A 448,719-nucleotide genomic window follows, 5' to 3' on the forward strand; every position below is an offset into this window, starting at 1 on the left:
AAATACACTTGAAAAAATCTGCAACCATTTATGATTATATTGTTTTTGAAGCAAATTGGAAATAAATGTGAAACTGGGGCATCTGGATGGTTTAGATAGTTAAGTGTCCAAATTCGGCTCAGGTTCTGATCTTGGGTTCATGGGTTCATCAAGCCCTGCGTTGGGCTCTGTGCCGACAGCTCAGAGCCTGGAGCCTACTTCGGATTCTGTGTTTCCTTCTCTTTCTCTGCCACTTCTCTGCTCATGCTTTGTCTCTCTCACTCTCAAAAATAAACAAACATTAAAACAAAAGAAGAAGAAAAAGAAAGAGAAATAAGTGTGAGATTGAAAGCTTTGTCCTTAAGATTGGGAATTTAAAAGATCATCATTACTCTTACTTTTATTTAATATTTTACCAGAGGCCCTCTCTAGTATAATAAAGCAAGAAAAATGTATTAGTGTTAAAAGGACTGAATAAATTTATCTTTCTTTGCAGAAGACCTGATTGTATATATACAAAACCCAGTAAATTCTACATAGACTCTAAATCTAATTATGGATGGTAAAATAATTTTAGAAGGACAAAATTGAGTATCCTGAAGATCTTGGGGTAAGCAATGATATTTTAAATAGGATATAATAAGTACTAAACAGGAAGGACTGGGAAATTGGATATCATTAAAATTAAGAACTCTGTTCATCAGGACTCCAATAACAGACTGAAAGTACAACCACATGCTGGGAAAAGATACTCATACTATATATACCAGTGGAGAACTCATATACAGAATACATTTTTTAAACTCCTCTATTCATTAATAAAAAGATAAACAATACAGAAGAAAAAGTCACTAGAAAATGGGCAATCTAAAAGGAAAATGTGACTTATGTGCTTCAAAAAAAAATAAATAAAAAAAGGAAAAAGGATATCCAAATGGCCAACAACAAAATTAAAGGTGTTTAGCCAGTTTGCATGCCAGGGAATTATAAAGTAAAACTTCAATTAGATTTAACTAGTTAGTATCAGAGGGATAAAATTAATTTACGGCTTATATAAAGGCTAACAATACCAGTGTTTGACAGTATCTGGAATAATAAGAATATATACATTGCTGGAGGAAGTGAGAATAAGTAAAATCCCCCTGGAAAACTATTTGGCATTATATACTGTAGGCGAACATAATATTGTTGTATTTTCCCACTACCCCTTGGTTATATAGCGTAGGTATATCTACCCTCCAATTTTCTCAGGTACATGCTGAAAGACATTAAACTCAGTACTCCTAAGTATATGGTCATATTATATAACTTTTTAAAATGTAGACACGTCAATACCCAAAGGCATGTACAAGCTTACCAATAAAGCACCATTTTATTATAGCCACAAAACTGGAAATAACCAAATGTTCATCAATGATAGAATATACTAAATATAGTGTATTCATGTCTGGGATTCTCTCTAACAACTCAAACCGATAAAGTACTGCTACATATACAACATGCATTAAGTTTACAAACAAAAAGTTGACTAAGATAAATCAGACTACATCATTCTTCTTACATGAAGTTCAAAGAAGCAAAACTAGTTAATGGTGATTGAAATCAGAATAGGGGCTGCTGTGGGGGAAGGAGTGGTAGTTCTTGGGAGAGAAAGAATGAGTTGTGTCTAAGGCACTGGTAATATTCTATTTCTTGATTGAGGCATCCCTTATACAACTGTTTAATTTGATAAGTCAGCTTTCTCCATATGTTCTCTGCACTTTTCTATATGTATATCATACTTTAAAAATTTCCTGAAATCCAACAAAAGTAAACATGGTTAAGAATCAGAAGAAATATTAAAATGAGATAATATACTTTAAGAAAACTAAAAGAGGAACAAACCATATAACATCATATTTTATCACAAACACAAAAATTAGAAACATAACAAACTAAACTTTTTTAACAAAACAAATCGACTTTTATAAGGAAGTTAATGGGGAAATTCTTTTCCATTTAAAAACATCAAAGAATCAGAATAAACACATATTTAAATTAAAGTCAAATTGTAGATTTATGGTGTTCTTATGTATTAGAATGAGCTTTTGATAATTATTGTTTTATTAGAATGATTAAATTTCAATTTTACTCTTGAAATATTACATACCACAGAAACTGATTTTGGTTTCTCTGTAAATTTGTAATTTTTTCCTAGTGGGAAAGTTTATTATTTATTTTATACATGCATTCAGAGAAAAAAAATCACTGAACTCAGAAATAAGATTTCCCATTGGACCAACCTGTCCAGCTCTGAGACCCACTTTGCCAGCGGTGGCTTTCTGCACTCCAGCCACACTGACTTTTGGGTTTCGTGGCCAGGCTCTACAGCCTATTAGGAAACTCATTAAAAGCAGAGTGTTCCTGTTTCACTGATACCACAATTCTTGCTCCAGATGTCATGTGTGGTTGAGTACTTCAATCACTGGTCCCAATTTTTCACCCCTCTCATTACCCATGCCTTTTGGTAATGCCCTTCAACACTGACTCTGGTTCTTGTCATGTAACTTGTTCTGGCCAGTGGGAAAATAGTAAATTTGCAAAAAGTGAAGATACGGGAAAGCAATCAGGCATTCTCACTTCCTCTCTTGCTCTTCTTCCAAGCCTGCTAGAAGATAAGGCAACCGGTACAGAGCTGAATCACCCAGGTTGTTCCAGTTAAGGCTGCTTTACAATAGCTAAGAGAAATGTAAAAAGGCCCAGAAGAGATCATAAGAGCCTTCTAGCAGACAAAATCCTGGTCAGAGACCCAAAAGTAACTCCAGTTGAGGCAGAAGAAGCATCTAGCCTACCTGCGTATTTGTGAACTGTACTTACTGCATAGCTGTTCTAAGTCACTGTTGTGGATAGTTGGTTATGTAATATTGTTTTAGCAATACTAAATATACTTCAAAGATACTTCAAAGATTCAATATACTTCAAAGAATCTCTTTGCTGTACACAGTCAGAATCAAAGAAATGAACAAATCAGTCTACTGACTTGAGGTGATTCCCATGCTATGTAATTCTGACTTTGTAGAAAGATACCAGCTATGGCCCACAACTCTAGCATAGCACCAAATTATAATCTGAAATTATAACCAGAATGATTGCCTTTTTAAATTGGATTTGTGGCTGAAATATTATTCTCATTGGCTCTAGGCCCATACACATAAAGGTAGTAGCTCTTCGTCCCTTCCCCAGTTTATATCCCAGCAGTTTCTCCTGCCCAGGACCATTTCACATATGGTTTCCTACATGCATACAATATGAGTCCGTATCCCCTTGTCACTTAGCATCTACTTTATCTTAGACCTCAGCTCATTCACCACTTCCTGGAAATCTTCCCTGGCTAATTAAGTCAAGGAATTCTCAGTTTATTATGTTCTTCTCCTTTGTGGCACTCATCAATAGGCACAAATTTTCATTTGTGAAATTTTTAGGTTGATTATCTGTGCTTACCTGGATTTTAAGTTCTACGAAAGCCAAAATATTACATACTTTTGTTCAACATTTTGTTCTGCTGCCTCATACAATGCCTAATGCACAAAAGACTGTCAAAAGCTGGCGAATGAATAAACTTAATTTAAAACCATCACAAAATCAATGAAAAATTAAAATTGATGTTTTTAATGCATTTAATTTAATTAATGAGATGACTGTTTTTATCTGTTGGCCTTCTATAGTAAGAAACTTGAATGTGTTTAAAATTTTATCTGAATGATTTAATGAATGATAAACAGAAAAATCTTCAAAGTTGGAGAAAAGCCGGTAAACAGATAAAGACATGAAAATTTACGAACTTAAACTACATTGTAAAGATTATTTACATTACTTAAAATCTCATATACTATGCCTTGATAATTTTTGAGAAAAATATTGCAAAGAAATCCCATATATCAAATCAATAAGTCTATTCCAGACTCTTTTAAGTGATAATTTAATAATGGAATAATGCAATATTGATAATAAATTTTAATATCACACATAATCATTTGTGCTCTTCAGATTATATTCAAAACTAAGTTTCCAAAGCACATTTTCTTACCAATTAGTGTCAATATGTATCCCCTTCAACTTGTAGTTTAATTAGATTTTTAATAGGAAATGGAAGTGGAGAGTTAGAATAATTATATGGATAATGTAAACAACTGAATCAGCATCGACATTAAGACTGTTATGTATATAAAAGGATGAAAGAATGTAAGTTTCAATAATTTTTTGTAATTTGATGTTATAATGTGTTAGAATATATAACACAATGTTAGAGTGTGTGCTAACATTTGTCTGTAACGGTCTGAACTAAAATTTCTAATTAGATGACATTATCATATCTCTTCTTTGTATTATTACAAATTTCTCTTTATCTTCTCAACTTACCTTTCTTGTCTTTGCCATTGCAGATTTTTCTTTTCTTCCTATGATCCCTCTACATTATTGTACTTACTTGATAAAGAATTTTATTTTATTACTACCTCTGAAGAAAGGATATGCTTCTTTCTACCTCCTTCACAGGAATGTTATTTTTCTTGGGCCAGCAACTATTTGAGGTATGTTTTCTCTGCAGACAAGAGAAGCACAAGACAGCAAGTCCAACCACAAAACAGTTTTCAAACCTTTTCTTGCATCACATGAGTAAGTGAGGAAGTACAGAAAATAGATCCAAATTCCAAATACTATTTGCCCTACACATATATGAACACTATTCAAATGCATAGTGTCTATTTAGCTTTAGCACATGTTTTAATTCAACTGTTTTTATTCTAAAATATTAAATATGTAAGCAAATAATAAAGTTAAACACTTTTTAAAATAAGTTTATTAAGCTTCCTACCTACCAATCACTGCATACAAAAATCTGTTATAACTCTCTTTGAAAAATATGAGATCTATAAATAGGTTTATAACAAAACATAGCTAAGTGGTCAGACTTTTGAGAAATTACTCTATTTTTAGAAAGATTATAGAGCTTCATTCACTTGTGTTTACTAGCATAAATGCTGAGATAGAAGTAGGCTGTTTCTGTCTCTACAACACTTCAAAGTCAAGACAAGATTATCCATGCTCATTGCTTAATTTTGCAGTTCATTTCATTGAAAACCATCACCACATGGTACAGTGGTATGATTTAACCCATTTCTAAAATCCTTAATCATTCTAACAGTTTTATTTCTACATACAAAATACCAAATTGCAGAGAAAATAAGCTATCTAAAAGGAATAGATTTCTAAGCATAAGGTTGTGATTAGATTTTTTCCAAAAGATTGTGAAGTAACTGGCTGTGTGAGTTGTGTTACTTGATTTCAGCACATATTGAGCATTAATAGTTTATAACTTTCAGTGAGCATTCATTGAGTTGTTTACCTATATTATTGCTCAATGATACATTAAAAGCCAGGATAAATAATGGTTTTTTCATTTTCATATAATCTAAACAAGTATTTGAAAATAGTAGTCAGGCTTCTTTCGGGGAAAAAAAAAGAATCCACTTGATGAGAAGTTTTATTGGGTATATCCAATCTACAGTTTAGATAATTATTTGAAACTTTTAAATCAGATTGATTTTTATTTCGTTGCTATTAAGCAAGCACAATCTTCTATAATTATATTTCTTTGCATTATTGTTGTAAAACAACCTCAAATGTAGAGGAGAGTTACAAGTATCATGCAAAGACCTTTTCCTCTCTCTAAAAAACTTCAGTGTAAGCATGCTTTTCCCCAGCTGGTCACTCTTTCTACCTGGGTTGGGTACTGACTACCCATGCCACCCTTCCCTTCCACATAAGAGCCAACTTTACTTTGTCCTCCTAATTGCTTTAAAAAATTTTTTTAATATTTATTTCTGAGAGAGAGAGACAGAGACAGAGAGACAGCTTGAGCAGGGGAGGGTCAGAGAGAGAGGGAGACACAGAATCTGAAGCAGGCTCCAGACTCTGAGCTGTCAGTACCAAGCCCGATGAGGGTCTTGAACCCACAAACCATGAGATCATGACCTGAGACAAAGTCGTACACTTGACCGTCTGAGCCACCCAGACACCCCTGTCCTCCTAATTGCTTTAAAATGAGATTGCCCAAGTAAAGAAGGGGAAGAACAGTGGCAATTATACTCCTGAGTTTGTCTTTTAGTTGTTTGGGTAAGGAATATGTATTGTGTGATCAGTGATAGCATTATACTGAGAAACCCTGGAAAGTATTACTACAGAAAATGGCAATTCAAAATACCTTTGCTTTGTATTATGTTTTTGGATATCCAAATCTGAGATTACTTATGGAAAAATGCTGTATCTTATAAATAGCAAAATTAATCATAGAATAGCATGACACACTCATATCTAGTATTTGGCTACTACATATTTTTATTGTATATTATTTGGCAATAGTAACATTTATGTGACATTGAAGACATTGTGAATACATATTTCAATTAGCTTACCTCTAAATATCTGAAGATCATTTTCATATATTTTGTTACAATTGTGATTATACTTAGTCATCTTCATTAGCATTACCATTGTTTACTTTTTAATTTTGCAGGTTAATTTCTTTTAAACAACAAATCTTAAAAGATGTTAGGCCTCAGTTCAGGTATACATGGAGGAAAAAGATAGTCTCTTCCAAAACAAAAATATTTCTGTCTTTATTTCTGGAAAAATGGTCTGTTTCAGTAACATCATGGGCAAAGAAAAAACATGCTATTAGCACTAAGTGCATTTTCAACAAGTAAACCACAAAGTGCTTTTACAAATCAATATTTTTCTGAAAAAAATTTTTTTAACTATCTAGAGGGGAAATCATTTTCAAAGTCACAGGACAGTGGAAAATAATGGGTACTAGAAATCTCTCTATTTGGGGTACCCCTGTGTTCCATCCTCCTGGAGAAAAAGGTACATGATTATGCAATGGAGGAATAATAGCTCAGTAATCCTAAAACAGCAAGGCCATGGAAACTGCTACAGTGGTGAAATAATATTAGAATGAAATTAAATAAAACTGAAATAAAATAATCTTGGAGGGGCGCCTGGGTGGCTCAGTCAGTTGGGCATCCGACTTCGGCTCAGGTCATGATCTCACAGTTTGTGGGTTCAGGCCCCTCGTCGGGCTCTGTGCTGACAGCTAGCTCAGAGCCTGGAGCCTGTTTCAGATTCTGTGTCTCCCTCTCTCACTGCCCCTTCCCAGCACGTGCTCTGTCTCTCTCTGTCTCAAAAATAAATAAACGTTAAAAAAAGTAAAAATAAATAAATAATCTTGGAATAAAACTAAAGAGGTTTTCCTTTTATCTGGTCTAGACTTTTTGCAGAGATTTTTCCATTCTGGTGTAAATGTTACAATTTGGAAGTACTTTTTCCCATTTGATACTCAGATTCTCTTCCAATAACATATTTGTATGTCACAGTTTGATAAACAAAACCAGTACATATGTTTTGAAAATAATTTTCCCTCATTATTTTTTATTCAAAAAATATCATTTAATATATTTTAATTTGCCTGGAAAAACTGTGTGTGTCAGTATTTTTCTTGTTATGTTATGGGGATAGACATGAGGAGGGCGCAGATCACGTCACTTCAGAATCATATAGCTACCAAGAATCAGGACTATAAATACTTAGATGTAGTCATTATCCTTTGATCATTCATTCAACAGGCCAACATTTAGTGAATAACTGCCTTCTGCCACAGAACTGCAAAATGTTAGCCCCTGGAATACAGTGATAAATGGGATTGCACTTAAACCTTAGAGATATTCAGAGTCTAAATCGTGCCTCCATGGTACAGCCTTCAGAATGTTTGGATCTTTGAAAGTGAATGTCCTTCTATCATGTTCTGTTAATATCCATGAGATGAAAACATTCACTTTAGAGAGAAGTGAATTGTGAGAGTCAGTGTACCTAGAAACATTGATTAAATATTAATAGGTTTCTATGATACATTGAAAACAAGTATAAGCTGAAATCAACATTTTATGGATTAACTAATAAAGCACCTAGAATCTTCAAAATGGGGATTATAAATTCTATCAATGTAGACTATAAGCAGTTACATTCCAAATGTCAAAGAATCAGAGAATTAATGCTGGATATGGTGACTGAAATCTTGACTCATTCTGTCTCTTCTTCAACTGAAGAAGTTTTGAAACACAGCATCTACTTTAACAGGATAATTAACTTCATCTTCCACTCTTTTATTTTGTAGAAATTCTGGGAAATTGTCTGAGATAATGGTATACTTCATGTATGTTTTGTTCATTTGACAATACTGACTGTATACCTTCTATAAGAAATAAAATTGCACATTCTGTTTGGCTGGCACTTCTCTTTAACTTTTCTTATTGTGTATCTTAGTAGAGTTACATGTTTATAATATCATTTTAAAATAAATAAATTCTGGATTGATTTCCACCTACTATAACTTCTTGTGTCCTATCATACACTATAGTATAAGTAAGGAAATTTATCAGTCATCTATTGTTGTGTAACAAACAACATCTTAGTGTGTGAAATAAAAGGAATTTACTATTTCTCATAAACCTGAGTTGATTGAGCATTTCCTTTGCTAGTTTTGCCTAGTCTCACTCATGTGGCTGCATCTAGCTGGAGGGTGGCGAGACTGGATGGTCCAAATGGCTTCAGAGACATATCTGAACTTTGGAGTCACCTGGGGTACTTATGTTTTCCTTCACTTGGCCTCTTATCCTCAACTAGGTTTGGCTACCCTTCTTCCTGATATAATGATCTCAGAGTTTCAAGATTGAGATAGCCTAAGTCCCAAAGCCTCTTATGTCCTGGACTCCAGAACTCACACAGCATTGTATTGACCAAGGAAAGAATTATCAAGATCATCCCAGTATAAGAAGTTAGAAATAGACTCCATTTCGTAATTGGTGTACCAAAAATGTCACATTACAAAATGACACAACCCAGCGAGACGGTATTTGTTGGAAAATGTTAAAACTTTCTATTACAACATGGAATAATCAAGTGATTACAGGTATGAGAATAACTTTTGTAAACATTGAAAGCCATACATTCACATGATTTGAATACACATTTAGGACAATCTATACTACAGATTTAATGTCCACAATTCAAATGAGAAAGTTTATTTGTCAAAGACAAAGATTATATATAACAGTTAAAACACTGATATCTAGCAAATGATCTTTTTTTAAAATGTCAACATAAAATCACAGGAGCAAGTGACATCAGCAAGATGGCCAAGTAAGACATTCCTCACTCATGTTACCCCCTCAACAACAACAATTTGGCATCCATCCATGGACAAAAGTATCTTTGTTGGAGCTTAGAGATCCAGGTAGGAGATTGTGAAACCCCAAATGCAGTCAAAGAAGACAGGCCCACACCCAGGTGAATGGCTTGTGACCATGGTTCTGCCTGTAGTCCTGGCAACAGCTCCATAGACCTGAAGACTAGACTTCAGACTCCTTTGACTATCGTTCCATCACCAACACCACAAACAAAGAAACCAAGGAAGAGTCTTCCCCATCTATGCATTGGGTAATAAGCATACAGAACTTGGTCCTGGCTGTGGACCCTGAAGTGGCCCAAGAATTATCTCTAGTCCTTCTCAGCCATGATTTAGACAGTTACCCACTGGTAAAAGAACTTTTTGTAGAATTCCATGTGTCCAGCACAGAGTTTCTAGTACATATTGGAAGGACAAAAAGTCTGAGATTGGATTTGTTGAAGAATGTAAGAGGAACAGTTTGACTTTACTCATATCACTCCTCTCCCAAGAGACCATAACTCAGTGCAGATAGAGCCCTTCTCAGCTAGTGATTTTTCTCACAGTGGGGATGTGGGGTGGAGAGTGAGAGTGTGCAAGTAAGTACCTGGCTTCCCCAACTTGAAGGATAATGCCAAGAAGACCCATTTTTATTTTGTCTCATCTGGACTACTGAGTTGTGAGCTGATAAATGGAAGAACAGCAGCTGGGGCTAGGAACAGACTGTAACAAAGTGACACAGATACTACTAATTGCTGTCATAGACTCCATTGGGATACCCACCAAAAGCCACTGAGGACACCAGGCCTGTGTATCCCCACAACTAGCCCACAAGCAACCCCTAAGTTCTGCTCACTTGCCCCTCACAATAATTTTCCAGTAATCAGCCACAAAATATCAATATCTAGAATTTACTTGGTAAAGAATTCAAAATAGCTGTTTTAAGGAAGGTCAATGAACTATAAAAAACCACGAAAAGATAATTCAGTGAAATTAGAAAAAAAAATCATGGATAAAAAGTGAAGTCGGACAAAGAGAGAAATCATTAAAAAAAAAAAAACCCCTCAAATTCTGGACCTGAAGAATACAATAAATGAAATGAAAAATGTGATAGAAGCATCACAAACAGAGTAGAACAAGCTAACGAAAGAATTTGTGCATTAGAAGAGAGACCTTTGAAATTATACACTCACAGGAGCACAAAGAAAAAAAATTGTGAAGAAAGCTTTATATGAATTATGGGTGACATAAAAAGATTCTGTAAATTGCTGAGTCTCAGAAGTTGAAGGGAGGGAGAACAGGGAAGAAAGTTTATTTGAAGAAATAATGACTGAGAGTTTTCCAAGTCTGGAGAGAGATTTGACTATCCAAATTCATGACGTTCATCACTTCCTAAACAAGTTCAATTCAAAAAAGTTTTCTTCAAGTCACTCTCTAATAAAACTTAAAATCAGAGACAAAAAAAGAAAAGAATTCTAATAGCAGCAAGAGAAAAACTCTTCACATATAAGAGAACTCCCATTTGCCAGGATTTTTCAGTAGTACCATACAGGTCAGGAGAGAATGGGATGGTATATTCAAATACTTAAAAGAAAAAATTGCCACCTAGGAATACTGTATGTTGCAAAAATGTCCTCTGGAAATAAAGAAAAAATCATAAATATAAAAATGAATATAAAATTATAACAAAATTTAAAAATCAAATTCAACAGCATATTAAAAGACTCTTATACCACAATCAAGTGGGATTTATTCCTCGATTGCATGATTGGTTCATTACATGAAAATCAGCAGAAGTGGCCCACCACATTAATAGAGTAAAAGATAAAATCATATGATTTTCTCAATTGTTGCAGGAAATCAATTGATAAAACTACTGCATCCTTTTTGGATAAAAACTCTCAACTAATTGGTTAAATAAGAAATGTGCCTCAACATAACAAAGAGCACATAGAACAGTTCCACAGTTAATATCATACTCCATGACGAAATATTAAAAGCTTTTCCTCTAAGATTTTATACCACTAACATATAGGTGACTATAATTTTGTAATACATTTGAAATCCAGAAGTGTGATGCCTCCAGCTTTGTTCTTCTTTCTCAGAATTTCTTTAGCTGTTTGGGGTCTTTCCCAATGAATTCTATTGTTGTTATATCTATTTCTTTCAACAATTTCATTGGAATTTTGATAGAGATTGCATTGAATCTATACCTGACTTTGTGTCATGGACAGTTTAACAATATTATTCCAACCCATGAACATAAAATTTCTTTCTGTTTGTGTTTTCCTAACATTTCTTTCATCAGTGTTTTATAGTTTTCTGTGTAGAGATCTTTTACCTCCTTGGTTAAATTTATTCTTAAGTATTTTATCATTGTGATGCTACTGTACATACGATTGTTTTATTTCTTATTCAAGTATTTTGTTGGTGTACAGAAACAAAAACGATTTCTGTATGTTGACTTTATAACTTGAAATATTACTGAATTTATTTACTGTGATAGTGTTTAGGTGGAGTCTTTAGGATTATCTATTAGAAAGATTATGTTATCTACAAGGAAAAGAAATTCTACTTCTTCCTTTTTGTTTTGGATGCCTTCCATGTATTTTCCTTGCCTGACTGCACTGGCTATAACTTCCAGTGCTATATTGAACAGTAAAGATCTCTCTTATAAGAAAAGTATGCAAAGAATTTAACAAAGGGCACATATGCAGTATCTGTTTGTTACTATATTTTTTATTACTAGTTTAAACTATTTTTATCGACACATAAGCTTTCACTGGAAAGAATACAATTAATTAAATTAGCATACCAATTCTGATTTTTTATATATCCCTTCTCTAAATCTAGTTATATCTATTGAGTATTTCTCATATTTATTTAATAATCCAACTGCAATATGTATCTATATATATATGCAAGCCTATATGTGTCCAACCCAGACATATATATTACATAAAGACCTGAATTTAATTTAATATTGGCATTAACACTGCAGAAGAATGACCTCAGAAATTAATTAAAGGCTTATATTAACTTTAATTGATTTAATTTTAGGACATAAATATTATTTTAATTTTAACACAAAACCTAGATAAGTGTCTATAAGGATACTAACTTAAAGACCATTGCACAGGTAAACATAAAGCTGATTACTTTCATATTCTAAAATAATAATTTTTTAAAATGGAAGATTAACAGCATTGTATTTTAATGTTAGAAATTACTTTTAATCTCATAATAAAAAATATCTCAGGTGTGCCTGGGTGGCTCAGTCAATTAAGCCTCTGACTTTTGGTTTTGGCTCAGGTTGTGATCTCACAGTTCTGAGATTGAGCTCTATGTCAGGCTCTGCATTGGACATGGAGCCTGCTTAGGATTCTCTGTCTCCCTCTCTGTCTCTCTGCCCCTCACCTGAGTGTGCTCATGCTCTCTTTCTCCTTCTCTCCCTCCCTTTCTCCCTCTCTTTCTCTCTCCCTTTTCTACCTCTCTCCCTCTCAAAATAAATAAAAACATATTTCAAACTTGTCTATGTATGATTTTCAAAAATTCTGTTACATTTGCCTTGGTATACTTTAAAGAAGGGGATTTTTCATACTTCTAAAGAAGCAATAGAGAATATATAAATGTATCTTTTCATGAAGAGCTGTGTGACACAGAACTCACCATTTCCTAGTCATCTTTGGACAGTTCTGAATATTCAAATGTTCTTACTTTGATAGGGATGAAATCTGTTTTTTGACACGTTCTTTTCAGTATTTCCTATTTAAGCACCTTCTAGATTGATGTAGCTACCATGGAGCCCACAAATCTTCCCATCCCATCAACTACATCCTTTTCCATGCAGAAAGGATAGTCTTGATGCTAGTTGTTATTCTGATGGTTTTTGCAAACCCTGTTGATGTAAGCTTATTATTATTACCTAGACTGCTGGATATGTCCTTTGCTTTGGGTGTCACACTTTTAAGATTCTTCTGAGGTTTTGTCCTATTTCTTTTATTCTATATATATATCTATATATACCCCTGTGTTAGATCCTGAGAGATACTATCACAGTTATATGCTAACCTTTTACTGCTCAGGAGGCTATCTTAAAATAGCTTTTTCTCAAAGAATAGTCTATCAATAGATAATATGATATATTAGTTAATTTTTAAACTCCTCTAAAGGTTATTATTTATATTTTTAAGTGAAAATGAAATATACATTTTAGACAAACCATCTGGAATTAATTAAAAATAAAAAGTCATACTTCTTTAAATGATATGAAACCTGATGAAAGAAATGCTCACATAAGCACACTTTCTAGAATGAAAAAGTTCACCTATACACCCTGGATATTCAGACAAAAACATGATAGATTTATTTGTCATATCATTTATTTTATTGCCCAATAAAATTTCCCTGCCCATTTTAATGAAAAATTAGGTTCTCTTAAATAAAATAAAGGTGATGATTAGGTACAGTAAATGGTGAGTTAAGAATCAGCGTCTTGTGTCCTGAACAAAATGTCATAAAAAGTATCTAAGTCAGAATGCCAAAGGCAACTATGTTTTCTGTATTCCTAAGAATGTAAAAGATTGATTAGTTTTAATCCAGAGGAAGATAAAGATACCATAAGATTAGAAGAAAATCAGAAGGACAGCCTGACCAAAACCTACTATATACTAGGCTTTTCATACATATTATTTCCAAAACTTATAAGCCTCACAAACACTTTTATGTAAATATTAGTCATCCCATTTAACAGATAGAGAAAGTGAAGCTCAGAGAGCTTCACTAACATGCCCAAGCTTAGACAGTTAATTATATTGTGAGATAGGTCAGCATGTTTGACTGAAAGTCTACACCTTTTTTCTTGACATCAAAAGTCAAGTCATTGTTTTTCCGACCATACATTGAGGCAAATCCAGTGAGTAGCAGGTTCATTTTTGGTTGCTGTAGCAATGTAGCATAACAGCAAAACCAAAGGAGTGTGAGTCAGGTGGCCTGGTCTCAGATGTTTCCCTCACTGAGCTGTAGGACTTTGAGTGAGTCATTTTGCATGATGATATCCAGTTTTTCATATTTATAAAGATAAGCACAGTAAGTAAAAGAAAGAAAAATTCCATATGATTTCACTCATATATGGAATTTGAGAAGCAAAACAGATGACCCAAGGGGGAAAAAGAGAGAGAGGCAAACCAAGAAACAGACTCTAACTATAGAGAACAAACTGATGGTGACCAGGGGAAAATGTGGAGGGGATGGGTGACATGGGTGATGGGGATTAAAGAGGGCATTTTTGATGAGCACGAGTGTTGTATGGAAGTGTTGATCACACTGCTAAATTCTGTACAGAAACCAATATTATATTGGATATTCACTGACCGGAATTCAAATAAAAACTTAAATATAGATTTAAATAAATAAAAAAAATTAAGTGCAAAGTTTAAATGGGCGTTCTCTAAGACTTAACCCAGATTTGAAGTTCTGTGACTCTCTAAATCCTCTTTAAGTTGTACTTTCCTTTTAAAACATGAGCTATCTGCACGGTTCATTGTGTCAAGGCCCACACAGGGCTCCGTGCTGACAGCACGGATTCTCTCCCTCTCTCTCTGCCCCTCCCCTGCTTGCACTTGCCCTCTCAAAATAAATAAATAAAACCTTAAAAAAACAAAACAAAACATGAGCTATCTGAATTTAGTTAGTTGTTTATTTTTAATGTAAGTTACTATAAATATTTGGAAACATTTAGGTTTTACTCTGCAAGATGTTGGCATTCCCTTGCAATAAACCATTTGAAGTCTACTTAGACTGATATTAAGGGTTAGATTTCAAAATATGTGATGTGTGACTGAAGGTCTTTTGATGGTAAAAATTTTCCTATTTGGAAATCGCAATGTCTTTTGGTTCATGTATACAATTAAATTTCTGAAGTGTAATGGTAGTGCTCCATTTTATACATTTCATGTAATTCAGTGATTTTGGTCATTGGGGGGAAAAACCAAACATTTGTTTAAAACTAGCAATGTAACATAACATCTGAATATAAATAACAGAGGTTGCCTACATATTTGTGTAAACATATGCACACACAACCACATACATGTAAGCCAAGTCATTTCTCTTTTTGAGATTGAAATACCATATTTCTCACATATTTTAAATAAAGCTAAAGTACTCAAGCTGTTCTACACCATTTTTTTCTTACTAAAATTATGTTTTACTTTGTAAATCTAAAGTGAAGAGATTTTCCAGTCTCTCTTCCTGTCATTATTTATTTTGAAATGAATTTTTTTATTTTATAAAATAGGAAACAGAGCCAAGCAAGAAGAAAAATTGCCTTCAACCCCATAATGTAGAAATAACCACTTTTTTAATCTCTTAGTATATATACTTCCAAACTTTCTGTAAGCATTTATATATTTAAATGGAGTCATACTACATATGCTCTTTTTTAACCTGATCTATTTTGTGTAACATTTCTTATTAACAAACAAAAATTACAATAATACTTCCGAAGTATTAGACTATACACATATAAGAAAACTTATTTGATTGGTTCTTTATTATGCATCATTTAATGATTTCCCATTCTTGATACTATTAACAATTTGCAGTAAACATATATATGTACATATATGTGTGTGTGTATCCATCTGTGCTTGACCTATTTTTTCCAGTAAGATAAATTTCAAGATGTGAATTTATTAAATGAAATTGCATCAGTTTTTAAAATTTTGATATTTACTGTTAACCTTCCCAACATTTTCTTTTTTTATCATTTTACATTTGTGGTTATTTCTGAACACTCTTCCTAATACTGAAATTCTCTTCTTTAAATAACATTTAAATACTCTTACCACTTTGATAAAGTTTTGCTAACATTTGCCCATACATTTAGACAAAACCTACAACTCTGTGAAGTGTACACATACTCAAGATAAAGCCCCACATTCACCAATATTTATCCCGGCCTATGAAGTAGAACCATCCTGTTTTTATATCATCTAAACACCAGTTCACCTTAACTTGATTTTCCTTTTGGGGAGTGGATGCCCCTTTTCAGTTCTAATACCTCGTTGGAGCTAGTTGTGTTTCCTATCTTAGGGGTGTGTTTGTGACCCAGGCCTCAGCCACACCATGCATTCCATTTTCCCTTTAGCAGAAATTGGTTTACAGATGGATATGCTTCTTGATTTGGGATATTGACCATAAGGATTAGAGTTTTTTTCAAATCGATGGAAGAAGAGATGTTGTTTGGTTGTTCTATCAGCTGTGATAATGCAAGGCTGAAACTTCTGTGCTCATCTTTCTACCACGTGGGGCCTGCTTGCCTGACTGGAGCCCACACAGAAGCAGGCAAAACCAAAAGTTAGGAAAAGTGAGTGCTTGTAACAATCCTTGATCCCCTGAATCCAGCCATGCCTGGGTTGTAAGTGATCCCTGGATTTTAATTGTTTAGTATAAAAATTTCCATCTGAGTTGAGTTTTTTGGTTATTTGAAAGTTAAAGACAACAATGCTAACTGATGTATGTTCAAAAACAAATATTTGAAGCTTTAATATTTCAGTCTTTACCAAACATTTTCAACAATAGATTCACTTCTGATTCTTCCAGAATTTGGTGTTTTTTGTTTCTTTCCATGTAAAGTCTACACCTCAGCCATACCATAGATATATAGAGTGTGTTCCTCACCACCTTGTCTTCATTCTCATCCATGGGCTAGTTAGTTTTACTCTTGATAACAGTTAATTTTACTCTTGATAAAAACACATAAATAAACACAAAATAACAAAACCCTCCATATTTATTGCTGAACTATGTATTTGTAAAATTTCCTAATTATCTTCAAATGTTATAGCACCTTCACCTTCACTGACTCTGAGCTTTTAAAGGGCAGGTTGGGAATCTGATATTTCTTTGCCTTTTCATCAGAGTCTTGCCTTTAACAAAATAGGAACTCAATAAAAAATGTGATGATGGATTGGAAACAAGAGTTTAATGACAAAGGGAAGCATCAAAAGAGGGCCTTTTCCTAGGATAGCTGATAGCCTTTAGAGGCCACAAATCTATATTAAAGATAAGATCAATTGAACTGCAAAACTCTTTAGGCCACATTAGCTACTGTATCTTAAGGATTAGTAACATCATGTTCCCAGACAATCACCCATCGCTACAAAGCATCTAATCAGAGAATTATACTAACCCAGTTCTATTTGGGATATATTATTTTATTCATTTGTTTTTTAATTTCAAAGTATATTGCTTTTTCTCATCTTTAAAAATGGAAGAAACAATTTTTACTGGAAGCCTTGGTATATTCTTTATATTAAGGTGAATGAATGGGGCACCTGGGTGGCTCATTCGGTTAAGCATCTGATATCAGCTCAGGTCATGATCACACTGTTCATGAGTTCAAGCCCCACATTGGGCTCTGTGCTGACCGCTCAGATCATAGAACCCGCTTCAGATTCTGTGTCTCCCTCTCTCTGCCTCTCTCTTGCTTATGCCCTGTATCTCAAAAATAAAAACATTATTTTTTTAATAAAATGAAGTGAGTAATTCATATAAATAGTATGTTATCACATATTATGTATAATCGTAAATCACATAACTAATTAGTTAAGAAATATGCTATTGTGTGCTTAAAAGAGTTCCTTTCATCCACTCTTGACACATACTTTAAGTAGAGATGAGACCTTTATTATAACGCAGAGAGATTTTCACAATATAGCAAGCGTGCCTCAGATTATCACCTGCTTCATCAAGGTTTAGCTGAAAAAAAGTAGAAAACCCATGGGCTTATCACAACAAACAGAAATGCTGGATGACTGATGCTGGAGTCAAATAAATGGTATAAAAATAAGTTCTGGATAATGGGAAATTTACATGAACCAAAGCGGATTCCTATCATATGAAACCTCCGCATTTTGTGTGGCTCACATTGCTTTTCAAATAAAAACACTTTTATAATTTAAAAAATTAATGTTTTTATTTATTTCTGAGAGAGAGAGAGAGAGAGAGAGAGCGAGCACAAGTGTGAGCAGGGGAGGGTCAGAGAGAGGGAGATAATCTGAAGCAGGCTCCAGGCTCTGAGCTTCCTGTCAGCACAGAGCCCGCGTGGGGCTTGAACCCACAAACCGTGAGATCATGACCTGAGCTGAAGTAGGATGCTTAACTGACTGAGCCACCCAGGTGCCCCAAAAATGCTTTTATAATTTTTACAACATATTTCAAGAAGCAGTATATATAATGTTTAATTTATTTTAAGTTTATTTATTTTAGTAATCTCTACACCCAATGTGTGGCTGAAACCTATAACCCCAAAATCAAGAGTCTCACACTTTTCCAACTGAGCCAGTGAGGTGCCCCTGTAATGTTTAAAGTGTTTAATTATAGTTTTAAGGGTGTGTTTTGAAATTAAGTTTTGAAATTTCAAAATATCCATAATGACATGCATTAGAGAGAACCATTGCTAAGACTTTAATGAAAAGTTTCCAAAGTGTTTCCTATGCAACTACAACTATCTTTTTTTAAAATTTGTTTATTTTTGAGAGAGAGAGAAAGAGAGAGACAGGGAGAGAAAGCGCAAGCAGGGGAAGGGCAGAGAGAGCGACAGAAATCCCAAGCAGTCTCCACACCAAAAGTGCATAGCCTGACATGGAGCTCAAACTCATGAACCATGAGATCTTGACCTGAGTCGAAATCAGGAGTGGGACATTTAACCCTCTGAGCCACCCAGGCACCCCTACAAATGTATTTTTACAGTGTTGGGTCATATTAAACATAATTTTTAAAATTGGCTTTTTGTTCACTAAATCATGATTGTTTTTCTGTATTAATGAATATGTTTCTATAGTACATTATTAATACTCATGTGTATCTCATTGCTGAGAGTTCTTTAATTATTCAAACATTTACATGTAATTAACATGTAAAATTAACATTCAACTTTTAGGAACAGAACTTTGATGAATAAAAGGATAAAACTTCCATTTTGTTTTATGGAGACTTGCATTTTGTTTACCCCTTTTAAGCAGTTTGGTTGGTGTACCTGATGCTCCCCATGAACCAGAATTTCTAGCATCAGTTTGTCACTTACTCTTCCTTTCCTTTCTGAAGTGTTTATAGAAAATGCAGGTTATGTCACAAATAACTGAGCAGTTGACTGATTTATTCTGAGAACGCAGAGTGTAATTTCATAAGCTAATGCCAGTCCTCACTAGTGATTTGTATGCCTTGGTGCTACTCAAGTTTAGTTGCAGCCGCTCCTGCTTGCACCACTTCTTCCACAGCCCTGGGAAAGCATTCCACTGGCAAAGCATTCATATGGTCTGAGGCTTTTGAAACAATTTGAAAAAGTAACATATTTGACCATCATCTCTTTCTAGTCCAATTCTGCCTTTGTCAGCATCCATCCTTTCTGAGGAGTGGCATTGGAGGGACCATGGGAATTTGGGATATATGATTATGAAAAAGTTGAGTTGAGGATATTATTTTGGCATCTGTTTGTATGATTTGTAGTCACGTTTACCTATTGTAAGTAACCATTCACTGTTGAAGTGTAGCACCCACTGTATGAATAATGCCACCACTTACAAGCTTGATAATCCAGAAGGTAGCCATCATTAAACATACATGGGTGGTAGAAACATATTCACAAGTAGGGATCCACGCTGTGGAATATTCCTTGAAATTTTACACCTTGGCTTGTTAACGAAAGTCGATAGAGTTTTATAAACTTTAATACCAATTCTATCACTTTCTGACCTTGTTGACTAGGAATTGTGCCATATAAACTTAAATTATTGATTTAATTTTTAAATGAATCATGCTAGTGAAAAGATCAAATTATCTTTCTATTCTCTATAGGAATTGATATTTCAAAATTGTTCTGAAATTAAGAAGTGATGAACAAGTATCATCCAAAAAAGTGACAGACTATAAGACACATGGAAGACTTAATAAATTAAAATGTTTCATTCTGTGTTATTTCAAACTTTGAGATATAATGTAACTTTTTCAGACTTAAAAATAATCTTGGTCACCCTAAGTGAATATTCACTTCGGTCTCTATTTTTTTTATTTGTAGCTTTTGTATAATTTTTCACAGAGAGAGCCAGCTACAAAGCCTCAGGTCCAACCAAATCTGAATCTCCTACTCCTGGCACTCACGCATCAATGTAAGTAAGAAGAAAAAACTGACAGAAAATAACAACACATAGTATTTTTTTTCTTTTATTCTTTTCTTATTTCATGAATGAACTAAACATGCACATGCTAAAATGCACAGATGAGGAGTGTAGTAAAGAAATAGGTGTTTTTCAGATAAACAGGCATTGTCAATACCTTATGGGAGGTAAGAGACTTTCAGAGGTTGTTAGGGCTGGAAAGGTGCACGGACGTGTGACGAAATGAGAAAGTCTAAACAACTGTCAATTTGCTTAAAGCTGAAGATATTTTTCAGTGCTTTCTCTAAATACAAAACGAATAGAAACACATTTAAATGGTTTCACATATTGGATATATGCCAAAAAAAGCATATATACTGTTTCCTAATATATACATATTTGATCTTCTAAATTTATATACGTATGCTTAAATCATTATATAAAATATACACACAAGGATCAGGAGTAAAATCTGATAGTCTGAACATTTTCTTGTAATTATCAGTGAAATTATAAACCCACAATGGCATAATATTAAGCATAAGTGAGAAGGCTGATAAACCACATAAAATATTTAAAACTTTTGCTCAACAAAATTAAAAAAACTGAAGGAAGATTGAGAAATATTTAAGAAACATTGTGTCTCCATTATATTAAAACTATGAAATTATGTATAAGAACAAAATCTCACAGTAAGAAATGAGAATAAAATGTCAATAGGTAATTCATATAAGATGAAAGTAATAAGGTGAAAAACAAATGAAGATGTTTAACCTCACTGCTAGTCAGAGTACCACATATTAAAATAATGAGGGTTTTTGGACTATCAGATCTGTATAACTCAAAAAACCTGCTAATATCTAGTATTATTGGGAAAGACGGGTATTCTGGTACTCTACTAGTGAAAGGTTAACTTGGTACAAACTTTCTGGAAAATGTAAGGAGTATCTATTAGAATTTAACATCTATGTCCCTCACCCCAACCTCTCACCTAAGAATCCTTTCTACAGAAATGATTGTTGCAGTTTAAAAAGGTATACTCACCAAATTGTGTTACAGCATTATCTTTGATAGCAAAATAATCAACAACAATAACAATAAAAAATGCAGACAACCAAAACCCGTCAATAAGAGACTGAATTATTATGTTAAATTTGTTATACATCATAGGAGAGAATGTTATAAAAATCATTTAAAATAACATCTACATTTGTAATGTACCATAAATATGGCTATAATATATTATTTAATGTACAATGGGAGTATGAAAGAAGAGAGAGTTCAAATAGGAAGGAAGAGGTATAATTCATACATATTCATAGCCTCCATTCATTCTGAAAAGATGTATTCTAAAATTTAAGCAGTTCGGAATAAGTAGTGGTGGATTATGGGTGATTTTTTTTTTTTTTAGCATTTACCAGAACCTAGACTAACTATGCATTTGTCTTATAGAATATCTTAAAAATTAATTAAAATCATCTATGTTATAAGGAGCATAGAACTAACTTGGTTGAATTGGTTAAGATAACTTAGCCTTTAGTTAATATTGATCATGTAACTTATTTTGAATATTTGATATAATAAATTATGTGAAATACATTATACATTAAACTTAATACATATTCTAGAATAATCATTCCTGTTACTGAATTATAGTGATATATAAAAATGAACTCCTTAGGATAAATTCTTAAAATTGTTTTACTAGGTCAAAGCTTATATTTATTTTACTTACTATTTTATATACCTGTATTGCCAAATTGCCTCTTAGATGGTAGGAGAAATTAACATTCCCACTAGTAGTGTATGAGAGGCATTTATCACTAAGAAGTATTCTTTCTGCTTTAATAGTTTGCCTTTAGTTATTTTTATGACTTATGCTTGGCAGAAGTTGGTTTTTTTCTTTTTTTCTTTTTGGTTCATGGAGGCAAGGAAATTTGTTTCTAGTTTCTTCTCATATTTTTCTAATTACAAAAAATTAGATTAAAATATTGACCTAAAATTTTCTATATTTTATGTGTTTTGATAGTAAAGCTAATTAGCTTGTTGATCAATCTTTATTTTCATTATTCAAATGGAATTTTTTAAAAAGTCCAATCACTAGAAGTATGCTTACTTTATTTGCTTTGCAGAAATATTGAGTTACAGACACATTATTAAAATTCAGGAAATTTTATACTGAATTTCATGTTTTAAAATTTGGGGCCTGGCCATGGTGGACCCATAATCCCACAAAGCAGCACTGACAGGATTTTGTTGGCTGTACCTTAAGACTGGGCCATGCATTTCTAAATTTTCCACCACTTCTTATTGTGTTTTCTGAGATCCGTTCACTCCTCTATATGGCTTGCTGAGCACAATATGCTGAATTTAATTTAAATTAGTGTGTGCATTTTCATTTTAAATAATAGATGTTCAGAGAGAACACTGAGGCTCTTGTTTCCTCATGAAACTGTGCTGTCCCTGGTTATCTGAAGCTAAATGGATTCCAGTATCTGTTGAGTTCAGTTGGATGTAGTTTTGGCAGACCAGTGGTGTAGGTGTATATGGATAGGAATTCAGTCAAGAATAAGAAATTGCTGGAGTATTTGGGTTGCACAATAGCACTAACACAAGTATATCTTAGCATCATACACGCCTTAAAGTTAGTGGTTTAGAAAGAACTGCGTATGTGTGAGACATAGTATGTGATCAGTTAATATTTTTGAATGCATGAAGTAGTAGATGAATGATTGAACATCCCATGATTAGATTCCTTTACTCGTAAAAGAGAAATTAACTGAGGGTAAGAGTCAACCCAAGGTGCTTGATAAAACTTAGAGCTCAGAGTCAATGAGAAGGAAAATAGCATGAATTCACAGAGGAACTGGTAATGCTTTTTGGGAGTTTAACTCTGCAGATTGATCAAAGAAAAAAACTGATCAGAAAATTTAATTGAGAAAAGTGTTACTAGGTGGTGTTCCAAATAAAACAAATAGGATATCCTGTTTAGACTCCCTTCTGTTGGTCTAATTTTGTGAGAAAGCTGATCAATGCAAAAACAGCATCCTGTTCATCATGAGAGATATACCCATAGTGCATTTGGCCCTTTTGTCAAGAGAATCAAACTTCTCTCGATGTATCAATGATGAAGTAAAGTTTAGAAAAAGAAATTATACTAGGTAACCCATATTGCTGCTTGTAAGAATTCTTACTAGAGATTTATTCTGTGGAAATAAATGTAATAAGCAGAAAATAATTAATAAAATCTGAAATTTTCAGAATGCAAATGAAAAGCAGAGTGATACTCACTTCCCATTTTTAAAATTTCTTTTCACTGTTTGTTGTGCGGGGAAGGCTGCCCGTAGTATTCTATCCAGGTATTTGGCTTCCTGACTTCTGCTGAATTTTCCACTTTCAGCCCCTTTAGGACCACATCACCCCTCCTTCCCAGCTCACCACCCTCTCCCATTCCACTGTGTACTCTGCTCCTGTTATCCAGATAGCAGCAATTTAATATCAGGATATCTTTAATTTCAAAGAGGAATACTTCTCACTATTTTTCCTGGGAAGATGTTGATGTGTGCTCTCTCCTGTCTGCACCTCCCCCCCCCCCATTTCCACCCTCCCTTCTCCTTTGCCTGTTTTTAAATAAGAAGCAACAATCAACCTAGAATTTAACTCATATTGTTAGACTTCTTTACCAGAAAATTGTTTAAACAGACTTGGGGACAGACTCACTGTCCTCTCTAAAGATTTATACTGTTAGACCTCCCTTTCCACGGGAGAATCACAGAGAACAAAGCCCACCAAACAATACTCTAGTCCTTACGCTGAGCTCTCTGTGAGTTGGTGTTTATTGCTCCCATGGGGAGGAATCCTCAACCAGCCAGGGCCAGTGACAGCCAGGAGCGGTGATTTAAGCTCCATGCTATCTACTTCCTCCACAAGACTGCCTGTTAGGGCAAAGGTACCATCTGGGACCAGAAACGTATCTGTTTAATGGCATTAAAAGGGATTTTACAGAACTAATTGGAAGCAAAAGGACTGTCGCTTTCTCTTGTCTGGAATTTTCTGAGAATTCATAAGATTAGCATTCTTCATTTGAAAAAAAAAAATAGCAAAAGAAATACAATAAAGATATAAGTAAAGCAGATGAAACAGTAAGAGATTTTACTGTGGTTAAAAAAATATAAAAGGTAAAGGGCCTCACTATTTCCCTTATTTAAAGTAAACTCCCCAAAAGTTGTGGGTCAGCAGTCTACATACTTAAGTTATCAAAACCAAGGCCCTTCTAAAGGGGAAGACTTCCTGGTATTTTCAGTCATTGCTGAAGGTTCCCAGGTGGAGTCTTGAACAAAACTGAGTCACCAGCTGGAGTCACAGCCCAGAGTGACACATTATTTAATAGAGGAAAGGAAAATGTTAAAATAATACATGAGTGTTTTCAGCTGATGCTGAGTCAGATCACAGGCAACACTAGAAACATTTCCACCCTTCACCCTCTACACTATAATGTTTCCTCCTCAGAAACAAGACTAGAAGATAGTTTACTATCAACACCACTGTTAATTTCATTTTCAAAAGTACATAAATGCAATTTTTTAAACTTTTTAGCAAAAGTTCCTAACTTACACTTGTATGCACTTTACTCATCTCTAGCTTGACAGTCTAAGGGCTTTTCTAAATTCATCATCTAAAAAGACTCCAAAAAAAAAAAAAACAAACCCAAAAAATAAAAATCAAGAAACCAAACTGATTTTAGATTGACTTACAATTTCCACTTTCAAATTCATGTAAATTTTTCTCATTACATTATTTTGTAGAAAACACTCAGAAATGTATCCTTTAAAATAAAATGGTAAATACTAATTCTACTAAATACAAAATTATATTTTCCAATTTTATTTGTTGATGGCTGGGTGAGTAAAGGCCTACATTGAAATGGGTTTTTACTGTATAAGTTGAAACTTTTCAGTTCAAAATGTCCATTACAATATTTTTCAGATCGCAAATTGCATTATAAATCAAGTTGCATCCCTATATATGCTTAAAAATATATTATTGAGGGTACCTGGGTGGCTCATCGGTCAAGTGTCTGACTTTTGATTTTGGCTCAGATCATGATCTCTTGGTTCATGAGTTTGAGCCCCACATAAGGCTCTGTACTGACAATGCAGAGCCTGCTTGGGATTCTCCATCTCCTCTCTCTCTCTCTGCCCCTCTACCACTCATATTCTCTCCCTCTCCTCAAAATTAACTTAATTTAAAATATTATTGGAATCCAACTAGAAATCTCTGAATTCTTTAAAGATTTCATGAGGTAATGGTGCATTTAATCTTCTCAGTCTCTTATAAATGCTTTATAATTTCATCCTTGGAAATTAATGTTTCCCTATGAATTAAGTCCCAGGATCATCAAATAAAGCAAAAAAAGGTATGTTTTCACTGCATTTTCAAAACTTGATTAAAAATCTCCTAGTTTACATTTTTAATTTTTGTTTTGGTCACTTTCAAAAGCCGAAGGACAAGATATTATAATTTTCTTCTTAGTGGTGACCATAATATTTCTTTCATCCTCCAAATTTAATATTGGCATGCTAGTTTTGTGTTAGATTGTATGCAAATATATGAGTTTAAAATATTAAATCAAATATTTCATATTATGCTAATATAATTTAAAACAAATTACAACTATTATATGAGACATGTGTCATATTCTATTTTACTGAAATATTTAAAATTACTATGTATATGAGGGAAAATGTACTAGTCTTTTATCTATAGACAGAAGTAACAGAATAAATGTTAACATTAGACGCATGTAATTAATTAGGTTATTCTCCCCATGCCGGAAGAAATAAATGATATTTTAAATTGTATTTGCCAAAATACCATATATTAAAAAATATTCCATTTGACTTTTCTAGTTTAAAATGAAATCATGATTATGAAAATAAATTTTCTGTTGACAAGAGTTTTCTCTTTAAGTTGCAGCCCATTTTGGAATGAGGAAACTCAGAGAGGATCTTATATATTCATTATCTTTGTCATTTGTTTATGGATAGCAGAAACATTTTTCTCTAAGTTTCATTTAATATTGGTCCAATTACTATGTTTGATGGATTAAACTGGAAGTCTTGTATATTTTAAATAAATAAGTCTCTGGCTCACTTTTCAGCAATGCTATAAATGGAAAAAAAAAAGAGCAAAAATGCCAGTGAAAACCAGGTAAGGGGGGAAATAGTCCAAGATTGTCCTTTGAACTGTTATAATAGCATTTCTCCTCCCCACCTCCAGCCCTAGTTAACCATATATTTAAATAGCTGTGGCCATGGCGGGTGTGAAAGGACTTTTTATCATTATGTTTTAAATCAGAAGACACTAAGTTCCAGTTTTCCATCAAATGAAACCTCAAAGTTTACGACATCTAATCCTGCCAAATCTTCACAAGCCTGTCTTTCTTTCTTGCTAAAGAAAACATTATTTTTTATCTTTTATCCTATCCTGTACATTCATGAACACGTATTTCCTTTCTACACTGACAGTAATGTCTTCCCCTCTTAAATTTTTTTTTTTTTTTTTTTGAGCAAATGCTGATATATAGAAATTTACTGTAATGGCTGCACTGAACCCAGGAAACCAGGGGACATGTGCCATGACCACGAAGAGTTACTAAAGTGTACACGTTAGAGGCAGGGATGATACAAGTAGTTCTGTTTATATAGCATTTATTTGGCAGCAGTAATACCAGTTTGATGGGGAAAAGAAATATGAGAATTTGAAAAGAGGGAAAATAATATTATTTTCAGATGATATGATTGTATATCTAGAAAATCCAAAGAACCAACTGGAAAACTAATATAAACAGTAAAAGATTTTGATACAGTGATGAGGTAGAACATGAGTCCATGCACATAGACACATACACATATAGCCTTCTTATAAACATCGAACAACCATTTACAAAACATAATGAGAAAAAAAACTGCATTTAGATGGATATATAAAATGTTAAAATATCTAAGTGGAAACCTAACAAGAGGAACATAAAAGAAAACTTGGATATATAGATAGGAATACTATTATTATAAATATGTTTATTCTACCATTTTATCCAGACAGCTCATTCTAAAGGATATGAGGAAAATACATGTACAATATTAGGGAATCATTTTTACAAAGAAGTAGGTGTGGGTATTTTACCCTAGCACTTATTAAGAACATTTTTAAACAACAATAATTAAGAGTGTGGTTCTGGCACATGAATACGTAACCAAATGGCACAGTGTATAAAAGCAATAAGTAGAGCCAAATATACAGTGACTAAGTGACTGAGTTGGCATGCCACATTATAAAGAAGGCTGGGATTTACTCAATAAATGGCTTTATATATAACTGATAGTTTTCCAGGAAACAAGTAAAATCTATACTACTCTTTTACACAAAAATAAATTTCAGTTTGTTAAGAATTATAAATACACACATGAAAACATGATGCCCATAAAAGTACTATAAGAAAATATGTTTCTAAACTCAGAATGGTAAGAGCCTATCTTGGCAAAACATGAAGCCTAGGAACCATAAAGCAAAGATGGGTACATTTCATCACTCCAAATATAAGACATTTTAGCACAGTAAAATCAAACAAAAGAGCTATAAACTAGCCAGATAATTTTTTGAACATAAATATGGCAATTTGTTGAATAAATACAGAGCTCCTGTCATTCAAGAAAGGTCAGTAATCCAGTAGGAAAAAAAAAAAAAAGAGAGAAAAAGACATGAAAAGTAACATAAAGAAAATATAAATTATTTTTTTAATATGTAAAAATTGCTAAAACCCACTCATAATAAAAGATATTCAAAACCATGTGATAGCATTTTTTATCTACACGATTGACAAGACCTGAAATTGCAAACGCATTGTATGGTCAGAAAGCAGGGAGACATGCTCTCTGATGCATTATAGGTAGAAGGAATTCATACATCTTTTATGAATGGCAATATGGCAATATCTACCACAATTTTAAATGCACGTAGCCTCAAACAACAATGCCACTTCAAACAATCTATTCTAATGAATTTATTTTGCATATATATGCAAAATGTGGGTTCACTGCAACATTGCTTGCAATAGCAAAAGATTGGAAGAAGCTTAAATGTCAGAAAGGATTTATGTTACACAAATACTGTGTAGAACTTGATACAATTTCAGGTGTGTGTGTGTGTGTATTTTGTAAGGAGAAAGCAAGATGTATAATGTTTGTATAATTCAGTTATTTTTGTGGAAGCATGTGCATATACACATATACATATATACTATATATACACATACATATGTGTATATATACAACTTTAGAAAGATACACAGCAATAGCTACTAGCTTCCTTAACATAGAGAACCCAACTGTATATAATGAGGGAGTGTCATTAAAAAGGAAACTTATTTTCCTGTATCCACTTGTCCTTTTGAATTTTTCTTATGCCCATGTATTAATTATTCAAAACTATATTGGGAGCTAAAAGCTAAGTCACTGAAATGGGTTGAGTGGGAAACAGGAAGGAATTAAAGGCACCAGAAATTTCTGTTAGGAGGATTAGACTCTGAAAGCAAAGGCTCACTCTTGTATAATGACCCTGCATATTTTCTGGAAACCGCATCCATCATGGAATCAAGCAGGGAAATAGTGGGAACTGGGAATTTGGTATAAAACATGAATTTGCCTTAGTGTTCATTGTAGGAAGACTAAAGAAGTTTGAAACATAACACTCAGCTATGTCTAAGGCAAACAGCTATCTTCATAGCAAGAACCATTTGTATTTATTTGGAAAGGGAACACTAACACCGGTGAAATAACTAGAGAAACACAAAAAGTGATAATTCTAAAAGATTATGATTCTGTGATGCTGTAATCATTTTGGGACGTCTTACCTGGAAGTAGGAATTTAGAACAATTTGTAAGAGGTCTTTTCAGATAGGGATAACAACATGAGTAGAGGATTAGAAGAAAAAATTGGTGTTTATGGACAGCAATGAAAAAAAAGTGCTATATATTTTGCACTATTTTAGAGAATTTTAAAATGTCCTTGGAACTCTACATTTGGGCAAAGTATACTATAAAATGATAAATCAAGAAGGGCAGAGAGAATATAGACTTCTAAAAAACGACAGCTGGGGCACTTGGGTGGCTCAGTCAGTTAAGCGTCCAACTTCGGCTAAGGTCATGATCTCACAGTCCGTGAGTTCAAGCCCGCGTCAGGCTCTGTGCTGACAGCTCAGAGCATGGAGCCTGCTTCAGATCCTGTGTCTCCCTCTCTCTCTATTCTCACCCACTCTCTCTGTCTCTGTCTTTCAAAATAAAATAAAGACATAATTTTTTTAATTATAAAAAAAAGAGTTAAAATTAGAACTAAAATTGAAAATATTAATAAATAAAATAGACCATTTTATAAATACACACTATAACATAATGTTTATGAAAATCACTCCTGGAATCAAACCAGAGCTCAGCTCTTGGATCCTGGCTCCATCTTTCACTGCTGACTTAATTTGGGGGCAAGTTACTTAAATGTTTTGATATTTGGTTTCCTCAATTGATTTAAATTGAAGTAATAATTATGTTTACCCCATAAAAGTTGTAAGGATGATTAAATGAAGCAATATATAAAAAAATATGTAGCATATAGTTAACTTTCCATAGCTGTTGCCAGTGGAGTGTGGGGGCTCTAGCTTCAGACTGATGAGATTCATTTACTGGCTCTAACACTCGCTAACTTCATACCCTGGGCAAAGGCTCTAACCAATCTGTGCCTTCTTCCTTCTCTCTAAAAAGGGGATAGTAACAATGGGCTGCTCTATCAATTTTCTCTTGCTGCTTAATAAACTATCATAAATTTAATAGTTTAGAAAACACTAACTTCTTAATTCACAATTTTTCACGTGAGATGTGCAGGTAGGCCTGGCTGAGATTTCTGCTTTTTATCTCACAAAGCGAAATCCAACTTTTAATCTGGGCCATTTAGGATATTAAAAAAAAATAAAGTTTTATAAATGTAAAATGTTTTTTAAATGCAAAGTGATTTAAAAACTAAAAATAGTACTGAATATAACCTGATCAAATAACCTAAGACTCTTCCTGTATCTGGTTTATTTATAAATATCATTCAGTAATTATAGAAATAATAAGAAATACTGCATTAAGTGTTATTTGTTGCTTGACAAATTAAAAAGTGAATTAAAAATTTTCCAGATAATTTAATGGGAATGAGGGGTGGGGAATGGAGATAATCAGCTATTGAGAAAAAGTTTTGGAATTCTGTATGTGATTATTGTCTTCTTATTCATCATTATTGTCATCTTCATTATCATTGTGTACTCAGTACTGGACCAGGTCCTTCTGTGCACCATAATACGCTACCACTATGAGTTTTTCTCCATTTTATGGATCAGAATACTGAGACCTGGCCATTAATTGACTTGCCTGCATTCGAAGAGTTATAATGGTAAAGATAGTATTTCAATTCATGTATGCACCGTTCCAGAATCCAAACTCTGAGCCAGTAAGAATTCTTGAAAACCAGTAAACTTCCCTCAGTCTTGTTTTTGTTTGTTTTGTTGATTCTTTTTTTTCCTTTATTTTCAGGCAATACTTCCCAAGTTGTTTTCTTAGAGCACTAAATCTACCTTATCTTAAGAGGTATTCTGAGGAAAAGCTTGTCACAGTGAAAAAAAGAAAAGTTTGCAAATACTGGATTAGACACTTTTGGAAAAGTTTCTATGAGCATAGGGCAAATCAAAGTTTTTTAATACTACTTTTATACAGTGTTTCCCAAAATTATTTGACCACGGGACTTTTTCTGCCCAAAACTTACTAACAACTTGGGGAAAGTAAATCTGCAGAAAATATTTTTGCAAGTGCTCTCTCCAAGTGATGTGTAGATTCACTTTTTGACATTTCAGGCACATATTTAGAGAAGGTATAAAACTGTAGACTACATCATATGTGATTAGTGAATGTTCCTTCACACTTTATGTGAGGCAAAAGAGTCATAACAGCATTTTGTTCTTGAAAAAAAATCTATTTCCTGTGGTTTTTAAAAAAATTTCTTATATTTCACTTCTGAAGAGGCTATATATGAATTTATTAAGAGTGAAATGAGTCCTATAAATGTAAGTTAGGTAGAATACTTGGAATATTCAAAATTAAAGTCTTTAGGTACATCATCATTATTGATAAGTGGCAAAAAGGAGTAACTGCACAAAATCTATGCATATGGATCTAAGACTATCCAATTTAGCCTGGAAATGGCATTGAACTGATGACATATTTTATAAGTCATTTACCTGATAATATAGAATGGTGTCTACAGCCACAAACTGCAGGTATTTGGTCATAGAATATGATTTTAACTGTAGTTTTGTGCTTTCCTAGAATTTTTTAAATGTTTATTTATGTTTGAGAGAGAGAGACAGATAGATAGGTGACAAGCTGGGGATGGGCAGAGAGAGAGGGAGACAGAATCCAAAGCAGGCTGCAGGGTCTGAGCTGCCAGCCAGAGCCTGATGGAGGGCTTGAACTTGTGGCCTGGGAGATCATGACCTGAGTTGAAGTCAGACACTTAACCTACTGAGCCACCCACTTAACCACTGAGCCAAAAAAAAAAAAAAAAAAAAAAAATTTTTACTTAAAAAAATAATTTAGATTAAAAGAAAGATAAACTTTCAGTAGCATGTCCTGTTGCTAAAAAATTAACTTCTTAACATGCTTATTAAGGGAAGAGTAGGAATAAATAGAGAATAAAATAAGAAAATAAAACTCTTGGGACACTTCTTTCTTAATCCCTCATCATAAAAACACTGGTTTCTGATTTTATGTGTGTGTGTGTGTGTGTGTGTATTTGAAGTTTATTTTATTTATTCTGAGAGAAACCCAAAGAGCGGGGAAGGGAGGGGCAGAGAGAGAATCCCAAGCTGTCAGCACAGAGGCCCCCGTGGGGGACTCAGTCTCATAAACCCTGAGATCATGAGCTAAGCCAAAACTGAGAGATGCTTCACCACCTGAGCCACCCAGTTGCCCCTGATTTTATGTTTTTGAGATTTAGTACTACCCTTTAGAAATACAATCTTAAACCTAACTTTAAATATCATTCCAAAATGTTACAGGTACTTTATGATGGACATGCCACAACACGACTGAAAGCTTACTTTTAAAATTAAGTAATAATGATGTGGGAGAAAGTTGGAATTTGATTGTTTAAAACTTCCCTGCAACAGCTCTGGATAATGGGGTCCTATTCTGACATCTGTAGCTTTAAGCTGGAAAGTAGTAAATAAATGATTCTCCCTCTTTCCCTTAGCAAAGTCATGTTTTAAAAAATGTGTTTTTTTTTTACCCTCCCACCAAATATGAGATCTCCACAAAACTTGCTTTGACATAATTGTTGTTGCTATTGTTTCATGTTTGTTTGCTGATGGTAAAGACCCTTAACTCCTCCATACCAACATGCAGTATTACTTTTCCATCACTTTTCATCCTTGATCTCACTTGGAATTCCACAAGGAAGGTAGAAATTGTGGTTTAAACGATTCAAGGAGGGGGGCCTGAGTGGCTCAGTCAGTTAAGCTTCAGATGGACTTTGGCTCAGGTCATGATCTCACCTTGAGTGGGTTCCAGCCCCTTGTCAGGCTCTGTGCTGTAAGCTTGCTGAGAGCCTGGAACCTGCTTCAGATGCTGTGCCTCCTTCTCTCTCTGACCCTCCTCGCTCATGCTCCCACTCTCTCAAAAAATAAACTAAATTTTTTAAAATAAAATAATAAAAGGATTCAAGGAGGCCAAAGGAGACGAAGTTGCATGAAGTTGCCTGGTTACCTCTTTCTGAGTTCATTCTCATTTCAAATCCTTGCTTTCACGAATGTATTCTCCTCTTCCTTCTCCACCTCTAATGGTTCTTTCTCTACCTCCTTCTCTAGAAGAAGGAAAAGGACTTGTGTTTCATTTTGATACCTGCAACTGCTGGAATCATATCCATGTACATTAAGCAATCATTCTAACCTAAAAACAGAGGAGAAAACACTATTTGAAGCCACGGTCTGTATATTGCAGTCTCTTTCACTGCAAAATCTAGTCCATTTATACTGGTTTTGGCGGGTAGCAGAGAAATTTGACCTACCTCAGTAACACTTGACGAATCTGTCCTTGCCTTCTATTTTCTTGTATAGTCCCCAAAGTCTCCCCATTATTTCTCATCTGAAACGTGTCTCCTACTCTCTTGCCCTAGGCCTTCACCTTTTTTGTCCCTGTGTGCAGATAAGCTCACAGCCCTCTCTCCCAGCTCTAGAGCTACCGAACGTGCAGACAGAACAGCAGAGCAGCCTAGAGTCTGGCCGCTCGACTAGGTTGCATTTCCTGAGGGTCTGGCCATTTCACTTTATAGGGTTCCATCTCTAACGCAGCAGCTTCGTGCCCCAAGAGGCACTTTTCAAAATCTCTTCACTTCTTTTCCTGGCTCTACTGAGAACGGGACTTGAGGGGCATCCTTAGAGTGGTGCGTTGTCAAGTCCGTGCTGAAACCAGGAGTATCTCGGACCCCAAGGTACTTCCCTTAACCGTATGGTCTCCGGGGTGCGCGGAGAGGGCACAGGCTACGTAGGAACTTTAGAGGCGGTGGCAGGTGCCGGGGTGTGGCTGCGGTTGTCTCCCTTTTATCTTCCAGCAGAAGGAGCCACCTCAGAGAGAGAAAGAGAGAGAGGGGGGAAGAGAGAGGAGGGAAAGAGAAGAGAGGGAGGAAAGAGGGGAAGCCCGGGGGAGGGAATAAGCGGGAAGGCGGGGGGAGGGGGCGGGCTCCCGGGGAGCGCGCCCGCGAAGCTCGGGCTCGCACGCACGCCGCCTCTGTTTGTACACAGTGCGCTCCCGGCCGCCGGCTGGCTCCCCGCTGGCTCACGCTGCATTGTTCTCCGAGTCAGAAGCCCCGCAGCTGCGGCGGCGAGAGCCGAGCGCACCGTCTGCCGGCCCGCCGGCGCGGGTGACCCGGAGCCGCCGCGGGAGCCCGCGCCCCGCCCCGCCCCGCCCGCCGCGCCTCGGCCGGGACCCACCCGCCGCGGAGGCTGAGCCCGCCCGCGGCTCCTCGGAGCTCGCCCACCTTCTTGCGCCGGAGCGCAGGGGAAAGGGGAAGAAAGATTCCTCTGTGTGGTCACCACTCTTTCTCGTCCTCTTCAAGAATTTGTTTAAGGGAGTGCTGCGGGCAGAAGACATCTTCTTGAATTCGCTGCCAGGGGCGGGGTCTGCTGCTGCCCTGCGGTGCCGCCTCGGCGACACTGCCCTCCGTGACGACCCCTGACCAGCCGGGGTCACGTCCGGGAGACAGAATCATGAAGCGCTCGGCGGCCGCCTGGCTTTTGATCGGGCTCAGCCTCGGTGTCCCCCAGTTCTGCAAAGGTGAGGCGGCGGGGGTTCGGGCCGCTAGGTGCGGGACAGGCTGGAGTCCCTCGGGAAATGCCGCGCGGGGGGCTGGAGGCGGTCCCCCGGGGCGCGCCAGGGGCGGTATGGAGGAGGCGGCGCGCCCTAGGCGCCTCGGAAAAGTGCTCGCAAAGTCGGAGCGGAGTGCGTGGGGCTGAGCGGGGGAGGAGAGTGCGGGGCTACCGAGGTGACATCGAGGGAAGACGGGGAAGTAGGGCAGGCGGGAGGGAGCGGGGTTCCCGGGAACCGGAGGTTCCTCGGCTCACTCGACCAACGGGTCACTGCGCGAACCTCGCTGGGCGATGCCGGTGATGCCAGCTACGGGCAACGGGCGGGGCTTTCAGGGGGGCCCGAGCCGGGGAGCGAGCGTGCGGGCGTCCTATGGTTGAAATGGGGAGAGGCTGGGGAGCCGCAGGGCGGTCCGCTCCCGGGTGCGGTTCCTCCGAAGTGGGCCCGGGCTGAGCGGTTCGCAAATCCGAACCTGGCCCTTGGAGTTTTGGAGGTGGGTGAGATGGAGAAGGATCTGGCAAGTCAGGTGGGCTTTCTCCTGCCTTTCCACCCCGGACTCGCTGTGTCGATCACAGAAAACCCCCTGGAACCCACCTCTCCCCTAACCTCAGGGGCTCCGAGCTCGGCTCAGCACTCCCTCCGGGCACAAGCTTAACTCGTGGTAATAGACCATCTTGCAGTGCGAGACGTCCTCGCTCCCCCGCCCAAGAGCAGAAAAGTTGTAAGAGCGGGCCTGGTTGTGCTTTCCATGACTTGTGTGAAACAAACCAGACTGCAAAAAAAAAAAAAAAAAAAAAAAAAAAAAAATTATAGGACTTCGAGGGCTCTCCTACTGAGTTGTATAGACGAATTTCAGATCCTTTGCGAAGGATGGCTTGTCAATACGAACCCTTGTCCTGGCTGCGCGTCACTGCGCGGGTGGCGGGTCCTGGGTCAAGGCTCAAGTTGGCCCTGAAAAGGGGCAGGAGAAGCGGCACGCGCCCTGGAGAGACCGCTCAAGGGGGAGCTGCGCCCTTCCTGCGCTCACGCATGGAGACGGCCCCTTCTTAAGAGGTCCGCGGGCGGTACAACCCTTAGCAGGCTGCTTCAAGTGGAGAGCCCAGTGCACTACAGGGTTTAAAATGCTGTGCCTCTAGAAAAGGATAGTTGAGTTAAAAGCGTTGACTCGAATCCATTTGAAATTAGACACGGCATGAATATTCTCCACACACCATCCATGCATCCACCCGTCCATTTGTTTCACAGGAAAATTGTGGGCTGTTGGGCCACTGTTTGCCCAAGAAGCCTGGTGTTCCTGGATGCCGTTGCTGCCCTGCTAGTAGCGATCCATGGCCGAGCTTTGCCTCGGCTTCCCTCCCTCCCCCAGAAGGTGGCTATTTTCCCCAGCGTGTAGGCTTGTGTGTAGGTGTGTGCCTTGCCATCGTTTACAAAGTGCCCTTCCAGTTATCAGGCCGAAGCAGCCACTCCACTGAAGGTTAAGGGACGGTAATGGCTTTGTAGTTGCTCCGCCGAGTTCCCGGGCGGTACGGTAAAGGCGATGCCCCCACCACTGTTATTTTCCCTTTCTCTTCTTTCCCATCTGGATTCCTTCTGCACTTTCTTCCCTCAGCAGGCAGGCGAAGGGGAGAACTGCAGGCACTCCTCCTCCTCCTCCTCCTCCTCCTTTCACCGTCTCCGTTCCCACCCCACACACGAAAACACACAGTCACCCACTCACACGCACCTACACCGTGCCACCGCAGCCACCATCTGTCCCCTCGCCGAGGTGGAGAGCGGCGGGCGTGGAGGCGGAGACAGTGTGTCTAGCGTGTGTGGCCGAGCCCTCGTCGCTGGGTCTGGTTGCAGGGACCCTGGCGCGCGGTGAGTGCCGGCTCACCGCGGCCGGTAGCCCTGCCTCTCCTAAAGATACCCGGGAGCCTAGGGCACTGCTTACCTACACGGTGATGTTGCCGGGGTTCTCCATTGCGCTCCTAGACAACATTGGGCAGCGGTGTACTCCATGTTCTTTAGTAGACTGCTCTTCCCCCCCCCCCCACCCAGCCATCCTGTGGTTAGAGGGAATGAGGGCTTTAGGAAAAAACGGATCATTTTCAATGAGCTCTTTTTGTGAAACTTGCACCTTTCTAATATATTCTTCCTCAGCCTTGCAGAAGGCAGAGTGCAGCTTGCGTGACAGCTCCAAACAATTAAACTTTGAGTAAACTTATTGAAGCCAGTGTTAACACTGGGAATTTCCCTCGCCTCCTCCCTCCCCAGACATCGTTTATCTACTATAGCCTTTTAGAAATTGGTGTTTCCCTGTGTGGGCTTGCAGTTTACGTGCATTAATGATTGGGAGTTGGTCATTTCTTTTATTAGTAGTTTTTATTTTAAAATTAAACCAATGGATCAGTCAGATTGAATATTTTATTAACTCTTAAATTATTCATCACTATGGGTTGCTCTGAAAAATCCAATAACATGCATACAGTTGCAGCAAGCACGTGACATCTTATGCAATCTGTCCCTGTGCCTGCAGTTAGTGCCTGAAGTCTTTAAGCAAATGGCACTGTCTAAATATGTCTAGACATGTCCTAAATACTATGAATCATTGGCATTTGAATTTCCTTTTTTTTAAATCAATGGTGAATTTTAGTTATTCTACATGAGAATAAATGAGTACCTGGAGAATCTCACTCAAGATAATAACACTATGCTTCTATGATCACTATAGCAATATTTATACTGAAATAACAGGTTTTGTGTTTTGTATTTAAAATGTGTCACACATTAGTGTCCTTGTTTCTCAATTTACATGACCATTAATTATGTACTTTAAAAATAAATGCTAATTCAGATACCAGCTGTAACACCTAAAGGTAATTTTAAACGGTTGAACTAAAGATAATAATGAAGTGAAGATAAAGTATTCTGCTGTGACAGTTTGACAGTAATGCAAAATCTTGGCCATGCCATGCACTGTCATGATACAGCACACACTTTTTTTTTTTTTCCCCCTCTCTGGTTCTGAAAAAGCTTTTAAAATATTTTCATTTTCAAAATATTTTCATTATTCTTGAAATGTTTCCTTAGAATTGAAATGTATTTTGTTTTAAATATGCATATATTAGGGAAAATGTTGACATTTGTAATAATAAAAATTCATGGTTAAAATTTGAAGTACTAACTTCTTCCTTCTGTAATCTTAAAGTTACAAAGATCTCCAAAACCAAGCTAATGTATTTCACTTCTGTACTCTCCTCTAAAACTCCTGTGTATTTTTCTCAAATATCTTAAGATTAATGTTCATATGAAACATATATTCAGGATCTCTGGTATATTTAGTAGATATTTTCATAAGGTTTGCTTTTATTGCCAAATATGTGTGCTTTTTTTCCTTCTCACAAAACTATAGAAATGTAAAGTAAGGGGATAAAATATACATGAGTAAATATAAAATAGCTTGGTTACTCACAAGCATTACAAAATAGAAGTTGGGCAGTTCTTGGAATCTAAATTAGTAGTTTGTACTCTTCATTTTACTGACATTAAGAAAAAGTTTTACTTAGGTAATTTAATCTAAAACTTTTAATTTTTTGAAGAGGTTTGGATAATGACATGGACTGTTTATCTTATTATTTGTGAACAATTTAAAAAACCTGCCTGCTCTGAAAGTTTTATAAAGCCTAAAAACGTAATTCTGGTATTTGTCGTTTACTGAGTACATTTTCAGGTGCTGTAGCTTTGAGTATGATATCTGATACAGAAGGTTCATCATATTCTTGCCAAACAAACAAACAAATAAAACCATAGAATAGTGCAGGGTTTAAAACTCAGTTCAAGCCAGAGTAAATCATAATGAGTAAGTAGTGAGAAATAAATAGCAAAACTTATAAATATGTAATTAATGGTATGACTTCTCGTAGCCAATCAATATACTTTTTACATAGTGGAATTTATTCCTAAGTGGTTTGTAAACTGATACATTTATTACAAAAAAGTAGAAAATGAATACCAAGCCATTTCTATTATTCAGTTCTTATCTGGGTTGTAAGGAAGATGCCTGACATGTTTTTTTATTCGTTTGTTTAATCATAGCCCATGTAATGATTATAATATATTTTGGTTAATCAAAACAAATATGTATTTGTATACAAAAAGTCAAATGGTTGCCCATGTGGGGTAGAGTAAGTATTGAAATTGTTCTCATGGTTATGTGACAATGCTAGAAATTAAGTACTATAGGTACTTAAACTGAATAAATTACCACTTGGTTGTCACTGAAAAGTCCCCTAAAAAGTCTTTGATTTGAGGAAGTTGTTGAAGGGAAAAGCAGACCAGGATCAACTGTGCCCTTGCCAGCAGGTGTCAGGATAATCAATGGAGATCTTTTAAAGGAAAGAGAAAAAATAAAATAAGTAAACCATGAATCTGCAAATTCATGTAAAGTAACTTTCTGCTGTGTATGAAACTGATGTTATTAGTTGGTTTTCAGTGCTCCCCTGAGAAAGAGAAAGTGAGTTGTAAGAACCTACTTCTTTTACCACATTTTTTAAAACTTAGAAACAGAGTTACTCAGGCACTAATAAGTGCATGTCTATGTTTAACCATTATTATTCAGGAGTCTCTTGAGTACCATCCAAGGAAATGCACATAGAGCTATGAGGTACTTTCAGGAAAACAATTATTGCCAATTTGTTTAGCATACTTTTAAGAATAGCCTCCATACCAACCCTAGTTTTATAAATAGAAATTCCGTTATATTGATTTGCATGGATATATATATCCATGTGTATATTTATACACATCTATAGAGCTGGTAAGAGATGGCTAGTTACCTTTTTTTTTTTATCATGATGGTGAAGTATATGTTTCCCGGAGCTTGAAAGAGTCTAAATAATAAAGTCATGTGGCCAAAAAAGGCCATATGACATGATAAATAAAGTTTTGTCATAACCTATTTCACCCAGTGATTAACCCTTATATGTGTGCCATTGTGTCTCACTAGCTATTAGTGACTTGACATCATTTATTAAGTTTTAATTGATCCTTAACTGATTCCTTACAAATTAGTTCTAGCATGTGCTGATGAAGCCTGTCCAACTTGGTTACAGATTCACCATTATACCATTTCTACAGGCTCTTTCAGTTTCTTGTAGGGCTGATGAGCTATATCAGCTTGTGTCATGCCAAACAATCTGTCTCCAGTGGCATCCTGTGTCAGTCCTCCTAAAATAAAAACTCTCTTCATTTCTCTTCCCCTTCATCTTTCTCCTCTTCTCCTCCTGCCTCCCCAACATTTCCTTGCTAGAGAGCGATTAGGGCACAGCATCCACTATAAAATTCTGTCATCATTCTTAAGAGGCTTCAAATCACCAAAACAGTGTGCAGTTTTCAGTTTACTTTTTTTTGTGTGTATGGGAAAAAACCATAATTCTGTGAAGCCTCTATTACTAAATCCTGAGGTTTAAAACATACATGCAAGTACATTAGGATCTTAATTATAGACCAGCTTTACATTTTATACCTTGATTTGTCCTGCCTGAAACTATCAACTGGGTAAACATTTATATCCATCCTACTTGTAGAGAAATCTCTTGCTTTGCCTGTAGCACATAGTTGAGAACCTTGGAGAAAACATCAAAAACTCCAGACCACCAAAGATAGGTAATACATTTGGTACTTAGATCAAATAGAAAAGTCTCTTGGGTTTTAAGTTCCCAGGCTTTCTATAAACTGGACCCAGAAAATGAGAGGCATATGAGGTGATAGGTCACTCTTAATCAGAACAACAACAACAGCAAAAAAGCATGACAGCTCTTAGAAAAAGGGCTGAAAAGTTTATGCAAAAGCAGTGATATCTTACAGTGTAAAACACCAGGGACATTTATCAGGGAAGGGGGTAAGTATAAAGGCCAAAAGGCATTAGTGTGTGAGAGAACATTCTAATAATTGGTGCCAATATTGGCCTTGAATCCTAGACAAAGACTTTCAGGAATATGGTCAATATCTGGGGGTATAAAAGCAGCGGAATGCATGTATTATTGAAGAGATTTTGTCAAAAATATTTAAGCTTGGAAACCCTGCTCAATAGTGGAAGAGACAGATATCTGAAAAATTTGCTTGTCTATTTTCCCATCATACTAGATAATATGTTATTGTATATATTTTTACTGATTCTTTTCCCCCTAAAACAATGAATGAAAGTACTAGGAAAAACAAGACTCAGTGTTGCACCAAAGAAGTAGACCTCAGAATGCAGTAAGATGTCCTGCAACTATTTGGTTATATTTTAGGAGACAATGTGTCATTATTTTGTTTTAAAATATGCATTATTATAGTGATAGTAACTGTAGGATGTGTTCAACAAGAGATTTAATAGTGCATGAAGCAGAATGGAGGGTTTAAGTACAAGAATTTAAGGGAAGGCTCTTTCCAGGTGCTAAAGCACTTTGGATGGGATTGTTACTATGGTGAAAGAAGATTGAGTCTGTATCTTAGCTTTACTTTTTCCCTTTTCTAAAACACGTCTGCATCAAACAGATTGATCTTTTTTAAAAGAATAATTTAATGTAGTGTAAGAGTCCATACATGGGAAGGCCAGGGTTTTAATCTCATGTTAGATGACATTGTGTTGATTGAAGCTAACCTCTCAATGAGGTTAGGCCATTATGCATTCTTTAAGGTTTATGCTTTGTATTTGGTAAAGTTTTTAATTTGGGGAACGCAGAATAATCCTCTTGAGCCTTTTCTTGCTGTACGGGGGTCACTATGACCATTTAGATTTTACTGATACTAGAGATTTATATATGAAGACACAGTAAAATGGGCTCCTGACTCTTGAGCAGAAAAGAGTAGAGGAGTCAGATGGGACCAGTGGAGAATATTTTTATTTGAAACAAGTTGATGACTCCCTCACAGTACTGTCTTGCACCCTTACAGGCATCAGTGCTCACATCTTTCATGTCCTTCTCCCCTCACAGTTTTCTCTCCCAATTCCATTTTACCTTGTTTATTCAACTCTTTTTTTCTTTAGGTAGTTTAATTTTGTAAGCACTAACTTTTTTGAACTATCAGCTATGGACAAGTAACAAGCTAATGACCATTCAAAATGCTTTGATATTTACATGCCAAATTCTTGTTTTATGTTTTGTGTTTCCTGTGGAGCCAGGACTTACAATGGCTGGAGGCAGCACAAACAACCCAACTAAACAACAAAACCCAAAACAGATACTCTATATACATGGAAATGAATGGAGCTATTACTGCCCACGCCCACCAGTGTTCCTTAAGAAGTCCCCAGGCATTAGAAACAGCGGTTTGTCTTTTACAGAAAAAATTAGTCAAAAGTAGTTTCAAGAGCTTTAAAAGCTTTGTTTCTTATTTAACCGTTTTTTAGAATGTGTGTTGTAGAATGAGTATACTGAGCATTGTCAAAAATGTAATACTAGGCATGAGATAAAGTGCTTTTTTATGGCTGTTATGCATCTTCAATTAGAAGATAAGTTATCTCTAAGTGATAAATTTCTTTGTTAAATACAAGGTTCTGACATTTCCAATTGACATAATTTTAGACCCAGAAACAATAATTTTTCAGGTATCAGTTTGTTTTTTTCCTTTCTTCTCCTTTCTTGGGGACTGCTACCAGTCAATTTTAAGCATCTTGTTAAACAAGCTAAAAAGGGAATTCATTCTGATATCTTTCTTAAGTACAGTTAACAAGCCTAGTATTCATAGAGATCATGCTATATGCTCCACTATTCTAAGTACAAGTCTTACAAGTCTCTGAGGCACAGGTACTGTTACTTTTTACATATATGGAGACACAAAAGTTAAATAATTTCCCAATACCACACAGCTACTAAGTAGCTTGTTAGAATCCAGGTTAAATCTGGAGCCTGATCTCTTAACCACTAAAGCATACTGTTTCAGTGAGTGACACATCATGTCTGTCATGGAGATAGTTTGTTAAAGGATTCTTTTATTTATAAAATACACACTTCATGTCTATTACTATTTAACTGGTAGGTATTTTGGAAAGGGTAAATTATATTTCTTCTCTGGACAGTATTTATACAGTGTTCTAATTTAAGTTGGTAACATGTCATACCTCTTTTCATATTCAGAAATAACATTTGGAGTATGTTCTTTTTGATCAGAAAGAGTTAATATGTCTTTCAGAACCATGCATCACTAGGAATAACAGCAAAGGTAGGGAGAAGAAGAACACTTGGGAAGTGATTCAAACTCATTTGTTTCAGTTTTGCCCTCCATTTTTATTGCATCATAATTTTTTTTCTAAGATTCCATTGTTTCATTGTTACTCAATATGCTATATAAGAGTATACTTTCTCTGTAATTTTCAGATACATACTATAGGACCAAGTGATTTTTAAGGTTAACAAGATTTTTATTTCTGCTAGTTTAATGAAGGTATTTAATTTACCTTACATCTCATCCTCATTTAATTTTATTTCTGTGTGACCCCATTAACAGATTTTAGCCAAACAAAAGTACCAAGTGGTTTCAAACCATCAACTGGAAAAATATATTTTCTGATGTGTCTGGGTGGTTCATCTGGCTAAGCATCCAACTCTTGATTTTGGCTCAAGTCATGATCTCCTGTTTTGTGAGTTAGAGCCCAGCACCAGGCTCTTTAGTGACAGCACAGAGATTGTCTCCCTCTCTCTTGGCCTCTATTTCTCTCTCTCTCAAAAATAAATAAATATTTTTTTAAAAAGAAAATGCTATTTTCAGGTTTAATATTTAACCAAAAGACAATTTCTTTTTTTAACTAGAATTTGATTAACTTTCAACATTTTACAAAATGATAAAAATTATACCGGTTAGTATAAGATCTCCTTATTAATAACATTCTACATCTGTACAATATTTAATAGTTTAAGTATACCTCCAGATATTATATTTATTCTCATAAAATAATAAAAGTAGAGAAAGTTTCTTAAGAATTTCTCATTTCCATTCTAGGTACCATAAGCAGAGAAGACAGTCTTTTTTTTTAAGTTTATTTGTTTTGAGAGGGACAGACACAGCATGGGCGGGGGGCGGGGAGGAGATGAGTGAGAGGGAGGAGGGAGAGAGAGAATCCCAAGTAGGCTTGGCACTGGCCATGCAGGCCCAATGCAGGGCTTGAACTCAGGAATCCGTGAGTTCATGACCTGAGCCAAAACTGAGAGTCGGATGCTTAACCAAATGAATCACCCAGGCACCTCAAGAAGACATTCTTAATTTTGTTTAACATATAAAGATGCTGAAGTTCCAAAAGTCACATGATCTGTAATTCAAGCAACCAGTGACAGAGTTTGAACTTGAATACATATTCTGATTCCAATGTACTTTTTTCTGCTATACCACTTTACTTGTGGTAATTATAGTTGTGCTTTTTTTTCCCTCAGTTCTTGGACTCACAAGATGAGAAGAAGGAGTTGGTATACTATTGCTTTTATAAAAACTGTTAGAAACTGTTTCTCATTCCAACAAACACTTTCTTTCCATAAGCCTATAACACCTCCTTTCCTCTAAGGTAGCCTATTACTAACCATCGTGACATCTTGAACTTTCTCAGTGGCTTCAGAACCTTCTTTCTTTTCTAACATTTGTCCCTTTAAAATCTTAACAGCATGAACTTCTGACCCTTTTAACATTCTGGTATTAAACTATATATACATATATATATATGTAATATATATGCATATGTAACATATATATGTAACCCATATATATGTTTTATATATATATACATATATATGTTTTATATATATGTATATATATATGGGTTACATATATATATATGTATTGAAATCCCAAAAAGTTATACAAGAAGTATTGGAGAGAATGATAGTGAACCAGGAACAGAAATCTTTCTTTTTTTTTAAATTTTTAAATGTTTTATTTATTTTTGAGAGGGAGATAGAGACAGCGTGAGCCGGGGAGGGCTTGGGAGGGTCAGAGAGAGAGGGAGGCATAAAATCCAAAGCAGGCTCCAGGCTTTGAGCTGTCAGCACAGAGCCCGTGGGGCTCAAACCCACAAACCGTGAGATCATGACCCTAACCAAAGGCGGACACTTAACCAACTGAGCCATCCAGGTGCTCCAGAAACAGAAATTTTCAAGGAATGAGGGGATATAATTCAGAGATCAGGAGATAACTATAATAAGGTATAGTGTTTTAGAATAGATATCTGTTTACATGAAATTAAAATCAGATGTGGTTTTTTTGTTTGTTTTCTGAAAGGAAGGAGAAAGAATGTTCAGAAATTTACTTTGAAGAATAGAAAAGATTAATGCCACAACTCAGGTCTAGAATCTTTGGGAGAGAAAATAATATCTAATTAAGAGGGCTCTGGGTAAACAAGTGAGTCAGGGTAGACCGGATTTATTCTAGATCAAGATGACAGATATAACGGACAGTCTTCATCCTACATCTTTTGAAATGTTGAGCTCATTATAATAATTGATATAGCTCACTTTTAAGCACATAAAATATGTTTTCATATGCAACAGCTTTTTTAAACCTCACAACCATCTAGGTGGTTATTATTATCCTCATCAGGAGATGAGTCTATAGATGAGAATAGGGTAAGTGACGAGCACTCCAACTTATAGACCCAAGTCCAGGATTTACTTCACTATAGCACAATTACAGAGAAAATCCCAGATCCAGGGAAGGATCCTTTTTACATTTAAGGCACATCTGAGAGATAGAAAGATTTCTGCAGTTGTGTCCTGACCTACTTTGTCCTATCTTGATGGGCCCCTATGTGTTTTGAGGTCTGTATAGTTTAGGTTACTTGGGATGTCTGTGTCTGCTGGGTGGTCTTAATCCTTGCCCACCTTGTATCATTTATCCAAATGGTTCTATCTGGAAAACAACATTATTACTTGGGTAATATTTCTTTTTTCCTTTCTGGCGTACTCAAAATTGTGCAACACAAATAATTATTTTTCCTCAAATTTACATGTTTCAAATATTTGTCAACCATAATGTTTCTTCTTTAGTTTCTGACATGCTAAAGTTGTACATATTTCTTGCTTTAATCTGTCCTTGTAAGCCATTCCTTTCATCATTTTAGTTGTTTCATTTGAAATCTCTCCAAGTAGCCTACATATTTATTCAACAGGCTTGCCAAAAAACCAACAGAGAATTCCAGGGATGTGCCTTCCTTAAATAATTTCACACACTGAGTCTGTCCTTTCAAATTTTGCAAATACATTCTTAATTTTCATCTCTCATTTTGCAATTTTTTTCTATCAGACCACTTTTTTTTACCAAATAATATTTTTCTGTGCCATTATTTATTTTCATAATATTGTTTTGCTTTTGCATTCACTGGGGTTTTATTTTTTTTTTTGTCATTTTGTATTTAGGATGATATTTATTACTATTATGTAATGTATTCTCTGCCCATTGAGTTACAGAATACCCTATCTTCATTTCCTGCGAATTATATTATTATGCTGTCTACTGCTATGTTTATATCATACACATATCTGCTAAATTATATGCCCCAAATCCTAATCTTAGTTTTATTTTTTGCATATTTTTTTCCCTTTGGGTCCTTAAAGCATTCATTATCTTCTTGAAACTACTATCTAACTCTTTTTCTGTAGTTTTTCTATTTCTTTATCTATTTCTTCTTCTTTTTTTTTTATTCATTAGAGAGAGAGAGACAGCGTGAACAGGGGAGGGTCAGAGAGAGAAGGAGACACAGAATTTGAAACAGGCTCCAAGCTAGCTGTCAGCACAGAGCCCGACGTGGGGCTTGAACCCACGAACCATGAGATCATGACTTAAGCCGAAGTCAAATGCTTAACCCACTGAGCCACCCAGGCGCCTCATTCTATATCTATTTCTGTCTCCTTCTACATTTTGCCATTTTCTGTTCCCACTTCATTCCTCAGCTTAAACTGAACAACCTCAGAGAATCTCTCTGATAACCTTCTCCAAATTATCAATGCTCCAACATGTACACATATACACACAGTATACCCCTGTCATTATTCTCTATCGCTAATGCTTTGAATCATGGCATTTTTTAAAAACCATAGCTGTAAAATCACTTAATGACTCATTTATTTTATTTCTTGTTCCCAATGTATAATAAACTCTTTGGGCACGAAAAACCTATGTCTTATTCCCTAATATATATATCCAGCTCCAAACATGGTGCCTTATATGTACTAGGCACTCTCTTTTTGTTGGCTAAATTTGTTCATGCAGAGATGAATGAAAAACGTGAATTAAAAACAACTCTGTTGGTGTATAGATCTTCCCCTGGTTAAAAAAAAAAAATGTGATCCTTTGATAGACCCATTAGCTCATTTAATAAATTCTTATCTGCTTGAAGCATTGATGCATTGACCTGTAATTTATGGCACAAGTGATACACTTTTAGAAAGCAATAAATACTTTAGTAGTGGCAAACTCTAAGAGCAGACTAAATAAATGACCTACTTGTTTCCAGAGCTGTCTAATTTATAAACATTTTAAAAGCAAGATTTGGGTTTTACCTTAAATTATCAAATTGCATTAAAATAGTTGTATATGGAAGATAGACAGTAAGCTCTAGTTTGTCATTTTATTATCAAGGGTTGACATGAAAACTATGTGCAACAAAGTCAAAGCACTTGGTGGTGGTTTTAATTGTCCGGTGGAGGAGCTGCGAGTAGCCCTTTGATCTGCTAATTGTCCCAATGCCTGGGGGATCACTCCCATAAGCTCCACCAGCAATAACTTTCCTTGAACCATAACTTCTTTCCCTCCTCCTGCCATGTAGTCACACCTGCTAAACCCAGATGTACTTGGCATAGGGGAAAAGACAGCCCCAGGAAGCTGTGTCTGCCCAGGAGCCCAGAGCCTCAGAAACAGCTCTGTTTAGAGTTTTTTTGGTGTGTAATGACAATCTTTATGTCACAGCTAACTGCTGTTTATTCCCCTTTGGGCAACTATACTTCTACCTTTGTTAAAAGCCTCAGTGGTTCTAAAACTATTTGTGTGCTTGTGACCTCAGTAATTGTGTGATTTCCACTGCTAGTCTGAAAGCTCTGAAAATGTGTCTTTCTGAAAAAGGTACACGATTGTATGCAGTCAGTTATAAAATCTAAGGCACTGCTCCTTTTCATGTGATAAGAAAGAACACTTGGCAATTTTGGGGGGGCGGTTAATTCCTCACTCTAAAGTTTTAATTATTTTTGAACCTATAAGTATACACTCATTGAAGAAAAGCCATAACCATGCCATTTGGTCTCTATATTTAGAGACATTTCAATAAATAAATATCTCAAAGTAATATTTTTAACCACAAAATTGATCACATCTCATAGTCTTATAATTTATTTATTCCACAACTTTTTATTGAGCAGAGATAGATGCCAGGAACTGTTTTGGGTGATAGAATTACAAGAATGAACAAAACAGACATCAGTCCTTGCTCACATACAGCTTCAATTCCAATGAGTCAAATGGAGGGTATTAGAGAATAAACACAGGAAATTATCTAGTAGGTTAAAAGAAGCGGGTAGGGATTTGAGGAGTGGATTTCACGGTTATGTAAGGTGCTCATGTCAAGCCTCCGTTTTCACCCCAAACATTAGGGAAGTAAGGTATATATCAAAAGCATGTTTCATTTGTCTCTGTATTTATTATATAACAGCTAAACTTATTGTGTAAAATATGTCCATATTTTCCTTTATGATTTCTGCTTTTGCCATTATATTTAAATGAATAAGAATTAAGCGCTCTTTACTTTTCCTACCAAATGATTAGCTGTGCCTCCAAACACAACTTATCAAAACTGTTAGAAAAGGAAACACTCATCATATACTAAATTCTATGATATATTTGCATCAGTTCAGGGACTTACTGGGCTGCTTTATTAGTGGGACAGTATTTTTGATTATTAAATTATTAATTATGGATTTTAATTATTAATCTTTGCATATTTAGAAATATTATAAATATGGTTTGCTACTATCTTACTTGGATGTTTGCATCTGTTTTTATAAACGATATTTTGAGCAATCTTTATCAAGCTTGGTACAAGGGAAATGCTATATTTGTAGAATAAGTTGGAAAGTTTCTCTTCCTTGCAGTACTTTAAGAGTTTTCTGTTTCTTTTTTTTCTATTTTTAATGTTTTATTTGTTTCTGAGAGAGAGAGAGAGAGAGAGCACGCGCGCGAGCAGGGGAGGGTCAGAGAGAGAGAGAGAGGAAGACACAGAATCTGAAACAGGCTCCAGGCTCCAAGCTGTCAGCACATAGCTGGACGGGGGGCTTGAACCCACAAACCGTGGGATCATGACCTGAGCTGAAGTCAGACACCTAACCAACTGAGCCACCCAGGTGCCCCAAGAGTTTTCTGTTTCTTAAAGTCTTGGAATAACTCATTTACTAAGCCATCTTATCTGTTTGTTGGATAATTTTGTGAATACTATTTCTAGGGCCTTCCACAAGGAATGCAGCACTTAATTGTTATTCCTTTTCCATTTTTGATAATTTATCATTTTTAGTACATAGTATAATTTAAGAATATTTTCTAATGTATTACCACATATTATATATAGCATTAAATATTTGTGAAGTTATTTGTATAAAACAACACAGTAATATATATATATGTGATATATACATATATATATAGTGTGATAACTACAAAGTATAAAGAAATAAACGTTAAAAAGATAAAGCTTTCAGGTTCGGGAATCAGGGTGTTCAACTTCAATAGCTGACTAACCTTGGTTTTCAAAAAATAAATAAAATGGGGATAAAAAAATAAAATGGAGATGATAATAGAACTTGACTCCTAGAGTTAATGTGAGGATTTAATTCAGGTTAAGTGCTTAGAACAATGTCTTTGGCCCATGACAGAGATGAGGAGGAGGAGGAAGAGGAGGACCAGCATCTCCACTTTTGTAGCACAGTGCTTGACACAAATTATGACAAAAGGTAATTGATAAACAAATTGAGCGTCAATCATCTTTTTCATTTATGTTTTTATTATTTTCATCAAGAAGACTTCAGGCTTTTAACTGAGATATAATTTGCAGGTATACTAATATAAAATGATAAGAGAATGGAATCAGAGAGACTGGGAATTGGATCCTGGATAAACCATTTACTAATTTTGAAGCCTTTTAAATACCTAGATATACATCCCTAACCTGTTTCCTCCTCTGTAATGTATGAATAAAGCAGAAGCAATCTGGGTCATTGTAATGATTAAAAGATATAACCCATGTACAATATATATTAGGTATTTTTAGTTGTGGTTCTGGCTATTACTGCAAAGGTGTCAGTTACCCTGGACACACTGGAATACTAAAGGAGAATGGTATAAGGAGAGGATGAGAACCTGGATTGATCTTACAAAATGATTAATCAACAGAGCTTGACAATTTTCTATCTCTGTTGAATATATTTAGGTTATGGTTTTGGTTTTAAATTATTTTATCTTGGGGGCATTTGATTGTCTTAGTCTGTTAGGGTTACAGTAAGAAAAATGCCAAAAACTGGATGGATTATAAAAAACAAATTTGGGGGTACCTGCGTGGCTCAGTCTGTTACGCATCTGACTTCAGCTCAGTTTGTGATCTCACGGTTTGTGGGTTTGAGCCCTGTATTGGGCTCTGTGCTGACAGCTCAGAACCTGGAGCCTGCGTAGGATTCTGTGTCTCCCTCTCTCTCTGACCCTCCCCCACTTATGCTCTGTCTGTCTCTGTCTCTCAAAAATAAATAAATGTAAAAAAAATTTTTTTAATCAAATTTGTTTCTCACAGTAATGGAGGCTAGGAAATCCAAAAGCATTGTGCTGACAGATTCAGTGTTTGGTGAGAGCCTGCTTCCTGGGTCATAGGCCAGGTCATTACCACTCTGTCCTTATATGGTTGATAGAGTTAAGGAGTGCTCTGAGGCTTTTTTTCAATGAAGGTACTAATCTTATTTATGAGGCCTTACCCTCATGATCTAATCACCTCCCAAAGACCCCACCTCTGAAAACAATCACATTGAGGATTAGGTTTCAACATACCTAATTTGGGGATTTGGGGAAAGGGGGACATAAGTAGTCTACAGTATCATCTGTAATAGAATATCCTTCAGTTTCACCTACCCCACTAGGAATTCTTTGGTTCCATTATATTCTTCTCACCTAGTGGCACTTACACTACTCTGAATATAGACTGTAAGTTGTGTCCTGATTTATAACCTATAATAGAAACTCAAAATATTTTAGGTTATTTTTACTTCACATTTGGCATTAGAGGTTTCAGTTGTAAATATGGTATATAAGGCAGTTGACAGCTTGGAAGTTTTTTGTAATTTGCTTATTCATGACTCATGGTCTCTGTGGTCAGTATTTAATATTCAGAAAACTCTTCACTGTGTCTTGACTTTCAGCAGTTCAAGTTTAATATTTTATGTCAAAAATGGATAAAAATTAAGTTTATGTTGGCCTAAAGGTTTTAAAATAAAAGAATTCTATTTGCCTTTTAAAGAATGGAATATTCTACTTCCTCACTTCTGCAGGGGTTGGAGAAAACTTTCCTTTAAGACATTTAGGTTAGGGGCGCATGGGTGTCTCAGTCGATTAAGCATCCGACTTTGGCTCAGGTCATGATCTCACGGTTTGTGGGTTCAAGCCCTGCGTTGGGCTCTATTCTGACAGCTAGCTCAGATCCTGGAGCCTGTCTTCAGATTCTGTATCTCCCTCTCTCTCTGACCCTCCTGTGCTTGTGCTGTCTCTCTCTAACTCTCAAAATAAATTAAAAAACATTAATTTTTTTTTTCTTAAAACATTCAGGTTAAATGTAAGGTATAGATATACAAATACATTTTAAGGATTAGTGTAGAAATAATATAGTTTCCTACAGAAGGAATTAGGTGGTTCAGTAGAATTAAGAAATAGACATTAATGATTTAGAATAGAAGATTGCTAGGTCTGTACCTGTGTCCAAAGTAACATGGTTTATGACTAAAATCAGCCGATTGCCTAAGTGAGAAGGATTCCACATGTTTTAACTGTTTTGAACTGTTGAAATTTATTGGGCAAATACATTATGGATTATTTTCAAATCAAGTCTCAATTTAAAACATTTCTTTGAGTATTATATGAATGTCTTCACAAAGGAACAATCATAGTATGCAGATTCAGGAACAGATATAGTATGAAGATCTCCCTATTCTAAAGTCAAGTGATTAGCAATCTTAATTGCTTCTACCAAGTCCCTTTTGCCATATGATCTAGCGTATTTAATAGGCAAAACACCAAGGGGTAAGGGTCCTGGAACTAGAATACACAATCTCATGCAGACATAGGTTTGTACAATTCTTCATCTATAGTAGCAGTGTGGACTAGTTAAGTATCAAAAGACTTAGTCTTGGCTCTACCAAGTACATGCCTGTGACTGTCAGCAAACTCCAATCTCTAAGCCCTAGATCTCTTACGATCAAAATGAAAGTGAAGCATTATACAAGGAATGATTTTGGAACCTGAAAAGTGTCATAAATCATCTGTTTTCGTGGTAGCCAAATTCATACTTTGCTTTTTATACCTTTATAAAATCAGCTAGTATTGATATCCCACTCATTTGTTTTTGGGCATTTTACTGAACATATCCAGGTGTTATGAAAACTTCTGATTACACCTGTACAGAAAAGAAATATAAGCACACTAAGAATGATGACCTGTCTGATATGTGAGCAGGCTCTGCATTGTGAGAACTTAGTTGGTGGTGATGAGATGCTAGACAGCTCTTACATGTTAATATGGGCACATGGATATCTGATGTCCCCAGATGTCCATGGTTTTCACCTGCCCTTTTCAAACCTATGTTGAGATCTAGCATGGCTGGCTTAGAAAATTCTTTGCTACAATCATGCAAATGTAGAAAGGTAAGAAATTAATTATCTCACCTCCTGAGAAAATTGCCACCTCTAAAGGAATTAGGGCCATTTTCTCTCCTGCTGTGTTTCTACAACTCACATTTCAGCTTCTTCTAAGCCCAATGCCAGTCCACAAAAATGAAATTAATACAAATTTCCTTAAATATAGTACCAGTGATACTATTTAAACTATTTTAGCTACTTTTATAAAATAAAGAAGCATACTTTATTTTGTTTCTAAAAAGTTCAATTTCAAACTTATATGTAAGTCATAACTTATTTTTGAATTAAGAATCCTTGATGATACCTCTCAATATAAGAATTAGCTTAGATTCCAAGACCAAAATGCAAATGTGTTATTGGAATTTCTTCCCATGGTAATTGCAAATATATGTGTAAATGTAAGTTAACAATACTTTATTATAAAAGTATTTAAATTAGAAAAATAAATATCTAAATTAAATGACATCTTTAGTTAGTAATAAATTTCATGTAGTGATTGCTTTAAGAATGAAATGTATTTGAAAGTCAAATTTAGAAATAAGAAAACAAATATATTGGCAGAATTATTGATAAAAAGAATTTTTGTCTGTTCTTAGGGAAATAGCATAGACAAATTTGAAGTAATATTTCTTGATTCTTTCTAAAGGGCTTCTTTATTTTGCTTTGTATTCCTTATAATTTAAAAGTACTTTGTAGTGTGTGTGTGTGTGTGTGTATAAAATGGTAGTAATGGTAGTAGCTGCATAGTAAACCAATTTAGAATTGGAAGTGTCAGGTTGCTGATTTAACTTTAATTGGGAATATGTTATAAATTAAGTCAATTGACTTTGGGATAATAAGAAGCATGAAGAACTCTTCCAGGATTAATTGTTTGTGAAGGCAATTACTATGAGCAAAGCCTGGAATCTAAGCCCAAGCAATTGGAGCATACAAACTTTTACCAGTGAATTCTTGGGCTCATTTGTGTTGCTGTTGATCTGAAAGTAAGCATTTTCATATGTAACTGCATGACAGAAAACTTAACATTTAGGTCATTGTGCAATATAAGGAATGTAAACCATCACTCTATAACATTTAATAGTACACAATTATAGATAGGAATTTAGAAGCTAGATCAAGCCATTTTTTTATTCAAGAAATTGTAGGAATACTCTGAGTGTTCCTGAGCTCAACAGTTTAGAGCTTATTCAGATGGTTCAGTGGTTCCTTGACTTCTACAAAAGGAAATTAAAGCAAAATGAATTGATGAATAATTTGGTTGCACTCCAGGAACCTAAACACTGTGGTTTCTTTTGTTGGAGTAATTGCAAAGGTGTATAGTAAAGCATAAAGATATTATTGTTATGTGGTTTTAAAGCTGAAAATCCACAAGTTAAGGTGGAAACCACTTTAGGAGACCTATTAATACATATTTATAATTAAAGCTTGGTTCCTTTGGCATCACTGCTCATTTGGGAGGTTGGTTTATATATATTCTACATTAAATTCATTTGTTATGTTTCTGCATAAGCTTGTTATTACAGGATATTACACTATAGCTGTGAGACAGCATATAGACAACATTTGTTTAAACAGAGTATTTATGACTTTCAATATGGGTTATTAGACTTATGGTGGTATGGTCAACATTGCTTCTTTTGGTTTATGAAAATTGTTGATATATCTACAATGACAAAATGGCACTAGAAGTTTTTAGAGATGTTATTGAAATACAGAAAAATCCACACAATGAAAATTGTGTGTACCTATGTAATCATTACCTAAAACAAGATAGAACATTTCAATTCTAGAATATTCTTCCATGATGTTTCAACTCAAATCCCATCCTTACCCCTCCTCTCTCCAACATCCGTGTTTTTGGTTTCTATCATTATAGACTAATTTTGTTTCTTGTTGGACTTTATACCATTGTTATGATAGTGTGTGTATGTGTGTGTGTGTGTGTGCACACGCACACACACACACACAAGAATGTGTTCTTCAGTATGGCATCATTCATTCAACGTAATGTGTTTGGTATTATCCTTGTTATTGCACACATCATGCATGCATTTCTTTTTATTCCTGAATAGTATTTCATAGAAATATACCACGATTTGTTTATCTTTAGCTGATGGGAAATTGGATTGTTTTCGGTTTTTAGCTTTCAAAATAAAGATAATCTGAAAACTCTTAGAGTTTTTTTTTTTCTAAATAAGTATAATTTTATTTCCCTTGGGCAAAATTCCTAGGAATGGAATTTCTGAGTCATAGGTAGGTACTTGTTAACTTGAAAAACTACTCAGCAGAACTCCAAAGTGATTGTACACTTTTGTTCTCCCAACAGCTATGTATGAGGGGTCCAGTTGTTCCATATTGCCACTCAAAATCTGTCACTCCTAGTCTTGATTGTAGCTCTTCTAGTTGACCTGAAATGGTATCTCACTGTATTTTTAACTTGTGTTTTCTAATGTAAAGGGTACTGATGACTTTATCATGAGTTTATTGACCATTTATATTTCTTCTTTTGTGGAGTGTCCAATCTTTTACAAGTATTTCTTTTTTGTTGTTGTTTGGGTATTTTAAGATTGATTTGTAGGGGTTCTATATATATCCTGGATATTTGTACTCAGCCAGATGTTTGTTGCAAATATATTTTCTAATCTGTGACTTGATATTCATGTTTTTTTTAAAATTTTTTTAAATGTTTTATTTATTTATAGGAGAGAGAGAGACAGCGTGAGCAGGAGAGGGTCAGAGAGAGAGGGAGTCACAGACTGAAACAGGCTCCAGGCTCTGAGCTGGCAGTCAGCACAGAGCCCGACGCGGGGCTCGAACCCACGAACCACGAGATCATGACCTCAGCGAAAGTCGGACGCTTAACCGGCTAAGCCACCCAGGCGCCCCAATATTCATGTTTTTAAGTTTATTCATTCAGTGTGTGTGTGTGTGTGAGTGAGTGGAGGAGGGAGAGGAAGAGAGAGAGAATCCCAGGCAGCCTCCGCGTTGTCAGTGCAGAGCTCCATTTGGAGATTTAACTCACGAACCACAAGATCATGACGTAACCCAAAGTCAGCCGCTTAACCAACTGAGCCACCCAGGCACCCCTTGATATTCAGTTTCTTACTGGTGTCTTTTGATGGAGTACTTTCTAATTTTAGTGATATGCATTTTATTGGTATTTTTCTTTTAGAGGTCTTTTCATGTCCTGCAAGTTTTTGCCTAACCCAATGTCATAAATATATTTAGTTTTTCTTCTAGAAATCTTATATTTCTGGCTTTTACATTTGAGTGTATGATCCTTTTTGAATTAATTTTTGTATGTATCACTAGGTACAAGTTGAGGTTTATTTTTTCCATAGGAAGATTCATTTATTTCATTTGTTGGGAGAACTGGTTTAACCACTGACATTTTGATGTATCTTATTTGCCTTAGTTGTATCTATTTTATGCCTTTAATCTGTTTCTCTGTCTTTACACTAATACTGTAGTGTCTTTGTAGTGTCTTGATTAATTTAGCTTTATACTAAAACTTGAATTTAGGTAATATAATTCTTCTAAATGCATTCTTTTTGGTATCTTTTATATTTTTATATAAATTTTGGAATTAACTTGTCAGTTACTTCAAAAAATCTTGTAGGGATTTTGATTAAAGTTGCATTAAATTTATAGATCATTTTGATGGAAATGGCCATATTCACAATATTTTAACTTCCAAATGATTAAGATCTTATATTTACATATCTATATAGATCCATATTTAACAATAGTACCAATTCTATTTGTAAAGCTTTATAAAATATAAAACATTTTCACATTATTTCATTACTAATGCTTTACTTTGTTTTCAACAGGAATTAAGTATAGAGTAGAGATCGTTCAGCACCTCATCATGCTTCACATTGCTTATAGAAGTACTTTGCACATAGGATATACTTGACAGACAGATTCCCAGGAGCCCATTTTATTAATATTTTTATACCATGACAGCACTGTTAGAAAAAAATTAACATTTCAAATAATGAAAATTTTTAAACTAAAATAAATATGTAATTTTGCAAGTTTCCAGAAAAATAATCTGATAGTCATAGGATCAGGTCTATTAAAAGCTGAAATTACAAGACCTTGAAAATATTGGGAACTGCTTAATGGAAATTCAGTTTAGAATACCTATAAATCACTTTACTCTCTGAGAATTGAAGAGTGCACTTTAGCTACCTTGGATAGATAAGTGCCTCTTCTATTTATAAAGATATCGGTAGTTATAGTTATTCCTAGCTTTTTACGGAATAGTCAGGTTCCTAAGGCAGGAAGACACTATACAGAGGCTTAATCCTGCTTTAGAAGCTTACAAAATGTGTGTGTGTGTGTGTGTGTGTATGTGTGTGTGTGTGGTCATGACCTTATCCCAGAAGGGTGTTATTACCAGAAAGCTATTGCTTTGACTGAAGTTCACCTTGGTTCACACCTGAACTAAATCCAAACAAATGAGATTTTCTTTTAAACAGGTAAAGCAAAACCATCAATTGTTAATCTTTTCTACTTGTTTTGTGGAAGTGATTCAGAAAAGGGGACCTAAGCTATACTGAGAAGCGACATACATGCTTTTTCATTGCTGGCACCTTTCCAGCACATTAAGAAATATTTAATATGTTAATATGGTACATAGAACATTTTAGGATTAAAAAGAAAGTATTCCTAGAAGAATTTTGCTTACAGGCCACTCCCCAAGTAAATTTTTTTGATGTTTCGTACAATAATTAAACACTAGATTGGGTTATTGGAAAAGAAATTGCATTCTTCCTGCTTGAGAATCCATTTTTAGCAGTATATTTATGTTTGCTGTTTCCTCCCATGATTTAGATATGCCACATATGATTACAATAAAATGAAATAAGAATCTTCTAAAGGACTGCTTTTTGCCATTCCAATCTGTGATAAGATTTCTTAGATCGGTACCAAGTTCTACTTTGAAATTTACTTAGCTCTCTTTTCCTTTCGGTGTTTACTAAGGTTCTCACTTAGATAATTACCATTTGGAGGTTATAACCTATGCAAGTGATGGCATTACTTACTCCTTTCTTACTAATCTAATAGGAAATGACTGATAAAGGGCATTCAATTAATCTACTTACTTTATATTGAGATGTTTTTGGGCACTGAATTTATTCCCAGGTTTTAAACACCTTGGCCTTTAATTTGTCAAACTTCAGTCTTTAAGTAAATTAGCTGGGTTCTGACTGAATTAATTGAATTCAGGGCAGGCTGTACAAATAGTTGTTCCTATATTTTCTTAAAAATTTCTGTAAGGTCCAAACTGTTGGAAAGTAATTAGATTTTGAATTACTTGGTTACCCCTACAACACCTGTCCTTTGACCTCATAAAATCTCTGTTTTTTTTTTTCCCTCCACTAACCTTCCTCTTACCTTTTCTACTTCTCTATTCACCTCATATCATTTTGTCCCTTACATTAACTACTCTCTTCTGAATCTTTAAGTCCCCTAATCTGTTAGCCTTGAGCTGCTCCCACTTGCTAGTCATTTAGGGTTGGATGGCAGTAATAATTTAAAGTTCTAAAAACATGTGTTGGTCAGTGCACTGAGAACAGTTTTATCTCCTACTATCAGGGATATATAATTTAGAAGTTTATTATATCAGAATATGAATTTTAAATTTCACGATGGTAATTACAATCACTGAAGTTGTAAAAAGACACATGAAACTTCTGGTCAATTTGTTTACTCCTTGTTGATCTTGGAATTAAAAGAGAGGAGTTAGTTGAACAACTTGAACATTTAATGGTTGGCTCAAATGATGTGACCACACAGAGACACACTTGTTTCCTAGCTTGTGCTATAGTCTCCGTTTTCCTGCTCAATGGACAGTGCTTAGGTGGGCAGTACAAGGGTAGGTTCCACTCTTGGGTTTGTGTGTTTAAACTGCTGAATAATCTGTTTCCGCCCAACTTGCTTATCTACCCAAGCATGTCTGACTGACATATTCTTTCTCTGGATATGGCAATAAGTTCCCTTAATTCCAACTCAACTCTTGCTGTTCTGAAAAGTCAGTCTTTTCTATTTGTTAGGATTTTATCATTTAATCATCAACTGAAAATTTTATTTTCCAGATCTCCAAGTTCTTAGAGGATTCCCAATGTGTTAAAAATTACAATCTCAGGATGCATGAACCATATAACTAGAGGGCCATAATGTTGAAATTTAAGTAGTGGTTTTGTTTTTTATTTCAGAAGAGAAATTACATATTTTAGAAATGCAATTTGTACTTTTACATTTAATGATGACTATGTGTAATAATAAATCATTTATCTAATTATATGCTTATCTGCTCAAATTTGGGCAAAACTTGGGGACTAGAGAGGACATTTATCAAAATTCTTGCTGCATTGAGAATAGCTGCCTTGCATGATAATGTTATAAAGGTAGATGGGCCTGACAATGTTTTAATCAATCAAATGGTTAATTAAAAAATGTATTTCCTTCATATTTATCTCAGATTGAAACCACAAAATATAGAATCTAAACGTTAATTTGTATGGGGCAGAACAGAATTAATTTTAAAATGGCATCTTTTAATTAATAGAGCCAAATCCTATACCTATGTGAGTATTGTCCTTCAAGGTAATTGCCAAGCCAGGCTTATTCCTTTTTTCTAAATGATAACATGATTGTTCAAATACCTTATACTCCTTTGGGAACTACTTTTAACACTACAGGATAAAAATGAGTGGCATCTTTTTTATTCCACATTTAACGTCCATCCCAAATCTGTTTATTTAGCTTCATTTTAACTATTATCTATTTATCAAGCCTAATAAACTAGTTTTATTAAAACTGAGAGATGTTTTACTTTTTCTAACAATCATATATAGCTTTAAATGACCAAAACTACCATTATTTAGGTTCTTCAGTATATTATAACATGATATGTGAAAGCAACTTCCAAAGGGAACTTCTTGCTCTTTCAGAGCAACTTCTCTGTCACCTTATCACATCACATTGTAGATATTCCTAATTATTAATGGCACTTTTCTGTGGTTTTATGGCTTACATATGATTAGAAAAAACTGCCCCATGTCAGGTCTCAAAAGAGAAGATACATTAAATAGTGAGAGAAGACTGGGTGTATTTCTGGAATGCAGTTTCCATTTGTAATATATGCACTGGAATTGCCCACTAAACCCCAAAATTATGAGGTTTCAGGGTATACCACAGCTAATTATTGCTTGTGCAGAATGTTCCTTGGCTGTGTGGAGGATTTTTGTGGTTAGTCTGGGTTTTCTATGTGTATCCTGCTTCCTCATGGCTACCACCACTGATTCAGCAGCTCTGGAGAGAAAGAAATGAGCCAACACTCTACCAATGGTTCTACTGAGTTATGCTACCATTTTATTCACAGAAAGATAAGAATCTGGGAGTTCTGGGATGGAGTAGGTGGAGGCTACAACTAAAAGTGGAACCAGACATCAGAAAAAATTGTTCTCTCAAGGCCTGAAAAGCCAACCATATGATATTTATTAGAGTCAACCCCTAAATCAATTTTGTAGTGTCTAGAAGAAACTGAGCATGATGGTTGGTTAGATCTAAGATTGTATGGGAGAGGAAATGATGTCACTATAATTATGTAATGTGGTAGGCAGAAAATGATCACCTGAAGATGTCCAGGTCCTAATCCCTTGAATCTGTGAAAAAGAAACTTGGCAAATATGATTAAGTTAAGGATCTTGGGATGGGAAGATTATCCTAGATTATCCGGTGGACTCAAAGTAGTCACAGCGTCCTTAAAGAGCACGAGGAAGGCAGGAAGTTCTGAGAAAGATAGGTGATGACTAAGGCAGAGTCAGAGTGATGATTGTGAAAAATATTCAGTTGGGCATTACTGGCTTTGAAGATGGAAGGGGCAGCATGAGCCAGGGAATGCGGAATATGGGCACCTCTAGCAGCTGGAAAAAGCAAGATAACAGATTCTCCCCTAGAACCTTCAGAAAGTATGTAGTCCTGGTGACACCTTGGTTTTATTCCATGAGGCCCATGAATATTTCTGTCTTCTAGACTGTAAGATAATACACTTATGTGTTAAATCTCAAGTCATTTAATTTGTGGTGATTTGTTACAATGGCAGGAGGAAACTAATACACTGATGCAACAATCTCTCTCATTTACATAATCTCAGCCATTCTTTCTGTCACCATTCTTGTGTTGGCATCCTAAATTCTAGGAATAATATTATTTTCACGTGGCTTTTTATGTGACTGGTTAATATTGTAAAACATGAATAGAGTAAATTCATCTGAATTAAAAACAAATTTAGAGAACAGTGTGTTTAAAAATATTTATCAGTTCATTTAAAAGATTTAACAATGGTGGTGAACTAGCTTGCAGTTTTCTCTCAAGTTTTTTTTCCTTTTTCTGAATTTTGATGTGAGATTATACATTGCAACACTTCTGTAACTTTGTTAAAAATTATCTTTAAAGTCTATATAATTGCACAGTACTAAAATACTGTTGTTATGCTTAATATTGCTAGTGATAAATGGGCCATCTGCTCATATTTGGGATGTTTTTTCTTTCTTTCTTTTTTGTTTTTTGCATACAAGTGATCTATATCCAGAGTATCATTTTAACAGAATTTGATAGGTGCTTTTTAATGAGGTACTTAAAAAATAAGAGGCAAACATGAACCTAGTAGTAGTACAGTGATATAAAAAATTCTCATAAAGGAATAAAAAAACTTGTTAAGATGTAAAAATTATGTAAAATGGAATTTTACATATAAGATGGAATTCTATACTAACATAGGTCTTAAATGTATATCAGTTATACATATTTGGGGAACTGCCACATATATAAGCCTAAGAAAATAAAAATTAATTTTACTCTTAAAACTGCCTTTCTGTATGATAGTTATCTAACTGTCATAGATTCCTGAATTAAAAAATGAATTTTTGCTGAATCACTGGAAGTTAGAGACATACTTTTCTTCCCTTCTTATTCACCAAGCATTGTCAGCACGCAAAGGGTTAGAGACCCCGGTATGGCTTAGTGTCCCGTATCATTTTGCACTCTTTATTCCAAGATTAGTACCTGTCCCATCTTCTCAGTGAGGCCAAGGGGAAGACTAGTTGAGACCATAGCTTTTACTATACATCTACTTTGTTTTAGTTGACATTATTTCTTTTGGTCCTCACTAGAGTCCAAAGTGATCCATTGACAAGACCTTTATTATACAAGGATTTATTATGCATGTGCCCAGAGTTACAAAGTTTTGTAGGAAGCAAAGATTTTTAAGAGAAGAAAATAGAAAAGGTAACTGATAAAATTAGTGTTCATTGTAACAAAACTCTTAGATTAACACAATTTCCTAAACGTGTATATTATTGACTCTTTACTAACAAATTCTAGAAAATAGTGAAAAATGAATATACAAATAAATACATACAGCCTGACACGATTTGAGGAATGAAATCCTAGTTCCTTGATTTCCTGCACTGTTTCCTACAGAGATGAAAAGAAGCAGCCTGGGTTGCTCAAGTTCATGCAGCCGATTAGCAGCATATCTAGGACCAGAACACAGTGTTTGTTAACGAGAGGCCTTAAAGTAATGCCAAAGATTGTATATAGATTTTTGGATCAGATAATATTGCAAAACAAGAATGATCTGCAAATTTATTGTCTCAACAGAGTCAAAATAGATAAAAATGTTCAAATGACACTAATAAGAAACTAATAAGAAACTAACAGTTTCCCAGAACCACCCATCCTTGCTGACCTATGAATAACCTTTTATTACCCCAAAGAACTTCTTTAAAGGATAAAATGGAGGGGCTGCTTTGGTTGAAAAAGGCTATTGCTGTGCTGTCCAATATAGTGTTGTTTGGTCATAGCATAGCTATCGATTATTTGAAATGGCTAGTCCTAATTGATATATGCTGTGAGTGTAAAATGCATACTACATTTCAAAGACAGTACAAAAAACCCCATAAAATACCTCATTAATTTTTGTATTGATTACATGTTTAAATGATAAATTAAACACTTCCATTACAGTTAATTTTACTTGCTTTTCCTCTTTTTTTTTTAAATTGAAGTACAGTTGACACACAATGTTATATTAGTTTGACACACAATGTTATATTAGTTTCAGGTGTACAACATAGTGATTTGACTACTCTATCATTATGAATGTTCACCACAAGTGTGGCTACCATCTGTCTTCTTATTATGCTATTACAATACCATTGAATACACTCCCTATGTTGTACCTTTCATCCCTGTGATTTATTCCATAACTGGAAGCCTGTTCCTCCCACTTCCCTTCACCCATTTTGCCCATCTCCTTAACACCATCCCCACTAGCAACTGTTAGTTTGTTCTCTGTATTTTTGTTTCTGTTTCTGCTTCATTTCTTTTGTTTTTTATTTAAAAAAATTTTTTTTAATGTTTTATTTATTTCTATGAGAGAGAGAGACACAGCGTGAGCAGGGGAGGGTCAGAGAGAGAGGGAGTGACAGACTCTGAAACAGGCTCCAGGCTCTGAGCTGGCAGTCAGCACAGAGCCCGATGCGGGGCTCGAACCCATGAACCACGAGATCATGACCTAAGAGAAAGTTGGACGCTCAACCGACTAAGCCACCCAGGCGCCCCATCTTTTGTTTTTTAGATTCCACACATAAGTGAAATCGTATGGCATTTGTCATTCTCTGATTGACTTATTTCTCAGCATTATACTCTCTAGGTCCACCCATGTTGTCACAAATAGCAAGAGCTCAGTCTTTTTCATGGCTGAGTAATATTCTATTATAAATATATACCATAGTTCTTCATTCATCTATCATTGGGCACTTGGATTGTTTCCATATCTTGGCTACTGTCAATAATGCTGCAATAAACATAGGGGTGAATATATGTCTTTCAATTAATGATTTGCTTCTTTGGGTAAATTCTCAGTGGTGGAATTACTGGATCATATGGTATGTCTATTTTTAATTTTGAAGGATCTCCATGCTGTTTTCCACAGTAGCATGTAACACTTGACATTCCCACCAGTAGTATAAGAGGGTTCCTTTTATTCTTTCCTCACCAACATTGTTACTTCTTGTCATTTTGATACTAGCCATTTTGACTAGTGTGAGGTACTATCTCATGTGGTTTTCATATGCACTTCCCTGATGGTTAGTGATACTGAGAATTTCTTCATGTGTGTGTTGGCCATCTAAGTACAAAAACACCCACACTTCGCCTCTTTGTGCCTCAGTTCCCTCATCTGTAACACTGAAGAATGAATAATAGCTACTCTATAGAGCTGTTAGGAGGATTAAAATGTTAATGCTAAGTAAGGCTTTTGGAACAGTGTCTGGCAGACAGTAAATTACATATATAGTTTTCAGTTAATCAAAAGGATTTGCTAAAATAGATGTACATATAAAAGTCTGCAATATTGTGTGTAATATAAAAATTGAAAGTAAGAATAAAATGAATTGTATATCCATGCTATAAAATAACATGTAGTCATAAAATAAATACAGCTATAAGCTGTATTTATTGATATGGAAGAGTGTTGATGGTATGTAAGAGAGAAAAAGGGATCATTCAATAGCAAAATGGGTATAATTATTTTCTTTTATGTGTGTTCCTACAAAAATGGTTAGAAATGTGTTAACCTGTTTCCTGTAAAAGCAAAATTTTGCTTTATAAAAAATTTGCTTTTTACTTTTCAAAATGATCATGAATTATGTTTATTTTCAAAAACATATTTAAAAATGTATGTCACAAACCATTGCTTCTTTTCTCCAGTAATGGATTATGTACTCTTTGAGTCAGCAGATGGTTAAGTGCATTACTACTGTTAGTTACCTTTTAGGATAAGAGGGTTAGCTGCTTGATCAGTTGTAAGTCAGTTCATTACAAACCTTCCTAACCCATAGAAGAAACAAGCTGCTGCAGGGTGGACAGGGCTAAGGAACACAGGTGGAAAGGCTGTCACTAATTAGATTTCTCTGGACCATAAACTTTTTGACAATACAAGGCTGTAGAAATATCTGGTGCACTGTTGACTCTAGACCCACGTTTGGGAAAGCAAGCTGTTTATTCTTTACAAATAATGGGACTAGCACATATTTCTAAACTTGGCCTTTGAAAAGCAATAAAAATGAATATTCCTCTAAAAATATCAGTCAAGAAACTCACAAAGGGTATAAGATATAATAACACATACCTAAAGGAGAAGAAGAGGAGAGAAGAATGAGTTCAAACCACCACCGTCAACCTAATATAGACAGCTATATACAGAAGAGGATATAAGCAAATTTAATAATGGTAACCATATATCAAAACCCACTAAATTTTGCCATAGAAATTAACATTGAATATATTTGACTCTTAAAAAGGCTGGTGTATTACATAGTACAGAAAAGAGAAAAAGGAGCTATATTTTAGATGAAATTTTCAGGTATAATATGCAAGAGTCATTAAGCTTATAGACAGGACTATGGCATTATAAGTAGGAATGATATTCTTTTTATGTGTTAAAATAATGATTGAATAAAATGTCTTAATTCCCATAATCTAAGAGGTAATGAAAGATGATATATATTTAATTAAAGATGTTTAAAGAGTAACAATGCTAAATAAACACTAGCTAGAAATAGGAATTTTTTAAGAGTTGAGGCGGTACTTTAAATATTTTGAAAACAGTATACTTATATCTTCGGTAGACATTGAGCACTTTCTTTGTGTAGGTGTGTTTTCTGGATACTATTACCAAAGGGTAAAACTTAAGACATTGGAAAATCATTCATATGTTTCAATTGAATCATCTTTAATCTGGCTAGCTATGCATCTCAAATTCAAAATTATTTTTTGTGTTGATAGTTTTTGTTTTGTTTTGGTTTTTAGTTCTGTTTTGTTTTGCCACAGAGAAACCTGTAACAAAAAAAAAAAAAAAAAGGAAAAACAGATGAGAAATTTTAGATTCGGTAAAACCAAAGAGAGAGAACAATTGAAGCTTTTTTTTGGATAAGGAAGTTTGATAAAATAGGACTTTCTTAGAATATTGCGCAGGAAAAATGGAAAGGAGAAAAATAAGGTGGGTATAACAGACAGTGTCAGTGCCCCATCTATGTCTCTCAGTGCTGAATTTTGGGGTACTCAGGATATTGTCCCGCTGCCATGCCATTTCTATGCCTAAAGGCTTTTTCTAGAACAGGTAGAGTGGAAATGACAGGGAATTAACACCTATGGATAAGCCCTCAAGCAATGATTATAGGGAGTTAGTATATAAATAACCTGGCTCCCATGCTCCAAGTGGTATATGTCTATGAAGTATGTTTTCCACCTTTTCCAGAGTTTTCCCTGAAGGAATTAAGTCCAAGTTACTCTCAGCAGTAGCTTAATAATCTGTCTTTACTGAATGCCTTTTCTTCTATGAATCATTTCCCCAATCAGCAGGAAATGATGAAGTCTTTATCTCCTTCATTCAAAATGGTTGCCTATCTTCCACATCTTTGTAATATAGATGCTGGCAAGCTATCTGAATAAAGAAAAGTAATTCAATTAAGTAGATATTGATTCCCATCTATATGGAATAAACTATGGTAGCCCTGCAATGGCTACAACTGATGAGACACATATCTACCTTCCAGAAAACTGCAGTTTAATATTGGCTGAGAAGGTAAATTCAAAGATGATTATAAAATAGACTAGTGTAACATGTGAAATCAAATTAAATAATCACTCCTTTTAGATTTTAGACCTTAATGTGACTAGATTTTTCTCCAATATTAATTCAATCCTTTCTTTAAAAGCTGCTAGATTGTACCTGAAATTGAAAGAGGAGAAAAAGCCAAAATATGGTTGTGTATATTTAGCTAAAGAAGATCAATAGAAAAGTCACAGGCACATGGTTTTAGTTACTGTAATTAATGATGTGGGCACAATGCATTATGATAAAATTAAAGGCTAATATTACTGGATATGTCAATTAGTTATTCCCAAATGAAGCATACTATTTCTTTCCTCTTGTATGTATCCAGTTTTTATCCTCTGCTTCATGGTACAAGATCTGTAAATTATTTAGAGCAGTGTGAGATGAGTAACTTTTCCACTAAGAGAACAGATAAAAATAGAACCTTGTATTTGATGAGATCTGAAGAGATTTACAGTTTTACTCTTTTCCTTCTATTCATATAATAAATGCTCCCTAGACAGACCATGTGGACAAAGGGCCATTATGTTAAAATCTCTGGTCTCCTAGATATAGTAAACGAAGAAGCCAAATCCTTCCTGTACAGCTGGTCTCAGAATTAGGATGTAGAAGCATTAAGATATAGTAACTTCTGAAAAGTATTTTTGTTAGTACTTTTTGAATGCAAAAGATAGAAAACAAAAACTAGCTTAAAGGAAGAACAAAATGCATCATGCTATGTAACTGACACCTTTCTGTCTGCAGACACAGCAGGATCTAGGAATTTAAACAACCCCTTCAGGTTGCAGTCTCAGTTCATCCCTCATTTCATCTCTTCGTTCTTTGAGGCCTTCCCCATACAGAAGCATGATGGTTATCAGTGGCAGTAGATATATATCTTACTAGTTTCAAGCCTAGGAGAAAGAGGATGAGATTTGTGCCTGCAGAGTTGCAAAAAAGTTCTCTAATAACTGTCATTGTCTTCTGATGCCCTGATTACTTCATCTCGTCAACTCTGAGTTTCCCTAAGAGCCACTGAAAACATGGAGACTAGTGGGAAGGTAGGTTTTCCAAGGAATATCAGGGAGCGTGGTAAAGTAGACAAACCAAAAAAATGTTCACCATACTCTTGACTTCAGGAGAGTACTCATGAAAATATCATGTTAAGCAAAATGAAATAGTTCAGTGACATAGAGCAGGATCAGTCAACTGTGGCCCTAAGGCGAAATCAGCTCTCACAGCCTGGTTTTGTTAATAAAATGTATCAGAATACAGCTAAACCCTTTAGTTTCTGTACTATCTCTGGCTGCTTTTGCCTTACAAAGGCAGAGTTGAGTAATATCCACAGAGACAGTATTGACCCTCAAGCCTAAAATATTTATTATCTGGCCTTTTATAGAAATGTTTGGCGGCGCACCTGGGTGGCTCAGTTGGGTAGGCATCCAACTTTGGCTCAGGTCATGATCTCCCAATTCTTTTGTTTAAGCCCCACATCATGCTCTGTGCTGACAGCTCAGAGCCTGAAGCCAGCTTTGGATTCTGTCTCCCTCTCTGTCTGCCTCTCCCCTGCTTGCGCTCTATCTCTCTTTATTTCAAAAATAAGTAATTTTTTTTAAAAAGGAAAAAAAAAAATTGGTGACCCTGAAGTAAAGATTTAAAGAGAAAAGTACTAGAACTAAGCTGTTTACGTAATAGAGTAAATAGAATTTGTGCAAGCATCAGTTTTTAAAACAATAAAATAAGACATTGTGCTTTTGAACTTGTTTCAGTAGGCAATTTTCTTGATTCATCTGCTTTAGTAGTTTAGGAAACATTGCTATGGTTGCATAGGGTTCTGCTGAGTGAGATCCTCTCATATATTTTAGGTTTTTCAGTCTGCACTTATTTTTAGAGGTTTTGAACCAGCCTTTACAAACTTGAAATTTAGCCCTTTTTTTTTATTTGCATTTGATTACATTTTCCCCAAAAGTTTTGCAAAATGTTTGTTAATAGTATATTTAGCATATAAATATGTATTTTATAAATTAATAAGTAAATATGCATAAATTATGATGCATAGATACTTTTTATGAATTGTGCTTTTTAAATTTTTATATATGTTATGGGGCTCTCTTCCTCTTCCATATAAATTAAAAATGGAACATAAACATATTATCTCTGTGCCATGCTAAGCCCAAACTAATTAGGGAGCAATTAATAATGGTATGTCCTCTTTTTTTAATGGACCATTTTTAGGAGATGCTCAGATTGTGGATATTTTGCTGTGGAATAACTCAAAATCAGCATTTGGGGGCTTGTAATTAGAGTGTCATAACTCCAATTCTTTTCTTAAAAGGTTTTATTTTGTTTTAAGGGAAAAAAGATTTTATTTTTTTAAGTAATCTCTACACCCAACATGGGGCTCAAAACTACAACCCTGAGATCAAGAGTCACATGTTCCACTGACTCAGCCAGCCAGGAGCCCCTAATTCAGTTCTTAAACTGAATCTAAGTGATAACTTTTAGATTTGGAGAATATCTGGCCTTTTTAGCATTTGATTTTTTATTATTACTATTTATTTTTTCCATTAAAAGTTAACCCAAGAATAACAGGTATTTTGAAAAGAATATTTGAGAAATTCAATTTCTTTCTCTACGTAGGTGAACACAGAGGATGTTTCCTTTCCAAAATCTGAGTTTCAGATGTCTCTGATCAGTTGGGTTCTGTCTTTCTGTGACAAAAGAATGAGTGGCATATGTGTTACCCAATAATATAATTGCATAAGGATTTAAATGGTTACGTATTTTCTCTGTGGTGAAATGGGAGATAATACAAAATAGATTTATACTATAGAGCCTGTAGAATTTTATCTGTGTGGGCCAATAAAATGAACAACAGGAAAAGATAAGAGAATAACAACTTGGTTATTCAAATGCTTATGTGAATACACCTAATCCTCTTAAAATGCTTTGTAAGCAATTACAAGAGTTTTTAGAATACCACTACCAGTTTGTGCTAAGTGTAAGTGATATGACTCATTGGTTGAAGACAATATTATAATGTTGAAGCAACATAAAATGTTTAAATCAAGAGCCCTAGCATTTGACATAGTAACTGATTTATTATTGTCTAAGGTAGTTCTACATAATAGAAATGTAATGTGAACCGCATGTGTAATTTAAAATTTTCTAGTGGCTATATTAAAACCATAAAAAGAAATAGGCTAAATTAATTTTAATAATATATTTTAATGGTGATTGTAGTTGGTAATATTGTACTGGAGAATTGAAATTTTCTGAGAATAGAACTGAAGTGTTCTCACAATAGAACAGAAGGTAAAAATATGTGAGATGAGAGATGTGTTAATTAACTCAATGGAGGATGGGGCAAGAATCGTTTCGAATGTTTGTATATATCAAATTACCGCATTATACACTATTTTATAGTTTTGTCAATTGTGCCTCAAGAAAGCTGGGACAATAATTTAGTTTTATTTAACCCAATATACCCAAAATACCCAAAATACTCCCATTTAAAACTTAACAGTATGAGATTATTAATGATATATTACATTCTAAGTTTTATTCTAGGTATTTGTAGCCTAGGGTATATTTTATTTTAGTGGCACATCTCAATCTAGATGCTAAATCTTCATCACAGATACTCTATCTGTATTTAAGGTTTCACAAAATTTACTTTTGAAAAGAATCACATACCCAAGTTGTTGTTAATGTATTTGATTTTTCTAATATCTACATTATTAGATTTATAGTTCAGTTAAAATTCATGAAATTATTAAGAAAGTAAAAATATAGTCGTTCAGTCACACGAGCCAGGATTCAAGTGTTCAATAGCTACCCGTACCCAGTGGCTGCCATTGGACAATACAGGTGTAAGACATTAGTCACACTGGGCATGGTTTTCAAATACTTGCAATTGATTAGCCTATAATAATAAAACCTATAAGAAGATCTATGGTATGGCAGTAGTTACAAAATATGTAAGAATTAATCCTTACACTAAAAATTGACAGGCATATGTTCAGTTGGTGTTTTGGATGTTTCCTAACTTTGGATCTGTGCTAAGTCAATTTTCTTTCCAAGTTTCCACACTCTTCTACAGTCCGACAGAGCCTCTGCTACCATAAGTAGCAGCTTTCAGACACACATGGGCTGACTTTTTTTTTTCTCCAAAAATTAGAAATATTTAATTGCTGAAACATCTCTCCGAAGTATTCTTCACTTTTTGCAAATATTAGAGACATAATAATTTCATGTCAGCATCTTGATGGGGCTTCAATCTGGAGCTCTTCCTGAGCCTTGGCTACAGAGCAACTTTAGCAGTGGAGGCAGGAGGCCTTGGGCCTTTAGGACCAACCCTACAGCGTTCCTCACAGGAGAGAAATGCTCCTGTTTCTTTCCCAGGTTCCATTCCAAGCCAAAGGATCCTGTAAGAGAACATGAGTTAGAGTGAGACTAGAGTTTGCAGAGCAATCTCATTTCTTCATCTCCTGTGGACACATAAGTGTAGATTTATGGCTACCCATGCAGTATATATGCAGTATATCTTAATGGTGTTTCGGTTGGCTTTCTGAAGTCCTAAAGTAGGAAGAAGTTTCTATGGCTATATTATATCACTTGTTAATTTTCAATTTTCCAGAACTTAATCTAAATCCAAGTTTACTTCTTGCCCTAGTGCAGATGAGCTGGATCATCTTAAAATACATGAACTAGACAAATTTATTTCTTTGCTAGAAACCCCCTGCAATTCATTAACAATATAACACAAATATCAAGAAACTATTTTAAATTCAGGTTAAAAGGGCTTAAAGTCCTGACCCATAGTTACAGCATTTCAGGAACATAGCCAAGAATAGAAGCTATGTGAAGCACATTGTTTTTTTCAATTTTAAACACACACTAAGAACTCAGTTGTGTTAAATAAAAGAAAAACAAGTAATTTCCAAGTGCTGAATTTCCTCAGATGAAAGTTTCCCACTTAAAGAAAGACTGTATCAGCGGCAAGGACTTTTTTTTTTTTGAGAGAGAAAGAGAGAGCAAGCCTGTGTGAACATAAGTGAGGGAAAGGGAAAGAGTGAGAGGGAGAGAAAGAATCTTAAGCAGGCTCCATGCCCAGTGCAGAGCCAGATGCAGGGCTTGACCCACCACGAGAGCATGACCTGAGCTGAAATCAAGAGTTGGACGCTTAACCCCTGAAACCATCCAGGTGCCCCTAAGTGACTTCTTAATACCTTTTTCAATTTCTCTGTAAAGATAATAGGGGACAGGCAAATATTTGGTTGCTCCCTGCACTTTAGCCATTGAAAATTCCAAGATATATGTTTGAAAATGTAAAACGTATGATTAGATGTCCTGAAGTTTTTAAATAACATGCAAGAAAGTGGAAAGGAATTTGGACAGGGAAGTAAGAGAAGGATAGCAGTTCTGACTGGACTGTAAATACCTTGCATTAGGACAGTGAGGATCTGATTAGGGAATGTGTATGAAAAGAACCCATGGTATCTAACCGCTGAGATGCTCAAAGAAAATACTGTTTTGTTATTAAGAAGTACTATCAAATTTGAAAGGAAACTTGAATACAAAAGTACAGACAGATTTTAAGTTTGCTGTCAGCTCCAGACGTTTGATAGTCTCTGATGTAAGAGGAAAACTGAACAATGAGGAATAACTTTCTGGCAAACAGTGTGATTCTAAGTCAATATTCAAAAAACTGAAATGTAATATGAAGCAGTTATGAAGGATAAATAGGTAAATCATCATAAAATTGCTGTTCTGTGTTTAAAGAATAGATGAAAGAGATGCTCATCTAGTTCTAGGTAGCTGGTCTGTAAATTTTATTGATAAAATTTTTTTTCAAGGGACAGAAATGAGCTCAAAAGACCCAAGAGGGCACGTAGTTATTATAAATTTTCCTTATTTAAAAATGGGGATAGGGGTACCTGGTTGGCTCATTCAGTTAAGCCTCCAGCCCTTGATTTCACCTCAGGTCATGATCTCAGGATTTGTGAGTTGGAGCCCCATGTTGGAACATTGGGCTTTGCTCTGTCAGCACAGGGCCTGCTTGGTCTTCTCTCTCTCCCTCTCTCTGCCCCTCCTACTTCTCTCTCTGTCTCTCTGTCTCTGTCTCTGTCTTTCTCTCTCTCAAAACAAACAAACTTTAAAAAATTACAAAAGGGGACAAAAGCTGCTATTTTTATTAAATACTCAAGGATGGTGTAAGGGAACAAAGCACACAGTGATAATGCATTTTGAGTTTCTAGGGAAAATGCTGTGTTAAAATAAGCTAAAATATTTGTATTTAACTCTTTGTTATACCAGAGGGGCATTTGGATACATTCAAGGAACATTATACTTAGAAGCTCAGTTGAGTTTTTCATTTGAAATGTGCCTGTTTGCCAGTGTCAAAGGAAAGATGTTTTCAAAACTCTTTTATCCGCTAGAAAGTTAAAAGTTTTTAAAAAAATAGTTAGTTGAAACAGGATGGATTTTTTCTGGTTGACTCTATTTCAGGTTATATTCATTTGCCCTGGTCATCACATTTTTTTAGGGTCTAGTCTCAAAAGGATTGAGGTGATTGTTTAATTTTGACTATACAACAACATGTAGAATATAAACCTATTTTGTAAAATCACAACAGAAATATTTAATTAAACCTTATAGAAATATTAGGAAAACTTTTCTGTTAATCTGGAAAAAAGTCTTTTCCTAGGTTTCCATGAGGCTTAGCTTTATTTTGATTACTATAAATTCTTTTTTATAGCCAGGAACAATTGTCAGCAGCTGTTCATTCAACTAGAATATAAAATCCATCAGTGCAAGGATTTTTGTGTCTTTTGTTCACTGCTCTATCCCCAGTCTAGAATATTGTACATAGTAGGAACTCCGTGCTTGCTGAAAACTCACTGAGTGCATGCTGTTTGCAAAATATTAAGCTATGTAGGAAATAAAAGATAAATGTGTATAATTCCATAAATATTTGTGAGAACCTATTTTAGCAAAAAGATGTCTTTTGATACCAAGCTTGATGAACTGTCAGGGAAGATAAACAGTAATCAGGTAATAAATGTAAGCTGAAAGTCAATGTAATGGATGCTGTAAAGGAGGAAAAATTAGTTTTCCATTACCTTTGTAGGTTCTTGGCTGAGACACTCCCCACCTCTCATAATAAAGGGTTAACAGGAAAAGGATGGGAATTTAAAAACGTGTCCCTCCTATATACAAGAGAGATACCCCCCAAAACTGAATAACTCTCTAAAATAGCCCAAGACAACACCTTAAATATCATCTTCAGCTAAAGATAAAGGATGTTGGGAGGGAGGGGAAAGCCAATTATGGAAGGTTTCTAGGAAAAGCATAGTTCACAAGGTTTTGATTGTTATGGACATTTAAATCACTGCCTTCTCTGTTGATAACAGTTTCTAGAGCTTTATGCATCCTTCTTCCCTGGTACAAAGAAGGAGACACCCTTACAAATGGAGATTTCCCTTATAAATGTAAATTTACCCTCGAAAGGGTAACTTCTATTTGGTTTTCAGAGCTTCTGTGTCTGCAGCTCTGTCAATAACAATCATCCTAAAATAATTCTGCCAAAAAGGCATATTTTGAGGCGACAAATTCTGCTCCCCTTCAGTGCTTTCAGAAAGGGGAGCAGGGATGAGGACAGCTTTCAAGTAAGTCTTCCTTGAGTTGACTTGAGCTGAGCCATGAAAAAGGGAGTTCACTTAATTGGGGTGACATAGTGGCAAGGGAGGGGTCTGAATAGGGGAATTATGGAGCACATCAGGCAAAGGCCTATGACAAGAGGAAATATTGTGCCTTTAAGAAACTGAAATAAAATTTGTGAGGCTGCAGAACAGACTTGAATAGTTAAGGGGAGAATTGAAAATTAGTAGAGAATAGTGGAGGGGCCAAATCATCCCTGTAGGCTATTTGATCTCTATCCTTTTGTCAAGTAAAGACTAGAAAGGTCTTTATATTTATGTAACAATTGAAAGGTACTTGTGAGTGTGAGGGACCAAAAAGTAGGTCTACTAAATGTTAATTTCACAATGAGAATACCATTAAAATAAAAATATCACAGGGATTGTCATTCTAGATGAATCCAAAAGCCAGAGAGGTTTACTTGGAGTAATAGAGTTCTATTACATATAAATATAAATAATAGTGTTCCCTTTGTGAAATTCCCTGTGAGTAATAATACTATTTTCTAATTCAAATTGCCAGGCTCTAATTACATTACACATGTCACTCATTTAACTTCACATTATTTAAATAAGAAAGAGAGTATTACTACCTCCCCCTCCCCCATTTAGAGATATGGGAACTAAAGTACTTCCTCTTTTAAAAAAAATTTTAATGTTTATTTATTATTTTGAGAATCAGAGACAGAGTGCAAGTGGGAGAGGTGCAGAGAGAGAGGGAGACACAGAATCCAAAGCCAGCTCTATATCATGATATAGATATATCTATATCTATAGATATAGATGATATAGATATATCATATAGATATGATATATCTATATCAGCTCTCTGATAGCTCAGAGCCTGAAGCAGGGATCAAACTCACAAACCACGGCATGATGACCTGAGTCGAAGTCAGACACTTAACCAACTGAACCACCCAGGTACCCCACAAAGTACTTCTTAGTTAAATAACTTTACAAGGGAGCAGAACTTATAAGGGACAGAGATGGCTAATTCTAGAGCTAGTCCTCTGAAGCACTATTTGCTGTGGTTAATATAAAAGTTTAATTTACATTTATGAAGTCCATAAAATTAGAAGTTTAGCAAATTTATTGCTCTTAAATTACTTGGGAATGAGGACTAAGTTCTCTTTTTTCATAGGGGGTAACAATACCTATGATGTGATGAAGGGAAGTAAAAGCAAAGCAACAAAAAGTCCCTCCATAGTCTGAATGTTATGAAATGTAACATCTATATACATCAGAAAATTTGCTATTATTTAAGATTAATAAATCTGAAAGATTAATTCCTTATCTTTCCTAAATTGTTAAGTTTTATCCTCAAACATCAGTGTTAGAAGTCACTTTAATTGCAAGTGTCTTTTAAATGTAGTTTATTGAGCATTCGAGGTTCATGCTAGAGTTAAGATTAAATAATAGGCATATCTGACATTAACATGTTGGATTTTTCTAAAGGTAGTTGCAGGGGCATCTGGTTGGCTTAGTTAGTTAAGCTTCCAACTTCAGCTCAGGTCATGATCTCATGATTCGTGGGTTGGATCCCTGCATCGGCTTCTGTACTGACAGCTCAGAGACTGAAGCCTGTTTCAGATTCTGTGTGTGTGTCTCTCTCTCTGCCCCTACCTTCCTTGTGCTCTGTCTCAAAAATAAACAAACATCAAAAAAAATAGTTAAAAAAATAAAAGTTATTGCAAAAAGCAATAAATACTATATCATAATTCTTTTAAGAAATTATCCTTAATATTTTACAACATATCATATCTCAGAGAATAAGTCAACCATGTAAGTAGAGGGGAAAATATCATCACAAAAAATTCTTTAATTTGAGAATGATGGGTGTAAGTGAGAGAAGTTTTTTACTTCCCACGCTAATGATTTTGGGTTTTGTCATGAGAATTATTAAGGCAAAGAGATAATGCACAGTAGTGTTAATATGGAACACAGACAGGACCAACCTGCCTGTTAAACTATTTATGTGAAGTTAGATAGTTAAGGAGCTCTGCTGGTGATTTTACATATTTTATGTCATTTGATTTTCAAAACAACTATTGAAATTAGGTATTATCATCATGTACCAACCATTTTTCTCTAGTGCAAATGAGGAAAGTGAATCCAAAATAATTAATATGTTGTTTAAGGTTCTGTGGCTACTATGTCAGTCTGCTGTTGCCACACTCATGCTGTGTAACAAATAGTGATAAATTTCACAGCCTAAAAACAAGAAACAGTTCTTTGCTCACATGTAGCAGATGTACTGATGTATGGATCTAGACTAGGTCCCACTGGGTGGTTCCTCTTCCTGTGATAGGTTGCTGGTCTTGACCACAGGCTATTACTTGAATTCATATATGCTTCATGGGTTTTTATCTTTCATCGAGTGTTATCTAATGACAAGTGGTAGGAATGCAGGAAGCCAACCAAAGCACACAAATTTAGGCAGAAAGGGGCTTATTTAGAAATAGTCTTCTTATTTCCTTCTTGTAGCCTTAAGAATTAGTGTAACTTTCAGTGGTGATTGCCCCTCTGGAGTGGCTAGCCTGAATAGCATTATTAGAAAATAAAATAAGAAAAAATTTAATTAACATAAGTCTAGAGTGAGCTCTCTAAATATGTTTCTGTATCCAATTATTTGACCCTTACATGTATATACCTAAGTATGTATATCAGCGTTTAATACGTATGAAACTTCAAAGAAGCTTAGAGGTATGTCCCAAACAGAAAAGAAAACGTTGGTGACAAATAGCCTCATGTATTATTATGATATGAAAAAGGACAACTTCATAGTTTTTGCGTATATTGCATATTCAATATAGAATTAGAGATTATACTTCTATATTAAAAATAAAACATTTGCATCATTATAGATAAAATCACTTTTCTGATTATAATTTAGGATTTAATATGACTAAAAGTTGTTATGGAAAATATTGTTAAGGAAAATGTAGTGATTTAGTCATAAATTTGTATTTAATATAAAATAAAATGTATATGGTATCAGGAAAAGGAATTTTATTCTTTGTCATATCTGAATCATATTAAAAAAATCTTTGAAATTTTATATTCAGGGTTGGGTCAGTGTGCCTGGCTAACTCAGTGAGTCATAGACTGGAATTAATCTCCTATCCATTGCCCTGGTACTTTTGTGCAGTGAACAACTTGTGCAACTGTATGTAGTCCCTATAATTAAAAGAACTATGCCTAGGCAATAATTAGATTGGATTTCTAGCTCTCCTGCTTACCAGGTAAGTGACACTGAACAAGCTTCCTTACACTTCAAAGCTTTTTATTTTTTATTTTTTTTTATCTTAGTGTTGTGAGTTGAGATCTCACTTCAAGGGAAAACAGGGGAGATATGTCTTTGGTATCTTGTTTTGGAACTATATTTACATTATATAAGATAAATGAAGTTATAGAACTGTTTTATTTTTATAGTGATAGCATCCTCTCAACAATATAAAGGGTTAAACGTATCTAAAGGAAAGCCACCGTGATCCAGCCTGAATCAAAGGATACTTTATGAACTGCTTTCCTCACCCTCTCTATCATCCCAGTTATAGTTACTGAACCTACTGATAACCTTTCTATAAAAATCACCTCTATTTTACCTTTTTTTCTATCACTATTCTCACTGCCTTGATCCAGACTCTCATTATTTCTTGCCTGGATTATTGTAATTACTGCCCATTAATTCTCAATCATGTTTCAGCCTCCTCTAATCCATTCTCCATACTGTCCCAGTAATTACCTTTGCACTGTGGATATCCCCTGTGCCTAAAATCCTCAGAGGCAGACCAGAGTGCCCAGGAAGGAAATTCATTAGCATCACATCTGAGGTTTTTCATGTATCTGATTCCCATTTACCTTTGCCACCCATGTTTTCCACTGCCCTGTTCTTCTACTACATCCCATACTCCTTTTCTCCACTATCTTCCTGAGGCATCCAAACCTTTCTTGTTCAATGCCACCAGTAATTATTTATTTACAAGTTGTAGTCTTCATCTGATTGTACTTTGAGCTAAAGGACAGGGCCATAGGTGTTTTGTTGTCTTTTGTTTTTTAATATATCTTCAGAATCTTTTTTCAGGAATGACTCAAAATAATCGTTCTGCAAAGGTTTTCCAGTGAAAGTCACAACTTAACACATTCAGTATCTAGGTTAGGGCTTGACTTTTAGTACAAGCGAATAACATGCTATAAAAGGAGAAGTAACCTGGGGTAAATGGAGAGTGTAATAATGTCAGTAAAAGGATAATGAAAAGAAGAGATTTCAGTGACAAGAGGGCAGGAAGAGGAAAGAGTAGTTCCAAAATTAAACAGGTAACATGGCTATAAAGCCCTTGCCAGAGAGAGGGAAGAGTGAAACTTTTAACCTTTGAAACATTTTTTTTAATGTATGTTTATTTTTGAGAGTGAGAATACACATGTGAGAGACAGAATAGGGGAGGGGCAGAGAGAGAAGGAAACAGGGTCTGAAGCAAGCTCTACGCTGCTGACTGCAGACAGCTCGATGCCAAAACAGGGCTCGAACTCACAAACCATGAGATCGTGACCTAAGCCGAAGTCAGACACTTAACCAACTGAGCCATTCAGGTGCCCTGAAACATTTTTAATGCATAGAAAGATGTAGAATAAGCAAGATAATTCAGAGTAAACATTTTGAGTGTACGCGGCTATGCTAGAAGAAGATGGCAACAAAATCACAAACCAAGGGCATAAGATTAGAAGTGACTGAAAAAGTGATGGGGTGTAATAGAAGCGGTTGCTATGTAAACTATGAGAAGTAATGATAGCTCACTGTAAAGATTTTAGTGAAATATTGTTATTAAATTTGGAATTATAAAGAAGGAATTCTTTCTTTTTATAATACCTGGCTTCTGATTAGAATTGCATAATTACTAACGAAAAGGAATAAGAGAACTCTGAATGATACTCTTGGTTCCCTCTCCAGCACACTGTTCCTGTCAGCAAAAACAAAAGATCAAGCTCATGCATCCTGGGTATGAACAATAAAATGAAAAAAAAAAAAAAAAAAAAAAACAAAAACCTGGTGCGAGGCACCATCACTGTAAGGGTGTCCATTGCTATGGAGGGACTTTAACGATGCCAAACTTGAGTTGGTATTTCAGAGGAGGAAGACATGAGCCTTTCAGCCTCTCTGAGAAAAGCACCCCTGAGGCCACGGTGAGGATTCATCACAGATCACAACCAGATTAATCTGGAAGGAGCCCCATTGCTCCGACTTGATGGGTCACTTAGGCACAAGTAGCTTCTTGTTTGCAAGACACATAAAACCATGTTACTTGTCCATATTTGCCTAGTAGGACTTTTTGCATGAAGAGCCTGATTCTCTACTGTCACCCTTGTTCTGTTTTCTCTCACTCAGAGGAATTTTTGTCTGGGAGTCAGCTCTTTAATTTATTAACTAGTAATCAAGATAATTTATTTTTTAAGTTGATCTATTCTGCTCATAGACTGTCACATCATTTACTACTGTGGTTTAAAATTACGCTCTACTGTGTGTCACCCAGTGACCAGAGAGTGGTGGTTCAACATCTGAGTCCTGGTCTCTGTTACTGTTCTTGAAGTGAAGTAATTTTGTACCTGCTAGATGGTTTCTTTACTGTAAAATAGTTACTATTTGTTGTATAAACATATTTGAAGATGACCAGTGTATTGGATCCCGGAGGCAGAGTGTCCCCAAACAAATGACTTCCTGCTAAAGTCAGTGGAATGGAGTCACATTATAATGGTAAGGGTTGACGGTTATCGGTGGCTTACCCACAAGTTAGAAGCTGGCATTTAGATATTTACATGCATCTTCTTATTAATCCTCACATCTCTCCAAGGTAGATAGCATTATTATTCCCATTCGTCTGAAGAATTTAATTTTGTTTGTGTGAGGAATCTACACAGATAAGGAAATTCCAAAGATAGTGAACTGACGTATATATGTTATCCTGAACTAAGGCAAGGCGTGTAGGGATCTGGGACTTCAAAGGGGAAGACTGCAATTCACAGGGCAGTAAGAAGAGCAGATGCTTGGTAATTCAATGTTTGCCTTGCCATACAGATGGGTCACTCATAAAATTTATCTCCAGTAGTAACTTTTATTCTGGGAAAGACCCCTTCCGCCCCCCCCCCCCCCCCCCCCCCCCCCCCAGGTTAGATTCTTTGTGGTTAAGGGAAGGACAAAAGTTTCTCTTGAGCCTGAAGGGTCTCCATTGCCTTTGGCTCAAAGTAATTTTTATGCCACAGTAGCCCACTTGGGGTGGCCTGCCCTTGACCCCTGTACATAATTAGGTCTAGGCTCTGATTACAAAATGGACTTTTCCTCAAGGCACTCTGCCTACAGAACCTCTCTCAATCACAGCTCCATATCCTGACTGCCTCATAAGACTGACATCCTGCTGGTATTCACATTTAGGAAAGACAATTTGTACTCCATTTAAAGAAATTGTAAGACCTCTTCTCAATTTTGGTATAACTGCAACAATCATGAGTGAGAATTACAGTGAAAAGTATTACTTTATATAAAATTCTTATTTATTCTATCTCCAGTTATTTTATGTTTTCTCATGTGGAGAATAGCACTGAAAAGGATTTAACAGTTCTCTGACCCAAATTTAATTTAAAATTTTATTGCACAAAAAGGCTAGTGAACTAAATGTTCATTAGTGGTTAAAGTGTTCAAAACAAAGTAGTATCTATTGAGGGAGGCTTTAAAAGAGAGATGGTTTTAGGAAGACATAGAAGATGGCATAGTTGAGGCAAAGGAAAAGAAAGTAAAAATAAAATAAAATAATCTTTAAGGGTGTCATTAAAAATTAATAGGATTTCATGATGATAAGACTAAGCTTAGTGAATGCAGGAACCAGATTTGTTTTCACCATTTTTGCCCAGCACATAAAATACATTCAATGAACATCTGCCAAATTAATGAACAGGTATGTATCCCTGAAAGGACAGGTATGAAATTGAAAGTCAGAGACTGAAAATGTACAATGAATCAGGGCACATTGGCATTAAATTCTGAATGTGGATGCTTGGACTAAGTTTGGAATGAAAAAAGGCAGTAGAAACTGGTTTCTCGTACTGTAAGAAAAAGCTCTCTCTCTCTCTCTCTCTCTCTCTCTCTCTCTCTCTCTCTCTCTCTCTCTCCCTCCCTCCCTCCCTCCCTCTCTCTCTCTCCCTCCCTCCCTCTCTCTCTCTCTCTCTTTGTAGTTTCAGTATTGGAAGAATAAAGTATTTCATTCATCCCATATGGCCCCTGTGTAAAGGCAGCTTTCCTGTTACATGAAAAGATTCAGGATGAAAGAAATTCGGAGTGTGCTGATACCTACTTCTGTTCTTCTGGGCAGGAAGAAATGTACTGTACAATTATTGCACTTTTTGAGTTATGGTTGCTACTCTGTTTCCCAGAGTTCATAAAAGCTTATATCTTTGGCATCTTTGGATCCTTTATCTTCCACCAGGCCACATTCAGAAATACTGCCAAGTGTGAACTCCAAACACAAGTTACTGATTTCTGTTGATTATTTTTTGAGGGTAAAGTTTGTATCTGTGTCTTTTCCCTATTAAGTATGGTTTAGTAGGAAATAGAACATATTGGTATTTATATTTAGTAGGAAATAGAACATATTGATAAATGAAGAGTATTTGCTTCAAAAATTAAAAAACAAATAAGGGAAAACAAAGTTTTAGCATGAGAAGATTTTATACTCTTCTCATAGAAAAGAGTATATAAAAAATCTATAGCCACCAATTATTTATTTTTTTGACATTGAAATTTATCTTTCAGTGTGAAGTAATTCTTTCCTTAAGTTTGTGCTTCTGATTTTTTTTGTTTGTTAAGGAAACCATAACTAATCACTTTATTGTGAATATTTCTATTTCTATGGACTATTTTTCTAAAATATTTCCCAGTGAAATGTTAATATCATACCCATAAAAACCTTCCTTTTGTTCCTCCCTAGGAAGCTATGCATTCTCTTTTTATTATCTAGTTTATTATACATAAATTTCAATTTGCATACACAAGTAATATATTATTTAGTGATATTCTAATGTTTATAATTATTTTGCTATTGAATTTTAATGGTTTCTGAATACAGATAGTAATTTATTTTCAAAAGTACCTACAGAAATGGTAGTTAGTGGTCTGACTAAAAAATACATTTATTTCATGATTCTTTTATAGTGGATGAGTATTGCAGATTTTCTCATATTTATCTACTTAGTAACATTATTAGCTTGGTCCTTTGAAATTAAACAAATAGGGTATGTGTTAATGCATGTAATTATTTGAGATCTTTATTAATTTTTCACATGATACAGTTTTTATACTTAAATTTCTCCTCTATCAAAAACTGAACTCTCACCATTGTTTCAAAAGGTCAATGATGTTGGTTTTCAAGTGGGGCTAAATTAAGGTGTGTAAGCAAGTAGATTGCATAACTTCAGTTGTTAAGAAGCTCCAACTCTTGAGGGTCAGACATATTTTCAACTTTAAGAAATTGATTATAAGTAATTCACATGAAGTAAGGTGAGGTACTAAATGGCATAATCATATGTCAGCAGGAAGTTAGTTCAGAGCTTTAGTTTAATTCTGTGACTTCCTCTCATTAAAAAAAAAAAAATTAAGCACATGTCCTGTTTTCTCACTAGCCACCATCCTTTTCCCTTATACTTTTCCACTCTTATTTTCACTTATCTGTATCTATATCTGTGTTTCTGTTACTTATCTACCTATATCATCTATAACAGTAAATAACCTAATTATGTGTCTTTTCTTTTTTTAAAATAGTTTATTGTCAAGTTTGTCAAGTTAGTTTCCATATAACACCCAGTGCTCATCCCAACAAGTGCCCTACTCCGTGCCCATCACCTCCCTTCCCTCTCCCCCACTCTCATCAGCCCTCAATTTGTTCTCAGCATTCAATTGTCTTTCATGGTTTGCCTCCCTCCCTCTCCCTAAGCATTTTTCCCCTTTTCCTCCCCCAGGATCCTCTGTTAAGTTCCTCCTAATCCTCCTATACATGCAAATATATGGTATCTGTCTTTCTCTGCCTGACTTATTTCGCTCAGCATAACACCCTCAAGGTCCATCCATGTTGCTACACATGGCCAGATTTCATTATTTCTCATTGCCAAGAAATATTCCATGGTATAGATAAACCACATCTTCTTGATCCATTTATCTGTTGATGGACACTTAGGCTCTTTCCATGTTTTGGCTGTTGTTGAGAGTGCTGCTATGAACATTGGGGTCCATGTGCCCCTATGCATCAGCACTCCTGTATTCCTTGGATAAATTCCTAGCAGTGCTATTGCTGGGTCATAAGGGAGTTCTATGGTTAATTTTTTGAGGAACCTCCACACTGTTTTCCAGAGGGGCGCACCAGTTTGCATTCCCATTAACAGTGTGGGAGAGTGCTTGTTTCTCCACATCCTCACCAGCATCTAGAGTCCTCTGATTTGCTCATTGTAGCCATTCTGACTGGTGTGAGGTGGTATCTCAGCGTGGTTTTGATTTGTATTTCCTTGATGATGAGGGACACTGAGCATCGTTTCATGTGTCTTTTGGCCACCTGAAATTATCCCCTTTTCAATGCAATAAGAAAAAAGTCGACAGGTTTTGCCCCCATTCTGCAATATGCTGATGGGATTTTCAAGTTGATCTTTAATCCTAACGAAGCTCTTTGTGTTCAACAAAGCCTTTTGAGGAACTGTTGATTTACTTATTAAACCTATACTGTTGCCATTAAACACCAGCACTGGCCCAGACGGTCCTTTCACAGTTCCTTTGGTCTCTGCCATTTGAGATACTAGCATGTCATCGTTGTCCTCTTCTTCTTTTTTAATTTTTTAAAATGTTTATTTATTTTTGAGAGAGAGAGAGAGTGAGCAAGCGGGGAGGGGCAGAGAACAAGGGAGACACAGAGTCTGAAGCAGGCTCCAGACTCTGAGCTGTCAGCACAGAGACCTAATGCGGGTCTCAAACTCAGGATATGTGAGATTAGCCAAAGTCAGATATTTAACTGACTGAGCCATACAGGCACTCCAAGATAATGGCATGCCTTCTTTGTGACTGCAAGGATAGTGGTCTTGTTAAGTGCAATTAAGAAAAACAGCTGTGTAAGCTCATGAATTCATGCACTGTAAAATCAAATTCTATGATCAGTACTTTATCTTGAAGTCTCTTTACTGGCTGTCAGCTTTAACTTGTTTGAAGGAAACAACCATTGCAATACCCTTGTTCATGTTATTCTCCGAGAATGAGTCTGATATTAGGTTTCCTCTTTTATCAGTCCGACAATACCCCTCTACAGATTGGCTGGAGAGGCTTTCAGTGAGGTTTTCTAAGGGTGAGATGTACCCTACCTTATAACACATCTGTCAATTTACCCCTAATTCTAGAGCTGAATAATTCAATAATTCACTGAGCTCATATAGTAAGTTTACTCCTTTTTTCATCAAGTATTGACTGAGAATCTTTTTTTTAGCATTTTTAAAATTATTATTATTATTATTATTTTACAAATAGTTTATTGTCAAGTTGGTTTCCATATAACACCCAGTGCTCATCCCTCCCCCCCACCAACATTCATCAGTCCTTGACTGAGAATCTTTTTGATCAAATTTTGATAACTGCAGGGATAGTAAAAATATATATACATATGTAAATCTATAGCCCCTATACCCAGGTTTATCCTTCCATTAAAGGAAAGTTGTATATAGAGAAATAATTACTTAACTGTTCTTATTGTAAAAACTCTTTTGAAGGTAAATATCAGCAAGGAAATGAAATGAAGTAAAACAACAGAGAAGTTGCTGTAAGGGCTAGAATACCAGCTCCTTCTTGATCTTCTTTTCTTTGCCTTACAAAATTCTAGGAGCATAGAACCAAATGTACTCTTTATTGCTTTTATCTGAAGGCAGCTCTGCTACCCAGGGAGAGTGATCTTGACCATGGGTGGGTGTACAGTTCTAAAGGAGCCTTCTCAATAGCCCTGTTTACTTAAAAGATAAGCAGAACCTAGAGGCTGGATTATAAATAAAAAGACCCAGGGAATTTTCTTTGATAATTGAGCTCTCTGTTATAAATGTTGACCACATTTTTTGTAAGTCTGTTGTCTCATCTAGATGATATTTTTGTTGACTCTCCTCATTAAAGACAGATAAAAGAACATAGCTGAATACGAGGAGACATCCCATTAATGAGGATAATATTTTAAAAATTTGTTCTTTTTAGTTTATCTTGCTGGGAATAGACATGACAATATATAAAATACATAATTTTAATTTATTTAAAAATAAGATCTCGAGCATAAATTTGAGAGCTATAATTATACTAATTCTATCATTATAATTGCATAGCCAACTTAATTCTATTTTTGATTCCATAAAAAGAGAGTCCTCTGACTTTAAGGAAAAGAAAATGTGCACCAGTAGAAAATATGGATTGTACCAGTTTAAACATTGAAATTAAGCATCCTCAAGCTTTATTATGTAAAATATTTGAGTACTTAAACATGAATGTGACAAATTTTACCCCTCAGGCAATGTTTTTGGTAATTCATTGCAGTGTGCACTGCAGCTTGCCTGTATCTATTATTTGCTTCACTCTTGTTTATTGTCATCTAAAGGAGAGCAGGATGTACTCTTCTGCATTTCTGAGTTCGAGGCATTACAGACTAGTTTTTTTTTTTTTTTCTTTAATGTTTATTTACTTTGAGAGAGAAAGAGAGAGACATTGCATAAGCAGGAGAGGGGCAGACAGAAAGGGAGACACAGAATCTGAAGCAGACTCTAGGCTCTGAGATTTCTTTGAACTGAGAGAAAAAAAAGCAGCTAGTTATTACCAGAGAAACTGGTAGTTTTCTGGGAAATTGTGGCTCTCTGTTGCTCATACTTATTTATATTTTACATATGTTGGGACTAAATTAGTTATTTGAACGTTAATATTAGAATTTAATAATCAATAAAATATGTCTGGAAAATTATGAACTAACTTTCTAACAAACAACTTCAGGTAATTAGCTATCTAGATATTTAAATATTTAGACATTTTAATTTGGCATTTGGAAATTAATCTGATGGTAATTTTACTCTCTGAAATGGAATTTCTTCTAAAAATTCATAACTAGGGGCGCCTGGGTGGCTTAGTCGGTTAAGCGTCCGACTTTCGCTGAGGTCATGATCTCGCGGTTCGTGGGTTCGAGCCCCGCATCGGGCTCTGTGCTGACTGCCAGCTCAGAGCCTGGAGCCTGTTTCAGTCTGTGACTCCCTCTCTCTCTGACCCTCCCCTGCTCACGCTGTCTCTCTCTCTGTCTCCTAGAAATAAATAAAACATAAAAAAAATAAATAAAATAAAAATAAAAATTCATAACTAATATGTATAAAAAATTACAAGTTGCTTGATTTCAGACAGATCAGCTTATATATAGATGTCTTTTTCTTTTGTGCAAAGGCTATAATAGGAATTCTCTTATTTGACAATATTGTTGTGAATAGGCTACTGGGAAATTCTTTGAAAAATACTAATTGGTATAAGTTTATCATTGTATTTATTATTTTATCAATTGTCTTTACTATTATTATAAAAAATGTCGATAAGTGATGATTACTAGAAGAAATCAGTAAATAAATTATATAGTATGATGAAGAACCAAAATAATACCAATAATAGTTTACTAATTTTGAGTATCAACAGACTGTCACACACAGAAATAGAGAGAAGGTATATAAATAAGTGGTATAATCAGTATGCTAACTTTGAAAAAACTTGGATAAATTAATACGGTGGTACAATGTCATAGAATGCAAGTAATGAGCTGTTACAAACTCGTGGATCCTCACATAGGCAAGGACTGTGTAACAGGAGCAGATCTGGTTTTCATAGTAAGGCATCGAAAGATCATATCCCATACATTTAAAGAATTAGAAAATAAGTTCAAGTGTTTATCTTGAATATTTAGGAGAAATCTTAGTATTACAGAAAAACATAAGTACACATTTGATGGAAATTGCCCAAATTTTACCCTACTCCTCCCCCCTCCCCAGTCTTCCTTGTTAGTAGGATATATTAATAACAATTAGCTAGTAGATAAGGCATTCAAGTTTTCAAACAAAGTAGTTGCTATGGAAGAGAAGAAACAATGATCTTTTTCCTTTTTATGCCTTTCTCTCTCTTGTTATTGAAAAAAAGAAAAACAGAAGAAACTGAACGGCAGTTTTCCTGTTCTCAAAGCAGATATACTTTTGCATTTGTTACAATGAGAGAATGTGTAGAATGAGGCGCTTAGCATCAAATCGGTTAGTATGCAAATTGTGGAGTTTTAGACCTGGTGAGAGGTCCAGGGCTGACTGCTTTTCAGGACTGGAATGTTGCAGGGTTCTGTGGCAAAGAAGTTTAGTTTTTTAGAAGATGATCTCTCTCTGAAGGCTCAAACTGGCAGAGAAGTTGAAAGTTCCCTGAGGAAAATTTCAAGTATTTGTAAGAAACTTTACAAGTACCTGCCTGTTCTCTTTTTCCCAGCTGAAATAATCTTACAGATGCCGTGAAAGGTAATATGAACCACCAATAATTCCTTGAATTTTACTTCATTGAAGATACTGCACTTACTTTACTGATGGAACGATATGAGGCTTTTTATCTCAGCTAAATTCTGGAGTTCATAGAGCTGAAGAAATTTGCCATTTTCTGTATTGAAGTAGAGGCATGGTAAGGAGATAGTAGAGTGAACTTTGTATTTCCGTGGAGCCATTTATAATACACATGAAGATACCCTAGGCATATAGGAATCATCTATCCATTTCAGAAATGTTAGATTCAAGTTTCAGAGATAAAAAGTCACCTAGAGCATTTAGTTAGATGAATTACACCAGTCAATGTGGATACTCAAAGGTTTATTCCCTTGAGGGTATTGAAGCTCATTCTATTATGGTAATAACCGCATCTTTCTACAGAAAGTAGAGATGGAGGAGAGGTGGGTGGTAGTAGTGGGAAGGAATTCTGTACAGCCAATGTCACTGTGGTGTAAGGTTCACAAAGTCTAATATGCTTGGATTGATTCCATCTTAAGACACAGCTTTAAGAAACAGATCTATATATAGAACTCCTGGTTCTATAGAAGAGGATTATGGAGAGAGGCTGAAATGTTTACTTGCATACGACAGCCTTTCTACAGTTCATGTTGCAGAAAATGTTCCATGCCACCTGTCCTTTTTACAAAATATTGTTAAATTTTGACTCCCATCACACTCTAATAAAACAAATTATATTTCTTTTTAAACATTTTTAAATGTATATTTATTTTTGAAAAAGAGAGAGAGCACAAGCAAAGGAGGGGCAGAGAGAGAGGGAGACACAGAATCTGAAACAGGCTCCAGGCTCTGAGCTTGTGGGGCCCAAACTCATGAGCCATGAGATCATGACCTGAATCGAAGTCAGATGCTTAACCGACCGAGCCACCCAGACCCTCAGGAAATGATACTTCTAAAGAACATTAATAATTGTTATCAAAGTAGTAAAATTTAATATTGGGAATAAAATCTCTTTGAGCAACATTCATTTATGCATTTGAACCTGGGTGCAGACTACCTTCAAGCCTTTTTAGGGTGCTCTGGTGTGCTGGCAGGTTCTCCACACACACTGTCCTCATATAAAATTGAAATGACTTCAGGCTTTATCCTCGCTGGGAGAACTAGAAAAAACCCCAACCTTCTTAATCTGCCAGTCAGTGGAAAGAGGTAAAATAACAAAAATATCATGTCTCCCAGACAATTCCTGATCATGGGCACTCCTTCACAGGGCATCAGGACTGCTATTTACACCAGCTGTGTGGCTCTAAAAACTCCAAACCTAAAATTTAATATGAAGTAGTCTTGGAGTAATGGTGTCCTAAGTGTGAAACTGAAGTAAATACAAAATGTCTCCATGGTAATATATATATATATATATATATATATATATGAAATAAACAACTCTTAAGTGTTCTCACAGAAAAAGACTCTAAAGAACTTGGAGTTAAAAAATAAAGAAAATAATATGAAATGAAGAGAAATAAGCTATTATGAAAAAATTTGAATTCAGAATCAAGTTTATGGACTGTACGTAATAAAATTATTACATGCAAAATAAAAAATAAATATTGTTACTTTAATCTGTTTATTTATTTTTTTTAATGTTTTATTTATTTCTAGGAGAGAGAGAGAGAGAGACAGCGTGAGCAGGGGAGGGTCAGAGAGAGAGGGAGTCACAGACTGAAACAGGCTCCAGGCTCTGAGCTGGCGGTCAGCACAGAGCCTGACGCGGGGCTCGAACCCATGAACCGCGAGATCATGACCTAAGCGAAAGTCGGACGCTTAACCGACTAAGCCACCCAGACACCCCTCCTTTAATCTCTTTAAATAAACCAAAAAAGATGGAGTTGACAGCATGACAAAGTACAAGTGATTATGAAAATTGGCCAGTTATACTTGAAACGGAACTAAATTGAACTTATGGAGATGCAAAACCTAAAAACTGAAATTCTTTTTTTTTTTTTTTTTTTTTTAATAAACTGATTCATTAAACTGAAAAACTAGGTTAGACACAATTCAAAAGGCATTTGGGGTACAAGAGGAGATATCTAAAGAAATTATCTGGATTGCTGAGCAGAGAGAAAATGAGATAAAAAACTTGACCATACTTAAGAATGAAGGATAAGTAAGTCCAACACATGTTTATTGACTTGCAGTGGAGAAAATACAGACAATAGTGAAGAAACAATGTTGAAGACAAAAGTAGCTGAAATACTTTCTAGAAATAATGAAATATTTGGAAGGCACAGAAAAGAAAAACAGGGAATAAAAGGAGGAGGAGGTGAGGGGGAGGAGGAGAAGAATTATTCACATTTAAATACAGCAGAGTGAAACTATAAAATGCTAGAGACAAAGAGTTCTTATAGGTAGGCAGAGAGAAAATACAGCCGACCAACAGAGGAATAAAGATTAGATTTACTTCTAACTTTTTAATAGCAACAATTGAAGAGAGATGATACTGAATCATACTTTCTAAAATCTAAAGGAACTTGTAACTAGTAATTATATTTTACAAACTTAACATCAAAAACAAGTGAAAAATATATTTTCAGAAGCTGAAATGACAGAATTCAGCACCAACAGATAGGCTCTAAAGGAGCTTGTAAGTTTTACATTTCTAACAGAAGGAACATACTCATGTTAGGAAAGTCTACACCAAGGAAAAGTAAGCAAATAAAGAGGTAAACATGGAGGAAAATCTAACCAAATGTCGGTTGTGTAAAATCATAACAAATATATTCAATCTCAGGTTAGAAAAGTCATATTACAGGGTTGCCTCAGTGGCTCAGTTGGTTAAGCATCTGATTCTTGATTTGTACTCAGGTTATGATCTCATGGTTCATGAGATGGAACCTACCTAGGGCTCTGAGCTGACAACATGGAGCTTGCTTCCAAACAGCTTCCCTCTCTCTCTGCTCCTCCCTCACATGCTTGCCCATTCACTCTCTCTCTCTCTCTGTCTCTCTTTCTCAAAATAAGTAAATAAACTTAAAAAAAAATCATGTTTTAAAGAAAGTCTTGGAATGTGATTGCAATTAAGTCTAGAGATTGATGATGAAAGATAAAGATTAAAGGTCACTGTATTAATCTGGAAAAGGACAAAGTATTGGTTAACCTAACACATGGAGTGAAATACGGATTTTCAGATTTCTAGTCAATGAAACTAAAGCAATCACTAAAGATTGGACTGAGAGTGAAGGTGTGGAGAATATTGGTCAGGGTAAAAGAGAGAGAAAAATACTCCTCAGAAAAGCAGGATGAATTAAAAGCACGAGGTAAGGTGGTAGACTAGAGTCCCAACATATCAGTGATCTAAGTTAATATGAGTGTATGGTTTAGTTCAAAGATGAAGATTATCAAAGGAAATAATAAAGCAAACTCTGTACAGGGGACATATCCAAAATATAAGAATACAAAAATGTTGAAAGTAAAAGAATGAGAAAAATACATAAATGGCGAATTCCAAAATGAAGCAATTTTTAAACTAGACAAAATAGATGTAAAGGAAACAGTTATCACTAGAGATTAAGAGGGTTATTACAAATATAATGTTAAATTTCTGGTAACATGTAACAGTTTTGACCTTGTATCAACTAATAATACTTAAAATATGTAAAGCCAAAGTTAAACAAGGATAAATTGACAAATCAACTGTCAAGGTAGATTTTAAACTTTCTATTCCAGATAGACCAAACAGATAAAGAGTATGTATAAAGCAAGTACGTACAACATGAACTTGATCTAAGAACACATAGAGCATTGCCACCAACAAATTCAGGGTATGTATAATTTTTTGGAATACACATAGCCTTATCCAAAATTGTCAGGATAGTAGGTTATAAAGCAAGTTTCTATATATTTCAGAGAATAAGTATTATGAGATTCTATTCTCTGAACATAACTTTAGCTAAAAGTCCATAATAGAAGATAGTTATGGGGCACCTGGGTAGCTCAGTTGGTTAAGTGTCTGACTCTTAATATCAGCTCAGGTCATGATCTCACGGTTTGTGAGTTCAGGCTCTGCATTGGGCTCTGCTCTGGCAGCATGGAGCCTACTTGAGATTCTCACTCGTTCTCTCTCTGTGTCCCTACCACACAGTCTCTCTCAAAATGAATAAATCAGCTTAAAAATAATAATAACATGAGACAGCTACAAAACTCTGTATGTTTGGAAATTTTTAAAACCACATTAAAAAAAAAAACCCTCAGGAGTCAAAAAAGCAACAGTGCAAATTATGAAATGCTTTGAAACGAGTAATAAAATTATTACATGCCCACTTGAGGGATGCATTAAAGAAAGACTTAGAAGGAAATGTGTAACCATTAGAGTAATTAATAAAGGAGAAAAAGGTGAAAATTAAGTAGCTATTTAAGAAGTTAGGTTAAAAAGCATAAATCAAAGCAAATTAGAATTAAGATAATGACAATAAAAGCACAGATGAATAAAATAAGAAAAGATGATCAAAAAGTCAATAGTTGGTTCTTTGAAATTCCTAAGATAACTGTTAAAACCTCATTCAAGATTCATCAAGTTAAAAGAGGCAAGACCCTAATAAACAATATTGGGAGGAGAGACATGGACATAAATGCAAATACTACAGAGAATAGTTAATTGGAGAAATGAAATGAAAACATTTCTAGAAAAATGCATTTGCCAAATCTAAGTCCTGAAACTGTTGAAAATAATTAAAGGTTGATGCATAGCTTTTAGAGAAACCATCCTAAAAGAGAAATAGAAAATATTTCATTTTATTTTATGAGGCGTGTATAGTTTTGATGTCCAGATCTGATGAGAATAGTTGGGGAAGAAAAAATTACAGTCCCACTCACAAAAATAAATGCAAAAATTCTAACCAAATTTTGAGTGCAAAATAAAGCTATATGGGGGAAAAAGAAAATATAGCATAACCAAACATGAATTTATCTCATGAATATAATCTGTCATATGCATTTAAAATCTGTATACCAGGGGCACCTGGGTGGCTTAAGTTGGTTAAGTGTCCAACTTCGGCTCAGGTCATGATCTCATGGTTCTTGGGTTCGAGCCCAAGAACCCAATGAGGCTCTATGCTGACAGCTCGGGGCCTGAAGCCTGCTTCAGATTCTGTCTTCCTCTCTCTCTGCCCCTCCCCCACTCACACTCTGTCTTTCTCTCTCAAAAATAATCATTAAAAAATTAAAAAAATAAAATCTGTATACCATATTTACATGCTAAAAAGACAAAAAAAGTCTAAATAGTTGCAGAAAATAATTTAGTAACCTTCAAATCATTTGTGTCAGAAATTCTCAGGGAAATAGAATAGAAGGGAATTCCTTTGATAAAGATTTTCCACGAGAATGTTAGCAAAGCTGGTGTTTACAAGAAATGGTGTAGTTACTTGCATATCCTGCCTGAACCTTTCTTCCTATAGGCATTGCTGTGTGGAAGGAACCTTGATGGATGTTCCCTTTTTTTTTTCTCATTTGTTTGGTGTGGGACTGCTCGGACCTTTGTAGCAGGCTGAGGTGTAGATTGCTATCCCTGCTTCTATCAGGAAGGAGGGCTAGAGTTGCTTCCAGGCAGTTTTTATTGCATAGGATTTGTAGGATGATAAGGTAGCGAAAGACTTCTGATTCATCCTCAGATGAACTGTGAGATCTTCATAAAGTCTGCAGGCCTCAGCTTCCATTTCTGGTTCTTTGAAAGTCCTCCTCTTGACTAAATTGTATTTTATGTCCCTTTCCCTGGGTGGGACCAGAGCTGGCTGCCATACTTTCCAAACTTCAGTAAAAATATAAGTTCCCAGGGCTCTGGTTAAAATGCAGATACTTAGCAATGCCTGGGTAGCTCAATCAGTTAAGCATCCAACTCTTGATTTCCACTCAGGTCATGGTCTTGGGGTTCCTGAGATCGAGCCCCACATCGGGATCTGTGATGACATTGTGGGGCCTGCTTGGGATTCTGTCTCTCCCTCTGTCTCTCTGTTCCTCCCCCACTTGTGCTCTCTGTTTTTCCTCTCAAAATAAATCAACTTGAGAAAAAGAGGTAGCATGAAATAAGAAGAAACTCTCTCTCTAAAAGTAAATAAATAAAAATAAACGTTAAAAAATGCAGACACCTATCAAATGGATTTTGAATGGGCAAACTTTCTGACAATCTTGTAGTGATGCCATTGGTGCTGCTCCACATTTTTAAGTCATGTATTTTTAGATAGCAAAGTATTAAAATAAATCTTAGAATAATTCTTTCAATCAGTATACTTTATTTAATGAATTTAAAAAGAGATTCAATGATAAGAAAATGATATATAGGCACTTATTTTGACAAGTTTTAGTTCCATTAAATTTCTTTAATAAGCTTCTTGACATAGATACACTAAAATCAGTGAGGTGTTTTATCTTTTTTTAAAAAAAATTAGCATGAAAGGCATACCTTGATTTAACCAAATAAGCAAATGAAAAACTCTGAATTTGATTACTATGAGACCTAAGTACTAATCTCAACTCTTCAGCGAATTTGTATGACATAAGTTATCTAAAGCTCAGTGTCTTCCTCTGAAGAATTAAGAGTTGAATGAGCTACATGATTTTTCTGAATTGGAGCAGATCTAAATGGATATGATTATAAAACTTTCATAATTACAAGAGTTTTGGGATAGCTTATATATGAAACTTCAAGTTTATTTTATATACAAACTAAGCAGCAAAATGTAGAGTTGAGTCCAAGGCATTCATCTCAGTCATTGAGAAACATGAGTATTTTCAATTGGGTCATTGACTTTAGTTGATCAAATTTACTGAAATAGAGCATTTCACCTCTTATCTTTGTAGTCATAGCCATAAATTTTGTTAAATCTGAAATAAAAGTCAACAAAATAAAAAGTTGTAACAGAAAAGCATTTAGTAACATCACATCACACTCCTCATTATCCAGTTTCTACAACTGCTATAAAAGAAATAAAATTCAAAAGTTACTTATGCTTTAAGTGAAATTGTTTGAACTACTTGAAATAATGGAGTTAGCATAATAATTTTCTTGAGATTTCTTTGATCTCGAGGCTTATTCATTTAGAAAATTAAATAAGCATACATGTTTATTAAACTAGGAGTGAATTTTAAAATGTATCATCTTGAAGTCTTTTCAAAATGTTATGTTTTATAATGTCTTATTTGTAGCATTATGGAAAATAATATTTTATATATTTAAGACATTTCACCTTATATAGAACAGGAGAGATAAAATGGAAAAGATTAAATGATGACATTTTATCTTCAAAGTGTTGTAGAAGAAAAATTGATGTTCTTTCCTGCAAAGGTAAATTGGCCTAATAATTTTAGCATGGTGAAATTTATGAAATCTAAGAAACCCTTTAGCTTATATTTCCATACATCTGTATTAATAAAAGATTCTCCATAGTCTGAAATAGATTTTCCTCTGCATGCATTTATTATGGGAAAGTCAAACGCTAAATTAAAAAAGAAAAGGAGTAAAGCAAATTGGGCATGAAGATACAGCAGATATCTCTGATACTGTAAAGACCTAGCAGAGCGAGTCACAGTTATGATGGTAGAAATGTGTCATTGCAGGCACTGCCCTACCCTTCCCCTTGATCTGTGCATTTCAAATTGCTTTGTCCCTCTGGTGACTCCTTTCTGGTTCCAACCTGTGGTCTTCTATCCCTTTCTCAACTACTGGGTCACACAAAATGGGGTACCTGTGCTGTGTTCTCTACACAAATTTGGAATCTTCTGGAAGCTTAAAAAATACTGGTACCTAGGACCTAACCCCAGAGATTCTGATTTAATTGGTCTGAGGTGTAGCCTGGACATTGGAATTTTTTAAAAGCTTTCCAAAGACTTATATGTAATTTGAGAATCACTGAAATGTACCAGGAAGCCTTCCTGTCTCTTTGGAATCATCATCTACTTAATGCTCAAAATATCCTTCTAGGTAGATATTGTAATCATTGTCGAAAAAGGAAACAGAATAATATCCAAAAGTTAAATAAACAGTGTAGGGAGAGAAAAATAATTTTCCCTGAGTTCTTAGCTTAGACTCCTGTAATAAAAGACAGATTAATAGGAGAAAAACAAACAGAAACATACTAATACACATAACCCATGTATACATGAGAGATTGTAAAAAAAAAAAAAAAAAGAATAACTCAAACAGGTAGCTTTAGAATTCAGGCTTAATTACATCTTAATTGAGAAAAGGGGATGGGGAGGTCGGATATGGCCTCTTAGGGAAGAGTTAATGATTTTCAGGAAAGAATGGGCCCTTAAGGAGAATGGATGGGGGAGATATGATAGTTTGAGACAGCTCATCTGGGTCTGATGTCAACTTCTAGTCTCTCCTATGATGAAAGCCAATCCTCCCTGGTTGATGAAACTTCCAGGGAGGGGATTTATGGCAATTGTGTGCCTTTTGGAGTCTCTGTCTTTAGACAATTAAGGGCGGTTCAGAGAAAGCCTTTGCGTGTATTTTCTGTCAGGTGTCTTCAGCTCAAAATGATATACCAAAGTGGCATATTTTGGAGTGGTATGTCCTGTACTCCTTTTTTTTTTTTTTTAAAATGTTTTATTTATTTCTAGGAGAGAGAGAGAGACAGCGTGAGCAGGGGTGGGTCAGAGAGAGAGGGAGTCACAGACTCTGAAACAGGCTCCAGGCTCTGGGCTGGCAGTCAGCACAGAGCCCGACACGGGGCTCGAACACACGAACCGCGAGATCATGACCTAAGCAAAAGTCGGACTCTTAACCGACTAAGCCACCCAGGCGCCCCTGTCCTGTACTCCTACAGCCATATTTTGTGATAGCATTTTCTGGTACTCTTCACTCGCCTAAGGCTAATATCAGTAGTCCAGGGTAGTTATAATTTTCCATAATTGTAGGCTTGATCCTTCCCATCGCTTTAGAAATAAGCCTAATTTTGTGGTGTGTGGCCTGTATTCATAGCAAAGTAGTGGTTTCTTTTCTTTGTGTCCTGAAATATTTTTAAATCACTATTCTTCATAAAAAGTTAAAGAAACAACTTTTACTTAAAACCAAACTCTGTGCATCTATAATGATAGAAAGATTTAAATTATTTGTTCCCTTTATATATTTGTGGAACTGAAGTAGCCGCTTTGAATTTAAATTCCAGTATATCTTTTAACCTGATCAGTGCCAAGATAGTTGTTTGATGTTTGCTATATTTCATTTAGTGACACAAATTCTAATCTCCCTTTATTTAATTTTAGTTATGCATTTAAATATATGTATGCATTTTCAATATGGTGGGCCCCATCAAAAAACCCACATGGTTACTCTTAGATAATTCATATAATTTTTTTATGGCAAGAACAGAATGCCACTCAAAACATCTCTGAAACATGTTAAAATCAAATTTTTCTTGGGGCTCCTGGGTGGCTCAGTATGTTCAGTGTCTCACTCTTGATTTCTACTCAAGTTATGATCTCATAGTTTGTGAGATCAAGCCCACCTCAGGCTCTGCACTGACAATGTGGAATTTGCTTGGGATTCATCCTCTCTCTCTCTCTCTCTCTCTCTCTCTCTTTCCTTCCCCTGCTCATTCATGCAACATGAACTGTCTCTCTTAAATAAGTAAATATTTTTTTAAAAAATGTTTTTTATTTATTTCTAGGAGAGAGAGAGAGACAGCGTGAGCAGCGGAGGGTCAGAGAGAGAGAGAAAGATACAGACTCTGAAATTGGCTCCAGGCTCTGAGCTGGCAGTCAGCACAGAGCCCGACGCGGGGCTCGAACCCACGAACCGCGAGATCATGACCTAAGCGAAAGTCGGACGCTTAACCGACTAAGCCACCCAGGCGCCCCATAAGTAAATATTTTTAAAAGAATTATATTTTTCTGGGGCATCTGGGTGGCTCAGTTGGTCAAGTGTCTGACTTCGACTCAAGTCATGATCTCATGGTTTGTGAATTTGAGTCCCACATTGAGCTCTGTGCTGACAGCTCAGAGCCTGGAGCCTGCTTCAGATTCTGTCTCCTTTCTCTGCCCCTCCCCCACTCATATTCTCTCTCTCTCTCTCTCTCTCTCTCTCTCTCTGTCTGTCTCTCTGTCTCTCAAAAGTAAACATTAAAGCATTTTTAGTTATATTTTTCTTTTAAAATATATTTATTCAAGATATTCCAATATTATATGCGATGATTATTTTCATCTTTTCATCTTACATACCATAATATAAATAATTTAAATTTAAATTATCTATTTGTTGAGGAAAGAAGCACCTCAAATTAAAAGAAGAGCTCTTTGATGGATTATTTTGTAAAGCTGACAAAAAAATGTAATCTAATTAAAAAAAGATCCATCCTACCAAGAATGCTAAAATGTTCAGTAGAAAATACACTAAGTGGTAGGAGGACAAACTGGGACCACTTCCCAAAAGCAGTTTGTTATCCTACTGAAGCTAATGAGTTCATGTATATTCACTAACTCAATATACTCTAAGGACAAGCATTCAAAATACATGGCTTGCAAAATAATGTTTACAGAGGCATTATTTATGAATTAAAGAAAAACCTTGGAAAATAAAATTTCCACCAACAATAGAAAGGATAAATAAATTGGTTTATTCATCCCAGGAATACTCTATAGCAATGAAGAAGAACTACTTCCTGCAACTATCTGGATAAATCTCACAGATATAATGTTGTGTGAAAGAAACTAGACTCGAAAGAATGCATTCCATTTATATGAGATGCAGGGGCAGGCAGAACTAATCTATGATAAAGATGGTCAAAGGAATGGTTACCTTTGGAGATTACTGTTGACTGGGTAAGAGTACAAGGGAGTGTGCTGGATTGTTCAAAACATAATTTTATCTGAGAGGTGATAAGGGAGCATACCTATGTGAACTCATGATTTGTGTACCTGACTATGTACAAGTTATAACTCCATCAAAGCACCTTTGGTATACATATGCATGTATGTGTGTATACATCTATTTTTTTGAAGTTTTTATTTAAAATGACAGCAAGTATTATATAAGCATAAAGAAAAATAATGACCTTAGAGGATTCAGAATGAACATTCTGGATGGCTCTGTCAAGTCACCTTAGGGCTAATAAAAGTAATGTGTTTTTCATCATTTGCCTGTCTTCAAGAGTGCAATAGAATTATTTTTTTTTCTGTGAACTCGTTACATAATTGAAAATTACTGTCCGAACATAATGAAAATGAGTAAAGAATTCATAGAATACATGTTTTTTACATAATGACAGCAGAACGTGAAACTTTTACATCGCCTTCATGTAATTCCCCACATTTAAAAGTATATTTATTTTCTCTCGTACTTATTTGTATAAATTACTCACCACCATTCATGTGAAGGTTTTATAATATGACTTCATCATCTATCACCAGTAGCATGCCATACAGCACTAACTATGTAAGTGCTACTCAGGGCTAAGGAGTATTTTCTGAATGAATGCATTGATTTTAAGGTTCAGGTATTCTCTTTGTCAAGAGAATGTTTTTCAAGTATTATTTTAAAGTATGTGGTCTCAGTGTCAGAATTCAGTTATTTGTTTTCCGAGGAACTGTTTCTCTCAACATATTATACTTGATCTTAGCCAAAAGGCTGAGAAGCGATCTCTCTCAACATATTATGATCTGAGTCTGAGCTAAGGTAAAATTGTCTTCTTGATAATATGTATTACTGGTCATGAAAGGAAATGTAAACACATTATATTAAATCCTATATCTTTATATAAATCATGAAATATACTTCACAAAAATGTGAATATAATATCTCCTTTTGTATGTCCCCGTATGAGTCACACAGGCTGCATAAATGATTGTTAACTTATTCTTATGGGTCCAAATGAAGCATCTGGATGTTTGATGATCAAATTTTGCCCACTTACAAAATCAAAAGGTTGCAGTCCATCTCCTGAGGAATCTTTATCTGAAAAATATGATATACTACTGGAAAAAGAAGTGTCAGTTTGATTTTTTAAAAGCACTACCAAACATATATTAGACCAATAGATTGATCTCTTTATCCAGATGGTGTTGTTTTAAAGATATGTTTTTAGTCTTGCATCTAATATTGTGAATCCTGTCCTTACAGAATATAAAATATTTCTGTTTCATAAAAGCTGAATCCTAAATTTACTTTTTATCATTTAAAAAAAATGTATCTAAAATTTGCTAGCCACAAATGAGCATTAAATTTATTTTGATATGTGGCCTAGGTAGTAGCAGTTCTTCTCTATGTAATTGAATGAACTGAAAATACAATAGATACAATCATGTACCTATCAGATGAAAACTAATTGCATTTAAGGTGTCACTCGTGTAGACTGCTCTGCAGAGGATCAGAAGGGTACATTACTTGGGAAGCTCGCACAAAAACAATAGGAATATTCGTATGTGTGGATCACCCTCGGCTTTACAGTCCTACATACAAATAGTTACTATTGCTCTTTTCCTGATTCCAGATACATGTTCACATCTGCCTACTGGACATCCTATGGGAACTTTCACACTCAGCATTTCCAAAATGTACTTTGCAGTTCTCCTTCTGTGTGCCCAAGATAATTTACTGGTAATAAGGACCATAAAGATAGAAGGCCATGAAATCATGTTGATTCTTCATTCCATTATCTCCTAATTTCCTCTTACCTTCACTCTTATGGCTGCCTCTCTTACACTGAGTATTCTAGGAGACCCTTAAATTGTCTCCTGGCCTTGAATTCTTCTGCCTTCCAGTATTTCCTTTGCACCCTTGGCCAGAATTCTTGTTCTAAAATATAGATCTAAGCATGGTTGTCTCAAGTCCTCCAGTGGGTAAAGGGAAAATGCAAGAATCCTACAAAGCTCTGGCCTCAAACTGCCTTTCTGGTTTCACTTTCTTCCCTAGCCACTCTTCTCACATTCACATTTGTCTCTTCCCCTCCCCCTTCTCTAATTGATATTCTTCTCCACCTTGTCACTGCCTTGTCCACTAGAGACTAAACTTCTTTATCTACTGCACCTTCTCATTTCTTTTCCTGTGTTTTTTTCTGTCTCTCTCCTGTATAGGCTCTAGCTAATTGTAGACTTTCGTCAAGTTTGGCCTTACCCTCTGCTTTTTTTCCCTCTAATAACTCCCTCAGAGAGAGTTTATTTGCTCTCAAAGCTTCAACTGCCACTTGTGCGCTTCCAGTGTTTCCTCAACCCAGAGCATGCAGCCTACAGCCGCTGGCATAACCTTTCTAAAACATAATTTTTGACAAGTTATTTTCCTCTTCAAGAACCTGTAGTGATTTTCTTATTGCTCATGTGTATAAATGGAAGAAGCTAGTGTAAACACCGTTTTTATAACTGTAGCTTAAAAATCATTCTTACAAATAACCCTTCTGTTTTCATGGGAACCTCTTTGTTTTTCCTTATCCAAATGACTTCAGCATCAACCTTACCCATACCATGTTTTAATTTTCTTTTCGGTGACTTTTCTTATTGGTGTCTCTTCCTAGAACATTGTTCCCAATTTTCTAAGAATCTGCAGACATCATTTAACTCACAGATTGGATTCACTTCTTCTATAGAACCTTCTTTGACTAACTCTACTTCTGTCCTGTCACTCACTTTGAAATGGCATTGTGTCTTTTGGTTTTTTTAAATGTGTTCTTGTATTTCTTTTTGTTACTTAATTGTACCTCCCTACTAGATTGTATATCTGTTAATTTTGTCTTTTGGGTCTCTGGTATAAAATACACAAGAGACTGATACTTACTTCCATGCTTACTGGAAGACTCTATGAATAACAGCTACCTATTATGGAGTACTCCCTGTGTGTCCAGTATTGTATAAAGCATTTTACGTGAATCATCTCATGTATTTTTTATAAAGTTCCTCAGAGCCATTACAATTGTTACTTTCATTTTGCCAGTAGGGAAAGTAAGGCACAGGGAGAAAAAATGGTTTGCCTAAAGTCACATGGGTGGTTGGCAGTGACACCAGGACTTAGAGTCTGTGTGCATATGTAGTCACTAACTCACTTTGGAAACTATGACTTGAAAGGGCTGCAGAAGATACTGCTAATGATGAAATCTTCTCAAGAGTTGACTGGTTCAGAGAACATGCTTTACAGCCGTACACATTTTGCCACAAAGTTAGACACCACAAAATACTAAAAAAGAAGCCCTGAGAAGGATTGTTTTCACTAGAAATTGATTTGTATTTAACACTAGGCTAATGATCTGTGATTCACATACTCACCAAGCTTTAAGTTTTTTGGTGCCATCTGAGCAGTATTGGTCAAAGAATTATAGGTAATTTGACTGTTGAATAGAATGTATACATTTCCCATGTTCTAGAACTCAAAGAAGAATCATTTATAGAAGGTGAGAGATGAAAGTAAAATTGTTATTATTTATAATAATAATGTATACCAGTATTGTGTTATCAATAAAGTATGCTCTAACTTTAGAAATCTGTTATGAGTGTAAGACTTAAATTAGTTCACATGGTACTATTTCTAATATTAACCATACTTGATGATGTTAAGGGCATGCTATCCCAACTGCATCAGGCTGGTTGTTGTTGTTATTGGTCTTCCTCCAATATTTCAAGCAAGTGCTCAACCTAAGCCAATTACCTTTTTTACATAGCAGTTGATTGTAACACTTTTCTGCCAACAGTGAAAGAGAAAAGTGCTTACTTGTGTCAGGTGACTATTTCTAGGATAATTTCTTGTACTTGCTCTGATGCTTTTGTCTAAAAAAGTAGTAAGTGAAAATGTAATAACCTTCTGGGGCACCTGGGTGGCCCAGTTGGTTGAGCTTCTTACTCTTGGTTTCAGCTCAGATCAAAATCCCAGGTTTGGGGGATCAAACCTGGCACTGGTCTCTGCCCTGAGTGTGGTGCCTGCTTGAGATTCTCTCTCTCTTCCTCTGTCCATTTCCCCTGCCCACACACTCTCTCTCTGTATCTTAAAAAAAAAATGGCAACAGCCATCATTACATGTGAGAAGGAAATTCTATTCCTTAATCAGGAGAGGAATGCGTTCAAATTCACAGGTGGAAGAACGTGGGGGACATAGACAAAAGTAAAGCAAACATGTACACAGTATATCTAGAAGTTATTTTTTAATGAATGAGTTGTAGAACTCACAGCTTGAAGTTGTAGAACATAGTATCAGATCAAACTCTGTTGTGAACTTTAGAGTGGGCTGTACTTCATTTAGCTAGTAGATTACAGCCTATATCTAAAAAGGCTGCTGGGATGAAGGGCTACAGAACTAATATGAGCCTTTGGGAGTGATTACACACCAACTGGTGAGAGCTTTATTTTGTAGAACAAATTATGTAGAAGGTAGACATAGAAAATAGTTGCAAGGTGCTCCAAAGAAATAGTTTTACCACATGAGAAGGAAGAGGTAGTTAATATAATTGTTCTCATATGTACCCATGGGGAAATCACTGGAATTAAAAAAAAATGTTAATAGCATTTAAATGTACCTTTTCTATTCTTAAAGAATGATGAAGTCAGGATTATTTAACTACTACTTAAGCCCTAGATTTGTTAATTCTAGATTTATTTTATTTTTGTTTACTTTTTCCCACCTTCTTAAATACTAATTATTGTTTAATTTTGTTAGCTTATTCAGAATGTTCCAAGCCAGTATTTAATGGAGTGTTTTGCCCTCCTAAGAGCTTTAAGCTTATTTTTAGTCACATTAAAGTTACATTAACACACACACACACACACACACACACACACACACCCCTACATATCTTTCCATCTCTGGAATTCTATTGATGGGGACTATTTTTATTATTTTAATGAGAGAGTTCCTTGCTTCTGATACATTTCTAAAGTATGTCACCCCAAAGTGAAGCCTCTATTTTTGTATATTAATATGTGATCATATTCATCATCCCTAGGATTTCTTGGCTAGTATCCATTAGTTGTTTTTTGAGTGCTTGGATTTGTTTATGTTGAAATGACTTTTCAAAGGGTTAGTCATAAACATGTAAAACTAATTAATGGATTTCAATGAGGCTTATCCCAAAACAATATATATCGTTCATCAGAATCTCAATCTGCTATTCAAAACATAATTTCACCTTGCACACTTAATTGATCTTTATAACAATATGTTGTAAGGCTTGGCTTCAAATTCTAATTTAGGGCATATAGCAATTTTTTTTTCCTACAGCGTTCTTGTGTCAACCTCACTAAAGCAAGAAGAGTGGAATAGAGGCTACAAAATGCAAGCTGGCGTTTAGCATTTGTGGTCTGTCGTGCATGTCAGTTAAATGACAGAAATGCCTCAGATGTTCTCTAACACATTGAGAAAGCTCCATACTCCAACTAACACAATTTTGGTGCACCCTAGGTGACTTTGAGCTGAAGAGCCTAAGTTTGACATTCTTGTCAGTCCGCTGACATGTACCAAAAAATGTAGTCAAGCTCCTTGCATTATGTTAAAGGCAGATATTCTATAGCCAATTCAGCTTTACCTAGAAAACATCCCTGGTACTCAATGGTGAAAATATTAAGGGTGAAAATATTAAGAAAAAATATATTTTTTACCAGACCATCTACTTTTGTGTATCTTTATGTTTACTATTATACTAGAGTTTTGTTTTTTTTTTAAACATTTAGAATCACAGGTTATTTAAGTAAATTATGATTTCCCCAAACCATTGAATTCATTATTCTGCACCCACTAAAAATAAAGTGATAGGTTTATTTGGGATACCTTGAAAAGATGCCCATGATAGAAGTTGAGTGGAAAAGCTAGTTGCAAACACTATATATGGCATGCTCCACTTTATCCCAAACACACACACACACATACACACATTTGTTCAAGTAGTTGCTTCAGGGAAGTTGGATTTAAGTATTGGAAGGGTAGAAGAGGAAACTTAAAATTGTTATATACTTTTCTATGCTCTAAAAAATTAATAGTAATCATTAAAAATAGCTTAACTATACCTATTAAAAATTGAACTATAGCTATTTAACTATTAACATTAGAAATAAAATCTATTCAATATAATGCAAAAAATAATTATTGACTATTTCTTATGTACCCACATGGATGTTAATCACTAAATTAATTGAGGAGAGTTAACATGGATGTTAATCATTAAATTAATTGAGGAGAGTTAAGTAGCCCCTAGTCCATGCATGTAGTGAATGTTGGTAGACTAGCAAGTCAGAAAAAGGAGAGAACAGAGAAGTCTGGGGTACTTCAAAAGTTGAGATCACCACATTTGGGAGTGGCTATGAGGCTGGTTCAGACAGCAAGGTTAGGATGAGGTATATATTCAGCTTGAAGGTGGTTCTCAGTTATGTAGTTCTCTTGCTGTTTCATGGGCAAGTGGGATGCAGTATTTGTGAGGCCAGTACAGAAATGGCAAAAGGTCATTCCACATATACTGCAGCCATTCTTTAGATATCATACTTAATGAAAAGAAACAGATCTGGGCAGGATTCTGGCCAAATAGTTAATAAAGAAAACCAAGTATAGGTACCAGAAAGAAAATGAAATATGAAAACTTGGACAGAGCACAAGTTCACCCTGATGCTGCAAAGGGTATAGACAATCATTCAGAGATGGGTGCTAGATGACATGTTTTGTTATTCAGTTGTTTGTAAAGGAACAGGATTCCGTGGCTTCTGAGGGAGAGACATAGCTTTTCTAACACAGACCAGTCCTAGAAGGACCCATGAAAGACGGAGGGCGAATTTACCTAACATAGACAGAAGACGAGGAGACTGGGGCCACTAAGTTAGAGAGCTGCACCTCGCACCATTCACATCCTTACACACACCATCTGGTGGGCTGTGTCCTGCACAACTGCCAAGCAGTCCACACCGTCCTGACAGAGATCTTCATGATTTGATCACAGAATTGCTTTGAGGAAAAGTATCAGTATTTTTCCCTTGCTCTTAGAAACACTGTGACTTATACAAGAAGCTATGATGGAGGTCACTGTAGAATGAGGGTTAGCCTATTTATTGGCTGTGGTAGATTAATGGATGATTAAATGGTTTTGCTCCACTCCAAGGACCTGAGATGAGGCATCGAAGTGGAGCCTATAGAAATCTCTGTTTTGAAGATATTGAGAGAGAAACTGGAAGAGCTATGAGGCATAAGTAAAATACTTCATTTTTAAGATAGGAAAAACCTGGGCACAAATGAAAGCTCCAAAGAGAAAATTCATGATAAAAGAATAATGAAAGGTGCTAGAGGTGTTGGCTGCGGGAATAAAGGTCTGACAGATATGGCAAGTGTAGGTGGAGGAATTTTCTGTAGAGGAGAAATCACCTATTTCTGAGGTGGGTTACTTAGAAGCTCCTTACCTATATTGCAAGCATCATGAAAGCACAGTGCAACACACACAGGAGGCATTGAATAAAAAGTTTTACCCTGAGTAAAAATAAATGTTGCTCATTGAGTTTCTGGTAGCCATGTCAATATTCTCCATAAACGTTGGGGATTGTCTACCTTCTACTTTGATTGAACTAGTTTTTACTATTGTCCCCATGGGCTCAAATTCACTAGCAGGTGAGATGATGATATTGCCTAAAATAGAAGACATGTAATGGAGATAGATAACACAGGGAAGACTTTGGAAAATGACATTTACGGACATTTCTGAGAAATGAAGAAAATAAATCCATACTGGATGTTCTACAGGACACAGCTATCCTTTTAAAATAAAGTACTTGAGATTTCAAGTATTCCTAAAAATCATGTGCAGTTATTAATGTGCTAATGTAAACTGCATAAAAAACAGTAAAACATTAAAATGGAACTGATAATAGAAGGAAGGCTCTATGATTAACACTAAATCTCTCAGGAAGCTACAAATCAAACTTATAATTGCACTTAAAGGCAAATTTTAGAAATAGACATTACACAGATAATTCTCTACATAGCGCACACCCTTTGTGGAGAAAATATTGCACCAATTAAAAAATTATTTTAATGTTGGCCTCTGAAACTATTTCAAGCCATCTTAACTTTCTGTGTCTTACAATACTTTGATAATATGTTGGAAACTATGGAGTCTCTAGTCAGGAGGGAAAAAATCACACAGAAAAAAACACACATCAGGACCCCAGATGAGGAAATACTTAGAATTCCTGTTTCTTTTTCATCTTCATATCTTCTTTATCTGCTTTGGACCAAACAATACGAAAGAATTACGGAGACATTCCTTGAAAGGATCAGCAAAGATCATCATAAGAGGAAGAGTTTGGTCTTCTTGAGTTTTTAAATTTGATTGCTTCACAAAGCTGTAAGTCCCAGGGACCCAGAACTTGATGATTTACAATCATAGTTTCAGTTTTTACTACAAATATGACAGGATTTTGTTAAAGTGATGATAATTGTGATTTATGTGACAGTATAGAGGCTGACTTATTTTAGCAAGCAAGAATCAGACCATTCTATTTCTGTATTTGGCTCACTGTAGCAAGCAAATACTAAGTCTTACAAGAATAAAGGTATACTCTATTGCTTATGACTTGATTTAACAGGCTTATTTTGAGATTGGCAAGTCTAAAATTCATCCTGTCGTAATAACTACCTTTTATAGTTCATGCTGTTGGATTCATTTTACTTCATGAGTTTGCATTTGACTTTTTCTTCTGATTCCATATGATTCCGTAAAATTTCTAAAATGTTTCATGAGGTGTGTGTGTGTATGTATCTGTGCACATAATCACACATGTGCCTGTAAGCACGTATGATTGGCTTCCAGTCAGCATACCAGGATTCTAATTCTAGTCTGGGTTCTATCACTTCTTGATGGCACAGAAATAATGTTGTCTAGTAATTGTATGATTATAAGTATGTTGCATAACCTTTCCCTGTTTCCTGTCTTTGAATGGACATACAACAGTTTACCTGAGAATGTAGTTTTGTTTGAGGTAACACATAAATTTGCCTTATAAATGGATACATTATGGAATTAAGTTATTATTTACATTTATTCATAATTAACAAATATTTCTTAAGGATGGATTTCTGTCAGCGCTACTAGGATATACATTTTGTTTTCTTTAAAATCATAGTTAACTATATATTGCAGACACTCAACTCAGGAAATAAAATAATTTGCTTAGATCATACAATATATCCACTGCTAAGAGTTTTTACTGATAAGATTGCATCAGTGATAGTGGGTACAGTAGGCAGAATAATGGCCTCCCTAGGATGTCAACCTCTTTATTAATTCATTGGACCTGTGAATATGTTTCCTTGGCACTTTGCAGATGTTATTCAGGTTAAGTACATTGTGATAAGGAGCCCATCTTGGACTATGCGAGTGGTCCCAACCTAATCACATTGGCTCTTAAAATCAGAACACCTTTTGTAGCTGAGTTGAGAAGAGAGGAAGATGTAAATGCGAAGAATGATCAGATGGGTGCAGTGCTGCTGACTTTGAAGCAGGAGAAAGGGGCCATAGGCCAAAAACTGCAGACAGTGTATAGAAACTGGAAAAGGCATCCAAAACAGATTCTTCCCTTTAGCATCCAGAAAGGAATGCAATCCTGCTGACACCTTGATTTTAATCCAGTGATAACTAGGTCAAACTTCTAACCTATAAAACCATAAGAAAATTAATTTTTGTTATTTTGAGCCCATATTACATGGAAAATGTTGATAAATTCAGACAAAAAGGGTAGATTTTAAAAATGTGTGTGTGTATATGTATATATACACACAAACACACACATATAAACATATACATATTAACATACAATTTCTAATATGATGTGTATATGATATAAATATATATACATACACACATATACACACATACACATATGTATATATACACACATATTAACATACAATTTCCAATATGTTATGATACACAGAATGTTCCAGATTTATTGGTTAGTAAGGGTTGACCTATAGACAAATAAAAACTTAAGTGCCTTACCCTCCTGCACTGTTGGTGGGAATGTAAACTGGTACAGCCCCTCTGGAAAACAGTGTGGAGGTTCCTCAGGAAACTAACAATAGAACTCCCTTATGACCCAGCAATAGCACTGCTAGGAATTTACCCAAGGGATACAGAAATGCTGAGGCATAGGAGCACATGTACCCCAATGTTCATAGCAGCACTCTCCACAATAGCTAAAACATGGAAAGAGCCTAAGTGTCCATCAACAGATGAATGGATCAAGAAGATGTGGTTTATCTATACCATGGAATACTACATGGCAATGAGAAACAATGAAATCTGGCCATGTGTAGCAACATGGATGGACCTTGAGGGTGTTATGCTGAGCGAAATAAGTCAGGCAGAGAAGGACAAATATCATATGTTTGCACGTATAGGAGGATTAGGAGGAACTTGACGGAGGAACAAGGGGGAGAAGAAGGGCGGAAATGGTGGGGGAAAGGGAGAGAGGCAAACCATGAGAGACTCTTGAATGCTGACAAAAACTGAGGACTGATGGATGTGGGGGGGAGGGGGGGATGGGCATGAAGGAGGGCACTTTGGGGATGAGCACTGAGTGTTATGTAGAAACTAATTTGACAATAAACTATTTGTAAAAAAAAAAAAAAAAAAAAACTTAAGTGCCTTGAGTCCAGGTGGTTAGCAGATCATATGCATTCACATCCTATCCATTCTGGAATGTAGTTGGAATAGAGATATACGTATAAAAATTACTAAGCACATGAAAAGAACACAAAGCAATTACTAACTCTAAGAAAAACTGAACTCTGTATGTAAAAATATATAATTAATTGAGGCTACTTAGAACAACAGGAAACAATTATAAAATTCAAAAAATTACATAAAAATTTATATTGGTAGAATGGAAGATACATTCAAAAGATGGAGAAAAGATTTTTTGTTGTAGGGAAAAAATCAATTTAAGAGTTAGAATTATTGGGAGCCTTAATAATAGCATATATTTTTGTAGGGATGTATAGGGATTGGAGATCTCAAGGAAATAGCATCTTCAAAGAGTATTATTTTTACATTAAATGGCATTCCATATATACATATATGAATAATCTATGTATAATTAATAATGCATATTGCTTTCAGTATATACCAAATAATGCCAGAAGTCCTAATAGAGGAAATAGTAGTTCCCTGCCAATCAGCCTTATCCTGTTGCTTAGGCATCTCTTTCACCTGCTTTAGCTCCTCTGGCATTAGCCTACTTGCTATCACACAATATGTGTCCCCCACCATCTCTTAGTTCAACAACTTTGGACACTGGAGTTCTACCACGTATGACAAGGATTGTACCTCTCTATCCAACACCTGTTAATGCATTCCAGAGGCACAGCCACTGTACCTCCACTGCAGCTTGTTAACAATGCTCATAACAAAATTGTCCTCAGTATTTAATCTCTAAGCACAAGGTCACTGAGATTCCTAGACATTTGTTAAATAGTCCATCTGCTGATTATGACTCCCTTTTCTGCTGCAGGTTTAAATGTTATAGTGACTAGCTGACAGCTCACCAGTGAGGTTATCTGAGGTTGCCCAGAGAAAATGTGCTGTATAGTTGAAGAAGCGGCCACAGTGTTGAACACTGCAATGCCCAAACCATAAAGAATGAGAACCAGTACTCAGTGAGGCAAGAGGGGAACCATTGGATGGTGGCAGTCATGAGAGGAGAGTCAGGATGGAGAGGTCAGTTATGTCCAATTTGAGAGGAAGACAACTGTGTGACAGTGACTTTCATGATGCAGAGATTATATATGAACTTGGCAAGCGCAGTTTCTGCAGTCCTGTAACTACTAAATTAGGGCAGACGTCACATGGTGGTGACAAGTTTCCTTTAGGTACCTTGATTTAAAACACCAGCCCAGGGGCGCCTGGGTGGCTTAGTCGGTTAAGCGTCCGACTTTCGCTTAGGTCATGATCTCGCGGTTCGTGGGTTCGAGCCCCGCGTCGGGCTCTGTGCTGACTGCCAGCTCAGAGCCTGGAGCCTGTTTCAGTCTGTGACTCCCTCTCTCTGACCCTCCCCTGTTCACGCTGTCTCTCTCTCTCTCCTAGAAATAAAAAAAAACAAAAAAAAAAACACCAACCCAAACCTTGTCGGGTTTGTTTTGAGTTTAGATGACATAAAAAATTAGCTTGTATTATTAGCTCTACCAATTTGAAATTGCGTTAAGTTTCTCAAAATGAGAAATAAATGCCTCATGCTCTTCTGATACAAATAGTTTCATCTTAATTTAAAAATATGTGTTTAATGTTCCCTGAGTATGTGTCACTCTCCTAGGCCCTGTAGGAAATTCAGAATAGAACAAACTTATTCTAGAATATAAGTTTCATCCCTAAAAATCATTAAAATACCTAACTAAAAGGAAACACTGATACAACAGTAATAAGGTGCTTACTTCGCTAGTCTGAACTTCACTGCCTGAAGCTCCAAGCATGTAGAGAGCTAGAAAGGAAGGGGATGCCCAAGGCTAAGGAAGAAGGTAAGGAGTTTAAAGCCTTTTCTGTAGCTACCTAATTCTTGTTAGAGTTGGAAAAAAGTAAGTAACTGCCAAGTATAAATTGCCTACTATGTGTCAGATGCAAAGTTTGTTGCTTTTTGTGTGGTCTAAATTTATCCTTATAATAAATTTAGGCAGTAACTGATTATACTCACTTTACAAATGAGGAAACCAAGAGTAGAAGAGATAAAGTAACTATAAATGTGGACCAGGCAGAAAGTGGTGAAACCCAGCTCTGGAGCAAAGATACACTAACTTCTGTCACATGGCTATAACAAGTGTCCCCTCCCTATTTGATTACTGACAATTTCAGTCAATATTCACATAGAGACAGAGTCTTGGGGCATTGAAAATCTATTACAATACAGTAAATGGTGTTTGTAGAAGTTAAGAAATATAGGGGAATAATTCCACTCAAATTTTTATTTATGTAATTAACAGTGGCAGTGAATAGCAGTCTGCCTTATTGTGTTTTAAGTAATTTAGGAAAAGTTTGTAATTGTGTCTTTTAAGAGCAATATATTTAAATTAAAGACCCATTGTTAATTGTTACTCTTGTTGATATTTTAAAAAGGAACTCTGGATTTAGCTTTCAGAAATTAGTCATTAAATTTAGGAAAAGATAGTAGGTCTGCCTTCTTTCTACTTTACACATGAAATCTTTGTTGAATATTCAAAATAATAAAGTCCTAACTTTATTTAGTTAATCTTTATGATGGGTATGCTGGAATATACCCTGTTAAACTGTTATAAAGTCTGTTAAACAGAATTGCTAAATTTGCTGTTACGCGTAAGCACCACTGTCTGAATTACTTTAGATAATTTCATTTGGGTTCATGTTCTTAGATCAAGAATGAGATTTAACATTATTTTAGAGTATATCCTTCCTTCAAATGGCATAGTGATCTATGGGTTAAAGTAGACACACCTACATATTCACACTTATATCATTGTTATTTTGGGAAGTAATATATGCAAAAATATTTTCCTTTAATTTCCTTTATGTTACAAGTGTGGTGTAGGAAGAAAAAAATACTAAAATTTTCCATTTTCTCATGATTGTTTAGTCTTCTTTTTCTTTTCTGGCCACTATTCTTGTACTGAATCCCTTACACAACATCTGTGGGAATTGTATAAGTGCTCCAGATAAATATACTTTTTGAAATGTATAAACATTTAAATACACTGTAATGTGCATTCTAGTCAGTTTACTGGCACATTTCAATTTTCCCTTTGCTTCTATGTAGTGACATGATGCCTTGAAAGTAGGGCTTTTTCCAGATGGATCCTAGAGTCAACATGTACCTACAGTATAACACGGGGATGTTATTAACCTTTGGGTTCTGTAAGATGAGAATAATGGTGATTAATTCATGATTGGGGTTTAGGGAGGTAATGCACAGATGTATGACCACAACATCTAATGTGCAGTAATCACTCAATAAAGATTAGCCACTAAATGTTGGCCAATATATTTCCTAACTGGAAAATCCATGTGATTGTTTAAAATGCTTTCTGATAATATGAATGGGTTCTGGTTTGTGGAGTTTTTTTTCTTTTTTAATTATGGAAATCCCTTTAATTGGTATAGTACTTGAGTGAGATATACATGTATGTACATATGTATGTGTGTCTGTATGTGGCATGTTTCTGAAAAAAGACTAAGCTCTAACAATAAACTAGTTTCAAAATATTTTATTTTATTTATTTATTTTTTTAAAATTTGTTTAATGTTTTATTTATTTTTAGGAGAGAGAGAGAGACAGCATGAGCAGGGGAGGCTCAGAGAGAGAGGGATTCACAGACTGAAACAGGCTCCAGGCTCTGAGCTGGCAGTCAGCACAGAGCCCGATGCGGGGCTCGAACCCACGAACCGCGAGATCATGACCTAAGCGAAAGTCAGACGCTCAACTGACTAAGCCACCCAGGCGCCCCAAAATATTTTACTTTTTAATAATAGTTGTGGAGTATAGATGGCCAGTTAAAATTTCTCACAGTATTGCCATCTGGATGATGACTTACTTTATGGTCATTATGGTACATGCAATTTTAGAAAGGAATCTGTGATTTTGCAGTATGTAATTTTGACTTACTCTTTGGATGCTGCTATACTTCATACATTTCATATAAACACTTGCAGATGGGATATACAACATTCTTCTGTTTCCAGCAAATCCAAAAGAAGATGTATTTATATGTGTTTGTATATGAATATATTAGGGTTTTGTTGTGAAAAATTACATACAAACAAAAAAGTGAATAAAAACAAATATGCATTGGAATGGATGAATTATTTAAAAGAGAAAATTCTTATAACCATCACCTGGCCTGAAAAGCTCTAGCCCAGATGCATGATCTCCAGCATCCCTTTCTAACCACAGCCCTCCCTCCCCTCTTCTCACAATTGGCAAAGGAAACATTATATTCATTTGTATGGTAATCACTTCCTTGAATGTTTTACCACATTACAACCTGAAAATGCCTCCCTTAAGGCTATAGCTTTGCCAGATTTAAAGTTTTGACTTTATATAAAGATTTAACTGGGGCACACGTGGATTGAACTTGACATGGTTCATTTTCCCTTATACGTGGGCAAGTCTATACTTGAAAGAAGTGTTAGCAGGGCCACTTGCAAATGAGGCTATACTACAGTGGTCAAGAGCATACACTCTACAGCTGGAGAACCTGGGTTCAAATGCTGACAGTGCTTCAGCAACCTTGAGAAAATTATTCAAGCTCCATGGAACTTAGGTGTCTCAACTCTGAAATTGGGTGATAATTGTGTCTGCTCATAGAGTTGTTAGGAAATTTTAAAAATTAACTTAATTGACTCTAAAGTACGATGAGTCTAAGTGAATATAACAACAGTTGTAATTGTGTTGTTTAGCAATAACCCTTGGTTACTCAATGTACCCATGAGTTTCTGGTATCTGATATATTCATCAGTCTGTGAGATCACCAGGAGTGTAAAGTCTGAGAGCCAAATATTTTAATGATAGGATATTTTCAAAAATATTTTAAAATAGCAAGGCTGCACTTGTAGCTTCCTTCTTTATCTTTTTACCTTCAGCCATCAGTGATAAAGACAGCTGCTCTTTTGCCACAGAGAGTTTGTATCAATGCTATTGGCCTTACAATATGTTGTGAAAATCTGTGCCATGCTTTTGTCCTGTTTCGTCTGTACACAGCAGAGAGAACGAAACAAAAAAGCATTAATAAAGGATGAATGCTTTCCTGGCTTCAGAACACTGTATCCTATTCAGCATTCGATGGATTCTGAAACTCAGAGAGCTTTTAAATATTTTATTCTGAAAACAAGCTATTAATTTTGGATGTTATAACTTTCAGGGATTTTTTTTTGATAAATAATATGATCAACACATTGATATGCATGGCCATTGTTGATTAGGCAGGTATGAGAGAGAGCATGGTATAACAGAAAGATACCAAGCCTGGTGAATGAGTTTGTTAGGGGTCCTATAACAAAGCACCACAGATTAGGTAGATTACACAAGGGAAATTTATTTTCTTACAGTACTAGAGGTTAAAAATCTGAAATCAGGATTATGAGATCTCACTCCTGGGCTGGTAGAGGGCCATCTTTTCCCTGTGGTCTTCACAGGGTCTTCCCTCTGTACATTTTTGCATTCAAATATTTCTATTCTTATGAGTCATATTGGATTAGAGACCACTTAATGACCTAATTTTAAATTGTTTTCTTCTTTAGAGACCCTCTCACCAAATACAATCATTTTTTGAGATACTGTGTATTAGGACTTCAACATGTGAATTTTGGAGGACACAATTTGGCTCCAAACACTTGGGTATCAGGATACAGTGTTTCTGATTCAGTTCACCAATAACAATAAGAGTTTTCTAAGACACTTAACTGGTCTGGTCTGCATAAGTTCTTCCAGCTGTAACATATGATTTGGGACAACATTTATGTAAACATAAATATCTGAAAAATTGGCATGCATAGAATCATTTATTAAAGTGATCAGTTCTGTGTGTGATAAGTGGTAATTCCTTTTTTAAAAAAAGTACTTTTAACTGCACATTGAATCGATGAATTCTTTCTTTTAAAAAAAATAATCAGGAAATAGTGACTGGAAAACAACTTTGTCTTCAATAAATACCCCAAATACTTGTTTTTCCTCTGTTAAAAGTTTGACTTATACTCTGAAACAGCACTGTCAAATACAACTTTCTGTGATGATGAAAATGTCCGGTAGCCTAATATAATAAGATAAGCGTCCCTATGGCTAATTGAGCACTTAAATGTGGTTAGTTTGGGGCACCTGAGTGGCTCAGTTGGTTAAACATCTGAGTGTAGATTTCAGCTCAGGTCATGATCTTACAGTTCCTGGGACAAGCCCTGCATCCGACTTTGAGGTGACGGTGTGGCGCCCCCTTGGGATTCTGTCTGTCTGTCTGCCTCCCTGTCTCTCCCTCTCTCTTTCAAAATAAATAAATTTAAAAAATAATAATAAATGTGGTTAGTGTGACTGAAGAATTGAGTATATACTTGGAATTTTATTTTTAACTTTAATTAAATTTATATAGTCGCTGTGGCTAGTAATAGCACATTGAACAGTAAAGTTCTAGTACCTTTTCTGAGTTTTTCATTGTTGTTAAACAATATCTCGGTAAACCAATTGCTGTATGTGTTTGTTTTGTTTTTTAATATATGCAGGAAGAGGACCATAAACTATAACTAAGTTTTCTACATGTTTTGTGCTATACAGTTTTTCAGTTATTGTTTTCTTTACACCTGGGCATTTTGTTACACCTTGGCTGATTTTGACATATCTTATAACCATTGTGTAGATTTTTGTCTACAATTCATTTTGGTTTGATATTTATATTTCTGCTGCTTTTCTTTAAGTGGATAGCTTTTATATATATATATATAATTACTCTGTTTTCTATATTTAAGGGTTGTTTTGCTTTAAATAAATCTTTTGGAAAGGATCCATATAGATAGAATTTCAAAAATTCAATCTGATAATCTCTGTCTTCAAAAGTTATCTTTTTGTTCTTTAAATATATTTAGGTAAGCCTGTTGTATGTGCTTGTGTGTGTGTGTACGTAACTAAAATATAATTATGTCTCAATATAATTTGGATAATATTCTGGTACAGATAATGAAAAACAACTTAGTATGAACAGTAATTTTTTTTAAAGAAAATGTTTATTTATTTATTTTGAGAGAGAGAGACAGAGAGCTATCAGAGAAGGGGCAGAGAGAGAGAGGGAGTTAGAGATTCCCAGCGGGCTCTGTGCTGCCAGTGTAGAGCCCAACATGGGGCTTGAACTCACCAACCGTGAGATCATGACCTGAGCCGAAGCCAAGAGTTGATAGTTTAGCCAACTGAGCCACCCAGGTGCCCCAGAAACAGTAACTCTTAATTGATTTAGCTGAATATAAAGCTATGAACTCTTTTCTCTCTTTAGTTCTCTTCAATTCTGTAAGCAATTCCTGAGTAACTTGTAGGTTTCTAAATGTCACATATCCTTACTGTTGAACAAACAATACCTTGCAGTTTTTTTTTTCTTTTTTTTGTTCTATACATTGAAATTATAAATTGGATTATCAAACAGATTATAACATGAGCAGACTCTTTTGGCTATAATGTTCTATCATGGAGAATATTTTAGTTTAGATACTGCAGTCAGAGTAAAGCCAAAATAGCAAGCATTCAGCAAGCAGTCTGTTCAGGGATTGAAACTGAGCAGCTTAAAATAGCATAGATATTCAATATCTTAAGTATTACAGATGCTATATGTCCAGATGGGACTCCCAGACGCCAGACTCTAAAACAGAGATCTGTGTGTAGGAAGAGCACTTGCAGGGAATAAGAGAATAGACAGAAGGCGAGGTTGACCACAACAAGGTTGTAAGAGGCCTGGGCACCTCTGAAGCTGGGATGGCCTTTCCAAGTTACATGGCATTGAAGACAGGGCCTGTGTTTTTGTCTTCCAGCATCAACTATGTGCACTTTCCGAAGGCAGGGACTGCAATTCCAATAAGGTGGCTCCCTTGGCCAGGACAGTTACTGGGCACGAATTAACTTTCGAGGTTTCCAGAGCCAGTATTCCCAGCTGGGGAAAAATGAATGCTTTGTTTCTGAAGAAGGATTTAGTGGCCTAGTAATAGATCTTCTACAATACATTAACTAGAAGGCATGAAGAGTTTGGTTTTAATTCTTCTTATTAGGCACAAGGATAATAAAATGGCATTACTTATGAGGGATATTTAGGATGTTTATGTGGAAGTGTATACAATTCATATACTGAGGTTTTGATTTCTTCAGTATATTTTACTGCTTAAGCAGTTTCTTAACTTAAAAGTTGGAGGTGTCTGCAATTATTACTAACTTCAGTAAACTGTTTGTTTTTGGTAAAGAAATAATTTCAGAAAGAATACCTCGAGAGATTAGTCAGAGAAATGGAAAGATCAAAAGGAGTGAATTCTATTTTGTGGGAGGAAATTTTTTTCCTACCCTTTGACATTCTTCTCACTGGTCTGAGAATTAAATTGATATGAGGCAGATTAATAGGAGTAAGTGAAAGTTAATTACATACCTACAGGGGATTCACATAAGCCAGAGATTCCAAAGACAGGCAAAATGAAGTATATATTCTTGAGTAAGGAGAAGGAGGTAGGAAGAAGGAGCTTCAATGGGAAGGAAGGCATTTCCTTCCTTGGAAGAATGGAAAGAGTAAATGTTTGGTAAACAAATGTTTGCTAAGCTATTGAAAAACAATGAGAGATAAAGAAGACTTTGATCAGCACATCTTCCTGGGTTCTTCCTTGGCTACCACACCTAGTTCATACTATACTGAGGCTCTCTATGATGACAGCATCTTTCCTGGGACAGGTCCTCTATTGAAATTTTTTTAGGCAGTTGGGGAAGGCAAAAAAAGAACTTTTGGATTCTTCCATTTCTTAAAAATAATCAGCCTAAAATAATCCTAAAAGAGACATGTTTTGAATTGGCAAATTTTGCTCCCCTATGCTAAGAAGAAAGTGTTCTAAGATTCAGAGAGTGGTCAACCAGGTCACGAAGTTGCTGACACGAAGTCAGGTGTGCTAAGGAGTATGGAATACCTATTAGATTTACAACCAAGTGGCCTTTGGTTCCTGGGACAGACACCAGTTTGCCAAGAGTGAAAGAGCAGCTGAATGAATCACTGGGAAAAAATGTATTTGCCATGAGCATGTGTCAGCATGTACTGGCCAGAAAGAGCTTGTTGAAGAGAAAATTGAAATAAGGAATTAGAGGATGTCATCTCTCACCTTTGAGGAGGTGGGAAAGGCTATGTTCTGGAAAGAAGACAGTGTATAAAACTCAAGCAGCAGTTTGTTTACTTAATCCAGCTTTTTTTAAATTTAAAGTAAGAAAAAATTAAGAAAGCACTCTATTATTATTAATGGCTAAGTTTAAGTAAATTTATTTAGATAAAGTAACAGAAAGTTACTTTACCAAAAGCCACGCTTACCGTGTGAAACTTACTCTATTTATTTGTTTGTTTGCTTATTTTTATTTAATTTTGTTTTTAAAATTTTTAATATTTTATTTATTTTTAAAACTGAGAGACAGAACATGATCGGGGAGGGGCAGAGCCTAGATTCTGTTCTCCTTCTTTCTCTGCTCCTTCCCAGCTTGTGCTTTTTTTCTCTCTCTCTCAAAAATAAACAATAAAAATTGAAAAAAAAAAAAAGAAATCTAGAGGGTGTAAAGTGTTAAATTTAACAGTTTTTCAGGAAAAAAACAAAACCAGGAACATTGTAAAATGTGGCATTACAAGATAGAGCAGGGATTATATATATATTATAATATATAATATATATTTCACTGATCCATTTAACCTTAATTAAGAAACTAACATTCTAGAGCACCTATTATATGTTCACTCCATTCTAACCAATGAGTATAGCAGAAAACAAAAACAAAAACAGATAAAAGCCTAAGTTTGTGAGGATTTATTCTAGTGGAAAAGAGACAATAAACAAGATATTTAAGTCAAATTTATACTATGATGGTTGGTGATAAGTACTATGAAGGCAGTGTCAGGATTTGGGTACAAGGAGACCTACAATTCAAGTTCAATAGTCATGGGATGCCTTTCTGAGAAGGTAGTATCTGAGTAATGACCTGTTAAATATGGTAGGGATACAAGCCTTGCTGTACTTGGAGCAAGGGCATTCCAAACAGAGCAAAGTGTTTTAAATGCAAAGATCCTAAAGTAAAATGCATGGCTGAAATATTTGAGAAATCAATAGGGGCCTATGGGCTGGAGCAGACTGAGCAATGGAGATGAAATCAGAGATAACAGGAAGCTAGGAAACCATTGGAATATGGTTGATATTTAGTTCATAGGTGTGAGACTGTGATTTATAATGAGAAATATATATTTAGTTTTTGTCCTGTTTCTGGGATGGAGCTCCTAAAACTCTTGAAATTTCCTATGATAAGAACAATATAGGTATCTTTTGTTATGTTAATTAGGTGACCTTTGGAAAGGTAATCTAAGGTTTGGTACTGGTTGTCAGGGTAACCAAGCCTGTGATTGGAGAGTTGGAACCCCAAATGCCTGACCTCCGGGGAAAGGCAAGGGGCTGAAGATTGAATCAGTGGTCAGTGACCAATAATTTAGTCAATCATGAATATCCTGTGTAACAAAGGCTTCATAATACCCCTAAACTTTAGAGAACTTCTCGCTTGGTGAACCCATGGAGACTTGGGGATAATGTTCCGCTGGGAGAGGGTATGGAAGCTCCATGACCTTTCCACATACTTCACCCTTTGTTCTCTTTTAACTGGTTGTTCTTGAATTATATCTTTAGCAAGTTAAATGTTTCTCTGAGTTCTGTGAGCTGCTCTAGCAAATTAATTGAACCTACAAAGGAGTGGCTTGCACCTCTGATCCAGAACCAGTCAGAAGCACAGGTGGTAACGGGTCTGATGTGTGTGTAGAGTAGTGGTCTGATAGGACTGACCATTTTCTGTTGGATCTGATGCTGCATCCAGGTACATAGCAGCAGAATTGCAGTGACTTGAATTATAGGACACCCAGCTGGTGTCAGGAATTGCTTATTGGTATTGGGAAAACTCCCTTTCCCCCAAAACACACCCACATCAGAACTCGGTGTTGGAATCATTTCAGTAGGTACTAGTTCAGTCTTATCATGTTGATGCTGGCATCCATTTCAATCCAACAGGACCACATTATACTCCCTGCTGAAGTTTTCAAATATCATCCTGACACTGAAAGTTTTGAACAGAGGGATAACATGATCTGACATGTTTTAACAAAATCACTCTTGCTGACATGTGAGAAAATACCAGAAGGGGCAAGGGTGAGAGGAAGGAAACCAGTTAGGATGTTATTGCAATAATCCAGTCAAAAGATGATTTTGCATTGAATTTGAGTGTTAGCAGTGGAAGGGGGAAGACACAGTCAGATTCTGGCTGTAATTTGAAGAGAGAGCCAACACGAACTGCTGACGGAGAAGATGTGCTTATGAAAGTAAGTAATGAGTCACGAATGCCTCTGAGGCTTTTGGCCTGAACAACTGGAAGAATGAAGTTGACATTAACTGAGATCAGAAAGACAGCAGGAAAAGTAGGTTTGAGGCAGATGATCAGGAGCCTGGACATGTTAAATTTAAGATCCCCATTAGTCATCCAAGTGAGTTTGTAATTATAAGTCTGGAGTTTGAGGAGGTATATCAGGCTGGAGGTAAAATTGTTGAGAGTCATCAGTCTTTAGGTTGTGTTTAAAGCCAAAAGACTAGGTGAAATCACAAAGAGATAGAAGATAGATAGAAAAAACTAGGAGTCCAAGAGCTGGGCCCTGGAGGATTCTAAAATTAAGGGTTGGAGAGGAAGAGGAAGAGCCTGCAAAAAAGAAATGGCCAGAGAAGTAGGAGGGAAACCAGAGGAAAGAATGGTAATGGAACTAGGTGAAGAAAGTAGTTTACAGAGGAGGCAGTGCTGAACTGTGGCAAATGCTGCTCATTGTCAAGTAGGGTGAGAACTAAGAACTGACCAGTTGCATCAATGCAGCAGTGTTTTTAGTTTCAAAGGGTTTACTTCATTCTCCCACATGACCATGTAAAAACCAGGTCTGTGTATGTGGGTCCTGCTAGACATAGAAATTCTTGCATTTTAATCCCTATTCATTAAGCTTGTATAATTTTATTGATTAATTGAAAAACTTAACCTGAATTCCAACAACATTGGAAGTCATTTGCCACATATTTACATGGCAATCTGACCTCCAAACTTAGTCTTCCAAGTTTTCAGAATATGAAGAGCATTATTGTTTTCTTCATTTTTGTTCAGTTCACTTCTGCTAATGATGATTTAAAGATACACCACAGAGAAGACCAACACCTTTAGAAATCAAACACCAACCTCTTATGTTGTTAATAATAAGTTTTCTTTTTTAAAATAACCTCACATACCAAAACTAAGATCTCATTCTTTCCATTTTAATGTGTATTAATTTTTGAGAGAAAGACAGAGACAGAGAGCAAGCAAGGAGAGAGAAGGGAGAGAGGGAGACAACAGAATCTGAAGCAGGCTCCAGGCTTTTGAGCTGTCAGCACACAGCCTGACATGGGGATTGAACTCACAAACTGCAAGACCATGACCTGAAGCAAAGTCAGTATCTTAACCAACTGAGCCACCCAGGTGCCCCTAAGCTCTCATTCTTGTATAAAGGATAAAAATACCACATTTTTCTTTGGAAAGCATATTACTGTGTATACCTTGTAGAAATAAGGCAAGTTAATAAAAACAGACTTAAATCAGTAGAACGCTACAATTTATAAAACATAACCATATGTTATACCATTCAGTAATATTAAATAAATCATCACCAACCAAAAAATCTGCATATCTTATTACATGGCTGTAATTACATTCTTTCTCATTAACAGGAATAATCTTTGGTCACAGACATCCTAGGGAGAGGGTTGTTTTCAGAAGAGCACTAATAAAATGTTGTCTACAATCCTCTCTAGCTCTCTGCACTAGTATGTCTGAGACACCATGCATGGCTTCAAGGGTGGGTAGAGTTACCAAAGTTCATGCTGAAACCCCAGTGTGGAAAGCGCCCATATATAGTCTGCCCCACTGGGAACCCTGAACACTGAACAGCTGAGGCTCAGCCTAATTGATTCTCACCTGAAGTGCAGGGCCCTGTTTTATGAAGGCAGGAGAAAAGGCATGCATAGAGAAAGCATTGTATCTGAAACCATCAGAAAGAACAAATGGGTTTTACATTATTCTGTATATTATGTTGCCCTTGTAACCTAGTAAGTTATAAAATTTACAAAAAGGGCAATCAAGAGCCCCTTACAAAAGAATCCAACTAAATGTGTAATGTTGTGGCTCTCTGGCTTATGTTTATAGAAATAAAACAAGCAACACCAAGAGTAGAGCCTAAATCTAATGTCTTGATCCATAGTGTGACTGTCTGCTGAATGCTTTCAGTATAGGCTTGATAGGACTTTAAGCACTTCATATCAGCCTATACTGCAAGATTTATTGCCAAATAGTCTTTTCTATACTTTGAGGAGTATTTTATTTATTGTTTTCCATTAATAACTCTTCTGTTCTTTCACGTGGATATCTGTCTTTTTTTTTTTTTTTTTTTAATTAAAGATAGACTATTACTCCTTACTACCGCTTCTTTCTAAAAATATAGCATGGAGAGAGTGCAGCAAGCTAAAATACACATCAGTTTTTGTGAAAATACATGGTATCACGGAATTAAAAACATTTTTAACATCCTAAACTGCAGTCTACTGCCTGTGCTATTCTCAGGAGAGCTTGGTGCACAAAGCAAACCTCAAGAATATTTATGCAGTCTGACTATAGAGTTCCCAGTAAGTCTAAAGCTAAAGCAAGAATTTAAAGATCCAGGACAAGAGTTTCATTTTAGGGAAATCCATGGGAAAAATTCACATGGAATCATAGAGATTCGTGCTGCCAGTAATTATATTCAAACAGGTAAAAAAAAAAAAAGATCGTGTGTAATGTACTTTCAATTTTGTGCTCTCCCTGTTTCCATATAAAGTAATGGCACTGAAATTAATCAGCGCCCCTGGATCCCTCATCCTACTGACAGAACAGTCACCCTGACACTTTTCCTGTAAAGACTTTCTATCAGAGGCTTTCCACAGTCCATCACTTCCCTTCATTAAATCCATGGCGAAAACAGTAGCTATCACTGAAAGTGCAGTCACGCATACCAAGTACGTCCAAACATTTTAGAAGCTAATATGGAATTTTTTTCCAGCAACTTAGAAGCAAGTGTCTGTCTAACCTAAGATTATCTTTTCATTATGTCTTCCCTGTATTTTGTCTCAGGTAATATGAACAACATTAATTTTTCAATATTGTAAAGACAGTGTTTTTGGTTCATTCAACTGGCTAGTTATTGCATACCTCCTATATGTCAGATGCCTGTGAGGCACAAGGGATGCAAAGCCCCCAAGAAATGGTCATAGAAATGCTCCTTTTAATTAATTAATTAACTAATTAATTAATTTTAGAGAGAGAAAGAGAGAGCGAGAGAGAGCAAGCAGGGAGGGAAAGAAGGAGAGAGAGAGAGAATCTAAAGCAAGTTCCTGACTCAGCATGGAGCCCAATGTGGGGCTCGATCCCACCAACCCTGAGATCAAGGCCTGAGATTAAATCAAGAGCCAGATGTGTAACATTTAAATTTAGTTTAAATTAATGATAGTATTTTGTCATTGAGCTGTTTCTTAATGAACATTAAAAGTGTAACTTGGATTATGTGAATGTTTATTATGTTTTGACATTTAAAAGGGGCTCACTTATTCAGATATGTTTTAGTTTACTGTTATACAGATTTATGTATGTAGTTTAACTATACCTTTATCATAGTGCTGTTTAACAGATTCCCTTATGTGTGCCTTTAGGAACATTCTTGTATATATTGACTTCTTGTGACAGTTGTTTGGTTTGTTTGCTAAACTAAATTTCAACCCATCACAGAGCTTTCTCTTGTACACAGAATGTCACTGAAAATAATAGTTTTTATAGATTTTTTCTCATTGTCTTCTGGATGGTAACTGATACTTAACTACAAATCAAAAAATATATCTTTCAGGAAGGAACAAGACAGCGTTTTGTTAGTTGTACTGGTAGCAAAGGTAGCCTTACAGCAATGAGCTATGGCATCTGTTTCCAATTATGCTCTTTGGTCTGAATTCTTTAAGACTTTTGTTTTATTGCAGTGATATTAATTGTGATGTTAAGACAAAAGTATTTAAAACTTTCGGAAGTTAAAATGATTGTTCTATCAGGCAGAAACATTTCTTAGTCAAAGCAACAATAGCGGAAAAGCAACCAAATTGCCCTAAAACTTTTTTTCCTTAATAATGGCCATCTCATGGGGCTCATTTGGTTGGGCAGCTGACTTTGGCTCAGGTCATGATCTCGTGGTCCGTGGGTTCAAGGCCAGTGTCGGGCTCTGTGCTGTCAGCTAGGAGTCTGGAGCCTGGTTCACATTCTGTGATTCTCTCTCTCTGTCTGCCCCTGCCCCGCTCAAGCTCTGTCTCAAAAATAAAATACACATTAAAATAATAAAATAAAATAATGGCCATCTCATGAGATTTATTATAATCAATTCTTACAGCAAGTAGTTTTTGAATGTGATTATGGCATGGTGTACCATTCTAGGTCCTGGCGATAAAGTGATGAACAATGGGTATTTGTCCTCAAAAATTTTGTGACCCAGTGGGGAAGGACCAGTAAACAAAATGAGTGCATGGTTCTGGTAGCAGTGACATAGAACACACGCCATGGGGCTTTTGGGAGGAGTAACTTCAACAAAAACAAATGTGGAATGAGTGTAGGGAAGGCAGCTGGGCCTTGGGAAGGTAGTTCGCAGGTAAGAAATGAAGACTAAAAAGGAGGAGGGAGGGGATTCTTGGCAAAGAGAGTGTCAACAGTACTGATGTTTGACAATGATGTTAGGAGTGGTGATGGAGGGAAGGGAGTAAATTCCAGGGTAATTTAGGAGGTAGAATACAGAAAGGATTTGGCAATCATAGACTGAATGCTGGTGATGAGGGACAAATACACTTCTGTCTTGCCTTCTGCAGGTGTGTGAGTGGTTGTGCTCTTCACTGAAGAATCAAGTTTTAGGAGTCGTTAGAGGGAACATACGTTCACTTTTGAATATAGTTAAGCTCTGTAGACATATTTAAATTGAGATATCTAAATTGAGTTGACAAAGAAGACAAAAAATGGTCAGAGAAGTAGGAAGAAAATTAGAAGTATATGCTTGGAAACTAAGAATATATGTAAAAGGTGTTTCCCAAAGAGAGAATGCTCCATGTTGCTGAATGATGATGAGGCATTGAGAAAGATTAGTGAATTACAAGTAGTAGTACAGTACGGCCAGAAATGTGAACAAGAATTTGTGTGTAATTCTGAATAATTGCTATTTTTCTTTTAAAGTAAATGGTGTACCCTGAAGGCTTATACTGTAACCTGATTTAGTTTAACATGGCCTTTGAAGGAAAACCTGGGGCCATACTTAGCTTTAAAAGTAGGAGACCTTAATGGAGCACCTAGGTGGCTCAGTCAGATAAGTGTCCAGCTCTTTATTTCCTCTCAGGTCATGATCTCACAGTTGGTGGGATTGAGCCTTGCTAGACTGCACTCACAGGGAGGAGCCTGCTTGGATTTTCTCTCTCCTTTTCTCTGCCTCTCACTGGCTCACTCTCTCTCTTTCTAACTCTCTCTCTCAAAATAAATAAACATGTAAAAAATAAAGAAAAGTAGGAGAAATTGAAGATTCCCCCAGAAAAAAGTTACCTTAGTTTGTTCTTGTGGACTAACGTGGAGTTAAGATGAAGAAAGTTGTTTATTTAAAAAGAGAGCAGACAACCGTAATCACAGCAGTTTCTAATTCTTACCACATAAACATGAATGGTTAACGGGTCTTATAATTATTATAATGATTTTCACCCATGTTGTTATAATTATTATATCATCAGCAGCCATTTATTAAATACCCATATGAGGTAGCATAATTGGGAAGAAACTGTAACCTTGCTTAGCAGACATTTATAGTCACTTTTTAATATGGTTCTTATACTTTATATTTGCTTTTATAATTGAATACTGAACATTCCAGCCCAATGCAGACATTTACCAGCTTCTCTTCTCTCAGTGCCATGTTAGTTTAAAAAAATTAGAACAATCAATAGCCATTTGTTTGTATCCATTTATTTCTCCTGCATGACGTTTGATTAGGTAATTTCAAGAACAAATTCATTGATATAATTGATATGCACTAGATTTTCAACAAGGATATGAAACAGACTGAAAACCAATATAATAGAGAGTTAGTCATTGAATATCAATATTGGATACTTAACTACAGATGTCAATTTCCTCAAGTAAATAAAAGAAAACTTAAGACTAATCAGGGAAATGCAAACTAAAATAAAGTGATATGATACTATACTGATCAATTCACAGAAAATTAAAAGCTAAACAGCACCAAGTGTTGCCAAATGTGGAGTAGTGGAGAATACACACTGATGCTGGGATATAAGTAGGAGCCTCTGCTTTGAAGAATGACTTGAAAATAGTTCAGTAAATGCATATCATTTGACCCAGGAACTCTACCTGTAGGTATATATCCTAAGTTTTGCACAGCTTATTAGGAGAAACATTAAAATGTAATAGCAAAACAAACAAAGCAAAACAGGACAGACTTAAATTCTATATAACCATATGCAGAAGGACAGGTAAATAAATTATACTGTATTTATCCAATAGACTGCTGTAAAGTAATTAAAATGTACAAATTGGAATTCTGGGGGTAAATATGTATAAACTTCAAAAACAGTTTCTAAGAAAAAAGAAAAATGTCAAAGTATACATTCAGTATAACAATATCCATAAAGGTTAGAGGATATAATAAAACTCTAGATTTGTATGGGTCTATACTTATGTAGTAAAAGCATAAGTTGTATATTAAAATGCTAGATATTAAAGTTATTTAGTGGTTCCCTCTGCAGAATAAGCAAGAGAAAGGAATGCAATCAGGAGGGATGAGGACAGACTTACAACTATGCTTTTACTTCTTTGCTCAAAAAAATGAAACAAAATGCTGAAATTTGGCAAAGTTAGGTGGTAGATGCATGGGTGTTTGGTATTTTAATCTTTATATTTCTCTGTTTTCTTGAAATATTTTATAATTTGAAAATACGTTATTGAATTGGCTGAGGTTACCATTTATTAGCAGAGCCAGCATTAGGGAGTCTGGTTGTGATAATCAGCATAAAACAAACTGGATTCGGGTGTGTACATACAACTGCCCATGCAGAAAAAGTCCAAGTGTGCCTTTGCCATTTCCATACTGTGATTACAGATGTCACCCACAAATCATATTAACAGCTAACATTTTTTTAAGCACTGATTAGATACTTTGCTGAGTGTTTTATATGGATTATGGCATTAGGATAAGATGAAAACAAGAGTCATATTGAAGTCAGATCTACAATGGGTAGAGTGGGCTGCCTATTACTGAAAGGGAATATGGGTTGCAAAAGGCATTCAGAAAACAAATGAATAATATGTCTGGGAATGAAATGATATCAGACAGGCTATATCCCATGCCTCTTCTATTTGTAGTCACATTCTTTTTTCCACTTTAAGCAGATTTAGATGGTAACCTACGCATAAAATATCTGAACTCTTAAAAGTCAAATTTAAATTCTGTTGATCACAGCAAAAGTAAATAGAATTGAGTGAGACTAAACTGATGAGAAAAAAGTAACACAGGACACTTTGGAAACCAAACCAAATCCCTTCAACAGATTATGGAAAGTTAGTAACTGATGATGATAGTGGTAATTTATTGAACAGTAACTATGTGCCAGTCACCGTTGAGGACTTTGCAAACACTAATTCATCTGACCCTCATAATGATCTTGAAAAGAACATCAAAGTATAAATTTTAAGTGATTTTCCCAAGTTCACAAAACTAGTCTATAATGAGGTCAGAATTCCAGGACTCACATTCTTAATCACAATTCAGTGCTTATAGTCACAGTGTGAAAAAGTGATAGAAAAAGATATATATTTTCAGATAGTAGCTCAATAGCAAAGAAGGGATATCATCATGTGATAGTCATAAGCATATGGTCTACCAAGAAAACTTTATACAGACAAGTAGAATAATAAGAGAAAACACTGTAGAGAAGTTGAGCCGTTAGAATGTACTATTAAAATAGCGGCCACCATTGAATGAATGCTTGTTCACTATCTTATTTAATGATATCAGTTTCAAGGAGATGAACCTGAACTCTAGAGAAATTATTGAATTGATGCAATGTTATACATCTCATGCTTGGTGTAGCTGTCATTTCAACATAGGTCTGTGGACCTCAGATCCATCTTTGTACCACCTCATATGCTGTTTGGACATTCATGTCCTTATGGTGTCTGGTAGGCTTCCTGTGAGTTATTGTTATCCCTCACTATATTTCTAAATAACATCCTTATGGGCACTTAAATAGCTCAGTCAATTGAGCATAAGACTCTTTTTTTAAAAAAAAATTTAATATTTATTTTTGAGAGAGAGAGAGATTGAGAGAGAGAAAGAGAGAGAGCAAGCAGGGGAGGGGTGGAAAGAGGGAAACACAGAATCTGAAGCATCTCCAGCCTTTAGGCTGTCAGCCCAGAGCCCAATGCAGGGCTCGAACTCATAGACCATGAGATCATGACCTAAGCCAAAGTCGGACCCTCAACCCACTGAGCCACCCAGGAGCCCTGAGCATAGGACTCTTGATTTTGGCTCAAGTCATGATTCCAGGGTCATGGGAGTGAGCCCTGCATCAGGCTCCACACTGAGTGTGGAGTCTGTTTGAGAGTCTCTCTCTCTCTCTCTCTCTCTCTTTCTCTCTCTCCATCCCTCCACCTGCCCCTTTCCCTACTCATACTCTCTCTCTTAAAAAAAAATGACACCCCTTACTACTCAGTAAAGATGGAGGAAAGGCACATGAGTCCAGAATACTACAAGGAAGCAATTTTTTCTAGGGATTTTATAGAGGGTGAAAATATAAAACCACATTTTACCTTTCCCTCACTCAGCCATTGTCCTTCAGTGATACAAGTCACGTGGGAAGAATGAAAAGCATTGTGACCAAAGTGTCAAACACCATAAAGCAATAGAAATGTGCAGCTTTCAGTCTTCTATGAAAATTAGGTAGCATCATATCTTGAGCAGTGGTACATTAATTAGCAGGAAAGAAACCCCTGGGATTAAGTACTGGTGTGTGTCAGTGCACTGGCAATAAAGGGATTCTCATTTTAGTACGGAATTTCTGAGTATCAGGGGGTGATATGCAGCAATAGAGTATTCAAACAATTTTGGAATAGGAGCTGGAAAAGAGCAAGTTTTAGCAGAGCAGGCAGGAGAAATATCTGAAAGAAGCTTCAGGCTTGTGATTTTGCTGTAGGCAGCAGGTCACAAGAGTAATAAAGAGAACAAGGTAGAGCAATAGGGAAGGGCAAAGCTCCTTTCAGACCATAGCATCCATCCAAAATGAACCAGAGAGGCAGTGATACAAACACAAAAGTGCTCTACAAATAGTAGCTCTGACTACAAATAAAGAAAGGAACAGTTTTAAGATATGCACAGTACAGCATAATCTGTTCATAAAGCATCAACCTTTATAGGTTTATCAGTACACACTGATAGTAATCTCTCTAAATACAATTGCATACAAATAAAGAATGCATAAGTAGAATGCAGATTACAGTCCTTATGCTAATCTACATGGCAGGATTTTTAAAGAAAATAGAAGAAAACAATTTTTAGAATGTTGGTGGGATGTTGGGGAACTTCTTTAGGGGAAGTACAGGTTTTCTTTTTTTGATAGGGTTTACAAACAGTTAAGACAGTGTTTTGATGTGATTACTCCACATATATTTAAATTATTTCCTCTCACTGGAGGGACTTGGACTTAATAACCTTTATTCTGACACAGGATTTGAATATTTTTTTTCTTTAATGAAAGGGGAATGGAAGAAGGGAATTTATACCCACTGAATACCTATTATGCACCAGGCATTGTCTTTTTGCTTTATATACATTATTTTGATATCCCGTGTAAGTCTCCTAATTTAAGAGTGAAAAAGAAACTGAGACAGAGAGGGTCTTCCCAAAGTGACAAGGCTAAAAGTAGTAGAACTGGGATGTGAAGAGGTTGAACTGGCTCCTGTAGCCAGTAGCCCTTGACTCGTATAACACTGTCTTTTACATGTTCTCCAAAACAGCAGGGAACCCGGGTGGGACCCTTCTTGGCCACTTTCTGTCAGCCATGTTAAGGAGAACATTGGGAGAAGGATGGGGAATCCCTGCAGCAGATCTGCATTTACTTATGCAAACTTACTTAAGCAAGGCAAATACCTTATGTGCTGACATAAGGTTTTTTCATTCTGTGAAGAATTTTGTTCTCTACAAGATAAGGTTAGCATCTGAGAAGTAACAGTGGACCCACAGATATGTTAATGGTTCCTTTCCTCACTACTGGGGACATCAGACAGTCTTTCTGTGGCCATTATACCTGACATACTCTATACCTCACATGGTAGACACTCAGTATGTTGATTTGCATTAAAAGTATGAAAACAACATCAGTTTTCAGCCATTACTGTGCAATTTTGTGACATGAGGAAGTAATTTTGCCCATCTGATTCTGTAGAAGTCCAGATCATTTTTGAGTCCCCATTTTGTGCCAAGATTGATGCTAGAAACACAAATAGACTGAATCCATATGCTCAAGTGGATATGCTCTATTTAGTACCAGAAGCAATGGTTTAAATGAATGAAATGCACTGTGAAACCCACCAGAGGGATACACATCCTGTTATATTATGCTTCCACTCTTTTGCATTTGTTGCTCAGAGTCCTTTTCTTTCCATCCACTCTTGTTTCATAAACTCTCTTTATCCTTAAGATCATTTGCAGACATTTGCTTTTATGTGTATTTGCATATAGCTTTTCTATCTATATAAAGAGACAACAGTCTAGACTGTGTCACTGATATGGGCCATTAAAGGAAAAAGACATTTGTATAACTGCTTTAAGTTATTTGGGGAAATACGCTACACACAAACAGGTATTATTAGGATTCTAGTCACACAACTCATTAAAAGGTTGAGTCTTCAGGGATAGTGCTTCAGAGGAATAGTACTAATGGAAGGGTATATACATTATTTCCAATAACTACATGATAATGTAAACCAACTTTCATAGTTAGGGGTTCTATTTTGTGCATTGAAACTGATTTTTACATTAAAAGAGTGTGTTTTAATTTCATTTTTGTTCAAGTTTTCAGAAGTAAAAGATATTACAAGGCTCCCATATAAATAGTAGAAAAAATACCTATGATGTTAATTGCTGTTTCATAGTGTGAGGCACAGGTAGGTGCTTATGAATATATATGTTGAGTGAATTAATGAATGAAAACATAATGATAGTCACACTGAACTATATTTTATTAAATGTTAAGAAATACATATATGAGATATTTCAGATTATGGTCTTAATAACTTTAATCGCTACATATTTGAAGGTGAAGGTAAATACATAGTAACATTTTTGTAAATAAATATGATTCTTTAAGATAAAATAGCAAATAATTAAAATTTTAATTAAGCAAAACATGACATCAGCTTTTTAATTTTGAAACGTATTTTATATAATGATTTTCTTTATACAATAAGGTTAAGACTACTGGTGTTAATGGACCAAGGTTTGATAAAAGCAAAGTTGTAATTTTTATAGGTACCATGTTTAAAAAATTTAGATGGCTAGAGAGGTGCCTGATTCAATTTATTTATTCTTAGAATGTGCTATGTAAAACCAATATTACTTGACTTTTATGTAAAGTCAAAAGGTATATTAGCAAAATAATGCCAAAGAGGAAATGAAGATACCAGTAAACAAAATAAAGAGATCAAAAGTAAATAAATTAGTGTTCACAGATTATGAGGAAAAGGATTATAAAATGACAGAAGAGTAATTAAAGCACAGTGAGAGATTCAGAAAGTGGGGACAATTAACAACCAGACCTGAGATTTCTGAAGACATTCCTTGAATTCTGTCAAAAATCTATAAACAAGATGTACATATTTTCTAGAGTTTGTCTGACTGTAAATTTAGTGACACTTTCTCACTGTAATCTTCCAAAACTGGATTGGAACTAGGGAGTCATATTTCTTCTTTTGGGATTCCCTGGGTAAATTCATGCATACCACAAGTTCTGCACACAGACACATATGAATCAGCACCCAACAACAGAGGTGATATACAATAGGATGAGGTGGCAGAGGACCCGCCTGTAGGCACCCAGACATTTGCTTAAAAAGAAAACAGCAGATGAGTCGTGGTTGTCCTTAGAAGACTCAGAACAGTAAGAAAGTGAGATCCCACTAACATAAGGGGAAAACTTTCTAAATATTCATGCATGAAAAATGTAAACTAGGAAAACTCCCTGCAGCAAATATATAAATCCAATGAATGAAAAGTAGTTCAGTCTTGCCGTAATGAGGCCCTGAGCCAATATTAATAGTCCTATTTGACAAGAAAAATGTTGATGCTTAAGGTTTACTTTTACTTTTTTACCTATCAGATCTTTGGTTTTGAAAATACATTTGTCAAAATCATTCACTACCTCCCTCTAGGGACTCAGTTAATATATTTGCCTGGTTGTTGCACTCCTTTCATATCCACTGTCTGTGAATAATGATGCATCTTTAATCACTTATTAGAGCTGCAAGTGTTCTAGATTATCACCTCTACAATTCTTTAAATTGTCTTAGGAATAAAAATAAAAACCTTTCATAGTGTTTTTTTAATATCTAACAGATATTACACACTGAAATCAATTCAGGTGGGGATAAGAGAGAAAACATTCAGTAGGAATTCAATTTGTAAATGAAACCAACAAATTATAAGTTATACATAATTGAGAGTGATTGCTAAGAATATGTTAATACACTCTCTATAGATCCATCTGATTACTTTCTTGTGCTGCTAAATGAGCAGACTATATTTTAAATGAGTGGTTAGGGAAGGAAATCAAAACTGGTGCAAGACTTTTGTGACAATCAATTATTTTGCACATTTGACCAAAAGAAAGCTATAGTGAATGAAACCTGCAAAGTGGATTTTCTTACATTCTTATCTTAGTGGCTAAGTAGAGAGTAAAAAGCAGCATGAGGCTTAATTTATTGAAACTGGGTTTTCTAGTCATTTGTTAGCACTAGAGCCTCAGTTTTCCACCCTTAAAAGAATTATAACTATGGAGTAGGTGGTGTGGATAACTATGGAGTAGGTGGTGTGGAGTGGTTAAAAAAACGAAAAAGCAGCACTGATGATGGGTACAGGAGGTTAAGATTCCAGTCCGAAATGTGCCACTCATTGGCTGGGCATGTCACTGCCTCTCTAGACCTCCCTTTACTCATTTAAAGAACATGGAGGTAGATTATACTGTCTCCGGGGTCCTCTTTATCTCTGAAATTCTATGGATATGGGCTGTACTAAGTCACAGGATATTTGTGAGGTAGAAAAGAAATATGCATTCGTGAGCATGTGCTAGAAGAATTACATTGCTGGAAAATGCAATGAATTCTTTGTCATAACCACTCTGATGACTATTGTCCTTGAAGATCTTCCTCTGTATGGGTGTGTTTGTGTGTGTGTGGTTGTTCCTGTGGATGTTGATTTTCACTGGTGTATAGGGTTTCCAAACATCAGTCATCTGTTATGATAGTGAGGGTTTTTACTATATCTATTTGCCACCATTTTATGTAAAAATTGTTTAATATTTTCTTTAAATCATTTCATGTTTTCCTCAAATGAAGTTAGCAATAACATCCATAAAGGCGATTTCATATGGTGGTTTTATTTTTTTCTAATGTATTCTGAAATAAATCTGTAAGCTATTCCTTCACATGTTATTTAAGGTAATCTCTCAATATTTGTGAAAATTGGGCCAGCTTATTATTGGAAAATGATGAGTGTAGAGAGGTTACATGTTGATGGTAAAAATGATTCTAAAATATTTTAAGATGTTCAAATTCAGGGGCTCCTGGGTGGCTCAGTGGGTTGAGCGTCCGACTTCAGCTCAGGTCATGATCTCACAGTTCGTGGGTTCGAGTCCCGCTTCGGGCTCTGTGCTGATAGCTAGCTCAGAGCCTAGAGCCTGCTTCAGATTCTGTGTCTCCCTCTCTCTCTGACCCTTCCCTGCTCATGCTGTTTCTCTCTCAGAAATAAATAAAACATTAAAAAAAAAAAAAAAAAGATGTTCAAATTCAAACATTATTATCAGAGTCATCTTGTTTGCCCTGCCCCACCGCAGGCCTGATTGTTCTAAAAGAAGACATTCTCAGTGACTGATTCAGGAACTAAGGCTTATGGCCATCAACTCAAGGCACTTCCCTTAATATAGGAATTAGATCAGAAATGCATACTCTGATACACATTTAAGACCAATAAGTAGTGGGGAAAATTCCCAAGTCTTCCGGGGATGAAATGCCCTTGCTCTTACCAAAGAGTGCTTATCAGACACTCTCTCTTCTGTATATCATAGTGTGTGTTTTCAAATTGTGTTACTGCTTTGGTCTTTTTGGCACTATGTGAGAAACCCTTTTGAGAGCTAATTAGACACTCGAGATAAACAAAGCCAGGAGAGCTTAGAGACACAGAGGTATAGCCACTGGTCTCTGTGAAGCCACCCCGTGAAGTGTTATTGCCACCGGTTTGGTTGCTGCTTGAATTTTTAATTCCATGCCTTAATAGAATATGAATTGTGAGGAGTTCCCAATTTTCTTCTTTCTTTTCTTTTCTTTTTTTTTTTTTTTTGGTTATAGAAGAAAACTAAATTTTAAAAATTTAAGTCAAGAAGAAGAAAAGCTCCAAGAAAATACTCAGAGAATATAGTGATACAGAGTATCCAAATCTGAATCATTCACCAATTGAGGCTTTGGTCTATAATTCCTTTGGCTGCTGTGAATTATGTCATCCTGCCTGAAGAGTTTTTATATTGACCCAGGAAATGCTCCTAGATTTTATAATGCCAGTAAAGTTACTAAAATTGAATTCCATTCCCCATAGTATTAGAATGTAGCTGATTTAGGGGCGCCTGGGTGGCTTAGTCGGTTAAGCGTCCGACTTTCGCTTGGGTCATGATCTCGCGGTTCCTGGGTTCGAGCCCCGTGTCGGGCCCTGTGCTGACTGCCAGCTCGGAGCCTGGAGCCTGTTTCAGTCTGTGACTCCCTCTCTCTCTGACCCTCCCCTGCTCACGCTGTCTCTCTCTCTCTCCTAGAAATAAATAAAACATTAAAAAAATTAAAAAAAAAAAGAATGTAGCTGATTTAGTAATTAAGTAATTACTTTAAAAAGTATGAGACATAATTTTATGTTTTAGTGAAAAACTAGATAAAGGATTTGAAATGAACATAATAAAATAGATTCTCTCTCCACAGGTAAACCAACTCTCAGTAGCTTACAAACTTACAACATATCAGTAACTAGTGGCTTCATAGGGAAAATCAAAGATGCATAAATCATTCATGAGGGATCCTCTGAACATCAGCATTAGTTTTCTTTCTGTAATAAACTAAGTTCTTTCTTTAAAATGACAGCTAAAAGGGCATTTTAATTCCACATTAAAATTTATAGTAATAACATGATATCTTCAAATAGAGTCAATTTTGTATGTTGCTTTACTTTTGGAAAACCCAGAAAAGATGAATCTTAAGTTGTCTAGATAAACTTTGAGAAATAAATTAGGCACCCCAGAACCTTGTCACAAGTTTGTAGTTTTACTCACACTAGTTAGCCTTGTGCCTTGAACCGAGTAGGAGCACAATAAATTATTTTTAAACGAATCAAGAATTGGATGAATGAGTAAGATCTTTCTCAAGATTGGGCTGTGTTCATGATCTAGACCATTACTTATATTTTTGTAACGTTTTCATTTCTGCCTACTCCATAGATATGACTTTGTTCATCCTGCCGGCTTCTAGGTCAGAGAATAAGAAATTAGATTGTATGGGGTTGAATATAGATGACATTACTCATTAAATGAGGAATCTGGAGTGAGTTATATAACCTTACTTCTTACTATTTTTTCACCAAAATGGAAATAATATGTAATATGATTATTATGAAGTTTATATGAGATAATATCCATAAAGTGATTAGAACAATGCTTGGTATATAATTAGGGCTTAAGAGTTTGCTTTTATAGTTGTTGGTGTTATTATTAATTTATAAATAAAATTAAATTAAATATAATGGGTAATTTTTTAAGGAAATATATGAACCAAAATAAGAAATGAATTAGATTTGAATTATGCATTAATTTTATCAAAGAGATGTTGGAAATTGACAACACCACATAAAGGAAGCAAACAATATGAGCATACACTGACAAATATCTATATATCCTCAAGCTCATGATTTTAACAACTATGAGAAACCTTGAAAGTTCACAGCTGTGGTGTGTGTTTGGTGAGCTCAGGCTGGATTCCTGCAATCACATTTTTAGTATTCCTGGCATTAAGTAAACATTAAACATTCATGGCCCATCATAATGCTCACTAACCTCTGTTTCTTTCAATTCAACCTCGGTAGTTATCATTTCTGTTTCTACCTAGCTGCTAATTGGATTTTTAAATGTTGTGAGTTTTTTAATTAAGTTTTTTTCTTATTACAAAAAGCAGGGCATATAATTCTAGGAAACATTACAAAATAAAGATAAACACAGTGATGAATATTTAAATACTCCCTAACCTCCCTATCTATAGGTAGCTACTGTTGATTTCTAGATTGCTCTCCCTCTTTCTTTGACTCTAGAGAGATGATAAAGTATGTTCTGTTTTTTTTCCATCTAACAAAGGATTTTGATAAGATCCAGCAGCATCTGTGTGTTGACTCCTTGCTTCCAAATTCTAATGATCTCCAGTAAAGAGTCTTCCAAACTTAAGATGTGGGAGAAGGGGACAGGATGGGAGGCAGGTCCTCTGAAGACCATTTAGTGTCTACTGATATGTCTGTTGAGTTTCCTAACCCCAGATCTGGGAAAATTGCCACCCATCACACTAACTCTGTGGCCCACATTCAGAACAGAATTAAAACTTCAAGAGACTTCAAATTTCTATATCTTTTGGATTAGTTATGCCATTAAGCAGATCATCCTTTATTATCCTTCCCCTTCCCGGGTGACAAGAACGCAGATGTTTTGTATTTCTTGGAACCAACATCGTAAACTGCTTTTGTTAAAGAGGAACAGAAATCATATGTATTTTTTTTTATGGTATTATAAGGAAGTTTGCTCACAATATTGCTTACACATTGCTCATAATAATGTAAGTTAATTCAGAAACAGTCCTGGCCAAATGCCACTGACCATAATGAAGGCAGTATACTATTAGTGGTATTCAAAATTGCTATAATATTTTTGGAAGACAATTAGGCATTATTAATACAGTTTTGAAGCATATGCCCACTTCTAAGGTTTTATTTCCAGTAGAAGTAAAAGTTCACAATATGTTGGTACAATAGTGATCAATTCATAATTCTTTGTAACAGGAAACAAATTGAAAATTTGTAAATGTCCAATGGTATGGAACTGCGTATAAAATTATGCCATACTTCATATATTTGATACCATGTATTTGCTACACAGAATGAGGTATCATTGTGCCGACAGTCTGTGAAGTGCGTTATAAAACAATACAAACAAGGTCTGGAAAAACATGCCATTTCTGTCAATTTGTGTAAAGCATATATCAAAGAGAGTATTTATAAGCTTCAGAAAGGATAAAAAAAAAGAGCTAACAGTGGCTACTTCTAGGGTTCAACAATGCAAATCAAGGAAGGTGGGTATTTTAATGATTTCTAACTTAAAAAAAAGATATGGCTTCATTTCTTTTATAGTTAAAATATGAGATTAAAATCAGTCAAGCTAAACAGAGAAGAAGTTTTGTGGGATGTATTAAAATTAGAATGATTATAGCTTAGGGATGGGAGTAGAGAGAACTATCTGCTTTTTGCTTTACTACTATATTATCTGAATTGTTTACAATGAACAAACACTTCTTAATTTTTACTTTTATTTTTTCCAGACTTATGGAGACATAACTGATAACATTGAACAAATTTAAGCTGTGTGGCATGTTGATTTGATACACTTAATATTGCAAAATGATATACCATAGCTGTAGTTAACCATCATGTCACATAATTACCATTTCTTTTTTGTGGTGAGATCATTTAAAATTTGTTTTCTTAGCAACTTTGAAGTATATAATACATTATTATTAACAGTGATCACAGTGCTATACATTAGATACTCAGAATCTATTTATCTCTTAACTGTTTGTACTAGTTGACAAACATCTCTTTACGTCCTCCACTCCCCACCCACACCCCCAAACCCTTGGTAACCACTATTCTAGACTCTGTTTCTATGCATTCCACTCTTTAAGATTCCATATATTAAGTGATGAAGTACAGTATTTGTCTTTTTCTGTCTAACTTATTTCACTTAGCATAATGCCCTCAAGGTACATTCATGTTGTTGTGGAAAGCAGGATATTCTTTTTCATGGTTGAATAAGACTCTATTTTATATAATACACCGCATATTCTTTATCCATTTATTCATTGACAAACATTTGGGTTGTTCCCATGTCTTGGATATTGTGAACAACGCTGCATTGAACATGAGCGTGCAGATCTCTCTTTGAGATCCTGTTTCATTTCCTTTGGATATATACCCAGAAGCAGAATTGGTGCATCGTATGGTAGTTCTATTTTTGATTTTTTGAAGAACCTCCATACTGTTTTATATAGTAGCTAGAACACTATTCCCACTAACCTTATAAAAGGTTACCCTTTTTTCCACATCCTCACCAGAACATGTCATATTTTGTTTTCTGGAAATAGCCATTCTGACAGGTGTGAAGTGATATCTCATTTTGGTTTTGATAGAATTTCCCTGATTATTACGAATATTGAGCATCTTTATATGTACCTATTGACCATTTGTATGTCTTCTTTGGGAAAATGTCTATTCAGATCTTCTACCTATTTTTTTAAGTTTATTTATTTTGAGAGAGAGAGTGAGAGCACATGTGTATCTGCACAAATGGGAGAAGAGCAGAGAGGGAGAGAGGGAGAGAGAGAGAGAATCCGAAGCAGTCTCCCGCTTTCAGTGCAGAGTCTGCCAGGGACTCGGTCTCACGAAGCATGAGATCATGACCTGAGTCTAGATCAAGAGTTGGACGCCTAACTGACTGAGCTACCCAGGTGCTCCAGATCTTCTACCTATTTTTCATCAGATTGTATGTTTGCTATTGAATTATGTTAGTTCTTTATACATTTTGATACTAAAGTTTTATCAGATGTATGATTTACAAATATTCTTCTGTAGGTTGCCTTTTCATTTTGTTCATGGTTTCCTTTCCTATGCAGAAGCTTTTCTACTTGATGCAGTCCCACTTGTTTATTTTTGCTTTTTTGCCTTCGCTTTTGAAAAAAACATTGCCAGGACTGATGCCAAGAGCTTAAACCCTATGTTTTCTCCTAGGAGTTTTATGGCCTCAGACCTTACACTCAAGTCTTTATTTTGAGTTGATTTTTGTGTATGTTATAATAGTTCACTTTTATTCTTTTGCATGTGGTTATCCAGTTTCCTCAACTATAGGTAATTAATTTTTTCTAGAAATAAAAGTGCTTGGATAATAGTCCATGCTCAGTAAAATGGATTTTGTCATTATTGTTATCTTAAACACTCGGAGGGAAAACAAAAATAAAACAAAAAACAAAAAACAAAAACAAAACATTTGGATCCAGAGTAGCTTTGTGTGGAATACAGACCACATGATTAGAATGATAGTGACATCAGTTTCTGAATTGCTCACCATGTTACTTTAAATCTGTAGGCTCTTACAACAAAGTTTGCAGTGAGTCATTTTACCCTTTTATGGAAGTTGGTTATAATCTTATCTTTGTAAGTACAATAGGGATTCAAAGAGGAATGATGTTACACAGAGAAAATGCACACCTTACGTTTTGCTTAACATATCCTTCACAACTGAAAAGAAGTCGTAATAAGGCACTTAGTCCAGAAGTCATTCATTGTTCCTAAAGCTCTGTTTTAGTGCTTCATTGATATATAGCTGCCTTTCAATAGGAGGGACAGTGAACTCTTTATAGCCAAATTATTACTGAGATGTTCTACCTTTGGCTTCCAAAAGCTATATTTCTGTCACTGGTGTTTTGTTATGTTCCTGTAATTGTCACCATTGATATTTTTTATAAGAGAGCATATACTATGTAAGTTCATTTTAATACATGTGTGAAACTCTTTCCCCAGATATGCATTGAGTCTCTTCTGGATCACCTCTTATTCTAGGATTTTCTATCCTTGTCTCAAACAATGATTCCATATACTGTGTTCATCTACGTAATTTTCCAAGTAAGATTGGGAGTAATAGATGAATTTATTTTATAATACCTCAGGCTCTAGAGACTTATCTAATTAAAAATAATTTATATGTTAGGGAAAATATATCATCAAGGAATCAATATATTAACATAGCATATTTTTGCATTGTGGTCTATTCTAGCATCTGGCCTGGTATCAAAGGCCTGCCATTGCTTTGCAGCTGTGGTCAGCATTGTCCACATGGGGGAGAAAGTTCATTCTAAGGGACACAGCTATGTTAACTACAGACTGGAATCCAGAATGGTTCCTTTTTAAACAAAAGGAGGATCAGAAATGCAGGTGATGGGCGGATTCCACCAAAATACTAAAGTTATCTGAAGGATAAAAGGTGGGTAACGCACAACTATACTAAATAATTGGCCCCCAGTCAGAGAATGAAAAGAACTTGAAGACGATGAAGAGCTTGAAGAGGAATAGGGGCAAGGGAAGCCATCCAAACATACATAGTTTCTTGTTTCTGAAGCCGTGCTGCCTATGTGTAAACCTCCCTTTGCCAAAGTTATTCTATGTCTTTTGGTAAATTCTGCAACTTTAGTAAATTTCCATTCTTTCATATGTAAAATGAATCTTATTAGTAGTATCAGCAAAGTTTCTGATAGGAGTATTATAAGGATTAAATGAGATCAATTCTCATAAAGCACTTAGTGTAATGTTTGGCACATAGTGAAGCCACAAAAATATTAACTACTATTACTATAAAATAGTGAAGTGTTCTAACAGGTCAGCCAAGTGATGGAGTAGAAGAATCCTGGAGTATATGAAGTTTGGGAATTTGAGCAAGCAGATAATTTGTATCAGGAAATTTTTTTCAGGAAGAGGGTGCACGATTTCTATGGATCTATGCTATGGATAGTGATGCCACAAGACAGCAACGTCAGAAGGGAGGTACATGGGGAATGTGGGGCAGAGTGTTTCCCAACAGTTTATGTAGTTTGAAGCCTTTTATCCAAGATTATTCTTTTTAAAAATATTTTTAATGTTTATTTATCTTAGAGAGAGAGAGAGAATGAGAGGCAGAGGGACGGGGAGAGAGGAAGACACAGAATTTGAAGCGGGCTCTAGACTCAGAGCCATCAGCAAAGAGCCCCACTCGGGGCTTGAACTAATGAATTGTGAGATCATGATCGGAGCCAAACTCAGATGCCTTAACCAGCTGAGCCACCCAGGTACCCCTATCCAAGATTCTTCTAAACTGCATTTATATGACCCATACTTAAGAGTCACTAACAAAATCGTATAGACAGTAATTAAAACCAGTGAGAAAAGGGAAAGACAAATAAGGTCAGAGCTTCACTAATAGCAGTGATAAACTAATGCTGGGTTCTGAGCATTAGGCTGGATCTGCATAAAGTTCTCACTTTCAGGTTAGGGGTGGTTCAGGGACTGGGCAGAAGCTGGTGTGTATCAAATGGTCACAAAAACAGAGGTTGAATACCGGGTAAAGACAGAGTGTGTGAGCCAGTGCAGTAGAATGGAGAATATTGATAGAGTAGAGGCAAGTGTGTGTGTGTGTGTGTGTGTGTGTGTGTGTGTGTGTTTAATGTGTTCAGGTTCTCTCGTTTATCCATTTCTGTGCCTGATAGTTTCCTTTTAGCAAGTCACATTTCTAGTTGGTAGGTCACATTTCTAATTGGTAGGCTGGAAGAGTAACATAGTCCAGCTTCCTAAGTATTTCCCTGGTCTTTTCAATATAAAAGCACTAATATTCTGAATGAAGTTCCATTAAGGTAGCTGGAACACCTAAAGAAAGGGCACTTTGCTTCCCTCTTTACAATCAGGCTGTTCCCTATAAAGATGCAAATTGTAGTGCTAACAGCAATATCCTGATACCTGTTGAAAACCAAGAAGATAGAAAGAACACCTATAATTTCTGATTTCCACTGAGTTAATTGCTCAGCTGTCTTTCCTTATCAGGAACTGCCTGGCATTAAATAAACACAATGGCCATATAGCCATTAAATCTGAATAAGATATTCCATGTTTGTTAAAATAATTAAGGAACTAATATGTTCTCTTGTTGATTAGTAAGCTTGTCTACTGACAGTGGCCTATCCAAGTCACTTATGTTTCTGCTCCCTAAGGCTGTTGGCTGTGAATAAAAAGATTTAAATTCTGCAAATATGTACATTATATGGAATTAGAACATTCAGTTCTTTTCAGTTCTAAAAGTGAGAGTGTTACTTTCTTGTGAAAATATCACTATAAAAGGTGAATATGAAATCATTCACTTTATACAAAAATTAAGCAAGATATAAATGTGGCTTTTAAAATATGACTTCCATTCCATAAATTAGATGAGTGTCTATTGGTTATTCTTACTCTAAGAAGATTAGTTTAATCTTCGTGATTTTTTTTTATTCCAGCCTCCGAATGCATAAACATATGTAGTCAGGTTTAGTGTGCAGTTTATAAACACGTTATGTAATGACATGATTGACTACTTTAAACATCTGGTAATAAATAGTTGGGGCTGCACTTGTAACAGTGAAAAATATTCCTTCAGCTTTTCCCTGCTATAGTGTGAAACTGTCATTCTTATGCTATCTTAAATTGTGACTATTTAGAACAGAATTCCAAATAAAACACAAAATTAGACTTAAAAATGTTTTTCCTGTCATATTACTGTAACATATGTTTTCTGCCTGAAAAAAAAAGATAAAGTGGGTTATCTGGTGATTAACAAATGTCTTGTTCTTTCTTTGGGTCCCCATGTTTAATAAGTGATCAAGTTTGCCAACTTGTTTTCAACTGGTTTTCCTTGGAGGCTATTTTTATATTGTGGCTGAGCTGCTTTACATTAAGAAGAGGCAGAAATGACAATTTAAGATCTAAATAAGAAGGCAATGTGAAACTTCCACAGTTGGACATGGCACTAAATGTGATCCTCTTTGTAACACCTGATTGTTTTTATAGTCGGTGTGAGTTTGTGTTCTTGACAAGGATTGATGGGCTAAGTGTTACCGTCATGATGTACTGCGTTATTTATATACAGCAGCCAAATTCTATCTTTTAGTTTGTCCTTTGCGGTCATCTGAGCAACTGAAAAATTCTCTGAAAGAACAATTCACAGGGTTTATAATTTTTGCATAATTATATATGTAATCCTAAAGCATAAAACTCAATACATTATGCATTTTTCAAAAATCAAAATCAGCCAGGTGTCACTCATTTTCCTCTGTTGGCTGTCGCTACATGTATGTGACAAAACAACAAACCCAATTGGTCCTCTACCTGTAGCACACATCCAGGTGTTGACCCCAAAGCTGATACCTCATTGGGAAATTGTTGCTGCTATCATTTCTTGTTTTCAAACGCAACTGAGCCCTCAATGTTTTCTGTCAGTCTTTTTTTCTGATGCCTATCAGTCATGTTTTTTCACACTCACTACCCTTCTAAGTATTCCTTCTCTCCTGTATCTTTAACTTCTTTATAGTAGCTGCTTCTCATTAGCACCAAAACAGTGTTAGGTTTTTGCCATTTTAAATACATTTCCAACCCCTGTCTCCCACCTGATTTGTATTTGGATACTGTTGACTGTATGCCAGGTACTGATCTTTGGCACAGGGGAGAGAATTTGCTAAGTTGAAATGATTCTGACTGTAGAAAGTTTGCACTGTAGAATGTTTGCAAGCTTATATGGCTTCTAGATCAAGTTTCCAAACACTTTTCTCAGAATTTTTCTTCATATCTCCATGATTTAAAAAATCATCTCTGTGTTAATTTATCTATCTCTAGCCCAAACCTTTCTCCCCAGGTTCAAAGGCATAAAACCAAATTCTCACTGAATATCTCCAACTGCATGTCTGTAGGCACTTAAGTCCAGGCATTTCCAAAATGGAATCCATTATCCCCTTTCACCTTCATCCCTAAACTTGCTCCTTAAACCATGTTTTCCATCAAAAAGAAAAGCAGAATTTTTTGTTGAATTTTGACATGAGTTTAATTTTTAGTTCTATATTCTTTTAACCCTCAGACCCATAAATGTGTCTCTCAGTGTATCTTTGGGGATCCACTTCCCCCCATTTCTCTGGTTGGTATTCTAATCGAAGCCAGCAGTCTGTGTGCTAGAATAATATCTGCCACTTCCTAACTGATTTGTCACCCTTACATGTTGCCTCCTTGTAATCCATTCTCCACACTACAGGTAGGGCAAATTACCTAACATCCAAATCATGTCAGCCCTTCTGCTTAGTACCCTTAAATGGCTGCTCTTTATGCTCAGGAATGCCCAGACTCCTTATGAGTGTCTTTAAGACACTGGGTATCCGGCCACGTTGTATTCTTCAGCCTTGCCTCTTGCCATTTCTGTTCACTCTTCTCTCTAGCCCAAGTGAGTTTCTTCCTGTTTCTTGAACATATGCTCTGGCTCTGTTGCCTGCAGTTGTGCATACTTTTCCCTCTGCCTCCAATCTCTTGTCCCATCTCATTGCCTAACTGGTTTTCACTCATTCTCTCATCTTGAATTGGAGATCACTTCCTTTTGACAAGGCTTCCTAAATCACAGTTCTGAGTTTGGTACTCCCTGCCTCCCCCCCATGCTCCCTTGGCACACACAGTTTCCTGGTTCTTAGACCTAACATGTAGTAGTAACTACCTGTCTACTTATGTGGGTCTTTTTTTTTTTTTAATTTTTTAATGTTTTCTTTATTTCTGAGAGAGAGAGAGAGACAGCGTGAACAGGGGAGGGTCAGAGAGAGAGGGAGACACAGAATCTGAAGCAGGCTCCAGACTCTAAACTGGCTGTCAGCACAGAGCTCGACGTGGGGCTTGAATCCACAAACCGTGAGATCATGACCTGAGCCAAAGTTGGACGCTTAACCGACTGAGCCACCCAGGCACCCCTACTTGGGTCTTTTCTTAAACTCTAGAGAACAAGTAATTGTCTATGAGAGGTCCTATAGTATATGTAGCAAGTATCACTTTTAATGGCACATAGATGGGCTTCAGTAAATATTGACTGAATGACTAGATGGATATTCTTCAAAGGTAGAAATAATAGAGTCAACAGTACTTGAGAATTCTATATGGTTGAATTTTCTGGTAATTTTTAAAATTTCAGCTAATTATTTGATAGGAATCCAATCTATGTTAGCATTAAGTAGTATCCATTCTAATTTCCCTAACATGATGTGTATCTTTATTTTCCAATTGCCAATTCTGGCTTCCTGTGAATTATTTTTTCATAACTCAGAGTATACTAATTTTCTTCATTTGCTTTTCTCACAGTTGAAAGCAGAAAAGTATGAAGTTTCTTCCATCTTTCCTTCTTCTCCCCCTTCTTTCATTCCTTCCTTACTTTATGTTATTCCTTTTCCTCCTCTTTAATAAGTTGACATCTTTGGGTGAGTTTTAAAAAATGTGGAGGGCTGGGTCCCACTCTCAGTGTTTCTGATTTAATTGGACTGGGCATCAGGAATTTGAAAAGCTCCCCTGTGATGGTAATATACACCAAATTTTGAGAACCAGTGGGTTAGATCATTTCTGATGTCCCTTTCAATTCTAAAAACTCTAGATTTTGTTATTTTAAGGGACTCTCCAGAGTGTTTTAAAACACAAAATATACCCAAGGATTTTCTTTCAAAATGTATAGCCTGAAATAGTTTTGTCTTTTCATGCAGTTAGCCTTGATTGAAGCTGTGTGCTAAAGGATACAAAATTCACATTGTCAATACTCAACAATTTTTGCTAATTTTCTTATAATTCTTTTCAGTACTCCCTTAACATTTAAAACCTTATCTAAAAAAAGAAAAGTGTCTCTAGAAATAGTGGGATAAACCACTGGCTAACAGCTGAGAGATAATCTGCTTTAAGTTAGCTTTAGAGTGGCTCTGAGTCTAAGAAGTTTCTTTGCACATTCATTAGACTTATGTCTTCTATAGCTAAGTATGGTCATTTGGGGGCTCTTTGGACACCAGGGTATAGAATTAGATGGTCTTTTATTGCAAGTATGTTCAGGGATTTTCCAGTAAAATGGTAGATCCTATCAATGTAGATAAACTTCTTCTTTTTTTAAAATTATTTTTAATGTTTTATTTATTTTTTTGAGAGACAAAGACAGACAGCATGAACAAGGGAGGGTCAGAGAGAGAGAGGGAGACACAGAATCAGAAGCAGGCTCCAGGCTCTGAGGTAGTTGTCAGCACAGAGCCCAAAGCGGGGCTCGAACCCACGAACCGCGAGATCATGACCTGAGCCGAAGTCGGATGCTCAACCGACTGAGCCACCCAGACGCCCCTAGATAAACTTTTTCTTATTGACATTATTATCTTATTTCTTTCTCTCTTCTTCCTGATTTCAGTAATGGTCTAAAATACCAACTGCAATTTATTTTTTAAAGCACATATGAAGCTAACAATCAGATCAAGACTTTTTAACCAGGTTTTTATGAATTTTAAATTGACCACAATCATAAGCTTTAGTTTATGAAAGAAGGCTTTAAAATAAAAATCTGTGCATCAAACTTAATAGAACATAAAGCAATGAAATTTCAGTATTCAACACCACTGTCTCTCAGAAGGCCCCAAAGTAAGTTGAGAGGCCTATTGTTGATTCAAAAGTGACATTTATTGTGTTGTATACAATTTCACCGGCAGTAAGTCATAAGGCTGCTAAAATTTTCTGTGAGTAGTTTTACCAGGTGGAGTATGCAAATTCGTATGAAATTTATCTCACTTTAACTAGTGTTATTGCTCACTTGTGTACTATGCTTGGCTCATTTTGCCAAGTACTCTGTTTACAGATTGGTTAAAATTCTAATTTGTGCAGTTGAAGACAAAGCTTTTATTTTCTTTCAGTTTGTAAATGAAATGATAGTATAGCTACCAAGTTCAGTGGGAGAGCAGTAAACTGACGATGAGGTTGCAGTACACAGACCACCATTGTCATAGTTGTAAAACATGAGTTTAAACATGAGTCTCTCATATATAAATATGTATGATAATATTATTCACATTTAATGTGGGGTGATAGTGAAGAAATTAAATCATATTTTGTGTTGGTAAAGTAACTTGTTTGAGTGATTTGCTACCATTTTATTTTGTTTTTATTTTTACATCTGTATACAAATTTTTTGCAGAAATGGAGAGAGGGCAACGTGACATCTAGCACTGCCAAAGGAACAGACAAAATGGAGAGGCATGCATTCATCTGAATAAAGTATTGCTTTAGATTTTAAAGAATACATTAGTAGTACTATGTAGATATGTTAATATGTAAAAAAGATCAATATACAAATACATAAGAAGGTTAGCAATAAGTACAATAATATGTTTTCAGTAGGTATTTGATAAATATTAAGAATAAGCTTAGCATAAATGCCCTTGATTATCATGAAGACAGACAGTCAAATGTGGGGCTTTAAATTATAAATTGGTTCCAAATAAAATTGTATTGCTGACAAAAAACATTTAATGACGTTTTGTTACTGTGTCCCAAATGCATTGGCCTCCTTTCCCTTTCTTGAGTTCATTACTCTCTTGCCTTGCAGTAGGATCAGACATATGTTACTCCCCGGCCTAAAAGACTCTTTCTTTCTTAGGTTTTAACATGACTGACATGTGTTCATCTTTCAGTTTTCAGCTGGAGTGACACCTCCTTCAAGAAGCCTTTCTTGACTGTTTATCTTAAGTAATCATTTCTTTTTACTGCCCTTTTCACCAGCCTGTTGTCCTTCTGTACCTCCTTCCCTATGGCTTTTTTACAGTGACCAATACCTTGTTTTCTTACTTGTTAGTTTTTCATTATGCATTCCCTTCACTATAATATAAACTCTGAGAGTACTGGCACTGAATGTGTCTTCATCTATGCTGTATTCCCAGCCTCTGTGGTGTTTTCTGGAATATGAGTACATGATGAATGGATAGGTGATTCTCTGATCTGTGCACTGGAGAGGGGCACTAGCATATAAAGAAAACCGAATGCATAAATCATCTGAGAGTTTAAACATGGATGAGAAAAATTAGCTGTTCTGTCCACCTGATTCCCAGAGTATGGCCAACATAGAATTTTCTCCTTTACATGGCATTAGAAGTTGCATAGTTATATACTGAGCTCATAGAAACACATGCGTGTGCACACACACACACACACAATCACAATCACAATCATAAAGGTATAGCTATTAGGCTTTTAAGGGTTATTTTTTGCATCATCTTCTGCAGTGCTACATGATATATTATAGATGTCTGTACACTTTGCTATCTAGGCTAAACAATCACGGATTGCAATTTAATAATGAATTGTAATAAGACAATCTGTGAATCACCTTGAACAGGTGACTGGCAACACGTGGTGGGTCAGTGAGAAGAACAAGGTAAACAGTGAGGATGTCTCAGAAAGGATGGTCCCAGTCCAAGCAGAACCCTGGAGCATAGGGGAAAGACCAGGCAAAAAGGAAGTCAAATTTAGCCTGCAATGATTTCTTGCCCCTGGGAAAAATAATTGCTTCATTCTATTGCCAAAAGGCAAATCGGCATCAGCTTAATTTGCTTGAGTCTGCCATAAACTGCAGATGGAATCATAAAACATAGTTAGATTCAAATTAAACACATCTGTCCTAATCTAAAGCAGGTGAGGCCAGCCAGCCAAGAAGCATCAAGGTACAACGCTGCACACAGACTACAATATGCAGAGGTATATTTTAGGAGCCTGCTGACAGTGAAATAAAGAACCATGAAATTGCGTATTGTCCTATTTTCCTATACTGAGCCTATCTTCTTGTACTGGTTGCCATCTTAGGTATAAAAAAACTCTACCAACACATCCACTGAGAAATAAACAAACAGACAAAAAGCACTGATTTGAAGGCCAGGAATCTCTTGCATTTTAATCAGGATTCTTACCTGAGCTGATGCTTTCTCAGGTTAATTGAAATGATGGGAAATCAGAAGTTCCTATAGTGCACTTTAATTGGACTTGGAATTTCAGCTTGAGGATTCGTTTCTACTTAAGGCATCATGCTGCATCTGTACAACCCATTGAGATAATGGGTAAGTAGATAAAACCACAGGCTCAGATATGATCAGATACTTAACTAAAGTAACTGTGTAGCCAATCCTAACTAGGACTGATATGAGAGAGAAAGGAAGTTGTGACACCCGTGGAAACGCACTGCTGCAGCATCCCTTCAAGAAAAGAAGCTGTCCAGCTGCAAGGAATGTAGTTAACCTCAGCCAATCCTCTACAGCACTTCCAGGATCTCACTGGAGCTTTAGACCCGCCCTCTGCCTGGACCACCGCCAGCTGATGATTGAACATGGCAAGGGCACCAGTGCCTGGTCATTTCTGCCCTTGCAGGATTCCTCTAAAGAGTATCTCTGCTTCCTACTGGGCTGGCTAAGGCTTCATCAAGTCTGTATTACAGACTGAATCTCCCTTACTCCTTCAGTCCCTGTCCCCTCCCCTCATTTCTGTTCACAGGTGTCAGATCTGCATCACAGGATGAAGGCTTTCCCTGCCTATTTCTGCTTCCTCCTCATTTATCTTTCACAGGCATTACTTCTTCATAAACTTGTTACACTCCTAACTTTGTCTTAGTCTTCACTTCGTGGAGAACCCATCTGATACAGGGGTGCATTTAGTAATTAGATGTGGGGTAGCAGATTTAAAGCACAGTCGATAAGAACCCTAATCATGTGTGATGGGCTTCTGCTGTCTGCCCTTACTTTATCCAAGGCCAAAATTTTGTTTTCTGTTGACATAGTCCATCTAACAAGGGTATGTGTGGGGACCTTTATTATAATCTCAGACCGACTTTGACATAAGGGACCCTGAGTGAATAAACTGAATATTTATACTGAAGTGGAAAGGGCCTGGCCTGGGACTAATTTCCCTTTTTTATTTAAAAAGTTTATTTATCAAAGAAAGAGAGAGAGAGAATGTATGTGGGGGAGGAGCACAGAGAATCCCAAGCACGCTCTGGTGCTATCAGTGTAGAGCCCGATGTGGGACTCATACTCAACAAATGGTGAGATCATGACCTGATCCAAAACCAAGAGTCAGACGCTTAATGGACTGAGCCACTTGGGTGCTCCTTCCTTATTTTTTCTTCTCTTTCAAGGACTTTTCCTCATTTTTCCTCACTTACTTGTTGGTATAGCCAAGGACCTCTCCTTTTCTCTCTACTCCCCTCCTCTGCTCTCCCTTTAAAGACTCACTGAAATACTGTTTTCACATCCACACTTAACAATCCTTGTTGTAGCAAAATCTCTCCATTTCTATATCTGCTTGTTCAGTAGCTTTAAGGGGCATTTTCATTTCGGGTGTTCCACAGACTTCTCAAATGCAAGAATTCCTTTAGAACTAAATCCATTATACTTCCTTGTGAAAGGTGACCACTCAGTCATACAGAGGCTCTAGAAATCAACCTAGATTTCTTGCTCTCTCTCAACCCTCACATCAGTTTGGTCATATTGTTATCTTGATTCTACCTCATACACTTTGGTCAAATTTATTACCTCTTTGCTACCTTTAAAAAAGACACTAAGTAAATATCAATAAGGGGGAAAATATAAGATGAACTTTCACAAGTGTGTTTTATTCAAATTAAGTAGACATCAGTAAAAAAGAACAAATTGTACAAGGACAAGAGAGAATAAACAGGTCAGCTAAACAACATCTGGTGTCTCTAAGACCTAGTGAGAGATGAACACATCATCTTGTCTTACTTTGACCATAGAAGCATCATATGACTGGCAAACACACCTAGTCAAATGGTAGAAAACTAATTAGATCAAGTATTATCGTCTAGAAAAGGCAGCACAAGTGCCGAGAAAATTTTCTTAGGAAACCAAGACTTCCAGTCATGATGGGATAATCAAAGGGGCTAGACGTTCCTCCCCCATGAGGCCCTCAGTTTATCAGGGCTGTAAGCTCGCATCAGTTAATAAACTCTGCGGGAAATTGATTGTAGGAGTGAGAGCGATAAGGATGAAAGGTACATGGTTTTGGATAAATGTATCAGGGTAGTCTGTATGTCTGAGAACCTCTGGGCTGTCACTCATGCCTTGCCTTTCTCTTATAGGCATTGCTTCTGTCAGTACAAATAAATCAATATAAACATCTACAATGTGCCTTGATCTGTTGACATTGCTGCAGCAATAGATCCTGGCCTAGAGAATAGAGGGCTCCTCTTTTTGTAGTACTGACGATACACAGAATTATGACTGACAGCTCACCAAAAAAATGTTTGGGTGTTAATTCTCATCTTCATGGAATGTACAAGGTTAGAAGATGACAGTGTTGTTAGTCTGACTGTACAAAGCTGTCCTACTTTGCTTGTGTCTAGAACAGAGAGGGAATATCTCACTTTTAAACTGGAGATCTCCTCTTTCTAGAAAATATCAACAATAATGTCTTTGTTTCTATATTAGTTGTCTGGGGGGAAGAATAGTAGTGATTTTGGGGGACTTTTATTACCTAATTTATTATCTAGTATTTATTAACTGAATTGGGATTAAAGCATGCTTCCATTGCGTTCCCTGTTCATAGCTATCTCTGAAGAGTGTTAAGAAAATCAGTTTTGCTGGGACTATTTCAAGAGTTTAATGCTTAGTCCTTTTGCCCTGAACCATGACTCCTCTGTTTGATCCAGTACGATGCTTCCTGAGTCATCATTCCAAAACACAAATGTCTTTATATACTTTCCCATGTACAAAGTCCTTTTCTGATTTTCCAGTGCTTAAAAAGGATCTTAAAATATTTTGGCACAACACATAAGGCCTTTATTTATATAACCATACTACTTTCTGAGCTCCTTTCTCTCTATCTTATATACATCTTTGCTCTAACCATAGTGGCCTGCTTGAAATTCCTAGAATAGGCCATGATCTTTTTCCTTTGTATGTGCTATTCCCTTTGCCTAGAAAGTTGAGCAGGTACCCCCTTCTCTGCTGTTTCCCCTCACAGTACTGAATCCCTTTAGAAGTTTCTGTTGACCCCATGCTTTGGATTGTGTAGACTAATTACAGCTCTTACTATGTGTAGTCATTGCGCTTGCTTTTTTAACTTCCATCATGGGCTCTGTACTTCTTGATGGTAAAGACTATCTTTTTTTCAGTTCTGTATGCTTCTTTGTATGCTCAACACTGACCTCAGTGCCTGCATAAAATAGGTACTCAAGCAATGATGGGGGGTGGGGGGTAAGGACAAATGGAAGGATCAGTGGAGGAATGGCAGAATGGCTAGCTAGGTAAATAAAGAGATAGAAAGTTTATTGAAATATCTCAATTGTCAGCCTCCCCAGTCAGATTCACTCTGTAAAATGCTGCCAGGATAGTCATCTTGAAATATAGATGTGATCATGTCAAAACATTAAAATACATGTTAAAAACATTCATTGGCTGTTCACCTTATAAATTATGATGTTACTTTTTAATCATTACTAATTTGACATATATATACTTTCTCAGCCATTCCTAACCAAATAATCCATGGCCTAGCCATAGTAAATTCTATGGTATTCTCTAATACCACAGAGTAGTTAGGCTAGAAAAGATAGAAAATAATTCATGGGGATACTCTTCTAAGGGAATAAAGTTTCCAAGAAACACAAAGTGATAGGAAGTTGGGACACAGATGCTTTTGTAAATTTGGAAAAACCTCTTTGTCTTAATCCAGGTGATGGCACTTTCCCCTTTCAGACTCCCTTCAAAACTCTACGGGTTTTTTTCTGAATCTGATTTACATCCTCTCTGTATAATAAAACCACACCCATGACTTTGTTTGAAGCCTGCTTTTTGCTTCAGACTTAATCAGGGCTACATTGGGCATGCCAGCCTATTCAGAGAGAGTACCCTAAGACTTCTAGAAGCCCTTTTATTGAACTTGAGAGCACGTCAGACTGTACCTGAATTATTTGAAAAGTTTTCATGAAGGACTTCTAGCCATATCCTTAATTTGATATTTATGTTGAGGCCACGTCTTTCTGACAAAGCTCTGGGTTTGATCTTTCACTGGTTTGGGCATTGAGATGGTTTTGGTTGTTGTTGGTTGGTTGGTTGGTTGGTTGGTTGGTTGGTTGGTTAATTATCACAGATCCTCCTCTCTATATTCCTTTTCTTAACTTTCAAACTTATCAGTTCTTTATTTAGCATGTCTCTTTCTTATAGTACCTTATCAATGCAGCTATTAAAAGCCATCTGACACTTTAATATTCTGCCTGAAAATCTCATTATTCATATGTAAAAAGTCATTAGGTATATTTCTGTCACGTTTTCTCAGGTAACAACCTTACCAACTGCATTTCTCTGCATAAGATAGATAGCCTCACATTTTTTTCTAGCCTCCTCTAATCATTTTCTCAATGCCTTTCCACCCAGTACCAAAACCAATGCCACATATTTAGGTTTTGGTTAGGGTACAACTTACTTGTCTCTGCCAATTTTTTTCTTACTGTTACATATTTCTCCCACCTCAGGCAAACTAGCCTGAATTTATTCTCATGGTTCTGACAGGCTTCTAAGAAGTAAAAAGATTCAAGTGCTTTTTCAAACCTCTTTTGGCTTCAAGTCATGCTAACATCCTATTGGCCAAAGCATGTCGTATGGACAAGCCCAGGTTCTAGGAATCAAGAAATAAACCTTACCCCTTTAGTGAGAGAAATTGCAGAGTTACAGAATTAAGTGTATCAATTTAGAAAGTTTTTTTTATTAGAGTAATTAATAAACCAGTATATCAGAGATATTTCAATTAATCTTTAACAAATCAGACAATATTTTATCGACATGTAATGGAGGAACCCCAAACTGAGTTAATAGCTTTTAGTGTGCTATTGGGTAGGCAGCGTTTGAATAGAAAATTTCATTTTATGTTACATGCCATGTCTTTGAAAAATACAAGGTTTCAAATGGGTCTTGCTTGCCTTATCTGTAAATCTAAACAGTATGGTGACTCTACTAAAGGAAGATGGGATATGAAATAGTACATCTCAGTGCCTAAGACTGCAAATGAAAAGTCATTCTCTGTTTCTTTATTTCTCAGGTGATATTTGTGATCCTAATCCATGTGAAAATGGAGGTGTTTGTTTGCCAGGATTGTCTGACAATTCCTTTTCCTGCGAGTGTCCAGATGGCTTCACAGATCCCAACTGTTCTAGTGTTGTGGAGGTTGGTAAGTGCAAGATTTAACCCTTTCAGTAGTTACCCTTTTTGTTTGCATGAATCACTGGCAAATCTGGTGTGGTGTAGCATGGGTATTCTATACAAGATTCCTATATTTATTCCTCTATGGTACTCTCAACTTTATAATTTCTGTTTTATAATTAAATTATAAATGGTGGGTTTTTTTGTTATGGTGTTCTCAAATCATTTAATTATTAATGGTGTTCTCAAATCATTTTTTTATTAATTTTTTTTATTAATGGTGTTCTCAAATCATTTGAAATACATTTTAGTGCTTAACGCTATATTTCAAAGTCATTACAAGTACTTCTTGAATATGATGAGTTTCTTCTCTCTCTAATATTTCTATCTCTAATAAATATCTAATCTCTAATAAATATCTAATATTCTATCTCTAATAAACATTTACAAGTTTATTCTCACTGAAAAAGAATCCCTAGGTCAATTTATTTAAATTAGTCTCTCTAAATAAAATAGAACTTATTTTAGTGACTGATAATATCTATCAGTATTTTTGTAGCTCTTCTAATCATTACTTTTCCAATACTATGAATAAGTGAAAGATGATATTTCAGCTGCATTGTTCCTGAGTCTTCTCCAAAACTTTGCTTTGCAAATATTGATTAGTCATTGATCATATTTCAAATTTGTTTTCATCTCTGAAGTACTTCATTGGCATATATACTTATGGATTCAGGATCACCCCATAATGGCCAAATTGTTCCTATTAAGGAAATAGCTGTGCGTTAAATAATTTGGCACTGTGTAAACTTGAATAAAGATTTTCTCTTTTCTGAAAGGCAATACTTAAGTTTGAAAAATTTCTATATTTTTTCACATCAGTACCAAGAAAAATAAAACATAGGCCACATCTGTTTAATATAGGAAAACTAAATGTACTTTAGGTTAAATTTCTGTCAACCTGCATAAACCTTGGAAAATTCAGAGGTTTGGCTGGCCTTGAAAATTAGTTTTAAAGAAGAGAAGTAATAGTGTCTGTAGTAAGGGACCAGTTTGAGTTACTCATCATTGTATCTGGTGCACGTAGCCTAGTACCTTTATGAATAGTAAAAGCACAATAACTATTGATTGAATGAAAGATTAATTAAGTAAAACTATTAACTTGCAATTTTGACTACTAGTTATTGGATTTTAGTGTCCTTTATTTGTTAAATGTGTTTTCCTTGTCTTTTATATGATATTTGTACGACTGTGAGGTATATGAAAAAATTAATTATTATTACAGAAAGATACTTTGTTCATTTAATTCATCTCACATTTAATTCTCTTCTAAGGCTTTTATTAACTTACTGCTGTTTCAGGGGTTTGATACAGTGCCATAGAAATAAAACTATTGTAACTGCTTTGACCCCGTCTCCAAATATGTATGGCGAATTTCGGGGTTTAATATGAGAGCCATATCCTCAGGAAAGTCTTTATCTCTGAAGAAAATTATAGTCATAAATATTTCTAACAGGAATAAATGAATAAAATAAAACTTTAGTGTTATATTTTAAGCCCACTAACCCGAAATTGGCAGTGCCTTACATTTTTAATATATCATATTTTTGTTGCTATTTCTAAGAACCAAATCTGGAATTAAAGAGGCAAATGTCTTAAAATAATTTAAAAATCAGTATCTTCATAGATTTCTTAAATAAATACTTGAATTCTTTGGTCCATATTTTAAAATTAACTCACTTTTTATCATTTTATCAGAAGAATTAGACTATGGGCAACAACACTTTAAAAACTAGATACACTGTCATATTCTATGTATTTCACTGAGACTGTGGAGAATCAAATGACTGTAGAATTAAGTTTTGCTTGGATTCATTACTGTATATTATTAAAATATTTGTGACATTCAGAAATATGGTAGTTATGATATATTAACTAAGCTCTAGTTTTTATTATATGTTTCGAGCCACCTCATTCTTCTATGGCATATATTTAGGAACTATTGTAAGAAATATATTTTTTTATTTTGTATTTGATTTGTCATTTAACAAAACATATTGGTTACACCAATTCTAATTTAATGTCTTGGTTCTCTAACATCAAAATAATAGAAAACAAGCACCCTAAAAGTTTTTAAATGTCCATAGTTTCTTATATACAGCTTTGTTATATTCTGAAATAATTTTTTTAAAGGTGAGAAAATAAGGGGAAATCAAACACAGTTGTCAAGTAAGACACCTCTTTAGGACAGACATGTATTTCCTTATATGCCTTTCTACTACTTCTTTCTCAACTCCATGTTTTCTTGCATATAATAAGGGGAAACAATATTTATTAAATAAAAACATGTATTAGCAATGCTTTTAATATCCTACTTGAGGATTTTTTTTTCCATATTTTTAAAACTACTTACTGGGACAAAACATATGAAACATTAGATCATTAAAGACCATCCTGCATTTTTAGTTTGAAAAAAATCGATTACTTTGATGGGACATGTTTGTTGTTTCCATAGCTTTAGGTAGCATCAGCGTAGAAAGCATAGAGTGTACTAGAATTCTCTGCAACCTCTCCCACAAAAAACGCTGTAGTTATTTTAATGTCATATATTAAAAGACAGATTATTTTTACTTACTTACTTACTTACATATTAACCCCCCAAAGATGCAGAGGAGTCCAAGCATTCTTCTAAACTTTAAATCACATACATTTTGTAATTATATGAAGCTTTAAATATTTATTATTAATTTCCAAAGGAAAGAATGTATTTTCTGTATTTGTTTTGATCCCAATTTTAAGTATTATTTTCACTCTGTTTATTTCTACAATCAAACAGATACCGTCTTCATTGTAGTACATCTGGAAAGGAGAATTTCAAATATTCACTGTTCTTAGAAATAAAAATCACTTCTTGATTTTACCTCAAACCTTATTATTTTGTAGTAACTTTAAGTTCTTGATGCTACTTATTTCAAAAGAGATCCTCATCCAATTTTGTACTTTTATTCTTCCCTCCCAAAGCATCTAGAGACAGATAAGCACAAAACACTTTACTGTATTTGTAATCAATCATATCGCTTACATTCGTATATTATGTGTAGAGGCTTGGAGATGTTGACTTACTCAAGTTTGTGAACTGCATTCATGAGACAACATCGCTTTTATTAGATTTAGTTCTTGGTCTGTCTCTACACTCCAATATCCATCTTTTACCTCTATCTGTCTTTCTTTCCCTTTCTCTCTCCCTGTCTCTCTCTCCCACACATATCTCCCTATGCAATCATACCTCCACAATTCAATCTTCTCACCTTCTTAGAGTTATTACAACTCCCTTCTGGTAGCTGCAAAAGGCAATAGGAAAACATCTCCCTGATCAAAGGAAAGGAAACAAAACAAAACAAAACAACAAACCTCCTTTACATCTTCAGATTTGAAGACATCAGCCAGGCTAACCAATGTTTGCACAGATGTGTACTAGATGCTGTCTTTTTCTCCAGGGGACTTGTAGACAGACCACCATGTGGTTAGGCTCCAAATTACTTCCCAATTACCTGCTCACATTCCTGGATGGCACTGTGTAATTTGGAGGCAAATGTTGACATATTTATTTCGTATAGAAATTTCTGTTACCCGCGAATATTTTAGAGTTCATATGTGAAATTTTGGGAAATTATTAAATTGTCCAAATTCTATGGCATAATTCTCTTCTGTACACTATCAAATTAACCCAGTAAAATAATAGCAAGTGTAAACATTTACAACTCAAATACATAGTATATTACTGCAACCAAAGAGAACAAAATAAGCAGCTGACTTAAAAAATCTTAGTTTTCCTACATTCTTAAATATCTATTGAGTACTTGCTAAGTAATAGTTACATATCTGATGGAGAGCAATTGTAAACAAATTTACGGAAATTACTGTCTAGCCAGGAAAGCACTTAAATAAATAAATAGATGAATGTGATGGGTGTTGTGATAGGGAAGTATATGGAGTCATAAGAATTTAAAGCAGGTGTTTTATCATAAGATAGATGCAGGGAATGCATGCCTATTCGAAAAAAAACATCTTGACATGATTATAAAAATTAATTCCATTCTAGCAAGCCGAAAGCTAAAAGTATTCAGATATTGGAAATAATTTTTATAAAAGATTAGAGATAAGAAAAGTCATAATTCCATGATCTGCAAGAAATTCAATGTGGCTAGACCTTAAAAGGAAGACATGCAGTAGCCCAGTGCATCTGGAGAGGGCAGTGGTGGCAGATTCTGCATGATGTTTTAAGGAATTTGGAGTTTATACTAAGACATGCAGAGGATTTGTACTTTTGGAATTGGAGGAATTTGCTAGATATTAGTTAAAAAATCAGATAAGAAAGCAGATAGTTATTGACAGGCACTATATGAATCAGCCACATGGAGAATACTGTTTTTTAAAAGACCAAAGAATGGAAACTGATGAAAGTTCATCAATATCTGAGCAATAGGAAGAGAAAGTTAAAACGATAAAGGTCTCTGAGAAGGAGTGGTCAGAAAGACAAAAGAGAAACGAGAAGAGTGTTGCACCCCCAAAATGAGAGGTAAATCATATGTCAAGGAATGTATGATCACCAGTATCAAATACAATGGAGAAGTTGACCAAGGTAAGTATTTACTTTGATTATCTGTGACTGAGAGATGATATTGCCAAGATCAGTTTTGCTGCAGTTGTGGGGAAAGAGCTAAATTGTGGCACATGGAAGAATTAGATATAAGATTTTTTGAAAGTGGCTAGGAAAACAGGGAAGCTTCCTCAACTTGATTTTAAAAATCTCTTAAAAGTCTACAGCTAAAATTATATTTAATGGTAAGAAACTTGAAGCTTTTCTACTTAGATTAGAAAAAAGATAAGGATGGTTCCTCTCACTATTCCTTTCAAACCTTGTATCAGAAGTCCTTTTCAATGCAGTAAGACAAGGAAATGAAATAAAAGGCATACATATTGAGAAGGAAGTAATAAAACTATCTTTTCATGGATGACATGATAATCTATACAGAAAGAAATCCTAAAGAATCAACCAAAAAATTCTGGAATTAATAAGCAATTATAGCAAAATTATAGAATGCAAGGTTAATATATGTCAATCATTTTCCTGTAAACCAGTAATGAACAAGTGGAATTTGAAACTAAAAACACAATAGACAGAGCACAGAGGATTGTACGGCAGTGAAAAAGCTCTGCATGATATTATAATGATGGACACATGCCATTATATGTTTGTCAAAATCCATATAGTATATATTACCAAGAGTGAGCTCTGCTGCAAACTATGGACTTTGGATAATTTTGATATAAATGTAAATGTGGGTTTATCAATTATAAGAAATGTACCACTCTGGTGAGGAATGTTGATATTGGGGAAGTTATGTATACCTGGGATCAGGGGTTATATGGAAAAACACTATACCTTTCTCTATTTTGCTGTCAACTTAAAACTGCTCTAAAAAATAGTCTTTAAAGAATGGCTGTACCATTTATCAATTTATTCATTTATTTGTTTACTCATCCATCCATCAAATATTTATTGAATATTTGCCAGACAGTGTTCTTGGCACTAAGGATATATAACCACGAAAAATTTGGCTTTCCCCTTATAGATCTTCTGGTCAAATGGGGAGTTAGGTAGTAAACCATCATACTTACCACGGGAAGTTCTACAAAGAAAAATAAAGACAACTGTGAGGTAGAATAAGACGAGGTATATTTTTAGGAAAGATTATTAGGAAAGACTTAGAAGTTTGTGTCTGAACAGAGAATAGATCTGAGACAAATTCATTGTAATAGGGATGGAGAGAGAAGACAGTAATGTGAAAAGGGAGTTTGAACTAAGGGAGGTTTCTCCTTTAAGATGAAATTGCAATATCATTATGATTCAGAAATATGACATAAAACCTACGCTTGTGTTTTACTAAGAATAGACTGTGTTAGATGACTCATATAGATATTTCAGTATTATTTAGCATACATTTAACTATCAGTCTGAAAACAAAAGACATAAACATTGGAATCTGGTAGCAATTTAAAATCCATCATTATGTTTAGAAAAAAAATCCAGGTACCTATGTTATGAGAGTAGTTCAGTATAGGATAACAATGACAGTGTATCATTTCATTTATAGTTCTTCCTCTTTATTCTCTCTGTAGTTACATTGGCTTCTGACCAGGTTTTCTCATCTAGAAAAATTAATAAACATGAAGGTGCTTTATTCACCCTGTTCTGCCTTCTCCTGTCCTCCTCTATCATATTCCATCCAAACCTATTTCCATTGGGAATTGGTATTCCTTTTCTAACATGAATTCAGGCTCTTTTAAATTTGTGGGCCTCAAATCCCATCACTGCTAATCTGTTCTCCTGCTTCCATTTCATTGTAAGAATTCCGTTACACTTACCAGGTTAAATAAAGTCTCATAATATTTTTTTTAACAAAACCCAACAATTTTCACTGTATATCTTGCCCCCATGAATAGGTAAATTCATGTTTACCTTTAAGAAGGTGGTTACTGTCGGGGCGCCTGAGTTGCTCAGGTGATTAAGTGTCCAACTTCAGCTCAAGTCATGATCTCATGGCTCTTGGGTTTGAGACCCGCATCAGGCTCTCTGCTGGCAGCTTAGAGTCTGGAGCCTGCTTTGGATTCATTCTCTCTCTCTCTCTCTCTCTCTCTCTCTCTCTCTCTCTCTCTGTGTGTGTCTCTCTGCTTTCCCCTACTCTCTCTCTCTCTCTCTCTGTCTCTCTCCCTCAAAAACAAATAATTATTAAAAATTTTTTTAAAAAATACAGTGCTCACTATCAGAATATCAAGTTGTATAATAGAGGCTGACACTGTCTAAAAGACTTTTTGTTAGTGATCATGAAATATCAGAATGTTAACAAGCTTTAAGTAGATCTCTTCGGTAGAGCAAGGCTATTTTTAGATTTCTAAATTTTGGTTGTAAAACGAGAGATTTGATAAATTTCAGTTAAATTATTTATATGTTAGGTAAAATTATGAGTAGTTGTCAGAGGTTTTTTTTCCCCCCCTTAACATTACTTCTTGGAATAAGGAAGGATAGCTCATGATGGAATCCATATTTCTGGAAATTATTGTAATGAGAGCTATCCTGCATAGACTAAAATATTTTCTCAAAAGCTGCTAGCCATGGATGATTGCTAAGAAATTTCCTGGTCAACTAGACTCAGGGGATTCATTTTCAGAGTTATATCTATATACTTTTTTAATAATAAGAAAGATTAAATATGTGTCATATAAACGAATTGTACAGTTAAGGTGGTAGATTTAAGGGTAGATTATTGCCATATTTTGTATATATTACAGAAAATTAATTTTGTTTTATATATGTAAATATTTCTATAAAATAGCATATAAACAATTAGATTCTTTATCTTAAAATGTTTCTACTTTATTGTTAATTTCGATAATTAGAATTTGTTAGTTTGCAATTCCAAGCCCTGACAATGATATATTAACTCAGAAAAGAAATATAGAACATCAAAGAGCCTTAGAAAATATCAAGTACAGAAATCCTCTCTCATCTAGAAGAAGGTGAGAGCCAATTTGTGGTAAAGCTTTTATTTGTAAGAAAAGAAACTACAATACATTAAAAGAGATATTGATGTATACCATTCTAACTTGTCTTTTTTTTTTTTTTTTTTCCTGAGAGTATACCCTTTCTATTGCTTGGATATACTTTTGTGAATGAAGTGATAGGAAGTGATAACGGATGTATATGAGTATGCTTTTTCTGCTTAACAAATCATTACAAATTTAGTGGGTTTAAACTCTCATTTATCTCTCAATTCTGAAAGTAAAGTAGGTTTCTGCTTGACTGGTTCTGGGTAGTGGAACATAGCTCAGCTGAGATAGCTTGTCTCTGCTAGATCAAGCTTCCTTATGTGGTGGGGGAAAGGTCTGAAAAGAAGTATGAAAGATCAAGCCCAAATTATAAGTGCTTTTCAAACCCTAGTTTGTGTCACTTTAGCTAATAACAGTTTTGGTGGGTAGACCTGCCACTTCATATTGAAAAACTGAGGGTGCAAGAAAGGAAAGAATTTTGTGGCTGTTTTTGCAGCCTATCACAGAATGTTAGTTAGTTGATTTTCTTCTCCTCTTTATTTTTTAAAAATGTTTTATTTCTGAGAGAGAGACAGCATGAGCAGGGAAGGGTCAGAATGAGAGGGAGACACAGAATCCGAAACAGGCTCCAGGCTCTGAGCTGTCAGTACAGAGCCCGACGCGGGGCTTGAACCCACAAACCGTGAGATCATGACCTGAGCTGAAGTCGGACGCTTAACTGAATGAGCCACCCAGGCGCCCCTTTCTTTTTCTTTTTAAATTAAAAAAAAAAATTAGGGTTTTTTGGCAGTGGAAAAATAAGATGAACATGTTGACATGTTTGTAGACACTTATTTTTATGTGACTAGCCATGAAGGTAATCTGTTTCTTTATACAGAAGGAAAAAGTAAAATCTCTCTTCAAAAAGGGAAAGCTTGATTATGTTCTGCTCATTTTAGGGAATCTATTGAAAACTTAAAAAAGTGAAAATGGAAAAGTGACATCAAGTTGTTCTTTTATTCAGATCCAAAATGGAATGGCATGCAGTTGTGGCACTGCCAAAATGTATAATTCTACATGTTCATGAAACTGATAAATTGCTATTATTTATTCATTTTTAAATAAAGAGTCAGATACTTTACTGACTAAGCCACCCAGGCTCCCCTGAAAATTGCTATTATAAAGTGATAGTCTAAGTGACAAATTTGGCACTGACCTCTTGAGAAAATTTCTCTTATACTGTCATGGACAAGAGGTTTACAGAAGACTCATAAGTGACACAAAATAGTTAAAATGTGCCAACCCTTGGTTTTCTCTTCTTCATTATTTTTTAACCTAATCTATTTCTTGATTCTGACAGTTATACCTATGGTTTGCTTCTTTTTAATTGAACTAATTATATATCTATTTATGGTTTAAAAATAACATTTAAATATGATTTTAAGCAGGAATGACAAGGTGTTGATATTTTATCATGTCCAGGAAGGTGGCATCTTCCAGGAGAATGAGCAAAACTATTCTTCCTATGATTATAATAGAAAAGAAAATGAAGAAAAGTAATTATCTTTAGGTTGAGTAATTATCTTTTGGTTGATTTCTTTTAAATTAAAGGAAATAAATTAAAAGAAATCAAAAGTATTGTAATATTAAGTTATATATACTCTCATTCTTTTTTTATCATTTACTTACATCTATAGATCTATCTATAGATGTTTCTATATATAGATATAGAAATACAGACTTGTAAAGAATGATAGTAATTTAACTTGACTCCTGTTTTACAAATATGTGTATGCAGGTTTATGTGTATACATATATGGCACATAAAACTTATATTATCCATAGATAGTTCATATTCTTTAGTGATCGCTTTTGTTTTTTTTTCACTTAGGATATAATATTAATATCTTTCCATTTCTTTAAAATTCTTCCCTGACATTATATAAAATATCAAGTTAACACACTGTCACTTACCATCATTTATTCAACCAGCTTGTATTTTTGGATATTTAAGTGGAATGGAAATTGGCTCTGTTATAAACATTTTGATTAACAGTCTTAAATTTTGTAAACATTCACCATTGTTTCCTTAGACTAAATTCTTATAGTAAGTGGTTGGGAGGAGTTACTTAAGAACCTTTATCATTGTAAGATTTTGTAGGAAAGGCTAAACAGTTTATCATGATGAGCTTATAATGAAAAAAATTAATCATCTTATATCTATTTAATCATAGTAATATAGATTTGGGATCATTTTTAGTGGAAAGTAGAGGAGAAAATGTAAGCCAATAGTTACATTTACATATATAAAATATAAGAGGAGAATAATATACTTGGAGAGTAAAGATTACCTCCTCATATATAATTTTAAAATAACATATAAGACTACATTCCCTTTTATTTTCCACTTAAACTATTATTATATAGGGCCACAAATTATTGAAAAAGGAAACACTATAAACACATCTTAATATCCAGTTTGGTTGACAAAAGCTATGAGGAAAGGGCTATTCTCTAAAATTCAGACCAGTAAGCAGGGGAATAGGCAGCAAAGTTTTAAATAATGGTTCTAGAGCATGCAGAGTATGGAGCTGACTTAAGATAACTGGATTTGAAAAAAACCTAACAAGGTTAGGTAAAGGTAGGAAGTGGGGAAATGATTAATACCAGGCTAATGGAAACCAAAAGGCTCTTGGCTGAATGGTAGAGTGTTTGCTCTCATCTTCCCTCTTACGATTAGTTGAAGATAGAAGGAAGAGAAAGAGATGAAGTTTTAAGAATTCATTGCAAAGAAGTGTCTTGATAGGTTGAAATTTATTTCTTAGAACTACTAGAAGTACTGTAGTATTTAATATTGGTAAATTAGATGAGTGAACTACTGCCAAATCATACTGAGACCTACTGTGTGCTAGCATCATGCTATTTGTTGTGAGCAATTACTAGAGTAAAGCATAATGGTTACTAAAATGAAATAGAAGGCATGATATCTTTTCTTAAGGAGCTTCAAGTAAATGTCATTGTGAAGGTTTATTTGGCCACAGTCCCTGAAGCCATAGGAAAATTGGTAACTTTGTACTCTAAGGCAGTTTATCTAAATCAAAGTATTCATGTAGAGGCAGATTCTATAATGCATATTATTTAAAATACAGTGACAACACATAATTTTTAAATGAGTTATATTAATGAGTAAGAATTTGGGCAGAATCCTCTTCAGAATATATTAAACTTTTCCCTTTGAAAGTATAAATCTCACCAAATGATGATTTAAAATGGACAGCAATCAATATTTTTTGTTCTCTTTATTTTAATCAAGCCTTGGAAAATAAAACAGGGAAGACACAATTTCATTTCTGTTTAAAAAAACTTTTTAATGTTTTATTTATTTCTGAGAGAGAGAGAAAGAGACAGCGTGGTCAGGGTAGGGTCAGAGAGAGTCGGAGACACAAAATCTGAAGCAGGCTGCAAGCTAGCTAGCTATCAGCACAGAGCCCGATGCGGATCTCGAACCAAGGAACCATGAGATCATGACCTGAGCCAAAGTCAGACGCTTAACCGACTGACCACCCAGGTACCCCCACAATTTCTTTTCTATCTCAGCAAAAGATAGAGCCAGTCTTAGGATGTTTTCTTATGAACTCACCCTTGGAAAAGACAGTAAATTTCAAATAAGAAATAGCAATTTATTTTCATGGCATATTGTCCAATCTCCATAATGTCTGTATCTGGTAAGGTTTTAATTGAGAAATCAAAACCAAGACTTTATCCAAATGTAGAGAACAATTGAGTACAGGACCTGTTACTGTGACTCACTGACGTAGTAGCTACCAAACATTTTCAACAAGAGAGAGGTCATATATGTCACTGAAGCTCTCTTTCAGTCAAAGGCTTTGGCTGCCCCCAGGAAATGGATAAATCAAGGTGCATCCTAGAACATGCTCTGACCTTTAAGGTCAGCATCTATTAATTATTCAATTATGGAGGTCAGGCTATATTATTCCTCACAATGATGTCCTGACCCCAAACTTCTCTGGTAAGGCCCACCTCACAACCAGGCATGCAGGCTATCAGGCCATCATGTAATGAACATTGCAGGGGGTGGGCAGATTGTCTTTTTATGCAGTTTACCAATCACCACCATAATGCCAAGGACATTTTTTTCTTCACCTTCTTCGCTTTAATAATGTCTTTTATTTTTAGAGTACTCCATTCATTAAAATGCTAATATACATATTATTCTTGTTATAACCTTGAAATAAACAGTTGAGCTAATACCAGTCTCAGTGTTAAATAGGAGAGTGATTCTGTGATAAATGTAATGACTCGACCAAGGTCATAGATTTCTGCTCAAAGGCAAGCAGAACAGGTGTTAAACCTGAAGTGTTGTCCCATGCATCCTCAGCCATACTCTGCATTCAAATTAAACTGTGTCTGTTACACATATGGGGATGGATACTTTGAAACAATGAGAGAACCTGGAGATATGACAGTAGTAGTAATACCTTTAGTTACACTGTTTGTCACATGCTGAACATGCTTCCTTGGAATGTTGTGGGCACACATTCTCTAAAGGATTGCATCATACTATTGTGGTTAAGAACTCAGCCAGACTGAATTCAATTTTGACTCTTCTATTTACCCTCTCTGTTATTTTGGGCAAGTTGCTTAACCTCACAATGCCTTAGTTTCTTATCTGTAATATTGGGATAATAAGAGGACCAACTTCAAAGGGGTATTGTTCAAATTATGAGTTAATGTATGTAAGCCTCTTAGATTTGTGCCTAGCTTATAAGAAGAACTATACAAGAGTTATACAATAAATAAATATAAATATAGATCATTCAGAGACTACATGAAGAAATCAGACTTCTAAGTTCCTGAATATTCTTCCATCATTTTAGTCATTAATAACATTATTGAGATGTCCAATAAATCCTGATCTATTATTTTTATGTCAGGATTTTTTCCTGCTTGTGCTTGAATATGCAAACTGGGGGCAATTTAGCTGTCAGCTTTTAATTTTTCAAAAATTTCTTTCCTTCAAGATATAATTTGACAAATTACCTCACTTGGTATGGGAAAAAGAGAACCTTATGTTTTATTATTTAAAAATTATGAGTAATGTAAGTAATGCTTGCATAATTAGGAGTTGGCCTTTTAGGACTATAGCTTTCCTTATGCTTATAGCAAATAACTTACGAATTGATTTTTCTTTATAAGAGTACAAAATAGGAATCTGTAAGGACATTATAAATACCAAGTTGAAATTTATGGTAGCATATTAATATTAGGTTCTTAGATGTGATAGATCAATGATAAGCTCTTTGTGGCTTTGCATAAAGATTGAACCACAGAGTAGAAAAAAGCACTCGGATCTTTCATTTAACAAATATTATTGAGCATCTTTCAAAAGCTATTCCTGACCTCCTGAAGCTAATCTCCCCTTTGTCTATGACGCCAAAATAAAGAACTTGCTCTTGAGATACTTACGTTTGGGAAAGGATTATAAAACATGCATACCAGTAGCTGTTAAAAAATGCAGTAAATAATCACCATAGGAGGAGGCTGAAGTGAACTAGGTATCAAGAGGAGGAAAGGTTACTTTGAGTCCCAGGGATCAGATTTGACAGCTAAGATAGCTTTTAAAATGGGCTGGGACGAAAGTGTACTTCACCAGCCAAGTTATTGTATGGGAACATTTTAAGCAAAATGTAGAATGATAAACACAAAGATAAGAAACTTGAGAACATTTTGTGGAAGAATTGGCATTAGTTGTTGCTCAGATTATTTGGTCTTTTTATTTTTTTTATTTTTATTTATTTATTTTTTTAATTCATTTCTAGGAGAGAGAGAGAGACAGCATGAGCAGGGGAGGGTCAGAGAGAGAGGGAGTCACAGACTGAAACAGCTCCAGGCTCTGAGCTGGCAGTCAGCACAGAGCCCGACGCGGGGCTCGAACCCACGAACCCACGAACCGCGAGATCATGACCTAAGCGAAAGTCGGATGCTTAACCGACTAAGCCACCCAGGCGCCCCTATTTGGTCTTTTTAAAGACGATTGGGAGCCAGCAGTTTGGACCTATGGTATTGTGTAGGGCCTCTAGACGTCCTCTGAAACTATTCCTATAATATAGTTTTCAATGTTGTTAACAAAATTATCCCAAGAACACGATTCTGTGATCTCTTTTGATAATATATTATTGAAACATTATATACACACATACATACATACCTCAGGCTTTTCTTTTGTGGATTAAACTGCACTATTTTTTTCTATTACATTTTTATTCTATCTCCAAGGCCTTTTTTTTTTTTCATTTCATTAATTATTGTGATTATTTTCACTTAGACTGGGTCTGGTAGATAGTTGATTTGGAAAAAGCTATGTGTAGCTTATTTACTGAAATTAGTGCTAATTTCTAACCTAGAATTTCTAACCAGAAATTAATTGCTGGAGGAAACACTATAAAGGTCTAAAGACAGTTTCCAAGATACTCTTCTGTGACTGTAAACGTCAGCTGATATGTGGAAAATCCAGTGAGAAACCACAAAATATTTATATTCACCTAGATGGACACCTAGTGCTGGACACCAAGGAAACTATTTCAGTAAAGACAAGTGTTTGGTTTTCTTGGCTGTGGACTTAACCAATTATATATGAAGTACATGCAAATCAGATTCTTTGCTAGAAAAAAGTAAGAGATTGGAAGATACTTTTCAAGCTAGTTCGAAAAGTTTTCCTGTTGTTAAAATACATTTAACATTGCTGCTAAGCCAGTCAAATTCTCCCTTGACCCCACCTCCTGAAACATGACTCCCTTTATCCCATGTCCTCCTACCATTTTTTCTCCTGCCCAGGCTTCTTTCTCTCACACACGAAGAAGATAAGATTTTTAGTTCCTAGTACTCTGGTAATTGGTATACAGTGGAGCTGGAAGAAGGAGGGACAGGAAATTAATTCTTTACTCTTTTAGTAGCTAATACAATGTTGTGTTATTCGTTGTAATGTAGCCAGCTGAAGAAGGCAAGTAATAAGGCCATTGTGTTTTGTCCTAGTCATATGTCATCTGGAGATCTAATTCTTGTTGCTGTATTTCAAAATACATTCACAAATCTGAATTTATCAGGAGAAGCTTAAAAAAATGAAGACCATGGTCATGATATATGAAATTAAGTGGAGATGTTTATCTCAGTTAAGAAGAGAGTTATGGTGGATATGATTGCTGTCTTCAGATATTTGAATGGCTGTTATCTCAGAGAAAGAGCCACATGATTCCATTGTTTTCCAGAGCTCTGGGAGAGCAATGTGACATATTTCTTTGTGAGATTATAAATTTCCTGCCACTGTAAGTTTTGAAGGAATAGTTAGATTTTTAGTTGGCAAGTTGGACTAAGTGACTTTTTAGTTTGGTTTGGATTTAAAATTTTGTTTTTTCAAAGTTGCTTACATCCTCTTTGCTGAATAGCCTATTTCCTTGGCTGTCTTTTGTTCGCTTGTTTGTTTGTTTGGTAGAGTAAAAATTAATAGTATGCATTCGCAACTTGAAAATACCCTCCAAGACAGGAGGAGTGGGGCTTGGACCTTCTCTAAATAGCCCTGTACCTTTATTCAATTTACTTTTCTTAAAGTTAGACCTGTCTACTTCTTTTTTTAATCAGTTGAATTCTTTAAAGACATTTCAATTAAGGAAAAATTTGGCCTAGGAAGACCAGGTTTGTAGATGAGGAAATCACATTGTCAATGTCATTTGATTAATCCCTGGATGCGGATATACTGACCATATTTTTCTTTAAAGAAGTCTAATGATTTTGAAAAGAATGCCTTTAATTTTACCTTCTTTTGTAATGGGCCAGAGAAAACACAATCCTCATTAGCAGTCATTAACTGACTGCAGAATAAGTCAGTGGCACATTAGATTAGTTGAGTTATATACCGGCAAGCCGAAGCTGTGCATTATCTCTTAAAGTTAGTGTTCTTGGGATGAGTTCAAACTACATGAAAACAGTAGTTCCCCTAAACCAAAGAGAAACATAGATCTGCCAGAGATATCTGAGCTCTCTTCAAATTAGACCTGCCCACTGTTTCCCCCCCTTCATCTTTTGATATCTTTTGAGAAGATATTTTAATTAAGCCAAGAATGTGGAATTATATTCTGAGAACTCATCATTTCAAAGTCACCGTAAAATTTATGAATTTCTCTTTGTAATATAGGCAGTGAAAAAGGAATATTTTGATAAAAGGTTTCACAAATTTCAAAAGTAGTAAAATGTCATTTTTGAAATAACTGTAACATATTAAATATTTGCTTGTGCACACACACATACACGCACATTATATGCCAAGATTTTGTAATATAATGAAGTAATTTTCTGTCTTCAAACGGCCACCATTTATTTTTCTTAAAACATTGAGGTTTATATTACTTAATATAAGAATATTATACTTAGTGTTCAACCCTAAGGCTGCATCTGTCCAGGCCCAGAGCTCAGCCATTTTTATGTCTCTCTGTCTTGTACTACTTGGACAAAGGACATTGGAAGTTCTATATGGTCATCATTAATGGTAACTCTTTTGTGAGAGTAACTTTCACAGGAAGAAGACACAAATATCATACTGTCCAATATATTTAAGAAGCGTATCATTGTAGATAGGCTGACGGCATAAAAGAGGATCATTTAAAAACCTTATTTATAAAAAGTGAGTATTTTATATTGTGTATAGTATTATGAGCTCCTATTTATTTGATGAAATGTGGTCGTTTATTTTTGTTTCATGTTTCTATTACTATTCACAAGGAGTCTGATTACTCATTGCAATATTATTTGTAAGAGAGGTACCCCTGAATCCATCCAAATATCATTCAGTAGAGTTAAATAAATTATGATATATCCTTAAAATAAAACATTATTAAATACTGCTATAGTCATTGAGTATATTGACATAGAAGAATATGTGCAAATACTAGTGAAAAAAAGCAAATTGTAGAAACCATGTGTTGTATAATCCCCTTTTTATTTATATTATAGTAAATACATATGCATTCATATGTATGTGATTTTTACTTAAAAATTCATTTTATGGTAAGATTTTAGTTGGTAATTTAGATGTTTTAATAATAATGCCTCTAATTCCTGATTCAACCCTTAACCCGTTTGGACAAGGTTTGGTTTTGTTTTTTGCCAACCCCTTAATCACAAAATCTCTTCTGACATTAACATTTTATGTGCATTGATTCTGTGGTTTCCTTAAGTAGATTTTGTCACTGAGATTTGTTTCAGTACTGCTGATCTATCCAGTACCCTTTAGTTTTTTGTTCTTTTGGTTTTAACAGATTTGCTTTTTGGATTAGCACATTTGTCCAGACTTCTGGAAATGACTTGGGGTTGAAGTGAGCAGTTTCCCACACATAAATAAAGCAGAAATCCATAGAACAAGAGCCTGATGGTATCAGCTTCTTTCTGTCAGTTGCTGTGAAGCAAAATAATGTGGGTGCTGTGACCATCTGAATGTCACTTTTGATGTGCAGGTAACCTTCACTGCATGGCTTCCCTAGTCACATTATAGAACATTCTCATTGCAGAATGTTTTCTCTCTCTCTCTCTCTTATGTTAAACTTTCAAAGAGACTATGAATTAATTTTATTGGAAATTGATAAATCTGAGCAATCATATGCATATTAACTGCTAATCTACTTAGCCCCTTTCAAGTTTCTTCTTTCCATTTATCCATGAATTTTCTTAGGATAACTTAAATTACCAATTCTTACTTTACATGACTCAGGATACTGTAAAAACAGCCATTATATTTACTTATGGAATTCATTTTCTCATCTCTAAAATTAGATAGCTTTCCAAAAATATTTACTCAGTACCAGTTATGTACACTATACAAAATTAAAACATAATTGTTAGCCTACAAGAAGGATAGTGATAATGTCCAGGTTGGGAACAAGACTGGAAAATATTGCCATTTTGTTTCAAACCAGCTTTAGGTTATAGTTTAAAAGTCAGTTAAGGGATGAAAGGGGACAACTGCACAAATCTGGAGAATGAAATAAATGCTAATGAATTGAGGATGGTGAGATTTGAATTGAATCTACAGGGATGGGATGAATTTGGTGAGGGAGGGAGGGAAAATGGAATAAACAAAAGATATTTGAGGACAATTGAATAGATACAGGAGATTTTGAATTATATTCCTTTGTAATGTCAAATCAACCTAAAGATCTTTAGTGCTTCCTCTAAGTAGGAAAATGTATCCTAATTAAGTCCCCAACGTCTCTTTAATATAGGTTGGGAGATGAGTCATATTACTTCCCAGCTTCCTGATATTCTGGTTTAGTTTTCTAAATTATGTATTTTTTTAACACAGTAGTAAAAAATGAAACTAAAGCTTCCATTCATTTTTTTATTATTTTTCCCATTTGTACCTCTTTCCTAAAATGAGAAAATTGCAAATGCACTGCTAATTGCTATTACCATGATTCACTGTATAAGTAGCTTGTGAAACCCATGTGAGCTATATCACTACTAAGCATAGAAAGTGCATTTTGTGCTATTTTAATGAATCTTTTTAATTAATAAGCTATACTTTGATGCTTTCTTGAGTTAGTTTAAAATCACAGATTTGTTTTTTCATGAGATGATCAAATGGCAATTATAGTAATTATTGTCTTAATTTAATTATTATTCTTTTCCTCGCCTGCCCCAAGAAAGTAAATCTGATTTATATGACTATATATAGCTATATAGATGAGTGTATATAGATCTATATAACTAAAATATAAATGAAGATGTAATGCTTTCTTTTTGGTAAGTCTAGTAATGTAGCTTAATGAAACATCTGAATTTTACTGAGCAACACAGAGGACTGTATTAAATACTTACCATATTTTCTTTCTTTCTTTCTTTTGACAATGTTGAACCTACAACATTGTAGACAGTAGTCTAAAACTAGTTATAATGGTGAGCAAAATAGTCTCAGCCCTGATCTTATGAAACTCCTAGTCTAATGGAAGAGACTAATAAATATGCAGTTATAAATTACATACTAACTGCTTGTGTGCATAGTTATATGCATTCTATATTATTAACTCTGCAGATGACTTTCTCCAAATTTAGCATAGGAATCAAATTGCATGTGAAAGACTGATAGAATAGAGAAGACTTCGTAATTCTCTGGGCACTTTTAATGCAAACACAAACACATTGTCTGTTGTTTCTCATTGTGATCAAAATATTCTTCAGTTCTGAGAGTGTAGAACTGACCAAATCATTTACTGTCTGAACTTTTTGGCCAGGAGGGAATAACATTCTCTTCATATTTTCACAAAGAAGTTGCTAATGGTGACTTTTAAGTCTTGGGACATATTCTCTTTGGGGCAGTGGCCAAAAAGCAAAACAAAAGAAAACAAAATAGAACACACATGAAGAAACAATAAAAGAGAAACCATATAAACCAAAATCTGTCTCTAAAAACATTTTTGAATACTTCCAGAAGCAGCTCTACAACTTGTTTAAGTGATTGAGTTGACAAATTTGAAGTGATAATTTACTCTTCTTTGCCTTAATAATCACACACACACACACACACACACACACACACACACAGCATTAAACGTCTGGACAAGCATGAATAACCATACCTAAATATCGTTGTTATTTTTACATCATTGAAGTTGAATAAAATCTAAAGCATTGTCAGAAAATATATATTATTTCTTTGTTTATGGAAATAATGAAATACAGTGATAATTGCAAACTTGCAGAGCATATTTGGTACATAATTAACTAGATTTATAATATAGCAAACAAAATGATCTGTAAGTCAATATGAATTGAGTAATATCCATATGCAAAATAGATTATAATATGCTAAGAATTATATTTTATTTCATTCATAATGAGCTATTTATATTTGATGGCTGAGTCATATTGGGTACAGAATTGTTTCTGTGGTCACCTGGGTGGCTCAGTTGATCAAGTGTCTAACTCTTGGTTTCAGTTCAGGTCATGATCTCATGGTTTGTGAGGTTCTGTCAGCACAGAGCCTGCTTGGGATTATCTCTCTGAAACAAAGGTGTTTTCAGGTATTACAAGCTTAAGTGTAGGTTAGTGTACTGCTTAGCACAGAGGCTTTGGTTTTAAGACATTCTAATTACCATGACTTTTGTAAATTTGGAATTGTCTTTGCTTCAATGCTGGCTAGTTATTTTCTAAAATGTCTTGTTTATCCATATATAATGGAGGGATAAAATCTTAGCATTTGTAATCTCTCTTCCTTAGGAATCACATCCTTAGGATATTTCAACTGCGTATATGGGAATCTCACCTGCCTGTATCTATCCCTAGATTATAAGGGACCTAAGGAAGTTTCCTGGTCCCTACATCCATATTTTTTCTCCCTTATGCTTCCGTCCAAGTAAGATTATCAGAAATCTAGCCAGTCCTCATTTCATGACTCCTTCCCCTCCTTTCCCTCTCTCTCTTAGTGGATATTCAATCAACACGTTGGGAGACAGGCATAGTGGGAAGAGTTTGGTTTGAAAGCCACACTGACATGAGCTGAAATTCAAATTGACCTTAGACAAATTGCTCAGTCACTCTGAACCTCTGGATCTTCATCTATCAAACATGAGTCATTTTCATCTCATCATAGCTTTATACAGTTCACACACGTAAAGTGACCAGCTGTAAGGGCTTTTTTTCCCCCACTTTGAATATCCAGATTTTTACCAACAATGACCAGCTACGTCAGCGCTTCTACAAGGCTTTATGGTATTTTCCTAAAAGGGAATTTCTAGAAGCTATTGACAGTTTCCCTCTTTGAATATGTTATGATATATTTTGGACATAAAGCAACAAATGTTTTTTTAAATATTTATGTTCTCCACCCCATGCACGCCAACTCTGTTTGCTCTCTCCATTCCTCTGTGTGCCAAGGAGACAAGCCAAACGGTGAGAGGAAAATACTGTTAGGACACAAAGTAACCTTGTCTAAGGTGTACTCTGTGCAGATGTAACCTTAACGGAAAACACGGGAGACTGCTCCTTGGTAACACAGTGATACCTTGATTAAAGAATCACCTGGGAACAAAGCTCCTTTATAAGCAATTCAGTTGAGTAAATTTTTATGTTAGAACTTCATGAATCAAATGAAATAGTACCGGCTAGTGTCATATAATTCAACGGTAATATTCGGGGTAAGCTGCACTTGTGCACAGAGCAGAAATACCTCCTCACAGAGTGTGTCTGTTAGTATAAAGGTGAAGAGGTGGATTCTAGGCAAACCTGTGAAACAATTTCAGGTAAACTCTTGTTTTCACTCTTGTAACCACTGTGCTTCATCCTCCACAGAAGCATAATAGTGGATTATTACCCTTGGAGTCTGACTGCTTTTAAAAAGTTCTCCCTTTTAAAACAGGAATTAAGATTGATTCACACTTTGAGTTACAGTTCATGTTATCTTATATTGGTGTTATTTAGTGATGTCTCAAACCTGGTAGTTAGTACCATTGACAGAGGTTCTGACTTAATTGGTTTGAGCTCGGGCCCAGAGTGTGACTTTCTAATATAGATTCATGGTTGTGAACCACTGCTTTAGCATATAGGTGTATTTTCATATTGTGGCCTCTTCTTTTATAATATCTATGTCTATCCTTGTGTGGGCTGTAGAACACATGTCTCAAAACCATTCAGGGTCATCCTTGAAAATGCAGGTTCATGTGTGCCTACCACAGAATCACCACTTCTGAATCTTAAAGCATGTGGTACCTGTGAGTTGAGTGTGTTTGTGTATAACCTTTATCTTATTTATACCTTCTACTTCATGGAACAAAATTTTAATGCATTTTAATTCCTCTTTGCTAATAGAAAATTCCCACAAAGTGGTGATGGTGGGATATTCATGTTATACACAATTTATATTTTCAAATAATATTATTTATGAGAATTATAATATTTTACACTCAAACTAAATAAAGTCAGTCTTGTTTGCAGAAAGGAAGGGAAAAGCAAATTCAGACAACTGAGTAGTCTTTTCTAATAAAAACATATCTTAGAGGTTAGAAGTATATAAATGTTCTTTTAATGTAAATTTCCATTAATTTGTCATGATCCAATTGTCTCATGACAGATTTCTGATGTATTCACAAAATTACAAATCAGGGGCTTGTAGTCTTTGAAAACGCAAAATATATTTATGTTCGATTTCAGTCTCTCTCTCTCTCTCTTTCTCTTCCCACCCACACCCCACCCACACCCTCTCCCTGTCCTCACCTCTTTCCCTCTTATCATAGCATCAGATGAAGAAGAGCCAACGTCAGCAGGTAAGGTTCCTATTTGTATATAACTTAAGACCATTAACAATAGGCCCTTCACCCTTTGAAGTATATACTTTTTTCAGATTTCTACCAGGCAACTAGCACAGTTTTATTTACTGATTTTTTTTTTTTAAATTTCTTGGACCCATCATTGTGTCCCAGATTAAATGATGTTGGTATTAAGCTTTAAATACAAAGAGAAAAGAACTGTCACAGAGGAAAACATAATGTAAAATATCACATCAAGATTAAAGAATAAGAAAAATGGAGGGCACCTGGGTGGTTCAGTCGGTTGAGTGCCCAAGTTCAGCTCAGGTCATGATCTCATGGTTTCTGAGTCCAGTCCCCACCTTGAGCTCACTGGTGTGACTAGTGCAGAGCCCACTTGGGATCCCTTGCTCCCCTCTCTTTGCCCCTCTCCCTCTCATGCTTTCCCCCAAATAAATGCTAAAAAATATATATAAGGAAAATGAGAAACTAAAAACATTAAGAAAAATGACAAAAAATAATAAAATGAGAATTAAAAAAGAGGAAAATGATAAAAGTTACTTTCAGAAATATGACCTTCCATGATAGAATATTGCATTATCAAATATATAACTGACACTGAACATGCTATTCATTTAAGTTTAAGGGGAAAAACCACATTGTTGCCTCAAACACTCACTTTATTTAAAACCAAAATTTTACAGTTATAAATCAATGATACTGAAATCTGGCATCATTACTCTGCTCCTCATCCAGTTACTCAGCATTTATCAAGGCTCAGGTTTGAAGTAGTTACTATTTCATAGAAACTCTGTGTAAGATAGTACTTCATGGTAACTATGATGAAGAATGCTAATGGAAGAGAAGGCATTGTATTTCCAACTTGGTTTCAGGACAACGGGATGGATCAAAGAGAAATGCCAGAGCCTAAACACCAGGCACATTTATAGGGATAAAGTGGGCAGCACAGCTCTTGTGATTAGCAGTAAATAAGAGACCCAGTATGGCAGATCAGCAACATCAGGAAAAGGGAGTCAATCTCCTGAGATGTAGGGGTTAGAGGCTTGTCTGAAGAGGAAAAGCAGATCCCAATCCAATATTCCTTCTTAGCCAAGTAATTGAGGAAACGAGTTAGGCCTGAGAGACAAGAGCAGGAAGTGATTACTGAAACCAGTGAACAAAAAGCAACTTAATTGTTTAGGAAGGTTGGGGGTGGGGGGGATCTAGCCCAATTATTGGAACTAAGGTACAAGATAGGGTCATTTTGACTCATAGACATAATTTATTTCAACTAGTATGAGACTTCCTGATTTCTACCTTCCTCCAAAGGTGGGTGGGTGGGCATTTTCACCTTTAAGAGTAAAATCGGAAGATCAAAAATTCAACGGAAGGAAAGGGAATAGGCATCTAGCAAATATCTTTGATAAACCCCAAGGATACCTTATTGTAGGATACTCATTATGATATCACTTCCCTTAAGAATGGAATCACAAAGGGGCGCCTGGGTGGCTTAGTTGGTTGAGCGTCCGACTTTTGCTTAGGTCATGATCTCGCGGTTCGTGGGTTCGAGCCCCGCGTCGGGCTCTGTGCTGACTGCCAGCTCAGAGCCTGGAGCCTGTTTCAGTCTGTGACTCCCTCTCTCTCTGACCCTCCCCTGCTCACGCTGTCTCTCTCTCTCTCCTAGAAATAAATAAAACATTAAAAAAAATTAAAAAAAAAAAAGAATGGAATCACAAAATTAGATAAACTCTCAAAGATTTCATTTTCATAATATCATTAGGTTGTAGTCTGATTTGGATAGGAGCTCCCTATCATTTTCTCCCAGTCTAGTCAGTGCTGTGTAGCCTCTTCTTAGGAGCAACCTAATCACATGACTCACTAGCAAACTCATCTGTTGATGTGACTCCTTTTCCTAGTTTCTGACTTATGTTTGCCCTTACGTGAGGCATTAGTGTTTACAGGGCTGCCCAAAGACTTCATTTCTCAGTCTTAGTTGAGTTTTCTCTTTGTATCAGTCCTAGGAGCCCCAGTGCTTTCCTAGCCCACCCTAATCCCTCTTCCTTCTAACATCCCATGCCTTGCTCTTTTGCCTACCAAACAATTTTGGTATCATTGCAAAAGATTATTAATTTTCATGATGAAGATTAATTTTAACCTAATGTAAATTATATTTAAGTATAATATAACTGGTTCTTGGTGTAATTTTCTTATTCTAAGGTCATTTTAATAGTTTATCTGCCTACCAAGAAAGTCCTTTGGTAAATGCAACTGAATGTTTTTTTCTCCATTTATTTTACTCTTAAGTGAAATGAAAATCATAGATTAAATTATGATATAAAAATATTTTTGTCTTCAGATATGACTAAATATTTTTGTTGTGATTTTAGCACAGACTTTTACTATAAAATGAATGTACTCTTAAGGAGTATTTTAACTAAATAATTTCACATACAGATTAGCACTGAAAAAATGTGTCATTTAGGAAGGCAGGCACTCCTTCTTTGTAAAAACTGCCAGTGGGAATTAAATGTTTTCCTTTTAATTTTATCAAAGTATATAATAAAAATAATATTATTATATAGTTGTGTTAAAACTTTTGACAAAGTATTATGAGATTTCTAAAACATTATTTTATAAAGAAAATGGAAGTTCGATTATTATTATTATTTTAGTCTTTTTTGTTACCTTTTGCCATCATTTTCAACAGTTTTTTTCTTAAGTGAATATTTATTATCTGTTTATTTGTCTTTTTTATAAGTATTTATCGAAATATATCTTTTATTTAAAACTGTTATTCAAAATATATTTATCTCATATATGGTTAATAATTCTGTTTCTACTCTTATCTTCTCCGTTAACAGAAGTTATCTAGAATAATCTTTTCTAAGCTCACATTCATTTTAAAGTCCTTTATTTATCTTTCCTGGTATTTCTTCAGACTATTTAAATTATCAATGAAATGCAATCATTTATTTGTCCCCCAAATTTTACCTCAATTAAACTTTTATATGTTCCCACATGCTATTTTCGATATCCTTATCAGCCTCATATTCTTTCTTCAGATCAGATTCATAGCATAATTGGATAGTAACTCTTTCAACATTTTTTTTTAATTTTTTTTTTAAATTTTTTATTTATTTCTAGGAGAGAGAGAGAGAGAGACAGCGTGAGCAGGGGAGGGTCAGAGTGAGAGGGAGACACAGACTCTGAAACAGGCTCCAGGCTCTGAGCTGGCAGTCAGCACAGAGCCCGACGCGGGGCTTGAACCCACGAACCGCGAGATCATGACCCAAGCGAAAGTCGGACGCTTAACCGACTAAGCCACCCAGGCGCCCCGGATAGTAACTCTTTCAAATACATTATTTTATTCCTTAAATTAAATAATTTTAATGTTTTGTTAGGACATCTGCTACTCCTCAAAATTCAACAGAAGAAATAATAAAGTAAACGTGTGCGTCACAGGTTCTTGTCTGTTAGTTATTAATGTAAGAATTATGAATTAAGAATAATTCTTATTTTAAGCAAAACTATACATGATTTATCATTGTAGGTCCCTAGAGATACTACTATGGAATGATACTATTTATTAAATGTTTTTTGGAGTGCCTGGGTGGCCTAGTCAGTAGAGCTTCTGACTGTGGGTCTGGCCATGATCTCAGTTCATGAGTTCAAGCCCTGCATGGGGCTCTGTGCTGACAGCTCAGCCAGTCTGCTTTGGATTTTGTGTGTTCTTCTCCCTCTGCCACTCCTCTGCTCACACTGTCTGTCTCAAATATAAATAAACATTAAAAAATATGTATGGATATTGTATAACAAATCTAAGTTACTTTTACCCCACAGGTACACAGAATTAGATTAATTATAATTCTATAATGTAACAAATTCTTATAGTTCAGAATTATTTCTAAACTGAGAGAAATAGGTTTCTATCTCAAATAACATCTTATATGAAAAAAATCAGAAAGATAGATAATATACTCAGAAAATGAATAAGATATTAGATAGCATTTTACTTACATTATAATGCTACAAAATGATATGGGCTTTTCTCTTTACCATAGAGCCTATTTGAGCCTATATTCCCATATAAATCTACTTATAATATTTTTAGCCTTTATCCTGTTTTTTGTTATTTTTTCAAATATCCCTAATTGCTCTTATTTGAACTTTTAAATTGCCACACAGAAAAGCAAGTGCTTAAAATAACTGCTTTTTTTGTGTGTTATTTAGTGAAGGGGATGTGTAATCCATCACATCTGCGTGTCTCCTCATGGGGATATGTCCTGTTATTGAATGTAAAACATCCGCTTGGTAATCATTCAGCCTGAGTGTTCTGATGGGATGCGTTAACCTAGAAGAACATGTATTGTAGCATCTGAGTTACTAGGGAGGTTTCACTAACACCTGTTTCAGGAAATCCTGAAAGCTCCTTTTATTTATCTTCGTTGAATCTTATGTTCAGATATTTAAACATCTTATTTCAATAAGTATAAGGAAATCTATGAACTTAAAAAAAATAGTTCTTCAAACTAGGTTATATGCCAAGATCTAATTACAAACTAGTGAGATTCGTGTTTTTAGAGTGGCCAGAAGATACGGTACCTTTAAAGGAGTCAGCTTTAGAGGTGATGTATGCTAGCCGATTATGTTACTGTTTCCCAGAGTTTTTGGAAGCTCTCTTTTGAAATTTCCTTCAGAATCTTGTCCTGACAAGGTAAAATAAATTATTCCTTTATAGTTTCAGAAGTGTCTGATAAATATGCCTTCAAAAACAATGATTTGCTAACTTTAAGAATGTGTGTGTGTGTGTGTGTATCTGTATGTGAAATACAGATCAGTTTATAACTTTGAAATGAAATCAGTTTACAGCTTTTGAAAGGTGATACATAATATTTAGATTAAAGTTCATAAAATAACAGTTTTTAATAAAGTTACATCAGTGACTGCTTCCCACTCTGTTGCACAAATCCAATTTTCATTTATCTTTTATTTAAATTTCTTAATAAGGAGAGGCTTTATAAACTGATTATACCAATATGTTTTTCTATGTCCTTTAAAATATTAAGACATTTACACTAGAAAATTGACTGCTACAAATGGGGTAATCTATATAAAATTTAATTTATTAACTGTAAGGTATATTAAATCAAGCTTATTCTCACATAAATTTCCTCATTCCTCTTAATTTATTTTGTCTTATTAGCTGTTATTTTACCTCTCTACAAAATACCATTTATTCATCAAATTGATGAAATCATTATAAGAATAACAATAGAGCCACAATGAAAAATGTTATTGAATGGGATCAAAATCAGTCAAAAAATGACAAAGTGGAGATCTTGTAGCTCTACCATAGAACAGAAGCTAAAATTAAAATCACAGCTTACTGTTTTTGTTCCTGTCAACTCAGAAACAAAGCTTAATTTTTTTCTTCTCTTGCCTAAGGAGAGATTTTTAATTGCTTTGTCCTTTTTTTATATTAAAAAAGGGGACTGGGTTTGTGCTTATATAAAAGTAGCTATTAATACTGAGCTAACTCGTAATAACAGAAAATTATAATTAGAAAATATGGAATTTTCACTGAATTGTAAAAGATAAAATCTTTTTCGCAGTCAGCTGTGTTAAACACTAAACTACAAAAGCCATACTGTTTTTATACTTTTATAAAGTTAAAATTTCATAATTTACTTAAATGTAAAACTCCATTTGTGGCCTATTAATATCTGATCCCACTTGGTAGTGATGATAGACATTACTTCCTGGACACAGTAGTTTATAATAAACTTACTGCAACCTCTGTGATGCCCATCAGAGATGAAGACAGTAGTGATTGGGCACACCAAGGCATCATCATTTTCACTGCTTCCTTCTAAATATTTTAATATGTTTAATCTTTCTTTTTTAATGCTTATTTATATATTTGAGAAGTGAGGCAAGGGGAAGAGAGGGAGAGAGAAAATCCCAAGCAGTCTCTGTGCTCTCAGTGCAGTCGATACGTGTCTCAATCTCACAAACTGTGAGATCATGACATGAGCCGAATCAAGAGTCAGACTTTAACTAACTGAGCCACCCAATATGTTTAATCTTTCAAAAGAACAGTTTCGTCACTGAGGAAGTACACCCAAGAACACTAATTATCTATATACATAATAGAACACTGGCGTAGCAGTATAAAAATTTATAACTATAGTTTTATATCTACAAATATATATTTATGCTCTGATGCATAAACCACATATATGGTTATATAGATAAATCATGTGTATGTATATATGTTTATATATATAGACAAATGTTATGTATCTGTGTAGCTAAACACAATACACAAATGATAACATATTTTTCTTAATTTTTGAAATAATTTTGGCCATATGAATGCTTTCCTGCTGTATATGGTGAATTTTGTGATTTTCTTAACTATGCTATAGATTTCTTTTAGATCTCTTTCCTGTTTTCTTATGAAATTTAATTCTGCATGGCTGAATATGCTCAATTACTCTACAACTCATGCATTTTGAAAAGGAATAATATCTTACCATATTATTCTCTAATGAACAAGGGTTGCTTTTGCATTCTGATCTTAGCACTTTATTTCCTTGGGGTATGAAATAGAGCTTTACATTCTCTTTTTTGTTCACCTTACATTTGTTACAAATTTTCTCCTTTTTTATATGGTCATATTTTCCCTCTAGTGCCTGGAGCAACTATACTAATTATTTTATCAAGTATATTCTTGTTCATAAAGATATGCTAAGCAGGCTTAAATATTAAAAACTTATATATAAAAACCAAAAAAGTTTATTGCTATGATCTCTAAAAACCAGAAGTCTTTATGTGCATATTTTCAGTGGAATAAAGAAGAAATCAGTGCTTCTAAAGATTTGGCTTTGTCCAGTTTACTGAGGCATTAATGAAGGGTCCAAATAAAGCTGCTTTTTTTTATATAAGACAAAACTTTCTTATCGATAGATAGTGATATTGAACTGTGAGAAAAATTAGTTGTTATTTAAACCTCTTTTATGTAGATAGTGTTTTCTTCATTTTTTCACTAAGATAAACTTCACTGTAGTATATGATAATGATACCAGTAGAGAATTTGGAAGGTTATCTACTCCATATCTTTTTTTTAAAACAAGTTTAAGAATTAAATTATCACAAAGGGGCAAAATAATACATTTATAAATCTGTGAATATAGATGCAGTTATATAATTTATTATCATTCCCCCCAGAATATGAATCTGGATTTGAAATAAAGTTAAAATATTGTCAAGAAATACATAGCAAAAATCCCTCATAGTATAACTTGAATATACCATTTCTTCAGTGGTACATGTTAATATATACCAATGCATGCATTCGAAAAACAGTTATTGTGTGACATGCTTTTGGTTGTAATAGAAATTCAATTCAATGTTACTTGAATAATAAGGGATTTTATTAACTCACACAGAATTGATAATGAGTAGCCCAATGATGTCGCTAAAAATCTAGTTTTTTTTTTTTTTCTTTCCCCATCTTTTTGTTCTGTCTTCTGTGGTATAAAATTTATCTTCGTTTTCAAACTGGTTTCTCTTGTGGTTGGTGATATGTCTGACAAAAGCTAATGTGGCTATATGCATCTTTATCCATGGTCCAGAGAAGACAAAACAAGACAAAGAAAACAAAGGTAGAAATCAATCCTCGGGCACCTAGGTGGCCCTGTTGGTTAAGCTGAGACTCTTTTTTTTTTTTTTTTTTTTTTAATGTTTTATTTTTTTCTAGGAGAGAGAGAGAGAGACAGCGTGAGCAGGGGAGGGTCAGAGAGAGAGGGAGTCACAGACTGAAACAGGCTCCAGGCTCAGAGCTGGCAGTCAGCACAGAGCCCGACGCGGGGCTCGAACCCACGAACCGCGAGATCATGACCTAAGCGAAAGTCGTATGCTTAACCGACTAAGCCACCCAGGCGCCCCAAGCTGAGACTCTTAATCTCAGCTCAGGTCTTGATTTTAGGGTCATGAATTTGAGCTCTATGCTAAGCTGGAAGCCTACTTTAAAAAAAAAAAAAAAAAAAATCCTGAGATCCTCTGTAATCGGACAGGCTTAGATCCCTTCTGCCATCCCTGAAACAATTAGCCAATCAGACCCTTCCCTTGGAGCATGAGGTTGATTTCTGCTTTCTGTTAGAATCAGGAGCCAAGGGACAAATATATGAATAAGAATCACAGTACTCTTTAGGAAGAGAAAGAAGGAAATACATACTAGGTCAATGATCAGGAAAGCCAATAAGAAGTAACCATTATAACACCTCTCTGTCATTTTTAACTACTTGATTAGTTTTTCTTCTACATTTTGGTATGTTTTTCAGATTATTTTATAAAATCTCTTAAGAGACCCTCAAGTCCAGTTGTTGAGAAATAAACTTAGTACACATCTCAGTCATGCTAAAGTCTGTATTCATATTTGCGGTGTTATACAACATGAGTTTTAAAATCTCAATTTCACTGTGTACTTTATTTTTCCCTCATGTGCTTAAAAATATTTGTATGCTTACCAAAACTGTGTATATCTATTATCTGTATTGAACTGATCTTTCTATTTTGCTTTAGTGATCTGTTTCTATAGAAACACCTAAGTTTACTCAACTCTGGTCCTTACGTACTACTGACATAATCTTCCTATCTCACATTTCAAAAAATGACAGTTATATTAAATTTCATTGTCCTGAAAATTCCTAAGAGTATTAGATACTGTCATTACTTAGCTTAACCCAGGCTGATTTTATCTTTTTATAGATAAACAGTTTTATCATGAACTTATAATAAAAACGTAATAGTTTTATATTTAGAATATTGAAAAATGGCCATTCAAATTTATTCAACTTTTTAAGCTTGGGGGGAAAAATGTGACTTAGTCTTTGCATGTATGTTGCTGCAGCTTCAAAAATTCAACTTTTTGAAACTCACTTCCATCAAATGTAGAAAAATAACTCCAGTGGTATAAATAAAATTTTGATTGAATGTTTGTAGAAATTTCATATTATTTCAATTAATAAGGTACCTTTTGTGCTATTGACCTTTAGAATGCATGGAGAAAAAACAAAAATGAAACCCAAGTTAATGTTAAACTCAAATCCTGAAGAAGTATCAAATTTTTAGAAAATGGTAATAAAGGCATACAATTGGAAATGGAGAGTATATTAGTCAGGATTCTCTGGAGAAGCAGAACCATGTATATGTGTACCTGTGTGTGTGTGTGTGTGTGTGTGTGTGTGTGTGTGTAAATACATAAAATATACAGTCTAAAGAGATTTATATTAAGGAATTGAGGCCAGATCACCTGGAAACTCAGTCAGAATTTTTATGTTACATTCCTGAGGCAAAGTTCTTTTACTCAGGGAAACATCAGGTTTTGCTCTTAAGACCTTCAACTGATTAGATGAATCCCACCCACATGATGGAGGGTAATCTGCTTTATTTAAAGTCAGCTGATTTTAGACATTTACAAAATACCTTCCCAGTAACTTCTAGACTACCATTTGACCAAGCAACTGGACACTATAGTCGACCCAAGTTGACACATAAAGTATAACCATCAAAGAGAGCATGTGAAAATTATGTAAATGTAAAATAGTTTAATTCTCAATAAATCTATTTTAGGAGAAACAGATCAAGCATAATTTCTAATGTTTAATAATGTGCTTATTGCTCTACTGTCTGTATACACTTAGACTTTGAATTTTTCTAATTTTTAATCCTCCCTACATTGGTTGGATGTATCGCTAAGGCCATCTCCATTGTCTGGGCTATTTTTTTCTCTCTCTCATTTCACTTCAAAATTTAAAAGAAATAGAGCACTGAGAAATATTAATTTAAAATTCCAGGGATTTGTTGGTTCAGGGAAGGCATTAAACTTTCTGGTTCATGGGTAAGATAAAGTCCTCCATGGACCTGCAGGCCTGAACCTGTGCTTTTATCTTCAGATAAATAGCCATCTCCTGCCTATAAAGTATTTTCCTTTTATAGCTTTCATATCCATCATCTGTAAAATGGGATAATAATAGTGCCCACCTTAGAGGTTTGCTGTAAAGATCAAACAGTGATACATTAAAGCATTTACCATATCATGCCCATCCTACAACATGTATGGGGAATCTAAATGTTATTTTTACTTTCATTATCATCATTGTTATATATAATGAGTGCCTTATTATTATTATTATTGCTTTCATTGTAATTACTTGTCAGGCAGTATGTGGAGTGTTCTGTGTACCGTATTTTATTTAATTTTCACAGTAAAGCGATACAGCTTAAAGATAAAATGTCTTTATATCTCTGTATCTATCTACCAATAGATTGATCCATCTATATTTCTACTTAAAGAGAATACTGAATTTTAAAGCACAAAGAAATATGCCCAAAGTTATATAAGAAACAAGTAACAGAAGCAACATTCAAATTCAAGTTTCCCTAAGAAAACTTGTACATATTCTACTTCAGCAAACTCTGCCTTTCTATTCACTTATAAATAGTTTTAAATAACATATATTTCTTTCAGTTATGAAAGTAATACACAGCTATTCAAATTTTATGCATACATTATAAAACTGAAGCTAGTAGCATGCAAAAATTTACTTATTATTTTAAATGATGGTGTGACTACTTTAGTAATTTATGGACCTTGTGGACATTTTTTAAAATAGGAAATGAAAATCTACCTGAGTGCCTCTATCCATATTCAATATTTGCATTTTAAAAGATATTCCGCTTCAGTCTAGCAGCTCTTACATTCTTCTTTATCCCAGTGGCTGGGGATAGAAACGATATAATCTGTACCCTTCTCCATTACTTCCCTGGATGCATTTTCTAAGACCACCCTCCTGTCCTTCCTTTTCTCTAAAACCAACACAAACCCAGGGCCCATTCCTATCGTAGACAGGGCTGTATGCTCACAGGTCCACTGTCTGCTGGCTACTCCTGGAGGTATCTGTCTGACTACCTCATCACATCTTTCCTGTCTTGATCTGATGATGTCTTCTCAGGAAGACCTTCTCTTTGTCTCTAAAAAGGTCACGTCTTCTCCATCTTGTCAAATCTCCTAGTATATAGAGCTTCTTTATTGTCTATCCAGGCTGAACATTAACTCCTGAGGCATAAAATTTTTGGTCTATTTTATTCACTACTGAATCTCTAGCTACTATAACAGACGTTTGGTATATGGTAGATGCTTAATAAATACTTGTGAATATATAATTAATAATATAATATATATATAACATATTAATAAATAAATATGATTGAATTAATTAATAAAGTCAGCCATACTGATTTCATACTGATTTCAAAGCACTGTCAACCCAAGAATATACACAGTTCTTTCTGTCAAGTGAAATAGAGGGATGATGATTTCTCCATTTGAGAAATTAATAAATAAAAGGATAACACTAATGATTTGCTAGGAATCTCAAAGTTGCTTTAAAATTACTGAAATCCCTTGACATTGGTCTTTGTTTTTCTGCTTTTATTGCACTAGAGTAAATGTGTTTTGCTCAGTAATTCTTTCATTGTGGTGTTCTAACAATGTTAATAATTTAGCCATAGATAGTAATTACTGTATGAAATCTGCAGTAGTGATATTAAGAAGCCTTAAACCTGACAACAGCTACAATTCAGTGCTGGACGTGGGCAGGAGACTGGGTGGCTCAGGGCAAGGAGGTGGAATACAGGGCCCTACACACATGGGCCGGGCAGGCCTGTAGGGCCACTGGGCTTCCTGAGATTGGATTCCAAGAGGAATGGGCCTAAGGTTGTTTAGTATAACTTAGTCATGATTTCATTGTTATTAATTCCTGTTTTCTTAAGCTCACAGACATTTTCAAGAAATATTTTTTCTTTTATTTATTTATTTATTTATTTATTTTTTTAGAGTTTACAAATAGTTTATTGTCAAATTAGTTTCCACATAACACTCAGTGCACATCCCCAAAGTGCCCTCCTCCATGCCCATCCCCCCCTCCCCCCCACATCCATCAGTCCTCAGTTTTTGTCAGCATTCAAGAGTCTCTCATGGTTTGCCTCTCTCCCTTTCCCCCACCATTTCCGCCCTTCTTCTCCCCCTTGTTCCTCCGTCAAGTTCCTCCTAATCCTCCTATACATGCAAACATATGATATTTGCCCTTCTCTGCCTGACTTATTTCGCTCAGCATAACACCCTCAAGGTCCATCCATGTTGCTACACGTGGCCAGATTTCATTGTTTCTCATTGCCATGTAGGATTCCATGGTATAGATAAACCACATCTTCTTGATCCATTCATCTGTTGATGGACACTTAGGCTCTTTCCATGTTTTAGCTATTGTGGAGAGTGCTGCTCTAAACATTGGGGTCCATGTGCTCCTATGCCTCAGCATTTCTGTATCCCTTGGGTAAATTCCTAGCAGTGCTATTGCTGGGTCCTAGGGGAGTTCTATTGTTAGTTTCCTGAGGAACCTCCACACTGTTTTCCAGAGGGGCTGTACCAGTTTACATTCCCACCAACAGTGTAGGAGGGTGCCCGTTTCTCCACATCCTCGCCAGCATCTAGAGTTCTCTGATGTGCTCATTTTAGCCACTCTGACTGGCGTGAGGTGGTATCTCAGTGTGGTTTTGATTTGTATTTCCCTGATGAGGAGGGATGCTGAGCATCGTTTCATGTGTCTGTTGGCCATCTGGATGTCCTCTTTGGAGAAGTGTCTGTTCATGTCTTCTGCCCATTTCTTCACTGGGTTGTTTGTTTTTCGGGCGTGTAGTTTGGTGAGTTCCTTATAGATTCTGGATATCAACCCTTTATCTGATATGTCGTTTGCAACTAACTTTTCCCATTCTGTTGGTTGCCTATTAGTTTTGTGGGTTGTTTCCTTGGCTGTGCAGAAGCTTTTAATCTTGATGAGGTCCCAACAGATTATTTTTGCTCTTGATTCCCTTGCTTTTGGGGATGTGTCAAGTAAGAAGTTGCTGCGGTGGAGGTCAAGGAGGTTGTTTCCTGCTTTCTCCTCTAGGGTGTTGATAGTTTCCTGTCTCAAGTTCAGGTCCTTTATCCATTTTGAGTTGATTTTTGTGCATGGTGTGAGAAAATGATCTAGTTTCATTCTTCTGCATGTTGCTGTCCAGTTCTCCCAACACCATCTGTTAAAAAGGCTGTCTTTTTTCCATTGGATATTCTTTCCTGCTTTGTCAAAGATCAGTTGGCTGTATACTTTTGGGTCCACTTCTGAGTTCTCAATTCTGTTCAATTGGTCTATGGGTCTGTTTTTGTGCCAATACCATACTGTCTTGATGACGACAGCTTTGTAGTAGAGGCTAAAGTCTGGGATGGTGATACCTCCCATTTTGGTTTTATTTTTCAGTATTACTTTGGCTATTCGGGGTCTTTTGTGGTTCCATACAAACTTTTGGATAGTTTGTTCTAGTTTTGAGAAGTATGCTGGTGCAATTTTGATTGGAATTGCATTGAATGTGTAGAGTGCTTTAGGTAGTAATGACATCTTAACTATATTTATTCTTCCTATCCATGAGCATGGAATGTTTTTCCATTTCTTTGTGTCTTCTTCAATTTCCTTCATAAGTTTTCTATAGTTTTCATCATACAGATCTCTTGTATCCTTGGGTGGGTTTATTCCGAGGTATTTTATGGTTTTTTGTGCAATGGTGAATGGGATCAGTTTCTTGATTTCTCTTTCTGTTGCTTCATTGTTGGTGTATAAAAATGCAACCGATTTCTGTACGTTGATTTTGTACCCTGCAACTTGGCTGAATTCTTGGATCAGTTCTAGTAGGCTTCTGGTGGAGTCTGTCGGGTTTTCTATGTAGAGTATCATGTCATCTGCGAAGAGTGAAAGTTTGACTTCCTCTTTGCCAATTCTGATGCCTTTGATTTCCTTTTGGTGTCTGATGGCTGATGCTAGGACTTCCAGCACTATGTTAAACAACAGTGGTGAGAGTGGTATGTCTCAGCATTTCTATATCCCTTGGGTAAATTCCTAGCAGTGCTATTTCTGCGTCATAGGGGAGTTCTATTGTTAGTTTTTTGAGGAACCTCCACACTGTTTTCTAGAGGGGCTGTACCAGTTTACATTCCCACCAACATTGTAAGAGGGTGCCCGTTTCTCCACATCCTCGCCAGCATCTCATGTTCTCTGATTTGCTCATTTTAGCCACTCTGACTGGTGTGAGATGGTATCTCAGTGTCGTTTTGATTTATATTTCCCTGATGAGTAGGGATGCTGAGCATCGTTTCATATGTTTGTTGGCCATCTGGATGTCCTCTTTGGAGAAGTGTCTGTTCATATCTTCTGCCCATTTCTTTACTGGGTTGTTTGTTTTTTGGGTGTGGAGTTTGGTGAGTTCCTTATAGATGCTGGATATCAACCCTTTATCTGATATGTCGTTTGCAACTATCTTTTCCCATTCCGTTGGTTGCCTATTAGTTTTGTGGGTTGTTTCCTTTGCCGTGCAGAAGCTTTTAATCTTGATGAGGTCCCATTCGTTTATTTTTGCTCTTGATTCCTTTGCTTTGGGGGATGTGTCAAGTAAGAGATTGCTGCGGTCCAAGTCATCTTTAATTACACTCTCTTCTTCAGTAGTACTTCATATACTTATTTGGTTCTTACTCTGCAATACTATTAAGTCCATCCCCTACTATGGACTCCTAATTGACATCCTATAGTACTAACAGTTTGTGGTTACACAAAGTTTGCTTAGCTCTTTCTGATTTGCAGAATGTTACATTTTCTTGCTGAATTAGTCCTGATGAGCTTGGTTGTACCTCAGGAATGAGCCACATCCAGATTTCAGTGTTTTAACTTGGATATCCAGTATGGGTCAGTAGCGGATCTCTGCTCATTGTAGACACTCAGGGACCCAAGCTAACAAAGGCTGCATCTCAACAGTTGTTTCTACAGTCACCAGAGCAGTGTGAAACAAAGTTAATCACTAATTAGTTCTTAATACACCTGTCAGAAATGATAGACATTACTTCTCACAATATTGGCCAAAAAATTTTACATGGCTACTATGAACTTCAAAAGGGATGGAGAAGTACAATTCTACTGTGTATCTGTGAGGAGAACTGGTGCCTTTGTGAAGTCTTAATGACTATAATCTGACAATTATAAGGACTTTCACGCTGGTATCCTTGCCTGTGTTGACATTCTTTCTCAAATGCTTTATAACAAAATTCTCCATTGAACCCCTGTTATTTCAAAAAATCAATTTACTTTTCTCAGTTCCTTTCATTGTATATACACATTGTGTAATTTCTATTTAATTCTAAAATAGAATTTGCTCTTTCATTTTGCATTTAATAGAATTCATATAGATATTAGCATGTAACTAAGTGGTTTTTCTGATTTTAATTTAATTGGCAATATTCTACTCTACCCCATAGTTATTTGATGTGAAGGTTGCTTAACTATTCCTTAACTTGAGGGCATTTATTTATTTATTTTTAAATGTTTATTTATTTTTGAGTGGGAGAAAGACAGAGTGAGAGTGGGGGAGGGTGAGAGAGAGAGAGAGAGAGACACACACACAAAACCAGATGGTCTCCAGCTCTGAGCTGTTAGCACGGAGCCCAACGTGGGACTCTAACTCACGAACTGCCAGATCATGACCTGAGCTGAAGTCGGACACGTAACCAACAGACCCACACAAGTGCCCCAATTTTTGGGCATTTAAATGATTTCAGGAATTTCATTTTTAGGCTATACAACATTTTTAGAAAGGTTGAGTAAGCAGAGTTGAGCTAATTCAAAATATTGGATTGTCAAATCAGATTAGTCAAGTCAGAGATTTTTCAAACCAGAGATCTTACCCAGTAGTAAAGGTTACTAATGCTTTTAAGGATATAGGCAGTCAAGAAACATAGGCAGAGGCGCCTGGGTGGGTCAGTTGGTTAAGCATCCAACTTTGGCTCAGGTCATGATCTCACAGTTCGTCACTTTGAGCCCCGCATCGGGTTCTCTGCTGACAGCTCAGAACTTGGAGCCTGTTTCAGATTCTGTGTCTCCCTCTCTCTCTGCCCCTACCCCACTTGTGCTCTGTCTCTCTCTGTCTCAACAATAAATAAAAAACAAACAAAAAAATTAAAGAATAAAAGCATAGGCAAATCAAGGAGAGCTTTAGGATATTGATGACAGCTCCCCAGATCTTTCTTTTCTCCATTGGACGCATGCTTTCTGACCCAGGAAAGGTAAATGTGTTATCACATCTATGAGGGTGGTGATAGAGAGCTGTTAAGGTAATACACTATCTTCATTTAGTTGTATACTTTACATGGCATTTGCCATGGAGCTGTGCTTTATAAATTCATGGATTATAGATTTCTTTACCATAAGCAATCCTAAACTAGAGACCTCTTGCTGAAAACATTCACAGGTAAGGTGAATTATGTTTACAAAGAACCGAAACATCTTGGGGCACCTGGGTGGCTCGGTCAGCTAAGTGTCTGACTTCGGCTCGGGTCATGATCTCACAGTTCGTGGGTTTGAGCCCTGCATCAGGCTCTGTGCTGACAGCTAGCTCAGAGCCTGGAGCCTGGAGATTCTGTGTCTCCCTCTCTCTGACCCTCTCTCTCTCTCTCTCTCAGATATAAATAAAACATTTAAAAAAATTTTTAGAAAGGACTGAAACACCTAACTTTCTTTCCCTTGGATCATACACCTGATAAAGAAAAGATAGAGAGAAAGGATTTTAAGGGAGTTGGCTAACTGTTTTATCCACAAGATTCAAGTGATATGTATTTGGGAATTATTATTTACATTCTAGATTATTTCTTTGAGATTTAAGATACAAGAATTTCATTTTTCATTCTTTAAATAATATTCTATTAAAATGTTATAAAATATCCAGCTTTACCCCACTGTGTGTCTGAGTGCCTTATGCTTGATAAATAATTTTCTTAGGCTTTCCTATGAGGGTGAATTTTAATGGAAATCATATGAACTGGAAGATTTGTCACTCTTTCTCCATACAAGACACTTTTTTCAGTTTCTTTCCCACTCTGCCAGTACTTTCCAAGGAAGTTGTTTTCTTACTGTCAATCTCTACATAGTTAATAATGCCTGTCTTCCACTAAAATTGGCCTGATTTAGATTTAAGGATTTTATTTTTGTCTCTTTTAAAATTAGTTTCATTAGAATAACTATATGACTAATCACTTCAGTTTTGCTCAAACAAGTATGTCACAAAACTATGTAATAAGTTTAACAATATGTGTGTGCCATATAAAAATATAGTCCTTTTAAACTTGAAACCTCATTAATTAAAATATATAATTTAAGATGATGTAGCCATTCTTCTCTATGTATGTTATGATTCCTGTTTTGAGATGTGTTTTTTTTAACTGAAGAGAAAGCTTGATATATTTACTTCAATTACTCATAACTGTTAATTAATTTTTATATCCAGTTTGGTTTATTGAAAATAAACATGCTTCATCGCTATGTGTGCTGAAGATCATTACATATAGCCATGATTAACCCCTAAGAAAATTTGAACTCATTAGATAGATTGATTAATTAATACTCTGCCTTTATTCAGAATGATTTTACAGAATGATTCAGGTATGAATCATGCAATATTTATAACTCATATTCTAAGTAAACTCATTCAAGAAAATTAATCCCTGTAATCTTGAATGCAATCACTTAGGTTTTCTCTATTCTTTCAGGTTTCTGGTGAAAGTATACCAGTATAGTATTAGAAATCCCCAAATCTGTAGGTTTGTAAAGGGCTCATTTTCCTCAGTCATATAGACCCTGTTGTGTCTACCTTTCCCTGTTCACTTTAGAGTAGACCACAGAATAAACTTCCAGGACTTCTGCTTTTCCTCCAAATGCCACAGTTACTGTGGCTCTTAACTGAGCTGCAGTGTGATAGGAGGAAACCAGCATTTCCTTCTACCAGCCACCACTAAAGTCTCTTCAAGCCCACAGACACAAGCTTCTTGATGCAAAGATGGTACTAGAGATTTAAGGATGCTTGGAAGAAATAAAAATGACACAACACATAGGAAATAAACTTGACGTTTGATATGACTCTTTCTTGAATCAAGGAGAAAGGAAACAGAAGGTTGAGACTTTTATGTTTTTTCTCTTCATTGATACATTCCATTCCAAGCCTTACTCCTCTATCTCAGTAACCGTGTTTTTCTTTCTTGTTCTGAAATCTGCCCCCCACCCTTTCAAATCTCCCATTGAAGATTTCATGCTTGCAGGTAATAGCAGAGATCTAACCTAGGAAGAAAGATCAACTTCATCAGAAAGGCTTACCAGGCAACCTCTGTCCCTCCCCCCACTTCCCCGCCGCTACTTAGGAGGTGCTTACATTGGGCTGGATCACATTTGGAGACCATTGTCTTCCCTTCATTGATGTTTGAACTTTCAATATGTGCCGGATAAGGATTTTCTATCCTCCTTCTAAAAATGGTTAGAAGGGAAAGGATGATTGTTTTTCCATGTAGCTGGAAAAGGAAAAAAAAGGACAGAGTAAGAAAGGTAAAGCAGTCAAATTAACATGAATTTAAGATGAGGTCTGTGTATAAAGAGTTTGAACACTCATGGCATAGGACTGCAAGGTATAAGTAAGCCATGAATTTGTCTCTAAATATTTTCCTTAAGAATTGCTGCCGTTTTCAAAATAAAAGATCCTCACATACTGAACCATCTCATCTTTACCAACAAAAGCAAAGACTCAGCAAAATCGATTCAAGTTGCAATTTGCTCTTTACAGAGATCTGAGTCTCCCCATCAAGCAAGCCCTGTTGGGAACAAATTATTCTGGAAATCTTGTAGCCAGGTAATCTCATTCCACCTTAGACATCTTAATATCTTTGTTGACTACTAAAACTGAAAGCCTTTCTGGCTGGGGATCTTAACTAATTAATGTTCTCATATAGCTCTGCCTACTCTGGTCAGGTCTAAATTTCTGCTACTCATCTTTTTCTTGAAATTGAAGAATCCCATCCATAGGACACAAATTCCATGACATGCTCAGCCTCTCCCCAGACATTTCCAGTGTCTTAATACAGCATTTTCAAAAGTCTGATACTCAGTGCTGATTGTCGTGGAATGATTTTAGGTGGTGGGCAAACAAGGCATTAATAACTTTGAATTATATACTGTTATAGAGAGGGTTACTTTCTTGTTTATTGTCCTTGGCTCATTATGGTTATGTCAAGAATGGCTCAGTATGTTGTTAATCTAAATATTACAGTTCTCTAACATTTTATAAAATATATCCATGTATATGTGCACTTAGCATTTGACTCCATAACTCATTGAGTTTCTTAAACGACTTCTGTTCTTTGAATTCAGATCTCCCATCCCTGTGTCCCTCCACCCTTCTCTTTCAAGCATCAAAGCCACTCTCTTGCACACATTTTAATTGTCTTGACTTCTCATTCTGAGCTGCACACAAGTGGAAAACGTCTGACCTTAGATTAATGATATCATTGTCCTTTTCTATGAAGCTCAGTAGACGTGCCACATCATACAGAGACTGGCGCCAGTAGAGTTTTCTCGTCTTCAACACCAGCTGAACACCAACACTACCTACAAATCCTCTGACTGCCTACTCAGATGTCACCTATGCCCCACCAGATGCTATTTAAAAAGCTTCTATTTCCTTTGGAATCATACTACCTCCCACCACCCTTTCTATTATTGAAACAGAGATATTCTTTGCAGCAGAAATAGAAACCTTCCCTCAGTAACTCCATCAAGTAGCTAATCCTACACATCCATTTTATGTGCATGTGATCAGCCATTCTTTGCTTGAAACAATTAAATGACTTCCCATTACCCTCAGGATAATCCCTAATCTGGTTTGTGAGGTTTGTCATAATCAGGCTCTGCTAATCTCTGACTTTCTCTGGTACCAGTACCCCTCTTGCCATACTATTGCAATCCTGTTGCATTTGTGTCAGGTCTACAAATTATCCATTATCTTTTTATTTGAGTATAGATGACATACAGTTACATTAATTTCAGGTGTACAACATAGCAATTCCATGAGTTTATACATTATGAAATGCTTACCACAAGTGTAGCTACCATCTGTTACCATGCAGTGTTATTACAAATCCATTGACTGTATTCCCTGTGCTGGACCTTTTATCCCTGTGACACTCATTCCAAAACTGGTAGATTGTATAAGGGACCTTCCTTATCAGCTAATTTCTGTTCATCCTACAGACCTCAACTTTAGATGTTAATTATTTAAGATGTTATACCTGAGCCCCCATTATTGCATTAGGCATTCCTCCTACATTCTCCCAGAACTCTGTGCAATTGCCATGCATTAGCGCTTATTTCATTATATTGAAGTTTCCTACTTGTTTGTGTTCTTCATTGACATATAAGATTTTCTAGGCTATTGACTATATTTTTATATTGCTCACTATACTCAGTGCCTGGAACACAGCAGCTGTTTAATATATTTCTGAAGACTAAATTATGTTTCAAGTTAGATTTTTCCATAAGAATAAAGTAGATTTGTGCCTCAAAAGAACCAACTATTCTTGGTCTCAACTTCATAGAGATTTCTCCTTGGTCCTGGGTAACATACCTCCATATGGCAAATAAAGCAGGGCATTTTTTTCCCTAAAATCTTTTTATATAGGTCAGTGGTATAACAGCAAAATATAATCCTATAAAAGCACTGCTGTATTTGTCAGAATGATCCTATGTACATGGATAGTGGCTCTTCTGACATAATACAAGGATAAATCCAGCTTTTGATCCAGTATCTAATAAGTTTAATGTCCTCTTCCCTCACAAGTGCTTCAAACACTTAGCCATTTAAATGCAGATTCAAATTCTATCAACAGAGTTATACTGAGTATCTCATTGCTAGGCAGTGGGGTATATTAGTGAACCACAGAGTTCTGTGTCCTTATGGAATTTACATTCTAGCAGGGGGTGTCTTACAATAAATGAAACCAGGAGATAATAAATAGAGATAGATAAGTAAATAAATAAGTAAACAAGTAAACAAGTAAGTGATATTAGAAGGGGAAAGATCTTATTGAAGAGACAATATCTCAGGAGAGAGAAATAGGAATATTGGGGTTGGGTTAAGGGAAAAGGTAATATCATTTTGAGTGAAGGTTTGATAAGATTATTTTGAGCAAAGGTTTGATAGACACAAAGAAGTTAGCAGAAGAACTTCTTAGGTGTAGGGAACAGCCGGTGCAGAGTTTCTGAAGTGGAAGCCTGTCTGGCATGTCCAGTACAGGACCTGGAGCCTTGCAGAACAAAGTTATTTTGTTTTCCAATACAGTATCAATAAATCATTTTTTGTGAGTATTTATCCATGCTTTCTGGCTTCCTAACCACTCAGTGTTTTGAGGTAGAGAGAACAGCATTTTCCAGTGAGGTGAATGAAGGGTAAAAGCATATATGCCCCATATGCTCCAAGGGGCAGCATAGGCAAAAGTAGGAATGACATCCTGTTAGGAAAATTGAGAGGCCTGATGAGCATAAGCATGTGACCCAAAGACTGCAGTGTTCCGCGCTGAGGTGGACTAGATAGCTCCTATGGAAGAGCTGAGATTCTTCTAGAGATTTCACGTTCCTCTCTAGCACATGGATCAAAGAAACTTTGGAGTCCTTAAGTTCTGTGACCTAAAGCATGGTCAAAATGATCTTCTCCAGAAAAATATTAAAGCAAGTGTAATAAAATTTCTGCTACTTTATGGTAGTGAGCTTCAGTCCACATCCAGAAGACATTTATTCTTCAACAATACGGTTATCCTCGAATGCAGAAATTAGAGCCATTTTTGCTGCTTGCCAATTTTCCATTAAAATTCAACATATCTTAACCTATCAAAGTACCATAGTGTCTTGTACAATGATATAAGTACGTTGTTTAGCTGTTTCTTTGAAAATTACCATGTCTATATGTTTACAACTGATTTTTTAGCACTAAATAAGCAATCATAAATTCCTTTACCTCACTGTTTATGACCTATGTCAATTGGACTTCTTAATTATTTTAAAAGCATTTTCGCAAGAAAGATCACACTAAAAGCTCTACCGTATTAATGCAGTGGAGCCACACATTCTGTCACTTCTAGAAAATTATTGGTTACTCTGAAAAGCTTTCTTGCTTGATGCACTGATCTTAAAGAATGACCAGATAAAGTTAAATTTCAGGCCTACTGTATTTAAATAGCATGTTGGTATCAACTACTAATTAATTATTTAAGGTATTCATTTATTGACTAAGGTCTTCTCTGCTGCACATAACCTCTCTGTACTATAATATTTCATCTAACAGAAAATGTGTTGGAAATAAGAAAGGGTAACAGACGAAAATAGCTCCAGGCATTTTGTATTGAAGATGTGAGACTCAGCTTTTTTGTCCATCCAGATGGTGACATCCTGATCATTTTAATCAGCATACTTTATTTGGATCATAAAAACATTATAAATATTAAATCACAGTGCAGTCAAACCTGGATTATTGCCACTTCTTTTAATGACTATATAACCATATTCTAGGTAGTATTATGCACAGTGTCAGAGTCCAAAGACAGATAGTAAAGTGTAATATTTATTTTTTTTATTATTTTGATCAAGCTGTGGAGGGCTAAAATGTCTAATAACTTTTGTGAAGGAAGCCTGGCCATTTTATGAACTATAGTCAATCTTTTACAAAACTCACCACAAAATTGTCAGCAGGAATGGTTTCTTTTATAGGGAATACAGTGATTACCATAGTTCCATCTAAAAATTGCCCATCTATATTCATGTGATTAATGTAACATGGAATTTACAAATTTAAATGCATAATGCTGGAAAAGTAGAAATAAAGATTTTTATAGTAATGCAAATCTGGGCTGCATACATTTAATACTTTCATGGGTTAGAAAGTGAATTGTGTTTAATAGCTCAACATTTTTAATTGGGTTTGCAATGATAATAAATTGTTGTACACATTTTTAAGTGGATTTCCAAAGTTCTCAAATATTTAACTGCCTACTACATTTTCATGTCTAATACAAGCATATAGACAAGTACTTTATGTAAAGTGTGATGTTATTATTTCTAAATGGCTTTTTTTTTTTCCACCCACACATTGCTTATCCCTGTGGGCAAATCTTGTTAGAGTTGTTTTGTTTTGGTTTGTTTTGTTTTTTTGTCCTATAAAGAAATTCAAAATGGGTTCTCCCATCAGAATGATCTTACATGAATCAATTTTACATGTGCATTCAAAAAAAGGACTTGTAAAGTTAGTGAGATGACAGTACAACCTTTAGAGCTCTAGAGAGACAGATCATGGAAAAACAGAAAAACAGCTCGAAGACTTTCAGGAAATCAGGAAACATGTATATTTTCTCAACATATAATTTTTCCATCTTCCTTCACTTTCCTATAACCCTTTTGTTCTCTCTGTTTTATTTTTTCCTCTTGTGGTTTCTAAAGTAACTGAGATTGCTGAAAAATGTGTTGCTCCTTTAGGCCAAATAAACCTTCTTTTGGAAGCAAACAGTGTTGGTAGTTTCTCCAACTCGGCTTTTTCTTTAGTTGTATGAAAGTAACTCCCTAGGTAAACAAAAGAGTCAACCAGAATGTCCTTTTGGTGTACTATAATGTCACTAGCGTACTCTGCCAACATATTCAGGCCATGAAGTTGTGAACATTTTTCAACCCTCCAACAGGTATTTGTTGGGTGCTAGGAGACATATAAAACACAGAGTGGGTTATAAAAGAAATCTTATGTTTCTGAGACCTTAAAATCTATTCTGAAGGATAAGATGCATACACATTAAACGTTTCATTAATAATGCAAAGCAATATGTTGAGTGCCACAATCATTTCACTTTCCTGTTAATTACTTTTCCTATCTCTCTGGCTGTTGCTTTTTTCTGGAGCATTGTATTTCCCATCTAGCCGTCAAATGGTGGTATTTCTTGAATTTTGGTCCTAGATTCTCTGTATTATCTTCAGTGTTCCAATAGGTATTACATCCATACTGTGAATTTCCATCTATACCCAGGGGTGCTATCATTTATATCTCCAGGCCACACTGTCTTCTGCTTTCTTGACACATCTTCTTGAAGCACAGATTCAAACTCATGATCTTCTCTTTTAATCTAGACCCTCCTCTAAGACATTTATTTTAGGGAATGCTGCCAACATTCATCCACTGAGATGTGAAATCTAGAAAAATTGTAGTCACTATTGACCCTTTGCTCCCAGATCTGTCTGCTTCTCTGCCCCGTGTTTCCAAGCCCACCACTTTAATCTAGGCTTCCTGCCATGCTTTACCTGGACTCGAGGGATGACTTTTAAGTCGTCTGTCTTCACCTATGCTGATTCTTTCTAAAGTACTGTCCATGTTTACCTTTAAAATAGAAATTCTAGGGACGCCTGGGTGGCTTAGTCAGTTAACCGTCTGACTTTCGCTTAGGTCATGATCTCGTGGTTCGTGGGTTCGGGCCCCGCGTCGGGCTCTGTGCTGACTGCCAGCTCAGAGCCTGGAGCCTCTTTCAGAGTCTGTATCTCCCTCTCTCTCTGACCCTCCCCTGCTCACGCTGTCTCTCTCTGTCTCCTAGAAATAAATAAAACATTAAAAAAATAAAATAGAAATTCTGGTCATATTATCCTTTTGCTTAAATATATCAATGTATCCCACAAAGCCTTTTTTTTAATGCATGGCTTATGTCAGCCTGCATGATTTGGTTCCTGTTTATTCCTTTGTCTTTATTCTGTCTACTCCAGCTACACTGGCTTTCTTGGTGACTTTTCTTCTTGCCCTACTTCTCTGTCCACAGAGGTATGAATTGGAGACTCATCTCCTTCATAACCTTAGCACTTATTTGGTTTTTAGCTCCTAGCTTGTGCGTCACTTTCTCAGGGAACCTCCTATTAATAGATTTTCAGGAAACACTACACCTTTTCTTCATGACTTATTAAACAATTACATTTCTTTATGTGATCATTCGATTGGTGACATTTCTTCCACTTGCCTGAATTTATACGAAGCAGAAAGAGTATCTGTTTTGCTAACTATTAAAACTCTAGTACTTAGCACTGAATCACTGGAATACAATAGGAGCTCTGGATATGATCATAGTGATTATGTGAATAAATGGATGAATGGATAAGTGAATGAATGAAACAAAGGCTGTAATACAGAGTAAGAAAACATTTGTTGAAGAGGACAAGGAGAGATGATAGGGAAGAGTTCACAGAGGTTATGAAACTTGGGGTAGTCTTGGAAGGAAAGGGAGATTTGGAAGAGACTGTAGGGTATAAAAATGCATTCCAACCTGGGAACCATTTGAGCAGAATCCTAGACAAAATCATCTTCTTTATGTGACAGGATAGCAGTTTAACCAGGTGAACCATTTTGGTTCATTTTTGTGAACAGTGGAGGCAGAATTAACTATACAAGAGTAATTCAAATCTATGGACTCAACTTCCAGGCAGTAGGAGACTTTCCCAAAAAACCCATTAAGTACATCATTATGTGTCCTTTTGGGGAATTAAAAAGTTTGATGTTATTAATTGCTTAGGAGGGAAAGTCTGCTTTCATGAAATAGGATATTTCAGTTGATCATTAAAAAAATAAGACAAAATATTCAGTGACTACTTGGTGTTGTTCTAGGGAATTATTTGGAAAAATGTGATATTAATGGTGCTTTAACTGTGAGTGCTTTCAATTTGGGTCAGGATGACAAAGTCCCTCACATTATTTCTTTAGTTTTAAAATTCTTCCTTACTTTGCCACTATAAGTGTAAATATGCATAATGAGATAGTAGGAACTATGATGATGTTACCTAACTTCCTTATGAGACCTCCATCATTTATTTGACATAGATGATTAAAAGTAAAAATGGAAAATAAGTTAATCATCACTGTTTTGCCTCTCCTCCTTTCCTCTTCTCTTGTTTTAATTCTTGGCTTCTGTTGGTGACCTTTTCTGTGTTTGGGTAAGCATCCCCTAAGCTTTTATCCAGTGATTAAGAAGCATTCATTATGCACTCTGTTTGACATGGTCATTACTTAATGCTCACTTAACAAAATTCTACAAGACCAAATTATCACAGTGGGTGAAGGAACAGATGGCCAGCTGGCCAGAATCCATGCCTGCTTTGTTTTATGCCTCCTCAAGTCTGCCACAAAGAAGCCACATGCAGGACCTGAGGAGGCAATCCAAACAGTAACTTGCCTAGCCAGCTGTGCTTCCAGGCTTCTCATTTGTGAAGTCAGGGTAGGCACCCTTCCCATTTAAGTGTAGCTGGAAACTCTTCCTCCAGGGATCTTGCTGCCTTGTGGAATAGATTGGCAGTTGCACAGGGCAGATTCCAAAAGTAAAAATAGAAATCGTTTTCCCTACCTTCTATCACTGCCTTCAAAATCAAAACCACTATTCTAGATTTCAAGAGAAAGAGTTGTAGTTTTGTAAAAATAGTGCACCTGCGAGCACGCCATGCACTTATTTTTAGCATCTATTTGTGATTATATTATTACACAATTTTATATTTTACAAATTGCCACAGCAATCAACAATGAAAATTAGGGTTGGCCTCAGCCTTAAAATGAGTTGTTGAAACCTGCTAAGTGTGGATTAGACAGGGCTACAGATGAAAATGTGTCTGATCTCTAAACTTTAAGTTTTTGTTATAAACTATAATTAGTAGTTTGGATTATATGCTGGCATTCCTAATATAATAACATGTAGTATAATATATATATATATAATAATATAATAATTGTCAATCATCAAACGTTAATGAAACAACATCAAAGTATTTAGACTTTATTGGAATCTATGGGGATATAAAAATATAAGGAGAAGGTGTTCCTATCCACAAGTAGTTTATAGGAACCCCTAGTCCTTATATTTTATAAGTTTACAATCTCATTAGAGAGACAAAAGGGACCCATGAAATAATTAGAGAAGGAAGCAATGTTCAGTGAGATATTAGTCACACTGTACAGGTGGCAAGTTCAGGCAGAGTCTGGGAAAGGTGAAGTGTTGTCAGAGAAAGACTGATGAAGAACATGGAAATTTTGTAGCTTTTTAGAGACCCCATGTGAAAAAGTGAGATTTCTTGATGCTCCTAAAACTTGGGCTCAAATATTTGCTTTTCATAATAGACATGGAAAACATTGATCTCTGCCTTGTCTTTAATCTATACCCTGTCCTATTGACATGGAGAACGGGGATAGCTAATGGCAACCTGGAATGATCTTACCACTTTGCACCACCTGCTGATGTGTGTTCTTGAGCTAGAATTGTATTTTGCAGATATGGTATGTGAGTTCAGATGGATGGAATTGTCAAACAAGTGATTTGCAGAGTTCTTCTGTTTGGAAACAGCTCCCTGGTTAAAGAGGAATTTTTAAGGATTTGGAGATAAATTGCAATAATTTCATAGATGTAACAAAAACTAGTTTTCTACAATAACCAGAAAAAGACATTTCCCCCTTAGATTGATCACAATTTATTGGATTAATTGGATTAATTTCATCAATTAGCTTGGATTGAGTTTATGGTTTCTTAAATGTCATAGGAATTTTCACAGGAAAATCTTTACTCTTATTCTAGTAGCCATCTGAAAAGAATAAAAGTATGATGTGATTATTATAATGGTTTATTTATACTTTTGTAATCTCTTCCTCTTAGATATTAGGAGTGTTTATTCTGTCGACCCAAGATTTCAAAGTATACTTGGGTCTTATATAACTAACTTCAGCAATAATAACCAACTTAATTTTGTTTGGACTCATTAATTTACAAAAGGTTTCTATCTGCTCTCTCTACTGTGTATAGGTATATTATGTCAGATTTAGTTTCCTTTGTTTTAGAAAGAAACTCAAAGGACACCATTGTCTTTTGTCTGTGTTCATTACGTATTGCTCTATTACTGATAAAATCACAGTTAGTCAGCAAATGTTGGTTAGCCAAAAGGTATTTCAAAATAGCAGGTTTTGGAAGATAAAAAAAAAAGTGTATGTGCATTATGACTATAGAGTATTGAGACAGATTTCTATTTGCATAATAAAACATTCCCAGCTGAGGGGTCCCTTGGTGGCTCAGTCAGTTAAACTTCTGACTCTTGGTTTTGTCTAAGATCATGATCTCTTGGTTTGTCTGTTTGAGTACAGAGCCTGCTTGGAATTCACTCTTTCCCTTTCTCTGCCTCTGTGTCAGTAGACAGACAAACAGATAGATAGATAGATAGATAGATAGATAGATAGATAGATAGATAATTTTCTCTCCGTTTCTCTGCTTGTCTCTCTAAGTCAATCAATCAATCATCCAAGCTGAGAATTTCCATTGTGTGATTGGTGATTTTGGAATCTTACTTCAGCAGTAGTGTGCCAGATGAATGGACAGAGGAGAGAATGAGAGACTATACTATGCTCCATGAAAGAATATTGCAATAGCAAGAGTTATCACTTTGTGCATTGATTCTTCCTTTTGCTATAGTTTATAATTAATTTTTTAAAGATCATACTAATGTTTAATAATATACTTGTTTATTGGAAAAAGAAGATATATCAACTATTGTGACATGAATGATGGTATGTGTTTATAGAAATAATACATATATAAAGACTTTCTCAGATTGTTGACAGATTATGTAAAACAGCACTGCCATTGGCAAGTCCAACTCTAGACAGTGTTTTAAGTGGATAAAGATCAACCCCAAGAAATCTTAATAACTTTTTTGGTACTTCATTCTATCTTGCAATGCCAGATCCTCCTTGATGCCAAATAAATAGCCATTTCTGCACTTTTTCTAGGCCTTGCTCCAAGTTTAAAATGCTCTCCTCATCTTGTAATGAGAGCCAAGTAAAAATAGTGTTAGTTGTTGATAAATATGAGTACTTGGCCAGCCAACTTTAACAGTCAATGAAAGCTCTAGTTTTCTTAATCAACTCCATTGATGCAAGAAAATGACTACTTGGGGACTATAGTGGTTTGAATAGTACCTCTCCAAAATTCATGCCTACCAGGAATCTCAGATTGTGACCTTATTTGTAAATAGGGAGTCTATTAGTTTACTAGGGTTGCCATAACAAAATTCCGTGGCTTGGTGGCTTAAACAACAGAAATACATTTCCTGAGAAGTGTCCCAAGTGCAAGGTCAAGGTGTTGGCAGCTTTGATTCCTCAAGAAGCCTTTCTTCTTGGGTTGTATATAGCCCACTTCTTGCTTTGTCCTCACATGCATTTTTTTTCTGTGTGTGCAAATCACTGATGTCTCTTTTGTAGGTCCACATTTGCTCCTTATAAGGGAAGTTGGCTTGGATTAGACCCATATGAACTTGCTTAATCTTAATTACTTTAAAGTCCTTGTCTCCAAATACAGTCACATCCTGAGACAAAAAAGTTTATGGCTTCAGTGTGAATGTTCAGAAAACAAAGTTCAGATCATCACAGGGGCTTTTCAGATATAATTAATTAAGGATCTTGAGAGGAAATCACCCTGGATGAGAGTGGGCCCTTGGGGCGCCTGGGTGGCTTAGTCGGTTAAGCGTCCGACTTTCGCTTGGGTCATGATCCCGCGGTTCGTGGGTTCGAGCCCCGCATCGGGCTCTGTGCTGACTGCCAGCTCAGAGGCTGGAGCCTGTTTCAGAGTCTGTGAATCCCTCTCTCTCTGACCCTCCCCTGCTCGTGCTGTCTCTCTCTCTCTCTCTCTCTCTCTCCTAGAAATAAATAAAACATTAAAAAAATAAAAAATAAAAAAAAAGAGAGTGGGCCCTAAATCCAATGACTTGTGTCCTTCTAAGAAGAGGAGAGAACACACGGAAACACAGGAAGAAGGCACATGAGACTGAAGGCAGATTTTGGAGTTATACTGCCATAAACCTAGGAATGTAAGAGCCACCAGACACTGAAAGAGACAAGGACAGATTTTTTCCCTTGAGCCTTCAGAGGGAGATTGGTCCTCTGGACACTTTGGTTTCAGACTTCTAGACTACAGAACTTTGAAGGAATAAGTTTCTGTTGTTTGACGCCACCTCTTTGTAGTACCTTGTTATGTACAGACTCTAGAAACACTTTAGCCACTAATTATTTCAGTGTTTTCTTGTGGACAATTGTTTATAAGGAATTCAGTATTAATTCTTTAGGAGAAAGTTTACTAGCTGATATTTAAAAACAACAACAACTCTTAGGTCCAGATTTCAACTTTTATAAGCTATTCAAATATTTTTATATATAAAGAACAATTTGTTAAATTTTCTCATTCCTCCTCTAAAATGGAATGTTTTATGTTTTTTTATAGTTTACCCACCTTTATATGTACAAAACACCCATAGATATTTTTTCTCCTCAAATGGCTGAGTTTGCACTTTACATTTTTAAATGTAAAGAGAGAGGAGGAGGAGGAAAGGGGGGATTGAAGAGGAGTAGAAAGAGAAACAAGAAGTGTAAAAAATGGTTTGGGAAACATCAATCATTTCAACATTCCCAGAATAATTTTTTTTTTCTTTTTCAAACTGGTTTTAAACTAGAGTGGCAATGGCTCAAAATGGCAACTGCCAACATGTTCTAACCTTATCAAATGTAAAAGCAATAGTATAATAAAAGGACTTCAATGTGTTCTTAAGATCAGATTTTGAAGTGAACTTTTGGGTAATAATTGTTCCTTTTTCATTCTACTGAGAGAACAGATAGTGAAACTGTGCTCTTGATATTGCCTGACTGGCATTTCCTTATTATATAATCTAAAATGTACATTTATTTTTAATACCTAACTGCCAGTGTATTAGGAGAATAATTTGTAAAGTTGGCCAAGCCTATGTACACATAATCACAAGAGAGGGTTAACCTATTTACTTCCTAATAATCTGCTTACACACTATAAGGAATTCATGATTTGGGGTATAGTTGCTGAATGTTTGAAAAACTAACCATGTTACACATACGGAAATAACTTCACCTTTCTACTTTTGAGATTGTGAGAAGGTAAATGCAGAAAAGTAACAAACCATATAGATCTTACTTTTGTGAGCAATTAATCTTGTTGACATTCTTATATGAGCTTGCATAAAAATGCCTGGAAAGCATGCTGTGGAATTCAGTTGTTCATTAATATTGATCATATACTGTCCCCATTGTGTTAGGAACTACTTAAAGATTACCTACAAAAGCATTATAGCATTATTGATTTTAAAACTCCCTGAAGCCTTTTGCATCTTGAAAGTCCACTTATACTTTTATTGTTAAGAGTGATATTATCAAGTGTTGCTGTCTAATCAGATGATTTGGACTTTTATGAATACTAATTAGAAATGGAGCTTGTAACTACCACTCTGTATACTCCTTTTATATAGATGTATAATACAAAATGAAACAAACCTTTTAAAAGAGACTTTTGAAGTAAAAAAGAATCAAGATAATCTTTGTTTTATTTTGTTTTTACAAGCTCTAAGTGGTTGAATAATCCTCATTTGTTTGAAAATTTTGCTCTGCTATAAAACTGTTTTCAAAGCTATGTATAAGTCATATGTGTATATAATATATATGTATGCTTACATGTTATAGAAAAGATATGAGATGCCCTAAATATACCAAAGTTTTGGCAGTAAATGTGAAGAATGTGGCCATATTGCAAACATTTGTTAATATGATTTCACTAAGGAAATCCTAGAATTAAATTTCCAGAAGCCATTATGTAAACTCTTTCTATATATATGAATATCTATATATCAACATGTATAGATATCCATACACACACAAACACACACATACACATGCAAACACACACGTATACTGAGCATGTTATATTTGCAATAAAGGATAGCCATTACTTATTATTTTATTTTATTATTAAATTATCTTTAATAAATGAGGTGCATAAAATGAATGACTAAATATTTTCTTGTGTTGTCAGCTTACTCTTCCAACTGCTATTTTAATTCTATTGAAAATACCTATCCAATTACTAGTAGAGTGCTTAACACATAATAAGTGCCTAATAAATAAATGTTATTTAACTGAAGTCAGAACGTCTAAAACCAAAAACCAAAACATTCTATGTTGATCAAAATCAGGGCCTGTGTTTCTCTTACCCTCACAGTACAAGCAATAATATATGCTATAGATGATGATGATTATTTATCAGTATGTCAAGACCTGAAAATAATACTTATTTTCCATATAAAATAGTTGATATATTGGACAAGGGAAAACACAAAAACAGAAAGAGAGTTTCCTGGGATCTCTGATTCTCATATGATTAGCCCACTTACCACCTGGAGAAAGACTTGGTAAATTAGCAGAACAAAACACTATTGATGACATGATAAAATGTTACATGTTTCTTAATTCTTTATTTACCAAAGAATTAAGATACATATAATTATTATGCAAAAGTTTACATTCTAATGATCTGTTGTTTACAATTGTAATACTATTACAGATGTAGCTTAAACTAGCTAGAAGATTAAACTGTATTAGAGATGAAAAATATTGGAACTTAATTACAGATTTAAAGAATTTGAACCTTGAAAGGTTTAGAAAAGTTACAGAAAGTATCCTAATTCATTACCAGGTGAAAAGCCAAAAGACCTTGGTATCTTATAAACCTAAATTTGGATGTGGTTTATGCATAATACGTAATGGTTGTCACTCATTTTGTCATACCCATGTTTATTCAAAATATATCCAGCACCTACTATATACATGACTCTGCGCATAGAGAATTTATGGTCTAATGGGGAAAAGGGACACTCTGTCATGAGTACTCTAAAAGACTATGTACAAGGCATACAACATAAGTTTCACAGTATGATTATTAGGGACAAACAAAACCTTTGTGTTAGACAAAGTCAATTTCTTATCCTCCTAGTGCAAGCAAGAGTATATACATATAAAATATGTGATTACAAAATAATATTGGGGAAATATACCCGTTTGTCAGTTGATTTCAAACATAGCTGCAATAGAGAGTGGAGCACTGCTGATATAGCAGAGTGATCTATCTATATTCATAATATCTAATACACACTGACCATTTCCTGAAAATACTCTGAAATATTTCCATTTAGGAAGGCTTTGGAGTTTTGCATTATTTATAGGATTATGCTTAGTGAATTCATGCTGATTCTGTTTGCATCTATCAAGATTAAAAAATTAATATACAGACCTCCAACATGGCAGGGAGTGTGGCTCAATAGAAAGTGCAAAGATTTGTAGTCACACAGAGTGTATTATAATTTTGCCTTTTCCAGTTAGGCATGTCACTTAACCTCCCTGGGCAAGTCTGTTTTCTGGCCTCTAAAATGAAGATCTATTCTTACAGACCATTAGAAAGAATACTATGTATACTTCATGTTGCTTAGCATATAAGGCACTGTAGAAAGGTTAAATCCTTGTCCCATTTACTTTACCTCATCCTCACCCTTTAAATGAAAATCATAGAATTTCTTAGACTAGGAAAAATAACAGCAGTCACAACCTCTGTTAACAGGTAATCTTTTTCTGAAACTCAGATGTCAGCTGAGGTCTTGATGTTCTTTGGGTTGTAAATAAAATCAGCCCCAACACTCTAACTCCTATCTATTGGGAATCTCTGAGGTTGTACCAAGATTGCCAAGCAGGCTTCACCTATGCCCTCAGGAAATATCTAGAGTGTCTGGAACTTTAGATACTCTGTCAGCGCTGTCTTCTGCCTCCTATATCCACTGGATTCTTGAATCCCTCGGGCTTCATGTGCTGTAGCATTTCGTCCTTTCCACCAGTACGAGCCGGATGAATGGCACAGCCCTTTTGCCCTTGATTTCCCCAAACACTACGCACAGGTCTGTGTGTCTCGCAGACTCAAGTGTGGAACTGGATGCTCCAGCGGAGACAGTTCACATAGGAGCTGTGCTCACAACTTAAATCTGAATTTTAGATACTACACTTTCTTACTAGCTACTTTTCTTCACATATTACAACCTCACACTATACTGCTTGGCCCTACTCTGTCCCTCAAGTCACTTCCAGCTCTGCTTTGGGGTCTCCTCACCTGGTTTTTCTCCACTCATTCCTAAGTTCTTCCCTTTATTATGCAGAACCACTAACTCATCCTCAACTTTGAGCCACATTCTACTTTTCCTAAGGTGCAGTAGGCTTGAGTAAAGGGAATAAGTTCTTTCAGGCTCCTATTTGCCCCTTGTTATTCAAAGTGAATTCCAGAGATCACCCTCCTTGGAATCCTGGCTTGAACTGTTCCTAAGAATTGGTGGAAGCCTTACTGTTTCAGCCTTTTTTTTTTTTTTCAATCACTTCCTCAACCAGCTTTTTAAGAGGAAGAGAGCATAGAACACGTCTACTTTCTCTAGAATATAAATGACATCACACTCTTCAAGGGGCAAGAATAGCTTAATCATTTTTGGTTTTTATAACTTAAAACTATTTTCCTCCTAGTTACAAATCCTTAAACCAAATTTTTCTTCTATTAGGTTTTTTTGGGTTTGTTTGTTTTGTTTTAGTTTGTGTTTCTAGTTTTCAGAAATTACTGAACACTTATTAGGCTTTGTTTTCTCATCTGCAAAATTGGAAAGATTGGATTAGGTGATCTCCAAGGCTCCTTATTTGTTTAAAATTATATAATTCTTTGAGTGTAATTACCTACATATTTTTTTCTCTAGCAGTTATATACATGGCTATTGCTTATCAGTTAATAAAAAACCTTTCATAGCTTTTCTTATTTTGAAGTGAACTGATGAATCAAAACTCTAAATCACTTCTTTTTCATTACCCCTTCGCCACCTTTCAGTCTGTAAAAAATGTAGGCTTTGGGATCACAGACTCTTAGTTTGAGTCCTAAAGGCAATACTCATAGATATTCATTTGAGAAACATTATCTAATATTTGTACCCTACTTTTTTTTAATTTAAAAACTTATGGTAATGACAGTGATCTCACGGAGTAGCTGAGAGAAATAAAGAGATTATCTTTGTGAAAATAATTTATAAACTGTAAGGTACCATCAAATGTGAATTGTTTTGAGAGGAGGGATGAAGGAAAAACTGAGAAAGAAGAGGTTCTGCGGCATGAGTTGCATATTTTAGCAATGGGAGCAACCTGATTCCAGTTGCCACAAAACAGATCGTTGGTGCTGTTCCATCTTCCTGTCTTAAACATTGGCAGTGTACCAACTGGTGGTTGTGGTTAGTTTAGTTAACATACCATACCACACAAAACCGTCTCCTTAAATAAATGTATTGTTTTTAATTGATGCGTAGGTAACTGGAGAAAAATCCCAGATAAACTACTTTTCTTTCACTTGTTGAAAGTTGGCCCTATCAACAAGATGTAGAGTTACCACGTGGTGTTCTATTTCATGCATATTCTTATTAGACTCTACTACTATTGAATTTCACAAAATTTTAAACTGAAAGAAACTGAGTTTCCAAGACTGTTGCTGGAGAAAGGATTCAAATTTTAAAGTCTCGCCTCAGGGGCGCCTGGGTGGCCCAGTTGATTAAGCATCCGACTTCGGCGCAGGTCATGATCTCATGGTTTGTGGGTTCAAGCCTCGCGAACTACTTACTGACAGCTAGTTCAGACCATGGAGCCTGTTTCAGATTGTGTATCTCCCTCTCTCTCTGACCCTCCCCTTTTCATGCTTGCTCGCTCGCTCTCGCTCTTTCTCTCTCTCTCTCTCTCAGAAATAAATAAAACATTAAAAAAAATAAAAAACATTAAAGTCTTGCCTCAGTGCAAGACAATGTTGCTCACCCCCTAAGTGCTTCCTGTTGGAAGCTCAAAGTGATGATGGTGAATTTCCTTTCCTGTCTGTAAGTCTCTAAATGGCTTTGCCTCATACTTGAGGAGCCATTCACTATTGGACTCTTCCAACAGCCTTGCCTAATGGAGCTCTCTCCCAGGTGCTTCAGTTATCACTATTCTCACCTCCTTGTTATCATTATAGCCTACCTTCTACAATCTGCTGAATCCACATGCTCCTTTTCTTGACTAATCTTCCTCTAAGACTCAGGCATTCACCTTTTTTTTTTTTTTTTAATGTTTTATTTATTTCTAGGAGAGAGAGAGAGACAGCGAGAGCAGGGGAGGGTCAGAGAGAGAGGGAGTCACAGACTGAAACAGGCTCCAGGCTCTGAGCTGGCAGTCAGCACAGAGCCCGACGCGGGGCCCGAACCCACGAACCACGAGATCATGACCTAAGTGAAAGTCGGACACTTAACCGACTAAGCCACCCAGGCGCCCCTCACCTTTTCATACAAAGACACACAGTGTAATTAATCTTTCTTTTCTAATATGCATGTCTTAACTTTGGTGGTTTTTCTTTCACTCAGAAATGTGTTCTAGTCTTTTTCGTTAAACAAAGTTTAAGAACACAAAATTAGAGAGTATTAGATATCTTTCTTTGGCCTCTCTTCATCTCCCAGAGAGAGTTTATACTTCCTTTAATGTCTCTCTTCCCTTCTTCACTGTGCCCAGTGTGTATTCTGTCCTGGGTCAATTAGCATCCTTCAAAGGAGCCAACCATAAGACAGAATTAGAGATACAGAAGATTTACTGGGGGGAGAATGCCTGTGATGGACACAGGCCATCAAATTGTTGTTTGTAGAAACATGCCTCACTACAAACTCATAAATAGTAAAAATATTGCAGCCAGGGTGTCCATAGTACCTTGGACTATGCGGCTATGGTCATATGCAAGTAAATGCTATTTTCAGCAGCAGGTTTACAAAAGGTCTTCAGTGATAGTAAGTCCAGAAATTGCCATTCAGTATTACTTTTTTAAATATGCAGAAGGTATTTTATGATTTGGAGACCTTAATAACAATATTTCACTTAGTGCTAATATTTTTTGACTGCTTAATATGTTACAGACAATTTTCTGGGTGTTTGATATGTACGTTTTCTTTTTCATCTGTATCATCACTTTTTGAGATAGATTCTATTAATTCCAACATTTAATACAGGGTGAGACTGAAGCACAGAGAGGTTAACTAAATCCTCCAAGACCACATGGCTAGGAAATAGTGAAACCAGGATTCAATCCCAGGCCATTAGTCTTAGAGGCCATGTAACAACTCTATTTCCTATACCAAGAATATGCAGAAATATCTATAAATATGTTTGTAATATCTATGAAATTGTTAATTGCAAAATGTTGACCTGATAACTACTTTAGAGCATCTCCCTCATGCAGGAATTTTTTTTCTGCCTTTCAGGTCCCTGCATTCCTAACCCATGCCATAATGGAGGAACCTGCGAAATCAGTGAGGCTTACAGAGGGGACACATTCATAGGTTATGTTTGTAAATGTCCTCGAGGATTTAATGGGATTCACTGTCAGCACAGTAAGTCTTCCCCAGTCATTGTGCTTTTATTATTATTGATTGCAAAGTATGCAAGTTATTATCATTCTTACTGTTAGTAGACTGAGAGCAGCTTCCAGCAGCAGAGAACCCTGAGTTGGATAATGCCACCTTTCTCCCACTGAACATACCACATCTCCTGCTGAGGACTCCTGGACTATGTCCCAGTCCCCCCAGTGGTGTATGGGGTCAGTACTTCATGTCGGCCCTTTTTCAATATCATCCAGCCATACTTGCAAAGGGTTGCCTTTATTTTAAGCTTCTATCTGCCTATTTCTTTCATACTTGTCCTGAAGCTATATTCTTCATGCTTCCCAAACATTATTCTGTTGATGAGGTTCAGAGATACACTCAGAAAAGAAAACTGCCCACCCAGCTCTCTCAATAATCCAGTTTCCTCCTGCTTCCAGTGTTGGCATTTTTAGCATAAAATCTTTGAAAGTTCAATAAATGTGTTATACTCACTTCTCACTTTTATCCCCATTCATATTTATCCTGAAGAGTTAAAAAAAAATAGGACTGCTTATGATGCTGTCTTCTTAGAAGTGTGGCTCAACAGAAATGCCAAGTGAGTGGTTGGGGGTCCTTAGCTGCAGTAGGGGTGCAGCAAGCAGGGAAGCCACAGTGGACAGTATGCTGTCAGGGCACGCTCTTAAGGAGGATGTCCCATGTGAGCTGAGTCTTGAAGGAGGGAGAGGATTTTGATCAGAGGGAGGGGAATGGAGGAATCGTACATGGTAGGAAGAATGGGGAATGAATACATGAGCTCTAAATATTGGAGTGATGGATAAGACCATGATGTTAGGAATAAGGCAAAGCTGGATATGTCAGCCGGAGCCAGATTTCCAACCAGCAGCAAAAAACATAGAATACCTCCTGGCTCTGCAACTGTGGGGGCATAATGTACTTTTCTGGAGACTTGCCGTGACTGGGAATTTATAAACGTTCTGTAGAAGACAATTATAGTATAGCGGCATTTGTGCTCTTTACACCAGGCACCTAAACTGCCTATAATTATCTCTACTAGATCAGATCACCCACAAGGAACTGAGAGGCTACTGATTTTTCTCAGACTGGGTCCAGAGTTGCCAAGGCTGATTCTCTCTTATTATAGCATTATTGCTCAGTGTTCACACACGAACACTTCAGAACATCCCCAGACAGACAGACAAGGGAGTCCAAAAACTTGGCTGCTTTGACATTCACTTAATCCCATAAAGAGAATATTACTAATCTTGCTTGTTTACAATATCTGTGACATGGTGTCAGCAGTGCCTAGAGGAAGACAGTCTGGCCACCCACTTGAGCACCTCACTTGAGCCACTTACATCCAAATACACACACTTACAGAGGAATCTGCCCTTGAAATGAGAACAGAATTTTCATAATGGGATGCTGCCCAATGTTGAGAGGCAGAAATTTCTTCCAAGATCAGAACACCCTTACTTTTTCTTTCTTGTGCTGCAGGGCTCTAGGAGGGAGAGTGTAAGAGTATACACAGATTCTAACTGTATTTAGACGGCATGTGTAGACCCTAGTGTCACTTAAATATTTCATGTTGATGAACTCTCTAACCCTAACCTACTGCTGATGTCTGTGTGAAGTTGGGCCTGGTCCTTAAACCAGAGGTTGAGAAACTCCAAATATAAATTCCAACTAATAATGTCTATACAATGGCATAAAATTATTTTCACTTCTCTGCGTCATCTTGTTTTCTTTGTATTGTGAAGAAAAATTTAGTTTCAGTTATCTTTCATAGCTTGGAAGTCCCATTGAAGACAGCTGGTCATCATTTGGTAGTCCCAGTATAAAGGAGGTTGCCCTGGACAGGGTGCTGGGGAAGTGTCCACCTCCCTCTGACTCCCATACATGGTGAGCTATGAATTCTTTCAAGAGAACCATCAGGTTTGGAGAAATAAAGCAAACTAATCTTGCCTCCATTCTCCATGGTGGAACATAAAATTCTTTTCTCTCCTACCTTACGCTGTATTCAAATAAGCTTATTAACCCACATAATTTCATTGAGTTCCAAGGCTTATTTTGAAGCACAAAGAAATTATCTTCCTTGTTGCACCTGGTTCCCCACAAGACATTAAACCCATGTTAGGAATTGCCCTGGGAAGTCTGAAGCTGAGATTTTCAATTCAGAGCTGTGATTCTGTGATCTCAAGAAACTAGTCGCTATTCTCTGGAATGCATCATTGTCAGAAACAACAGAGAATGGAGGGAAAAGGACTGGATTTGAATTCCGAGACCTGGATTTACACCTGACCTTTGCAGTTATTGATTAAGTGACCTTGAGCAAGTTGTTTGATCTTTCTATGATTGAAGATACATAAATTAAATAATTGAGCTAGAAATAGATGGTCTTCAGTTCATACAAGCAAGGAGAGTATTTTAATTAAATGGGTAGCTTGCTTACTGTACAAAAGTTATCAACCATTCTCTTTATAGATGAAATTGGAAAGGATTGCATATTGGAAAAGTAGATTTAAAGTTCTGGGAGCCCTGGTTGCTTTTTCAGTAGGAGAAACAGTCAAACAAACAAAAAACCCAAACAAAAACAAAAACAAACAACAACAACAACCCCACAGCTATTTAATCCCTTGTAAGAACTGCTGAGTATTTGGGTTTATTTTTCACAATGGCAATAGTTCCGTGGCCCAGATATGCTCTAGAACCTTGCTACTCAAACTGTGGGGTCATGCATCAGAATTTCCTGGAATCTTGTTAGAAATGTAGATTGTCAGGACCACTTCACTAAATCAGAAATCTGTTTTTCTCCAAATGATCCCCAGTAGACACCCACACACATACTGAAGATTGAGAAATTCTGCACAAGACTTTCAGTAGCTAAAAGTAATCAGCATTCAGTTATATAACACCACATTATAGGAAAAATACTTATTATGATTTTTGCAAAGTAGAACTATATTGAAAATCAATAAAAATGAGAAATGTACCAATAAAATATGAACATTTCATTTGGAAAAAGGATTGAAAAAATTCTTAGATGCCATAAAAGGGGAACTTATTAACATGGTAGAATGTGAATTAAATATCTTTTGGGATATAGCTAAAGAAATTTAAGTTTCATGATACAGGAATGATAAATACATAATTAACAGACTTATTTTAACAACCATTTTGTCAGTATGTTACAAATTAGAAAAAAAATGTTTCCAGAGTTAACATTAATATTATCTACATATGATTTTTTTAATTAATAGATTTTAGGTCTTAGAGTAGTTTTAGGTTTACAGAGAAGTTGAGCAGGAAGTTCCCATTTATCCCTCTACCTGCCTGCATTGCTTCCCTATTATTAGCATTCTCATTAATAGGGTTTATTTGTTATAATTGATAAAACAGTAGTGATACATTATTTTGAAATGAGGTGCATAGTTTGTACTAGGGTTCACTTTTTTTGTATTATACAGCCCTAAAGATTTTGAAAAATATATAATATCATGTATCTACCATAGGCTCATAAAGGGTTTCACTGACCTAAAAATCTTCTGTGCTCTGCCTAGTCATACCTTCTTCCTTTGCCAAATCCCTGGCAAGCACTGATTTTTTTTTTTTTTATCATCTCTATAGTTATTCCTTTTCTAGAATGTCATGGAGTTGGAATCCTACAGTGTATATGGCTGTAATAAAATAGTATGTATTCTTTTCTGACTTTTTTCGCTTAGCCATATATATGTAAGTTTCCTCCATGTCTTGATAGCTTTAAGAAAAAGAACCACTGAATAATACTCCATTTTATAGATGTATCACTGTTTGTTGATTCATTCACCTATTGAAGAACACCTTGGTTGTTTCCAATTTTTTGGCACTTATACATAGGGCTGCTATAAACATTCATGTGCATCTTTTTCTTTTGTCTTGTGTGACATAGTTTTAAACATACCTGAGTAAATACCTAGGATTCCAATTGCTGAGTCATTTTTTAAGAGTGCATGTAAGAGTAAAAAACCTCAGGGCACCTGGGTAGCTCAGGCAGTTAAGCGTGACTCTTGATTTCAGCTGAGGCCATGATCTCGTGGTTCATGAGATCAAGCCCTGTGTCAGGCTTTGGATTGAAGAGAGTGGAGCCGGCTTGGTATTACCTCTCTCCCTCTCTCTCTCTCTTCCCCTCCCCTGTTTGTATGTGCATCCACTCCCTCTCTCTGTCAAAATAAATACAGATTTTAAAAAAAGAGTAAGAAGGGGCACCCGGGTGGCTTAGTCGGTTAAGCGTCCGACTTTTGCTTAGGTCGTGATCTCGCAGTTCGTGGGTTTGAGCCCTGCGTTGGGCTCTGTGCTGACTGCCAGCTCAGAACCTGGAGCCTGTTTCAGTCTGTGACTCCCTCTTTCTCTGACCCTCCCCTGCTCATGCTGTCTCTGTCTCTCTCTCTCTCCTAGAAATAAATAAAAAACATTAAAAAAAAAAAAAAGTAAGAAACTTCCAACTGCCTTCTACAGTGGTTGTACCATTTTACATACTTAGCAGCAATAGAGGAGAGTTCCAGTGTTCCATATCCCCACCAGCATTTGTTACTTTAATTTTTTGAATTTTAGCCATTATGTGTGCCTTTTTGATCATGAAAGTAGCAGAGGTTATAACTTTATCAGACTAATAACTAGCATTAATTTTTATATAGAATTACCAAATTATATGTGCTCTTAAAATGCCATAGAGTAACATGAAACACACACATTTAATATAGGTACGTGTATGTATATACATGCATGTGTGTGTGTGTATGAATTATAAGAGGTAAATTATAGGATGAATTGAGCACCAAAATTGTCTAAATGTTAGACTTTTGAAAGGAATTTTTAAGTACACAATTTTCTTCTAGGAGCCTTATTTTGCACTGGCTAGAAGTAATCATATTTTATTTGTTGCCTAGTAACAAATCTAATGCCTTAGGGAAGGACAATTTTTTCATTCCCAGAACTCCTTGTCCATCTTATCACTGAAGGCATTCTCTGCATTGTTCTCTACGTGTCCACAGCTCCCGGCCTTCAATTCCTGTTAAGCACAGATTCTCTTGGTTCTTATTCTTTGAGGAAAGAGAGCTGATCTAGGTACCCACCAAGCCCTGAAAGAAAAAAGACTGGTTTAAAGAACTAGCCCACATTATCAGATTAGCTGAAGACAATATGTTCCCTAGTGCCTTTGGCCACTGAAGAAGTTGGCCAGAAAACTTTTGTCCTTATATGTTATGCTAACTATTGTAAACTAGTTTGGTCTTAATTTTACACTATTGATTAGTGGATTCATACATTCCACAAATATTTATTTTTTTACATTTTATCCCCTATCAGATATTTATTATGACTTTATGAGTAGTATTATTCTAACTTAACATTAGAAAACACTTATCAGTAATACTGACAGTAATGATTTCCATCTTTGAAACCAGGCATTTATTTGTGTCACAAACCTTGGCATTGAATTCAGGAAGGAAATCAAAGTGCTTTTTAAGACCTGTGGCAAGGATTGCTTCAATGACTAAAAAACGAAATCGTTTGAATTCCATATGATCAAGATTAAAAAGGAAGTTGTATTATAGCAAAAAAGATACAGATTCCAAGCTGATGCAGCATGGGCCAATGAGTCCTTTAACTTTCGTAACTCAAATATTTCACTTTTCTCAGAGTTAGCCAATGATATTTGCCATTTTGGGGATCATTGTTAATTGGCTTAATAACATACTTGGCAATTACATGTTTTATGTGTTAGGTGGTGCTTAGTGAACATGCAGACTCTCATCCCACCTCCCTCTATTGCATCAAAATCTTTGGTCAGTACCCTGAATATAGTTAAAAGCACCCATATGGTCTGTGGGTGTACAAAGCTAAGGACAACTGGCTCAAAGAATGGCCTCTACTCCCCAATTTACACTGGAGGAAGCATGCTGTTAGGGAAGACTTCTGGATTACATCAGGTTTTTTGATGCAGCTGTCTCTAGCTCAGTTGATGAATGGTCAATTAGCACTTAATGGTTCTGTGCTTCAACTTTCTTATCTGATAATTCAATTCAATTTAACAAACACTCAAAACTTCACACTGTGTTATGTGCTAGAAATAACATGTCTATAAAAACTGGAATTAACAGTCCTTTGTCCCTACTGAAGGTTGATGGAGGGAGGTGAGTGGAGGATGGGCTAAATCAATGATGGATATTGAGGGCACTTGTTGTAATAAGCACTGGGTGTTCTATGTAAGTGTTGAATCACTAAATTCTACACCTGAAACCAATTTTACCATATATTTTAACTGATTAGAATTTAAATTAAAAGTTGAAATAAAAAATTACATACAAAAATAATACTAATCTTCTGTCCCGCTTCCCTAAACAGGATACTTGTTTGTATTAGATGAGAGGTTTGAGAACATACTTTATGTATTTTAAAGGGTTAATTATCCCTAATGGGCTAATTTTAAATATAATGGGGATCCCCATTAGTCTTTAATTTTCCTGTTTCTCCAAAAACATTTTAATTATAAATTTTTAAGAAAAAAATGAGAGGTGGGATAAGAGGAAGCTAACTTCACAGACTTATGCTTTTCTGTAAGAATTCCTCTGTTAACATCTTTGATTCTTATAAGTAATTATTATTTTTTAAAAATTACTCTTTCTACTTTTAGCTTAATGGCCTCTTTATTTTAGCTTTCCACTGAAGGATCAGTTTGCCCTAATAAAGTAAACACTTGAAAACTGTGTGGAAACTTTATCTGGAGTTATTACTGACATCTGTAAGCTATGTAACTACACTTGCTAAATCAAAAGCTCAAATAAGACTTCCAAAATAGACTTGCTCCAACTCCAAAAGATTTTCTGACTGTGGGCTGAAATTTCTAACTCTACTACTCACCAATGACTTTACAGGTCAGTGATGGCCACCTTAACTCTATAAGCCTGAGGTTCTCAAACTTAGTGTGCAGCTAAGAGTACAGATAAATATTCAGATTTCTCTTGCTTAACTATAGATATTCCAATTTAATAAATATAATTGTTGATCCAGGTCTGACTCTTAATAAGTACCCTACTCAAGCTGATGCAAATTATTCTAGAACACTGATTCTCAACAGTGGCTGTACATTAGAATCACTTGGGGACCTATGAAAAATACTGATGCCCAACTCCCACCCCAGAGACTATGATTTAATTGGTCTGGGATATGGTCTAGGCATTAAGAGTTTTAAAATCTCCCCAGATGATTCTAATGTGCAACCAAGGTTGGGAATCAGTGTTGTACAACCATACTGAGACGAATTACTATGCCTTAAAGAAACTAAGCAGAAAAATACTTAAAAAGAAGCCAAGCTTAGGATACACAAACATAATCCCACACTAACTATATAATCATGCAACCTTATTGAATTTTTGTGATTTTCAAACATCTACAGCAAGAACTGATTGAAAGAATCAGGCCAGAGAAAGATAGTAGCTTACTGTTCTTAAAATATGTTATCCCTTAATCTATTGGAGTTCCAAAGCATTTTCATTTTTGTGTGTTCATCCTTTTCAGGAGCCTTACAAAGAGCACTGTCCTGGGAGATATGTATAATGTATATTTATGCTATTCAAATATAGATACACTTTGCGATTTTTGCAATGAGATCCTCACATATTCACAGACTCAAAATACTTGAAAATTGCTACTTCTAATAACAGTTAAAGACATTTTTCCTGGTGCTTATTAAAAGAAATTTGATTGGTGGTACCACAAATACAGTTTAAAAAAATAAATTTTTTGCATGTACTCCAAATTTCCCAGGTTTCCCAGTTTAGGCTCTTAACATCGACTTCCACATTTCTGTCCTATAAACTACCAGTGTCCATCCCAGTGGCACATGTAAGGCCTCATTCTCCCCTGAAGCTGTACCCAATCCTGTCAAGAAGCAGTTTATTTATCTACACACTTAACAAATATTTGGGGGGAGCTAACTTACTACTTTGCCAGATTGTCAACATGTGCTTAGGAAGGAGTATAAGCTCCCTGACTCTGCTGCTGGTCCTATCTTGAAACTACTGCTTCGGTGTAGGCTCCTTTATCCTTCAACGGTGGCCATCCAGGCATTTGAAACCATACATGATCTGAAGCTGTATCAGCCATTTTAATGACATTGGATTCTTCTATGTTCCTTGGGATTGGAAAGTCATGTTACTTTTTCAGAGACTCACACATCTGTTTATACACACATTCGGGGGCTCAAACTGATACCTGAGAGGACACTGTGGCCACACCTCTCTTATTCTCATCTCTAACATTTTTCCCAAGGAACCTTTTTCCAGACTCATTTTGCTTTAATCAGTTATAAAAGCAATAGCATCTGTGCACATTGGCTCCATAAGGCTCTGAAGCCTACTCATCCAACAGATATATGTTAACTCCTTGCTCTGTGCCAAGCACTGTTCTGGACACTAGGATACAGCACTGATCTAAAATAACCAAGTCCCTGGTATCATAGGACTCCCATTCTGACAGGGAAATGGGCAATAAAAACTATGATACATATATTTACCATATGACCCAGAAATTGCCCTCTTGGGCATTTATCCCAGAGAAATGAAAACTTAAGTTCACACAAACATCTATAAGTGGATGTTCTTAGGAGCTTTATGGATAATAGCTAAAAATAGAATCAGCCCAGATGTCCTTCAACAGGTGAATGGTTAAACAGTGGTACAGGGGTGCCTGGGTGGCTCAGTCAGTTAAGCATCTGACTTCAGCTCAGCACACAATCTCGCAGTTTGTGTGTTCCATCCCCTCGTCGGGCTCTATGCTGACAGCTCACAACCTGGAACCGGCTTCAGATTCTGTGTCTCCCCTTCTCTCTCCCCTCCCCTGCTCATGCTCTGTCTGTCTCTGTTTCTCAATAATAAAGAAATGTTAAAAAAAATAAAAAAAAAAAAAAACAGTGGTACATATTTTACTACTCAGCAGTGAAAGGGAAGGAACTGCTGATGCATCCAGTAACTTAGATAAATCTCTGGGAAATTAAGCTGAGTGAAAAAATGCCTGTCCCAAGAGAATACATATTAGATGATTCTAATTATATTAATGTTTTTAAATAACAAGGATTTATAAATAAAGGGCAGACTAGTAGTTTTCAAATGTTAGAGGGGAAGAGAAGGAGATGGATGTGGGTATAAAAGGACATAAGGTATTTTTGTGGTATTGGAACTCTTTAGTATGTTGACTGGGACGATAGATATACAAACTTACATATGTGATAAAACCATATAGAATTACTTACATTCATAGAAATGAGTAGAAGCAAACCTGGAGAAATAGGAATAAGATTGATATAGTAATGTCACTGTTTTAGTTGTGATTTTATATTATGGTTTTGCAAAATCTTAACCATTGAGAGGAACGTTTTGGGTAAAAATGTTCATGAGGTTTCTTTGTATTTTTTTTTTACAAATGCATGTGAATTTACAATTATCTCAACAAAATTTCAATTAAAAATGTTAATGTAGTACTATATAATATCAAGTATTGATTTGTATTATAAGGATAAAGACAAAGGGCAGAGGTGTTTGAGTGATATTTTAAAGCATGGCCAAGGAAGTTTTCTCCCAGCAGCTGACATTCGTGTGGAGACTGTAAATGAAGTTAGGGGGTCAGGGAAACCAACAGAGGGAATATCAAATGCTAGAGTTGTAAGAGGGGTATGTGTTTGGAGTATGGTGAATAATGAGGAGACCGGTGGAAAAGAAGCCTGGGCCGTAGTTGAGGGTCAGATTGTGCAGGGCCTGATAAGCCAGAGAGAGGACTTTTTACTTTATTATAATTGTGGAGGGTGAAGAACAATAAAGGGTACGTTACCTTCTGTTTGGGAAGTACCCCTGGCTGCTGATGAGCAGGCTGTGTTGGAGGCAAGAGGGGAACACGTGAGACCAGCTGGGAACTGATGGTGGCTGGGACTGAGGTAGTAATGAGAACATGGGAAGAACTCAACATTGTTCAGATTTGGAAAATAGTTTGAAGTGGATTCCACTGGGATCATAAATATTTGTTTTTGCTAGTGGATTTCAGTAACAGTGTAATTTTTTGGCTGTATAATACATGGTTACAATTTCCAGGATACCTTATTATTGATATTTGTTTCTAGCTTTTAACAGCATCATTAGCATAGAACCTAAACTTTTAAAGATAAAAAAAGGTGTGTAATACATAGACATACACATATATAATAAATGCCTTTCATATACATGATGTTACTTAAGATCATAAATTTTCAAATTTTGATATTTTTAAAGGACCCATAGGATTGGTTGTCTTTCACATTAGCTAAGTCATAATGGTAGGATACAGTATATTTAAAAAAATAAATAATAGAAATGATATGTAAATATTCACTAATACAATTACACACTAAAGTACTATAATGATTCTGAAAAAGAAGACATCATTGGGAAATCTGGAAATTACAGTTGTATCGAGTGGATATTTCCTAACATCAGCCTTTAAATGTAATTTGATTGATTTTGCTCTCACAGGTCCTAGTTGATTTTGCAATCATGCCACAGCCTATAAGCTTAGAAAAATTTAAGGCAGTATATGCTTTGGAAATAAATTACCCTTTGATATTCAGGGAGCTTTAATCATTTTATAAGATACATCTAAAAGCATAACATTTCTAAATGTGACTTCTTCCCCGCAACCATATAAAATAAAAAGGTTATTTTAGTGATAAGAAATTGCTTGTGATTCTTTCTAAATAAAATGAGTATAGTTTATTGATTTATTTTTAAATGTTTACTTATTTATTTTGAGAGAGAGAGCTAGTGTGAGCAGTGGAGGGGAAGAGAGAATTCCAAGCATGCTCCATGCCTTCTGCTCAGAGCCTGATGTGGGGCTTCATCTCATGACTGAGATCATGACCTGGGATCTCACAACTATGAGATCATGACCTGAACTGAAATCAAGAGTGGGATGCTTAACTGACTGATCCACCTAGTTACCCTGAGTATAATTTATTTAAATAAGGAAGGCATGAAGCTGGTTGAGAATTCACTTTAGAAGAGACCCAAGCTTTGATTACTTATATGCTGTTAACAAATCATATCAACTTGAACCAATGATTATACTAAGCCTTGGGTTCATCATGTGTAGAATGAAAATAACTGACCCTCTGCCTACTTTTAGGCCCAGATTGATGATTTCCATGCAATTTAAAATATGCAGTGTTCCATACAATTACAAGTTCTATACATTTGTAAACATGACTAGTTTTCAAAATACTTTTTCTTTATGGTAAAAGAAATTGAGACTCAAACTAAAATAACTACTGATTTTTATCTGAGCTATTTTGCAGCAGAGAGGATGGGAACACTAGATGTCTTGATTTAAAAAGCCAAGTCTTGTAATCAAGAGTGTGTAACTTCTCAGTAGCTGGGGTAAGAGAGAGGGAATAAAAGAAAGGGAATAGAGGAAGGGAGGGAGGGAGGCAGGCAGGGAGAGAGAGACTGAGAGAGAGAATGAAAACATGTCAGTGCTATTTTTTCAGTTGTTTGCTTTTCACTGAAACTCCCTAGAAGAGTTATCTTTACTCAGTGTCTCCTGTATGCTCTTTGATTACTTAAAGACCATAATATCCAGATTCTGATCACTTCTTATACTTCCACTTTTTTCTCTGAGGCACGATTATCCATTATTACATACTCAAATGATTGTGCTGTGTCTACATTTGTCTCTAGTCTAGGTTCAAAACAACAGCCAAAGTGATCCTCTTAAAACACAACTCAGATTAGGACATTTCTGGGTACAACACCACACACACACACACACACACACACACACACACACACACACACAGTTTCCTAGTTCACTTGAAGTAGAATCCAGAGTCATATAGCAAACAAGAGACCAATGTGTTCTGTTCCTGGCCATCTCACATCTCCCCAACCATGCTCATCACACTGATTCCATTTCGGTCACACTGTTTTCCTTGATGTCTGTAAACATGTCAAACCTGCTTCCAGTGTGGGGACTTTGCATTTGTGTTCACTGAACCCTCTCCTTCCTAGATAACCATGAGGCTTGCTCCCTTTCTTATCAGATCTTTGTATAAGTGATAATTCTTGGAGTGCTCTTCTCCAACCAGCTTGAATAAAATGTGATATTGTAAAATGTTCCTCCACCTTCTCTCTAACCCCCATTCATCTTATTTACCTTTATTTTTTACAACTCCTTACCACCTGACATATTATGTATTTATGTTTTATTGTTTTCCTCTCCCCTAGAAAGCAAGCCTCCTAAGAGTGAAGACTTGACTCGTTTACTCGTTCCTCTTTCTCAATGCCTAAAAAGCTCCTAGTAGGTGCTCAATAAATATTTGTTAAATAAATAATTTAGTAACTGCAACTTTAATCTGTTATCCAATCTACCATTAATGTATTATCTACTAATATCTGTTTTCCATAATGGGGGGCTCTGTGGAAGACAAAAACAAATACACAAACAAACAAGTTCTACAAAATAGTGCATGCCTCTAATAGATTATGGAATTACTATGGATAAAAACACTGCTTATTGTGACCAATTAAGTTTGGGAACACTGTACATTTTTTTTCCTCCTTTTGGAGATTGTCAGTTTTCATTAACTTCTTGAAAGCTCTGGCGAGCCCTGGAGTATATAAAGAATGATAGATAAATATTCGTTAGATGATTTTAAAAGCTTGTGTAATATTGTTTACCTCAGTTACCTTGAAAACATGGGAGTGGGAGAGTGAGAATAGTATTGAAAGCTCAGACTTTCATATTTAGGCAAAGGAGAGAGGATGGATGAAAATAAAGTGAGGCAGAGACACAAGAAGGTGCGAGAGTCAAATAAATGGTAAATATGGAGGTGGCATCTGAGGTGAAGTTGAAAATTAATTCAGGGATCCTTTGCACCTGTTTATATGCTCATTTTAATGCATCCACACAAAAGAAGGGAAGTCCACCCACACATATTTGTCTATAAGCATTGATTCTGCACCTAAAATTCTCCCGGGAGAGAGATTAGCTCAGTGTTGCCTTGCTATGGTGACTTTCCTTGTCTGAGAGATGAAGGAGTGATGAGCAGTGCTTCCCATCAAGATTATTGAGAGAGCCATTTGCCACTTTTGTTTCTAGACTCTGTGCCATTATTTGTGGTTTGCAGTCCGTCTACTGTTTGTCTTGGAGTCGCTTTTCTTCATATACATTCTTTCTTACCAGCTCAGTTCATTACCTGCTGCCTTTTCCCAGTTGTGTGTGTTTTAATGCTGCATCTCTTCAGATTGAACAGAAGTCCTGTGTGAGCTACATTCTCACAGCCTAGGCAGTGAATCCTTCAAGAGTAATATGGTAAGACAGGGAGCTGGCAGCACTTAGAGGACACTGCAGCACAAGTTACCCTTCTGGGAGAAATTGGTCCTGAGACCCTGTAGTCACATGTAAATGCAGCAGAAGGTGGTTATGCCACAGATCAGATGACTCCAAATATGCCCTTTCCAGACTTGTGCCAATGTGTAGTTGCTTTCTTTATAAAACTCAGCATCATCCTGTAGATGGAAGGTATGCGAATCTGTTAATTCAGAGATTAACTGAAAGGATCTTGCCTTTGCCTTCCCATGTGCATATTAGATTATAAAGTACTTGAGGGCAACGGGCTAGCCATATGTCTTCTTTGCTAGGCTTTGCACAGCAAGAGACACAGTTAGGGCCAGCAGCTCCACAAGTTGAACCTTATCATTTACCAAAACCTGGCCCTGATCTAACTTCTTTAGTTTTTATCCATATTCCCTTTTAATACCACTTTGCCCACTAAGCCACTTGCTAGTCTTCCTTCATGTCCCTTGATTGCCCATTGTGCTGCCTTTGCTGATGTGCTTTCCCCACCAGGGAGCCTTTTCCTTTACGGCTCGTCTGTAATACCAGGTGCAGATCCTATAGGAGCCCCTTCACAATCCACTACTGTAAGCAAGAAAGCCCCACTACTTTCTATCTTGATTGACATACATTTCTCCATTCTGTCTGCTTTTCTTTGTATTTATTTGTGTATTTCTCATCACTCCAGGTGGCTTAAAGGCAATTTCCACCTGAGTCATCACTGATTCCTGATCATAACCTAGAATTGTGCCTGGCATATGCCAGATACTCAAAATATGGTTGATAAATGAATGACTAGTAAGAGCTCAGCAAACACTTGCTTTATTGTTTGACTACCAAAATAGAAACCTAGAGAAAACCATGAGGAATCGCAACAGATGTAATTGAAATCATTGTGTCTCTTGCACTAGACCAATTGGGGTTATTTGTTCTTATTTGGCAGAGTTATGTACTTATTTTACATACCAATTTGTCCCTTATATCTGGTAGGTTTACAATAAATATTTGTTGCATCAATGACAAGATACTTTGTATGAGGTTTTTATTTATATATTTTATATAAATTCAGGGAAGTACATATTTCTTTCTTCTGGGGTACAGAGATGCTTGGTATTATCAGGTACTGAGAACTATAGAAGCTATTTTGCTTATCTGACATAGACCAACTTAATGTTCAAATCCCATAAGTATTCCATCCTAGGATCTTATTACTCCCACTCTACTATATGGTTTTGGATATCTATTTTTAACTTCCTTAATGTGTAGAGATTTTACTGCAAGCTGTTTCAACTGCTTTGGTGGGAGGGGAAATCAAAGTATATATTAAAAATAAATAATAATTCCAAATTCTTCTCAATTGGCTCTGCATATATAATGAGAACAACAAACACAGTGCACCTTGTATAGCAGTAAAGAAATCCTTTAAGGCCAGCCTCAGGGTCCAAATCAGCCTTTTGTAGAGGCTGGGAAATTACTCCAAATTTCTGTGGAGCAATATATATAAATGACTCACCATATTTGAATAGAGTAGCCAATGGAGTCTACTTAGAAGTTGATAAGATATCATTTTGTTGACAACACAGCTAGCATTTTCCAGAATTGTTTTTTGTGTCTTCATTTGGGATAAAATTAATTGTATATCTGCAAGTCTATACACATGGATTTTAATTTTAGTTGTTTTGGTTTTGCTGTTGTTGCCGTTGGGTTTTATGTGTTTTTTTCTTGCTTTAGTTTTGAAGTTTTCTTTTTTTCCTTGTTGAAATTTGCCATGTGCCTTTTTCCCTCTGTAAAAGATGACAATACCCATGTTAATGCATTACTGCCAACATTACCATAATTATATAGTTGGGTTGACTCAGGATGACTGTTATCTCTGGTTAATCTTTTAAGTGTGCCTCAATAAATTCCTGGACTATCAGTTGCCTTTTTAAATTATAAAGTCATCTAAGGTATTTAGTATATTTTTTTCACTGACGGCCTTATATATCAAAAACTGAACAAATGTGAAATTGTTTTATTTCTTTGGGGAAGGTTAACTCTTAATTGGCTCTATTTTAATTGATATTTCCTGCTCACAGGGAACTTAATTTATTTCAATTTCTCTGAATATAGTCTTTTTTTTTTAAATTTTTTTTAATGTTTTTATTTATTTCTAAGAGAGAGAGAGAGACAGTGTGAGCAGGGGAGGGCCAGAGAGAGAGGGAGACACAGACTGAAACAGGCTCCAGGCTCTGAGCTGGCAGTCAGCACAGAGCCCGACGCGGGGCTCGAACCCACGAACCGCGAGATCATGACCTAAGCGAAAGTCGGACGCTTAACCGACTGAGCCACCCAGGCGCCTCATCTCTCAATATAGTCTTGTAAGAGTGTAAGTGACATTTTTATCTGAGACTATAGTCTTTTTCTTTCCCTTTCAGAGCAATGGAATTGAAGGAAAATATTTATTGCCAGATATCTTTCTGCTGTAGTTTATGACCTGCTATTCTCAAATGGTTCAGAGAATATATTTAAAATGAACCTCTTGGTTATTTTCTGTTTTTCAGAGACTTTGGACATGATTGGGTTTTGTCATTCAAACGTACAGTCACACTTCGAGGCTCAAATTCCTTTCCCAATTTTTATTTGAAAGCTTTCTCAAGTACAGAACTTGAGAGTCTTGGTGGATTTTAAAAGTAGACTGTCTTGTTTCCTTGAATATTTCCTTTTACAAAACATGATTGATCTTAAGTACATTATTACTGATAAAGGAAAAAGAGGCCATGGGGGATCAGGAGGAAATAAAACACTAAGTTTTCCTTTATTATTTGTAATGACTTCTTGTATGCAATTATATATACACTGGTGATTTCACACCTGTAGGGAATGTCCAAAAACAAGAGGCTGTGAGTGAAACTGCAGTATGGATCAAAGGCTATCCTTTTACAATATGGCAGGGGAAAATCTGTGCATTTCCTGTGGGCCTGATGGGAACCTCTCAAAACAAAGCAGCTGTGTTATCTTAGGAGAGATGGAGCCCAAGAGCAAAGGCCAGAGAGCTCCCTGCCTCACCAGAGTGCTGGTCCACAGGGACCAGAAGGCAGAGGATAGTGACCTGTCAGAGAAGGTGGCTAGAGACAAGGAATTTGTCAGACATGAAATAACTTCAAAAAACCCACAAAATTGCCCCAGGAGACAACAAACCCACAATTGTACATTCAGCACATCCAGTAGTCACCAATGTCACATTCCAACCTGAGCATCAAGGAAGACATTCCTCTTGTCTACTCTATGAAGGAGTGGATGGATGGGGTAAAGAGTTAATTGGCACGAAGGAGCTTGCCCACCTGCCTTCTAGATCTAGGTTTCCCCTTCTAGACCATGCTCAAGGTAGTCCGGTCCCCAGGATACCATGTCCAAATGACGCCAAGGTTACTTCCAGGGCCTACATGGGCCTCTTCTTCATATCTGCCTTGCTGTGGATGAACTGAGTTACTACTGAGCACACCCTCAGTGATAGGCCATAGAATAGCTGTTTACTGGGTAAAGGATGCAGAGCTTGGATGTTCGCATTGGGTTATCCATCAACAAGGGTCAGTTGAAAGCCCTTTTTCCCAGGATCCTCACATTATTTTAGGAAACCCTGAGTATCTATGAGTTGTAAATGTAAACCTAGTCCTTCACATTGTTGGAAATGTAGGAAGATGAATATATATGAATATATATGGATAAATATATATGAATATATATGGATATATATATGTATACACACACACACACACACACACGTTTCATGATTCATTAACTTTATTTATAACTTTTAAATATTTACACATGTAAGAGAGCTGCCTTTTTGCCCAGGCCATACAAGTCTTAGGCGAGGGCCCGCTCTTTCCTTGTTAAGGTAGGCCTAAGCTGGGGAAGAAATTTCCAAATTGGATATGGTAAGGGATTTTTAGATGCTACAAGACTGAACTTAGTTTTATATGTAAAATGTAATTGACTGTTTATTAACTGAAAGTCAGTAAGGATATTTTTCTTACCTGAAGATAACCAGGAAAATTGTGGAAGCTTTGGTTCAAGATTTGATTCAATGATAGGGAAAAATAAGTATCTAGTATTAGGTAAAGGATATTTTTGCTTTACATACCATATACTGGTAAACTCTTTGGTTGATGAAGAACCCAGTATTCATTTTTTGGTTTTGATGAATCATTCCCTTATAGTCACCCTGTGATCTTAGTGTCTTTTGTGTACGTAGGTTTGAATATATAACATTGGTCATACCAAACCCAGTTTTTAAAAAGGCAATTGTCCTTAAGCTAGCCTAAGAAATGTGTGGGTTTTTTCTCCTTAACACAGTCTCTCTCTCTCTCAATCTCTCTCTCTCAAAAATAAACAATTTTTTTAAAAAGGATTGAAATAACAAAAAAAATCTAATCTAAATTCTGTTAACCATTATCATGTTTTATGAGTTGTAAATAGTAGGGTACAACTTGATGCTTAAAAACAAATAGGACATATGTTAAATCTCCATTACATGTTACTTTTAGTGTAATTGTTTTCCTTTTGAGGTGCATATACCTTAGAAGAGTGCAAGGAAAATCTTCTGATGCGTGCAAAGAAAATAAGATAATTTACTTTTATTTTTATTTGTTAACAATCACATATATTAATTTTACTACTATTTGCCACATAGATTGACAAGGTATTGACTGCTTTTGTTTGTCAGAAGGACATCAGTGCAGAGGTTCTTAGGGAAAAGTACAAATTCTACAAAGCAACATACTTTTAGCACTGTACAACTGCCTATGTTATCTGTTTTATGGAGGGGTTCCTATAATTATTTATGGATGCTGAAATTTGGGTTTTATATAATTTTCACGTATCACAAAGCATTTTTCCTTTTAAACCATTAAAAAATGCCAAGACCATTCTTAGGTTGCAGGCCACACAAAACACAGGTGGCAGGCCTGATCTGGCCTCAATAGTTCACAGACCTCTGCCTTAGTGGAAATTTAAGCCAAGTTTTCTAGGCATTTGTAAGACAACTATGTGAACCATCCCAAGGAATTTAAGAATCCAGCTTTTGGCCTCGACAGACCTCAGAGTTGAGCTTCCTTCTCCTGCACATGGAATGACAAACAGCAGCATGTAATCTTTTCGCCCTTTTATTTTATTTGATTTTTTAAATTTAAATTCTAGCTAATTACCATATATTGTAGTCTTGGCTTCAGGAGTAGAACTCATTGATTCATGTCTTATATATGACATCCAGTGCTCATCCCAACAAGGACCTTGCTTAATGCCCATCACCTACCTCCCCTCCAACAACCCTCAGTTTATTCTCTGTATTTAAGGGTCTTTTATAGTTTACCTGCCTCTGTTTTTATCTTATTTTTCCTTCTCTTCCCCTATGATCATCTGTTGTGTTTCTCAAATTCCATATATGAGTAAAATCATATGATATCTGTCTTCTCTGACTGACTTAGCATAATACTCTCTAGTTCCATCCATGATGACTAGCCTCTATCAAACCACACTGGCCTGAAAAAAAAAATATGCAGAGAAATGTCAGACTGGAGAAAATACTGATAATGCAAGATGACAGGAAAATGGCAGCTGACATTTCTTCTCCTACTATGAGCTAAGCACAAAACATGAGATAAAGCAGTGTTAAATTGATCACATCTAGTAGGAGCTTGGCCTCCTAAATTGAAATTATCAAATGATGTATACTATATTTTTACTTCCACCATTACTGTTGATGAAATCGCCCAGAGTGAGTACAATGTTTTGGGATATTAATGATAATATGAAGCCATCACAATTAGGAAGATGCTTTAAAAATGTTGCAACATTTTCTCATTATTTTTAAAATTTATATTTTCTATATGCATTTAAAAATGTACACAATATAGCCATTTAATAATACTTGTATATAACCTACAACTACTTAATCAGATATTTACTGGAAATACACTCCACAATTAAAATTTTAATGATAGAAATATATGATTGAGAATTTTGAGGCCATGGTTAGAAAGGACTGGAGAATATTTAACATTTTTGAAAGAAAAAATATACTTAAACATATGAGCTCATGTAAACTTGAACTTGTAAGAGTAGTAATGAATGTCTTATACTTATGTTCACTCATTTCTTCTGCTTCAAGCTAACCCAAAAGACACCATTTTCTACCTACAAATTGTCAGTCTACTTATGATTATTGAGACAATATGAAACCTCAATCAGAGAAATTTGTGCAGTTTTAGGAGAAATGCTGGTACCAACGTCTGTAGCCTGGCTTTCATATCGTGATTTAGAATCAGATAAGTCATAAATGCACTGTTTATTTATAATAGATAGCTAGTTGCCTTTTAACTTTTTCTGTTAATGGAAGTTTCTACCCATTAATTTGTATTGCAGAGTGCCATAAAGTGGATCTCTGGAGATGCCCATGGCTAAAATGTTTCCAGTTGGTTGGGCATGTACAGGCAAGGGGGATGTCATTAAAATATAATAAAAATGTACATTGTTTCTTTTTTTGTTCTCTTTGTTCTTTTGTTATAGGCACCACAGGGGAAATTTTTATGCATTTTGTAATAAATGAGCTTGAGAAAATATAAAATGGCTGTAGATATTTGGGGGAATAGAGTATGATTATTAGATCAATACTTTCTATACTAAGAGTGAAACTGAAATGCAACAGCACGAAATGACAGAACGAATTACTTGACCTGAAGGTTTCAAAAATTAAGGTAAACAACTTGTTGCAAAAAGTGGAGAATTTATCACAAAAATACATTTTTTTCCAAAGTAATGGTTTACCTACACATCTTAGGATAAAAGATTTCAGGGCATAAAGCCAAATATTTATATATCTATGTATTCTCCTATTTTTAACTATCCAATTTTACCAGGTAATTGAGGGATAAATAGCAAATAGATGCAAAGCTTACTTTAAATAAGGTAGTACTATGTACTACATAACTATGGAATATAAATGTATTTTATATATGCTAGGAGCACTTTAGAATTATGTTTTAGTAATCGATGTATTTCTGTTTTGACATTCTGAATGCTCTTTCATCTCCCAGGTATTCTATTTTGTAGCATAATTCAGGGCATGTCTCTGAGAGAAGGCTGACATATTTAGATATGTATGAGTGCAGCTGAATTTTTTCATGTTTTGCTAGGGCAATTGGATAAATTATTTTCCCAGTATTCACTTTAATTTCCTTCAGTTGCAGATAATATTCTTAAAAATATCAGAGCAGTGTTCACTTTCAGAGTTAAGAAGTAAAATGATAAAACCCTTAGGGTTACCCATTTTTTGTGAATTGTTAGATAGAAGTAGGAAAATGAGAATGCCAAAGTGTTATTTGACTCTGTCCAATATAATTGATAGATTTATAAACCAGTCAGATTTCAATTTATTTTTACTTTTACTGACTAGGACATCTGGGTTTACAAATATATTCTTCTTTTATTTTTCATCATATGTAATGAAGCTTGTTGTGCCTAGCGCTTTTGTCTGTATACTATTTTAATGCTTTAATTATATGCAGCATGCTGCTTCATTAGAGGAACACTTCTTTGTTCAGTAATATATTCTAGCTCTCATGGTCTAGAAAATTTCAGAAGCATCCGCTTTTATTTGTCACCAAAATATGCAATATTGTAAGGCTGAAGTATTGTTTTATTCTAATTACCTCTTCGAATATTTATGCATTTAGTAAGTTATGCACTTAGCTTTCTGTATTCTATTATTTTTAATTCATAACACATCTCTATAAGAAGTAATTACAAGGGAAAAGCAAATTTGCCAGCAAGAATTCACGAGAATTAAAACATACTCATCACCTTCTTCTATATCATTCTCTTTACAGGTTTCCTTAAAGAGATCACACAGATTAGCATCCCTGCCACTGTCAGGAACACTGAGTTATACTATGTGGGCAGAATGCAAAGGGCTCAAGAAATTGATTTGGGAAAAGCATAGAACCAGACTTTGTATTGTTAAAAATGATGTTGAATTTAGAGAATATTAACAGTCATGAAAACAGAGTGGAGGAAATGATGCCAGAACGTGTGTGTGTGTGTGTGTGTGTGCACGCACGCGCACAAGTGTGTGTATCTTCTTCTTTTTACTGGAAAAGTTTGGACATCTCAACCCCCATTACCTCCAACCCCTTTCTTTAACTTGTTTATTCATAGTAATTTGAGTGTTATTTTCTGGGCACCTTATTTCACATCCAACGTGTATATAAAACTTTAAGAATTAACGATGTGAGTAAATCCCCCCCTTTGTTTTAAAGAAAGAACCAAAGGGTTATACAGAGATTCTTGTCAAATACTCTTCCGTGTTTTAATAGAATCAAAATGGTGAAATAAATAGTCTCAGAACTTTATTAATAAGTACCTGTTCTCCTTTTTCTGCTGAGAAGAATTACATAAAAAATTATGGATCATGGTTAACTTCTGACGTAAAATATTTGATAATGATGGTACTTGGAGGGGAAAGCCCAACTGTGTTTAGCTTCTTTTCTCTTTCTGTCTATATGACATGTGTTGATGGTACTCTGGCCTGGTGTCTCAAATGAATCTATATTGAAGAAAGGTTTTATCTAGTGGATGTTAGCTTTAAAAAAAAGAATAACTTCTCCTGAAGCTTTCCTAAACAATCTCTGGGACTGTGTTTATTGCTCTCTCAGGGAATATGCTCTTCTGTAACTTTCCTGAGCAGTCAGAAGAAATTATTTTATGCATGGGGCTGCCACTCTCCCCAGGGGGCCATCTTTAAGTCAAGGGATGACTGTAGAAGGTTGGTTTAGAAATCCTTAAAAATCTTCATTACCGAACTTAGGGTAAATAGTAAACATTTTAGTTAAATTGTTTGGGAAAAGGTTATCTTAATGGATTGTCTCCTTTTTGTTTCTATGTTTCTAACTATCTACCTAACTAACTAACTATATGTGTGTGTGTATATATAATTCAAATTTAGCCTTTCAAGATAGCAAACTGAATATACATATTTACCACACCTTTATTTTCAAATCTTACTGAAGTATTAAAATTAACTGAAAATTTAACAAAAAGTAATCATTTTAATAGTCTAAAAAATCGTGACAAAGGGCCATTAGCACCCCAGTGATGTTTGACACTTCTAGATGAAGGAATATTGGAAAGAAATTGTGTTGATAGAGAAGACAACAAAGAACTTATATCTCTTACCTGAAAGAGTCTGAAATGGACGTAAGAACTGTTCTCCTAGTGGATGGGTCTAAGCTAGGAGTCAGCTAGAGTCAGTTTGCACAGAGAAATGAGTGGACAGAAATCAAGCTATTTAATTCAGAACTTTGTTTACAACAGTGAACCCAGTTGTCACCTCTTCCTTTTTTATACCCCTACATACAAAACATGATTTCCAAAGCTACAACTGATAGACTGCTGTCTAAAAATGTGAAGAGTTGTTTTTTTTAAGACAGGGGCGGGGAGGGCTTGGCTTCCTAATTTGGAAGTAGGCATCACTTAATAAAACCCTTCTCATGTTGCAAATAGAGGTATCCTTACTGCCTACTCCCTGCCTAGGCTCCACATACTTGGAGCTTAAAGTCAGTCCTTCCATGCAGGAAAGAAGACTGTTAGTGAAAATAAACTTATGAAAAAAGTGAAGAAACTATACCTGTTAATCAATATAGCTTTTTAATTCATATAAGTAGACAATCAAGGACCAGTAGTTATTTGAAGTAAACAACACAAAACAGAAGACCCAAAATGAATACATAGAATAACTGATGCAAGTTAATCATACACAAGTATGATTCATGAGACTGAGAGATGTTTTTAAAACATCTGAAGTATGGGGTACCTGGGTGGCTCAGTGGGCTAAGTATCTAACTTCAGCTCAGGTCATGATTTCATGGTTTGTGAGTTTAAGTTACCCATCAGGCTCTGTGCCAACTACTCAGAGCCTGGAGCATGCTTCATATTCGGTGTCTCCATCTCTCTCTCTGCCCCTCCCCTGCTTTCATGCTCTCTCTCAAAACTAAGTAAACATTAAAAATATTTTTATTTTATTTATTTTTTTACAAATAGTTTATTGTCAAGTTGGTTTCCATATAACACCCAGTGCTCATCCCCACAATTGCCCTACTCCATGCCCATCCCCCCCTCCCACCCCCAAAAAGAAATAAGTCAGGCAGAGAAGGACAAATATTATATGTCTGCACATATAGGAGGATTAGAAGGAACTTAACGGAGGACCATGGGGGAGAAGAATGGGGAAAATAGTGGGGGAGAGGGAGGAAGGCAAACCATGAGAGACTCTTGAATGCCGAGAAGAAACTGAGGACTGACGGGTGTGGGGGGGGGGGGGGGAGATGGGCATGGAGGAGGGCACTTGTGGGGATGAGCACTGGGTGTTATATGGAAACCAACTTGACAATAAACTAATTGTAAAAAAAAAATATTTTTAAAAATTTAGGGGTGCCTGAGTGGCTCAGTCAGTTAAGTGTCTGACCTCAACTCAGGTCATGATCTCACGGTTCATGGGTTCAAGCCCCATGTCAGGTTTTGTGCTGACAGCTAGCTCGGAGCCTGGAGCCTGTCTTTGGATTCTGTGTCTCCCTCTCTCTCTCACCCTCCCCTGCTCATGCTGTCTCTCTCTCTCTCTCTCTCTCTCAAAAGCAATAAATAAAAAACATTAAAACATTTTTAAAAATATTTTTAAAAATTTAAAACATCTTAATTAAAAGCAAAGAAAATATTATTTTCAAAAAATAAGAATATGTTGCTTTGAAGAAGAGTTTATGGATTTGAGGAAAGTCTAGAGAATAAGTAAGAAGAGGTAGTTTTTAGAGATCATTTTTCTCATTTGTATAATGAATTGTCTATTGATAATGAATACAATAGCCCTGGACTAAATAATTGTACATCCACATAATTTATGTATATATATAGACATATATATATATAGACATATATATAGATATATATAGCAGGTAGATAAAAATAAGGTGTCAATCATATTTAACTATGTGGAATTACTAAACTTCAGATTCTCTGTCTCTCTGTCTCTCTGCCCCTCCACTGCTTTTGCATAGGAAATTTAAAATTGGACTTTATTATAGTCTAGAGATAGTACCTATAAAAAGCTCTACATATTTCAAAAATGTATTTGTATATTTAGTAAAGTAGATCATCATGGATCTTAGTTGTTCTCTACCTGTGCATGATGTAACAAAATGTTTTAAATATTGCAGTACCTTGTGGATGGATTCTACTCTAGGAAAATATTAATATCACTTCTGAAAATAACTCTATCCCCCATTTAATTGAGACTACATAAGGCTTCCTTTATCCTCTTGAAACACAGGAGAAAGAGATTTAATGAGTGTGGGGAAGTAAGTTGCTGCATAAACTCAAATAATTATACTTAGGGCCAAATTAAACAACCAAATTAAGTGGAGTTACCCTTACGCTTACTATTTACTGATATTTAGTCCAATTCACAAGCCATTGGATTTTATTAAAAGGAACTAAACTTTTTTCTGCATTAATCTTATAATAGTATAACACAGCAATGCAGTTTCTAATCAGACCTGTTCCTCTCTGACAGAACAGGACCGTTTGTTAGAGCACTTGTTATGGAAATAGCCAATTATTTTAATCAGGTTCATTGGAGATGATGGAAATTGTTGCCCTGAAGGCTTACTTTTACAGTGTGAAATTACATGGTAAGTAATTAATGGAACTGAGATTTCCATCTTAGTATATATTAAAAGAAATTAATAATAAAACTTTCCAAATATATTTATAATATGTATAAACATACATTATATGTGTGTGGATATATCTATGTTTAATATGTGTATCTATACACATATACACATATATTTGTTTTTAAATTCCTACCTCTCATATAGGAGCAAAGAGAAACTTATTTCATGGTTCCTACATGAAAATTACAGTCCCTTAAATAGATCATAAGAGTGCAGGAAACATACACATCAATATGTTTTATGAACTTACCTCAAAAAATTTTCTGGGAAAAATTAGGAAAGGCACGGGTAACCCCAGTTATAGTTTAATAGTCTTCTGATTTCTTACAGTCAACAATATCAGAAATAAATGCAATCTGAAACCAAAAATATATGAGCAATAGAAAATCTTGCAGTTATATGACTTTTTTCTCATTCATCTTCATTTAAGACTTCCTGCTAAGCCTTCTTTGAGTGATGAAAATAACCTGCAAAGCAGGAGGTAAACTGCTGTGAAAAAATTAGTATTTTTGTCATTTTTATGAATACAGCTTCTTCTATTAGTATGTTTTATTAAACTACTCCATCTTTTCAATAAGGCCTGCCTCGTTTCATTTGGGCTACATAGCTCTCACTTTGAGGTGTAAGTATAAAAAAAAACCTTTCTGATGTGAATTTGATGAGAAGGCTGATGTCCCTCATTAATTTTGGTGGCCAGTTACTGTGATGCAGCATATGTGTATTAGATGTGTGTGTGTGTGTGTGTGTGTGTGTGTGTGTGTGGTTATAAGCTGACAGTTGGTAAATAAGTGAGTTATGAAAAGAACCTTGATGTGATGGCTTTATTTAGTATCTTTGTTGAGATATAATTACCATACAATAAAATACACATATTTTGAGGCACCTGGGTGGCTCAGTTGGTTAAGCATGTAACTTCAGCTCAGGTCATGCTCTCACAGTTTGTGAGTTCGAGCCTTGCATCTGGCTCTGTGCTGAGAGCATGGAGCCTGCTTTGGATTCTATGTTTCCTTTTCTCTCTGCCCCTCCCCGCTCTCAAAAATAAATAAAAATTAACATTTTTAAAATGCACAATATGGTACAGTGTGACATATATATGGACCTATGAAACTATCATCTTAATTAAGATACTGAGCATTTTCCTCACCCTCAGAAGTTTCCTTCTACCCCGTTGTAGTTCCTCCCATCCGTCCCTTTTACTTATAGAACTACCAATCATTTTTATCTATAAATAAGTTTGTATTTATACAAATTTATATAAATTGAATCAGAAAATCCATGGTCTTTGGTTTCTTTCACTAAATGTAATTATTTTGAAGTCCCTCCAAGTATTGTTTGTATAAATAGTTCATTCTCTTTATTTTTTTAAGATTATTTATTTTGAGAGAGAGAGAGAGAGAATGAGATGGAGAGAAAACAAGTAGGAAAGGGTAGAGAGAGGAAAAGAGATAATCCCAAACAGGGTCCATGCTGAGCCCCAACACGGGGCTCCATCTCACCACCCTAAGATCATGACTTGAGATGAAATGAAGAGTCATATGCTTACCTGACTGGGCTACCCAGGCACCGCAACAGATCATTCTCTTTCATTTCTGAATATTACTCAGTAGCACAGATATCTCACAATTTACTTATTCATTTTCTAATTGATGGCCATTGGGTTGTTTCCACTTTGGGGCTGGTACAAATAAAGGTGCTGTGTACATTCATACAACTCTTTGAACAGACATAAGTTGTCACTTCTCTTGGATAAATACTGAGGAGTGGAATGGCTGGATCATATGGCAGATATATGTTTAAGTATTTGAGAGACTCAAACTATTTTCCAAACCGATTTTATTATTTTATACTGTGACCAGTTGTCTATGAAGATTCAATTCCTCCTCATCCTCCCCAACACTGGGTATGGCGAATCTTTTTAATTTAAGCCATTGCAATGGTTGTACGGTAATATATTTTTAGTTTTAACTTATATTTATCTAATAATAAATGGTGTTGAGTGCATTTTCTTATGCTTGTTTACCATATTTAGGTATATATCCTCTGTGAAGGGTATCTTCAAATCTTTGTACTAGTTCTTTTTTTTGAGTCACTTGTTTTATTATTGAGTTTTGAGAATTCTTTAGATATTCCAAATAACAGATATTTGATTTGTAAGTTTATTATTTTGATCTCTAGCTTATTTTTTATTCTCTTAAAATTAACTTTGAAGAGCAAAAGTTTATAATTTTAAGGTACAAATTATCAGTTTTTATGGCTCATGCTTTTGATGTTTTATCTAGGAAATATTTGCCTGAACTAAACCCTCAAAGACTTTCTCCTATAGTAATTTTTTCTTTAGTTTTAGGTTTTACTTTAAGGTGTATAATTCATTTTGGATTAATTTTTGTATATGGCATGAGAAATGGATCTATGTTCCTGGTTTGTTTGTATATAGATATTCAGTTTTTCCAACATCATCTATTGAAAAAACTACATTTATCTGCAGAATTATTTTTTTTTTTTATGTCTGTAATCAGGATATGCCTTTGTGGTATTTCTTCATGTTTCTGGTCCTTGGAATTTGTGAAGCTGCCTGGATCTGTGGGTATAGTTTTATCATATTTGGAAAATGTGGTGCTCTTATCCAAATATTTTTCTCTCCCTTCCATTCCACAGACTTCACTCACATCTCTTTTAGGCTACATATATGGATATGTGCCCCATAACTCACTGATGTCCAGTATTTTCATCTCTCTCTGTGTTTTATTCTGTATGGTTTTTGTTATGTATTAAAAATTCACTAATATTTTCTACTACAATGCCTAATCCGCTTTATTTTCTTCTAGTACAGTTTTCATCTCACATTGTAATTTTCATCTCTAGAAGTGCAGCTTGGGTCTCTTTTTGTATTTTCTATGTCTCTAACATTTTCAACATAGGGAATGCAGTCATAATAGCTGTTTTAATAGCATTATCTTCTAGTCCTAGAAACTGGTGTGTTTCCTGCCTTTTTGCATGCTGATTAATCTTGAATGGTTATCAGACATGAATTTTACCTTATTGAGTATTAGATACTCTTTAGTCCTTCATATCTTCTTGAGCTTTGTTCTCTTATACAGACAAGTTATTTGAAAAATGTTTGGTCCTTCTGCATCTTGTTCATAAGGTTTGTTAGGCAGGAACAGTGAGGTTTTAGTCTAGGCTAATTATTTCCCGCCACTGAGGCAAGTTTCTTCTGAGTGCTCTGCCAAACACCCCGTGAATTAATTAATTTTCTAGTCTACCCTGAAGGATCACCCAGTTTTCCTAACCTGATGTGAGCTCCAAGTGTTGCACCCTGTGGTCCAGCCAGATGGTTCTTTCCGTTAGTGGTTTTGTTACTTACATGAAATGATCCACACTCTGCTGAATTCCTGAGCGGATTCTCTGCAGATCCCTCTGAGTTCTCTCTGTGTCCTTCCTCCCAGCTCCTTCTTTTTATCTCAGAGATTTGGCGAGGATCTACTTGGATCGTCCTTTTTATACCACGGTCTGGAATCCTTCTTAAGGCAGTAAACCTGAACAAGTGTAGCACCCACCTGTTTTATTAGTGCCTTTCTTTCCTAATGTCCATTGTCTTCAAAACCGTTGTGTCATATGTTTTGTTTTGTTTTGGTTGTTTCAGGCTGGAGGACACATCTGGACTATGTCTTAGCCAGAAACTAAAGTTCTCTTGAATCCCGAAGTTATTACTGTTAATGGGAAAAAAAAAAAAAAAAAAACATACTGAATTGGCATACTTAACAATAAATATGAGAGAAAAAATAAAATATCAAGAGTAATGGCTCTTAGGCAATGCTTCTCTGGCATGAGGAAGTGAGATTTGCTTGAATCAGATTTTTCCATGGTGGCCTTGAGTGTGGCAGATGTTCTGTTGCCTCGAAGTCTGCCAGGAATCCAGGAAACCTCCTATAATTATGTAGATGAGATTCTGGAATTGAGGGAAATATAGCCATTCAGTTCTTTCACCTTGATGGGAACTGAAATGAAATTTCAAAAAGAGTGTTGGCTATATTGACCAACCATAATTTAAATGTATCAGCTCTAGCTCTTAGTGATCTGTCAGCCAAAATGTATAGAGTTGATGTTCTTACTTAAAAAAATAGTGAATGTCTCCATTTTAGAAAGAAGTAATATTAACAGTATCCATTGAATTATCCCATTCAGTGGATCAAAATTCCCATGGGCTTTACAATAATGTGAATAAATACTATCTTTCATTCCTCTCCAAGGCAGGGCTGCTCTTCTGTAGAATATTTATGAAAATCCGACCCATTTATTTACTCTGATGATAATCTCAGAAGTAGAAATATCTGCATACAGAAAGCCTTATTAAAAATATAGATGCCTGGGGCACCTGGCTGGCTCAGTCGGTTAAGCATCTGACTTTGGCTCAGGTCATGATCTCACAGTTTGTTTTTCAGGTTCCACATCAGGCTCTGTTCTGACAGCTCAGAGCCTGGAGCCTGCTTTGGAGTCTGTGTCTCCCTCTCTCTGGTCATGCTCTGTCTCTGTCTCTCAAAAATAAATGAACATTAATTTTTTTAATTAAAAATAAATAAATTAAAAAAATTAAAACATTTAAAAAATAAATAAAAATTAGGGGTGCCTGGGTGGCTCAGTTGGTCAAGGGACCTACTTTGGCTCAGGTCCTGATCTCATGAGTTCAAGTCCCATGTTGGGCTCTGTGCTGACAGCTCAAAGCCTGGAGCCTGCTTCAGATTCTGTTTCCCTCTCTTTCTGCCTCTTCCTCACTCATCCTTTGTCTCCCAAAAATAAATAAAATATTTAAAAAATGTACCTGTGAGTGCCTGGTGGCTCAGTAAGTTAAGTGTCCAACTTTGGCTCAGGTCATGATCTCACAGTTTGAGAGTTTGAACCCCACGTTGGGCTTCATGCTGAGTGCTCAGAGCCTAGACCCTGATTTGGATTTTGTGTTTCCCTCTCTCTTTGCCCCTTGTTTGCTCATGCTCCATCTCTTTCTGTCTCTCAAAAATAAATAAATGTTAAAAAAAATTTTAATGTACCTATATTTTTATTCAGCAACATGACCAAGAAGTATTCTATAGAAGAATATGTATATGGATTAGTCCATATTATTAAAAGGTAGATAATTCCTTAAAGTTTATAAGATTTTTCCCCACAAATTGCCTCATGTAATCTTCACAATATCTTTAGAAGTATAATAGAATTCATCATTTTTAACCAATTTTTAATTACTCCTATAACATAAAATTTCAAAGATATTAAAATGTAGGAGCAGGAAGTATTCTTATTTTATTATCTGAGTCTACATGTATCTGTAGGTGAGAGTTGATTTATACAGTTATTTTTAAGAAATTAAATCTAGAATTAAGTTAAATTATTTTTCTGTATATACAAAATTTAACTGTGTAGCAGTACCAGCTATTTAAATGTGGCATTGTTAACATGCCTTCAGTGGTTCAGTATTTTTATTTTTATTTTTTTTAGTGGTTCATTATTTTTAGCATAAGTTACTGTCTTTTAACTTTTTTAAAGGAGTTGCAGTCACTGAAGGTAAAAATGACTCAATGCAGTGAATTGAGAGTTCTAATTTGTTCCCTTAAAAGCCTCTCTTGTTAAAAATACATCTTAAAGGGAAATATTGATGTTAAGCCTTTCCGCTTACAACTTGTATGTCAAGTGGAATAAGTGGTTACCTGCAAGTTTCATGCAGTTTGTATTGCCAAAAATATTATGGATTAAATTGCTGATAGGAGTGCAACCACTTTAACAACCAGATTGGCATTATCTGCTAGAGCATATAAATGACTCTGCCATTTATCCCTAGTTATAACCTCCCCCCAAAATTCAGTATACTTATGCATCAGAAGACATGTACATGCATGCTCCCTGATGCTTTTATTCCTAGCAACATCATAAATGCCATTGGCAGTAGAAAGGGAAAGTGCCTTGTGGTACATTTTACTGTGAAATATTGTAAAGCAATGAAAATAAATTCACTGCAGTCACCTGCAACAACATTGTGAATAAAACCACAAACAAAAGAACACACACTGAAAGATTTATTTTTTTACTATAAAGTTCAAATATAGACAGGAATGCATAGTTAAGTAGTAAAATTATAAACCACACAAACCGCGAGTCCATGATTGCCTTAAAAAGCAGGAGATCGTTTACCTTTGTGAGGCTGGAGAAAATGTGAATGGAAGGGGCCTGTGGAGACTTTTAGAATACTAGCAGTGTTCTTGAGCTTGACCTTGGTGATTGTTACACAGGTTGTCTCTTAACAATAATTCATTTAACTTTATTGTTTTGTGTGCTTTTCTATATGTATGCTATCTTTCAAATAAAGATTTTAAAGTAATGTGTATTATCACCCCTGAAAAATAAAAATTTCAATTGTACAGGTATAAAATATATCTTTGGTGTCTATAAAGAAAGAACTAAAACAAATATATTTCTTTCATCTGAATGTAAAGTTAAAAGGCATGTATAAAAGAATGTAGGAGCCAAAGAAATCAATTTCTAAGTGCACAGGAATGAAATTAGATGCCCATTAAGTTCAAATCACTTAAGATTTTGAGAAAAATTGCTAAGAGAAATAAAGGAATTGGCAGGAAAATGTATCCCTAACTGAGACTTTAGGACTGGATTCTTTGACCTAGAGCACTGATAGTAATATTACTAAGACACTATAAACATTTGGAGGTTGAGAACCATATATTATTCTATATCTGTCCTCAGCACATACAGTGGAACTCAAAGGCAAGTGATGGTGAAATGATGATGAAGAGGGAATACTAATATTTCCTAGTGGAGTTGAAGCATACCGGTGAATAACGTAGATTCTTGAAACACATTTTCTAGGTTTTAATCTCAGTTTTACCACCTGTGTGACTCTGGGCAAGTTATTTACATTTTTAATGTCTCCATTTCCTCATCTGTAACACAGCTATGTTTGTGGTTACTAGCTTACAGGGTGTCATGTTATATGTAAAATGCTCCGACAAACAATTGGCATATAGTAAGTAGTCTACAGCTAGGTGGAAATACTTTCTGTTGTCATCCTCAAGTGCTATTTGTCTGTATTTGTAGTATTGAAGTTTACATAGAGGTAACTCTAAACTCTAAAGATTATGAACCAGTTTGCAGAAAGCAAGCAACGAATTCTAGCGTTAGCAAATGCCTGAGGAAGACTCATTTGTCAATTGTAATTTTCCACTGCAGGTAGTTTCCTTGACGTCTGCTGAATGTACAAAATGGAAAGCATGACCATATGCTGAAAATTAAAGTGCTTCTATAAACAGAAAAAAAGAAAATGTGGAGAAATCACGTTCTATTTGACAATTTAAGTAGGATTCTCAGACAAAATACAGGATGCTAAATTTGAATTTCAGATAAACTATTTTTTAAGTATGAACCAAATATTGCTTAGGCATCTTATATGTTTGTGGCCAGGTCTGGCAACCCTAAATATTAGGAAATCTGTCTGTTTAGTTTCAAACCAAACTAAATGTTTAACCCTACATGGCCATAGCCAGCATGTTATGTGGTCTGAGTAATATGGAGCCAACATAAAATTCCCTTCTGACATTTTGAATTATTTTTCCAAAATGTTCCCAGTAATGAAATTCTAGAGCATGTGAATGAGTTTTCTAAAATAAAGATTCCATGTCCCCTTTCACATTCTTCAATTCTCTATTAACTCCCCAGTATTCAAGGGCTAAAGTTCAGACTCCTTAACTTGATTTGTAGGGCCATAAAAACCTGGTCCATACTACCTAGTAACTGCCACCCCTGGGAGCCCCACACATACCGTTCTTGTGCATATCCAGACATTTAAAAGTGCTCACTTCTTTCTGAAAATATTGTATTTTTTTATATTCCTTCCTACTAAAAAATTCCTGCCAACCCTTTAAGTACCAACCAAATACTACCTTCTGTAAGCAATCTTTCATATGTCTTCTAGGCAGAGCCACTGCCTGTTCTATGATCTCTGTACCTTTTGTGTGCAGTGGTGTAGGACATGTATTTCACTATTTTATTATAATTATCTCTCTTCTGAATGGAATTACAGAAGGTGAGATCTCTTAGGGTAGGAACTGATTCTTAGGATAGGAACTGATTCATTGATGTATCCATTCATATTTTAGGGCTTGACTCATGGAAGGTGCTTATCAAAATTTTAATGAGTAAGTAAGTGAGTGAATGAATGAGTGGATAAAGTAAGCATATACGTCATAGCTATGCTTCCAGCGTAAATCTCATCTTAGCCAGTAATGAGTGATTACGCACTCTAAAAAAATCCAACATAGCTCATCATCAGTGTTGACCACTAAAACTAGAGAGAGCTGCAAGTGATCAAATTTGAAATGCAGGTGACAAAATAGAGTGGTTAATTCTGGATAAGACATTATAATTATGAAATATATTTATATGATAACATAGTATAATAAAAGTAGGAAACTAGGAAATACTTGGCTCTATACTAGGAGCAAGGAACTAAGACCATGATGAGTCAATCTCACATCTGTGGAATAATGAGATGCATATTAATTTAGAAAAATGACCTTACAGAGTAATTAGTTATAACTCTAGATAACCCAGAAGCATTCTCCCCAGTCAGCTAGACTCCTCCTTTAAAACTCAAGATTCTGTAAGCTGTTAGACTCGTTTAGTTGTTGATATTTGAATTTTTTTTTTTGCAAAACTGTACATTCATTCTCTTGTTAGAATACTTGTCACTTTGCACCATAACCACAGTAACTACTGTACTGTAAGAGCCTTGAGAAAAGTAATGGGCCACAATATATTAATCTTTGCATTCCTAGCACATATATTCTTAGTACAATACTAAGGATGTAAAGATGAATGGGCAGAGGTTTTACCTGGTGTGTGTTAACTCTGGCTACCTTTAGACTCATCTGAACTCCTGTCTGAACAGTTTTACTCACTTCATTTCACCCAAGTCCATTTAAATCAGAACCTCTGGTGTAGGGCCTTTGCATTATTATGTTTTAAAATTTCTAGCTTTGGGGGTGCCTTTGTGGCTCAGTTAGTTGAGCATCTGACTCTTGATTCCAGTTCACATCATGATCCCAGGTTTGGGGCAAAGCCCCTTATGATGCTCTATGCTGAGCATGGAGTCTGCCTGAGATCCTCTCTTTCACTCGGTACCTCTCCCCTGCTGGCTCTCTTGCTCTCTCTCAAATTAAAAAATATATATATTTAAAAAAGAAAATAGAAGTTGTAGCTTTTAAAACAAGCATTGCTAACTTTATTTTCCTTAATAGATCCCCTTTAGAAGTAGGCTGGTACACCTGCCCCAATCAGTGCACTCACTGTTACAGTATAGTTGACAACTCTTCAAGTCTCTAATACTCCCAGTTCTTTTCTACCAATCCATAAATATTTATTACAGGACAAGTTACAATACTGCATGCCCTTGAGGTAATGTCCTTAGAGATGGTTTTCTCTTTGGATAATATTTTCACCAGAGACGTTGGTTCTTTCTGGCTTCTCCTGTATGTTTTTCATTCAGCTTTTATTTTTGAACTTTTTTCAAGGTATCAAATATTTGAGGTATAGCACACTCTTCATTATCCCTCCCCCAACCCTTCTTCCTCCCTTGTTATTTTCTTTATAAGTGCCTTGTAATAGCTACCTTATCTTAGTGGCCAAATATCTGATTTAAGCAAATAAAACCTCACTGGAATAATTTTATATGGAAACATCCTGGAGAACTGGGCTGTACCTGGGTACTAGTAGCAAAGATTTTTGCATTCAAATAGCAATCTCAAAATAAATGCTAGGATGTGAGGATGCAGATGGGCAGAGAGTATGATCTTTGTTATTAAGTGGTGAGGGATAAGTACCTCTTAGATTTGGGTTTGTTTGTTTTTATTTCACTCTTGTTCTTGGTAAGTGAAGGTTATCAGTATGTTATTATAAAAAGGTTTGTGATATGTTCCAATTAAAGAATTCGGATTTTAACTTGCTACTTTAAAATGAATTACTAGTGAAATAACAGAAGGCAAGATCAAAAGAGAACTCAAGCACACAAAAATATACAGAACTGGTCCCAGAAAAGAGTGGGAAATTTTGTAGATAATTCTGATTATGATAATTTAATTCAGCATCTCAGTGGAAAAATGGAATTTCTAGATTTTTGTCATAATTTATTTAGATTTAAAAGAGAAACTGAAAAGCCATAAGCTTCGGATAAGAAAAATAAATAAAAGGTCAAATTTTAAAGGTCATTCACTCATAAGAGGTGCAGAGATTATTTGATAGTTAATGGGGAGCCCAGGGAAGACGGATTGTTAGGATCAAAAATAGCAGGCTCTTCAAAATAGGCTCTGCTGGCTAATTAACAGTCAATAACAATATTGCAGCAGGAAAGACAGCCCAAGGGAAAGGAATAAAAAAGTTAAGAAATTCTTTGCAAAGAAGAAAATAAGCACTTTATCATGGTGTCCTTTTAATATGTGAAAACAAGGATGCTTATCCTGAAAATTAGTTGTTCCTTCTTGATGCTCTTGGGACTGGATGTATTTGGAGATGAAAAGGAGGTAATCTCATGGTTGAATTAAGTTATCTTTGTCTCCATTCAAGAGGAGGTTAGATGGATCGCATCCCGGAAAGGATTGGTTGTCCTGCTCTAAATGGTGGTCAATATTCAAAACATTCTAAGCCAGGTTGGCAAATAAATGCAGCTGACTAATGTAGGGCCAGATGGCACCTACCTGAGGATTCTGGGTAAACTCAAGGATGAACTGGGACACTGATGGCCCTGGAGTACTACCTGTTATCTCTCTTAATCTATGTATTACAAACGTGAGACAATTTGAAACTAATTAATTAAGTAGTTAGTTAATCAGGTAATTTTAAAAGTCTCCAGAAGAGGCCCCAGGGAATTAGACTCCAGAAATCTCCATTTCATCTTTGGCCAGCTGGTTGAGTCTATTATGAAGATGGGATTACTGAATATTTAAATATAATTATCTGAAAAGAAGCAACATGGTTTCTCTGACAAGAAATTATGGCCAGAGGAGCCATTGCTTTTTGAAGTCTCAAATAAGGAACTAGCAAATAAAATTTTTATTTTGAAAAATTCTTTGAGAACCTACTACTCCGAAGTCAATATCATAGGCTTTGGGGCTATAATTTGCACAAGGATGGGCCTAATAAAGATCCAGAGAAAATGGCTAGGAGTAACTAAACACTTCTCAGAATGCAGATGTGTTTAAGGTCATGAGTACTCAGAGTGATCTTATGAATATATATGTTTGTCAGTTACTGGAAGAAGATTCTCACAGTGACATCTCCAAAGTGTGTGTAGGTTGGCATTTTTTTCTATTAGCAAACACCTAAGCCAAAATGATTGGTCTATCAACACATCTTTATTAATCTGCATATAAATGGGCTGAGTACAACATAATAATGATAGAGTCAGTTAGGTGTGTCTTATGAATTTGTGTAATTAGTTACAATAGAGCAAAGGGCCTGGGAATCCTTCAAGAGTACTTCTTTCATTCAAAGAAATGCATTCTGTTTTGACCAATTATTTATTCCCTCATCTCTTCCTCTCCTTTCTTCCTTTACCTTGCTCTTTAATTCCAACACACACACACACACACACACACACACACACACACACAATAACATCATGAGTTCACCTCTGGAAATCCATTTTCAGCTCTTGTCATTGTCCTCAGCCAGAGGAGATGGTACGAAGAAGTTTTATGCTTTCACGATAAGTGATCAGAACTCAACTGGGGTCTTATTATAAAATCCAATTCTGAATGAGGCTCTTTTTTAAAAACAGTTCCCATGAAGCAGTCATAGCAATAAAAATCTCAAAAATGATAGCTGTTAATATTATAAATCAAGTATAAATATGGCCAAATATGGAAATTCCTATTTTATATGGGGACTGCTGTGTCAAATTTTTCTTAGTTACAAAGGACTGTAGTATATTTCACTACATTGGGAATAAATAAGGACTTTTTTTCTGGAAATGATAATGTCTTGATCTATGACAAAGAAATGTATGTGATTTATTACAAAGATGTTTAATTTTCATTTCATTACATTATATTCTGTGAACATTTATATCTAGTCTTTAATTAAACATGGTTTATTCAAATTGAGGTCTGTTTCCATTTAGATTGCTTTCAGTGTTAATCACAGTGCAAATAGCCTTCACCGCAAAAAGAATTCCTGCATTATACTAATATATAAACTCTTCCATGTAAGTTGCATATGTTATCTCAGTCTCCATGTTATGAGATATGTACATATACAGAAACGGTTTACTTTTTTAGCTACTATATTAAAATACATAAGCCTTTAATGTAACATTTGTATTTTTACAAATAATAGATTTAAGATAGTTTTTTAGTTTAAAACATCAAAAACTGGACCAGCAATGAAAGGTCATTCTGTGTCAAAAATTGAGTTTGGACAGGGATGCCCAGGTGTCTTAGTTAGGTAAGCATCCAACTTCGCTCAGGTCATGATCCCATCATTTGTGAGTTCGAGTCCCACGTTGGGCTCTGTGCTGGTAGCTCAGAGCCTGGAGCCTGCTTTGGATTCTGTCTCCCTCTCTCTCTGCCCCTCCCCTGCTTGCACTCTGTCTCTTTCTCTGTCTCGGTCTGTCTCTCTCTCTTGAATATAAATACACATTAAGAAGTGTTTTTTTAAAAAATGGTTATGGTTGAAAGCATTTTTACTTCAGCAAATGCAGTTCCAGTTTATTCCACCTTATATTAACCTCTGGATAAAGGTGTAACTGTTATTTATTTCAGAGTCTGATATTCTTCATTGTAATTTCCTTTGTAGATGGTTGTAGATCTGGCCTGATGATCAAATAGCTAGAAAGTTCAAAGGTTGATTTGTCTCCATTAGATTCACATTTCACTTGTGTTAAGTATTATTCATTGTGCAAATACTTGGAAGAAGTAAGGAAGCCAAGCAACAATAGTGCCTGCAATCCTTACAGTCATATAAAATGATTCTTCATAGTTTTCACATCATTGATGATGAAAACGTACTTCTATTAACATTTTTAACCAGAATGAGCTGGGTTTTATTTTACTCATGATATATAGTTCAATATTAAAATGACAAGATGCTTAGAGCCTCTTACCTGAGAACTAAAATAGAGATTGTACTTAGTAGCACCAAACCGTGTGTGGGTCTCTCTGTTCTGCTTTCCTTCATTCATCTCCGAATTCCATCCCAAATATTGGCTTCACTAGGTCTATGTAAAGTACAAGGGTACAGAGAATACCCTTTGGCCAAGTCTTTAGGGCCAAAAGATGAAAGCCAGTTCCCTCTATTGGCACTAACAGTTCATCATAATCTGGCCCCCATCTACATCCTCAGACTGAAGGCCCCAGCACTCGCCTTTGCACTCTATGCTCCAGACAGGCTGGCTTCTTGTGTTCCTGAATGCACTGTCATATACCATTAATGTTTCTCTTTAAAGTTGTGACTCATTCTGGTTTCCTTTTTGGAAATACATTACCATCTCCATCTGTCTTTAACCTTAATTAAGCCTTTCCTTCAAGATGAAATTATATTTCTCTTATGTGGTCTTCAGACATCAATACTCAGTTTCTCTCCCATAAGTAAATAAAAGAATAGCTTGTTATATCTAACTTTATAAAATAAGGCAATGCATTCTCTAACATGAAGATTTCATTTCTTATTAGCCATTGACATATTCTCATCTTTAAAAATGTAGTCAATATGATGCAGGGAAAGTAGGCATGTTCCCAAGTAGCCAGATACTGCAATTGCCTCACCCTGAGCTGATAACAAAATAAATAACACAGTGACTTCTGTGCTTCTTTCGAAATGTAATGAAAATATGTTGCATGTTAGTCCAATATAAATCAAGACTACATGAAATTTTCATTAAGACTAAAAAGAGCTAAATATTCTATCAGATAATGAATAAATGGCATCCTTCCTCCTTTTCCCCCTTTCCCCCATCCTTTCTTTCTCCCTTTCTCCCTTCTTTATCCTCTTCCTTCCTTTCCTCCTTCTGGAGAATTTATTTTCTTTTTTTTAATGTATACTTATTTTTAAGAGAGACAGTGTGAGCAGGGATGGGGCAGAGAGAGAGGCAGACATAGAATCCAAAACAGGCTCCAGGCTCTGAGCTGCCAGCACAGAGCCCGATGCAGGACCCGAACTCACAAACCATAAGATCATCACCTGAGCCGAAGTCAGACGCCTAACCGACTGAGCCACCTAGGCACACTGGAGAGTTTATTTTCAAATATTGGGGAGTTTGTTATATTTTATGGCACACAACTATTTATAGAGAATTTCCGATTCTGATTTTATCCTATTATTTGATGTTTAATAATACTCAGATTATCTAGATTCTTTAAACACAGTCAAGAATTGTCTCTACTCTCAAATTTTGACGGTCAATCAGAAACCAAAAAGGATGCGTTTTGTAGAGAAAATCATCAGCTGCCTAAGGAATTTTAGGCCTAACTTTACAGTAAACTTAAAATGAGAGGATAGCCAACACCGATACTAAGAGAAGATATTGTTTAGAAGAAAAAGGCAAAATTGAGATTTCTGATGTGTTGTTCTTGTTTAGCCTTGAGATGGTAATTTATGATCATATTTGCTTTAAGCACTATGAAAACCCAGTACTTCAAAATACATTTCGGTACATTACAGTGTATCAGAAGATACATTACACATCTGAAACAATTTGCTTAGATTGTCTGGGCCACTATTTCTAATCTCTTGTTAGAAATTTTATCAAGAGGGGTGCCTAGGTGGCTCAATCAGTTGAGCGTCTGACTTTGGCTCAGGTCATGATCTCACAGCTCATGAGTTCAAGCCCTGTGTCAAGGTCTGTGCACTGGAGCCTGTCTTCAGATTCTGTGTCTCCCTCTCTCTCTCTGACCCACCCCTGCTCATTTTGTCTCTATCTCTCTCTCAAAAATAAATAAAACATTAAAAATTTTATTTTAAGAAATTTTTATCAGGAAACATTTTGGGGGTACCAGTGGTCTCCCATATATAGTGTGTGGGATTCACAGAGATACAAAGAACAGTACAGGACAGGGGCTACATCTGTAGTCATGGCAGTTTGACTAGGTGAGAGGGTGAAAGGCACATAAATAGACGATTCCTAGGCAACCCCATTCAGGTCTGTAAGGAGCTGAAATAAGGGCAGAGAAAGAGTTCCCTGGGAGTAGTGGGTAGGAAGAGAAAGCAATGGGGAGCGGTTGAGTGTCCTCCAACCACACTCCTGGCTCCCACAGACCCTAGCCTGGTGCTATGCTTAGAGGGAATGATGTGTAAGTTATCCCTGATAGATATTTGCCTGAATTAGTCATTATTTCTTGTTTCAGTTAAAATCATATTCGTTGTATCTGTTGTCCAAAATTAGCATAGAAATTAGTATAATTTGCTGAATGTTTTATATTTCATGATTTTGTATCAGGTATAATAGTGGTATATCAAAGGTAAGTCCCTTTAGTCATCCTAATTTTAGAAACCCTTGAATGAGATTAGGAAGTGATCATCATTTACATTTATTATACTTTGCTTAATGTAACGAGCTTCAGCTATTAACTCTAATTTGCTTCTCATCGCATTCATCAAAGACGAACTATTTAGAAACTAAAACATCTCTGTCAGTTAGAATTTTAATGAATTAAGATGAAATGAGACAGTGTTAATTGGCAGTTGTTGCTGCAGGGGAGGTTTCTAGATCTTGTAAGTGATACCAATTCATCTCTCTATCAGGGTTAATTTGCTCAATTTAATTCTAAGAATACACTGAATATTTCCCCAAACTATTCATATTTATTTTCAGGATTGGAGAATAGTTTGGTTCTGTTGGTCCTTCACTGGGATGCTAAATTCCGTTGGAGCCTGATTATTAATCAGTTGTTGATTTTGAGCACTATTTCTATTATATTTATTTATTTATTTATTTATTTACAAATAGTTTATTGTCAAATTAGTTTCCACATAACACGCAGTGTTCATCCCCACAAGTGCCCTCCTCCATGCCCATCCCCCCTCCCCCCCACATCCATCAGTCCTCAGTTTTTGTCAGCATTCAAGAGTCTCTCATCGTTTGCCTCTCTCCCTTTCCCCCACCATTTACCCCCTTCTTCTCCCCCTTGTTCCTCAGTTAAGTTCCTCCTAATCCTCCTATACGTGCAAACATGTGATATTTGTCCTTCTCTGCCTGACTTATTTCGCTCAGCATAACCCCCTCAAGGTCCATCCATGTTGCTACACATGGCCAGATTTCATTGTTTCTCATTGCCATGTAGTATTCCATGGTATAGATAAACCACATCTTCTTGATCCATTCGTCCATTGATGGACACTTAGGCTCTTTCCATGTTTTAGCTATTGTGGAGAGTGCTGCTATGAACATTGGGGTCCATGTGCTCCTATGCCTCAGCATTTCTGTATCCCTTGGCTAAATTCCTAGCAGTGCTATTGCTGGGTCATAGGGGAGTTCCTTGTTAGTTGCCTGAGGAACCTCCACCTGTTTTCCAGAGGGGCTGTACCAGTTTACATTCCCACCAACAGTGTAGGAGGGTGCCCGTTTCTCCACATCCTCGCCAGCATCTAGAGTTCTCTGATGTGCTCATTTTAGCCACTCTGACTGGCGTGAGGTGGTATCTCAGTGTGGTTTTGATTTGTATTTCCCTGATGAGAAGGGATACTGAGCATCGTTTCATGTGTCTGTTTGCCATCTGGATGTCCTCTTTGGAAAAGTGTCTGTTCATATCTTCTGCCCATTTCTTCACTGGGTTGTTTGTTTTTTGGGTGTGGAGTTTGGTGAGTTCCTTATAGATTCTGGATATTAACCCTTTATCTGATATGTCATTTGCAACTATCTTTTCCCATTCCGTTGGTTGCCTATTAGTTTTGTGGGTTGTTTCCTTGGCTGTGCAGAAGCTTTTAATCTTGATGAGGTCCCAATCGTTTATTTTTGCTCTTGATTCCCTTGCTTTTGGGGATGTGTCAAGTAAGAAGTTGCTGCGGTGGAGGTCAAGGAGGTTGTATCCTGCTTTCTCCTCTAGGGTGTTGATAGTTTCCTGTCTCACGTTCAGGTCCTTTATCCATTTTGAGTTGATTTTTGTGCACGGTGTGAGAAAATGAACTAGTTTCATTCTTCTGCATGTTGCTGTCCAGTTCTCCCAACACCATCTGTTAAAGAGGCTGTCTTTTTTCCATTGGATATTCTTTCCTGCTTTGTCAAAGATCAGTTGGCTGTATACTTTTGGGTCCACTTCTGAGTTCTCTTTTCTGTTCCATTGGTCTATGTGTCTGTTTTTGTGCCAATACCATACTGTCTTGATGATGACAGCTTTGTAGTAGAGGCTAAAGTCTGGGATGGTGATCCCTCCCGTTTTGGTTTTATTTTTCAGTATTATTTTGGCTATTCGGGGTCTTTTGTGGTTCCATACAAATTTTAGGAGAGTTCCATATAAATTTTAGGAGAGTTTGTTCTAGTTTTGAGAAGAGCACTATTTCTATTATTGTCTGAACACAAAGACACACACTTGCAAACACACAAAAGTGTGTAGACTTTGTTTTACTTGAAAGGCCTAAATCGTTCCAATAACTAATTGGGTTTTTTTCACCAATAATTCTCATTTTCTCTGTTCTTTCTCTTTTCCTCAGACATAAATGAATGTGAAGCTGAGCCATGCAAAAATGGTGGAATATGTACGGATCTTGTCGCTAACTATTCCTGTGAGTGCCCAGGTGAATTCATGGGAAGAAACTGTCAATACAGTAAGTATTCACATATGTATACATTTTTCTTGTTGTTTACATAGCCTCAGTTTATTATGGAATCTGGGTCAAAAATCAATGTAATATGCTTCCAGAGTTCCTAATTTATTGAAATGGCACATTTCATATTTGTTATCGTTAATGTCGCTAATACATATATCTTCCCCAGGATAGGTCTCTGTGCATGCTAGGCATAGGGGTTGACGCTTTGGTGGTCTGAAAGGAAAGGAGCAGTGCTGCAGAGATCCAAGCACATCTCTCAGATGAATCCCATTTTGGCTTTTGAGTATGTGTGTGACCTAAATTTCCACCAGAGTGGTTACTCTGCTTCAGATAGTACATTCAGAGCACTCCAACCTGATAGCTTCTATCACAAATGCAAGGAGGATTTATATTGACCTGGCATACACATTAGTAAAACCTTACGTACTGCTTATTTGTCTTTTTGGAAACCTAAGTGAGTAGGGTCTGGTGATGATGGGTCAAATGATAGGACAGGAGATTTTCCTGAACTGTTTACAAAGAAGCACAAAGTGGCCCTTGTTTCACCAAAGAAACAAAAACTGGGAAAAGGTAGTAAAAAGAATATATTCATTGTGATGAAACCAAAATACATGCTAATGAGAACAATAATGATATCACTTTATTATTGTTGGGCTCTTATAAAAACTCCATAGTCCTACTGCTTTGATGTTTATTATACTATTAGAGTATCACATTATACAAATCAGAAGGCAGATGGAGATGAGAATTCAGATGTGGAAACTGAGACACATAGATATGTGGTTTGCCCAGGTTCTTGCAGTTAGTGACAAAAGCAGAAATAGAAGGAACGTAGAATCAAGGCTTTGGAGTCCCAGTTCAGTGTTTTCCTCTAAATTGAGATATCTCTTCAGAGACAGTTGAAGGAGATAAACACGAAAGCACATTATACCTTCTATCTCTCTTACACTTGAACATGCATATCCTCAGACACACACACACACACACACACACACACACACACAGACTCCTTCCTGTTTAGTTAGATTAACAATTTTACATGTTACTTTTCCTCTCTCTCTTTGACAAGTATATACAGTTTATAAAATAAAACAGGGAACATTACTGAAGAATTTATTTGAGTTGTGTATATAAACAAAACGATGATCTATGAATGCTCATTATCCTAGTCCTGAAAAACCTCATTAAATAATGAAATTCTGAATATCAAAGAAATACATTTGGGCAAAAATTTTCTCATCTTAAAAATAATTGGAGAAGACAGTAATTGTGAATTGACATAGGAACCTTCAGGCATCAAAGAGTGGAAGGAAAGGACAGCCTGAGAAAGCAGGTTGATCATACAACTAAATAGAGTAGTGGCCTCCCAGTCAACTAACCTAGCAACCTTCCTATAAAGCGTTTACCTGACCATGCAGTAAGCTAACTTACTTCAGATTTAATTGGTCCTTGGCCTGGCCACATACTGCTCTTGCATCCTTTCTTCATTTGGTTCATGAGACTTACAGATGGCTGCCAAATCAGCACTGGAAGTTATACTAAAAAGCACCCCCAAAGTATCTGTAAATGAATACTTAATTACTATGATGAAAAGCAAAAATCTAATGTCAGTGACTATTTGATTTTCATGCAGTAAAAACAGAGATCTGGTGCCAGAATAAAGCACCTTCCAGACAGTACTAGAACTTTGGCAGAGCTTACAATAATGTTCTGGCTAAGAACATGTCCAGGCATAATAAGACCTCCTTTGACCCATAGGAGACTTGACCAAAAGAACAATAGGAAGATAGGACCTTCCCATTTTCCTAAAAGGAGAGCAATATAGGGGACATGTCAGGGGAACCCTGCTCAGCAAAGAATGTCACTCTAAGGTGGTCAACCACCAGGTTTCTGAATGATCTGAAGAAGGAGAATTGATGTTTGAAGTTGCAGGCACCATGGGAGAAGAGACCTAGGTCTTGGAGTTATGCCCTTGCCCTCCTGTGCTAGCCCTGGAGCAACCAGACAGCTTGTTGCCTACAGGTTGAAAATGGGAGGAAACCTGGATGTGAACTAGATGTTAAACAGATGACTAAAGCCTATTTTGAACTAGATGACTAAAGCCTATTTTATCCCTCCATCATAGATTTTACTGAGGTCACCACATCTAAAAATACCCTTGAAAAGAAAGAAACTTGATTGATGATGGAAGGACATTTTGAAATAGAGTTTGAACTTAATTGCCACCAGTTTGTATATAGTGTCTTCCAATCAGTTTTTGCTATTATGTTTAATAAAATTCTTTGTTTTCTTTGATTTAGTTTTATATCTATATACTCTTTTTTAAAATTATTTTTAATGTTTATTTATTTTTGAGAGAGAGAGAGACAGCATAAGCAGGGAAAAGGCAGAGAGAGAAACACAGAATCCAAGCAGGCTTAAGGCTCTAAGCTGTCAGCACAGAGCACAATACAGGGCTTAAACTCACAAACTCCAAGATCATGACCTAAGCAGAAATTGGATGCTCAACTGACTGGGCCACCCAGGTGCCCCTATATAATCTTTATATTTAAACTCAGACTTCTATTTGAACACAAATGAAATAGTGCTTTCTTAACCTATTATATGCTCTGACATTCTACTTTTCCTCTCTTCATCTCTGCCCTAACAAAAAGGTCATGAAGGGTCACTTAGGATATACTCTAAAATATGTTCTTATTGGGGTGCCTGGATGGCTCTGTCTTTTAAGTGCCCAACTCTTGATTTCATTTCAGGTCATGATCTCACAACTCATGAATTTGAGCCCCACATTGAGCTCTACACTGACAGCACAGAGCCAGCCTGGGATTCTCTATCTCCCTCTCTCTCTGCCCCTCCCCCTCTCACACACACACCTCTCTGTCTCAAAATAAATAAATAAACACAAAAACATAAATAAAATATTTTCTTGGTGTATTTGTTTTTACTGTATTGATCTGCAAGAGTTCATAATAAAACTAAATTAAAGATCCTTAATCTCCCTACTGTTTAGGTTTCTAGGAATACAGCCCTACTTTTTAGTGTGGCTTCTTAGAAGTTTTAGAAAATTCAGAGTAAAAAGGTGCATCCCATCACAGTGATGGTGTAGTACTACACATTGAGAACTTAGGTATTCACTTACTACGGGGCACACGGAAACACCCTCTGGTTCCAGGCGGTGCCAGCCCTAAGCTGATCGAGGTTAGGATTTTGGGAATTGACCGTACATAGATTATAAGCAATGTGCCCAGGCTCCATCCTAGAGTAAGATTTATAGACTTTCTTCGGAACCTTATATTATGTGCCTCAGGGGTACCATTGTGTCATCTTATGCCTACAGTTATGGCAGAGAAGCCATTTGTTTCTGCAGATATTTCAGGAGGAAAAGGAAAGGGGGAATGATGAAGACTAACTGCTAGGTGTGTTAGAGGACACAGTACTGAAATGCTGGCATCTTTGTATTCAAATCCAAACTCCCTTCACTCTACTCTTAGGTATCTGCACTCATATTGCTTCACTCATTCCACTGTTTTCTTATATGTACTGATGGGTTAATTAATTTCTGGTATATTTTAAAATGAAATCATTCTCAATGCCCTCCCAAATAACAAATAATAAAAGGTCTTGCAGAAGAACAGAATCAACTGAAAACAATCTTTACAAAAATAGTAACCTATAAACACAAATAATAGACTGGGGAAATGTTTACAATAAACATGAAAGGAAAATATTTCTTATCCTTAGTTTGTTAAGTCTTTCAATTCAATAAAGTTAAGCACAATAGAAGGAAAAAACACATCAAAAATATGAACAGACCTTCCCCACAAAGGAAATAAGTAATAGATACTTATCATATTATAGTTGAGTTGTGTCTTCATCTTTATTCTTTAGTATATTTTGAATTTATAAGGCTTATGATACCTTTGTGATCCGAAAAGAATATATTTTAAGTGACTATTTAATGAGAGCGCACTACATCAGTGAACAAAAAACTGGAGTGACCATGCATTCTTCTGCTTCTTCGTCTCACCTCACTTCTCTAAACCCTCACATTTCACAAATGGAAATATAAATAAATGGAAACAGATGAAATGCTAAAGAGAGGCAGAAGCTAGCTGACAGACTTTAAGAGTATGAAAAAGAAAAAGGAGAAGGGAAAGAGGTGAACCTGAATCCATGCTGACCATCCCAGGAAATGCCTGCATGCGCTCTCTCTCCCCTCCTGCCTCCAGAAGGAATTTGTCCTTACTTATGGGCAGAGAATTGTAAGGCAAAGGAGGTAACAAAAAAGAATTTTTCAAAGATGTAAAAGGTTCCTACTATACCATTTTGCTAGGGAGAGATCCTTCCCTCCTTCTACATGTGCTTCTTAACATAGTCTGTTCTTAACTCCACTGCAGAGGGAGCCTGTTAAAGCAAAAGTTGATATGTATCACCTAGCAGCTCACAATCTTCCACTGACTTCTCATCTTAGACAGAGTGAAAATTAGTCTCCCCTTTCCTGAGGGCGATAGACCCTGCCTGTACCTCCGCCCTATTCGCTCACCTCTGTGACCACATCTCGTAGGACTCTCACTTTTCGGTGTGCTCTTCTGGCCTCACTGGCCTCCTAGCTGTTCCAGGCACTCACCTGGCACATCCCTGCCCCACAGCATTTCCTTTCCCATCTCTCCTTTTCTGTAATATTCTTTTATGATGTTATGAATATTTTCATATTTCCTTTGAGTCTTGGCATAAAGATGTCCTCTCAGGGAGGCTTTTCTCAGCTCCTCTACCTCCCTACTTCAACACACCAAAACATACCCACCCCTTTCTCTCTTACAGTTTTTCCCTTTAGCATTAATCACTAACATATCATATTTTTACATTCGTATATGGTTTATTGACTGTTCTTCCAATGGAGTGTATCCTCCATGAGGGTTGTACTGTTAAAATCACAGTTGCCGAAGAGGACTAGCAAACAGTAAATGCTCAACAGACATTTGCTGAATGAATGAATGAATGAATGAATGAACATTGCAGTCTGAGTTCTTTAAGTATGAGAATGGTATCTGATTTCTCAGTTTCCTCAACTACCATCAAGTTATTTTTTTATCTGACTTCACATTTTTAAGGCAATATTCTAAAGCAGCTTTTGCCAGTGTAATCAAATATAATTTGGCATATTAATTGGTATTCAATAAGTGATACTGCAAGTTGAATTGTTTTCCTTTGATTTGATAAAATCTTTTGTAACTATTTTGCAGTTTGCAGGGATTATGCAAATGGATTTTAAATAAAACAAGTATACAGGGACTTTGTTCCTCTATTTAGGCCATTCTGCTAGCAGACTTCTTGATAATTTACTTAGATTACTTATTTATTTCTTATCCATTTCTAATATCAGTAAATATATATTAGTACTGTGATCTAACTACTACCACCAGTAAAACTTGAAAATATAAAAGTGGTAATTTTGGATATACTTCTTTAAATGGTGTCGACAAAGTGATCTTGGTGTCTGTGTACTTTTCTCAGATCTTAACCTTACTCTGCCTTTCCTTCAGTTTTACCTGCCCTTCAATTTTAAGAAATTTATTAAGACTTCATTTGCTAGTGGAATTGAATGAAATATTTTTGAATATTAGTTACATATTATATTTTAAAACCTAAATGTAATTTTGAATTTTGTTAAACAGTAAAAACAAGAGGTTTAAGATACTGCTTTAATAACTATTATTTCAAATCAATATGAATTCTTTACTATAATGTATATCTTTAATTAATATAGCTACTAGGTGTTTTTACTTAAAAGTAATGTTTATATCTAATCCTGTCTATTATGACATGACGCTCAATTATGTAGTAATAATTATTATGCAAATCAATGACCTATTAACATTTTTAATTAGTTTAATATTTTAAATATTAATAACAAAAGTTTTAATACTGGGCAAAACTCTGCCTATAATTTTTCCAATAATTATTTGGTAATTATATTTATAGGTAGGCTAAGGCAATAATGCTTAGCCTACCTCTAAATAATGCTTTAACTATTTCAGTTTAGATTTCCAGATATTATTCATACAATTTATTACTTACTTTGGCAGATCTCATGGCAGATCTGTTATTTTTAGTTTTATTTTTTATTTATTTCTTACAGGGAATTTAATTTTGATTATCTTTAATTTTAATTGAAGTTGCATTTGAAGGATATGTGAAAATCATTTAGATGTGCTCATACTATTTATTACAGTATTACAGACAATTCTTCTAATTATAAAGTCCTAGTTTATATCCCCTTATTGTTTCTAAATGATATAAGCTCAAGTGTTCAGCCAATTTCTTACACAGCTTGAAAGGAAATGATCATGAACAGGCATGAGAAACGTATTCTCATAAGAACAGCTATGCTTTGCTGTGTACGCCTAACAGAACGTGATGTTTACACTAAAGTAAGCAGAATGGGAAGTGATAGCACTTTAGTTAACTAATCTACAAACGACCAGGATTATTTTCATTGATTGGACTATGTGGCCCACAATAGCCATATATAGTTCCCTGCTGGGTGTTTAAATGTGACGTGATTAAATTTCAGAAATGGCACTCAGATTCATTTTCATCACTGACACTATTTCTGGAAATTAAGATAGTTACCAAGGGATCTCTTAAAATTCAACATCCCCAAACTATTATGCCAGGAAGTATTAGGACTTCGTTGGTTCCAGAGAGTTTTATTAAAAGTGAAAATTTAAATCTTCAACTGAGGATAAAGTGATGTTTCTAAATGTCCTAGTCATCCAGTTTTTTTAAATTACATATAATAATCTAGATAATTCTTTTTTTGCATTTTTTAACATAGCGTTTTATTAGTTTTGGGCGTACAATATAGTGATTCCATACAATTCCATGCAACGCTCCCCTTGCCTCTGGTAACCATCAGTTGTCTATAATTAAGAATCTGTTTCTTCTGGGGCGCCTGGGTGGCTTAGTCGGTTAAGCGTCCGACTTTCGCTTAGGTCATGATCTCGCGGTTCGTGGGTTTGAGCCCCGCGTCGGGCTCTGTGCTGACAGCTAGCTCAGAGCCTGGAGCCTGTTTCAGTCTGTGACTCCCTCTCTCTCTGACCCTCCCCTGCTCATGCTCTCTCTCTCTCTAGAAATAAATAAAAATATTTAAAAAAAAAAAAAAAGAATCTGTTTCTTCTTTTTTTTTTTCNTCCCCTGCTCATGCTCTCTCTCTCTCTAGAAATAAATAAAAATATTTAAAAAAAAAAAAAAAGAATCTGTTTCTTCTTTTTTTTTTTCATAGTTTATTGTCAAGTTGGTTTCCATATAACACACAGTGCTCATCCCCACAAGTGCCCTCCTCCATGCCCATCACCCCACCACTCCCATCAGCCCTCAGTTTGTTCTCAGCATTCAAGAGTCTCTCATGGTTTTCCCCCCTTCATCTCCCCCACTATTTTTCCTCTTCTTCTCCCCCATGATCCTCCATTAAGTTCCTCCTAATCTTCCTCTATGTGCAAACATATGGTATCTGTCCTTCTCTGCCTGACTTATTTCACTCAGCATAACACCCTTGAGTTCCGTCCATGTTGCTACACATGGCCAGATTTCATTCTTTCTCATTGCCATGTAGTATTCCATTGTATAGATGAACCACATCTTCTTGATGTATTCATCAGTTGATGGACACTTAGGCTCTTTTCATGTTTTGACTATTGTTGAGAGTACTGCTATGAACATTGGGGTCCATGTGCCCCTATGCATCAGCACTATTGTATCCCTTGGATAAATTCCTAGCAGTGCTATTGCTGCGTATAAGGGAGTTCTATTGTTAATTTTTTGGATAATCTAGGTAATTCTATAGCTTCTACTTTAAGAATTCTACCTATAAAGTAATAAGAACAAGAGATGATGATATACCTGAATATATCTTAAAAAACTAATGAATATTTCTATATCTCCATTTCTTTGAGGAGCTACAATGCTTTTTAAGCCTTCATTACAGATGAGCTAGTATGTGCAAATACACAACCATGTACTATATAAATGTATAAATAGCTCTTTGTTTTGATGTCACTGCTGCCAAGTACATTTATACAAGTGCAAGCGTCTGCAGTGAAAATTGTTAAAACATTTTGTAGAAAACTAAATGATGTGATATTCATTTTTCTATCCTCAGCACTTCATTACTGCTTTTGTAAATAACTAGACACTTTACTATACCTTAATACTTTATCACCAACTAATGGTCATATGATAATATTTTTAATTTAGACTTTCAACTTACTGGGTGCTAAGACTGCCTTAAGTACTTTAAATATTAATTTATCTAATCCTCTTGACACTCTTTGTAGTGGGTTCTGTATCTCACTGACTCCATTTTACAGAGAAAATGGAGTGTTCTGAGTGAATACTTTGTGTAAGTTTACATAACTAGTGAACTGCAGGGCCTGGCCTTACCCTCAAGCATGGCAGCTACAGAGCCCGCATACCTAAGCATGATTGATCCTGCTCCTTGCAGGATGAAAGGAACACTGTTTATTACAGTGCACACTTTAAGAACATTTGCACTTGAGGAGTGGCCTTGGGGAGTATCAGAAGAGTAAGAGGAAAGAGCACAGGCTTTGCATTCAGATAGAATTGGAGCATCACCTCTGGTTTTTCTCTTTGTAACTAAATGTCTGGATAAATTAGTTGCCCTTTCTGGGCCTCAGATTCCTCATCTGTAAATGGAATTAATAATACCATTTGGTTTATATTGATGGTAAGATTAAAAGTAATAGCATATATAGAGTACCTAGTAAAATTGTAGGTCAGTAAATGTAAGTAAATAAATAATCACATTAATAAATAAAATGACACAAGGATCTTTGAGTTATTTTAAAAGCCAATGCCAGGGATCCCATATTTTCTTTTGTTATAATTTTGTGCAATTTGAAATTTTTATATTCTCAAACAACAAACCTATCTTTAGTAACTAACTGGATGTACTTGAGAACAACTTGTATAAAAGTCAGCTACAATGTCTTGCATAACAGATATTAGTAGTACATAAATTTAAGAAATCCTGTGGCATTAATGTACTTTTTAACAAACAAATATTGTTAATTCAACCAAACCAAAGATAGGAGTTGCTTTTATTTTTGAAAAAAAATGACATTATCGCATAGTTTTGAACCACAAATATCTAATTTCATATCTTTACCTATGTTTTTATGTTTGCAATTATTGAAAGCTGTCATTGCTATTTTATCAAGTATTTTAGTGAATGCTTAAAAGAAACCAGTGGTGGGATGAAAACTACCAGTATTTTCTTACCTTACATAGATGATCAAATAGATGTTAGGTCATATAACACTAAGTTCCTATTCTGCTATATCCAGGTATGACAGAGATCCAAAATCAAAACATAAACAAATTCTGATACAAAATAAAGAATTTAAAAAATAACTACCTATAGGGAAGTAAAAATGAGAATGAATGCACAAATAATTTTAATAAGAAAATTGCAAAGTCCAACAAATATATATACAGTAAATATATTCATTCAATCATGTGATTAAATAAACTAGCTACAAATATGTATTAATTTTTTCTCTTAACATATCTGTGTACAAGGTGTGGAAAACATATATGAATGAATTAATTCACCCACCAAATTGCATCCAACAGTAGCCACCCTCTAGAGTTGGAAAAATAGTATTAAAATAAATTCAGTTCCTACATTCATGGAGTATACAGACTAGTGGCAGGAATAAAACCCCAACAATTATATAATACCTAAATATAAAATATGAGTGCTATGAGTTAAAAGTAACAGGAGCTATGAAGGGTTGCCTGTTATGTTTCTGGGGTTTAAGGAAATGACATTTGAGTTGAGACCAGAAGAAGGTATAGTAGGTACCAAATGGAGGATGAATTTTACAAGAAAGATATTATGCACAAGGATAAAGAGACCCTTTATCTATTAGAATCTTAATTTTTAGTGGATTATTTCACTTTCTGTGTGATCATGATGTGATGAGATTTGTAGAATGCTCACTTAACATTTAGGACCTGGAAATGTAGGGTCAAGACCAGTTGAGCCTAATAGTTAATATATATAAATAATATATATTAAAAATCTTTTTCATGAGCTGTCTTTTTGCACAACCACAAGAGATTTTTAAGACACCAAAATAGATTTCAATTTTTGTAAATGTAGCTAAAAATTTTAAAAAAGCAAAAAAGTCATTAACTTGAATCCTACCTAGGTTTATTCCAGATAAAAAAATCTGCTCTGTTTTGAAACTTGAAATGGCATGTTTTAGGAATGATTTTTGTCTTTTTAAAGCATTACCTGACATAAATTTAAGATTACCTTCCTTGAAATACATAAAATTAGGAATTAATCCAGAAATCTAAGATGAAAAGGACAATTTGCCTCAAGCTATAGCCTTTTGTGGACAATAAAAAATAAAGAAATCAACTATGGATTGGTAAAAGGTTTACATTTAGGATTGATTGCATAATGTTAAATCCAAGATACATAACATTTAAAATCTTCCCATAAATATGTAGAGATAATTGGAAATAGCCATGACTGTAAGTACTTAAGTAGAGCTAATTATTTTAACTTAATTTCTCACATTGTTTTTAAAAAGATGTGACAATAAATTTAAAAAAAGGAAACAGAACAGAATACTGTGCAAGTTTATTAGTAGCCCTCATGGAAAGAAATGATCCCAACATTACTGCAGGATGCAGTCTTTGCAACAATAAACACAAAAAATTGACTCAATGACAAAACCGAATTGGATTTTCTGTGTCTGACATGGAAGTTCCATCTTCAATCAGATGCCTCTGGGTATATTTTCCCAAATGTTGCCCAACAGTTTTGTACAGACATCTCACACTTTGAAAGTTTACCTGCTGTACCTTAACGTAATAATCTAATAAAGATAGAAAAAATATCTGTAAAATGCTTAAATAGACCCTCTAGGATTGGTTAAATACCTCTAACAAATCAAATAATATTCTCATTACCTGACAGTTATGTACTTCGTTGCAAATAACTACTGAAACATCCAGTAAGATCTTGATTTTGAAATTATATTAACATTCCCATTATGTGCTAAACTGCACATGTCCAGGGATTAAAATTTAGTCTTGCATTCATAATCCAGGCTAAAAGTCACGCTAATATTTCCTATTTTAAAGAAAGAAAGACGAAGTATGCAGAGATCAAGGGGGTTTGGGAACAGGACAACTTGATTTCATCCTCATAAAATTTTAAATGATATGATTGAAAAATACTGTATTTTTCTCAAATTGAAAATATCAATCTCTTCTCTTTTAAAATTTTTTTTTAAAAGGAAAGAAAAAAGAAGAACCCAAATAAAAAAAAATCTGTAATGAATCCACTAAAAAATAAGTCATCTGATGAATTTATGGTTTAAACATGTCTAAAATGAAATTTATGAGCTATTCCTTGTCCTCTACACATGTTAATATGGAATTATAGGTGGTTAGGTGAAATTTTGGTTTTTAGTTATCAAAGTGGATATAAGATGCTTATTTCATAGTGGAGAAATTTCAGGCATAAACCACAATGATCTCTACTTTTATCACATCCACCAAACAGCACTAAAGTGCTTTTAGGGCAAATGGGTGGCTCACTTGATTAAGCATCCAACTCTTGATTTTGGCTCAAGTCATGATATAACAGTAGGATCAAGCCCCGCATTGGGCTCTGCACTAACAGCACAGAGCCTAATTGGGATTCTCTCTTTCTCTCTCCCCTGCCCTCTGCTTGCACTCTCTCTCTTCCTCAAAATAAACTTTTTTAAAAAGTGCTTTTCTCAAGTAGGAGAAAGGAAAGAACATATATGGATTTTGATCTTTTGCCAGATGTGTATAGTTTTCCATGATTTCCTGAAATCCCAAGGGTTTCATTAATTGCAATAATAATTTTACTAGAAAGAATGGAACTCAGTTGGGCAGTGATGCCAACAACGGGCATTACCCTAGCCACAGTTTTCCACTAAATCGTAGACTTGAAAGTGATGGCTTCCAGCAGCATGTAAGACAAAGAGCCACATACCTGTTTGCAATTTCATCTTCAAAGAAATCTTCTTCAACTAAAAGATAGGGGCACAACAGATCTCTTTCCTTCAGAAGGCATAATGAATTATAGGTACAGTTGGCACATCTTGGCAAACTAGTTACTAAAATGCAGATAGATGATAGCTTAGGGAAGCATGGGTAATTGAGATTCAGATTCAGGGATCACATGAGAATGGTGAGTAGTAAGACTAAAGGGAGATTGCTCAAGGAGAGAGTCAAAGTATAAAGAGTATAAGATTGCTAAAGATAGAATTTAAGGCATGTAAAGAAATTCTGTCTGTGAAGGCATAAAAAGTGAAATAAAAGCATAATCAGAAAAGTTGAAAGAGAATAAAACTTGGAAGAAAGCAAGGAAAAGAATGTTTCTAAATTGGAGCTGGTCCAGGTAATGGGTGCTAAAAAAATACTTTTTTAATTTGGAGCCTCAAGTCATTAATGACCCTTAAATAATTACATAGGAAGATAGAAGAGAATGCCAGATTGCAGCTACTCCAGATTGAGCAGGTGTTGAATGAGAAATAATAGCCACAGATGCTCCTCCCAGGTTATGGTACACTTGACTCTGAGCATATCTTAGACCCCAAAGAGCCATTAAGGTGGCCAAGGACCTAAAAATAAATTTCATAATAGTTACCTTAATAGCTTTATCTGGTCAATAATACACATTCTTTTTAGAGCTCTAAGGGGAATGGACACATAAAGTATCCAACTTAAAAATAAATTGAACTTGAGGAATATGGTTCTATAAAAAGAAGTAGAGCCAGAACAAAGTCCGTAAATCCAATACTAAAATTCAAGGAAAACAGGAGCGGGGACAGAAAATAAACTCTTCTGACAAGAAAAATGGATAGAACTACAGTTATATAAGGAAGCCTATAAATACCCAGCACTATTATCTAACTACAAAATACCAAGAAATTGAACTGCAGCTCTTAGCTCCAAGAAACCCAAGGATGTTCATAGTGGTTTGTTCAAAATAAAATTCACTTTATATTTTCTCTGGTACACTCAGGCAGACACACAATTTTTTAAACATCCATAAAATGACTACTTGGTATATAAATACTGCTTCACATCCACTCGGCAGTAACTTAATAATGCCATTTCCTTTCCCATTAGAATTATTCATGGATTCTCCTATTGTGAATAGTTTTCAGTTTAACAGAACGTGAGCACTTTCCAACAGAGATTAATATAAGGATGTTCTCAGTCCCATCCTTTGACGTGCTTCATGGAGTTTTTAACCAAGGGGTACAGGATCCTGAAAGGATGGATGGATAGAATTCAGGATGTCTGTATCCTTTGATAAGAAAACCAAAAGGGCTGCCTGAAATATAGAATTTCCATCAATTACAAATGTAGACAAACAGCAGATCATAATATTAACAATACCAATGACTTTTTCACTAATAGAAATCACAGATATTTTTATACCAAATTGTACTTGTTGCACATATCTGAAAAAAAATTTAAACATTTTACCAATATAAGAATATAGTAGATCTACCACTAACTCTGTTATTTAATGTATTGATAAGCATGTATATTACTATATCACCCATTTTCAATATTTTGATAATAACACTGTGTTTCTCTATATTTGATTTTATACACTAAACATAATTATTCTGAAAAGAGCCTCTAGTCTTAATCAGACTAATAAAAGGTCCAGAATATTAAAAATTTCAGAACCCTGAGTTAATGGCTTACTGGTTTCAAAAGATATATTTTTTCTCCTGTATGATATAGATGAAGGTTTTGTTTAGAAATAAAATCTATTAATGAGGCATTTTCATTGAATGTCCATTCCTGACCTTTCTGCTAAATTTTGATCTCTACTTCCATGTGTAAAATCATGTAGGAAAAATAGCAGAACATGACACTATTTTTCATTGCATTTTTTACTGCATTTAGAGAGGTTTTATAGCACTTTTTTTGTATCCCAAAATGTTTCCTTATTTATAAAGCAGATATACATACAACTTAAGTGTTAATGTATGCTTTACAAAATATACACAAAAATAATATTTAAAAACATAAACAAAGATGAATAAATAACGTGCTTTTTACATTTACATCATGTCTTATTAAATACCATTTCATATGGCCCAAAAATCCTATTTTGGTTTCATAATGTATTGTAATAACAGTATTTGAGAGAGAGCCATATCATAAGATGTGCTTCATTATTTTCAGTCCTGAGTTTAACATGGAGAAAAGCAATTTACAAACCATGTCAACACTGGATTTCAAAGGCCAAAGCTGAGAACAAAACATCACTAAAATAAGTAGATCCAATGGAAGTCAAGTCTATAGCTTCACTCCCAGACTTATCATACTTAGTGTTCAGTCTTATACTTTTATGCAAATGTTTTTATGAAACTCAGCTAGTAAATTTTCCTCTCTAATGTTAATCAGATGTCCTTTTTTTATTCCAGTATATTTAAACAATTCTACACATTGCTCAGTGCTCATCAAGATAAGTGCATGCTTAATTCTCTTTACCTATTTCACCTCCCCCCTTAGCAACCACCAGTTTGTTCTCTGTATTTGTCTGTATTTTTTGTCTCTTTTTTACTTTGTCCATTTATTTTGTTTCTTAAATTCCACATAGGAATGAAATCATATGATATTTGTCTTTCTCTGGCTGATTTATTTAACTTATCATTATACCTTCTATAATATACATGTTGTTGCAAATGGCAAGATCTCATTCTTTTTTCATGGCTTAGTAATATTCATTCCTCTGTCTGTCTGTCTGTCTCTCTCTCTCTCTCTCGCTCTGTGTGTGTGTGTTTACCACAACTACTTTTTCCATTCATCTCTCAGTGAACTCTCAGTGGACACCTAGGTTACTTCCATATTTTGGCTATTGTAAATAATGATGCAATAAATATAGAGAAACATACATCTTTTTAAATTAGTGTTTCCATTTTCTTTGGGTAAATACCCAGTAGTGAAGTTACTGGATTGTGTACATATATATATATATATATGTATGTATATGTAGAATCATGTGATAATTCTAGTTTTTTATTTTTATTCTAGTTTTGGGAACTTCTTTACTGTTTTCCACAGCAGCTGCACCAGTTTGCATCCCAATAGCACACAATGGTTCCTTTTTCTCCACATCCTAGCCAACACTAATTACTTCTTGTCTTTCTTATTTTCGTCATTCTGACAGATGTAAAGTGATACATCATTGTGGTATTAATTTGTATTTTTCTGATGTTGTTGAGCATCTTTTCATGTGTTTGTTGGTCATCTGTATGTCTTCTTTGGAAAGCTATCTATTCAGATCCTCTGACCATTTTGTATTGTGTTATTGTGTTCGTTTGTAGTTGAGTTGTGTAAATTCTTTATATATTATCGAATATATCACTTGCAAATGATTTATCCCCTTCAGTAGGTTGCCTGGTCATTTTGTTGATAGTCCCCTTAACTCTGTAGAGGGTTTTTATTTTGGTGTCATTCCAGTAGTTTAAGTTTACTTTTGTTTACTTTGCCAGAGGAGACACATCTAGAAAAATGTTTCCTCAGCCAATGTCAAATAAATTTCTACCTGTGTTTTCTTGGGGGAAATTTACAGAAATTTCTTAGAGGAATGGCTTCAGGTCTTATATTTAGGTCTTGAGTCTCTTTTGAGTTTATATTTGTGTACAGTGAAAAAAAAGTGGTCCAGTTTCATTCTTTTGCATGTGGCTGTCTGGTTTTTCCAACAGTATTTGTTGAAAAGACTGTCTTTTTCCTCATTGTATTCTTCTCTCCTTTGCGATAAATTAATTGACAATACAAGAGTGGGTTTATTTCTGGACTTTCTATTCTGTTCCACTGATCTATGTGTCAGAACCACATTGCTTTGATTACTATAGCTTTGAAGTAAGTTTTGAAATCTGGGATTGTGATACCTTTAGCTTTGTTCTTTTCATAGCCTCTTCCAGGTCTTTTGTGGCTCCATGCAAATCTTAGGATTATTTTTTCTAGTTCTGTGAAAAATGTTGGTATTTTGACAGGGATTGCATTTAGTCCGTAGATTGTTTTAGGTAGTATTATGGACAGTTTAACAATACTGGTTCTTTCAATCTCTGAACATAGCTTTCCATTTGTGTACAGATCTTTCACCAGCATAGTTAAGCTTATCCCTAGGTATTTGATTATTTTTGGTGAAATTGTAAGTGGAATTATTTCCTTAATTTCTCTTTCTGCTACTGCATTGTCAGTGTACAGCAGTTTTGAGTTTTTATTGAATCCTTTCCTGCTTCTCATCAGCAATGCAGGTTTGGAAAGTTTGTAAGCCTGTGATATATTCTGTTAACGTATGGATACTGAATTGTAGTTAAAAGACAAGGAAACAGAAAGAAACTAACAAACATCCCCCCCAGGAGGTATGGTCTGAAGTTGAGTATATCCAGCCTGTCTGTTACCAGGGCCTTTTCAATTTTCTTAAAATCAGCTATTATCTATGTAACTGTTTAGTTGCTTGGGTTTGCCAGTACCATATACATAGTTGCTTTAGAAGAATGCCACTCTGGTGTATAAATTAACAAAAAAGTGCTAGTCATGCAGAATCATAGCATCAAGTACAGAGTAAATGAGGATTAGTCATCACCTTAAAAAATGTCAATCTGTTAACTTAGTCATATTTTCGCTATATCACTATTGGGAAACACAGTTTTGAAGCATGAAGATATTGTCACTAAACACATAATTAAGACTATCTTTGAATTTACTTATGTCAAAATATATTTGTACATAGAGTTATTTTAAGGAGTATACACTTTCCAGTCTCCTACAATTCTAATGTTTATTTGATCTTTTTGCTTTAAGGAGGATAAGTTTGCACAGATCTCTAAGTGCTAGACTGGAACAAAACAGTGAAAATGACTGGTTATCTCATAACCTGGATTTTCTTTACAGTATGCCTGTGGCAATAGCATTATGCTAGGTGCTGAGAAAACTATCAAAATCTATAACATAGCCATTGATGTTAGGACTGTTAAATTATTGCTCTCGTGTACTTTTCTCTGGCTTTTTGATAACAGAAAAAAAAAAAAAAAAACCAGACCCACTCAATTAACCTTATTAACAGCACGTTATTCAGGATCACGTGTGAACCCAAACTGTAAAGAAGGCCTGTGGACTCCTTGGATTTCTAGCTTGCTTTCTTATTCTCTCTTCATTCTTGTTTTCAGGTCACATAGTCTCTCATTGCATTTCTACTTTTCCCTACGTTTTTTCTGTTTTCTTCTTTGCATGAATGATGAATTTCACCTTATCTAGTATTCGTCACTTATAACAATATTTTTACTTGAAGTAGCTTTTTTTAATGCATAATAAGAAGTGCAATGGATTGTACATGAAAAGGTTACTTATAGCACAAAAAGTAATCAGCTTATAATTGTACCTGAGAAGAAAAGCAATTCATTTAGTATGTCTTAATTCGTCTTCCTTGCATAGCAATATACCAGTTTTTATACACATTTAACCTTTTGAGTAGTCAGGAGGATTTTATCATAGGAGCTTAGGTGAGTTCATTCGTTATACAAAACACTCTAGAAGACCCCACAGAGCTATTAACTGCAATCTTCTGGTGTTTGTTCTAATTGTAAACAGTAAAACATTTTTTTTTCATGTACTAAGGGTAATGGCATTGCTAGCGTGAAAATACTTCAGAGTAACATATAAAATTCCCAGTAATCCATACTGAATTAAATGGATAAGCCAGTTACAGGAAAAAAATCATTTTCCCAGACTTACATTAAGCCCTTAGGGTTTTGTATCTGATACGACCTGGAAGAAGTAATTTTGAAGTTCTGGCTTAACTGTACCAATTGTAGTACTGCCTAGTTGTAGTACGTTTGGTAAGATCAGGAATGCAGAAATAAGGAGTTGTTTATTTAAAAAAAACTGAAAAGGTCAGCTTTAAGAGAAAGGTAAACAAAATCATGTATATTTCCTTAATTTTAAAATGTATGCCTTTAAAAAAATTTTTTTTACAAATAGTTTATTGTCAAATTTGTTTCCACATAACACCCAGTGCTCATTCCCACAAGTGCCCATCCCCCCTCCCTCCCACATCCATCAGTCCTCAGTTTTTGTCAGCATTCAAGAGTCTCATGGTTTGCCTCTCTCCCTTTCCCCCACCATTTACCCCCTTCTTCTCCCCCTTGTTCCTTAGTTAAGTTCCTCCTAATCCTCCTATACGTGCAAACATATGATATTTGTCCTTCTCTGCCTGACTTATTTCACTCAGCATAACCCCCTCAAAGTCCATCCATGTTGCTACACATGGCCAGATTTCATTGTTTCTCATTGCCATGGAGTATTCCATGGTATAGATAAACCACATCTTCCTGATCCATTCGTCCATTGATGGACACTTAGGCTCTTTCCATGTTTTAGCTATTGTGGAGAGTGCTGCTATGAACATTGGGGTCCATGTGCTCCTATGCATCAGCATTTCTGTATCCCTTGGGTAAATTCCTAGCAGTGCTATTGCTGGGTCATAGGGGAGTTCTATTGTTAGTTTCCTGAGGAACCTCCACACTGTTTTCCAGAGGGGCTGTACCAGTTTACATTCCCACCAACAGTGTAGGAGGGTGCCCGTTTCTCCACATCCTCGCCAGCATCTAGAGTTCTCTGATTTGCTCATTTTAGCCACTCTGACTGGCGTGAGGTGGTATCTCAGTGTGGTTTTGATTTGTATTTCCCTGATGAGGAGGGATGCTGAGCATCGTTTCATGTGTCTGTTGGCCATCTGGATGTCCTCTTTGGAGAAGTGTCTGTTCATGTCTTCTGCCCATTTCTTCACTGGGTTGTTTGTTTTTCGGGCGTGTAGTTTGGTGAGTTCCTTATAGATTCTGGATATTAACCCTTTATCTGATATGTCATTTGCAACTATCTTTTCCCATTCCGTTGGTTGCCTATTAATTTTCTGGGTTGTTTCCTTGGCTGTGCAGAAGCTTTTAATCTTGATGAGGTCCCAACAGTTTATTTTTGCTCTTGATTCCCTTGCTTTTGGGGATGTGTCAAGTAAGAAGTTGCTGCGGTGGAGGTCAAGGAGGTTGTTTCCTGCTTTCTCCTCTAGGGTGTTGATAGTTTCCTGTCTCACGTTCAGGTCCTTTATCCATTTTGAGTTGATTTTTGTGCATGGTGTGAGAAAATGATCTAGTTTCATTCTTCTGCATGTTGCTGTCCAGTTCTCCCAACACCATCTGTTAAAAAGGCTGTCTTTTTTCCATTGGATATTCTTTCCTGCTTTGTCAAAGATCAGTTGGCTGTATACTTTTGGGTCCACTTCTGAGTTCTCAATTCTGTTCCATTGGTCTATGTGTCTGTTTTTGTGCCAATACCATACTGTCTTGAGGATGACAGCTTTGTAGTAGAGGCTGAAGTCTGGGATGGTGATACCTCCCGTTTTGGTTTTATTTTTCAGTATTACTTTGGCTATTCGGGGTCTTTTGTGGTTCCATACAAATTTTTGGATAGTTTGTTCTAGTTTTGAGAAGTATGCTGGTGCAATTTTGATTGGAATTGCATTGAATGTGTAGAGTGCTTTAGGTAGTAATGACATCTTAACTATATTTATTCTTCCTATCCATGAGCATGGAATGTTTTTCCATTTCTTTGTGTCTTCTTCAATTTCCTTCATAAGTTTTCTATAGTTTTCATCATACAGATCTCTTGTATCCTTGGTTAGGTTTATTCCGAGGTATTTTATGGTTTTTTGTGCAATTGTGAATGGGATCAGTTTCTTGATTTCTCTTTCTGTTGCTTCATTATTGGTGTATAAAAATGCAACCGATTTCTGTACGTTGATTTTGTACCCTGCAACTTGGCTGAATTCTTGGATCAGTTCTAGTAGGCTTCTGGTGGAGTCTGTCGGGTTTTCTATGTAGAGTATCATGTCATCTGCGAAGAGTGAAAGTTTGACTTCCTCTTTGCCAATTCTGATGCCTTTGATTTCCTTTTGTTGTCTGATGGCTGATGCTAGGACTTCCAGCACTATGTTAAACAACAGTGGTGAGAGTGGACATCCCTGTCGTGTTCCTGATCTCAGGGGGAAAGCTCTCAGTTTTTCCCCGTTGAGGATGATGTTAGCTGAAGGCTTCTCATAGATGGCTTTGATGATGTTTAAGTAGGTTCCTTCTATCCCAACTTTCTCGAGAGTCTTTATTAAGAAGGGATGCTGTATTTTGTCAAATGCTTTTTCTGCATCTATTGACAGGATCATATGGTTTTTATCTTTTCTTTTATTGATATGATGGATCACATTGATTGATTTGCGAATGTTGAACCAGCCCTGTAACCCAGGAATGAATCCCACTTGATCTTGGTGGATGATTCTTTTGATATGCTGCTGGATTCGATTTGCAAGGATCTTGTTGAGAATTTTTGCATCCGTATTCATCAAGGATATTGGCCTATAGTTCTCTTTTTTTGTTGGATCTCTGTCTGGCTTGGGAATCAGAGTGATGCTGGCTTCATAAAATGAGTCCGGGAGTTTTCCTTCGACTTCTATTTTTTGGAATAGCTTGAGAAGAATTGGGATTAATTCTGTTTTAAATGTCTGGTAGAATTCCCCAGGGAAACCATCAGGTCCAGGGCTCTTATTTGTTGGGAGATTTTTGATCACTGATTCGATTTCTTCACTCGTTATGGGTCTGTTCAGGTTTTCTATTTCTTCCCGTGTGAATTTTGGTAGTGAGTGTGTGTTTAGGAATTTGTCCATTTCTTCTAAGTTGTCCAATTTGTTGGCATATAATTTTTCATAGTATTCCCTGATAATTGCTTGTATTTCTGAGGGGTTGGTTGTAATAAGTCCATTTTCATTCATAATTTTGTCTATTTGGGTGCTCTCTCTTTTCTTTTTGATAAGCCTGGCTAGAGGTTTGTCAATTTTGTTTACTTTTTCAAAAAACCAACTCTTGGTTTCATTGATCTGTTCAATTGTTTCTTTGGTCTCTATGTTGTTTATTTCTGCTCTAATTTTTACTATTTCTCTTCTTCTACTGGGTTTAGGGCGTTCTTGTTGCTCTGCCTCTAGCTCCTTTAGGTGAGCTGTTAGATTTTGGACTTGTGCTTTTTCTAATCTCTTGAAATAGGCCTGGAGAGCAATGTACTTTCCTCTTAGGACTGCCTTGGCCGCATCCCATAGATTTTGAATTGTTGTGTTTTCATTTTCATTTGTTTCCATATATTTTTTAATTTCCTCTCTAATTGCCTGATTGGCCCATTCATTCTTTAGAAGGGTGTTCTTTAACCTCCATGTTTTTGGCGGTTTTCCAGACTTCTTCCTGTAATTGATTTCAAGTTTCAAAGCATTGTGATCTGACAGTGTGCATGGTATGATCTCTATTCTTTTATATTTATTGAGGGCTGCTTTATGTCCCAGTATGTGATCTATCTTGGAGAATGTGCCATGCGCACTTGAGAAGAAAGTAAATTCCCTGGCCTCAGGATGTAAAGTTCTAAATATATCCGTCAGATCCATCTGGTCCAATGTGTCTTTCAAGTCCATTATTTCTTTAGTGATTTTCTGTCTGGTTGACCTATCCATTGCTGTAAGCGGAGTATTAAAGTCCCCTGCTATTAGCACATTCTTATCTATAAGCTTGTTTCTGTTTGTGATTAATTGTTTTAGATATTTAGGTGCTCCCATATTCGGTGCGTAGACATTTATGATTGTTAGTTCTTCCTGATGGATGGACCCTGTAATTATTATGTAGTGCCCTTCTTCATCTCTTGTGATTGTCTTTAATTTAAAGTCCAGTTTGTCTGATATAAGTATCGCTACTCCGGCTTTCTTTTGATTTCCTGTAGCATGATATATATTTCTCCATCCCCTTACTTTTAATCTGAAGGTATCTTCCCGTCTAAAATGAGTTTCTTGTAGACAGCATATTGATGGATTTTGTTTTTTAATCCATTCTGCTACCCTATGTCTTTTGATTGGAGCATTCAGCCCATTTACATTCAGTGTTATTATTGAAATATGTGGGTTTAGAGTCTTTGTATCTTTTGTAGGGTTCATGTTTGTGGTGGTGTCTCTGGTATCTTTGTTCCTTGCAACCTTTCCTTCAGAGCATCCCCCTCAGGATTTCTTGTAGGGCTGGCTTCGTGGTGACAAATTCTTTCAATTTCTGTTTATTTGGAAAGGTTTTTATCTCTCCTTCTATTTTGAATGACAGGCTTGCTGGATAGAGGATTCTTGGCTGCATATTTTTACTGTTCATCACATTGAAGATTTCCTGCCATTCCTTTCTAGCCTGCCAAGTTTCAGTAGATAGGTCTGTCACCACTCTGATAGGTTTCCCTTTGTATGTTAGGGCCCTTTTCTCCCTAGCTGCTTTCAAAATTCTCTCTTTGTCCTTGTATTTGGCCATTTTCACTATGATATGTCGTGCAGAAGATCGATTCAGGTTACGTCTGAGGGGAGTCCTCTGAGCCTCTTGTACTTCCACATTTACTTCCTTCCCCAGGTCGGGGAAGTTCTCTGCTATAATTTGTTCCAGGACTCCTTCAGCACCTTTCCCTCTCTCTTCCTCTTCTGGGATTCCTATGATACGGATATTGTTGCGTTTGACCGTATCGCTGAGCTCTCGAATTCTTCTTTCCTGTTCCTGGATCAGTTTGTCTCTTTTTTTGTCAGCTTCTTGTTTTTCTATAATGGTGTCTTCTAAATCACTTATTCTCCTTTCTGCCTCTTCAATCCGTGCATTGGAGGCCTCTAATTTATTATGGATCTCATTTATCGCATTTTTTAATTCTTCATGCCTATTTTTATTTTCCATTCTGTCTGTAGCCATAGTTTCTTTGATGTCCCCTATGTTTTTTTCAAGCCCAGCTATTAATTTTACCATTATTATTCTAAAATCTTGTTCAGTGATGCTGCTGATATCTGTTTTGAGCAGTTCATTAGCTGTCATTTCTTCTTGGAGTTTCTTTGGAGGAGAGGTCTTTCGTTTCGTCATTTTAGTTAGCTTTCCGGCTCTTGTTGGTTTTAAAGACCTGTTAATGCTCTCTGTATCTATGAGCGCTGCTATATCCAAGAAGACTCTTTGACTGTCTTGGGCCTGTCCTTTCAAAGAGTGTTTTTTGAATGGTATCTCTTGGTCTCTCTTGTTGGGACCTTGGTTATTTTATTTTCCTATTCATGGTGATATTTGGGACTCTCCGCCTTGTGTACTCTGGCTTGTTTCTTGAGGTAGCCAAGCAGGGATGGGCGTGGCGTGATCCAATGCCTCAGGCGGGAGTTCTGCCTTAGAGGTTGTGGGGAGGAGAGTGATGGTGCTCTAGTCCTTTCTTGAACCAAGCACTGCACCTCGCTTTTTTGGGCCTGTAAACTCCATTAGAAGCCTTTCTCAATGGATTCTGCATCCTTTTTCTCCCAGTCTCTCAGGTTTTGTAAGGTTTCAGATGGCTTCAGATCTTTTCCGTGTGATGTGTGGGCGCGAGTGCAAGTACGGAGCTCCTTATTTCTCCGCCATCTTGCCTCCTCCTCCCAAAAATTTTTTTAATGTTTTATTTATTTCTGAGAGAGAGAGACAGCATGAATAGTGGAATGTCAGAGAGAGAGGGAGACACAGAATTCGAAACAGGCTCTAGGCTCTGAGCTAGCTGTCAGCACAGAGCCCGATGCGGGGCTCGAACCCACGAACCGTGAGATCATGACCTGAGCTGAAGTCGGACGCTCAATCGACTGAACCACCCAGGCGCCCCTGTATGCCTTTTTATTTAAACATATTAACATCTCTGAAATTGGGATACATCTTAAAATTGTTGGTATGTCACTGGTACCTAAGATAATCGTACGCAATGATAAGCAATAATGGGATTTTTGTCTCACCGAAGTCTGTTAATTAACAATAACATAGAAATTTAGGTAGCATAAGCATTCAAAAACTTCACTGTTAGCAGGCATTTATATCTAAGCTAAGACATCCAAGTAATGATTTTTACATCTAGAGAATACAAATATGGATTAATACTAAAGTAAGTGATGCATGGATTTTGATTGTCCAATTGTATTTCCCATGGTGAGTAGAACTTTATCATAATTTATGTAAGGCCATATGTGTGGAAGCCAATGTATCTGTTCCCAGATTACCCTACCCACATGTGCAGATATGTTGAGAATAATTTAAAATCAGTAAGATCATTATACAGCATCTCTCTCTCTCTGTCTCTCTCTCTCTGTCTCTCTGTCTGTCTGTCTGTCTCTCTCTCTCTCTCTCTCTCTCACACACACACACACACACATACACACTACGTAATTAGAAAATACTCATAGTATCTATCAAGTTATTTTTAGTGAGCTTCTCTATGCCACTTAGCAACAGGTGATACCATCCCCCTAGGCCACTTGGAAAACTGTTGACATTTCACTTGTTTTGAAAGACCCCTCAATGTTTCTTAGACATTTTTTCTCATTATAAAAGCTAGCTAGCTAGCTGATTAATAGAGAGAGAGAGAGAGAGAGAGAGAGAGAGAGAGAGAGAGAAAGAGAGAAAGAGAGAAAGAGAGNCTAGCTAGCTGATTAATAGAGAGAGAGAGAGAGAGAGAGAGAGAGAGAGAAAGAGAGAAAGAGAGAAAGAGAGAGAGAGAGAGAGAGAGAAAGAAAGAAAGAAAGAAAGAAAGAAAGAAAGAAAGAAAGAAAAGAAGGAAGGAAAGAAGGAAGGAAAGAAAGAAAGAAAAACACTTGGGAAATATAAATTGAATGTTGAAATTTCTTGTCCTTCTGGAATAGAGTCCATTTAAATTCACCACAGGAAGCACAATACCAAGGGCTGCACAATAGTGTATTTACTTATTATTACTGTATCCTTTCTGGGTTGTGCCTTCCACGTGCCTAGTTGGCAAAATCCCTTTTCAAATCTAAAGTCTTTCAAGAGGGTTATTGTTTCTTCAGTATATTTCCTTTCCTCGTTCCTGAAACCTATATGGATAAATCTGGCATTTGACACACTGGAACAGTTGAGTGGCAAAGATTTCTTTGAGCTTTTAATAAGAATTTGAGGGAAACAGACATAGATGCCTTTGTCTGTTTTCATTAACAACAACAACAAAACTGGGAATCAGATTATCACTTATCTAAATATAACGAACAGACAACTAGATACATTTAATCCAAATTTTAACTGCATTTTAAAAAAGATAAATGTTAGAAAAATTTCTAGGATCAGTCTTACACTTTTCAACAGCATGCAAGGAAAAAGCAGTGACTATTTTGCATCCTAGTCACAGCTCCTCTGCTCCCAAGAAAATAATCAAACGTACAGTTTTTGAAATTCCAGGAACTGGCTAGCCGAGTAAATTGTCTACAATGCTGCTTTTATGACTGGTTGAAATGAAATTTTTTTCAGCATGCCATCTTAATCAGAGAGTATTGATAAGAGTTAAAACCTGCAAAAGTCATGTTTCAGTTAATAATGAATGTTATTAATTAGGCATGCTGACTAGAGACGGGAGTTAAAACAGAATCTTAAAATGATTGCAAGGCATGGAGAGTAAATATAATCAATTGATTTATTTTCCTCATGTTTACTCTTTAATTTGTTAGCCCAGATAATGAGTCTTGGGCCTACATTAAAGTGAATATGATAGAAAGGAGAAATGTATTGGGAAAATCCAAGTTTGTGTGCATATGAATGTTTAACCAGTGTTTATCTATTCTAAGGAATGTTGTAAACCCCAAACACCAATCTGTTGGAAACAATAGTTAACATCAACCACTGAAATAATACTGGGTTAAGACACAAGGTTCTTGATAAAAAAATGATAAACATTTTGGAAATAATGCATAAACATTACCTTTGTATCCTAAGTTAGACTAACATTGTGATACTTACCCAGATGCTAATTTCATGTTTGAAGATGTCAGCACTGAAAACAATTGCTTCCACAGTTTATCCTGAGGCATTTGTTAAGTGGATAAGAATGCCCTATGCCATAATTGGCTTTCGTATAAATGAAAATATAAAAGCTGGTTCTTATATTGTGGCAAGAAAAGAAATAGTGTGTGTGTGTGGCGGGGGGGAGAGATAAAGCTCTAGAAGTCCCTGAGGTAGGCATTTTACCCTAGTCCTTCCCTGTGGATAAAGTTATAAAATGATGCTAACTTTAAATTAGTTTCTACCATGCTGCTCTTAGTTGTAGAATCACTTTCAACCTTATAAGGCTAAGGCAGGAAATATTAAACCTCTGCCTTGCACAAAAAACGTTCAACATACATTTATCAAATGTTGAATGACTAACAGTCTGTGTTGAACCTTCAGTCCACAGTCATGGCAGAAACAACAATGAAGAACACAAAGTGAGTTAGGTCACTACTATATATCTCTATAAACATGATGGCCAAGTGACCTGCTCACGATTTTTCATCACTTCCCTAAAGTGCTTAAGGCATGTGCAGCAAATAGAATGTCCCAGCATATTAGATCACAATGTTTATCGTGACCCTTTGGTAATAGATACATCTGAGGCCAAATCCTGGCTCTGTGACTTTAGGGAAGTTACTTAACTACTCTGAGCCTCAGTTGCCTCAGCTAAAATTGGGAATGAAGCTACTATTCATTGGTTATTTTTGAGGCTGAAATGTCTGACATATTTGTCTTTATAATACATTTGTGCTTCCTTTTTATTCTTCAGTAGTGTCTGTGAGAGAAAAAAACATCTATACCTTTAGTAGGGGAGGAGAAAAGAATAGAATGTTCGTCTAGAGGAAGTGGCAGTGTTTAAATATTACTTCTCTTAGTTGTTAGAAGAATATTGGAAGTGGAACACAGGTAGTGAGCTTGAAGTAATAATGAGTAAAATGCAGCAAGAGTTTGAATTGCTGGATAGTGAATCACTCTAGGGAGGGAGACTCAGTTCATGGGCCTCAGATGAATTAATGAAATATACTTTGGAGCTGCAATAACTAGCAGGCACTATGGAAGGTTCAGGGAATACACAGTCCAACAGACAGGACCCAATAACCCTTGTCCTAGAAGAATTTCCAATCCAATGTGGAAGAAAGATTAATAACTGCATAAATGCATGAAAAGTATAATTAAATGCTAAGTTCTATCTGTGATGTTAATGTTCTTACAGTCTTTTTGGAACCCAGAATTGGTACATTTAATTCAACTTCAGGGAAGGGTAGTACACGAAAGAAAATGACAAGGACATGAGATGCAAAAATATTTCATATGACTTCATCAGGGTAAAATTTCACCTAAGATAGATTTTAAGCAGCCAGGAGGATGGCCTTTATTTTTTGGGCAGTGTGGATCCACTGAAAGAAAATGTAATCAGAAGAGTGAAATGGTCAGATTTTCAGAATGTTTATTCAGAATTCAGTGTGTAGGATCAAAGAGGGGGACTCAGTCAAGTAGAAGGCAGGTGTATGGACAAGGGGGTCCTTAGCAATGGCAGTTCACTGTATAAGAAAAGGCAAATATGAAGATTACTTAAGCAATGAAATTAGTGACAAGATTTAATAGCTAATATAATGAATAACATATAAATGCCTATTTACAGTTTGATTTAAAAATATCAATTTGTGAGGGTTCCTGGGTGGCTTAGTGAGTTAAAGTTCCAACTCTTGGTTTCAGCTCACGTTATGCCCTCATGGTTCATGAGTTTGAGCCGTGTCGGACTCTGTGCTGTCAGCATAGAGATCCTCTCTCTTGGGATCCTCTTTCTCTCTCTCTCTCCGCCCCTTCCCTGCTCACATTCTGTCTCTCAAAAAAAAAATCATATATATATAAATATATGTATGTGTGGGTGTATACACACACACACACACACACACACACACACACACACACACACAATGTGGTTTTGAAGCGCTTTCCAGAAAGAGATTTCTGAAACAACTGCCTGTGTTTTAAGTTCTCACTTACTACAAATATTAAGACAGAAAAAAAGAAGCAAGAAAGTTGGAGGATTAGACCCATACTCCCAAGGGACTCCCAAGGGCTGCTCAGTGCACATACAGAGTGTAATGACTAAGATAATGCCACCTTTATAATCTAATGCATACTCTAGACTCTAGCACAATGTCATTCTAAGTTATTATGACAGTTTGATATACTCATGAGACTCTAGTCATATCTCTGCTTTCTCTGTCACTTGTTCGTACATGCTGAATAAGACTCAGTAGCAATCTTTCTACTAAAATTCAGACCCTTTAATGGGGCACTTGGGTGGCTCAGTCAGTTAAACGTCTGACTCTTGATTTCAGCTCAGGTCATGATCTCATGGTTACAGGATCGAGTCTCATGCCGGGCTCTGCACTGATGGTATGGAGCCTGCTTAGGATTCTCTTTCTACCTCTCTCTCTACCCTTAACCCACTTGTGCTCTCTCGCAATATATAAACAAACAAACTTTAAAGATAAATAAATAAATGAAATTCAGAATCCTTAGGAATACAGCTATTTGTTATTAACATTATTCTTCTAATATGTTTTACTAATATATTTTTATATATTTTTAACTTAGTGCTTACTCTATTTAACCCTTAACAGCTTTCAGAGTATGAAATCAAACATCAAAAAGATCACATTCATGACATTTCTCTATGACATACATATGACCTATGCAAATAAATTGCCCGCTAGTTTCATGTGGCCAAATAGTCTTTGTTTTGTAATTTTACCTATCTATTTTCAGTAGGAAGAAAATTTCCCTCTTCTAGTCAAGAGGACATTTGGCTATCTCCAAGAAAAAAAAAATAGAGAAGAGAGTCAAGGATTTTTTAATAGTACTTATCCCTGAAAATGGAATTTCTAGTCATGAGTAAGTAATCAGGAATGAGAAAGAAAAACATAGTGTTTCTTAGATGATTTCCATGCAGTGACATTTGTGTGATGTGAGAGAGTAAAACACAGAACGCTGAATTCCAGGCTTACATTAACAGCCATTATAATACACATAAAATATTTAAAGAGGTGTTTTATCAAGCTTCTTTCTATCCCCTTTTTAACCAATGGTGAGCTTAGAATTAGGCACTACTGAGGTTGATGGCTGAGGAAAAGGAAACTGCCAAAGAAGAGATAATCACTCAGTTCTGCAGAGATTTTAAGTGTATATTTGCTGCCCTGCTGACTTCTATATGGAAATGTAAGCTACACTTCTTTATATGGAACAAATAAGCCAGAATGTTTTATTGCATCTCCTGAAGTTTTTTATCATGTGCTTTTGACAACCCCTGTGCCAAGATGTACATTTCCTGAATTTATCATACATTTCTCTTTTTTTTCTGAAGCTGTCTCTTCATTTTACTTTTTTATATGACACTTCATAAGAAACCACTATTCATGCATGGTTTTCTTATATCTCAAAATCAGATCATGAAAAGAGTTAGCTGGGTGCTAAGGGCATTTCATGGTTTGTTTTTATTTTTCACCCTAATACATCCCCTTTATGTCCTTGGATATCTGAAACAATGAATATTAACTTTCTCTTCACACTGTTTAGAAAAATAAGTCATGATGAAGCAGAAGAGGTTATGCTGAAGGTATGAGAACCAGGTATTACTCAATTTGAGAGGAAATGGTTTGTTACTTTACTGTCAGTTATAGACTTGAGGAAATGAAATTTCTTTGATTACTGAAACCAAATTGCCAGCAGCTAAAACTCCATCTCCATCTAACTTAAAGATAGGATTACTTGGATATTGAATTGGGCAAGAAACTTGATTACAAAGGCGCCTTTCACAGTTGTAATCTGGTTTATCAAAGTGTTAATATGAGATTTTTCCATAGGAGATCCCCATTTTGTACCACAATGAATAAAAATGCCTGCCAGACACAGACCCATTTTAAAAAGAGATTATTTAATTAGTTATTTTTATTTCCAGTGAGTGTGGGGAATCACTTAGTTTTCATTCATTACAAGAAGCTATAGTTTATATTTCCCCCAGGCAGAGATTTATGTGACAATTTGAATGCTCTGGTGACAGAAATATCTGATGATGGATATGATATTAACGATATGCCAAGTGACTTGGCATTTTGAATCATTTTAGTAACTGCCCATGATTAATAATTGTGCTCATGTATGTATTTTAATTTTTATTAAAGGACACTTTGCATAGGAAATAGGAGTAGATATTTTACTCTTATTTCTTGAATACGACGTAAATGCATATAAAACCTGGCTGTACCAGCAATATAGGTTAAAACCTTGGGTCTCCAGATAGTCACAATGGAAGTCAGTCTCCCTCATCCATGACTTTTAACTCCCATTTTTGCTTTATAATAATAAAATAATAATAACAACAACATAAGGGCTACCATTCACTAAGGGCATACTGATTGCCATATAATTTACAATGTTCTTACCTCGTATTGTTTTCAACTTATGGAACAAACCTAAGGTGGGTGGTATTTTTCTCCTTGTAATTCAATTAACTCACAATTTCCATACTTTGCTGTATATTGGTATCACCCATATTTGTAAAAAATACAGATATCAGGAACTACATTTTCTTTCATACCCTTATCCAAAATTCCCATGAAGAGCAGTCTTGATGAACTGCTATGATAGAACAATTTCCAAGACTCAGTAAGTCACTTCATGTATATCACGAGTCACCAGTATATTACACTTAATTGTTACCTTAATTATTTCCCAAGTAAATTACTTACATTTGTAAAATGTATAATCTTATGAAATTGTGTACATTTAAATCTATTAATATAAAACAAGTGTTTCTATCTCCTTTTCAATCTTTGTAGTTTTGGCTTAGCTGAGCAGATAACTTTTGAAAATATGAACGCACCAAATACATATATTATCATAACCCCCTGACTGAGCAATTTATAGTTTACATAGTCATTTCTCTTTCCTGTAGTTAAAGACAATATGGGTAATTGAAGAATACTGTTCAGTTAATGAGATATTTTCTTACTAATGCAAGGTGATACATATATGTATATATGTATGTATAAGTATATGTATGAAAAAAGCATATATATTCTGATTCTATTCTTATGTAATTTAGCATCCTGTATATAAAGAATGTTATATCCTGTATAACAGTAGTTATATCCTGCTGTATACTAAAGACTATTAAATTATAAAATAACTGCTTTTAGTATTTTTGAAGCATGTAGCAAACAGGAGGGATTCTTCAGAAAAACAAGTGACTGTTTTCCTTATTTGTGCCAGCTTCTTAGAAATGATGGTAATTCTCTCATCCCTCTTTTGGGTTAATAACTTTGCATTATTTTATGTGTATTATTTGATGGCCCTTACCCAATCTCTAGATAATCCTATAAATATATAGCTAGGGTGGTGAGCTATCCAACATAATAAGGTGGAAGCTTCTAGAGAATGTAGTCTTTTATATCATTTCAAAATTATAAAAACAGTAAATTGTCTTTTAATTAAAAGCTGAACAAAAAGCATGAAACTCTAGTTTTCACTAATTTTTTTCAAAATTACAACTTCCTAATGGGCAGTCACAGGATTACTTGTAGTTTAAAACCTTATATTTGTCATATATTTTAATATAAGTTTATAGGAGCATATTTACTTAATCATTAGCTTTGAACTACATAATAATAATGTATTCTATTGGAACATACCAAAAAAAAAAGTAATTTATCCAATAATGGGCATTTTGTTGAACACAGCTAATATTCTATACTCATTTCAGTAGCTGAAGTTTTAAATTCAGATTTAAGATTTTTAAATACCTCTGCTTCTTTTAAGTGTATATATGCATTAGTAGGTACAGATACAAGTTTAGAAGTTGTTTTTTCTATGAATATTGCCAGCAAAAAATGAGCATTTAACCCGGACAATGCATAATATTGGGGTCTACTTTATTGTTACATATCATAAATTTGAAAAGAAACAAATATTAAATTTTCTATTTTAATAGAATGGTCCACATTCATTATGTTATAAAACAGAGCTAGTATGAATCTCTATTGAATAAGAGATAATGTATGAAAAGCTGCTTTAGTTTGTACAGGTTTGCCATAAAATTGTTAAATTCTCTTAGAATATTCTTTCTATAAAATTCATAAAGCGTCCTTTGTTTTAATAGCTTTGCATTTGGTCTATTTAGAATTCTATGTTGAGTTTTCCCTTTCAGAATCACTGAAGCAATTCCAAATACTATATGCAAAGCCTTTGTGTTACTTTATCCTTTAGGAATGTTTAGTTAGAAAATGCATATATCAAGAGTTCATCTTCTGTCTTAGCTCTATACTGGAATGTTTAGTTTCCTTCCCCAATTTCCATACTTCTCTGACCATATGGGCATTATCTACTTATTTTCTGTATGAGAAACATTTCTTCATACTTTTAGGATTGAATACATAATGTAGAAATCTCTAGAAATCAAATAAACAAATCACCTACTATACACTTTCTAGCTTCTCTTCTGCTCTCTATCCTTTGTTCCACCTACTTTCCAAAGTATTCTAGCATTAGAGGGAGCTCATCATGACATAACTTGCCATCTGCAGTGGCTTCCCATTTAAACTCTTGGATTTCTTTTGACCTCTGGAACACTAAGACTTCATATTTGACCTGAGATAGCATTCAGTGTGAAGAAAAGCATAACCACATTGCACAGGAAAAAAAAAATGACTAGATAGCTAATAATTGGATTTTGGACTATGATTTATGTCTCAAATAAAAATCAGTGGTTGACATGCCAAGAATATTGCTTTATAACAAAACATCTGAGGCAGTGCCTTGTGGTATTTATCTTGATATGCATTCACCAACAAAATCTTAAAAGATGTAAATAACTTAAAAGCATGAGGAGATGTCCTCTGCATGGCAGTGTCTGAATATTTACATTTGGTATTCAACTCAAGTTTCTTGAAGCAACAGAATCCTACCTTTAGCATTTTACCTTGGCATTTTTACCCCTTTTTAGCTCTTTCCTGTGCAGATGTATGTTTTTTCAGAAGACAAGAATAGGTATACATCTGCAGGTTTTTGAATTGCAGGCTTTTGACTATACAGACAAATGTTTCAACAAACCATGCTGTTATCCTCGTAGTTGGTAGAAGATGGATTGTGCAGTTTAAGTGGCAGCCTACGAACAAGTTACTGAAATCTTGCCTGGCTGCAAAAGTGCATTCAGCACTTGGAAAGCCCATATGTTTTTCTCATTTGAAAGAATGCCTCTTAAGCAAACTAAAACACACTTTTCTACTTGCAGTGAAAACATTGTTTACTGTAGTAGGATGATAATCTTATTAGATTTTGTTGACTTTTGTGAACTACCTCAATACAAATTTTGACTTTGAGTATTTTTTTAATGTTTATTTTTGAGACAGAGAGACAGAGTGTGAGCCGGGGAGGGCCAGAGAGAGAGGGAGGGACAGAATCCGAAGCAGGCTCCAGGCTCTAGCTGTTAGCACAGAGCCCGACACAGGGCTCGAACCCACAAACTATGAGATCATGACCTGAGCTGAAGTCAGACACTCAATCCACTGAGCCACCCAGGTGCTCCGACCTTTGAGTATTAAAGCCCATAGGCCCTACTATTTAAATAACATCATCATTCTGCATCAATATTCTAAAAACATGAATTTCCTATTATAATTTAGCTAATTCGTGGTTTTAATTTTTCCTCAATTCAAAACAATTAATTTAAGCTGATAATATATCATAATTGACTTGAGATAACATAGCGTGAAGAAAAGCATAACCACATTTTACAAGAAAATAGAGAGAGGGCTGATAATTGAATTTGTAACCTTACGAATGCTGGTTTTTATTTCAAACATGATCTTTCCCCTACTTGCAAAAGGTTATTCTTATATATTTTCAAGTATCCCAGCATACCAAGAAACCCTTTCTGATTTTAAAACTCACCCAGTATGTTGAATCTTCAGAGTGATAATATCTACATTCAGAAAATTAATTCAATTTCAAGAAGGGAGGAGAAGCACTTCCAAAAAGCAGTGATTTGTTTTAATTTACTTTTACCCATGATGACAGAGAGCTGGCAATTTGTATGGCACTGTGGTAAGTGCTTTGGAAACATAAATAATGCAAAAAGCATGGTTTCTACCTTTAAGATATATATTACCTAAGGGGAAAAAATGTGCACACATAGTTGTTGCTTATCATTTAACCTGGAAACTTCAGAGCTTTCCAACATGGGAAATAATAGAATTCCGTTTCCATAGAATGGGGAAAATTCTTTAGTGGCCACATATCACAGAATCATCTTTAAGACTGCGATGCAGCGAAACGAACTTTTCTCTAAGGTGTACATACATTTTATGTGCCATCCAAATAAGCAAAACTAAGTTTTGAAAACTATTTTTATGATTTTGTAATTACTAGTTCTTCTAATCAGGGTTACTAAGGCCACATGTGAAGTTATGCCCTGATACAAAGAAGAGATCTTTAGGTGTGGAGAGAAAGAAACATCACCAAATGGGATTTCCATTCTAAGTTCTTTTAACCAGTGCCTTGACCAGAAGTTCAATGTCAGGGAGAGGGTGCTCAAGGGAATTTGTGAATGATCGATTGGAGGGAAGGCTGTGTTGTGCGTACATTTCCACACTGTGCGTGGGTACCTCTCATTGTCTCCTACAGCCAAACCAGTGCATCCAAGCCCTATCATCCCTGAGAGCAACCTTTCTAATACTTCCTGTCTTCATTCCCTCTCTTGCCTTCTGACACCACTCCCCAACACCAGAAAAATGATAGCCTAAGAAAAATTAGAGCAAATGTGTGGGTGGTGACAAGTCTCACCAGAAAAAAAAAGTCCTCAGGGTTCCTTTTAATCCCCAGGCCACACAGTGTGAGCCATAATGGCCTTGACCTCTCCCTCACCAATTTAAAGGCTGGTCTTAAGAAAGCTCTAAAATACAAGAAACGCTAGGAATAAAGGAAAGGCTGTGGTCCAAAGGGCACAGAGGGAGGTTAATGCTTGAATCAGCATTAATTTCTGCAGTTTTGGAGGTCAACAGCAATCCATTCGCTGGGGCTTGTGTTCAGCACAATTATCGTGCTATGCTAAGCACAGCAGAGGACTCACACTCCTACGAGAAGATGAGATGCTCAGAGAAAGAGAGGACTAAAGATGTTTAAAAGAGATTTGTTTCTAACACAGCTTTAATTTGAAATCCTTTTCATTCTGAAGATGTCTGGATATTGAGATAGAGCAAATGAAAGCTGTGCATTCCTGTTACAGATTCAGCTGTGCATCTCTCTTATTTGAAAGGCTTAATCAGCACACTCAGGAACAAGATGTGAGACATCTTGAGGCACTGCTTACTTGTCAGCTGCAAGATCAATAAAATGCAGACACCATTCTTTGCCACACTCCAGAGAATGAGCTTGCAGAGTGAGAAGGACTTCACTTTGAAACCATTTTATTCACACTGACTTGGCAAAGGCAGAGAAGTTGCCCTGGGGAGGGCACCGGAGGCTTGGCCCTGGTTGGCCCAGCTGGTCTTGCTCAACCTGCCAGGTGACATTACTCACTTGCTCAGAGTTAGTCTGAACAGCCCAGCTCAGGTCAGAAGGCATTTGCAGGCCAATCAGGCAATTCAGGGAAAGCAGTTATTTTAACTGACCATGTAAATGAGGTCTAACTAAAAGCCTCTGGTAATCGATGGTAATTGGACTCATTAATTTAGGATTATTGTTAAACCTCACAAAAGCAAGCACAATACTAAAGATGCATAAACACAGATCTAGCAGCCAGCAAATACAGACTACCGTATTCTGCTACCATAATTGGCACCGATCAGATTGCCACTGGGCCCACCTTAGGGATGATGGTGGCCAAGTTTTACAAATACTTGGTGGCTGCTGTGTGGCAACTGGTTGAAAGAAAAGTAACTCTCTTCACTGTCAGTCCATGTTTTTCATTAGTAAAGAAGTGTTCTTCTTCACTCAGCATACAAACAATTCCCAAAGGAGGCCTCTGTATCTGTGTACTCTTGAGAGAATAGGTGAAATTATTTTTTAATTTAAAAATGAAATACACAAATAAAATGTTACAATATTTCCTGTCATTTTTGCAGTTTATCTTTTATATTTATTTCAAAAAAATTTGCTCCCTCTGCATATATTTATTGTCTGATAAGATCAAGACTTACTGGGGCACCTGCATGGCTCAGTTGGTTGAGTGACTTCAGATCAGATCATGATCTCACGATTCTTGAGTTCCAGCCCTGCATCAAGGCTCTCTGCTGACAATGCAGAACCTGCTTCACATCCTCGGTCACTCTCTCTCCATCCATTCCCCACTTGTGCTCTCTCTCTCTCACAAATAAACTTTTAAAAACATTAAAACCAAAAAAGATCAAAGCTTACTGCTGGATGCCATGAGGAATATAATCCCTATCTGCAAAGGGGCTCAATGTTTTGGGCGACAACAGATAAACACACAATACATGTGTACAAGTCTGGAGTAGGAAGGTTCTGGGTATGGCTTGAGCACTGAGGCAGATTTTCACTTTTCAGTCCTGTCCCTGAAGCCTGACAGATGTGGGTATAGCTCTTTGGGGTCTGCATGGCAACAGCAGGTGGGACAAAAGCAGGTCTTCCCAAGTTCAATCCAGCAGCAAGAGTGATATTTGACAAAATTTTCAGGGAAGGATATGATTCAACAGTGTAATTTGTGAGACATGGGCAATCCCAACTAAAGGGGCACTGTCTGTGCTATCTGCATCTTTGAAGATAAAACATTTCTCTCTTCCAACAGACATTTCATCATTACTAGGTCTGCCCAACTTTACCTCCTAAATATTCTTTGAACCCTTCCTCTTTTTCATCCCTCTTTCAGATCTGCATCGTTTTGCACTTTTACAACTGTAGTAGCCTGCTATTCGGCCATAATTTTTCCCCCTCTTAAATCTGCCTTCTGAGGTATAGGAAATAAATGAAAATACGACTGTGGGTAGAATCCTTCAAAAAATCCCAGCAAGTTCTCTCAGCAAGCTCTTCAACAAAGTAGTATAGGGTCTCTCTATATCTTCACTTCATCTCTTGACCATCCCGCCCCAATCCATCCTAGTCTAGTGGTACTGAGCTGCCTCTGCTTTCCTAACCACACCACCCTTTTCCTGGGGATCCTTCCCTGAGCCCTGGTTTGCGATTACTTCTTTCTTTCTCCCATTGATTTCTGTGCATCCACCATCAAAGAGGCCATGATATTAAAAAGTTTTCTTTTTGTTTGTTTTTTGCTGTTTTTAATTTCTGTGTGTGTCTCTTCCAGGGGACTAAAAGCTCCTCAAGAAAACCAGTGCAGCAAACTTAGTGCAGTAGCCAGCTCGTGCTTCTCACTCACCCAGAGATCAGATTTAGTGGCACCTGTCAGAAGGGCTGTCTCTCGTGGCCCAACACGCCTCCTCTTGCCTCACCCATCTTTTTTTCTTAGCATTTCATGGTATTTTCTTGTCTATTCAGGCATTTGTTTACAGATTTTCTCCCCACTAGCATATGAACTCTTTGAGACCTGAGACCTTTTCTGCTTTGTTTATCCCTGTATTGCCACTGCCTAGAAAAGTCCCTAATACATAGGGAGCCTTTAATAAATATCCAGTTTTCAAAACCAGATTAAGTGAATGGAGGATTGATGGATGGATGGGCACATAGTAACAAGTCAGTAAATTAGTTGGAAGTGAATTATCCTATCCCTATTAGATAACCAAATTAAATGAATGATTGATGGATGGATGGGTACATAGAGGTCAATTAGTTGAAACTGAATCCGCCTATCCCTATTAGATAAGCATTGTATAGGCCAATAATGTTAGTAGGTTAATTTTTTAACATCTATGGGGCATAGACCAACACAGAAACCTTGATATTTACTTCTGTGGCTCTCAGCCATGAACTCTCACCCATTGTTTATTTTTTTTTTAATGCTTATTTATTTTTGAGACAGATAGAGACAGAGCATGAGTGCGGAAGGGGCAGAAAGAGACAGGGAGACACAGAACTCTGTGTCAGAGTTGTCAGCACAGAGTCCAATGCGGGATTCAAACCCACGAAATATGAAATCATGACCTGAGCTGAAGTCAGATGCTTAACTGACTGAGCCACCCTGGTGCCCCATCCCATTGTTTTAAAGTATCCCAATTTAGGAGAACTCTGTCATATCCTCAGTGCCACTAGTGATATTCTACATGTTTCCTTCATGTTAATTGTCATGTCCTCATCTGGAATTGAAGTTCATCTGGAAGGGAAGTTTAACTTCTCTTCACACAGGTGTTCTCATTTATGAAGTAAGCATGTTAACCATTTTTCCTTGAAGTATGATTTTGCTGATGTGAGAAAAACATGTGAATGTTCTTTTTAAACTTCAGAATGCTCATCTAGTATTATGTTGTTCCTCAATTATTATTTCATATTTGTTCCCTATTTGTTGGTAGTGATGGCGAGGTATAACTCCATTATCTTCTTTTGAGCACCTTCTTGTTCACTGCTTAAGATCACTTAATCTTAGGTGTATAATCATTTGCATTCTGAATTGCAAGTCCTTCATTAGTTTTTGTAACAGCTGAATTTAATAGGACATTGGGGAAGTGGATAGCACAGGCAAAAGGAAATTGGATTTTGAACTTTTTATTATGGTGATATCCATTTGATTGTGATCCAAATGATTAGTGAAGAAGAGCTGCTGTTGTGATAACTTTCAGTGTGAAATAAAGTATACGCCCTGGAATTGCTTATGAGTTTACCGTGTAGAAAAACATAGCCCCCAATACCAACATTCATCACACATTGACTAAACCCGGTGTACATACTACCATGGGCACCTTAGGATGCAACACTGTGTAGGAACCAGTGCCTGTTCCAGAGGAGCTGAAAGTCCAGAGTCACCTCAATAGTATGCTCTAAAGAGAAACATGTGAGTGACCATACAGGACCCAGCTTATTCTTTTTAACAATTAATAGTTACAGAAGAAAAGCACTTCTCGAGGTTGGTGAATTATGGTGTCATCATAACCCTAATTTTTACAACAAGAAAAACTGAGGACCACTAGATATTAAGGAAGTATGGTGATACTTCAAGGATATATGCTTCATTCAAGAACCCCATACATACTCATGATTCCCCTAGTGGGTTTTACTGATTGGCAACATAAGTATGCAAGTGAACATTATAAAAGTTTTTTTTTCTTAAAAGTGTGGAATTGAATACTGAGTAAATAAATACCAATAAATTTGCCATCAATGCAATGAGAAAGCTCATGTAAAAAATGTTCTGTAATATGTAAAGCCCTATAAAATATAACATGTCACTTTATATTTTTTGAGTTGTGCTTTGTTTGAATATATGTGTAGTGAGGGTGTAACTAAGATTGGGAGCCTTATGCCAGAGTAAGAAACGATATATTTATAGGTATATAGGTATAAATATATTTAATTGTCCATTGATATTTGACTTATCTGCTAATACAACAGTTTATGACCAATGTGTTTGCTGACATGGTAATTAATAAGTGGAGGTTGGTAGGTTAAGAGTACCAATGAAGTAGACTTACTGAATAGTGTGGTTTGAGGTCTAATCTCTCTCTTTTAAAATGGTTACAGATTTGGTGAGAATGTCCAATTCAACATACAGTTTTTAGAAGTACACAACTAAATGGTGTAGAGTTCCTTTAAAGGCTATCATGAAGCTTAATTAATACATTAAATTAAATTAAATTAAATTATTAAATTAAATTAAAGCTGGCTCTCCCACTCTGCTGTTCTACTGACTGGCCTATGGTAAATGGTTTCCTTCCCTGCTGCATTTTCCCATCCAAACACTGCACAAATCAAAGACAAGGATGCTTGAGATTCCTTTCACGGCAATATTCTTAAAAAGCCAGCCTCCTGCAATTGTCTAAAATCAAAGTATCATCATGAAAGTCTCTTAGTGCTTTTATGAAGTCTGGAAAGATCTTGAAGTTTAAAACGGAAAGCAAAACAAAAGTCTAAAGGCCTAACATCTGAGGTTTTCAGGTTAATGTTTTTGGAATGTGAAAATCAGATTATTATCTCTCCCAATATTGCGATTCTAAAAATGAATGGCTTCTTAATTTAATGACTTCAAAATGATATAGTACATTTACCTGAAGGTATATGATTTATCAGTTGTCAATAAAAAAGTGCAATTTTTGTTGTATTAATGTCATCTTTACTGATAAAGTCTGATTAAGATGATTACCTACCCACATATTTTCTTTCATTTTATAAGAAGTGTTCCAAGGTTTAAAAGCTGCTGGAGAAATGTTAGTCGGCAGACTGATTGAGCAGCCTATTCTCTGAATATGAAGTACAAAAGAGAAACATGTTTATGTTTAATGAAAAAATGGTTACCAATGAGAAACATCTTTTTAACTTTTTAAAATAAAGAAAATTAACTTTTATAATGCAGCTGCAAAATTATTTTCTTCATATTCAAAGTGTAAACATTTAATTACTGATAAGTGTTGGGCTTTAATAGCTATTAAAATCCAAAAGATGCTTGGTGATAATCATTGATCAAGTTGGCTTATATATATTGATAATTAATAATGTTAGTGTGCTCCTTTCATAGTTTCAGGAATTCTTTTTTATTGGATTTTTTTTACATGTTTTTTTTTTTTCTGAGAGAGAGAGAGAGAGACAGCGTGAGCAGGGGAGGGTCAGAGAGAGAGGGAGACACAGAATCTGAAACAGGCTCCAGGCTCTGAGCTAGCTGTCAGCACAGAGCCCGATGCGGGGCTCGAACCCATGAACCATGAGATCATGACCTGAGCTGAAGTCGGACGCTCAATCGACTGAACCACCCAGGCGCCCCTAGTTTCAGGAATTCTTATCAATCAGTATAGTATATATCATAATGATATTATCATATTTATTATACAAATTTAACTTGACAAATGCTAAATGTAACCGAAATAAAGAAAACAGTATTACTTTCCTTTTTTCATAATAGTACTTATTTTGAATTTTCACAACTTCATACATGTAGTTTGTGATGAAATTTATGAAATAAGAAATTCATATACGTATGAATATATACATATATATACTTTTCAGGTGGATTTCCCATTTGATATCCGAAAACATATTATTTCAATTATACTATGCCTTAATGTTAGAATTTAAAATTTTTATTAAGAAATTTTTCGTTTCCAAGTTACATATTTAAAGAAAAATAAAAATAAAATTAAAATGTTAGTACAAAAAACCCTACATGTATAGTTATGAAATTTGAATTTAAAATATTAGAAATATAAATATTTTGATATCTTAATTTATTTATTGGTGTATATGTTATGTGTAATGCAGAGTTTACCTACTTAACTTTATAGAAGTAATTTGTCTACATGTTTTGATTATAACATATTACAAGTTATTATTATTAAAAGTTGACATATTTACATGTTGCCATTTGTGTTTTAAGCATACCTGATGATGTTTATAAAAATTTAAGTTAAAAATAGTTATAGCAGTGAAAAATGCAAAGTCAGTATGAAAATGATTTTGACACAAAACTCAGTTACAGGCTAGTTAAGAAACAATGAATCAAAGATATTTATTGAAGGCTTGCAATTTTTGAGGTATGCTAATTTCTGAAAATGTAAAATATGATATAGGTCCTTTCAGGGCATTGCACTTTGGTTGATGTGATCAACAGCCTGGTGATGGCAGTGCATAATGCAGAATCATAATGCAAGGAGACAGTATCTGTTGAGGTACCATACTCAACGCAAAGGAAGAAGGGAGTGTCATGAGGAGAAAGAATTATTTCCTTCATGAGGAGCTCCAAACGCATGATGGTACAAATTAAATTCATTTAAAAACTGTCTCCCATCAAATCTAACAGCCAGATTTTAAATGTGGATTATTTCTAATACATTCACCATTTTTCCTGATTTGTTCCCAGAATGCTCAGGCCCATTGGGAATTGAAGGCGGAATCATATCAAATCAGCAAATCACCGCTTCCTCTACACACCGAGCTCTTTTTGGACTCCAGAAATGGTATCCCTACTATGCACGTCTCAATAAGAAGGGGCTTATAAATGCATGGACAGCTGCAGAAAATGACAGATGGCCATGGATTCAGGTAACACATGGGATGGGACAAGGTGACTGCCAGGGAATGGCTGGAGTCATTTCAGAAAGAATACAAATCAGAGCCCAAAGTGTGACTTTTCTTCATGGTCACAGAGGACAGGATGATTCAGTTGAGTCCCAATTGGCTATGAAATCTGAAACCGTGGGATATATGTACATTGACCATAGAGTGTGTTAAGGATTAAAAATGTTGAAATTCTTGGGGTATAAATATTACTTTTTTTTTTTTTTTTTTAACATGAGAGAAAGAGAGAGCATGCAGTCACCTGCAAGCCAGGAACGGGCAGAGTGAGAGGGAGGGAGAGAATCCTAAGCAGTTTCCAGGCTCAGAGTGGAACTTGATTTCACCACTGTAACCTGAGCTGAAATCAAGAGCTTAAACAACTGAGCCACCCAGGCTCCCTTGAATCTTACTATTTTAAGGTACATATCATAGAAGAAGGTTTCCACATACACCACATGTTAATATTTATCCACAACTTTTGACACTTCAAGAAAATAAAAAATGCATGTTTTCTTTCTCTGTCTCAGAAGTGGTTTCAAATGTGCAGAGCTCATAAAGTATAGAATAGATAATGAGAATACTGAAATGTCTTCAGTGCCCTTTTTCAATAGCTGAGGGTGTTTCATTTTGTACTCCTACTTATTGTCATCAGCCAGCTGCTTTTTTTAAACAGAAAAAACTATGATATACTAAGATAGTGATTTCCCTAAAATGGTATGGATTGTATTAATACCAGCACCTTGTATTTTATCCAGTTAAATGGTTTTTGAGGACTTAGCTGAAGTAAGACAGTAAACTACATATTAGGAAGACAGAAAAGGTGATTAAACCATGATTTCTGTGAAAGATTAGACCCTTGTTGGGGAGAGCACATTAATAACGTAACAAGTCATTGAGTCTGTGCTGAAGAGAAGGAATACCCAGTATCCACTGGGTTTAGTGCAAGAAATAATTATCATGAGAAAGCCTATGGGAGAATAGCTTTTTAGGTGGGCTTTGGAAAATGCCTTTCCATAGAGACTAAAAGCCTACGGAACAGCATGATCAAAGATGCTAGTTGAGGATCTGCGGAACATCATATAGAAAATCATCACTTGTGCATAGGTTGCTAGAGGAACATGTTCAAATTTAGTGAGTGAATTAAGTATGCCTTAGGATTCACACATACTAAAATGTTTGAGGCTTTTTCCATGGAGCTTTTACAGAATTTTTATTTAAGTACTTGAGTGGTTTTGTTTACTATGTATTTTTTTTTTAATATTTTATTTATTTCTAGGAGAGAGAGAGAGAGACAGTGTGAGCAGGGGAGGGTCAGAGAGAGAGGGAGTCACAGACTGAAACAGGCTCCAGGCTCTGAGCTGGCAGTCAGCACAGAGCCCGACGTGGGGCTCGAACCCNTCTGTACCTTTTTTTTTTTTAAATGTTTTATTGATTTCTAGGAGAGAGAGAGAGACAGCGTGAGCAGGGGAGGGTCAGAGAGAGAGGGAGTCACAGACTGAAACAGGCTCCAGGCTCTGAGCTGGCAGTCAGCACAGAGCCCGACGTGGGGCTCGAACCCACGAACCGCGAGATCATGACCTAAGCGAAAGTCGGACGCTTAACCGACTAAGCCACCCAGGCGCCCCCTATGTATTTTGAGTGAGAGGTAATTTTTAACATGTAAATCCATGATTTGGCATTATTAGGCGCAATATACAGGGATTGCTTTATGGGAATTTAATAGAATGAGAGGTTGATTTATGACCAAGTAACATGACTTCCATACCTTAGTAATTGGACCAAAATCCCCTTCAGATTTTTCCTTTGTTCAGGTTTCTTATAAATTTTTACATATCCTGTATACATTTCTTTAATTATATGGCTCCATGTGGTTACCAATCTTGTTTTGTTTTATGAATTTATTTTTGCATGCATTTGCAGAAATTGCTTCTCAGATTACACATGCTTTTTCTAATCTGTAGCTACATGTGCAAAGTGTTACAGATAGTGAAAATGGCACATTTATAAACTTTTGATCCCAAGCCAATGAATACACAATTAAAGTTCAAAATATATGAGAACAACAAAAAATGCTTATATTTTATTGTTAAATATCATTGCAGAGACCATTTTTTAAAATCAGCTTAGTTACCTGTTATGAAATGCATTTGTGGGATTATAGTCATGATAAAACATTAGAAATTAATATTCATAGCAAAAATTGCACAATAATGTGAGACAATATCACTAGATTGCATCTGAGTTTGGCAAATTAGGTTTGAGAAATTCAGTCATTGCCGTGTTTTGATAAAGCATAAATAACATACTTTTGCAGTATTTTTACTGAGAAACACCTTATTAATGTTTCATGTCCTGACTTTTCACTTTCCATTGTCCCACTTTATTGCCTACCTTAACCTTACACATCATTCTGCCTTTCAAACTACAAATCAAGTTTAAGTTCTCTTTATCCCACTAGTTATAAGTAGAAATAACCTCAATGGAATAATACAGTGGTTGACTCTTAGAGAAATTTAGATTAAATATAACTTTATCAACATAACTAAAATAATTAAATACTTCATTTACTTTTAAGGGAGTATTATTTATTATTATTATTAATTTTGCTTTTAGTCTGAAGATGATAATGAACTCTCACAGAAAAACAATACAAATAAGTTAAAAGTCTTTAAATTTTTTTAATTTAAATTCTAGTCAGTTAACGTATACTATAGTATTGGTCTCAAGAGTAGGATTTAGTGATTCATAACTTACATATAACACCCAGTGCTCATCCCAACTGGTGCACTTCTTAGTGCCCATCACCCATTTAGCCCATCCTCCACCAGCAACCCTCCAGCAACCCTCAGTTTGTTCTCTGTATTTTACAGTCTCTTATGGTTTGCCTCCCTCTCTGTTTTTATCTTATTGTTCCACCGTTTCCCCTATGTTCATCTGTTATTTCTTTAATTCAGTATATGAGTAAAATCATATGATATCTGTCTTTCTCTGACTGACTTATTTCACTTAACATAAATCACCCTAGTTCCATCCATGTTGTTGCAAATAGCAAGATTTCATTCTTTGTGATTACTGAGTAATATTCCATTGTATGCATGTATATATACATATACATATACATATATATGTGTGTGTGTGTATATATATATATATATATATATACACACACATATTTATGTGTTCCCCTTTCTCTGCATCCTCTCTAGCATCTGTTGTTTCCTGAGTTGATCATTTTAGCCATTCTGACAGGTGTGAGGTGGTATCTCATTGTGGTTTTGATTTGTGTTTCCCTGGTGATGAGTGGTGTTGAGCATGTTTTCATGTGATGTTAGCCATGTGGATGTCTTCTTTGGAAAAGTGTCTATTCATGTCTTTTGTCCATTTCTTTACTGGATTCTTTGTTTGTTGGATGTTGAGTTAGGTAAGTTCTTTATAAATTTTGGATACTAACCCTGTATCTGAAATGTCCTTTGCAAATATCTTCTCCCATTCCATCCCCGTTGTTTTTAGTTTCTGTTCACTGATTGTTTGATTGTTTCCTTTCCTGTGCAGAAAACTTTTGTCTGGATTAAAGATAGTTTTTTGTTTTTTGTTTTTTGTTTTTTTGCTTTTGATTCCCTTGCCTCTAGAGATACGTCTAGTTAGAAGTTGCTGCAACCAAGTTCAAAGAGGTTACTGCCTGTGTTCTCTTCTATGATTTTGATGGTTTCCTGTCTTACAGATCTTTAATTCATTTTTAATTTATTTTTTTTGTGTATGGTTTAAGAAAGTGATCTAGTTTCATTCTTCTGCATGTCACTGTCCAGTTTTCCCATCACCATTTGTTGAATAGACTATCTTTTTACCATTGGATATTCTTTCCTGCTTTGTTGAAGATTTGTTGGGCATACATTTCTGGGTCCATTTCTGGGTGCTTTATTATGTCCCATTAATATATGTGTCTGTTTTTGTGCCAGTGTCTTAATGATTATAACTTTGTAAAGTACAGCTTGAAGTCTGGAATTGTGATGCCTCCAGATTTAGTCTTCTTCAACATTACTTTGGCTATTCAGGGTCTTTTCTCTGCATACACATTGTAGAATTGTTTGTTCTAGCTCTGTGAAGAATGCTAGTGTTATTTTGATAGAGATTGCATTGAATGTGCAGATTGCTTTGGGTAGTATAGACATTTTAACAATATTTGTTCTTCCAATTCATGAACATGGAATGTTTTCCATTTCTTTGTGTCCCTTTCAATTTCTTTCATAAGCTTTCTATAATTTTCAGCATATGGATAATTTACATCTTTGGTTAGGTTTATTCCTAGATAGCTTTTAGTTTTTGGTGCAATTGAAAATTGGATCAATTCGTTGATATCTCTTTCTGCTTCTCCATTATTGATCTGTAGAAATGCAGTCATCTTCTGTACATTGATTTTATATTCTGTGACTTTGCTAAATTCATTCATCAGGTCTAGAAGTATTTTTGGTGGATATTTTCAGTTGTCCATATAGGGTATCATGTCATCTGCAGAGAGAAAGTTTGACTTCTTTTCCAATTTGTATGACTTATAATTTTTTTGTTGTCTGATTGCTGAACCTGGAACTTCTAGTGCTATGTTGAACAACAGTGGTAAGAGTGGACATTCCTGACCTTAAAAAAACTGAGAGCTTTCCCCCATTGAGGATCATATTAGCTGTGGGTCTTTTGTAGATGGTCTTTATGATCTTGAGGTATGTTCCTCATATCCCTACTTTCTTGAGAGTTTTTATCATATGGTTCTCATTCTTTCTTTTATTGATGTGGTGTACCACGCTGATTGATTCGTGAATACTGAACCAGATCTGCAGCCCAAGAACCCCACTTGCTCATGGTGCATGATTCTTTTAATGTATTGTTGAATAGGATTTGTTAGTGTCTTGTTGAGAATTTTTGCATGTAGGTTCATTAGGGATATTGTCCTGTAATTTTCCTTTTTAGTGGGGTCTTTATCTGGCTTTTGAATCAAGGTAATGCTGGCATCATAGAATGACTTTGAAAGCGTTGCTTCCACTTCTATTTTTTGGAGCAATTTGAGAAGCATAGGTGTTAATACTTCTTTAAATGTCTGGTAGAATTCCTCTGGGAAGCCATCTGGCCTAGTATTTTGGGTTGTTAGGAGATCTTTGATTAGTAATCATTTATTTTCTGTTTACGAGTGTGTTCAAATTTTCTATTTCTTACTGTTTCAGTTTTGGTAGTTTATGTTTCTAGGAATTTGTTCATTTCTTCCAGATTGCCCAGTTTTTTGGCATATAACCTTTCCCTAGTATCTTCTTATAATTATTTGTATTTCTTTTTTTTTTTAATTTTTTTAATGTTTTATTTATTTCTAGGAGAGAGAGACACACACAGTGTGAGCAGGGGAGGGTCAGAGAGAGAGGGAGTCACAGACTGAAACAGGCTCCAGGCTCTGAGCTGGCAGTCAGCACAGAGCCCGACGCGGGGCGTGACCCACTAACCGGGATAGCATGACCTAAGCGAAAGTCGGACGCTTAACCGACTAAGCCACCCAGGCGCCCCTAATTATTTGTATTTCTGTGGTGGGTTGATTATAATATCTCCTCTTACATTCATGATTTTACTATTTGAGTCCTTTCTCTTTTGTTTTTGGTAAGTCTGGCTAGGACTTTATAAATTTTATTAATTCTTTCCAAGAAACAGCTGTTAGTTTCATTGATCTGTTCTACTGTTTTTTGTTGTTGTTTCTGTATTGTTTATTCCTGATCTAACCTTTATTGTTTTTCTTCTGTTGGCTTTAGGCTTTATTTGTTCTTCCTTTTCTAACTCCTTTAAGTGTAAGGGTAAATTTGTATTTGGGATCTGTCTTGCTTCTTGAGATAGGCCTCACTTATAAGATACTTTCCTCTTAAGACTGACTTTGCTGCATCATAAAGAGTTTGGACTGTCATGTTTTCAATTTCATTGGCTTCTTGTAACTTTTAATTCCTTCTTTAATTTCTAGTTAACCCAGTCATTGTTTAGTATGATGTTCTTTAACCTCCATATATTTAAGGGCTTTCCAATTTGTTTTCTTGTGGTCGACTTTAAATTTCATAGTGTTGTGATCTGAAAATATGCATGCTATGATCTTGATCTTTTTGTACCTGTGACAGCTGATTTGTGACCAGGCATGTGATATATTCTGGAAAATATTCCATGTACACTCCAGAAGAATATATATTCTGCTGTTTTAGGGCAAAATGTTCGAGTATATCTGTTAAGTCCTTGCAGTGTAGTGTGGCATTCAAAGCCATTGCTTCCTTTTGTTGATTTTCTGCTTAGATGATCTTTCCATTGCTGTGAACCAGAATTAAAGTCCCCTGCTATTACTGTATTATTATCAATGAGTTTCTTCATGTCTATTATTAATTTATTTCTCATTTCAGTGCTCTCAGGTTGGGAACATACATATTTGCAATTGTTAGATCTTCTTGATCTTTAGACCCCTTAATTGTGATATAATGCCCCTCTTCATCTCTTGTTACATTTTTTGTCTTAAAATCTAGTTTTTTTGTTTTTTTTAATGTTTTTTTTAATTTATTTCTAGGAGAGAGAGAGAGAGAGAGAGACAGCGTGAGCAGGGGAGGGTCAGAGAGAGAGGGAGTCACAGACTGAAACAGGCTCCAGGCTCTGAGCTGGCAGTCAGCACAGAGCCTGACGTGGGGCTCGAACCCACGAACCGCGAGATCATGACCTAAGCAAAAGTCGGACGCTTAACCGACTAAGCCACCCAGGCGCCCCTTGTCTTAAAATCTAGTTTGTCTGATATAAGTATGGCTTTTTTGGTTCTCTTTTGACTCCTATTAGCATGAATAATGGTTCTCCATCTTCTCACTTTCAATCTGCAGGTGTCTTTAGGTCTAAGATGACTCTCTTGTCAACAACATGTAGATGGATCTTCTTTTTTTTTTTTAATCCATTCTGATACCCTATGTCTTTTGATTGAAGCATTTAGTCCATTTACATTCATAGTGATTATTGAAAGATATGAATTTATTGCCTTTTTTTACCTTGTAGAGTTGGTGTTTCTGATGATGTTCTCTGGTCCTTTGTTGTCTTTATTGCTTTGGTCTTCTTTTTTATTCTCCTCTCAGAGTTCCCTTTAAAATTTCTTTTAGGTTTGGTTTAGTGGTCACAAATTTCTTTAGTTTTTCTTTGTCTGGGAAAATTTTTATCTCTCCTTCTATTCTGAATTAAGCCTGATAAAGAATTCTTGGCTGCATATTTTTCCTCTTCAGCACAATGAATATTTCTTGACACTCCCCTTCTGGCCTGCCAAATTTCAGTGGATAGGTCTGCTATTACCCTTATGTATCTGCCCTTCTGGGTTAAAGACCTTTGTCTCTAGTTGCTTTCAGAATTCTCTCTTAATCTTTGTATTTTGCAAGTGTCACTATGATATGTCATAGCGTTGACCTGTTTTTGTTGATTTTGAGGGGAGTTCTCTGTACCCCTTGGACAGATTAGGGAAGTTGTCATCTATAATTTGTTTAAATGAACCTTCCACCTTTTTTCCCCACTCTAGTTTTTCTGGATCTCCTAAAATACAGATATTGTTTCATTTCATGAAATCATATAATTCTCTGAGTCTCCCTTCATCTAGTAATTTCCTTTTCCTCTTTTCCCAACTTCATTATTTTTCATAATTTTGTCTTCTGTTTCATCTACTCTCTCCTCTCTATCTTCAATCCTCACTGTCATTTTATCCAGTTTGTTTTGGATCTCAGGTACAGCATTTTTTATTTCATCCTGATTTATTCTTAGGTCTTTGATCTCTGGAGCAAGGGTTCACTGGTGTCTTCTATGTTTTTTTTTTTCAAGCCCAGCTAGTAGTTTTATGACTGTTGTTCTAAATTCTTGTTCAGATATATTGCTTATATCTGTTTTTGAGCAAGTCTCTGGCTGTGATTTCTTCTTGAACTTTCTTTTGGGGAAAATTCCTCCTTCTTGTCATTTAGGCTAAATTTCTGTCTTTTGTGTGCTTTAAAAGATGTTTATATTTCCTGTACCTCAGAGTAATGCTGTATTGAAAAAAGGGTCATACACTGTCCCTTTTTTATGCTACTAGGCCTGGCAAATGTTTCTGGTGCTCTATACTGTCACTTTTTTATTGCTTTTTCCCAATCGTCATTCCTCTGCATCACTCCTCTTTGCTTGCAGTAGGGGGGGTGTTTAGCCCTTTAACTAGATGTGCTTTGATTTATTTGTTAGAATAAGCCTGGAGAAAAAAGGGAAAAAAGCCTGATACCCTCCAAAATAAAAAAGAGAAAAGGAAAAGGGAATGAAAAATCCAAAGGAGAATCAAAAAACTAAGTGGCTGATTCCAAAGAAAAAGGAAAAGGAAGAAAGAAAGAAAAAAAGAAAGAGAGAGAGAGAGAGAGAGAAAGAAAGAAAGAAAGAAAGAAAGAAAGAAAGAAAGAAAGAAAGAAAGAAAGAAATCCAAGTCTTATCCAAAAGAGAGACACAGAGAGAGAGAGAGAGACAAGGAAATTAAATAGAGAAACAAAGAAGAAACTTTAAGCCTGATTCCAAAAAGAAAACCAAAAAAGAAAGAAAAATAAAAAAGTAAGCCTGTTCTATTTCCATGAGAACTGCAGGTATCATTTTGAAGCACTCAATGTTCAGTGCACTTGGTTCATGAAGGGTGCTGACTGTGCTGGACTGGAGGAAAGGCCCTATGCACAGGCTCAGAGTCAGTCTCACCCCAGAAAATAAGCAGTTGTCACACACAGGGAGTCATTGTTTGGTGTAACTGGGTCCCACCTCCACAGGGGGGCCACAGTGCTGCTCTGCGAAGTCCCACCATCTTGGTCTTGAGGAGAAAATAGTGCTGTCACAATCTTTTGTCCCAGACAAGAGATCTCATACCCCCTTCTGTTCAGGCAGCCTTCACAGAATACGGAGGTCAGTCAGTTCTCCCTGTACCTTTTTCTTTTGGCACGTAGCTGGGATTCAAAACTTGAAGTCTTAAAGGACCCAGCACTGCAGGGACCCACCCCTCCTTTGAAGGAGAGCCTCTCCACACGGTGTCTGAGGTCCTTTGTCCCAGAAAAATAGTCCCGCACCTATGCAGTGTGCAGCATCTATGATGTAGCACTGCTAAATGCAGCAACAAGGTTATATTTCCTCTGGTTTCACCTCTGTTCCCTGCTGATGAAAGGCTTCCTGCTGGGGCCTGCAGGGTCTTTTCTTCTTGGGAAGGCAATATACCCTCTTCCAAAAGTACTTCAGGAAGGTGAATGTCCTCTCTCAATGTGCCCCAGAGATCTTTACACCACACTATGGCCTCTGGGTCCAGCTTCCCTCTCCCCAGGAGCATGTGCCACACTACACTCTGGAGAAAGTTGCACATTTTCAAAACCTCAGACTTGGAGCTCCAAATGCTACTTGCACAAAAATCTGAGACACTCAGTACTTCTCACTCCCCAATCTCTGATTCTCAATCTTGTACAAAACCGAGGCTACACTCAACTCCTCTCTCTTTCCCTTTTATCTGTCCAAATAAGGGTTCCCTCCCCTCCACAGCCCTGCTGTTTTTCTCTGCCCCCCAATTCACTTCCAGTCACCTTGCACCTGCCATGCGATCTCCCTCCAACCTTGGAGACCCTTCTACCGGTCCTCATAACAATTTCCTGGGTGTTCCAAGTGATCTGACCTCAATACAGCTGTGTTTGATGGATGAGGAAATAAGTCATAAAGTCGTATAATAAGGAAGCCCAAAAAGCCCCCCAAAGGCTTTTATATTAGATGAAAAAGCCTTGTATAATGGAAGAAAACTGAAAACTCACAACTGTCATTTAATAAATGTTTCGAGATTATGTTCAGAGTTATTATGTTATTGTCTTCTTTAATAACATCATATTTTCTAAGTTATTTTTGAAAAGAAAAAAATGTACCATTTTCTTAAAGGAAAATCATATCTAAGACACTCTGGGACCATCTACTCATGTAGCAGATTTTCTGTTTGAACACTATTAACTTCCCTTGTCACTTAATTCTTTTGTTTATATTCAGTACTTCAAATGAAACATTTAAGTACTTTACTTAAACTCACTTATAATGAACACAGTATCCCCTTAATCTTTCAGGTGTATGACACACATACACTAATTAGTATTCAATCCATTTTCTTCTGTGTCTTGATGAAATAAAAATTGAAATTGCCATTTTAAATTTACACAGTCAGTGGGCAATTATTGAGAGCACCACAATGTTTATAACTGCTTCTGGATTTAGAGGGTTAGTGAAGTAAATACAGTTAAACAAAACTTTTTTCTCCCTGTTTTCGTTTTTCTGACCTTATATTCCTTACCTACATATTTTTTCCAACTAATAAACACCACATTAAATATTGACTAGTTCTTTAACATCTTAGAATGTCAATTTTTCTCTTTGACTAATGTATTAGAAATAGCAACTTTGAACAATTATGGAAATATATCTTATGTCATATAAAAATGTATAAGCTTATTTAATTCTTCTCAGTACTTTGTTAACTAAGGCCTCTGAAGATGACCATTTTATTTATTTTGAAAGATAATTATTTTATATATTTTTATAGATACATGCAATAAAATATATTTTTTTAATTTCTGAGATGATTTTGTTTTATGTATATACATTCTTTCTAGAATGCATGTACATTAGATTTTCATCTAGCCATTTATTCATCCACAGAACAAACATTTACTAAATGAAGGTCTACTCCGTAGTCTCTGTTCTATTAGGCACTAGAAGGAAGATAGCAGTTGCCTTCAAGATGTTCTGGATCTAGGATATAGAAAAGTAAGCAGGATAATCATAACAAGATATTATGTATACCCTGGTCTTGCATCATCTGCTAACCATTTCATTTGAGCAGTAATATTTTATTATAGTCAAACAGCCTATTCTAATAAAACTTTTGTTAAATGGAAAAACTAATTTAGCATGTTTATAGAATATGAGAAGAAGAATTGCCATTACACTAGATATTACATAGCTATGTTATTGCATGCTGCTCTGTATGATGTGTATACCAGAGCAAAGCCATAATTTTCCTTTGAGAGTTAATCTATCAGGAGTTGTTACTTCTCAAAATTTAATGTGCACAGAAGTCTTTTGCATTACTGGATAAAAATAGAAGCTCTGGACTGCCTCTCATAACTCCAGCAGGTCATCCTCAGACCACACTGAAAAAACATGTCTCATCAGCCCATAAAGCCTGGATCTGTACTGCCCAAGATATGTTAATAAATAAGGAAATAAAATATCAGGTTTGTTTGATGATCTGGACACTTTTTTTTTTTTTTTTTTTTGAACTGCAAGTAGTGATAACTGCATGGGTAGGAGAGGAAAGAATAATGAAGAAAAATGAGGAAGGATAGTGGGAAATACGTGACCCACAAAAGGTCTGTAAGTGGGATGGAGGCAGAACCACGTTAGATATCCTAGCCAGAAGTGTACCGAGCTTTAGCAGTAACTCATAAAAAGCATTATCCATAAAGATTTTATGTCTTTATTAGTCATAAAAAATTCAACAATTATTATCCCTAAATGGCTATAGAGTCTTTGTTGTTAGAAAGTTTAAAATATCCTAAAGCAAGACTATCTGAGTTTTGCATTTCAGGCTAAATAATAGTTAATGCAGAATACATGGACCCAAAGGAGATTTATGTGAGCACAAGTTGTGTTACAGATTTACATTTCTGGGGCACACATTCCATACGTGTTTTCTTTTTTTAACTTTGTGAACAATAGGAATGAAAGTGTTTCAAAACACAGTAATCATCTATTTCATTTCAAAAGCCTGTATAAAATGTGTGTGAAAACTTTTTTGGTACTTATAGACAGCTGGAGCTCCTTGAGGTATAAAAACCATTTTTAAAAACATGGATTTTAAGAAGTAGATTTTCCTTTGATTTTTAGGTTTTTTCCTAGTTACAGAACCTGAGTTACATTGAATCTAATCCATCTTTACTAGCTCTTCATTCAAGTAGAAAATGTTTTAGCCTGTTATTTTCTTCCTTAAAAAAAACTACCTTCTTAGATACACTGCCTTCATTACTAAACATCTCTCTAAGGCTAATTACATCTAAATATTGATATACTACTCCTTCCAGTGATCTATTTTTTTTAATGTTTTTATTCATTTCAGAGAGATAGAGACAACGTGAGCAGGGGAGGGGCAGAGAGAGAGGGAGACACAGAATCTGAAGCAGTCTCCAGGGTCTGAGCTAGCTGTCAGCACACAGCCTGACGTGGGGCTCGAACCCACGAACTGTGTGATCATGACCTGAGCCGAAGTCCGACGCTTAACTGACTGAGCCACCCAGGCGCCTGAGAGTGATCTATTTTTATAAGCAGTAAACCTAAATGAAAATTTACTATTTTTCTTCAAGTTGTTTATTAGAGCTAAGCTTTCATACATAGCTGTGGGTTTTTTTTGTTTGTTTGTTTGTTTTTTTATTTTTTAATGCTTTATTTATTTTTGAGATAGAGAGAGACAGAGTACGAGTGGGGGCGGGGCAGAGAGAGAGGGAGACACAGAATCTGAAGCAAGCTCCAGATGCTGACAGCCCAGAGCCCCACGGGGGGCTCGAAACCATGAACTGTGAAATCGTGATCTGAGCTGAAATCAGACATCCAACCAACAGCCACCCTGGCACTCCACTGTGTGTGTGTTTTTTTTAAGGTTTTTTTTTTTTTTTTGAAAAACAAAAAGATACTTAGCATTAAGTAAAAATGCCTTGATGCATCTGTACTGAAAAATTATATACTCTATTTGGGCATTTATGGCATTTATACTGATACTAATGCACACTTCTTGTGGATGAACTTTAAAGGGTGTATGTTGGATCTTAAGTCCAGAGTCTATGAGCTATGAAATGTATGATTAACCATATAGCAACTGTTCTCTAATTTAAATGAAGCTACATCTGGAATTGCTTCTCTCAGCAGCTTCCTTTCTGACTTTCAGCACCCAGGGCCTCACTGAGCTGGATTTCTTTCTTTCTTTACTTTTTTTTTTTTTTAACAGTTCATTGTCAGGTGGGTTTCCATATAACACCCAGTGCTCATCCCCACAAGTGCCCTCGTCTATGCCCATCACCCTCCTTCCCTTCCCCCCCACCTCCATCAGCCCTCAGTTTGTTCTCAACATTTAATATTCTCTCATAGTTTGCCTCCCTCCCTCTCCGCAACTATTTCCCCCTGCTCCTCCCCCATGATTCTCCATTAAGTTCATCCTAATCCACCTATACGTGCAAACATATGGTATCTGTCCTTCTCTGCCTGACTTCTTTTGCTCAGCATGACATCCTCAAATTCCATCCATGTTGCTACACATGGCCAGATTTCATTGTTTCTCATTGCCATGTAGTATTCCATGGTATAGATGAACCACATCTTCTTGATCCATTTGTCCATTGATGGACACTTAGGCTCTTTCCATGATTTGGCTATTGTTGAGAGTACTGCTATGAACATTGGGGCACATGTGCTCCTATGTATCAGCATTTCTGTCTCCCTTGGGTAAATTCCCAGCAGGCAGTGCTATTGCAGGGTCATAGGGGAGTTCTATGGTTAATTTTTTGAGGAAACTCCACACTGTTTTCCAGAGGGGCTACACCAGTTTACATTGCCACTAACAGTGTAGGAGGGTGCCCGTTTCTCCACATCCTCGCCAGCATCTAAAGTCTCCTGATTTATTCATTTTAGCCACTCTGACTGGCATGAGGTGATATCTCAGTGTGGTTTTGATTTGTATTTCCCTGATGAGGAGGGACGCTGAGCATCATTTCATGTGTCTGTTGGCCATCTGGATGTCCTCTTTGGAGAAGTGTCTGTTCATATCTTCTGCCCATTTCTTCATTAGATTGTTTGTTTTTTGGGTGTGGAGTTTGGTGAGTTCCTTATAGATTTTGGATACTAGCCTTTTATCTGATATGTCATTTGCAATTATCTTTTCCCATTCCATCAGTTGCCTGTTAGTTTTATTGATTGTTTCCTTTGCCATGCAGAAGCTTTGTACCTTGATGAGGTCCCAGTAGTTCATTTTTGCTCTTGATTCCCATGCCTTTGGTAATGTGTGACCTGGATTTCTTGCATTCTTCATGTGCATCTGGCTGTTTTCTGCTGCCGTGCTTAGCCACATATATTTCCTGTTACATCTGTTGACCAGCTATCAGTCTTCTTTGGATTAAGATCCTTCATTCCATTCTGTATAAAGTAATTCCTGGAATTCCTGCTTTTAACCTCCAAAGATAGACAGGATCACGCACTTTTTTTTTGTTTTACCTTTTTTCCACTCTGCTGACCAAATGTTTCTGTCACTAGCAGCTAACATTCTTTATAGTCACTCTTTACCTTTCTCTCTCCTCCTATACTGTAAGCCATTTAAGAGTGGAAATTACACCTGGGAAGCTTAGGTGGTTAAGCGTACAACTTCAACTCAAGTCATGATCTCAAGGTTCGTAGGTTTGTGAACAGAGAATCTAGGAAATCTTTTCCATGCTGACAGCTCAGAGCCTGGAGTCTACTTCGGATTCTGTGTCTCCCTCTCTCTCTGCCCCTCCCCCACTCATGCTCTGCCTCTGTCTCAAAAATAAATAAAACATTCAAAAAATTTGGGGCGCCTGGGTGGCTCAGCCGGTTAAGCATCTGACTTCGGCTCAGGTCAGAACTGATCTCACGGTTTGTGGGTTCAGGCTCTGTGCTGACAGCTAGCTCAGCTGTCAGACTGGAGCCTGTTTCAGATTCTGTATCTCTCTCTCTCTGACCCTCCCCTGCTCACGCTGTCTCGATCTCTCTCTCTCTGTCTCTCAGAAATAAATTTAAAAAATCATTAATTTTTTTCTAATTTCTAAGAAGGGTAGAAATTATACCTATTTAGGTCCATTTCCATATCACCTTGAATAAAATAATAATAATCTGTTAGATGTAGATAATTGATAGAAGAATAAAGATTATTGAACACAATAGATGGAGGAGAATGCTTATTTTCACGTGGTTATTATACTTCCCTGAGTGATACTAGGAGTGTCCAGACAACTCAGTTCACTTTCTATGTTCAGATATTATAAACGGTCACTTGAAACCTGTCATCTTAGCACAATTCCTTTGGTGCCATATGCGAGACACCTACCCGCAGTGTAGGTGATGCCTCACCCATCTGGGCAGGTCAGGAATTAGAATTTCTGTAAAGCCCAATGACCCAGACCTTCCTCTGTAATCACTGCAAACCTCCTTTACAAGCAACATCAGACAGACATGGGTCATATTTGTACGGTGTTCTCCAAGAACAAGTAAGGCTGCTAATTAAGCCTTGAGTACCAAACATCAAAATTTCCATCTTCTATCCCATTTAAGTTTCTCCTGAAATGCAAAATATTAACTGTTTTTTTATACAAAACTGTTTTATATAAAAATTGCCCATTTTTATAAATTTGTGATTATTTTCACACAAGAATTTAGAACTTTAGACAGCACTGTTGTTAAAGTAACCATATCTTCTATTTCTAAGATTAATTTCCCCTAGTTAAAAAAAAAGTTTTAAAATACTAGTATCACTCTAGCTTATGTAATTTGTAATTTTTACTTACCCCTACAGAAATGTCAGAAACATACAAACTTATGCCTTCTTACTATTATTCATAAAATATAGAATGTAAAGAGTTACAGGGAATTGTTTTAATGCATTTTTTTAGCATTTGTTGAACTCTGAGGAGATAATTCAGTGAACCACCCTTATATAAAAGACTGTTTTATTGCATTAGGTGTACATTTTAGCCATGAGGAAAACATGTCCAGCTTAACTTTTGTACTTACAAAGGTTAAGATTTTAAGTACCTTGTAGTACCCTCAGTTCCCATTATTTTGTGACTATTACCACAGTGATTTTATAGTTTTTGATACTGTTAAAAGTGGAATAGAGCTAATCTGAACTAATTGAAAATAGTGACTTGCTATTGTCATGAAAAAAATAGAACATTCAGAGTTCAGAATCTCTTGTTGTACAATTTAACTTGGTCACGTTGATGGCAAACTTACTCTGGTTCCCTCTTCATACCTCACTACATGACCATCTAGCCAACCTCCAGGCTGTCTCTTTCCATTTATGACACTTGGAACAGAAGGAGGGTAATGCTCTGACTTCCAGGCAACTTTCAGAGTTTCTTATTGCAGCTTTTATTTTGTATTGCTTGACGTGCTCTTCACTATTCCTATGATTGTGAATCTATCTTAACCAAGGGGGTTAAACCTGTTTATGAGAGCTGCCTATGGGAAGTGCTGTTTATGAATTAGAGTCAGCCATGGCCTCAATGCAACAATTGTTCCTCAGATGGCAAGGGCAGAGAGGGTCTGCTGGCAGTCTGTCCTGAGTCCTGAGAGGTGAGAAATGCAGAGAAGCAGGGGGGAAAGTGAGAGTTTGAGCTAAAGGTGTGATTGTCTCTTCATGTTTATCTTCTGGAAACCAGTGGGATTACTGTTTGGATTGGGCTAAAAGAATCCCTTGTTTTCACTCTAGACACTGAACAAATTTGTTCTGCCCCAGCGCCTCACTGAAAACCCCCTTGTTTTAAAACTGTGACCAAGTACCGAGCCTCCTAACCTGATTCTGAAAGCTTTATTTTCTTGAGACAGTAATTAATTTGAAGCCATTTCAGTTTGGGGATGTTTGTTGTTGTTTAAAACTAACTGAATGTAGTTAGAGCTAAGTGCAGAAAAAAGTCACTGTGTTCACCTTTACTTAGGTTACAAGTGAGTCTCATTAGCCATAGTATCTTATATTAGCTTTAAGATCATCTAACAGCTAGCACTGTGCGCTGTTAGAATTGCTTTATATATATTGACTGCGTATTTCCAGGTAATTGATATTGTCTTATCCCCACTATTCAGATGGGGAAATCTAGGCACAGAAAGGTAAGTTTTCCAAATTCACTGAAATATAAGTTGTATGGGATTAAAGTTGGGATTTAAACATGGGCAGCTTGTGTGAGGCCAGTGCTAAACCATTCATATCCTCTGTACTGTTCTTTCTTTGACAGCTCTTGGAAGTTCTCTTTTTCTTTTTTTTCTTTTTGAAGAAGAGATGAGCACTGGGTAGTGGACATGGGGGAGTCTAGCATTTTCTTAAAGCTTTATGAAATAATTGTTGTATCCTATAAAATTTATATTTGCCCATAAGCAAGCAATACACCTCTAGCCTGGGGCAGCAGTTCTCAAAATCCAACTACATAAAAATTACCTGGAGGGTTGTGTAAACATGGTCCTCATCCTTAGAGTCTCTAAATCAGGAGATCAGAGTTGGGACCTAGGGCTCTACATAATGAGCAGACACCCCAGGTGGAATCTCGTATTGTCAATCCTGAGGAAAAAGGAGTCATCACAATACAGTGTAAGAGACATACTTCTTCTTACATGTGCCCTTTCACTATCAGAAACAACTTAAATAAACAAATTCAAGTAGCATGGAATAGCATATTGCTTTTCAAATTGAAACATCGATGTGAAACATTTTAAACTAATGAATGGCATCAAGACATCACAAATCCCAGACCTAACCACCTAAGTTCCTTTGGTGATATTTTATTATTAACTTGCCTATATCGGTGTCTGTCACAAGTAGAATCCCCATTCTTCCATGAACTAGATATAGTAATGCTTAATTGTTTTCAAAGGATTTTTGTCTCTAACATGAGGCCTTCAATAATTAAGTCATAATTAAATAGTAAAAGGATTATAAAAATATCCACATCCCTATAAGACAAGGCTTTAAATGATTTACTATTAAATCCTCAGCTGGGTGTTAGGAGTCTTTAAGGAAGAAATATTTATTTTCAGTGCAACCAGAATATAATGAAAACATCAAAAAACCATTTGCATTTTAATTATTGAAGGTGAATTTAGCATATTCACCATTTTTGAGGATGATGTTGAGGAAGTTATTCCAGACAGAGAGAACAGAAGAGACAAAATCACAGGAGAACTGGATGGTACACAACGTCCAGCAGGGACTGGTGTTTACTGGAAAGCTGAGTATATGTAGGGGAAATGGGAGGATAAGCCTGCAAAGGGAAGGAGATACCAGAATGTGAAACTGCATTAGTGTCAAACGAGGAGGCACCTGATGGTTATTGAAGGATTTTCAGCATGGGATTGATACTGTCAGAACTAGACTTCACTAAGATGGCCTGTCAGTGGTATATATTATGAGTCCCCGGCACAATGCAGAGTGGTTAGGAGACAGTAAGATTTCATCAAATGAACGTTGTGCTGAATGCAGAGACAAGCCTAGAAGCAGGCACACCACTTAGGAGGGAGGCTTTTATAGCTAACTGCGCAAGGAGAACCTGAATTACACTGGCAGATGTTGAAATAAAAATAAGAGATTAAATTGTAAGAGGTCTTGCGGGTGCAGTACTGACAATTGATTGAATTGTGTGTTAGGGGAGAAGTGGAAAGAAAAAGAAAAGAAAAATTAAATTCCAGAGTTTTGTGCTTGAGTGTGATTTTGGTACCATTTATAGAAAAACAGGAGGTCAGGAAAAAGAGTTGGTGTGGTTGGGAAATGCTGACCACATTTTGGGTCTTTTTTTTTTTTTTTTTGAGAGTGAGAAGAAAGAGAGAGAGAACACAAGCAGAAGAGAGGGAGAGAGAATCCCAAGCAGGCTCCACATTCAGCAGAGAGCCCAATGCAGAGCTCGATCCCATGACCCTGGGATCATGACCTGAGGTGAAATCAAAAATCAGACGCTCAACCAACTGAGCTACCCATGTTTGATTTACTTGGAGAAAATCCTAACTGTGTTCAGCACAAGGTTGGAAGAGTTGCTCTCTATAGACATTGGAAGTAGATTTAATAGGCATTACTACCATGTGACACTTCTTATTGCTATTGACCATTTGTGAGTCACATGACCACACCTAGTGGAATAAGAGGTAAGGTGTTGTCCACTTAGAGTTGAAATAGCCATTTGAGGGACATATGGGGACTCTAAAATGAAGTACCTAACCGAAACGGTGAAAGCTTCTTTTTCTTATAATTCCATTTCCATCCAAAGAGTTTATAAGACAGTAGCCTACCTGGGAGCATTATTGTGCAGCACCCTTAGGAGGGAAAGAACTGAACTTTGAACTTCTGAATAAGTGTAGCCATTCTACATTAACACTTTTTTAGGGCATTCCATTTTCATACCATAAGTTGGTTCCATTTTCTCCATGTATTTGTTTTTAATGTTATTGCTGTGGCGGCTGCTGTTTTCCCCAGAATTGATATAGTTAATTAAAATAGTAGCTATTTCAGTCTAACGTTGGTATACTTAGTGTAGATTGTTTTATTTTGTTTTGATTTTTCATTCTTAAAGAAATGATAAAGGTCTCCTTTTTTTCCACAAATGGGCTCTCAAATTTTTTATATCTATTATACATTTAATGCTTCAGTAGCTTTGAACTATTTGTCCTGAGTTCATAATACATAGGCTGTATTTTCATTTCTCATATTTAAAAAACTATGTTAAGCCCAGTTCTCCTTAGTTTATTACTATCATTAGTGCTGTTAAGAGATATAATGCTGAATTTCAGATATAGATGTAAATTTTTCTATCTTTTCCTAGCAGGAGCCCAACCTAAGCCAGTATTTTTACATAACAGCAGCTTTCAAGAAGCTCTTAAACTGAAATGTGATTATCTTGCAGAACAAAAATAACAAATAAGACATTTTATTATTACCAGTGGAACTTAGCTTTCCTTTCCTTAAGGGCATTAACCCAGATTTGGAAAGATGTACATAAATGTTGAAAGAAGACAACATTATCTAATATTTTTACAGAATGTTTTCCTTACTTTCAGATATGCTATAGATAAACTAGTATTTATTGGGCAGCTACTATTTTCAGAGAGTTTGGGCAATCAACAAGTTTTGTGTGCTCATGTACAGCTTACTTAAGTAGATCAAACATTTTAAAATTATCTTACGTGGATATTTCTACTTCACTGGGTGGACATTTGAGAAAGGAAGAGCTGTTTGATTTAATTCAGTGAATAATTGAACTCCTAACTATGTGCTTTGGGAAGAGTGGAGAATTTACTGGGTAAGTTCCAGCCACATGGGACTTCTTCTGCTTCCCTTCTGCTTCCACAGGCTTAGAAAAAAAAATCTTCCAAAGTGACCTCCAACTCCATGTAAATTAATAAATTCATTTATGTAGTATATTCATTGACCATTTTCCGTGTGCCAACTGCTATTCTAGATGTTTCCTTCTCCAGGAAGCTTTCTTTAACTCCACCCCCTACTTAAGACTAAATGTGGTTCTTCTACTAAATGTTCTTACAACATTGTGTTCTTTTCTTGACTAGCACTTGTCACAGCTACTAATTACAGACTGTATGGGAGATTATTTTTCATTAGAGAAGCTGCATAAGCATGGGGCACTATCTTTGGCTCGGTTGCCTTCCTCACCAGTCCTCATGACTAAGTCTTTAATACATAAGAATAGATTTGTTGTCATAATCAATATCCTGAATAAAAATTCTGTTTTCTTTTTTAAAAGTTTTTATTATTTAAGTATGGTTGACCTATCATGTGGTATCAGTTTTAGATACACAGCATAGTGATTTGACACTTCCATGCATTATACAATGTCCACCATGATACGGGTAGCCGCTGTCGGTCACCGTATGATGTTGTTACAGTATTATTGACTATATTCCCTGTACTTTTTATCTCCACGATGTGTTTTATTTTATAACTGGAAGTTTGCACCTCTTAATCTTCTTCCCCCGACCCACTCCCTTCTAGTAAACATCAGTTTGTTTTCTATATTTATGAATCTGTTTGATTTTATTTGTTTTGTTTTTCAGATATCACATATGAGTGAAATTATATAGTATTTGTCTTTCTCTGACTGACTTATCCCACTTGGCATAATACCCTCTAGGTCCATCCATGTTGTTGCAAATGGCAAGATCTCATTTTTTTTTTTTTTTTTGGCTGAGTAGTAGTCCATTGTATATGGATGCCACACCTCCTTTAACCATTAATCTCTCAGTGGTCACTTAGATTGCATAAGCAGTTATATTCTATGATAAGCAATATGTTTTCCCAGATCAGAAATTCTGGATTCAACTTGCCACTGTCACTTGCCACTTTGAACACAGTTACTTAATCACTCTAAAGATACAAGTTCTTTATATATAGTGACAATGAAAATAGAGTGGCCTGTTAAGATTGTTGTGAAGATTATATGATGGATGTTTACATGTTGGCTATACAGCAAATGTTCACTCTCACATATTTAACAAATATTGTGAGTTGTAGCCATGGCTTAACAGTCATCCAATATCTTCTTCATCTTTTTCCAAGAGGATTAGTAGCTAGGTAATTTTTCCCTTAATAGTTTGATGCTATATAGCTGTGGCATGTGATTCACAAATGGCCAAATGCATATAAGCAAATGTGTCCCATAGTGGTTCCTGGGAACTTCCTTGAGATATAGCACCCATATGCTTTCTTCATCCCTTTCTCCATTTTGCTGCTAAAAACTCATAGGGTGCCATCTTGGACAATAAGATCAAGGTTACATACAGTGGCAACAATTTAACAGGTTCCTGGGACCCTGATATATCGGCCCCTTTTGCCTAGTCACATGTTTACGCAAGGGGGATACCAAGTTCTTTCTTATTTAAGCTACTGTTAATTTGGGTTTTTGTTACTCTCAGCTGAACCAAGTCATATCCAATACAAGTCTGCAAATAGCATGTTCAGTATTCTGTCCAAGCAGAATATATTAATGGTACAAAAATAATGTTTAAGTGTCACATGTAAGTGCAAAGGAATTCATTTAATATGAGAGCTACAGAACAGATAAGTTTTCAGACTGCTACAGGAGATGAAAGAGGCCTTTCAGGTGAGCTGACATATTGAAAGAAGGATTACCTTTTTGTCCAGCCTCACTAGACCTCTCACTATCCCCAAGCATAATGGATGCTTTACCTTGTGCACTATCTCTCTTCCTGTGTCTTAAGTCTGAATGACCTTTGAGTCCTGGTATGTGAGCTTGGGCAGGCCACTTGACATCTCTACGCCTTGTTTCCTATTTCCAGTATTGATATTCTCTTCATGTCCATCCCAAGGCATTTGTCCCTTCATCATTTATGATTATTCTTCTTTGTTTTATAGTTAGCTGTTTGTCTACTCCTTCAATTACATGGGACAGGTGCAGAAATCTTCTCCGTCTTTACATTTCCCACTGTAAATGTCATTATGTTTGTAGATTACAGACATGTGAGAAATAATGGTGGATTAAATCCGTTTAATGATTATATAGAGGCATAAATGCACATGTGATAATAATTAGAAATATAGCTGAAAAAATAAGCTGCAATGACCTCATTAAAATGTGTTCCTGCCAAAGTGAAAAACATACCTGTTTTAATTTGGTAGGAGGGAAACACCACTGAAGATTTGAAAATGGTGAAGTGATTTAACAAAGGAAAAATTTTATAGTTCAAACTACCAAAAAAAATTGCAATTTAGTTTGCCTTTACAAATGATACAATCAGTATATTTTTAAAAGATTTCCTAATTACTAACATTTGTTCAGCAAAACTTTCATTTTAAAATAATGAGGTATAAAAATACAAAATAAAATAAGTAGAATAAAATAAAATAATGAGGTATAGTCTATTTTCTTCCTCATAAATTTAATGTTTTGCTCTAAGAATTGTTTGGTAGTAGTGAAACTGTGTTTCTTTGAAAACATGTAAAGATGTTGTTATTAAGGAGTTGCTGTTGGGCCAGAATGTTGTGTGGGCAGTAGAATTTTTTTTCTGTAGTTGTTTTTCTTCTTTGTATATTCTTCTCCTTACTTACGTAGGATCAGAAAATTCCCCCATCAGCTTTCCCTGTTGGCCTATCAGAAGACTAGAATTGTCCAATTTATTTCTTAAGGTTAAAATAAAGAACAAATGAAATACTGCATCATGTGCGTAAAACAATCTTGAAAAGTAAAATTAAAGAAAAAGAATCTAATGTACCTAATCAGTGTGAGTTAAAGAATTGTTTTGTTCTTTTTAATGTTTTTCTACATTTGTAAATGAAAATTCAGTTTTCTTCTTCCCTGGAAAAAATAGTAAGGAGAGCAAACAGTCATCAAACACTTAAGGATGCTAGATGCAGAAGGGATAACATCATCTTTAAAACTCAGACAACCCTGTGAGTTACATAACAACTCATTACCATTGTGTGGATGTAGAAATTCTGGTTATGAAGTTTCACCTCAAATATTTCAGAATTTATCTGTTCACAAAAGTATTCAAGATGCTAAAAACAGTTTAGTGCATTCTACCTTCCATATATTTTTCAAAAATAATTAGGTATTTAAGTTTAGTACCCATAACTCCCATACAAATGTAATGCAAATTACAACTTAATCTTCACTCTAGAAATACATAAGCAAGTGGAAGAATGAAAAGATTTTGCTTGCTTCCTCTAAGGTGACTTCACTATAGACTGTGATGAATCTTTTGTATCGAGTGACATTTGAAGAGATCATGGATTACTGCTAGTGTGTGTCTGATTTTGGATTCACATTTAAAACTGACTTTCAGCATGTCTGAAACTAGAAAAGCCCACTTAACAGCCACCTTCAGGTCTAGAGTAACAATTTAATCATAAGGAGAAACAACCAAGCCCTGTTTAATATGTCTATTTATACAAAAGTTTGAATTGTGAAGTTAAGTTCTCAAAAAAAGGCATGAAATGGAAGTCCATGTAGTTCAAAGCATATGCTGATGTGTTCCAATAGGACAATGCAATTTAACTCCTCAACTCTATTTATTTAATTTTATTTTTGAAGCACAGATGTAAGAGTGTACCTATTTAGACTAAGAAAAACCAGAAGAACACAAAGAACATAGAAAGCTAAGTTATTACTTGGTAATAGCTGCTGCATCTGCATCCCAGAGCTTTCCAGTCTCTCTATTTAGCCCTCTTACTGCTTTTTTGGTTAACTAATTCGTATTGCACAATGCTAGAAAATAATATCCTGGAAAACTTGCATCTTTTGTGCTACAACATATGTTTGCTTTGTAGACCTTTTTCTTTAGTACATAAAATTGAAGATTATAGGGGCTCCTGGGTGGCTTAGTCGGTTAAGCGTCCGACTTTCGCTTAGGTCATGATCTTGTGGTTCGTGGGTTCAAGCCCCACGTCGGGCTCTGTGCTGACTGCCAGCTCAGAGCCTGGAGCCTGTTTCAGAGTCTGTGACTCCCTTTCTCTCTGACCCTCCCCTGCTCACACTGTCTCTCTCTCTCTCCTAGAAATAAATAAAACATTAAAAAAGTTAAAAAAAAAAAAGATTATCATGGTATTCTGCTTCCCACAAGTACTTTTTAAGTTTTTATTAGGTGATATTTGGTTTTGTCTTGATGTTTAATTGATCCCATGTCAGCTTGTAAAATTTCAGGACACTTGCTGCCACTACCAGTAATATCTTCATAAATGGAAAAGTACAGAGCGTTCCCATAGCAAAACTTGGATATCCTTCCACTGACGTTGTTATTTGCAAGATACAACAATACAATGAATTAAGAAAAATTAAGAGCTAGAGGACAGGCATGGGGTGATGGGGGAGCAGAGAAGTCATTCTTGTCTGCCTGCTAATCCTTCACTGACCTGGATGGGAATACAGCCATCAGAGAACTGTCAGTTTTAGATAAGACTATCCTTAAAATAATAGGACATCTCATTTTTATTTTTGTTTATATTTTTATTGTTGTTATATTGATTCACTCAACACTGTTTTCAGTCACATTCACTTTGAAGCCCACTCAGTGAGATGGTTGTCGTAGAGAAGAGCATTCATGTGAGCCCTAATGGAAATTCCTCGCACGTAAGAGCTCTTGCCACCTACAGGAATTAAGACATCCAATCTTGCCCTCAGCCTCCTCCTCTCCTCTCCCTTTATAGCATACTCACTGTGCCCCTGTGCTTCTGCATCAAGGATTTTTTTTTTCTTTTTGTGAACACCTCATGATTCTCTGAAAAATATAGATTAGCAAAGCGACCTTATTTTCATGATTTCTAATGCATTTTTATTGGCGCTAGCATTCCTACTTATGTACTGACATCATTTTCTCTTTTTATTCCTCTTGTTTCTTCTGTAACATCTATCTGTGCTTTGTGGTTTCTCTGTTTTTCTCCTTCCTCCCTCTCTCCCTCCCTTTCTTCCATCTTTTTACTGAACCTCTTCAGATGATGGACTTTATATAAACAAGGACTCCTTTAATTTTTCCCTTAAGCACACAAAGTAACCAAGAAAAAGACAAAAACCTAAAACTCAACGCATATGAATTAAAATCAGTATTTCAGACCATAGAACTTTATTTAGGAGGGCTTTACACTCCCTTTATATATTCTATTCTTTTGAACTTAATATACAGGCTGACACCTTTAAACAAAATAGCCTCAGTTCAGTTCACTTTTGAATGTGAAGCTGTGAATGTCAGAGCATGTGAAGAAAGTCTGTTCACAGCAAGTTCCAAGAAAGAGGAGTACAATATAGTGAAAGCCCTTCAGAAACAGGTGGAAATAGAGGAAACTATTATGTTAGGCCAGGACTCTTGGAACAGCCAACAGATTACACCAATGATGGTGTATTGCTTCTGTTGCATGCTGTTTAGTGAAAAAGATGTCTCACTTTGATTGGGAGCTTTACCAGGTGCAAGGAATCATAAAGAGATTATAGTTTTATGTCTATTCACATGTGTCCTTTTCCCATCTCTTTTCAAAGAAGACAGTTACATTGATTGAACATATGTCAAAGGCTGGCCAGCATTCAGAAGAGGGAAGGACAGTTGAAAGGACCTCTTCTTTGGAGCTTCAGAACTAAATATTTGGTTAGCTAATAAAAACTGATTCAAAAAAAAACATTTAAATTCTGTTTCATGTTTCTTGGATGAACCATACCTGTAAAGTATCACTGATACTTCAGATTTTATTTCTTTGTTTAAACATAGTGGTAGTTATTCAAGAATAAAAACCTAGGTATTAATACCGTAGATAAACATACTATTAATCATTTTCCTCAGTATTATTTCTTGTTTTCAGTCATTTGCCTTTCCTTGGTTTTTCAAAGATTTTTCATGTTTTCAAGGGCCACAAAAAACAAAACATAACAAAACAACCCTCTCCTTCCCCAGTTATATTTTGGCAATTATTTTTAATCAAATTACATAATTAAAATAACAAGCACAACTTGAAAAAAACAAGTTGGAGACCAAACGCCACCGACTCACGGTTGGTGTGCACTTCAGCTGGCAGGAACGAAGGCGGTGGGCCTGACCGAGAACAGCCCAACATGCCACGATGTGCAGATCGGAGAGCGTGTTTAATGGTGGGGATGAAGAATGTCAGTTGATAGGGTTGTCAGTGATAAAAATAAGGTTGTGCCAGAGAAATCTCTTATAGAACTAGGACCAGTCACATCAAAACTGTAAGCTCTGCCCTTTTGGTCTGAGTTGCTCCCATAATTTGGAAATACCTCAGAGGCCTTCCTCCTGTGGTGCATTCATGACCTCCCCACTAGAAGGTCTCCACAGAAGGTGTTAAAGATGCATTCAATAGAATACATTAATGAAATAATGTGAAAGAACAAGGGAGCTCCAATTCCTTGTCATTTTTAACTAGAAGCTCCTAATGATAATGTTCCTGTGTTTTGTTTTGTTTTGTTTTGACCCTTAAAGGGGCAGTCTTTACAATCCAAATATTTAAAGCTGCCTGGGAGGCTCAAGTCCTTTCTACTATCACACAAAACAGGTGGTAGTTACCTCTTCTTTTTGCCTAAGGCTTACTGATATTTCAAGATCCCATCTAGAAGCCCATCTAGGATGATTGTCTTTCCTGTGAACTCTGAAAACATGCATCAGTGAGGTTGATTATGAACAATATTGTGGATAGAACAAAAAATCTCATTTACAAATATAAAAGTTTAAATACCATCAATGCAAAATCAGTATCTGGAAACTCATTCATTCATTCATTCATTCATTCATTTATGAGAGAGAGAACATGGGTGCAGGACAGGGGCAGAGAGAGGGGGGCAGAAGATCCAAAATGGGCTCTGTGCTGACAGCAGCGAGCCTGATGTGGGCATTGAGCTCGTGAACTGCGAGATGATGACCTGACGTGAAGTTAGACTCTCAACCCACTGAGCCACCCAAGGCCCCCTGGAAATTTCAAATAAATACCTGTAGTTACATACATACTTCCAAATACATAGTGTAGGAAAAAGTGTTAACTGAATGTAGGAGGTTTTTTTTTCATTACCACCAGGGGAGAAATGCCAGTACAGAAAATAAGATCTCCATTAAGATGAAAGTATTATGAATATGACAATTTATAATTTTTAGATGCTCTAATTTTTCCAATTACACATTTTCTTTATAATAATCATGTTAAAAATAATGTTTTTAACTAAATAAAAGGACCTAGGATGTTCAAGTGAAATACTCATTTCTTGTAATTGAAAGATGGCTATAGGGTGATGGTTCTTTATTTAAGAAATGTGTTTTTCTTTGCATAACTCCTGAATCTTAGTGGTTTAACACAGTAGTTGCTCATGCAAAAGCTTCTGTGGCTTGAGGCACTACCCTCCCAGTAGGGGCTCAGTATTTGGGATGCTTTTTCCTTATGTTGGGAGGAGCAGGTGGAATGTTTGATGGACACTACTGCCTTCACCAAAACTGTATTGCAAATGTCAGGATTATGTAGCTTAATATGTTGATTGTCCTTCAGTTTTTATTTCGGTAAATAATTAAATAAGCTACAAAAATAAAGGAAATGTGTTTGTTTATTTATTTACTTAAGAGAGCTGGAGCATTAGGAGGGAGGGGCAGAAAGAGGGGGATGGGCACAGAATACAAAGGAGTCTCCAGGTTCAGACCTGTTAGCATAGAGCCCAATGTAGGGCTAGAGCCCATAGACCAAAAGATCATGACCCAAGCTGAAATCAGACATTTAACTGACTGAGCCACCCAGGCGCCTCTAACATGATTTTCCTAAGAATAAGCTAAGAATCAGACATTTATTTTTCTTGCTAATTGATCTTCTTAAATTAATTAAATGAGGAGATCATTACATTGAGTTGGCTTTACTGTTTCAGCAGCCTACATAAGCAAACCAGTGCCTAAGGCTGAAATGCCTCAAGGTTAAGAAATGGAAACCTAAGGACAACCAATCACAAACAGCTAAGTAGGCCATTCCCAGAAAAAATCAACTTGTTAAATCTAGCCAATCAAACAATTTCCTTGCTTTGTTTCCACTTCTTCCCCATAAAAGTCTCTCCTTTATCACTTGTTGGCAGGGCACTCCTAACCACCTCTGGATTTGTGCTCCCTCATTTACATTGATTTTTGTTCTAATACAAAAAATTTTTAATATGCCTCAGTTTTTCTTTTAGCAGTCTGTAATTGCCAAATGCTTCCTAAAGTTTCTGAAGAAAGAAATTCTTACCCTACACTTCCTAAGCATTACAAAAATTTAAAAACCGAATGCTTCTTTTTCAATTAAATAAAATAAAAAAAGTAATTCCTTTTTGGAAACTGTATTAGTTTGCATTTTATATGTGAATTCTTGTTTTGTAGTGATTCCAGCCCCTAATAAGACCCACACTTGAATGTACTACTTAAGTATATCACAACTTCTGGTAACAAGCTTGAGGTAGAGAAAAACAATTAGCTATTCATAAAGCTACTCTTGAAACCAGTTGCTTACTTAATACTAGCTTTGCCTAAATTACAACCATAAATAATTTTAAGTATGTTATTATATAATAAATATGTTTGAAATGCTTATGTACTGTATTTTATACTAGGGAATGAGTCTCAGAAAATACTTATCAGTATCTTACCAAATTATATCAGATGGCCAAACTTAGTCATTTTCCTTGAGAAGAGAAGAGTAAATGGGAGGAAATTATGAGCCCTTTCCCCACTTAGGATATCATTTGCCAGCACTGATTTGAGGATGAATCTCTTAGCATTGTTACCCATTCTGCACTTTCCTTTCCATTCTTCATCCCTTACAGAAACCCAGCCTTGCAGAGCTGATGTGTAACTGTCATTTATCCCTTCCTATGTTGACTTAGACAACATTGGACAGTGCATGATGTTATGTTGCATTTGTGTGTTTTTAAATTACATAAGCGGTATTGTGTATATTTCATTGTTCTTCACACATTCTTATGTTTTTTTAGGTAGCCATGTATAAATCTAGTTCATCACTTCTGACTCTTAAAAAGTATGCTGTGTTTGTGTGTGCAAGAGTACACACACATGCATGCATGAACACACACATACATTTTATATTTAAAGCTCTTACAACCCTAGGAGTATACACTTAAACTGCCTTCCTTGCTACATAAAAAATTCTCAATAAATATGTGTGTGCATTTCTCATTGAGCACTTAGGCAACAATTTTTTTGGAAAATAATACTCAGAAATAGGTGCTTAATTTTGCTAACGATGAACAGATTGAAATAACTATCCCAGTTTGTACCCTCACTGTCAGCAGAGGAATACTTCACCAATACTTGATATTATCTAACACTCTTGTTTTGTCACTCTTTTGGCTATAAATTACTATCTTTTTATTTAATTTGCATTAATTTAATTAATAGTAAGAGTTTAGCTATCAGTGTTTTCTTTTCTCTGAATTGCCTTGTAATATCCTTTGCTCCATTTTCTGTTGACTTCTTTATCGTGTGTGTGTGTGTGTGTGTGTGTGTACGTGCGTTGATAAAAAGTATTCGTATATTTTAGATCAGTACTTCTCAACTGAACATGAAGGTCATGTATTCCTGGTGGAGGTAGGGGTCCCCAATAACCCATTCAGGAGGTTCACAGGTCAACACTAGTCCCATAATAATTCTAAGGCTTTCTTGGCCATTTTCATTGTGTTAATATTTGCATTAAAGCCACAAAACAATGGTGAGTAAAACTGCTGGTACCTTAGCACAAATCATGACAGTAGCACCAAATTGTATTAGTAGTCATTGTATCCATCTCCATTGTGCTGGGGGAAATTTTTTTTTTTAAATCAGCTCATTTAAGAATGTCCTTGATGAAGCATTAATGATCATTTAATTTATTAAATGCCAATCCTTGCCATATCTTTAATCTTCTGCACAATGAAGTGGAAATTACACAGAAAGCACTTCTGCTGAGTACTGAAGTATGATGATTATCCCAAGGAAAACCACTTGGGAGGTTGTGTGAGTTGCAAGATGAACTCCTCCATTTTTTTAACATAATGTTTTCTTTATGGAACAATTGACAGACCATGACTATCCATATCTGTATATTTGGCAGATATTGCTGTGAAAATGAACAAAATCGGTCCACATTAAGGGAAATATTTGACAACAATTGTTGCTAGTTATAAAATCTGAAATTTCAAATGAAAAATTAGGATTTTAGAAAAATGTAACCACTAATGTGAGCTTGATAGCTTCTAACACAGATTTTTCTGATAAAATTTGTGATGTTATTAATGAATATAACTTTCTGATACTACATAATAAATGTGTCATCATTTAGAGACTCTTCATATTTCAGTGATCCCATATTTTCCAAATGGCCAATACATGATGATACAAAACCATGTATAGGTAAAAGATCGATTCAAAGTGTAAGATAAACCAATGAATTTTAACATTATGAATATGAAAAGTTCACTGGTAGATTTCACATTCCACACTGCAACTAGAATTTAAACTATTGCTTATCAAGTTTTGGTGTGATAGCCAAAAAGAATATACATATTATCTGGAAAGACTAGTAAAATACTCCTTTGTTTTACAACTACATATAATTGGAACCTGTATTTTCTTCATATACTTCAGCCAAAAAATATTTTGTAATAGAGTGGATGGGGATGCAAATATGAGAACTTACCTATCTTCTCTTAAGACAGATACTCAAGACATTTATACAAAAGTAAAATAATATTTCAATACATTTTTGGTTTGAGACAGTATAATTATTTTTTGTAAAAGTGTGTTGTTTATATAAAATATAATTAGTTTATTGTTATTTTAAAATTTTTCAATTTGTCAGTTTTAATTTCTAATATAAGTATTTATAATATATGTTATATATAATATATATTATATAATATATACATTATAATAATATAATGTACATTTCTACATTCTTATATATTCTATATGTATACAATATACAGACACATATATAAATACTATATATTTTTTTATATTATTATATATTATACACACACATACACACACATATCTCAAAATGCCATGTGTGTTTATTTGCTCTTTGGGTCCTTCAGTAATTTTTAAGAGTAAAGGAATCCTGGGATGTCTGGGTGGCTCAGTCGTTTGAGTGAGCTATCAGTGCAGAGGCTGCTTGGGATTCTCTCTTCCTCTTTCTCTGCCCCTCCCTAGCTTTCTCTCTCTCTCAAAATAAAAAATTTAAAAAAAAGTAAAGGAGTAAAGGAGTCTTGACCTAAAAATTTGAGAACTAGTGTATTAAATAATTTCCTGTCGGGTTTTAACATTACAGATTTCTCCTCCCAGGCTGTCACCCTTCTATTAACTTTACTTGTAATGTACTTGGTTGAATAGGAAACTTGAAAAAAAAATTTTTTTTTGGTGACAATTTCATTTCTTCCTTCACATTTTGTGCTTTTCTGGTTTTCTTCAGAACAGCTTCTTCAGCTCTACGGTCACAAAAATATGTTTCTACCTTTTCTTCTATTCTATGAATAGTGTTATGTTTCACATTTGGTCTTTAGTACATTCCTATCCAACTTAATTTTTCTCTATGTAAAGAATCAATTTTCCCAACACCATTTACTACATAGGCCCTTTCCCCCCTAACTTATAATGCTGCCTCAAGTGTGAATGTATATCCAGCCCTCTTCCTGGACCGCTCTTTCAATTCTAGTTAGATATTGTTCTGTCTCTGAGTACCACATTATGTTTTTAATAAAATGCTCTTTCAGTGTCTTAATATGTGGTACATTTCCCTCTTTTTAATATCATATCCAAGATTACTTTAAATATGATGAAAATTTGTTTTCCTATGTATAATTTAAAATAAAAGTATAGATTTTGGGAATAAATTTATCATGGCACAGAATAGTACCCTTCCAGATTTTGATGAAAACTGCACAGAATTTACAAACAAAATTGAGAGAACAAATGTATTACGTTGCCTTATCCATTAAAATGTAAACTGGTCTTCCATTATGTCTTTTAGTTAAAAATAATCTCCACAAGGTCGTATTGTTTATTAATACTTTCTAGACATTTCCTAGAATTACTTAATCTCTAGATATTTTCAAATTACTTTCACTATTGTAAGTAACATCTTTTATCAATCATATATTTTACTTTAATTGTAATTATATTTTAAATAGGTAAGACTTCACATACGTCAAGTTTCAAAAGACACAAGAGTATGTACAGTACTGTCAAAATTCTTCTTCCCTCTTCTCTGACCCAGTTGTTTACCTCCTGTTAAAGAAACCGTTGTTAATCAATCAGGTTTTTGTTTGTTTGTTTGTTTTTGCTTTCAGAGACATTACAATCCTGTATAAAATACGCATATGTATTCTTTGCCTGTTACAGTAGTATAAACAGAAGTATGCAGTACACATGGTTATGTTGCCAACTTAGTGCTCTCTCCATACATTTTCTAGATCACTGCAGATATTCTTCGATATCGCACCGTAACTGGACAAACAGTAGTTTCTCAAATCATATGCTAAGATCTCTCTTTCTCTTTCTCTTTCTCTTTCTCTTTCTCTTTTTCTCTTTCTCTCTCTCTCTCTTCCTCTCCTCCTCCCTTCTTCCCTCCTTCTTATTCTTTTGCTTTACAACTGAATAGTATTCCATTTTATGGACTTTCCATAATGAAATGACTTACACCCCATTGATAGACATTTTAAATTGTTTGAAATTGTGCTCTGTATATACAGCGCTGCAGGGAACAATTTTGTACCTATATCAATTTGCCTATGTATGATTATACTTGTAGGCTACATTCCAGGAATGAAATCTCTGAGGTTAAGAAAATGTGCATTTGTCATTTCATTTCATGTCACTAAATTCATAAAAGTCCTTCCTAAAAGACTGTCATATATACTCCCACCAGGAATGTACAAGCTTGCCAATTTCTTTACACTTTAGTGAATACTGTATAATATTATAGAAATTATAGTATCTTATGGTAGATTTAATTTAATTTGTTTTATAAATAAGACTGTATCTTTTCGTATGTTTAAGATTTCCATATATATATTCTTTGAGGTCAACTAGCAAAATCCTTTATACTTATTTTATCTTTTGAGTTGTTTGTATTTTACCTATTAATATGTAAGATCTCCTAATTTCTTTGATTAATCAATTCTTTGCTGTGATATGATTCGAAAATAGTAATTCCAGTCATCATTTGTAATTTACTTTATTTTGCTTTTTATCTTAAAGCAATTTTTATTTCAATATCATTTCTAAAATTAGTGCCATGATTAGAAAGTCATTTTCATCTATAAGATTATTTTTAATTCTATATTCTCATCTGATCCTTTGGCAGTCTGTTTGTTTTTCATTTAAGTGTTTAATTTACCTTAAATTTACTCTGGGATAAAAGGAAAGATATTGATCTAAATATACTTACTTAACATATCTACCAAATTGTCCCAGTCCAGTTGTTGAATATTCTTTCTTTTATCCACTGATTTGAGTATCACTTATTTCATATATAAAATTTCCTTATGTAGTGGGATCTATTTATTAATTTTCTACTCTTTTATTGATCTGTCTACCTTTACATGTGCCAGTATCACACAATCTTAATTATTTATATTACATCAGTATCACACAATCTTAATTATTTATATTACATTTTCAATCAATTGCTGATATGGATTATATGTTGATCTGATATTAAGCAAATTTACAGAACTTTTTAATTAGTTTTGTTATTTGTTGCTTCCTCAGATTCTCAAAGTAAGTTGTTACATCATCTGCCAGGATGGGCAATTTCTCTATCCCATCCCCCTGCCTTTTGGAAGGGGTTTCATAACCTGTCTTCTTCTCACTAGTTTATTTTGCAGCACTGTCTTTTGCTTGAAATCACCCCATTGGGAACCTTAATTAACTTAAGTTTAAACTTTTTTTAACTTTAATTATATTTTTTATTCTTATTTCTAAATTTTTTATGTTTATTGATTCATTGAGAGAGAGAGAGCACAAGCAGGGGAGAGGCAGAGAGAAGAAGAGCAAGTTACAAGCAGGCTTCATACCATCAACAGAGAGCCCGATGTGGAGATTGAACTCACAAACTGTGAGATCATGACCTGAGCTGAGATCAAGAATCAGTTGCTTAATTGACAGAACCACCCAGGCACCCCCTTAATTATGGCCTTAAAACTCAGTATTTCCAGTTGATGCTTTTTTGTTCCAGTCTTCTATTTCTTTTTTTTTAATGTTTATTTATTTTTGAGAGTGCACATGAGTGGGGGAGAGGCAGAGAGAGAGGGACACAGAGGGTCCAAAGACGGCTCTGTGCTGACAGGATGACAGCAGGGAGCCTGATGTGGGGCTGAACTCACGAACCATGAGATCACGACCTGAGCCGAAGTCGCACACTCCCCCGACTGAGCCACCCAGGTGCCTCTCCAGTCATCTGTTTCAAAAATGTCTTTATCTTTGTAGGGATTTTTTTTTTTTGATTAAAATAATCTTAACTTGTCAGTTCTATTAGATTACTTTTTTCTTTTTTCTCTTTTTCTATCTTTTCTGTTCTTTTTTCTTCTTCTTCTTTTGAATACAATGCTTGCATTTCTCAGAGAGTTTATATTAATATTTGTGTCTCCTGATGTATGTGGAGGGCAAGGTGAAACCCATGCCCTAATTTCAGCTACTCCAGGTAGGCTGAGTTGGTACATAGAGGGTGTCTCATTGCAGAGTTGTCATCTGTACTTGTGCCTAATCTCTCTTCTCCCTGCCTCATTTGCCCCAGACACTGTTTTGATCAGGACCTCTATCACTCCGTTTTACCTCCTTAGTGCAGAGACAGGGATGTGGAGTGGAGAAGGGGAACTGCTCAGGCCTGTTAGTGACTGTAGGCTCCCCATTCCAGTCTGGCCCACATTTTACCACCGCTCCCTCTGGCAGTAGACTGGACCTGAGTAAATCAGGAAGGAACCAGAAAATGAGAGTGAGAAATGGCATATTTAGAAAGCTCTTCCCAAGCCTTTCACCCATCACCAGCCCTTGGAATTCTCCTTCATGCATCACAGTCACAAAGACATACATGGGGATGTCAAAAGCTCCCGTTACACTAAGGGTTTCTCATGGTTGTCTCTGTTAGAGTTTGATAAGTCTCAGTGCCTACTCAGCAACTTTCTACCCTGGAGTATCTCCAGTGCTGGAGAGGGCCAATATCCCATGTTCTTTCTACCTTGTCAGGAACCCAGCAATTTTCCTTTTTTCCCCATGTTAAAGCTAATAGTTAGATTCACACACACACACACACACACACACACACACACAGACACACACACACTTAAACATAGTATCCCTAAATGTCTTATCAGTTCAAGCTTAGGAAGTTGTTTCCAAAGTTATTTTCGTACAGTTACTATGATTATCAGCTTTAATAAATAGAGTATACTTCATGAAGTCCAAATTCCGTAACACCAAATAGTTAAGAGTAGAAAACAAACAAAAAAAGGAATGCTTCTTTTCATTTAAATTACAACAACAACAAACACTAAAAATTAACCCTAAAAGCAAATGTTCCAAGAGCTTTCTAGGTGGTGGGTGTTATTAAATTTTTACATGCATTACATCATATAATCTTCATGTGAAATAGTTCTGTTAAAATCCTTTCACAAGGAAGGAAATTAAATTTCAGATAACTTAGGCAATTTGCCCAAGATTATATTGGTGGGAACTGACAAGAGCCAGAGCTGAAATCATCCGTCCATTTTTAGCCTCTGGCTGGCCTTTGCCTGAGTTCTAGGCATTCTAGATCCAGATCATGTTTCTTAAAATTTTTATTAGTGCAGGGGACACCATTCACTCAGAATACCTTAGAATGCATTTTTGTTTAAGGTCATGTGATCTACCTACCCCCAAAAGAACAATGATTTCTCTAAAACCAGGTAAATAAGTGAAACCATTTCATTCCCTGAACATCCATCAAGCTCAGGGAATAATTTTGGAATTTTGCAAAGTAAATTTAGAATCCTCAGCAGACCTTTAACATGGTATCTGGGGTGGTTCATACAAGCAGAGTAAACAGAATAAGAGGCAGTTCACCTTTTAGCCAATTTTATTTTACAAAGAGATTGTAACAATGTTGGAATGATATGAAAGGGGACTACTTGCAGCAAATTGTGTGGATTTCAAAAATCATGCGATAGCCTTCTTCCAAAGCTCATTTTATTTCTCAGAGCAATATAGATTTCTGGTGTTAAATTGGAGTGTGACCATGAGAGTGAAATTTTAGCCATCTTACCCTAAGTCTCTTATTATCCAAGCTTAATAGTTAAGTATATGAGAACACAAAAGTCTAAGACCTAGTAAGTGTTAATCCCAGAACCTGCATTCTATAATTTTTTTATTTAATGGAAACAGGAATGATATTTAATTACAAATACCTACTAAAAGTAGATATAGTGCAAGCTGGGTGCTGCTTTATCATCTGGAATACCAGCTTGCTGAGATTTACACTAAGAGCTTATAAATACTAAAGCAAATAGGAATCTTTTAAAACATTATTTTGAATGATTTAGAGAGAAACATGTACTCAAATTTTTATTTTTGGATTGTTATACTTCCACAATTTAAGCTTTAGAAAATTAGTCTACAGCTCATCAGCCCGAACTCTAGCAGAGATAATTTGGCTGTCTATAAGAGGTATAAACAAGATAATTGAAACAAGATAAAAGATAATTGAAAAGGAATGTTCAGCTACATCAAGAGTGGAATTTGGCTTCCAAAATGGGAGGAAATATGATTCAAAGTGTCCACTCTTTACATTGTATATATTAAAAGATTTAGACTACGAATAGTCTCAGATTAAAGAAAAAGAAGATGATACATAAGATAATGGAAGAATGTTCCTCTTCCATGGCAATGTGGTAATTTCCCTAACATACTGAAATATAGTGTCTTTCGGAGGTTGCTTATTCTAAGCACACAGTTGAGATTCCAAAGTCAATCTTTAAAGAGCTAGGTGAGATGCTAAGAGTAATAGGTAAAATTTACCTTCATGGATATTCTTCTATTTGATCTACCAAATAAGAATAGGACATAAAATGTATTGATGACAGTGGTATTGATGATGGAGTATTGAAACAAGTAAAGTAAAATTGGATAGCCAAGTGAACTCATTTAGTATTGTTGCAGAAGAAAAGGGACCAGAGACCCAGAATTTAACGACAAAAATGCTGTTTATAAGTTCTGTATTACAAGAATGAAAGAGGGGAACGTTTACCAGTCAGAAGCTAGGGGTCACCCCGTCCCCAGTACTTTAACTCATCAAGATTCCAGGTTTCTTTTGATAAGTCCACCTTCTCACAAGAGAACTGCCTTGTGAACACTGGTTGGGAAGGTTGCTATTGATGTTCAGTGAGGGAAGATCGAACTGGGAAACTCAGAATGAAGAGGAAGTTAGACTTTGCATGTTGGCAAATTATTGAAAGCCCAAAAGAACACTTGCAGGATTCAGGATTGCCCATACCACATTTAACACATCTAAAATCTATAAATCCAGGCACAGTGTTTGTATAGAGATGAGAAGGCTTAGTTCTGACTTTTAACTTTTTCAATATGTAACATGAATATATATTAGAATATAGTACATATAGACTGCATATATAGTGACTTAGAAAGGAGCTGGTTTCCTTGTGCACATCCTCTACCATTTCAAATGTTAATTATTAGCCTCATCAGAGAGTGACAAACCCTAGTCACTTACATGAATCTGAAGAACTTCTTTGGAAAACGGTATCTGAATTATTAACTCAATATTATAAGATAAGACCTTAAAATTTTTTTCTGATTTGTAATTGGTGAGACGAGTGCTTATAGCAGTCCATCAAAAACAGTGAGACAGTACCTTTCTACTAAGTTTAAGATTTTATAGACACTGTGGGGCGCCTGGGTGGCTCAGTCGGTTAAGCGTCCGACTTCGGCTCAGGTCATGAACTCACAGTTTGTGGGTTCGAGCCCCACGTTGGGCTCTGTGCTGACAGCTCTGGAGCCTGGAACCTGCTTCACGTTCTGTATCTCCCTCTCTCACTGACTCTCCCCTGCTCACGCTCTCTCTCTCTCTCTCTCAGAAATAAATAAAAACAAACAAAAAGATTTTATAGATATCATAAGAGCATTTTAAAGTGAATGGAACAATTTTTAATGTACCCTATATGTAGAAAATTTTCTTACATTTTTCTAGCATTTATTTATACATTAAGGTCAAAAGGAGCTCCCTATTTAAATTTGAAAACAGTATTAAAATTTTTATTACATGGCTGTTACTTTTGCAGCAAACTACTGTAAGGTACTTTGGAATCAGGAGAAAATATGGAGATAAAATACCAGTTAGAAAATGTCCATAACAGGGGACCTTGTAGCTCAGTTGATTGAGGGTCAGATTATTGATTTCGGCTCAAGTTATGATCCCAGTGTTGTGAGATCAACTCCCACATAGGGCTCTGTGCTTAGCCTACTTCAGATTCTCTCTGTCTCTCTGTCTCTCTGTCTCTGTCTCTGTCTCTGTCTCTCTCTCTCTCCCCCTCCCTCTGCCCCTCTCCCCTTCTTGCATACTTACTCTCTTTTTAAAATAAAATCATTAGGGGCACCTGGGTGGTTCAGTCATGGTCTCGCAGTTTGTGAGTTCAAGCCCCGCTTCAGGCTCTTTGCTGACAGCTCAGAGCTTGGAGCCTGCTGCGGATTTTGTGTCTCCTTCTCTCTGCCCCTCCCCTGCTCATTCTCTGTCTCTCTATCAAAATTAAAGAAACATTTAAAATATTAATAAAAATTAAAAATAAAAATAAAATAGAATCATTAAAAAAAAAAAGAGTCTCTATAAGATGAAATGAAGAGGAAAGCAACTCTGTTGAAAAACCAGCCATAGCGGCACCTGGGTGGCTCAGTCGGTTGAGCATCCAATTTCGGCTCAGGAATGATCTCACTGCTCATGGGCCTGAGCCTTGTGTTGGGCTCTGTGCTGACAGCCCAGAGCCTGGAGCTTTCTTTGGATTCTGTGTCTCCCTCTCTCTCTGCCCCTCCTCTGCTCATGCTTTGTTTCTCAATAATAAATAAATGTTTAAAAAAAACTTTGAAAAGAAAAACCATCCATAACCCATAGTAGAGACTACAGAATAAGGATCCATAAAATGAAGTTGCTTCTGGTTTTTTTTTGTTGTTGTTTTTTACCATTACTGTTACCTTCACCTTTTTTAATCCTAGTATTCAAAGATCTCAAGACAATTTTCATGTTTTATTTTACATGGATTTGTTGAAGCCTAGAATTTGAGACACATTAAAATTATTGTGACATTACTGTTTCAGAGTAATGTTACTGAAGTAATTTTGCCAAGATAATATGTCCATTTTTTAGTTTACAAAATCATACCTCCCTATCATAACCAACCAAGTGTTTCTTATACTTTTATTTTGGGGACACATTGCCCTTTTCAAACTTTATTCACAAATATTGCTTACTTTAAAAATGTATTCCATTAAGGAAAGATTTTGAAACTGAGCTTAACATATACTTAATAATCAGGTGAAAAAACATAGGAATATTATTAGTTTTTTGTAATATTTTAAATCTATACTAATAAATGAAAACGTTCCATTCTCAAAATTGATATTGTCAATATTGTTATCTTGAAGAAAATGAAATTACTGTTATGTCTTGTCTCCTCAGATAAACTTACAAAGAAAAATGAGAGTCACTGGTGTGATTACCCAAGGAGCCAAGAGGATTGGAAGTCCAGAGTATATAAAATCCTACAAAATTGCCTATAGTAATGATGGAAAAACTTGGGCGATGTACAAAGTAAAAGGCACCAGTGAAGATATGGTAAGACTGATTTCAATTATTTCATTTAAAAGTAAAATTCTGTGAATAATCACTGATTGCCAAATAGTTACTTAGTCTTTAATTGACACCTTACATTGTTGCAAATACATTCATAATCTTTTTAATTGGATTAGTAGTGTGTAGGGTGTAAGGAATTTTCCATGTAATATGTGTACGCTTGCTACCATTTAAGATCTTCTCAGATTTTGATTGGTGGCTATATAAATAGTTTATCACAATGTTGGCAAAATCCCGTATATGACAGTTAATTTTTATTTTAATTAAAGTAAAAATTTCATTTTATGGTTTTCACAGATTAGTGTTCTCCTTAAATAAGTACAGATCAAAATTACTATTTTTAAAGAAAAATATTACTTTTAAATAAAAACACCAAGTGATAGAAAATATATATGTTTGTGTACCTTTATATTAGAAAACAATTTTGTTACTTAGCAGAATAAAATATTTTAGAGGAAATGAATATAATATTCAGTGTCTACTTTGCCTTTTCATATGACAGTCCCAATTTTTATCAATTTTTCCTCAAAATTTTTAATTTTAAAAATATCGGGACAGCACCTCATCCCACTTAAAACCAGATCATTGAACTACACTCTGATAAATTTTATGAAAGATTTTTAAACATTTCTTAAATGAATTTAAATAAAGTTTTCTGATTACCAGGTAAATCAAGAATGGGATTTAAAAGAATTAAAAATAACACATTTTAGCATTTTACTTTTTAGAGGGAAACACTGTTTTTCACTGGAGATACATATAAAACACTTATGATTCTCTCATCCAGTGATCTGGGACTGACTGATAAGAAAGTAATCTTGAGGAATCAGACCCTGAAGTATCATAAGTCTGATCAGAGCATTAGAGAGACTGAGTGACCCAGCAGGAATAGTGAAGACTGTTTTTCTATGAAAAACAAAAAACAAACAAAACAAAACAAAAACAACAAAAAAACAAACAAACAAAAATCACCACAAACCTATAAATACTAAGTAGCAGCATGAATGGATAGACCCAGATTAAGTTGGAAAGTTTAAGGTGCCCATTTCTCAAAAAAATAAAGAAGCACTCCCCTGGCTCTGAAGGACTGGCCTTAAAATCGACAAGACCATCATAGTAGAATATGGATTATACCATAGACCACAGTGGTTTATAGCTTTAATTAGGATTTTATCTATAGGTTTTATATTCGCTGCTGAGGGCAAGGTGATTCCTAAAGGCTTCAGATCCCCAAAGTACTTAATCCAGTTTTTGAAAGATGATGTTGGGTAGGCTACAGAGTCAGTATTTGAAAATACGTAAGGAAACTGCTGCACTTATTCATTTTAAACTCTGTATTAATTATCTCTTTACACAGGTGTTTCCTGGAAATGTTGATAACAACACACCCTATGCTAACTCTTTCACACCCCCCATAAAAGCTCAGTATGTAAGACTCTATCCCCAAGTCTGTCGAAGACATTGCACTTTGAGAATGGAACTTCTTGGATGTGAACTATCCGGTGAGACTCAAATTATCTATTGCTGTATTTTCTTTAAGGAAAGAAAAACCCACATATTTGTATGTAGTCTACTACTAATTTGCTATTTTCCAAGACTCATGGACATTCATTTTTGCTACAAAATGTCTAGGGCACAGTTCATTGAGAAACAATGTGTGTGTGTGTGTGTGTGTATGTGTGTGCGCGCGCGCGCACACACATAGGATAAACAAGTTATAAAACATGCTCCAGAATAAAATTAACATAGAAGGAGCAGTGTATTTGTTTGGTCAGAAAAAGTACAACAAATTGTCACTGGAAATTTTTGTCAAATTTAAATGTGTCCTGTTTTTAGTAGTAACTATGATTTGTGTTTTGTGACGAAACTTCAGTATAAACTGGAATCTGCCTGACCTCATAAATTGCAGTTATACTCAGGCGCTATGGCTCGAAGAGTGAGTTTTATCTTTGTCCATCCACCATAAGAACTTGGTTTTATTTTGTTTTGTTTAGGTTTTATGAAACATGTAAATTTATCATTCCTCCTGGGGAGATAATACTTCAAAAATAAGATAGCTACTATAAATTCATTCTTAGATCATTCTTATCCAGCAACCTGTTTATTGTACAAACAATGATTATCCAGCTCAAAGATAAATCTGTCAAAGAGCCCAGAGTTAAATACTTCTTGTCTTCTAGGAGCATCAGCACTAGATATAAAGATGAAGACTTAATGTGTAGATCTCACAGTGGTCCCATTTCAATACAGCTAGATTCTGAACTAAACAGGAACCTTGTTCAGGCCTTTCACTGTGCTGTATTGTTGGTAGTTGTTCTTTGTATTTCTAACATCAACATTTAAAAATGACCTTTGCTACTATGGCCTGAGATTATTTTGTTCAAACAACTGTTTTGTAGAAAGCCAAGCCAAAAATTCATGTGAGCCCTACTTTTTAGCATGAAAGAGTTTATCAAACTTACAATTATGCCACTGAGTCAAAAACAGGAGAATACATATTTTCAAATGGACAACTGAGAGTTTTTTATCCATTTCAAAAGGTTGCACAGACATTAATATATATTCTTTATATCTGTTTCCCTTCTTAGGTTTATTTTTGATACAGAGAAAGGGAATGATTTTTTAAGCAAATAAAAGTAATTATTGAAAACAGCCAAACTTTAAATGAACCAAAACATTTAAAGGAATTAGAAGCATGTGGCCAGATGAGTGAATCTATTTCAAGAATTACATTTTCATGCTATAGATGGATGTCCTTTATAAAGCAACCAACATATGGTTTTAGTTCTATTAATTATCCTAACAATGATGTTTTCTTTATTGTGGGAATTCAAACCAGCTTATTGACTGCCAGAAATCTCAACAAAATGATGGCTGTGCAGTGTTTATATTACGTGTCACTCTATCATCACAAGCCAACGTCATCCCTAAGTCATTCATCATAAAGCAATCAAGAAGCCAAGCCCCATGGTTTTTAGTTGTTTAACATCACCTTCCCCAATTTTCCAGTCTCTTGATTCATGAGGGTCAGTGTCTCTTACATGGCACAGTTACACCCCCAACGTATGAATGTATTTGAGTTTTAGTTTTTAAAGGAGGCTACATCTGACACTTTACAGACTTTATGTTCTTAAAAAGAAGCCATACCCTATCTCCCAACCACACTAATTGATTTCAAACTTGCATGCAGATGATACTATCTTTCAATGGATGCTTTTAAAAGCTAGGGCACCACTATAAAAATAATCAATGTCTTTGTTAATACTTCATTTTGTTCAGGTGTCATCCATTCTGGTCAAAGTGTTAATTAAGGTATATATGTGAAATCATGTGGAAGAGAAGGAAAATTTGTAGTGTGAGGCAAATTGGCAGAGAGGTTAGCTCTAACATGTGGAAATAAACAGCAATATAATGGGCCAACTATTTGCCACAATTCACTGCAACACTGTAAAGCACAGAGTTTCTTTTTTTGTACCCAATGAACTGCTAGGAGATCTCTCAACTTGCCTAGAAGATCCACAGTTAATCTTTGCCCAGACACTTGAAAAAGAAAATCCCCTAAATTCTCTGAAAGACTTATGATTTAAGATGGTTAGAATAAAATGAATCATGACTGTAATTAGAGGAAGAATAGTCATTCATTCATTCTTTGAACAAATTATTCAGCACTTGTTCTGGGCCACATACTTGACAACAGAATAGAACTCATTTCTATGACTAAGCAGAAGTGGCCAAAGTAAAGGCACGCATCCCTTTTCTATCTGAGACTTCAAATATTATATCACAAAAGGTGAAAAACAACTACCTTCTCTTTCCCCTTGTATCTTTCTACAAGCCAAGCAGTTTCACAAAGACTCCAGTATCAGGGCAGAGTGACCGTGGGGGAGTTGGCGGTCATAATAGAAAAGTCAGAAATGACAGAAATGCAGGCAATGCATGTTACCTTAGAATTGCCTAAAGATAAATGGCTTGTCATTAAGACTTTATAGTCTTAATGGAACTTTCTAGAATCTTTGAGATTTTTCATGAAATTTTTCTCCTCCAGAACTTATATTTAGGGCTTAGAGCTACTTTTATCCTGAGACGTAGGGTCTAGATCTCTTACACTAAAACCCAACAAGACTTGTGTTAGGCACACAGTTGGCTAATCCTCCGTGTCAGTTTTTACCACACTTGCATGGGAGAGGCATTTCCTGGAAGGAGGTGAAGGCAAATATAGAGGAGCCTCAAGAAGGAAATGATCTAGATTGACCAGAACAGGAAGCAATGAATTGTAGTTAAGAATTATTTATCAATGAAGAGTTCTAAGCCCCCTCTCTTAGAGCCTTAAAATGGCCTAGTTTCAAAAAATGCAACCAATCCTGGTCCATTATTTAGTACTTACTGCTATGCTGACTTGGGGACTTCACATTGTTATCTGTTGGAATGAGCTTTAGAGAAATAATAAAAACAGCTAACATTTACTGAATAGTAGCCACATGCCAGACTATTTCTAAATACTTTATATTTATTGGCTAATTTCTTAGAACACTTTTTGAGTTAGTTTCTATTATTACTACCATATTACAGATTAGAAAACTGAGACATAAAGTAGTTAAATAGTGGGTAAAAGGCCATACAGAAAGTAAGTGGGGTTAGCAGGAGAGTACACAGAGACAGCCTTGATTAGAGTTCTCTTTTTTATCTTGGCTTTCTTGATAATCAAATTTATGTGTTCCTCGGTCAAAATGTAATAATTCTACATATGGAAGGTTCACTAATATGATAAGAGAATCGTGCTTCCTATTATGAACTTTGTGAATGGAATTTCGTCACAGTTGCAATTCAAGATTGGGAGATTGTGTGTACGTTTCCTTGAGAAATTGGGTCTGTGTGTGCATATACACACAATTTCCTAGTAACAGAGAAACCCAAACTTTACACCATGTCAAACTTGCAAATATATATGCCAGATCTGAAAGTCTTTCAAAAATATCCAAAACTAGAGGTTATTGCATATGACCGAAATGTCAGTTTTTATAAGGCTTGTTGAGGAATGATTTTTGCTAGAATCAGCTTATTTTCTTCTATTATCTATTACTTTAAATTCTACACTTGGACAGTACCTGACACATGGTATACATCGAATAAATATTAGCTTCCTCAACATCCAGAAGAAGCCATGTTGGTGCTATAAGAATCAGTGACAAAGATTAACAAACATTTCGTAGAAAACAAACTACTGTCCAGTTTGAAATATGCCATGGGAGCAGTTTGTTAAAATGACTTTGTACTCAGGGAATTTTCATTTGCAGTATTATGAAAACAAATAAAAGAAAATCAAATATATTTTGTGACAAAATGTTCTTTTTTAAAGACACAATGAAGCTGTTGAAAACACGGAATAGTCACGAGGCTATCAGTAATGAGACAGGAGAGAGCATTTCAGCCTTGTTTTCATTTTGCAAACTCATCTATCACCAAAAAGCAGTCTGAATTGTCTGTCTTGTTTTCAATTTTTCCAAAATATATTCCAACAAAATAGCCTGAATTGGCTATCTTGTGTTTCGATTTTTTTACAGATTTAGTTCTGATTATAGCCTTTTTTTGGGATTTAGATCCTTTCTCTTTGCGGAAATGAATAGCATTACGCTTAATCTTCTCTTGCCTCTCCAAAATGAAAGTAGAAAACTTCCAGGGTCGTCCATTATTTTTCTCATGGAGACCGTCTCATTTTCTTTCAGGCTGTTCAGAGCCTCTGGGGATGAAATCAGGACACATACAAGACTATCAGATCACCGCTTCCAGCATCTTCAGGACTCTCAACATGGACATGTTCACCTGGGAACCAAGGAAAGCTCGGCTGGATAAACAGGGCAAAGTGAACGCCTGGACCTCTGGCCACAATGACCAGTCACAATGGTTACAGGTAATATTTTCCAAAACCATTTCACCAGCCACTGCTCCTCTTCCAGGAGATTTCCTGTTGGTGTCACGAATGTTGGAGTCCTTGCCTTCATTCTAATTTAAGTGTACCTTCCTGTTTGGCTTACCTAAAACTGGTAAAACAGAAATTCCTTATGAAGCCATATGCTGGTACCCTTCTTACTGTGATGTTGGTTTATAGATGCTGCTGTCAGATGGATGCAGCAGATTGGACCAGATCACAATATGGATAGGTCAATTCAATCGATTATGAGAGCATTTGCATTTTAACTCTCCTCTATTCTAATGCTTCCTGTCAGTATTGGTTTGAACCTGTCACAGCAGGGTGGCAGACTGCCTTGAAATCATGCTATTGACCTGAAGATTTTTCCCATAGAACCATGACTCCTGCCTTATTAGCTCTTTACCTTGGTTGCTAAGCAATGGAGCAATTTGATTACATTCTCATAAGAGAGCTCACTTATAGAAGGGAAGCATAGATGCCGCAGAGTCTATTTATCATTTGCAAATGAAGTGCGGTTGTAGTCAGTGCTTTTTAAAAAGTCTTCTTCAAATGCGCTTATCGTGGAGTACTTTTAAGTAGGAACAAATTTGTTAATGTGCAAAGAAAAGTAAGACAGTTTAATTCCATAATGAGGTCATTTTATTTGAAAAATATGAGTTCTATTCTTACTGATTTTTATGCTGTATTCGTGAGTTTCAAAAGTGTGGTAATTCATTGCATTTCTGAAAATCACCAAAAAAAATTATAAGGGCACCAAATATCACTCCTCATCGAACCAGATTTGCCACACCTTAGTCTGTTCTAAGTCATCTGGAATTTCCAGTAGAATCTTCTCTGTAGAAATAGTCACTTTTCTCTTTACTTCCCCCTAACATTCTATCTGGATCTTTATTGATCTGGAACCTTATTGAACTCTTTCTTTAGCCATTATGTATTAAGAATAATTATGTGTGTTTTTCCCCTTTTAATGCTTTATGAGCTTTTTGAAGATAAGGTCTATGTGTAGACACACACGCGCGTGCACACATGCGCACACGCGCGCACACACACACACACACTATAGTCCCCTTCTCACCACCCCCACTGCCACCTTTCAAAATATCCACATGAAAGGATTGTCAATGACAAATTTCTTTAGAAAAATAAAATAAAACAATTTTTTTACATGGATCAGGGTATAATCTTCAATCCAAACCTCAGTCCATCACTTTTTTTAAGATGGCTTTCCAACTGTCTTAAAGTCACTTGCATACTGAAATTGATTCATTCTGTTGAGGATAGATTTTCTGTCAATTCAAGGACCAGTTCTTCCAGTATATGTGTATTTTTTTGTTGTGTCAAAACATATTCAGAATCTCCAAGGCAAGGGAACCTGACATCTTTTCTTATATTTATTTTTTTCTTTTTTGACATCGTGCAAGAAAATGCTCCAGAATTGTGTCTTTTTTTAGTGTTTTCTCCTCAGGAGAATATAATCTGTTCAACTGTACCTTGTTAGGCTTGTTAGTGTATTTGTTGAAGATAAGATTAACACTTTTATAGATAATGTATAGGGTGATTTTGTTTTGAATTATTGATATAGTCAGTTTTTATTATTTGAGACTTCTGAATTTATAAATTTTAGCTGTGATTTTAACCACGATGTATCCGTTCTGAGAAATAGCTCTTCAAAAGAAAAACCATGTCTGTCATTTAAACTCCCTTCTTTCATTACCAATCTTCTGCTAATTGATTTTTTAAGAAATTTCTCTTATATATCAACTGTACATATAACCCTCTAGTGATTAGAGTTTTACTTTGGTTCAGTAGATTTTTTCCAAACCTATTCAGATAATATCAGCAAATACAATTGTTGTAAGTGAAATCCCAAAAACACCTTTTTACCAAGTCATTATGCATTTTAAGAAATTCTTATGTGTTTTTTTTAAAACATTCTTATGTGTTTAAATATCACTTTAATGTTTTATTCTTATTATTACTCTGTTTCTTCTAGTCTCTCTGGGAAGGTAAAAATCTAGGCAACTTCTCAACCAAATGTTCTTGTGTTATTTTTTTAGAAGTGATATTACCTGATTAATGTCTTTGAGCTACTGTTAATCATGAAATCATTATGCTAGTCCTATAAAAACATGGCAAAAATGTGTTAAGTCCACAGGCAGTCTTAAATAAGAGACATTTCTCAGACCTCTGAAAAAATGTTTTTCTATCACTATGATGTGTTTCGTGTTCTCTAAAACTTTAAGCAAGAAGCCCTATAGTGTGTTTGCCAAAATCCTCTGAAGGTTAAATTATAGTTTCTTCCTTTCAAATAATCTTACCTACACCTAAATTAAAAACTCATAAACCTATCATCCCTGACTCATAGTTGGACATTTTTTTTAATTTTTTAAGTTTATTATTTAGAGTGACAGAGGCTATATGCATGCAGGGGATGGGCAGAGAGAAAGGGTGAGGCTCTGAGCTATCAGCGTGATGCGGGGCTTGATCCCACAAACCATGAGTTCATGACCTGAGCCAAAGTCAAGTCAGATGCTTCACCGGCTGAGCCACCCAGGCGCCCCAAGTTTTGGACATTCGTAATATGCAATTGAAGTAATTTTAATCCTCTTCATAAAAATAAAGTACCATTTAACTCACTGAAATCATTTAAGATCAGATGATTACTTCTATGGTTTCTAAACAAAGGACCCAGGAATTTTGTCATATTTTAAGGTAGCTTAAATTAGACAAATGACAGAACAGAGGAAGCACGTAGTAGGTCCCCAGCAATGGATACCTCCCTTTTTACTTTCTGGTGATTTGTTTAATCTCAGGAGAGCATAATCTGATGCTACCAATCACAACTAAAAAGGAAGATATGCGTCTATGTTCTTTGCTTCTTCCAGAAGGGATTTTCCAATAAACCTATGAAATGTAAAGTAATATACCACTAGCTAAGTTGCAAACTGTGAGCAGTGTTGATAAATTACATACATACATTTGCATTGACAAAATAATTCAAATTTTTTACCTGGGTAGAGTCAGATTTTTCAGACCTTTACCTGGGAGTAGTAATAACAATATTAATAGCTTTAAATTAACATTATATCATTTGGCAAATTCTCTGCTGAAGTCAAATTCTTACTAGAATGTTTATGTGTCTTTATGACCATTTTCAGTGGCTTTTCAACAGATTGAATAAATTCTCTTCTTATTTATGCTCAGATTATACAAACTGATTAAAATTCAGCACAAAACTGAGATGTTTAATGACATTCTAACAGGAGAAGGAACATTACTGATGATAATTTTATAAATTGTGAAGAAATATTTTCATCTAGTAGATGCAGCTGTGCAAGGAGCACTCTAAGAATTAACCTGGATTCATTAAAAAACATTTTTTTTTTCAAATAAGACATTCTAAATTCTCCTATAGTGAGTATACCATGTACGAATTCATTACCTTATTGGTGGGGACTATAGACTATAGAACTACAGTTCTATATAGTGACTATAAGTCACCATCTATAACTGAATCTGCTAAAAAGTTTTTCAGATTTCATAAAGCATAGCATATAATATAAATGACTATCAGGAAGGAAAATGTCACCAGATCACCTAGGAAATGACCTTTTGGTCTATTTCATGAGACATTTGCTAATTTAAGGTAGTCTGCATAATATTTCAACCAAATTAGTAGAATTAATAGAGTTGTTAGCCTGCACATTTTAGTGTTGACCTTTGTCAAAATTGCAGCTAACCCTCCACAGCTTCATTTCAATACTAATTTTGTGGAAATGTGTGAGGGAGCAATTGAATTTAAGTTTTCAAATTAAATAAAACTTATTTAATTTAGTCTGTTTCAGATTTTTTAAAGGGGGTATTCTAGCCATAAAATGCATCACTTCTTTACAGCCATTAACTTCTCTTGCCCTCTGGACAATTTATTTCCAGAAGAGTTGAATGAAAGTTTTCCAGGGACTGCTAGGCCACTAGAAAACATTTGGCAGTGTGAAGAAATATTCTGATTTCCATTTCACTATTCCAAAATTTCCTATATAGTGAACAATAGGCCCACATGAAAGATTCAGTTATAAAGGAGATCTAAAAGAAATCTAGTAATGGCACAGTTTACATACTATTGTGAAACACCTTCCATCCTTCATAACATTAGTCTATTTGGGAGTTTATGAAATGAGTCAAAGGATGTTCAAACTTTGCTTGGAGTATAAATCATCTTTTTTTTAATATCAAAAGGAATCCCTACGCTCCAATTAGGGGGAAAAAACCTTCTAATGAGCAAAAGAAAATTGAGTAGGATATTTACATAGCAAGTATTTGGAGGGCAAAGAGAAGTGCAATCAAAATCAATGTAGTACACTGAGTGCATAGTTTGAAGTCCAAAAATCTGGTTTTGGGGGCTGATAAATCAAATCAGTGTTCTAGAACACATTTTCTCTTGTTTATCGAGAATGTGGATATTATAAGGATGCCTGCCTGTCTCGGTCAGAAGAGCATCTGACTCTTGATCTCAGGGTTGTAGATTCCAGACACACGTTAGATGTAGAGACTAATTTTAAAAATAATAAAATGAAATGTGGATATTAGAAAAAAGTTACCACCCAGACAACCTTTGCCTTTTGAAAGGGAAAGGAACTCTTGGATGACTAAGTATCTTAAATAATGATTAACCAGGTCCAATGTAATCAGAAAATTATTAGGATCAGCAGCTAATTTCTGATGAAGTTTATAAAAAGACTTCATATGATTGACTTCGTGTTGTAGATATAACCATCTAACTTAAAGTTACTCTTTAAAAAAGTTAACTTTGGGGGCACCTGGATGGTTCAGTAGGTAGAGCATCTGACTCTTGCTTTTGGCTCAAGTCATGATCTCATGGTTTGTGGGTTCTCAAGGGTTCGAGCCCCACACGGGACTTCTCACTGACAGTGGAGAGCCTGTCTGGGATTCTCTCTGTCCCTTTCTCCATCTCTCTTGGTCCCTCCCCTGTTCATATGCATGTGTGTGGATGCACACTCTTTCTCAGAATAAGTAAATAAATAAACTTTTCAAAAAATTAAAGTTAAATTTTATATTATGCATAGTATATCTACTTACCTAAAATGGTTCTCCTACCTTTCCACCTGTTCTAAGTTTGAGTCATTTCTATAGGTTAGTATATATCTCTCTGTTAATGGGTTTAAAGATATGAATTCCCTAAGACAAAGCAATGAGACTTATTAAGCCATTATGAAGCACTAGTTCCATAGCACTGAATATAGCAAATCACGAGAAATGTACAAAGCAGTAGATTAAGTGCAACCTTCAGTTTTGGAAAGCAAGCGTTGATGGTACATAAAAATTGGATGGAGGCTTTGTGGTTTCAGAGGTTATTTTAAATGACTTCATAATTTAAAAATTCACATAAATATTTTTGAAACACCTGCTATAGCAAAACACAATGCCAAGTGCAAGGAACTGAAAGATATGTGCAGTACTGTGTCTGCCTGCATGTATGACAACTGACACCCTAATTGTCATGATTCAACATTCCAGACCCAATAAATAGAAATGAGGGAAATTGGATGCTTCAACTTAGAACTATTTGAGACCTTTGAAACACCGAACAGCAGGAGTTACAACAATTGCATGTGCACAGCAGGCCCATTCATGTTTTTATGATAATAAGGATTAAATGACTTCTGCTTTCTTTGCATGCAAATGAATTTTAATCTTTGACATTTGTTATCTTTTATTAACAAAATATAGTTTTAACGATAGTAACCATTCTTCTCTAAAAATATGAGCTGGAGATATGCGGGTGAGTGAAATTTAGAACCTGGGAATACTGATTCAAATAAGACAAGCGTTTGTGAAGGCTTACACATAAGGTGGGAATCTCCTTTAATTAGTGATCTTGTTTTGCCTCTAAAGGAACCCTCTCAGTGACCAAGTTATGTCTCTTTTCTAATGAGGCCACGGGGAGTCTGAGAGGCTTGTTGAAGATTGCAGGGCCAGACAGCAATAGAAGGGGAACTTGAAATACACTAGGAAGCTTGTGTGCCAATTTTTACCAAATATTTTATAGACTGTTCAATGAGTGAGGTGACTCATTCATTCCAGGGGATATTTGTTGCATCAGCAAGCCTTTCCAGAGCCCAGTGCTGACCAGCATTGCCGTGGCTCTTTGTCTTGAAGGAGAGATGCTGGTTTTTCCATGGATCTAGCTTGCCTTTTAAATTTGTGGTTCCACACTGTAAAACTTTTATGCCCCTTAACAGTGAGTGATCATTAAATACACACACACACAGGCACACATTACATATTTTAAAAATGTAATTCTTATTTGTTTGGTTTAAGATAAAACTGATTGGAAATAGGATGGAAATTCTAAGTTTTTCTACAACTCAATGGCATGTCTGTGTATAGAACCTACATTTTAGAGAGTGCTGCTCTCTTCAACACTCTTGGTCACAATTAAACTCACTTGGTCCAGTTGCTTTGGTTTATCACAAAGATTTTTGTAATTTTTGTTCACAGCCAGTGATGCTGTGATGAGTAGGTCATTCAATTTGCACATACATTTAGGATTAAGGTGTCTCTCATTTATGAAGTATTTATCTGCTAGCTAAGGTCAACATAAAATAAATGTATTTATAGCACATGTCACATTCATTTTCTCTTTCGCTATTGAACTAGCATTTCATGCCTCTGTGAATTGACTTTTACATCTCTAAATGTCTTTGTGGCATGCTGCTATTGTAGCTCACTGACAGAGTATGTCCCCTAGAAAGTGTAGGTGCACATAACCATGCCTGTTCCTGTATCAACCTTTGGTTAGAATCTTCTCAGAAATTTGTTAAGATGTTCATACAGACACTTCTGCCCATAGCTTCCAATTAATCACCTTCTGATATTAGTATGTACTTCAGAGAAAAATGGATATGTTTTCAGGTAGTTCTACTACCCGGATTTAGTTCTCCTGACTACAGACTCAAGAGTTTCCAAAAGGTTCTCTCTTCTGCAGTGTGATTATGAACTGATAAAATTAAGGTAACATATATCACTCTTTCATTCTAAACATGCAGTCCTCTAAAGTAAATTAAGTTCCCTTTGTCCCCAAATAATAAATGTTATGAACATTTCCCAAAGCGTAGCCTGCAAAACACTCCTGCCATAGGTTCTTAAAAAAAGATTCTGGACTGTAATGTATTTAGTAAAGCCTATATCCTCTTCTCTTTTCTTACTGATTCAGATGCATATTAACATAGGATCTTTAAGAATCCAATAAGAAAGAGATTTGTTTTATTTGGAGATTTTCAAACTTATTTGATCACTGAATGCTTTTCAAAAACAACTATCTTACCATCTTTAGGAACCACTGTAAAATATATTCTGTACTGATTAAACTGCATTTCTGTTTTTCAAAGGGCTTTTCTAATATTTTTCACTGTGTTCTTATAATAATCTGGGTACATATAATTATTTGTATAAAGAATTTATCTCAAGACATGAAAAAAACCATATAAGACATTAAATGACTTAATCCTGTAAATGTCAGAACTTAATCCAAAAATCCATTTTCTCTATTCTCCATTGAGTGCCATATTTCATGCCTATTTGCATTTGACATCATATAGAATGAAGTCTAACCTTAGCAGCCTTTCTTTCAAGATTTTTTTCGCTACAGCCAAATATATGCAAAATATGTGTATTCTAAAATAGGGTTTTCCAATTCACTGCATTCTTCTATTTTTGTGATAGGCCTACTCAATATCACAAACAATTTCATCAATTCTATGCCCATATCTGTACAAGTCAAGCATTTAAAATTGCCTAAATGAAATCAAAGCATTATTTTCACTTCCTTTTCAGAAAAAAATAATGTTTCCCATAAGCTAAAGTTAGCTTCAATGTACCTGGAGAATAATCAACTCATGTCATAAGTAAAATGGACTCTCTACTTTGACCACTCAAAGCAAGGAAAGTTACATATGAACACTTTGTTAAGAAGTATCTCCTATGAGTTAAAGAGCTTAGCTAGAAAAGTTTGCAACAATACACAAATATCTAACATAAATAGTAAAAACATAAACAAAAAAAATCCCTCATTCGCTGAAAAGTATATTTGATAATTTTTTAAAACTCTGTTTTCCCCTTACTTAAAGTAACAGAGGATCATCACTGAATCTTATCTTTAAATATATAATCTGTGAAGTTCATCCTTCAGCAAATGTTCATACTTTTTGGCTTTGTCTTCTTTACATTTACGGTGTAAAATTCTCTTTCTTCATTGCAATAAGAGAGGCTTTTGTAACTGATGTACATTCACTTTTAATGTAGAATCTATATCAGGATGGTTGCTGTTTTATAGTAAAATGAGACACTAAACATGAGCAATAGACATTTTGTAGCATTCACCACGTCTGAACAATGGGAACTTGGAACTATGGAAGCATCATTATTTTACAAATACGTTCCTTGCAGAATTTCCTCATTTAAGAATTCGGATTATAGTCTCTTTGAATAATATAATTACTGTTGCTCCATAAATCTCCTTTTCTACATGTTCAGTGGCTTTTGATAGAGAAAAATATAAAGGAAATAGGTGTGTGTGCGTGTATGTGTGTGTGTGTTCAATAGAATAGATTCATTTGCCAATTTGCACTATTTTCTTTAACTGCTAAAAACAGATAAAAAGCATTTCATCTAAGGTTAGCCAATAAAAGACAGAAAGAAACCAAGGGATATTTACCTGTAAACATTATTAATTAGCATCTATTTATATGATACCTTGTTCTATTAGTTTTAAAATTAATAAAAATAGAATTTGATGGATTGCATTCAAAATTGTATTATCATTATATAATTATATAAAATTATTATTACCATTTTCTATACACCATAATTAGCAAGACCAAATATGGTTAAGAGGGCTTAAAAGTAAAGTAAAAGCAAGAGTAATTAAATAACTATTTTTTTCAGTTAAACTCTGAGTTACCTTTCTCCCCTCTCCCCAAATCCTACCACTATATGAGGCTGTTGTTTCTTTCCTGAGAAGCACTGTAGTTCAAATCCCCAAAGCAATAGGATTGATGGCCTTTCATGAGCACCACAGGACCCTTCTCCTCTGTTACGGATGTGCCTGATAATGTTGGAGAATCTGTATAGAGAAGATAATGGTAAATAGGGGAAATTCTAAAAATAAACACCTTTAAAGCCCTTAAAGGGAAAAAGCATACCAACCACTGCCTGTAGCTTCTTGCGGGTTGGTATGAAAGTAATTTTCTCAAAGTGTGGTTTGGAGACTTCCTACATCAAAATCAGCTGGCATGGCTGGATGAAAATTCAGATTACCTCATCCCATGCACAGAGCTTCTGATGTTATTAGGTCTAGATTAGGCATAGAAAATATGTATATTGGGATATTTATATTCTGGGATTTTTGCACAAAATGAAGTCTGAGAGAAAAAGAACTGACAATTTATGGCTTGACTGACAGACATTTTTATCTAGAGGCAACTGTTTTAATGGAACATGTTTAGTTGTGTTGAATTGAAAATTGTTTGAGTGTAAATTTTTTTTTAATTTTTTAAATCTTTATTTATTCTTTGAGATACAGAGACAGACAGAGTATGAGTAGGGGAGGAACGGAGAGAGAGGGAGACACAGAATCCAAAGCAGGCTCCAGGCTGTGAGATGTCAGCACAAGCCTGATCCGGGACTCAAACTCACAAACTGTGAGATCATGACCTGAGCTGAATTTGGATGCTTAATGGACAAAGCCACCCAGGTGCCCTGGGTATGAATCTAATTGCAATTTAGGAATAGGTTTATCCTGATAGGATACTTCAGATTAAGGAAATGTCATGGCACCAGTATGCAGAATCCAAAAATTCAGGGTTATATTGATCTGACTTTTATTAAATGAATGAATCCAACAACAAATCTTTAGTTTCTCCTAACTGCATAGGAAATACGGTACATAAAGATGCATGCATAAAACCATATCTAAAATCTAAAAAAGGGGACCTATATTGGGGTCTGTATCTCCAGTGTTCTCTGGCTATGAATCATAGCCATATATATACATGTATGTTTACTATTAAAGCTCATACATATACGTATGGAATTTGAATAATCAAGGGGTTTTAATAATTAGTCCTTTAATTTTCCTAATAATGACCACGAAACATGACCAATTTCTAAAGTACCACTTGCAGAGAGTAAAATATTTCAGTGAAGATGGAATATTAAGTTATACTGTTTTTGTCTCATGAAGAGGCTGTGTTTAAAGTAGATGTTTGATGCACGTTGGAAGTCTGTTGAATAATATTTTCAAAAATTGTGCATATGCAATTTATACTGTAATTTTAAACTAACTGATATATTTGGTAAAAAGCAGTATTTCACAACTGTTAGAGTGGTAGACTCTATATAGCAAGGAGTGGTATATAGCAAGGAGAAGGAGTGGTAGACTCCTTCTCTGCCACTAACTCTTTGTGTGACTCTGACTCTACCTGTTAGTTTCACAATACTCTCATTTTCTAAACAGGAATAATAGAAAATAATTTTATAGATTATGTTAATATAGGTAAAGTCCTTAAAAATAATTATGATAAAAATGTTATTTATTATTATTTTATTAGTCAGAATAATCCAGTAACCGGTGAAACTGTGTACAATGTCTTCTTTTATTTAAATTTATCAAGTAACAATACTCAATTCTTAGTTAAGAATTTCACATAAATGATGAAGAGTTTTTTAGTATTAAGGGGGTTGCAAATGTTTCATAAGACATACTTCTACACACAAACACCAACATGTTAGTTTATCTGAACTTCAAATTTAACTGAACATCTTGTATTTTTTGATGAATCCAGCAACCCTATTTTTACTCTATTGCATTTGATTTCTTTATCCTGGTCTCTTCTTGAACTAAATTATGATGCTGATATAGTGATGATTTAATCAATAGATAATGGTTTTAATGGATTGCTCAACTGTAATTGTTTTGCTCTGTGCTTCTATTCAAGACTAATAGATATTGAAGAGCCAATAGTTTATTAAGTCCCACATAAATATGCTTAAGTTGACCTCCTCTTCAATATTACAAATCCCTATTTGGTTCTGGGATTAAAAAAACAACTATATCCTGGTTCTTCAGTGCTTCACGGATTTCTGGGGACAAGATGAACCCTTTGGAATCCACACATGCTGTCAGGTGATACATTCTGGAAGTCAGTCTCTCTCACTATCTAGAACTTCAGTATAATGTTTCCTATCATAAGAACTGATTAAAGTTGCCAGGAATGTCTCTGAGTGACTCTTAATGACATTTGGGATATTGTGTCTACAGTGTATAGAAATTGCCACTAGATGGCATTTAAGATCCTCAAAGTTTTTTGGCTTTGTGAATTCATATTATAAAATGACACAGTTTTTATCACCTAAACTCACCTCTTGATCCCTTACCTATTAGCTGTGTGACACTGGGAATTGTATTTTCCCCCCTAAGCATCAGTTTTCTTCATCTGGGAAATTAGTAAATGCCCACTCCACAGGGCTGTTGGCAGATTAAATGCAATCACATATATAAAGCATTCTGCATGGTGCCTGGAATGGGATTAAGTGCCCCATTAGAGCAGCCTTTCCTGCCTCTTCCTCAGCATTGTAAAAGAGTAACTCTAGAGATTAGCAGTATGCGAGCTAATTTTGACCCCAAATCCTGTGGCTGTATTATATTTAATCAAAAGACAAAAGTAAAGGAGGAAATAGACTACTTTGTGTCCCTCTCTATGAATCAGATTACTTCATATATTTCAAAAGTTGCCTAGATTCCTGGATTTTTCCATAATTGTTCTACTTGACTATCTGAATAAGCAGATTGTTCACTGCTTTATCAGTCTAGCTTTCCTTCTTCTGGAAAGTCATTTCCTTTGAGGAGCTTCTAGTCTAACTAGGTATTCTAATGGAAACTACCAACATAGTCATGCATTCCACCCCACAAGCTGAGTTCTTCAGAGAAGAGTCCAGAACTCCCTTGTAAATTAGTTTAAAGAGGCATCTTGTTGGAATTGTCCAGGGAAGGTAAAGGCAGAAATGGGAGACATTTCCTTAAGCTCCACTTGCAAAACAAGCATAGCATAATTCATGACAGAGTGATTATTTAGATTGTTTTGTGGAAAGATGAAGGAGAAACCAAACAATTACAGTCACCTTGGAATCAGCAACTCCTTGGAGCCACCACTCTGTCCTCAGTTATAGAATTGGAAAACAGGCTGGCTCCTTCCTGCCACATGAGAAAAGCTACTCTAAAAGCCTGAAGTGGAGAAGAGAACCCAACACACTTTGCTGTTTCTTGAGCTCACTATTCATATGAATGGATAATAATTATTTTTGGCATCTGACAGGCCATACTAACTAAGAAGAAGTAGAGAGTGCCAAATATTTCAGAAAAATTCATGGTGTAAAAGTCCTTATGTTTCAGAAAAGCCTAATGATTGTTTTGGGGTTGTTTTTCTTTGTTTGGTGCTAGAAGTCTATGGAAACATTGATAGAGTGACAGTATTCTGCCATTTATTCAGGTCTTGGGGGAAAATGCAACTGAAAAATACAGGACTTTGAAAATTCTATCTATATATACTATCATGAATTAAAATGCTAATCAGGTTTAAATATAGAAAATATAGAATCTCTTTAGGAAGTTTTATTCTTTGAGTTTCTTTTAATATACTAAAATCTGTTTATATACAGCATAAATATATCCATTTCCAAGGTATTTTTAATGGATCAAATAAATGCAAACATATTAGAGAAATCTATCTTAGTCCTTACTATTTCCTTTATAATTTTGAAAAATTTACCTACTTTCAGTACATCCAAAAGTAAATTAGAAGTAACAGCTATTTCCTAGTAAAAGTCAAATAAATCAGACTTACTTTTTTTCTACCACTTTACCAAATGCATATAGAAACACAAGGAAAATTGGGAAATGAACAAAAGTACTAAACTGGCCAATTAATGCTAATTAGGAGACGTATCCAAGACTTTCCAGTTTCAATCATAGGAAACCAATACTTGTTATGATATTAGATTTATGAGGCAAGAATGTAAAAACATCCACATCTCAATATGTTAAATTATCATTTGGTTTTTACATGTAAATTTAATTACAAAATTTTAGACTACCAAGTACTGATTCTAGCTTATTATCAGGCAACACACGATACCTGTTAGAGAGATGAAATGTGAAAGGTTATATTATTGTTCAAAGGATTGACTGCTGCTACTCCCTTGCTGTTCTCTCTGAAGGAGGATAATAAACCTTCTCACCAGATGACTTCATGCTTTGCCATAGGACTATCCTTGATCAATGCGCGGAGGCTGAAGTTATGCTTTCTTCATCTGAGTGGAAGATTTTGGAAATTAAAAAGCAGTTAAGGAGTCCTAATTTGTATTGCAAAACAATACAGGAGCATGACCAATGTCACTGTCATGTATATTCATCTGCCCACCACTGCAGGCCCAAGAGGTCAAAAGGAAGTCAACCAGCAAGTTCTTTACATTTTTGTTCTTGAAACCAAAGGGTAGAGAATGTACAAAATAGGAACACAAATACTTATTTATAGAGTTGTTCTAAGCTTTAAATTATATAATACAGATGTACTATTCCACAAAATACCATATTCGTACTAACCTTCATTAAATCGTCGACGATAAGAACTCTGGACCTCACCCAAAAGGAGATATTTGTCAATGAAGTGGAATTGATAGGATTGGGTAAGAACACAAACATTTTATAGTATTAATGATAATGACTACACAAAATTAGCTAGTTTTGCAAAGACTATTTCAACAGAGGTTGGCACACCAATAGCAGTGGGCTGGATTCAAATTCAGCTCAGTTTTTATCAGATAGCACTGGGGCTTTTTAAATTTTTAATTTGAATGGCCTATATGGGGTGTATGCCCTGTCAGTCACCATAAGCCACCACTCCCTTTTAACTTTCTGATTCAAAATCACCATTTGTTATGTTACCTGCAGGCTTATTAAGACACTTAGTTTGATCAGTACAACCAACAGCAATTTTATTTTAGTTGATTTTAAAATAACCTCAGGTAAGAAACAGCCTTCCAGGTTCTGATGATCCATAAGATATGACATAGAGAAAACTAAGGTCTTTAAAAAAATATATTTATTTATTTTGAGAGAGAGAGAGAGGAGGGCAAGGCAGGGAGAGAAGGAGAGAGAGAATCTTAAGCAGGTCCATGCTGTCAGCCCAGAGCCTGACATGGGGCTGGATCCCACAAACCATGAGATCATGGCCTAAGCCTAAACCAATGGTCAGATGCTTAACTGACTGAGCCACCCAAATACCCCAAAACAGAGCTCTTTAATTTGTAACTTATGTCTGTCATTCTATCCTATTTCAAAACATAGGACAGAGACAAAAGTGCTGAGTCCCTACATGGGGTCTTGGGACTGAGAGCTCTTGCAGAGCCTTGCTCACAAAAGCAAGTAATTGAGCGAGTTCAGGTGAGCAGAAAAGCCAAGAATGATGCGCAAAGCTTGAATATAAGGCAAATAATTGTGAGTGATGATAAATACATGCATACACATGTGTACACACACACAGAATAGCCCAGGTATTAGCAGAGAATGGCCACAGTGACTATGACAACATTGGTGGCAATTTTGTAGTCTTCTAAGAGAAATATTCATCAGGAGACATGTGTCCTAGCAACACCTCAGCTGCACAACCATGAACCAGAACTCCAGTGATACAAAAGCTTAGTAGAGCTGACCGGATTCTGGGAGCAGACACATGGTGGCAGAGAAGGAGCCCAGAAGGAAGAAATAAGAGAACACTACAGCCTCAGAACAAGAGTGAGCTTGAGCCACTGTATGCACACATCATAGGATGTGTGTGCACCAAAGTACCCCTTCCTCTAACTGCACCAGTAATGCCAGGGCACTTCGTGAGCAGAACCCAGGAAGCTGTTCTGCCCCGTTTCTCTCTCTCAGCTGGGTACCTCATGTGGGTCACATTGTGCACAACCATATGCTGCAAAGGTGAGGCAACCTGACGAATGAGAAGAGCAGCAGCATAGGTACATGCTGCTTCACATTTGGTCTATTTAAGAATGAGGCGGGGTTCATTAAGGGGAGTTGGGGAAGACAGGCTTCTATAATTTTGGCCAAGCCTGTCACCTTCTCTGGCAAAGATATTGGCCTTTTACTGAAGCAGAGACTAAATATCGAAAAGAGAAGATGCAGTTTAATATGATTGAAGAAATGATTAGTCCTCAAGCAGCTCAAAATAAGAAACGTTCTCTGGCAGAACTAAAGTTTTATGATTTTGCAATTGCACTGAACTAGAATCACTCAAGTCCTTAGTGGCTTTTAGAATCACCTTCATAATGATGCTGAATGCAGGACTCCCTAAAATCCCTTCCTACGAGTTGTTGGCCTACATAATAAAGAAATGGACTTTAAAGAAATGTCTTGAAATGAGGTATTTAGAAAGGTTAACCTTTAAAAACACAAAGAAGTAGAGTTTTTGTTTGTCTGTGCCACTGATTTATAGTAAGCCCTGTGACAAGTGACCTGCCTTTTCTGGAACTGAGTTTCTCATTTTTAAAGTAGATAGAATATCATCACACAAATGGAAGTGAAAAGGTCTGTCTGTCTTGTTGTTGTGTGTCTGCTATCCAGAGAGAGAAAATATGGTGCCTACAGTTAGTGCCCCAAAATCGCAAATGATCTAGACAGAAAACAGAAGGATCCTCCATAGTGAGAAGTGCAGGTTTGATGCATCGAATCTACACAGACCGACTCCAAGGGCCACATGTTGTGTTTCCAATTGCCATTCCTAGGAGAGACAGGTCTCCTGAGTATTTAACATCATCATCCAGAACTTTCAACTCAGGTTACTCCAGAGGGAATGGCACAAAGAGTGATACTGGTTCCCATTTCAATAATTTTTATCATGCTATTCTGTGAGACTTTTTAAACAAAATTTACTCATTTTTACAATATTACTCAGTACCACCCCCTCATTCAATAGATATTTATAGATGAATTCTAAGCCCAGACTCTGGGGATGTAGAGGTAAAGAAGAAAGACAAGAAACCTTCTCTTAAGAAGTCTATAGCTCATAAAAACACAGCTATAAACAAGAAATAAAAGAAAAGAAATATGAGTATTCTAGAAAAATAGAAAAGTCCATACGAGTATATAGTAGAGGTCTGATCTGATCTGGGGATCAGGGAAGATATCCTAAGAATGATGTCATAGAAGAATATTTGAGCAGAGACTTAGGATATAAGAAGAGTTTGTTGTGCCTATAAGTAAGAGGAAGGAGATGGAGTAAAAAGAATATTCCAGAAGGAACAATATATGTAGTCCTAGAAATAAAATAAAGTGTAGTTTATCTGAGAAACTGAAAGAAGTTTAGTTCCTAACAATTTGAATGAAACTTTAGGTACATTACCAATATGTGCTCTGCATATAATTTTAAATAAAGTGACAGTATCATAGTAAAATGAAATTTAGGATGTTTAATGGAATAGCTGTACCAATGAATGACCCCATTTTAAGAAGTATTCACATAAATATTTATTGTGAATTAAATGAATCTAATGTTAAGGGATCATCATCATTTTTAAAATGTAAGTGATTTTATTTCTTAATCCTCTAAGAAAAGTCAAAAAAACTATCATTTAAAATTAAAACTGAAAAGTTTCTATAATAAGATTTGGAAAGAAGGGAAATGAGATTATGATCCCAGCATGAAAAAGCAGAATTAATCAGCAGGATCTTTGCTGAGATTTGCCATATCAACATGAGGATGAACTTTGCTCCCTACTGACCTAAAATTGCATCAAGTCTAGAATAAAAAGCTTTATTTATTTTTTAAAGTTTTTTTTTAATGTATTTATTTGGAGAGAGACAGATAGTGTGAGTGGGGGAGGGGCGGAGAGACAGAGAGAATCTCAAGCAGTCTCTGCAGTGCCAGCGCAGAGCCTGATACAGAACTCAAACACACAAAATCGTGAGATCATGACCTGAGCCAAAACAAAGAGACAACCAACTGAGGCACCCAGGTGCCCCTAAAAAACTTTATTTGCATAGATGTTCAAATGAATTACTTTTATCTATAGCTAATAGTAGTGAGAATTCTGATGTGGGATCATATTGATTGGAGAAATCCATTCTGATTTCATGAGCCCATTTCAAGAAACATCAGTATGATAAAAGCAACATAACAGAGAAGTAAAAACTAAATCACCATACCACCTGAATTCCAAGAGCTCAGGTACTGGGAGGGGTCACTCACTCAGGCCTATGGGATGGACACAGTGAGACTTGATAACCGTGATAAAGCCTGACTGGCCAAGACTAGAGAAGGCTTTGTCTTCTGTGGGTGTATTGACCGGTGAGGAGGTGGAATACCAGAAGAGATCCCAATACAGGGTTTAAATTCTAACTCTGTTGTTAGAATGTGTACCCTTATAAGCAGCACAAATGACTTCACCTCCCTAGGCCTCCTCATCTTCAAAGTGAGATCAGCTTTACCTCAAGGGATCATTGGAGAGCAGAAATGAGAGGGCATCCATGAAAATTATTGCCATACTGCTCAGTACATAAATAATAAACAGACACCCCCTCACCCTGTTTCCCCACATAAATATACCATATCATAGTAGGCAACATTATAGCAAGGGCCATCCTAGTTGGATTGAAGACACATCTGCTTTTTTGCAGTGTCTCCCGTGTAGAGCTGTTTAGGATGTGGTGATGATTATCATCACTGCAGTGAAGGAAGCCTAGCCTATGATCAGATAGTTTCTCTCGAGTACTTCCAGAATGACCTGATCACTTTTTACTAAAAGGTGAAAATGTTTTTATAAACTGCACAAAACATCCCCGTTAGTCTTTGAGAAAAAAACCAAAGCTTAGTTTATTTTTTTTTTGAATCAAAAATGAGACATGAGATACAAATGCCATTCTTTTCTCAATGAAATGATTGCATCTAATTTTGTTGCATGCATCTGTGTTTGTGTTTAATGGCAAGTGTAATTATGCACCTGTGATGTGCTACTCTTCTAATTTTAGTAAAATTGATTAAACTATTTAGAAAATACATAACAAATTACTCTTTAAAAATGAGCAAATTTAAGTGCTGAAGCCTTTGTAACTGTCTTTCAAATGTCTTCTAACTTCATTCAGTGGCTGCACACAGCTCTTGTGTACAACAGTGCAGCCTGGAGTCTTTCCAGGGAGTTCAGAGTCTTGCTCTGCATCCTGCTGGTTTGAGAGTGGCTGCAAGCCAGCCAGTGCCACCTCTTCCCTCCTCAAACAGTCCTCCACCTCAAGGGGGCCATGCAGAGAAAAAGTGAGTCTTTGCTCTTATGTCTATGTCGTAAAGATAGTTGTGGGGGTTGAGAGAATAGACCCTTTTTACAGACTGCCATCTTAAAATGTAGTCTCAGTACAACTCAGATTCCAATTACAGTAAAACCTTGGATTGCAAGTAACTTGTTATGTAAGTGTTCCCCTATATGAGCAAATGTTTCTAATAAATTTTAACTTGATAAACTAGTGATATCTCACAATATGAGTAGCACATGACGCCGAATATCACATGATTATCACTGAGCTAATGGTTCTTGAAATTCACTTTGATATACAAGTGCTTTTGTCTATGGACATACCACCCTGCATGTGCTGGATCTCATCTGATATGCAAATGCTTTGGATTACAAGCATGTTTCTGGAATGAATTATGCTACAAACCAAGGTTTTACTGTATTATGTACATCCATTAGAGAGTGCAGTTGTTCCTAATCACTGGTGCCTCACCGAAAGTATACCAGAACTCTCAACACACCAGATTCTTTGCTTTTTTCTTCCAAACCTTACTTCCCTAAGTGTTACATGCCAACTGGTTGATATGTTAATATTTTTTAAATTATGTATATCCTAAATGCTTTAGCTCAATTTTGAAATAAGACAGAAGGAAAAAAATTAAGGAAGTATGGAAAATATGAAAACAAGTTACTAATTCTTATTGGTCAAGTGATTGGATTCTTCATATGCAAAGTTGTATTTTGGTCAGGAGATAATCAAGTTCAAATTAATCACCAAAGGAAGGAAGGAAGGGAGGAAGAAAGGAAGACCCAGCCTGTGGAAGGAAAGAGTAAAAGAAGGGAAGAAGGGAGGGAGGGAAGGAGGGAGGAAGGGAAGTAGGAAGGAAGGAGAAATTAATCACCAAAATGGGAAGGGGAAAGCAGTGCAATATGCAGGGAGTAAAACACGTATAAGTGTTAGGAGCCTTGTCTCCAGAGAAACAGCCGGTACTGGAATTGTGTGAACCAGAAAAGCAAATTATGCAAAAAAGCCCAAGGACAAACTCTTGACAACTCCTTGATGAGTTACATTTGCTAGAGCTGAGGACCTACAACACTTTAAAGTATGACCTTCAGACCCAGGAACAGTTCAAATCTGAGGATCCTAAAACTCTGACAAGTCTTGTGGCCTGGCTTTTCCTGGCAAGCATGCCACCGTACGGACATTTAGCTCACCTGAATGTTGTTGAACGTTACACTCGAACCACTCACCCAGTTGTCTTAGAACATATCTCAAAATATTTCACTTTTGATAAAAGAAACTTAACTGCATGTACTGGACAGCAAGAAGTCTTATTTATATTTGTTAAGTATAAAGCATACTTTTAAAATCCCATTAATAGTCTCTATGTCAAAAACAGCAGGGGTCAAAGTATGTTTCTGTATGTTTCTTTCTGCTTCTTGAAATTTTCTTGGCCATTTCATATGAGTGCTTGAAAATGCAAGCCTTCTTTTCAGATTATTGTTGGCATTAATAAAATTTTGCTGTCGCCCTAAGCTGTGTGACTCAGAAATTTAAAGCAAATATTTCAGAAACTCTGACTGAAACTCTTCAGTTTCTAAAAAAGAATGTGTGGACTCAAATTCCTCTTCTATTTGTTCACTGTTCCACTTCCCTCACATAAGATTTAATTCTCCTTTTTCACCTATGGGAGTGTATTTTCTCATGCAGAATTCTCAAATTAATAAAATACCAGTTGTCTAATAAGATTTATTCGTTCTATTTTATGAGTAATTTTAATTTTAAAATGAAATGTAAGATTAAACTTAGTATATGATTTTTCTGTTTAACCATTTGGATACTTAAGGAAATGCCATAAAGGTACATTGTAAAGGCCAAGTGTATTTTAAAGGTTATGTCAGTGGAGCAAAAATTACCTTTCTAAAGATGTTCAATATGGAACAGAATGTTAATTGATCTCATTGGAGCGATCCTCTTAAAGGTTTTTGGTTTAATTAAATAGTTGTGTTTAATCCAGTTCAGATAAAACTTTATTTTTAATTAAGTAGGAAAAGCATTTAATAATCTTACATGAGTTCTTTTCTGAGAAGCTCTTTCATAAGAAAAGGAAAGCAAGAATTTCTCCATAGGTAAAGAATGAGTATATTTTTCAAATGCTACTTTATGATTCTCTCTGTTATGGTTCAGGGAGCATGTTAACCAACTTCAGTGAGGTTTTATGCTAATATATCTGGCAAATCTAAAATTATAACTGAAATTCCTCTGTAATGTCTTAAGTTCTTAAAAAGGTTTTTGTACTGTCTTCAGTTAGAGCTTGGCTAGTAATAAGTAGTCAACAGGCACAATTACCAACTAAACCAAAATTCCAAAATAATATTTAGAAATTTACCTGAAAATACAGTTTAAGTAAACCATGTTATCCAAAATAACTTTAATTTAGCAAAATTCCTTAATGCAAAAACATCCAATCAGATCTTGAAAAATATTGTCAAAAATATTTCATATTTTAAGAAGTCAACTTAGTGTACTACTATTACTTTTTTAAAAAATTTGTTTAATGTTTACGTTTGAGAGAGAGAGAGAGAGAGAGAGAGAGAGAGAGAGAGAGAGAAGACAGTGTGCGAGCAGGGGAGGGGCAAAGAGACAGAGGGAGATGGAATCTGAATCAGGCTCCAGGCTCAGAGCTGTCAGCACAGAGCCTGACGCAGGGCTCGAACTCAAGAGCCTTGAGATCATGACCTGAGCTGAAGTCAGAGGCTTAACTGACTAAGCCACCCAGACACCCCAGCTTTTTAAACTGTGTTGCGGGCTGGATTATATTCCCCTGCAAATTCACATGCTGAAGAGGCCTAAGCTCCAATCCCTTAGAATGGAACTATATTTGGAGATAAGGTCTCTAAACAAGGAGTTAATGTGAAATGAGGTCTTATGGGTAACTCCTAATCAAATATGACTTGTGTCCTTGTAAGAAGATTAGGACACATACACACACAGGGAGGATCACCTGAAGACATAGAGAAAAGTCAGCCATCTGCTAACACTTTGATCTCAGACTTCTAGCTTCCAGGAGTATGAGAAAATAAATTTCTGTTGCTTAAGCCACCTAGCGTGTAGTACTTTGTTATGGCAGCCTAACAAACTAATACAATTGCTGAGTCTAGTCAGCCTGTGACAGGAGTTTATTGACATGACGAGACCCGGGAGGATCAGAGAAACGGTTGGGGCTGTGTGAGAAGCTCAAGGAAGGCACTGTCAGGAGGTGAAACTGCCACAGCCCATAGCTCAGGCTGTTCCCAGGAGGTTGGGTCCCCTGTCAGTTCAGCTACTTCAGCAGGCAGAATAGGTCTCCTAGTGTTCTTTTTTATGGATATCACCTGACAAGGACAGAAAATGCTGCCTAGTTCATGGTAAAACAAAATCCCAGTAGCTGAAAATCCACAGCAGTGTAACATACTCTCTCGGGTGCTTCAGGAAATATGTTTAAATTAATATCCTTTAACTCCCCTCTACATTTCAAATATATAAATACCCACCTAAGAATAAACAGGCATCCAGTATATATGCTCTTGTGCTATTTATCATAACCCAGCTATGACTTGGAAAATTGCTTTGCTTAGTAGATATTTTTAGAACAATTCTTGAAGCATGTATTCCTTAAGGAAAGCCATTTAATCTCATTTTTAGTGCTTGTGATGTATGGGTTACAAGACTGAAAGAAAGAATAAATAAAACTGTAGGTGAATGGTTTGATCTTTCTAAGATACATCATTTTTAAAGAATGTTATTACTTAGAATTAGATATGCAAATATGTGTGTGATTGTAAAGAATATCACATATATGATTTTAAAATACTTAAACAAAAAACACTGACACTTTTATACCATTAACTGTCTACTGCATGAGTCTCTTTTCCTAATAATTCCATTACAGATTTAGAAAGGGACTTTAAAGTCATCCAGATCAAAACTCTAAACACCTGAAATGTGATGAGTTCTAAATCCCCGATGTTTAGAACCTTTCCACCATAGCTTTGATAGACGTATGGTCACTGAGCCTATACTTAGATAATTCCAGTTACAGGGAACTCCATACATTGCTGGATTATTCAGAGTATTAAACTGGCCTTTCTTAAAAATGCTTCTGTTGATTTCTAGCCACTTTTTAACCTGTACTTTGTAAATAGAGTATGGTACCTCTAGCAAACTCATTTGTCTTTCTCTCAGTGCATTTTTTGAAATAGCTCTTTTAAAATGTGGTGCTCAGAACTGAACACAGTCCTCCATAAGTGTTCTACTCAGTATCGGGTGAGATGGATAAATTGCAGGGCATCTCTGCCTCTGAGTTTGTAGGCATAGACTTTAATTAATGAAGCCTACCACTAAGGAAGTTTTTTTTTTACTATTGTTCTTTTAGCATTATCTTGCATTTGGAGTATGTTCCATTTCTTACAGGAAAGAGATGAAAGAAGTTACTTCATGTTTTCAATATACCTGAACATAAAATTTTAAGTATTTTTTCCTATTCCAATTAACTGTAGAATACCAAAACAATTCCCAGAGAAATACCTGTGATACAGATTACCTTAGCCTTAAGAAAGTTGCATACCCCCTTTTGGTAAAAACAGTAAAGTAGCTTTTTATGGTTGTTTTCCTTTTATTATTTTCACAAAATATAAATATATGTTTATAACGTCAACACAAAAAGACATTATTTACTCAAATTTAAAATTATACATAGGCAATATTATACATACACATAAATACTCTGTGTGTATGTGTAATTCTATACATGCCTATGGCTATGCATATACCTTTAGTTTAAAATTATGCCAGTAAATTGTCCACTGATTTTTGTGTGTTTTCATGTATCATGTTTACCTGTTTGCACTCTCCTATAGTAGATGTTTTATGTAGCAGAACTGCAGGTCTTTGAATAAAAGTATAAATTCACAATATATACCAAAAGTATGATCTACCTGCATATGCACTCTTTACAATGTCTTTTTTATGTTATTCTTTTGTGTTTCCCTCTAAGATGGATGAAAAAACTGTGTCACTAAGCCCCACTATATTCCTTGGGCTGTGTCTTCTGAAATCAACCACCCTCACTTCCACTGAACATTACCTTAGGGCTTTGACAGCAGATGAATGGGTCCATGAAGCTCCTCTTCCTTATAGGGTGTGTTCTTGATGTCTTTATCTATTGCTCACCAGATATTGATGTAGACAGAAGCAGCATGATAAGGAATAGAAGCCTTTTACACAAACTTCAAAAGTTTCGCTGACTATCCCCTAAACACTTCTCTCATCCTTTAAAAGACTTTACTTTTTTCATAACTACTGAGATCAAGATGATCTGTCCCATAGCCAATTATCATCTATATTTCTCTATTCTCTACCAAAAAGCAACTCTGTGGACCTCAGCCCTGGATGCACAGGAAAATCACTTGGGGAGCTTTAAAAATTTCCTGTGCATGATCCCTGTTCAGATGTATTAGATCAGAATCTCGGAGTGCTGCCTTTACATTGCTCTTTGTAGAAGCTCCCTGGGTCAGGCTAATGTGTAGAAAAGGTTGGAAATTATTCATAGAGACAAATTTACCTCAGCTATAGGAATCTTTCCTCATTTCTTACTAGTCCCATAGAAGAGGACTCTTTCTTTCTATCAAGGCTTAACATTATCAAGGCTTACATTTACCAAGTATTTTTTTTTAATCAAGGATCCATTATCATGTAATCCTCAATTACAGCCCCTCCTACCTCGTTGGATGCTTTGGTTATATACTTATATACTACAGATTGAGTCTCTCATTTCTTTCCACTCATTGTCTACAAAAAAAGTTAGATCTCTTCTAATTTTAGGAGAAAAATAGTTCAAATCATAATTCTATGTTTCTTTTCTTGCCATCATCAAAATGTAAATATTGTTCCATCACCTCCTTAACTTCCCTGTCACTCCTAATTATCTTACCCTCCAATGGTGGCCATAGCATCTTGCCATATCTCTCCTCAACGGTTATCATGTAGCATGCCCAAACAGAAAAGGTCCTTATCAGGCACTAATCCAAAAGAGTAGAGCCAGCCTAATGTGCTTACATGGGACATGAAAATTTTTTCAGCACACATTACTTGAGTTCACTTGGTTCAGGGACCAATAACCCATATATCAAAGTGGGCTTCTTTATCTCTTACTTTATTATGACATAAGCCAAGATTCACTAAAAATAGTTAATTTTAAAGTGAAGTTGAATTGTGTTTGCCTGAACAATTAACATGGATCCCAGTATTAACTTAATTGCCTCCTCATTAAGAAATTGGTATTATTTAAACTATATTAAGCTAAGGAAGTATGTAATCCTGGTTTTACCCAAAAAGGTTTATAAAAACTTTTGTTGGATCTTTTAATGGTAATTTTTTTAAATTTTTTAAATTTATTTTGAGAGAGAAAGAGAGAATGCAAGTGGGGGAGGGGCAGAGAGAGAGGGAGAGGTAGAGAACCCCAAGCAGACTTTGTGCTATTAGCACAGAGCCCACTGTGGGGCTCAATCCCACAAACTGTGAGAGCATGACCGGAGCCAAAACCAAGAGTCAATGTTTAACCTACTGAGCCAGTCGATCAATGGTAATTTTTTATGTGATATGCATTTATCCAATGCCTATTCTTATGCTAAGCACTTTATATGTATAATTCCATTTAATTTTCAGAATAATCTTGTAAGGAAAAATTTTTGAAACTGAGTGACAGATAAATAACTTGGTGAAGGCCACATGACTAATATATAGTAGAATCAAAATTTAAATTTACATGTCTGATTCTGAATTATATTGCCCTTTCCATTATAACTCATTACATTTACCAAAAACAAGATGAGTATTCTGGTATCTGTGTGAAGGGTAGATTTGAAGGATGAAGATACTGGATAGGGAGACTAGTTAGAAAAACACTCTAAAGATAGGTGGAAAATGATAAGACCCTAATTATAGCAGAGGCAACGGACTTAGGCAAAAAGAAAAATGGAGAAGTGACTTAAGAAATAAAATTGGTATTCTTGCGTGACCAGTAGTATAGAAGGCTGATTTTTACATTTCACAATGTAGTCATCAAGAAAGGAAATCTTAGTTTGGGAGAGAACATGAAAGATTTATTTTTGAGACACTGTTGTTCATATAAAACATCATAGAAGAAATGCCCAGGGGTTAGTCTAAAGTGATTAAAGTGGCTGCAGTTCAGGAGAGGGAAAACTAGAATTTGAAAATTATCAGCAAATAACCCCTCTCCTTGAGGAGAAAAAAACTGGATGAAAAGAAAAGAAGGTCAAGGGTAGGAGGCACCCTCACTGTGAAGTTTCTTCAAAATGTTTCTTTTATGCCCCCCAGTTCTTATTTTCTAGGTGCAGGCTCTTATTTCCTCTGCAATATCCTATGCACTGATTTCACCATTGCCAGTTCTTACCACCTCCCTCCCCTCATTCCACTTTCCACCTTCTATGCCTGTCTAGTATGCACTAGCAGATTAATTATCTCACTGATAAGAATGCTGACTTATTGCCTTTCCAAATTTACATTCCAATGTTAGCTCATAAGCATTTTACACTTAATCAAAATGGACAGTGTCCCAGAAAAACCTCTGGGCATTTCCATCTCCATATTTGGATTATGCTGTACCCTCCGGAAGGAATACCAACTATTGCATGAAACCTTCTCATAACCCAGATAGGAGCAAGTCTTCTTTCCCTGAATTCTCGTAGCATGTTTTTGAGAATTGCTATGTATATTATTTCCCTGTCTCTAATTCAACAAACGTTTTGACCACTTGTGATTCTTGTAGGAGAATAAACATGAATGAGACATAGATCTTACTCTTTAGGAAATTATATTCCAGTAAAGTTTTTATTTGTGGATATTCTTCTACTAACACTTGCTCTTCTCACTGATAATGTCTTCACATTGTACAAACAAAAACTAATGTAACCTAGCTTGAATTCAAGGTTACCAGAGATAAGCATGATGTTCTTATGTGAACCTTTTGAACCTAAATGTTAAGACCTTTTTTTTAAATTTAAGACCTTAGTAGACAGCACATCAGGATAGCTGCAGCTATTTAATTGGTTGGAGGATAATTATTTGGAGCTGGATTTTTAAATAATGAAATGTATTTTCATTATTAAATGAAAATGTAATTATTATTAATTAGAAATAAGCAAATAAAAATGAAGTTGGCTGTGGCTAATACCAAAAATAGTAAAATTTGTATAGATTAAATACTAACGCAAATAAAATACTTTTGACAGAAGTTAAAGATGGTAAATTTAAGTCAGAAAAACTGAATTTAGTCAAAATGTCCCTTCCCCCTCAAAAAAAGGCATAGTGGCCACAAGTTAAATATAATTTTATAAACAAAAGAAAAGATAATGAGTGAATTGCAACTGTGTTATAAAATTTAGAGAAGAGTTGATCAAATAAAATAATTGGAAGAAAATAAAAAAGAAGAAAACAGATTTTCTCTGAAAATAAGATTGATTAAAAATTAAGTTGGCTCAATGCAATTTGCTTCAGAAAATGCTTTCTTATGAAAATATCAGTGTTAGCATAATTCTAACAAAATATTTGGATTCAAAACATCTGTAGGGTTTATTAGAATAATTATGCCTTGCAAAATTTAGTGTGCAGTTGAATCACCTAGGCATCTTGTTAAAATGAAGATTCTGAGAGGCGCCTGGGTGGCTCAGTCAGTTAAGCATCTGACTTCGGCTCAGGTCATGATCTTAACGGTTCGTGGGTTCGAGCCCTGCAATGGGCTCTGTGTTGACAGCCAGCTCAGAGCATGGAGCCTGTTTTAGATTCTGTATCTTCCTCTCTCTCTCTGACCCTCCCCTGCTCACTCTCTCTCTCTCTCTCTCTCTCTCTCTCTCTCTCGGAAATAAATAAAACATTAATAAATGCAGATTCTGAGTCAGTATATGTTTAAGTGAGGACACATATTCTTCATTTCTAACCAGCTCTCAGGTGATGTCAATGTTACTGGTCCAGGGAACACACTTTGAGTAGCAAGGTATTAGGATTTGTCATAGAACAAAATTTATTTCATCTTTATCAAGCAACTAGTCTAAGTTAACAAGCCATTGCTTAGTTAGAGTTACTTTGAGAAAATCTTATTAAACCAGTTTGAGTAAACAGTGGCAAAGGGTGCAAGGGACATATAGTAAATTCATGGTGGCAACAGGCCATGCTTTCGTCTTTGGTTACAAGGCAAAAGACAAATTTTCTTTAGTTAAATGTGTTTTTGCTGGGGCGCCCGGGTGGCGTAGTTGGTTAAGCGTCCGACTTTCGCTTAGGTCATGATCTCGCGGTTCGTGGGTTCGAGCCCCGCGTCGGGCTCTGTGCTGACTGCCAGCTCAGAGCCTGGAGCCTGTTTCAGTCTGTGACTCCCTCTCTCTCTGACCCTCCCCTGCTCACGCTGTCTCTCTCTCTCTCTCCTAGAAATAAATAAAACATTTAAAAAAAAATTAAAAAAAATAAATAAATGTGTTTTTGCTGAATATTGATGTGTTGGCATATGAAGTGGTAGGTAATTGTGGCAGCCGTCTTGGGATACTGAAGGAAGCTATTTGGAGGGACAAAATCAATATTCTGAATATGGTGGAGTGAAAAAAATTGGTAAAGGCTTGTGTCTTTGGAGATACTAATGAGCTTCTTAATTAACGAACTCTGGAACTAGTCCATTTTAAGTCTTCGTGTTCTGTGAAATAATTTCAGTGAGTACTTAGGCCATTCTTGATGGAGTTTTTCTGCTATTTGGAACTTAGAGAATTTCATAGCTACAAAGTAGCAGATTCATGATCAAAACCATGAGATTTTGACTCCTTGTTCCACCTCCTTTCTTCCTACTACAGGTTTTACCATGTTGCCTTATATCATGACACCATTGCAATAAATTAAACTTCTTAGGGGACCAGGTTCTGAACCTAAATATGCTTATCCTGAAGAGTGCCTGGCTCAGGGCTATCTATCTATCTACCTATCATCTATCAATCAATCTATCTATCATCTATCTATCTACCTATCTAATTTATCTTTTTATCTATCTACCTATCTATCTTAGCACATAGTCCATAAATAAATAAATAAATAAATAAATAAATAAATAAGAACTGTAGGTGTTACAGGACAGAAAGAAATGGCGAATGAAACACTGATGGTAAGGAAAGTTTATTAAAACTTTTTTTTTTGGCTATGCTAAATAATATTTAATTTTAAGTAGGCTATTAGGAGTAATGTCAAAGGACTGTACTGTAAAAGTGATTTAAAATTAATTAACAAAGATAATTTCCACAAAATAGCTACAATATCTTTGAGAATAGAATACTATGAAGGTCTGCTTAGTTATAGCATGCCCGACTCAGGCCAATTAGAAATGAAGTATAGTTACAAATTTTGCATTGCCTCTGAGAAGTTTTGCCTGGTATAAACACCAAGGCTAATCTGTGCAGAAATAATCTCTAAATCCTGGAAATTGGGTTATAGTCCATCATTAATGGCTCAGAGCAACTAAAATTTTAATGCACCACATATAAATGAAAACATTAAAATTAATTATTCAAACTTAATCTGCTTTTCAGCTTTACAGAAAGATGTAGTTTAAATTGAGCAGTGCTATTGTATCATTTGAACTGTAATCTTGCAAGTGATTTATATATTGAAATAATTGTTCAGGGTTTTTTATTGTTGTTGTTGGTGACAGTGGGATGATTTGTCATTTTGCTATATGTCAGTTAAGGATTGGGTCCACAGTATACTGTAAAGAAAAAAGGCCTAATGACACAGGTTAATAGGAACCTTGATACCCCACTGTTTTGTTTTGTTTTTAATAAAGAACATGTCTCTTCAGCTACAAATTTGAATACAGTCTAAGTAGCCAAATAAATTTTTTACATTTACATTAAGCGTGTTATTACAGGGTATGTGGAACAATGTGCAGGAAAATAATCTATACTTAAACTTTCTGTGCAATTTAAAAATTGTTAAATCAGTAGAAATATCTATGTCAAAATATTGCTTACTAGTTATACTATTCTGAAGGACAAGATTTTTTGGTACTTTACCAGTGTCTAGACTACATCCATGGTGCGCCTCCCCCCCAGTATCTATTGTTCTTAAATTCATACAAGATTAAAATATACTTAAATATTTGCAGAAGGTACTTAATGTTCTACTTCATACATTGCTGCATGACATAAAAAGCATAAATAATTTCCATACTTTACTGAATCTTAAAACATAAAGAATGGATTTGCCAGTCATTTAATCTCATTTTTAAAATTGACTTATTTCCTAATTTTATTTTTATATTTAATTTTAATGCACTTTTTCTACTTGACATTTTTTCTCTTCTACTTCCTTTTCATTTTTTTTAGAAATCAAGTAATGTTTGTTTTTATTCTACATAAAAGTAGAAATTATTGGCATGTATATGTCTGTATATTTGAGATTGTTTAGTGGCATACTTATGTAGCTTTTTCCTTTAGTAAGGAAATACAAAAGAGATTTAGAAAGATATTTCTCTGATACAACTATGTTCTGGAGGGGGAACTGATTTGTATATATTTAGATGTTTCTTATCAAATTTTACTTTTCTTGCTAAGAGAAGCAGGTAGTTATATAAATAGATCAACCCTGGACAAATATCATTGTACCCTGTGTGTGTGTGTGTACGTGTGTGTGTGTGTGTGTGTGTGTGTGTGTGTGTGTGTATAACCAACCTGTTATATCCCACTGTAAAGCCAGCCATGTCATGGGTCAAAATTTCTTTAAAAGAGAATGACCTCTTTAGCTCAGTAAAAATTATTCTCTAAAAGTTGAAAAGATGCGAAGAAGGATTGATTTTAAGTAGTCCATAAACCTGTTCCTTGTAAATGTTACTCCCTCTAGACTTACCTCAATGGCTGCCATTTAGATTGCTAGATTGTAATAAGAAATTAGTTTGACCTGACATTTTATTCCTTAATTTAGGCAACTGTCTCTGGAGAAATGGCCCATAAGAAAGCAATCTTCTTAATCCATATTTCCTTTGGGTTAATATAAATTTGAGTCATTTCCAATCTGTCCAAGTCTCCTAAATTATTAAAGCAATTAGTAGCTGAATCTAAGGCTCAGATGAGAGTAAGATCTGTTTTCAGCATCTAAGAAATGCTTCTCTCTATGTATCATAGTAAAAAGGTATATTATATGTACTAAAATAGCATTTTATAAAATCTTACCTTTAGAAGGCTAATACTAGAAGAAATAAAGAGATTATAAAAGGAAAGCATTTTCTTTTTGCACAAAGTTAAATTTGCCTGTTAATGTACTAATATTCATTATGAATCTTCAGAAAAGGCCATTAATTATAGGATTCCCCCACACTGATTTGGCCAATGAGCCCTTTGATTGTAGAGCTCTTTCGGAAGACCAGCACTCTGTGGGGAAGCCCCAGGACCTCCCAGAGCAGTCTTACCAGAAAACTAGAACTAAACTAGAACACAAGTTCCGACAACTCAGGAACAGAACCAAAGCTTCAGTTAGAACCAGCCTGATTATCCCACTTGGGGATTCTTGTTCAAATTTATGTTGCTAGCAAATCGGATAAAAATAGGTCTTGCATATCCAGCCCTTCACATGTAATTACTTAGAAGCCCAAGAAAAGTGTGTTAGGCTCCCTGTGTTATTTTCCTCTCTCACTTTTCAAGAGAGAAATGAGAGTTTTTGCAGTGTGTATTAGAATCAGCCCTAGGGTCAGAGTCTCCCTTTTGCCTTTTGAGGTTTTGAGGTTTTATAATTCCAGAGTTAATGACTCTAACACCACGAGAGAGAGAGAGGCTAGCCTCAGAAGACCTCACCAATTCTCCTCATAGGTGATTTATGAGCTTCTCTGGTTATTCCAAATAAGACATAGCACATCACAAGGAGTAACTGGGGCCAAGTGCTGATGGCATTTTATGATTCTTGACACTAGAACAAGATTGACTGCGAGGGTCAATGGGAGAGTCAGGACAGCTGTGGAGAGATTTACTGAGCATTTTGTTCATGCCCCTCTGACCTATCATTGTACCAAACCCAAAGACATTAGAGAAACCAAACATCCCTCCTGCCATTAAAGTAATTAGTCTGCTTGAGGAAACAGGAGTTAAAATATCAGAAAGCTTTCTTAAACATCAGTTCTTCACAAATGTTATCAGAGATTTGTATGGTCATCTAACAAAGCAGATGCCACGTTGAGACAAAGGTTGCAGAGAAATGTCAGATGTAAGAGTCTTGCATCTAGATGTACAGTCAGAATTTATACTTTGATGCAAAACAGTGCAAGATATTATATGCACATTGCCTACTGCCTACTTTAGACAACCAGACCTGAAGAGCTCCCAAAAGAAAGAGATGACTATGTACTTGGGTAGCCAGACTTCAAAGAGGGGGAGGAACTTAGTTAGACATAGAAGAGCAGGGCCAACATATGCACAGTTGGGCCAATAGATGCACAAGTAAGTCAATGATTTTTTTTTTCTCCAATGGACAACTTTTCATATGATGGTCAAAGAAAAGTGACATCTCTGATGACTCAGAGTGGACTAAAACAGACCTTCTTTGGGAATGTGTTATTTGTTCCTCTGGGTTTATATAGAACCTTTCTTGGGAGTGACACAATTTTAATCAATGCTAACAGATGACAGGATAAGTAACCATTGAAAAGAAAACAACATAATGAATTCACTTTGTTCTTTTTGTAATTCATGTCATACTGCTCAATGAATGCATGCTGTCATTTTTCCAAGTCATGCTTCATTATGTATTTCCTGACCAATGAATGCAGTCCCCACATGTTTATTTTAAACACATAATTAAAAAAATTAAAATTTGTACTAGTATGCCACAATGTGCTTCTATTCCTAAATTTTTAAAATAAAGCATGGATTTTAAAATTATTTTGACCCTCACACAGTTTCATAAGAATAAATATAGGCACACCTGGCTAGTAGAGAAGCTTGATCTCAGGGTCATGAGTTTAAGCCCTACACTGGGTGTAGAGCTTACTTTAAAAAAAAGTAAATAAATATAGCCACCTATGAAAGACACTTCCAAATTCATAAAAATAACTCAGGATGTTGTGAACCTCATAAAGCCACAAAGTATTGTTAATGCATTTTTAAAGTGAAACTGTCTTTACAGTGAGAAAAACAATAATTACTCTCACTGAGCCTTTCCATGGATCATACTGAAGAGCAAATAGAAGGACAGGTTTGCCGGCAGCAAAGCCCTGCACTGCACCTGACACATAATAGAATACCTTATATTTGTACAGCAATTTATATTTATAAAAAGAATATTATAAATCTTGACAGTACAACTAACTTGTGTCTGAGGGCAAATGTGAGAGTAAGAACATCCATGGAGAAAAGATTTATTGAACGCTTTCAGCACTGATCGTCTTAAAAACTCTGTGGAAGATGTTGGACAGATATCATACTCACCATTTTGTACATAAGGGAACGGAGACTCATGATGGTTAGGGAGCAGGTCCAAGGTTACAGACTACTTAAAAACAAAGGAAAGATTCAAGCCTGCATCTTCCAACACTCAACATTCGTTGTCCCTCCTCCAGTGCCTGCAGGTAACCACCCTATGTGGAAGCTGAATTTCTACAGGACTCACACACAGCTTATTTCCACGTGAAGAAAGTTTTTGAATAATTTTAAGTAGACTTGAATGACAAGATGACATTGTGGAAAGGGCATAGACTTTATTCCCCCCTCAGTTTTATTGAGAAACGCCATAGACTTTTGAACAGTAAGGTCAGGGTATAAGTTTGCATTCTTCCCCATAGATTTTGACACTAGATAGACAAATTAGTCACATATTGGTAATATTTCCTCACCTGTTTATTTATAATTTTTAAAGAAAATATCTAGTAGTTACTTCATAGGATCCTTGAGAGGATTAAATTAGGCTTAAATATATGAGAAGGCTTAACATGATATCTAAGCCTCATGTTGTTGATTCCCTCTGCAAACACCACCCATCTTTGATTCACTCTTTGGCTTCTGTAGCAACGATTGGACAGCCTTCAGCAAGAAGAGTAGCAGTGTTAGTCTATAAAGTCTAATAACTTTATAGCAAATGGACTTTATGTGTCCAGATAGCAAAGACTATAGGTGCCAGACCTTTACGGTAATAAAATCCACAATGTTCCTCTTTGTTTGTTTTCTCTTGTTTTAATTTTTCTTTGTCTCCAGCATTCATATTTTGAACCCCAAAGCCTTTTGTTTTCTGCCTTTCGTTAAGCCAAGTACAAAAATGTCTGTTTATCCTTCTTATAATGTAGTAAGCTTCAGAAGTTCAGGGATGCTGGCCAACTGAGGTATAATATAGAGTAAAGTAGATGAAAATTTAAGGGACTTCAGTTTCAGTCTCACTCAACAAGTACAAAAATCTTAGGCAGATTCTCATTTTCTTTATGTTTTTAAATAAGAATGTTGGAGAAATAATCAAAGACCTATTCAGCTCTAATAACTATCTGATGTTTAAATCATCTATAATCTCTTATATCTCTTAATACAAAGCTTTTACACTCAATTAATATTTTTGAACTACATGAATTACAGCACCTATCAGTATGAAATACAATAGGGAATATAAATTCACTACATAAACTTCTACGTATCTTACAACACTAGTCAGAATAAGGCTTTAGAGAAGGAAGAAACAGAGCGGAGTGGGCTCTAATTATCGGAGATAATCAGGGTTCTGATATGCATACAGATAAACCAGACTGAGGCTGAACTTTGGCTGAAACATTCTCCTTTGGCTAGAAATCTCATCACACACCATTTAGAACAAATTTGCTCTACGAACTGTAACACACATGATAATAAGCAGATTTATGAGATGACAAAGGTATAGAAAAAAATGCTGTTCTCTAGTAAAGCTGTAATTCTAGATGAAACCTCTAAGAGTACTTCTGCTATTTGTATGAATGAATCTTTTTACCTCTTAGAGACTTCTCAGCCTGGTTCATTTTTTGATATAAGTTTGATGAAATTTTAGTGTTGTTGAAAATCTTATTTTTCTCTATTTCAGTACCAAACAGCCATGTTCCTATGCATGTATTCTTATGATATTTCTCACTATAAATTGATAGTATACATTCTTACCTGCTTGATCCCAGACAGGTGGTTTTCATCCTATGATACTGAGAATTTTGTTGGGGGAATAAACATGGTTTGTATAAAACCTGTCTTATTTTGTAACTTTATATTTTAGGAATAAAATATTTTTATTTCATTGATACTACATTCTTAAGTGTAATCTTTGATAAAATGGTAGAACTATACTTAGAAAGGAAACTTATGAATAAGTTCTAAAATGAAGGTACAAGTCTGTGCCTAAAACATTGGCCTAAGAACCAGAGTCTAGCATTTCTGTCCAAACTGTTCCACCTCGTATGTAATAAATCCATCTCATTCCCCCTTTGGACTAGATGACTTGTACCATTTATCCATCTCTAATGTGCCATTGTATTATAATATAGCTGCTTTTTTCTTCAGCTTCATATTGCCCTTCAGAGCCCATATTGCTTCTCTCACAAATAGTGTTTTCCACTTCACAGACAACCATACTTACTAGCTAGCCCCTACTAGATCCCAGGTGTACTACATACTAAAATCACAACTCAGCTCATTGATGTGTCTGGTTCACTCATCTATAAGAGAACAATTTATTTTATAATCACCAGGAGAAGCGAGTCTACAAAACTGTTCAATGGTACAGAGATCACTATGTATTCTGTCCAACCTCCTTTTTTAGCTGCAAATTTATAGACAAAATGGATGAGACATCAATTTCTAGTGTTATTTGGATATCCAGAGCTCCTTATCTGTTCTTCAGTTAACTAGGACCCACAGCCAACTGACCACAGACAGAAAAGGAATTTCCTTACTTAGTTTTCCTTTCATTTTATTTTACCCTGGATTCCTTGTTAAAGAGGCATTTCATTTCACATTTTACTTCATTAGAAAGTCTGTAATTTTTAGCAACAAATGTGATCAAAGACTTTCTCAAACCAATTTAACAGTTCCAGACAATTGATATGGCACTTTCATGCTTTTGGAAGAACAGGGAAAGTAGCACATTGAAAAATCCTGTTAAGAATAATGGAGTTAAGAGGGTTTTTTTTTAACCTAATAAAATACTATCATTTCAAATAGGTTAATAGAGCTGCTCTAATTATTAGGGCTCTAGAATTTGAAGCTTGAAAAGTCAAACACACTTTAAGCAGGTATGGTTAATTCTAAATTGCTCCATGCCCCATTACAGACAAAAGAGAGAAACAAAACAAAAGAAAACAGCTTTCAGTTTATCTACCATTCACTTTATATGATGTAATATAACCAGATTGGCCAATTTTTCAATCTAATTACTTGGCTGAGTACTTTGGCCTTTTATTTCCACTTAAGATTTATCACCCATAGGGGCGCTTGGGTGGCTCAGTCAGCTAAGCATCCAACTCTTGGTGTTAGCTCAAGTCATGATCTCATGGTTGGTTAGTTTGAGCCCTGCATCGGGCTCTGCACTGATGGTAGGGGGCTTGTTTGGAATCTCTTTGTCCCTTTCTCTCTCTATTCCTCCTCTACTTGTACACATACTCTGTCTCTATCTCAAAATAAATAAACTTAAAAAAATAATTTAAGAAAAAAGATTTATTACCCATAAAACAGGTTAAATATGCAAAATATTTTTTGTTTGGAGTGGTATATTTGTATGTCTTGCATTATTCAACTTGGGTTAAACGTGTACTTTAAACTTGAGTAGGAACATCTATTTACACATACCACATTCTTCTTTCTTAACTGCTATATCCCAGCCTTCAGAACCATGATTACTACGTGGTTGGAGCTCAGTAAATGTGCTAAATGATTGAGAGAATGAATAAGTGAATGAGGTATTTATTTCATATTCCTTAATGTCTCTTCATTTAAAATATTAACAATTGGGGTGCCTGGGTGGCTCAGTTGGTTAAGCATCTGACTCTTGATTTCAGGTCAGGTCATAGTCTCATGATGAGATTGAGCCCTATGTTGGGTTCTGCACTGAGCATGGATCCTGTTTAAGGTTCTCTCTCACCCTCTCTCTGCCCCTTCTCCTGCTCATCCACTCTCTCTCCCTCTCACTCTCTTTCTCTCGATATATATACACATACTATATATATCATATATACCATGCATATATGATATATATCATTATATATCTGTACCATATTTTTTTTGAGAGAGAGAGAGTCACTGCAGGCAAATAAAGAATCTCTATGGTTGGCAGCATAATATTCCTGCACCTTTTTGATAAATTTCAAATAGTTTCAGTCATCATGATTAAAGATTTCTTTAGAAAAAGCTATTGCCTGTTTCAGCTCTTAATCACTCCTACTCTAAATCACAGACCATGCTTATGACTTCAGCTGAGATTTCCTAACAGAATGGCACTTTTTTAATGAACAATACCCATTATTGTTTTTTGGAATAAAGTTTTGAAATTCAATTTTGAAGTTACCTTAATGGATACTATATTTCTATATGAGATTATTTAGAAATGGAAGGTATACACTTTCAGTTTCTGTTCCTAGAGATAAAATAAGCATAATAGGTTACAAACTCTTCCCTGAAAGCGTGGAAAGCTTTTATTATTTAAAAATTATGTTTTAAAACAATTTAAAACATTTTTTAGTTCTTTAAATCTGCCAGCTATATGCTCTTTAATTAGGAAGAGACTCTAGTAAGATTAGAATGCACATTTTACTGAACACAGTAAAATCTTCATATAAATGGAAATGTACTTAATAGATTTTATATATTCAGTTAGAGTCATGTAAAATTAAATCTATTTGTAGGGAAATAAGTTTGGCTTCTTTAGTCAGGAAAAAAAAGATTAAATCCTATCTGGAAGGATTTGGAATTTATTTGATTAGTTTATCAGCCCTTTTAATAGTTTAGGATAGAGTAATTACAGTTTCAAAATATGCCTTAAACCATGGAGAATAGCAAATTGACAAGTGATTTACAGTTGCCAATGGAATGTTTTTGATCCGGTGGGAAACTAGTCCACTCTGCTCAAAATTTGTGTAATTTTCTAAAATGTGAGTCTTAACAAAGCCTTCGTACAGTCAATATTAAGCAGGCATTATTCCAAAGACCACTATATTGTATTCCTAGCATAAGCATGTACATTTGCTGAACTCCAAACATTCTGTTTTATTTTATTAATACTTGTCACTTAAACTCATAATTAGGTCAATGTCCTGACCCTAGGATTGCACCCTGACTGGTTATAGCCCTCTAAGGATTAACCAGTTGCAGTGGAAGACAGAATGCTAGAGTTTTCATAGAAGCTATATTTGATCCTTACAAAAACTCTCAAGTCAAGGACACATTGTCATTGAGGTTGGAGAGGTGGGCAGGGCCGGGGACATAACAAGCCAGTGCTTAGCTTTCTGTGTTATGAAAAGTCATTGGATATTTTAGATAAGGAAGGAGTAATCTGTCTATGTTTTTAAAAGATTACGCTGGTTGGGTGCCTGGGTGGCTCCATTGGTTGGATGTTGGACTCTTGATTTGAGCTCAGGTCATGATCCCAGGGTCATGATCTTGAGCCCTGCATCAGGCTCCTGAGATCAAGCTCTGCATGGAGCCTGAGTTATTAATTAATTAACAATTATTTTTGGCAGCTATGAAGAGAACTTACTTTAGAAGGGCATGAGTAGAAGCAGTGAGACCAGTGAGGATCATCTAAGAGAAGAGTTAAATATTCAGGTGAGAGATGAGAAAGGATTTTGATCTTGGGTGATAGAATGGAGATGAGGGGAAGTGGACAGAGTCCATTTAAATTTTGAAGGTGAGCTTATTTGACTTGATAGAATGAATGTCGAATCTGAGGGCAAAGGGAAATCAAGTGTGGTTTCTAGGTTTTTGGCTGATAACTGAGAGAGGGAAGATGAGAAGAGCAGGTTTAGAAGTCTGTGGGTTTTCAGGGGGGCAGTAATGCAGCAGGCTAAATACGTGTAAAGATACGGATGAAATGGAATGTCATTAATAGCAAAGGTATGGAAAGTAAAGGAAATGTTACATTTGGCAGTAGGTAACACAGCATGCTACTGTCTGAGGTTTGACTCTTCCAGGGCCCCAACATCCTCACGGGACATAGATGACAGCTCCTATACAGATATGTGATGTGGAGCCATTTTTCTAGGGGCTTGCTGCTTCCCATCACACATAGGACCTGCTACCCTATTTTGGACACTTGCTTTATGCTGCCTGCTCACTAGGGTAGATCACTTTTGACTGGATATAGTCCAAGTCTTCTTCCCAAAAGCATCCCTGAGCTTCCTCAGGCTTCACACCTGTCTGAAACTCTCTCCTGTAGTAGAAAGAATGTGATTGAATGTGAGTGTGAACCACCTACTAGAAAACCATTTATAAAACCCCTAGTGCTGGCAGATCTCACATTTATTCAGTTCACAAAGAGTGTGATAGAATTGATAATACAATGAGGGATATTATAGATATGTAAAAAAGAAGAACTAATTGATATAATGCCCGTGCTTTGTGATCTTAGGAGCACAAAACAGTAAGTACACAGCATTATTAACATTAAACCACACCTGTGAAACTAGACAAACATATAAAAGAAACTGTACTTATGTCTATAAAACCAACTACAACTAAACATTAAATATTTTGGGGAAACCTGTACAGAGAGGCAATCCAGAAAAATTAATAATAATTTCAAAGGAGAATTTAGTATGGCAAAGAAGACAAAGCTAGGGTAAATGGACAAACTGACATAATATGAATAGAAAGTACAAGCAGAATGTTACAAAAAATGAGACTGTATGATTAGAAAAATGATTGGCAAAATGTGCTCAGACTACTGATTTAGAATTGTGTATGAGGTAATTTTAAGAGGTTATCTTGATACAAATGTTACTCAGACAGACATAATCTAGTACTGAGATTATGAGGGGCATCTGCATGTCTCAGTCAGTTAAGTGTCTGACTCTCGATTTCAGCTCAGGTCATGATCTCATGATTTGTGGGTTCAAGTCCCATATCAGGCTCTGTGCTGATAGCACAGTGCCTACTTGGAATTCTCTCTCTACCTCTTTCTCTCTCTCCTTCTCTCTCTCTCTCTCTCTCTCTCTCTCAAAATAAATACATAAATTTGAAGAAAAAGAAAAGAGGACCTTTGGATATTAAACATTATATTTCAAACACAGCCCCAACTCTAATCCTGAAGAGTAAGTACTAATGAGTTCCTAGGAGGCAGGGGCCTTGCTGTTGCAAGCATGAAACTCAGCATCTGCCAGACTCTACTTTGAGTCCCAGCAAGGACACCTGCTAGTTATGTGACTTGCATGAGATGCTTAACCTCGATAAGCTCAGCTTCTGCCTTTGTTGAACAGGAATAATTATGCCTGTCCTAATGAATTATTGCTCCTGAAATAAGGAACTTGGCAAAGAATTTGGACCTGTGCCTGAATTGATGGCAGTGGTCTGCCATCTGGGGTAGGGTCAGGGACAGTGCGGTAAAGGGAAAGAACTGTGTGTGGTGTCTGATGACCGTCCTGCCTGGTCAGTGGAAAGCCCTTCCTTCCCACCACTTACAGTATTTCAGATGCTTACAGGCACACTCTTCAGCAATCCTTAGACACCATCCAATCTAACCCCTTTACAAAGGCTGCACTTTTATAAAGGCTGACTTTGACCGTTTGTGTGGCAGCCTGTTCATGACAGTGTTCTTTACTCCAGACATTTCTCAATGTCATTAATCTCACAAGTTCTTAATTCAAGTGTTAGCCTCATTAAATTAAACATTAATCTACCTGGAATTTTGCTTAATTGCCTGACAATAATGTTAACACGCTCAGATTATTTCTATAGATAATTGTATCACAGATTGACAATGACTTCAATGTGTTAAAGATAGCTGTTATTCAAAACAAAGGCTTAGTGACCTCCAAGAAGTGAAAATGCCATGTCATCACAGAGCAGACTGGATCTTCCGAGTTTGGAAAGAATGTTGGGAGATGCCATGGGTTACATCTCTTCTTGGCCCTATAGCAAAATGTCTTCAGGTTAATGCTTATCATGTCCATAATTTCCCAGTTATGATGTTTGCATAATATGAACAAATATTATTTCTTCACATCCCTCTCACCTTCTACTCTATCTTTTGCCCCATCACTTCTTTTGCAACTGCTTTCAATAAGGTCATATCAGCAATAAGCTTTTACATTTGGCATAGTTAGAAAGTTCTTTCTTGATCTGGAAATAATAATAGGTCATTTTTTTCTTCTACCCTGATCCTTTCTGGTATGTTTTAGGGCTGTTCTTCCTGTTGCCCAACATTCTTTCTTGTGCCTTCTTTTTTTGCCTTCAAATTGTATGTTCTCCCTGGGTAATACAATCGACTCTTCATCCTTTGTTAACAACTCTGTTGACACCCTCCAAATTTACAGCTCTATATATCCAGCCACTATGAGCTCTCATCACTCATGTGTCCTGCATATTATTTCAAATGGAACGTGTTGAACAAGTTGCTTACCTTTTCCACCCAAATTAAATTTTTCTTTCCAGGGATTGATTTCACCAACTACCCAAATGTCCATGCCAGGAGTCCTTACTCACTGCCTCTCTATCTCCAGTGTTCAATAAATCACTGAGTCTGTTAAGAAGTTTTTCATTATAATTCCTTATATAAGTCTGCACTTCTTTTCAGCCCATTGCCCTTGTCCAATTTAAGTCTCCATCTTTTTCTCCTTTAACTACCACAATAGACTCCTAAGTTGTCTTTCCACTTTTCTACTTGATCTCCACCAAAAATTTCTCCATATTTCAGCTAAAGGGATCTTAGTGAAATATGAAAATGATCCTCTTGATTGTTATCTTGTAGAAAGTCCAATTCCTTTAAATAGCATATCTATCATTCTCCAACCTCTGCACACGTCTGCCTCGTTTCCAGCAATCTCCCATTTAACTCACTTTGGCCACACTATCCAGTATGAGCCTACTTTTCCCAGAACAGGGCAACTCTCTCTACCTCAAGCCCTTCACCCGTGTTGCTCACTCTGTCTGAAAGGCTGTCTTCCTGCCTGTTCATTTAGTTACTTACAAGTTGTCTTCCAGAACAATGCTATTTAAGCTTTAATGTGTACAAACCACCTGGAGATCTGTTTAACATACAGATTTCTTTCAGTGGATTCAGGCTGGCACACAAGATTCTGTATCTCTAACAACTGATTCTAAATGGTGACAATGCTCTGGTGGATTACACTCTGACTAGGAAAGTTCTAGAATTTACTTCAGGTAGCATTTATTCTAGAAAAACTTTCCTACCCTGTCAGGGTCAGAAAGCTTCAGAAAGAGGTGGGGTTTTTTTGGTAGCCCATAGAACATTCCCTATACCTTAGCACTCATGATCCTGTGATGTTACTGCCTGTTTATTGTTATGTTTCCACAGTCTAATGGACTGATGCCATCATCATACATTACAGTGTACCCAAAACATTCTGGATCCTCTGCAGTGTGTCACATACTGATATTTCTCTTTGCCTTAGCCGCTTCTGTGTCTACTTCTTGCTCAAAGAACAATTACGCCTTTATCACCTGGGCAATCCTGGCTGTCAGTTGCAGAATATGCACATTTTTTTATGGTGAAAGCATTTTCTGGCATCATCAATGTCTTCTGCTGCCTTGGCAGCCATGTTTCCTCTGCTGTAGTATATTCTTCCACACTCTGGAATGACAGGAAGGATACTAAAATTTTCTTTTAGAGTAGATTCTTTCTGCTTGAATGCCAAAGTGGAAAACATAGCTATAATTATCCAGAAATATAGGCATCATGAAAATTCTTGTTCAATACTGTAGTGTGAGATTTTACTATTTAATCATTCTGTGTCCAATATTATTAGAAAGGTTTGCACTTGTCCAATGGCACTTACATAATATGTTGCCTGATATGCTTGTAGGAACAACTAAATTTAATCAGAAACACCTTGTTCTCTTTTCATCTAGATTATTCATCTCAGAATATCTTCAGATTTACCAGGGATCATTAAATTTGACTACTGAAATGAACGAAGCTTAAGATTACTCATAAACAGGTCAGGGGAAAATATGAACATAGTGGCTATACTTTATGCTTCCTAATTGACAATTACAGAAGTCGAGGTAAATTTAGGGTACACATTGTCTTACCTTATTATGGATAAAATTATGTCTGTCAAGAACATAATCAACCCATAGCCTTGCTTACTGGGTAGGAGGGAGAATGAGCCTTCATAAAAGTTATAGCATTTTCTGTTCTTAGTTGAAAATTTTGAGCAGGAGAGGAATAGGCAGATGAATAAAACATGGTAATGGAATGTAATAAAGCAGAAATTGAGACATATCCACTAAGTAAGATCACAGATAGCATACAAATTTCACTGACCATTAAGATGACTCGTCAGGCAAGATTGTGATATTTTTAATCCCCAAAGTGATTATATGATAAGTCTACAGAGTTTAGATTTTATTAAAAATTTTAAGACTATATGAAAATGGATTATAGTTTCAACTTCCTAGATTTGACATTCGTTTTCAGCATGTAACAGCTCAGCAGTTTTAATGATTATTGCCAGATAATTCTACTCTTTAGACTGATGTAGAAATAACTTTGCAAATGGTTCATCAGTTGTATGCCAGATACTGGTGTGGGGACACTATATATAAAAAGTAACATTTATGGAATAAATGCCTTCCCTTAGCACCCCATCCTTCTCCTCTGAAACATGTGTTTATACACAAATGTAGTGACTCCCAACCAAAGTCCTGCAAATCCTTCCCAACCCCACTTTCTTCACTTTCCATATTAGGGAGGTGAACTACGAGGAGGAGGGCTGGAAGTTTTGCTAAGGTACTGTAGATTCCTAAAACGCTGAGGGTAGTCTCCAGGATTAAAAAAAAATGTGTGTAGTTACTGCTGTTAAGAAACACATTAAAATGAATTTTGAAATGTCACATAATTTTAAAGTATGTATTTTGACATGTCTTTCTTTTATTAATAAGTAGGTATCATAAGTAAAACTCTTCTATAAAGAAAGGAAAAAGGTTGGGTGCCTGGGTGGCTCAGTCGGTTAAGCATCCCTCTTAATTTCAATTTATATCATGATCTCCTGGTTCATGGGTTTGAGGCCCTGTGGCGCTCTGTGCTGCCAGCATGGAGTGCGCTTGGGATTTTCTGTCTCCCTCTCTCTCTGCCCTCCCCTGCTCGGTCGCTCTCTCTCTCTCTCTCTCTCAAAACAAATAAATGCATATTTTTAAAACAGAAAGGAAAAAGCAGCCCAAACTCTGTGTGTGTGTGGCTGGGGGTGGGGTGGTCAGGGGTGGGGGAATGGATTAATCCTCCTCGGTCCTGCAGTGAAAGGGACAGTATCTTTCACCTACCTGCAGTGTAGAGAAATTCCTTCATATATGAAGAAATTTTTAAGAGGAAGTAAGTAAGGAGTTAGGAATTGTGGAATACAAAGTTTTACATAAAATTATATTTTCTAATTTCACCAAATTTTAAGTAACTCCACTTGGAAACATGATTCCTTGAAAAACAAAATGAGAAATGACTTTCTCTACACATAATTTAAGGGAAAATACATCCAGTAGATCCAGGTTTTCTCTCCAGGCAAAAAGTAATTTGGAAAGAGCTAAGCAATATGGTGTTGGTAAACAGTGTTTTTCATAAAATGCCTGCCAGAAAGAGAATCTATAATAATTGCCCAACTCCAAATTTAAGACTTTATTCAGATCTTTCTTACCATTAGCCAGTATAGAAATAAAACTTATTAAATGGACGCTTTTAATGTCACTTACATTTATTGCCTGAGTATAGAGAAAAAAAAGGAACTTTTTTAAGACAAGCTATTTTTTTTTTTTTTTGCTAAATAAAAACCTTTACACAATAGCCTGAAATGGTAGAGTAATTGAAATGGAAAAGAAGTCTTGTGAAATTGTTCCCAGTGGATTTCTCTAAGTTCAGTTTCAAATACTCTTCCAAAAAGTAAGTTGATAACGTAATCAAAATCTCTTGTATTTAACTTAGTCTACTGATGATAAGAGTATAGCAGGTGTATAGTTGGAAAAGAATGTGGTTATCTGAAAGTATGTTATAAATTAAGTTTAATACCTCCAGCTCTATAGGATGACCTAAGAACTGTTTGCACTATAAAGGAAGCATAAGATACTTTAATTGAAAAATGATGGAGATCTATAATTTGCAAGGTTTCCAATTATGCTCTAATTTAAAGTAGCCATGCTATAATGCCCTATTACTACATTCCTCTTAAAGGAACTGTACATATTTATGGGTAGTTTTAGGGAGTAGAGTGGCCAAGCATTGAATCAGAAGAATTGATACAATATAAGCAATAATAGGATATGTCAAAATATTTTAAATTGGTTGTTTTCTAATTATATTCCTCAGAACCCCAGGATTGCCTTTGCGTGTTGGATACAAAGTGGTGTTAAAGGGCAGATCGGAAGATGCAACAAAAGAGTTTGGGGCAGCCTTGCCCCTTCCCCAGCCAGTCAGTGTTCATGATTTTGCATGTTCATGTTCCATGGAAGATTCGGTTTGCAAAAACAAGGTGTCACCTAAATTATATCCAAAGAAATCACTCCTCATTTTATTTTTCAAGGAAACTTGCCTCTCATTGGAATTACTTAAAATTTGGCATGCTTAAATACCACCAGTTTAGAATTTAAGAAGAAGGTCTTGTGGCAGTTGACTAGTAGATTCAATAGCTATTCTCTGAAGATTCTCTCCAATCTTTCCTTTTCTTAAATTTTTTTTTTCATTTTATTTCTTTTAAGAAAGAGAGAGAGCATGATCAGGGAAGGGGCAGAGAGAGAAAGGGAGAGAGAGATTCCAAAGTAGGCTCCACACTCTCAATACAGAGTGTGATTTGGGGCTCGAACACACAAATAGTGAGATCATGACCCGAGCCGAAATCAAGAGTAGGACGCTTAATGGACTGACCCACCCAGGCACCCCTCCAGTCTTTCCTTAATGTGGTTAAAGGATGTTATTTATAGAATGAAAGGGTAATGATTCAGGTAGGAGAGAGTAGTAGACCACTGGGGTTCTTATTTTAATGGAGGATGGAGGAGAATATGGGTGGTTTATTAATAATAACATCATGTCACATTACTATGCTTATGTTTTATTCGTGGAATTTATTTAAAATTTCAAATAATATTAAGAAGAGTCTAAAATCTTTCTGTTCAACAGAGGGAGACATGCCTTTTATAAAGTCAAGAAATATTGTCTTATAGTAATTAAAGTTTTGATTAAGTGAAGTCTGTTACCATTTAGGTTCTTTTACTTCTTCCTTTATAGAATTATTTATTTCTAATGCTTTATATTATTGACTGTTTTAAGATTCTTATTTAGTTAAACTGAATCTTGCAAAACAGCCACTGGTTCTACAGATACTTCACAGCAGTTGATTTGTGTAGGCACTTAATCTGGGCTAAATTTTTAAAATTTTATGTTTGCACATTACCAATCCAGAAGAGAAAACTAAAATAAATAATTAATTAAAAGCCCTCATTTTTAAAATTTTATAACTTTTGGAATATAATGTGTGATGATAATACAGTAGAGAACAATAATATTTCTATAACATTAAAAGTTTTTAAATTCATGTAAGATATCTTTCATTTCTTTAGACTATACTTTGTTTAAAATAACTTCATAGTGAAAAAACAGAAAAATATGCAGATATTGTAGTATTTATTGGTGAAGTAACTTAAAACTGGAACTGGCTGTGAACTTAACTTAATGACTTGAATATAAGTATATTTAAGTCACAGGTGCTTGTAAAAATTTTCTTTTCAGCCATTTATTTACTTGCCTCCATTCCTTCTTGCTGGTTTGTTAACCAGTGTCTAGATGGCAATGTTTTGAATCTTTTGCAGAAATGATCCTTGTAAGAGCATATATCATGAAAGATACTTTTGAAAAATAAGGACACGTTTAGTCTTAATTCTGAAGGTTTGTGGAACATATTGTCTAAATCAATTTGATAATGGCCACATCAGTATTTTGCTTTACTGGCATCTATGGAATAAATGTCCAGGTTTGAATCTAAAGAATTCATAAAGTGGACTTCTGAACACAGTTATTGTATTCTTTCAATTCTTTACTGTCATGAACTAGCTTGGAGTTACACAGAATCTACCTGTAGGTGCTTTTATAGGTCCTTTCTGGGAATTGCTGTCTAGAAATGTAGCACTGTGACAATAGCACTTATTACCTACTATCATTCATGCATCATTGAATCCCTATGTGTTGCACCTGCTAAGCTTTATGAAACCTCAAAGGCAAACTAATAAATTACAGAGCATAAAATAGAAATTATCTGAGTCCACAAATTTGCCAAATGCGGATGACAGATAGTTTCACTGAAGCAGGGGTTGTGTGAGGACACTCACATTCTGACACAGGGAACTCTGGAGAGAAGGGCATTTCTCACCAAGATAGCAGAGGGAAAGAGCAGTGGGGAAACCCTACATTCTGTCTTTGAAAGGGGAGGCAGACAGTGAAGATCCTGTCAAAACTGAAGAGATGCGACTTATAGCTGTGGCTGTGACTCCATACAAACCTATTTTCCTCACCCTCCAATGTCATCAATATCAAGTTGTACAAATACTGTATTCCTTGAGGGGCTTACCTTATGGCCATCATTAATTGACAGTGAATGGCTCAGAGAATATGATGGTGTTTGAGGTATTGAGAGCATGAACGTGTTAACTTTCCTAAGGTTCATGTGAATTTAAATAAAAGTGAGAAAATAAGAAGTGTGATCAAAGAAGAAAAACATGTTGTTGGATGAAGTTTGGAAGCAGATGGTGAATCGATGAGGCAGATACAGTAAGATAGAGTGATTGGTTACTAGAAAGTACATCTAGCTTTTTCTAGTAAAAAAAAAAAGATTTAACTACTTCAGTATACCTCTACCCTTATTAAAAACAAGAAAGAAAGAAAAGAAAGAAAGAAAGAAAGAAAGAAAGAAAGAAAGGAAGGAAGGAAGGAAGGAAACAAAAAACCTTTATAATGTCAAATCTCATTGCTCCTATTATTATAAAATACAGTTTCTTGCAGTTCAACTAGGTAAGGCAATGAAGGGTGAGTAGGCCAGTTGCTATAGAGATTCTAAACAAAGCTATGAAAATAGAATGTGCAATACAGGGCTCACACTTAAAAGCAAGCAACATAAATGTTTAATGCGAAGAAAAGCTTTAACATCTGAAAAAATACAGGGTAAGTTGAAATGACTGCATTCTAAAGGTACACTGTACAGCAGTGTTTCACATTCCATTCACAAATATAGGTCTTTACTCTTTGTAAATAATACAGAACACTCATGCTGTCCATTTCCCACGCTATCCTGGGCCCTTCACTTAACCTATTTCCTTCACCTTTATCTCTACTGCTTGCATTTTAATCATTTCAACAAGTTATCTTTTTTACCTTCTTCTGTTATCTAGTATATTAGTTTTCTATCACTGCATAACAAATTACTAGGAACTGAAACAATGCAGGTTTATTATAACATAGTTTCTGTGGGCCAGGAGCCCAGGCATGGCTTAGCTGAGTCCTCTGCTCAGGGTTTCTCAAGGATGCAGTAAAGTGTCGGTTGAGCTGTATTCACATCTGTAACCTTGTGTGAGGAAAAATCTGCTCCTAACACAATGGAGATTGTTTTCAGAATTCCTTTCCCTGTTGCCGTGTAAGGGCCCAGCTGTTTGGCTGTCAACTGGAGGCTGCCCTTTTGTCCTTCATGATGCTTTCAGTTGCCAGAGGCCACATTCTCCTTCTAGAGGCAACCCACAGTTTCTTGCCTTGTGGATTTCTCAACATGGTCTCTGAATATATCAAGCCAGCTAGAAGAAACTCTAGCTCAGTCTGCAAAGACGGGGTCTTATATAATATAGTGTGATCAGGGAACTGAAATCCCATTATCTTTGCCATATTCTACTGGTTAGAAGCAAACCACAAGTTCTGAAGACGGGGTCTTATATAATATAGTGTGATCAGGGAACTGAAATCCCATTATCTTTGCCATTTTCTACTGGTTAGAAGCAAACCACAAGTTCTGCCTGTACTCTGTGGAGGGGGAAATATACAACAGCGTGGACAGCAAGGAGTCTGAAATCACTATGGTCACTCGAGAGTCCACCTGCCACATTTAAAGTCCATACTTTATTCAAATACCTCTTATAAGATCATGTATCTCTTGAGCCATCTTATATCTTCCAGTGTCCTTTTCCCCTTTTCACTCAAAGAACTGATCGTAAAGCACATTCCATAAGACCAGAAAGAACCAGCAGTGGCAGCCCTTCTCCACTTCACAAAAGATAAGGAGCAGTACACATTTCCAGACAGTGTCAGCAAGGAAATCATTGGACATTCTTATGGCTAGGATATCTCCTCTATCTAGGAGTCATCTCCATTCTGTAGAGCTGTTAGCAAACCCTCCCATTTGGACAGTGGAAACAGAGGCAACCCTGCCACATGGGGTGGGGGGTGGAGGTGAGAACCAAAAAGGAAGCCAGTGAGATCCCAGATCTTTATCTAATGGGACTAATCTTTTCTTGTATCTGGAAGAGCAGATGGGGAGAAGCTGCTGCTTCTCTGTGCATAGCATTTGCTAAAATATAAGAGGAATTCTATTTCCTTACAAGCTCTGTTCCTAGAGTTTAAGTACCTAAGGAAGAACCATTATTCCACTGCCAAGGAATTACTCAATTATCCTGAGTCACAGGGAAGATAAAGTAAGCAATGTGAAGTTTACTTTGGAACCCTAAATCAATTTGTGAACAAAAGCTCTAGTAATTGATTCGTTTTTCTTAAAATCATCTTCTAATGACTTTGAAATACTACCTTTCAAAGGATTCTCAACCCCAAAAGCTGACTACTTCTATAAGTAGTGATACTTGGTTTTGGTCTAAGATTAAGGAATGTCATTCGTGGTGGTCATCACAGAGTTGCTACTGCTTTTCATTGAATCATTATGTTGGACTTTAAATTGGTGTCATTTATTTCTAGGAAACTCAGCTTATATTGCTCTTTAGGAACAAACCTGTTTTTTATTAAATATAAAGGAAAACTATTTTTTAAATATATTTTGGTATAGCATTTTACCTTCAAAGCAACATTTTCCTATCTCATTTGATCCTCAGAACAATTATATAAGGGGGTCAGAACCTCACTTTATAGGACAGGAAGCAGTCTCAGAAAAGATATACAATTGTCTGTCTAGGGGTACATTGACAAAACATGACTGAAGTCCTACTTAGTCCAGGCTGGCAGCACTACAGAGAGAGCTTTTCCACGTGCCTCCTGGCCAGATGACCACTGTGGAAAATGGGACAAACACCCAATCAAGATGGAAACATTAAAGAATTGCTTTCCTCTTGTTGTTATGGCAAATAGTTTTAATTGATCATTTTCTTTTACTTTCAGAGGAAAAGGTGTTTAAATTTAATAAATAAAAAAAAACTCACTGAATTTTATTCACTTTTAAAATAGAAGTTTCCTGAGTCAGAAAAATAAGGTTCGTTATTTTATGTGTCAGTAGATTTGGTAATTATGCATCATTTTATTGAGTCATCTGATAAGCACATAAATCACTTGAAATATCAACACACAGATGTGTTGATTTTGGCTGCCTTAATGCTCTCATTACTTTTCTCCTCACATATGAGAAAGAACTTACACAGATATCTCTCCAATCAATTTTAGTGTGAATTTGCAGTGTTATTATCTGAACGAGGAGGGTCATTTTCAATGGGGAAAAAGGAAGTTGCAGAGAAGTATATCTCGCATAATCAGAAGACCATACCACATTTAAGAGAGCACTAGAAATGTTCACTGTCTTCCAGTTTGGTGCTCCAGCCCAGGTTCCATTTTGCTTTCTGGTACATATCAATTATAACAAATGTTATTTGAGATTTTTCTTAATAAACTGTATACGTGGTTAATTGTTATATATAATATATAGCTGTGATATATATGTTGCTATCTGGATATATATTTCCTGATACTATCTGTAAAATATTTTTTATTTTTTTAAGTTTATTTATTTTTGAGAGAGAGAAAGAGAAAGCAAGCAAGCAAGGGAAGGGCAGAGAGAGGAGAAATAGAGAATCCCAAGCAAGCTCTGTACTATCAGCACAGAACCCAATGTAGGGCTCGAACTCACAAACTGTGAGATCATGACCAACTCAAAGTCAAGAGTCAGACTTAACTGACTAAGCCACCTAGTTGATGAGGTTTGGGAGTGGTGGGGTATTCAGAGCCAATGGCCAAGAATGAATTCTTGAAGATGTCCTTGGTGTAAAAAAGGAAATTTTATTAAAGCATGGGAACAGAACCTATAGGCAGAAAGAGCTGCACTGGGGTTGTGAAGAGTGACTGGTTATATATTTATGGAGTTGGGGAAGGTAAAGTCAAGAGGATGTTCCTCCATGGGATTTCCATATGCTAAAGAAGACTCACAAATTACTGGAGGCCTAGCTATTGTCAAGCTAAGGTTATTTTTCCCTCTAGCAAAGCATTAACATTAAGGCAGAAGGAGTTCCTGGACCTTAGGCTATTGATAATATTGCCCTTTTCTTAAAAGGTTACTAAGATATTTGTAAACTGATGGAGACTCTATCAGTTTAACCATTTGTTTTCCATCCTTTCCTTTGTTCTTGGGCACCCAGGAATGCCTGAGGAATGTCACACACATCCCACCTGGAGTATGTGTGGAGGTACTAACTTGTGCTTTGCCCGCAGCTTGCCTTCTGCTTCCTCATCACAAGTTCCCTATAAAACAAAAGTTTAACCCAAAGAAATGTTCAAAAGAATTTGTGACTTTATCCCTTTCAGACTCTTAGTCGTCTATGTAATCATTCTTCCTCAGAAATTATAACAAAAATGCAGAGGTTTGGACACAAGTGATGAGTCTGCATCCATATATATATATATATATATATATATATAGGGATAATGAGGCAAAGTTGTAGTGACCATTTAAAAGATTAAGCTGTAAAAAGCAAATGCTTTGAAGTAAAAGCTGCAGATACACAAAGCATCTGCACTTTTAAGAAATGGAAAATTGATTTTTAGCAGCTGTTTTTTTCTAGCACACCTAAAAGGTGATGTAGGATATTTCTCCCTAGGCAAAAACTTGGCTATGTAGTTTGACAAATAGTAAACATTAGAAAGTCAGCATGCTAATGTCACCAGAAATTAAGGATGGAATACTGTTTGGTAGTCTGGAAAAGTCAAAAAGAGTTAGCTTTACATCATACTGTGTTAATACATGCTCCTTTTCAAAAAGGTATACATTGCTGCTGAGGTGCTCACTGGACTCACAAATTATATATATTGCTAATAGACTTTTACGTTACTGGAGACCAAAACAAGAAGAAACTAAGCCATTTGTGAATGGAATGGTCTATATAAACATTGATAGCCAGGGACTGCCCACATTTAGAAATAAACAAGAAGACTGACAAACAGAAACATAGTATTGAAGAGGAGGCCGAGGCATTTTACAAAGAACCAAAAATCTAGAAAGGATTTATTCAAGTGGAGTACATAATGACAACCTATTTACTTTACTTTCAAAATAGCACATGTAAGTTAAAATCTAAATTCCTTATGCTGTAAATTTCTTCATTTACTTATTGTGGCTAGTGACTAAGACAAGATCTTCACAAATTAGTTCAAATCTTCCATTCCAGCTTCCTCTCCCTATAGTTCTTCTGGCCTTTATTCCAGCCACAAGGAGATTCTCCTTATCCAAACACGGAAAGCTCTTTCAAGATATGTACACTTGCAAGTGCATTTCACCTGGTCTAGAATGCCCTTCCCTCTCATTCAGCTCCTACTAATCCTTCACCATCCAGGGTCACCTGGGCTCTGATAGAAATCCACACCCTGTAGGTTCGTTGTTCCTCAGTGCTGTAATCTGTGCATACAAGACTCTACTTCTCCCATGACACTGGAGATCCATAGAGGATTTTAGTAAACTGGGGGCCTAGTGTTTAGCAAGCACTCAATAATATTAGATTGATGTTTGGGTAAATAGAGAAAAAAAGCAAATAGAACAGAGGTAGCTTTATTGGTTAGCAGGTAACATAGGGAACTACAGAGGTTTATAAATGGAAAGGCACCTCAAAAGTCTTCTGAACTATTTTACAAGTGAGGTTCAGAGAGGTAATTTTAAATTATCAAACTAATGTACAACAGATTGAAGATTTTTTTAAAAATGATTTTGTTTAAGTAATCTCTATACCCAGTGTGGGGCTTGAACTTACAATACCAAGATCAAGAGCCACATGCTGTACTGAGTAAGCCAGCCAGGTGCTCCCAGATTTAAGATTTAAATCCGTATCATATAGTTTTAGTTCTACATCATAAAGTGTCTGATGAAAGAAACTTGGTTATCTAAACTATGTCTTGGTTATTTGGAACTTTACCAGTATTTAAAAATCTAAAAAGTTTTTTAAGTATTGAGGAGTGCTTGGTAACTAAGCTCTTTTATACAAGCCACTGTTTTATTTTTTTTATTGTTGGACTGGTTTGCTAACTATATCCTTTTTTATGTTTTAGATTGAAGGAAGAGGTACTGAACATTTTACGTACTTATTTTTAAATCACAACACTTAGCCTCTCCTTCAGTTTTCTCAGTATGCATTAATCCTGTTTCCAGGTTTTATTTTTATTTTTGCATTGCAACCTTACACTTTTAAATATGAAATTTTATCTTTCACTGTAAACCTTAGCTGACCCTAAAAATTATACATGCATCAGTTCCAACACCAAAGTGACTGAAAACAAGTCAGATCGTAGTACTTAACATAACAATACAAATCTATTCATACAGCTATGAAAAAAAGATTTTAAATTGCATGAATTAATTTTCTGGGTTTTAAAGTAATGAATTTAAAAATAATTTTACCTAGCTCTAGACAGGTCTAACAGATAAAACAATCAGCAAGGAATTCAAGCAGACATAAAATCAAGACCAATTTACTTATTTTAAAAAGGGAGGGCTTTTTTTTTCTTTTTTTTTAATCAAAAATTGATTTCAAGAACAAGAATAAGCAAGAAATTTTAGAGCAGAGGGTGTATAGCCTTTATTTATTACTTTGGTATACAAAAATCATCCATTTCCTAAAGCTTCCTAGGCACAGCACCAACATACAGAGACCACAATTAAATTCTGTCACTAAAACCCCACATTTCATATTCACAACCAACAGCAAGGGAAAAATATGACAGTCTTTAGAGAATATTTTGTCCAACCAAAAGAAGATCTTACATTTTTCCTAGGAGATATGCCATACCAAGACATGTTTAACTATAGAGATCATTATGCCAGAACAGAGAGCTAGGACAATGCCTGAGAGATTTGAATAATACTTATTTCTGATTTTTTTTTCTGGAATAATCAGCATGCAAAAGAGTATTCTATACAATTAGCACAAAGAAGGATCTACAGACACCAAACAGAAAGAACTTTCTCCATTCCCCTGCATCCTTCCTTTTACATAATCTGGGATGAAAGGAGAGAGAATCAAGGGAATGCTTGAAGAGCGAATCAAGGGAATTTTAAAATTTTAGAAATCTTTGCTCAGTGCTATGATATATTATCCATGCAGGGAAGACCAACTTCACCCTCTCCTTTCAGTGTCCTATCTAGTCTGTCATAGGCAGAAGCTGTCAGAGTGTGAATGGGTTGCATTTTATGCCAGGGATAAGTGGAAGAGCGGCTGATTTCTGATACAGCTCTTTTCAGGACACCCAGCTCTTCAGTGACCTGGATGGAATTCATCTGTATAATGACCTCGGCATCCTTCCAGCCCCCACAGTTGAGGGTACCCCATCCATACTTGCAGCTTCATCCTCCAGAGTCCTATACGTTGGAGTTAATCTTCTCACAAGACGCTGCACATGTAAAACCCTGTCATATGAAATCTGAGTCAGGCATCCTTAGAATTGCTGCTCTTCTTCTCTGTTGTCATAGACAGCTTGGGACCACAACCCTATTTGGCCTCCCAGTTGATACTCTGCATGATATTCCATCCCTTCCCAAATTTAGTGTCACCAATATTTCCTGAAAAGAGAATCCAGCCACTGAGGGGACATAGTCTTATGCCTGCGTCTCTGCTCCTAGATACAGAGTTATCTGTGTGTTTGGAATTTTACCTATTGTTTTCTGCCAGCCATCTCCAAAGCCCTTTGAGCCCCCATCTGATATACCCTCTTTTATTTACTCTGCTTCATATGCAGTATGTCTTGCTAGACTTGTCAGGTCTGCAAACTTCTGTGGCAGCTCTTCTGTCTTTTGTCACTTTTGGGTTACTGAAATTCCATCAGCTAACTGTAACATCCTGTCTCCCAAGATACTCTGGACCATCTGGCCTGACCTCTCCTCTTTTCGTTGTCCCATGTCTGCCCTTCCTCTGGGCTGGCCTCCTCAGCCAGTGTTGAGTTCGGATTTGCATGGTCTACCTTTCTAGCCCTGGCAGGAGAATACAAAAACCCTCCTGGTCCCTTAGCCTCCTGATTCTGAAACTTACTTGACAAAATGGCATTAGGCCTGGTATTCTACTAGCTTCTTCCTCTTTCCCCAGCTCCTTATCTACCCATTTCTGATGTAAGTGTGATAAAGCCCTCTTATTCCTGAGGGCTGTCATTGGCCTTCAGTTTGTCACTCTTTCTCTTGACTTAAGCTCTGATTAAATTGAGTGAACAGTACCAAAAAAAAAAAAAAAAAGGAAAAAAAAATAAGGTCTTGTCCTTCACCTGTCAGATTGTCCCTGGGTTTTTTGTTCTTCTTACCGTGCTTTGAATCTAGGGACCTTTACCTCATTTTGCATAACTGACAAAGTATTGAAGTCATTGCTGTTAACTTCAATCTTTTTCTGCCAAAGTTTATACTATACTGCCTAAGGCTGCCAAATTCACAGTGCCATTGAGTATAAACATGACATTCTTAATACTCTACCTTAAAACTTCTCTCAGGAAAATCATTTTCTTCACTCAAACGTTTCTTAAGATATTTACAAATGACTTTTGCTTGCTACTTATCTGTGCAGAAAAAGTTGGCCCTGCTGTACTTTGAAAACAACCCACAAGCTCTGTTCCTGAGCCAATCTCTTCCCGTCTTATCTACCCACCTGTCTAGTAAAGGTATTCCTGGATGCCTAACATATGCATACCTTAGAATAAACCTGGAGCATGCAAACATCACTAAACCATGTTTAGATTACTCAAGGAGCTCAAAATCTAGTAGAGAACAGCTATTCATGAACACATTACTGTAAGCACATGTGATACATACTCTAATGGAGGAATATGCTAAACAGCGCATAGACCTACAGTTTGAAATGAAGGCTTAGAGCCCTTTACATTTGAATTTCAAATGAAAAACAAATATGGATTATTAATTTTGATGTATTGACATATTAATTTTGGTCCCATTCAGTGATGAAACAACATTTGTTGGGAATCTAGTTTTGTAGTAGGAATCATGAAATATAAGAAAAGCTGGAGGAGGGGGTGTATTAGGAAGCCGATAAATATTTTTTAAGTTAATTTATTTATTTTGAGAGGGAGAGAGCACTTGTGAGTGGGAGAGAGGCAGAGAGAGGGGGAGAGAGAAGTTCAAGCAGGCTCCGCACTGTCAACATGCCCGAAATTTGGCTGGAGCTCACAAACTGTGAGATCATGTCCGGAGCCGAAACCAAGAGCTGAGTGCTTAAACCAAATGAGCCACCCAGGCGCCCTGGTCTAAAAATATTTTATAAATTACTCTCATAAAATTCTGTTACTGTTATGCATGGTTTTCAAAAATGTCTCTAAGGTGCATGAGTTAGCATTCATCTTTCATAAAACTTATAAGAAAATGATAGAATTTATGAAAGATAATTATGTTTAGTGTCCTCAGGACTTCTCTCTCTGTCACTATATACAACTTAGTTTGGTAATATAATTTATGAAATATTGCAGATTTCATTGTTATTTCATGTTTACATGATTTGGTCATAGTTATTTTATTAAGAAGACACCAAAAGTTCAGAAATATGAAAACAAGTTATGCAAAATAAGTTCAGCTAACGGAACAAAGTCGTTCTTTAAAATGAATGGCTCAGTGTTAGTGGTGTGGCCGCAGTACTTAAAAGAAGACATGTGAGGGAGGGCGCCTGGGTGGCTCAGTCGGTTAAGCTTCCGACTTCAGCTCGGGTCATGATCTCGAGGTTGCTGAATTCATCCACCTCCGGCTCTGTGCTGACAGCTTGGAGCCTGGAACCAGCTTTGGATTCAATGTCTCCCTCTCTCTCTGCCCGACCCCTGCTCTCCTCTGTCTCTCTCTGTCTCTGTCTCTGGCTCTCTTTCTCTCCCTCTCTCTCTCTCTCGAAAATAAACAAACATTTAAAAAAATTTAAGGGGCACCTGGGTGGCTCTGTCAGTTAAGCGTCCGACTTCAGCTCAGGTCATAATCTCATGGTTCGTGGGTTCCAGCCCCGCATCAGACTCTGTGCTGACAGCTAGCTCAGAGCCTGGAGCCTGCTTCTGATTCTGTCTCCCTCTTTCTCTGCCCCTCCCCCACTTGTGCTGTCTCAAAAATAAATAAGCATTTAAAAAAATTTTTTAAACATGTGAAATGCCAAAAAATAAACAGCTTTGAATTTAAACACTTAAGCATTCTTACTTTCGTTAGGTCTAGAGCTACAATATTCTGGGCAAGCAGATTTTTTTTAACATTCAGAAGTTGCCTAATTATGTTACTTTTCATTCTAAGAGTTAATGTGTTCTAAGGTTATATTGCAAAACTAAAGACATAGTGTCAGTATTACTGGAGAAAGTTAGTCTGTATTTTAAATGGTCCATCCCCTCCCTCACATTCACATACTTCTGTAGAAATGAAAACAGATACAGAGACGACTTAAGTCTTTCCAGATGTTCACAATAGACTGTGCTTTTTTAAATTGTAAAATATTTCAATCACGTGCAGAGTACAATACCCAAATTTAACAAAAGTTAACATTGTACCATATTTACTACATATATATGTTATGGATATGATTACATATATGTATATGTTTATAATAAAAGATATATTAATGTATTTACTCAACAAAATGTATTTACTCAAAGAAAAATAGAAACCTATATGGTCGGGTAAGATGACACACAAAAGAGAGAAAGAGAAAAAAGAAACCGTGAATCGACCTGCCATCATTAAAGATTTTAAGCCAGACTTTTGGCTTTCAAAATACATCTGGCCTCTAAGTTACACAAACTGTTTTGTATAAAACAAGAGAGAAAGGCTTCCCAAATCCTTTTATGAAACCGTAGTTTCCTGGGACCTAAAATGGGCATAAGTACAAGAAAAGAAAATCATTTAGAATCTCACTTCTAAACAGAGATTCAAGAGTCCTAGATAGAATGTGACTGAGTAGGCTCCATCAGAGTTTAAATAGGTTTACCTAAATAATTTATGGCAGAAATTCATAAAGTGTTCATACTTTAGAAAAACTTCTTAGAAAATCTGCTAATCTTAATCACCAAAATAGGAAATTAAAGGTAAAAAATATATATAGCTTGCTGGTAGGAGGATAAATTGGTAAAATTGTTCTGGAAATGTTTTGGCCTTGTCTTATAGAATTGCACATTCACATACTGTACAACCAAAAACTTCCACTCCTTGGTACATAATTACAAAAAATGTTTGAATATGTATGTAGGAGATAAGAACAAGAAGATTCATAGCACTAACTTTTAAAAGCTAGAATTGGATAAATACTCCTGGCATAGACTGGTCTTATTGCTTTGTATGTACTCATAGAATATTACACAATAGTAAAAATAAGTATATAACTACAAACATATAGATGAATCTTAGCACTATAACATTAAATGAAAAAAAGCAAGTCCCAGAAGATTACTATATGGTACGCTTTATAATTTTTAAAAAGAACTTAAAACTAAATATTGTTTTGGGGCCCACTCATGTCTAATAAAACTGTGTTTCAAAAACCCAGGAAATAATAAAAAAAGGTAAGATTAAGTAACCATGGTTAAGAGAAGCAGGAAGATAATGGAAAGATTCCCCCGTAGGTATTGTCACTGTTATAGTTCTGGTGTGGGTTGGGTGTTGGTTTTGTAGCCATTTGTTACATATTCATTAATTAAAGGAGAAATCCGTATGATCAACTCAATCTAAACAGCCATAAAACTTAATAAAGTTAAATACCTATTCATGATTTGTAAATTCTGAAACAAATAAATAATAGACAAGAAATTTCTGTTTTTTAATTTTTTTAATTTTTATTTATTTTTGAGAGAGAGAGAGGCAGACTGCAAGCGGGTGGTGGGTAGAAAGAGAGGGAGAGATGGGATCAGAAGCAGGCTCCAGGTCCTGAGCTGTCAACACCCAGCCTAAAATGGGACTTGAACCCATGAACTGTGAGATCATGACCCGAAGCCAGATGCTTAACTGACTGAGCCACTCATGCGCCCCTAGATGGGAAAGTTCTTAACCTAATAAAATGTATCTACAAAAAAAGCTATATCAAAAAGCACTCTCAGTGCAGAAATGTTAGATATATTCTTAATGTACAAGTTTTTACTGTTAGATTATTTTAAATTATTACTTCCACCTTGAAAATACAATCACATTTGTTGTTTTGACCTGAAAGTTCAAAAAGTTTCAAAAGAATACATTATTTCTTCATAATTAACCTTTCAGTCTCCCCAACAACCATGACATTTCTTGCTCCTAAAGCATAATCTCTGCTGTGCCCATTTATATTATTTGCTGTTGCTCTTTAAAGAAAATGTTACTGTACAAAATAATTGGACACAATGCATTCCAAGGTTACAATTTTTTAGAATATAGGGTATTAAAATGGTAGCAAATTATATGTGTGACCTCTGTCCCACATGTCTTGAAAGGGTAGATTTTAAAAAGTCACTTGCGTTAGACCTCCAGTGATTCTGTTTAACATATAGATATGTCAAAGCTTATATTCAGCTTCCTAAACTAACAGACATTTCATTATTTCTTCAAATGTACCAAATTCTCTGTAATGAGCAAGACCTGTCAAAATACCTCTTTAGTTACAATAAACTAGCCACAAGATCAAGAGACAAATCTTGAGACAGATTTTTTGAGTTATTTATGAAGATGAACAGTATTTTATTTTTGTTTCTGTTTCTATCACTTGCTGATGGATTCCATTATAAATAACTTTCTAAAATTATGTGTTTAGTGTCACTCTATCTAATAATTTCTACGAGATTCCTGTTTTCTTTAAGCCAGTGTTTGAATTTGACTAAAATATCTTTTTGAATTTTAGGACCCTTACGCAAGTACAATAAAAAATGAGAGGGACTTATAGCCCTACTTTCTGTTTATTTCACTTCTGATTTTTTTCTTTGCAAATTATGTTAATAAACTTCAGCAGATTTGTGACTAAAGACTCAGATGGGATATCAAATGAGACAGTCATTGCAAAGATGTTCAGCCGCAAGGGTGAGAAGTGTCTCAAAAAATTCTTCATTTAAATCCGTAAGTGATCTTTTAGTGAAGTGAGCTATAACTTGGAGAGTTTTAAGAATCTAGAATACATATGCAAAAAAATTAAATAAGCTTAATATAATGAGTTGGTTCCAAGTGATTTATTAATTCTATACCTAATCTAAGACTGTGCTTTATGAGCTATCTTACAGTAATAGAAAACATAGTGCATGAATAGTTTTAGAGTTAAAGAATGTGATTTTTAAAATATGAGATTGTTTGGAGCTGACTGCACAAAGAAATGAACTCTTGTTCTGAGACAAGCAAATATACGAGAGTCCCTTAAATATAGTGCTACTTCCTTAAAGAAGGGCAGTATTAGCATCTTATTGTTCACATGCAATCAACAAGAACATATTTTATGAAAGATATATAACCTGTATTCAAGCCATGACATTGTAACTGTTAGGCATATACCTATTTGGGCTTTATTATAAGTATATCCAGGCCACATTGCACTGTGAAACCTAATTAAAATATGTTCCTCAAATAATACTTAGATTTTACCAGCATCCAGCACCCAGTACTATGTTTTACCACTTAATAGCCTCAAAAGACTTTGGACACTATATTAAAGAGGATAAATGGGAAATTAATGTTAGGACCTAAAAGAGAAGCTAGATAGAACTGGAGTTTCAAGAATACAACAGCTTCTCCTTATTCCTATCCGGTAACAAAACAAATGGAAGTTAGCAGTGGAAGGATATAGAGAAGATATTTTTACCATTATTAACATAGGTAAACAAAACACATCGGTTTTATGGGTAGTCCGTGAGGAAATCTATAACCAGGGCTTTCACTGAGGCTCTTTAAAACTACAGTTATGATGTATGGTGACAGGTCACCTGATGGACTGGATAGCTCTGCCCGGTCCACCAAAGCCAGGCTCATCCTTTTTACACAAATAAAATGCTGACAGTGTTACTGACCATGAGTTTGAATGGAAATAATCTGTATCCTTTTTATCCATACTATATGTATATTTTATCCTTTGGACAAAAGATGTTTTTTAAAAAGCCACCCTTCAGGGCAGTTCACTTTCTGTGTCAGTGGCTCTTAACCCTGTAATCCACAGACAGCTGAGCCATATCCCTCCCTTTCCCCTCCAATCACTTCAGAGCAGCACGCTGACCCGGGCTATTTTCCAGCTGTTGACCCTGATGGTACATTTTCTCAAAGCAATTTGAAGCATTTACTTCATGCCTGGTTCCTGAGAGGCCATGCCTCTTTCCACTTCCTTTACAAAGGACAAGGGAGGAAAGTTACATCTAGTTCTCTTTGCAAGGATGTTGTCGAAACCTAAAAATCTAGTCAAGTATAATGTGCATACGTGAAATTAAGGGTGAAAATCTGGTGTTAAGGCTCACCTGGTCTGATGAAACAAAATCATGCACAGGAGTCTATGGTTGATTTATACATTGTGGAAATGGCAAAGTTTTATATCAATCTAAAATGCATAGCTCCTCCAGCCAGCACGGAGCATAAAAATAGGTTGTGCTTTCTGTCAAGTTTCCTACCTTCCAAGGGCCTCATAATATTTAAGATATGCAATGTGATTTGCTCTTGTGGTATACTTTACTCTGTGGGTGTTTTATTTTCAGAGTTCTCATGAGTTTTATGTATTGGTCACAAAACAAGATTTGTGTAAATTCACACATTGACACAATATTTTGTGTAGAGATGTTTATTTGTAAATGTCAATTACTAAAATATGTAATGGTTATACAAAATACAAGTGCCTTTTGAAAAATTATATTCGGTAAAGTAGTTGCCAAAGAAATATACTCAACATGGGCTTTCCAAGTGAAAACTCGACCCAATTCTGGCCACTGAAGTGTATGCAAATTTGATTGCCAGTTCAGTGAATCTTCGGCTTTAGAAAAGATGCTGACACAATTCTTACCTAGGCTCCCCTCTCATGGTGCTATCAGAGAGCCTTAAATAACAAACTACCTCAATTCCTATTTAAAAGTTGTGTTGTGCTTTTTTAAATTACATGCAAATCATTTGCTAGTAATTTTCTTTATTATTCTACTGCGTTTGGGCTCTGGCACTGCTCTAATTAAAATAGCTGAACAATATTTATTGGATATCATTATGCTCTTTGATCAAAGTCTTGTATTAAGTCTCCACTTACTAATTAATAATGACCCTATCAATTGCAGACTAATTCAATTAGCCATTGCCCTGAATTTTAATTCATGGAATAAGTCAAAGTTCCCAGCCTAATCAAAATCAAGCTTGAAAGGTAAATAAAGATATGTTAATTCTACTCTCTCAGGATGATTTTATTTTTGGTGAACTCAGCAGAAAATCACTTTCCATAAGACAGTGAGGGAAGTATGATTGTTGTCCCTAAGGATTTTCTAAGTTTTATAATTTTTGTCAAATATTTTATTCTTTCTGACATAGGATTTGGAGAAATTAGGTAAGAACTTACCTGTTAACCTAATGTCAATTTTAGTTACTTCTAACTATAATTGTTTGAGAATATTTTTTCAAAATAATTGAAAATATAAAATTTATATAGAATATTACAAAGGTCACTCATTAAAAAAGAAGAGAAAATCAACTTGTTTTCCCTTTTTATACCATGATTTAAGTAAATCAATACAAGGGCATTAGATTCAGTCTTTATATTTTATTAATCCTAATGTGTAATATATAATTTGATTGTTTTTGTCTTTTAAATTTATTTGAGATAGAAGGAGAAAATCTTAAATCAATGGACTTTCATTTACACATAATTTTAGTGAAGCCTGGTTGAATTTTCTTTCACATTTTCCTGAAAACTCCATTTGGAAGTTTCTTCTGGAGCTAAGAGAGCAAGCCTGATTTTAAGTGTTTCTACACTGACCTTATGAGGAAATTGCTTACATCATATTAACTCATTCAACTTCTGCTGCAACTTTTTTTTTTAATGTTTTATTTATTTCTGAGGGACAGAGAGAGAGACCCCATGAGCAGGGGAGGGTCAGAGAGAGAGAGAGGGAGATACAGAATCTGAAACAGGCTCCAGGTTCTGAGCTAGCTGTCAACACAGAGCCCTATGCAGGGCTCAAACCCACAAACTGTGAGATCATGAGCTGAGCCAAAGTCGGCCGCCCAACCAACTGAGCCACCCAGGCGCCCCAACTTCTGCTGCAAATTTTGATTTCCTTCCCTCATCTATGAAGTGTGTGTACAAATATATATTATTCAGTGATTTTCCAGGCCCCTGGGCTGAATCCCTTGTACCTAGAGTGTGTGGATTCCAACATCTAACTCAGAACAGTGGTGGCCAAGACCCAGAGTCTGCCTTGAGGTCTGGAGAGCCCAACCATCACTTTAATACCAGCAGAAACTATATGCTGTGACCACTGGTCTCCCTCCTAATGTCCCATCACACACATAAGCCTCATAATACAAACCTGGCTAGGTGGAGTAGAATATATGTTGGCTACATGTTGGCTCACTGAATTGTAAACTATAAAACCATTCATTCAGTATGTATTTATTAAAATACCTACTATGTGCCAGGTGCAAGATGAACAAAAGAGATTGAGTTGCTTGTGCCTGGGATCTTATATTTGACAAGAGAATGCTTTGGATTTTGTATTATCAAGAAAATACATTATCCTTAAAATATTCAGAGGAAAAACAGCAAGAGTAGAGAGGCTTGTCCTTCAGACTAGCTAAGCTGTTCAGCCTAAATGTCTGCTGGGCATGGGTGAAAAGGCCTGAGGCAGTATTGACATCTGAAGGTCAGAAAGAGAATTCTTGCAACTGCCTAATAGATGGTGAGGGGCCAAGGTGACTAGTGTATTGGCATCAGGACTTTCCTCTCTCTCTGTTCAAGTAAAGGAAAATAAAATGATATGGGGCTTATTTTTCAATTTGTAGAAAAACAAAGGGATAGAAATTATTCTAAAGGCATGAAGAAAAATCATGAAAGTAGAAAATTTCCTACCAGAACAGCAGATTACTAGAATGTATAGAAAGTACAAAATAATTGCTCTGTGAATACTAGCAAGGATAAAATGAATCCTGAGATGATGAGGGAGGTATCCTAATAATAATGTGTTTCAAGAAAAATTTAAAATTTAGCAGTAGAAATTGCATTATCAAAAATAAAATCCATAACATTGAGGACAGAATGGGAATAATAAAAAATGAAAATTATGAGTGAGAAAAGAACATAAATAAGAAATATCAGAAGTAAAGAGCTAGCCTTTGGATAACTGGCCTTCTAGTGGAAGACAGCAAAAGAAGCAGAAACAACAATTTAAACTATAAAACAAGAAAACCATTTGACCGCATCTCCCTCCCTCAGAAACTAGTCTACATCTTGAATGGACCTACCTGATTCTATCCAAAAGCAATAAAAACTCTGTCACCAAGATATCCTGGTATGTGATGGTGATGCCCATGATTCGTAGTGTTAATTTCACAATAAAGAGCAAACCTTGTAACTATCATCTAGGTAGAGGGAGGGAAAAAAATGGATTATTTGAGGAAAAGTGTTGAGAAAATTACATTCTTATAAAAAAGGATGTCATATCATATATATCCATAAAGTCAAGATGGTTTAAATGTTGAAAGAAAAAAAAATAAAATGAAACCCATAAGAAATTATAGGTAAACATGTAGATCATATTTAACTGATTTAGTGAACAATCTTTTTAAACATATAAAAACATGCTAACACAAAAGGAGTGATTGACAGATTTGAGTACAAGAAAACTAAAAATCTGTGTGTAAAATATAAAATTAAATGACACAAAATTAGGAAAAAAGGCAATAAATATAACAGAAGCCCATACTGAGGCTACGTAAGTCCATAATTCTTAAAACTGATAAGAAAATTTCCAACAGCTAATAAAGGACATTAAAGAAACTATCTGTATATATTATTAGTGAGACTAAACCCTATTAAGAGAATGTAAACTAAATTCCATTTGTTGCTATTTATGTACATTAAATGTAAAAAAGCCAATTTTAAAATTGTCATAAATGTAACATTTTACAAAGCATGAGATTGGTGAGTATGTAGAGAAAAAATTATCCTATACTCTAGATGCAAGTGTATAATTTTTCTGGAGACAAAGGAAACAATGCATATCACGTTTCAAATGGCAGGTCTTTTATGCCTATAAGAAATAGTTGCCCCAGTGAATGAAGATATGAACATAGGAGTTAATTCTAGATTTTTACTAATGGCAAGAAATTAGAAACAAGTTAAAGGAATACCAATAGGAGAGTGGTTAAATTATTTTAATATTTATCATGTATCTATAACAGAGAAAGTTATACAGCCATTACACATTATTACTATTATTTATATGTAAAATATTCACAGTAAGTGAAAAAATGTAAGTTATAAAGCAACATGTATGCTGTGAACTTATTTTTATGAAGATATATGGGAATAAGAAATGTCTACAAAAGTGACTATCAAGAGGTCCACAAGAATTAACTCTAGATTACAGTAGTATTGTAGGTTATTTCTTCTGAATTCCTCTATTTCTTTGCATCATCTGAAATTTCACATTAAGTGTTTATTATTTATCTTTAGAAAATGAATCTACTTTTCATATCCTTTGACTGAATAACCTTAATTCTATGAATTTATCATTTGTAAATGAGACATATGGTCAACTGAAAGGACTTGGATTTTTTGAGAGTATTAATTTTAATTGAAAAAATCAAGGTATAGAGAGGAGTAAATGTTTTATAGTAAATAAATGATTGTGATAAATCTTTAACATGGTTTGTTATGGCAAAAAAAAGTCTTAAAAATAGTTTATTGACATAGAAATTACTAATGTAATATTAAGGGGGAAAAAGAATAAACTAATTGACCTGCAAATCCAGAAAGTGCAACCAACACTTGTAAATGCCAAGTACAACAAATTTGTCTAAAACCCATGTTTAGAGAGAATAAAAGCATTGATTGTATCTGATAGTGAGACAGAGTTTTTTCTATACTTTATGTATTTCTCAGTTTTTCTTCATAGCCTATACTATTTTCATAATGAGAAAGATTATTAAATGAAAATATTAAATATGAATTGTACATAGTTATCATGCCATCTCACACTCTCAGCTAAATTATGCAGTTGAACTACTTGCATGATTCTAGATGAACTTTTTAAAAAAAGTTAGTAGTCGGGGCACCTGGGAGGCTCAGTTGGTTGAGTGTCCAACTTCAGCTCCGGTCATGATCTCAGGGCTAGTGAGTTCGAGTCCTGTGTCGGGCTCTGTGCTAATGGCTCAGAGCCTGGAGCCTGCTTCAGATTCTGTGTCTCCGTATCCCTCTCCCTCTCCCCTTCCCCTGCTTGCACTCTTTCTGTCTCTGTCTCAAAAATAAATAAACATTTAAAAAAATTTTTAAAGTTAGCAGTCATGCAGGGCACCTGGGTGGCTCTGTCAGTTAAACATCCAACCTCAGCTCAGGCTGTGATCTCATGGTTCATGAGTTCAAGCCCTGCACAAGATTCTCTCCTGTCATCCCACAGCCTGCTTCATATCCTCTGTCTCTCTGTCTCTGTCTCTATCTCTCTTTCTCTCTCTCTGCCCCTCTCGGCTCATATTCTCTTTCTCTCTCTCTCAAAAATAAATAAACATTTAAAAAAAAGTAATCAGGAACTGACAGCAATCATGGGGTGTACCTCAGGTTGGCATATAGCATTATTCATGTTATAATTTCATGTAATTGTTAAGCATAGAATTATCTCAATTTTAAGTCCAGGGAAGATGATGCCTGGATATTTGGAATGTCTGCTATATGCCAGGTGTCCTGCAAAACACACTTCTGAGTGATCACCAAAGCTTAGAAAGCTTCTGTATGCACCATACATGTGTTATACATGGTTTTACATGTAAAGGGCCTGCTATATAAGACACCAATAAAACAGAAAAGTCCCTCTATCCTTTGAAAGGTTATTTTATGGTATAATTTTTTCTATTTGTGTTCATAGCTGTTGAGTTTAATATGGACAAAGTAATTGCTATATTAAATATTTAAAAATATTATTAGAAACTTGCACTTTCTCAATAAAAGAAGGAGAAAAAAAATGAGTGGTGAGATGAATCTACAGTATATAGTATTTTAAGGAATCTGAATCTATAACCTTAGAGGTACTAGATCATATCAGATATTAGAGCTGGATAATATTTCTTAATAAGTTGATCACATTAATTAGTTGGCCTGAAAATATGGACTGAAGTCTTGCCAACATCTGATAACCAGTAATATTGTTCAAATACCAAGTACAATTAATTGTATGCCTTCAATATAGCTAGAGTTGTATACAATTGTTTTATGTAATATTATGGTTAAAAATTCTTTATTGAAACCAAAATGCTTTCTGAACATTTTGCCCATAATTGCCATAATTTGCTCATTTTTAAATGCTATGTGATTATATTAGCTTCAAAGTTATCTCTGTTTAATGAGTTAATTTTACAAAGCTCTGTGAAATTATAAAATATGTGATTCAAAATAACTGATATAAAGACAAACTGGAGCATTTTAGATGCAGCTGTGTTGTATATTTATGTTATAGATCACTTTGGTCCTTTTATTCACTTTTCTTGCACACTTGTTTATCTGTAGCACTTTTCATTTTCCTCACGCCTTTAAGAACTTCTCTGTGAAAATCCACTGACTTTCCTAGTGTGTTCTTCCAGGGAACCATCTGTCAAGCTGTTATGCAGATATCTGAAATGCCATTTATCTTGACCTTTCTCAAACAAATGCCTAGTTTTTCTACAATTTTCCTAAGCTAGATACTCTAAAAATATTTATGCTTCACTAAAATATTTCAGGATGTTTTACAACAGAAGAGTTACATTCCAATATAACTCTCATGCAATACTTTTTTCTTTACTTCTGTGCCATTTAAGCCTCTCTATATATGCATGCCTCATTTTTTACCCATATAATTAACGGAAAATAAATCACTCACTATAATTTGGAATCTAATTCTCTCTTTTAGTATTATTTTGTAACCATTTCCCTATAGTAATTAATCTTAGTATTCAAATGAGGATGTATAATATTCCATAAAATTATATTACTCTTAGTAAAACATTTCACCCATAAATAGAAATTTCAGTTGCTTCACATTTTCTCTATTTTAAGTGAAGCTGAAATTACTATCTTTGTAATAAGGTATCCAAATATACTATGTTCCAGAAGTTGCTTGTAGGACGATCTAACCACCTCCTTTCTCTGTTTCTATATTTATTCTTCTAATAACATGCTGAGACTGATAATAGATTGTTTCCTCAGATTTATTTATTATTTCATTGTTATCAGATTCTAATATAGTCCTTAATCTATTTTATATGTTGTTTTACAAACTTAGTAAATATTGACTCATCTAATCCTCATAAAATCCTATAAAGATTGTTATCTTCATTTTTCATATAAGGACATTGAGATGTAGAGAAATAAAGTAGTTTTCCCAAGGGCACATAGCTAGTGAGGGCAGAGCCATTTGGGGGAATTCAGACCATCTAGCTTCTCTACAACAGACTGCCTCTTAGAATAAGATCGGAGAGTATTTTTAACTAGTTGTCTTCCCAGAAAAAATTGGTCGGTGCCACTGTGATACTATATTTCCTTGACCCATGCTGTTATCCTATGTAGCGAAGCAAGAGAAAGACTCTTGGCATTTTCTGCTATGGTACTTTGCGGTCTCATTAGACATGGTTGGTTGTTGTCCATGGAACATATTTAGGAAGTAGTTTTAGCTCAACCCAGCAAACCTTTTATTGAGGGACTGTTACATTTAAGGCACTTTTAATTCAGATCCAGACATGAAGAGCATAGCACTAAGCCAAATGTCTACCCATATGCCAGTTCAGTGCCCTAAATAACCTGCTATATTTGAGCCAAACCTCGGGAGGTGAGAGTCTATCTAAAACAGCTGAAGACATTTTGTCTAGCATTTCAACTTTAACTCAGAAGATCTCTAAGAGGGCAAAGTGCTCATGAGCCAAGGGTGAGCATAGATCAGCCTGCATGCTGAACATGAGGGTGACATGTCTGTGAGTGTGTTTCAAAGTGAGATCTGCACATGCCCCATTGCAGCACTGTCATGTTAAGTGCAGGAGGCTGATTATTTTTACATTAAAGAAGGTTTGCTTAGGCCTAGCAGTCTAGTTTAATGCAGCAAATTTTAGGACAAAATCCAGCTTGAAACAGATTGCTGACTATTTAAGTAGAGAAGTTGACTTAACTGGAACAAAAAAGAAAAACATCTCTAGATCAAAAAAAAAAAAAGGCTGGAGAAGGGGAGCAGTTAGAGAGGGAGACAAACATATCTGTTAGAAAGAGCCAAGACACACAGCTTCAGGGGAAAACATCTCCACCCAGCAGGAAACCCAGCTGACTTTAAGAAATACCACTGAAAAAGATATGCTATAAGACTCTTCATTGCGTCATCGTAGCTAAACACTCATAGAAGTTTAAAGACTGTAGAATCAAGCCTTGGAAGTGTTCGTATTCTTGGTGACAGTTTGAGTTCCTGTGTGTTTATAGACTTGCCAACAACACAGTGAGTCAGAGTATTGTAAGATTTTTTTTGCCCATTTAATTGAGTGTCAGGAACATTAAGAGCATTTTGAAGACCAGTGGTGATGCCTAGGTGTCTGCACAATTAGATTTGGATTTAGGACAACAAAAGCAATCCATATTTTTAAGGCTGGACAGGTGAAGAACAGAGAGGAAATTCATCTTAAAACACAGGGCTCTTCTGGGGCATCTGAGTGGCTCGGACAGTTAAGCATCCAACTCTTGATTTCAGCTCAGGTTATGATCTCATGGTTTGTGGCTTCTAGCCCTACATCTGTGCTAGCTCTTCTAATATTGTAAATCCAGGATTATTTGGGTTTAGAGCTTAGTGATGCTGTAAGTTTAATGAGTGTGGTGAGGAAGCTTTGAGATTCCTCAGAAATTTCTGAAAAAAATCACAAAGAATAGAAAGAAATCACTGAGTGAGAATTTTTATGTATGGTGGAACTTTGAATCAGAAAGATGAATTTGAATCTAAGACCCTCCCTTTACTCACTCTCTATCTTTGGATCACACATCATGATATATTAGGCTCTGTTCCCTCATCTCAAAAGTACTGTACAGGGCTGTAGAGAGGATTCACTGAGGACACACAAGAAAGCACTTAGCATGGTGTGGATGGGACAACAACAGTTTCCTTCCCAGGTATTATAATTTTGCCACCTTGCTTTGCTGCAGGATAGATATTTTAGATGCTATAATACATCTTACGAAATTTGCAGAACAAAAATATTTTCTAGTTATAATAAACTTTCTAAAATATTTTAATAAAGCATTAAAGGTAGTTTTTGGTCTTAATCTATTGCCCAATTTGAGTCTAATGTCTTTAATTAAACAATGTCCCAAAAAGTGGTCAAATCCCCTATGAATTTTTAAAGAAATATTCCTAGGCTATGAAACATTGGGAACTTTTTCATATCTTTATTGAAAAGCATCTAAATACAGTCACTAAATATGGTCTGTTCAACACATTCACCCTGGCTCTCTCTTTTCATTCATGGACTATGCCTGACCCATGGCTGTCTATTTGTGGCTACATACATCTCACAGGATGAAGAACCTGAAATAGAAACAAAACATCATGGTGGTTGAAAGCCACCAAGGTCACACATGGGATCATGACAGTGAAAGATGATAAGATCAAGGATGTAAGCAGGGCACTTAGTCATAGGAAGTAGGAGGAAGTAGGTCTCTATTGTGGAAGGAGAGCGGAAGCTGTAGATCAAGGAGCATTAATAAACCTAAGGGTAAAGCTCTTACAAGAATTGTCCATTTGGAAAACAAGATTACTATATATTTTTTAATTAGCATAATAAGATATAAGAAAAGCCTCATGAATTAGAGAAGAAGAATTATACTAAATTATACAATGTTATGTGTTCTTTTTCATGAAAGTCAATGCTATCTTTTGCATTTCCATCACATCTTGATTAATTTAATGCTTGCTGATTCTCCGTGGATGTTATGCTTTTATAAGTATGTATTTTGTAGGAACAAATGCACCATGAGCACAGATCCCACAAGTCATGGATGCATACTTTAATCCTTCATTTTTTGAAGAATGCCCAAATTCGTCCTCAACATTTTTAGGATTATAATTTTCTGAATGAGATTTTCATTGTACAGTGCTTACTATTATTTCACTATATATCCTGAGCTGATTAAACCTCATGGAAATAATGTTGACTTTTTATTTCATGTTTAACTGTGGTACATATAATACTATTTTTACTCCTAATATGTACATAACTACAGTTTGATTTTATTAAAATTGAAATGACCAGTAAAGTCAGCAAACTGAATTATAAGCACAACCCCTGGAAGATAATTGTCTCAAGGTCAACCTTGCTAGCCCTGTACAATCTCAGTTGCATGAAACTACAAAGCTAGATGAATTGGTTTAATGTAAAATTAATTAGTAGACTGAAATGACCATCATTTTATTTTAAAATGGTCACAATAGTTATTCAGGCTTTCAACTAAGTTTCTCCAGTGGCAAAATCAAAATTATTAGCCAATAACAGGCTCAGTCATCAGTTTCAAAATACAAATAATCAGTGCATCTTTGGCTTTAGCATGTATGTTACTTAACCTCCTGAATTCAAGTACTTGCACATATATCGTGGACTCTACTGTGGCATTTAAACTATGTCTTTTCCTTTTTGTAGGTGGACCTTCTGGTCCCTACCAAAGTGACTGGCATCATTACACAAGGAGCTAAAGATTTTGGTCACGTACAGTTCGTAGGTTCCTACAAACTCGCATACAGCAATGATGGAGAACACTGGACTGTATACCAGGATGAAAAGCAAAGAAAAGATAAGGTAAGTGATCCAGGTGGTTATAACATGCAAAGAGAAGGACCAAACTCTATGTGAGTTTGACTGAATGAACTTCTTATACATATTTTTTAAATTAATGGCTATATCCACTGAACCTGTATGTTAAATAAATTCTAACATTTTCCATATTATCAATTCTCTAAGATCCAGCTAAGTAAAAGGTTTATATTTTATAAACCTAATAGAAGCTTGAGTAATTTATCTTAAAGCGTATATAAATAGCTATTGTCTGAATACTTGTCACTATTAACTTTACTATTAAAAAACATTACTGGTATTAGAAAAAATGTACTTTGGCAAAAAATGTTTTAAAAATTAGAAGATTTTTCAATTATGTATTTCCTTGATTGTTTTCACAATTAGGAATTTTAGAGTGAGCAAATTTTGCGTATTACAGTGTTTTGTCAAAATTAAACTATAAGATGTTTCTCTGCTCAGTTTCCTTCATTGTGTTTTAATTCATAGGTTTGTTTAGTTTTTTTAACCTATGTAAGCTGTTTTATTATAATAGAAGATGTATATTATTGCAACACCCAATTCTGCACTATACTTTTTGTAACTGTTTTTCTAAAACTTCTTGCCATTCTAAATATCTTTCTATAGTATCTCCTGGTCTGAATTTGTCTGGGGCCTTGGTTAATGGAAGTGCTCTGGGTTCATATCAATAACTAATTGGATCAGATATTAAAATGTAGCCTCAGTTGGGCCAGTGACACTGAAACTCATTCATTGCTTGGAATGTTTGTGCTAAGAACTCTAGCTTTCTAAAACATCAACAGAAACAAACTTCTTATTTCAAAGTTTTGTGAGGAAATAAAATAGTTAAGTATTTCTGATTTCATAATGACTTTTTCCATTTTATGTAGCCCTTTTATTCCCTGGTATACTATTAATCAGTAGACAGTTGGAAATACCTCGTTGTTATCGTTTTTTTCAAAAATTGAAGGCAGAGAATTTATAAATTTTCCCAGAAATACTAAGCCTAGGTGGCTATTTCAGTGAGTCAACAGAGTCTGAATTCACTTCATATAAAATTCCTTTCAGGGATGACATGTCTTTAGGTTTAGATTATAAAATCCATACCTATTTACCTTTTAACATCTCAGCACACACCCATTTAGCATCGAGAGATACATTTAATGTCTCAGAACACACACACATTCTACGTTTTAATATCTCAGAAATTTGGTGTATCTTACGATGTCACAATTTAATTGGGTGCATTTATTATTTTCTAGAGGAACATAAAATAATGGCATGTTTTCTAATCAATAGCATCTTAGATTCAGTGGATATAGGGTTTTTTTTTTGTAAAACTGTCCTCAAATGTATTTATGGGATGTAGATAAATATCTGCCATGATTTATTGCAAATAATTATTTCAGTTCCTACTTTTCACCTTTTCACAGTAGGCATTTTGATGCATAGAGAATGAAAATATGTTCCATAAAATGAAGTTTTTTAAACTTCATAAATTATATAGCTCTTAAAATTAATTTTAAAATAAAGTATTCTCATCCATGTGTAATGTTCACTGAAAAGCATATCTATAATAGCAAAATCCTCGTATAGGTTGAGTTAGGGAGGAGGTATAAAGAAAACTATGATTAAGCTATTGTACTGATTAAATACATTTTTGACTCCATTTACATTAAGCGTGTAATTTCAGGATTATGTGTAAATATTTTTAAAATTTTTCCTTTAATTAATAGACTAGGCATTTGCATGTTAATACATTTATTTCATTACCTGTCTAAAATGTATATAAAATTTTTATCAAGTTGATCAAGTTACTTGATTGTGTTCAGGTTTTCTATAGTTTTACTGATTTTCTATCTCCTTGTACTGTCAGTTATGGAAAGAGCAATGTGAAAATCTCCAACTATAATTGTGACATTCTCTATTTCTTGTTGTAGTCATATCAGCGTTTGCTTGATGTATATTGAATGTATTTTTTTAAGTTTACTTATTTATTTTGAAATAGAGAGAGCGCACAAGCGGGGGAGGGGCAGAGAGAGGGAGGATGGAGGATCCCAAACAGGATCTGCGCTGAGGGCAGAGAGCCAGACAGGGGGCCCGGACTCACATACCGAACAGTGAGATCAATAACCCCAGCTGACTCTTTCCCCCTACCCCCAACCCCACCCCGTGCCCTCGTTTGATGTATTTTGAAGCTCTGTTTAAAGATGCATAAACAATTAGGACTGTGGAGTCCACTGGATCAACTAGCTCCTTTATTATTGGAAAATGACATTTATCTCTGGAAATATTTTTTTATCTGGATCTATTTTGCTATTAATAGAGCCACTCCAGTTTTCTTTTGATTAATGCTATGTTGGTGTGTGTGTGTTTTCAATTCTTTTACTTTTAACCTATTTGTACCTTATATTTGAAATGCATTTCTTCTATGTAGCATATAGTTGGGTTTCCTTTCTGCTATCTCTGCTTTTTGACTAGAGCATTTAAGCCATTTATATTTCATATGAAAATTAATATAATTGGGTTTAAATTTATCATCTTTCTGTTTATTTTCCTATTTGTTGCATCTTTTCCGTTTCTTTTTCTGTTTCTAATTCTTTTGGACTAATTAAAATTTTTTAATAATTGCAGTTTGGTTTTGTTGTTGTTTGCTTATTTGCTATAAATTTTTTTGTTATTGCAGTGATTTCTTTATGCGTTGTAGCATACAAACTTAATCTGTCTTCAAATTAATGTAGAGCCCCAGAAACCTACCTCTAGAAGCACAACATAGACCATGGCTATCAATCCATGGACTTAGGAACAACATTTATTATAACACATGATTTTGACATTCTCCAAATATGTCTTACTGTAAAAAAAATAGGCTCCCACCAGGCCAGTTTGTCACCTATGAGAGTAAACTGATACTCAGTGAACAGGATATAAATCAGAATTCTTAGGTGAGCCAATAAATCAGTGTCATCTATCCAATGTAAAAATTTCTGAAGAGTTAAACCATTTTAATATTTATAAACATAATAATTGCCTAAACTTACACTATGTAATTGGTAGTTTTAAAACTAAATTTAGCCAGTTTATTTATGGTATTATAACTAATCTGGTAAGATGAAGAAAAGCCTTAGATAAGTTTACTATTTATTTTTGAAGGAAATAACAAGCACCAATAAACTCTACATAAGAATATAGCAATTACTATCACAATAAAGAAATACTTTATGTGTAAGAAGAAACTGCAAAAGTTCTATGAACACTTGGAAGTATATATATTGTAATAATATATATTTCAATGTATACATATACCAATCAAAATATATTTTATATAATCCAAATAACTATTATACTTTGTTATTATGACTATTTTTAGTAAGTATATTACTTATAATTTTATATGATCTTTATAAGTATACTCTTCTTCTTTACAGAAGCCTTCTACAATTCAGAAATTAAATTTTCTGAATAAGCCATTTCCTATTGATTCCTAATGTTATTTGTGTCATCTTTTCCATGGTTACTTTCCGTAAGGGAAAAAGTCTGCAATGTTTACAAGAGCAAATTCAACTACACACTTTCATCCACACATATATTATAAATGAATTGAATGTTTCAGGGCAAAACATGTGCTAGTGAAATGTTTTCTGTATGTGCTTTTCAAAGGAAATATTTTCAAACAAAATTTTCTAATTCTTTTATTTGTCTTTCTGTTTTTACTGATCATTTTGCTCTAATAGATTTTAGGCTGTTGGTATTGAATTCTGATACAGATCCAGAAAGAAGATTACTTCAGAAAAACAATCTCAAAATAATAGCAATTTTCTAGGTTTACCACAGGTGGTGTAAATGAAATACTAAAAATGTAGGAATGCCAATTTTTTTTTAAATGTATGAATGTCCTTTCTGGTTTTCTTAGTCCTAACAGACTAAGCCTCAGGGAAGCGATGTCAAGGAAAAAGTACATATGTATATAAGAGTACCTAAATGTATGTATCAGTGTATATTATGCATGTATATTTGTGTATGTATGCCAAAAGTCAATTGAAGAGAAATAGATGCTTATTCTCTCATTGAATTGTCAGTTTCTCACTACCTTCTCAAAGCTTATATAAGAATTGTAATTTATTTTAGCATTTTATTTTTTAACCCAAAATTCTACATTATATCTTTCATGATTGAGCACGTGATGATACTACCTCATTACAATCTCTACAATCTTATTTTTCTCTTTCTAGTCTACATTTTCTAGCATTTAACCAACTTTTATATTTCTCTACAACATGGATTCAGATACATTTTTTATTTGAAAGTCAGATGTTCCTTTGCTCTCATGAAAGTGACATTTGTTTTATATGCCTGAAGCTGTTTTTTATTACAGTTAACAGGAAAATTGCAAAATTTGACAGACACTTTCAGTATTTAATTTTTAAGGTTATAAGCCAAAGTAAAACAATAATAAATTTCAGGAAGGGCTCTTATATGGAAAATTAGAAATGAAAATGGATTTTCTCATCCAATATATTAGTCATAATGTCATGGTGTTTAAATAAACCTGAATTCACACCATGGGGGCTTTCTTCTTTGGGGAAAAAAGGAGCTGGTAATAGTCTAATTTGTCTCCCTCCCTGAAGTTATCCAGGTTTTTAAAAAGTGTAAATCAAAAAAATTGCAACTATACTCTGGATATTCTATAAAAGAACATAATCCAAAACTCTGTTTCCAGTAAGATTTTATTGGCCCTGAGAGGTGAATGCCACATATTCATCAAGAACAATCTTGCAACATCTTGGTGAACTCGAATTCAGTGGTTACCAAAATTGCCTGATCATAACACTCAATGGGGAGCTTGTTAAAAAAAAAAATACAGATTTCTGGGGGATGAGGTGGGAATCTAAATGTTTACAGAGGCTCCAGCTAATTTGAATAATAAGCACATGTGGGAAAGATGACTCTAATTGGCACCAAATTTAAGTGTTTGAAACTAAGGGCAGTTTTGGATTTTTCTAGTCATAATGGAATGTATTATATTACAATTCTTTAGGACTGGCTGGCCACTAATTTTTCAGGGGAAGTCAGTATGAATCAATGTCTCCAAAAGTAAGTTTGGATTTTTATCATTTGCCAGTTCTCTCATGAACACCAGAAAGCAAACACGTATTAGCTTTAAATAAATTTTAAGTTTAAATAATAGATCTAAGTGGTTAGGAGCACAGATTAGGTGGGGAAACACCTTGAAGAATGTGACATTTATATTCATTCAATCATGTATTCAGCAGGCAGTTACTGGCTACACTCTGCTGGATGCATTGGGGGAAAAGCTGAATATGACAGTGGGTCAGAGAAACCCCAGCCTATTAGGAACTTGAGAATGGTAGAAGACCTTTGATTGAGTCAGCTAATTTTGAAGACTTAAACTATAATCTGTCAAGTAAATTACTTGTTAACACAAGTGTAAGAAATAAGTAATACAATCTTAGAACAATCTAAGGACAATAAGAACAATATTAAATTATGCTCATTTCATAAAAGGCTGTGACTTTATGGGGGTGGGGAGAGTTCCTCATTCTTCTCTACTTCCTTTCTTTTCTCAAGATCTATGTGAAAAAAAGAAAAAAGAAGGCAGCAACTCCACCAATCCCCATTAACAAAGCCTTCATAATCTGTATTGGAGGATATATTCAAATTAATCAGTAAGGACAGATATCACAGGGCATCCTTTCATTCTCACTGAAGCTGGCACTCTCAGTAGCTGAAATTAAATGTGAAGATTTAAAGCATCAGAAGTGCAGCTTTCAGTGATGCGGTGGTCAGATGGGATGTCAATTTAGTAGTCAATTGCCATGCTGCTCTTTTGAAATTTGACCCAGGTGAGAAATTTGGACCCCTTGGGAACTAAGATAAATGGGATCCCCAGTGGCATTGGGTGAGAAGGGTTCTAGCTGGCGGAAGTGAAAGAGGGTGAATTATCCTTTCATGGTGGAACGGCCACATGTTTCTGAACAGCAGGATCAAGGATAGAGTCTCTCGGTCTTGCCTGGAGAACATTAGTCTCATCCACTCAGTCTTATTACCATTTTCAAATAAAGCAGGGAGGGAAAGAGAAGATGCTGCACAGAGTCTACACAGAGCACTTGGATTCAAAAATAGCAATTGAGTTGTGCCCCTGCATGATAGAGATTTATATGTACTCCCTGTAGTGTACTTACTCAGGTATTAGGTGAGTGACTTAATTGGAACTAAGTTAAGGAAACAATGCTGTAGTTTCAGCATTGTCTAAAAATAAGAACAGTGTTATTTAAATAAACACCATCTGGTATCTACTTATTTAAAACTGTATATGCTCTCTTCCTTGTTGTAATTCACTATTATGGGACCTTACTGGGATATGTGTTGGTATGAAGAATAAACAATTGCCCATATTCACATAAGTGTGAATTTTTAGATTATTATTATTAAATTTTCAAACTTAAGACACCACCTGAGAATATTTTATTTTGGCAGCATGTAAACTTCAATGATAAGTCACCCTTTTTACTTTTCAATTATATTAAAATGCCCTGCCCAAGAGTTGATAGAAATAATAGTTAATGTCATGATTCTATTTTTAATGCAAAACAAAAAACAAACAAAAAATGCATGTAACTAAGAGATTAAAAGGAAAAGCAATTCAGTCTTAGGGGCTAATGTGTTCATCAAAAGTAAATAAAAGTTGATAGTATACCAACTAAAAAAAATCCAAGGAAATTCAATGATTCCTTACGTAACTTCTATAGTTCATGTTCTTGACAAAAAGAGAATGAGGTCCCTGTAAATTTTACTAAAGCCTCAGACCAAGAAGACCACATCTCAGGAAAAAATCCAGTGTAGAAGAATTGATCTATCCAAGTGAAAAGCCATTTGCCGGCTTGGATCTGCCTGCTGGAATGTGAAAGAACAACCACATTGAACAAATTTAAATTCAAAAAGCAGCATATTTTCTCCAATGAGAGGTGTGAGAGCAGTTATTAAGGTGCACAGAGAACAGCACAGTACGAACTCTTATCAGAATCAGTTGTAAGATGGGGACTTGGGGTCAGAAACTAGGCACAAGACTGGATGCAAGTCCAGACACAAATAGGCAAGGGCAGATGAGCTACACAGAGGACTGTATTTCCATTTCCATGTTTAACATGAACTCCAAGAGTCCCGACTACCCAAAGATGTTTGTTCCTGAACCTAGGGTAAATGGTTTATGAGAAGGAAAGGAAGGGAGGACCAGGAAATGGGGCTTATGGATGGGATGAAGATGAGGAGGAAAAGGGTTAGTGACTTCAATCATTATAATTGTAGAATCGAATAGCTGGCCAAATGCTGGAAATAAAAGGCAAGCTAGAGTGACAGACTAACCACAGGAACAGTAAGAAGCCATTGATCTGAAGGAGCTCATTAAGAAGTTGTTCAGGTTATTTGGAGACAGCAGTAGAAAGCTGATTGCCTTTCTTCAAAGATCAATTCTGAAGTTGCAAAGAAAACTCTTTGTATGTTATTTCACATTCTATTATACTAAACACTAGCAATGTAAAATATGTGCTTAATTTTAGTCATTGAAGCCTCTACATTTCTTAGATGCCATTTGGATTTTTTAATCTTCTTCATTAAAAAAAAAATAGTGCCGATCTGAGGATACACCATAAGGTAGCAGAAAAAAAACAAGTAAACATCAGGCACAAAATACATAAAATTCACCAGTTTGGGAGTGAGCTGGGAACAAGAAGGAAGAAAAACGTGCTACTATGACTCCTATTTAGTGACAGATGCTATCCCAGCACAGATGCTATGAAACCTCATTCTCAGTAAGACAAAAGTTCAAGGTGTTAAAAAACAAAAATTCAACCAAGTAAATTTGAAAACTCATTGGCTTTATTAAGTGATTTATGAATGGGCAGCTTCCCTTCCAGCTAGCAGGGGGAGCTCAGATGAGGTATACAAAATGGAAGGTTTTTATGGGGGAGGGGGTTGGACAAGAGTTACTAGCACAAGAGGATTGTTCCAGGCAAGGCTGCTTTCCCTTAGGGGTCAAAGCAAGGAGTCTTATCAAGCAGATTACTTCATCTTCCTCTGGGGGATGGAGAGGGCCCTGTGGCAGACTCCTTGGCGCCCATCAGAAAATTCCTGACTGACCAGTTAAGACTGCATTTCTGGGGGAGGTTGAAACTACAGTCAGATTATGTATTAACCCCCAGTTTACAAACTTGGCCTAACTGATGCCAGTCTGGATCTGTGGTTTTGATTTTTGACAGTGCAGAAAGGAGCAAATAATGCAGAAAAATGCAGTGCGGGACAAATATATGTATTTTTCTTTGTGTTCATTATCTTATGTCATAAAAACACAAGACATTCTTGGTTTCTGGAAAATTTGAGAAGCTACCTTAAAATTTGAAATCATATAGTTTTTCTAGGTAACAGATGTTTCTGCATGAATGAAAAAAATGTATGAAAAACACGTAAAATACGTTACATAACATGCTACTAAAGTAAAATGTTCATTAATTTTATTATTACATATCATTATTAAATGTATGGCATTAATTTTCCCAATGATCAAATGCCAAAAAAAACCCTTTAAGTATCTTAATTTTTGTCATCCTAATCCACCATCACTCATGAGAAAATAATAAAAATATCCACAGTGAAAATTCTGAATATCTCATGTTTATGTTTGACATATATTATCAAGCACAATTGTAAAATGACATTATTGCTCAATGGAAAATAATTACTCATTCTCTTATTAAGTCATACTTGTATTACAACTGTGAGGGACCATCAAGTGTTAGCCCAGTTATGACCCTAGCCATTGATTAAAAATGTTAACACTAAAAATACTGATTAGTGATACATCCCCAACAGAATGGCCAAGGGTATAAAACTTTAATTGTTTCAAGTTCAAATATGTTATTATTCATTAAAAGGCAGTGATGAACCTGACAGAAATAACAGAACTTAGCTGTGAATTTTTTAAAATATTTTATTAGAAAAAATAGAGTCCCATTTTATATGAATCTGATAGTTATCATTCCCATTATGAAAATGCACACTTGATCCGTGTGAATAAAAGAAAAGAAAATGTCATTATTTTGGTTGTTGGAACTACCCATTTACCTTTGGTTAGAATACAGCAAAAAATATGTTACCCACTTCATTTCTAAATTATTACCAAACAACTAATACTTTGTTGAATATGTGTATTTTGAAGGGGAAAAAAACCTCAAGGATGTCAATTCCACATGGCACAAATGCTGTTTTTACTGTCAGCCATCACACGTTCAGCTGTCATGTGTGGAGCAATGAAAGTCTCTGACTTTCAAAATGAATTAATGTTCTAGACTTTTTCTCTACTTTTTCCAGAGTTTAAATATGAAAAAGGATAAAAGATGCCTGTCATATTTCCATGCTTATGAGAAACTATAAAAGGATTTCTGGATCTGCCACACCCTATAAAATGACCCATTAGGCAGTGACACTCATGTCTGTACTTCTTTCTGTTGGATCTCAAAGAGAAAGCATATTTATATGTATGGAGGGCTCTCGAGGCACTGAGGTACTAAGCCCCATGGGCCCCTTATTATAGAGGCAACACATTTCTCATCATTATAAAGCTTCTGGTGTAATTTGAGACACAAAGCTGATTAAAAGATAATTTCAAAAAATTAAAGATGAACCCAGTGATTATACCTGCATGAAAGGAGTATTTTTTCCCAATGTTTCTATAGAAAAAACCCCAGAGGATCAAACACAGGAATTAATTTCCTGCTTGCCAATAAAGCTAGAAATAAAATTAATTTTGTACAAATAAATGAAATGTTAAATAGTTAATAATAATTGAAGGAAGGCATTCTTCATAAGTGAGTGAAAAATGTTACTTTTACATAGCAACATTTCACTTTTGATTTATTTTCTCCTTTTTGGTAGTTTAGCAATATCTATAAGCCTTAGCAAAGGTGATTTTTTTCCTCCTGATGTCAAATATAATTTAATAATCATTGTGCTCTCAGTACATAGAAACAAAAAGATCCAGGATTCAGCTCAGACCTAAGCAGAGTTTGAAGCTGCTAAACTCAGGGCCATTTACTCTATGTTCTTCATTTACCGCTGCTAGTATACCAAACACAAATGTAGCACACCCTGTTAAATTTGAACTTAAGATTGGCAATGAGTCATTCCTTTAGTGTAAGTATATCCCAAATTTTATATCTTGCAACCTGTCTCCATTAGAGATCCCAGATCTTCCAGCTAGACCAGATGTTCTTCTGAGAACACAAGTAAGGAAGACAGGATAGAGTGGGATGACTGTCTTCTCTCCCTAGTTAAACACGGCACACACATGCACGCACCCTCATAGCCTGCTTCATCTCTGAGATTTCACTTTGCCGCCTCATCATCCATCTCCAGAATTACCTTCTCCAACTCCCTGACACTTTTCTCCTCAGCAGTCTGGCCTAGAAGACACATGGCTGAATGCTGAAATCACTACTCTGTTCATATATATATATAGTTCTGTACTAAGTCATTTCTGACCAAAATAGGATGAAACTCTTCAAAGAGATGTGGAGTGAGGAAAAGGTTCCTAAGGTGGGGTAGGAATTATCAGACACCAATTTCTCTGCTGCCACATCATGGAAATATCTCCTCTGAAGGGATAGAGTCAGACTACAGATTGTCCTGATACAATGCAAAATGCCCTGTGTGACTTAGGAAACTCTTAGATGAGTGTTGAGCTTTGTTAAAGAGGTAGACTGTTTAGTACTTTTATAGAAAAGAGAAAAGGCATTTCTACATTGCTGATGTTAGTCTAAAAAAGAAAAAAAAAAAAAAAGATGGTCTTACTCTCCTACTACTCCTGGTAATAGCTCCTGTAGATGTCTTTAAAAAACAGATGATCAAGGCACGTGAGTGGTTCAGTCAACTAAGGGTCTGATTCTTGATTTTCGCTTGAAATGATCTAATGGCTTGTGAGTTCAAGCCCCAGGGGGCCCTCTGCTGACAATGTGGAGTCTGCTTGGGATTCTGTCTCCCTCTCTTGCTCTCTCTACCCCTCCCCTACGTGTGCTCTCTCTCTCTTAAAATAAATGAAAATAAACTTTTTTAAAAAAGCAAATAATTTTCCAGTTCTGTTTCTTCTGTAGGACTATTGCTTAATGGCAGTCAAAATCTGAGTGCTGGAAATCAGATAGTTTAAATATATAGCCACAGTTTAGAATAGCGTATTTTATGTTTCATAAATCGTTATAAGGCAATCATCCTATGTGATATATTTCCTAGGATATTCTTGTTTCCTAAGGAAACTTTCATACTAAAAGAAGTTAAATATGGTGGTGTGTCCTATCTACGGAGTGACTTTTAGACTGAGCATTCTAAATGCCAGCAACTGTGAAAGAAGGAAGGGAACAGTCAACAGAGTTAGAAACTTTTGCTTTGATTTTTCTCTGGGTCTTTTTCTAGTGTCAAGGCTTAACAGAAGTCTTATGAATTTCTCTGTGAGGCTCTTCCAGCCCTTTGTAAGAAATGGCCAGCTCTCCAGCCACTTTGGAGTTCAGGCTCTGCAAGAAAATCACAGATGGAATGGATGTGGCTACCCTAGCCCCAGGTCCTTTTCCCTCTAGTCTGGCTGGGTTGAATCTCAGCAATTTTTAAACTCAATTTGTCACTCTCTTAGTGGACTAGGGAATCACAGGTATAACCTATGCCATCTTCCTGTGGAGAGTTACGTCCCTTCATCTCAGACCTCTATGGGTCAGGTGAGCCTTTCAATGAGAGACGAGAAGTTAAAAGTTTTCAAAAATACTCCCAAAAATGTGTCATGCCCTCCCCTTTCCTCACACTCTGAGCCACCAGAGTATGTAAGGACGAAGGAATTTTAGGAAGATATCACAGCCCTCTTTCTCAGTCAAGAATTAAATATAAGCCAACCAGCTTTCGTACTAATTACAGGAAAATTAGAGCGTGTGACAGTTTGAAAAGCAATAAAAGAAAAGTCCCTTTGTTGTCAGAGTAGAAAGAAAAAGCTAACATGTTTGCATTGTTTTGGCCAATTGTTATTAGAATCTCCCACTAGTACATTTTGGGGAGAAAACTGTGTTACAGGAAGAACAATACAGTGCACATAATACTGCAAGAACTCTTAAGTGAGTATCAGATATGTGGGTTAGTAAAGATTTCTTGAGATATAATCAGATATTTGTATACACAAGAAACATGAAGCAAAGCCAGATCAGTTCAGTGAAATGCAGCATTTCCTGAAGCCAAAGACCTCCGTTTTTACATAATTACAACTTCAGAGCCACAAGAAATCCCCTGAGGGCAGAAACGGGAGTGGAATTCATTTTCTTGGAGAATCCATATATTCCTTTTAATGGTTTAAAATGATCCATGCACTAGTGACAGAAAGACATAAAACTTGTCCCCATGTCTTTTCTTTTTACTTCCCCAATCAAACAAAAATGTCCTATAATTGGACCTTTGAAGTTAAGTCTTTGGGCAGGCACTTTGAAAGCCTCATCTAATTTCACTGAGGGAGCTCGGGAAGGGAAGAAATCTCTGAAGGAACCAGGGTCCAGATTTTTAAAAGCACTTGTGGAACAAAATAACTTTTTGAAAGGAACACAGATAAAAATTGGTATCCAAGATGAAATACGGTGCAGAATGATTTATATATGTCACCATGCTCTACAGCTTTCAAAAAACCTGGCAGTTTCCCAGAGATTTCAAATTACTCCCTAGTAGATGGCCAAAGTAATATTCCCCATGGAATGTGTAAGCTTTTGCAGAAATGATGTTAAAGAAATACGGACGAATAAAGATGGTGAGTTGTTCTGTTACTGAAATATGAAACAGAACAAGCAACACTAGCTGTTTGATGTATTTGCTAGGGTTGTGTTCATGAGAATAAGTATCATCCAGAAAATAAAAATAAAAAGGGCAAGTAAAATAGAGCGAATAGAACCTAAGAATAAAAGATTTAGAAAGTGTTCTCAAGGGCCACAGTAATTAAATTTCAGCAGGTTGTCACCTTAGGATTTATTCAAAGAATCATAAAAGAATATGCTCACAATTAATCTGAAGCCTGAATATCTGCGACAGGCCTAGCCCATAAGGTTGAGCAAGTTTTGGGCACAATTCTTTGAGACAGTTGAGGTCCCTTTTCAGACTAATCGATGTTACAAATATCAAAAAGTCCTCCATGAAACCTGTAACCCTACAACATCAATTACTCATTGCCAAGTCTGGGAGTTCCCAAATCCACCCTCACTTCTGACATCCACTGTGTTCAAAGGTCTCCAAGACCACCTCAGGTATGATCATTGAGGAAAGACTCACAGAACCCATTTAAAATTATTATACCTACAGTTACAGTTTATAACTCTGAAAGTGTTTAGATAAAAATCAGGCAAGAGGGGGCTCCTGGGTGGCTCAGTAGGTTAACTGTCTGACTCTTGGTTTCTGCTAAGGTCATGATCTCATGGTTGCATGAATTCGAGCCCTGAGTAGGACTCTGTGCTGGCAGTGTTGAGCCTGCTTGTGATTCTCTCTCTCCTCTCTCTCTGCCTAGCCTTTGCTCATGCTGTCTCTGTCTCTCTCAAAATAAATAAATAAACTCTAAAAAAAATCAGCCAAGAAAACAGGCATATGGGGCAGAGTCCAGGAAAGCTCTAGGCATGAGCTTTCTGTTGTTCTCTCTCAGACACTTGAACAGTATTAAACCTCTCTCAGCAATGATATGTGACATACAATATACACTAGGTATTACCAACCAGGAAAGCTCACTTCAACCTTGATGTTCCGAGTTTTTATTGAAGCTCATTCATGTAAACATGGTTTATTGCCTGCAAGGCTGACTTTAGTTTCCAACCCCTTCAGTGGTCAAGCTGGTCCAAAGCCCTCAGCATAAATCACTTTGTTAGCATAGATTATCTGGTGCAGCCCAAGGCCCCCATGTAAACAAAGACAGTCTTATCATGCAGGATGTTCCAGTGCTTTAGAGATTATTTCACAGGAGCTGAAAGCAAAGGTCAGACCTGTTTTTGGGGTTAAGGTTAACATTTTACTGCACATTCATATCACACAAAGCTGTGTAAACTGTATTCTCTTCACTGGAATGACATACATCTGCAAAAATTATGACTCTACTATTGGACACGCCTTGAATTGTACACATATGTTCACCTGCTGATAAATTGTTTTGGACAACTATGGCCTTACTTCATCTGTGCCTATGGAGGGCAATATCCTTAGGGTTGGAAGATACTGAGGCAACTCTCTGTTCCTCTCTACCAATGAGGATTTTTGCTGCAGCACTGTTGGGATGTCCTATAATGAGGGCTCATCCCCAAACTCATTCTTCTGCAGACTGGGATCAATGTAGACACTTACTAATGCAATCTACTGTCTCTGACAAAAGCTTTTCTTAATGTGTGTGTGTGCCTCTTAGAATGGGATTCTCAATACACACTGTTTTTCAAGGAACATTTCCTAGAATGTTGGAATATACCTAGAAACTGATTATTTGTTTCCTTATTACATCTGAAAGAATGTACTTATATTTAGACTAATTTTGTTACAGACTTTCATTGGTTTAGTGGAATTGATTGGAGAGGAACCGTCAAGAATGATATGCCAGCCATTCAATCATGAAATGGTTTCAGGATGCTGATAAATTTTCCTAGAAAATTGAATTCACTGAATAATAGCTGGAGTCTATGTAGGCTAAAATAATCAAACTTTCATTTCAGACTTTTTATATCCAATCACTAATAGAAGTTTCATACGTGTAAAACTTCCAAGAAGATTTTTTTAACATACCACTTTTTTTTTTATTCATACCACTAACTGAAAATTTTTAAGACATACTTTTCTATATATTTTAACACAAGCCTCACATTTTATTTTTTAATGAGAAGTCTTGATTTTTGGAATACTTTAATATGGAGCAAAGTAGAACAAAAACTACAAATTATCCTAAGACTTATTAATAACCTGATTATAGAATGGGAAACAACTGGTCTTTCTTATAAACACCATCCAAATAGGTAAATATGTTTACTTTCATTTGTGCATACTAATTTTGTGAAAATTTTATTAGACTTTCAATCATTAAAGCATTGATTCAAGTTGTAACTGAAATTTTTGACAGTCCAAGGAAATCCAAGTAATTTTTTATTTAAAATTTTTTTAAATGTTTGACTTATTTTTGAGAAACAGAGAGACAGAGTATTGGTGGGGGAGGGGCAGAGAGAGAGGGAGACACAGAATATGAAGCAGGCTCCAGGCTCTGAGCTGTAAGTACAGAGCCTGATGCGGAGCTCAAACTCACAAACCACAAGATCATGACCTGGGCTGAAGATGGAAGCTTAACTGATTGAGCCACAAAGGCTCTCCTCAGTAATGTTAATAATAATTATGTAGAAACAATTTTTATGATGCTGAGCCATAAACTAATAAGTGTAAGTCCTTTATGTCACTCACAAATGTCGGATTTTATGCTCACATAACACATAAATGGTTACTTTATGAAATAAAGATACTTCAAAGTCCATTAAATTTCTACTATTTTATATAGATCATAATTTAACTGGAAATTGCTATTTTTAAAATGTCATGATTCAATAAAATAAAATGAAATTGGAATAAGTATAAATTTCTACATCTACTATAAATCTATTTTAGAAGTAAAACATTGGGGAAATCCTGGCTTAAGAGAAATTCTACGACAAAGTTCAGTATATTTGACCATCAGTCATCATTCATGACTGAAATGTAATATAATAGTTTTAAATTTTAGACTACATTGATAGAAGTATCCATAACAAAGATACACTCTATATTTTGAGATAATTCAGATCATAACTACATACCATGTCCAGATAAATCCACACTTGAATCCACATAGTTAAACCAGAGAGAATCCAATGGAATGAAGTCAAGATGATAAGTTTGAAGATCAACTTAAATGAAGAATTTTTTAAGCAACCACAACTGTTTAATCTCAAGCACTAATTGTGAGTTTTTTAGAGGTTTATGTTAGTTATTATTAGTGGTTTTCTTTTGGCAATTAGATATCTTCTATGCCTTTTGAGAATAAAGCACTAGGATCAATAGATGGAAGTTAGAAAGAGGCATATGTCAACCCAATAAAAAGATAGACTTCCAAAGTGTTCCAAAGTCTCAGGCTCTTCCATTGTATGTGTAGAGTCAGATAACAACAGAGTTTCTCGGGGATCAGAGCTGCAAACAACTGTTCTCTTCTAACTTTGTTATAAGTACTCCAGATGAAAGAATAAATACTGTAATCATATATGCCAAATAAGGTTTTTTTCACTTTCCATTCCTTTCCCTGCCCCGAACACACAAACACACAAATGCTGCTCTAGGGTAATGGATTTTTATCTTTATCTTTTATCCTTTAACATATCAGATTGGTGTACAGACATAGTCAATGAAGCTAATGGTATGTTTGACACCATTACCAAGGCAAATACAAACAATAGAGAAAACATGTATTTTCAAGGCTTATATTTCCACAATATCTGGAATTCCAGATATCATTCTAGTCTCCACATATCAAAAGAAAAAGAATGCAATCTAGAAAAAAAGGTGACCAAAATGCTATAAGGATGCACTGATGGTTATCCAACACCTACTAATAGACAGACTCATTAGCCTTGAAGAGCTCAGGGAGGCTACCTAAAAGTGTTAAAACTGCTGGTTATTTGGATCACATGAACATAGATTCTGAAAGGTTAGAACAGTGAGGGTCTCCTTAAAACTTTTAATGCAGTGTTTGGGACAAATAAAAAGTATATCTTCACAGAGCAGATGACATTCTAAGTAAGTAGTATGTGCAAGAAATCCCCAAAGAATTCCTCAACATTTGTGAAAGGCAGAAAGAGAAACTGAGATACAGCCCAGCTCTCTGACTGTGTCATGAAGGATAATTCTGGCTTTTTGGCAAACTCCATTGATGATGTCTCCTCTGGCCTGCATAGACCATTGTCCCTGATGAAGAATGGCAAGTCTCATCTGAGAAAAAAAAATATTAAAACATTCCTGGAAGCAACATTTAATTGTTTTATCTGACAGTCTCTCTGTGTTGAGATTTGAATTTTCATTTAGAATCTGCTTTGAATTTTAACTAGTATCACAGGAGAGTTCACATTGGAAAGCAGAATCCAAGATCTCCACCACACGGAGGCAGTTGTAGTTTTCTCTCTTTTCCTCTAGGTTGTAACCATGGAAGCCTCTCCAAAGTACTTTCAGTGCCTTTTCCTTGAGGCCCTGTATGTTGGGGAAAGCCTGAGAGATCCCTAAGCATTATCATGTCTACAAACTTGTCGTCAGCTAATTAGCTAAGCCTCCTCCCAAAACTGAAGCATGTGCAGACTCTTTCCTAAAAACTTCTCAAATTATCTTTCTCGTATACAATTTTCCTCTTCTCGGTGGAATTTCATTCAATGTTTTCCATAAGTCTTTTCAGACTTTGATTTCAATTGAGGTGCTTATATGTCTAAAGTGTGTATGTGAAACTGCATTGCTAGAATTTTTACACAATTTTAAAAGTTAACTAAAAATACTGCATTTGCATTCTTTTGCTGGGTAAAACTTTGAAATCGCAATTCTGTTAGCAAGATCTTCGTAGTGCTAGAGACCAGAAAGCAGTAAGTGGGCCACATGTTTGCACAGCAAGTACAAGATGTCATGTTAGAAATTGCAAGTATGTACTTAGTGTTCCCTTCTATGTCATTACTGAGAGACTTCCAAAATTAAAAGTTTATTTTCATTACCTTTAGGCCATAGTTTGGGTGATCCCGACATAGACTGTGGCTGGTTTTTTGTGAAAATTTTTGCATTTTAATTATACTATTTTATGAAACTTCATTTAATCTTTCTAATGAGCATTCAAATATTTATGACTTTCACACATTGAATCAGAAATGTCACAGTTGTCTGCAGTTTCAGAGCTGATGTAGTTTCTTTAAATATATTCTCCATTATAAAAAAGTAAGTCTAACTAATATGTCAACTATTCCTTTCTGGGTTGATAGTTTCGTATTGAAACTTGTGTGAAGACCAGTGATTTAAAAGAAAATTGTTTCTGGGGCGCCTGGGTGGCTTAGTCGGTTAAGCATCCGACTTTCGCTTGGGTCATGATCTCGCGGTTCGTGGGTTCGAGACCCGCGTCGGGCTCTGTGCTGACTGCCAGCTCAGAGCATGGAGCCTGTTTCATTCTGTGACTCCCTCTCTCTCTAATCCTCCCCTGCTCACGCTGTCTCTCTCTCTCTCTCTCTCTCTTAGAAATAAATAAAAAACATTTAAAAAAAAAAAAGAAAATTGTTTCTTCCTGTATATCTTTCCCAAGAAGTGGTATGACACTGTATTTTGGGCTGTTATGGATCTTGTGATAAAAGTTAATGAATTTAAGTTCTATTATTCCAAAGATATACATTAAGTTCTCTAGCAGGGCTATGAAACTGGATTTGAGATTCTGTATTAAATTGTAACACCAAAATCTCAGTGGAGCATTTGAATCCAACATCATATGTCAGAGAGAACGTCGGGAAACCATAGAATATACTCTCTTATTTTCTGCTTTTTGCAATGACAACCTCTCTATGGATTTCTGGTGAATGTCTGTGTAGGTATGTCCTATTCATATGAGCTTCTGCTAACAGAGACACTGTTACTTAGTAACACATTGAAATCCAGAATTAGTTCCTGCTTGGCCAATTCAAAGCCAGAGCATTGCTGAGGATAGAATTGCTATTAAATGAAAATGGATTCAGATATGCCAGGATGATGAATTCTAGACTTGGCACAGCTCGGTATTCTCTTCTTCAGCAAATATTTATTCAAAAATAGCCTTTGAGATATATTTTGTGTCAGGTTGAAAAATTATTGCCCACCAGATGGGGTTGGCACTTTGCATTTGCCCTCAACGACACATAATCTTTCCATGGGACCTACAGAAAGATTACCCCATCTTCTCTCTTGCTTCTATTAATCAGTGCCATGCTGTCTAATGCCTTAAAGTGCAAATCTTTATTTTCCTCTCTCCGAGGGACCTTTTGTGATCATGTGAGACTGAACTAACTTCTTGTAGAAGGCAGTTGTTAAAACATTCCCCTTAATTTTAGAATGTTCAAGGATACGGTTAAATATTCTGTCATGTAGTGATGGAGTTTCTTTTTATTTTTCCCCTTTCGGGAATTTACTTCTCAGGTCTCCCTTTAGCCATATAGTCATGTTCTGATCTCAAGCAAGAAAGAAAATTATCTAACAATTATAAGATGCCTCATAAAGTTAAAAGGGGAAACTTTGAAGAGATGTTCCCTAGCCTAGTTGAGCTGAAATGAAAATGTGAATATAAAACAGTTAGAAATCACTTCAATAATAAGTGTTCAGAATCTCTAGGTTAAAAAATGATGAGATCTTCAAGTAAGACTAAATATTATGAATGCATGAATTTCTCCCAAAGTAATGTGTAATTTAATACCATTTCTATCAGGATCCCAAGATTTGGTTTTGTTTTTCTGAAGCAAGCACTTTTCAAAGTTATTATAAAGGTCTCTTGGGAGAAAAATGGACATAAAATGCATTTTTTAAAAAAGCTTTAAAACAAAAGAAGGAAGATAGAGAAGAATAATGCAGTGCCAACATGTCAGAACATTAGAAGTCACAATGATCACGAGAGTACTGTATGGATCCAGAATTAATAGACAGAGAAGCCCCCCCCCCAAAAAAAAAAAGAGTTCGAAACAGTATTGATTGTGTTATCTCTTGGGGATTTTTTTTGTCTATGTGAAAAGTGAGCAAAAGACAGTGTGAGAGTGCTATGCTCACCAAATATCCATGCTCTCCTCTCCATTTCCCAACCTTCTTTGCAGTTGGGCTGGGGTCATATAATTAGTTAAGGTCAATGATATGTATCCAAAAATGATGTACGCTGCTTCTTTACTGTGTTCTTTAAAACATCCTGCACAGGCTAACAACTCTCTCTCGCCATACCATTTGTCAGCATGGAGACCCCATGTTTCAGGTGAGGGCTGCAATTTGTAAGCAGCTTTGATCTCTGGGTCACTCCGGGGAAGAGAACACCTACAGCAAGATGCCAAATCAACATCAGCCTGTGACATAGGCAAAAAAAATAAATATCTGTTGCTTTTTTAAAAACCTGTTAGGCAGATGAAAACAATAGATATATGTATTCCTGCCTTTGACACCCAATGCCGTCTTATTTATTTATTTTTATTTTATTGTTTTTAAGTAGGATTTACACTCAGCATGGAGCCCAACATGGAGCTTGAACTCAGGATCCTGAGATCAAGACCTGAGCTGAGATTAAGAATCAGATGCTTAACCCAACTGAGCCACCCAGGCACCCCTTATTTAACTCTTGAAATTAAATATTACTTGACAACTTAATTTTAAAATGATCATCATAAAGAAGCTGCAATAATTTATTCTGAAAAACATGACAACCTCTCAAATCTTACTTTTGGGGAAAAATGCTCCAACAAGAAAATAATAAAAATAATTCCCAAGAAAAATAAGGCTAGATGATTGATATTCTTTGCTCTTCCTTACTAGGTTTTCCAGGGCAATTTTGACAATGATACGCACAGGAAAAATGTCATCGACCCTCCCATCTATGCACGGCACATAAGAATACTTCCCTGGTCCTGGTATGGAAGGATCACACTGAGGTCGGAGCTGCTGGGCTGCACAGAGGAAGAGTGAGGAGACCCCACACCCCACAACCCTCCTCTCTATCTCCCTAAAAGTATCTCCACGGAATGAACTGTGCAAAATCTGTGGGAAAGTGAATGGGATTTTTCATGAAAAAGTGCTCACATTATGGTAGGCCACAGTCTTTAAGGAGGTCTAAGCTTGCCTTTTCAATGGTTTAATTTGATTTCTATTGTTTAAATTTCTTAAGCAACATCACATTAACTTGTGAATTACTTTTGTCATTGCTTTCTGAATTTTTCACAATGGTTGAAATACATTAAGGAAAGAAAGTAGCACTCTTTTGTTAGCAAGGGTAAAAAAAATCTCATAGTTATCAAGTAGGAGCAAAAGTTGATAGAACTTAAAAAAAAAGTTGATAGAACTTTTATAATCGATACTCAACTAATTATTATAAAAGGAATACTGTAATGTTAGCAATAAGGTTTTTTTTCTTCTGTAATGACTCTTCATTATCATAATTGTTTCCCTGTGCCTACCAAACACTGTCAGTGTTTAGAACAGAATTTTGAAGGATCTGTAACAGGCAGTACTAGTTGATATTATATTGCTCATTTTGCTTCCATTATTTCTGATCAAATATTATGTGATCTTTTTTCCTTTTTGTTCTATTCATAGATACATTTATATTGTATAGTGACTAAAGAAGTCCATATTTTTTGCTAATTGAGTTTACTCCTATTATTTGCCTAAAAGGAGGGTCATGTTTGTGTGTGTATACATATTTATAGAACATGATTGTGTATCAGTAGATTGCTCATATTTAATATCAGTAGACTGAATCTGCAATTCTATTTTTGAAGGAAGCTATAACTAGGTATTTCCAAATACCTTCCTTTACAAAAAAACCCAAATACTACCATTTTGCAAAATAAACAACAAAATTGTATGATGTCCCTTTAAACTGGAATTTACAACTTTGTTTTGATCTTATTTACATAGCCTTATCTTTGTTTCAGAATAATGACATTTTTTCTCTATTTAAGAAATTTGTAGCGTACAAATGTTAACATTGTGCTGCATAGCTTGGCCAAGCATACTCCTCATTTCTTTGTTCATCTCTGCATTTCCTGTGAAACTAACATTTTATTGAGACTTGAATGAAACCTATAGTGGTTTCCCAGGAAAGCACATCGTGCAGTTATTTGTGAAAAGAAAAGTATTTACTAATGACAGAGTAATACAACATTTTAAGATGAAAATTGATTTCTATTTATTTTGCTTTGGAGGTCCTGAAAAAATAAGCAACTATCATAACAATTTGTTATTGACAGTGGAGGTTTCATTGACATGTTTCTCAAATTAAAGCTCACACTGCCTCCATAAAAACCCTCAATATCTAATTCATAAGCTTTGCAAGTATTTATTTTATAAGGCTTAGACACAGAATTATTGGAGTTTTAAATTAAGGGTCCTGGAAAAGAAAATATGGTATGTGTACGAAATGTTAAGGTCCTGTGCAACATTGAGAAGTTTTTTTTCCTCCCCTCTATTATTTGTGCTGCATCACAAAAGCCACTAGACTGTTACTGTCTTGTCTGTCCACGTGTTAACAGCATTTCTTAATGATGTATATACGGAGTAGTCTTCAATCATAGTGGAAAATTTAAAGGGAAAGTCAATCATAAAGGCATTTTTAATAAGAGCAAAATTCAGACTAGCTAGCCACATACTGATCCTATGCCCACAGGCTTTCTCCTTCAGGTTCTTATGGAATTGTTGATTTGAAGCATCTGAAATGACGATTTGTCAGCATCTTTCACAAACAAAATTGTTAGGTCCTCCACATTACCTTTTTCAGACTATTTTAAAATTAGGAATTTAAGTCTTTTCAATTCCCTACATTTTACAGTCATATGACAAATAATTATGTAGGTCCAGCAATATACACACACTTAATATCTAGCCACTGCCTTTTATTTCTTTGAACCCACCAAATTTCTAGCCATTCTCCTTTGCGGACTATGCATAACGGGTCCTTCATTCTCAGCAGAGTATATTTAGGAATTCTGCACAATGCTTTGTAATGATTTACTTTCTCAAAATTATTCATGACTTCTTGTGATGTTTTGAATTTTATTTTACTGAGAGTTTTTTAAACAAATATTTTCAAGGAGAGTTTGTGAAAATTACACTTGTTACCTTTTAGAAACACATTGAAATGGCTTTCTCTTGCTTGTGCATTTTCTCTCTGCTCTCTGGGTTCTTCAGCAACATGGCATGGCCAGCTGGATACCTGTTGGTCTAATGCTGCCCAAATTCATGATCACAAAGGGACTCCCATGTGTGGTCATGTTACAATTACTATGAAGTAGCATGTAGCTGTTGAGTCATTCATATCAATGACATCAATGGGAAACAAATTTATTCTACTTAAATTCACACTAAAGAAAATCTTATAAGCAGAACACACAGAAGAATCACCTAGTCTTCACTATATGAAGTAGCTATAATATGCTAGTTTTATAATCTCTGAAAATGACATTTTTGAACATCTCCATTTTATCTGTGTCCTGTCAAAAGCACTTATCATAGGCACTACTTCTAATTTCAGGGTTGACTTTCTCTTTCTGAATGGCTTCATAAGGATTGGTGTGAACTTTGAAGACTTAGGGTACTAATGATTGTATCTTTGCTAGTTGACAAATTCTGAAATATAATACTCCCTGCTGGCGTCTCATGTGTCAGTAAGTACAGAAGTAACTAAGACACACATAACCTTTGCAAACTTTCAAGCTGTGTAATATTCCAATGTTGGTTTTTTTTTCTTTGTATATATATACTTAAATCATGTAGGATGTTGTAAAATTAGTATGACCTTGTCTAGTCTTCAAACTTAAAATAAAACTTTTGAAAATCTGGGGTACTTTTGAAGCGGTTGTAATTAAACACATTTGTAAGAATACACGAATTGTCTGAATGTGAATGCCCACTACTCTTAGCTACATGCTTGGTTTAATTTTTCTCTGTAGAGGACAATTAAGCAAATGCATTTAAAAAAAAAACACAGAAGTTACAATAGCCACCAAATACATGTTGATATCAACTAACCTGGCTTTTCCCAAATTATTAAAATGTGTGCATTTCTCCTGCTTCTTTCAGTTGTGGGAAATTTATTGGAATACTAATAGCCCAAAGTCATTTTTTTGCCTCATACATGTTTAAAGTCTTGTGTTCCAAGATTGATCTGCCCATTGTTAATCAGATGCCATTGCTATCATTTCTATTGTCTTTTATGTACATGATTCTCCAGAGTATAATGAAGAGATCCAGTCAATAGTAAGCAATAACACAAACATTAATAATATGTTTACCCATGTTACCTCAGCTATCTCTTAAAGACCATCAGAACATTTGGCTTTTTTTAAACCCTGTTTCTGCTTCTCTGAAAGTCATAGGTATAATAAAGCCTGTGTTCTCACTTTAAAAAAAAAAAAAAGTTTTTTAATGTTTATTTATTTGAGAGAGAGAGAGAGAGAGAGACAGAGAGAGATCATGAGCAGGGAGGGTCAGAGAGAGAGGGAGACACAGAATCTGAAGCAGGCTCCAGGCTCTGAGCTGTCAGCACCGAGCCCAACACAGGGCTTAAACTCACAAACTGCGAGATCATGACCTGAGCTGAAGTCAGCTACTTAACCAACTGAACCACCTAGGCGCTCCTTCCCACTTTTTAAATATGTTTTTTAAAGATTCAGAAATTTAGGGGGGGAAATGTAAGCTATTAACTGTTGATTTCTTAGTTGAGCTTCAATGAATCTCTGATAGTTCTCAGTACCAACCTGTAATGTGTGCTTATGCAGCCATGCATATTCCTATTTAACTATTTTAATGTGAATGCTTAAGTGGGGTTCCATTGCTTGCCTAATTCTTTCACCTACACAGATACACATATATACTTTTACTAAGTTAAATATATATTATATTATGTAATATTACATTATGTTATACTATATATATGTAATAAGGCCAATAAAGAATCAGGACAAAATCTATACAGGGCAAAAATTCATTTTGATAGAATAATTATCATTAAGCTTTTAAAATAACTGATTGAAGACATGCAAACAATAGAAACATTTAGAATTCCAAGGAGGAAAGTCTGACCATGTTGAAATTTGTTTTGAAAGCTCTTTTAAGACTGACATCATGATTGGAAAATATCCTCACTCTGTAATCTAAATTTTTAAAACATCTAGCACGTCAGCTTTGAATACATGATTTTAAGTAAAGATTTTAGTAAAGAGACATGAATTTTTACTGTCAGTAATGCAGTGCTCTCTTTCTCTTCCCTATGCTAGTTTAAAGCTATATTAATGACTGAAGTAGGGTGTTATTTTTCTGTATGTGAAATATATAGTCTCTAGCCCTCAAGATGCAAAATGACTCTTTCACCTGCATAGGTAACATGGAAGATTAAACTACTGTGCTAGCTGAAAAATACCTGAACTACTCTGAAACAGAATGCACTGATAAATTTGCCTTTACAAAGAAAGAATACCTAGGGTACGTAGCAATTTTTCTATTGATTTTCAAGGGGGAAATAGAATCCCTTGATTCTATTGCAATAAGTGTCTATGATTCATATTGGATGTTTCAAAATTACTACCAAGTGAAGTGTTTTCCACGGTAGGCAAGTGGCACTTACTCAAAGAGTTACTCTGTTAGATGAATTTGGTAGCAGAAACAGGAAAACAGTTTTGGAAAAAGCTCCTCATTTAGTTGTTTTTGCATATCTTGACAGCGGTTGACTGAGTCATTTGAAAATACTAATGCTGTGGAAATATGGTATAGTAGCATCACCAAATGGTCACCGTATTACATGATTAGGCATTGCATATGGTGGCTGCCTCAGACTTCATTTTATTTTAATGCCCTCAAAGGCATGAACCACAGTCTTCTATATTTATGTAAAATCCCCATAGTGCCATTCACATGCCCTTACATAAATATGTTAATGATGATGATGCATGGTGACATAAGCTCAACCTGCTGCTACCTGGAAAGGAAGTGGAGGCAGTGAGACTAATGGTGCAAAGAATACGTCCCCCATGGCCAATATGGCGACAGCTTTGTAATAACTTATATAAGCAGCAGGGCCCAGACATTGTACAGAATTAAGGGGAAGGCAACTGGGAGTAGACTGCATGCATATGACAGAGAAGTAGTGTTCCTGATAACAAATGACTAAAATGGCAAATTAAACATGGATTTACACATATTTTATGACTGTTCCACTTCTTGGGGATTATACAGCAGAATTTAAATAATAATAATAATAATAATAATAATAATAGTGGTTAGTAGTAGTAGTAATAATAATAATAATAATAATAATAATAAAGGACTTGCCTTTAGTAGAACTATGGCAGGCCAGTGGCATTTTCCACCTGGGCCCAGGGAACAGGAATTGAACAGAGAGATTAAAGACGGCATATTACAAAGAAAAACACTGTAATTAACCTCAAGCAGTTTAGCTTCCTCAGTTCTAGAATTTCTTAGTAACAATATGGAAGAACGCAACTTTTTAAAGCAGCAGGTGCATTCTGCTATTGTTTAAATGTTTTTGGACCCCCTGAGTTCCTATGCTGATATCCTAACCCTCAAAGGTAACAGTGGAGGAGGTGGGGACTTTGGGAGGTTATTTGGTAATGAGAGTGGAGTCCTCACGAATGAGATTAGTGGGCTTATAAAAGAGACCCCACAGAGCTCCTTAGACCCTTCCTCCATGTGAGGACAAAGCAGAAAGGCACTAGCTATGAATCAGGGTGTAGACCCTCACTAGACTGTGGTGTGGTGGTTATCTTGATCTTGGACACCTTCTGGTACTTGGATACTCTTGAACGTCACAGCCTCCAGAAGAATGGGCATGAGCAATACATTTCTGTTGTTTATAAGTTAACCAGTCTATGGCATTATGTTATAGCAGCCTGAATGAACTGAGACAGATCCCTAAAAGGAGCCCATTTTTAGAAGTTAAATACCTGAATAAGCTGCTTGGGATGTGTACTGAGACTCCAAGAGCCATGTTTAAACACTACTAAAATGCTCGTCAAACTTCTAGTGGTGAGAAATTGGTGGATTAGCACTAGCATATGTTTTTAAATTAAATTCCTAGGAGAGGTGCAGAGAAAAGCAGAGGGAAGAGGAGGAATGAGTCCAATGTAAAAAACCTTTCCTAAAACACTTTTATTTCAATTATATTCTTGTTCATATATGTGTTCTTGACCACAGCATGGATTATTTTTCTTACTCTGAGACACTGTCACAAACATTTGAAAACCACGGCAACATGGTCATGAACTGCCTTCTAAACAGATAGTGTCTGCTAGCTCCTTGGTATGCTGGGTGGTCATTGTGAGGTTAGAGCCAGAATTGGCTGGATCCTGGCAACAGGAGGCTTTTCCAGGCGCGGTGAGGACAGAGAAAGGCTGTGGTGCTGCTATAGGCCTAATAGGCTTTTTAAGAAAACAGATACTATCCAAAGAACCATGTAAGTTTCTTCTATGTAGTGGCTAAAGCCCTTTGCCCATAAAACATTCTAATAAAATGAGTTTTTCCCTATCCCATTCCATTGTTTATGCTGTTAAGGAATAATTCTGCTAGGCCCCAAGGTGGGTTTGCAGCGTGAGAAGAGGCTGTCTATAGGGGACCTGCCTCATGGTATTAAATATAATAAGGATCCATGTGTTGTTTTGGTTATTTGTTTGTTTAATTGAGTTTGATGCTTGTTTCTTTTAATGGATTTTTCTACAGTCACTTGTGGTTGAAAAACCTGTAATCTGGTTCCCCTACACCCACCTTCTAACCTTCTCTGCGTGTTTTTAGAAATTCATACTACTCATTCCTTGCTTGAGAGTTTTCCTATGTAAATCTAATATGACAAACACTATGACTTGTAGCATTAGGCTATAATTCGGATCCTGTAAAATAGCATGTTTAATTTTTTATAATGTTTATTTATTTTTGAGAGACAGAGAGAGGCAGAGTGTGAGTAGGGGAGGGGCAGAGAGGGAGAGGAAGACACAGAATCTGAAGCGGGCTCCAGGCTCTGAGCTGTCAGCACAGAGCCTGCCTCGGAGCCAGACTCACTAACTGCGAGATCATGACCTGAGCCGAAGTCAGACGCTTAACCGACTGAGCCACCCAGGTGCCCAAGTGACATATTTTAAAAAATGTTTAAATGTTTTATTTATTTCTGAGAAAGACACAGCGTGATCAGGGGAGGGTCAGAGAGAGAGGGAGACACAGAATCCGAAGCAGGCTCCAGGCTCCGAGCTGTCAGCACAGAGCCCATGCGGGGCTCGAACCCACGAACCGTGAGATCATGACCTGAGCCAAAGTCAGACACTTAACTGACTGAGCCATCCAGGCATCCTCAGTCCGGTAAAATATTAAATAATTTTCACTTTCAGTAAATATATAAGTGAAAGCTAAATTCTTTTATAAATAACACCATAGAAACAATTATTAAGTAGTTAAAGTTCTTAAGTTAAACTATTAAGATTAACAAACCTCTTCTTAAAATCATATTTTGAGCAAAATTTAAGTACTATAGCAAGGTTCTGGAAAGACAGAGATGAAAAGGCTCTGACTTTCAGGAATTCACAGTGTGGAGGCCAGTGGGAGGTTGACAAAAAAGTAAACAGTTACATTGGGTTTTATGACAAAAGAATATGTTCAAAGTGTAAAGACAACATAAGACAGAACTTACACCAGTAAGTAAAGTAGGTCAGGGAAGGTTGTCTGAGGGAATGGACATCTGAAATGACACCAAAACTGTCCAATTTAATATCCATGACAACTGAACCTCCAATCTACTAGGATGAAAACTCTAGGAAGAATGCAACAACATGTCTTCTTTGTAAGAGGAGAAAGAGGAGCAGAAAGACATTAGATTTGTCCAAGATGCAGGACTCTGAATCACACATACCTTCATCTTAGATGTCTCCCACCCTGTCCAATACTCTTTTTCTTCTTTTGAGTCAAAGGGTCCTGAAAATGTGTTTTATTACATACTAGCACATTAACAACAGGAATGATTTGCCTCCAACCAAGAATGCATTGCATCAGGGCTGGGTGGCTCACTCAGTTAAGCATCTGACTCTGATCTCACTTCAGGCCCTGATCTCAGGATTGTGAGTTCAGTCCCCACATTGGGCTCTGCACTGGGAGTGAAGCCTACTTTAAAAACAAATCCATTATTAGGGCACCTGGATAGTTCAGTCATTTAAGCATCCAAATTCAACTCAGGTAATGATCACGGGGTCCATGAATTCAAGCCCCATGTCAAGCTCTGTGCTGACAGCTCAGAGCCTGGAGCCTGCTTCAGATTCTTTGGTTCCCTCTCTCTCTGCTCCTCCCCCACTCACACTCTATCTCTCTCTCTCTGTCTCAAAAATAAATAAACATTAAAAAAATATTTTAAATGCATTGTTTCTTCTGCAATTTCTCATATTGTCCTAAATAATTTAATACCTCAGTATTACCTAATAACATGTATTTGACATAATTTATTAGTGGAGGAAGTGTGGACCATCACATGAATATATTAACAACTGAACACTACTGTAAGATATTGGGTAGCATTCATTTTTTCAAAGGTGGGTAATTAGCCAAAATATCAATGTGTCTGCTACCCATAGACACAGTAAAGAGTCTATACCCACATGGAGAGCATGAGATCTATAATGCAAGAATAAAAAATACTTGTATTCAAGAAAATTTTGAAAATATAGTGCTCTATAAATAAGAGAAGCCATGGGTATTTCAAATTTTTTAAAAGGAATTCCAAGTTATACAAAAGAAACATAAAACTACCCCTTTTTAAGTTCTAGTTCTCAATATTTAAGAGTTACCACACATTTGATTAGAAGAGAAAGTGAACACTGAGTAATATCTTAGAGAATAAGGTACGGGCACTAACACAACTTAAAGAATCAACTTCTTAGCAATAAATAGACAGCATTACCTTTTTTATTCCCCACTGACTTTTCAATTAGTAGAATTAGGAGTTTAATAAGTGACAACCTTGTGTAACTTTATATCATCAGTAAATTAAATTTCTATAACTTGATTTAAATAGTCAATTCTCCATCATTCATCAGTGACCAGAATAAGCTGAGAGCATCTTAGACAACTGAATTAAGGGACCACTAAGTCTGGGATGCATTTGTTTAAATGTTTAATTCTCTAGGTTGTAGTCATTTGGTATCTAAATGTGTTCAAGAAAGGATAGTATAGCCTAAGTAAGTTAACAATTCTAATGGTCAGTGAATCTAACTTCTAACATTTGAATTACATCCTTGCTTAACCTGAATCTACATATTTCACTAAAATCAGAAAACTGGTAGTTAAGAATTCTAACAGTCTATTCTCATTCTTTCTGAGAAGAAGAAAATATCCTCGCTCTTTCACTTCAATTTCTTAAAACCTCCTCAATGTTTTAAGTGATCTTCTGAAAATGTAAGGCATCAAACTGGTTAAGGCACACTGAATGTAGTAAAAAGGTCATTTCCAATCCTTATCTCGTTTATCCTTTAGTAGGCTTATTTTACAGCAGCCTGTTTACCTCCTGTAAACTTGAGGATGTTCATTCTGTAGTCTAATGTGAGTACCAGATTGTCACTGATGTATTTCTGCACATTATTTCTAGGTCTTGGTTTGAGTCAATATCCATTTCTCCTTTAAGCACAATATCATATATGGATTCCCATTTCTTTTCTTTTAATGTTTATTTTTGAGAGAGAGAGAGAGAGAGAGAGAGAGAGAGAGACAAAGAGCAAATGGGGGAGAACGGAGAGAGAGAGGGACACAGAATCTGTAACAGAGCCCCAAGCAAGGCTGAAACTCACCAACTGTGAGATGGTGGCCTGAGCCAAAGTCTGACTCTTAGCTGACTGAGCCACCCTGATACACTCCCCACCCCATTTCTTTTTTTTTAAAACCACTTTCACGCTAAATAATGATTTGAAACGTGCATTGAAGGCACTCTCTCATCCAAGAAATTTATCTACTGCCTACAAAAGCAAAACAAAAGGACCTATGGAAATATCAATGATAAAATTTATGTGCAGGGCGTCTGTGTACTGGCAAGCAGGTTGTGCCATGCACAAAGAAGACAGGCCAAGGGGTATGATACAGGTCAAAATCAAGCCTCTTTTCATTTGGCACGCAAAAAATCTTGAGGAAGATCTGAGGGCAGGGAGGGCTTTTATGCATATCATATTCCCAGAAGAGGCCTCTTTTGCTAATTATAATCAATACCTTATGTGCTGAGGACAAAGGCTTGATTTCTTCCAATGCCTGTCTACCATTTTATGAAAGGCAATCTTCCAGGATGGGAGGCTATCAATATTTTACCATTTTGCATATTCTGAAAATTTCCTACCCTAGTAAAACTCTGGGCATGTAAGTGAAAATTCCAGCTTTTGCTTCCATCTTCCCTCCTGATTGTTTTTTGGATGAGAAGCTACAGCTAACAGGAGTATGGAGGTCTTCTTTTTCTGAGCTTTATTCCTGCTTTTAAAGATAGCTACGATAGAGATGCCTGGGTGGCTCAGTCAGTTAAACGTCTGACTTGAGCTAAGTCATGGTCTTGAAGTTTGTGAGCTTGAGCCCCACATTAAGCTCTGTGCTGACAGCTTTGGAACCCCCTCTCCCTCTGCCTCCCCCACTTGTGCTCTCTCTCAAAGATAAATATAAATATATTTAATGGTCACAGTAGTTACAGTAAGGATGCATCAGGAAACTCATATATTGAGATTCAAAATTCTAGAATCTTTGTTATTTATTCAATAAGTCACTATTAAATGACGACTTAGCTTGAGTTGCACTTGGGGACCCACAGAACCATGTTG

At 35.7% G+C, this 448,719-nt stretch overlaps 1 protein-coding gene and 1 long non-coding RNA gene across 4 annotated transcripts; one reads left to right on the forward strand and one right to left on the reverse strand.

Annotated features, from left to right (window-relative positions):
- The first annotated feature begins 34,299 nt into the window (after positions 1 to 34,299).
- On the forward strand, positions 34,300 to 440,768 carry EDIL3 (EGF like repeats and discoidin domains 3). Of its 3 annotated transcripts, XM_039241046.1 has the most exons (11): positions 34,300 to 34,811; positions 154,686 to 154,814; positions 176,671 to 176,700; positions 213,858 to 213,986; positions 256,823 to 256,936; positions 298,880 to 299,061; positions 339,053 to 339,208; positions 340,584 to 340,728; positions 344,950 to 345,134; positions 416,939 to 417,094; positions 437,705 to 440,768. In XM_039241046.1, exons 1-11 carry the CDS (start codon positions 34,745 to 34,747, stop codon positions 437,852 to 437,854), a joined length of 1,443 nt encoding a protein of 480 aa, XP_039096977.1. In that variant the 5' UTR covers positions 34,300 to 34,744; the 3' UTR covers positions 437,855 to 440,768. The 3 variants fall into 3 exon arrangements, with proteins under 3 accessions (XP_039096977.1, XP_039096978.1, XP_039096979.1); XM_039241047.1 differs by lacking the exon at positions 176,671 to 176,700; XM_039241048.1 differs by lacking the exon at positions 213,858 to 213,986 and having other exon boundaries at positions 34,301 to 34,811.
- LOC120237663 lies at positions 385,494 to 386,774 on the reverse strand. Its single transcript, XR_005530011.1, has 3 exons — positions 386,698 to 386,774; positions 386,131 to 386,250; positions 385,494 to 385,640 (listed from the first exon to the last, which is right to left on the reverse strand). It is a non-coding gene; the product is annotated as an uncharacterized LOC120237663 (long non-coding RNA).
- Positions 440,769 to 448,719: the final 7,951 nt, after the last annotated feature.

Source organism: Hyaena hyaena, unplaced genomic scaffold (assembly GCF_003009895.1).
Source record: "Hyaena hyaena isolate Hyena2069 unplaced genomic scaffold, ASM300989v1 scaffold_188, whole genome shotgun sequence".
In the NCBI taxonomy this organism is placed as follows: domain Eukaryota; kingdom Metazoa; phylum Chordata; class Mammalia; order Carnivora; family Hyaenidae; genus Hyaena; species Hyaena hyaena.

Bases quoted from the DNA above. Each gene is read 5' to 3' on its own strand.
- EDIL3 (XM_039241046.1), top strand. From the start codon at position 34,745: ATGAAGCGCTCGGCGGCCGCCTGGCTTTTGATCGGGCTCAGCCTCGGT. The intron at 176,701-213,857 runs GTAAGGTTCCTA...TCTGCCTTTCAG, and splicing joins AGAAGAGCCAACGTCAGCAG to GTCCCTGCATTCCTAACCCA. The intron at 339,209-340,583 runs GTAAGACTGATT...CTCTTTACACAG, and splicing joins AAGGCACCAGTGAAGATATG to GTGTTTCCTGGAAATGTTGA.